At 41.3% G+C, this 576,716-nt stretch overlaps 5 protein-coding genes across 9 annotated transcripts; 3 read left to right on the plus strand and 2 right to left on the minus strand.

Annotated features, from left to right (window-relative positions):
* Positions 1–14,992: 14,992 nt before the first annotated feature.
* Positions 14,993–46,225, plus strand: LOC133077441 (signal peptidase complex subunit 2-like). Its single transcript, XM_061172249.1, is given in 4 exon segments — positions 14,993–15,069; positions 15,071–15,729; positions 44,608–44,770; positions 46,144–46,225. Coding segments are annotated over 4 exon segments (966 nt in total). The 5' UTR covers positions 14,993–15,007.
* Positions 46,226–58,991: 12,766 nt separating this feature from the next.
* XKR4 (XK related 4) lies at positions 58,992–412,007 on the plus strand. Its single transcript, XM_061172074.1, has 3 exons — positions 58,992–59,806; positions 277,569–277,768; positions 411,061–412,007. Exons 1-3 carry the CDS (start codon positions 58,992–58,994, stop codon positions 412,005–412,007), a joined length of 1,962 nt encoding a protein of 653 aa, XP_061028057.1.
* On the minus strand, positions 292,335–294,018 carry LOC133077418 (large ribosomal subunit protein uL4-like). Its single transcript, XM_061172241.1, is given in 3 exon segments — positions 292,335–292,493; positions 292,844–293,754; positions 293,757–294,018. Coding segments are annotated over 3 exon segments (1,332 nt in total).
* A 90,718-nt stretch (positions 412,008–502,725) lies between the features above and the next one.
* On the minus strand, positions 502,726–537,007 carry TMEM68 (transmembrane protein 68). 3 transcript variants are annotated; one of them, XM_061171610.1, is made up of 8 exons: positions 536,969–537,007; positions 529,746–529,790; positions 528,762–529,155; positions 520,448–520,615; positions 517,571–517,764; positions 512,461–512,521; positions 510,258–510,397; positions 502,726–504,124 (listed from the first exon to the last, which is right to left on the minus strand). In XM_061171610.1, exons 3-8 carry the CDS (start codon positions 529,084–529,086, stop codon positions 504,020–504,022), a joined length of 993 nt encoding a protein of 330 aa, XP_061027593.1. In that variant the 5' UTR covers positions 529,087–529,155; positions 529,746–529,790; positions 536,969–537,007; the 3' UTR covers positions 502,726–504,019. The 3 variants fall into 3 exon arrangements, with proteins under 3 accessions (XP_061027593.1, XP_061027592.1, XP_061027594.1); XM_061171609.1 differs by having other exon boundaries at positions 536,896–537,002; XM_061171611.1 differs by lacking the exons at positions 529,746–529,790; positions 536,969–537,007 and having other exon boundaries at positions 528,762–528,861; positions 528,953–529,092.
* Positions 537,008–537,144: 137 nt separating this feature from the next.
* On the plus strand, positions 537,145–573,498 carry TGS1 (trimethylguanosine synthase 1). Of its 3 annotated transcripts, none has more exons than XM_061171346.1 (13): positions 537,145–537,384; positions 541,886–541,950; positions 543,705–543,877; positions 544,227–545,043; positions 547,212–547,329; positions 548,113–548,199; positions 549,690–549,864; positions 551,609–551,915; positions 553,992–554,150; positions 555,768–555,911; positions 559,587–559,803; positions 560,709–560,787; positions 572,775–573,498. In XM_061171346.1, exons 1-13 carry the CDS (start codon positions 537,281–537,283, stop codon positions 572,895–572,897), a joined length of 2,568 nt encoding a protein of 855 aa, XP_061027329.1. In that variant the 5' UTR covers positions 537,145–537,280; the 3' UTR covers positions 572,898–573,498. The 3 variants fall into 3 exon arrangements, with proteins under 3 accessions (XP_061027329.1, XP_061027331.1, XP_061027330.1); XM_061171347.1 differs by lacking the exon at positions 537,145–537,384 and adding an exon at positions 537,537–537,555; XM_061171348.1 differs by lacking the exon at positions 555,768–555,911.
* Positions 573,499–576,716: the final 3,218 nt, after the last annotated feature.

Consider the following 576,716-nt stretch of genomic DNA (forward strand, 5'->3'; position numbering starts at 1 on the left):
GTGAACTATTATTTGGGCACTAGTGAAATCACTCCATACCAAAAAAAAAAAAAAAAAATGCATGGGGATTACTATCTGGTGAAAATGATAATATAATTTATTAAATACAGTGATGGTTTCATGAGTAACTAAATGTTATGGCTTTGGGCTAGTGACTTGAAGAAAATATTTAAAAGGTGTATTTGTCATTTATGCCTATGTTCCTCATAGTTTTCAGGTAGAAAATGCTCCATTATGACTAAAAGATGATGCATGTGCAAGAGTAACGGAAATGGGATTTTCATTTTTAAAGTTGCATTACCATTCTCAAAAAAAAGTTCTCTTTTCTTGTAAGACTTGATCTTGCTTCAAAGATGCTAGTAAGCAGTAACTATATTTTATCATTGAAATAAAGTGCTGTCAAAATATTAAATTAGTTACATAGCAAGCCAGCTACTGAGCACGCAAATATTAGGTCTGTTTCACCCCAAAGATTGGCAAGGTGCAAAGGAGAGTGGAAAACATCAACATTCAAATGGATTTGCCATGAACTGAAAGCTCATTTAGAAAATGATAGATTCTTTCCCCTTGTGAGCCAAACACCAGCTGTAGGGTCAATGGAAATTAAATTTCACATTCAGTTTTATATTCAAACACAGTAAGAATGAAAATCAAATTCAGGAGCCATAAATAGGCCAGGTAAATAAGGCAAAGAATACATTTCAGTGATGCTGTCCATCCCCAGGACTTTTGCCCCAAGAATGATTAGAAGAGGTCATTACACATCAAATATGTGCTTAGTATCTGCTTGTTGACTGAATGAAGGAAATAAGTCATCACAGTTGATCTGCACGTTTGAATAGGTTGAGAGAGAGAGCCTTCAAGATACTGATGAACCATATCATAGCATTTTAGCTAAGCTGTGTCTTCCAGGAGCATATAGCAAGGATAATATACTTTTAATGTATTTGGGATTTTTTTCTCAACCGACAGAGACATAAATTTGCTTCATCTCGTTAAAGAGCCTAAACATGTTAAAAAAAATCACTCTTTGATAACAAATTCTCTCCAAAGTAAGATTTATTTAGGAATAGGGATTGGACTCTACATTTGGTAACTGTGGTCATCTATGTAAGCTGATCAGCTTGTTTAAGTTGATAAAACTTCCCGTGGAAAGGGGGCAAGAGTGCCAACAGCACATTGTAACCTTTCCAGCCTTTGCTCCCTATAATAGTAGAGGGACCATTGAGCGTGTCTACCTACAGCACTTAGGGGCTAACTCAATCCAATTGCCGTTACTTGTTTCTTCTTTCACATGGACTGAATAATAAACTTACTGGGTGTTGAAGTTGGGCTGGGTGCCTTCATACACATATGTGACAGAATATACAACTGTTCATGTTACTCTCTTGCTTAAACCCTTTCATTGGACCGAAACTGAGAGGCAGGTTCCCTCTCGGGGCTCATGATGACATTCCAGGCCTGAGAGCCGACACTAAACTAGAGAGAAAGTGACCGAGCTAAGATAAATTTTGAAGGAAAAAAAGAATTTTTACCTGTAAATTAAAAATGGTGGTGTGATAGGATAGGACCATTGATAAAAATGGTGGTATTGGGGTGGGGGAGATTTATGGGCAAGGATTACAAGTTAGATTTTATGTTCACTTGAGTTGAAGGTGAAGGTAAAACAGACAAGTCGAAAACTAAGTAAGGCCTTAAAAATGTGAAGCTAGAATATATTGGACAGGCCAGGGCTGAGGTTATCACGTGAGAATGCTGGACAAGAAAATAAGTTCAGGTGCGAAAAAGGCAGCAAGAATAGATTTGGCAGAAGGATTCATAAGAAAATTCATAGGAAAATCAAAGAGGTACAGTTGACGTCATTAATGATGCAGTAAATCATAAATCACAGGAAAAAAATATGGAGTCAAAGAGGGTGATTTTTGAGACATCCTAAAAAGTTTATTTTCAGTCTTAACCAAGTTCAATGGCTTTATCCTCTTCTCTGATATGTCTTTCCTCTGGCTGGAGTTGGTATGACTTCACTCAACCATATCCCTGCATTAGAATGTGTGGATATTTTGAGAAACAGCTCGAGTGGGAATTAGCAATTTAAGTCTTTGGATTAAATATTATCCTATTTCTTTATTTATCTTTTCAAAAGTAAATGGGACTTCCCTGGTGGTCTAGTGGTTAAGACTCCACGCTTCCATTGCAGGGGACAGGGGTTCGATCCCTGGTCGGGGAACTGAGATCCTGCATGCCACTCAGCACGGCCGAAAAAAATTTTTTTTAATTAAATTAAATTTTTAAAAAAGTAAATCCTCTTAGATGGTGAAATCTACTAGGTGATTAACATTTTAGTGGAAATTAATTTTTCAGATTTTTTTTTTTGATGGTAGAAAGAAACATTGGTGCAGACGAGGGTGCTGAAATGGAGGCGACCCCACGGAGTCTGGAGTGGATGACAAACGTGGGCCCCGTGTGAGCACTGTGCCCGCCAGCTCCCACCCCGCCGAGGCGGCCGCTTTGATGGGAGGCTGTGTAGGGCACCTGCAAGGTGGCCTTTCAGCACCTCCTCGGGGCTCCTTTCACACCTGCCCTGGGGGTGGACACTGCTCCCAGCCCCGTTCCCTCCCTCTGACCTTTCAATTCCACGACTTTGGAGTTGGGTTGCCCAGGGCTTGCAGCCTAAGTAAACGCTCCCCTGCAGGCAGGGGAGCAGGGATGACGCTGAGATAGTCTTGGTCAAACCCCACTTGCCTGTCGGGACATTAGCCTCAGAGGGATCACCGTCCAGATTATCACACCGCACTTGACTATAGAGGCCCTTCCCTGTGCCAGCCTGGGGGTAAACGACTGGGCAGGCAGACCGCACTTCGGCAGCCAGCTGCCCTCTGGGCTCTGACTCCAAGCCCCAGCTCCCGTGGAAACCAAGTCTCGGGGGAGGACTCTTTCCAGACAAAGGGGTAACTTGGTGGGCATGCTGTTCAAAGGGGCTGGTTTTAAAATAAGTTAATCTGCTTTCCATGAACAAAAAAGTACCAGGGCCAAACTGGTCCTTTTATGACTTAATCCACTACCTTTTCTTCCTGACTGCTTCACATTTTGTGAGTTCTCTCAGAGTTCAAGTTGCCGCTCAGTATTCTGGAAAAGGGAAGGAACACGCCTTATATAGTATTCAGGAGTCTTTTGATAAATATGGCCATTGTAAAGGATTATCATCTTGGCTGCTCCTGCCTGAATTGTCCTGCGACACATGGAGAGTTGTTCCATGCTATGGATCAACACAGCGTCCTCTCTCTCTGGGTTATGACTTCGATGACAGGTCCTCCCCCCATCTCCCCCTTAATATGTATTTTCTCCCTTCATCCTAAAATGTTTTGAGCTATCGCAGGGTGTTTCTCCTGAGTTATTTCCATGTATGTCATACCTACTTGAGAGTTACTAAAACAGCCATTCTAAAACATAATTGTTTGTTTATCCCCCCAAACTCCAAAAAAGCTTATGATCTTAAAAAACAAAACAAAACAAAACCTTACTACAGCATCAGTATGATCACGCAACAAATAACCTCTTAAATATACATAAAAACTATAAATCACTCTTCTCCTTACATCTGAAAAATAATAGATTAAAAATGTATTCTTCTCCCTCAAAAACAACCTAATGACACAGGAACATTTATTTTTCTTTGCTCCTCAAATCTGTCTTTTAGTAGCTGAGAGCAGATGAAATCTTTTATCACTATATTTAGACGTCAACCAGGCAGGTTGGTGCCATGGCAACAGCTGCACAAAGAAATGTTAGCAGCAGAGACTCTGGCGGGCTGGGAGAGGTGCTTACTTAGTGCTGCTCGAGTGGATTAAAGATACGGCTTGGCCAAGGCCACGTGCCTGGCTTCTCTTGTGTCCCTGAAACAAGGGAGGCACATAAGTGCCACTGTCACCTGGTATCACTGAAGTCCAAGAAATGGCTGAAGGGTGGATGCAAACAAGCCTCTGTGCTTTAGTCCCCTCATCTGGATCCAGGCTCCTCGGATCCCCAGTAATGCTGCCTTGGCCTCAAAAAATCCTATTAGCCTCGAGTCCCAGGATTGCTCTAGATGATCTCTTTATAATAAGATGCGGATAAAATAAGTTCATTCCCCTGCATTTGTATTCCATGTGATTCCCGCATACTGATCTGAAAGAAGAAATCACCCAGTCAACAGTTCTTATTGGGAGCTTGCCTTTGGCCCGATACTGTTTCAGGTGCTAGAGATGGAGAAACGAAAAACACAAGCAGGGTACGCGTCTTTTCCAGCTTCAATTCACTGGGAGAGAGACGGATGATAATATACGACAGCAAATAACAATAGTAAATAGATAGTAGACATACATTTTAAAATGCCATATGCGCAAGTGATGTGAAAACTACCAGCAAGCCAGTTTTCGCATGACGGGGCTGGGATTGTGGGTGGAGGAAAGACTGCCACTTGAGTTGAGACTTGAGTAACGGGAAGACGGACCACTCAGGACGCAGAGGATGTCTTTCCAGACAGGACAGCAGGGCAAAAGCCATGTTCCAGGAGCAAATACAGATCCAATATTGTTGCAACAGGAGAGCAGCAAATGCCGGGCCTGTGCCAAACCAGCTCATCTAGGCCGTCCCCGGCGCCCTCTTCAGAAGCTCTCACGTCTTCGAGCACCCCTCAAACAGGCCCAGGAGCCCCCAGGAAGTGGTCTCCCCTGAGATCCAAAAGGAAGCGTGCGTGTCTACCAGCAAAGAAAACGGCCTGTTTACCATTTCCTTCTTTCTAGAGAGCTCTCAGCTCACTGCAGCTGGACTAAAGCCCAAAAAGGCACCTACACCCTCAGTGACCATCCAAGATGCAGCTCAAGTGACGCAGCCCCTGCTGGGTGACAAGAGGTGCTGCTAGATGGAGGACCCTCCTCTGGCTTTGTAGCCCCCTCCCATGACTGCTGCTGCTTCCTCCGGGCCTTTATCTTGTGCTCACAGGCACCCAGACGGCCCCAGGCCTCGGCGTTGGGTTGTCACAGTGACAGCTACACCAAAGCCAGGGTGACTATGGAAAAGCTCTTCCTTCATTCTTGGATGGCGCTCTGCTTCCCCAGGCCTTGGTCAGAGCACTTGGCCGGCACCTGGAAGACAGATACCCACCCTATGCTCATCCTTCACCCTCGAGGACCCTCAGCTTCAAGCACCTCAACTTTGTCCTCCTTCGAGGGGAGTTCTTTCTTTCCTTTCCAGGAGGCTTTCTAGCTTCTCATGTGATGGTACCGCTATCGGTCTTCCACAGGTGCAGACAGGCCCACATTTGGGAATGAACGCAGATTGGCTTCAAGGTGGTTCTTTATTTAGGAATATTTAAGTGTTGATCTGTCTTGGACAACTCTCTTCCCAGCACTGCTCAGAAATGCGCATTATATGGGTGAGCTATGTGGACTGAGCCACAGAGTTCCATAACGCTTCTCAGAAACGAATAGAAAGTCACTGGGTGTGAGGACTTTCTCTCCGTGTTTGATTACAGTGGGATTTACGATGATCTGAAGGCTCCACTTCATCACTCTCTCTAGCTTTATTAAGAGGAATTTTAAAAATCTTAGAAGATACGGTTTTGCTGGCAAAAGAAAGGGTCTCTTTTGACCCTTGATCTAATTTCTAGCTAATCTGGTCACAAACGTTTGAGGGGGAAAGAATACAGAAGGCATAGGAATACGGGAAATGGGACCAAAGACAAGCATTTCCTTAGACCAGCCATGCTGCCATATTCTCCATGTCTTAGTGAGGAATGTGAATTAAACACCAAAGAATTAATTCTCTTTAAAAAGAGGATGGAACATGTAGGCAGGGCACATATGGGGCTACAGTTTGGAAATATATTTTTCAGGTTAAAATATAATGTGTTTTGATTCATATAAACTTGCTGTTAAAAATGAGGAAATGGATCTTCTCTTTGAGATACTGACCCTTAAAATAGTGAGAAAACGTACTTTTTCTCACATTTAATAGCAACTGCAGAGAGTCAGGACATTTGGCAACCAGCTCGAGAAGTATTATGGGATACTTACTAAGGGGAAAACACTGTGCTAAGACTTTGCAGTGGTTGAGCCCAACCAAGGGCAGAGGACCATCACTTGTTCATCCACTCAAGGGACATTTATTGACCTTCACTGGGTAGATCACTTCTGAGAGCTGGTATCCAGTTTACCGCAGTGTTAATAACACTTTCCGCAGGGCTTCTTGTGAGAAATAAATGAGGTAAAGTTGCTTAAAAGTACTTGTTAACTTGTTAAATGGTAGGGGATTGGTAATAATTATTTTCCTGTCTTTTCCACCCTTTTCAAGATAAAATACTGACTTGGTGTTTATGACTCTTAAAAAACAAAACAAAAGTCCCAAACACTGGTTTAGTCTTACTTCCTATGACTTTCAAAACTGGACCTCTATTACACCAATGGTGTGTTAGTTTGCTGGGGCTGCCATTAAAAAGTACCACAAACTGGGTGGCTTAAACAACAAAAGTTTATTGTCTCACAGTTCAAGAGGTTAGATGTCCCAGATCAAGGTGTCAGCAGGGTCGGTTTCTCCTAAGAGGGAAGGACTGTTCCAGTCCTCTGTCCTTGGCTTGCGAATGGCTGTCTTCATGTTCACAGGGCATTCTCCCCGCATCTCTGTGTCCAAATTCCCCTTTTTATAAGGATACACCATGTTGACGGGGGCCCACCCTAATGAATTCATCTTAAGTAATTACATCTGCATCGACACTAATTCCAAATGAGGTCACATTCTAAGATGCTGGGGTTAGGACTTCAGCAGGTGAATTTGTCGGGGGTGGGAGGGGTGTAGAGGATAAGGAAGGGGACAATTCAACTTACAACCAGTGGTATTGTTTTACTTGCAGTGTTTGAACACAGGCTGCTCGTTTCAACTCTCTTGCTCTCTCTGTTCTCCTAAAATCTCTTCCTATTGAAATCGTTCTCATCCTTCAAGTCTGATCCAGTGCATACTATCTCCACATCACTTTTCCTGATTTCTCTAACAGGAGTTGACAATTTTTTTGAATCTTAAATGCACTTACTTTACTTTATTTTTAAAATAATTTTACATATTCTAGTGCTTATTTTCTATATCATTTAGCACATAGTACAATTCAATCAATAAATACTTTGAATGAACGAAGGTATTTGTGATGTTTTTTCTTCCTAAGTAGGCTGTAGACTCTCAGAATAAAGGAACATGTTTATACTTATTTTTATAACAAATGCTTTTAACACAGATCCTTATATGTAGGGTGGATGGACGAAGAAAATACTCAAGAGGGAAAGAGGAGGCTCATTTGAGAAAGAACCCCATTCAGACAGGACCCCAAAAGATGACTTTTCCTTAGTAGCTTTTCACAGTACAGGAGCTAGTTCTTAACTTTGAAAACTGATTCCAACAGCACATGGAGAGTGGTTTCATCTTTAAAATAAACACATGCATGAGGTCAATGGATAAAATCAGAGGATCGATTTATTAATTCACAGTGAGAAATGAACTGTCATAAAAGCTGAAGGGCAATGTCTCTTGCTTAGACCTATGTGGGAAGCCAGATATAATCAGAAGTTTGCTGGGTGAGCATGGAGTCAGATCAAGGGAAAATCAATAAGTGATTTAAATATTTAATGACATCAGACTAAGATAGTTTGATGCGTTTTTCTACATAGTCATGATTATCCTGCCAGTGGAATAATATTCTCGAGTCTGTTGGCTAAATGAACAGTCACTAGCAATGTTTGAATCTTGGGCTATTCTTTCTCTGTGTGAACTCGTTATCTTGTTTTATAATCTTCTGGGATCATACCTTCCTTTTAATATCCAAATAAAATTCTTTATGGCTCCCATATAGTGTGACTATACAAAATGCAGTCATTTCTCAAATATTGCTGAGGATTTCTTGTCCTAGTTTCCTAGTTGTTATTCATTAACTCTCACTCCAAACTACTGCTCCTAGGACCCCCTCCCCATCACTTCTTGGCGTCTTACTACTCTCTCTGTACGTTGTTCAATCTCTCACTGGTCTACTTAGTCCCAGCACCTGCATATAATCTTCTCTTTATGCCCCAGAGGAACACTTCACTGTACTGGTTAACTAATTTGCTACATTTTTTTCTGCTACTTTTTAAAATGGTCTCCATTTGGGTGTTTTAAATTAATATGAAGAGACCCCTTGGCTCAGGGGACAGCAGCATCTGGGCAACCACAGACAAGCCCCTTGGGATAGAAGCGTCCCACTGACCCAACTTACTTCGAAATTCTTTAAATGAAGTGTCAAATCATCACAGTAAAAATGTTTCAAATTGACAAAGTATCTTTGAGCTTCCTGCCTAATGCCTTCAGAAGTAGTCAATAGTCCTAGCTTTCCTTTTCATTAGCCATCAGGCTTATGTTCTTCATTTGGTTTCATGGATAATGACACACTTTAAAAATTTTTTTCAACGTGATTTTTTGCAAGGTGCTCTAAAGTTTAGAAGAAACCTCAGCTTTTTTTTTTCTCAAGAGAGTGGTCAATTTATTACAGAATGCTAGGGTTGTTACACACTTTATATTGTAGAGTGAAATCAGTAATAAATGGGCACAACAGTGACTTTGCTTCACTAGTTATTATAAATAGCCTTTTAAAATTTGGGAGGTCTTAGTTTTATTACTAAATCAACTTTTATAATTTTGTAGATGAAAAAATTTGACCTGTCAAGACTAGGCTAGACCGGAGCTCAGGCTAAGCTGCTCCAAACCTGCATCTCCATCCTCTTTCCAGAATGGTACACGTCATACCCAGACTCCCATTTCTCCCCCTTATGTTTTAACATAGATGATCTGTGGCTTTCAAATTGAGCTGGTTGACAGAGCTCAAAATTTCTGTGTTTGACATTTTGCTGTTGGGAGGCGCTGTGCTGTTATGACAGTCGTGTGACTTGAAGTCACACAGACAGAAAGCAGTGGGACCTGGTGGGATAATAATGAGTTGGGGCCAGGCAGAGCATCTCTTAGAGTCCTGACTTGGTAGCCATGGGACACTGGGCAAGTCTCTTAACCGCCCTGAGGCTTAACTTACTTACCTGTCCAATGAGAAATAACACAACTTACAGGGTTATGTAAGCAGTAAAAGTACAGCGTCTAGCATAGTAATAGATGCTTAATAATTAGAAGCCCTTAGTGTTGTTTTTCTATTTTATGTGTCACTTATCACATTTGTGAATTTGGGAAAATTACTTAACCTCTCTGAGTCTCTTTATGCTCAATGGCTAAATGGAGAAAAGAATATCAACCTCACAGGAATGTTATGAGGATTAAATGATAAAAATATGTACAGTGACATTCAATACATACCTGTTCATTTTTCTCTCCCTCTTTTCTCCTGTCAGTAATTTGTTCTGGTTCCTCTGAACCAGTGAACAGTTTAGATTGAACTTTTGATTGGAAGAACTTCATGCTAAGGGCGTTTGTGTCTTCACTTTAGGTGGCATGTCATCTGCCCTTACACTCCAGAAGTGAAAACACTAATGTATTGAGTTGTGGTTTTCTCGATTTTGAAAAAAGCTCCTCTTCCTTTCTGATGAGAGGTCCTGGCATTTAGAACCTTGCATCATAGCAACTCTCACTCTGGGCAGAGTTGGTCAAGGATGCCCCTCTTGGAAAGGCCTACAAGCTCTCAAGTTTATTTCACAGAGAGAGGGGGTTGGAGCTTATGACTCAGCTTCACGCAAAGTCAGCTCTTTTTTTTAGAAGGAAAATTTTGTTGTGCTTCTCCCAGGGTACAGATGAGGATTCCGTCCTTGCTAATCATGCTGGAACCTCGCGCAGGTGGATGTGTTCCGGGTGGAAGCAGTTGTCGGTTCTTTTGCAAACATTGGATGTAGAAAGCAGGCAGGGCTTTGGCATTTGAAAAAGGTGCTGTGAGGGAGACACCCACGAATGCAAGGGAACTGCTATCTGTGGCTCAGACCTGCTCAGGAGCAGGACAGACTACTCGCCAACCACACTAAAAACCACAGGTGGTTTGTTTTTCCTTTTATTAAAATAAAAGTACTCTTATAATAATTATCAATGTGTTAATAATTTTCTAAAACAGTTTTGGGAGAGGAGTGACATAGCCGAGCATCTTTGTTGCTTTTGCCGTCAGAGAGCATCGTAACTGTTTCCAGTTTACGGCCAACATAGACTCAGCATAACAGGCAGAGCTGGAATCAGCAGAGCTTGATTTTATTTCCAATTCTGGAGTTTACTTATTGGAAGAATGTGAAAAAAGGTAATAATACGTACACTCCAACCATAACAAGACTTAGATTCTCAGAGCTGTGGTCACTGAGAGGGAACGTGAGGTTCAGCCGGATGATGTGTGCACGTAAAACTCATCACAAGACCCAGGAGCGTTCACACAGCAGACCATGCTTGCATCTCATCTTGTTTAATTAGGAAATGCAACTGGAAGTTGAAGTCTAGGAATTTATTAGCTCCATTTCATACTGCTTTCAAAAGGTCCCAGGGTGATCTAGTTGCAAACAGCAAAATGCTTTACCTCCTACAGACCTTATGATTTATTTATAAGAAAACAAAAGAAAATATTTTGATACTCACTCTGTGTTATTTCCACAGGTGGTAAGGTGGTCTGCTAGTGTTCGTTAGTATGTGCATTATTGTCTGATTTTTAATTATCTAGCCTTAATTTTATTACTTTTTTGAAAGGAAGTGAATCATTGTCATCTGCTTAGAGCAAATTAAGTTATAGACAATGTGCTATTAAAAATCTTGAATAAGTTTCACAAGTAATTCTTAAGGAGGACAGATACTGAAAATTTGGTCTGAATTATTTTGTGACCTACCAGCACAAACAAGGGCTTTTACTGACTTTACCACCAAATCATAGACGAAAAAGTTGTCTTTTATTGTATACAACTGTATCTTGTTATGATTTAAGTAATTCGTTCGGTATTAGAAGTGTCTGATTAATTCAGATACATCCAAACCAGTGGGAGGAATAATTATGTAAAAGAAGCAGGAATAATCAAAAATGAAAAATTGTGAGTATCTCGTTCTAAAGCTTTTCAAAGTATTTGTTCTAGAACAAGCTAGTTGTGCAGAGCAGTGTCTAGGAGGGAAAAGTTAAGTAGAAAATCACACTGTAGACTTCTCAGTTTAATCCTAACCCAAATTATGCTCAACTGCCTAACCACAAATGCATACATACGCTCGTTATCATGTAGACACGGTTTTGCCAAAACATTCATTTGGATTTCAATCTCCTTTTCCATTAGAAATCCAGGAAAGCAGAAATGTAGATGCCTTGCCACTAAGACACCGATACTGGCAATCAAGTGAGACTTGTACCACTGTCACGGATATTGTGGCAGTCAGTTTCAATCTGGTCACATGTTAGCTGTTGTTATGTGAGAACTGTCCTTTGCAGGAAAGTCTCTTTACATTTTCCTTATGCTACTCAAAAATGGCGATATATTTAGACTATATTATCCAGTCAAAATACACATTTTTATTTATTAGAGCAATTTCTTTTGGGTCTTTATGTTACTGTCTGGTATCAGTTTGGCCCCCAAAAGAAACATAAATTTTCTAAAACAGCTCGTTTCTCCTACATGCCTGTCTTTCTGATTTAAAGTAGGAGCAATATAAACAATGGAAAGAACACTTTCCACTGGGGGTTCTGCTGCCTATAGAAATGCTTGATTGAAACAAAGTAAAATGTATTTCCTTCTCCTGAATTTTTTTTTTTTTTTTTTGGTTATCACAGTTTTCATAATGAAAACAATTTTCTCTTACATTTATTATATCCTGATATAATTTGGTCAGAAAGCACATGGAAAATATGCCTAAAGGTTCAAGAAGAATCAGTTCAAGAATGTGAAAAATTTTGGCTAAATACATCTGATTTGAGGGGATGTCTGCTTCCAGATAGATGGCGTAGAAATACATTTCTGTATTCCTGCCACTAAATACAACTAAAAACCCTGGACATAACATGTATAACAAATATAAGAAGACTCTGAAAGGTGAGAGAAGAAGTCAGGCTGTCTGGGACCATCAGGAGCCAAAGAACAATGCGGAGGTGGAGCCTCTGACTTTTCTTTTTGCCTCATGTGCCGAAGACAGAATGCAGGAGAAGCTAGCAGCCTGGAAATGCCCATGGGCTCAGACCAAAAAAAAAAAAAAGTCCCACTAAAAGTCCTGCTCTCTGGGCTTCCCTGGTGGCGCAGTGGTTGAGAATCTGCCTGCCAATGCAGGGGACACGGGTTCGAGCCCTGGTCTGGGAAGATCCCACATGCCGCGGAGTAACTAGGCCTGTGAGCCACAGCTACTGAGCCTGCGCGTCTGGAGCCTGTGCCCCGCAACAAGAGAGGCCGCGGTAGTGAGAGGCCCGCGCACCGCGATAAAGAGTGGCCCCCAGCTCGCCGCAACTAGAGAAAGCCCTTGCACAGAAACGAAGACCCAACACAGCCAAAAATAAATTAAAAAAAAAAAAAAAAAAAAGAATCCTGCTCTCTCTCTAGCCAAATGACCAGAAAAGGAGAAGTCTAGAAAGACAGAAAATCTTTTAGGCAATAACCACTCTCCTCTGGCCAAACCCCACAGAATGAAGTGCGGCTGCTTCTCCACCACTGCTGTGTCCCAGAGGAGACATTCTCTGGGCTGTAATAAGATGCCCAATCCCATGGACCAGGTGATATCTGACCGTGATGGAATCAAACTAGAAATCAAAAGCAAAAAGTAGGAGGAAAATCTTCAAACTTTTAGAATCCAAGCAACACACTTCTAATTCAGCCATGGGTCAACCAGGAAGTCTGAGGGAAAAACTAAAATTACATTTAAGTGAACAAAAATAAAAACACAGAATAGCAGCAAACTTTGTGGAACACAGGTAAAGCAGTTGCTGAGAGGGAACTTGATAGCATTAAATGCCTACATTAGAAATGAGGAAAAGTCCTAAATCAATCATCTAAGCTTTTACCTAAAGAATCTAGAAATAGAAAATCAAAATGAACCCAAGCAAGCAGAAGGAAAGAAATAATAAAAAGCACAAATCGAGGAAGTTGAAAATGGAAAAAAATATATAGAAAATCAATGAAACAAAAATCTGTTTATTTGAGAAGTCAATAAAATTATCAAATAAGAGTGATAAAGAACAAAAAGATAGAAGACACAAATTAATAATGCCAGGAGTGAAGCATAGAGTATCACTACAGACCCTACTTCAAAAAAATGTAATAAGAAAACACTGTACACAACCATAAATACACAAATTTGACAACTTAGATGAAATGGACCTATTCCTCCAAAGCATGAACTACTACAACTTACCCAATGTGAACTAGATAATTTGAATAGCTCTGCCGCTATTAAGGAAATTGTATTTGTAATTAAAAACCTTCCAAAAAAGATATCTCCAGACCAGACGTTTTCACTAGAGAAGTCTATGAAACATTTAAAGGAAAATTAGCTCCAATGCTACACAATATCTTCTAGAAAATAAAAGAGGAAACACTTGCGAATTCATTTTATGAAGCTAGTGTTATCCTGATACCAAAACCAAAGACAGTACAAAACAAAACAAAACAAAACAAAAAGCATTATAGACCAATAGCACTCATGAATATAGACCAAAAAATCCCTAATAAAACATTAGTAAATATAATTCAGCAATATATAGAAAGAATTTTATATCTTGGTCAAATGAGATTTATTCCAGGAATGCTAGGCTGATTCAATATTTAGAAGGCAATAAGGCAGTCCACCAATATTAACACAAAAATCATGTAATCCTAGCAATTGATGCAGGAAAATCATTTGACAAAATTCAACACTAATTCATGATTGAAATCTCAGAAAACTAGGAACAGATGGTAAGTTCTTCAGCTTGACAAAGAACAGCTACAAAAAACCTGCAACTAACATGATATTTAATGGCAAAAATTTGAATGCTTTCTTCCTAAGGTCAGGAAAAAGCAAGGATGACCGTTCTCATCACTGTTATCAAACGTAATATTAGAAGTTCTAATCACTTCATATGGCAAGAAAAAGAAATACAGATGTACAAATTGGAAAGGAAGTGGGTAAAACCCTCCTTATTCATGGATGGCATGATTTTATATGCAGAAAACCCCAAGGAATCTACAAAAAAAATTTAGAATAATTGAATTCAGCAAGGTCACAGGATACAAGATCAACAGATGAAAAACAATTGTATTCTATATGCTAGCAATGAACATGTGCAGGCTGAAATTAAAAATATAATACCATTTGCAATACCTCCCAAAACAGTAGGAACATACATATGTGTAAACCTAACAAAACATGTATAAGACTGACTTGCTGAAAACTACAAAACACTGATGAAAAAAAAGCAAAGAAGATATAAATAAATGGGGAGAAATATCTGTTCATACACTGGAAGACTCTACATAATAAAGAAATCAATTCTCCCTAAACTGATATACTGGTTTAGTGCAATTCCTATCAAATTCAGAGCCAGATTTTTTTGTAGATATAGAAAATATTATTCCAAAATAGTATATGGAAAGGCAAAGGAACTATAGTAGTTAAAACAATTTTGAAAAAGAAGGAGAAGGTGGGAAGAATCAATCTACCCAGTTTTAAGTCTTATTATGTAGTTACAGTAATCAAGACTGAATAGTTTTGGTGAAGGACAAACACATAGTCAGTGGAAGAGATTAGAGGATGAAGTAATAGCCCCACACAAAGACACCCAACTGATTTTTAGTAAGGGTGCAAAAGTGATGCAGTGAAGGAAGGAAAGCCTTTTCAACCAATGGCATTGTAGCAATTAGACACCCAGAAGCAAAAACTTCATGATCTAGAGTTGCGCTAAGAGTTCTCACATGTGAAAAACCTGATCCATAAAAGAAAAAAAAAAAGGTAAATCAAAGTTTAAAATTTTTGCTTTGCAGAAGACCCTGTTAAGACGATGAAAAGGGGACAAGTAGGAAGGGAGGGAGATGCAGAGGCAAGCTAGATGGCAGCGGCAGCTGCTCAGGGCGGGAGAAGCGGTGGTGGCAGTAGTAGGGCTGGCGGTGGCCAGCTGTGAGACAGGCGGTAGCCACAGCAGCTTGCTGGACAAGCGGAAGATTGACGATAAGCCTGTAAAAACTGACAAATGGGATGGATCAGCTGTGAAAAATTCTTTGGATGATTCTGCCAAAAATGTACTTCTCGAAAAGTACAGGTGTGTGGAGAATTTTGGTCTAATTGACCGTCGCCTCACCATCTGTACCATCTCCTGTTTCTTTGCCATAGTGGCTTTGATTTGGGATTATATGCACCCCTTTCCAGCGTCCAAACCTGTTTTGGCTTTGTGCGTTATATCCTATTTTGTGATGATGGGGACCCTGACCATTTATACCTCATACAAGGAGAAGAGCATCTTTCTCATGGCCCAAAGGAAAGATCCCACAGGGATGGATCCTGATGACATTTGGCAACTGTTGTCCAGTCTCAAAAGGTTCCATGACAAATACACTCTGAAGCTGACTTTCATCAGTGGAAGAACAAAGCAGCAACGGGAAGCCAAGTTCACCAAGTCCATTGCTAAGTTTTTTGACCACAGCGGGACACTGGTCATGGATGTGTATGAGCCTGAAATATCCAGGCTTCGTGACAGTCATGCCACTGTAAGAAAAATAAAAAAGCCGCTTCTAAGAGCAGCCATCTTTTGGCTGGATCATGCTGAATTAAGGGGTGAGGGAGAAAGAAACAGAGAACTTCATATGGATAAAGTAAGAAATGTAAAAAATGCCATTTTGTCTTGAAATTTTAGTCCATTCTGGATAAATACAATTTTCTAGCTCAGTTATGAGAAGTTGTAGCTCTGATATCTAGCTATAGCCTCTTTGGTCTGCTGATTGCATTGTTTTGATTTGCTTTTCTGGAAAAGCATTTTTGCTAAAAGCTGTACGGACTTTCTCCTCCATACCTAGTAGTACTTTATATAGTATAGCTTTGTGCCGTGCAGCATTTGAAGACTCAGTTTTTAAAACTGTTAACCTGTTGCTGACTTTATTGTGCTAATTCCCATTTCAACAGCTGTTTCCCTTAATTCAGGATACAACTTCTTGTGTATGACAGTTTTCCTTCACACACCATTTTTGTGGGTGTGTATATATCTGACTTGGGGAGAATTGGGGGAAAAAACCACAGCTTTTTAATTTGTTTAAAAGAGACTTTCTGCCTGCTACATTTTGTGCTCTTAACCAATTAAAGAAGCCAATGGCATTTTTAGTTTTATCTTGCCTATGCTTTCCACTAGTATATCCCTGTTGATTTGTTTGTGCCCTTTATTAACTGCCATTTTCTAAAATTTTTTTCAATAAAACAAAAGAAGATGTGAAAAAAAAGACAATGAAAAGATAAGCTACAGACTGAAAAGATACTTGCAAACCGTGTATCTGTTAAAGGACTAATATCTAGACTATAGAGAACTCTCAAACTCAACAGTAAAAAACAAACAAAAAATCCAAATAGAAAATGCAAATCACATGAAGAGACATTTTATTGAAGACAATATATATGGAGAGCAAGTAAGGACATAAAAGGTGTTCAACATCACTAGCCATTAAGACTACAATGAAATATCACTGCACAGTTGTTAGAATAATTAAAATTAAAAAACAGTGACAATACCAAATGCTGGTGAGGACACAGAGAAACTGGATCTCTCTTACATTGCTGGTGGGAATGTAAAATGGTCCAGTCGTGTTGGAAATCAGTTTGACAGTTTGCTAAAAAAAAAAAAAACTAGACATGCACTTCCCATATGACCCAGCAATTGCCCTTCTGGACATTTATTTATGAGAAATTAAAACTATGTCCACACAAAAACCCATATATTCTTGTTCATAGCAGCTTTATTTGAAATAGCTCCAAACTGGAAACAACAAAAATGTCCTAAACTAGGTGAAGAGTTAAACAAACCCGTTCCATGGAATACCAACCTGCAATACAAAAGAATACACACAAATAAAAAGAAATGGAACAACTTGGAGACATCTCAAGGACATTATGCCAAGTGAGTAAAATCCAGTATAAAAAAGCCACTGTGTCATTTCCTGTATGATTCCATTTGTATAACATTCTCACAATGACAAAACTATGGAGTTGGAGAACAAATTAATGCCGGGGCTTAGGGATGCTTGGGAGGAGGGAAATGAGCGTGACCACAAAGGGTGCCACACGGGAGAACTTTGTGGGTAGATTAGTTGCATGTCTTGATTGTGGTGGTGATGACATGAATCTACACATGCAGTAACGGGACAGGACCGTCCCCACACTTCACACCAATGTCAGCTTCCTAGTTTTGATATCATACTCTACGCAAGAGGTGACCAGTGGTGGGGGGCACTGAGTGAAGGTACACAGGTCCTCTCTGTGCTAGCTTTGCAATTTCTTACAAATCTATAAATATTTCAAAACAAAAAGTTTTTTAAAAATTCCTAATCTGGCTCTGATGTTCTAAGGAAGTCGCTGTATATTTGACACCCTGTGTCACAGAATCAAGGAGCCCTTTAAGTACATGTGATCTTTTTACTGAGAAGCCGGTCCCATCAGGTGGTAATTTAGATCACTGCCTTCTCGGCTCTGATACCCTTGACGTAGGAATGATCAATAAAGTCCTACTTGCACTGAAGAGTTTGGGAACCTCTGTTTCTTCATCATTTTAAAATGCAGAAGAAAGCAACAATGGATACTTTTAGTCTTCTATAAATAAAACACTTCCTCTTTCTTTTAATGGAGACAGATGGATTGAGTCCTTGCTGAATGGCCATTAAGGGAAGCTCTGTCTGGTATATCTCTAGATGCTCAGAAGATGATACATAATTCTGGAGCTAGTACCATCTAGTAGACATTTTTCTCAAAGCACTCCATTTTTTAATGTTTAAAAATTCCTGAAAAGCCATGCATTAATCCCAGATTTAATAGTAATTAAACTGAAATTCATTTAGTTTTTGTTTTAGGATTAGTATAACTAAAGGAAGCTTATTTTTTACACACTTCAAGCTTTTCTTATGATGCATAGCTAAATGGTATTTGGCAAGTCGCTCTGTTTCACGTCCTTCAATATCCTTTGGTGCTTTCTGGTGCCGGTGGAGGAGGCAGCCCAAATCATAAACCTGAAGAAGACCTGACACATCACCCGGCCCAGACGGCTTGAAACGATGGCCAACAAGTGTTCACTCTTGGAACATGACTCTTTTTTATTGGAGTTCGAATGTCTTTTGACTGAGCACAAGATATCCCGTCGGCCACAGCCCAAACCAGGCTCTCTGGTCACCTCCATTTTCCCAGGATACATCCCCTGCTGGGAATTTGCATGTGAGACTCTTCTTCCTTGTGTATCACTCACATAGGTGAAGAAACAGAGAAGAGAGGCCAGAGGATTTACTTTATCAAGGTCACAAAGCTAATTCACTGCATAGCTGGACCTTGCCTCAGTCTTTCCAATCCTCACGTACTCCACTGTCCTGTACACCCCGCAGGCATTTAAAAAAAAAACAGGTCCTGGGGAGAGAGCCAGAAACCCCAAAGGTACAGAAGAATTTCTCTGTGTGTCCAGCAACGCTCAAAGCGGCAGCCCAGCAGGGATCCAGGCCAAGTTCAAAGTGATCTCCTGTCGCATACCGTGGATCAGACTCTACTGCTAGAAACAGCCCGCATCTCTGTCCTCTCTCTCCCCGCCCCACTCCCAGTCCAAATTGATTTTGTGCTTCCTGTTTTTCTGTGCTTGACAAAGAAAGCAGAAGTAACATGCTGTCAGTGGAGAGTTGCCAAAAAAGCCAAGTGGCCTTTAAAAAAAATCACTTGCTTCAAATTTCCAACAGCAGTTCAAAGTCCCCTTTCAAGCAGACACTGCATTATGCTAATAATATGCTAAATCATTAAGGTCTTCCGATTTGTCTATTGATTAAGTAGAACGGCATGGCAGAGAGGTATTGGTGCTAGAAGCATCAACCCGCCCTCGGTGTGTTCTTCAGCAGGCAACTCTGGTCTACACGTTACACTAACTCTGAGGTACTGTATGTCATAAGCCATTTCATCATACACCGAGATGGTCTTTTGGGAACATTGGCATTCTAGAAAAATTGAGAAAATACAGGCCACATCAAAAATAATATTAATAATTATTTATCATCTATTGAGTGGTTTCCCTGAGCTAGAAACAGTGCTGGGAATTTTACCTGTATCATCGCTAAGATGTCAAAGCTATCCATAGGGATTATTGTCTCCTTCGTACATTTGGTGGAATTGAGACTCAGAAAGGTGAAGTCGCTCTGCTAAACTCCCTCGGTTGGTCATGGCCATTATCAGGATCTGGACCAGACCCCAGCTGAGGGGAAGTACGTGTCTACCTTAGGAATAACTCAGATTTCCCCGGATCAGCTCTCTCTCTTTGACCTCGGGGGTATGGAGACAAGGAGTTACCAGTCTGGGGTCTTCAACTTCTAGTAAAGCGAGTTGTCCTCCAGTTGGTGACCAGGTAAGGGAACATTGGAGGCGGAGTGGGAGTGGGTGCAGCACCACGGGGCCCCCCGTGAAGTGGTAACGAACATGTAATTCAGACACACACCCGGCACCACCCAGAGCCTTGTGCACACTTATTGGAGATGCGGGCACACCTACCTCTAGTGCAAGTCTCCTGGGAGCTGGCAGAGGGGAGGTGTGTGTGCGGGGGATGGAAAAAACTGGGATTGGCAGTGTGTACATGTCATTCCCAACTCCCTAACTACCCCTTCCTCCCACCCTTCCCCCCGGTAACCATAAGTTCCTTCTCTAAGTCTGTGAGTCTGTTTCTGCTTTGTAAATAAGTTGATTTGTATCCTTTTTTTTAGATTCCGCATATAAGTGGTATCATATGATATTTGTCTTTCTCTGTCTGACTTACTTCGCTCAGTATGATAATCTCTAGGTCCATCCATGTTGCTGCGAATGGCATTATTTCATTCTTTTTAATGGCCGAGTAATATTCCATTGTATATATGTACATCACACTGCTATATTTAAAATGGGTAACCAACAAGGACCTACTGTATAGCACAGGGAACTCTGCTCAGCATTATGTAACAATCTAAATGGGAAAATTAATTTGAAAAATGATACCTGTAAATGTATGACGGAATCACTTTGCTGTACACCTGAAACTAAAACAACATTGTTAGTCAACTATACTCCAACATAAAATAAAAAGTTAAAAAAAAAAACAAACTGGGATTAGGAGGCTTGCTTGGGCACCTAGTAAATAGAATTTCCAAAACCATAGATCATTTTTAAAAGGCTACATAAATTACAGAGTGGTTTTCAAGTTGAGATCCATGGCGATGTCTTAACAGACAGGAGGCTGAAGAAAGGGGTCAGGTTGGAGACTGGACTTGAAACAGACCCACGCTGGGTCCCCGACCTCTACAAGCAGAGCAGTGTTGGTGGCTCTTTGCAGATGGAGACAAAGTGCAAGCTTTGTCCTTTAAAGGGAGTGCTCCTTGGGGGACAAGCTCTGAAATAGGAATTGAATTGGCCTGAAATATTTGGAAACAAATCACAGATTAAGTAAAGACACATTCAGAATTTTCCCATTTATTTGTACTCTTGAACCACTCAGATCCCTTTCTGTCTTTCTCTGTCTCTGTCTCTCTCTCCTATTAATGTGATCCTACCACTCACCCAGGCTACGAACCTCCTTCTACATTTCGCCTTCTTCGCAGAGCACAGCACACTGGAACCATTACTCCATCTCCATTCACACATCTCCTGGATCAGCTTTCTGTCAGACAAAGGGACGATCTTTGTATTCCACCCAGTAATTAATAGCAACATTCTTTCAGCCATCAGGGACTACGAGTTTTCTCACTGCCTTTTCTAGAATATTATGCTCTGAGCTTCAAAGAGCCTCTCTCATTTTTATGGTATTTTTCATCTTTAATACCTCTTTCTCATCCAGGTCTTCACTTCTTATGCAAGGCTCGTTCTTTCTGCATGTAAGTCCGCTCTCTCTCCTGCTTCTACCCCAAACTGTTCTGTTACTATGCTCTGGGCTCTGTTCAAAGTCTTTCTAAAATATCAGTTTCCTCTTCTTTCCTTTTTTCTTTCCTCATAACACGATTTACCTAAAGCATTTAGAAATAAAATTTCAAGATTTTTCCCCAGAATTGACTCTCATGAGCTATTTTCCCTAGAGAAGAACAAGGTACCATCAAAATTAGATAGAAAAATCTAGCGTTGTTTTTCCTTCAGTTCAAGAAACCTTTGGTTGTGTGCCTGCTACTTGCTAAGTCACGTGCGGGGCACACAGAGCCGCATAACGCAATTAACCTCTCAGCGCCAGAGACTGTCCCGTCACACCTCTTCAGGCTCCCTCTCCACAACCTTCCTCCGGGCCTCCCTCCCCCTCAGCACAGAAACTTCCTCTCTCTCTTTAAAAGAAATACAAACCAACAAATACATCCTGAACCACACCCATCCCCAGAGACCGCTGATGCGCTCAGCTTCACACCTTTAAAAAATGATACATTGCCTTTCCTGTCTCCGCCCCTCCATCCCTTATTCAATGTCCTGATCTATTGCAACCTCGCCCATCTGTTGCGGGACCACCCATTCTGCTCGTACGTTTAAAAATACAGAACCTACCATTAAAAATCCACTCTAAGTTTTCACTCTGCACGCGCACCTGTTTATAAGGCTGTTTTCCTTACTAGACTGCGCCCCATGAGAACAAAGATTATGTTTTACTTATTAAGTTAAATTATGTTAAATTGCTATCTAAATTGCCATTAACTGTTTTTAACTTACAGAAACAGCAATTAGAGTTCAATCTATTAATACTATCTCTGTATCCTCAGCACCAAATATAGTATGTGGTGCAAAGTTTAGGTTCAATAAATACTCAATAACTGAATTAATACATAAAATGTCCATGCTTTATGGACTTATTGAACTGTTTTGCAAACTTTTAACTGACATTGATCTCTCAGAATTTATCTCCTCTTAAATGATTTGTTCTCTAAAGCTTCAAGAATCAAAACATGTTTTACTGAGAGAAAGAAGTTGTCTATATACTTACAGACTCTAATATATTATAAATATAATATACATATATTCATAGACATTTACTGAAAGTGTATATGAAGCAGCGTTATAGATCTCTGAAATAAAACATGTAATTTGTAACTGCTACTATATTACAATCATTAAAGTTGTAGTAAAAATTTGTAACTCATGCTACTTCTTTGTGAAAATTGTTTCAACTTTCATTTGGGTGTGTTACTTTAAAATAAAAAGATGATGCCATCTTTTAGAAGTAGATTCCTGAGATATAATTAGAGCAATAGCCTATTTTTGTTTTTGTTTTTGTTTTCCTATCACTTAACAATGTTTAAGTGTCAGGTGACACTGATTTCTAGCCATTTTCCTGACTTGGGGAATTGACTTCACCTTAAAAATTTCATCTTCAGAAGTAGTAGAGACACAGAAACTTTCTCTCTAATCAGAAACAGATCCTGAAAAAGACAGGAGGTAGTCTACTTTTCATTCTCTCTAGGAAAGCATTTCATTTTTCTTTTGTCTTTGAATTAATAACATTTTCCCAGTTCTTTTTCCAATGGCTTGATCACCTTCCTGGAAGCTTTTGTTGTTGTTATTCTTGTGATTTTTGTCCTGGAGGCTGTTGAACTGGGAACACTGCATCACATTACCCTGTATAGTAGCATATCAAATGTATCCTTTAAGTAAGCAGGAATTGTTGAAGGAAAAGTATCCAGCACAGATCTCTGGAGACATGGCAGGCTTTATGCAGGTGGGAAAACCATTGCCCAGGCAAGGAAGGAAGTCTCCTCATGGGATTCCACTCTTGCTTACCCCAGAAAGCTCCAAAAGTGTAATAGAATGAACCCTCACTGCTGTGCATCCCTGAGGCGGGAAGCACAGACCCAAGTGGATTTGTTTGCCCATCTGTGAAAGGGTGTGAGAAGCATAGTCTCCTAGCAAAAGGAGACTTCGGATAAGGGGGAAGGAAACTAAGCATTATTACACAGATACTGCGTCTTATACACCTGTACATATCCACTTGTATATAATGTTGGGTGAAATGAGGTAACCCAAGTTCGAAGTTCGGCTTTGGCAAGAAAAGCCCAAATGGCCAGACTAACGTTGAAAAATGCTTATAATCATGCAAATTTCACATTCACAAAAGGTACGATGATTCTGATTCATTTCAAAGGAAAGAAAGAACCCAGCTTCCTAAAAAGTAAAATGTTTATGGAAAACTATATGATGGAAAAATTAAAGAGTTTGAAGCCAGATGAGGTGGATTAGAGTTGAATGCAGTGACTTTGGGCAAATGGCCTGAGTCCTGGGCTGTGATTTCCTCAGATGGAAACAGAAAAAAGAATTCTTGCTTCTCAGGGTTATTGAGAGCATTGAAAGCATTGAACATGTGAAAGTGTTCTGTTAATGTAAAATGTGAAACAAATGCTAACTATCTTAACTTCTCCTTCCTGGGGAAGGTGTTAGCAGTCTTTGCATAGGTGCCTGCCTCTTAGCACCCTGAAAGCTGCCTGTTATCTTTGCCCCGGACCTTGAAAGAAGGGGAGGCAAAGCACAAAGAGTGGGGCTGGAGAGTCAGAAAGACCTTAGTTCAAATCACGGCTCCATCACTAACGAGCAGGTGCATCTTTGGGAAGTTACCTACTGGGGGGCTGCAAGACAGCGTGTGTAGGGTTTAGGTGACCTGGCTCTGTATTTTCAGTTTCATCTCTATTTCATCTCTATCACGTAGCAGTCTTGTGATCTTGGGGAAGTTGTCCAATCTCAATTGATACTTCTATCAAATGGGGATAGAGAAGAATATTTCTCATAGTATTGAGAGGAATGATAATAAAGGCTAATATTTATCAGTTCGTGTTTTGGGAATGTGAAATAGAATACGGACAGGCAGACCCTTGCGTTACGCTGAGATGGCCTGAGAACACTGCCCGCCTAAAGCCAGCACACAGAGGAGGAACTTGGACAAGCTACCTAAGTAAATGCTCCTTCCCTTGTGTTGCCTGTGAGTTAGTTATTAAAACACTACCCCTGAAGGAGACGCGTAGGAGAGAGCTCATTTATGCTTCTGAAGTGAATAAATACGTTTGATCCTTAAAGCTCACCAGACAATCTGGTGTGTAGGGAGCTTGGGAGGACTTTCAGCAAATACGCAAACTTCCCCATCTCCCCCATCTGTGACAAAAACAGTCACATGAAGGGTCAGACTTTTCCAGAAAGCTCACCAGGCTAATTCCCACACTACATGGGCTACCTACAAAATGGGCATAGAGAGGAATAAGGCTTTTAAAGATACTCACCTCTAGACGCCTAAACATGATTGTCTTCAATGACCCCTGTGACTGCCTTCATAGATCACATTACGTTGTCAGGACACTAGACAGAAGTTCCAGTGATTGTAAACCCTGCGGATCCTTCTCAGTCCCCAGGAAAAAGGCAGGAGATGAGGTCTTATTCTCAAACAATGGGATAGAAAGCCAATTACCATCATGGAGCTCAATTCTGCTATTTGGGACCCACAGGGATGGTTTTATGTCATTCATGAAGGAGAGATGGCATCATCCCCCAGACCAGGAAGGGTCCCCCAGTGACAGGCGGCAACATCCTGCTCTGTTCAGGAAGGAGGGTGAAGCCCGAGAAAGAACATGGTTTGTGGTAAAAAGAACTGGAACAGCAAGCCATCTCCTGCCTGGAGGTTCAGTTCTGCTTTTCCATGTCATCCAAGGCCAGGGGATGAAATTAAGCCATGTGTGCTGGACTTTAACACTGTCCATACATAGAATAATGTCAATATACGTTTAAATTTCCATCATCTGATCAATTTTTAGTCGTACTGGTTAATTCTTTGACTCCCTCTGAGGACTGTAGAGAAATGAATGTTACAAGACACATACAAAGCTTGTCCCCTCTCAGACTGTCCTTTTGCTCAGCCCTGCCTGCTGGATCCCCTTCTAAGGCCTGGGGTGATCTAGGGTCTCTGTCTCAGTAGCTGAAGTTTGCATCAGCTCCCACTGGAATCAGGCCAGTTCTCGCAGTGGATTTCGGCCACCACCTCATTTCTACAAGATGTTAAAAGTGCCGAAGCCCAGAGTCTAACGGACCTCTGCAGCAGCCGACACCCCATGTGCATCAAAGAACCTCGTATAGTAGTGTCTCCCCAGCTAAGGGGCTCTTCCCAGGAGCCCACCTGTGCCGCCTTCCAGAGCTGCTGCCCTTGTCAGCTGGACACAGAGACAGTGCCAGAGGAGGTGGACATAGAGACAGTGCCGGAGGAGGAAGGACAAGACAGAGAAAAGGGAAGAGAGAAAAGGAGAGATGCATTTTAGTCTCTGTCTATACCAGTTACCAAGATTCAATCATCAGTGAATTTTATGTTATTATTTTACTCTATTCTATTCTATTCCATTTTTTTCCTGGGAGAAGTTCTTTTGTAAATTTTACCCATCATATTCTTTAGTAAAATTTATGGTATTCTTTTTTTAATTAAAAATTTTTTTATTGAAGTATAGTTGTTTCACAATATTGTGTTAGTTTCAGGTGTACTGCAAAGTGATTTGGTTGTGTATATATTCTTTTTTTTATTCTTTTCCATTATAGGTGATTACAAGATACTGAATATAGTTCCCTGAGTTATTCGGTAAATCCCTGTTGTTTATCTATTTTATATATAGTAGTGTGTATCTATTAATCCCATACTCCTAATTCATCCCTCCCCCCGTCCCCTTTGGTGACCATAAGTTTGTTTTCTATGTCTGTGAGTCTGTTTCTGTTTTGTAAATTAGTTCATTTTCTGTGCATTTGGGAGACGTTTCCCCCAAATAGGTTAACTGCAGAAATATTGCCACGACTAGGCAGACTGCCTTCTGTGAGGAGAGAGTCTTCAGAAACACTGTTTTTCTGACTAACTTGAGAAACTTTAAATGCAGGCAGCGCTAGCCCTGGGGTCTCCCCCAAGACCTTTTAATCCTCTTTAGCATCTTAATAAATATTTAAAGAACACTTCTTTAACCTTTCTCTTTGGCTTCTGCACTCCTGATACCCTAATCCTGAACTGAGAGAGACCTCTGGTCCAGGACAATCTTTCTGCCTGGCTGCATTTGGAACAGAAAGTTCTCCAAGCTGTGCCCATGGATCTGCATTTCCTGGGAAAGGAGGGAGGAAGGATGGAAGAGAAGCAAACGTGCTTTTTCCTTCACCGTGTCCCACCCAAGACTTGCAGGCCTGCGTGGCCCCAGGGAGACCCTTCTCTAACCAGATGGGATGCACTGCTCCCATGGTCCACCAGCCTGCAGCCTGAGGTCCCTAAATAGGCTGCTTTGTCCCACCTGTGAACCAGCCTTCTCACCAAAGCGATTGTCTCCTGAATAAAGGTGCGTCAGTGGGTCGGGAAGTTGCCTGGGTCTCCTGAGGGACCCTGCCTCCTGGGAACACGTTGAGCCGAGGTTTGCAGAGCAAAGCCAGATTGTTCATTCTGAGGGAAAGGGGCTTGGGCAGGATCCCAAATCCTTGATGGGGTGGGCTGACAAAGCCACAGCCCAATAAACTCCTGGGAAAAATTAATGCAATAAGACACTAAAGGCGAAAGTGTATTTTATATTATTAAAATAGCTACAGCTTTAGCCTTGAGTTTCTATCTGGACTCATCCTCATGAACCTGCGTGGTATGAGCTAGGCCAGGGAGGGTAATTTCATAGCCTGCATCCCGACAAGACACCCACAAGACACTGAGAGTCCATCAGGACCCAGAGAAGGCCTCAGAATCCTTCTGTCTGGCACGTGAGAGGACACCTACTTACAATCTTGCGCGAGGTTAAGAACAGACCTAAGAAGCCTGTTCCTTGGGCTCTTTTTCCTCGTCTTTGCTCCTTCTTTTTCTAAGGTGGGCAGGGGTCACAATAAAGGACATCGCTCCTTTCCTAATGACAGGCGTGCTAAGCCCCTTTACAAACTTGGGAGAGAATTAATAATTTTCTTAAACAGGAATACAAAAGGTCTAAGAGCCACCAAACAATGTTTCAAGTAGAAACAAGACTTTTAAACATTTTATCTCCAACTGTGACCTCATAGGTCTTTATCCAGATTGGGGTGGAATTGAGGGGGAGAGGGCCAGCAATTAGAGCTTCCACTCACATTCGAATGTGTAACGAATAGTATGTATTTGTGTTGTCATCATTACCTTAAAAATGATGATTATCATCTTCTTTTTTATAGATTAGGAAACCTAGGCTGAGAGACACAAAATTGCCATGTTGAGGTCACAGGGCCAGTGAGAGTCAGAGCTGATCTGGAAGGTGCCCATGGCACCAGTGCCTTGCTTCGCCCCATTCCTAGATAATCCCCTGGATAAAATGACTGCGAGTCAGCAGTTTGTGGCTCCTGGTAGGGCTGGGCTTTATAGTACACCTAGGTGGTACGGCTTATGAGCTAATGGGAAACCCCACTTTTTCACCACCCCACTCAACCCCAATACCCAGGGGCCTGGGACTCTACAATAAAAGATTTATAGTTTTGGAGCAATCATTACTTTCACGGGGCATTTTTTTAAAATCAAAACACCCCTGAAAAGAACAAGCCTCTTCCATCACTCCTTCAGGAGATGGCTTTCCTCTGGCGCAACTGACCCCAGCTTTATAAAAACACGAGCCACTTGCTTGGAAAGGAAGGAGCGTGTCTCCTGAAAAGGCAGAAAGGAGGTATCGACTTTACAGCTGGGAGGAAAGAGCTACCCCTTCACCCCATGTGCTGAGAGACTGCGCTTGCCTTGTGTGAGGGTGAGCACAGGCCAAAGATGGTTCGTGGGTCCTACTGAGTCCAGAAGCCTAGATTTGAGCTCTTCTTCCCCATGGTGGGGAGTGGGCAGTCCTCCCAGAAAAAACGAGGGACCTTCAGAAGGCAGATTTCCAAGTTTACTGAGTGAGTTTAACTTGTTTTTCTGGTGCCTCACAGTTAAAGTGTTAACAAATCTTATTTTTATATTGATTATCTTGGCAGAAGGTTCATTATGAACACTGATAAGCTTGAAATTCAAGAAAAAAAAACAACTCAGTATCTTCCATTATTTATAGAAAGGAAGGACGGAAGGGAGTGAGAAACCAGAACTGACTCTGGTGCTGAAATCTTCTTTATTCCCAGGAGGCAAAAGGCCTGGATGCAGTATAACTGGCTATCCAGTTAAGGTGTATACAGGTGATGCTAAAGATACAGGTAACGATGCTGATGTCCACAAGACTATCTGGAAAAGAAAACTCATCTAAACCTCTGCTACTCCCCAGTCTGAGGACCATTCAGACCCTTTGAAAGAGGAAAGGTGTTTTGATAAGTCTGTCATATTAAATTAATAAGCGTTACTCAGACACATCATTCTCTTCATTTTCTGATACAAAGGAAATCTTTGTAATACTTGATATTTATGTCAGTTACATTTTTCCCGCTTGAAGACTCAGGGCATTGGCTGCTGAATTACCTACTGGCGTGTAGGTAAAGGAGCAGCCTGGGTAAAAAGTGTGAGGCTCTGATGCTGAGTTAGGGTACTGTGGTGGTTGGTGAGTGTTCACCCTGTTCCTCAGGGTTAGACTTTCCCATCTTTTAATACCTGTTCTAGTTGCACCGGAACTGATCTGTCCTTACTTCCTGTGCTCTTCTCTGACAGTCACTCGGGTCTGTGAGGGTTTTCTTTTCTCCCTCCTACCTTGTATTGCTAGTCAGTTCCAAAATCCTTCAAGATTTTCTCTTCTAACAAGAAATGCTTACTTTGACAACCGCATTTGCAGACTATATCTCCCAAAATAGATTTATGAAGAAGGAGGAAAGAGAGACAAAGGCTAGTGAAGGGCTCCTTACCCTCCTAAAGATATTTTGAAATGTCAAAACCCCAATGGACCAACTCCGGAAGGAAGGAAGGAACACAGGGAACATGAGGGGCTCCCATGGAGGCCGTGGGAGAGCACAGGTGATGGGACAGGGCCAGGGTCTTATACCCGAAGGAGAAACTTGAGCTTCCCATTCTGACAATAAAGACAACAGTCACCTGCCCTGCTTTCATCAGAATGTCTTATATTAGTTATCATCACGGGAACAGCCTTTGGACCCATGCTTTTTTTCTTGTCTGTATATTTATAATGCTCTAGAATAAAGATTTTAATTTGAAATTTATTGCCATCTTTTTCCTAACGGATTCTGAGAAATCATCTTACATTTTCAAAGTAAAAAGAGGGAGGAGCCTTAGCATCATGACAAAATCCCAAGCACTTATCTTACTTTATGCTTTTCTACTACTGGGCAACAATAACAAACAGTGAAATATCTGAATGTGTTGAACATCTTCTTAAACTGCAGTTCCAACCATGCCACTCTCCTGCCCCAAACCCTTCAAACCGAAATTCAAATCCCTTCATACAGGGCTCAGCCTTCCTTTTTGGCTTCTTCTTTCATATCTGAACTAGATGACTTTACCGTTTCTCAGGTTCACTCCTCCCCTCCCCCTCGCCGCCAAAAAAAATAAAATCTTCCTCTGTCAAAATTCTGCTAATAAGGAGGTTGGGATTAACATATACACAACTACTATATATAAAATAGATAACCAACAAGGACTTACTGTATAGCAGAGGGAACTATACTCAATATTTTGTAATAATCTATAAGGGAAGAGAATCTGAAGAATATATATATATATGTAAAACTGAATCACTGTACTGTACATCTGAAACTAACATGATATTGTAAATCAACTGTACTTCAATTATAAAAAAATCCTACTAATTCTTGAAGGTCCATCTCCAAATCACTTCTTGATTCCTTCTCCTCCTTGATGCAAACTCTCCCTCCTTCTAACCCCTCCTCACATTTATGTGTGTGTGTGTGTGTGTGTGTGTGTGTGTGTACTCCATCCATTCTGCCCTGTGTTATGAAGCGCATCACTTGGTGTCCTCTGCAGTCTCTAGTGTTGTAGTGTAGTGTCACACAGCTTCGGTGACACTACATGACTGTTTGCTGAGTCCTTTTGTCAAATTATAACTGGGTGGTGACCTCATCCCTCTTCAAAGTGAAGAATTATCCATTGATAACTTGGAAAGTACATTGCTCATATTTAAAGAAGAGACTCTTAACTCCAAGCGAATACGGAAAGCATCCTCCATCCATCTCTTTGGTGCAGTCACAAACCTGAACCAGCCAAGATCTCAATTTTTAATGTTCTGACTTCTCCATGTTTTAATAGCCCCGTCTCTTTCTATTTTAAAGGCTGAGACATTCCATATTAAAACAAAGAATCTGGGACAGCTAGAGAGAATTGAATTGGGGCATAATGGGAAAGGACTTGGTAAGTTCTCCTCAAGGAAAATTTAACTGAATTGGAGTCACCCCAGATATCTATCAGTGTCTTTTATAGTCAAAGAGACTGCCCCTGCCTGTGTTGCTAAATGTGTGCGGAGGACAGCTGAAAAGACCAGTGTGACCAGCTGTCCCTTCTGCAGTGCATTTGAATGAAGCCTGTTCTTTCTTACTTAGCAGCTGTAGATGCTGTTTGCCGAGCGTGTTGCTATTTTTGATTCTGCCTTCTTCATAAAGAGGAAAAAGAAGAGAAAGAGAAGTCGGGCCATCTCCGGTGGCTCCCATGCCCAGCTGCTCTCTGCCCACCTTCCCTAGCTTGAGATGGTTGAACAGCACATAGTCACACCTTCTGTTCCCCATTTCGGTTCACTTTATTGCACCCGTTATTTACTGAATCCACAGTCGCACATCAGCCTCACCTCTGGAACCGCAGAGAAGTTGCAAGGAACGTTTCAGTACAGCCAGTTCGCTGGCTGCACTCCAAGGTTTCATTTCTTTTTTTTTTTTTTTGTTTTGCTCCCGTCTAGAGGTTTATTGATGGGTATCGGCTCCCAGGTAGCACTGGTTAACACGCCCAGAACGATGCACTTGAACTTTGAGGTAAACCCAAGCCTCCCCCGCTGCATGGCTGTGACCCAGCAACACACTGCCACTCAGACCCGCAGCCTGACACTCCTTTCTCCCCAGCCCAGCCCCACCAGGGACACGGCGCCTTCTTGATCAGAGTGCTGGGATCTGCCCATTGGACATCTTGCCCCTGAGCAGAGTGGATGACTACTATGGGTCTTAATTGGTGAAGGGAACCTCTGGTTTCATGCAGATGGATACATAACATCCATTTCCCACGGGCCTACTCTCCCTCACTGTGTGACTGGCCACCTGAACACAATTTCTTGCATAATCCTCCAGGCTCTAGACTTTTATGCCTCTGGCCTACATTCACTGACATTAAAGACCGTAGCGCCTACCTGCCAGGGTCCTCCTGTGTTGCTAGAAGACTTTGTTCCTTTGTGTCCACTCTCTTTTAGCTAGACTGCTTTAATGTCCCCTGCTGTGACCTCCACATACGGCTTCAACATTTTCTCATCTTTCAGGGACGTCCTAGGAGCAAACAAGGACTTGCTAGTATTTCCCGCTAAACAACGTTCAGTGGAAACCATACTAAAATATACATGCAACTTATAAACCGCACATGGTCTAACCGGTGTAAACACACAAGATCCTCCAAAGTCAATCCTAGTTCCTCTCCTCCTCCTGGTGAGAGGCACTGTGGTGTTGGGGTCACAAGTGTGATGCTGGAGACTTGTGACCCAAGTTCATCATTGGGCTCTGTCCCTTGTGAGCTCATGTCCTTTGGAAGCCGGTCACTGTCTCTCTCCTTCAGTTAGACTATCTGTACAATGAGAGTTATAGTAGTATCTACATTATAGCGTTGCTATGTACAAATTACACAAATATATATAAATAAAGCTATGAAAAATTCTCGTTCATGTAAACAATGTTGTATATAGCTTATAACGGTCTACAAAATCTATGAAATCCAAGTTTCAGAGTATTTTAACTGGCCAGGATCTTGCCAACAATGGAGATTCCTTCGATCAGGTTTTGATGATCCATCTTCCCCTTCCTGGTTGTGGGCATGAGGATTTGAAATCTTATCTTTCTTCAGCAGCTTAAAGGTCATGGAAAAAATATGTAGATTATTTAGGCGTCCCCTTCTACCCATAAAAGATTAGAAGCTACTCTTAAAAGATTAGAAGCTGACTATCTTTGGGAACCAATTTCTATGTATACAATAGCCTTTCCTAGAATATTAGCATGCAGAAAGCCATGCATTTCCATCAAATTTCAGTGACCATTTATAAATGCACTTAAACATGCTTGAGTCTACTGTTTCCTTCATGTGTTTTGTCATAAGTCAAAGCAATGAATTACATGTCAGCATTTCTCCTTGGAATGGTAGTAGAAAAGTATATTTCTTATATTTTATGAACACAAATCAACTAGACTGTCAGGACCACTTAGGCCAAGAAAACAACCATTCATGTTTATTAAATAACAGAACTATGCTTAAATGTTAATGTAGAATGAGCTGATTCTGTACAAGTGAGAGGAATACACAACACTATTCTTTGGGATTGGTATTGGTACTTGTGTTAGTAGAAAATCGCAGTTTAGTGGGTCTTATAAAAGACTTACAACAGTCATAATTTTATCAATGAAGTAACTGCAGCTCCAAGAGGTTAAGACCACAAAGCTAGTTATCTTTTCACCAAGTCCATTGACCTTCCTCCTGCTCTGCCTTAATCAGCAAAGTAGCCCTTGAACAGAAAATACAGCTGCTTTGAAGGGTTCAGAATGGAAATCTGGAATTGTGCGCTTACCAAAATCTGTAATATACTAGGTGAGTAAATGTAGTCCGAAGCCCAGAGGTGATGAAGGTCTGTTCTTTAAGTCTGATCCACTCAGAAATCTCTCTTTTTCTTGGGAAAAATTTAAAATCTCCCATGACTGGCTGTCTTACCTGGCAAGGGCATCAGGATCTACATCACTAGGCTCTAGCAGCATTCTTTAACAGTGTTTCACAGTGGAAGAAGAAGCAAAATTAAAATGTAGAAATTGGTCTTGTTAATTTGAGCTGATTCACTAAGCTGCTGTTTGGGCTGTACTTTAAATGAGATCAAAACTCACCTTCAGAGTTTTGAGAATTGTCCTCATAATCCCTGCCATATCCACTAACTAACTTTCTTAGATGATCTGAAAGCTTTATATTTTAGCTTTCAGTGTGGGGTATGGTGATAATAATAAATACCTCTCAGGCAGTATTTCTCTACAAGCCTCAGGCTCACAGTAAGAATAAAAACACAGCGAATCTTTATCTCTAGCTGAATGTTTAGCATATTAAAATATTTTGTCACTTGAGTATTCTTCCCCTATAGCTTATAATTATTTTCTTTTTTAAGGTAGAAAATACAGAAATGTTCAGGAAGAAAAGACAGTCCCTTTTTGCAATAGGTCTGTACACACACTTGTGTTTTGTCTTGGAGTGGAACCATCTTATAATTTGTATATTCTTAATCTAGTGATATACCTCCATCTCTGTCTCTAGGCTTTCTACCTCTTTTCACTATGTTAAATTATCTGGATCAAGAACCTTTTGATTACAAAAGATAGAGTCTTGACTCAAATGAGCCCAACCGGCAAAAAGGAAATTTGTTGGGGTTCTTAGGAAGCTCAGAAGTGGATCTTGGCCTCAGCAAGGCTGAATCTAGAAACAAACAACACTGTCAGCATTTCTCTCTTTCTTGCTCTCTCTCCTCTTTCCCATAATTTCTTCTGATTCTCTCTTACTGAAGATGTGCTTACTCTGGGGCAGGTAGAAGGCAAGACAGAACCTCAGATTCACAACTTTCCAACGTCTCCACTTAGCGTTATTTGTATAAAGAGACTTCCTCTCCTCCCAGGCCAAATGACATTCCAGGGAGTGGACTCTGAGGTCAGGTCCCCAAGCACGGATGAATCACTGTCGCCAAAGGGATGGGTTACTGTCACAGGTCCAGCCCTGGTCACATGCCCGCCCTTCAGGTAGAGGTTGAGACTGGGACCCTGAATCAGAGCCCCGAGGAATGAGAAGGCGTTCTGGAAATGGAAGGGGTTATAATCAGAAGGAAGAGGGGAGAATCGGCTAGGCAGACCAAAAATGGCAGCTACCACAGTTTGGAGAACGTGGCTTCAGCTATTTCAGCAGGGATAGCCTGAAAGCAGCTCCCAGGACTCACACAGGCACGATTTGCTGCTGCTGCTGGCGAACCCCACTGAGGAAACACCACCACCGCTACTTCAGCACCAGGGATGCTCCTGAATCATCGTCCCTAATATGAGTCTCCCACCCTCCCCTCTGCCACCGGTGAGGGTGAGCTCTGCTTTCCTGCCAAAGGACAGAAATAGATCTCTGAGGTGCCGACGGGAGAGAATGGAATGGCTGTCCGGAAACAGGTGACATAGTTATTAGAGCACAGGCTTTGGTATCGGAGACGACACATGTTCAAATCTCAGCTTGACGTTGCAGTGACTTTGTGACCCTAACTTTTCTGAGCCTCAGTTTCTACCTCATAGGTTTTTTTTTTTTTTTTTAACATGTTTCAGTTAAGCTACCTCATTGGGTTCTTGTGAGGATTTATTGAAATAATATATGTAAAGCATATGGCATAACATGTGGCAACAAGTAAGTTCTTAATAAGCAATAGTTGCCATTATGAAGAATATTATTTTAGTATTTCGTCTCTCTGCTTCTCAAGCTGGGGATAAAGAGTAGCAATCTGGGATGGTAGAACCCTCTTGAATTAAGAGTCCGATGTTACCATGATATATACGTTGTTACATCTGTGCACAAAGCTCTCTCATACCATAGCTGTGTATTCTCTCATTTAGTCTTCAAAGCCGCCACTGAGTTGGATGTCACTAATATCCAGTTTTCAGGTGAGAAAGATGAAGCTCAGTGGGCCTGTGATTTTATCAGGTTACATAACTGGTAAGTCACAGAGACAGGATTCAACATAGGTTTTCTCACTCCAGATTCTGTTCTCTCTTAATTATACCACAATGTACAGACCTATTTTTCTGGGAGCCCAGCATGTGCCTGAAGATAGCCTTGTTAATCAGATGGCATAAAGGGGAATAACAGTGGCCTGAGAAGACCCTGACAATTCTCATTAGGTCACCAAGGTTTTGAACATTTTTACCAGGAATTGTCTCCAAAGGTGATAATAGAGGACAAGCTGAGGCCTGTTTGAGAGAAGAGAGGAGAGAAAAGCTAAGAAGGAAGAGAGCCGAGTGAAAGAAAGAAAAGATGAAGGTTGGGGTGAGGAATATTAAAGTCTGCCCTTTTAGAACTAGTAGGAAGCCAAAGGTATCTTTTAAACTTATTGCACTTTTTGATAAAAGAAAACAAAGACAGCAATGATTAGTTAAAGAGTCTAGGAAATGAGAAAAAGAAACAGTAATGCCCATTTTAAGAATAAATTGAGTTATTCTCTCTCTGAATCTTTAAAAATTTTTAACCTTTACAAAGTGATATCCTTAGGAATTGCTGTTTAAATGTAAACTTATTTTGCTTATTTATCTTATTATTATTTAGTTTATCCCCGTTCCATACAAAGTCCCCAAATTTTTACTTATATATCCTATTACTCAAACTATCACCCTATAAAATACTCTTTAACCAATCTTGACACAGGGATTTGATTTTAAATTATTACTCTAAACCCAAGTTTCAGCTTCCTTCAGTTTTCTCTGATATTCCCACCTTCTTTTAGGAAAGAGTCTTGAATATCTTTTGAAGAGAGCAGCAAACACATGTAGGTGAGACATGTCATACACACTTGAGTTTTGCAAAATGTCAGAAGATGCATCCATGAGATGAAATTACACATCTAGGGACTTCCCTGGTGGCGCAGTGGTTAAGAATCCGCCTGCCAATGCAGGGGACACAGGTTCGAGCCCTGGTCCGGGAAGATCCCACATGCCGCGGAGCAACTAAGCCCGTGCGCCACAACTACTGAGCCCATGTGCCACAACTACTGAAGCCCACGTGCCTAGAGATGGGGCTCCGCAACCAGAGAAGCCGCCACAATGAGAAGCCCGCGCACCGCAACGAAGAGTAGCTCCCACTTGCCCCAACTAGAGAAAGCCCGCGCGCAGCAACGAAGACCCAATGCAGCCAAAAAAAAATAAAGAAAATAAATAAATTTATTTTAAAAAAAGAAATTACACATCTATCATCTGGACTCTTTATTTTTATTTCTTTATTTTTTTTTATCTTTTGATTATGCCATTCTTTCCCCTACATACACAGGCAAAAGTCAGAGAATATAAATTATCAAAAAAAGAAATATTCTTAGACTTCAGTCATTCCTTCCATCAAACAATATTGTGCCAAGAAAAGGAATCAAGGCTGATATATACAATCTCCGGAGTAGGGCAATTCTACTCTAAAATGGCAGGAGAGGTATTGGGTTACACAATTTTAAAGCAAATAGAAACTTTAAAATAAACGTCTGGTTTTGTTATCAAGGTAATACTGACCTCAAAGAATAAGTTAGGAATCGTTCTCCTTATTTTTTGCAAGAATGTGAGATGTATTAGTGTTCATTCTTCTTTCAATGTTTGATGGAATTCACCTGTGAAGCCCTCAAGTCTGGGCTTCTTTCTTTTAATTTTTCGTTTTTGTTGATTACTGATTCAGTCTCTTTACTGTCCATTTCACGGCTTTCCCATCCACACAACAAAAAAAAGCTGAACGGACTGGAAATCAAGTACTTTCCTCAGATCCACCAGAGAACTGAGGTCGCAGGGCAAACCGCTGCTCCCAGAATTGGAGAGACAGGCAGATACAGAGAATCATGACTTAGGGAGCAGGAGCTCAGGGGCAGAAACCTAAGGGAGCCTAAGCTGTTGGGGTTTTATCAGCGCTTAACCAACCTGGGGGGTGGGAAATACCCAGCTGCAGTCCCATCCAGCCTTCCTGTCTCATCCAAAGAGAGAAAAACAAACACGACTGAGCAGTGCTTACGAAGACCACACCCCCGAGGTACGGGCTCACTAACAGACCGAGACCTAATCATAGACTATAGAAACTGAAAAACGCTAGAAGATATAGATGTTTCCATAAATGTTTCTTCTGTTTCAAGGATCTAAAATCTATTAAAACCTTCTCAAATAAAACAGGAATGTCCTCTTCTTTTGAAGGAGACAGATCTTCTAAGAACCCAGGGGAAAAAAATAAAAAACAAAAACAAAAAAACTCTGAAGCTACAGGAAGGCGTTACCAACAGACCCTACACGGCCTGTCACCTCTCTCTGCACTCTCTGACTCTGACCCTCCCATGTCCCCTACTCCCTTCATCCCTGCCTCGTTGGCCCTCTGGCCTCCTGGCCCCCTGGCCCCTGGCTGTGACGCCAGTGTGCTAGGAGCCCTCCTGCCTTGGAGCATCCCTGCAGGAATGCTCTACCCCAGATATTAGCATAAATGCTGCTTCTCCAACAGGCCTTAGCTCGGTGTCACCCGTCAGAGAGGTCCTCCTTGAAGACCTGATGTAAAATGACACATGTCCTGTTCCTTGTTTTTATCCTCCTTACCTTCTATTATCTTTCCTCCGAGCACTTATCAGCACCTCAGCTTGTATGTGCCTTTGTGTTCATTTGTTATCTCTTTTCCCCTTAGACTGGCCCACGGTGGGCTCTTAGTAAATATTTGGGGAATAATTGGATAAATAAATGGATGAGTGAAGAACAGATACCCAGTTGGCTTTAGGGACCACCTCTATCTCACCTCCTGCTTCCTGTTCTCTGCTTCTCTCTATGTGTTTGCTTCAATCCTCTATTTTTCCAACTAGATTCTGACACTCTGTTCCCGTATGACACAGGGGGACACATAACCTAATGACAGGTACCCATGCCTGCTCTGCTGACAGCTCCACTCAAATGTTTGTCTCCAGCCTCTACTCCCCTCTCTGGCTGTTAGTTCAGAGACACTATCTGTCCAGCAGGAATTTTCCTTGTTTATTTCGTCTTTCTAGGTCTTTGGGTAGAGGAGGGGGAGTTAGGTGTCACAGACACGACTACGTGCTCCTTCTAGGTTGGTAGACGTTCTCAGCGCAGGGTTGCCACAAACCTTCAATCTGTAAAAAACAAAGCACAAGAAAGTGAAGCGCAATGAAACAAGGAGGTGTTTCCCGTAGCACCTTCGGCGTGTTCAGACCTGACGTGTTCCTCCTCAGCTGTTCTCCTTGCTTCAACGTGCCCTTCAGATCCTCACTGATCGCCCCTCCTGACTGTCATCCGTGAGATTTATGAACCAGGAAGAGAGCCTATAGCTCACGGAGCATCTCATTTGCAGGAGACCTAAAGCAGGGATTTTCTCTTGTCCTGAAATATCCAAATAATCCATCCACAAGAAATGAAACAGTGAATCTCTCACCTGGGCTCTTTGCTTTGCTTTTATCTTCAGCTTTAGTTCTCAGTCAACTCATCCTGGGACAACTAGCTCAAAATCAGAAAAGAACCTGTGTTTCGATGAAATACAGGAGGGAAGGGAAGGGAACCAGGGTTTTCCAAACACCCTTCCACCAGATATGGCATCAGACACTTTATACGTATTTTCATTTAAAAACTACAAAGACCCTGTAGAGAGTATATTAATAGCTTTACTGTACAAATGAGGAAACTGAGGCTCAGGGAGATTCAATTATTTGTCTGAATTCTCTCACTGGTGAGTCAAGGAGCGAGATGAGGAACCAGGGGCTCATGTGTCAGCAGGCTGCTCCTCATAAATCCATATCACTGAAATCTGCAGGATTTTAGTCATTTAAAATAGCTGAAATCTCTTAACAAGCCTTAGAAAGGCTTTAAAATTCCTCCTAGGTTGGAATGGCATAACACTGCTTATTAAATCTCCCTCCCGAGGGGTGGAGCAAGATTGTTATAGAGCTCCGCCAGGACACCACTCAGACTCTAGTTATCATCAAGGTGTCCCCAGCACTCATGAGCACGTGTGGCTCCTTGAGGGGCCCTGAAGTTCTCCAGCTAATAGCCACTGTCCCTCTCTTTGGCAGGATGCTTCTTCGTGTGCGCCTGGCACTCTGCCGTCAAGCAGCACAAGCCCCGGCTCCTGGTCTCACTATATCTGAGCCACATTTTCAAAGGAAGGTATTTATTGTCCCTGGATTTTTAACAGCTGTTTCCATATCCCTCAGTCAGTACTTGCCGTTCACCTACATAATGACCCCAAGTGATATCTTAAAAGAGCCAGATATTTATTCCCGCAGCAGAATATTATACCAAACAAATAATACTTGTAAAAAAAATAAAGTTCTTCCCAAGAATCCCAAATCTTTCCCTTCTATTTTCTCATGGCACCTAAATAAAACTGGAAGCAAAAAGTCGGCTTGCAATAGGTACCTACTGCACACATGTGTTCTGGGAAAAGTCTTCGATGGCAATCAATTCTTTTTTCCAACATGCGGGATGGAAACTCGAAACAGCAATTTGGTACATGTTCAGGGTGTGAGCAGGTGGGCTGGGTTTCAGATGAAGTGGGGTTAGTTCTTACAATCAGTGAGCATATTTGCTAACTGCCTCTTGGACTTATGTTGGGCTTGTGTTACTAATGCAGACGTGTTTTCCTTCTTCCTGCATGCAGGCGGTTGGCGAAGGGCGATAACAATAGACTCCTTGTTACAAAGCTCTACCAGTGAATCTGCTTTTATTTTTTTTCCAGCATTTATTCTCCATGTACTTCTTTTTATTCAAATAAATGTTAATTTGATTTCCCAGATTTCTTCAGGTGAAATTACAAGGGTACCACAATTATTTATGAAGAATGTCAAAACAATACATTAATGACTTTGTAGAGTTTAAAACTCTTTAATGCATAATCCATTCACAGTGATACTAAGTACTTTGCTAGAACCATGTGTCGATAAAGAACCAATGACTTGAGTGGCGATCATGTAATCTCTGTGTATTTTCGATATGCTCCTGCTATCTCATGTGTCGCCCTTTGAACTAAGACCTATCCTTCCACCTGGGAGCTGATTGTTCACATGGCTTTTCACGAGATGACACGAGAGAGTAATGATCACATGTGGACACAATTTTTTTCTCCGAAGAATTTTTTACTAAGTTTATTGGAGAATTGCAGCAATGCGTTACATTAATAACAGTAATAGCTGGCATGGACATTTATTGGAAAGCCTTGCCTCCTTCCCTTTCCATAAATTCCCACTTGTGTGCTTTGAGTGAGATTGCCCTCGTGCCCCACTGAAAAGTGAGCTCTGACTTAGCTCAGACTCTGGGTCTCTGGGTCCCATCCCTCTGGGATTTGTTATTAATGAACACATGTTGCAATTTGGGCCAGTGAGACTGAGATGCTTACTGAGGGGCCTCTGGGGAAGAAGTTGCCTCTTTTTTCTTTCGGTGCTACCAGAAGGCAGATCGTTTCTTTCCCTGGATAGTGTATTATGGATTGGAGGTCTGAACTGCTACAGCCAGGCTGCCTCCGGGAGGGGAGTAAGTAGGCCTAGAGATGATGACCACACACAGAGGAAGCCACAGCTGAACGACCTGGAAACCCCTGGACTAAGCCTCTCCTGAAGCCAGATCTACTATCAGTATTTGCATGAATCAATATATTACCAGTTTTGCTCAAACCAGTTTGCATCATGCCTTCTATTTCCTGCAACCAAAGCACGCTAATGAATGCAACCTTCCAGATATCTAAGAAAGAGCCACACGACTATTCCTATTGGTGGTAGTCTTCCTAGGGCCCTCACTCTTTCTCTTTGGAACTTTCTATGTCAGAAAGCCCTTAACTCTTTATTCAAAATTTCAGAAGTAATTTAGCCAAGTGCTTTGTGGAGTTCATCTGCCTCTTGAAGGGGTCTGAGAATCAGTCAACAAGTATTTATTGAACACATGCTATGTGACCACTGCCCTCTCTTCTAAAAGAGCACCTCCATTTTTATCTGTCTTTATTATTTGATGTCCACAATATATTTATTTTGAAGAAACTATTACACAGTTAAATATAGGAACTACTGACATAGTCTGACTTCCTCGTCTTAAAGATTACAAAATTGAGCCTAAAGGAAGTTAGGTGATTTGTCCAAGGTCTCATGGTCAATTTCAGAGTTAGAAAAAGAATTCCTGGTTTCCTGATGCATGGTGCAGTGCTCTTTCATTACACTCCGTTGTCTCCTCATGTAGATGGTCACTACCTTTGGTAATAATTATGATTTTATTGTTTTTTCCAGGCTTTAATTATCCAAGTCAGTTTGGTCTGTAAAAATTGAATCAGAAAGCTAACAAGAAGTGACTTTCCTATGAAATTTCTAGCACTTCCTATTTTCAGACAGGCTAGAAATACCCTGTGAACAGCCTTTCTCATAAGATTTGGCATCTGCCTCTTGCTATGATCAGAAATAAAAAGTGTAGGGGTTGGAGAAAATTAACTAGAAAAATATACCTGAACTTTCAAATATCAGATGCAAGACTCTGTTACTGCCTAATCTCTCTTGATTTTTCCCCATAGACCAAATATTTGTCCTGACCTGTCCTGTTTTCACAGCAGTCATTTGCTTAATATAAAGTCTATACGTTGTGATAACACTAATTTCAAATTTGAGATGAAAACTTTTTGTTCTGAAAAATCAGATTCAGGAGTGATTATTGACTGACCATCTCCCATAGGCTGAAAGCTTTCTCTCAACAGAAAACCACAGGGTCTTCCTGGAAGTTGATCTTTGTTTCTCTGTGTCCTAATAAGTAATAATTCAAGTGATTTCTGAGAGGATCCAAGCAGACAAATAATGACATAATAATAGTTCTTCAGAAATAGAATTTCCTTTTGTACTGCTGCAGTAGGGCCGGGAATGGATTTTAACTCCAACCCCGAGAGTATAATCTGGTTACTTAGCATCAGTATTCATTATACTAAACCTCTTCGTTGTCACCAGCTATGTGCTCTGCTTAATTACTGTGCCTTTCATTAATTGTGGGCCATATTAATTCTCTTCCATATCATATTTGATTTTCATGTGTAAATAAGCCCTGCCTAATCTATTTGTTTTCTGTTACTAAAAAATAATACTTTCCATTAGTGGCTGTGTTGCTTCTTTTACACACCTGTCTATTTGATCAGTGTGCCCATCCATTATGGATCGACAACGTGGGAAATGTGTTTTCACCTTAAAACTCACTCAAATACAATCAGGTAGTGAGGGTAGCAACTTTACTCTCTAATTTTAGAGATTGTCCTTGGGGATTATAGTTCCAGCCTTTCAAAATGGAGAGTAACTTCCAAGTTGCTTATATGAATGAAGTGTTGGGGAAATCAACTGAGTAAATAACTAGAAAGGACGTATTTGAAAAGAGAACCGGAAGCACACACTGAAGAATGAGGTATTTTAACAAAGAAAAGGGATATTTCTCTTTTTGTTTTCTCAACTTTCTAACACTTCATATAGATATTTAATATGGGTAGGTAGGTAGGTAGATAGATAGTCACATACGTGTGTATATGTTTAACGACAAAACATTATTAGGAAATAAATCAGTCCAAAAAGTTCATCTAAGTCAGGAAACAAGTAGGACAATTTAAAATTCCTTAGGGTAAACAGATCTATAGAAGAATTAAAAAGTATTTTTATACCAACAAGTATTTATTGAGTTAATTCTAATAACTTTGACCTTGTCTCCTTTGGCCATCATTTCTCTATAAGAAAGTTATTGCCACTACGGTCTATAACATTTAGATGATGGGTAGGATGCCGTAAAACATGGAATTTTGTTCAGTTGAGTTTTCTCCAACAATACACACTTGAATACATCCACTTTGGATGTATTACAGTTGTTACTGATATAATAAAAAGTGAACACTACTCAAGGTTTCTGAATGGTAAAATTACGTCAATAATGGTTTGTATGGTGTGGGCACCAAGCTTGTTCTGTACAACAAGCTAAGTTGTGCATCTGAGTTTTTTGTTTTTAAATCCTTACAAGTTCATTTCACTCATTGGTTTCACCTGAATAATTTACTTATTTGAAAAGCATGACCATAGCTAAATCGTATTCTAAGAGCTGACATGCCCTTTCATTGGTGGCCAAGAGTGAGAAATTCTCTCTGGTATCCCCAGGGGACTCTGATGAACAGCAGCTGCGTGGTCCTTGATCCATTGTTTCTGAGTTAAGGTCATGGTCCTTTTTTCCACATTCCTCATCTCTTACAGGTCTTTATACCTATTTTTCAACACACTTGGAGCTGTAACTATCCCCCAGGATGATTCGGCAAGAACACTTTGGTACAACCAGGTAGCTCTAGGGCTTCAGCTAATTTTGATTATCAACAGGGTTATTTTCAGGGTTCAAGTGCAACACAAAATTGAGGAGTCTAGAGCTTATCTCTGTTTCTTTGATCCTAATACCACAGCAGTGACAAGTCTCGACTTCCTTCACCTCCACCCTGGCCAGATCCTCTTCCTCACCATAAAGTATCTCTTGTACCTATACTTGTCACCCAGGAAAAAGTTGTAGATGCCCCCTTTTCTTGATTCAGAGAAGTCAGTTGACTTCCCAAAGTTCTGAAAAGCAGGAAACCTCATCCTACCTTTTGAAGAACAAAGTCGGACTGACCTTCATGCCCTTGGACTCAATGACACCAGGGCTCAACAAGAACCAGACCGTCTGTGAATGAAGCACGTGGTGTGGTTTATAACGTGCCTATTCAGAAACATGCTTGAGTTGAATACATGATGTGACATTTGTTCAGTCATCATCTCCAAGGCTTTCAAGTTCTTGGGAGGCTGTAAAGGTTGGGCATTCTACACGGCCTCCATCGTGTATCCCTAGCAAGTTTACCTGAACCACATTTCTCATTGGAATCTGCTTTCTGAGAGTTATTTTAGGGGAGACCACAATTCTCTTTGTTCTTGTTCCTATATGAATCAGAGAATGAGATCTAACCTTTGTAAATTTAGAAAATAAAAACTGCATTTGAGTAGAGAAATTAGTTTGCTAGGCTTTTTATGCTATTTAATTTAATTATTCACATTAATCCTCTGTACATTTCTAATATATCTATGTAAGTCCTTGGCATTTTCCCATTGTCCAAGATAATATCTTTATATTTCGGTGGATGTTTTACTAACAAGTGTCTGCTTATTATCACCTTTTAAAAAGTGTCGTGATTCAATTTAATTCAACTGAATTCAAATTCTCCTGAGATTGTTTATTAAAAGATTATCACACCTTCATTCTTCCTGACAGGTGGTTTATTATATTTCCACAATTTATCTGTAACATACGCTAGAGCATTTTGGAAGCAGCAGAAACATTAAATACCTATTATAATCCTGGCTGAGTGTGGCGGGGTGGTTTTGTTTATTTGTTTGTTTGGTTTGATTTGGTTTTTGTTTGGAAAGTACAGTGTGAGAGAATAGAGAATTACTCCAGCATTGCCCATTTTAATTTTTATGTTTAGTCATATCCTTTTTATCAGAATCATTAAAAACAATTTAAATCTACATCTAATTTATGAAGAAGTTAAGTTGAAATGTAAGGCCACTGGGTTTTGCAATTACTTCCAGTTTTATTAGACAAACAATGGGGCGTTTCTGTTTCCACCGCCTTCCCACCTTCGCATTTTCTCAGGCATGCGTGACTCACCTCGGATTGCTGTAATGCTCTTCCGCAAGGAACTTGGAAACATAATTAGGAAAAAGGAGATGGGCAGCAGCTGGAACAGTACCCAGTCCTCTCTCAAACTTCAAAGGGAGCTCCCAGTGCAGAAGGATTCAGGAGGAGGAGAGGGGAGGTGAGCACAGGGTCTCTGGGCACTATGGGATCTGCTGTCTCTGCTCCCTGTGGACGATGGAAGCCCAGGGATCCAATCCAGAGGAGGATTAAGGGTAGCGGGGGTCAAGTGCTGTGGGATAGAATCTGCTCATAACAATACCAGAAACATTTATATTGCAACAATTCAGATTTCTGTGGATCCATTTTTCACCAGCCATCTTGGGTATATTCCATTTGGACTCATGGTTTTGAAAATTCTCCTGTCCCTAGGTACCCATGTGCCTCCTTGTGAAATATTATCACATATAGTTCAGTAAACATGCCTCTTTATTCTCAAATGCTTCTTACTCTGCATGGAATACATTCCCCACTCTGCTTGCCTGAGGAATTCCTACTAATTCTTTAGGGATCCTCATCAAACATCATTTTCTCTGCAAAACCATCCTGACTCCGGGGGGTTACTTATACACAACTTTGAATCCTTATTCTATTGTGTACGTGTTGCTAATATACTTTTCATACAATATTACTAGTATTTGTGTCGGTTTGCCACACTGGACTTTTTGAAGGTATGACATCTTCACATCTTCTCTACGAGGTGCTGGGTTTATTGTCTGTAAATATATATGTCAAAGTACTGTCCAAAATTGTTGATATTTTCTCTAATTTTTACAGCAGTTTCACAGCCATCACATGAATAATATATAATATCTCCAGTTTCTTTTCAGGTGAGGAAACTGAAGCTCAGAGAATGTTGTTCAGAGAAGCAGCATTCCCAAGGGTAAACACCATGAATTCCAGCCCAGCATGAAGTCACGGCCATTTGGACCCCAAAGTGGAGGCTCACTTAAGGCACCACTGTGCTCACTTCCTGCAGACCGATAGGCAGATCACCAATTGAGACACTTAGTGTTCTACCAAGGTTTCTTGAGTTAGTGAAATAATCGATTTTAAACGTTCACACCAAACTTGGTCCTTGTGATCTGCTCATGGTCAGTCAAGAAAGATGCCCGTCTCTAGAAATAGTAGACCCTAGAAGGCAGAGCTACTGCACCTAATCCCCTGGAGTGGGTGCCGCGTGAATAGGAAGCATGGGGTCCACAGAACATGGAGTGCACCTTCATTATGGTCACATAAACGAAGACCCACAGGGCTAGAGGGCATGTCCAAGTTAACCAGCTAACAAGTGACAGAGAGGGGACTAGTAAAGAGAGAGCTTCGATCTGGACCTTACGGCTTGGCTTTGTGATGTGGTGCTGACAGATGCTTTGGTTACTACTTATTCCCTCGGCTCTTTATCACTGGGCACCAGCTAGCCTTTCATTTTCCTGTATTTCCTTCTTTATGAAGTAGGACCAACTGTTGATAACCTGTATCCCCCTTTGTTGTAAGTCGCAAGAAGGCACAAGCCTTTGCTTTTACACGTTTGGGTTTTGTACGACTTTTTGATGCTGAGTATGGGATCAAGGGGTGAGACGTCTAAGGGAACTTCTCTGGGTTCCAAAGTGTGAAATAAACCCAGATCCACTGGCAACATCGCCGTGCTCTGGGCATGTGGTGATAAGAACTCAGGAGAATATGGGATGAAACGCCAAAGCAGACTTGGCAGTAAAAGCTACACTTGTGATTTCTCCTAACAGTGCCCTAGCTGCTGGTTCTGGGGTGTGGTGATGGGAGACCACTGCAGGGAGGGCAAAGAAAGAGGAAACCGAGGAAAGGATTTGGAAATACTGTGAGGGGAGAAGGTCTTTCTGGCATATAAGCTTTGGCCAAAATACTGACTTGAGTGAGGTTGAAGACTGTCAAAATCTTGTCCCTGTGATGCTGGCTAGAAGAATCACATCGCAATATTCTCCTATGGTTCCGTGACCCAAAACCAGTATCCGTTTCATTCTCTATTGACCAGGAGCCTCAAATGCCACAGAAAAGAGGATCCTGGCATATACGGCATGTAACACCCCGCTTTCCTGTTCCTGGTACAGACACTTCAGTCTCACCACACTGCCTCTTGATTAGAAAACTTAAGCTTCTGCATGTTCAGAACAATGCAGAGCAGTGACAGACCTCAAAAAGCAGAAAAAAGAATTTTAAGGAGATTATCTTGTTGAATTTGCATTCAGTTGATCTGTGTTTTTGTTTAATCATAAATGAGAGTTAGAGTCAACCTACTGGCTTATTTCAAAATCAGTATCCTTTTAAAAAACCATTGATGTCGCTTCTTCATCAAAATTACATTTTTGGAGTCATGTACCACAGTGTTCATTGCAGCACTATTTACAATAACCAGGACATGGAAGCAACGTAAGTGTCCATCGACAGATGAATGGATAAAGAAGATGTGGCACATACATACAATGGAATATTACTCAGCCATAAAAAGAAACAAAATTGAGTTATTTGTAGTGAGGTGGATGGACCTAGAGTCTGTCATACAGAGTGAAGTAAGTCAGAAAGAGAAAAACAAATACTGTATGCTAACACACATATATGGAATCTAAAAAAAAAAAAAAAAAAAAAAAAAATGGTCCTGAAGAACCTAGGGGAAGGGCAGGAATAAAGACGCAGATGTAGAGGAAGGACTTGAGGACACAGGGAGGGGGAAGGGTAAGCTGGGACGAAGTGAGAGAGTGGCATGGACATATATACACTACCAAATGTAAAACAGATAGCTGGTGGGAAGCAGCCGCGTAGCACAGGCAGATCAGCTCAGTGCTTTGTGACCACCTAGAGGGGTGGGATAGGGAAGGTGGCAGGGAGATGCAAGAGGGAGGAGATATGGGGATATATGCATATGTACAGCTGATTCACTTTGTTATAAAGCAGAAACTAACACACCATTATAAAGCAATTATACTCCTATAAAGATGTTAAAAAAAATTACACTTTTGTATTTCTATTAAAAATGCTCTTATTTATTTTAACAATAATGTTATTAATTTCCTATTTCTTTTGTATTTTAATAACTTCTCTATAAAAGAAATTATTGTTGGAGTTCAGAGATAATTTTACTTGGTATCCAGGACAATTAGAAGACAAAACTTCATTTTTTTTTTCTTTTTACCACATGGCATGTGGGATCTTAGTTCCCCAACCTGAGCCCCCTGCATTGGAAGTGCAGGAGTCTTAACCACTGGACTGCCAGGGAAGACAAAACTTTTTTGTCCTTTAGGAGACAAAACTTCAAAACAAAGTATTACTCCCACTGATCCAGGTGAACAGCATTGCAAATAACTTCACTGGATTTTCTGAAGGTGCAAAAAGAGAAAAACAGAAAGGCAGAGAGAGAGGGAGAAGGACAGGGAAAGGTACATTAAAAACATATGAACAAAGTCTATAAATGTATTAAAGAAGGACCATAATGCTTCTCTTTAGTTGATCATCAAATTCTATCATACATGTTACTTTTTTATACAAAATTACTTCCAATAAGAATGTGACTTCTGGGCTTCCCTGGTGGCGCAGTGGTTAAGAATTAGCCTGCCAATGCAGGGCACACGGGTTCGAGCCCTGGTCCGGGAAGATCCCACATGCCACGGAGCAACTAAGCCCGTGCACCACAACTACTGAGTCTGCGCTCTAGAGCCCGCGAGCCACAACTACTGAGCCCACGTGCCACAACTACTGAAGCCTGCGCGCCTAGAGCCCGTGCTCCGCAACAAGAGAAGCCACGACAATGAGAAGCCCGCGCACGGCAACAAAGAGTAGCCCCCGCTCGCCGCAACTAGAGAAAAGCCCGTGAGCAGCAACGAAGACCCAATGCAGCCAAAAATAAAGAAATTTTAAAAATAAATTAAAAAAAAAAGAATGTGACTTCTTACCATTTCTATAAAACATAAGTAGGAATTACTTCATATAAAAATTTATAAAAATTTTCCTAACATTAAAAGACCTGGAAAACAGATTGGAAAGGTTTATTACTAGATAAAATAAAGATACTATATTACTAATATGGTTGGCTCTGAAAGTGTATCTTTCATCTATAAATCTGTGTAACAGGGAAGTCAATTTATTTCCAATTTGTTTGTATGACCTACGATTTGGGTACAGTGATATCAGAATGCAACATACATATGCATACACACACCCACTCCCTCCTTTTATTAAAGTAATAGTTTTCTTTTGATCTTTACTGTATTTCTTCCTTCTTTTTCCAGCTTGGCTTTCCCTTTCCTTTGCAAACATGCCAAAACATGTCTGGTCAAAAGTACATCAGAGAAACAATGGTGTGGGGCAATAAATACAAGAGGTAAAAAGAGGATTCCAGTTTCTGACACATCACCAAAATGGTGGAATGGAAACAAATCCACAAGAGCTCAAATGGGCAGGTAGTCATATAATTACATCGTTATGACCTCCTCCTTGTGTATTTTTGGTAGATGTGTGTATTGCTTTTCTAGAGCTTCTGTAACAATTTACCACAAACTGGGTGGCTTAAAATAATAGAAAATTAACTCTCTTATAGTTCTGGAGGACAGAAGTCTGAAATCAAGGTGTTGGCAGGGCTCTGCCCCCTCAGAAGACTTAGGGGAGCTCCTTTTCTTGCCTCTTCCAGCTTCTGGTGGCTCCTGGTGATGGTTGGCTTGTGGCCACGTTACTCTAACCTCTGCTTTTGCCTTCGCATTACCTTTTCCTCTGCATCTCTGTGCCTCCTTTTCTGTCTCTTATAGGGATACTCTCATCGGATTGAGGGCCCATCCTACTCCAGGATGATTTAATCCCAATCTTAATTGCATCTACAAAGACCCTATTTCCAAATAAGGTCATATTCTGAGGTTCCAAGTGGATGTGAATTTTGAGGGGACACTATTCAAGCCACTACAATATGGGGGGAAAAAGTGTCTCTAAAGGCATGGCTTACAATGGATCCTGCCCACACAGGTGGCGTGGTGCCCACCACTGCTCCTTCGGCCCCAGCCTCCCAGCCTTCCCATCGGGCTTCCCCTCCTCAGGTGGGGTCAGTCACCTGGCAACCTGCACTTGGCTCTATTCCTCACCATTGTCTCCTGCCATGGTCCATCCTTTGTCTGCCCTCTGGGCACATGTGCACACCTGGAATAATGGACTCCTGACTGGTGCCATTCTCTCATCTTGCAAAGGAGCATCCATCCAGGAGCAGAGAGGTGAAGCCTTTGCCTGAGGTTACGTCGTGTCTGGCACATCCTCTGCACCCAAGCTCATCCTGGACTGGCTGTGCCATGGTGTACTGACTCCTTTTTGCCTCATTTTGTGCAATCTTTTTTTTTTTGGTGGGGAAGAGACACACCGTGCAGCTTGTGGGACCTCAGTTCCCCGACCAGGGATTGAACCCAGGCCACAGCAGTGAAAGCCTGGAATCCTAACCACTAGGCCACCAGGGAACTCCCCCATTTTGTGCAATCTTGCAAGTTCATCTCGTTATTAGGACATTTTTGTTCTTTCTATTTCTCCTCGCAATCCTCTTCCAAATTCCAACTGATCTCTCACAAAACGTCTGCCTCCCTTCTTCCTTATTTCCTCTCCCTTGTCTCACACGAATTGTCTTTATTACCCTCTACATCCCCAAAGCCCTAAAGTTAAAAATGCTAGTGATGTATGTGCATCAAAGAGAAGGAAGACTCTAAGTCTTGAGATAAATTTAGAATAAAGAACCCTTGCCATCAGCTTCTAATGTGCTTGAAAGTGGGAGGGCCTCCTTCAATATCTTTATAAAGCTCTCATTTGCTCTTCTAAGTTGTTAAATTTATTGGCCTAAAGTTGTTCATATCACCCCTTACTATCCGTGTGCATGTGTTCAGTCCTGGTTGGTTGATCACCTGTGTAGGTTCATGTAGCCACCACGTTGGTCAAGATACAGAACAGTTCCATCACCAGAGGCTCTTTATATAGCCATCACCTCCATCCTTAACCCCTGGCAACCACTCTTCTTTCCTCCATTTCTAAATTTCGTCATTTGAAGAATGTTATATAAAGGGAATCCCATAGCATGCATTCTCTTGGGACTGGCTTTTTTCACTCAGCATAGTTCTCTGGAGATTTACCCAAGTTGTTGCCCACATTACCAGTTTGTGTCTTTTAACTGCTGAGTGGTATTCCATGATGTGGATATGCCCTGATTTGTTTAGCCATTTACCCATTGAAAGATGTCTGGATTGTTTCCATTTTGGGGCTATTATGAATAAAGCTTCCAGGAAGATTCCTTTTTGTGTGAACATAAATTTTCACTTCTCTGGGATAAATGCCCAGGACTACAATTGCTAGGCCATATGGTAGTTACATGTCTTATTATCCTTTTAATGTCTAGACTTTGAAGTGATGTTCCCTCTTTCACACCTGATATTGGTACTTTTTTGTTTTCTCTTTTTATTGACCATTCTTGCCTTTAACTTTACCCATTTTCTTAACCTTTTCAAAGTACTGATTTTTTTTCAATAAACTTAATTTTAGAATAGTTTCAAATTTACAGAAAAGTTACAAAGATGGCACTGAGAGTTCCTATATGTACAGAGGTGAGACACTGTTTTCCTTCTTATTAACATCTTACATTAGTGTGTTTACATTTGTTGCAACTAAAAAACCATCATTGATTCATTACTATTAACCAAACTCTGGATTTTATTCTAATTACACTGGTGTATCCCTAATGTCTATTCCAGGATCTCATCCAGGATTCCACATCACATTTATTTATTTTTATGGGAAACATATTATTTTATTTTATTTTTTTATTTGAAGTATAGTTGATTTACAATGTTGTATTAGTTTCTGGTGTATAGCAAAGTGACTCAGTTATACACATATTCTCTTTCATATTGTCTTCCATTATGGTTTATCACCGGATATTGAATATAATTCCCTGTGCTGTGCAGCAGGACCTTGTTGTTTATCCGTTCTATATGTAATAGTTTTCTACATCACATTTAGTCATCATGTCTCCTCAGGCTCCTCCTGGCTGTGCAGTTTTTCACCTTCCTTGTTTTTGATGACCTTGATGGTTTAGGAGAGAACTGGTCAGGTATTTTGTAGAATGCCTCTCAATTGGGATTTGCCTGATGTTTTCCATATAGGAAACCTTGTAGGTTTTGGGGAAGAAGACCACAGAGAAGAAGTGTCCTCCTCTCATCTTATCAGGAGTCTCTGCTGTGGCCATGACTTATCTCAGCTGATGTGGACCTAGATCACCCGGCCAACAGGATGTTCCCAGACTTCTCCACTACAAAATTACTCCCCTTCTCTTCCTGGTCTCTATTATTTGACAGTAAGTCACTAAGTGCCGGTTATATTCAGGGAGAAGGGTGAGGGGAGAAGTTTAGCTCCTTCTTCTGAAGGGGCTCCTATACTTTCAAATTCTCCTATTTTCCTCTCAAGCACCAGTATCTAATACAAATAAAACTCTTTCTTATTCAATAGTATAGTATTTTGAAAATTTTGTCTAAGCGCTAGTATGGAAATGATGTATTTTCTGCTTTTTTATTGCAAATGTACATTTCAGCTATGTGAGGGTTAAATAGGTTTTTATTGGCTGGCTCAGGGACCTAATCACCATTTACCATTTTGTGCTTATGGGAAAATGCGTTTTAAGACCTAAATGACTACTAACATACTTCAGAAACAAAACACACTTCCCAGTCAGAGGCTATTATAAAATACAGAAAGAAACCCAGGGCCCCCTCTTTCTTTCTGCATCAAATCTAAGCTTGTGTTCCCAGCTTTGGAGACACTTCATTCCAGACCCTAAATTGCATCCCATTCTATTTCTTTTACTCAGCTCGGGTTGCCATGCCAATTTGGAAATTAAAATATTTAGGCAATTCAACCCTCTAAATTCCTCTCACCATTTTTGGTAATTGTATCCCTCAGCACTCATTTGCTCTTTCTCCAACGGCCTTCTAATATTTACATTCCTTAGCATTGCTCTAAATTTTGTTTAAAAGCCCATTTTTTGTTGATTCTTTTAGCATTTCAGAAGTCTCTATGGTTTTGCAGCTCTGGCCTTTTGAAAGCCACGGTTGTAATTCTAATGTCATCAGAAGAGGCATAGACTGTTTGTCTGGAAAACCTGTTCCAGAATATTTATCAAATGCCTGCTAATGTGTCAGACACAGCATTTGGCTCTGGGCACAGAGTGGACGTGGAGGGCTGGTGGACCATCACAAACCACCAAGGGTCTTGCACAAGGTCCCTTACTTCTCCACTCTGCTATCAGAATGGTCACTCTAAAATGGAAAACGAGTCGTGTTTCTCTTGTATTTTAAATGCTTCAAGAGTCTTTATAGTTTTGGAGAAAAAGCACACTACTCTATATAAACTAGATAACTAATAAGGACCTACTGTAGAGCACAGGGAACTCTACTCAATACTCTGTAATGACCTGTATGGGAAAAGCATCTAAAAAGGAGTGGATACAGTATATGTATAACTGATTCACTTTGCTGTACACAGAAACTAACACAACATTGTAAATCAACTCTACTCCAGTGAAAATTAATCCAAAAAATACACCACAACACTGCATTTCATGAGCAAAGTCTGATGGGACCATGGAGCGTGTGCCAGGGGCTTGGAGCCTCAGCTCACAAGGGGTCCCGCCTCCCTAGGATGCTTCTCAACTCCCCACCCAACACCTCCTCATCCTCCAGCCCTGCCTGGCCTCCCCTCCATGCCCTCACCCCTGTCCCATTATCACTGCTGTCCTCCATCCCCAGACACCCGGGCTTAGAAGTGGGGAGTGCAGGGCTCAGGGGTGTGCCCCATGGCATTTCAGGGTGAGGCGAGGCCATGCCCCCCCCTTGGGTAGCAGCACCAGGTGCATTCATCGGGGCCTCTCACCCCCCACCCCCCAGGATCCACAGAGTAAGAGGGCTGCGATCTCTTGGGAACTGCTTGTCTGCTCTGGGCGGGGGCAGAAGCCCGTGGGAAGGGAGACTGACTCCCCTGCCCGCAGCTGGGGTCCTGCAGCATCATTTTGCACTGGGCCCCCCAAGTACGTAGCCAATTCCGATGCGAGTAGATGAGCAGTGTAATCTGGCTTGCTGTTTAAAAGGAGCTTTCTGACCGCTGTGCTGACTGTAGAAGTGGAAGGGTGAAAACAGGAAGACCAGTAAGGAGGCAAAAACTCCAGGTGGCAGATAACTGGGAATCAAATCACAGTGGCATCAGAGAAGATGGTAAGAAATGATCAAATAAAAATAGGTTCTGAAGGTAGATCCAAAAGTATTCATTGGCAGATTAGATATGGAGTCTAAGAGAAAGACGTGGTCAAGGATGACTCCGTCATTTTGTCTTCAGAAACTAAAAGGACAGAGTTGTCATTAACTGAAAAGAGGAAAGAGGAACAGATTTGGGGCGAAGATCTGAAGTTCAGGTTCAGACTACTTAAATTTGAGATGTCTATTAGGCATCCAAGTACAGATGTTGAGAAAGCAGTTGGGTGTACTCTGCAAATTAAGGGGACATATCCAGGCTGGAGAAATAAATATGGGAGCCATCAGCATATGGGTGGCATTTTAAAACATAAGATTTCATGAAATTATCAAGAGAGCAAGGGTACATAGAGGAAGATTTGAGAACTGAGCCTATTTAAAGACAGAGGAAACGAGAGAGAATTAGCAAAGGCCCAGAATTAGCCAAGAAGCAGGCTTTGAGAGAGGGAAAAAAACAAGAGTGTGTGGTATAGTGAAAGCCAAGTGAAGGAAATATTTCAATGAGCAGGGAGTGATCAACTAGGTCAAATGCTGCTGAAGGGTTCCCATGAGATGAGGGCTGAGACGTTTAGTAAAGTGGAAAGAGATGTCCTCGGACTTGGTGAGAGCAGTTTTAGTGGAGTGCTTATTGGTTTAGTCAAGTGCGTTCAAGAGGACAGGTGAACGGGGATTGAAGAAAGCCAGGTTAGGCAACTCTAGAAGAAGTTTGTTGTAAAAGGTTTCAGAGAATTGCAGTGGTAGCTAGAAAGGAAATTGGAATCAAAAGGAAGTTTTTTTTGTTCAGTTTTAGTTTTTTTGGTTAGGTTGGTTTTTAAATTTGTACGGGATGAGGGTAATCCAGCAGAGAGGGGAAATTGATGGGCATGGAAATTGGCGTTGAATTGCGCTCTTGAGCAGTGAGGGGATGGGACCTGGTAAGCAAGTGGAGGGGTCCCCTTGTCGAAGAGGGGCACATGTGTACAGATGTTGGTCGGCGGGCAGGGGAGGTGCCGAGAGCTTCGTGTGTGGGCTCTGTTCGCTTGTGGTTGCTTCATTTTTCTCAGTGAGATGGGAAGCCGAGTCATCAGCTGAAAGCAAGGAAGCAGAAGGAGGTGTTAAAAGTTTGAGGAGGGAAAAGAAGAAAAGAAATAATAATGGAAAAGAGTAGGACAGCAAGAGGACTGGGAGGGCGTGGTGTGATCGCCGAGCAGGCCCAGGCTCCCCTTCAGGTTTGTGGTCACGCATCCAAGGGAGCCAGTCAGCATGGCTGCCCTTTCTCCAGACACAGCCAGTTGCACAGGCTCAGGCCTGAAGTCGGTGGAGAGAAGGGTTGAAGCGGCGTTGGTGCTTGGTCAAGTAAGAGGGACAGCAGAAATGAGGATGGGTTCCAGGGAGTGCGGATGGGGGTTGACCGCGGGATTTAAGCTGGGCGAGGAGAAAGGTCAGGGTGTGAAGGGGTTCAGCGACGTGAAAGCCTGGCAGAATCGAGTCCAAGGGAACTTGAGGGACTGAGCTGACCACTTATGAGAGATTAGTCAGAGAGCGGAATGCTTGAACTTGAGATTATGAAGCTGTTGAGTGACGACATGGTTTAAGTTACGACAATGGGAAAGGATCTCTTAGATAGGATGGAAGACAAGATCATTGAAGGAAAGGCGATCACAGTACTGATAGGCCGGGAATCTGTATTAAAAACCATCTGATTCTGAGGCAGGGGGTCCAACAACTGTGCTCTGAGGAAATCTTATTTTAGGGAGAGTTGACTAGCTAAACATAAAGTTTTAAAGTTAAACCAGAAAACATGAAGGGGTGGAAGAAACATGAACAGTATGAACAGAAAGTTGTGTATCGAGTGTGCAGGACGTGGTGTCAAACAGTTTACATGCATCATTTTATTTATTCCTGGCGAGAACACTGGATGCTAGAGATTGTTATCATCCCTATTTTCCAAATGATGAACATGAGGGCCATGGGGGTTGAATACTATGCCCAAGCACACCTCCGTCTGAGTCTAAACTCTGAGCTTTTAGCCAATATGTCCATCTGCCTTGACAGATGCAGTGTTATGATAGAGCAGGTGATCTTAAAATCTGCATCCCGAGATGTGAGTAATAGACTTAGGAGATTAGAGACTCTTAAGAACACTATTGTATACAAAGTGTAGTAATACGCATTATCTCATCCAATCCTTATATTAATCCTGTTTTTTAAGCAATTTGCCCAGATCATGGGACCAGTAAGTAGCAGAGCCTGGATGTGAATGCCTCTCCTCTGACCTCCTACTCATGTACTCTTCCCACTAACTTCCACCACTTTCAGGAGATGGTTCAGACAGAAACAAAAAAAAAGTCTACACGGTTTTGAATAAATATACTAATAAGGAGAGTATTACTAGTTATTTCTTTTTTAGAACCTAAAAGGATAAGTCTCATAATTCCTGTTTCCATGGGAACATTAGTACAGAATGTAGCGTTCTTTCTGTTGTGGAATGTTCTCGCTATAAATCCATGCATCCATTCAACTAATATCTATTGAGCGAATAGTCTGTGCAGGCACTGTGCTAGATGCAGAGGATACAATTGTGTAAGAAACATCCCTGCTCAAAGGGAAACTTCAGGCAGCTCCAGGCCTCCAGAACCCCAGATCCCCTGCAGCTTTTTCATGTCAATGTAAGGCATTGCACTTGACCTAGAATACACCCTATCTCTTAGGACCCAGTTACCTAAGAGATCATTCCTCTCCCCAGTGGTTTGGCACAAAGTAAGATCAGCTGTAGTGCCCTGGAGATGCAATCTTAGATTTGGACCTTGGGGAAAAAGAACCGTGGTGTTTTCCCAAAAAAGGATGGTCCTACTTCAAGACGGTCCAATATATATATGTATTTTTTGGAGTTGATTTACAGTGTTGTGTCGGTTTCAGGTGTACAGCGAAGTGAATCAGTTATACATATACACATATCCACTCTTTTTTAGATTCTTTTCCCATATAGGCCACTACAGAGTATTGAGTTAAGAGGGTCCAATTTTAAAGCTAGATTTAAAATACACCTTTTGCTTGGCAATCTAACTGGCTCCCGTGGCCCTGCACTGACCCTCATTCACCACTTGGCCATGCCTTGTGCTAGAAGTACAGGATCTGTACATACCAGGTAATGGTGATGGGCTCTGTGGCCCAACACCCTCCTGCCTGACTGGGCCCAGGGCACCGGTCTGTAAGAATAAAGGAAAGGGGTGGGCAAATTCCACTTTGATTAGGTTGGTGCTGAAACAGTGGGTGAGCTGTAGCACAAGACGTCCGGGGCGGCTATTTCTACATGCAGAGAAATGTGTGCACTTCCACTTCATAATGCTTCTAATTAAGAATGACACACATACTAGTTCGAACTGAGCCTGCTGTCTACAAGTAAGCGGGAGGGTGTTAGGGTTTGCCTCCAGATACAGAAGACCACACTGGGGCTCCTCGTGGCAGTGCAACACGTGTTGCCTCACTTCCCTCTGGGCTTAAAACATGTGAGTCACAGTACAATTTAAGAATTACACTCCTTGTCTCTTACATTTGCGAAAGTTAAGTGAGACAAATCAAAGTTTTCTTATAAAAAAAAAATAAAGAGAGGATCCAATATCCATGGGGTTTTCAAGAATCTTTTCAATCCGCAAAATGTTTCATATTCTCTTTATATCTGATTCGGGGAACCACTCCGATCACAGGTTTAATTTATTCGAGTCCTTTCTGCAGTTGCGGGACTCCACAGATCTGCAACTCCTATAGCTTTAAGAGCAGGTAGTTCTTGTCTGGAGCCGGGGAGGCGGCGTCAGCTCCCGGCTCCGCCACTCCCGGCCCGCGGGCCAGGGCACCGACGCCCGCCGCTGCCGGCCCCGCCCCGCCGCCCGCGGCGCCCAGAGCCGCCGCCGGGGGTGCTGCGCTCTCCGTCTGCGGGAGGACGCGGCCCGCACCGCCGCCGCTCCTCCGGGCTCGGCCGGTTCCCGGCCGCGGGGCGCGCGTCGGGGGACCGGCCCCGCGGCGCGGGCCTGGGCAGCGGAGAGCGGCCGAGCCGCCTCCTCACCTCCCCGAGCCCGGGCGCCCGGCCTACGCGAGAAGCCGGAGCCTTCGGGCCGCGCGCTTCTTCCCCCGAGGGCGCGGGCTCGGGGCTCCCTGCGGGTCCGCCCGTCCTCCGCCGCCCGGCTGCGCGCTCCGCGCCCTCGCGGGCCCTGCCGCCCTCTCCGTCCACAGCTCTCCCAGGCCGGGCACACCCACTGCCGCTGCCGGCCTTCGGGGCCCCGGCGTCCGAGTTAAACCCGGCCTCCCGACCCTCGCCGGCCGCAGCTGCGCACCCAGCCCCCGCCGCTGCCACACCCGCCGGTCCCCCAGTCTCCTTCGACCTCCGCGCTGGCCGGACGCGGGGACCCCTCCTCTCTGCGCCCGCGCGCCCCTCCCCCGGGGTCGGTCACATCCCCCCAACGGTCCCCGAAACCCTGTGAGCCGGGGCCCTGAACCGTCCGCCCCAGCCCCCTCGGCCGCGCATCCCGGTCCCGGCCCCTCCTCCGGGGCCCTCCTCCTCCCTCGCCCCTCCCGAGCCGGGGTGGGAGCGGCGGCAGCTGGAAGAGAAGGGATGAGGTCATCCTCTCCCTCGGAGTCAGCTGGTGGAGGAGAGGACGCGGGCGGAGGGAGCGCGCGCGCGGGGAGGAGAGGAATGTGCAGGTCCGAGGAGCGCCGCGGCGGCCGCTGCTCCTGCTGCTGCTGCTGGCGGCGGCGGCGGCTCGGGCGGCAGCCGCGGGGCCGGGACGGCGAGGAGCGCGGGCGGCGGGCAGGGGCGCGCGCCGGGCGCCGCGAGCAGCTCGGCTCCGCGCAGGCAGCCAGGCGGCGCTCCTGCCGGCTCCGGGCGCGCCGCTAGCCCGGCCCAGCGCCCAGCCCGGCGGGCGGCGGGCGGCGGGCGAGCCGGCGCAGGAGCAGAAGCAGGAGGAGGGGAGCCGCGCCGCCGGGGAGGGAAGCCGGGGCGAGGCGAGGCGGCGGCGGCGGCGGGAGGAGGAGACAGCGCGGAAAGGTGTCACATAAAGGAGGGCTCTTCTCCGCTTGGGAGGCATCATGGCCGCTAAGTCAGACGGGAGGCTGAAAATGAAGAAGAGCAGCGACGTGGCGTTCACGCCGCTGCAGAACTCGGACCACTCGGGCTCGGTGCAGGGACTGGCTCCGGGCGTGCCGTCGGGGTCGGGAGCCGAGGACGAGGAGGCGGCGGGCGGCGGCTGCTGCCCGGACGGCGGCGGCGGCGGCGGCTGCTCGTGCTGCCGCTGCCGCTGCCACTGCTACTGCTGCTGCGCCGGCAGCGGCGGCTCCGGGGGCTCGAGCGGCCCGGGCGGCGGCGGCGGCGGCGGGGCGGGCTCGGCGGCGCTGTGCCTGCGCCTGGGCACGGAGCAGCGGCGCTACTCGCTGTGGGACGGCCTCTGGATCCTGGTCGCCGTGGCCGTGTACTTCGCGGACGTGGGCACGGACATCTGGCTCGCCGTGGACTACTATTTGCGCGGCCAGCGCTGGTGGTTCGGGCTCACGCTCTTCTTCGTGGTGCTCGGCTCGCTCTCGGTGCAAGTGTTCAGCTTCCGCTGGTTTGCGCACGACTTCAGCACCGAGGACAGCGCCGCGGCCGCCGCCGCCGCCGCCGCCAGCTGCCCGCCGCCCGGAGCCGACTGTAAGACGGCGGTCGGCAGCGGGTCTGCAGCCGCGGAAGGCGAGGCTCGCCCTTCCACGCCGCAGAGGCAAGCGTCCAACGCCAGCAAGAGCAGCATCGCCGCTGACAGCAGCGGGGCCACGCGGGCCAGCGGCCAGCGCAGGTCTGCGTCCTGCTCCTTCTGCCTCTGGCTCCTGCAGTCACTCGTCCACGTCTTGCAGCTCGGGCAGATCTGGAGGTACCGTATCGGGGCCGGGGGAAGCGGGAGATTGGCTGTTGCTCGTGCATCCCCACTGCTTTGCTTTTGCACAAGAAAATCGTTGAGGGTTGCTGTGGTAGTAACCCTAGTCACCCTCCTTCCGGATTTTTTGTTCTGGTTTGGTTTGGTTTTAAATTTGTGATCACAACCTAGGGTGTGAGGAGCAAGGGAAAGGCAGCAAAGTGGCTTTGAGCTCTCAGCCCTCCTGTCTTCCCACTCCGTTCAACCAGCTTCTCTCTTTGTGTGCTACACCCCCCTTCCGCGCCCCCTCCCCATTTTTAGTGATCCTGCTTCTGTGAGTAGGAGAGGATTCCCATCACACCTTCTAAAAATCCTTTTTAATTATGTTGAATTTGAGGTGTGTGTTGCAGTTTGGATGGCTTCTTTTGTTCCCTGAGAAAAATTGCTAATTCTAGTTAGATGGAGTTATTGCTGTTCAGAAGTACCCACATTTTAATTCTCACCGCTAGAGAAGTACGGTGCTTCAAGTAAAGAGCTTAGTAGGGACACACTTGTCTTTTGGGGGGACTATATATATCTATTTTTATATCCATCTCCAAATACCAGTAAGTACACTTTATGGGACCCAGACTTACTCTAGTGGTGCCCTTTCTGATTATCCTGCAGTATCCCCTCAGCTGATTTCTGGGATAACTAAGAACCCTTGGAAAAGGGTGGTGCGTCTTATAAACTTTGACCACACTTGGCATCTTCATTGACTTGCTTTGCTGCTTGTCACCTGATCTACCAAGTCTTTACACAGATATCACTTCCACTTACAAACTGGAGTACAAACTGGAATATGGTTCCTTTGGGCAGAGGGAGTCATCACTAGAACCGTCACAGCCTGGATTTAGGAATATAATGAAGTGGTACGCTCAGGAATGCATTTCTCCGGGTTTTATATGTTTTTGATAGCTTTTTGACGTGATACTTTACAGCTACAAGAACTCTTTGTGTTGAAACATTTAAATGTAACATCCCAGAGTTTTGCTTTTTGGGTTTTTCTTTTTTTCTGGGGGGGGTGGTGTTTAAAATAACTTAATAAGTATAAGTAAAATGAGGAAATTTCCTCACAAGTGCACTGATATGGGACTGCACCCTGCTATGCCAGTGTCCTTTTCAATTTTATTTGTAGTTATTTTTGTGATTAAAAAAACAAAACGATTATGAGTCATTAACTCTGCTACAACTCAGAGAATTTGTGGAAAGGAACTAAAAACGTCCTTTTCTTTATGGTGAAGTGTAGTGTTTTCATTGAGAAGAGCAAGTGTGATTATTTTTCAGTCTTTTCTGGGACCATTGCTTTGTAAAGCAGGGTAAGCATTGCCACAGACAATGACTTTTCAAACTGAGAAACTTTTTTTCCAAGCAGATACTTTCTGGTAAAGTGCTATATGATATGCAGTCGGACAAACTGATGTTGGAAACTTCCATGCTTTGGACTTACAGGACTTTTTGAAACGTCAGTTTAATGTGATAGCTATATTTTCCATGGTTGACTATTGCAAAGACTTGCAGCTTGGTGCTTTTCGAGTGTGGTGAAGAACTCAAAGGCTTGATTTAATTGCTGAAATTATTTACGGGTTGAGATTCGTATGATTAGCAGTTTTAATCTGATAATGTGGTAAATGAAGCTTAACATTCCATTTGTTAATTTCTGCAAACTTCATGCAGGATTTGGAAATCACTCACTTTTACCTTTAAAATGTCTAGATTTATGTAAATAATGCAAACACTTCTCAGTTCTATTAACTGAAGAACTATGTTTCTTACCGATTTATACTTTATGAAAAATTGAATATCAAATTCTAGTTTACTAGACCTTCTAGACCAAACAGTTTCCCAATTGAAACATGATGTTTAATATCTCAGGACATAAAATGCAGAAAGTGAGAAATAATTAGTAAAAGAAAAGGGCCTAAATACATCTCAGCGAGACCATAGCCACTGGGTCATTTGGCCACACAGCAAAGCTATGGAGGGGTGGGGGGCAAGGATGGGTAAGGTTCAGTGCAGAAGGAAAACCACAGGCTGTCAGACAAATGCATTCACCAGCCCAACCCTTGGAGAAACTATGGTCACACGTGGCTCCTTTTTGTCAAGCATTTCTACAATATTTTCCTTAAAGGCTTCAAAGTTTATTCTGCTAACACATGGTCATTTGGGAGGAGATATTATTTTTTTTAGATATATACATATGCTTTTATATATTTGTTTACATATTCAGAATAATGTATTTAATAATGTATATCTGAATTATCTAATCTTACTGTTCTTGGGTTCTGGCTAAGATATTTGGAGGATGGTGGGTAACTTGGTGGAAGCATGATCTAAGACTCAGCCTCATTTTCTCCTTATAATGTTAAAAACAAAGCAAAAAACAAAACAAAACCCCAAAACCTTTAACCTAATGTAGGAAATTGAAATGGGGTCAGAGAGTTCATGGAATTTAACACTCAGATGCATTCCGAATTCTTTCAGTTTCTCTGAGTGTAGAAGATTTGACTGGAACTTGGGGGGATGGGTGCATCTTTGATAATAAGCTGGTGAAATGCAATTCATCTCAGATTATTATATTAGACCATTATCTTTGACCACTATGATTCCTTAATTAGGAGCATCCCTCTGCTTTTTCAAGCTTTTCTTTTCAATTCATTGTACACAAATGTTTCAGAAAGACCAAGGTATCAATGGTTCAAAGCTCAGAGTTCATTACTCATGTTTTAACATGCTACTTTCTAAGATCAATAAAATAGATTTTAGCTAGGTTGGTAACTGTTCATTGTATTTCCATGGAATTCAAGTTATTTTATTTAGGTAAGGGTCAGATTCTAAAAGCTCTCTGTAGATAAAATCCTTTGAAATACCATCAAAGTGTTTGCTTGCTCAGAAATAGCTGTTTGAAACATTTTGGACAAGATTTGCATGTATTCATACATTTATTACAAATGCAACGGCTGAAAGCAGTGGTACACATTCATTTTAATTAACTTTTACTAATGGAAAAATTAATGGCAGCTTTTAAAGTCGCAGGAGTTGATACTGGGAAAGAGCCGTTTGAAATAATGAAGTGAATTTTTGCTACCATGTGAAAAGAGCAATTATGACTTTAAAGGAACTGTGTCTGGGAATGCATGAGGAAGAACTTTTTTTTTCTTGTTCACATCGTATGATTCCAGAAGTTACTAAGAGTGCAGTTCAGCCGGTGGGAATCAGAAACGCGCAATCAGAACAGCTTTTAGTCTTCATAATACCCATGATCAATTATATCTAGACGTCTTCTTCCTTCAGAGTTTATGACTTACTCTTCAAATTTGACCTGAATTTCTCCTACACATGTACACGTGTAGGTACATACATATTTAGTTGTTTTCTAGCAAATAGGCACATGGTAAATGATAACTCCGTGGATAGTAGAATGGGGAGTATTTTTACCATTTTGGGTTTTGTTTCTGAATATCTTATCATGAGAGTCACCTGGTGGAAGAGCAGCTTTCTTTTGTTTTTCATGCTTGATCCCCCACGAGGTATTAACATGTGTCCCATGTTCAGGTACTTGGGAAAATGACGGGCTAAGCAGAATTAAGCAGATCTCTCCACAGCAGGACTTCTCAGAGCCTTTACGTACTAAGCTGTTGTGCAGTTGTCAGTAAGTTTTTAAAGGCACAGCTATTAAATCCTCTTGTAATAATGTGGCACACAAAGCACTTTGAGAAACATTGTTCTATGCCATTCTTAAACCTGCCCAAACAAGAATTATAATAAGAATTTTATGTGGCACTTTAAACATCTACAAATATTTCTATACTCCTCTCTCGTCTAAGCATTAGTACCTCTGTATATGAGAACGCTGGCAGAGAGATTACTCAAAGATTACTCAAGATTGCTTAAACTCAGAGAGATTAAGTAACTGGCACAAGATTACCCAACTATTATGTGATGTAGCTCAGAGTCAAAACCAGGCCTCTCTTACCCTAAAGTCTATTTTTTCTGGCTCAATTAGCTACCTCCAAATGCCGATTTGGATAATAAGGACAACAATGTATAAAAATGACAACTTACCTTCACTAAGGTTGGCAAAGTTCGAGAGAGAGCTGAGTTTAGACAAGTTAGAATGTTTCTCTAATACACACCAGTGGTTCAATGGCAGAACGGAGCCTGGAGTTCAGATCATCTGACCAGTGTTCCTCTTCCTACACCACTTGGACACGCTGAGGTTGTTGTAGTGGCATTAATGACTAAATGGCATAATGTAAGTGAATAAGCAGAAAGTGCTTTGCAAATGATAAAAAATTCTAGAGATAAGGAATGGGTAGGAAAATAGCATACTGGGTACAGCTTTGAGTGTTGAAAAAGTACCTTATTGATTCTGAGTTAGTTCTGAATTCTGACATAGGTCAAGCAAGATTGGTGCCCTTTCCTGAGTTTATTGAATGGTCATTTCCCGTATATCTGTGTTCCCTCTACTGCTTATTAATTTATCTATTCATCTGTATTGAGTACCTGCTCTACGCAAGGCACTATGCTAGTTACTAATTGTCCCAAGATGAATAAAGCACACATCTTCTTTCAAGGAATCTACTGTCTGATGAGGAAGATGGAACCGTAGACACACAATTTCAGTCCTGGGAAATAAGCACTCTGATAGAAACAGGAAACTCAAGCCACCTTAGTGGTTCAGGGAAGACTCTGGAGCAGGAGATGTTTGAGCAGAGGTTGTGATGGTGGGCAGGTCTGCTACTGGAATAAAGTGGAGGTTGGCAGTGAGGGCTTGGATATGACTGTGCAAAAGGGAAGAGAGGCAAGAAAGAATAAGGCAGGTTAAACGTGTGCTTTGAACAGAGAGCGTGATTGAGAGATAGTAGCTAGAGGTGAAGATGGAGAATTAGTTGGGCTGGACAATGAAAGGAATTTAGATTTTATTCTGGAGACGTTGAGAAACCATTGAAGGATTATAAGGGTGAGGATTGTTGACAAAAGTGTGAAAACCTTGTTTTATTCAAAGGAGTGGGAAAACGTTGAAAAGTTCAGAGGAAATGTCCTCAATCCCTCTCTAACTCGATCATGTCCCTTTCATTCATAAAAGTCCATTGATTTTAAACGGATTCAGTGTGGATGTAATTGGAGCATATAAATAGGCCCAACATGGTGGGAGAGTTGTAAACAGATTGGTTGAAATTCATTGTATTTATACCAAAGTAAATTCTTGGTGAAAGTTTATTTTGCGTTACTTTTTGAAGAGATTTTCCTTAGGATATGGTGGGCTTCACCTTATTGAAATCCTTAGAAAATTGTTCCTTGTATTTATGTAACACTTCAATTTTCATAGGGTTTCCATGTTTTCTTTCTTATGTGATCCTCAGACTCATCTTTGAGGTGACGCATTTTGCCTATGTGGAAATTGAGACAGAATTTTAAATGTTTTTCCCTTTAGGTCACGTAGTTCTGCACAGATTCTAGGCTAGAATTCAATACTGAGGTGGGAGGGAGAAAAAGGAACATGGGAAATTGTTGACGTAACTGAGGATGATTTGGTAGAAGAGAAACCTGAAAACTTGAGAGCTCTCTGGTACTGAAGGATTCTAATGTGGAAGAAACTTCCGCGTCAACACTCTGGGACAAAATGGATAGGATCTACAGGAAGAGATTTTGAATTAATGTAAGGAAAACATTTTTAAGTAGTCATAAGGGATCCCAAGATCAGCTAAGATTCCTTAGAAGTAACGAGTTCCTCATCACTGGAGTGTCTAAGCATAGTTTGGAAAACTGTAGGCAGAACTACGGTAGAAGATACTTTATTATAGAGAGGGTTGGACTAGATCGTCTTCCAGCTCTGAGATTTTATGACAGTTTCTATCATTACATGCTGCTCCAAACATAATGGACTAACCTTTGCTTTTTTTGCATGAAAGAAGTAGGATTTTGCTTGAATTACTGCAGCTGTGTCACTTTGAAATCTATTCATTGGTTATGGACCCAGTATCTTCCCTGGAGCATCACAAATCCACACCACAGCCTTGAGTGGTGAGCTTGGTATTTAAATCTCTGAGTTAGCTCACAGATATAAATCCACACACAATCAGACAGTCCTCTGTCCATTTACTTGGGTTTCTTTATGAGCTGGAATAATTTATGCATAAATCTGTGTGGTAAATATAACTACTTCAGTATCTTTGTAATAAATGCAAAAGTTGTAATTTTTCCATTCACTTGAACTATACACTTACAAGGGTAAAAAAAAAATGTTACACTTATTATACCCCATGAAATTGCAAGCTACTCTCAGAGCAGTTGAAAGTAGTATCTATGCAAATGGATGCTATCATTTTTGAATAGCGTCCACAATCCTTGGGTCAGTAACTGTGAAGGTCTTTGCTCAGTCACTTACAAAAAAGTTCCTTAATGTTTGAATATCCAAGTACATGACGTCTGTTAAATATGTTCTATATTTTTACAGTTTGAATGGAATAGTCTACCAATGAATTTAAATAACACCAGTCACTGAGTAACAGATAAATACTAGAATGATTCCCCTTTATATGGAATCCCGGGCCAATCTGATTAGCACATTTCCTTGACTTGTTTTAGAATTTGAATCGCACACATTCTAAGCTTATGGAAGTAAGACTAGGTGTTAGAATCAGATTTATTACTCTTACGTATTATCAAATAGAAGGTGCAGTGTGGTGCTAGTCATGCTTTTCAGGTATCATCTTGGAAAATAGTTGGAAGATGTTGATGGATTTCATGGGAAAAACATTCAGTAGTTCTCAACAGGAAGTATTCTCTTGAATGGCGTGCGTAATTCTGACTACCACACCATGTGACTTCCTTCCAGCTGTACGATGGTGTCTTTGGGAACTGTTGGCATGGCCGATCGGGAAGAAGGACCATGGGCAAATCCTCAGGAAGTTACTCTAGTAGTTGTGGATCTTCCATGTGTAGGCATACATGTTCAGTGAATATTTGCTGATCTGTGAATGAAGCCCAGGGGTTATTATTTCTTCTTTGCACGAGTGTAGCTGCACTTGCTGCCTTGTTGCTTCTTGAGTTTGCTAATGGTACAGTGAGTCAGAAAAGGTGCCATGTTATCTAGAAAGGATACAACAGATCACGCAGCTCTTTTGTAGGTTACTAGTGCTAGGAAAGTGGGGCTGAATTTCACAAAAGACTAGTTATCCTCTGAGAAAGATGCAGCTAGACTCTCACCTTCACTTACCTGTTCTTGCTGATAGAAAAGTCAGACTGGGGAAGCTTTGGGATAGATATTTTTCACTTAATTCTTACCTACTCTTGACCTTCTGAGAATACACCTGTATACAGAATGATTTTGGGGAGTTTTGGTGTTCCTACGTGTCTACTCAAAGAAAAGCTGTAGCTTCTGCTATTATGACGACCACGACCCTCATCACCATAATTGTTATCACCATAGAACGTTACTTCCATGTCTAGTGTATGTACAGAACTCATACAATTACTGATGGTGAGGGATAATCAAGATGGGTTAAAATGGAAACGGATCAGTCCAGAAATCCTCTAGAGGCAAGAGGTGGTCTGAAGGACAACGGTAGATCTTTTCTAACCCTGAGATGAAGGCAGAGGGTCACAGTGAGTGTATCAACGATGGATCTTATTTAGGGGGGCAGCTGCCTTTTGGGGAACTGGACTGAAGGGGGATCAGATGATTTGGCCACTTGGGGGCTCAGACCCCCGGCAGTCACCTGCTGCCCTGGGTTTACATGTGGCAGCACCTGCCGACGGCCCCCCAAGTTTAGGTCTTCTTTTGGTTTCCTCCTCCTGGATCTTAGTTTTCTACCTGTATGATGTGATTAGTCAAAAATAGTGTCCAGGGTTCTTTCCAGGCTTAAAATTCCGATCCTGCTCTTATTATGAATTCTTTTTTGCTTGTCCAGTCCCCAGAGTATATGCACCAGAAAGTCTGTTCTTCTAAGGCCATGACTACAGCATTGTGTAAGTCAGTCAAAGGGGATCTACAGGGGGTCTCCAGAGTTGACAATATTAGTGTCCGAAACCCAGGAATCGGTATGATATGTGGAGAGAGAATCTTAAGCTTATTTGTATCATGCAACTTATATTTTGTATCATTTCCAAATTTTAGTTATCATCAAATTAAACCGTTTTCGTTAAAACCCGTATCTAAGTATTTGAAGCTGATGTTCAAAGTGTTCCATATCACTAATTTTAAGAGATGTACCATATAGACTTGGGAAGCCAGAATTGCCTTCTGCATTTCATGGGGCGAGGTATGCCCAGCTGGAGTGCTAGGATGAACAAATAAGAACAATGCTTCACAGGCTTAAAAAGAACTATCCATTAGGTCAAGGAGAAGGCTGTTGTCAGAGCTAGATTTGCTTTTAAATTAAAAGCTTGTCCTGGGTTACACTGTCACTGACTTAATATGCTGGAAATTGAATTAAACGCTATACAAAGATACTGTATCCAGGCCTGCACTTGTTGAGGAACAGGGCTGTGTGACATTCTGCCAGAAGAAGAGATCAACCCCTTAACCTTTCCCAGTTGGGGATTGCCTGGATCTTTCGGATGTTAGAGATCTGTTGTGACACTGCACAATTTTCACCCTCACGACAACATTTCAGTTTTTTACATTAAAAAAAAATTTTTTTAAACATTTATTTAAAAATTGTCTGAAGTATGTCAAACTGTTTTCCCCCTTTTATGATTCATAAGTAGGCCTGTTTGAATCAGTTCTACTTCTTTTGCTTACTTTATGTACTTGCACTGTTTTCCTGTCAGGGGAATCCTTCTACACAAACAGCGCAGTGGGCAGTGTGTGGGGTGGGTGAGGATGAGTCAGTCAAAATCAGGCATATATAGAAAAAAGGAGGATCTACAGTGGATATGAGTCTAAAAAGACTTGAGCTGACTTTGATTTGACTTCCCATCAAGTACATTTTTTTAAAGTGTATAATATGATTTTTAAAAATTCATTCTTTAAAAAAAATTTTGTTGTAACAACACTTAACATGAGACCTACCCTCTTCATTAAAAAATTGTTTTTAATTAATTTTTATTGGAGTATAGTTGCTCCGCAATGCTGTGTTACTTTCTACTGTACAGCAAAGAAGTACATTATTTAAGAAGGAAAAAGTCACCTTTCTGAACCCCCAGCCTAGGAGATTTCATGCATGTAAATAGCAGTCTGATTCCTCTTTCTGCAGCCTAGATAACAATTATGAATAAAGATACCAGTTTTGGGCTCAATTCTCTACTTTCCAGGTCTTTTCTCAGGAGCAGAGAGTCAATACTCAACACATAGGTAGCCATTGTAGCAGTAACAGTTAGAAGACAGTCCCTCATCACTTCCTTCATTAGTTCATGGCATAATCACTGCATCAGTGTGACAGTAACAATGAAGAAATGATCCTTCAGGAAAGAGGGGAAAGGATTTGGAAAGCCTTCTTTCGTCTTGATAGAGTTTTCAGCTGATTAATTAATTTGCTGTTTTACCGAAGTAAAATTAATAACAATCATTTTTTTAAATGTAGGTCAATTCTAGAAAACTCTCCAAAGTGATTTTTAGTACTTGGGTCTGTTGTTATAAATTAGGAAGGATGTCCCATAGGGTTTCCTATCTCTAGGGGATGTACTACTATTAAGAGTGGCAGTCACAGATATCCTATGGGATTTTTCCTCAATCGGTTGGTGATGGTCGGGTTTGAAAAACTGAATTCTAGATGGGAACAGGTAATATAACACAGTCCCAATGAAAGCATCAATATTTGTTGTGTTCCTGCTTCTGAAAAGTAAACAATCATTACAGTTACTTAAGGATATACTAATATCTATCTGTATCATATGTGGAATCTAAAATATGATACAAATGAACTTATTTACAAAACAGAAACAGACTCACAGACATAGAAAACAAACTTATGGTTACCTGAGGGGAAAGGTTGGGGAGGGATAAATTAGGAGTTTGGGGTTAGCAGATACAAATTATTATATATAATGTAGATAAACAACAAGGTCCTACTGTGTAGCACAGGGAACTATATTCAATATCCTGTAATAAGCCATAATGGAAAAGAATATGAAAAAGAATATATGTCTGTATTCATATGTAGAACTGAATCACTTTGCTGTCCAGCAGAAACTAACACAACATTGTCAATCAACTATATGTCAATAAATAAATAAATGAATTAATTAATTAAGGTTGGAATCAAATGAGTAAGGGGGAGGAAACCTGAAGTTCTGATCAAGGAACTATGTCCAAATACCCTGGAAACTATCATTTCATCCCATTCTCTGATCTGCTAGTAGAAGAGGTGGGTATTGTGGATCGAGCATGAATTGATTAGTTGGAGGAAGAAAAAAAATAGCCATGAGAGAAATGAACGAAGATGGAGAATTTTATTCCATAATCAGAGGATGAATTTTTAATCCTTTGTCGTAGGAGTGGGAAAATTGTGCCGATCCCCATCCTATAACGCATCACAGCAAAGTTTAAAGCGAGGCTTCACCAGCCAGGCTAAGTTTCCGTTAGATGAGTTTGTTCTGGCAGCTCCAGCTGTGATGATGGTCACGTTTATGGGGTCAAGTTGAGACTGAGGGCACCAGTGGGGTCTGCAGTCTGAGGGACTTTGACCTGAGTCCTGGATTATCACACAGGTCAGAAGAGGGCAAGTCAGCTGGCAGAGGGTCAAGGCCAGGGCACGTCATCACAAAGGGGAACATATTAAGAACCCAGGAATCTAAGCAGGGACCAGAAACAAACTTGATCATAGTAAAGGGAGGTTAGAATCTGAGATCAAGGTCATCATGCAAGCAAACCATGACACCCGGACTTCAAAGTGTAAAACCGAAGGGAAATTTGTTTCATTTATGTTCTCGTTATATAACTTCTGTCTGGTCAGGTATCAAGAGTAGGGCCTAAAACTGGAGGTTGAGTTCTAATCCCACTGAGGGGAGGGCAGAGAGCTGGGATTGAAGGCAGGTTCTCACTCATCCACTGTTAACACCTGCAAATTCATCAGCAGCCCATTGGCCGAATCACTATGTGGTCACTGTAATCGGTTGCTGAGAATAAAATGACAGAAATAAGTGACCAGTGATAACCTTTTCGTCATGTTTTCCACAAACATCTGCTTAAAATCATAGTAAGGAAAACATGTTAAAAAGAATATGCTCTCAAAAAGTTTATGTGGAATCTAAAAAAAATGTTACAAATGAACTTATATATGAAACAGAAATAGACCTGCAGACAAAGAAAACAAACTTATAGTTACCAGAGGGGGAAGGGGGAGAGGGATAAATTAGGAGTTTGGGATTAACATATACACATCACTATATGTAAAGTAGATAACCAACAAGGACCTACTGTATAGCATTAGGAACTCTATGCAATATTCTGTAATAACCTATAAGGGAAGAGGATCTGAAAAAAATAGATATATATGTATGTATAACTGAATTTCTGTGCTCTAAACCTGAAACTAACACAACATTGCAAATCAACTATACTTCAATAAAAAATAAATACAAATAAATGGTAAAAAAAAAAAAAAAAAGGTTTACCATCTAGGAAAGGAGGCAAGTTGCTTTCATACCCCTGGAATCTGTCTGTGATGAGGCACTGAGTGAGCTGTTGCCTTACTCAAGGTAGGGTCAGCAACCAGCAGCCTTAGCATCTCTTGGAAGCATCTCAGAAATGTAGAATCTCAGGGTCACCCCTGATCTACTAAATCACAACTTGCATTTGAACAAAATCCCCAGGGGATTCGTAGGCATTTTTAACTTTGAGAAGCAGAATAGCATCCATTCTGCTACAGAGGAGGGAGGACCCCTTTCAGCTGAAATGGTCAGGGAAGGCTCATCTGAGCTGGACATTCATGTAAAATATACTTGATCCAGACACCGTAACTGGCTTTCTCACTAGTTATCGCACCCAGTACGATAGCTTGGAAACCGTACCAGTGATAGGCACACACGTACACACCCAGGAGCCTCCTTATAGACAGCGCTGTAAGCAAAAGTATGACAAACAAAGTGAAAGATTTTAGTAAAATCTTTATTAAAACTTCATTGTTTTATGGTTTTGTTGTTCACAACTGTTGACTGCCCTCTGCTCACAGTTTTATATTCTACTCAGACCTTATGCCATCTGGTCACTTGGGATGGAGGAGACAAGGGGTGGTGAGAAAGGGACCAGACCTTCTCAATGGAGGTGGACACTAGGAAAGCGTTGGGTTCAGAGTAACCAGACCGTGAGGTTAGAGAATGAAAAGAGGGGCATGGCAGCTCTTGCCAAGAAAGACATAATGATTGTCATCTTTGCTCAGAGGGGTGGAGCTAGGCTGGTTGTGGCATCCTTATTCATACTTTTCTGAAAAAGGAGCAGCCTTGAGGGTGAACAAAGACGTCCCATCACTGGGTGTCAGGGATAGTGGAGTGGGAGGTCAGGTTCTGGGCATCCCTCATCCTTAGCTTTTAGTCTGATGGACCAAGGAGCTTCTGCATCTACATGGGAAAGCGGAACCAAGGGAGGAGTAACGGAAACGAACTAGGAACCCAGGCCTGTCCAGGAGTTGGCAGGGTATTTTTTAAAAATGACGTGGAAAGACTTCTGATGACCAACCTGCTGTGTGCAATTCAGCTCCTTATGGTGACCCATGAGGCTCACAAGGCAGGCTATGCCGTGGGAAGAAATATGATAGTTCAGCCCGATTTCATGCTTTACTATTTGTCTTCCTAAGTGAGAACGATAGCATCAACAACATGACAAAATATGTCAGTGTCTGGGTTGTGGGATAAAGAGATAATGAGGATGGCGCCTTGTAAGATGTGTATTTGGGTAGATGTGCGATCAGTTTCCTTATTTCACATTAAACAAAACAGAAAAAGATGGCCTTCCCAGAAATGCTTCTTTTCAAAGTAATAGTTTTCTAATTTCCCCTTCGAACAACATCTGGTGTTGCTAGGCTGTCATTTCTGTTGCTAGGGTTCCCTCCCCCATCTATGTGCTAGGACGTGATTGTTTCGTTCAGTGTTCTTAAGTGTTTCCATGGAGAGTTCCTAAGTTAAATTTTCTCAGTCTGCTTTATCAGTAGGTGTGGTCACCCTGCCAGGCTCTAGACCTACATGTCTTTCCAATATGGTAGCTATTTCCATTGAAATGTAGTTATTCTCGATTGAGGTGTGCTGTCAGTGTCAAATGCCCAGGGGATTTTGAGGACTTAGTGTGAAAAAAAAGGGGATGGTAACTATCTTATTAATAACTTTCATAAGGGTTATATGTTGAACTGCTAACATTTTGGATATATTGGGTTAAATAAAATATACTGTTAAAATTAATTTCACCTGTTGCTTTTTTTTCTTTTTAAATGTGACTACAAGAAAATTAAAATTACAAACGTGGCTTGCATTGTATTTCTGTTGGACAGAGATGCTCTAGATGATGTGAGAGCTCAGTTCTTGAGGAGTGAGAAGAGGATAAATCCAAAGTGAAGTGTTTCGAAATATTAAGATAAGAATTTACTAGAAGTTAGCAAGGAAAGAACACTGAGTTGTTTCACTGCTGAGGCAGGTTGACTTAATGGGTTTTGCAAATAAGGTTACCTGCTGGTAAAAACTGGGTCTTTAGGAGATAAAACCCCTAATGTGGGTGCAGCCCATGGTCTTCCCTGCTTCCTGCCTTGCTTAAGGCCCAGCGACCCGCTGTGCTTCTTTGGTGGTTTAATAAATAATTCTTAATGATGACAATAAGAACTAAATCTTTGTAAGTGCCGTTGTAGCTTGCCAAGCACATTCGCTCCTATTAAACCATCCAATCTTCTCACCAGCGTCTCAAGGCAGGAATTATTATCATTCCCATGTGAAGATGAATCCACTAAGGTTCAGAGAAGGTAGAAGATTTGCCCAAGGGCACACAGCTCCTCAACAGCAAGTGCCTGCACTCACATTCTCGACTTCAGCTTCTGAATCTCATGCTTTTCCTACTGTATCTTACAAGATTAATCCAAGAGAATCACTTGGAGAAGCATTTCCTGACCTTTCCGGCTGGCAGCTGTGCTAAAAACTGCAGTGAGTTCAATTGTACTGTGACATCAGTGGGAATTAGTACCAATTTATAGGATTTTCCTCTGACTACCGGGAAAGGGAGAGACCCACCTGAGGACAGGAGGTCAGATTTGAGTCCTGACTTTGCTGGAAACTCCTCAACTACAAAACAGTGGGTGGGAGTTACATCAGATCATTTCTAAAGTCCCTTCCAGCTTTATAATTCTATGAAACCTGGTATCTAAAAGGAGCATATCAACTCTTTTCATGCACCTTATTAAATATCCACTTGGGGAACAATATGCATGTTTTATTAACCTGGGCTAGTTTTCTGATAAACTACTCCTGGAATTGGTATTTCACACCAGACTTCAAACACAGAGACTATGGATCCGTTTTAGACACAATGTGTCACTTTCATTTGGTGCCTACTGGTAAAATACATGTTGTTTCCATTGGGAAATGCATGACACTAAAGAATACTAAGTAGGCTCCAGTCCCATGTGAATAGTATGTAATTAACCTGTATTTTTATCCTCATCTTGCATGCAGTCATGCTTTGCATATGCCAGCGTTCTACCCCACATATGTTCATAAATTATGACTTCAACTACGACCATTCAAGGCAAGCCCCGCTGTCAGTCACATCTCTCTCTCTGAGACCAGCAGGATTTACATCTGTGTGACTGACATAACTTCAAATTCAACTCCTAAGACCTATCTCAGGGGACCAACTGTATATAGTCTAGCATATGCGAGTGCTAGAAAATTCCTTCTCAAATGCACACAATTCAAAATTTTCAGAATCAGACACAGCTAGTCTTTGAAAAAGCAATTCCAAATATTCATTTCTAAAAACCAAATAATTCCTCCCAAAAGATGCCCCCCAAAGTAGATATGACTTGCTTTGAAAAGGCTTGGCAACTGCAATTTGCTCATTATTATTATTATTATTTGGTGGCATTCCATGAAAAATATATAGGATCATTTTTCTTTTTAGTTCAGTGGCATCCTTGGAAAGTATAGTTTTTCCAGAGAGGCTGATTTCCAAGTATGTTTTTAATGTTCATGACATTAAATGTGTTCTGACTTACTGTTTTTTTTTTTTTAATCCCAAGTGATATGTTCTAAGAAACATGCGTATCTATACTATAGTTATTTTCCCCATGATTTTCTTGCATGTATACACCTGATCATGCAGTTATGTAGGTTCGGATATGCTGGAAGGAACAGACATGATTTAATTAAACTCAGATAGTCTGGAGTAAAAATGCCTTCATTCATTCATTCATTCAATAAATATTTCTCACGCATTCACTGTGGGCGGGCTCTAGGCACAGCAAGATGAATGGGATACACTCCCTGACTTAAAGGAGTTCTCTGTCTGGCAAGAGACTGTCTCATTTATAACTGTTCACACCTCAGAGGGTCATGCAGCCTCAGCAATGGCGGGAGTAGTGTTGTTGGGAGAATAGCAGAGGGATGGGATGGGGAACCTCTGTCTGGAAGAAGGGGTAACATTTGAGTGGGACCCAAGAGAGTTCCAAACAGAAAGCAAAGAAGGGACAAAGACATCTCATGCCCTGTTGGTAAAGAGCTGAAGAGGAGAGTAGGAAGGAAAGAATGTTAACAGATGAGTTGTGAGTTTGGGGCCAAACTAGCCAGGGCGTTGGGTGCTTTCCTAAGGAACCAGGACTTGATGCTGTTGGTAAATGGAGGCTCCAGGAACACGTATAGATACTTACTTTCAAACAGCTACCTTTCAGCAGTGGGAAAGATTGAATCGCAGTCTGGAAATATTGGAGAAGGAAGTCTCCTGCATTCTTCAGAGGCAGGGAAAAGAAAACGTGAGTGAGGGGTGGACTTGAAAATTACCCGGAACTTTAAGATGCAGTGGAATGAGTGAGGGAAATGAAAGCCCGGAAGAGCTTGGCGAGCCTCACTAAAGATTCTGATAGTACTTAATGAGCTATCGGGAAAGGCATAAACATAAACAGAGTTAAAGAAAGATGCTCTGTAATGTAGGCTGGGCAATTAAAAAAGATTTACCAGAGTAAAGCTAAATACAGTGTCGTGGATAAGTGGATAATTAATGGGCCCATGACAACTCAGTAATAACTATCCTGAACTTTTACAATAGTGCATTAACATATGTGCGTGTCAGAAGGAGGGTTTGCTTTCACAGTCAACACCAGTTAGCTGGGAGATTCCCCCACAGAAGTGAATTAGGGATTCCCGGTGATGAGGCGTGCCGACTAACCTCTGACCAGCGGTGAATAGCTGCTCCTCTTTCATGGGTTACTGGTTGAGCCTTAAAGGAGTTTAGCTGTAAATTCAGTTCTCCTTGTCCTGCATTCCCTGGGCTCTAGGTGCTATTTTAGCTTTCAGTGGGATTCCCCTTTCTTACTTTAGGAAATGAACTTCGTTCTCCTTGTGGGTAGGTGCACTCCACCTGGAACAGACCTTCGTGGGTGAGGGAACCTTCCCTGAATGGACCGGGCCATTCAAGCCATTAGGACGTGGAGGATGGCCCACCTGGGATACTTGGCTCAGTGAAGACTCCGCAGAGGAAGGTACCTTTGAGCCCCAACTGACCTCTTTTATTTCAATAAATCCTCATTTAACAACCTTTAAGATTTTCTTAATTTTTAGTTTGTAATTAATAAACTTTTCCCCAAGCAGTTTTAGGTTTACAGAAAAGATGGAATTGAAAATACAGAGTTTCCATATACTCTCCGCCCACCTCCAGGTTCCCCTATGACCAACAACTTCTGTTAGTGTGGTACCTTTATACAATTGATGGACCAAAACTGATACATTATGTTGACTGAAAAAAAAAAAACTCGCAACCTGAAAGTTGAGAGTTATGTTTCATTCGGTGGGAATTTTTAGGACTTCCAACCTGGGAGGTAGCATCTCAAGTAACCCTGAGAGAAGTGCTCTGAGGAGGTGAGGGGGGAGCCAGGTTATATAGGAGTTTTGCAACAAAGGGCAGGTAGTCTGAACGTAAAAAGAGTATTGTTAATTCAAGAAAACCAGATATCTCAAGTTAAGCAATTTAGCGCTTTTCTTTGTATGGGAAGATGCAAGAGTCTGGGCTCACTGAAATCATTCCTTTGATATGCACCTCAGCTCTCTGGGGCCAGCATCCTGTGTTTTCTCATCCTGAGTTTCCGCAGGGCTCACCTAGGGAGTGGCTGCAGTCTGATGGCTGCTAGATGGCAGGTATTCTTTCCTTCCGGAGTTTCCTCAGGGCTCACCAGCTGACCATAATGGCTGATGGCCGTGACATCCTTTGTTTACGGATACGGCAGGCAACATTTCATTTCTCATTATTATTAACTAAACTCCGCAGTTTAGAATTCACTTTTTGTGTTGTAAATTCTGTGAGCTGTGACAAATGTATACAGTACTGACTTGTGTCCACCACTGCAGTATAACACAGAACAGTTCACTGCCCTAAGAATCCTGTGTCCTACCTATTCATCCCTGCTCCCCCTTCCCCTGGCAACCACTGATCTTTTTACTCTCTCCATAGTTTTACCTTTCCCAAAATGTCATATAGTTGGAATCATATGGTATGTAGCCTCTTCAGATTGGCTTCTTTCACTTAGCGATATGCATTTAGAGTTTCTCCGCCGAATTTTGTGGCTTGATAGCTCATTCTTCTTAGTGCTGAATAATATTCCCTTGTCTGGACACACCACAGTTTATTCATCCATTCACCTACTGAAGGACACCTTGATTGCTTCCAAGTTTTGACAATTATGAATGAAGCTGCTGTAAACATTTGTGTTCCGGTTTTGTGTAGATGTAAGTTTTCAACTCATTTGGGTAAATACCAAGGAGCACAATTGCTTTGTCTTATGGGAAGAATAGGTTTAGTTTTATAAGAAGCTACCAAACTGTCTTCTAAAGTAGCTGTACCATTTTATATCCTCACACTTAACAACTTTTGAGTATCTACCATGTGCCAAATGCTCCTTGTTTGAGGGTACAAAATTAGTGAACCAGGGCACAAGATGTTATTCTAGAAAGAGTTAAGATACCATGAACTTGTTCAAGTTACTAGTTCTAAATTTAATATTTTGGAGGGATTTACTGATTAGGATCTATGCTTTATAGTATAAATCACATAGTTATTCTTAAATGAGAAATGGGTAAAATAATAAAAATTTAAATTACAGTGAAATATTAGTTGTTCCAGTGATGCATTTGAGTAGCTTTATGAAATTATTTTGCTGGACATCTAGACATTGAGTTGTGGTACCAACTCTGGTTTCACATGGGTGTAAGAAAAGTTATTGGAACAAAATCAGCCTTTTTTAAAATGTACCTTTGAGATTAGTTATATTCATGGATTTATAAAACTGCTTGGTAATTGTTCCTTTAAAAATGTAACCATGGGGTAAATAATTTTCAGTGAAAAAAATCACAGCGCGCGCACATACACACACACACACACACACACACACACACACACACACACTCCTCTAAAAATACTCTGGAGTTCTGCCAGAGACTTGAATAGCTGCCCTGGGTAGCGACAGCCTGATTCACTCATGCCAGCTCAGCTTGGGCTTTGCCTCCAATGGAGTTGAATGGACATCAATACACAGATGAATGGCAGAAAATTGGTTTCTCTGCCTTTTAAAAGGCCTCGTCAGAATCTTTATTTGAATTGTTACAGTATTAGCTAGGATTGAACTGAATTATTTTGTAATTCTTAAAAACAGACAATGAATTAAAAATTTTCTTCTCATCTGTTGGACTAAAGCAATAAAGAAGATGAACATGTTAATCCTTTTTAGCCTAAATCATATGATCAGATAATTTTCTTGTTTCCTTTGTTCTATATAGAAACAATTTGAGTAGCAGTGTCAGATGTCTTTGCTTTCTGCATAAGTATTCATTTCAATGCAAGTCCCCACGTTTGTCTCCATATTTCCAACTTTTTTGGTTTTAAAATTGCATACAAATATTTGTGAAACTGAAAATTTGACATGATGTGAAATGACAATTCTAGTAAAGCTACCTGGCTAAGAAGGCCAGTAAAACTTTACCAGTTTCATTAATCAGAACCAGTCGTTCCGTCTGGTTGAGGCCTCAGCTTTGAAACGGATTGAGATGTTTGCTTCTCCGTCATGAGAATCAACGTGCGTCTGTTGATTGTAATGGGACCATGCTTGAATGGCCAGTCTGTGGGCACTTGATTTTGGGGTGGGGGGGATTAGCAAAGAAATGCTAAAGAATCACTTTTTCAGGTGCTTGAAAGAAAGAACAAAGTTTTATCTGGTAGAGACATGAAAGTTCTGAAATCTACCGAATTAGGAATAAGGAGGAGATGCAGTAACAAAGAAAAAGAAATACAGTTCACATGCACTCTGCTCTACATGCTGTGACTTGCAGCAAAGTGCCGTCTTTCTTTTCTTCTCTGTAAGAAATAACTAATTAAACCCCCAGTCACCTGGGGCTTTTGCTGTGTTACCTGGGGGGCCTCCTAGGACTTGAGAGGAAGATGAACGGGGTGGGAGGATGGGAGAGGAGAGGAGAGGCAGGCTGTGGGTCAGGCGGTGTAAAAACGCCTTCGTGAACTCACTTGGACGTGGCATTCATGTGCTGGCTTGCACTTCTTCAATAATGTCTCTTGCTTACTTTGGAATATAGGTTTTGGATAAGATTGACACTTGATTTTATCAGCCTCACACTGGTTCGTTTCGTTTGTAAATTCTGTCCCTTTCTGGAATGTGTGCTTCATGAGAGCAGAAATTTTGATTTGTTCACAGCAGTGTCCCCAGCATCTAGTATGGTGTCTGGCACGTTGCTGTCATTTAATACATACTTGTTGATTAAATGAATGAAATACAAATTAGCAAGTCATCATTCCAACAAAATACTTGGGTGCATTCCTAATTTCTATATGTTCTATTTTACTTGTGAATTTAATCCATGGATTTAAGAAACATATGATGCGCAGGACATCCCCTCGTCGCGTGCCTGGTGACCTCCCTGTTGAGTTTTGTTGTTGGCATCAGGCGAGTGGATGGAAGGGCTAGACTTCTGCAGAGCTTAGACCCCAGAGCATTGGTACCAGGTCTTTAGAGCCCCCAGCCTGAAAAGACACCGCATAATCTAAGTGTGCTTGTCAGTTCCCTTAGAGAACATCCCAGGAGAAGCTACCCACCGAGATAACTGTGTGCCTTCCCTCCTGGACCCAAGATGAGCCTGGATTTTCACAAGTAGAAGCTTTGGCCCTGCTGGTTATGCTATCCCTTCCTAGAAGCAGCCTCGGAAGCCTGTCTTTGCATAATACTCTCCTGCAGTGTGTGTCCCACAGGGAAGGTCCCCCGGGGTTTCCTAGTGACAGCCATGATTTATTACTTCAGGTGGTCCCATTCTTATTTTGTCTTGTGGAGTAAGAGTGAGCAAGAGATACAATTTGCACCATATTCTTAGACCCTAATCCTACATCTTACACTTAACAGTTCTGACTGGACAAAAGCACGTGGCAACAGTACTCATAGCGTCCCATCATTTGTACCTGCTTGTGTGTCACCATAAAGTCTATTCGTTCACAGCAGTCCCTCCAAGTCTGCTTTTTTGACTTTGCCACCAGTTGTAAAACCAGATGAAGTCTCATGTTTTAATTGTGCCCCGTCGTCCTCCCCCCTCCCTCTCCCCAGTGCTACTATAATCTTAACTTGCATCTGGTTCACGAATGCTTCCACTGACTTAGCCCTGCCTGCCTTGAAAAGCGGGGTCCACCCTTCCCGTCCTGGTCACCATCCTCTCTCTAAATGGGTCCCTTTTCCTGTGCTCCTCAGTCACTCATCTGCTTGCTGTCACTGCCTGTCCCATCACTGTACCCTCTCCTCCGCTCTTCCTGGGAAGTGAACATAATCTTCATCTGCGTTCCTTCTCCCCAGCCTCTCGGTCCTACAGAGCTTGCTGTATTCCTTCCAAAGGCAGGGCACAAAGTGCTTTGATTGGTCCGTATGCCGGAGTTCCTTTCAGTTTGTTTGTGAACACCAGGGCTGCTCTAAGATTTGAAGCCCATGACTGTGAACAACAATAGTAGTAATGGTGGTAGTGATACGATATCTTGTATTAGTGTGGTTTAACTTTCATCTTTCACACAGCATTTTCACAAGCTTTTAAAGCTAGTTGTATTTTTATTATGATTTCTTCCATAGCATCAGAGTCAGTGCTGAGATTCAGAAGAGTTTTCAGCATCTGGATAACATGGAAATTTGACTGCCGTTTTATTGTTTTCTCCTCTGATTCATAGACACCATCCAAACCATTTTAAATATCCTTATTTTTAACTGGAAAGCCAGATCAAGGTTTCCAAGTATAATACAAGATCACCGTCATTTCCTTCAGTAATAATTAATCTATCCATATTTGAAATATCATACTCAGTAATTCATGAGAAGTATTTAATAAGGTCCTACCAAATGCTGGGACTAGTCACAACACCACCTAGCCTCTGCTAGCCTCTGGAGATATTTTCCACTCATAAATGATTGGTTTTAACATGAAGCCATTTTTCTGGAAAATGGTGTCGATAGGAGAAATAAGGACATGTGATGTCATCCTATAAGGAAATCCTTTAACAGGTGTTCTTCAGATGGCTACAGGTGGTGTGTCAGAGCTGTGAGAAACAGTATTTGTCTACCAGCATGAACTTGCTGGTTTTCACTCTTTACAAATAAGTTGGTTTGCCCATTAACATGGTAAAATCCTTTTACACACCTACACACACGTGCCACAAAATGTTGAAAGGCATATGAGAAACTGGATAAGTATCTTTGCAACACAAATTACATATTACAGACAAGGGCTCTTTCTCCTAACATAAAAGTTCTCATCAATCGATACGGAAAAAAAATGGCCAGTAACCGCTTTAAAAATGGGCAAAAACGTTTGTAGACAGTTTATAGAAAAAGAATGTTTTTAGCACACAAAAGATGAACAATTTTACTTCCAAAGGAAGAAATTCACTTCCTCTTTTCAAGCTGTTTACATCTGCCTAACATAGAGGATTTGCTTGGGTCTCTTGAAAGCAGGTGGGGGGCCTTATATATGGCCCGGGTTGTACGTGTGTGAAGCAGGCCCTGTCTGCTGTCTTCACCTGGAAAGCTGAGATTTTTTTATCCCTTTGTGTATGTGGCAGATATTTCAGATTGGCTCACCGAATACCCACTCTGGCTCCCTTCTAGTGAATCTTATGTGATGAAACTGGAAAGCTTAAAAAAGGTGGGGGGATGGGGAAGGAGCAAGGAAGGGGAAGTCTTCAATCCTTTTCATGCATCTGGAGAACCCGGTGCTGGCAACAAGCTGCATTTGTGATAACTTGGAATGATGGCACGAGCAAGTGAAGGTGATGGCTGTGTGCCGGGAAGTGTTTTGTTTTTCTGGGAAACTGTGATAGAGACTGTGGTGCCTGGATCCTGTGGTCCTAAGTGCTGCACAGCAGGTGGTGGCAACACAGAGATGCCGGAAGTGAGGTCTCAGATGTGGGCAGTCATCTTCCAGCTGCATTGCTTCTGGCCACGGGACATCCCGGCGTTTCCTTGATGACCCCAGAAATTCTTCAAGTCGTCTAATACCTTGTAATAAATCTTTCTCTTCTTAAACCGGCTGGAGTGGAGTCGACAGATACATTTCAAAAGTATAATTGTGTTTCGGGAACCAGAGGGTAGAGGTGGAGGCCGGAGCAGAGAACAGAGGCATAATAAATAAATAAACCAATCAAAGCCAAGAGGAGTTCCATGAAAAGGTTCCATGAGATTTTCAGTTCTTGCTATTTCACCGCTGAAAAATACTGTAAATTAAAGCTAAATTTGCTTTTGGGTCTCCCCATTGAAATCTCATAAAATGTTATTTTCTAGACATTTACTCTTTCATTTAGTCAGATATATCAATCAAGTGCTTCATCAAATTAACCACAATTACAGAATTCAGGCGTACTTTGATTTAGATGATACGCCTTTTCCTTAAAACGTAGAAACCCAAGTAACAACTTGTTATTTTCAAAAAATCTTAACAGGAATCCTTTAAAAAATATGAAGAGGATTCAAAGATGAACAGGACTTATTGGGTTGGCCAAAATGTTCGCTCGGGTTTTTCCGTAAGATGTTGTGGAAAAACCAGAATGAACTTTCTGGCCAACCCAATAGTTTCTCAGCCTCGAGGAGATTTGATCCAGTTGGATAAACAGGTTAGAAAACCAGTCATAAGAATGCAGTATAAATTCTCCATTGGTAGGTTGCATGCAGTGTGATGGGAACATGGAGAAACAGGAAACACTGGTTGACAGACTGAGGATTTCTCCACTTCTAAACCATTCTGTGATGAAGCCGCAAGCATACCCTGAAAAGAAGCGTTAAAACCTAAAGCGGAGTGGGTGTTCCCATGGAACATCCCTCCTTACTGTTCTACGTGTGGAAGCGTGAGAAGCCTCTGTGAGTGGTACCCGAAAACAGAGGCTGCGGAGCCAGCCTTGACTTTGCTTCAGCCAAGAACATTCATTCCCACTTCTCTGGATAAAGATCTAGTCAAGTCTGTCTTTGAGGCAAGCCTTAGCAGATGAGATTAACTGGCTTCATTTTAAGAAGACATCGTGCTCATTGTAAGGAAGTCAGAGCAATAGTGATTGAGTCTGTCCTGGATGACTGTATATACTTCCAGCTCACTTAAAACTTATCAGAGTGGAAAGAAAAGAAGAAAGCTCGTAATGTGGGCCTGGAGGTTTTCTCTTCCGACAAAATCACACCAAACATACAACAATCCCTGATATGTCAGCTCTTTATGTTTGACCTGTGCAACAAATAGATTCCTGATTTCTCTTTCGGGAGAAGTTTTATGGGGAAAAAAAATCTCTCCAGAAAAGGAATGGCACAGTGGATCAGAGTGCAAATAGCCCCATGCGTTTTTCATGCAGCAGCACTGTTATTCAGGATGTTGAAACACAGGTGCTTGGTCATGAGGGTGGATTAAGAACTGGGATTTGGGGGAAATGCAGTCCAAACCTCTGTTTATAGGATCATCTCACCTGTGGTGATAGGCACTGAACCCTTCATCAACCAACCCCAGGCAAACTGAAAGCTTCTACAAACATCCTTACATTCCAGCTGAACTCAGGAGATTTTTGAATCAAAATAGGGAAATACTACTTTATTTACAATAAAATATTGTACAGAAACAATAATACAGAAAAAATATTTTTCAGCAAAATCCTGAGAAGGGATGAATATCTGTTGAGTTTTGAAAATGGAGAGATAACCCAAAGACCTCAGTTTTAAGGGAAAAAATATATATTTGTCTTTCTAGGTACAAGGCTGGTTACCCATGTTATTTTCTGAGAGCCTATATTCTGAGTCAAGAAAATAATTTTCCAGGATAAAGGAGTGATAGCCTCAAGGGACTTCTCCCCTGTGGGCAAATTCCTCTACAAGAATTCTCTCAAACCCTCTGGCAAGTGTGGTGCCAGGAGGCATAACAGCATGTGCTAGGGCTGCACCTCCGCTTGAAGTGAGGCGGAGTTAAAGGAAAATGTCAGTTTACAAACTGGTCTCTTCACTGACTACAGCAGTTTGGCCTCGACTATGTGGTTCTTAACTTGTTACTTGACTGAAAGATGTTTATCAGATTGAGGACATGTTGGTGACCTGAGCAAGACCGGTTTTGCTGAAGCTCCGAGGGCAGAAGCCAGATTCCTGTGAGTGGAGGATGCGATCAGAGGCGGGCAAGTGGGGAGGTGAGTGTGGGTGACACTAGAAAAGCTTGACTGTGAGGCCGAGAAGAGGGGCTGGACGGGAATCTGGGCCCAGGAAGGGGGAAACTCCTAGCTTTGCTTTTCTTCTTTTCTGCTCTTCCCTTTTCTTCTGTGCCTTCTTGTGTTATATTCTAAATGGGAGGGTCTGGAACTTGTGTGAATATGGTTGGATGGATCCGAGAGAGGGTGAGAGAGGGACGTGACACCTGAGTCCAACCTTGATTTCTTTCACACGTAAGGTTTCTAAGAAGCAGGGGGGGTTGGCACCCAGAACACAGGAAACAATGGCCTTTCTCGGGCGGTGGAGGGAGTAGGGGACCTGTACAGTCAGGGGCCGCTGGCCATCCGGTAATTTCTATCCTTTCTGTGAATTAGGAGACACGGTCATCTACTGTGGGAGGGGTGGGTGTGCAGTTAGAGCAGGATTTACAAGTTTGAAGACATAGTGACTTAAAAGGATGGAAAAACAACTCGACTAGAGAAATCTGGTAAGATTGAGGGTTAGGGGGCCCAGTGGCGTTTGATGACCTTGATTTTGGAGCATTACCAATCTACCTGATTTGTGATTTTTCTCTGCAACATTTGGATTCTCAGAAACGTTCATTTAGACATTTGTCAGCATCCAATCAGCTTAAAAAAAAGAATTCGGATCCTATAGTTGGCACCAAATATATGACAACATACATTCCAGAGAGGAAATACTGACAATAATTTTAAAAGATGATAAACACAGAATATATCAGGTCATATATGCTATGAAGAAAAGTAAAGCGGGGGACAAAGAGAGCTGGGAGGAGAGTTTTGATTTACAGAAGGTGGTTTGGGAGAGTGTTTCCAGTAAGGTGACATTTGAGCAAAGACCTGAAGTGGGCGGAGTCGACCATGCACACACCTGAGACAGAAGCATCCCAGGTAGCAGTATCACACCTGGGAGGCTGCCAAAAGGAAAAGGGACCAGTGTGGCAGGAGCGCAGGGAGCAGGTGGCTGAGGGGACGAAGGGGAGGGAGCACGGGCCGTGCTCCCGGGTGTCTTGTGGGCCACAGAGGGGACCTCGGGTTTTACTTGGAGCGGTTTTAGGCGGCAAAAGGTCGACCGTGAAGTGGGGCTTTGCCGGGGGTGTTGAGCAAAGGAGAAGAGCACAGGTTGAGGGCCTTTGCCAGAGGTGCATCGCAGTTGGATGGGGCCGCACGGGCAAGGAGGGGGGGGGAATTGAAATGGCCCCGGGGCTGCCACACCTTGTGACCTTGAGGGATAACTGCTTTGATTAGAGGAAAGCCGCCTGGATAGACAGGAGGCTGTGTGAGTGACGTGGGCGCGGCGTAGAGGGGGTGACTCTGGTGCCGTACGTGCTGTACCGCGTGCTCGCTGGTGCCAGCGCCCTGCTGGCGGGGGGTCCGTGCTGAAGGCGACCCACCAGCACGGTGACACGGGGGCCCTGTGACCGGAGGACACAGGGAGGGACGTAGCCCCGCACAGAGGCTGGGTTACCTGGAGTGGTATGAGTGGGAGGGGACAGCCGGGCTGGGGGTCCCCCCCTTTCTCTCTAGTTGCCCCTTCGGAATGGGCCTCCACTGGCAGTGTATGTGCCTATTGCTTCTGGGCTCGCCCTGGACAATGTTTCTAGTCTCCAGTCCCGAGGCATGAATGACCAGATGACCAGGTCCCCATCATCTGTGAGAGTTTATGTAACTTGTGCTGGGTATGCGTGTGCCTGTGCGTGTGTGTGTGTGTGCAGAACACACAGGCTCCTTGGCAGAGGGCAGTTAAAGTTAGCCCCTGACAATCTGGACGTGGCCGGCTGACCTGTAGTTTACTTTCATTGCCACGGTCAGGACCCTGGACCTTGGTCCTCAAAGTTCAGTCCTCACCCGCTTGTTAGAAACGCAGACTCTCGGGCCTTAAATCGAATGGATTAGAATCAGAATTCACATTTTAGCAAGACCCCAGGTGATCTGTATGCATACTGAACTTCAGAAGTGCTGCTCTAGAGCTCCTCAAAAACAGAATAAAACAAAACAAACGAAACTGGAGGGCATTTATATTTTCTATTTAAGATCATTTTCCCAACATCCTTCTCGTTCCAAGCATAGTCTAACAACAGGCCTTCTCTAAGTTCTTTGAACAAAGTAGAAACATTTGTATAATCACTTTGCTAGAAAGTGGAGCACACATCACCTAATTACTTGTGTAATGGGAAATCATTCCCTTTTCATCTTATCTTTTCTTTCAAGATCCAGATCCTTTGGTCTTTCTAGATAAGAGTGTTCTCGCCTGGAAGCTTGGACCACTTCAGCTACCTTAGATGTCTCACTTCAGCTTCCCCCGAACGTAGTTGAGTTAAATAACTTATATGCATGATTAGGATGCTTTTCAAAAGGATGTTTGTAACAATTTTTCAACATCTTCCCGATATTAGTTGCAGGATGAGTGCTGTTAATGCTTGGCCTTATGCGTGGCTTCATGAAAGTCATTCCAGGGAGTAAATGATCCTGTTTCTGCCCTGGCAGAAACGGCAGAGCAGTTTCATCCAGGAGCTAAAGCACAGGACGTAGGGGTGTGGCTCTGCCGTGTCATCAGTTGGGCCGTATGAACGTCCAAGCGCCTGGACATCCTCACAGATGGGCAGAGCATGGTGGGAGGACTGATAACATGGCTTTAACAAGTGCCGGTCACTGTGCTTTGCATAAATGATCTTTCATTCTCATAACCTCCACGATATAAGCACTGCCATTTGCCCATTTTATAAAAGGTTGAGAGAGAAGTTAAAGGCTTGTCCAAGGTCACGTAATCAATAAGAAAAGCAAACTTTCAAATCCAGGCGTACGTGACTCTAGGGACACGTTACTAACCTCTGTGCTGGAACCACCTGTCAGAAATTGGGGGGGGTCAGGCCATTAACTTCTAGGAGGTTAGCAGTAATAGACAGCGTACCTGCCACGAGAGCAGCCCTTGAGTGGGAAAATTCAGATGTAAGGTGGGAGCGGCACATCCAGGATGTTATCAGAACAGAAGTATAGCAAGGGAATGGGGAAGAGATGGAGGCCCAGGTAAAAGGCAGGTGTCCCATTACCCAAACTGGGTTGCCCAGGGGTGTGACTTGAAACGGTGCCATTGAAGATTGGTGAGGATGGCTGGACACGTCTGATAATCGGTCACGCTTGGTCCTGCCTGGGCTTGGGGTCAAGCCTGTGGATGAGAAGTAGCTCAGTGACCAGGCTGGTCCTTGGAAGATGATAAGGTTTGGACACATTTGGGAGGTGGAGCTGAGATGAAAAAGAAATGCATGTTTGCCTGAGCAAAAAAAGAGCCCGTCTGCCTTCTTCCTTCTATTTCTCCAAACACATCGTCATAAACATGGGACTGGTCATGTACCACAGTGTTCATTGCAGCTCTATTTACAATAGCCAGGACATGGAAGCAACCTAAGTGTCCATCATCGGCCGAATGGATAAAGAAGATGTGGCACATATATACAATGGAATATTACTCAGCCACAAAAGGAAACGAAATTGAGTTATTTGTAGTGAGATGGATGGACCTAGAGTCTGTCATACAGAGTGAAGTAAGTCAGGAGGAGAAAAACAAATACTGTATGCTAACATGTATATATGGAATCTAAAAAAAAAAAAAGGTTCTGAGGAACCTAGGGGCAGGACAGTAATAAAGATGCAGACGTAGAGAATGGACTTGAGGACACGGGGAGGAGGAAGGGTAAGCTGGGACGAAGTGAGAGAGTGGCATGGACATATATACACTACCAAATGTAAAATAGATAGCTAGTGGGAAGCAGCCACATAGCACAGGGAGATCAGCTCGGTGCTTTGTGACCACCTAGAGGGGTGGGCTGGGGAGGGTGGGAGGGAGACGCAAGAGGGAGGGGATATGGGGATATATGTATGAATATAGCTGATTCACTTTGTTATAAAGCAGAAACTAACACACCATTGTAAAGCAATTATACTCCAATAAAGATGTTAAAAAATATTTTTTAAATTAAAAAAAAATGGGACTGGTTATTGGAAAACAGCCACAGATTTATGGAAAAGGAGCTAATGGGATAGACAAGAGATTAAAAAAAAAAACCTACGATGAAGGGTAAGTGCTGGGGTGAAAGTACAACTTACTAAACTGCTCTGGTTGGATGGAACTCCTGTGCCGAGACCTGGGGCGCGTGCTTCATCTTGAACAGAAGCAGGTGGATAAAAAGGCTTCCGTGCAGGACAAGTGGGAGTCTGTCCAGGACCCACACGCGCAGCTCCCGTCCAATTCACCAAATTCACTTCTACAGGAAACAAACACGTTATCTGTGTGATGCTATCTGGGTCTGTGACTAAGCAGAGTCACTGATTCCAGTAGCAGATGATCCTGAAGATGACTGAATAATAAGTTAACACCCCAGGGCATAGGGAAACTGAGAATGGACTTACTCGCCAAAATTATCAAAGCCTTGAATTAGGTATTTTGATACACAGTGGATGGTGTTTGCTCCCCCAGCAACTGTCATCAATTAAAAAGAGATGGATAGGGAGAATTATGTTGCACTTAATTTTGTCTGAATATTTAAGCACAAATAATGGAGATGAAGATTTATAAGAGATATTTTGACATTCTGGGAGAGGCAGCAAAGTTAAAATTGTTGGAGCCTTTTCAGTTATGGATTGCTTAGAGAGTGAGAAAGTCCACAATAGCTGCAGAGACCTGAGACTCAGAAATTCAACATTTTAGATGTTTTGGACAATTTTTCTGCCCAGATAGATTTTTTTTCCTCTAAAATCAGTTTATAAAATAGGTTTCTTCAATTACTAAATTTAAAAGGAAAGTAAAAGACTGTTTAAAACAACTGATTAGAGAAAAACTACTTTCCCCACAGTGTTAGAATATATTGATATCTACTGTACACTAAAATTTTCTCCCAAATGGGAGCTGCCCAGATCAGCTGAGCTGCCCAGATCAGTTCAACCAGATTCTAGCAGAGAAAGTGGGGGAACATTCGCTAGGTGGATGCTATTTGGAGTAGGACATTTCTTTGCCTTCTTTCAAAATTAGTTGGATTTATTCAAAAATATTTCTGGGATTATGGGATGCTATTTGTGTATATTTATATAGATGACAGTAGCCAGTATGCACTCTTGTGAAGGTAAAGAAGCAGAATTTAAAAAGAAAAGGTCAATACATTCACATGCAGATGCGGCTTTCATGTAAAACCTGTGAAAGGACCAAAAGGAAGACAGAAAAAGACAGTCAAAATAATGTTATCTACATTTGTTCATTCATTCATTCATTACGTGTTCAAACCTCCTAACATGGTAGCCTGCCCCATCTTCATGGTGGCAGAGGCAATGGGGTGTAATGGACAGTCACAGACCTGGGTTCTGCTTTCTTACTGCTCTGTAGCTACTAGCTGCCTGACTTAGAGGAAACTACAGTGTCTGAGCTGTACTTTCTTCATTTGTAAGTCAGGTAATAATATCTGTAACCTTGTCTTGGCAGGCTCTTGTACCAAATGAAGAAGGTTTGTGAAATCATCTCATACCTTTTGTTAAAAGAGCATATACATATGCACCACATTGAACACTGCAGGTGGTTTATCTTGTGTAATTCTCACAATCCAAGCCGTAATTAGCAGACAAAGAATATGAGGTAGTGTTTTAAGGAACCTCCATACTGTTCTCCATAGTGGCTCTATCAATTACATTCTCACCAACAGTGCAAGAGTGTTCCCTTTTCTCCAAACTCTCTCCAGCACTTATTGCTTGTAGATTTTTTGATAGTGGCCATTCTGACTGGTGTGAGGTGATACCTCATTGTAGTTTTGATTTGCATTTCTCTAATGATTAGTGATGTTGAGCATCCTTTCATGTGTTTGTTGGCAATCTGTATATCTTCTTTGGAGAAATGTCTATTTAGGTTTTCTGCCCATTTTTGGATTAGGTTGTTTTTTTGATATTGAGCTTCATGAGCTGCTTGTAAATTTTGGAGATTAATCCTTTGTCAGTTGCTTCGTTTGCAAATATTTTCTCCCATTCTGAGGGTTGCCTTTTCGTCTTGTTTATGGTTTCGTTTTAGGAAGCAACCTAAGTGTCCATCGACAGATGAATGGATAAAGAAGATGTGACACATATATACAATGGAATATTACTCAGCCATAAAAAGAAATGAAATTGAGTTATTTGTAGTGAGGTGGATGGACCTAGAATCTGTTGTACAGAGTGAAGTAAGTCAGAAAGAGAAAAACAAATACCGTGTGCTAACACATATATATGGAATCTAAAAAAAAAAGAAAATGGTTCTGATGAACCTAGGGGCAAGACAGGAATAAAGACACAGATGTAGAGAATGGACTTGAGGACACGGGGAGGGGGAAGGGTAAGCTGGGACGAAGTGAGAGAGTGGCATGGACTTATATACACTACCAAATGTAAAATAGATAGCTAGTGGGAAGCAGCCGCATAGCACAGGGAGATCAGCTTGGTGCTTTGTGACCACCTAGAGGGGTGGGATAGGGAGGGTGGGAGGGAGATGCATGAGGGAGGGGATATGGGGATATATGTGTATGTATAGCTGATTCACTTTGTTATACACAGAAACTAACACAACATTGTAAAGCAATTATACTCCAATAAAGATGTTTAAAAAAAAAAAAAAAGAATATGAGGTACACAGAACTTTGAAGACACAGAGCTAGTAGGTAGAGAAACTGGTATTTGGACCCTAGTGGCAGGTATCTAGAACAGTTTTGTTTTGTCTTTCTTTTTTTTTTTTTTTTTCTACAATGTGCATAGTAAGAAATACATTTTACATTGTGACTCAGTGCAGATAGCTATGATAAATGCAGATGTATATCTAATATACCTCTCTCTGTATACATGTGTGTATCTACATGTATCTATATATGTATGCATGTAAATTTGAAATAAAAATTTCATGAAACAGGTCACACTTTTTGTGATGCGTACACGCACATATATGCATGAAATAAAATATATTCATATATATATAGAATATATTCTTTTTTATGATGATAAAAATGTACTAATTGATTATGCAAATCAATTATGCACAATTTCAAAAACACTAATCTAAATCTCACGCTCTCTAACCCCTATGTTATAACGCCTCTGTATTTGATAAAAATTCTTGGTACATAGGTATGCAATACATATTTGTTCAATGTTTTGTGAATAATAAGTAGGAATAATGACATTTGCAAATCCTCCAAAAATCTTATCTGAACCAAGAGCTTCAGTCTTCATTTACCTGTAATGTTAACTGTTTTCCTTCAGTTGGGAACAAGCAGCACAATCTAATGACAGTATGGCTTTCTGCAGCCACCATATGTAAACGATCTGGAGAGGGGGAGCCAAGGGCAGATGGGTCGGCTGGAGAGTTAAGTTTTCAAAGAACAGGAGAGTAAAGCCACAGCTGATGTTTGCCATGGATCCCCATATACCCATAGCATCAGCTTTAGATTTCCTGGGGACTCTTCTGCAACCTTAGCGTCAAGGTAAGGGAAGTGGTCTGGTTGAGCCAGAGAAGGGATCCGGGCATACTCTCCTTGGGTACCTCCCTGATGCCAGACCTGCTAGGCGGGGCTCCTCATGCACTTCCTATCTGTTGGCTGCTCATTCCCTCCCGTCTTAGGAGGTGGGAAGCCTCCTCAAAGAAGAGGTTGGATATACATCTTTTATTTTTTTGCCTAGATTTTCTCTCAACATGTTCAAGAGTTTGCTTTACTGCAAATAAATCACAATACAATTACACACTTACTTTAGAATTGGGGCATATTATTGGATGTGCCTGGGGTGAGTAGGGAATTGGTTTGGGAGTGGAAGATGTTCCTTCCTTCCTTCCAAGAAAACAGTCTACAATTTCTAAATATTCACTTGCCCATCCCTGACAGATTGGAGATGAATGAATTACCCACTGAGTGTCTCCTCTGTTTAACTACTGGTCTAAGGCTTTCTGGTAAATATTTGCATTTAAAATAAAGACCATATCCTTTCATTTTCTTTCTCACATGAGCAAAGTGTTATGTGTATGAGAGTTTTGAATAAGTGGTAGTATGTGGGCCAGTATGTTTAATATAACATTCATGCTTCCAAGAATAGTCTAAAAGCCTGTACTGGGTATGTTATCAGAAAGGTGGCTATTTAATAATAATTGGAGTAATTCAAATCTATAGGCCTTGATAATTTTTGTTCCCTGATATTAAATGAATTGCAGTTTCTCCTTTTACTGTGGGTAAATCTGGTGTGTTCTAACAAACTGATTATGTTTCTTTAATTAGAGGCGAAGATTTTACAATGGTAGATGAAGAAATGAGAGAACCTGTTAAATCATTTTAGCTAAAGTTTAAACAATTTGAGCTCCTAAAATAGTTTTAAACAATACCCTTGGGCTTCTCCTATGTGTTACAGTTATAAGTGGCCTTAAACACAGAAGAAAAGATAAAGCTAGACATTTCTGAGAACAACAGTTTCTAGATTCTGGAGCTGAACTTACAGTGAGAGCATTTTGTTTAGTGATCTTTAAGACTAGACTCTCATGTTGACTCCTGGAAAGATATCCAGAACATCTGCTAGAGGAAAAAAGGTCGGATTGATATAAAGTCAAAAGAAGTTTGGGGTCATTGGGTGGTGAATGGGTAGGGAGAGAAAGAAGGAGAAAGGAGAAGAAGAAGATAAACGAGAATTTCTGAAATTCCTTCCAGACTTTTTTTTCTAACATCTTTATTGGAGTATAATTGCTTTACAGTGTGGTGTTAGTTTCTGCTGTATAACAAAGTGAATCAGCTATACGTATACATATATCCCCATATCCCCTCCCTCTTGCATCTCCCTCCCACCCTCACTATCCCACCCCTCTAGGTGGTCACAAAGCACCGAGCTGATCTCCCTGTGCATTGCGGCTGCTTCCCACTAGCTATCTGTTTTACATTTGGTAGTGTATATATGTCCATGCCACTCTCTCACTTCGTCCCAGCTTACCCTTCCCCTTCCCCGTGTCCTCAAGTCCATTCTCTATGTCTGCATCTTTATTCCTGTCCTGCCCCTAGGTTCCTCAGAACCTTTTTTTTTTTTTTTTTTTTAAGATTCCGTATATATGTGTTAGCATATGGTGGGAATGTAAATTGATACAGCCACCTTGGAAGACAGTATGGAGGTTCCTTAAAAAACTAAAAATAGAACTACCATACAACCCAGCAATCCCACTACTGGACATATACCCTGAGAAAACCATAATTCAAAAAGAGTCAAGTACCACAGTGTTCATTGCAGCTCTATTTACAATAGCCAGGACATGGAAACAACCTAAGTGTCCATCGACAGATGAATAGATAAAGAAGATGTGGCACATATATACAATGGAATATTACTCAGCCATAAAAAGAAATGAAATTGAGTTATTTGTAGTGAGGTGGATGGACCTAGAATCTGTTGTACAGAGTGAAGTAAGTCAGAAACAGACTTCTTAACCTCTGCCTAGAGATCTTAAAATTTACCTTTAAGTTGATGACTTCAATTGTCCATTGTTATCCAGTCAAGTTATATTTTGAGCACCTACTCTGATGAAGGGATTCAGTTAAGTTAAACAGAAATCTAAAAAATAGCAGGTTTTCTCAAGCCTTTTAAGGGATTATTATGTAATTGGAGAAATAACATATAAAAATACCTGAAAATTCTGAATAACTAATAATCCAAAGCTAAAAATGGTAAGAGGCACAGACACTTCACAGAAAATTATAGAAGAGTGAAGACAACCTTGGAATGAAAGAGTAAATTGGATAGAGTATTAATAATATCTAGTGTAGAGGGTACACATAGTAGTAGTATTTGTATTAAGAAGTAATGGCTGTGTTTGCATGTTTAATATATAATCTCTCAGAGCTAAGGAAGGTCTAATACTGGGGCAAGATCTTTAGGCGGAGGCTTTTGGTGGGCGAGTAGGCCACATAGATTTCTATCCCAGGAGGAGGGAAGCTGGCTCATTAACTCTTTAAAGCCCTGCATTACTTTGTGTCCTAAAATGGATACAAAGCATTATTAGTTCCAAAGCAAGTCTCTGTTTATGGTTCCTCAGTCCAAAGGGTGCCTTTTTTTTTTAATTAAAAAAAAAATTCTTTTCTTAGGGTTGTCTCACCAATTATTCCTTTATTGACATTTAAGTCATTTGGACAGTTTACTAGTTGTTACTAAGTTAGTTAAAAAGATAGGATGGGTGAGGAGGAAATTGAATCCAATGGACATAACCATTTGCAGGTATCAGAATTCATTCTGTTCTCGCCCTCCAATAATGGGGAACCAAGAGTGTGCTCTGGAGGACGATGAGGGAGAGAGGGGTCTGGGCAACGTGAAGAGATGAGCAAAGTTTTTAATATTAACTCAGGAAGATATTCAGTCTTCTAGGGAAAAAAACGGTGTAACAGATAAAAATGAAGTCTTCTTTCTCGGATGCTGTAGAAATATATTAAAGTTAGAATGACTGCTAAAGATAACCTAGATATTTCTAAAACATGGTGTCTAAGAATTGATGCTAATAAGCTCCACAAAACAAAGACCATATGCATCTAATGAAAGATACCTGTCAGTTCGTGTTTTCTCTTATGAATGAGGTTTACATTCAGCTCATCCGTTTGTTCAACAAATATTACTGAGCGTCTGCTAGGCAGGGCCCTATGCTGAGGGAAGTGATAGGAAAGTTTCTAGGTAGGAATGCAGAGTTGAAGGAGGTGATTCTTTGTTAGTTTTGCTTATTTTAAATTTTTTTTAAATAAGAGAGAATTGATGCTGGCAGTGGAGGAGTCATGCCAGAAGCTAAGACGAACATACAGGAAAGAGAGGAAATAACTCTCGAAGGAAGTTCTGGAAGAGAGTGGAGGGAATAAGATCAAGAACATGTATAATATTAAGGGTTCACAATTGATTAAGAGTGAGGCCACTCTTCTGCCCGAAATTTTTAAATTCTGCACTTAATCTGTAAACAGTAGAGAGTGAAAGTGTAAGTGGTGCCATGTGTATATTTTGTGTGTGTTGGGACAAGATTCTGGAAACTCAAATTCCAATCCCCACCTAGCTGTCTGAATTTAAACTGTTCCATCTTCTCTGAAAAGAGGGTAGTAATGTTAATCCCATCTTTGTCCCAGGAGGGTCCAATTCATTGATGAGAAAGGACTTGTAGGAGGGAAAAGTAAGAAGTGCTATTTAAGTATCAATACTTTTAAGCCCTAACTGAAATAGGGTTCTACTGAAACAGGTTACTCAGAGGAAAAGGTATTTGATACCAATGCCATACTGTCAAAATGAAGATCCCAATAATCTTTTAGTACAATTATCTTTGAGAAAGTACGGAACTAAAATATACAATTTCTCATTTGCAAAGTGAAAGTAATAACAGTTGCTATCTTAGAAGATTTGTGTGAGCATTTCATGAGCTGATATATTTAAAGTGTGCCTGGCATAGAAAGAGTACTCAGGAATGGTTAGTTATTATTTCTGTCATTCTCATCAATAAAAAATAATATTAAAACCTTTCTGCTTAATTGAATATGTACACCAATAAGCACAGTCCTTAATTTACCAAATTATGCCTAACTAAGGGTAATATATTTATAAATCATTGATTCCTTTCCACTTAAATTAGCTAATGATTTTTAAGCTAGCAAAAATTGGGAAAGTCTTACTGGAAAATTTCACATCCTATTCTGTTTAGTAAATTAGAAAAATATCACTTTTTAGACCATTTTACAAGGTGAACTCTGTCTTAACTGTGAAAATTTTAAGTTATTCTGGGTTCATTCCATCTTAACAGAATATCTTTTTTTCTGTAATTATCTCAAAGTTAAGTTTAATCTGCAGACTCTAATATATAATTTTTAGTTTCAAATCCTGGAGTCTCCTTCAACTCTTAGCGAGAGAAGTGTGAAAATTTAGGAATGTGGTTATTGTGGAAGTCTGTGAAAAATTTTGCATTTGGGGCCATTGTTTTGATCACAGACTGTTATTAAGACTTCATGTTATGATGCCACGTGGCACAGAGACACGTCTTCATTTTGCTCATTAAAGGCCCCACGTCTCAGCACATGAAGATCTCAGCTCAGTGAATGGCTCCATCTCAAGGGTCAGGGCAACGGTGCCCACGTTCCCCTCCTGGCACCTCGAGGCTGTCACTCTCCTCAGTGTCCTTTCATCAAGTGCTCTGAGGACCACTGATGCTGCGGCACTGCTGCAGGTTCCTGGAAAATACGATGCTCTGGGGATTTTCAACTTCTCCCTCTTTTTTTCCTTTCATACTGAAATGGACATAGGATTGTGTATGGGGGTGCGTGTGATGTACACACGGTGTACATCAGCCTGAGTGTTGCTGCCATGCTCCCTGGTCTGAAGGGTGCCTGTCCTGTGCCTGGCGCCCTCTTGTACAATGCTTGGGGGTGGGCGGGACCTCAGCTTACATGACAAAGGGTAGCCTGCCTATAGATGGACAGAATCATCTCCATCCAATGGAAAAGTAAAGCTAAAATGATAAAGCCATCTTTGGGAGCTTTCAAATGAATTGCAGATGTTCATTTGTGAATTTTCACTCTGTGCTGCAGTGAATATTTTGTTTTAATTCGGCAGTTTAGATCACCCTGCCCGGCCAGCAGCCCAGACGCTCACCCCTACTCCCCCGCCCCCGCCCCCCACCGACTCCATCTCCCTGCAGGGTTTTCCCTCCCCTCTCACTGTCCCTTGTCCTCCCCCTTGAACCACCTTCTCCCTATTGTCGCTGCTTTGGCGTCACGTGAGGTCCCTGCCCACCAGGCTGAGGGGGCCTGATTTCTCCTCCTCCCCCTCAATCTCCACTGGAGCCCCAAGTCCCATCTGCCTTAAGGAATGTTGGGTCACACAAAGCAGAAACCTAGTGAAACTGATGTAATCCAGGAGAGAGATGCCAGGGGAGGCTGGGGCATGCCCTGTTTGGGGACTTGGGCGGCCGGGGGGACGTTTCTCATTGTTCCCTCCATGGACTGACCTCTGGTCCGCTTCCTCCTCACCCATCAGCCATGGCCCTCAGAACAGCGTGCCATAGATTCCATTCCCTGAATCTCAGTTCTAGGCTCCCGGAAAAGAAAGTGTGTTTGACTACGTGTGGTTTCGAGGGGATCAGCTTTCAGGGAGGCAGGGAGGGGGGTCTCCCACCCATGGCACACTCGATGGGAGCTGACCCTCCCGGGCAGGTGGGCAGAGCCAGCAGGGCTGAGAGAAGAGACATGCCAGCCAGCCGCAGCACCCTCTTTTAGCCCAAGGCTGCTCGAAGAGGCTCCCCGGCCCCTCCTCTCCATCCCCAAGGATGGCAAACTGGAGCCCGAGCCTGGCGGTCCTGAGCGGCAGAGGCTGGTCTCCTGTTTCCTTCCTCCGCCCCCTCTGGCCTTGCCATCCCCCTGGTGACCTCTGGCTTCTGGGGACTGTTAGTCTTTCCACCCCACTTCCGTTCTTCCAGCCCAGGGAACCCAGGGGTTGCTCTCCTGAGCACTTTGTCTTGTCCTGTCCATTGCTGGTCTAATTAGAAAATTTCACCTCACTGAAACTGGCTCACAGCCCTTTCCTTTCTTTCTCCATTTTTCTCAAAAATAGAAGAAGCCATCATTCTCCTGGAGATGGGCAGGGTGTGCGCAAGGCTGTCTTCGGGCTGCTGACTGATTGCCTTTTTCCCACCTCTTTGTCCTTATTAAGAGTCTTTCTGCTTCACTTCAGCCCCTCCATCTCTGGGTCCCACTTAGCCTTCCTGAAGTAGTCAGCGGTCCAGCCCATCCTCCCGGCTCCTTCCGAAGGGCAGGGCTCAGGGCCATACACAGGGCAGGAACTAGTTCAACATGAAAAGATTTCTGTATTTTTTAATATTAACTAAAAATTTTTTACTCAAGTATATCTTAAAATATTTTATTTCAAGTGTATCATAGATGGATTTTTTTTTTTTTGCAACTTAGATTTGGAGAGTTGACCTCCAGAGATTTAAATACAGAGAAATAATAAAAAAATAGGACCTAGAAGTGTATTAATTCTTAGTATCCAATAAACTTTTTTTTTCTTATAAAGTTCCCAATTTTGGTAAGTCAGTCCACCAATCTTCTGAACTTTGAAGCTAGAAATTTTGGGTTTACATTTTCTGTTGTTTCTTAGGAAGCATTTCTTGCATGATTGTATGAAATATTAACATACATGCACAGATATGCACAATGAAATCCAGTCCAATGAATACTCATCACATGAGCCCGGCCATGCAACCAGCACCCCAGTGAAGAAGCAGACCCTGGAAGCCCCTTTCATGCCCCTCTGGCCAATAATTCTTCCAGGGTGACCACTGGCATGACTTCTAACACTTGGGATTACTTTTGACTGTCTTGTAACATCACATAAATGGAATCATACAATATATATTCATTTTTGTCTGACTTCTTTCACTCAACATCAAACTGAGGAGATTCATCCTTGTTGTATGTTGTTAGGGTTCATTTTTTCTCATTACTGTGTAGTATTCCATCTTAAAAATTTACCATGCCATTCAATTATTGCTGGATGTTTGGGAATTTACTTACAATTTGGGGTATGATAGAAAGTGCTACTATGATCATTCTTATGCAGTGCATACCTTTTGGTGAACATATGTGCACATTTTTCTGGGACCTTGACTAGGAGTGGAATTGCTGAGTCATAAATTCCTTAAATGTTCAGTTTTAGTAGGCACTGCCCAGTAGTCTCCAAAGTCGTTTTACCTCTTAATCGTGATTCAGAGTGTAAAAAAAAAAGTTAACATTTGATAAAAGTTTGATTTTTCTCAAAAGAGCTAATATCTTTGTAATGTCAAAACTGCATTTTGTTCACTTCTGGAAAAGTAGGAACCATTATTCAAAGAAGGAAAGGGCACAGAAGAGACTAGAATTTTTCAACCAAAAGAGACCTAGAGGTCGTCTAGGGCATTTCGAGATATGAAACATTCCCCCAGGTTGGGTGGGACCATAATCATGCTGTGAGGGAGAGGCAGGGCAGGATTTACGCTGAGTCCCTTATTTCTATGACCCGTGTTCTTTTCATTGTTATTCAATTCTACAGACAAGTTTGGCGTCCTTCTCTGGGCAGGTCAGTACAATAGGCAATGTGGGAATTTCTAGAAAAGAGAGAACAGAACATTGTGGCGTAGGAGCTTAACCCTTAATGGAAAAGAAATCCCTACAGTATTTTTGCCGGAATGATTTTTGACTCCTACCTGACCTTAAACTCTAATAGCTAATCTGTCATTTATACCACATTGATCCTTTTCCTTTCCCTTTTGATGACTTTTCCTCTGACTCAGGTCTTCCTCACACCAGGGCTGAATTATTGCAACAAGCTCTTGGCTGGTTTCCTCAACGGTATCTTCTGCCATCGCTAAAATATCCCAGCATATTACTGATAGGATTAGTCTTTACAACACAACAACACATTCATTTGCAACTCTTTTGGTCAATACTCTTCAACAGGAATTACACACTTGTATACCTGTGGGACCAGGTAATGCAAATGTGTGAAGAAGACCAAGTAATGAACTTTGCATATTAAGCATCTAGTAATACTCTTTAAGTCCATAGAGAATTGTGGTTTGTTCAATTTTCATTGAAATCCAGGGACCTCTTTCATTTCCCCGATTTGATAAAGACTGAGTCAAAACCAAAAATTCACTTCCCTTTTAACCTTACAATACAAAAACCAACGGCAACAGCACAAGCCCAACTAGAAACAGGGGTGGGACCCAGGAAATCCCCACGTAAAGAGAGCTGTCTGCACCATTCAGCTCTAGGCAATTGTTGACATGATGGAGTCTGGCGTAGTGTTTTTACATCTTCCAATTTTTCAAAAGGATTGGGAAAGCCAGATTTTTCTGTGAAATCTCCTTATGTTTAGATTTTAGCATCTAATTCACGTTTTGCGGGGAAAATCTTGTATGTCAAAAACAACAGGTTCTGTATGTGAGATGTGGTCCCCAAGCTGCCTGTTTGAGTTCAGCCCCGTGTCACATACATTAAATGCATGTACATCATCCAAACAACTATGACCCTCAGGAACTAGGCCACCCTCACTATTATCATGATTTTCTGTTCTCCCCAGTACATGTTTAGCTTCAGTTCGATCAGCCCCTCCCCTGTCTTCTTCACAGAACTGGTCCACTCGTACCTGCGGCCGTTTTTGAAATTAATCCCCTCATGCTCTCTACCCCCAGCCATCCCACTTCCTTCTTTCCTTTAAAGTTCACTGGCATCCCATTTTGTCCCTGAAGCCACTCTTAATACTTCAGGAGAGATACACTGATTCCTCATTTTTCCAACAGACTATATTTAAAGTCACTGGCACCAAAATTACCGTAAAATTTTTAGAATTTAATTTTCTAACAGGATTGTCCACTCTTATGTGTTAGATCCATTCGGTGGTGTCCCTCGCCACAGCAATATTTGGCACAATTTGGGGCCTGTAGAGAGTGTTCAGTAGCTGTTTCATTGGCTGGTGGATTATGTAAAGTGTGAGGTGGCATCTACAGCCCTTTAAAAGGATCATGATATTTTAGCAACTGGTCAGTTAGTTGCAGTACATACATATTGATACTTTGACTTAAAATGTTTTGTTTGCTATTGAAGAACCTGGAACACGTTTAGTCTGGATTTTGAAATAAACACTTTTAATTATGTGTGTGCTCATGAAGGTATATTTCCTTTGTGAAGTGCTTAAGAACAGGGCCATCTATTTATATCTTTCCATCACATAAGCCTTGTCCGCAGTAGATGTGGAATGAGTACATGTGGGCTGGTTGGTTCACTCCAATAATCTCATGGAGTCATTTGAATAGTTTCATTATTGGAAGCAGATCTATTTGTGAAACAAAGGATTGCTTATTTAGATTTGGGGAAAAAAGGTTTTAAGCTCAGTTGGTAATGTAGATATTATCTTGAGTTTATTTTTATCGGTTGGGTAAGCTGTGAAATAAAGCTGGTGCTTTGGAAATGTGAACAACAGGAGGACATTGTGACCTGAGTCACCACAAGCATGAAATGTGATCTAAGGCGACACTGTTTTTGTTCTGCCTCTTATGTTCTGCAAAGTGACTTGACCCCTAGTGTTCTAGGAGTCTGGGATATGCATGCCTCACCTACTCCGAACACAGGATTGACATTCCCCAGGAAATGCTGGACTTTCCCTGGGAGGCCTCCTAAACCACCGCCGTAACTTAGCAGACTACTGACAGGACAGCCTGGAGTCGGGGATGAGAATGAAGGAGACTTTCTGAAACAGTGTAAAGAGTGTGTAATAATTTCAAGGAGGTGCAAGTTAGTTTCTAGCATGACAAATAACGTTTGATTACAAAGTACCGTATTTTCTAGAGTAGCACTTTCCGTTGCAGAGCTCGCTCCAGTGACGGAAATGTTCTGGGTCTGTGCTGTCCCACCTGTGGCTGTTGAGCACTTGAGAGGTGGCTAAGGTGGCAATTGTGATGGAAGAACTGAATTTTTAATTTCGATTAACTTGTGTGAGTGGCCGCTAGTGGCTACCATATTGGACAGCCCAATTCTGGAGGAAAATAGATCCTTTTCATGTCTTTAAAAGAGGTTAAAATAGTTTTTCTCTTTGGTCCGGGTCAAGAGCTTCAGATATCTTCAGTGATGGTCTTTGCTTTTTAATTTCTCAAGGAGGAAGATTTTAGAGAGAGATAGGATGTGGGCGGTGTGAACGAGAGGCGGGACTGATGCTGATTAGGGGAAGAATGCCAACACTTGCGGTGTCCGTCTCATCCGGTGCCCTCTGGGTGAGGAGTCATCCCAGGCTGGACCTCCTTCCACAACAGCAGATGCTGCAATTTAGAGATAATCATCACATAGAAGGAGAAGCCCTGTTACATCCAATACAATGAAAATTGTATTGAAAATAACCCCGAGCACTTTATTAAAGTCAAGGGCAATATGATTTGATAGGTCCCAGCATTAAACATATTCACGCTTATCATTAAGGTAGGTTCTAAGCCAAACATCTATTTTTCATCATATGTGTTCCAGTAAATGTGACGAGCAGGTATATAAGAAAATCAATTCACATCTGCTTCATTTTATAACATACAGCTTCAATTAGTATCTATTTTCATTAGAAGAGACTAAAGCTTTATTTGAAATAAAATCTCTGATTGTAAAATAACCAAACAAAGCAGCCCATCCAATAGTAAAATACCATAAGTAAGAGACTGGAGAAGTTGGCTAGACCAGCTTCCAGAATGAGCTGAGAACATTGAAAGGGAGGCATTACTCTTCAGTTTTTAAAGACCTGTAGGGAAGAGATCTAATAACGTCTTTTGTCTTTTAATTACGAGGAACATCCTATTTTATGCTGAACCTCATGATTCAGATTTAATTTTCGTGCTTTACAGATTCTCTAGACTCTTAAATGACAAACTTAATTATTTCCAGTACATCAAGAGCAGAATGTGTGGCTTAGTCAAGTTTTGGATGCTGTGATGCAGGATGGAGGGGCTTTGCCTATTTCTGTGAAACTTCTGTTTGGAAGAAGCAGGAGGCTGGTGACTGCTTGTCCCTTTTTCATTCTTCTCAACCTGTGCACTTGGCTTGAACTGTAGTGTTTCTTAGAGCATTGACAGCCAGACTTTGGAAGAATCTCTGTGAACATGTGATGGCAGGTCGACAGATGACCAATGATGGGCAAGAAGTAAAACCATAAGTCCTTCAGGCTTTGGTACTTTGTGCCTGTCTTGTATATTTTATAACTCCCTGACGTAAATATGAAGTTGTGCCCAAAGGGGGAAATGTAACCAAATGAATGACATAAATCAGGAAAACTAAAGCCACTACATCTGCGAGCCAAGACTTTTGACCTTTGTGGAGTCATGGCGGTGTTTGACTCTGGAGGACAGGGCTGTAGGAGGGAAGGGACAGAGGCTGGGACTTCTGGTGGCCTTGGGCTCTCATTCCTCATTTCTCTAACCTACTGAAAAAGGGGGGTGGGGAGCGGTACATTACAGGCACACTGGTCCATGTAACAGCATTAATGCACAAACACTGAATGTTCAAGTGTTTCTGTAAGTACGAGAGCTCTGATGCATGAATTTTAAGAGGTTTGGATTTAAGAAGGAAACATTTCACAGAAGCATATCGCTTCTTTTTCTTAAGAATTACCGTAGCTTAGCTTAACCAGGAACTGATGATCTCTGTCTCCTTGGTGAGAAGTGTGTCTCATGTCCAGACCTGCAATGTGATGTGAAGCTTTCTCTTTTAAGTCATTGTTAAATCATCAGGTCAAATAATGTAAAATACATGACAGCATGAAATTCTTAAATTCTGTCTTCTCCCACCCTCCACCCTGCCCCAACAAACCATGCTGAATTGTATCCAATTTAATTATCTAGAGGATTATAATTTATAATTTGTCTTTGAAATAATTAAACATTTTTTTCTTTTTTCTTTATTTCCTTTCACAATAAAAACCCAAACCTAGACCCATGAAGTGGTCAATTAACATAAGGGGAAATTAAAATTATGTGCAGCTACATTAAAGTTGGTGATTTATTTCTCGGGGTTATACATTTCCTTCCCTCTGACCCAGAAAGAGTCCTTAGCAGAGAATGAGCTTTCCTTCTCAGTGATTTTCTTTCCTATTATTAACACTTAAATTCTTGAGAATGAAGGTAATGTCGAAGACACAAGTATACAAATAAAACAAATTCTCCCGTGGCTTAATTAGATGACACTCAAAAAACACCGGTCAGGAAACGCTTTAACTTTTTTTTGATTTCTAAGACAAAGTCCTGTTTAGTTTTTGCCTGGGAACAAGTTCATAATTAATTATTTGGATAATGGGCAGTGTCCCTTCTCTTGGATCTCAGGCAGGCCGTTTGCTGGCTGTGTCTATAGCATCCAAGTTTCTGTGACTTCATACCGTGCTTGACCCATCTGAATATTCTAATTGTTCACCAAATCATCTCACTGAATTGTCCTTTTCACTTACTTCAGTCAGCTAGTTCTCTTTTTCAACTGAACTCCTTTGTTTAAGTGCCAGTGAGGGGGGAAATTGTAATAGTGTCCTAAAGAGCTGCCCTAAGTGTTATGAAGTAGGAGAAAACGCAGGGACACAAGAGTCCAGGACAGGATCATAGAGACGCTGCATTTGAAAAGCTTAACACACACACAAGAAGGAGAAAAGAGAGAGGAAGAAAAGAAGTGGGTCTGGATGGGGTGGTGGGGAGCCTTTGGAAGGGAGAAAAAGTTTAAATTTAGACATTGCGTAATGTTCCTCAGGGTTTCTCGGCAACATGGGGATGGGTTTTGATAACTAACAGGATGATCATTCTCATCTCGGTCATCAACTGAAAAGAGCATTTCAGAAGCTGCCACAGGCTCTGCCCTTTGGAGTATTTATAGCTTAGGGCCATCGCGGCGCAGCAGCCAGCAGACTGGAATTAGGAAAGAACTAGCTGTTGTATTTGAGCCTAGCTTTTTGCAACCTACTGCAGAAGCTGTGCTGGCTTATGGGGGCAATTCACAGGCACCTCGCACAGGCATAGCAGCATGCTGTGCCGGGTCTAGGGAGGCTTGCCTTTCAAAACCCATGCTGCCTATTTATTGGCAGTAATTACATACAAGGGGAAATCATATTGATCTGCTATTTATCTTGGAAATGACCATCTTCCCACTGTGCACCATGGTGCACCAGGATGGCCCCGCACTGTGAACCTGGAGATTTAGACCTAGCACTGGCCATTCCACCTCTAGCTGTATATTCCCAGGCTATCAGCATAAAGCCTTTGTTTTTTCATCTGGAAAACGTGGACCCGATATGACCTCCATTATGCTGTACAGCTCTAAGATGATCTAAACACCCTTTCATGGGTTACTTGCTAATTGTCATTGGTTTTTATAACTGAGCCTTAAAATTAATCAGAGCAGTAGTTTCATCATCAAGCACTTTTCACAACTGTACTCAAACACTTTGGGTAGCTGTAACTGCAAGCCGCATTTTTCTGCCATTTCTTTCTCTCCTTGTTTTGGTTCAGTTTACATGCAAATCTGTGCTAATAAGTTAAACACAGCAGATTTATTGCAGAGTGATGCTGGTATGTTTTAGTATACTGTACGAGTTGCTGAAGAAGGAAGTGGGAGGGAGACAGTTGTTAATAGAGGGTTAGATTTAGCTATTCCAGACTACATAGATAAAATATAACTTTAGCATCCAACGATGATGGAATGCTCTTTGTGAAGGTATCAGTCATACTTAGCAAGTCATGCGCGATCCTTTATAACTCCCCCATTCCTCAACTCAACTCGCCCTACCCCTACCTGCGCCCCCATCTCACACCCCGCTCGACCGTCACTGTTCCATCAGCAGACCCCGCGTCTTCACTCCGCTGGGGCTCAGCCCTCTCTGCTCCACACGCTGTCTGTTCTCTCCTTCTTCCCTTTTCCTGCACGGCGAACTCCTCCTCCTCCTGAAAATCCCAGTTGCCAGACAATTAAATGTTTTTTCTTCTGGACTTGCACAGCTCACTGTAAGTACCTCTCATATAATGTTTATCACATGTCACAACTGCTTGTGTTTTTTTATACTCCAATAAACTGTGAGGTCCATGGGAAGAGGATGGTGTCTTTTTCAGAGAGATCGCCCCAATGTCTGGTGCACGGTAGGTGCCAAAGAGCATTGTCTGAAAGAATGAAGGAGCAGACGAATGAAGGGAGAATGAATGCATGTGTCTAAGTTTGTGTCAGTAAGTGAGATAGTTAATATTTCCCTCCCCATTCCATTTCAGCTCTCTAAGGAACAAGTACTTTGCCAAGGTATAATTGGTTGAAAATAATAGTGTTTGATTTAGTAATTACTAGACTTGCATTCAGTATTTAAAGGAACTTTAATGATAGTAAGGCAGTGCTTTTTGTCTGTGTGAGGCTGTCTTTTCTTTCCTTATCATCTCTCAAGCTCTGGTAATACACACCCAAGTACAAGTCCAATCAGATGGCCTATCAATAACCTGTTTCGCCCAGCAGCATATTCATATTTGATGACTGAGAATAGCACTATCTTATATCTAGAATTTATACCTGAATTTCTGGTTTGCAAAGTAAAATTCACAAGTATATTGAGAAGACAGTGTCTGACCTTAAAAGATTATGTGGTGCAATACCAGATCTGACAGTAAAAGCAGCTGAGACTGAGGGAAAAACGGCAGAATGTGAGGTGAATTTCTATCATCTGCTTCATCTGAAGCAAAAGACATGCTGCCAATCACACTGCAAACTCATGTCCCTCTTTGTCTTCTACATGACAGGACCATACAGTGATCAGTGAGTAAGCCACACAAGAATGCAGGCATTATGTTGTCTTTCCGAGCACAGATATCTAGCTGTGTGGCAAAAAATAAGTAACTATTGTTTTAGAGTGCACTTACAAACCATTTAGATACTGATTTTCATAAGCATAAAATTAATACATGTTTCTTATAAAAATTGAGAGAGGTATAAAAAAAGGAAAATTTAAATCACTCTCTGCCCCCCACTCACTATCAATATTTTTGTGTATTTGTGTTGAACTGCAAAGACAGTTTTGATCCATAGGTAGAATCATAGATAGAATTGGAATCAAGCTCTAAGTGTTTTTGTATACTATTTTTACCTAACATTTCATGATGAGCATTTTCTCATATCATTAAATGGTTCTCAAAAACATGATTTTAATGCCTTATTAATATGTGATGAGTGAATATATCATTCTTTAACCATTTCCCTCATGTTTTTATGATTTTTACTGTCAAAATAGAATGAAGAATCTTGTGAGTAATTCTTTGTGTGTGTGCATCTTTCTTTCTTTAAATTCCCAGAAGTATAATTGCTGGGTCAAAATGTGAAGATTTGTAAGCCTCCTGGTATGATGGTAACTTGTGCATCTTATATCCCACGTCTTCTTATAGCAGCAGAGTCTACTTATATGAAAATAATCCCCAGTCTTACAATAGAAAAAAGTAGTTTTGAATTAACCTTAGCTAGAAAACTTGTCTGGTAAAGGGAATGTTAACAGAATAAGGTGCTTTCAACGTGAGCTATATTTATGAAAGAGGACACTAGATGTCAGATTTACCAGAGGTTAATGAGATAGTAGCTTTGATAGTTCAAACTGTTTAAAGCTAGCTGATAGATATCGTGTAATTTTAGAGGACTCTCCAGAGAGTTTTAAGGCCCGATTTGAAATCCAGTAAGATGGTCATTATATACCATTTATCTTTCCTTTACAGAAAAATGGCAGGTTTTATACAGAACCTGTATTGAGGCAAAAATTAAGAAAATATCACATAGGCTGTGAAAATTCTCTTTGGTCTTCAAGTAATGGTAAATGAATGGTCAGCCATTTAGGTTTCTAAGTTCTTAATACTTATAAAATGTAGAGCACTTTTTAATTGATCCCTTCCAATTTTCATGTCAATTAAATTATACACTAAATCTGGCAATGGTAGTCATCCAAACAAAATGTGAAAAAAGTTATTAATGCTGAGGACTTGCAAAATTAGAAACATACAGATCGTTGATTACAAAATGAAAGGGAAAGTCAACTGATTTATTTTGCTGTGCATTCAGTCCGCAATCAGATCCAGATGAGATGTGATATTTATCAGAGAACTGCATAGATCACATGACGTTTCGGACTAGACGCTGAGGTCTAATTCTGGCTCATCTCTTAACTAGACTTGACCCCTGGTAAGTGAGCCTCAATTAATCACCTCTGAAGAGTGAGAATTGAATAATGTAGCTGGAGGGTCTAACTTGCAATGTGGTTCCTGTTCTTTATAAGTATGAACCCAAGGATCTGGGATGGGCAAGGGGAAGAACTGGAGGTGATCGCCTCTATTCCTGGGGATGCGTTTCGAGCAGTATTTTTCTGGTGCTCCCTTGGGAGAGTCTAGGCTGGTGCTGGGTTGAGTTTCGTGCACTTCCTTGATTTAGAATGATCATGACTTGAGGTCCACACTAGAGTTGACTTTAATTGCCTTAATTGCCATATACATTTTGCATCAAATTGGCCTTTCAAGGGTCTTCCAATTTTTAAATGGGGTATCTGTGTTTACTCAGCTTACACACAATTCTTGGTCCAAGTATAGTACAGAAAAACTTTTACTGGGACACACATTAAAAATTCGACATTTTCAGTGCTTTCACCTTCTAGTTTTTCCCCCAAGAGAAGATAAAAGGGACAAAGAGCCAGTTATTTCTTAAAGTTTTGGACTCCTAGTGGGAGAAAATATTCAAAGACTATTCTATGACCCGTGGACCTTCAAAGAGCATATACACCAACACTCGGCCTTCCAGGGAGAAGACCGGGAGGAAATTAGCACTGCTGTTGCTAGGAGAAGAACAGCCTTCATAGATATGTATCTACTTTAATGATAAAAATAAAACACATGAGATGTGGGTCAGTCGAATCACTTGTTTCTTCATACTTTACTGTACACGGTGAACCCTGAGAACATTCCACGAGTTCCAGTAAAAGACAACATGCTCAGATTAATAAAAATTTCCCCCTCTTTGAAAGACTTGTTTTGATGTCAAATCTTAACAAACTTTCAGTGCCCAGTTCTGTTACCCTTCTGATCATGGAAACAGAGATCAAATCCTTGGTGCAGGCAGATCAAATATTTCCTCTACACTGATGGGTACACTGCTGTCTTGAGTCTATTCAAATCCACTTGGAAAAAGGAAAGCCAGGCTTGTTGATCCATGAAGATATTAGACATACAGGTAACTCGAAGATACTGGGGAACTGACAAAGTATGTTGGCGTAGAGTATACCTTTGATGAGAGTATATTCCCAGGAAGGGTAAATACATTGATAAACTCACTGTCCTTCATCTTCCAACACAGCTTCTATTGACATTTCTACAGCTCCAGGCATAGATTAGAGAGTATATGGCCCATTGGTTGCATTTAGAGCTCATAATGACAGAAAAGAAGATGGAATTCCTCTCCCTATGTACACAGGGAAGATTGTAGCATTTCCGTCTGGCCTTCACTTTTGAATTTGCCAATCTATTTTCAGACTCTGTTTACTAATTCAGTAATTATGTTTCAAGAGATGTTTTGAATATCATTCTTAAAAGATTTTAATAATATATTTTAAATATGGCAATTCAAGTCATTGTTTTTGAGTCTACACGAATGAAATTTTGAGAAAGCTGTATGAAAAAGGTTTATATCATTCTTGTGTTGTGATGTTTTCTAGGTACAATATCTTTTGTTATGTATTGCCACTTTAAAACCTAGCAAAAGTTGATATTTCTAAATATTTGGGAGAATTTTTTCTACTTTAATTTTTTTTTTTTTTCGTTTTGGCCGTGCCGCGCGGCTTGCGGGATCTTAGTTCCCCGACCAGAAACTGAACCCGCGCCCTCGGCAGTGAAAGTGCGGAGTCCTAACCACTGGACTGCCAGGGAATTTCCAAACTTTTTCTATTTTATAAAGTTAAAGATTCCCGAGAAAACTGTCCTTAATGTCAGTGACATCAGATCTTAGATTCCACCAAGCCATGTACAGTGCTGGATAGGAAATGATTAATCAGCTTCCTTTGGTTTGCCTCAGACCTCGCAGCATCCTCTCCAGATTCATGGTACTGGGAAAAATCTTCTGAAAAGCTTCTACTGGAGATATACTGGGGCCAAAGGCCTATTCATCAGGACACTGAACTTTAACAGAGATAAGAAATTATTCCCATCATTAGGTTATTAGCAGCTGCAAATAACCTCAACTCACTTAAAATGCTTTAGTAGAAAGTAGTTATAATTAAAACAGCTTATTTATTGACGAAGAAAATAGGTTAATTAAATGGAGATTTGGGGGTACATATTGGCTGGAAAGGATCACTATTAAATTTATATTCACACAGTCAGAAAACGTTGCTGGTGCCCAGCGGGAGGACTAAGAAAAAGACGGTTGTTAAAACGCGGCCAAGGAAACACATGGGTGTCCTGGGCAGTTCAGGGAGCTCCCTCTTCTACCCCAGTGGACAGATGACTTTGCTTCCTCAACCTCTCTGTAGACCGGAAGTTGCTTCTCTAGAGAAGTCAAGCCAGAGAGCTTCAACTTGGTCAACAAGTCCAGGGAAAGGTAGGGTGGAGACGTAAGAGTGAAAAAAGATGGACCGTAAGGCAGCTTGTGATCCCGTGAGATCCTGGACCCCCTCTGTCTGCTCCCAGAGAACCCATAACTAACGGTAAACTCCTCTGCATTCTCAGAAGAGGGTGAACAACCCCAGAGAAAACAAAATCACATACTCTTGATGTGAACACAGAACGAAAATCACCAGGTATTAGAACATTCCCATTGTGAAAAACTGAGACCAAAATATTTTTTAAATGAAAAAGTGCTTTTTTTTTTTTTCTTCAGTTTTACTGAGATATAATTAACAAAGAGCACTGTATAAGTTTAATGGGTACAGCATAATGACTTGACACACATACTGCAAAATGATCACCACAGGAGGTTTGGCTAACACTCATCGCCTCATACAGTTATAAAAAAATGTTTTTTCCTTGTGAGAACTTTTACTATTTGCTGTCTCAGCAAGTATCAAATATACCACACTGCAATGTTAACTATAGTCATCATGTTTTATATTACATCCCCAATACTTACTTATTTTATAACTGTGAATGCATACCTTTTTAACCACCTTCATCCAATTCCCCCAATCCCATCCCCTGCCTCAGGTAACCACAAACCTGATCTCTTTTTCCATGAATTTGGTTTTATTTATTTATTTTTAGCTTCCACATATAAGTGAGATGATTTCTCTGTTTGACTTATTTCACTTAGCACAGTCCCCTCAAGATCCATCCATGTTGTCACAAATGTCAGGGTTTCCTTCTTTTTTATGGCTGAATAATATTTCATCATAGATATATACCACATCTTCTTTATCCATTCATCTATCCGTGAACACTTAGGTTGCTTCCATGTCTTAGCAATTGTAAATAATGCTGTTATGGGTGTAGCTATCTTTTCAAGTTAGTGTTTTTGTTTTCTTTGGATAAATACCCAGAAGTGGAATTGCTGGATCGTATGGTAGCTGTATCTTTAATTTTTTGAGGAACCTCATACCGTTTTCCATAGTGGTTATACCAACTTACGTTACCACCAACAGTGAACAAGGGTTCCTTTTTCTCCACATCTTCATGAGCATTTGTTTAAAAAAGTTCCTAGAGGCAGCATAACACAGGAGCAGAAGAAAAATTTCAAAATAACAATATTTTTCAAAACGATAAGATATTGCATACATTATAAGAGTATATTGTAATAAGAGGACCATCAGAAAACAAATAGAAATTTAAAATAAAGTAAACATGTAAAGAAAATGTAGAGAGTTTGGAAGGAGTCAGTTGTATAAAGGAAAGACATTAAGAGAAAAAAGATAAGAATCTTAGAAGATCGATCCAAAAAGTTGAATGTAACTAATAGAAGTTCCAAAAAACAGAACAGATAAAAACACAAGGGAAGATGTTATTCAAGAAATAACACATTAAATTTCAAGGAATATAAAGTCCTAACTTAAAAGAGACCTTCAGACACCCAGTCTGATTAAAAAAGAAAGCACACACACATACCCATGCTAACCACTGTAAAATATCAGAATAACAGGGAGAAAGTGTAAATCTTAAAGATGAGACCATCCACAGGGAATAACGATCAATGCTCATATCAATCCTGAATAATAGGAAGCTGTGGCGATAGGGGAATATGATTTTCCATATAAAATTACACATTCAGCCATTTGTCCATCCAGTGTAATAATAAAGACACTTTCAGACATGCAAGGACTCACACACACACACAAATTACCTCTCAAACAAGCCATCTTAAGAAGCTACTAGAAGATGTGATTCAGCCAAAGGAAGAATTACCCCAGAGGGAGTAAGACATGAGATACAATGCAAGAAACTGGGCTTTGGACGTAGGGGAGTGACCTTCAGGACCAGCCAGTTTTGACCGGAGCTGAGATATGTGAGAGGAACTCCATGGGGAGCACAAGCGGTAGACAGTTTGCTACTGTTTCTGTACATTTGGAAAACTATCTTGCTAGAGTTTTGGCAAATCTGTTGTAACGCCTGGGAAGAAATGAGTGATAGATATATAAAAAAACAAACGAAAAAAAAGGAGACAATTCTAAATTAAAATAAATGTATAAATATAAGTGAGTTAGGACTTGTCACCAAGTGTCTTGAATAGGAGACGTCGCTTACACTGTCACAGTATGAGATGGGAAAGGAAGGAAGAAGTGAGATGGGATGTAAGAGTTAAACCTTTCTCTTAATTAATTCTGTAATCATGTCTAAAATTTATAAGGTGACAATGAGAAGCAAAGAGATTGGAGATAAATGCTTGAAGAAATGCCTAAAAAGAGTTGAAAATACTTGTCTCTGGGGTGTGGGATTGGGCATCCTAGCTAAGAAAGAACGGAGCATGGGTTCCCAATGTAAATCTCTTAATACTATTTGATTTTTAAAAATGATATAGGTTTAAAGTTTAACAAAACTTTAAAAATCCTTAAAGAAATGAAGAGACAGGAAAAGAGACATGCGGCATAAGCGTTCAGGGGGTCCAAAATCTTGTTACATCCCCCCTAGGCTGGGATGTCTGTTACCCATCCATAGGAAGGCCCACGTTGTGGCACACGGGATTACACTAGCAGCGTCTCCACAAACTTTCAGGGTAAACCAGTCTCTAAGGAGATTGCTAGCCATGGAGATGAAATGAATATCCAGAATTCCAGTCTTCTAAATTGGTGCTCAGTGAGTATATATAATCATTTTTCATTGTGTTTTAAGGTGCGTGTGGTTCCTGCAGATAATTCTTTGTTCTGTCCTTGCAACTCAAAAACCTACTGCGTGGAGGACTGAAAAATTAAATCATCCCTCTACCATTTAGCTAAGTGACCTGTTGGCTTGTGCACTGCCCTTCAAAAGATTTAGGTTTTTTTTACTGGCCGTACCTGACCTTTCAGCATGTCAGAATATGGCGCAAGGTCCATTTCCTAAGTTCTTTCCCCACATTTGGTCTTTTCCCCAATTGTCTTTCCTAGCAAGCCTTCAGATACATGTCACTTAGGTCTGGATTCTGCCAGGGAATTTGCAGGAAAATAAAGACAAGTGGAATTAAGGCAACTTCATCCACCAAGGACAGCTCAATTCTTAACTCTGAGCTGTCTCATTCCATTTGATGCTGTACTGGCTCCTCTTTATTGATAATATCCAGATGTATGCTGACTTATCAGGATCCTGAGTTACCTTTCCTACTACGTGTACCCTGAGGAACCTTTCCCACTACAGCTTCTGGTTCCCTATCTGGTCGGAATTGGTGGTATTCCTACCACACTTATGTTGACATTCCATCATTGGTCACCTATCCCAACCCTACTCTGGATATTAGTGTCTGCTTCTATAACTTCTTCAGCAAATTTCCTTTGTTCAATCATCCTATGGAATTCTAGAACAAACCACTATCTACATTGTGTGACTTTGGGCAAGTCATGAACTTTACTGATTTCTTTATCTGTTGACTAAACATTGATCCACACCCTACATTATTTATAGAGATATTTATGGATGGGTTTAAAAATAGAAGTAGTAGGAAGCTTACAAGTAGAACTGATGCAGTCATTGTGAAATTGGAATAATATAGAAAATCAGTATGATCCAGGGAAAGAGAAATATAATTGGGAAATTCTTAAATTTTTTACCTTTATTCATCAGAGATTTCTATATTTCAGACAGCTCTGGTGTGGAATGTGGGTTTACCAGCTCATCATTGGTATCCTTTCTTTTTTTCCTCTTTCCTGTTAGCCACCAAGATGCCTAGAGCTGTTGAATTTGGTACCACTCCTGGTGCAATGCAAGTCTCTCAGCTAGAAGGCCAGTAGTCATCACCTAGAGCAGTCGCCATATGGATCAGTTGATCAAAGAAGTTGTGTTAGAGTTCCCATAGGCAGAGCTCGTGTATAAGAGCACAAAGTTGAATTTATGTCACTCAGGAATGTCTCCTGGGCATCACTGTTCTAATCATATACATTGAAACTGCCCCCTGAGGGGGACCTGGAGTCCCGGGCACCTGCCATGGGCTGGGCAGTGATGGGCCCTTCACAGCTGCCATCTGGAGGGACAGGAAAGGGCAGGTAACAATGTGCAAACTTCCGTCCACCTGCCTTCATGGGTTACATGTGGATGAAGAGTAGTTCCCACTTCTTAAGGCTGCAGTGAAGATCGGATGGGTTACTACCTGGACAGTGTTTAGGAGAACCTGCTTCCTCCCTACTGGTCACTGAGCAATTGCTCTGGGCAGGTCCACCTTCAGCTTTGTATTAACTTATTTAGTCATTGCTAAATCCTTTTCTCCATTTTACAGATGACAAAATGGAGCTTAGCAAAGTTAAATATCCAAGGTCTTAAAAACCAGTGTGCTCCTGTCAGCCCCTCCTTAAAATCCTGCTGTGCTTCTTCCATTTTTCAGATACATTATTCCATGATCTGGCCTCTGCTCTCCCATTAGGTCAGTCACTTCTGTTCTTCAGATCTTTTGATGTGACAGCGGCGCTGACAGTGTCACATGGTTTCAAGATGCTAGGAAGATAGTTTCACATGATCTCCTCCTTACCAGTGGCCTGTCCTCGCCTAAGTAATTCCTACTTGTCCTTTAGAGCTCATCCTGAGCGTCACCTCCTCTAGGAAGTCCTCCTTAATCTAACTCGCAGTGCGACTGTGAGCATCTCCTTTGAGGCACAGACAACCTTGGTTTTCATCCTCTCATGACATTCTTCGCAGTTTCCTGTGGTCATAGAGGTGCACGCCCAGGTCCCTGGATGAGACTGGAGGTCTATAAGAATATAAAGCATGCCTTCTTTCTATCCACAGCACTCTGCATGGGGGCAAGAAGTGCCTTTTGAAATGATTGAGTTCATGGTGTAGCCTGTGATCTTTGGCATCAGTATAGACCTAAATGTTAATATCATTTCAATAACTTAGTAGCTAAATGGACTTAAAATTGCAACTTCTTTTTTTTTTTTTTTTTGGCCACTGCCACAGCATGTGGTATCTTAGTTCCCTGACCAGGGCTCGAACCTGGGCCCCCGCAGTGGAAGCGCGGAGTCCTAACCATTGGACCACCAGGGAAGTCCCCAAATCGCAACTTGTTCATCTCTAAAATGGAGAGAGTATCTTATTTGTAGAAATGTTGTTAGAATTAAATAAGATAATTTAAATGCTTTACTCAAAGCTTGGTGCATAGGAATCGCTGAATAAATGATGTTATTCTTACGATCATTATTTTTAAAGCCAGGAGTCAAACCCAAATCAATGCCAGTGTTTGCAAGCCAGACACACACAAAACGCATTCATCGGTGGGGTCTCAAGAGTACAATTTAGGGCATTACTATGTGAAATTGAACTACTTGTGTACTTTTAATATTCTAACCATATTCAGTTAGAAATGTCCAAAATCTATACTAAAAGGTTTTTTTTTTTAATAAGAAAAGCGTATTGTATCTATTTATATGAATTGGTTATTCTGAGCTAAACTCTGCAGAATATCTGGACTTAATAGTATATATCTGTGAACATATAAGTGGACACAATTTTAAAAATATAATAACCCAAAGTGTTATGAAATACATATTATATAAATATGCAATGTATAATGCTTTCCATTTTCCATTAATGTCACGGGGTACAAAAGAGCTAGAATTCACACACATTTCTCGTCCTGGCCTTACCTGTCACAGGCAAGAGCAGTTAGGTTGTAATTTCATTGATAGGAGGATGCCCCCTCCTGAAAATAAATGCACCCCACCCCTAATAGAAACTGCTGGAACATTTAAAGCATAATTTTTTTAACTTAAGGCTCTGATCTCTGTTAACGTGCAGATAACCCTGGGAAGAGAAGACTTACTTGCTGTAGCTGTTTGCATCTAAGTGTGCATGACTCTCAGATTCTTCCGTTAAAATAGGTTGTGTTTAAGTCGGGGCTGCAGGAAGAGACCGTGGAGACCCTGTGGGGCTGAGAGAGAAAACACAGGAGCAAATGGCAAAGAAGGGGAAGTTCTGGTTTCATAGGCCACCTGCGTGGCTCCAAATAGGATTTCACGTCAACATGAAATTCCAAATATTCTTAATTTGTCCCTAAGGATGCTGTGACTTTTGATTCCATAGCTCAGGCAACCCTGGTAAGTAGTTGGCACTATTTAAATAATTGTGAGCACTATATAAATGCTCTTCAAAATAGAATGAGGAAGCCAGTCAGTGGGGAAGGGCCCAGCTCCTTAAGGCCTGCAGGCACGTTCTCGGGCGAGTGTGGGTTTGCACACACACACACACACACACACACACACATCCGCAGGACCCGCCCCTGTGATGGCTGGACGGTGAGAAAAAAGAAAGGAGAGGGGGCTCATTCTCTAACACATTTTTATTTCAAGTTTCAGAGAGAGAGGGCAAGAGATAAGACAGAGTCAAATCTGATCCATGTGTATGTACGGTTACCAAATTTTTAAAAATTTTGTGTTTTATTCCAAATCCTCCAACAAAAGTTGACATATATTCCCCAGTGCTCAGGCTGATAATTAGGGCCATTTTTCTTACCCAGAAGTGGGGTATTCTGCTTTCCACTCCCCCAGAGATGATTCCCTGACTCACCCCTGCCCCTCCAGTGTCCTTCAGGGCTGGTGCTCAGGTCAGGGTCACTCCTTTGAATTCACGTGGAGGCAAGGTGTTCATTTCTTGTCAAAGGCAAAATCTGTGGAATTATGGTGGCACAGAAGAGGCGGGGCGGCCCTGAGAAGTGGGATGGTCAGGTCCCATAGAAGGTGAGACAATGAGAATTCACCATGCTTATTTTTCCCCGTAGTTCCTTTTTGGATGAAGACACAAAGTTGCTTAACTGGTCTTTATTTGAAATTAGAGTTCTGATTTGTAAGAACCTCTCAATGTTAAGAGGTGTATTAATGAATCCATGTACAGAAAGACAAAGGAAGAATCGGGGCTAATCAAAATACCAGCTATTTTAAGATCTTTCCTTGACCATGTAATGACCTTCATCCATATTATGCGCCATTAGTACTCATGACAATTACATGTTTTTAATTTTCTCAGTGTTAAAAACATTAATCATCAGTACCAGCAAATAAGATATTTTTGCCTGAGTAGTTTATATAAAATTTTGGCAGTATGAAACTTGCAAATATCATGAAGTATGTTAAAAAAAAAAAAAAAAGGAAAGCCAAAAACTGAAAATAATCTACCAAACATTCACTAAACTCGAAATGTCGACAATTAATTTTGGTGTCATAGTCAATGTCAACAAAGAGGCACTTCAAAGTCAAAGTGACTAAATCTTCATCTCTTCCTCTGAAAGCTCATAAAATATGGTGGTTGAGAGTCAAAGAGATTTGTGGGAAAATAGGATATCAGTGCTTATATGTCTGAGGGAAAGTAACTACTTTTAAGTACAAACAAAATGAGTTGGGCTACTTTTTACCTTTGCTCTTTGTCTGTCTGTCCCACTCAGGGTCAAGTGTGATGTGTTCAGAAATGGCTTTGGACATTACTTTGAACAAAATTGATGGCAGGCAGGGAAAACCTGTACATGTAGCAAAGTGTGGAATCGGCTGTCTCTGTTAAGCAAATGAGTTGGGGACGGGAGGAAGGATAGTGCTAGTGACGCCCCCGTGGTGGCCCAGTTAATGTCATATTGTCAATAAATAATCAATCCACTGTCTCTGCTGTGTTTGGCCATAGAAGGTATCTTCTTTTATTTTGTCATGATGCGCGGTACTGTGGTAATACTTAGGTATCATTGGACCCCGAATCTATAGAGAAGTTCCAGAGCCATCGTCCTGCTGATGGAGCGTGAGGGGACTGGCTTGCTGGCATAGGAACAGGCATCTAGCCTGAGTCTTTGAAGATAAATATTTCATTTATTCATTTAAAAATATGTCTTAAGCACCTACCATGTGCCAAACATTATCCCAGCATTGTAGATACAGCTGCAAAAACAAACAAAAAATACACAAAATTCTCTGCTTTTATGGAGCTTGCATTCTAATGGATGGAAACAGAATTAAACATCTTAATAAGAAAAACACGTAACATGTATGAGGATGATACATGCTCTGCAGAAAAAATAAAGCAGGGAACGGCACAGGGCGTTCTCAGTGGAGCGGGGGCATGATTTCAACCTGCAGAGAAGGTGGTATTTAGTGAGCTGTGTGATGTCTGGGGGATATTCAGGCCGAGGGATCTGAGAGGGCCTTGCACAGCATGTTCAAGGGCAGCAAGAAGGTCAACATGTCTGAATCAGAGTGAGTGAGGGGATGCAGAGTGGGAATAAGGACGGACGCAAATCCTATCCCGCCTGGTGGACCAGTGCAAAGGTGGGCTTTTGCCTTGAGTGAGACGTGGAGCCTTTGCAGGGTTTTGTGCAGAGAGTCATGGTAGATTTACATTTTAAAAGGATCATTTAGGCTAAGAGTTGAGAATAGATTGTAAGAAAGCAAGAGTAGAAGTTTAAAACTTTGGCCATAATTTTAAGAGAGAGAGGATAGAATCTTTCACTGGGATAGAAGTGGCAAAAGTGGTGGGAAGTGATCTGATTCTGTATATATTTTGAAGATGGCGTCAACAGATTTTTTCATGGACTGGATGTGGGATATGAGAGAAAGAGAAGAATCCGGGATGACACCGTGTTTGGCCTGAGCAAAAGAAGCGCTGAATTGTCACTTGATATGATGGGAAAGACTCTGGGAAAAAAATGAGGCTTTTGTTGTTGTTGTTTTGTTTTTGTGGGTTTTTTGTTTTGGGGGGGTCGTTTGTTTGGGAAGGAATATTAGGAGAACTCCTTGAGAATGCTAAGACTGAGATGTTTATTAGGCTTTCTTCTTCCTCTATGGCAACCAGCTAGGCTATATTTCTTGGCCTCCTTGCGGTTATCTGGCTTTGTGTCTGAGTTCTAGCCTGAAAATGTGGGCACAAGTGATATGCATCCCCTCCAGGCATAGGCTGTGAAAATCTCACAGGCAGGAGGATCTAACGTCTTTCCATGTCCTTAGAGGACTTCTAACATAAGAAAGCAGAGCAATGGGATGGAAAGAGCCTTGGTCCCTGAATAACCTAAGACCGCCTGCCAATTAGGAATGCTTATTATAGACTTGGGGAGCAAGAAATAAACTTTTGTTGCATTAAGATTTGATAGTTTATCTGTTAGAGAAATTAGTGTTACACTAACCAGTACGGTACCCGGATTGGCATATACGTTGGGGAGTCACCAGCTTATAGACAGATTTTTAGAGTCATATAGTGGATGTGGTCCCCAAGGGAATGCGTGTGGGATGAAAAGAGAAGCCCAGGGATTGAGCTTTGAGGACTCCAGTATTTAGCGGTCCTGGAGATGAGGGATGAACCAGCACTGGAGCCCAAGAAGGGCTGACCAGGAAACTAGACGGACAACCACTTAAGCAGAATTTCAAGGAGGAGGGAGTGACCAACTATAAAATGAAACTGATGGGTCAAGTAAGGTAAGGAATTAGTCGTTTCATTATGGTAAGTATAGGTACTTTTGGAGAGAAGATAACTTTATAGTAGAATGTAACATAGACATGAAAATTTTTATATTAGCGCGTAACACAGACATGAAAATTGGAAAACTCTAGCCGTTTTAAAAACAATACCCATTGTTTAAGAAGAGAACTATCATATAGAAAATATGTTGTTCTAGTGAAATATTCATTTCTCATTTACTGCCTGAGCCTGTAACTTTTCTATTGGCCAAACATTCATTCTTCTTCATTTCTGACCTTGAGCAGAAAAGTTGTTTTCATCTGCATTGCTTTTTCTCTTTTGTTTGTGGTGGTGTTTTCATCAAGGATGGGCATCAAGGATGGGAAAGATGGGCATTGGGGGAAGAGTGACAAATGCCGAATCCTTCATCCTGTGTGGTTTCATTCTAAATTATACGAGAAGCTGAGAGGTTACTACTTTATAATAATGTTTAAACACATCCTTTTTTCCACTTCTGCACACTTTTCTCCTTTCCTGTGCTTTATTTTACAGAGGCAGGAAAATCACTCTGGAAATACTGGTCTGAGGTCATTATAGTATCTATTGGTTGTACTCATTTTATTCTGTAAAAGCATGGAAACAGCGGGCTCTGTGGCAACGTTACAGCCAACCGAGCACTTGGGGTGCAGGATTTCCCCCACAGTTAGTTTCTGGACTGAAATCTTCCTCTGACTTTCTGGATATTGGCAAGTGTGTGGTAATGGCAAAGGATGAGACTCAGCTCATAGCTTTCCTGTCAGACCTCAGAAGGTCAAAGTCTCTCAACCTTTTCTTCTTAAGCAGTAAACTCTGCTTCCTGGCAGTGTTATCTAATAATTTTCTGTCAATTCTTCTGTGGTATTTCTGGCACCAGATTATTACATGCCTTCTAGAAATTAACATTAACTGAAAAGAGCTAATATATATACTTCATCGATGATATTTCTTCAGTGAAGGGCGAAAAACGGTTCAAAATACTTACACATATATGCACTATACAATGAAAAAAACCAGCTCAGGAAATAGTGAAGATGGATTTCAGTCGTTTTATAAACTAAAACTACATTTCTGAATAATTAAAGAATATTTTTGAGGTGCTAATGCTGAATTTTATTTGTGAGGCGTTTGATAGAAAACGTATCCAGCATCTGTTACAGCATCTGATGGAAGGCAGTGTGGGAAGAAGGAAAGAAAATGGGGCTTGGGGCCAGGCAAGCCTGGGCTTGAATCCCATCTGATATTTAGCTGTAGACCTTCTGAAAGTCTCTCAAGAGCCAGGGTCTCCAGAGGTCCACCTACAAAATGGGACAAGATAGGTCTTACTTCATAGGTTTGCTGTGTCCTTTCACCTGGTTATCAGGGTTGCTGTGTCATTTTATGTAGTCATCACTTAGGTCTCCCCATTCTTTATTTCCAGCCCTGACTTGTACCACTACATAGTTTCCTGATGGGACTGAACTCTTCATCTGAACATTGCTTTGTTTTCCCTACCTCTGTTTGGAACACTACAATCCATTCACACTTCAGTTCAGACCCAGGAATTGCCCTCACTCTTCCCATCACCTGCCAATCAGGTAACACGCTCAGTTTATGTTGCCTTCTGAGCTACATTCCCTGTTCTCCATCTGTCCTCCTGGGAACTACTGCTGTTGCCCCCTGGCTGGCCTCTGGGTCTCCATTTCCAGCCCATCCACTTCATTCTTCCCTCTGTCCCTGCCGGGATCTTTATAACAGACACATGTCCAGTCGCTAAAACTCTTCAATAGCTCCTTTGTCTTACAGGATCAGGGTCTTAGGCAGAGACTCATTTTTTCTCTGCCTCAGTTTCCTCCTCTCTAAAATGGAGATAATAGTATGCAAACTTAGACGATTTAAACATTTTATTTTTAAATAGATAACATATTTCCATCGTTTAAAAGTCAAACCAGTGTAGTAAGTCTTAATCACACAGTGACCCCACTCAGACAGTTGCTCCTGTGCTCCAAATGGGCGACAGTTTGTAGATTTTTTTTCTGCATCCGTTCTGAGTTTCTTTATACAAATAGAATGCATATATATACGTATATATCCAATATCCGTTTTATTTTTCGTATCAGAAAAATGTCTGAAAAAATGACTTCTAGATTTCTTGCATAAACCCCTCATCCTAAGACATCAAGCCACCTTGCTTTTGTAGGTCAATTTCTATTTACAGTACAAGCAGTAGTATAAATGGATCTTACATCCACCTAAAAGAAGAGTAAAGCAGGTTTCTTTGTATCCTGCATTGAACTCCTTCCAAAGAACAAAAGGTGTTGCTTGCACTAGATCAGAAGGATGGAGACCAGCTATATATCCTTGAGTGTCCAGTGCCTCACTCTGCTCTGCATACAACATTTAGTAATGCATATTGAATGTCTAATTGAACATTGTGTTCAGAAAAAGAAATAAAGCAACCATCCTGTGACTTTAGGTTAATTCCTACTACCCTCCATCCATGACTGAATGGTTCCTCACCATAAGGTATTGGGACAGTACATGGTAAAGATTGGAAGACTTGGGGCTTTGACCTAACTCTGTTTATCAGCTGGATGGAGTAGTAACTGTCACAAATCTTTCCCAGTTGACAGGATAATCATATACCAGTTACAGATAATTCAGGGATCACTTATCATTCAAAAGGTTTGAGATGGGGCTGATTCAGCAGTGCCAGAAGCATCTCCCACAGAGGGACCTGAGACAGTGTGATGTCTCCACCAGTGACCCCACATCATGGCCTGTCTGTCTCAGGCTGTCCTCCAGGATCTACTAACAGCATTTAGTTCCTCCTCAGATGAGAAGACAGTCAGATGTGACCAAGGCAATATTTCTTTTAGTGGTGACTTGGAAGAAGTAATTTCATTAGGAGACTTTAGAATTGTATACATGCATACACATTAATGTTAAACAGTATAATTCAAACTAACAAGTAATAAAATGTTGTTGCACTTGGCTCAGAATACACCCAAATACATCATGAACATGAGCATGATCTAGCTGAGATCTGTCAGAAAACCCAGGCAATGGTGGTCTACTGTGAATAATTAGAGATTTAAAACCAAAATTTTACCTGATGGTTGAAGAGGTTTTTAAGACATTTTTATGAGAAGCTTAGGCTTGTAACTCAAAGCTATAATAGAAATTGGCTGTAACAGAAAGCAGTGTTATGTCTAATATTTTAGTCCTATGGAGTCAATTTAGGCAGATTATAAATAATATTAGAATAATATAAGCTGTAGCTTCCAAAGGCTTGGAAACATTGTTAAGAGATGCAGCTAGAAAAGAAAACTTGACCAAAGAAAGTTGACTAATTTTTTAAATGTCCAGTTTTGTTACTAAAAATTTCTGCTGAAATAATCAAGATTTATGCTTGGTCATTCAATGATTCAAGAAGTCTTTTGGTTACCAGGAGGGCAAGGGCGGGGAGGAGGGATAAATTGGGAGGCTGGGATTGACATATACACACTACTATATATAAAATAGATAACTAATAAGGACCTGCTGTATAGCACAGGGAATTCTACTCAATACTCTGTAATGACCTATATGGGAAAAGAATCTAAAAAAGAGTGGATATATGTATATGTGTAACTGATTCACTTTGCTGTACAGCAGAAATTAACACATTATAAATCAACTATACTCCAATAAAAATTTTAAAAAAAGAAGTCTTTTTAAAGCACTTTTCTATATGTTCAGAGTTATGTCCAAATGCTAGGTCCATGAAGAAAGCATCATATTTAGAACTTCAGCTTTCTTAATGGCTAAGGCTTTGTTGTGGAAATAGAGACATCAAAGAATATCAGCGATGTCAGAATAGAAACAGAGCATTGTGCTTGATTAAGCTTTATTTTAGGTTCTGCTTATAAAAAGTGATCTGCCTTTAAGTCACCCCCTTGTAGATAAGAAATCACATACCAGGGTGTACAAATATTCGAAATAAATAATAAATAAAATAAGCATATATCAATTATGATATTGGTCCATAAATTTTAGGGAAAGTGCACATTTAGATGTTTGGGGGTATGGGAACCCTTCCTATAAATTACTATAATTAGGGGAAATAGATTAAATCACTTAATAGTCACTTCACACTCTATAGAATGAAATCCTTAACATCCATAAAAACGTGAGATTTTTTTCTCTCTGTCCTCGACAGATGGGAAGTTGAGACTCCCTTTGTAAACTTGAGATAAGCACACATCCTCTTTCTAAGTTACTTAAGAAAGTAAATCACAGAGATGCAGGTGGCCTGTGACAGAACACAGATCTATATTGTCAGAATGAAAGAACACATAGTGCATGGCCGCTAGTGTCGATCTCTGGCGTATAAAACTTACATCGCATCAGTTTTCAAGGAGCTTAGAAGTATGGATTCTATAAATGTAGCATCCCGAGTTGGGGATTAACATCTCTGCATACACAGATTGGGTCCCTCGTGAGCGCACGGGCTCACGCTGGATCTGGCTCTGCCAGCTTTGCATCCTGTGTATGGTCCCTGGACCACTGCCTCTGGAAGAGACATACTTAAACACAGAGTCCACTCTGTACTTAGGACTGGGGGCTGGTGTGTGGGAATGGGCGTATGCCTATGTAGCAAAGCCTCCTAATTCATTCTCATTGTCTGCCAGGCCTGGAAATACCACCTGACGCCATTCTTTTGGAAAGAGATGGCAGGGCACTGGCATTCACAAGGCTTTTCTCTCTAGACCTTTGTAAATACCTAAATTTCCCACCATGGGTGAGCTTCTGACTTTGATCTGACCTTAATTCTGTTGAGACTCCTGTGTTTCCTGTTCATGGCACACCTTGGTATACTTTTGGCATTTATTGAAATTTTCCCCTACTGGATGGCCATTTTTTTTTTCACAAGTAAATAATGATGTGCAGATTTCATGGGAATCATGAGCCCGGTGGCTTGGTCAGTTATCTCACTCCCTGGCTCACTCACTTCTGCATGACAACATCCATCTCCGTGTCCACAAGGCAAATTTGTGCTCGGCCAAATTACAAAATAACAGAGGTAATTGCCTAATAATTTTCAAATAACCACAAGCAGAAACATTAAATCCATCAATGTCAGTGGCCTACCCTTTGTAACCATAAGACAACATACTTCTCCTTGACTGTCCCTTACGTTTTGAAAGGTGCCTAATGATGCAACAATCCCACTCCTAGGCATATATCTGGACAAAACTGTAATTCAAAAAGATACATGCATCCCTGTGTTCATAGCAGCACTATTCACAATAGCCAAGACATGGAAGGAACCTAAATGTCCATCGGCAGATGAATGGATAAAGAAGATGTGGTACATATACACAATGGAATATTACTCAGCCATAAAAAGGAATGAAATAATGCCATTTGCAGCAACATGGATGCAACTAGAGATTATATAATACTAAGTGAAGTAAGTCAGAAAGAGAAAGACAAATACCATATGATATCACTTACATGTGGAATCTAAAATATGACACGAATGAACCTAACTATGAAACAGAAACAGAATCACGGACATAGAGAACAGACTGGTGGTTGCCAAGGGGGAGGGGGAGGGATGGAGTGGGAGGTTGGGGTCAGCAGATGTAAGCTTTTATATAGAGAGAATGGATAAACAACAAGGTCCTACTGTAGAGCACAGAGAGCTATATTCAATATCCTATGATAAACCATAATGGAAAAGAATATTTTAAAAAAAGACTATATATATATATATATATATATATATATATATATATGTGTATAACTGGATCACTTTGCTGTACAGCAGAAATTAGTACAACATTGTAAATCAACTATACTTAAATAAAAAAAAAAAAAAGGAAAAGGATGCCTGATGACACAGTTAGGTAAGGCGCCCACCCAGGGGCCATCGCCAGCACAGTGGATGCAGCCAGACCCAGAGCATGGCAGAACAGATGGTTAGCGGGAAGAGGATCTTGTGCCCACCTTTGAATCTCTTTCCTACCAGATGCACTCCTCCTAAAGCTGACGCATGCCTGATCTCCCATTGGCTTTGAAAGGTGTTCCCTCTTACTTGAGTGAGCTCTGGGGTCACCGTGAGCAGGCCGGTGAGCCCTGGCAAGTCCCTCCTGCTGGGAAGAGATGTGTTCTCTTTGCCATTCCTTGTAGGTAGTATTCACTGACACCGACCCAAGAGACGTCATTGTTCTGAAGTTAGAAATGTCACACTGCTGCTTTCGCAGAGGATTTAGTGTTATAGCACAGCTGCTGTGGGCTTTGAATTGGTTCTGATCTGCTTTGCATTTCTCATTATTGTTCTTCATCCCTTGAAAGCAGATTTTTAGCAAATGTGATGTCCACAGCTTCCCTGCTCAGCTCCAGTACCTCCCCTCAGATCCCACTGCGCAGAGCCAGGTAGACAGCCAAGGACCAACACACCCTGCCAGGGGCACCCACTTCCCTATGGAGGTGCTCAAGAATCAAAACAAAACCCTTTGAGAGCAGTGATTTCTCAGGAAGAGAAACCACTGCCGGCAATTTCTGCGGTGTCCTGTGGTTTCCCCAAGGTTGCAGAGACCATGCCTGTGGACACGAACGCACAGAGGTAAGGGGCGTTCAGAGATAAGGGGCCCTTTAGGAAAACTGATGCAAAGCAGAGAGTGTTATCCCCACGTCTGTTTCACAACCTATGGGGCCTTCCCGTTCGACCCCCTCATTGTCTTGACTCAGTAACAGCTGAGAGATGTTAAGTGACCAGTCGAGTCAGTTTCAAGGGCAAGCTGTGCCAACTACTGTGTGATTTGGGACTCATCACATAAACCCAGTGCCTCGGTTTCCTCATCTGTAAAATGCAACCTAATTCACTGAGCTATTGTGAAGTTAAAACAGGTATTGAACATCAAGCATTTAGTGCCATGCCTGGCCTATTTTTAAAAGTATTCCCTGTAATAATAACTATGAACATCATTGCTAACACAGATCTCCTGACCCTAGCCGGCAGAGGGCTGCTTCTGTCAGATGCTCATATGTTCTCCCGGTAAAATATCCTACCAGGGTCTGTGTCGCGTGGGAGAAGGCAGCCCTGCTAACAACTGGAGAACCTGCGTTCTTGCCCCAGCTGGACGCTCACTAGTCAATGGGACCTTAGTAAATTAATCCCATTTTTTTGACCTTGGTTTCCTCATAGACAGCATAAAGACTGAATACACTACTATATGTAAAATAGATAGCCAACGATCTAGCACAGGGAACTCTACTCAGTACTCTGTAATAACCTAAATGGGAAAAGAATTGGAAAAAAAATAGATATATGTGCATGTATAATTGAATCACTTTGCTGTACACCTGAAACTAACACAACATTGTTAATCAAGTAGACTCCAATAAAAAAAAAAAAAAAAAAAGAGGCTAGGAAACAGAAAAAAAATCTTTAAAAACTCTGTCATGTCTAACAGTTCTGGTCTAGAAATGTGAAAACAGCCCCTCCTGTTGGTTCAGGCTCTTGGTTCTTATCATGGACCCAGGGGTCTCAGCCTCCCCACAGAAGGATCCAGCCCTATTCTTCTAAGTAGCAAAGAAGTCAGAATGTTCACTTTTTTGTTCACTTCTCGCGAGTGGCGTGTGGTGAGGAAAGTGGATTTATCCGAGCAGCAGGGAATGTTGAGGAATAGTGAGAACACATTCTTTGTTTTCCCTGACAAATTAGACGAGAGCAAGTGAGTTAAATGCAGCAGAGTAAGCTAGAAATCATGGAACCAGAGACTGGTATAGAGGAATGGAATATTAGAGTTTGTCAGTAGAAAAAATCTTGAAAATATTAGCTGTGAATTCGATTACCAAACAATATTTGGAATATCTACCCTGGAAATTTTAAAATAAAAGAGATCAGTGTTCCTGGGATGGCTTAATTACAACCTGTCAATGACGAAGCATGAGGGTACCCCACCTATTCTTTGACTCGCTTATCCTGCACTGAGTGCCTGCTGTATGCCAGTGACATGCAAGACTTCTTAAAAATCCCTTTCAGTCCTAAAATCCTCCAGTTTTAACAAGAGGGGTATTGTTTTGCCCCTCAAACAGGTCATCTCTTACATTTTCAGATTGTTATCCATCTGTGGATTTCTCTACCAATTAATTGCTTTTGTGCTGTGCTTCTGATCATTAGAAAGTAATCAGTAGCCTAAAAATGATTGCTTTTTAAAACTCTGGTTTATTGATCAACTTTTTGTAAAGATTGAGGGAGTAAGTTTCAGCTTTGCTTTCAGATCTGCAAACGTCAAAGGTAGGGTATTTATCCTCTCCGTTTTTCACTGGAAAATGTACAAGTCTATTTTCGTTGCCTAGGTAATAATACAGCTTTGCTTTGGCTTCCTGGACACACGGCAGTGGTACAGGATGGGCTGTAATAAACAGTAAAGTGTGGCTGGTGTAATGGATTTATTGGAGGAAGTCTCTCCGCTTTACCGTTTTTCATTTGTCTTTTGTGCTCTTTGCACTAATAACCATATTATAACAAAAATTACTTGTAACTTACTTAAAAATGATTATATTTTCTTTTCAAGGGAAACTGGAAATTTCTGAGATGCCTTTATAGAAGAGTTTCTTCCTCTTCTAGAGAAACTAGAATTATCCAGTATTAGCCTAGAAGGCATTGAGTATAGTCATTCTTTTTGTGCAGTGATGTTTGAACACAGTGTTGTTATAATTATATGCATGATGAGCTATATCTTGATGCCAACACGTGGATTATGAACCTTTCTATTTGAATTAAATACTAGTTCAAACGAACTAAATCATCTTACATGGGATAGTTGAAAAGATTCATGAGTCAGAATTTACTTTATGAAGGCCACTGATGGCAACACGTGTGTTAGCATTTGTTGACCGTTAATCCATCAGAGATTATGCATGTAGGCACGGCTGCTTGGAGCGGTGTGTGCATACACCTGTATGTGAGTGAGCATGAATTAGATGGATATGCAGCTGGTGTATTGAAGTCTTTGGTAAGGAAAATGAATATGCAGATTTCAGAGCTTTAATGGCGGCTACCTGCCTTCCTTCTTTAAGAGATCTCACTCCCTGCATCTCTCGTGCTGTGCTAGCTCAGAATTGTCAATGTAGCCAAAAGAATTTAGGAGTCATTTTTTAAGTATGACTGTGCATAACTGTACAAAAATATCATGTATTTTTGTGTAATTGTTTCTCCCTCTTCAGGCTTTCTTGTCTACAAAAGAGAGATTCGATTTGCTCTCAAATAGTGAGAAGCTACCTGACACGATCAGAACAAACTTACTGAAGAGTAATGTTGATGAATGATGTTGGCATTTGACGATATCAGTGCAAGTTGATTGATGAACCCATTGAATACAAACCTTAAAGTGAATTTGGACTTGGAGCCCTATTGGCAGGTCTTCTACGAATAGGTCCAAGTTCCTCCTATGTCTCAATGGAGTAAATTCGCAATTCCAAGGAAAGGGAGCACGTCTTATTTATCCTCCCTCTCTGGCTTCCAATGTTCTTCTTCTTCTAGTACTTAAGCTTGATTTTCAAATAAGCATCTATATTCTCCAGATTATTCTTTGTGGGGATTAAATGGTTGGGTTTAAAATTGTTGTTTCTTTCTCTCCACACATTTCATTCTGTTCATAGACAGCATCTCCTGGCACCTCACACACATCCTATACGAGGGTCACTCTGATGACTTTTCCACAAGCCTCTGTACTTCCTTCCCTGTCCCCTAGCTTTTCCTTCTCCCTCACTCCCTTTCCTTCCTTTCTGTCTTCCTTCCATTCATTCCATTCATTTGTGGGGAATTTTTATTGAAATGTTTTAAGCAAGATGAAGGCCCACTCCCTGATATGTAGTAGACACTGGATACGTATTTGTGGAACGAATGAGGAATGATTCCTCTCCATGTTAGAAGGGTCACCTGTGCAACAGGGTGAAGGCTGAGAGGCAGGAAGACCTATTAGGAGCCTGCTGCCTCCTTGCCAGCAGGAGATGATAAGGACCTGGACTTTGGGGAGAGAGGAGAGGAGAAAGATGGGAAGAAGCAGAATGGTAAGATGCAGAGGACTTGGGTATTGATTTGTGGGGGAGGGAGAGGTGTACATTAAAGCAAGGAGGGCAAAGAGGAGGGGAGAATTGCTGCCCTCAGTGGACAGTTTAAGGCCTGACCAGCTCAAAATCCTCCCTCTCCTCCATGAATCTATTTTGAACTCCTTCAGACAGAATTAATTGCTCCTGTCTCTTGATTTCCATCACATTATATTGAATTAAAATTATTTGTTTTTGTGGATTTTAAACATTGAAGATTTATGATCTCCTCAAGTCTGAGGCTGTACATGATTCAGTATTTATCTTCTACACATGGCATGATGGCCTGCGGGTCTCAAGTCCTCAGCAGATACCAGGGGACCGAATCCCTATTTAATGTTGAATGCACCTGTTATTTTCTGTACAGTTTTCTTACATCTGAAGACACTCCAATTCTGTGAATTTTTCAGGCTGCCATACAGCAGGGGTCAGAAATCCTTGAGTAACTTACAAATACATTTTTAAATTTTTGTTTAAAAAATAATTTTAGACATACAGAAGAGTTGCAAAGATAGTAAAGTGCATGCTGGTATATACCCTTCACCTAGAATCTCCTATACTGCTCATACCTTATATAACCATGGTAAAATTATCAACATTTAAAAATTGATATTAATATAGCATATATAACCAATTAATGTGATCAATCAAAAATTAATGTAAATGCTATTAAGTAAATTACAAACTTGATTCAGATTTTCCAAGTTTTTCCACCAGTGTCCTGTATTAGAATTGCACCAGAAATACCACAGATTGTTTTCATTTTTCCGTAGTCTCCTCCAATCTCTCAAAGTTCCTCCATCCAATCTTCACTGTTTTTTTTTTGTTTTGTTTTGTTTTTATGCTCTTGACACTTTTAAAGGGTGCTGGCCAGGTATTTTGTAGGATGTACCTCAATTTGGCTTTGTCCGATATATTTTCATGAATAACTCAAGGTTATGCATTTGGGGGAGGATCATCCCGAACGTGATGTGTCCCCTTCTTGTCACATCATATCAGTGGTACATGCTGTCAATATGTTTTATTACTGGTGATGTTAATCTTGATCATGTGGTTAAGGTGGTGTCTGTCTGGTTTCCCCCTCCATTGTAAATTACTATTTCTTCTTTACACCCTATATTCTTTGTAAACAAGTCACTAAGTCCAGCCTATTCTCAAGGAAAGGGAACTTAAGCCCTGCCTCCTGAAGGGAGGAAGGTCAAAGAATTTGTGGACATGTGTTAAAACCACCACAGGAAATAGTATTTCGGAGGAGACATGTTGAGCCTACGCAAATATCCTATTTTTCCTCAGAGTTTCGTCTACTGATTTCAGCACTCATTCGTGGATTTTTGCCTGCAACAACTATTGACATAGTGCTATAATGGTGATTCTGTTTCTCTAATTTTTTTCTGCATGTATTGACTGGAATTCTTCTGTAAGGAAGACTTGTTCCTTCTCCCCCCTAAGTTTATTTATACTATCACCTATTTATATCTGCATAGACTCATGGATATTTATTTTATGCTTTGTGTTCGAATCCAGAACTATTGTTATTTATTTGATTGGTAAAAATGTTCCAGCTTTGGGCATTGGGAGCTTTTATTGATTAACCTCTGTGTCCTTTACAAAAGACCCATGGTTTGTTTTTTTGGGGAGGTGAGGTGGGGTTATGCACCTTGCTACTTTTTGGCACAGAATGATGCCCCAGGTTCTTCTAGTATTTTCCCTGTCCCAGCCCTATACTCAGCAATTTCTCCAAGGAGCCCCAGTTCCTTTTATTGGAGAATGTTATTTTAGAATCCAAGTTCTGGGCACGGGATGTGTTGGTTGGTACTTGGGGGTCACTGCTTCTGGTCCCTTTCAGCAGACAGTTAGGAAATGTATGTATGTATAATAATGCATGGATTGCACATATCTATATTTCTGTATCCCTACCTATCTATCTATCTATCCTATTTAAATATACATGAGAGTCCATACTGATGGATTCATTCTAGCATTCCCCTTTGCTTATTTTGTAGCTTATCCAAAATTGAGACCCTGTCATTATGTACAATGTATTTCCTTATTTATTCAGCCCTCACGTACCTATAAAGTAGTTTTAGAGTTACTAACCCACATCCCGTGAGAAACAATTTTTTGTTTTGTTTGTGTTTTGTTTTGTGTGTGTGTCTGTGTTTTATTCCAATCGTTCATTGCTGGCATTTAGAAATTAGACTTACTTTTGTATATTGACCTTGTATCCTGTGACCTTGCTAAACTCACTTATTAGCTCTAGATCAGTGAAGCCATTTGGGCCTAGATTAGATTATTAACTATAATCCCATCTCTTTAATTGATGTAGGACTATTCATGTTGTCTATTCTTGAATGATTTTTGGTGGTTTGTATTTTCAGGAATTTACTGATTTCACATAAGCTGTCAAATTTATGAGGATAGAGTTGTTCATAGTATCCCAATGATCCTTTTAATGTCTATGGGGTCAATACTGATATTCCCTCTTTCATTCTCAATATTGATGATTTGTGTTTTCTTTCTTTTTCTTATCCAGTCTGGCTAGAGTTCTGTCAATTTTATTGATCTTTTCTAAGAACCAGCTTTTGGTTTCTCGGATTTTCTTATTATTTTTCTATTTTCAGTTTCATTGATTTCTGCTCTTACGTTTATTATTGTCTCTCTTCTGCTTGCTTTGTGCATAAATTTATCTTTCTCTGGTTTCTTCTAGTGGAAACTTAATGATTTGAGACCTTTCTTCTTTTTTTATTGTAAGCATTAATGCTACAAACTTACTTCTAATTGCTGCTTTAGCTGTGCCCCATAAATTTTTATATGATGCATTTTCATTCAATTCAAAATATTTTAAAAATTTCCATGACATTTCCTCTTTGATTCATGGGTTATTAATAAGTGTGCTGTTTAATTTCTAAATACTTGCAGATTTTCCATGTATCTTTTGGTTATTGATTTAGAATCTAATCCCTTTATGATCTGAGAACATACTTCGTGTGATTTCTAGTTTTCTAAATTTGTCAAGGTTTGTTTTATGCCTGGAATATGGTCTGTCATGGTGAATGCCCCATGGTCTCTTAAGAAGAATGTCTATGATGCAGTTGTTGAGTGGGATGTTCTATAAATGTCAATTGAGATGGCAGGTAGTGTTGTTCCAGTCGTCTATATCTCTACTTATTTTCTGCCTACGTGTTCTATCAATTACTGAGAGAGGAGAGTTATGAAGTCTCCAATTTCAGTGGTGGACTTGTCTATCTCCCTTTTCAATTCTATTGGTTTTCGCCTCGTGTAATTTGAAATCTCTGTAGGGTGTACATATTTAGGATGGTTACCCTTCCCCTCCCTCAGTCAGCTCCATCAAGGAAACTTTCTCAGGATTCTCACCAAACCTGCCTGAGTGCCTGGCAGGGTTCATGGAGAGGAATTCTACAAGGAGTGTGAATCCTCCTATTCTGCACCCCCAGGGACTTTGCCCCTCTTGATAACCTACATTTAGCCTTCATTAGTTTGTTAGAAACATTTTTAGCTGAATTTTCTTACCAGCTTATATGGTGTTCAGCAGCGTTTGGTCCAGGTAAGCAAATGCCTGAGTTCTCTTGTTCCCTGTAAATGTCTTTCTTTCCCCAGATTTCACGTTGATGGTTTGCTCTCCAACCTGATTTCTCATCGGCTTAAGAAGAGTTGTCAATTTGCTGTTTCTTCAGCATTTACCTTGTTGTAAGAGTGGAAGTGACACTCTCCACATTTCCAAGCTGGAACCAGATGCCTTGCAAATATTTTTGAGAATTGAAAATCTCTGCTTTTGTTGTTGCCACCACCTTGCTGATAGCAATTTGTGCTATTTTGCCCTTTGGCTCTTCTTGTTTATAGGAATCATGGTCTCCTGAATCTCTCTGCTGGCAGAATATTACTTCCATCTTTCTGGACACTTTCAAGCATTGACTTTTCACATTGGAAATTGTGTATATTTCTTCTGTTCTCTTTCATATTCAAGTGTATCTGTTCTGTGTGTCTGTACAATTACATCGTTTCTTTTTTTTTTTGGAAGAAAACTACTTTTGAATCTCTGAGCCACTCGATATCACTGTTGAGTATGTGTTAAATAAGGGTGGTGATGATCTCAGTGATATCAGTGGTAAACATCACTCACTTTTACAGTCTCCAAAGCAATATTTCTCCAGCATTAACCCTAGCTCTTCTGTCTTCTAACCAGGATGTGTGTTGTGTTAAGATAATAGAAATCTTCTCAGGAGTATTTCTATTTTTCCTTTTTTTAGGGATAAATCATTATTAGAAACAGCACAGTAATATAAAACTGAAGGATCACTTAACTCCAAAAAGCTATGAATACCAGTATCTTAATATTGAATGAATAATGAATGCCAATCATTAATTATAGTTCATCTAATCTTATATCATTTGAGATTCAATTTCAAATTGTAAAAAAAGACAAAAAAACAATTTTTGCATATAAGCTGATCTGAGACATTGTGTTGGTAAGCAGTGACATGAAGCAAATTTATTTTTTAAATAGCTTAGCTTGTGAAAAGGGGTCAGAGAAATATGGGGATCCTGTTTTTACTGCTTGAGGCAATCTCACTTGCAAAACCATTTCAAACCAAAGCCCATCTATCACTGTGTAAATGACTTAGAGTAATTTTTTCATTATTGATATGTTTGAGTTTAGAAATCCCACTTCTATCTAGTGACATTGAGGCAGTAATTCCTATTGAAAGGTCACCTTCTCCTGCTTTAATCTTCCTTTAACTTTTTTTACATCCAGTGTACATGCACTTCCTTTTATGAAGCTATTTTTCGTATCCTCTGAGTTTTCCGACGGACACAAACAGAAAATAACCACAGTTTGAATTACCTCTTCATAATTGTAAGATGATTTAGCAGCTAATAAAAGTCCTTGCTAAAACACCCATTAGGATAATATTTAGATTAATAGGAATGGAACTAGGTGAGGTTTTGATGAAAAACAATCATAGGTATTTAAGCATTATTTGGAATTTCAGAACTCTGGACTCTTAAGGGTTTGCCGTCACTTTCTGTGGTTAGGTGAAAAGTGCCTGGTTAAAATATGTACCTCTGCTTAGAGAATTACATGCATCATAGCTGTAGCTGAAATGACAGATTATTAACTTATTAATGGACAGTAGCAGTTTCCCAAAAGAGAGTGTAAGAGTGATTCCACCTAGGGAGGACAGCTAAATGCCTGCCATCTTTGCCCACCCAAGGCCTTCATGCAGCCAAGTCATGTTCAGTTTTTGTGAACGTGAACTTCTTAGGCTCAAAAAAGCAAATGAGATTGTTAATGGAAACAAAGCATGAAACTGATCATCAAAAATGGTTGGTAATTACTAAACTCCTTATTACATTTTTCTTTTGGAGAAATGCTCCATATTACATCAAAAGGGTCTCTCTGAGGTTCTAGACATTCAGTTTACCCCAAAGAGCCTGATAAAATCAAACTGCAAACTCAATACAGTCGACCCTTGAACAACACGGGTTTGAACTGAAAGGGTCCATTTATACACAGATTTCTTTCAGTAGTAGATACTACAGCACACTCTCTGCAGTTGGTTGAATCCCTGGCTGCAGGACTATGTATCCAGAGGAACTGTGGATACGTACGGAGGGCCGACTATAATTTATACCTGGATTTTCCACTGCTCAGAGGGTCAGCGCCCGCTAACCCCCGCATTGTTCAAGAGTCAACTGTAATTCAGTTGTCCCATCCTTGCTGGCCATGGACTATTTCGCCTCTCAGAATAATGCAAAAGATCAGTATAAGTACAAGCTCAACCCTCATAACAAAATTGCTAATTTGTGTTTACCTGGACCCCCATTTACGTTAACGAAGTGCTTAATTAAGTCAAAGTGATGACAATATCTAAGAATTTGAAAATAAGATTTGGCTTTAAAAATCCAAATAGGGGTGATCTATCTGAGATAATCAACTACGAATTGTTTTATACAGCGTATAGACTTTTTTCGCCCTCAAATGTGCTTCAGGATATATCCTACTTTTCTTGAAGGAAATTATGCTCCCTAGATTAAGATAATAAAAGTAATGAAATAATAGACCATTATATTTGTAATCAGTAATTATGTAGTCATAAGTAGCCAGGATCTAGGGGACAAGCAATTATATGAGCTATGATTACTAAAGAAGTAATTATGATGAAAGATAAACCCCCTTAGTTGTGCTTTTTTTTTTTTCCTTAAGAGTGACATTTCCGTAACACAGTCTCTAATCCATAGAGAATGTTTGGTTAGGTCTGAAGGAATGCGTGTCTGTCACACACAATCTAATACAGGAACCCTTGGCATTCATGAATTTGACATTCTCAGTTTCAACCCAGAGACTAGTGGTTTGAAGGATGGTGGTTTACCTGTAACTACTGTACAGCAAGGATTTGAATCATTGACTGCAGTGTTTTTGTGCAGGAATGTAGACAGCCTGGCATCACACCCCCGCATCCTGACACTCAGGGTCTCTTGTCTAGTGGGAGAAGGAAAGAAAGATAAAAATACCTGCTATTGATAGTGATGGAACTAAGGAAACATAGTGGCTATGGTCTGAATGTCTGTGTCCTCCCAGTAAGTTCATATGTTAAAATTCTAACCCCCAAAGGTGCTGGTATTAGTAGGTGGGGCCTTTGGGAGATGCTTAAGTAGTGAGGGTGGAGCCCTCATGAATGGAATTAGTGCCTTGTAAAAATGCCTCTAGAGATTGCTTTGGCTCTTCATGGTCTTTTGTGTTTCCATACAAATTGTAAAATTATTTGTTCTAATTCTGTGAAAAATGCCATTGGTAATTTGATAGGGATTGCATTGAATCTGTAGATTGCTTTGGGTAGTATAGTCATTTTCACAATATTAATTCTTCCAATCCAAGAACATGGTATATCTCTCCATCTTGTTTGTGTCACCTTTGATGTCTTTCATCAGTGTCTTACAGTTTTCTGAGTACAGGTCTTTTGCCTCCGTAGGTAGGTTTATTCCTAGATATTTTATTCTTTTTGTTGTGATGGTAAATGGGATTGCTTCCTTAATTTCTCTTCCTGATCTTTCATTGTTAGTGTATAGGAATGCAAGAGATTTCTGTGTATTTTGTATCCTGTAAATTTGATACCGAGTCCAAGCTAGCTTTGCTAGCTGCACGACAGGCCAATGAATCAGAGAGGAGGTGCTGAGGCAAGGAATACGACTTTATTCGGAATGCTGGTAGACTGAGAAGATGGCAGACTAGTGTCTCCGATAAACCATCTTGTCGGGGTCTGGATGCCAGTTTCTTTAATAGAATCAGAGAGGAAGAAGTGGTGAGGAAGTAAAGTAAAAAGGGCCATCAGTCTTGCAAAACATCTCCTGGAATGGCCAGCCTCAGGGAGGAGATGTGTTAATTTCTTCTTTTCTGCAGCCATTCAGAGGTGGGCAGGGTCACATTGTCTCCCTGTGAGCTGAACAAAGGCACTTTAGTTTAACATTCAGGCAGAGGGGCAGAGTTCCCAAAAGCAATGAAAAGCAAAGGTTAAAGTCAAAGAAACAGATGGAACATGGAGTCCGATTTAGCTCTTCCCTGTTACAACTTTACCAAATTCATTGATGAGCTCTAGTAGTTTTCTGGTGGCATCTTTAGGATTTTCTATGTATAGTATCATGTCATCTGCAAACAGTGACAGCTTTACTTCTTCTTTTCCAATTTGGATTCCTTTTATTTCTTTTTCTTCTCTGATTGCTGTGGCTAGGACTTCCAAAGCTATGTTGAATAAGAGTGGCGAGAGTGGACATCCTTGTCTTGTTCCTGAGGGAAAAGAATCTAAAAAAAGCTTGGACATATGTATATGTATGTATATAGCTGATTCACTTTGCTGTACACCTGAAACTAACACAACATGGTAAATCAACTCGACTCCAATAAAAATTATAAAAAAAAAAAAAAAAATAGAAGCCTCCTGAGAGCTCACTAGCCCCTCGGTCCGAGTGAGGACACAGGGAGAAGCCTGCTTGCAACCCACCCAACTGTGCTGGCATCCTGATCTTGGACTTTCAGCTTCAGAACTGCTCTTTATCAGCTACCCAGTCTGCGGGGTTTTTTGGTTATAGCAGCCAGAATGGACTAGGGCGGTAGTAAACAAATAGAAAAACTAAACAGTGGGGGGGAAATAAATACTGAAGTTGTTTGACTGAATTTAGGATTTCTCCAAGCTCTCAGAGCATGAGCCTGTAATATTAAGGGGATTTTGAGACCTTGTTATACATGTGAATGGGGCTGAGTAGTTTTTTTTCCCAGGAATCTAGGCCATCAAAATCTTGTTTTTACTGGTACAATGTAACATAAGAATTCTACTTTAGAGATAATAACATTTTAAAAAACATTCTATTTAGCAAAAACATTTACATTTCAGGTAGACCTCAAGGCTGTTGTTTTCTGTCTGTCTTTGTTTGGGGATGTTGTATGTTCCCCAGATTCTGGGTAATTCTGTGTGTTTATTCATTCCATCGTCGGCACAGAGAAATGGAGATAAGTAAGACCAGATCACCAACTGAGAAACTCCTGTGATGGATCTAAAATTGCAAAGGAGGCCCCGTGAAACATTTCCAGTAGCTTCATTTCCTATTAGCTGTAAACATTCCTTGCTTTTTAAATTCAAGTTAATTATAAAAGCCATCTCTTTCACAAACACAGATTGAATTTTCTCTGTCTGCTTGGAAATTTAAGAACTCTCTGCAGTGTGTGTGTCTGGTTTTTGCCTTTTCCAATGACGACAAAAATCACAACTCTTTCCTGGTGACTGTATAGTTTTCTTAAAAGTGTCGAAATAATCTGTTAAAGGAATGCTACTAATTTTGTTTCAGAAATGTGGATATTGAAGTAGACACTTGGGTCTGGATTCATAGGAACATGCAGGACTGTATGTATTTAAGTTACAACTAGAGTTAAATCTATGGATCTAACTCTTGCAACTAACCTCCTTTTTTAATTAAAAAAAGCAACCTTACAACTCTTTAAGACCTTTTACTCATTCACAATTTGTCCAAAATAATCCTCAGTGGTTAAGAGAAGCCAAATGGTAAGAATAAGACCCAAGTTGGAAGTGCACCCTTTGCCAAGACAGTCCATTAGCTCAACAGATGTGGCCTCATCAATCCTCTAAGTTTAAAGGAGGGGTCATTTTTTGAAGTTTTTAAAAATGGAGAAATAAAATTCCCAGTGTTGCCCAAGTGAGTTGGTATATAAAAGGAGGAGAAAGAAATGATCAGGAGTTTGGGGTCTAGGGTCAAGTTCCTAGGGCTTAAAACCTTGTTCCACCACATCCTAGATAGGTGACAAGTAAGGGACAATGCTTAATAACTGTGTGACATCAAGCATGTTACTTAACTTTGCGAAACCTCAGTTTTCCCATCTATAAAATGGAAATAATAATAACAGTATCTATTTATAGAGTGGTTAAGACGGCTAAATGAACTAATGTGAGTTAGAATCCTTTACACAGAATCTAGCTTCTAGCAAGTGTTCAATTAATATCAGTTATTATTGATTCGACTTGTGTATAGGGAGGACCAGCTCTATGCTAGGTGATAGGATACACAAATCTCTTCTGTGATCTTGATTGGGAACCAGAAATCTAAACACTCAGTGATAATTCCATGTACAAGTTTAGATACATGGGATCAAAGTCTTGAGCTACTCTCTCTCTGCTCTACCAGGCCCCCGACTCCTAAACTGATGAGTTAATTGTGCTTTCAATGGAATTGTGACCCCTTTTCACCTTAGTTTATTTCAGTTTTTTTTCCCCCCAAGAATGAGCATATCTAGATATATACCTAGAAAAAGAGGCTAGCATCATCTGGAAAAGATAGTGCTTTATTGGCGGACTCTGGAAAGGCTCACACCAAGGAGTACGTCCCAGAACTTCTGCTGCCAATGTCCTTGTCCTCATGGTGAACCACAGCCACCCCCCGCCTCTGCAGGAGACCCTCCAACACTAGCAGATCAATTCCATTTTCTCTATTCCTCCACTCATTATCAATTGAGAGAAGAAAGAAAGAATGAGAGAAAGAGGAAGAGAGAGAGGACAAAAAGGGGAGGACAGTCTGGGAATTAATTTAAGCTGAGAAGAAGCAAGAAGAACTACAATCCTGCAGCCTGTGGAACAAAAACCACATTCATAGAAAGATAAACAAGATGAAAAGGCAGAAGGCTATGTACCAGATGAAGGAACAAGATAAAACCCCAGAAAAACAACTAAATGGAGTGGAAATAGGCAACCTTCCAGAAAAAGAATTCAGAATAATGATAGTGAAGATGATCCAGGACCTCAGAAAAAGAATGGAGGCAAAGATCAAGAAAATGAAAGAAATGTTTAACAAAGACCTAGAAGAATTAAAGCAGAGATGAACAATACAATAATTGAAATGAAAAATACACTAGAAGGACTCAATAGCAGAATAACTGAGGCAGAAGAACGGATAAGTGACCTGGAGACAGATTGGTGGAACTCACTGCTGCAGAAGAGAATAAAGGAAAAAGAATGAAAAGAAATGAAGACAGCCTAAGAGACCTCTGAGACAATATTAAATGCAACAACATTCACATTATAGGGGTCCCAGAAGGAGAAGAGAGAGAGAAAGGACCTGAGAAAATATTTGAAAAGATTATAGTAGAAAACTTCCCTAACATGGGAAAGGAAATAGCCACGCAAGTCCAGGAAGCACAGAGAGTCCCATACAGGATAAACCCAAGGAGAAACTTGCCGAGACACATAGTAATCAAATTGGCAAAAATTAAAGACAACGAAAAATTATTGAAAGCAGCAAGGGAAAAATGACAAATAACATACAAGGGAACTCCCATAAGGTTAACAGCTGATTTCTCAGCAGAAACTCTACAAGCCAGAAGGGAGTGGCATGATCTACTTAAAGTGATGAAAGGGAAAAACCTACAACCAAGATTACTCTACCCAGCAAAGATCTCTTTCAGATTCGATGGAGAAATCAAAAGCTTTACAGACAAGCAAAAGCTAAGAGAATTCAGCGCCACCAAACCAGCTCTACAACAAATGCTAAAGGAACTTCTCTAAGTGGGAAACACAAGAGAAGAAAAGGACCTACAAAAACAAACCCGAAACGATTAAGAAAATGGTAATAGGAACATACATATCAATAATGACCTTAAATATGAATGGATTAAATGCTCCAACCAAAAGGAACAAGCTCGCTGAATGGATACAAAAACAAGACCCATATATATGCTGTCTACAAGAGACACACTTCAGACCTAGGGAAACATACAGACTGAAAGTGAGGGGTTGGAAAAAGATATTCCATGCAAATGGAAATCAAAAGAAAGCTGGAGTAGCAATACTCATATCAGATGAAATAGACTTTAAAATAAAGAATGTTACAAGAGACAAGGAAGGACACTACATAATGATCAAGGGATCAATCCAAGAAGAAGATATAACAATTATAAATATATATGCACCCAACATAGGAGCACCTCAATACATAAGGCAACTGCTAACAGCTATAAAAGAGGAAATCGACAGTAACACAATAATAGTGGGGGACTTTAACACCTCGCTTACACCAATGGACAGATCATCCAAACAGAAAATTAATAAGGAAACACAAGCTTTTTTAAACAATCACAAATGTGGCTCTTTTGAAACAAATATATTTTAAGTATTTTTTCTTGTTTTATGTTTTTTCTTTTTTTTAATGGGTGTGTTGGGTCTTCGTTTCTGTGCGAGGGCTTTCTCTAGTTGTGGCAAGTGGGGGCCACTCTTCATCGCGGTGCACGGGCCTTTCACTATCACGGCCTCTCTTGTTGCGGAGCACAGGCTCCAGACGCGCAGGCTCAGTAATTGTGGCTCACGGGCCCAGCTGCTCCGCGGCACGTGGGATCTTCCCAGACCAGGGCTCGAACCCGTGTCCCCTGCATTAGCAGGCAGATTCTCAACCACTGCGCCACCAGGGAAGCCCAGGAAACACAAGCTTTAAATGACACAGTAGACCACATAGATTTAATTGATATTTATAGGACATTCCATCCAAAAACAGCAGATTACACTTTCTTCTCAAGTGTTCATGGAATATTCTCCAGGATAGATCATATCTTGGGTCACAAATCAGCCCTCAATAAATTTAAGAAAATTGAAATCATATCAAGCATCTTTTCTGACCACAACACTATGAGATTAGAAATCAATTACAGGGAAAAAAACGTGAAAAACACAAACGCATGGAGGCTAAACAATACATTACTAAATAACCAAGCAGTCACTGAAGAAATCAAAGAGGAAATCAAAAAATACCTAGAGACAAATGACAATGAAAACACGATGATCCAAAACCTATGGGATGCAGCAAAAGCAATTCTAAGAGGAAAGTTTATAGCTATACAAGCCTACCTCAAGAAACAAGAAAAATCTCAAATAAACAATCTAACCTTACACCTAAAGGAACTAGAGAAAGAAGAACAAACAAAACCCAAAGTTAGCAGAAGGAAAGAAATCATAAAGATCAGAGCAGAAATAAATGAAATAGAAACAGAGAAAACAATAGCAAAGATTAACAAAACTAAAAGTTGGTTCCTTGAGAAGATAAACAAAATTGATAAACCATTAGCCAGACTCAACAAGAAAAAGAGGGAGAGGACTCAAATCAATAAAATGAGATATGAAAAAGGAGAAGTTACAACAGACACTGCAGAAATACAAAGCATCCTAAGAGACTACTACAAGCAACTCTATGCCAATAAAATGGACAACCTGAAAGAAATGGACAAATTCTTAGAAAGGTATAACCTCGCAAGACTGAATCAGGAAGAAATAGAAAATATGAACAGACCAATCACAAGTAATGAAATTGAAACTGTGATTAAAAATCTTCCAACAAACAACAGTCCAGGACCAGATGGCTTCACAGGTGAATTCTATCAAACATTTAGAGAAGAGCTAACACCCATCCTTCTCAAACTCTTCCAAAAAATTGCAGAGGAAGGAAAACTCCCAAACTAATTCTATGAGGCCACCATCACCCTGATACCAAAACCAGACAAAGATACTACGAAAAAAGAAAATTACAGACAAATATCACTGATGAATATAGATGCAAAAATCCTCAACAAAATATTAGCAAACAGAATCCAACAACACATTAAAAGGATCATACACCATGATCAAGTGGGATTTATCCCAGGGATGCAAGGATTCTTCAATATACGCAAATCAATCAATGTGATACACCATATTAACAAATTGAAGAATAAAAACCATATGATCATCTCAATAGATGCAGAAAAAGCTTTTGACAAAACTGAACACACATTTATGATAAAAACTCTCCAGAAAGTGGGCATAGAGGGAACCTACCTCAACATAATAAAGGCCATATATGACAAACCCACAGCAAACATCATTCTCAATGGTGAAAAACTGGAAACATTTCCTCTAAGATCAGGAACAAGACAAGGATATCCACTCTCACCACTATTATTCAACATAGTTTTGGAAGTCCTAGCCACGGAAATCAGAGAAGAAAAAGAAATAAAAGGAATACAAATTGGAAAAGAAGAAGTAAAACTGTCACTGTTTGCAGATGACATGATACTATACATAGAGAATCCTAAAAATGCCACCAGAAAACTACTAGAGCTAATCAATGAATTTGGTAAAGTTGCAGGATACAGAGTTAATGCACAGAAATCTCTTGCATTCCTATACACTAATGTTGAAAAATCTGAAAGAGAAATTAAGGAAACACTCCCATTTACCATTGCAACAAGAAGAATAAAATACCTAGGAATAAACCTACCTAGGGAGACAAAAGACCTGTAGGCAGAAAACTATAAGACACTGATGAAAGAAATTAAAAATGATACCAACAGATGGAGAGATATACCATGTTCTTGGATTGGAAGAGTCAATATTGTGAAAATGACTATACTACGCAAAGCAATCTACAGATTCAATGCAATCCCTATCAAATTACCAATGGCATTTTTTATGGAACTAGAACAAAAAAATCTTAAAATTTGTATGGAGACAGAAAAGACCCCGAATAGCCAAAGCAGTCTTGAGGGAAAAAAACGGAGCTGGAGGAATCAGACTCCTTGACTTCAGACTATACTACAAAGCTACAGTAATCAAGACAGTATGGTACTGGCACAAAAACAGAAACATAGATCAATGGAACAAGATAGAAAGCCCAGAGATAAACCCATGCACCTATGGTCAACTAATCTACGACAAAGGAGGCAAGGATATACAATGGAGAAAAGACAGTCTCTTCAATAAGTGGTGCTGGGAAAACTGGACAGCTACATGTAAAAGAATGAAATTAGAACACTCCCTAACACCATACACAAAAATAAACTCAAAATGGATTCGAGACCTAAATGTAAGACCGGACACTATAAAACTCTTAGAGGAAAACATAGGAAGAACACTCTTTGACATAAATCACTGCAAGATATTTTTTGATCCACCTCCTAGAGTAATAGAAATAAAAAGAAAAATAAACAAATGGGACCTAATGAAACTTAAACTCTTTTGCACAGCAAAGGAAACCATAAACAAGACGAAAAGACAAACCTCAAAATGGGAGAAAATGTTTGCAAATCAATCAACGGACAAAGGATTAATCTCCAAAATATATAAACAGCTCATGCAGCTCAATATTAAAGAAACAAACAACCCAATCCAAAAATGGGCAGAAGACCTAAATAGACATTTCTCCAAGGAAGACATACAGATGGCCAAGAAGCACATGAAAAGGTGCTCAATATCACTAATTATTAGAGCTATGCAAATCAAAACTACAATGAGGTATCACCTCACACCAGTTAGAATGGGCATCATCAGAAAATCTACAAGCAACAAATGCTGGAGAGGGTGTGGAGAAAAGGGAACCCTCTTGCACTGTTGATGAGAATGTAAATTGATACAGCCACTATGGAGAACAGTATGGAGGTTCCTTAAAAAACTAAAAATAGAATTACCATATGACCCAGCAATCCCACTACTGGGCATATAACCAGAGAAAACCTATAATTCAAAAAGACAGATGCACCCCAATGTTCATTGCAGCACTGTTTACAATAGCCAGGTCATGGAAGCAACCTAAATGCCCATCGACAGATGAATGGATAAAGAAGATGTGGTACACATGTACAATGGAATATTACTCAGCCATAAAAAGGAACGAAATTGGGTCATTTGTAGAGACGTGGATGGATCTAGAGACTGTCATACAGAGTGAAGTAAGTCAGAAAGAGAAAAACAAATCTCGTATATTAACGCATATATGTGGAACCTAGAAAAATGGTACAGATGAACCGGTTTGCAGGGCAGAAATTGAGACACAGATGTAGAGAACAAACATATGGACACCAAGGGTGGAAAGTGGTGGGGTGGTGGTGGTGGTGGGATGAATTGGGCGATTGGGACTGACATGTATACACTGATGTGTATAAAATGGATGACTAATAAGAACCTGCTGTATAAAAAAATAAATAAAATAAAATTCAAAAAAAAAGTGCTTTATCTGTCAGCTGACAATTTTTTAAAAATTTCCTTTCAAAGATGCAAATGTTCTGAAGCTTCTTAAGAAATGTCTGCCAAGACACAGCTAATGTATGTTTGTATTTGTTAACATTTATGTTTCCAGTTCATTATAAACTCTCTCTTCTGCCACCATTTTGATTGTGATATAATCTATGCCAAGTTTGTATCTGCTGGAATCTCTTACCAGGAGAAGAAGAGAGAATTAGAAACATGTGTCCACAGAGCCTGAAAATCCATATGGCAGGTACTTCTGTCATGGTTCAATTAATTAAAAGTAGATTTTTTATTCCTTGGTTTTACTACTCAGAAAGGTATTCATGAACCGAGACCAAAGTTCCAGCTCTGGAAAGAATCATCAACTCCCTTGTCCGGGGAGAGGAAGAGAGTGTATCACTAGACTTAATGAACTCCAAACCCACTTGAAACAGATTGGCTTTGATCTGTATCTATATTTGGACCTTGTGAAACAGCTTTTTATGATACCGTGTTTATGAAGGGAGCCTAGGAAGGTTTGCCCTCTGTGGCTGCTTGTGCATTTTCCTCTTCCCAAGGATAAGGGAGCAGGAGCCGGGAGGCTGGAATGGCTGAGCTCAAAGCAAGAATCTCTGTCAAGCATCTTTCTTACCAAGCAGAATTTTCTAGGCCCAATGATATAGGGGAAATAATTACTGGGTTTCAAAGACTTATAGTAAAGGAAGAGCAATTCCTTGCCTGTGGCCATAGCTTTGTGATGAAGAAAATAAGTATTTCTTTTCAAAAAATATGATGTAGAAAAAGCATCCCTTGTTTAATTCAACAATGTTTATCACAATGTTCCCCAAATTCTCCCTAAATTCACCCAGGGAACTCTCTACAAATCTAATTCCTGTTACTGAACCAGTGAATCAGAATGTCCAGGAGATGGGCCTCTGCATTTATATTTTTAAGAAGAACTCAGTGGATTCTTATGACCACTTAAGTTTAGGAGACACGGCTATGGAGGCTTAGGTAAAAATAAGAGAATTAGAAGTGTATGTGAAAAGGAATAATAATTTTTGAAAGATAACATATGGTATGCTAAAACTGGACAGGCCTTCAGATATTTCTAAAGTTGCTTATGTTCTGGATCAACAGCAGAAAGAATTGAATGCCGGAATCCAGAATGACTTTGCTTAATGGAAGGACACTTGTGTCGAGCAGCCTTGACAAATCTGAGAATTGTCACTTTTGAAATGAATTTGAAAAACAGGGCTTTTTCAGTCTTTGAAACAATACAACACAAGATTCGTCGTTTCCCTCTCTATACCAATACTTCGTCTTATACAGACTTTGTAATATCAACCTTTTTGTTTGTCAGCAAAGGGCTTCCACTGTTCACTGAAATTGGGAAGATAGGGCTTTGGGATAGAAAGCCGCTGTTAGGTAAATGTCTGGCCTTTCAAAAGCCCCGTGGAACTAAACGAGGAGGATTTCTCTAGTCTTCATTTGTAATCAGGTTTGCCTCAGTCAATGGCTCTGTGGGAAAATCCCCTTCCATCCTCCTTTAAAGCTGGGCGGAGAGGTGGGCTTTCAAGGAGTCTGTCTGCGTCCTGTTTCATGAGTTCCTAAGAGTCTTCCATACACTGAGCATTTGTGAAGACCCTTGACCCCCTCCTTCTGCCACCCCAGGCCCTGTTGGCTTTGCTACCTGCTGGGACGGCTCCTCCCCTCCCCCAAATCCTGTGACCATCCTGGAACGCAGCTTACAGACAGGATGGTACGGTGGCCAAATTTCTATAGTTGATGATGTTTGTTCAGGTTATACATTCTGATTCAGTCCCTTAGGTTTTATTTGAAACCAGATCTCTGCCATTAGACCTTTAGACCTTCAATTGCCCAGAACCGGCCTTTCACTGCAGACCATGACCTGCTCTCTATGGATCTGCCTCTTTGCAGGAGCACCCATTAAAAGGCTTAGTGTCCAAGTAAATCAAGACCAATAAGTCACTCAACCATTACGTAAACATACACTGTGACACTTAGGATTAGACCATGCTTCCATTGCCAGGTTTTTTTTAAAAATATGATTCTTGCAGAGCTCCTTAACTTCTTTGTTGAAATCCCTGTGCTATCCATTCCACGACGAATTATGGTCAGAAGTGATTTGCAACATAAACCCACCAAGTTAAGTTAGGAGGTGTTTTTTAAATCAAACTATTAAAAAATGGTGAATTTGATGCCTGTGTACCAAAATTTGGGCAATTTCGAATGATTTGTAGTTCTGTCAATTATTTAAAATAAATGTATATGCTTTGTTTAGCTAACATTTATATATATTTTTGTGCATTTAGGCACAAAAAGGAAAATCCAAAGATTTTCACACTGGATCAAAATTGATCTGAAATAGACAGCCATGTAAATAATTGGGGACTCTTGGGTTATTGAGGCAGACCATGGGGGGGGGGGGAGAATTCTAGATTTTTCTGTTACCAGCTATATAACAACATAATAGCTGGTATTGTGCAAGTATACTGTACAAAAGTGAACATGCAGCAAGTACGTCATTCATCTTAATGGAGCCTTTGTTCTGGTTAGACTCATGGGGGCTCCAGGATTGGGGGCGCATGGTAAGAGCAAGTGAGGATAACAAGCCTCCACGGAGGAAAAGCTGCTCCACAGCTGGGCTGGTGCCCCGGCGCGGGCGCGGCGCTGGAGACGGGCTGCGGGGTGGCGCTGGGAGGGTCAGGTCCCCGTTTCGTGGGTGAACATCACGGCGTGGCTGGTGGAGGGGGGCTCAGAGCAGCGGCAGGGCCCTCGGCCCACCGCGGAGGCCCTCCTAGACCCTCCTCGCTCCGTCCTTCCCCCCCTGTCCCCTCTGAATGCGAAGGGATGCAGTGACGTGGAAGCGACCTATCCAAGGAGACTGTGCAGAGGTCTCGGGATGAAAAGTCTGGACGGGCTGGGCTGGTTTAGAGCTGCTCTCCCACTTCCCCGTCAGCCGTCGCGCTGCTGCCTGAGACAGATACCTTGATTGATTTATGCTCCTCTCTCTCTCTCTTTAAACTTTTTATTTTATATCGGAGCATAGTTGATTAACAACGTAGTTGTTAGATTCAGGTGTACAGCAAAGTGATTCAGTTGTACATACACGAGTATCTGTTCTTTTCCGAATTCTTTTCCCATTTAGGTTGTTACATAACATTCCACGTGCGCTACAGTGGGTCCTTGTTGGTTACCCGTTGTAAGCATAGCTGTGTGTACATGCCGAGCCCAACGAACTTATTTACAAAACAGAAAGAGACTCTCTTTTTAACTCCATCCATTCTATGGTGATGAATCTCACGGATGCTTTTTTAACCTCTGTCTTCTCTGCCCTTTCTTGTCTTTTCTGTGGTTTCTTCGTGGCTGACTCCCATCCCCCCTCCCTGGGTCCCTCCTCCGAGCGCACATGCATTTCATCCCTTTCTGCACTCAGAACCGTTGGGACGGTCCCCACGCGCCTGTCCCTCTGTGTCCTGACCTCTGCTCCGCCTCTGGCCTGGTTCCCTCACTGGATCCCCCTGCAGGTGCCTCCACTGCATCCTGGGGTCCAGCACCCATGGTCCCCTTCCTGACCCCCCTCTTCCCAGGAGCACGCTGCTGGGGTCCCCTCCTGCAGTGGCCACTGGTCTGCAGAAACCGGGGTCCCTGGGCTGGAAAAGGCAGAGCCTAAGGAATCCCAGGGGAAGACTGGAGCGTCCGTGTGATTTTCTTAGCAGCCACGGGGCAGGAGGCCCCCTTAGGCCACCAGGGCTGCTGCTGCTGAGCATGTCCCCTGCGGGCGCTGGGAGCTCTGGGTGTGAGACAGCCGAGGGACACACGCTGAGCTTCTGGTCCGGAGAGAGGCCACCAACGGCTGAGAACGTGAGGCCTCCATCAGCTCCTTGCTGGCCTGTGTTCTCGTCCCCCCATCCCCTCCCCTGGCGTTTAGCCCAGGTCACAAGGCCCCCTGGTGAGGTACCCCTCTCGGCTGCCTCTGAGCCTGTGCCCTGGACACCTTGCAGCGCTCACCTGCCTTCAGGATCTGTAGAGTAACTAAATGCCAGGTCAGATTTCCTGATGTCTCAAAGAGAGAGCGTTTCCTTAATCCAGACTGAGTGGTCCAGTTGTCTTGCAGACTGACAGTTTCGTGCCCCCAGCAGCCACTGAAATGACTTTTGTCATTCAGCCCCGCAGATGCTGTGGGATATTTTTAGTCAGCTCCCCGGAACCCCTGATGACCGAGAGGTGCTGATCCACTCTCTCTGGAGGCTTCAGGGAAAACCTCCCTCCTTGAGGAGGGACTTGGGTGCTGTGTAGTCTCAGTGCCGACCCACTTAAAGAACCTCACAAGCGAGGCAGGCAGGCATCGCATTTCATAATGTAATGAAAGCGAAAAAAGTTTTTTTAACACTTTAGAGATCTACGGTTATATTAGTCTTTTAAAAATTTCATTTAAATACATAATATTTGTGTCAAGAAAGTCTAATAGCATGATAAATTAAATTTTCAAAATAAATATATATTATATTAGCCTAAAGTACAATAAGGGAAGTGAGATGGAGATTAGAAATTCATGGAGTACAAGGAATTAGAGAAAAAAATGTTTAGTTTATGTAAAAAATATGTAAAATATGTTTACATTTTTTTATTGAGATATAGTTGATACATTATATTAGTTTCAAGTGTACAAGAAAATGATTTGATATTTGTATATCAACTGAACACCACAGTTACAAATTTTGTTTTCCTTGTGATGAGAACTTTCAAGATTTATTCTCTTAGCGACTTTCAGATATACAAAAGAGTATTAACTAGTCCCAATACGATGCGGCGTTACGAGTCCCAGTACAAAGTGGCGTTACCAGTCCCAGTACGAAGCAGCGTTACCAGTCCCAATACGATGCAACATTACCGGTCCCAGTACGAAGCGGTGTTACCGGTCCCAATACAATACAGTATTACTAATCCCAATACTATACAATATTACTAATCCCAGCCACTATACTGTACATTACATCCCAGGACTTATTTGTTTTATAACTGGAAGTTTGTACCTTTTGAAGTTTTGTACCCTTCACCTACTTCACCAATCTGTTCTCTATATCTATGAGTTTGTGTGTTTTTGTTTTGTTTTTAGTTTTTGTTTTTAGATTCCACATATACGTGAGATGATATGATATTTGTCTTTCTCTGTCTGACTTATCTCACTTAGCATAATGTCCTCAAGTCCATCCATGTTGATGCAAATGGCAAGATTTCCTTCTTTTTATGGCTGATTAATATTTCACTGTATATGTATATACCATGTTTTCTTTATCCATCCATTTATTGATGGACACTTAAGTTGCTTCCATGTCTTGGCTACTGTAAATAATGCTGCAGTAAACATGGCGGTGCAGATATCTTTTCGAGTTAGTGTTTTCCTTTTCTTGAGATAAATACCCAGAAGTGGAATTGCTGGATCACATGGCAGTTCTATTTTTAATTTTTTGAGGAACCATCATACTGTTTTCTATAGTGGCTGCACCAATTAAAGCTACCACTAACAGCACAGAAATTTTCCTTTTTCTCCATATCCTCACCAACACTTGTTATTTCTTGTCTTTTTGATAATAGCCATTCTAACAGGTGTGAGATGATATCTCATTGTGGTTTTGATTTGCATTTCCCTGAGGATTAGTGATGCTGAGCATCTTTTCATGTACCTGTTGGCCATCTGTATGTCCTCCTTGGAAAAAATGTCTATTCAGATCTTTTGCCCATTTTTTAATCAGATTGTTTTTATGCTATTGAGTTGTATGAGTTCTTTACATATTTTGGATATTAACTCCTTACCAGATATATGATTTGCAAAATATTTTCTACCATGGTAGGTTTCCTTTTCATTTTGTTGATGGTTTCTTTTGCTGTGTGGAAGCTTTTTAGTTTGATGTAGTCCTCTTTGTTTTTTTTGCTCTTGCTGCCTTTGCTTTTGGTGTCAAGTCAAAAAATCATTGCCTAGATCAGTGTCAGTGAACTTACTGCCTAAATTTTCTTCTAGGAGTTTTATGGTGTTAGGTCTTATGTTCAAATTTTTAATATGTCTTGAGTTAACTTTTGTGTATGGCATAAGATAGGGGTCCAGTTTCATTCTCCTGCATGGTTCTGTCCAATTTTCCCAACACCATGTATTGAAAAGACAGTCCTTTCCCCATTGTGTATTTTTGGCTCTTTTGTCCTAAATTAATTAACCATATATGTGTGGGTTTTTTCTGGGCTGTCTATTCTGTTCCATTGATCTATGTGTCTGTTTTCATGCCAGTACCAATGTTTTGATTACCATTGCTTTGTAATATAGTTTGAAATCAGGCATCATGATGCTTCTAGCTTTGTCCTTCTTTCTCAAGATTGCTTTGGCCACTTGGAAGGGTTTTTTGTGTTTCCATATTTTTCACATTTTTTTTTTTTTTAATCTGTGTTCAGCTCTATTGGTTTTTTTTTTAAATTTATTTTTATTTATTTATTTATTTATTTATGGCTGTGTTGGGTCTTCGTTTCTGTGTGAGGGCTTTCTCTAGTTGCGGCAAGCGGGGGCCACGCTTCATCATGGTGCGCGGGCCTCTCACTCTCGCGGCCTCTCTTGTTGCGGAGCACAGGCTCCAGACGCGCAGGCTCAGCAATTGTGGCTCACGGGCCTAGTCGCTCCGCGGCATGTGGGATCTTCCCAGACCAGGGCTCGAACCCGTGTCCCCTGCATTGGCAGGCAGATTGTCAACCACTGCGCCACCAGGGAAGCCCTTTCACATATTTTTTAAATGGATAGTTTTGGCTATCAAATTGCTCAGATACTTAGATTCCATTGCAAATATTTTAAAGGATGATATAACAGTTAACATTTAAAATGGCATCAATTTTACTTCTTTTTACAAGTTTTAAAGCTTACAATGAAAAATTTCAGATTTTCACTTTTAAATGTCAGAGGAGGTATCTGGTCTTCAAAATTCTTTTGAGTATACAAAGAAATATTTGAAGACTACTGTTTAAGATACTGGGCATGGTCTCTAAATGAGGCTACCTATCAAAACCATTTTGAGGTCTTTTTATGTTTTACCAGTACTAAAGCTGGCCACACCCCCAAACCTGCGGGATCAGAATCTCTGGCCATGTGGCTTAGCAATCTATGGTTTCATAAATCTCTCCAGGTGTGTCAGCCAAGCAGTTAGCTTACCGTCTGCTGCTTTATGGCACCGAGGGACACAGCCCAAGCTTGTCCAGACCCTTTTGGAGAGTTTCTCTTTTCTATTTCTCGGAGCTGAGGGCAGTGTCCTGCTGCTGCCATCTGAGCTATCAGGGAAGCAGTGGGTGAGGTAGGGAGAGCAGCCACTAGTTCCAGAGAGAACTGTGCCCGATACATGGTGATCTCTTAAGAAGAGGCAGTTTCCCCCAACTCCTTTGTAGTAAGTATATTAACCTTCACATGAATGTGTGGTTGTGCTTTCACTGAGGATTTTAAATTTGTGTTTTCAAAGCTCATAATTGGGTGTCTTAAAAACATTGCATTATTTTCTTACAACCTTAAAAATCTCAACCAGATGATGGGTTTGCAAGAGCAAATGTCATATGCAGATAAAGACATAATTTACTTATGTAATTTACCTGTTGAAAAAAATTAGGAAACAATTGAATTTGTTGAATAAAAGAATCAGAAAAGAAAAAACAGTGCTAATATCTAGATTTCTGTTAAAAGAATAAGAATGGATTGGAAAGAGGGAGAATGTGTTAGAATATTTAAGGCGGCGTAAAGGGGAAAGAGAGAAGGGTGGCCCTCTCTTTCTTTCGTGCTTCCCAGGGGTGCACACAGTAGATGTGGTCGGACACTACACGAGGATTTGGCAGAGAACCTGTCCTGAGTAGGGTCAGCAGAAGACTTCCGGTCTGCCTTGCCTACAGCCATTCCCGGTACGATTGACGGATGCAAGATAAGTAACTAGTAACAACCCTGACTACAGAGAAGACGTGTGGAGGGAAAAACAGTCCATGTTCCTTTTCTGTAATCTGGTAGTTATGGATGTCAGTAGGGAGAACCCTAGACTTGGTAGCTGACCTTGCTTTTTAGTTGCCATGACAATGCTACTGATGTTTTGGGTGATAAAGTTTAAGGTTGCCACAACTCTTGATGATTTAGTTCACTCACTGTTTCAGTCGTTTTCATATATTTATAATCTGAATTTCTTTTGCTCTGTGATTCTTTAAAGGGGTGTATCCACATACCGTCATAGTAGGCAACGGGTTGCTAGTGTATTAATAGTATTTAGTGAGGAGTATCCCTACCCACAGCAACCGTTAATGAGCTTCTTGCAAAAATTGGATTTTTGTTACTTTACGGACAAAAAGCATTCACTTTGTGATAATTTTAATGTAATGAAATGAATAGAGACAGTAGGCTCCTTATGAGCTTTATATTCTAAACTTTAACATGGAATCTGTCCAACACAAAAACACGGGCTTCAGCCAGAGTTTTACAAATGAAGTTTTTATGACTAAGATCCCTGATGAAAAGTACAGTAAGGAATTTTCACTAAAGCTCTGCCTAATTTTATGGTGGTCCTAAGAATCCTGAGACTGTCAGAAAAAATAAATGCCCAACCTAAAAGCATCTACGCTGGCCAAATAAAGTGTTTTCCTGGAAATCAAAGGTCTTGCCTAATTGACAATATCAGGCCTTGGTTTTCCTGATGTGTTTTTCATGAAGTTTTGGTACATCTCTGTCATGGCTGCCGTTGATTCCGAGATAGCAGCTGAAAGATGAAGGTAAAAGTGATCTGCCTGTGGACCTATCAACTGGATTGGGTCTCCACGGACTGAGATATCTGTGCTATCCTGGTAGTGATTTTATCAAAGTAATGACTGATCATGACAGTGATGTCAACTCTAATCTACTCTGCCTGGGTAACTTGCAATTTGATGTCACATCTAAAACACAGCTCCTTGACCTTCAATAACCTTTGTTATGGAATACAGAAGAGATGATCAAAAATCAATAGAAACAGTAAAAGAACAGCTTAAAACTGACAATGAGGATTACATTATTGAGGGTTTAAATCAAGAATAGTTATGAATATAACTTTATAGATATACTTATATTTTATTTTGATTATATATAAATATATGATCTATAAATATACATATTTTAGAGGTACAGCCCATAAAAGTGCCTTCCTGTAAATGAAGAAGTGGACTCCACTTTTGAATACACTTGTCGTCAATTAGAAAATTATAGTAAAATACTGATTTTGTTAGAAAAATATGCTAATATCTGTCATAATAAATAAATAATCATTACAATGTAAATGACACTTCTACAACTGTACAAAATACAACTCATAAATGTAGGTGGTGGCCCCTTTGGAACATTAGGGCAAATATAACAAACACACCTCAACTCTTTCTGTTTTATGGCGAGAGTTATTACATATTCTGATGTCTACAAAAAACATAATTTGACCTTAAATTTAGCAAATTGATAGTCTAAACTTTGAACCAGCTATAAGCACCTCAGCTTCCTGCAATTGGAAAGGATATGTAAAGTAATTTTAAAAAGCAAAGTATTCAGTTCACGTACAAAGAAGCTATTAAAAACTTATCTCAGTGTAGGCAACAAGATTAAGGCAATAAATGCATTTGTAGTACTACTTCTTACATATGTAAGTACTACTTCTTATATACGTTGTAAAATGGTCCATTACAGAGCTAGAGGTAATAGCACAGTGACAGAAGGCCAAAGGCATTTCCCAAAACTACAGTGGAATGGATCAGACCTTGATTTAAAAAAAAATAATACTAAAGTAGAAGAAGAGAGGTTAAAATCAGCAATTCAGCTATTTCTAGATTGCAAAACTGCGAAATTCCCTTTGTATGGTCTCAGATTACACTTAGAGACAGGCGATGATGCATCTACAGTGCTTAGCACTATGTTTGCCTCATGGTAAGCACTAAATAATTAATTATCACCACCAATTCATCATTACTACATTTTATTTAAAACATCCATTAATAATAACTTACATCTCTTAGGTGCTTGCTGTACAATTTCCAAAATATTTATGTATATGGTTGCTTTATTTCATCTTCATCACAAACTTCTCTATGAATTATGTCCCCATTGTGCAGGGAACAAAGGCCCGGGCACATGAATGACCTGCACATAGTTTCAGAGTTAATAAGTTACAGGATCAGTGCATAAAGTCTTTGGACTCAATTCAGTGGCTTCTACAGTATGCCAGCTCTCCTGATCGTAGCTCTGTACCATTAACATGGGCGCAAATAGACAAACAAACCAAAACTCCTCTAATTTGATCAATGGAAGATTTAGTGTTGAGCTATGTATAAAATAGCTGCTTCATATTAACTGCTCGCATTTATCCCAGGCTTACTGCGTGGCAAGCATTGCACTGAGCATTTTACCTGCTCTGTCCTTTAACCCTCTCATCGTCCTTCTGAAGGAGGTGCTACCATTTTCTCTACTTTTTAGAAGAAGATTCTGAGGCTGAAGGAGATTAAGTTACTTGCCTGAGGTCATGTAGCTGACAAGTTTAGAACCTCAGAATCAAACATACTGACTGATTCCAGAACCCTCAACCCCTAACCGTTTCACTGCATCAGTTATACGATACCATGTGGCTAAGTCTGTACCCTATTTATCATTCCAATAAGAGATGGTAAGAAGAACGGTAGCCAGAAAAATGATTACAAATACAGTGAAATATTCAGAACTTTTGGTAGGTATTTTAGGCAATCCTAAAGTTTATATTTGATCTGTTTGCCAGGAAAGTTAAATGTAAAAATCATATCAGTAAAATGACTGTGGAAATAGAAGTGATCATGTTTTCTTCAAGCATTTTAGGAGTGAGTTAAAAATCATCTTATTTATCCAATAAGTCAGGTCATTCCATAATCAGATTTGCAATAATATGTTGACACAGTAGTGTGAATTAACATCATTTTTATTGGGGTTGGCCAAAAAGTAAGATGTTATGGAAAAATGCAAACGAACTTTTTGGCCAAGCCAAAAGAAAGCCTTGTTTATGGAAGTTATAACGGAGGGAAGCTGTCTGTAGCATGGCTGGGTCTACATCATTCTTTGGAGACATAATGTCTACACCAGAATCTATACACCTCCTTGACTTCTGGGGCATCTGCCAGCAGAAACAGTCGTGTTTTCAATGTTTTAATGATGGCTAAACAGGTTAAACAGAAGGTAACAAACTAAGACCAACTAAATATTTGTGAACTGTTGCTCTAAGCTGTATCAGTACTGAATCCTAGTTAACAGTAGACCAGCTGAATCTAACTAAAATACCTTTTTAGTTTATGTTAACTAATAATAATGAGGTAATACCTATTTGAGTAACATTTCCTTTCAGCCGAATATCGTAAGGTACTCTTCAGGGGTTTTGCTGTTGCTGTTTGCTTGTGTTTTTAAGGGTAGGTTTTGGCTCCAGCACAGATAATGAAACAAATGAGAATCTAAAAGTGAATCAAGGGACTAAGGTTGGCTTTGTATCTCCTAGTTGAAAATCAGGAGGAAGTCAAAATTAAGCAGTACTTTGTCTTTTAATGTCTATCTGCAGAGCCTACGACAGTGCAGGCAAAGAAAAGGCGCTCAGAAATATCTGTGGCTGCAGTCGAATTGAGAAGACAATGTATCTGAAACGTCACGTCACTGGGACATTTCTATGCCAACAATTGGGGTGTGACAGAGCTCATGCTGGTATAAGGCAAACTTACTTTAACCTAAACAGTATGGAGAATGCTGTGTTACAGTTATATATCCCTGTCCTCTCTGGACTCCAGGGTAATTTAAAATATGTCATTTTTCTCACAGCATTTCTGGGAAAATTGAGACGCAGAGAATTTGTTATAATTCACCAGGGAGGACACAGCTGCTGTGCAGTGGGCATCCAGCTTCACCTCTCACCCTGTCTGTAGGAGAGCTCGCGTGTGAGAGAGCCACGGGGGAGCTCTGTAATCAGGAGAGAGAAGGAATGAGACTATAGATCTGGTTCTGGAATTTTCCAGCCCTTTGTGAAAACAGGGATGACTGCATGACCAAATCGAAAGCCAACATTCCCATGGCTCTGGAGAGGCACTGAAACTGCCCACTGAATTTGTGTGGCCTCTTGTTGCCTGTACAGTCGAGTATTTATAGGAAGAGGCTGTTTCCAATCAATATCTTGCTGTCCAAATAGGGCCTCTCTTTATGTGGTTTGGGAAATGTGTTATTAAATCAGATGTCCTCTTAATATTGAAAAGGAGCATCATTCTTTGGAGACATAATTTCTTTATTTACAAAGTGGAGGCTTTGGTATTAATTTTGCTCCGTGTTACCTGTATTAAAGCATAGGAACTGCTCAAGAATTTTCTCATTTAGGCAAACAGTGTGGAGAGGAAGAAACGGCGCCAACAGCCATTCAAATTCTAATAAGGACGAAACCCTAACGAGGGAATTGGCTTCAAATTTGAAGGGTACTCAATAGCTTGGACTCGCCTCTTAAAAGCTAGTGAATGTGTAATCAGCCAGGGGCACAAGGGACTCGAAGTTCGATATGTCATTACGCCAATTGGCTCGAGGCCTTACGGGAAGTGAAATGATTTATAGGACCCCAGCGGGTGGCTACTGACACAGGTGGGGAGTTGCCTTAGGAGGTTTATAGGAAAGGGCTACACAATGTACTTTCTAGACTGAGCCATACCCTGAAAGGATGCCCTCGCCAAAGGGACCCTTCACAGACTTTGAGTTCATCTTCAGTGCCGTCCAAACGATTGCAGACCGACGATGAACATGTCACAGTTTACCGTTGATACGCTCCTTAGGCTTCTCGGGCTTGCTGCATTCGCTGCTCCGCATTTTCCTCACCAGGAAGGCTCCTTAGGCAGCACTTCCGAAGTTTTGTCATCATGGACTGCCTGGCAATGGCCAACATTTATGGCTAGAGGTCAGGGGCCTGGGCTGTCCAGTGGCTCCAAGGCCCCGTCTGTGTCCAAGTCCAAGCTTGTACTGCTCCCTGGGCCAATAATCAAGATAATGCGGTGCTGGGACAAGGAATAGCGACCTTATTCGCAAAGCCAGCAGACTGAAAAGATGGTGGGCCAGTGTCCCAAAGAACCGTCTTACCCAAGTTAGAATTCAGGCTTCTTTTATACTAAAAGGGGAGGCGGTGTGACTCTCTGTTGCAGACTTCTTGGTGCTGGCATTCTTTCTTCTTGCACCTGGCTAGGTAGGTCTGGTCACGATGTTCCTATAGCCCTCCAGCAGGACAAATGTTATCCTCTGTTCTGCAACTTTTTATTTCTCTGTGAATAGAAAAGTGTTATAATGTTAAAGGTCAGAGCCTTGAGAATGGGCTATACAGTATATTTCAGGCTACAGGCAACATTCTTCTAGAAAAGGTGCAGAGCCAGCATGACTAAGCACAGGCAACAGAGCACGAAGGTTAGAGCTAAAGGAATGGATTCAATATGGAATCAGGTTTGTTCTTCTCTGTTCCATGTCCAGGGATCTCAACACAACTGTAATCCCTTCAAGGTATGAGTGCCTCCATTTAGGAAAGATTTTATTCTGCTTCTAAGTGAAGGACAGACTAAAATGTATCATCTTTGAAGAAGATTTAAAGAAACAAATGAGACCATCTCTAAACTCAAATGTAAGCCCTCTTTTTTACAAGGTCAAATAGAGCAGCCATTAGAGATGGCGATTTCCAAAAATTCACTGCAAAGTGTGCAGAGTAGCTCTGCCCACTCACCCACCTCGACCTTTAGGGAGAGCCTTTGAATGCAACTACGGCTGGACGGGGTCCTGAAGGTGCAGGCATCTGAGATGACTGATGAGACCACTTCACTGTTCCAAGTGTAACAAAGTTCAAACAATGGCAGGCTTAGCAAATGTGGGGCAAGAGGCTTGGTGTAGAACAGCTACTAGGGCATTTGCTGATGGCAGATGTGTAGTGTACACATCACGGCGTGCACTGTTGACACTAGCCACGACATTGTCTGTATTGGTAAAGCAGACGTGAACGTCTGCCAGCTGATGTCCAGCCAATGTCCCTGCTTCCAAAAGCTGCGGCTTGGCTTTGGACTAATACCATGCTGTCCTCCCCTTCCCTTCCTGCCCTGCCACCCAAATGGCATCTTAGCGCATCTCCTGTCTGCATTCACTGGGCACTGATAGGTAAGAGTCGGCGGTAGTGCACCTCCTTACTTTCAGTGGAGCCATGAGCCATCTTCTCTGCCTCTTCCACTTCCTTGATGATGAAAATTCCTGGAGGGAGGTGGTTAGATTGTTCGTGAGGCGACTCCATCTCAGGCCCACTGAATGAATTTGGTAGGATAGGCTTGGTAAGCTGTATAGTCAATAAGCTTGCAGGTTACTCTCTGGGGGAAGTTTGAGGAAGATTGCAGCTGGAGCAGTGATTCTTAACTTTGGCTGGAGATGGAACACCTGGGGGACCAGAAAAGTCCCAGCATCCGGGCCACACCCAGACTAGTTAACTCACAGTCTTTGGATGGGACCCAGGCATTGGTGTCTTTCAAACTCCCCAGGTAACTTGAATGTGTAGCCAAAACTGAGAACCACTGGACTGGAGGGAATGACTCAGAGAGGGGTTTCCACGTCAGGAAAATCCACGTCCCAAAAGAGCTCATTTGGCGCTTGTGTACAGAGAACTTCACTAGGCATCAGCTCTGTGAAGATGTGTGGCCTTATTTTAAGGGACGGCAAGATCCCTGCCTTGGGCTTCCCTGGTGGCGCAGTGGTTAAGAATCCTCCTGCCAGTGCAGGGGACACAGGTTCGAGCCGTGGTCCGGGAAGATCCCACATGCTGCAGAGCAACTAAGCCCGTGCGCCACAACTTCTGAGCCTGCGCTCTAGAGCCCGCGAGCCACAACTACTGAGCCCACGAGCCACAACTACTGAAGCCTGCGCTCCTAGAGCCCGTGCTCTGCAACAAGAGAAGCCACCGCAATGAGAAGCCCACGCACCGCAACCAAGAGTAGCCCCCCGCTTGCCGCAACTAGAGAAAGCCTGTGCGCAGCAACAAAGACCCAAAGCGGCCAAAAATAAATAAAATAAATTAAAAAAAAAAAAAAAAGATCCCTGACTTTCTGGAGCCTTTGATTTGCTTCAGGAGATGTGTACATGAAATGATCTCACTTCTTGAGCAACAAATCACAACATGAAGTGGTATTAAAAGTGAATAATATCCATCTGAGGGCACAGAGAGTAGAGAAAGAATAGAATTTCGAGTGGGGTAAAGAGGGGACAGTTCCTGGAAAGTATATTTTGAGCTGGAATTTCCAGTGCACAGCTTCTCATTCCTGGGAATACTTTATAAAAATGTAGAAGTATACTTTCTATACTTAGTTTCTAATAGTAACAGAGATGACAAAAAGGAAGATAACAGGAATGTATCAGTGATACATTTTACTGTTTTCAAAGGTACATAAAAAACTTCTGAGACAAATTTCCACAGGGCCGCCCTGGGGATGGGCTGGAAGGCTGGTCGGGTGAACCCTGGGGGCCTCATTAGGCATTCACTGGCACCACGTGTGTTAGGTGTAACCCGCTTTCCTAATTGCCACCCTAACTAGCTGTGAAGACAGCTGTCTAGAAGTCTTTCTAGAAGTGTTCTGCCAGCACGGCTGGAAAAGTGAAGAACATTCATTTGATTCCATGCTTTCTTATATTCGCTAAAACAGAAACACCAAAAAAAAAAAAAAATTCTTATTTTGAGTAAGGGAGATGACTATAAGCTCAGCCTCTTCATATATATATGAAAATGTATATATATAATTTTAATTTTTTTTTAAGGAGCAAAAAGCTTTCCTGCCTAGTGGATCACATTTCAGAATTTTCATGTCATGCAACATACATGTTGCACTTTGAGATGTTTTATTTTGTTTTGTACCTAGGTTGTTGGACATGTACTTGTTGTTATACAATTAGATTCAAATTCAGAGGCAGGGAGTGTTCCATTTTCATGCTGAAAGGCTCAACAAAGATTCGTGGTTGGGAGATGGGGATCAACATATATACACTATTGATACTATGTATAAAATAGATAACTAATGAGAACCTACAGTGTAGCACAGGGAACTCTACTCAAGGCTCTGCGGTGACCTAAATGGGAAGGAAATCCAGAAAAGAGGGGACATACGTATACATATAGCTGATTCACTTTGTTGTACAGCAGAAACTAACACAACGTTGTAAAGCAACTATTACTCCAATAATAAAAAAAAAAGGTTTGTGGAATAAATGAACTAATGTACTTAGGATGTCAGCAAACTGGAAATAGCAAATGAAGAAAAAAAGAAGCGCAGGGGTATCTCCTTGGGGATACTAGGCAAAGAATGTGTCCTCCAGCTTCTTTTGAAAAATTGTTAGTGAAAAGTTTGACCAAGAGAAATCAACACTGTTTAATTTCCATTCTTTTGCAAAACAGTTTATTCAGTAATTTTAAGGAAGGGGTAAATCCACAATAAAGTTTCTATGTTTGATAAACCATCAGATGTGAGATTAAGTGATTGGTCTCTGGAGCATCTCATGATGAGGACTTTACGTGGCATGTCTTCTTATGACACATAAAAGTAGCATAGGAAGACTGTGAAATTCCTTCTGTCCACAGCACACAATAACGATTTGGAGGTTTTTCCATGTATATTTCCTGAGTGTCTGCCTTGAACCAGAGATGTGAGCAGGGACAAGCTGACCACTGTGATAAAGAAAATCCCAGCCTCTGAGAAAGAGACACTGCCAGGTAAACCGCAAAGATTGTCCCAAAAGAAGCTGGATCAATCACCCTAGTAGGCATTTGATTTTTGACGTGTTTGTGGCTTGGAAAAAGATCAATTTCTAATTTCTAATAAAAAATACAATTTTGGAGGCTATTTTTTTCACGGTCAGAAGTAAAGATTTAGATTGGAAGTGAGAAAGGAAATTCCACATAATTATCACAGAGAGAAGGTAAATGATACTAAAGAAACCAAGGCTTGGCATGAGACCATTTCTGAGTGTGGGAAGTAGAGCCGGTCTTGTTCCACAGAGTGACTGGCACGGGTTAGAATGCCCTGCAGCCCCACGAGAACAGTCTGCTTAAACAGGGAAACTTCAGCTCTCTGAATCCTGTGAACCTTGCGGCACTGAAACTTGGAATAGAGGCTTGGAGGAAAATTTTCACACTCCCGAAATTCCAAACCTGTACTGAAGTTGGCCATTCTTTCCTGCACGTGCACCAGGCAGGGACGAGGAGGCAAAGCTCTGGTTAATCGGTCAGAAACAACTTCACTAGAAGGACCTAAAACGTGTAAACATCATTCACAGAAGGCCTACATTTATTTATTCTGAAGCTCTAAATATTAACATTTTGTTATTTGTATATCTCTTTACAAGAAGAGGAGAATTTGATTGCCCCTCTGCAATCTGATTTGGCCTTGGAAATTAGTTAATTAGGTTCTTGCACAGATGGAGATTTGGTATATAACCCCTTTGACAGGTGCCTGCCAGGAATGTCCCAGGATAGGAAAGGAACACGGACACCGCCAACCCAAGGGGGCTCTTTACCATAGTATGTTGCTACTGTAATTTCAGTTTCTAAAATAACTTTTAAAATAACTACCAGTTAGGCAGTTTCATTAAATAATTCCCTATGAAAGAATTTGGACATCAGTTTTCTGCCTTCAAAAGAGTCCATTTTATCTCAGTAAAGCTGGGGGAAAAAAAGAGTTTGTGCTTCCTCATCCAGTGAGGTCAAATAACACCCTTTTTAGTGGTGTTTGAGGTCTGTCGTCCTGGATCAAATAATTAACCCGTTGGGTTCAGTTATAGACAAGGAAGGATAGTTCTTCACAGTATTCTTCATTGCCTTGTTGTTTTGGTCTTAAAATTCAAGGCTAATGTAGACCCTCTACATTTAATTCAGACAGAAGTAAATCTCATTTAAGCAACATTCTGTAAAGGGTGATGCATTCCTGGTTTTTCTGTCTTCTGAGTAACAGACTTTTGACCAAATTGTTTGGTGGGTGCTTATCCAGTTCTTGTATCAGCTATAGCAATAACTTAAGCAGGTCATGTATTGAAGAATATTGAAATGCCAAACTATAATTTGCTGAAAATGATTGCACCCAGTAGGATAAGAATAATTTATTATTTATATACATTAAGAATAAACATACATACATAACAATAAGGAATATCCAGCAGAGTTTGGGTAAAAAAATTATAGTTCTTTCTTGGTAGAAATTGATGAAAACTTTTTCGAGTTTTGTTGATTCTTTTCTACGTGTCTTACCCAATGCTTGTCCCCAGAGTCTGAGTTGAGATCTCTTATTTTCTTATACCAGAGTCTTTGTTACTAGTAAAAGATAATTCTTTATCTTTGCATCTTTTCGGTGGTCATCGTCAACTGATTCCTATTGAGAGTTGCCCTTTTCGTATTGTTCTGTGTGTGCTGGCTGCCTGCCTTGCATATCAACCTGAAGTGCCTGCCGTCTGCGTGGTTGGCCTTGCAGTTCTCACTAACCCAAGTCCTCTTCAAGTGTCTGTCAGCCCTATGTACCCTTTGATGTACTCTCTGTCTTTGGTGACTTTGTGTGTTCTGCATGATGTGGCAACGAAGGGGCATCTTAAACATACTTTTGTGGAGTCATTTCCTGATAGAGGTCCAAACTCATTAAAGTTCACCTATCTCTCCAACTCCTACCTTTCACTCAGTAGTGAAATCAGGCCACAAGAAGACTTCCTGTGCCACAGGGTCAAACACTTTCCCCAGCGACGGGGTCTGTTTTGCGCAGGTTACCATTACACATTTATTTGCTGAGTCAGTAAACAGAGTTGAATCAATAAAAGCGTATTACCAATACAAGATCAGCTCAGACAAAATAAAATAGAAAGTTAACTAAAATATAGTTCAGCACATTTTAAAAAGTTTTGGCCTGCTTATTGTGAATAAAAATGCTAGTTTGTGAGCACATTTAGGACAATATTGTTTCCAAGGGCATCCAAGGAAATGATGTCGTCTTAACTTCATAATTTTCACAATACTTAACAGAGTGCCTTGTGCTTAAAGGGACTTAGTAAATGCTTACTTAATGGAATATTTTATTTATGTTGCCTACATAATACTTAGCTCTATACCTTGATTATAGTGAATACTTGATAAATGTTGATGAAGAATAAATAAATGAATGAAAAGATTAACTTGGTCTGAATGCCTAGCTGTCACTGATCGTATTCACACAAGCAAACACATAGACATCGCCAAAATATTTTCAGGTATGATGGGTTTTCATTTTAAAGCACCATAGTATCCTTTAGGCAAGTCCCTCAATCTTACTGAGTTTGAGGTTTTGCTTCCCTGAACTGACCATGGAAATCTGTAGTATAATTCTCAGTTCAGGGAGTTGGCGGGGGGTAGGGGGAAGGGTTGTTTTAGAGCTGTGCACAAAAGAAAATAGACCAGAAATCATTCCTCCAGGCTATGTTTCTTTAGCAAAATAGGGCAGTAAATTGTGCTTCAACCGTCAGTTAATATTTCCTACATTGTGAATTCTAACATCTTTATCATATGCCTCTTAAACTGATTTGAGTTTAGAGTATACTATAAAAACAGTTCCTAAAGCCCAGGCCGAATTTATTTGCTTTTCTCTTACTCTTCATTCAACGGGTGAGGAGTAGCCCATCAACCATGGGATAGATCAGACAACTCCTACATTCAGAGGGGAACACCTTAGGACTTACTATTGAGGTCATAACTTATCCAGACACTTATAGACCATATAATTTAATCTGGTCCAATGAAGTTCTTCAGATGCAGATAGCATAATAAGGCTTTTTCTGGATTAAAGTTGTAAGATTTCTTTTTTAAAAAATTTATTTATTATTTACATATTTATGTATTTATTTATTTTTGGCTGTGTTGGGTCTTCATTGCTGTGTGTGGGCTTTCTCTAGTTGCGGCGAGCGGGGGCTACTCTTCGTTGCCGTACGTGGGCTTCTCAGTGCAGTGGCTTCTCTTGTTGTGGAGCATGGGCTGTAGGCGCGCGGGCTTCAGTAGTTGCAGCACGTGGGCTCAGTAGTTGTGGTGCGCGGGCTCAGTAGTTGTGGCTCACAGGCTCTGGAGTGCAGGCTCAGTAGTTGTGACGCACGGGCTCAGGTGCTCTGTGGCATGTGGGATCCTCCCAGACCAGGGATCACACCCGTGTCCCCTGCGTTGGCAGGTGGATTCTTAACCACTGCGCCACCAGGGAAGTCCGTAATATTTCTTTTAATCTTAATTTTTCCTTACAACATATCAAAAAAAGAACCCCCCGTAATTTATATTATGTTATTAAAACTAGAAAAGATCAGTATGAAAAAGGAAAATTATTGACCAATCTCATTTGTGGATATGGATGTAAAATTACTAAAATTACTAGCAAGCTGAATCCAACCATGATCCAGTTGGGTTAATTTTAAGAATGCAAGAGTAATTTACCATTAAAAATTTATAAATATAAATCACCATAATAACAACAAAAAGGTTAAAAGCTATGTAATTATCTTACTAGATAGAGAAAAAAATGATAACATGCAACACCTTGTAATTTTTTAAAAAAATGAACCCTTAGAAACTAGGACAAGAATATACTTCCTTAAACTGATAAAGCCTATCTACCAAAAACCTATAGCAATTGTTATTCTTTATAGTGAGACATTAGAAGTGTTTCCTTTAAAATCAACAGCAAGACAAAAGTGCTCAGAATTGCTTTTGAAGTATCGACTAATTCAATAAAAATAAATTCAAGAAAATAATTCAAGAAAGATAATTAGGAGGACTGAAAAGGAAGAAACCATACTGTTTTCTGGTAAATAGCACAATTGTCTACATTGGAAACTATTCTCCTCTTCCCCACCCCCTGCAATACCATTTACAGTAGAATCTAAAATAATAAAGAAAATATATATAACCAAAAAAGCAAGACCTTCATGAAGAAATTTTACAAGTTGTTGGAAATTTTTTAAGGGGAAACTAAGTAAGTGGAGATATATACCACGTTCATGATTTTTAATCGTCCTATCAATGAACGTGCATTATCAATTCTCCACAGATTGATCTCTATAGATTGATCAAGGAGAATCAAATCAAAATTCATAGAGTACTTTCACAGGAACTTGGCAAAGTGATTCTAAAATGCATATGGAAGGGTATAGGGGCAAGCATAGCCAAAACTCTCCTGAAGAAGTAATTAAAGAGGCACATGCTCTACCTGATATCAGGACTTACAATAAAGCTATAGTAATCAAAGAAGTATATGGTGTTGGTACAGGAACAGACAGATAGAATACGGAACAGAATTGAGAGCCCAGAACAAGAATTACATATTTGTGGTCTCTTGATTATAATACAGGTGGCATTGTAAATAACTGGAGAGTACTAACTATTCAATAAGTGATGCTGAGTCAATTATTGACTAATATGGAGAAGTTGAAATTGGATCCTACTTCCTACCATACAAAAATGAATACGTTCCACATGGATCATAGGCTTAAATATTCAAGGCAAAGATTTAAAAGGTCTATATAGGGGAACCTCCCTATGAACTCAGGGTAGAGAAAGATTTTGTTAAACAAGACAATAAAAAGCATTAGCCATAAAAGGTTGATGAGTTTTAAACAAAGCAATAAAAAGTGTCAGCCATAAAAGGTTGATGAGTTCAACAACATTAAAATTAGAAATTTCTGTTAATTAAATTTCCGTAAAGATAATGGAAGAACAAGCTTTGACCTGGAATAGATATTTTTCATACATATAAACAAGAAAGCATCAGAATTGCAAATAAATATCTTTGGCAAAAAAAAGTTCAAAAGAACTACGCACAGAAGACATGGTTAATCCTTTCACACAAAAGGTAAATTAATGGTTAATAAACATATAGAAATATGCTAAACTATATTAGCAACCTGAGAAATCCAAAGTAAAACTGCAAAGTAATACCATTTTATATCATCTAGATTGACAAAAATTAAGAAGTCTGGTGATACCAAGTATTGGAAGAGATTTGAAACCATAAGATCAGCTTGTATTCTGCCAGTGGGAGTATAAATGGTTATCACCATATTAGAAAATAATTTGGCATTATCTCATAAAATTGAACACATGAATACTCTCTGACCTAGCCATTCGTTTCCTGAGTCTATAGCCTTGCACTTTTGTGGTATATTCAAGTGAGGGGCTATTACTCAGAAATAAAAATGAATCACCTACCTCTATAAACAAACGAGTTGTAGATACAAGCCAGTTGCAGAAGTCTATATAAGTATGATACCGTTTTTTCAGAGTTGAAAAGTACATGGGGCAAAACCAGGTAGGATAGATCAGATGAGAGATAGGTAGATGACAGCTAGATAGATATGTAGCATAGTCTCAGAAGACTGTTTGCAAAGACAGTGAAATCACAAACACAAACCTTAGGATAGCACTTGCCTCCATCGATGGGGAAAGAAATGGGATCAGTGATAAACACACAGGAAGACTGTCCTGTTCAGTACTTGAATGACAAACAAATGAAAATAGCGCAGGGAACTCTACCTAATGCACTGTGGTAACCTAAATGGGAGGGAATTCCAAAAGGGAGGGGACATCTGTATGTGTATGGCGGAGTCATTTTGTTGTACAGTGGAGGTTAACACAACATTGTAAAGCAACGATACTCCAATAAAAATTAATTAAAAAAAACACAAATGAAAACCACAATAGGTGATTTTTTCCTACTCTTCCCCCTAGTTCTCTCCCTTCGTTTTCCACTAGATGTTTCTAAAGCTTTTAGATGAGGAACGGGGACTGTGGGCCAGCACTCAACAAATGTTTTCATTCTCTCCCCCCGAGAACCAGTGGGCTACATACTACATCATTTACTCTAGAGATTAGAAAACTAAAGCCAAGGAAGTATATTATCCACACGATGCCACGTAGCTCCAAAATGGTCAAGCTCAGTTTTGAATTCACACCTGTGTTGTGAAAGCCCATTTTTGTAACAGGTGGTTCAATTATGTCATGTCATATGTGGTTATTAGCCTTTAAAATCAAGGACACTTTGCCTATGAAGAGGAGGGCCTTTGATTTGCTTTTATCAAGAAACTAAACTCCTTATGAAACATGTTGAGGTGAGATGGCCCAAAATTTAAGTGGGTGTTATCCACATATCAGAGGACACTGAGATACTGTCTCATATACATTTGTTCTGCCTAGATGTTGAGTGATAAAAAGACAAAAATCACCACTAGAATTTAAAATGAAAGGGTAAGCACTCATATCAAAATCATTGCAGCGTGGACCTTTTAAGTTATAAGAAGTCGGAAGATTTTACATCTCTTTTGAAAACTGATTTTAAAAAGTTCCAATATTTGTGGGTCCATACATCTTGTTTTTCTTCATGATATAAACCTTCATACAGAACATTTCAGTTTTTTAGTCACAAGGCAGCTTTAATCACAAGTTATCATAGTCTTTGAAATAGGCCTACATTTGAACAAAAAAAAATAGAAAATGACCCCACAATGTTTGAGATGTTACCTTTCTGCAAAAAGGAGCGTCGCTCTTCTCTGCTGAGAATTCTTACCTGGCTTGCTGAGGAGCTTTTAGAGCTCCAGGGAATTTTCCCTGCATCTGAGACACAGACAAGAACAGGTGTTCCAAACACCTCCATGTTTGGAAAGAGATTTAACCCTCTTAAAGACAGTAAGATCTCAGTTGTGTCATTTACTTTTAGTTATTCTGGACTCTCCACAATTGATTGGGGCCATAAAATCCCTTTAAAATAGCACTTGCCAAAGTATGCTCTAAGGAACTCTGGTTTCATGAACATTTAATGCTCAGGATTGTGGGGAAAGAGAATGGGCTGGGAAAGTACTGGGTGAAACAAACATGAAACTTTCATTTCTCAAGTGCATTTGAGTCTGGGAGCTAGGATGTAGCAAATGCTGCACTTTCTAAACTTATTTAATCACCAGTTCTCCCTTTTTCCTGCAGAGAATCGTAAAGGTTTCTTATTCCGTGGTAAACATTTTGGAAAATGCTAGATTAGATTATCTAAATATTGCTTTATGGCATTTCTCATTCTACAGAAACATTGGTGTCAAGTAATGGCATTGACCGTGTATGATTTCAGAGGTACTGAAATGGGCTATAAACTCATTTTAAAAAAAATAAGAATTAGGTGTTTCTGATATTGATTAACTACCATTGATGATATTAAAATCAATACACATCCTGATTTTGGTATAAGTATCACACTAGTGAATTAAATAAAATAACTAAAAACCTTAGTACGTTATACATAATTAGAATAAAACACTGTAGAACTTGCAATACCCTCATCCTCAGTGTTGAGCCACCCTGGTCCACTCATCATCTATTCAAGTCAGTACGTCTGTCTCATTTACTATTTGGGCAACATAAAGTCATGCTGTGTGACTATGCACACTCCAGATTTCATGGGCTTCAATATCTTACTTCCTCATGTGGCTATTTTTGGGTTTGGTAAGGTATAATATTTCAATTCACAACTTACATTTTTTAAAAGATGATGACGACCTCTGCAAGTTAAATGGTTATTTCCAGATAAGCATACATACTGTATAGCACAATTGTAATATTTAGAAATTGCACTTTAGCTGGCATAGACCATATAATGAACTCCATGGTACTCTTTGCCTGTTAGCCTTGCTGCATTGCCTACAGCCTAAATGGGCAGTGTAATAGCATCATTGCTGTCATTGACCCACCGCCCCACGGTGCACGGCGACAAATGGTCATACGAATGATATCCATGCCTGGAAAGGGTCTATGGGACCATTCGCCTCCTATGGAGGCAGACGGCTGTGGCAGGGACCCCAGTGCTATAGCTCCCGGACTCCTGTTTGCATTCTGGTCATATTTCTCCAGATCCAAAGGCTGAGCTATGCAGGAGACCGTCACATCTTAGCAAAAGCTCACATGAACAAACGCGCATCGGTGGTCCCAGTGCAGTGACCGACTGTCTGAAGTAAATGGCATTGCACAGTGCGGTGCTGAGAACTGTCATCGTTTTCTAGAGAATATTAGAAACAAGCACCAACCAGAAAGTGAAACTAGACACTCCACATGGAATGTATTGTTGTGAGTCTCAAGTGTTTTAGTCTATTTGCTTTTTTAAAATAAGGAAGTTTGTTTTGTTGTGTAAGAGGTGAAGCAATACAGGAAGCATTTAGCGATCAGAGCTGGCAAGAGTGGAGATGGGCACAGTCTTCAGACCCACGTCTCCACGTGAACCAGACAACTCTGCCTTCAGCCATGGCTCCCCACCCCGCGTCCACTGGCGACCGTGGTCCACATGGACACCTGGGCCAAAACAACCAATGAAGCAGCCTTTTAAAAAGTCCTTCAAAATATAGCCAAGAACCACAACACACCCTGATAAGGGTAGGTCGATGTCATCTTTCTATACAAAGATTACCAAAGTATAATTGATTCAAGGATTCATGAAACAAGACGGAACTGTGGCTTAAGAAACTTCAACATTAAGGCAAGAATATACATCTTTTCTCAGATCTACAGAAATTGTGCATTAATTCACGGAAGAGAGAAAATGCACACTCAGTGACTGAGCGTATAAATTAAGCTAGAGGAGATATTTTCTTAGGTATGAAATTAAGAGAATGATAAAGGGGGGCTTTCACATGGTCTGTGACCTGTGAAATGATTGTGTACTCACAGAATGAGATGTTTTTATACTGAATGTCAAGAGGAATGGCAGCCGTGCTGGAGGTAGAGAGCGAGGCATGCATCCTACTGGGTGAAAGTACGTCTTCCCGACTCATTTTGCAAAGATCCCTCCTAGAGTGCCTCCTCTCCCTCAGCACTCCTGATGTCCAGTACACCGTCCAGTGTGACCTGTCCTACTTCCTCAGTAGCTCCCCCTCTGTCTTCCTCTCCACCCTCACCGTCCCCATCATTCTTGCCCGGACTGCCAAAGCCACCTTCTAACAGGTGAACCCTCCCACCTTCCTTTCAATGCGTCTTGGTAGAAGAATCCTACTGTTGACGGAGTGATCTTCCTGAAACGTGAATCTGATTATGTCAGCCTGTAACTCAGAATCCTTTACTGGCTACCCATCACCTTCAAGATGAAACTCAAGAACCTGAGCAAGACGTGTGGGGATCTTTACTGCCTTGCCTCTCCTATCTGGCTGCTTCATAAAATGCACCCATATGCCCGGCCCAATATTACTTATCAGTGCATACTCTTGGGCACCAGCTCATTCAAGAAGCCCTCCTGGGACACCCCAATGCCACCCACCCTTCTGCCAGGGTGCCCTGGGCATAGCTTTCTCATCACCTTTATCACATGCATCCTGACTATTTTCTCTCTATGTCCTTCCCCTAGACCGTGAGTAATTCTGCCATGTGATGGGCCTCAACTAGTTACTGATATTTACTGTTATCATTATTATACATTAGTGATGGAATGGTCCCACTGCACTAGGCACAGAGACTTGAGAATTTTCACTTATTCAACATATGCAATTTCCAGATACTGATTTCATTCACTAAATAATCACTAAGGAGCCAAGGCAGGCCCAGTGCTGAGGGTGTGGCCCCATTTGCTGGCTTCGCCTGGCAGTGACACTGTGTGGTCAGATGAGGAAGATGAGGGTCCTCACCTGGCCTGAGTCCAAACCCAGCTCTCTCCATTTTGATCAATGTCTCTTCCTTAAAATGTGGGAAGTACATTAGTTGCCTGAACCCATAAGCCTTGGAAGGGCTCTGGCTGAGCTGCTTGAGTCACGGTCACAGTGGGACAGTTTGGAGGCACTTCTGCACAAACAGCCTGGGGACCCTGAGGACAGAGGGGAGGGAGAGAGAGTGGAAGGGCTGGGTGACGGCTCGTGGATTCTGCCGGTGCTGTCCTGGGCCCCCTCTGTGCTGTTCCATGATCTGGAACAGGAAGCTCGGACTCATCTTTGTGTTCATGGCTTCATTGGTTCTTTGAACACCACATCCTGGCATTACAGTCACGTGGGAACTGAGATAGTCAGAGAGAGGAGACCCAGACAGTCAGAGAGAGGAGACCCAGACAGTCAGAGAGAGGAGACCCAGATACTCAGAGAGAGGAGACCCAGACAGTCAGAGAGAGGAGACCCAGACAGTCAGAGAGAAGAGACCCAGACAGTCAGAGAGAGGAGACCCAGACAGTCAGAGAGAGGAGACAGGAGGCATCCATATCTTTGAATATAGCAAATTTTACAACACAGTTTTAAGAATAATTTGCTATAAATATCAGATGTCAGGAAGAAGCAAAAGTAACTGCTCTTTATTTAAAGAGGATGAACCTACAGGAAACAGCAACTTTTAAGGACAAATTTTAATGTAAAGTCATCTGAGAATGTGTTTTATTTATTTGACTTATTACCAGTGCTCTCATTTCTCAGAAGCCTGGGGCATATGTGTGAGATATAAACAGAATAATTAAATCCAATAGTTAAAATTCTCAGAAAGGAAAAAAAAAAATCAATGCAATGTTACTGTTTACAATTTAATTGAAGAAATCACTTAAAACATGTAACAACTTAAAGAATTTAATAAGGCCTTCACCCTCCTCTCCAAGATGAGGAGATTAAATATAACTTAATGTAGGCCCCCTCCTGTTATTCCGTATATGGTAGAACCATATCTATTTTCCTCATAGCTGACCACAGTTGTAATTATTTTATTTGTTTTCATTTTGTGTGTTTCATTAAATTTTTGTTGAAATGTATGTATGCATCTATGTGTATATATGTATATAACATGTGTATGTGTGTGTGTATATAGGTAGACACACACACACACACACACACACTTCTGTTTCTGTTTCTAAACTGTGATTCTGGATCCACGGATTTATTAAAAGCAAAGGTTGTCTGTAAACACTGATCATGGGGCCTTCTTCCATTGACTGATGTTTAGTTAAAAAGGAATCCCTTCCCTTCAGTCAGGAATTTCTATATCTTGCCACTAAGGCACTTTTCTGTCTAAAGAACTAAGTAAAGCTTTTGCAAAGGTGCAGGACAGCAGCTGCTGCCCCCGACTGGAAGCGTGCTGTCAGATGTCTGTGGCCAGGTGCCCCGAGCTGAGCCTACCTACCTTGGATAAGGATCCTGATGGTCCTTGCTTAAATTTATTCTGCCTGTAACGCAGGCTGCGATGGAAACCTGCCCTACCGTTTAAGTGGGTTGACACTTGGTATCGCTGTCCACATTTTGTGGATTTCCACTCAGCACTCTGACCAGTGCTTCTGGGCATGACCAGAGGTCATGAGCAAAAAACCACAGTAAAGCAGAGAGGGAGCTGGGAGACTCTGGGCTGATGGCCTTGTGCCCCACCCTTCCTTAGGACCTGATCGTTTCCTTTGGTTGTTTCAGCCTTCTCCGTACCTAGACTGCAGCCTTTGGCTTGTCTGGAGCCAAGTTCAGGGTCTGGAATATATTAAATGCTCAGTAAATAGTGGGATGGATGGATGAAAGAAGAAAGAGGAAAGGAGAGAGGGAGGGAGGAAGGAAGGAAGGTCTTGAACACTGTTTCTTCCGTATTAAAACTCTCCTTTCTTCCTGATTTTCTCGGTCTCCATCACAATCCTCTGTGAAGGACACATTACTCTCTCCAGCCCTTGGTCCTCTGTGGGTCTCTTTTCTGTCCATTCTTGTGACTGCCACATTTTTGTGGGTTTCCCACAGGATTCCCTCAGCCTCCCTACAGAATCTTGGTGGTGTGTTGCCAAATTCCAATTGGACCATCTCCATCATGCATCTACCATATCCCCAAACCAAATAGAGCTATCACCAAATTAATCAGGTGTTTTTTTTCCTTCAAGGTTCTCCGGGTTTTCCCGGTCCCTGTGTAAAATCATTATCCTTTGGGTAGCTGGGCCGGAAATCTCATAGTCATCTTTGCCTCTTTGCCTCTCCTCTACCTGCTTCTGTCTGTCTCAGCCCCTGTGTCCCCCTCACTTCACCCCCAGCTCATTCCTCTCACTCTGTGATGATTGTGTTGCAATTTTCTAAACAGACTTCCTGACTCCATTTTCTTCCCACTAAAGTTGATACTATGCACTGAAGAACAATTAATTTTCCCAAATTACTTCTCTGTTCATGTTACTCTCTGATTTAAAAATCTCCAGTGACTCGTTCTAGCTTAAGGCAGCGGTTTCCCGGAATTTTAGACGTGATAGAGCAGTAAATAAAGCAATTAGAAAAAAAAATCAAAACTAGAAAAAAAATCAAAACTAGAAAAAAATTAGGGAGGGAAATCACGTATTTCTCCTAGTAAAGACGTTTTTGAAATTGCCGTCGGTGGTAGCCGTTATTACATTTTAACCCTAAGTGGTAGGCATGGCAATCTCAGAAGACAACCTTTCACATTGGAAGCAACGCTTTTGTGAAAACCTCCAACCACTGGCCGCTGTACCTCCTTATTCCCTGGACTGGTGACGCTGTCCCTGTGTCAGGCTTTGCCCTGTGGAGCCCCAAGGAGCCCTGGCCATCCCTTCAGCCCTCATCTCTCCGCCTGCCAGCAGCTGCCCACCCTGATCACGCCAGAGCACCGACAATTTTACTTAAGAGGCACAGGACATGTCACCTGACCTCTTTATAGGCCTCAGTTTTCTCCTCTTTAAAAAGAAGACTTTGCAGGCACTTCCCTGGTGCTGCAGCGGTTAAGACTCCGAGCTGCCAATGCAGGGGGCGCAGGTTCGATCCCTGGTCGGGGAACTAAGACCCTGCATGCCACATGGGGTGGCCAAAAGATTTTAAAAAAAAAAGAAGACTTTGCAACTTGGTGATGATGATAATGAGATGAAGTTTCTTCCAGTACTGAAGACTATATTGTTGATTGATTGATTGACCTAATCAAGCATGATAGCTCTATTCCTTGAAATCTGGTTTACCATTGCATAAACTCAAATTAAAATATCGAGGATTATAGGCAAGGATTTTCCCATCAGAAGATGAGGAATAAATCAAAGTATGAAACTGAAACTGTTCTTTATTCACCCTTGGGTCCCTTGACATCTGTAAATTGGGGAAGCAGAGAACATCATGAGTGAATGGGACAGGATGATGAAAATCGACATTTCACGCACATCCTTTTCCTCTGGGGGGAAAACAAAACCATCCCTGACATCCTCGGAGAGTATTTGCCCTCCCACCTCATTTAGCTGCAAAGGACCCACTGATTTAACTGACACCGTCGTTTTTAATCCCTTTGAGTTTGCCCTGTTTTCCTCCAGCCCCCGTACCCTTCCCACTCTTGACTGAGGTAGAGTTTAGATTGAGGTAGCCAAGAAAAGGGAGAGGGGGGGGCGACCCATCCATCATGCCAATTCATCTTTTTTGGCAAAGGAATGATGAGGCTTGGGATCCCTGATCTTGGCAGGTGGATGTGATCTTGCGAGTCTGCTTTGAGGACTTTAAGTGCTACCTAGAAAGAGCCGAGGGGAAGATGATTGCAGAGGGACGCGGCTGCAGGGTCCACATGTGAACCCCACCTGCAGAGCAGAAAGATCATCAACCCTATAAATTCCGCCCAGTTGATCTAGTTTGGAAGAGTTCCTGCCACCCTGTGTACGTGAGGAGCAGGGAGCTGAGAGCTTGAGATTCTTAACTCCAGTACATTCACCTGCAGAAGTCCAGCCCTGAGGGCCAATTATCATTTCAGATCCATCTAGCGTACCTGGGAGTTTCACAAATACTTGATATTGACATCCCCATCAAACTGATGGATGGGCTCATAACAGAAAGACGTTTTGTCCTTTCCAGTTTGATGTCTTCCTGACAAGGCACTGTTGGTTCACAATTGAATCCTTTCCCAAGCTCGTCATTCTGACCACTGAGCACATCTTGCCTCTCAGAAATCATTCCCTGTTAGGCTGTACACCCACGTCCCCTGGCTCTTGTGGCCAAAGGGGGAGACCTTTGGCTGGCTCTTAAATACGAAAGTAGACTCACTTTTGGCGTGGGCAGGGGGCTTGCTGGTCATTAGCGATGCTTGACCGAGTGCCAGGAAGAGGCCATTAGCCGGGTGCACCGCTGGGAAGAGTCCATTAACAGCCAGCTGCCAGCTGCGGCTTGGAATGTGGAGCACGCTGTATGTTCACAGCCTGGAAACCGTGCTTCTCTCCTGGAAAGCATGCAAAGATGAATTGTACTCCACCATCATTTTGGTACCTTGTCCCTAAGACATCAAAAAGAAGAAAAGTGAAAATTGAGGTCAGTCCCCCATGTGTTGGGTGTACACGAGGCTTGTTTGGAAACATCGGGTGAAAGACCAAATCTTTATCTTTATGCACCAATTTACCAAATTTTATCTTTATGCACATACAGAGAATCATGTATAAGCCTGCTTTTTTTCCCGTAATAGGATTTTGTTAAATGCAAAACCCCTACTTAAAAAATTGCTTATGAGCTAAATGAAAAAATTAGTAGTAATAATGATGTATCAAAATCTTAGGATGGTGGCTCTCCTTAGTCTTAAGAAAACAACTGTTTGGTCCTCCGTGTCTCCTGTCTCATTTGCAGGCATTTCCAACAAGGAGATAAGGGATTGTACTCGTCAGGGTTTCCAGAGAAAGAGAACCGGTAGGGTCTATATAGGAAGAGATTTATTATGAGGAATTGGCTCATGCAATTATGGAGGCTGAGAAGTCCCACAGTCTGGAGACTCAGGAAAGCCCCTGGTTTAGTTCCATTCTGAGTCCAGAGATCTTCCAAGTTCAAAGACCTCCCTTGAGTCCAGGGCAGCCAATGGTGTAAACCTCCACCCGAGAGCGGAAGAACCTCAAGGAGGCAATGAAAAGTGCAAATTTCTCCTTCCTCCCTCTTTTTGTTCTCTTCGGGCCTTCAATGAATTGGATGGTGCCCACTCTCACTGGGAAGGGAAAACCAGCTTTGCTGAGTCCACCGATTCACATGCTCAACTCATCCAAAACACCCTCCCAGGCACATCCAGAAATCATGTGTCGCCTGGGAACCCTTTGGCCCAGTCACATCAGCCATCACAGGGATCACCCCGTGTGCATCCTGGAGCTGTCCACAGCCTGGCCCACCTTCGCGGGCCGGGTTCTCTCCGCTTGTTGCATCTTCATCCTTCCCCCACTGCCTCACCCTCCCCGCACTCTGCCTTCCGGCTCTGTGGGATCCCTTGTCTCTCCCAGTCATCTCTGAGGCTGCATCCGTTTCAGGCTGTGTCCATCTATCTTTTCTGCCCGCCCCCCTCGCCCGCCACGCCGTGAGTAGGGCACGGCAGGAAGGAGGGACAGGGCATCTGTAGGAGAGGAAGTAGGTGTACGCAGGGCTGGCCAGACTGGTCTGGGGAAAGCTCTGTTCCGGGGTCACTTTTCACTCTGTGTCTTGATCCAGGCAACTGATTGTAAATTAAAGCCGCTGTGTTGGAAGGGGGAATTCATTATAGGGACACAGAGATGTTTCACAGACCTGGTCTCAGAAAGGGCAGGAAGTAGAGATGGCATTTCACTCCAGTGTTCAGCGGAGAATAAAATTCACCTACATTCCTTCAGGTCTACGGGTTTCCATCCTGCAACTGACTTTGTCTCACCCCACTCCCAGCCCCCAGAGAAGAGTCCGATCCAGCCCACCCTTTTTTCCCCAGGACAGACTTCTGTGGATGGTTCCTTTCGGGTCAGGAACAGCGCTGGGTCCGGTTGGCTGTTCTGTGAGAAGGGTGGGTCCTCAGGCCTGCAGTACACAGGCTCTGGAAGATTCTCTGAGAAGGCGTGGACATGCCGTGTTTGCAGGCACATCTGATCACATGGCTAAACGCTGTGACATTTGCCATAGCAAGATGGACCTGATTCCATAGAGCTTATAACTTGTGGGAGGAAATGCCCCCAAACTTCCTGAACTGGACATTTAAAGGAACCTGCAAATGAGGTCTGACACGTTTTCACGAGCTTTTCCCATGTTTGCTTTAGCTCCTTGTTTCCTTAACTCCATTGAAACACCCTCCCTTAATACTGGGCTAAAAAAATGCAACAAGCGTATATCTATTGCAAACACTCTGAATAAAGTGAAAAAAAAATGCAGGAGCAGAAGACAGTATTTCCAGGGTTGTGATTATTACATTTGTGGACTTAGAGATGAAAGACAAAAACTGGCTAAGAAAAACTGTCCTAAATGGGAAACCCGGAAAACTGTGCCAGAGCCAGCGGAGCTTGTGGGCAAGTACCAGAGTCAACGCCATTATCAATCCCCTGAAGTCCAAATTAATATTGCACAGAATTTAGGAAACTGTGGTCAAGAAAGATATTAGCAAGATGTAATTCCCATGGCCCAGGAATGGAGAGGCCTTCATTACCCACATAGGTGCAGCTTTCAATTTCACACTGGTGTAATTTTCACAGCCTGGAGATCCTCAGACCTAAAAATGCTGTCAGGCTTGGATCCAACCTATAGATTTGGATATTCTTCTTGAAGAAAAAAAAATGTTCTGACTGTAGTTAGAGCATACAAAATCAGATTTTTGGAAAAATACTTTGTTTTCCATCCTTGTCCATTTTATAGCTACCTCAGAAATACTTTTCATTGAAAACAAACATGAATTTTGAACGAAAATGGTTGATAAAAACAGAAGAGGCACAGATTTTTAGGTCACCCCAAATTAAATACCTCTGGAGGCTGAGTCTAAAGACTGTCTCTGAACTTAGCTGTCTTCAGTCTGAACCCGACATTTCTGAATGTCTTCTACTGAAATCACTCCACATTACACATATCACAAAACCTTATCACTTCCAAATTCAAACTCTTGTTAAAATTTGTATCACTCCAGTAGTTTTATATCAGTAGGAACACGGGCAATGTTGAGTGATTTTAAGGTAATCGAAGCATATTTATTTTAACAAGCATTGTAATCTGGCAGCCAGCGAAGCAAACGCAGGAACATTGCAGCAAATGGGAACACTGAATGGCTTATCACCAAGAATACAATAGTCAGAGGCATTAAAGACACAGAGAAAACCAGGTAAGAAGGCCCTAGGGACCCTCTCAGGGCATCCACAGGCCCCTTTAGCTATGGGGGCGTCTCAGCAGATTGACAGGAACACAGACTCTGGGTCAGGACTGCTCAGCTCTGTACCGACGCCCGTGTGTCCTTGGACAAGGGTTTCAGTGGCTATGTTGGTTTCTTGCGGCTGCCATAAAAAACTATACAAACTGGAGAGCTTTAAAAAAACAGAAATTTATTCTCTCACCGTTCAGGAAGCCAGAAGCCTGAAATCAAGGTGTCGCCAGGGTGGTTTGGCTCTGCTGGAGGCTCTGAAGGAGAATCCAATGTTCCTTGCCTCTCTCCCAGTTTGTGGTGGTGGCCACCAGTCTTGGGGCTCCTTGGCTTGTAGGTGCATTACTGTGCTCTTTGCCTCCGACTTCCCGTGGTCTCTTCTCTGTGTCTCTGTGTGTCATCTCCCTATAATGCTGCCTGTCACTGGATTTAGGGCCACCCTAACCCTGTATGCTCTCACCTCCATTCTTGCTCAATGACTTCCGCAAAGATTCTATTTCCAAATAAGGTTACATTCTGAGGTTCCTGGTGGACATGAATTTTTTTGGGGGGGGGGTGGTCACTGTTCAACCCACCGAAGGTGCCTCAACGTTACAAGGTGGGTGCTAAGAACACCTGCTTCCTAGGTTGTTATATCAGGTAATGGAGATGGGGGCTTAGAACCGCGCTCTGTCTGTGGCAAGCAGTGTATGTGTTTTAGCTGTTAATTACAGTAGTGAGTGAAAAGATCGCACATACTCAGTAACCCTAAGCTCATTTTTATTTGTCATAGATCCATTCGCAGGTACATTTATAAGAGCATCACCTTTCCCCTCAACACCCACTCTCTCCCTACCTCCCTTCTCCTTTACCTACAAGCTGTCCATGCCTATTAAAAAACAAACAAACAAAAAACAGCTATGAAGGCAAACCTTGGCAGGAAGCTGCCATAGCAATGGGAAGGGGAAAGAAAGTCAGACCAACCCCCAGCCTGCTCCTGGGTGACAGAGGACAAAGAATTCGTCAAAACCCACATGGCTGCTGGTTGCCAAGTTACAAATGGGTGAGCCTTGTTGGGCCTAGATAACCAACTCACTTTAATTAAATTGCCTCTGACTGAGCTGTGGGCTATGATTTTTTATACTGAGTTTGGCTCCGTGGTGAACCGGCTCAGGCCTTCTGGCATAAAATTGTGGTCATCTGCCTGGATTTCAAACTCCAGAGCTTGTCTGACCCCAGGGCCGCTTGGCCAGTGCAGTGATCGTACCTGGTGTGCCCTGAACATAAACTGGAGGCAGAGACTCCAGCCTACAGTCCCCGGGCTACCCCTGCAGGACACGGGAGTCAGGCGCGTGGAGTGGGTGGAGACATTGGCATACAACCACTCAGGTGCGGGCAGGGGCTGGTGCAAACTAAACAGGAAGCGGGGCCGTGCTGCTTTGCCGTCTTCCTGGCTCCTTCCCGTTGTATGGGAAATGTCGTGAAAGGAGGCCCCAGGGGGCTGCATCTGTTCACCACTCTTGAATTTCCAGTAGCCTCTGCCCTTGTGTTTCACAGTCCACAGGAATGAGGACGTCATACTAACCCTATGATGGTTTATTCCACCTGACTCCAGCGCAGTCCAGATGAGGCTGGAGATCCTTCCAAAGCAGATGTGGAGGGAATCACCGAGCCTGCTTGTCCAGAGGAAAGATAACCCAGGGGCTGCCACATGGACCTGACCTTGGGTCTTTATGCCCCTCCCTGTCAATGCATGTTGCACGACTAACAAATCGTGTCTCACACTGTGGAGGACCAGCACTGACTGGCTAAAATCCATGCAGTGCCCTGGATAGACCAGTGACTCCCACCTGCCCCCCATCCCTCCCTCCATCCCCCGTCCACTCTGGCCCAGCCCTTCTGCACCACAGCTGCTCCGGTACCCTGAGCACCAGGCTTCCCCTCTGGGTCTTTGCGTCTGTCCTTCCCCACTTCCCACCTGGACAATTTCTATTTATCTTTAAAGCAGAAGCGAGGCCATTTTTTCACAGAGGAGAGTAAGTGTTGCTGGGAAACCAAGCCATCCTTTAACTACCTGTCTGCCCCGCCCTCTCTCTCTTTCTAATGCTGTTCAGTCACTGTGTTCTCACTGCTTCTTTAATGGTGATGGTTTTCAGAGCCATGCTTGTGGCAACCTGTCACCTATTCGTGGTTGAAAAGTGTGTACTCAGGGTTGGGAATGACCTCTCTCCTTTTGTACCCTCTAGTTACACTTCTGCTTCAAGGTCTAGGTCAAATGTCACTCTGATTCAAAGCCTTCTTGAACTCTCTGAGACAGAGATTGTTTTGTTGGTTTTTTTTTTCTTCTCAAATCCACAGCACTTTATAGAAAACTTTGAACCCATTTTGCTCTTCTTTCTGAGCTGAGTTCTTGGATGTAGGAAACAGAGACCATATCTCAACCTTGGTCATTAGCAGAGAACCTAGCATATAGTAAATGATCAACAAAAGGGGCAAAGGGAATGAACATGTGTGATGCATATTATATTTGTTGATTCATTTTATCCAGTGAAAATCTTAGCCCAGAAACTCAAATGTGAAAGAAATAATCACTTTCTTTCTTTTCCATAACTCACTTGATGTATAGCACTGACCCCCTCGTGCTTCTGGCTGGTGGCAAATCAACCTGTTATATGCTGTGTCCCCTGCCCCTCCATCCCCTAGTTCAAGCTCTTAGGTAACACCAAAGCACTTGGGGGGCATGGTCGGGGAAGGGATGATGTCGGCCCCCGGCCCTGGGTAATGGTTTGAGAGAAGAATCTACTGAAACTTCCCTTTCCGTGGTCTGAAGTGACCTTGCAGGTCCGGCAGACTCCATTGCTCCTGGGTCCACTCTGGACACAAGTCTTCTTGCTGTGTTCTGGGTTGTCTGCCTCTTCTCTGTGGGGTCCTATTTCCTACCCCAAGGGCTATAAGAAAGCCAGACCCAAATGCCGTGATCTCGGCTGCTTGAACTCTCCTACCTCAAGCCTGGGAGAAATATTTTTTCCTCTTGGCTGAGGGTGGGGAGAAGGGCTCAAGAGCCTCACTCTCCTGCTGCTTTTTCTAGACACCTATTTTTCCACTAAAGAATCCCTTCCTGTTATTTTTGCTTCCTCCAAAAATCTTCCAAGTTTTAAGGAATTAAGGTTTTTTTTTTTTTAACTTTTCCACACATTTTTATTTATTTAAAAAAAAACTTTATTGAAGCATAGCTGATTTACAATGTTGTGCCTAAACCTGGCTTTTTATATAATGAACCTTTTTTTTTTGTTTGTTTGGCCTTGCCACACAGCTTATAGGATCTTAGTTCCCTGACCAGAGATCGAACGTGTGCCCCCTGCAGTGGAAGTACAGAGTCCTAACCACTGGACCACCAGGAAATTCCCTAAGTAACTCTTTAGGAATTAAGCTTTGAGAAAACAAAGGGAAAAAATAAATGCTTGGTCGCATATTTCCTCTGAAGCAATGATACTATGAACTAGTGTAAGTTGGGGGGTGAGGCAAAGATGAAAATGAGAATTAACCAGTAGGAAAGGAACCCCAAAATACAGTAGCTTAAATAAATGGAAGTTGCTCTCTCTCTCTCTCTCTCCCCCCGACTCCCCATAAAACAATTCGAAAGTACGTAGGCCACCCAGCCAGATGTACAGCTGAGCACCAAGAGGTCCACGGTACCATTTGCAGCCTGTGGCTCTCATCTCTGGTTCCAAGGCTGCTGGTTCAGCCACACCATCTCCCAGCCAGCAGGGAGCAGGGAGTAGAATCAGGGCAAGCCTGGCTCGGGGGATGACCTGGAGTCACACACACCACTTCTGCTCAGTCCCTTTGCCTTGAACTCAAATGGCCACACGGAGCTGTAAGACGGGGGTCAGGAGGCCGGGTCAGGGGCTGGCACCATGAGCCCAGCTGAAACCCCAGTGGCAGAGGTGGTTCTGTTATTAAAAGGAGAAGGAGAGAAGTCATACCCCTGCTCAGCCAGTGGCTGTCACTCACCAGGAAAACTAAAACAACAAATTAAAACCTCAAATATTGTCCAATTATATTAGCAACAAGGCTATTTCGATTCCATTTCGAATTTTAAGGATGAATAAATAAGATTCATAAATGAACCTTACCTATATGAACCCAGATAAATGAGTCATTTATCTGGGTTCATATAGGTAGCAAATAAGCAAATGGTGGAGTTGACTCAATCCTAAATGTGTCTGACTTTAAAGTCTGTACATTTCCCGTTTACTAGTTACTGATGCATTTGAGGGAACACATTTTGTTTTCAACATCTTTATTGGAGTATAATTGCTTTTATAGGGTTGTGTTAGTTTCTGCTTTATAACAAGGTGAATCAGCTATACGTATACATATATCCCTGTATCTCCTCCCTCTTGCGTCTCCCTCCCACCCTCCCTAGCCCACCCCTCTAGGTGGTCACAAAGCACCGAGCTGCTCTCCCTGTGCTATGTGGCTGCTTCCCACTAGCTATCTATGTTACATGTGGTAGTGTATATATGTCCATGCCACTCTCTCACTTCGTCCCAGCGAGGGAACACATTTTAAGATTAACTTTCAGTTTCCGTGGTCAACCAGCAGGTTTTATTTTTTTCATATTAACCCGTATGAAAATAATTGGGGCTCTGTTCTAATGTTCTATGTTCTTTACAATTATGTAATTTATTGTTACAGAGGCATTTGAAATATGCGTTAATAGAGTCTTAGGATATCGGAGCTGGAAGAGCTCTGTTAACATCACTGCTCCGTGTTAGGTACAGATGTCATGGATTTGTGTCACTTTGTACATGAAGTATCTTGTTGTTTAGTCTTGGGTGGCAGCTCAAATGGTGTTCAGATAGAAAAGGATGGCAACAGATCAATAGTAATAAGCGCCAGGCTCTACCATATGATGCTTTTTTATATGCAAAAGGCATACTGCCTGCAGCCCAGAGCAATTTAGAAATGCCTCCTGCTCATTGCAAACCAAGCAGCATCTTCACACTGCCTTCCAGCCCCCCGAGAATCAGAGCGAATCTCCGTGCACTTGGCTTCTGTGCCTCTCTGCTCCTCCTGGTCCCCACGTCGTTCACTGTGTTCTTCTTCCTTCCTTGGCTTCTACATCCTTTAACTCTTCTTATGCTAGGTGTTGTCTTTCAGAAACCCATCCATTTTCACATTTCTTCAGTCATTTGGAAAATTACCAAATGTATATATCTAGCCATGACCCCTTCTGCAGTAGTATAATAATTTCCTAATATCCTCTCTCCAACTGTTCTATCCAAGTTCCCATTCCATCTTGCTGCTTTCAAAAGTGGTCTCCTTCACACAGGTTGCATGGCAGTTGACACTTCAAAGCTGCTCCCAAGAGCAATAACTCTTGTAAACCATTTTCCCAAAGAGCTTCCTATTCGCACTTGACCTAATGCTCTCTCCCCGGATCTCAGCCCCCTCTGACACCACCAGGCTAATTTAAGTGCCCTGCTTCTATGAGCCCTCAGATCTTGCTTGCATTCTATTGTTGCAATTAGAACATCTCACTGAGTTTGCATATGTTTCTGTCTCCTCTCTAAACTGTAAGATCCTTAAGGTAGGGCCAAGCTCCCGTTCCACAGACACCTCACTACAGAAGAAATACAGATGGCAAAGAAGCATGTGAAAAGATGCTCCACAGCACATGTCGTTTGGGAAATGCAAATTAAAACAACAGTGAGATGCCACTACACACCTATTAGAATGGCCAAAACCCAGAGCACTGACAACATCAAATGCTGGTGAGGAACTCTCATTCATTGTTGGTGGGAATGCAAAATGGTACAGCCACTTTAGAAGGCAGTTTGGTGGTTATTTTACAAAACTAAACCATACAACCCAGGAATGGAGCTCCTTGGTATTTATCCCAAAGAGTTGGAAACTTAGGTCCACACAAGAACTTGCCCAGGGATGTTTATTGCAACTTTATTCATGATTTTCAAAACTTGGAAGCAATCGCGATGCCCTTCAGCAGAACAGATAAATACATACATCCAGAAAGTGGAATGTTATTCAGCCCTAAAAAGAAACGAGCTTTCAAGCCATGAACAGACACAGAGGAAACAAGTGCAAATCACTAAGTGAAAGATGCCAATCTGGAAAGGCTCCATACTATATGATTCCAACTGTATGACATTCCAGAAAAGGCAAAACTATGCAGACAGTAAAAGGCTCAGTGGTTGTCAGGGGCTGGGGTGAAAGGAGGCCTGAATAAGCAGAGCATGGAGGATTTTTAGGGCAGGGAAAATACTCTGTATGATATCTTACGATGGATACATGTCATCACACATTTGTCTCAACTCATACAATGTTACACCACCAAGGGTGAAGCCAGAGTACACTATGGACCTTGGGTGATTATAATGTGTCCATGTAGATTTATCACTTGCAACAATGCACCGCCTGGTGAAGGATGCTGATGATGGGGGAGACCATGCCTGTGTGGGGCCAGGGGGTATGTGAGAAATCTCTGTACCTTCCCCTCGATTTTGCTCTGAATCTAAAACTGCTCTAAAAAGCCAAAATCTTAACAAAATGAGAAGTAAAATGAAAGACATGGAACCCCAAGGCTGACATTCACGTACTAAGCAATCTACATGTTCTTAGATACATGAAAAAATATTGAAAGACAAGAGCTGAAGGGCTTTGTCACTTATGCTGGTGAATCTTGGGACAGTCTGACCAGCAACAAAGGAGGATGGCATGGCAGAGAGATAAGAAAAGCCCAAGAAGTTGGGAGCCTGTTTGGGGGGTTTGAAGGCTGTAAGGAGTGAGCCTGGGTGAGGAAAATGAAAAAAAAAAAATAAGGGTTAAAGAGGTAGAGAGAACTTGATTAAATGGAATGGAATATTAAAACCTTAGGTGCCCAGGGATTATTTGAGTCTTATCGTATTATAAAAAGGTGATAGGAGGAAAATAAACCCTCATTTTCCCTTCTGGGAAACTGCATCCAGGAGGCCGATTAGATTCTAGGACACACAGGCAAGGGAATAGCTTCCAGTCTCTGGAAGCCAATTGCTTAAAAAAATCTTTTTCCAAATAAACTGTCATTTCACAAGACAACACACTCATTTCAGTTTATGACCACAACTTTCCTGAAGACTCACACGGCTCAAAAACAAAACAATGACTGAATTACACATGGTGAGGAAAACAGTTGCATTTTGAGAGGATTTCCTTCTTTCCATTGCTATGCTCTGGTTTAGAGGAAAAGTAAGCCATTCTAAAAACCCTGCAGAGGACTACTGGCCCCTCTCTTGCAACAGATGATTATACCTTCTAACCAGACTTGCGTCTTTGGCCAGCAGGGACCAAGCATTCAGCCCATGTTAAGGATAAAGACTTCTTTCTCAGACTTCCCTGGTGGCGCAGTGGTTAAGAATCTGCCTGCCAATGCAGGGGACACGGGTTCGATCTCTGGTCAGGGAAGATCCCACATGCAATGGAGCAACTAAGCCCGCGAGCCACTACTACTGAAGCCCACGTGCCTAGAGCCCGTGCTCCGCAACAAGAGAAGCCGCCGCAGTGAGAAGTCTGCTCACCGCAAGGAAGAGTAGCCCCTGCTCGCCGCAACTAGAGAAAGCCCGCGCACAGTAACGAAGACCCAACGCAGCCAAAAAAAAAAGAAGACTTTTCTCACTTTCTGTACTTACATCTGCTTAAGGAAAAGGAATTTATTCAAAACCTACTGTGTATGACTTTGGTTTAACCTCAGACAATGAGTATATGGTGAATTGGCGCTTAGCATCATGTTTTGGTTATTGGAACCTCGAAACCATTCATTCATTTCCTCAATCATTCATTCTTCCAACAAGAATTTGTTGTCTATTCCTATTTATATTTTCCATGTTTGTACTTTGTATGGTCCTTGTATGTCCCTGTCCTCATGGGGTGTACCTACCAGCCCCTTCTCTTTCCCTGGGGTCTTTGAGCCAGGTCCTGAGATTTGCACTCAGTGGCAGTTTTCCCTGCCCTGCAGCAGCCTTGGTTGTCCTCTCGTTGCTTCTGTGCTCACTTCTTTCAAAGTTGCACAAGTACTTTAGCCGTGAGTGAATACAGTTTTTTCTTTTAAGCCCTTAACAGCCAGCCTTTCTCTGTCTTCACTGCAATACCTTCAGCCAGAGAACACATTTCCTTCTGGGACTGGCCTAGAGACTCCTGGGAGCTCCAGGGTCCCTGGATGTGTTCTGTTTCCTAGGCAGGGAATTTCTGACCTTCTCAGAGGTTGCCTTGGCTTCGTTCCCTCTTCTTTGCAAAATCTCAAAAACAGAACTTCAGAGTGCTCATCATTCAGCCTAGGTGCCCTTCATTATTTTTCATATTTGGCTTAAGGAACTTGATGCAATTACCTCCACTTCTGGCCTGCCTTGATATTTCAGAGTTCCGGAGCTGGATTTTAATCAAATGAGATCATGTTTAGAAGTGCTTAACACCTGCCATGTATTAGATAGTAAATGATAGCTATTATAGTTAAATATACTTACTATGATTAGTACATAGGTTAAGCCTTAAACATGATTCTAACTTCCTAGCTATGTGTAACAACAAGAATAGCAATGATGAAAATAATAATAATAAATTTTGGCTATTAATGCATCTACAAATCTGAAACTCCTAAACTTTTAGTTCTTATCTCTTTTAGAAAACATTACTATTGAAAAAAGAACTCGTTCATACCCTAAATGATTTATTAAATGCCAAAAGATAAATGCAACTTATGTTCATCCATTTATTCCCTTACTAAATACTAGTTTTGTTCTTACTTTCTTTCAACTTAATTCCATCTGAATCTCTTTTCAGTTCCCCATAGGGTTCCGTAGCTCTGCTCTTGTCTTGATTGGTACGCATTTCTTTGGAGACTCTGCTTGGAAGAGGAAGTCAGAATCAGCACCTCCTTGGTGTCCTTCTTCTATTCTGTATAAGGTTATGAGGGCAAGGGGTATGGCGGGTACCAGCCTACAGTAGACTTGTACCAGTTTCATCCCTGCCATGTCAGCATCAATTGTCTTCCTAAGTCTCAGAGGGAAACAGGTTGTACCACAGAACTTAGTGAATCACCTGTGAGAGAGGAAATGGGATGAGACATAAAACAAGACAGTGCAAGAGGGAAGACATAAAGACAAGATTCCTAGTCACTTGGACAGTTCAAAAAGGAATAGGATTTTAGAGTGAATGAAAGCATTTTAAAATATTCATTGATAATCAAGGAAATGAAAACAGAATACTTGGTAAGATACCATTATCACTTTCAAAATGGTAATAAGTAAAAAAAAAAAAAAACTCAAAGTGTTGGTGGGCTTGCAGGAGGAGGGGCCTGTGTGTACAGTGCAGTGAGGCTCCGGTCAGTTTCATGGTCCCAGAGGACAGTTGTCAGTGAACGGCATAGGAAGCATGCATACAGTTTTAGTTCCAGGGATTTATTCGTTGGATGTTATCAGAAATGTGTCCAGAGATTTCTATTTAAAAGCATTCGTTACATGAGAAAAATTACAGCGAGTGTCATAGCTTGGGCAGCTGTAGCAAGATACCATAGATGGGGGGCTTAAGCAACAGAAATTTATTTCTCACAGTTCTGGAGGCTGGGAGTCTAAGATCAGGTGCCAGCAGGTGGAGTTCACTGTGAGGGCTCTTCTCTTGGCTTGTAGGCAGCCTCCACCTTGCTGTGTGCTCACGTGACCTCTTTTTCATGCTTTCACAGAGAGAGAGATAGCAGGTTCTCTGGGGTCTCTTCTTGTAAGGACACTAATCCCAGCATGAGGGCCCCACCCTCATGACTTCATCTAACCTAATTACCTCCCAAAGACCCCACCTACAAATACCATCACATTTATTTAAAAAATAAATGTAAGACACTAAATAAAAAATATTGTGTGCTGCATTAGTCCACTCTGGCTGCTATAACAAAATACCACAGACTGGGGGGCCTTAACAGAAATGTATTTCTCATGCTTCTGGAGGCTGGAAGTCTAGGATCAAGATGCCAGTAATTCAATTCCTGGTGAGCACTTTCTTCTTGGCTTGCAGATGGCCACCTTCTTGCTGCACCTTCACATGGTCTTTCCTCTGTGTGCATGAGTGCACACACACGTGCGTGCACACACACACCCACACGCACACACAGCAAGAGCTCTGGTGTCTCTTCTTATAAGGACATGAATCCCATCAGATCCTATCAGAGGCCCTACCCTTATGACTTCATTTAATCTTAATTACTTCCTGGAGGCCCATCTTCAAATATGGCCACACTGGGAATTAGGGCTTCAACAAGTGAATTTTGGACACAAACATTCAGTCCAAAACATTTTACCCCAATCCCCCAAATGTATGACTTCGCATGCAAAAAACATTCACTCCATCCCAACAGCCCCAAAAGTCTTAACTTATTCCAGCGTCTACTAAAGCATAAAGTCCAAAGTCTCATGTAAATATCACTGAAATCAGGTATGTATGGGTGAGACTTTGAGGTATGGCTCATCCTGAGGCAAAATTCCTCTCCAGCTGTGAACCTGTGAAGCCAGACAGCTACGTGTTTCCAGAATACAATGCTGGAGCAGGCATAGGGTAGACAACCCCATTCCAAAAGGGAGAAGCAGGAAAGAAGTAAGGGGTGATGGGTCCCACACATGTCCAAAACTTAGCAAGACAAATTCCTTTAGCTCTTAAGACTCAAGAATAATCCTCTTTGGTTTAACACTCTGCCCTCAAGACCTACTGGGGTGGCAGCGTCAGCTCCACAGCTCTCTGTAAAGGCCCCATCTATGCAGCTCTCTCATCGCTGTAATCAGTGAACCCACACTGACACCTTATTATCACCCAAAGTCCGTAGCTTACATCAAGGTTCACTCTTGGTGTTGAATGTACACACTATAGGTTTTGACAAATATATAGCAACATGTATCCAACATGGTACTATCAATCATACAGAATAATTTTCACTGCCCTGTTCCATCAATCCCCCCCAACCCCTCCTCCCAAAAGCCTGGCAACCACCAATCTCTTTCCTGTCCCTATAGGTGAGCCTTTTCCAGAAGGTCATACTGCTAGAATCATACAGTATGTAGCCTTTTTAGATTGGCTTCTTTCAGCCAGTAATATACATTTAAGTTTCTTCTGTGTCTTTTCATCGGTTACTTCCAAGCTTTGGCAATTATGCATAGAGCTGCTATAAACATCTGTGTGCAGGTTTTTGCATGGATATAAGTTCTCAATTAATTTGGGTGAATACCAAGGAGCTTGACTGCTGGATCGTATGGTAAGAGTATGTTTAGCAAGAAACTACCAGACTGTCTTGCAAAGTGGCTGCATAATTTTGCATTTCCACCAGCAACGAATGAGAGTCCCCGTTGCTTGATCTGCACATTTTAATTGTGGTTCTGGGAGGCTCGCGGGTGCAGTAGGCAAAGCCCAGGCTCTGGAATCAGAAGACCTGAGTTCCAGTCACAGCCCTGCCAAGCGGACAACTCTAGGATGAAGGTGATCGTGGGATCTCCCTAACACACAGTGGTGAGGATTAACCGAGAGGGTGCACAGCGCCTGCCACGCACGTGAGAAGCGCTCAGTAAATAAGCATTGTAATAATTATTTTGTGTGCGCGTGCCTGGGTGCTCATAGGCAATGGCTATAAACCGAATACTAAATATTATGATTCTTATTTGTTGGATATTTTATATTTCCCCCAAATAAATCCTTTTTCTTTCCAAGTAAGCAAAAAACCTTTTATATAAAAATAACCCTGCAGTGTGGACCAGCAACTTAAAATAATGGCCCTTGTGTCTCCCCGCTGGTCAGTCCCGGCTCTTGCTTGTTCTCCCAGTCTTGAGAGAGTTTTTTTTTTAATTAATTTATTTATTTTTGGCTGTGTTGGGTCTTCGTTTCTGTGCGAGGGCTTTCTCTGGTTGCGGCGAGCGGGGGCCACTCTTCATCGCCGTGCGCGGGCCTCTCACCGTCACGGCCTCTCTTGTTGCGGAGCACAGGCTCCAGACGCGCAGGCTCAGTAGTTGTGGCTCATGGGCCCAGTTGCTCCGCGGCATGTGTGATCTTCCCAGACCAGGACTCGAACCCGTGTCCCCTGCATTAGCAGGCAGATTCTCAACCACTGCGCCACCAGGGAAGCCCTTGAGGGAGTTTTTCGCTGGCCCGTTTCTCCTGCTCTTGAGGTCGAGATGGCATCTCTACTTGGATACTGAGCCGGCACATCAGACTCAACAAACCCGCAACAGAACTACTGAATTTTCCACAGGCTGCCCAGGGTGTCCCCATTTCAGTGAGGGGCTGAAGATCCCCACCGGATCGGGCCACGAGTTTCACGTCCCCCTTGACCCCCGTCTCTCCCACACTCCACGCGCATCCATCATCAACTCCAGTTACCTCTGTCTCCGAAACGGCCCCCGACGCAGCCGCTTCCCACCGTCTGGACTCCACATCCCCCGGTCGGAGCCACCCTCATCTGTCGCCTGGACTCCCTGCGCTGAGACCGGTCTCCTTGTCCAGCTGCAGCCCCCGCGTTCCTAATCAAGGCTTCGCTTCGCTGCTCGAAACCATCCGGTGGGTGAAAAAAACGGAAAGCTCCTCCCAGCGCTTCCATCTGCAATGTGTGTGTCCCAAATGGAATTCGAGGTCTTTACCAAGCCTTGCAAGATCTTCAAGGGCCTGCCCCGCCCTCCGTGCAACCCAACGCAGGAGTTTTACGTTTGCTACTCCCTCCCCTAGAAAACTCTTACCCCAGTTATCCGCACGATTCCTCCTTGACTTTCTCCGCTGTCCTCTCAGCTCTCATCGTCCCGGGCCACCCTGGCTAAGATCGTGCGCACGAGGCTCCAACACACAGGTGTACACACACAGGCACATAGAACCTTCTACCCCTATTCCCTTTTCCCCCTCAGTAGCCTCTATCTTTCATATTTTTCTTCGGGGAGTGTGTCTACTTTGTTCACGCAAGCATCCCTGGGACCCACCAGTGTCTGGAAAACACCACGGAATTGAAGAAATGGATGAGGGCCTAAAAGATCACTCAACAAGGCGGGAGTGGAGGAGAATCTCCTGTTGCTTGATGCCTCAGTAGCTGTGGACTCAGTCCGAGGCAGGTCGTTAGGGCAGCGCACACAACAAAGAGGAGCAGGGGGAGAGTTTGTCACGAGAGAACACGGCTGTGGCTTCCCCAGCATGTCAGCAGCCAGAACGAAATTTGGGGAAAGGAATGAAAGAATATCCTGGTCCCATTTATTCGTGGCCAGTTGTACCTGCAGACAATCAGAGGGACTGATCTGCTCTTGACTCCATGGCTTATGGAACAGGTTTCCTTATCCTAATCCCTTGAAGGGGTTTCTTCTACCTGCCAAGTATATAATTAATATCAGGCGTGTAAATGTTCCTTTGTTCCTCAATCTGGGATGTATTATAAAGGATAAACAACAAGGTCCTACTGCAGAGCGCAGGGAACTATATTCAATATCCTGCGATAAACCGTAATGGAAAAGAAGATAAAAAAGAATGTATGTATGTGTATAAATGAGTCACTTTGCTGTATAGCAGAAATTAACACAACACTGAAAATCAACTGTACTTCAATTAAAATAAAGAAAAATAAAAATTTTTTAAAAAGTAAATTCCTCCCAAAACCATTGAGAGTAATGAGCATTCTGGGAGGTTTCTGGTCTCAAGAAGAAAGACCTCATTGAATTTTTTTTTGGCTGCGTTGGGTCTTCATTGCTGCGCGCGGGCTTTCTCTAGTTGCGGCAAGCGGGGGCTACTCTTCGTTGCGGTGCGCGGGCTTCTCATTGCGGTGGCTTCTCTTGTTGCGGAGCACGGGCTCTAGGCGCGCGGGCTTCAGTAGTTGTGGCTCACGGGCTTCAGTAGTTGTGGTTCTAGGGCTCTAGAGCGCAGGCTCAGTAGTTGTGGCGCACGGGCTTAGTTGCTCCGCGGCATGTGGGATCCTCCCGGACCAGGGCTCAAACCCGTGTCCCCTGCATTGGCAGGTGGATTCTTAACCACTAGCGCCACCAGGGAAGCCCCGACCTCATTGAATTTTGAGTCCAGATGGAGGAGGTTCGGATTCCATTTTCAGCTTCATCAATGACTCAGAGCTGTTCTTTGAATCAATCTCTCAGCCTTTCAGCCCCTAACCTTCCTCATTTGTAAAAGGAAAATAATGAAAGCTGTCACAATCCACCTCCCAGAGCGTTCTGGAGATTCCTCCTTATTCACTGTGCCCTGGGTTTCTGAGAGGAGAATCCCTAGGGGTGAGCTGAGTGCAGATCTGCAGAGGGAGAGATAAGACATCTTAGTGTCTGGAGAAGAGTCACATAAAATCCACTCCAGGAGGATGATGGAAAGGTGGGGTGGGGGACCATTCTTTGGGGGACCTGGGCTAAGGAAGATCATCCCAAATACTGCTTTTCTTCCTCTTCTCCATCCTCCCCAATAGACCATCTTCTCAACGGTTTAAGCCAAAGGGAAGAAATTGTGTTAATATGAACAGCAAGGGGAATTCTGAAAGTGAAATTGGAGGTTCACAGGGTGTGAGCCGGAAGATCAGGGGCTGTGAGCCAGAAACTGTCCTAGAACCATTTGGGAGAGTAATCCTTTTTCCTGCCACTTAAGCTACGTCTCAAACTCCCTGACCCCAACCTTGCCCTAGGACTCCTCCAAGGAAATTTTTTCATGATGGAGTTTTTATAACACCAATTTTGGAAGTACTTTTACAAGCATTAGCCCTTTTGATTTTCACGATTCTTTGCTTGGGGGAAAAGCCATTACTAGCATCGTTTTACTGATGAAGACGCCGAGTCTAGAGAAAGTAAATGGCTTTCCTGAGCCCATCTGGCCAACAAATTACACAGTTGGATGGAAACCTAGGCCCTCTAACTGTAAGTCTCGTATTCTCTTAACATAGAAATATTACCAAGCACTCAAGGAAATGATGCTGGAACTCCCGTGACCTGCAAGCGTTCATCCCCTTTGCATTTTCTGCTGGACTAAAGACCTGGTTTCTTCTCCTCAGTTCACAATGCTTTTCCCTTTCTCTTATGAGCTCAATGGGGCTACTCTGAGCAACCATAATGGAACAACTTCTTTTTAGTTACCCGACCAAAGATCCCATGGAACCTCTGGAAGCCTCTCCCTGGAACATTTATCACCCCTCCCATGAAGCCCCGTTTCCAATATTATCAATCTTCCCTTTTCATAGACATGCAATGTCAGACCTGTTTTCCAAATAGCTGATTCGTCCCCACCAGAGAGCACTCTTCCTCTGTTCCGTAATTTCATTTCCGACATTTAACATTCCCACGTACATGTGATTGCTTCCACTAGCATCATAGCTCAGAATTAGCTGACATGTCGGCCGAGTTTGAAAACCAAATTGCATTACACACAGGTTTTCCCTCCGTGTCCCTCATTCAGTGATGAATATTTTATTGTATATCAAAATAATACATAACAGTGCCCTGTGTTTATAGAGAGACTCTCTACTTCTCAAAGTGCTCAGATGGTCACTCTGCCTCATTTATCCTCAGTTTTTGTGCATGTTTCATAGGGGCATCTGCATGTAAATAATTTAAATGTTCTTATACAGTAGATATATGTAACAGCACATTTTCAAACTTAATATTCCTTCGCATAAGCTAAGCTGTCTATTTCTTTTTTTTCTCTGCCTTTCCTAGACTCCCCCCCACCCCGTCCCTATAAATTTGAAAACTACATAAAGTGCTACGATGGTCAAGGTAGGTGGGCTGGAGTCTGGGAGTAGGTGGCCTAGAGCGCTGTGATCTCTTTTTGACTCGTAGGCACTCCTTTGCCTGTTCCTCCTCATATAGGTCTCAGTGGAGACATAAAGAAAGGAAGATTCGATTTTTAGGGTGTGGTTAAGGCATTGAGACGTAACAGCAAAGTGAGGTCCTCTGTTAATTACGTCTGGGAAATCACTTCGCCCCGTTCCTGGAGCATATAGGCACACCCTCAACGTCGGTTAGATCCAAACACACTTTTGCTGGTGCCCCATGTGCCTGAAACTTGTCTTTGCTTCTCATTTAAGTCCCTCCCAGTATTCAAGGGCTTGCTCCACTTCTGTCCTCACCATGTCTCCTTCCCACGTTCCTCTGGCGGGATTCATATGTCTGTGTAGTCAATTCATTCAACAATCTCTGTTGATTGCAAAGTATGGTTCTTAAGTCATGGTCAAAGCAGGCAATGTTCCTGCTCTCATGGAGCTCGTATTCTGGTCAGGAATTGTTTGGTTATAACAAAAGGAAACCCACTCCGGCTATCAGAGAGGTGTGTCATGACCTTCAAGGACACGAATATAATCAGTGGGCGTGAAGAGCTAAATCTGAAATGAAGAAGTCTTTGGAGATAAAGCAATCACCCTTTCTCTCACCCTTCTTTTGCTTCTTTTGCTCAAGCGTCGTGGGTGTTTGTGTCTTTTCTGTTCTTGTTCACGGCAACATCACTCTTCCCTCTGTAGACGGGCTTTGTCTGCTGCTTTGTCTGAGTTACATGTGGTCAAATGGTGGCCTGACCCTAACCTTGTGTGACCTCCTAGTGGAATCTCTGAATTCCTGGCTTTCGTGATGGGCCCGGTCCACCCAGGGAGCTGACTCCATTACTGGGCCAACGGCATGATGCTGCTCACGTGGTTTTGTGGGTTGATCATTTCAAATTTGCCATTTGAGTTTTAAGCTTTGGGAACATCTATTGTAATAGGTTACGTTCTTTCCAACTTTCTGGAAACCCAGTCGCACTCAGCATCAAAAAATGTCCACAAAGACCTAATTAAGATGAAGTAGAAAAAGGCTGTTTACAACAAGCCAGTGATGTAGTCACATCACATTTAGTGTCCCATTTAGGCTTTTTATTCTGTAGAATTAATGCGTCAACTCTTGTGATTCTTTATATCCATATTGACTACATTTGTTTGTGTATAGAATTGAACATCATTAAATAGCATCACTTGACTGGAGGTATTCTAATGTATAAGAATATGAGTGAGAAACTAAAAACTTCAATACCCAGGAACTACTTATTGCTTTTTTTTTACCTTTTGGATCAGGGAAATTATCAGAAAAGTTAAGTATGTCTTTTTTTTTCTAGCATTAGCAAGTTGCATGAGCCTTTTCTCATCCACTAAAATCTTAATGGCATTTAAGTTAATACCTGTTTTCAAGGTCATTTTAAAATTTCATAATTCTGTCAGAGAAAGTGTCTTAAGTTTCTGATGGTTTGACTAGAAAGTTACTATGGATATTTAAGAAGTATGAACTTTAGGGACAGCTAAAAGATAGCTACACGTGAATCAGAGAACACATTTTTTTTTTTCAGAAAGGATGCAGCAGGTTGGTTTCCACACCTGAAAACAAAATTATCTTTCTTCCAACAAAAACATGACAGAATGACTCATATTTACTGTAAAAAAAAAATGCTGTAGATCCTGAGGAATGTGTACAAAAACAGGTCATCTGCCTCTCCTGTTTACTTGTTTTTTTTTTCGTATTCTGGCTTTGGATGCCCTAATTCTATATCTTTGGATGTCTAATTTATTGCTTCATAAGAAACTTTTCTAAGAGCATTGGATGAGTTCCCTAATTCCCATGAGAACCTAGAATCACCTTGTGTGAGCCCAACATCTTCGTTCATTTAGTCCATCCTACCTGCCCCAAATGGCTATGGATTCCCCTAAATTAAGAAGATTTTTAATAGATGTCATTTTGCCATTTTCACTTTCTAATATCTAATAAAATACGTCCTTTGACTTATGATCATCTTGTTTGAAATGGAAAAAAAATAGAATATCAACTGTAAATGTCAATTTTAGGATGTTCAATTAATATAGACATGAAGACAGGACTCAGTACTTACTGGTCAACCATTTGTACTTTATGAATACTTAAGTGAATGATCCTTTACCTTAAAATGGTGCAAACCCTGCAGTTAGGCACTTTGGCAGCAAATTGGTATCATGCCACTTTCAGTGGTCATCATCATTCATCCTTGTTTCTGGGAGAACAATGTAGTCATAGATTCCATAGTATTTATTACACATACTGTGGCAGCCCTAAGGATTCAACAGGGAACCAGATACACCCTCCCAAAGCTATGCAAATAAAATAGGAATAAGCATAGCTATAGCTATTAATAATGTCCTTTTCTGTTGCCTGCTCCCACCAATGACTGAACTTTCTGGTGTCATCCAGACCTCTGAAAATCACCCACAATCATTTAACGTCAAGATGAACGGAGTTAGAGACAGCTCTCAGCTGCTGAATCCTAAAGGGGTGTTAAATTTCAAATTGCACTTAAGTGGCAGCTGGTTCTTCTGCAAGGTTTACATGGAATATTGTCTTTGTTGCCACTGTCAACCTGTTGAATTTGTTTAGACCTAAATACCATTGAATGAGATAGCTAGTTGTGGAGCAAGGGAAGAAGAGGTCCTAGAGACCCACACAGCTTTGGGAGACAGTGAGTGGTGGTTCGTTGATGATCTGCAAGCTTGATGAGTAAAAACATCCACAAATTTAAAAAAATTCTAGATCTAAATCTCTAAACCATGAGAGCAGTCCATTATCCTCTATTTGATTTTAACACAGTAGCCCAGGAGCATCCAAATGAGCATGAAGTCATTGTTCCAATACTTTCACCCCTTATACCTCTTCTCAGATACAGTAATGACGGGAACATTTATTTTGTCTTTAGGGACTTCACAGATGTTTGTCTTGAACCGCTAGTAAGAAAATATTCCAGCATAGTTTATCAGTCTCTAAAACAAATATATTAGCTTTCTCATTCCCTATGCCTTGCTATAATATCTGGCCAATTTTTATATCATGTACTTGTTCTGTTTGTCATTATTGGTCATTTTTGTCACAGCATATTATACTAACTGGCAATCCCATGAGTGCCAGAGGCTTGTATGTCTATAGACATATCAGTTTCCTCCCGGATGGAAAATCCATATTTGTCCCACACTGGATTTGAATGGATAAAACTTTGTAGGAATGTCATTCCTCTTCCAGCAGATTTAAATTGTGTGCATATGCAGAAATTCTCCCCAACTAGATTCAGTACGTCCCAACAGTTTAAGCGAGAGAGCTGTTGAGAGCAGGGACAACTGCACACAGGATGAGAAAAGCAAATTAGTCCATGACGTCTTCTTTTCAGTTAGATTCATGGCATCAAGATGGAGAAGTCTGCTGAAATCTCCTATTCACAAAAAAACAGGTGTAGAATGGCATAAACTCTTTGCTTTGATTTTCCTGTTTTCCTCATACTGAAGGATTTCAACCATGCACCCCGACAGGCTGGGACCATTTTTGTTTCATCATTGTATTTTTTTTTTTTTTTTAAATAATTATTTATTTATTTATTTATTTTTGGCTGTGTTGGGTCTTTGTTTCTGTGCGAGGGCTTTCTCTAGTTGCGACGAGCGGGGGCCACTCTTCATCGCGGTGCGCGGGCCTCTCACTGTCGCGGCCTCTCTTGTTGCGGAGCACAGGCTCCAGACGCGCAGGCTCAGTAGTTGTGGCGCACGGGCTCAGTTGCTCCGTGGCATGTGGGATCCTCCCAGACCAGGGCTCGAACCCGTGTGCCCTGCACTGGCAGGCAGACTCTCAACCACTGCGCCACCAGGGAAGCCCTTCATCATTGTATTTTGACTGCTCATGCTTGGAACAGAGCAGAGACCAAATGAGATGTCAGAGGCTCTTCCTGGAGCTCACACCTGCAACCTTCCTTATCTTGTATAAATCTATGTAGGCAGGGGACCGAAAGGGTTACCCTGCTCTCTAGACTTCCTAAAACCAGAGCCAGTACAGTAAGATACAGGAAAACATGGCGGAATGGCAAAAACACAAGTCAAATGAATCTGCCTGATTTTAACTGCTTTGTTGAAGAGTTTTGTGTGCAGAAACAATTTGCAAAAATGGAGTATTTGGGTGACATGAAAATTTTATTTGCTATGCTATGCCTTTTCCTTTCTCTGTAAATATTCTATTCCTTCCTCAGCTCAATGGTAGTAAAAAGTTATCACTAAACGTTTATCCACCATGGAAGCCAAATGCAAAGCAGTGGCAACCTAGCACCGTGTTTTTTTCCTTGGGATGCTTCTTCACAAAGATGATGGATTTATACCATTTATCATGTAGATGGTAGGGAAACACAGTTTTGGGGGGCAAATTTCATGTACAGGTTTCACTGGGTTTATTTTTACAGCAATAGTTAAAGTATTGGTAGAATAATATTCAACCCCATAATTTTTTCAGACTGACCATGCTGCACAATGAAAGACCAGCACAGTTCTAGAACCTTTGTTCTCGGGCACTGCATAAACGGCATCCCGTTCCAAGAGTCTTATCTCAAGGATTTATGATGAGCTTTAATGCAGGCAGCAAGTCACTTTTTATTCAGAAAAGATCACAGCCAGGAGGGATGGGGTCATTGTCTTTGGGACACCTGGCGTTGTGTTTGGCAAGCATCTCTCAAAGGTCATCTCAGGTTCTCTTGCACCCATTGTCTTTCCTCTTCCACTTATGCTTAGTCTTTTTCTCTTCATCACGTGAAAGTACTTCCTGCAGGGAAGTTGTTAAATTGATACAGATTACATTTTTCAGTTGAGTCTTTCTTCCTTCTGCCTGTGTTGTGTCCAAAAAAAAATAAAGAAGAGTGATGAGATAGGCTCTTTCTGTTCTCACAGCCCTCCTCTTCGTCTCCAAATATGAAAAATCATCAACCTGTGCGGTCCCTATGAGGACGGACTTGAACAAATCTTAAACACACTGGAACTGTTTCTCCCAACCAAATAATCAGTGTATGTAATTCTGTCACAATTGGCACACGTGTCTCCATTACACAGGATAGTCATGGATGAGCTTTAAAGCAGTCCAAAGTACAGGGTAAAGTACGAACCTAAGTGCTTTTCTTTTTGCAAGAAAATCTATGAATGGCTCTTTTTCAATGCCTTGCTAAATAATCTCATGGAACAAGTGATCCTTTCTATTTATTTTTTAACATCTTTATAGGAGTATAATTGCTTTACAGTGGTGTGTTAGTTTCTGCTTTATAACAAAGTGAATCAGCTATACATAGACATATATCCCCATATCTCCCTCCCACCCTCCCTATCCCACCCCTCTAGGTGGTCACAAAGCACCGAGCTGATCTCCCTGTGCTGTTTAAATTGGAAGAAATGTTCACGCTTGGATAAAGGCAGTCAGACCAAAAGCACCCCTGGACCATCTTGTCGCTGGTGCTGGGGAGGCACTGGTCGTGGCTCCGGTTGTGCTGGAAGCTGGGGAAGGGGGTGCTGACTTGTTCCCGTGACTTTGAGAATCTCACGCTGTCTCAAATCAGTCCCCATGCCGCAACCCCTGCCCCAGGGAGTGGAGTCCAGGCTCCAGTGATTTCCTACACCTGTCAACTGCCTTACTTGCTGGTTACAAACGGCCTGACTACCAAGGGCTCCTCTTATGACTTCTTCCTACAGACTCCCAATATAGAAAGATTTTATCCATCAATAAATTGGACTTCCAAAGTGGTGATACACATTCTCCACTAGCCAGTGTCATACCTGACAGCTAAGTTGAGCTCCTGGCTGCCGTGAAAGAACCAGCACTTTCTGATTGTGGAATTTAAGCTAAATCAAGCACAACTAACAGGTTTTGAATTATTCTGCACAGCTTTCTTGAGTATAAATGCAATATTTCCATTAGGTAACTGCATACCTCCACTAGTTTTTAGAGGAAACTGATCTATGCATATGTTCTGGTTCTGGGTAGTGAAGGGTGTGTGTTTTGAATCTGACAGATGTGGTTTTAAATTTTACTAGCTGTGTAATCTTAGGCAAGTTATCTTCTCAGAGTCTATAGTAAGAACGGAAGAGAAAATAGGTGAAGTGCCTACAACAATGCCTGGTAAATAATGAATAGTCAATGGATGTAGGATTTTTCAAATTAGCTACCCATCACTTATATTAGTGACCAGGATGATTTGCTCCACATTTCCTAGCATATATCCTAACAACTTTTTATTTTCACCAAATGACCCAATTAATAAATAAACATTTTATTGTAAATGTCATGAAGGCAGAGACTGGATCTTTTGTCTTTGGAATGTCAACATTAACACTGTTGCTTAAGCATAGAGAAAGCACTCAGTACATGCTTAGTGATGAATGAATGATGAAATTTAATGCATGATGTCAAATAATACTGATAGTAATAATAGGGACTTCCCTGGTGGCACAGTGGTTAAGACTCCATGCTCCCAATGCAGGGGGCCCGGGTTCCATCCTTGGTCAGGGAACTGGATCCCACATGCATGCGGCAACTAAGTTCGCATGCCACAACTAAGGAGCTGGCGAGCCGCAACTAAGGGGCCCTCAAGCCACAACTAAGGAGCCTGCCTGCTGCAACTAAGACCCAGCGGGACCAAATAAATAAATATTTTTTAAAAATAGTAATAATAATAAACACCTGCATATGCAGACAAAGACTATACAAGTAGGAGATATTGAGATGAAGGAGTAGCTCTGTTCTTAACTTTGGGCAGTAATGAATTACATGAGCTAGGACAGACAAATTACTTGCAGTCAGAACCAGAGACATAAAAATGAGTTTCATCCCATGCCAGGTGAAGTTTTAGGTGCTGGAAATAAAAGTGCAGGAAGGGTGTGTTTCCTGCCCCTAACGAGCTTACAGGCAAATGTAAGAGAGACACAGTCAGACGGTTACAATAGGGAGAAAAGAGCAGTGACAGAGGTGAGCCTAGGATGCCATGGGCGTGTGGAGCAGGGGTGAGGAAGGGCTGTTTCCTGGCGGGGTTGTGCCTCAGTGGGGTGTAAAGCAGTAGGTCAGGGAAGTTGGAGGTGACCTGGAGGTAGGGCAGGGCAGGGTGAAGGCATCCCAGGAGAAGGATATTTAGCAAAATTAGGCGGAGACTTCGTAGAGGTAGAGCCTTATGTTGCAAGGGGGTAAAGGGTGAGGTTGAGAGTGAGGGAAGTCTTGGGCCCCATGGATCTTATTAAGGAACTTGAACTTGATTCTGCAGATACTTGCTGCCCTGAAACTTTTTAAGCCAAGGAATGGAGTGACCAGATTGCATTTTGAATGAATCCCCCCGGTAGCTCTGTGGAGAATGGATCTGAGGAAGACAGAACCGGGTTCTGGGTGACAGTGGAGGGACTGTGTTTGCAGTTAGTCTGAGACACTGGAAACCAGGGCCGTGCAGGTTGAGATGGAGAGTAGGTAGTAATTGGAGAAATATTTAGGAAATAATATCAGCAGATATCAGCAATATCATCAGAAATTTGGTGATTGGTGGGCTGTTGGAGTTGAGTTGAGGGAAGAGTTTACGACAATTTGAGACTTTCAGCTTGCATGGCTAGATGTAAGTTGATTTTATCCACCGAGAGAGAGAATGCCAGAGGAGGGATGGGTATTTAGAGGTAGAGATGATGGGGCAGATCTGAGATGCCTGTTGGATGCTAAAGATTTTGAGCTTGAACCTCAGAGAAGAGGTTTAGACTAGAGGCATGGGGTCATCTACCCCAAGAACGACAGGAATTTCAGTCTGAGTTGGGTCTGTGGCATAACTGTGGCCAGTGGACACACTTATATAACCCAAGTAGAAAACTGATCCAATGTGGGGAGGATAAAAGCCTGTATGTCATTACTTTAAACTTCCTAGGGTTTCCTGGGGAATTAGGGGAAGCAGTCAACCCACAAATTTTAAAATAAAGAACGGCATCAAAAGAGTTCATTCAGTAGACATGTATTCACAGTTTAATATATAAAAAATAAATATTTTTAAAGAGAAAGAGAAGGGATAAGCATAAAAAAAAGGAGGGAAGAGAGGAGAGGAGAAGGAGTACAGAGCAATTCAGAGGAAAAAAGAAAAGAGAGAGGGAGAGAATCTTATGGGAGGAGAAAAAACGTTCTGTTCATGAGAATTTGAAGATGATCCTGGCCACTTGCAGAATGGACTAAAAATCCGTAGCAGTCCCTCACTCTTCTTCAAGTGGGAAACTTAAACTGTTTTGCCAATATCTACAGAATCCATAATATACGCATACGCCAAATACCCATGTGTTTCCGTTTTGAACTTTTCAGGGTATGTTCAGGTTTGCGACACGTTATTAATATTGAATAGATACCGTGGCTATTCACTCTCAAGTGAAGGGAAGACCTTTCCAGGGCTAAGAAAGAAGAAAACTATTGATTTTTGCATTCTGGTGTTTTCTTTGAGCCTCTGTGACTTTTAAACTCTTTCTCAGGGCAGACCTGTTTTCCTCATACACAAACTCTGCTCTGTCCTCCCAGGAGGCACCCCCATTGGCCATCAGGCTTCTTCCTGCCACCAGTGGGCACCGGCAGAAGCTGTGGCAGGAGATGGGGGAAGCCAGTGGACCGCTTCAGGCCACAGGCTCTGAGCAGGAGTGGATAAGCCTGGTTCAAATCCCAGCACTGGGTCCCGAGCCGGTGACCTTGGGCAAGGCACCTAACAGCCGCGTCTCAGTTCTGTCAAATCCAAAGGAAGGATAATATCATCTTCCCCTCAGAGATATGAAATCAGGAAAACACGGGGAAAAGCCCTTAGCCCAAGGTCTGGTAATGAGTAAACACTCCATATTGTGCAATCATCATCATTATTATTAAAATGAGCTCTATTATTTATTTAATTAATACCAATCTTAATGGAATAGTTCCTTAATAATCTTTTGTTTTTTATTATCTTTTTTATGTTTTTCTGGCCGGCCACCACTTGGCTTGTGGGATCTTAGTTTCCCAACCAGGGATCGAACCCGGGCCCTAGGCAGTGAAAGCGCAGAGTCTTAACCACTGGACCACCCAGGAATTCCCTGTATTTTATTATCGTTTTAACACTTTTTTTTTTTTTAATTTTATTTATTTATTTATTTATTTATTTATGGCTGTGTTGGGTCTTCGTTTCTTTGCGAGGGCTTTCTCTCTAGTTGTGGCAAGTGGGGGCCACTCTTCATCGCGGTGCGTGGGCCTCTCACTATCGCGGCCTCTTTTGTTGCGGAGCACAGGCTCCAGACACGCAGGCTCAGTCATTGTGGCTCACGGGCCCAGTTGCTCCGCGGCATGTGGGATCCTCCCAGACCAGGGCTCGAACCCGTGTCCCCTGCATCGGCAGGCAGACTCTCAACCACTGCGCCACCAGGGAAGCCCTTATTATCGTTTTAATGGTCTAAATCTGCACTCCGCTGGAGAATGGGCTTTAGAGTACTTGTCGCTTCCTTGCTGCCCCCTATAAATCACACAGTCCACAGCTGAGGGACGGGGCGGCCACCAGGGAGTGGGGCAAGCCAAGGCAAGACAGATTGCTCTTAGGATCTGCCCAAATTTAAGGACACAGCCTGCTCTTGGCCAGATGGCCAATTGAATGTCTTCATCACAATGAGACTGAAATTTCAGGATACGGTGGAAAGACACAGTCACAGCACACGAGGAACCTCAGGTGTTACCTGTCCTGCTTGCAGTCCTCACTGGAGACCTTGACCCCCCGGGCTGTCCTGGTGCTGGTGTGGCCCTGGGTGGGCTGACTTCAGAGGCGCCACCTCCCTGCTGAGTGTAGCAGGCTGGACCAGGGGAGCAACCCCTTATCATTACTTTGCTGGGGCAAGATGCTCCATTCTAATAAAATTCAATTACTATCATCATTTTTACCCAGGAAGAAATCCCCTTAAACACTCTTTGCCTTTACTGGGGACAAAAAGAGATAAGTTTCTCCCTATTCTACTTAGGGAGAAATACACCTTTAAAAAGGCCCTTCACACAGGGGGCTCGTAGATGCTAATCTGTCCCCTCAGTGCCCTGTATCTTCTGGGAAAGGGATGGACTGTGGTGGATAGACCCTTGCCTAAAAGCGCTGATATCCTTTCCGTGGATTCCTGGCAGCAGAAGGGGATTTGCCTGAGGGACCCCAGGTTCCAGGCTCCGTGGGAGGGTCATACTGGGCTGTCCTGCAGCTGCAGTGCTGGCAGTGAGGGAAGGAGGTGGTGCCTTACGGGGGAAGTTCTCCACGCCCTTTCTTCCTTGGTCCTCACTCTGGAGCCCACCTCCTCCTTTCTCACCCACCGCTTCTCCTCTCCCACCTCTTCTCCACCTTCTGGTGCGGGAGCCCCTTGTGCCGACATTTCCCTCATCAGAATGTTTGCTTTTAGCTGAAGTTTGGGTGATGTATCTCTCCTGGCCCTTGTCCTTCGGGATTTGACAGGCAAGTTTTTGGGTCCACGCAGACCTTTCTAGTCTTTACCTCTATTATTTTTCTAGATCACAGAGAGAAGTGTCACAAACATTGAACAAACAGAGCATTGATTCACTCTCTGAGCCCACACATCACTCTATTGGCACAGACAGTACATACGCCAGTGGAGCGGGCGTATCTGACGTGAACGGCCGGGCTAGCTCCTTTCCTAGGGGCAGGTGCTCGCCGGCCTCCAGGAAGGGGTTGGTTCAGCCAGCATGGTGCAGTCTGCTCACAGGGACGCTGCCACACTGGAAAAACGCCTGAGATTCTTTAAGCTGCCGTATCCCACAACTCAAGGCACGAGGTGTGAGAAGATGAAGTCAGTGTGGGTCAAGCCCCTGCATCCTCAGAGGGACCCCCGGGCAGGGGATGCAGCCCAGTGATGAGCTCACCTGGGGCTTCAGGCCCATGATTCTGGGTTCAGGTCCTTGTTGAGAAAATTCTTTAACCTTCTAACGCTTGGTTTCCATGTTTGTAAGATGGTGATGATAATACCTGCTTTAATCATGAGCATGAAACTAGATAACGTAGGGAAGGAATTTAACATTGGGTCTGGCATTTAATAAACACTATATAAATGACAGCTACTAATATTATATTAATTGATTTATTCCTTATTCTTCTGTTGTGGATGAGGACGCCCAGGTGCAGAGAATGATTGACATCTGTCCAGGGTTACAAAGCTTTTAGAGCAGCTGGGGGTGGGGGCAGTTCTCAGGTGCACCTGACAGCAAGCCCCGCCCCTCCTGCCTTCCTGAGACCCTCAGACACCCCTGTGCTCTGAGGAAGCACAGCGGCCTTGGGTGCGTGAGGACCCTCCCTTGAGGTGCATGAGGCTGAAACACAATGAGACAGTTGAGGGGCCTGATTTATTTCTATCAAGACTCTTGCACTATAATGATGGAAATTATTAGCCCTATTGATCCGCCTATCTGGTCATTCTTATGGCACTTTTTAGTGTAGAATTTGAAGGTTTATACTAATTCATGGTTCTGAATTCTAACACACTGTATTACACTCAGAAATGAGAAATTCTTATTAAACTTAATTAACCTAATTCTCTTCCAACGTTTTTCAAACAGCATCTCCGTGAGGGGTGCCCTAGCCGTCCTGTCTACAATTCCCAGCAACACACATGCACACACACCTGCTTAACTGATAGAGGAAACTTCTGTTTTTCTTCCCTCTTTCTGTGTCCTACTTCACACTTATCAAGATCTGGGATTCTTTGTGTTTACTCATTTACCTTGCTTGCTTTCCGTCTCCCCCACTACAGTGTGAGCCGCCACGGTTGCTGCTCAGTGAATCCTTGCAGTATAGGTGGACAAATACATCCATATTGTCTCCCCTATGACTGCCCGCTCTTCAGCCCGCCTATTCCACAGAGCCTACATTCTCCAGCTACTCAGGCTACCTCCCCTCTTTTACAGTTTGCTCCTAAAATTCTTCGTGGTGTTTTATTTCTAGTCCGTCACCTGTTGTGACCTCAATTAAACTAGTAAGTAAGTAATATGGGTCTGTTTTGCCTTAGATGTATTAAATTTATTTTTCTGAAAGATATGAAAAGACTCTTTAGTATTTCTATCATTATGCCCAGGGAGGTGAGACTTCAGGGAAACCATATTCTATCAAAGGGAAAAAAGGAGAGGAAAGAAAAGATACAGTGGAAAGGATAGAAGACTAAGAGTCAGGAACTTGGGTTTTAATGCTGGCAGTTACTTCATGCGACTTCGGGAAAGCATTGAATTTCTCCAGAACTAAGTTTCCTTCCCTGAAGAATGAGTGGGTCCGTCCAGACGACCTCAAAGGTCTCCAAAGATCTATTATTCTAGGTCTAACCGTAGACTAGAGGTCTAACCGTAGACTATAGATCTAACCGTAGACTATAGATCTAACCGTAGACTATAGATCTAACCGTAGACTATAGATCTAACCGTAGACTATAGGTCTAACCATAGACTATAGGTCTAACCAGCTCTAACACTCCACATCTCAAACTAACTTAAAATATGTTTTCTAACGTCAGGGACATTTTACAGGTTTTGCTTCTTTCTACCATGCTGAGGAAATTGTTTTCCTTCCACAGGTATAAGTATTGCTCCAACAAGATTGGAGCAATAAGGGCTTCTATTTTGAATTCCTTTGCACCCAAGCCAACCCTTCATTTTCTGAGGAGTAATAGAAACAAAACTGTCAGGGTTTTCAAAACTGATGGAAGGTGGCCTTTAGCAACCTTTTAAATTTGTTCTCTAGGCTCATGCAAAACATGCAAAATAAAGCTAGAAGTTTTCTTTGAAAATAAAATTGGCTTGAAACAAATGGGGATTTGGAAACAGGCAGCCGGAGCAGATTTCCTTCTGTAAATATCACATTGACTCTCCATGGGGGGGCCGGGAAATGCCAGGAATTTAAAAATCGGCTTTGGTCGTTAATAGGCTAAAGGGTCACTCTTTTGGAATATGGGATGCTGCTGGTAATATTAAGTTCTCTCCACTGAAGAATAGAAGACTTGACTTAAAAAATATATACTCATACAGAGGATCTCCTGTTAGATTGTAATCAATCTTTATCGATGTCCTAGAAGAGAGAGAGTTTATTAGTTTTAATAAAATTAGAAATCATGGGAGCACTAAGTTGGGGAACTTTGATGAACAAGGTCAGAACAAACATTTCCCAGATTTCATCTGAAAACTGCCTTAGATAAGTTTTAAAATGAGTTTGACTTTGTGTAGTATTAATGGGGAACGTACATGTAAATATTTTCTGAACATTAATAAATAGGCAGGATGTTGATAAATAACTTAATTCATTAATGAAACATGTTAAGTAGAATGGCACTGACATTTATTAAACAACTTCTCAGAACAAGCCTTTCATATACATTGCCAAAATTAATACAGTCAACAAATGTGTGAGGGAGATATTATTTTCCCATGAAATGCTTGGGGAAACAGGCTCCGAGAGGTCTGATACTTGCCTGAGACTAAATATTGATAGTTAATGAGTTGTTATGGACTGAATGTATGTGTGTGTGTGTCCCCAAATTCATATGGTGAAGCCCTAACACCCAATGTGGTGGTGTTAGGAGGTGGTTGGGTTTAGGTGACGTCATGAGGGTGGAGCTGTTATAATGGGATTAGTTTCCTTGTAAGAAAGGAAGAGAGACCAGAGCTTTCTCTCTCCGAGAGCACACAATGACCATCTGAGCACACAATGAGAAGGCAGCTGTCTGCAAGCCAGGAGGAGAGTCCTACCAGGAGCCAAATCAGCTGGCACCTTGTTCTTGGATTTCTCAGCCCCCAGAACAGTGAGAAATAAATGTCTGTTGTTTAAGCTGCCCAGTGTGTGGTATTTGTTACAGCAGCCTGAGCTAAGACAGTGGTATTAGAATCCAGCTCTGTCCAATTTCAAAGTGCACACTTACAAGGATATGGGATCAAGGAAGCTGCCATGGGCAAGGGGGTACCGAATGGACCAGGCGGAGGCACAAAGTATTTGGGATCACTGTGGTCTAAGGAGCTAGAGCCTAATGAGATTAACTCCTTTCTCACCAGAGTAGAAACCCAGAAAGTGGGAGATGCCTTCCTAGGTTTCTCCTTTCCCGCACATGCCCCACAGAATCAGCCTCTAAGCCCTGCACCATCTCTTCACCTTACGTCAGTCTGTCCTCTGGCCACCCCTGCTCTTCCTGCTTTAGTTCGTCGGCACCTTCTCTCCCCATTGGTCTTCCTGCCTTCAATCTTACCCCTTCCGTTCATCCTAACCCTGAAATGATCTCTTTAAACTAAAAATTATTTATGTTGTTTTCCTGCTTTAATTCCTTCAGTGGTACAAGGTACAATGTAGGGAGTGTCATTGGGCTGCTGTAAGCAGAACACGTTGGGTGGGCAGTACTGTGGTTCTTATATTTGCAGGAAATATAGCCCATCACAGGGTGAGGCTGAGGGCTGTTCTCTGTGCCTTGTCTCCTTTGCCTGACCTGATACTGTTCTTCCTACTCCCTCCCCTGTTCTTCTTTGTAGGATCAGCCAGATCCAGTAAGCAGGTATGCTTTGCTAGGGATAAAGGCAGAAACAAATACAAAAATAGATCATTATGATTTTGAGGATGGAACTGTATGCAAATGTAAATAATGCATATTTAAAGTAATCACCATAATGCTATTTATATAACACCTTCTCACCCAAAGATGGCAAAGCAATTTACAGAGATTCTCTCAATAATCCTCACCATTCTCCATTAAATTGTGCTATAAATGCATTTCAAATCATGAGTGTCTCTCTCACCTTCCAAACCATCACTGGGTACTTTGTTGAGTTACTTAGCCTAGGCTGCTAGTTACTTAACAGAGATGCCACATTTGAGAATCCGTGTCTGTTCTCATACAGACTGAAATACAGGGCTCAGCTGTCATGGACATCTGAGTGAGAGCCATCATCAAGCTTAAATGTGCAAAGGTCCATTAAGGCCACTTCTCATTTTCTTGATTGAAATTAAGAAAATAAGTTCATTTGTACCCTTTTTTTAGATTCCACATATAAACGATACCATATGATATTTGTCTTTGTCTGACTTACTTCACTCAGTAATAGAGTTACAGATGTAGAAAACAAACTTACAGTTACCGGGGGGAAAGGGGGGTGAGGGATAAGTTGGGAGACTGGGATTGACATATACACACTACTATATATAAAATAGAGAACTAATAAGGACCTACTTACTGTATAGCACAGGGAACTCTACTCAATACTCTGTAATGACGTATATGGGAAAAGAATCTAAAAAAGAGTGGATACATGTATACGTGTAACTGATTCACTTTGCTGTACAGCAGAAATTAACACAACATTGTAAATCAACTCTACTCCAATAGAATTTTAAAAAAAGAAATTAAGAAAATAATAATTATCAGTGTGTTGAAGGCCAGAGCAGCCTCCATGCATGAACTGTTTTGTAAGACAGGCTACATTTCTCCATCCAGAACAGGCGCTATGGCCGAGGCACGGTCCTTCTAGACCTCACAGGGTCTGCCTCCGGACTTTCCTTGCTCGTCTCCGTCCTATGCCTCTGGTCTCCTGTTCCAAGGCGTGCTCTGCCTCGGGACCTTTGCACCTGCTGTTCTTGTGGCTGGAAGCTCTTTCTTTTTCACCGTTGTGTTCCCCAGTGCCTAGAACTGTGCCCAAAACATAGAGGCCCTCAATCAATATATGATGGATGAATAAATAAGTGGGTAGACAAACGGCCCTTGGCTTATATCTGCGGGGTAATTAGAACCATCAGTGTATTTATTTACAGCTGTGTTTAGCTGTGTTTAAGGTAAATTGTTAAAGTCAAGGTTTCAGACACAATTTCATAGCATATGAAACTTTGTTTAAATTTACATGAGATTTGTCATTTTGACTAGAAAACATGAAAAGGGAAGATCTTCATGGTCTACAAGCGTCGTCAAGGCAGAAACTCTTACAAAAGCAATTAACTGGTGTGTGAATTGCAGTGCATGGATGTGACCCTTATTCATCACTCCTCCTGTGTGTATGATTTTTTCTGTCTCTACAAAATATAGACAGAATATAAGTATACACACATATATACATATGTACACACATGCACGCATGTATACACATATACACACACACACATATATACGCATATATACATGTGCATACACACATACACACATGTACACATAAATACACACACATACATATACACACACATATATAACATACATAGTTTTTACTTGCCTCTAAAGACACAGTTTTAAGACCTGGTGATATATGTAAAGAATCCTAAACTCCTTCCAAAATAAAGTGTCTTCAGCTAGCTGCCAGCCAAATGGTTCTGTCTCCTGCATTGTTTCCCAGAATTCCGCCGACTGTCTGTATTGTCTTAACTTAGGACTTTGGAGCCTTTCTTTGGCTGCTCTGTTTGCATTCCCCGTGGACATCTGTTGTTCCTCCTACTCTTGGCCAGTGTCCACCCTTCTCCCACCAAGCACGGGGCACTGCAGCAGTCGAGCTGCAGCACGGGCAGAGGGGCTCCGTTCCAGAACTTCAGTCCTGGCGAGCCTGTCAATTCTGGGACCCACGTAGGGAAACTGTTCGGAACAGAGAGACCCAGCATCACACAGACCCCTGGCAGATGGTCATCTCTGCTGAATGTCTTCATTGGACTGGCCCATGAGATCTACAGTTGCTTCCTAACATGCATGAGGTGTGTGCCTGTTTCAGGGCTGAGCTCAGTGTTTAGAGGTAGCTGTTTAGAGGTAGAGTGAACTATTGCGGAGGTCCAGTTCTCTTACGCTGTCCAAGCGCACCACCCAGCAGCTGGTCCTGCAGCAGTGGGACCCCGAAGGCCAGCGCTGGGTCTGAGGATGGAATGGGTTACCCAAAGAAGGAAAGAGGGAACATAGTGAGAGAGGTGTAAAACCACGTTCAAGCTGAGAGTGAGAAATTCAAAATTACTAGTCTAGTGGTTGGTCGGATGGGGCAGCAGCCATGGGGGCAGTCACGAGACAAAGCCGACCGGGAGCTGGGTGTGTAGTCAGGAGTGAAGGTGGGAGAGAGGGACAGAGCAAGTGTCTCAAGTGGCCTGCCTTTCCTGAGCGCCTCGCTACCCACCAGTGCATCCCAGACTCTGGTCAGGCCTGACTTAAAGGTCCACAGTCAGGGCGGCCACAGATCTCCCACGAGCAGGATAACAGAGCAGAGAGAATGCCCGTGACATTTACTAACGGTAGCTCGCCAAGAAAGGAGGGGTGTGGGCCTTTCAGAAGAAGATAGAAATTCAATACACCCTTGAAAAAGTGGAAGACCAGCGTCAGCTTCAACCAGTATCAAGTACAGGGTGTGTATAGAGAGGGAAAAGCAATTTGCTCAAATGCAAGATCAGAAATGAAAGGTTTTGTGACTTTCTGGATGACACGCTACGTCTTACTGTTAAAGGATCAGGGAACTGAGATTCTCTGTCAGAGCAATCGCCAGAACAACCCAACCATCTACTACTCCCACCCCGCCTGCCTTCCCAGCCCCCTCCCTGCCCTGGGCCGATTTGATCCACTTAGAGAGACACGGCCTCTTTCTCTGAGTTGCTCAAGCTGGGTGGAAAGCACAGATAAAAAGTTAACCTCACATCTAAAGATCATCAGCTCCACGCACCTGTGGGATAAACTGTGCGTTGTGTGTGCAGTAGTGGCTGAGAAAGAGGAATGATGGGATTTGCACTAGCAGTGGTGTCTACGGACATTTGCTACCTCTTCTCCTATTAGCAGGGAAGGTGTCAAAGAGGAGGTGATATTTCAATAGCTGCTGAAACAGAGGAAGGTGAAGAACTTTGATGGGGGTGGGAGGCAAGTGCTTGCAGGTTTTAGTACAACCAGAGCCTGAGGACGGTTAGGGAGGAGAAGGGAGAGAGGGGCTGAAGGGCAGGAGGGCTAAGGCAGAGGCTCAGACAAGAATACAGTGTAACCGGGGTTGTTTCAACTAGAATAAAGACATGTGGGTTACTATGCAGCAGGCATCTGGAATCCATCTATTTACAAATAAAATAGATAAAATTCGAGCACACAAGGAGCTAATGCAGTAAGTAACGTTTCTGTGACGCTGTACAGGCTACATAGCACATCTGCATATTACATAGACTTTTCTTTTCCCAGCAATCCTGTAGAACAGGTGTGTATCATCATTCTCTCTTTACAGTTGAAGTGAGACCCAGAAAAACTTAAACAACTATCTGGGATGCAGAACCCTTCTTGGTTAGCGGAATGCATGCCAGCTGCTGAAACAAACGACTCCCAAAGTGAGGTGGCTTAGTAAACAGAACATATTTCTTGCTATTGATAAATAGATACATACATACATACCTATATAAAACTAGCTACAGCTTAACTAAGAGATTTCAGGCATTAAACTGTAACCGACATGTTAACAAGGGTTGTGGTAGTGTGGCAGACAGATGAATTTTACTTCTTTCATCTATTGTTTCCTGGTTTTCTAAGTTAGTTTCATTTTATAATGAAACTATAATAATTTAACAATTGACAAAAGACAACCCTTTTATCACTTTCTGAACTTGGGAGGCCGGACTCATTTAAGAGTCTGTGCTTCAGGTGGCATGATTTCTCCCACTACTCAGAGTATGTGTTGGGTGGCAGGAAATGTTTGTTGAAACATTGTATTGAGGCTGCTTTTGTAGGGCAAAGGAGCCCACAACTTCAGCTACACAACTTTTTATGTTGAAAGAACTCATACTTTTTGTAGCTTTTATTCCACATTTAATTTAAAATGACTGAGGCACCTAGCAGAGGACCTCACTCCAGACTTTCAAGGAAATTTTTAGTTTTTATGGAAAATGACACTTCAGTGGTTAAATTTCTCATGTCTTTGGTGCTTCTGGCCCTAATAGCACCAGTTGACAACACCACAACCACATGGAAACACATTTTTGGAAGGAAAACTTTAATTTTCTACAACATTTGCTATAGAGAGCGAAGAAAATTTAAGAACTACTTGTTTTCTATTTTTTTTCCTTAACAAAGTGGAATCCACTGTGTTGAAGATTTGATACTATGTGATTGTCTAACCAGTTTTTTGTAAATTAGAATAAAATCTGGTGTGATCATGATCATTGGAAGGGTTTGTTTGGAAAGTTACATTTTATTTGTGAATTGTTTTCTAAATCAGGGTAACTATAAACTTGACTGGTTTATTCCACTTTTCATTATGTTGCTTTGTTCTTAGCCATTGTGACCCATGGAGAATTACATCGGCTAACTTGATAAATTCAAAAAAAGAAAGAAAGAAAGAAAGAAAACATTTGCGGAATACTTTGTAGTTATGTATAAATTGAGACAACCTTATTTCTCTTTTGAATGATGTTGATTTAGAAAAAGAAATCTGAGCTGAGGAATAAAAGAAGAGGTAAATAAACATGTGGAAATGAGAAGAAAAAAAAAAAAGCAGTGCAGTTTGGCCCTGCCCTATCTTAGATGTTCGTCCCATCAACTAATGGATAATATATAATTATGAAAATTCATTGTTGGAACAGTGCACAAGCCTATTGATTTTGCCATCATGAGTACATTATCCTCTTACCTTCTCAAGATTAAAATGAATAGGCAGAGTAACAAGATTCTCCATAAATTAGAGTCATTCATTTTCATCTTGAGAAAGGAAAGTATGTCATACTTTCAGCACTTCAATTGAGATCTAGCAGAGGAGAACTTTACAAGATAATAATTTTTAAAGGAATGTATTTCTGTCTTCACAGTAAATAAGCATGCTCATAGCCATGGTAGCCTCCGGGTAAAATGTTGAAGACATTTAGCACATAAAGGAAGGACAGATGCAAATGACATCGATACTTTTAACGGTGCTATCATAAATATTTTAATACTCGGTATGTAAATTACTGTATTATGTACCCGGGTTTCCTCAGTCAACAGATATTTACTACATATGTACCAAAAGCAAGGCCCTGTCCCAAGTGGTAGAGGAAATAGAAAGAATTTTAGTATATGGTCCCTGCCTTCCAAAAAGATGATCTAATTAGGGAGGCAATATTCACACCTGTGACAATCAGTAATCATAACTACAATGACAATAGCGACACCAACAACTGCTGAGCATTTACAGTGTGCCAGGACTGTGCCAATTGTTTCCACCAGCATGAAGTCGTGAACCTCGCATTGACCTTGTGAGTGGCACGATTTCTACCTCCATTTTATAGACGAGGAAATAGAGGCTCAGACCGTTCATCCAGCTGTCCGAGAATAGGTAGTTCTCCATAAATGACTTTCCAGATACATGAAGAAGCATCCAAAGCCCCTATGTTTGTCTTAGTCACTTCGGATGAACTTTGCTAATGCGTGTGGCATAGGCGCCACCGAACAGAAGGTTCCTGAAAACTTTCCTTGCTACTTAGGGGGGTTGCGTAGCCCACACTTCGTTTTGTTTTCATGTGGTGATTTCGGGGCTCCGGTCCCTTCCTGAGTGGTGTTAGACTGGCAGGCATCAAAACAGTTAGGATTGTGTTGTTAGTAAGAGTAAGTTATCTCTGAATGAAGTCCAGGTGAACTTGCTCTGAACAAAGTAATGCATTTTTGAAAGAAACGTTGTGTATTCTGGCTGCTCTCGGGCTTTTGGTTCATTTGTTCGGTCTCCCTTCTGGTTCTGCACCTTGATGAGAGCAGTTAGGCTATAGAATAAATGAGATGCTATGGCATATGGTTGCGAGAAGAAAACATCATCAATACTTTACCTCCTGTAATCTGTTCATGATCACTAAACCCTTAGCACAGTGTATGGACTGTTTAATCTGAAATCATCAGTATGGCTCCAAAGCCCTCAGCTTTAGCCTCCAGGACAGAAAAGTACTTCTGGATGCATGTGATGTTCCCAGAAGACTGTGTATGTTAGTGGCCAGAGAAAGAACGAGGGTAGGAGGGATTAGAATGAGAGCCACCATCCAAGGTCATGTCCTGGTTAATGAGAGCCAGGCTGGGAGCCAGGGGTGGGGAAGCTGGGCTTTACAAGGGCAGGAGCTGATCCGAGCTCCCACTAACCTTGTAGGTTCTTACTACATCTTCACAGCTGCCTGAAGAATAGACCGAACTGGCAAAAGCCCAAAGGCATCCTGGAATCTGGGACTTGGATGCTCTGTCCATTGCGGGTTTTGCATTTTTCCTGCTGATAATTGTGCTCAGGGACCCCATGTAGTTGGTAACTGAGTGAACCTGGAGACCCTCATGATAGAAATGTCAGTAAGTAAGTTCTGAACAAATAAGGCATAAAGAGGGTCACTGTGCCGAGTCGTTGGTACAGTTGCGCTGCGTTCCTGGAGGTGTTATTTGAGAGTCGCATTGCCGTCATTATCTTTACCTTTTATTTCTAACAATTGGCCAAACATGAATTAATCAGTTTGACCATATTTCCATCACTGGTCTTCAAAATATCACAGTCATCTTTGACTTCTAACTCTTCTTTCTCACCCCGTCCTAGCGAGAAAGTCATCAGGTCCTGTATTCGTCACCTGTGAAGCCCCCGTTCCTTCTCCACTGCTTGCTTTCTAGTTCAAGAAAGCATAATATATCAAAGTTAATCATTAATTAATATAAAGCTAAGGGAATGAGGGCATTGGAAAGCCGAATGACAGTAGCAACTGTCGCTAAATAAAGTAAATGTTGAGCCTACAGCGAAATGAAATCATGGAAGGCAAGGCTAAGGACACATATCTTTGATGGCTTGTTTTTGTTTTAAGGACTCCCAAAGTAACAATAAAGAGAAAAGTCAGGGAAGGAAGAGATTGTAGAAATAAATGAAGACCAACCAAATGAGAAAAGCAAAGACTATTCTGAGCTTGAGTACAGGGGGTCTGCCATGTTACTGGCATTTTGGCAGAGACTCAAAAGCCCAGGGAGGAGTGGCAAAGCTTCACAGTGCAAAAAAGGGAAGGCTTCAGATGCGTGCACCCTGAGTGGAGACTGTTGGCCTGGGCAAGCTGTAAGCGGGCTGAATAGAAGCAGGGGATTCAGAATCGGTAGGGGAGCATATTTGGCTCTCTCTGGTTCATCGTAAGTTGGAAGCAGGGACAAACATTAGGGAAGCTGTCAGTTATTAATCACGTCCTCGCCCTTTTGGGCTGATTGTTACAGAAGTTATTGTCTAGCTTCCTGGATTGTCACTAGAGGTATTGGTCTGACTTCCTACAAGTCTGACTTACAGATGCTGGCATTCTGGGCTGTTTATCGTAGATAAGGGATTGGTTTCCTGGGCAGGTTGCTGCAGGTTATGGGTCAAAGTTCTATTTTTATATATGTCCTTTGGCCAGCGTCCATTTGTATATCTAGTTTCCCAAGACAGAGATGTAAACTAAGAGTTTGCTGTCTATGTGTAAGCGTAGTGGTGGCAGGGAACGGGGGAGAGAGTTGGCCACAGAGGTGTTTAGGTGGGGATAGACCTTAAGAGAAGCAGTTGTTAATAAGAGCAGGCAGTAAGAAATGATGTCATTCTCCATAAAACAAGCCTCACTAAGATGGCAGGGGCATCTTCATACAAGAATAGGTCCCGTGCTACCACTGTTAGAGCACGTACGGAGTGGAAGGCTTTGACCTTAAAAAAAAAGATTCAGAGTAATTTAGTAACCCAAATTAACAAGTAATTGGATAGAAAATAAAGTTTAGATTTGTGGGCATAATGCCTTAAAGATGCTGCCAGGTGAAGCCGCTGTGTAATGGGATAGCCCAATACAGACAGCAGTGGCAAAGGGGAAGCCATTCAGTGGGACTTATGCTCCCGACAACCCACAGGGTTAGATGGAAACCTGCTTCCTGGATGCTGCTTTGGAACATCCTTGACAGGTTCTTAGCGCTTCATGCCAGATTTCTGTTAATGGTCCATCTGCCAGCCTCAGCTCTGCCTGCGGGATCTCGCGGAATTTATCTTGGGTACCTGCCTCTCCCTTAGTTTCTGTCTCCGCTACCCCTGAGTGATGCTGAATCAGCAAACACAAGCGCCACGTTATACTTCAACACTCTCAACACCCTTAAAACCTGCTGCACGTGACACCTCTGTGTTTAGCTATCATCATGGAGAATAGTTATTTACTCTGTCCCTTAAAGAAGGATTCTAAGAATGATGTTTTAGACTAAATTTTAATTAGCTGTAGAATGACTTACTTTTCTCTATTAATTAATCACGCCTGGAGGTATCTAAACTACTGGACCTAGACTCCTCTGATATATAATACCCACTTTAGGCCAGTTAACTGTATTTCAACAAAAATGCCTAGAATGCCTCAGCCTGTCTGTAATGGGTGTGATGGGGTGATGTAATCACATTGAATGGGAGAAAACATTACAATATCTGTTAACTTAATTTTTTCCCACAAGCGTAATAGGAATAGAATATAATGAAGACAATCAAGTATGGGGAAAAGAGGGGTGTGTGTGTGCGTGTGTGTGTGTGTGTGTGTGTGTGTGTGTGTTGCCATGGCTTCACCGACTACATTATGCCTTTGTTAGTAGATTCGTCAGGAGCCAGCAGCAACTAGCGAAGCTCAAAGGAGATGGTAGAAGCAGTACTCTCTAATTCTGCATTCTTGCCCTTAAAGATGAGGAATCTAGGAATAAAGCTTGTTTGCCTAGAGTCCTTTCTTTCACTGTGTTCCTGCATAAGAATTTCAGCAAACTGAAATGAGGGCACTGAACAAGTTCAGGTACATGTAAACTAGATAAAGATAAGATAAAGATGCTGAATATGGGAGTCATCAATCCAGAAAAGCGAAAAACAAAATAATAACAGTGTCACCATTGCTTGTAGTGTGTCTAGTGCTGTATTAGTCTGCTCGGGCTGCCGTGACGAAATACTGCAGACTGGGGGGCTGAAACAACAGACGTCTGTTTTCTCAGAGTTCTGGAGGCTGGAAGTCCAAGATCAAGGTGTGGGCAGGGTTGGTGCCTTCAGAGTCCTCTCTCCTTGGCTTCAGACGGCCGCCTTCTCACTGTGTCCTCACACGATCTTCCCTCTGTGGGTGTCTCTGTCCTAATTTCCTCTACTTATAAGGGCACTAGTCATTTTGGAGTAGGGCCCACACTAAAAACCTCATTTTAACTTAATCACCTCTCAAAAGGCCCTGTCTTCAAATACAGTCACGTGCTGAGGTCCTGGGGTGTTGGGACTTCAACATATGAATTTAACGGGGGGGACACAATTCAGCCATAACAAGTGCCTCTTGCAGCAAAAAGCAGGAGCCTTTATTGTGTGTTTGGGGTAAAAAACAGACTGCTGTATTGAAACTTATCTGGAATTACATCTTGTTTCCTAGGGAAATATTAGAATACTGGAATTCTAAAATCTTATTTAAAATTTAATGTTTATGTATTTTGCAGAAAATCCTAGAAAATGAAACATCTATACAAAATATCTGAAAGACAGATATGCTTTAAAGAAAATCATTTCAATTTTGAAAGTAAAAGTATTCATTATTTCACATTTCTATTTTAATAGCTACTTAGAATAAAGTATCTACAAATAGCTTTTTAAAACATGGAACTTTATCATAAGGCTATCTTATATGCTATTGTAGAAGATAGTGTGAATAGATTTTATGGTAATAAAGCTTAAATATTTGAAAAAGGGACTACAATAATGAAATTTGATTTTTAATTACATAGGGAAAGAAAGTTTAAATCACATGGATATCTTTGACTCCTCCAAGATATTGTATAATAAAGACAGTCACTCAGGGCTAAACAACATGAATAGCATCATTGGTTTGGGTGTAATGAAGCTACAGAATGTCAGGAAAAGGTCTTAGGAGTGTTAGACTCAACAATCTTTCTTCATGGCTGGGTCATCCTAAGAAGAAATGCATCCCCACCCAGGAATGAAGAGTTGCAGCACGAATATTCTGCCATAAAATACAATAGGCTATTGCTTGCTCTCCTCATGAATTTCTCCCTCAGCAATTTGCTCGGCCAAGAAAATGTCACATGTCCACAAGTTGACGGAGTGATCCCAAGTTTGTTTACTTTATACTAGTTAGTCTAGACCACCTGGTGTGTAGGGTTGAACCTAAGTAAAATTGTAAGCCCTTCTTTTGTCTAATTCCTCTCAAAACAAGTCATCCTTGTTGGAGACCTTGGCCAGAGCCAGCCTACCTGGCTCAGCTTGGCTACCTGGTCCTCCTTTTCTAGATGCTCCTTCATCCTGTTAGAAGGTAAAAGGTTGCTCACATTAACATTTTGATGGCTCATTTACATACTAATTCTTCCGAACCTCCCCTCACAGCGCTGCTAAGAGTAGGATTTTTAAGTCCTCTGGCAGATTGGTAAAAACAATTTCCTCTTCTTCGAAGTCCAAAATCACTCCAAACGGTGCACCCTTGGTAACTGAACTACACTTCACACGGCTTTTAAAATGATAATATTTTCCTGGGGACCTTAGGCTGTATTTGACAGAATACCCTCAACGCTTGGTATCTTTGAAGACACTTGGTTTGGTGATGAATAGTGGGAAGCCGAAAGTTCTTTCACCTGGAGAAATCAAGCTTCTCAAGCAATAAACCTTACTCTCTCCAAGACAGTAGATTTGGGACCATTCTGTCCAGTGGTCTGACAGATACACAAGAAGGTCGCCTGCCTTCCTAATTCCCTTTGCTCGAGTAGTCATGGCACAGATAGCAAATAGGACGATAGTGACAACCAGTGAATAACTTCATGTGGAAATCCATCATCATCCTTATCGTCTACCTTTTTCAGAAGGTGGCCTGAACACGAGGAAACCATAGTGCAACTCCTCATGTTAATTTGTAGACAGAGATGCTAAGATAAAATCTAAAGTAATTTCTATTTCCTATTCATTCCTTAGAACCCCACAATTTCTGACAGTCCTGTGGTGAAATAGTCAACCATTTTTCTTAACTTATTTTCTTATTTTTCCAAATAAATGATTACAGATAAATTTGATTTATCCTACCTCAATAAATATTGGACACATTAATTGTTTTTGAAATGGCAAGATAGAAACAAATCATAGACGGTTATTCCATTTTGCAAGAATTTTTAAAGGCAATTTTATTTTTCTTGCAAGTTCCAGAGATACATCAACATCCAGTAACTGAACTGGAAAGGGAAAGAACAAAATTAATCCAACCAGACAATAGAAAAAAATAAATTTTCTTTTAAGCAAAGCTCTGTAAACTGCAGTATTACCATGGAACATTGGTTTGTGTAACTATTTATGGAGAATTTAAACCAAAGCACTAGATTTCATTGTCTGTCTCTGAATAGCTGAGGCTGACAGCACTTGGAGAGGGCAGTTAAAAGCCAGGTTGGATTATTGAGCAATGCTTGATAGAATGACCACCTCTCAGGACTGATGTCAGATCCTGCCTTGAGAACAGGGCTCCCATGGAGGTCAATGTGAGCTATGGACTTATGATTCTTCAGATGATGGTGGTTCAATTAAGTGCTTCTCTCCGATATCATCAAGTGTTTGCCTTACATCATTCATAAATCCATGATGCTAATGCACTAGAACAATAGATCCACTGATACACTATTTGATGACTGTTTTGTAAGTGTGTATACATTCTTACACACATATCTTCCCAGGCTATGGAACAAGAAGGCAGATGGAGGCCCACGTACCATGTCTAAATGTTTAAAAGTCATAACTCAATCTTACGAACTGTCCAGTGAACTATATTCTATTGTATTTATCCTCCTACCAGAAAATATACCTTCAAAGTATCAAAATCAAAACACTTGTAAATACTGCTTATATTACTCATAGCAAATATTGTTTATATTGCTTTTACATGTCATCAAAATATCAATGATGACTGAGCGTAATTATTAATGCGCAAGTCTAAGTATTAGGCTATGGACCAGCAGCATTTACTAAGCGATAAAATAAAGCATCTATAACTCACAAATTATTATATATTTATTCCAAAATATTTTTTGGCTATTTCAATAAAATCACTAAAATGTTGCTGTAATCAATACCTTCACAGAATTTTTATTCTAAAGGTAGCAATATCAAATTAGTCATTTTTCTGGAATTACTGTAGTTTTTAGGCTTTGTTTTTCATTTATTTCTTTTATAGAAACTTCATTCTAATAAAGAAGTACCAACTGGGATTATTAGTGAAATTTTTAAAGCAACACTTAGATTCAGACATCATGATTATGTTCAAATATTATAATGGGTCGTGTATGATCAATTGTCATTATTTTATAAAATATTACAAAATATTTTAATTTTATTATTTAAATTACCATCAAAACAGAAGGTCTTCACCACTTCTTTAAACAATAGCTGAGGGTTTTCCTGGTGGCGCAGTGGTTAGGGATCTGCCTGCCAATGCATGGGACACGAGTTTGAGCCCTGGTCCCGGAAGATCCCACATGCCGCGGAGCAACTAAGCCGGTGCGCCACAACTACTGAGCCTGCGCTCTAGAGCCGGCGAGCCACAACTACTGAGCCCACGTGCCACAACGACTGAAGCCCACGCACCTAGAGCCCATGCTCCACAACCAGAGAAGCCACCGCAATGAGAAGCCCGCGCACCGCAATGAAGAGTAGCCCCCACTCGCTGCAACTAGAGAAAGCCCGCGCGCAGCAATGAAGACCCAACGCAGCCAAAAATAAATTAATTAATTAATTTAAAATATATATATAAGCTACCTGATTAGAGGAATGCCCACTTTTGAAATAAAAATAAAGCCATTTTGTTAAGGTCTGTGTCAGGAGAGTGTAGAAAAGCATTCCGATATTCCTGACCCAATGGTGTATTTCGAGCCTAACGAAGAATTAACTGAAGTGTTTTTGTTTGTCAGAGTCACTGTTTCCATCTGGCACAAAAGAGAGTTACTCTGTGCGAACTGAGTCATCACACATGGAATTGAGAGTATTGTTAGGATTTAGTAAATGTGCAAATGGGCAAACCCCCTAGGTAAGCTTATGTTGACTCAGGGTGTCCTGTTTCTTGAACACAAACATTTGGTTGTAAACTCCCTGCCGTTGATCAGCTTGTAAATAACCACATTATTTTAAGAGTCGTAAGTTTTCTTCCTGCAGCCCTCTAGTCATTTATGCTATCTATGTCCCTTATTTCCCCATGACATTGAAAATGAGACCATATAAATAAGTACAGCTTAAGCCTACATTCTGCTTGATTATTTCTATTTTTTAAATGAGTGTATATATAAGTGTATATATAAATGAGTGTATATATATAAGTGTATATATAAGCATATATTACTTTGCCATGACCGTTCATAATCATTCTTAAAGGAGTTACAATCACTTTGAACTAGCAAGATATTTGGGAGTTTAAAAAAATATTTGATTTTAGGTGTGAAAATAAAAGTTATTCAGAGACCATTTAATGATAATATGAGGTATCAGTGGCTTTATTAAAGTTAATAAAAGTTTGGAAAGCAGGACTCAATAATGACCATTTTATATGTTAAGATATAATACATATAGGTTTGAAGATTAAAACTTCATCCACTTCCTGTTAAACATCAAAGCAAAATCTCCTATTTAACAGTTCTAAGATTTTATTCTACATTTGAGCTAAAGGTTTTTTAACGTGTAGTATAGGAAAAACTGCATGTTCTACCACCTTCTTCTTTGTATCCAGGAGAAAAGACCAGTCTTTCATGGTGGTTCAGATTTCAAATGACAATAGGTACCCATGGAAAAATAAAATCCTGATTTTGCCTCCTGGAAAATCATAGAGGTTTTAGTTCTTCTTTGGGTTTTAGTTTTTCTCTCTGTAGGAATTGGGCAATGACTTTCCTAAGAGAATTTAATATTAATTTTTCTTAATCTGGGGAAGAAATTGCTAGGTTTATGATGATATTGGTGTACCCTATATAATTATCCTCTGATCTCAGCTGAGTTGGGTGGTCATAATTAAGTAGTTCATCATATAGGCACACATATTTATTCAGTGAAGTTGGTTATCTTATTCTACAAAATTATGGGCTACTCGGCAACATAGTTTATCTTTTATCTTCTCATTTTACCATCTCATAAAAAAACATAATGTGAGTAGGAAGAGGGGAGAGGAGGGATTCTTGAAGTATAAAATGGGAAGTAGGAAATTCCTAAAGTTAAAGCTTGAATGGGAAAAAATTATTTCAGATGAAAAATTTAGAAACACATATGCCACTCATATTGAACTTTGAGCCTCACAGTCAATGTCATGATTTGTTAGTCCGTAAGAAAGAAGGAAAATGTAGATTTCATGAGGAAAACTTCTTGTTATGACTCCCTCTTGATTTGAGACAGATTGGGGGCTGATTGGAGGGGAGTTTTTTTGAGTCACTTCTCTCACTGTTTATATGCTGGGGCCCTGGAATGCTCTATCAAAAAATCCCCAAATAAACTCGTAAGATTCTTTTTTCCCAAGAAAAGACTGATTCAAAACTTTACATCCCAAACATTTAGCACAACTATCAGACTACATTACTGACAAGCAGATGTGAATCTGCTCTTTCTTGGCTAAACTTGCATTATCCACAAAGTAAGCTGGCAAAGTAACTGTGGAGCTCACTAAATACCTTCTGTGGCCATGTGCTTCTTTCCAAGCCTGGTCAGTGGAAGCTATGCCCCAGCATCAAGTCTGTGAAGTGACTGGGCACCCAAGTGAGTGTTCTAATGGGATGGAGTCGGAGGAATTCGTATCACAAACTAATTATAGTGGAAGAACTCTAGCCACAGTTCTTTCTTAGAGCAGGATATCATTTTGTTCCTTTCATGACAATAATTTATTGTACTATTATTACATACCTGGCACGGTGCTGAATGCTTTATTTTTAATGCCAACTGGATGATTTGGCGAAGTAGCTGTGCAATAGTGGATAGAAGACCCACTTTTTATTGAGGTAAAGTTAATTTACCATGTTTGTTAGTTTCAAGTGTACAGCAAAGTGATTCAGATATACATATATATGTTCTTTTTCAGATTCTTTTCCTTTATAGGTCATTACAAGATATTGAGTATAGTTCCCTGTGCTATACAGTAGGTCCTTGTTGTTTACCTATTTTATATATAGTAGTGTGTACCTGTTAATCCCGAACTCCTAATTTATCCTCACCCCACAACCTGCTATCCCCTTTGGTAACCAGAAGTTTGTTTTCCATGTCTGTGAGTCTGTTTCTCTTTTGTAAATAAGTTCATTTGTATCCTTTTTTTAGATTCCACATATAAGTGATATCATATGATGTGTGTCTTTCTCTGTCTGACTTACTTCACTTAGTATGATAATCTCTAAGTCCATCCATATTGCTGCACATGGCATTATTTCATTCTTTTTTATGGATGAGTAATTTTCCATTATATATATGTGTGTGTATATATATATATATATCACATCTTGTTTATCCATTCATCTGTCAATGAACATTTAGGTTGCTCCCAAGTCTTGGCTATTGGAAATTGTTCTGCTGTGAACATTGAGGTGCATGTACCTTTGCGAATTAGAGTTTTCTCCAGATATATGCCCAGGAGTGGGATTGCTGGATCGTATGGTAACTCTATTTTTAGTTTTTTAAGGAACCTCCATACTGTTTTCCATAGCGGCTGTACCATTTTACATTCCTACCGACAGTGTAAGAGGGTTCCCTTTTCTCCACATTCTCTACAGCACTTATTATTTGTAGACTTTTTAATGATGGCCATTCTGACTGGTGTGAGGTGATTGATACCTCGTTGTAGTTTTGATGTGCTTTTTCTAATAATTAGCAATATTGAGCATCTTCTCATTAGAAGACCCACTTTTAAATACTAGCTCTGCCACCAGCCGCTCTGAATGTGGGGCTTGCAGGAATCCTGCAGACATTATTGATTCTTCATCCATCGCATGTGTGAATCTATCTTCTGAGGAGGCTGCAGAGAGCCCGCCGGTACCTGGCTTGGGACTAATAGTCACATTGGTTTCCTGCATGAAGAAAGAATTGTCATAGATATCGTCAAAGTCCCCCAGTGCAACATAAAGAGGATTTCCCAGGGTCTCCTATCTCAAGATGACAATTGTGAAATGAGTAGTTCTGGTTCTGAAACTAAAAATGGCAGAGAGAGAGAAAGGAGTCACGCCACAATGAGATTATCTGGGAAGGTCAGAAGATGGGGAGGTGCAGCTGGGCTGTGAAGGGAGACGCCAGCCCAGAGAGAATGTAGTCTTCAGCGCTACCACTGGACACCAGGCAGCATTTCTTCTCCCATGTCCCTCTTGTGAATGCACAGAACAGCATCTTTCAAAGGCATTGTGCCAAAAGGCAGCCTCTCTGCTCTGGGAGCGCTGGGTAGGAGGCTGCGTGTTCTGGCTTCATGGGGATACGGGATGGTGAGGATAGAGTTCTGAGTGGTGAGCCCACAGGAAGGAAGGAGTGAGCATCCTTGGGGAAGGAGAGTCCCCAGCAGCAGAGCTGGCACAGGTCCCTGGGCACCAAGCCAGCAGCCAGTGTTGTGCAGGAAACAGATCTGCTCACCTCTATGGCAGGGTGCCTGCAGCCGAAAGCTGATAACGTCTGGGAGGTTGGGCTCCTTTCCTGCCTTTGTGGGATCACAGAGCCTTCAAGTTTATTCCTTCAGTGAATGTGCATGATAGGGAACGTCCTTAGATGTGATTAGTACCCGCCTCTTGTCAAATAGGAGAGCCCTTCTTCAAAAGACCAAGATTTAAAAATATTTAGAGTCAAATGTTAAAGGGTCTGTGTTCTAAGGAAAGATACGTGAAGTGACCTGACATAGATTTTGCTCAGGACCAAACTAAAGCCCTCCAGAAATTGTCCTTAAACTCTGTTTTAGTCAACAAAATTATTTAGTCTAGGGGGTTTTTAACTTCCAAAAATGCAGCGTAGTTTTGTGATACTTCTTCATTTATATTGTTTTTCATTTTCAGGGTTCCTTTTTTCTCTTTATGCTTTAAAGATTCTTTTAAAATAAATTCATTCTAGTTGGTCCCATACCTTTATGTGAAAACAGGCAAACAAAATCTAGTCGGTTAGAGGCTCTCTGTTTTTGTTTTTTGTAGATCATTGACATACAGAAGAGAAAGTTATATTCTGAGGTTTGAAATTTAATTGTCAAAACAAGGCATTTCAAATGTTTCTTGAAAAATACTTCCATAACTCAGGAAGCATTTTAAATTAAAAAAATACGAGAACAAATCACCAAACATTTTCAAATTTCAGTTTATAATTTTTAATCATTTCAATTTATATTTTCAAAAAGTCAAAATATACATAAGCGAATTAGAAGTGCCGGAAGCTGGAATACAATCACATACTGAGTGATCAGATACTACTGGTCACTGGAAATTTCAAAAGGACAATCTTGTGTAAGGCTGCTAAGTCCAAAGCCATATTTAGAAAATCAGTGGAAGTTTAAGCATATTTGCATATGAGAGACTTCAGGTCCACCTGCTAAGCTTGAAGTGCTGATGAGAACAGGCATTAAGGATGCCCAGGTACTAGTTCTCAATATCCAAGATGTTTCAACTTCTCCTAAGAGGGCTTAGGATTCCAGGCAGGGAACCCGGAGCAAAAGGAAATCTCTTACTTAACGAGAGAGAGGAAATCTTGGAAATGGATGTTGAAATGCGCTGTGTGCCCACCAGATCCTGCTCCCCTAACAAAGCCAGGTACGGTAACCTCACCAGAAAGCTTTCTTTGCAGACTAGCAGGCTGTTCACCCTACTGGGGGCGGGGGGGGGGAGCAGCCAGTGTGACCTCTTTTCCCACCCCTGTTCTCTCTAAGGGCCTTACACAGAATGCCATTCCTGGGGGCTTTGCTTGTGGGAATTGAAAGCTCTGCTGAACAGCAGTGTATCATTCCTAAAAAACTGTTAAGCTAACATTTTAAAAGAGGCTTTCTCTGAGCATTGCTAACCCAAGTTGGTTAGTAGGGAAAAGAGTAATTCTGACTTACTGTTAGAACCTGACCGAACTTCCTTTGCACAAGACGTATTCCCCCTTCCTTAAATCTAAGATTATGAGGAATTCTATCTGTTTCAGAGGCAGCATTGAGTATTCAGTCACACACAAAGACTGCAGCTCAGCATTCAGGGAAAGAACCCTGTGGCTTGCAAAGACTAAAGTGCCTACTGACTTCATTTTAGCCTTTGTTGTTTTGCAGTAGTTAAAAAATAATAGCGAAAGGTATTGCCAAGAAGATTAAGGGACGTAAAATTCATTTAATTCACTTAAAAATCTTGTGCTTAAAAGCTTCAAAATCGTGGCTTCTGCAGTGGCTCCTGAAGGTACTTTCAGGAAGGAAACTAGGTATTATAATTCACTTGTAAAAGCCATTTCAGTCTCATCTTCCTAGTGCACCAAATAATAATGAGTTTTATACTTGGAGAACATTTAAGTTCAGTACAGAGCAAATATTTTTTAAAACAAATGCCCATTGTTTCCTCCAACTGCTGTCCTTTCTGTTGCATTTTTTTAATATGATTTTTTATTTTGAGAAAATTGTAGACCAACATGCAGTTGTAAGAAATAATATGGAGAGATAGATCCTTGTACCCTTTGTCCAGTTTCCCCCAAGGGTAACATCTTGCAAAACTTGAGTACAATGTCGTAACCAGGATATTAACATTGATACAGTCAAGAACCTTCCTACCACTTCAAGGAGCCTCATGTGGCCCTTTTATAAACACACTCACTTCTTTCTGCTCACCCCTAATTTAAGCCCTGGCAACTACCGAACAGTCCTCTTTTCAAGAATGTTGTATAAGTGGAATTATACAGTATGTAACCTTTGGGGATTAGCTTTTTCTTCACTGAGCGTAGCTATGTGGAGATTCATCCAAGTTGTCCCATGCATCAGTAGTTTGTTCTTTCTCATTGCTGAATTGTATTCGGTGGCAAGGATGTTCCCCACTATTTGTTTACCATTCTCCTGTTGAAAGACACTTGGGTGGTTTCCAGGTTTTTACTATTATGAATAAAGTTGCTATAAACATTTGTATGCATTTGTATGGACATAAATTTTAATTTCCCTGGAATAAATCCCCAATAGCGTGATTGCTGGGTCATGTGGAAGTTGCCTGTTTAGTTTTATAAGAAACTGCCAAGTTATTTTCTGGAGCGACTGGGCCATTTTACATTCTCACCTGCACTGAATGACTGATCACGTTTCTTTGCATCCTTACCAGCATTTGGCAATGTAGCTATTCTTCATGTTAGCCATTCTGATACGTGTTTAGTGATATCTCATTGTGGTTTTAATTTGCATTTCCCCAATGGCTAATGATAATGAACACCTTTTCATGTGCTTATTTGCCATCTGTATATCCTCGTTTGGAAAAAGTCTCTTCACATTTTTGCCCAACTTCTAATTGGATTGTTTATTTTTGTATACATACTGTTGAGTATGGAAAACTTTTTATATATTCTAGATACTAGATTTTTGTTAGATATGTGGTATATAAATATTTCCTCTCAGACCGTAGCTTGTCTTTTCATCCTCTTAACAAGGTCTTTTTTGGAGTGAAAGTTTTTAATTGTGAAGTAATCTATTAATCTTTAGGGATAATGGTTTTGGTGTTAAATCATGCTTTGGCGTCAAATCTAAGAACCCTTTGCCTAGCCCTAGATCTTGAAAATTTCCCATGTTTCTCTAAATATTTCCTATGTTTATTCTAAAACTCTTATCATTTTATGTTTTATGTTTAAGACTGGAATCCATTTTGTGTTATTTTGTATACAAAGTGTATGGCTTAGATTGGGGTTTTTTGGTTTTTTTTTTTTGGTCTATATGTGTCCAGTTGTTCCAACACCTTTGCTGAAAAGGCTATCTTTCTTCCATGAATTGCTTTTGTACTTTTCTCAAAACTTAGTTGGGCATATTTGCATGGAGCTATTTCTAGGATCTGTATGCTGTTTCACTGATCTATGTGTTTACCCCTTGCCAATACTCCATAGTCTTGATTAGTATAGCTATATAATCAGTCCTGGAATTGGGTAGACTGATTGCTCTCACTTTCTTCTTCTTATCAAAAATGTTTTAGCTATTTTAGTTCCTTTAACTTTCTATATGAATTTTAGGATTATCTTGTCTAAGTCTACAAATAATCTTGCTGGGATTTTTTTTATAGACTTTTTGTTAAAACTATATGTTAATTTTGAAAGAACTGACATCTTTGCTATGCTGAGTCTCCCAATCCAAGGGCATTGTACATCTCTTGACTTATTTAGATCGTGGCTTTCAGCATACAATTCTGTACACTGTGTTAGATTTACACCTAAGTATTTCATTTTTTTTTGCGTGATTGTGAGAAGTAATGATGTGAGTTTCATCCAGCTGTGTATTGCTAGTACCTAGAATTACAGTTGAGTTTTGTATATTATCTTGTATCTTGCGACCTTGCTGAATCCAAATTATTAGTTCTAAGAGTGGGTTTTTTTTTTTTTTTGGTATATTCTTCACGATTTTCCATGTAGATGATCATCTCATCTGCAAATAGAAACAAATAGATTTTTTTGCAGATACTCAACAAATTGAAGAAGTTCTCTATTCCTATTTTTCTGAGGGATTTTTAAAAATCATGAGTGTATGTTGAATTTTGTCAAATGTTTTCTGTGCATCATTTGATATCATCATGGATTATACTGATTGATTTTCAAATCAGTTCCCTGAAGCACCACCTCAATGGTACATTTCAAACTAACTATTCCTGTGTTGGTCAAGTGCACATTTTCCTTCACGCCATCATCACTCCAATAGATCCACATCCCCCACTCCCCCGACACACACATGGATCTCTCCATCTTGTTCATGAGTGGTGGTCTTCCCTGGACCTACTATGTGCTAGTAGCAGGGACAAAGAATCAGCAACAATATATTAAGTGATTCTTGCGTCAAACTGTAAATAAGTCAGTTGAGCTGGAGCAATAAGCTGTGTGAAAGGGAGGCGGGAAATAAGGGATAAAAGCTGTATATGTGCAAAATAGGATCATTGATATAAGAATAGGCACTTGTTAATTTACAGGGTATGTTTGATTGTCACTCACTGGATTTCAAACTTCTTGGTTAGAACTTTGTCTTCTAAGCTAATTGCCAAAAAAAAAAAGATAATTAAAATGCTCAGTAGAGTATAAATACTAATTATCTGTCTATTCCTCGTAGCTTATAGATGGGGTAGATTTATGGATCATATGTATTCACTTTATGTTCCAGTGGTTTTAATTAATGTTTTATTCCATTTTTATTATTTCATACTCCACAAATCTATTAAGACTTTGATTGAATAGCATTAAATGAAGATTTTATTTCATAGGCTATCAGTTTGCCTGCTGTAACAGAGAAATTCAAAATAATAGTGACATAGATAAGATAGATGTTCATTTCTCTCTCATACAAAAGGAAGATAAATGGTCCAGGGGACTATGTCCTGTCACACGTCCTTTATCTCATGTTGAATATGAACGCTCCATCTTCCACTAACATACCAGGATTCCAGCCAGCACAAGGGGAAAGAGAGAAGGATGGGGACATATTCTTTCCATTTAAGGTAATGAACCAGATATTGTATGTATCACTTCCATTTTCATTCCACTGTTTAGAAGTTAGTCATAGAGCCACCCTCATAAGGAGACTGCAAAATGGAGCCTTTGGCTGAATGTCCATATGACCGGCTAAGAGGTGGCATTCTATTATTAAAGGTGTATATTGGATATTGGGCTGCAGCTAATGGTTTCTGTCATAATGACCTGTTAAAATTATAAGCAAGTCATTTCGTTGATGAAGACCTTTTGTTCCTTTATCCTTCTGCCTAATTTGCCACTACTATTTTTTTTCCTTGTGTTGGAAAGAAATGCAGATACCACACAGAAACTCATCATTGGAATCCAATTCCAATGAAAATTTATAGAGTTAATGAACAATAATGAACCAATCATGCACACATAAAAGGTCATAGTTGAGCTCCTGTTGAGATCAGAATGTGGAAGTAATAGTTTCAGATGTAAAGAAATTGCCTAAGATGAGGCAGGATCAGAGGAGACCTGAAGATGGGGAAAATCAAATAGGACTGCTGAGATAAAATCAGCAATTTTCACACTCACTACATCTCTTGTTTGGATCAAAACATTTATGTGTTTATGAACATATGTAGATGTTCAAAAGAAAAAAAACAGAATCATAGTATTTAAAAAAAGAGCAGTGGTTCATAAAGAATCATATTACAAAAGAAAGAGCAACAAATCGCAATGAGAAGTCTGGGTTCTTATTACTGTCTGAAGATATCTAGTTGTGTGGTCCTAAATAAGACGTTTCACCTCCAAGGTCTACATTTCTTCTTAAAATAAGGATGTCACGTTAGATTTATCAACCACAGAAAATACTCTTTGAAAATCAATTCTGTGCCACACATCATTCTAGACATGTGAATAAATGCTTCAAGGAACTAATGTTCTCTTGGGTTGGGCCTGGGGGTTTGGTGCAGACTAGTACACAGGCCACTGCAGTGCAGCCTGGAAAATGCAATAACCGACGGGAAGACCCGTCAGGTGCTTGGGGAACACGCTTAGAAGGGGCTCCAAATTCAGACTGGAACCATCCAATTTGTTGAGTGAGTAATACTGAATTATAATTTTATTATCTAAAACCAAGATCCAATACTAAATTAAAATTAACAAATTAGAAGGGGCAGAAAATGTCCAGTTGAGGCAAGGTTGGGTTAGAATGCTATTTCTGCATAAAGTGTTTGTTAAAAATCAACATGTGGGGGCTTCCCTGGTGGCGCAGTGGTTAAGAATCTGCCTGCCAATGCAGGGGACATGGGTTCAAGCCCTGGTCCAGGAAGATCCCACATGCCGCGGAGCAACTAAGTCCTTGCACCACAACTACTGAGCCTGCACTCTATAGCCCGCGAGCCACAACTACTGAGCCCGCATGCCACAACCACTGAAGCCTGTGTGCCTAGAGCCCGTGCTCCGCAGCAAGAGAAGCCACGACAATGAGAAGCCCGCGCACCGCAACGAAGAGTAGGCTTCGCTTACCACAACTAGAGAAAGCCCGCGCACAGCAACGAAGACCCAACACAGCCAAAAATAAAAAGAAATAAATTAATTAATTAAAAAAAAATCAACATGTGCTGGGTACTCAACAGAGGTTGAAACAGGCAGGCTCCCTCTCTTCAAAAAAATTATAACACACAACATTAGCTTAGAGGATCCAGAATTTAGGTGGATTTTTGAGATATGGCAGAAGTTGTCTGTCATATAATCAATCAAGATCTATTGTGATACAAAAGTTCATCCTTACAGGGCAAAGGCTGGTTGACGTTTTATTGGGAAAGGGATGGAAATAAGGAAAACATAAAAATGTTGTGACTATCTCTAAGAAAGGTATAATTAGACTCCTTAGGTATATAGACAACCAACAAACCTAAGATGCTTCTCAAGAGGGCTCTGTCTAAATGTGCTTTACTCCCAGACCCCATCAGCCAAGGCTATGGCGAAAATGGAACATATTTGCTCTCTTTTCTTTTTTCTGTTCATTATAAAGCACCTTACTTATTTTCAATTTTATTAACCAATTCACACATATTTACTGTATTAAATTAGACAAAAGAATAAGAATAAAGAAAATAAAACCATGTAAAATCCCATCAACAGTTCCACTGTCCAATGATAATATTATTTTGTGTACACTCAGAATTTTCCTAAACATTGTATATGATTAATTCACCTACAGTCTATTCTTCTGGCATTTACCCAGCAATTTTTCTTAAATAAAACATTTTATACTGTAAGAATTTCTATGACACCTTTTAATTTTAGCTCTTATAAACCAAAAATAATGACAAGAACAGAATCTCTCACATTTGCTTGACAACAGTTACAAAACTGGAAATCAAAAATTCTAGAACTTTCTTTTTAACTTTTTTTGGTAAAATAATTCAAAACTTACAGAAAAATTGCAAGAATAATACACAGATTTCCTATACCCTTTACCCTAAAATCACCAAGTTAATATATTACCACATTTGTTTTATCATTTTCTCCTCTCTTTCTCTCTCTCTCTCTCTCTGTCTGTGTGCACTTATACTAGAGAAGTGAAAACTTATGTTTGCACAGAACTCTGTACATGAATGTTCATGGGCGCTTTACTTGAAATAACCAAAAACTGGAATCAGTCCAGACACTCTTCAACAGATGATGGATAAACAAACTGTGGTATAAACATGTTGCAATGGGCAGAATAATGGCTTCTCAAAGATGTGCACATCCTAGACCCTAGAACCAGTGAATATGTTATGTTACATGACAAAGGTGAATTAAGGTTGCAGCTGGAAAAGGCAAGGAAATAGATTCTTCCTAGAACCTCCAGAAACTAACACAACCCTTCCAATACCTTAGTTTTTACCCAGTGACACCCATGCAGGACTTCTGACCTACAGAACAATGACATAATATATTTGTGTTGGTTTAAGCCACTAAGTCTGTGGTAATTTGTTACAGCAGTGATAGAAAACTAATACACGCACCATGAATGCTCAATAAAGAATGAACTTGATACACACGGCCACTTGGGTGAAGCTCCAGAAAATGATACAGAGTGAGAGACCCAGCCACAAAACCTTACAGACTGTTTGATTCCATTTAGATAACGTTTTTGATGTGACAACATTTTAGAAAAGGAGGACAGATTTAATGGTTACCAAGCTTGAGAATGGGGTGGGCGAGTGGAAGGAAAGTTGGTATTTTTATAAAAAAGCAACATGATGGGTATTTGTAGCAATGGAATTGTTCAGCATCTTGACTGTAGTGGTGTATACACGAACCTATACAGGTGATAAAATTGTATAGGACTTTTAATACACACACAAATAAGTACAAGTGAAACTGGGAAATATGAGTAAGATTGGTAGATGTCAATATTCTGGTCAAGATATTATACTGTAGTTTTGCAAAATGTTATCACTGGGGAAACAGGGTTAAGTGTATAAAGGATCTCTCGTATTATTTCTTGCAACTGCTTGTGAATCTACAATTCTCTCAGTAAAATTTTCAAGGAAAAATATTGTAGAAAATTGTTATCTTAGTATAGCCATGACTGTGAACTGTCTTAGTTAAAACTTAGAAGGTAGGGGAAAGGCTACCTAATGACCCTGTACACTAGATCCTCAGCATCACATGGCATTAATCATTTAGATGCTTTTTATTAATGGTGATTCACCTGGAAATTGTTATCAATATTACATGTGTATGTGTGTGCCTCTTTCAAAAGAGCCTATGATTTTTCTAAGGGTTCTGTTACTCCCCTAAAAAAATGATCAAGAATTATTGCCTCAGAAATTGGCAATCCTATAATTTAGAAACAAGGTCCTTAGAAACACACTAAATATGAACTTTAAGAATATATCTTTGGAGCTATTTAAAGTAATGGTATGCACAACTGCATCAATTTTTTTAAATGTGAGAAAGTGTAAATGATTTTTAGTAGAATGGGCTCTGGAGTCAGATTTCCAAGTTTCAAATCCCAGATGTGTCATAGACAAGATTGTGACCTATGGCAAGGTTATTATCCTTTTTAAGCCTCAGTTCTGTCATCTATGAAATGTGGAAACTAATACTTCCTATTTCATAGGTTACTGTGAGTTTCAAATGAAATAATGTACATAAATCATCTAGCAGAGTGCCTTACACATGGTAAGAACTCAATAAATATCACCCTTATTAGTGTTGTTACTATTGTGGTTAAAATGGAAAGAACTAAAGGTTCTGATTGTTCCTTTCAAAGGAACTTTTCAAAATAACAGAATAAAGTGAGAATAATTTAGTGGCAGGAGCACTGAGGTTGGTGGACTTGCTCTGCCTCTGGCTCATTGGATAAGTTTTGACAAGTCATGTGCTCTCTGATCCTCAGTCCATAACATAAGAGGACTAAAGCTTTGTGATTTGGAGTAATTCTCTGCACAAGTTATCAAGATGCCTTAATTCACTCAACAAGCATTTAAGGGGAGTCCCTTAGGCTCTTAGGTTGAGGTCCCCAGAAGGTCTCATGAACCCTGAGCAGGGATTCATGAGAATGAGTTTTTCTGGTGTATCCAGGAAAACCAGAGCAAATGGCGAAGTGGCGTGAAGAACAGAAAAAGCTCAAGCAAAGGCCCACGGAAGGTGGCTTAGGGTCAGTCTTTCAGAGAGCGCTAGAGACAATGTAAGTTACCCCAACATCATCCCCACCAGAGGCCAGGGAGCTGGGGTATTTGTACCCCTGTACCAGCTGGTCATTGTTCACGGCAGTTCACATTTACATTCCCAGGCACCACCTGCTCTGTGCAAGAGCCAGCAAAGCAAATTCTGACTGCCTGAGGGCAGCCCTTTGGCAAAAGGATGCAAGTGTTGGCTTTTAGAGGAGTGAAAGCACACCGTGAGCTGTGTGCCTGAAGTTGAAATGGGATCCAAAAGGTTCAGGACAAAGTATCGGCAATATCTGCAAGGTGGAGCTTTACTCTCCGTTAATGGCACTTATAAGGCAGTGGAGAAGTGACAAGTAGCTACACGGCTGGAAGTGGGTAGATACACGCAGGGTGCTGGAGAACACAGACCAGATGACCTTAATTCACCTTGGCTGGTAGGGAGGAGCCTGGGACCAGTCCCAGGAGCAAATGAAGGAAGCGAAGGAATTAGCCCAGGAAAATAGGGAGGTGTGAGAGGTGAACGTGGTCCAGCCAGCTGAAGAGAACGTGACGCACAAGGAATTAAAGGAAGCCCAGTATAATTGGATTGAAGGAGAAGGAGGTGGCTGAAGATGGGGCTGGAAGGTGAGGAGAAGCTGGATCATGAAGGGAATGACGTGAGTTGACTTGAAGGATCTATTCAAAAAATACACATTTTGAATAGAGGCAAGTATCAGCTGAGAAAAGGATGCAAATTTCTTAATTTACAAAGAGATGATAACCTGTAGACTGGATCCTATTTTCCCCTTAACATCCATGAACTATAGAAAAAGGAGTCACTGGGGACACACAAACATTTTGAAGGAATTGAAGCTGGGTAGGTTTAAATTTCTCTTTATATTCCTTGCATGCTTGAAGGTAAAAGAATATGTATAGAGAGCCTAAAACAACTAGAAATATATGTGTGATTTAGCTTAGAAAAAAAAAAACTAAACACAAGAAGCGCTTCTATGGTTGATTATGCTATAATGTTATGGATTTTCCTCATTTTGTGGTCCAGACTAGTCTACCATCTACTGAATTAAATTTGTAGATTCCCGTTTAGATTTGCTCTGAGACAGCCTGTTCTAGTACAATTTAATTTCATGGTCAAATGAGGATAATTATTCCAAAAAGCTTTTAGCCTTGAGCCTCTTGTGATTTTTAGCTGCAAAAGTAGCCTCTTCTAAACCTGTTCTGTGTTTTTTAGGTGTGCATACAATAAAGTGTTTGCTGGTGACCTCTAGACTAAAACAGGAGATCACCTTTGGATAGTTCTGTTGTTACAGATTACTAAACTATTTCCTCAAGTTAGTGAAAGGCAATAGCAATAATTCATACCTTGTCAACCTACAATAAAAACCTTTGTCTTTTTCAAAGTTCATTGCATGAGACTTTTAAGCAGTAAATTTGGTATTTGTTTCATTTATTTATATGATCAATTACAAGAGCATTCCAATTGCTTTGCATATTTAACAAGTTAATAGAAAGCCCCAAACTGTGATTATATCTGCCACCTCCGAGATCTCTATCTTAGGACCACAGTTTAGCACTTCTGGTGGTATTTGAACAGTAGGAAGTCTTTAAATACAAAACTGCAGGCACTTGAGCTTTGATCATTGGAATTTAACAATGATACGAATATTCCTTCTGTTGGGATATAGGTAGAGCAAACGGTCCGTCATAAATGTAATTAATGCCCATCAGGATCTTGTTTAGCAGTATTCTCTTTTCATGAATTTCACGAGTATCTTTTTTTTATAATGAAGGTAATTTTTTTTATTCTTCTGGAATTAATTCAGATCTTTCTGATAAAGTTCTAATCCCTAGACTCCAAAGGCCAGAAGCAGTCTAAGACCTGTCTGATCTTAGAGGTAGGATTAAGACCAGTAGAAAAAGCCGAGACCCAGGTTGTTGTAGTTGTTAGATGGGAATCTTTCAGTCCCACCTCTTAGGATAGGTTTGCATTTAGAGTCTTTAAACAAGACAGAGCACTTGATTAGTTTTTCTTAAAGAACCTCACATGACACACTTGTTTGGTTACATCATTTCCCTTCCTTTCTCTGGGTTTATAGCATTTTAATTGCTGTTTTAATCTTGTGCTTTATAGAAAGCATACATAATTCCTTTGGTGGATAGAACCCATGGAAGTAAAAAGTGTTATTATTATGCATTTCCCAGTTTGTTAGTGCTTTGATAGATTCTCTTTGAAATAAAATTGCTATATACATTGTGTGCTTTTTACAACATTCCTATCATGAGTAGGAGGAATATTTTAGGGTAGGATAAACAGTAGCTGGCAAAGAGCTGTAACATTGATTTGCACAAGCTTAGTGTCCGACCCATTCTGAGGACACAATTAGAAGAGTGGGTGAAATGAAGAGAGTGCTAATTTGCTAAAATTTACCTCGGGAAAAGATCAAAGTGGCATCAGGGCTTGGGAGGCAGTGCCCTTGACAGTGTCCTGAACACTCTGTCCCACCAGTAGAAGTAGGTACACAAGCTACAGAGCAGCTGCATGATGTTTGGGCAGAAAAGAGGCCCCAATGCTGAGAGAGCAGGTCTATGGAAGCCACTAGATGGGGGTGTCTACTTATTTAATCTGGTCTAATACCCCATAAGCCCACTGGCAAAAAAGAAGTAAAAGTTGATCTGAGGGTAAATTCCATCCTCCTCAAGGCCATTCCTCTACAGAAGGGGAAATGTGCTGAGAAATGGATAAAGAATATGTGGCACATATATACAATGGACTATTACTCAGCCATTAAAAAAAATGAAATAATGTCATTTGCAGTAACATGGATGGACCTAGAGATTGTCATACGAGTGAAGTAAGTCAGCCAGAGAAAAACGACTATCATATGATATTGCATATATGTAGAGTCTAAAAAAAGATACACATTGTAAGTCAACTATACTCCAATAAAAATTAATTTAAAAATTAAAATTAAAAATAGTACAAGTGAACTTATTTACAAAACAGAACTAGAGTCACAGATGTAGAAAAGAAACTTATGGTTATCGGGGGGAAAGCTGGGGGAGGGATAAATGGGGAGACTGGGATTGACATGTACACACTACTGTGTATAAAATAAAGAACTAATAAGGACCTACTGTAGAGCACAGGGAACTCTACTCAATACTCTGTAATGACCTGTATGGGAAAAGCATCTAAAAAGAGTGGATATTTGTATATGTATAACTGATTCGCTTTGCTGAGTGGCAGAAACTAACACAACATTGTAAATCCACTATACTCCAATAAAAATTCTTTTAAAAAAGAAAGAAAAAAAAAAAGAGTAACTCGGGGCTGCTGCGTCCAGCTGCTGTCTCCCACGCTTTGAGTAGGGAAGGGTTGCCATTTAGATCTTCTGAGCCTTGGGGCTCCTGATTGAGAATGGCTTTCCTCTGGGAAATGGATCAATACAGAATGACTAATTAGCATAGAAATAAGGAGTTTTGCTTAGTTTTTCTCCCGAGTTATGAGTAATTCTGGCCTAGTCATTTAAACCCTGGATGCTTGCAGTTTTCTATCTTTGCAGTGGCAGCCACCAATAATGACATTAACTTATACTTTATAAGTGAGCTCCAAATGTGGTCAGTCCTTCAATCAGTAAATCAGAGGAGGAAGTGGGGCAGCAGCAGTAGTGGCAGTGATTTCAGGATTCAGCCAACACCAACTGGAAATTCCACCCTTTGGTTAAAATTCTTCTAAGACCTTGGCCGATGGGCGAACTTGGCAAACCCAATTATGATAGCAATTAAGATTTTAAAATGTAGTCAACTCAGAAGCCAAACTTGTGCCGAAAGCTGGCAGACAGATAGCCTGAATTTAGGTCAGGGATGTTATTCCTTTTACCAGGGGTAATTCAATTACATCGCAGCCCCAGGCATGCAGGTGCTCTAACCCCAGGAAACCTGGTAGTTATAATAGGTCTTCTTGGGCTAAAGATATCCTGGGATGCCCTTCCTGCCCCAAGCCCACATCTCTGGGGCACTGACCTTGGAGAATAGCAGGTGGGCACCATCTGTTCTGACATTCACCACCTTGGCAAACTGCCATTCTGATGGCCAAATTTGCCTTTGCTGCATTTATTACAAAAAGATTCTTGGAGGATTGGTTAGTATTTCTGATAAGATCTTGAGGTGGAAATGTTTTTCTTTAAGGAGTAGAATTTTTTGACCATAAAAATTTTTTTTTAAGCTTTTGCAAAGCAAAGGAAACTACAAACAAGATGAAAAGAAACTCTCAGAATGGGAGAAAATATTTGCAAACGAATCAACGGACAAAGGATTAATCTCCAAAATATATAAACAGCTCATGCAGCTCAATATAAAAACAAACAAACAACCCAATCAAAAAATGGGCCTAAATAGACAGTTCTCCAAAGAAGACATACAGATGGCCAAGAAGCACATGGAAAGCTGCTCAACATCACTAATTATCAGAGAAATGCAAATCAAAACTACAATGAGGTATCACCTCACACCAGTTAGAATGGGCATCATCAGAAAATCTACAAACAACAAATGCTGGAGGGGGTGTGGAGAAAAGGGAACCCTCTTGCACTGTTGGTGGGAATGTAAATTGATACAGCCACTGTGGAGAAGAGTATGGAGGTTCCTTAAAAATCTAAAAATAGAACTACCATATGATCCAGCAATCCCACTCCTGGGCATATACCCAGAGAAAACCGTAATTCAGAAAGACACATGCACCCCAATGTTCATTGCAGCACTATTTACAATAGCCAGGTCATGGAAGCAACCTAAATGCCCATCGACAGCCGAATGGAAAAAGAAGATGTGGTACATATATACAATGGAATATTACTCAGCCATAAAAAGGAACGAAATTGGGTCATTTGTAGAGACGTGGTTGGAGCTAGAGACTGTCATACAGAGTGAAGTAAGTCAGAAAGAGAAAAACAAATATCGTATATTAACACATATATGTGGAACCTAGAAAAATGGTACAGATGAACCAGTTTGCAGGGCAGAAATAGAGACACAGATGTAGAGAACAGATGTATGGACACCAAGGGGGGAAAATGGTGGTGGGGGGGTGATGAATTGGGAGATTGGGATTGACATGTATACACTAATATGTATAAAATGGATAACTAATAAGAACCTGCTGTATAAAAAAATAAAATTCAAAATTCAAAACTTCAAAAAAAATTTTCTTTTTAGTATAAGTATTCTGCCTTTAAAGTACTGCTACTCATTGACACATATACACTACCAAATGTAAAATAGATAGCTAGTGGGAAACAGCCGCATAGCACAGGGAGATCAGCTCGGTGCTTTGTGACCACCTAGAGGGGTGGGATAGGGAGGGTGGGAGGGAGACGCAAGAGGGAGGAGATACGGGGATGTATGTATACGTATAGCTGATTTACTTTGTTATACAGCAGAAACTAACACAACATTGTAAAAAAATTATACTCCAAGAAAGATGTTAAAAAAAAATAAAGTACTGCTACTACTACTATTAATTATTATTATTTGGATACTGTGAGCATGGTAAAAATTCATATGTAGTCAAATCTGTCCACGTCAATATGTTAGAGAAAGGTATTTTTATATGACAGCAAGTATGCAGCCAGGATGGTATTTATGAAGTGATATTAAGGCATAGTTAAACGTGAAATAATTTCAAGCTTCCATTTTGAAAAAATTTTTAAAATTAATTTGCCCTCGTGTTGCTCATGATAATAGAAGAAAGTACTATACAGAAGAAACTAACACAACATTGTAAAACAACTATACCCCAATTTTTAAAAAAAAGAAAGTAAATAACAAAATGTATAATTTGCAAAGTTTGCCTTTTTGTTCATCCTATGTTCCTACTCTTTCCCCCGAAAACGGCAACAAGAAGAAAAGATTTGACAGCTGGAGAAAGAGAGGGAAAGAGAGAGAGAGGGAGAGAAACAGTGGTTAACAACCTGCTGAAATCTGGTAACTGATCCCCCCCCACCACCAGCCCCTGGGGAAAGTCATCTCATATTCTGAACCTCAGCTTCCCTCCGTAAAATGTGAGGATAAACTAAACTAGATCAAGGAGGGAAGGTGGGTTCTTCTGCAGTGCAGCCCCACCCACACGGACAAGGAATACTGACCACAAAGACAGGAGAGGCGAGAGAAAGCAAACAGGCTGAGCCTTTGCCGTTCCTGAGCTAGGCAATTTTACGGCATCGTTTTCATTACTAAGAACCTTTAAGACTAAAAATGCATTTCCTGGGACTTCCCTGGTGGCGCACTGGACAAGACTCCATGCTCCCAATGCAGGGGGCCTGGGTTCAATCCCTGGTCAGGGAACTAGATCCCACATGCATGCCACAACTAAGAGTTTGCATGCTGCAGCTAAGGAGCCCTGGAGCCGCAACTAAGGAGCCCTGGAGCTGCAGCTAAGACCGAGTGCAACCAAATAAATAAATATATTTTTTTAGATAAAACAAAAAAATAATAAAAATGCATTTCCTGAGTGTTCTAGTGAAAAAACAATTCCAGGTTAGAGCAATGTGTCCACTTGATACCTGAGTGGAATGGGACAGAGATACCTATTTTAAGTGACAGGTACTAATTTTATTAGCAATTAGCTTTAGCACTTATTCACGGACCAGCCGTCGTGTACCAGCTCTATGCTGGGCTCCAAGGACACAGAGAAGAGTAAACCAGGTGCTACAGGTCGGGAGTTTACCGTCCAAGGGCGCCAATGGAATTTTTGGAAATGCAGTAAATGGTTGGGTTTCCTGTCCGGCCTTGGTCGGTGTAGGAGAGGAACATTTTCTGGGCAATGTTTCCAAATAAATAAACAGAGCTTTGCAAGGACAACTCACCTGCTCTCTGAGGGAGATGCCTGGGCAGTCAGCTGCCGGTGACCACAGCCTTGGGTTATGCAGTTCTCAGGAGGCCCCGGAGCCCATTCAAATGGGAGGAACTGTTGATTCTGCAAAACTACCTCACTATGTTTTTTCAGTCCAGAAAATCCCAAGATGTGCTTAACCAATATTCTGTGAAAAGGAGAAAGTGGCTATCCATGATTTTAGTAATATAAAGAAACACTGGAGTTTTTAGCGCCCTTTCCATATTTTCAGTGCCCTTCACTGAGTAAAAACCTCAGCACAGGAACACGACAGCATCTCTCTGAAAATCCTAAAAATTGGGTGGACCCTCGTGGGTTAGCGTGATTTGAACTGAAGGGGAGAAGACTCATCGATGCTCCTCGTGAAGTCCCTGCCATCCTGGGATCTTAGACCTTGGCTCACGGCTGCATGAAACAAGAACAACCAGCTAGAAAGGAAAGAAGTCACTCAAACTGGTTATTTGAATTAATGGAGGCTTTAAAACATAAGGATCTGCTTGATTTCAGATGAACCATTTTATGCGGACTCTTTCCAAAAAAACAATATCTCAGGCTAAAATTTTGCAATTTCTAAAGCGCATTCTCATGCATTTTCTTTTCTTTTTGTGACTCTGTTGAGGGAAGTTCCTCACCCAAACACCGAAGCTTTCTTGTCCTGGCCCTTGTGACCAGCAGCACCAAATCCCAGGCTGTAAAGAAGGGGACAGTCACACGCAAGCTCTAGCCTCATGGGGTTCATCCCACGGCCCTTGGCCCACAATTCCTGATATGTGCCTACGATACAACACGTGCCTTTGATTCAAGCTTAAAGTCGTGACTTGCCTAGATAAACTCTTCTTTCAAAGTTGATTATGGCACAAATCTATTTAAAACCGAAACTCTGCTAAGGAGATTTATCGTTTATAGATGTCATTGAAAGAAAATCACGTTGATTTTGGTTTGGAAAGATGGTTTACGAAGCTCAGCTGCCCTGTGTTGCAGCTAACCCGCTTGAATCTCCCATTCCCCCCTCTTTTCTTCTATCCCTTGCCCTGGTCCTGCTCTACCTGGCCCCTGCAGTGCACCTGCACTCACCTGCGTTTACCTGTCTCCGCGCCCAGGTCCTCTTTCTTTGTTCTTTCCTTTGGTCCTGCTCCCCTCCACCCATGCTCTACCCCAGCCCCCAGGCGTGTTTGATGTGACTCAGAGGCACAGTGGTTTGGACTGAATTAAAAGGATAGAAACATAAAGGAATTATGCTCTTGTATCTAAGGATTTCTCCGGTGCAAATTCAATATTAAGTGCAGATTGCGGCGAAAATGGTTCTTCAGGGAATACCAGAAGGATATCAGATCTTAAAGGGACTGCTAATTGAAAGGAATTGCTGGCTGAGAAGCTTTTAATAAACGTTTACTGTCTATGGCTTAAAAATAAGGCTGCCGGAGGGGAGGGGAGAGCATGGAGACGACTCTATAGCCTTCGTTAAAAATAGCCTGAGATTGATTACATTTGCTTGTAATAGTTAAGGACTTATCTTTCTTTCCTGACAGGAGAGAGGTCCTTGGTCAATTAAACTCATAACCGGTGTCTCGGATGAAATGATTACCTCAGGAAGACCTGAGTCAGTGGCGGGTGGTGCCCTGGGCATAACTCATCGGAATTCTCCAAAATTTTGTTTGTTTAAAGCAGTGGTTTATTACGTTAAAAAGTTTTCAACTTTAAGCATCTCTTGCATTCTATCCTTGGTCACATCACTTTACACTTTCTCTCTCCTTTTTACGTCCTTTCTTGTCTGGGCCATTGTCCCATAAGACAAATTATTCTTGAGATTCCACTCATGGAGTCTGAACTACCTAGAAGCTGGACAGTGGACATGTGCTTTGCCAGAAGCTCTGTGTTTTGCCAACAAACCTTGATGTAATTCCCCAAAGAGAGAGGGATCCAAATGCACGGATGTGTAAATGTCTGAATGACACGGTGGGCAGAGAATCTGCATGAAGAGATCTGAATTCCGGTTCTGGTGCCTCTGGCTCTCACTTACTGCATTGGTCCTGTTTCCTCACGTACAAAGTAAGGAGGTTGCCTGTATGAAACGTCTAAGGTCGTCCTTCAAAAACATCTGTGGCCTTGCTGTGCCGGATTCGTATACCCTAAAATAGTGATTGTTCCTATACTGGGGCGGACTGAAAGGCGCAACACGTGAAGAGGATAAACACAACTCAGTTTACTGTGTTTTAACAATTTTTATTTTTTCTCCCACTGTTCCTCTCCCCCATCCACAGCATCCCCAGCCCCTCTCGCCACTCCCACTACCCTCTAAAATAATTACTGAATTACTTGGCATACTATCATAGACCACAAGTGGCCAAAACAATTACTTACATCTAAAGTAGCATGGAATTAGTCTCTAATTTTGCATCTAAATGTCTCTGAAAGATTGATCATGAATAAATACATTTTAAAACCCAACCCCCTCCCCCCGGTTAGTCATCATTTTTCTAACGTCAGGTTTACTGGGTCTCTTTGGGTCTGGGATATTAGTCTAAGTTTTTTGAGCAAGGCTTTGGTAAAATGAAATACCCACCCCCCATCATTTCATGTTTGTTAGAAAACAATTCATACCACGTCTGAGAAAGCAGGATTTATGTTATGTAGCATTTCCACATTGACTATTAATTTTGGCTCTGATATCTTTATGGATGGGAGCTGGTACCGTGGAGTTCTCAGCTCAGAGTTTGTTGAGAGTCAGCCCCAGGCTTCCAGCAGCCAGTGGTCATGGCAGACCTTGATCTGGTCCACGCTGGGCCCAGGCAGTGACAGAAGGCTTAGTATCTGGAGGTCCCTGCACTGCTGTGGATGATGGAGACCACAGTAGACAACCTGGGCAGCAGGTGGTCAGGAGAAGCATGATGTCAGGAAAACATGGTAGAAATCACCCAGCAGTACAGAGTCGATGGGTGGCAAAGAGGTCTGTGGGAGGTGACCCAGGGGCTCAGCTTCAGAACAGGACCCTAAGCCCAAGGGTGATAGCTACGATCTAGATGGAGTCAGAATCCAGGAAAAAAAAAAAAAAGATAGGAAGCCATTTCCTGAAAATGTAGTACCAGGTTGTAATTTATTCACAGGGGCCAAGTAATAGTCCCGTCTGCTAGAACCAATGTTCAGGGTTGAACAAAAACCAGGGCAAAGTTGGCTTGATGCTAAATGGCCTCAGTTGGCTTGGGTTGACATCTCTGCTGACACAGTCATTTTAAGTTTGGAGCCGGGACGAGGCAGGATGATCTATTTTGCAAACACCTTCCTGCAAAATTACCCTGACTAGCCTGTATCATTGGCCCATGTCCTCCATCTATTTGAATCATGACAAAAAGGTACAAAAAGAACAGATAATCGGGAGAGTGATGAAGCCAAAAGTTACGTTATAAGTATTTTGATTATTGATAAATGGTTGTTCTCGATTAAAGTAAAAATCCAATGAAATGTGTCTATTCACGGGCTTCCCTGGTGGCACAGTGGTTAAGAATCCGTCTGCCAATGCAGGGAACACAGGCTCAAGCCCTGGTCCGGGAAGATCCTACATGCCCCGGAGCAACTAAGCCTGTGCGCCACAACTACTGAGCCTGCGCTCTAGGGCCCACGAGCCACAACTACTGAGCCCGCGAGCCACAACTACTGAGCCTGCGTGCCATGACTACTGAAGCCTGCGCACCTAGAGCCCGTGCTCCGCAACAAGAGAAGCCACCGCAATGAGAAGCCCGCGCACCGCAATGAAGAGTAGCCACCACTCGCTGCAACTAGAGAAAGGGGAAAGCCCACGCACAGCAATGAAGACCCAATGCAGCCAAAAATAAATAAATAAAAGAAGTTTTTAAAAATGTTTCTATTCACATCCACAGTGTTGAATTGAGCACCTGCTAGCCACTGGGAAGAGTGCAGGAGGCTCTGATGGCATAAACCAAACAGTGTTGACCTCAGTGCCTCTGTTCTCTAACCTCAGACAGACACCAAGGGGTCTCTCTCCATGGCCTGGCCCCAGACCAGGGAGTAGACCAAGTGCAAGTCTGACTTTTTGTGAAATGAGCTATCTCAGAAATGTGGGCTTATGTTCGCCATTGGGAAAAATGTATTGAGAACCTATGATGTGTCGAGCATGGCGCTGGACTTTTGGGATGCAAAGATGAGCACAGGATGGTCACTGGTTTGAAATGGTCCGAGAGGGAGGACACACACATAGAATGTTTCCCTGGGAGTGAACATGTCTGCTCCCACCAGACACCTAAGCTCCACACCGACATCCCATACAAAACAGTGCTTCCCCCTTTGCAAGAAGAGTCGTTATAGCTTTTTTTATCATCAGATGTGACAAATTAACAAGCAGGGCAACATAGATCCACAATAAGAAAGAGCATCTAGGGATAATAAATTTGGTTTCACGATTTAAAATTGTAGGATAAGAATGTTTTAGTACAGTACGTATTGTCAAAGCAGAAGAGCAGAGTCTCCCAAGAAATTCTAAATTATCTGACTTTGTTCATTTTTTCTCTTTGTGGCAGCTTGCTTCCTCTGCATCTGATTTTCTGTGTGGGAAACTGTTAAGGCCATTGTGACATTCTATGTTTCTGAGTGAGAGAGAAAAGAGAAAAACACTGGAAAAAGTTCATAATCAAGTCAGATCAAAGGCATTCTTACATTACCTTTTTTTTTTCTGTGATTTTTTTCTAAGAAAAATTCAAAAGAAAAGTAAAACCTAGACTCATAAGCTTTGACTTGGTTCTCAGAAGTACGTTTTGCAGTCAAAGGTGAATTTTAAATAGTTGTACTACAGAAAAGGAAAAGCATTGTTCCTTAACCATTAACATATCATGAAATAAAAGTTTCTAAATTCTTTTCCCGTATCAAATATATCACTCTTTTTGTGCCTGCACTATTGGATACCAAAAGGTTAGTACACTGAAGTCATTTGCTATGCTCCTAAAGGCCATTCTGTTGTAAGAATAAAAATGTGAAAATAATCATTCTCCAATTTACATTAATTCATGGGCAAGAAAACGTAATATGTACTGCTGGTCTACAAAGATGAATAAGTCATCATCCCTTCTCTTAAGGAGCTTACAATCTACTGGAGGAAATAACATAAGCATACTTAACCATGACCCTCAAGACAATCATGGAAAGTGCTACAAAATACACGTAATATAATACAACGATGCATTAAGGACCTACATTAGGCTAAAGCTATTTTCATCTCCTAATCTTTAAAATCCTAGAAAGTAAGTTATTATTTTTATCTTAGAGATAAAAGTTACTTGGAAAGATGCAATAGTCTCCCCACGTTTTCCTAGTTAGGCAGTGGTAGACATGACATTCATGTCAATATGATTGTACGACCAATAATTGATACCTCTCAGCAAAGTTGTGTGATCAAGAAGAAGGTAGCATTAGTTGAAGAAGTAAAATAAAGGTGAGCCTTGACAGCACTTATTATGTTTTCCCCCCGATTTCTTGCTGGAAATTGAAACTGACTTCTCCCTCTGCCTGCTCTCATTTCTGCACCTGATCTTGTGCCATCTCTTGCATAGCAAGAGGGATTTAGAACCCAGCAGCCAGTGCACTGCCATGAGTTATGTCAAGCTAAGCAGGCTGGAAAGAGTTATTATATATTGATCTGAAAAACAGTCTTTAACAATGCAAAACAGCAGAACTAACGGTCTGTTCAAACAATGAATATTTTTAGCGAGGAAAAAAGCAAAACCACTTACTTGACTTTTATATAACCTCAGTACTTCACCTTTGGACTCAGAAGTTGCCCTGATAATTTGCAGGAGTGAATGTGCTTACCTAGCCCTTAGCTAACTATCCAGGATGACGGAAGAGATTTGAGTTCAGTGTCAATTAGGCCACTCGCCGTAGTATCAAAGAACAGCCAACTGGTCCTGAAACAACGTGCAGCTCTGATCGGTAGATGTTGGTTGTTTTGGAAAAGGGTGGAGGAAGGAGGGATGCTCTGCTTTTTGTACAAGTGCTGTGAAAACACAGTGGTTGGGCTTCTTTTCACAAAAGTAGAAATGTTTTATTTGGATTTTAAATTCAGGTACATTAATTATGTTACATCAGATCTACCTAAAATCCTAATGTTATTTTGGGGGAGCATATCCTTCTCTTCCATCTCCACTGAATCTTGACTGATTTCATCACACCTTATTCTGGTCACTTACCTACATAATAGAAACCCCATCATTGATCAAGACTCAACTCAACAGTAACCCTTGGCGGGGGGGTGGGGGGGAATGAAGTGGGGGATTGGGATTGACATATATACGCTAATATGTATAAAATGGATAACTAATAAGAACCTGCTGTATAAAAAATAAATAAAATAAAATTCAAAAACAAAAAACAGTAACCCTTCTCTAAAGCCAGACGTGATCCCCTCACCTCGACGAGATGCAGCCTTCCTTGTGCCTTCCAGATCAGTCTCCTATCAGAGTTGTTGATTTATTTGTGTCTCCCTCTAAATTTAAGGTAGCCACAAACTCCTTGAATTAAAGGACTATCAATCAGTCTTCTCCTTTCTTCACTTTGACATAATACTTTCACCAGGATCCTAAACTCCCAGTACACTCTCTCTTTCTGTCACATGCATTTGACAAAGTCCCCATCCTGGGTGTACCCAGGTCTTCGGCTGAGCCAGAGCAGCTGAGCTCCACTGCATGCTTCCACAGTGGTTCCGACAATAATACAGATTGGTGCTGTGAGAAGTTCATGACCACCCGCCCCATGTTGTCACCAATATTCTGTGTTAACCCTACTTTGTTCCTTTGATTGACTTCTGTATCCAAAAGGACTATTTCAGACTTTCTCTACATTCTTCAAACCTGAGACATCACCTCTTTACCTTCTTCAAACATCCTTCTTTACAGAGAAAAAAGGAGTCCTTCCATTAAAGCTCCATCTTCACGCCCCCCCCCCGCCCCCCCCGCTTGCTTCCTTTTCCCCCCCTCTCCCTATAGAAAAGAGGAGCTAACCTTCCCTCTACCTGGGACCAGTTCTGCCACCTGGCTTTGTTTTGATCATTGCCTCGTCTTGCTTTCTCATAAAACCTAAACCACGAACTACCCCCTTCTCTATTTTGTTGATTCAAGTTCTCTCGTTTAATGAGATTCTTTCTTGTTAGTTTTAAACTCAACAAACTCATTAAAATAAATAAAACAAAACCTTCCTTCAACAACCTGTCTAATCTCCAGCTACTCAGCATAACTTCTTGAAAGTATTGTCTGTACTCTATTGGTACCATTTCCTAACCTTGACTTTCTACTCAACCCACCACACCCATTAATTACGTCATTGAAACTGTCCTCCTGAGGTTACCAGTGAGTTCCAATGGGAGCTTTTTGGTCCTCCTTTTCTTGGCTTTTCAGCTCCCTTGGAGACTCTTGACAGTGACCTTGGCTTCTGTGACATCATATTCTGATTTTTTCCCCTCTTGATAGTCTCCATCTTCCTTGCAGACTCATCCTTCCTTACCTAGCTGTTAGATTTTTTACTTTGCTTCTTATTAAGTGTTGAAAAGATAAAAAGAATATTGATAAAATAGATGAATGGTATGACTGTGAGCATTCATATACACATCATCTTTGACAAATGTGCAAATGTTTCTCTCCAGGATATGATTTTGCTTGAAATTGGCAGGATTGGTAGGCTGTGAACATTTCTAAATTTGCCTGATATTATCAAATTGTTTTCCAAAGGATTTTTAAAAAACAAGTCATACTCTGACCATTACAGAGTAAGAGCTCCTTTTACTCTATGAGATTACCAAACATGATATGGTTAGACTTTTAAAGTTTTGCCAATCAGATGAATGTAGAATCATATCTCATTTAGGTCTTAATTTGCATTTCCCTGCTCCAGTATATGCTATCTTTTAAAATTATATTTACAATTTGTGCACTGATTTTGTCCAGTTCAAACTTGCTAATCCTCTAATCATTTATCTTAGATTCCTTTCTAGTATAACACAGGAACAATTATTATCTGTCAAAAGTGGCAGCTTTATTCTGCATTGCCAATATTTATATCTTATATTTCTTTTTCTTGCCTCTTTCCTGCTAGGACCTCCAGTGTAATGTTGAAAAGAAGCGTGAGAACAGTCATTCTTGTATAATTTTCTTTATCTTAATATTTCAATGTTTCACCATTCACTTTGTTTTCTCTAAGGGTTTTGTACATACCATATATTAGGTTAAGAACTTTCTCTTATGGCCCTAGTTTGTTAAAATATTTTAAGTTAAATCATAAATGGATGTTTCATTAAAACAAGTGGTTTTTGTGCATTTTTGAGATAATAGTATGATCTTGATCCTTTAATTTATTAATGTGGTCAGTGTTTACTGATATTATTATTATTGTTATTATTTACTTATAGTAAAATTTGCTTCTTTGGTGTACAGATCTATGAGTTTTGATAAATGCATTCAATCCTGTACCCACCATTGGAATCAAGACATAGAACAGTTCCGTCATTCCAACGGTTAACTAATTCTACTTCTTTGTAGTCAACCCAACCCCAGCTCTTGCCTTTGGCAATCACTGATCTGTTTTCTGTCTCAATAATCTTACGTTTTCTAGACTGTCATATAAATAGAATCGTTTACTATGTAGCTTTTTTTTTTTAACATCTTTATTGGAGTATAATTGCTTTAAAATGGTGTGTTAGTTTCTGCTTTATAACAAAGTGAATCAGCTATACATATACATATATCCCCGTATCTCCTCCCTCTTGCGTCTCCCTCCCTCCCACCCTCCCTATCCCACCCCTCTCGGTGGTCACAAAGCACCGAGCTGATCTCCCTGTGCTATGCGGCTGCTTCCCACTAGCTATCAGTTTTACATTGGTAGTGTATATATGTCCATGCCACTCTCTCACTTCCTCCCAGCTTACCCTTCCCCCTCCCTGTGTCCTCAAGTCCATTCTCTAGTAGGTCTGTGTCTTTATTCCCATCTTGCCCCTAGGTTCTTCATGACCTTTTTTTTTTTTTTTTTTTAGATTCCATATATAAGTGTTAGCATACGGTATTTGTTTTTCTCTTTCTGACTTACTTCACTCTGTATGACAGACTCTAGGTCCATCCACCTCACCACAAATAACTCAATTTCGTTTCTTTTTATGGCTGAGTAATATTCCATTGTATATATGTGCCACATCTTCTTTATCCATTCATCTGTCGATGGACACTTAGGTTGCTTCCACGTCCTGGCTATTGTAAATAGAGCTGCAATGAACATTGTGGTCCATGACTCTTTTTGAATTAGGGTTTTCTCAGGGTGTATGCACAGTAGTGGGATTGCTGGGTTTCACTTGAGATTTGAGATCCATTCATTTGAGAGTCAGCCCTGTTGCTGTGTTTATTGGCACCTTGTTCCTTTCTACCACTGAATAGTTTTCCATTGTGGGGATGTGTCATTTGTCTATCCATTCACCAGTTGAAGGGCATTTGGGTTGCTTCAACACTTGACCTGCAGGGCCACAGCACTTGCTAACTTATGTCCTATCTATTGTAGAATCCTTTCTCTCAGTGAAAGGCAACGCCATTCCTCCAGCTATGCCGACGCCCAGGAGTCATTCTGGATACCTCCCTCTCTCTCCTCCTCTGTAACCACACCGTCACTTAAACACGACAATGTTTAAATACCTCTCAAATCTGTTTTCTTCTGTCATTATCTAGCTTATCAGACTATTCCATCTCCTCCTTCTAATGCTACAAAAGCACTTTCTTATCTCCTCTCTTCTGTATTCACCCCTGAATTTGCTCTGCCAAGTCTGTTTTTCATGTTTGCAGCAATTCCCCTTTCTCCACTCATCAGGATATAAAAGAATCGAGGAAGAACAAACGCTTCTCAAACTGAGACAGAAAACAAGCGTCTGTAACGTGAGCTTTCAGTTATACATTAACAAGCGTCTGTAACGTGAGCTTTCAGTTATACATTAGCACAAAAAGGCTACTTCTTTAAGAGCTCAGGTGCTATTGTCCTTAGCATCTCCCTTGCTATTTACAAATCCAGTTTCCCTGAGGTCCCCACCTACTGTTCCTATCTACCCATCTTTATTGCCCATGACTCTGTAGCTCTAATAAACTTGTACCCGTTATTAGACAAGCATGCCATTTTCCTCTGAACATGAAGTTTTTCTCAGTGTTCTACCAACCTCTAATGATTTTACCTTCATCTTTACTTAGTCACTTTTTACTATGGCTTAACTCAATGTAAAAGAAAACTATCATTTATTGAGGTCTTTGTATGTGTTAAACCTTGTGTTAGAAAGCAATGCCTCAGTGAAGTGGATATGTTTATGCCTGATTTACATAGGAGGTGATTGCGATTAGAGACTGGGAAATAACTTTTCTAAGATCATATAACTAAGGAGAATTATCATCAGGATTCAAACTGAACAGGGTCTAGTGCAAAAACCTGTTATTTGACCACCGCCTTTCACAGCCTCATGAAACCTTCCCTTACCATGTCAAACTTTAAAAGCCTTTAATTTGGCCCCTGTATAAATATTTCACCTCCTTTCTCAGCACATGGTCCTGTAGAGTCATTGACTAATATAACTTATTTCTCCAATAAGAATGACAGATTCTTGAGAGTTAGTTTACTGAGTCTTCTATTTCTTCTGTGTATCTCTCAAAATATGTACCACTTCTTTTGTATACCAGAAACTTTACATTCCATGTAATAGATGCTAAATAAATGCACATTAAGGTTTGAAAAAAAAACCTAAATAAAACCCTAGTCAAGGGAAAAATATGAAGCATAATTTTAGCTATGTTCTGGCTAGCAACCTCAAAGAGTATTCCATTTGGAAGATGTGAATATTGCTATGCTATAATCAGAAAACAAAAACAGAGAAGAACGTGTTTTAAGAACATGTTTCCTACAGATTTGTGTATATATTTATTTTGATTTTAATGGATTAGGTTCAATTCTATATACTGGACTGACCTTTGAGTCTGCATCCAGGGCTTCTGACCTCACATATTCTTTCCATTAATCCCTCTGTTTTGAGTATCCAGACAGTGAGGTAGAAAGATGTGATTCTGATCCCAAATCTTCCTGATTTAGTGTGTAGGCATGAGTAAAAATTTACTTTGCGAGGCCTTCAGTTCGTTTTAAGAAGAGAATAATTCCCCTTTGAATATAAATAAAATGGGTAAACACCTAAAGAGTTTTTGAAGACTTTGTAAAAAAAAAAAAAAAAGCTTTATGTAACTTTAAATATTATTTTTTCATTCCTAATTAATTTCAGAAGGATTCAAGAAGAGGTGACAAAATACAAAAGCACTAGTTACTAAAATATTGTTCACTTTCCTCATCATTATTATACAAAATTGCCTGTCTTCCTGACCTACAGTCTTATCGCTGTCAGGAACAATTTTTCAGAAACTTTATGTGTAAGAGGCACTCTACATATAGATCCTATGGGGAAATTTTTACAAAAGAATAAGGCATGATAATTCCTCTCTAAGAAATTCATATATGGTTGGGGAGATAAGACTTGTTCACAAGGGGAAAAAACTATTATACAAGGTGTAATTATGATAAATTTCAAATCAGTAGCATAAATGTGCCAGGGTCTAGAGCAGAGGTAAGGATGAAGTGTGGATTGAGTCAAATTGTGTAGCCTGTGATTTTGATGGCCAAACGGGATATTTTGGACTTGATCCTTTAGTCAACAGAAACCACAGAATACATCTGAGCTGCAGAATGACCTGATATGGATGATATTTAGGAAGATGAATATAGAGGATAGAAAACTGGCAGAAGGCAGACCTGTTAGGGATATAATTGTCCAGACGGGAAACTGTGTACACCTGGATAGGGATATTGGTGATACTAGTGACCACTATTTGTTTAATACTTACTATTCCAGGCCCTGTCATGGGTGCTTAGCATATATCACTTCCAATTCTCACAGTAACCAAGCGAGATCCATATTATTGTTTCATCTTGCAGATGAAGAAAGAGTTTCACAGTGATTAGGTGATTTGTTCAATGAGATTATAAATCAAGTCATCAGGTCTGTCTGGATCCTAAGATGTACTACACAACATTACCCTCATTTGTGAAAGTTAGGTGGATTTGGGTAATGGATGTAGCTGCAAAATTACATTTGAGCTGCTAAGCCTGATTGATTTGAATTTTCAAGGACAAGGAGGCCTAAAGAGGCCAGAAAATGAACATGGCCAGGGTCACAAGCAGGACTGTTGCCCAAGATGATTTCAGGAACAGTGAGGACATGCATCTCATTCTTCTGCTTAAAATCATTTTACAAAAGGCAAGACCTAGGATTCCAGTAGCCCCAGGAGAAGAAACACAAGTTACGTTCACTCCAAGGCATATATGAAACATGTCAGATCATTTCTGGCTGAAAGATTTTGACTACCTTGGGCAGAAACCAAAGCACGGGGTCAGCAGGCACCTAAATGAGGGTGGCAGGGCAATCACAAGAACCCTGACCTACTTCACAGTTTGGCTAGTTTGGCCTTTATGTCAGGGCCCTTTTATTGAAGTCGCTAGATTTTTCCCCATTTAGAAAAATTAAATATTTTCAATATATGCTCGAAATCCATTTCTTACTTAGAAGGCCTCATTATATTGTCACCAAATCAAAAGAATTGAAGGGAAATCAGTGCCCTTAAAGTATACAAACTGCTCAAGTACTATGTTTAAGGCAGTCTCCCCTTTGATTTCTAACAAACAGTATTATTAATTCATTGCTGGAGATGGCACAGAAGTAAAACCAGAGTTAAAATAAGCCTCCCTACTGCATGATCATTACAGTCTTTATAGGTTTAAATTGCTTCTAGGTTGTACTTTGCCAAAGCCATTCCTGAATGAGACCTTGCACTCAAATAGTATTTGTGTTCTTTAATGAATCGAAGTGTAGCACAGTATCTTTTTAATGATTGCCACAAACGTTAACATTCTTTACTCATAAAGAACCATATATGACATAGAACTCAGCAAAATATCAGAGTAAAAACAAATTTTCCCTATAATAACTTTGACTTTTGTGACATTTTGCATGGGGAAAAATAAGTCTGCCCGACCTTTCAGCCAGAGCAAATAAGATGCCAATTGCCAAATTCACACAGTTAACTCTAGCAGCAGAAAATGAGATACAGTTTTGCGATCAAAATGCTAGTATAGTGTGGTGATGGCGTCAACCAAACTTGGAAAAATTCACATCCCAATTTCTATGGATGGAATTTTTCATGTCTAGGCTTCAAAAGAAAGGTTCATGATGTTACTGGAAAAGTACATGGTGAGTAAAGAGGGGACAGTCCCTCTTTGTTGAGGTAGGGACACAATATCAATGTCCCAGAGAATGTCACAAATTACAAAATAATACTTGAATAGTGTCTCAGATGTTCTAAGTTGCCTTGGGATGCATCTCCTTACTCCTCACATCTAGGCCTTTGGAAAGTACCATCAGCTTGGCCTCTAGAAGCACAGCAGCCTCCACCCATGCTCCCTGCAATCCAGTTCCACAGGGAGCGTTTAAGTGGGTTCGCCCTGCACAGCAAGCAAGAAGCAGCCACGTACTGAGGCTGCCTGGGCCTGCCCCGCCTGGCCCGGCTCCCTCCCTGGCCTCATCTCCTGTCGCTCACAGTGATCCCACTATGTGGCCCTCTTTCTGCTCCTTGAAGAGCAGAAAGTGCTAACCTCAGGGCCTTTGCACTTACCCTTCTCTTCCTGCAGCTCCCTCCCCTGAACCTTCTCGGGGCTAGCACTGTCATGTCATTCAGATCTCAGCTGCAATGTCCCCTCCTAAGAGAACCCTTCCCTAACTACTCAATTAAATTTACCCACCACACACGCACTCTCTCTGTTTTCTTTGCTTCATAGAAATAATTCTCTGAAATGACCTTGTTTGTGTATTTGTTCATGGTCTCTTCTCCACAACCTGTAGACTCCCCAAGACGGGGGACCCTGACCCTCTTGTTCACAGCTCTGTCTCCAGTGCCCAGATCACTGCCAGGAATGAGGTGGACCCTCAGTGAATATGTGTGGGATCTTCACAATTATCCTGATTTAATAATATGGCATTTCCCCTTCAACCAGGAAAGTTGGCTTCCTAAACCTTCTTATGCCTCTGCCTCTGTCTCTGCTTCTACCTCAGGAATCTACAGTTCACAGTTGATGTATTTTAAATTGTGGAGAAAAATAGAATAGGGAAAGAGCTGAAGGAAAGAGGGGTCCACAATCCCGAATTAGCCCGTAGGGTCTACATAAATATTCCACATAGACCAAGTTTAAGTAACAAAAGTAGTACACTAAATAAAAGAGAACCTAATTGCACTTGACATAACTTAGTAATTAGAGATTCTAAAGACTTCATTTCTGTTTTCTAGTCTGTGCTTCCTAGACTTTTTACAGACTCTCTTTCCCTTGCTCTTTCTCTGAGATGCATTAACGTTTCCCAATGTTCCCTATAAAAGGTGACTCTAAAATGATAAGGCTTTCATCAATCCACTCAAAAAAATAAATCATCTTATTTTATCATTAAGACTATTGCTTTGTATTTCCATATCCGGCCCATTTTCAACTATCCAAAGCACACTCACATGAGGCAACATGAAGTAATAACAGATTTTAGCCATAGAGTACAGAAGTTTGGTTTAAATGGGAGCCCTACCACTTCCTGGTTTTCATTTAACCTCACCAAGTCTCAGGCTCAATCTGGAAAATGGGAAAAACAACTAATTCACAGAGTTAATTTCGGGATGGAGGGGAAGAATATATGTAAAAGGGCTTTATGAATTGGGTATGGTTATAAATGGTATAGAATCATCATCATCGTCATTATCATCATCACCATCATCATTATCTTTGACCCAGATCAGACATTATTGGTGGTTTTTTAATCGGCATATAATATTTCTCTTTTCCCAGTACCCGTCACAAAAATAAATGAGGCTGTATAGCAGCAGTTAAGACATTGCTGAAGTCTAGCTGTGACGCTTAGTAGTTATGTGGCTTCTCTCCAGTTACCCAGTCTCACTAAGATCCAGTTTCCCCACCTGAAAAATGAGGAAAATTATTGTCTTTACCTCAGAGGCAGGAAAAAAGGATAAAATAAGAAAATGCCCATCGGGTTCAGTAGGGTATCTGGCACATGGTAAGCACTCAATTATCATTTACGTTAGTACCAAATTCTCTCAGGGTAGAAACTTGGGAAAGACGTGCTGTTCTATAAAAATATATATTAGAGTCCACAGTACCTCCAAAGCTATTTAAATCCTCTTGATTTTATGCATTTGAAGCGTTGCTTCTTCTACCCAAAGTGACTGAGTTCAACAGTAATGAAGTCACGCTCCCTCGAAGCTTTCTACCGAGATCCTAAACTTCCTGAACTCTTCACCTCGACATCCCTGGGATGGGCATACCCAGGCATCTTCTGAACTTAGACAGCTGCTGTTAGTACCTGATGATGCTTTCATCAATGTGTAAAACCACGAAGCAAATCCAAAGGTAATAAAGACACACATTATATTAGAAAACCCAATAAGTAGAAACCTAAATTCACTAAACAAATTACTTGTGGGGTATACACATTTCCAAAGAATCATTTGCTTTACAAAATGACTAATTATAGGGTTCTTTGCAGTAAAGAGTTCCTTGCAATACTGTGCAGCAATTAAGGGAACATCTTTATGAATTAGATGTACACGTAGCAATACCTATGGGTCTTAAAAACATGGCACTGGATGAAAAAGAAAGTAAAATATTTTTAATACAATGCCATTTAATAAACAAATGCATGCAAACAGAACAAATACAAGAACGAATGCCAGTTTCTTAGAATGTTACACATACATTCACCATGTGACCCAGCAATCCCACTTATAGTTATTTATTCTAGAGAAAGGAAACATACATTCACACAAAATCATGCATTTGAATATTTACAGCAGTTATATTTATTTATTTATTTTTTTCACACACACTGTATTTTATTTTTACAAGAGATAAATAGACTGACACCAAGCATTGTACATGGATGACCACAACAAAAGCAACAATGATTGCAATTACCAAACATGAAACACAGCAGTTATATTTATAATCACCAAAACATGGAGACAACCCAAATGTCCTTCAAAGGGTAAATGGATAAACAAACTGTGTGAGGTGAACGTGATAACCCCTACACTATGGAAGCCGGCCCAAACTGTGGTACTTCTATACAACAGAATACTACTCAGCGATAAAGAGAAGCGGTTGATTGATACAGGCAACAACTTAGATGAATCTCAAGTTGAGTGAAGAAAACCTAATCTCAAAATATTAAACACTGTATGATTCTGTTTATATAACATTCTTGAAATGTCAAAATTACAGTGATGGAGAACAGATCAGTAGTTGCCAGGGTTAGGTTTAGGGTTGAGTATAACTGTAAATGGGTAGCACAGGGAGTTTATTTAGGATAACCTTAGTCTGATTGTCATGACAAGTGTAATGAATCTACACATGTGATAAAATTTTATAGAGCTGTACACCAAAGAAAGAAAAATAGTGTGCCTATAAAAACTGATGAAAGCCAAAATAAGGTGTGTAGCTTGGTTAATAGTATTGCTCCAATGTCAATGTCAATATTCTGATTGATAATTGTAATATGATTATGTAAGATGTTATCCTTGGGGGATTCTTGGGGAAGGTCACTTGGGAACTCTCTACTATTTTTTCAACTTCTATGTGAGTCTAAATTTATTTCTAAGTGAAAAGTTTTTTTTTAAGAACAAATGCCAATTAAAAGAATGCATATTAAACACATTTTCATGGTTGCCTATGTGAAGAAAGAAATGGGGACCAGAGGGGGAGAGAGAAAGATATTCCAGAATCTATTTAAATACTTGATTTATAATTTTAAGGGGCGACATTGCAGTTCTCTATTACTAGATTATACACACCGTGAGGTCAAGAACTGTTTATTAGTCATTTCTGGATCTCTCAGTGACTAGCATAGTGATGTGTGTATATTAGGTTCAGAATGAACATTCATTCTACTGTTAAACAAATGAACTAGTGAACATATCTATTTCATAGCTGAACTCCATAAAGCAAACAATCCTAAATTTGCAAGTCTGTTTTAAATCTGTTTTAGTGGAAATGTTGATATTTTGTGAATGCATACTTTAACCATTACGCTTTATATTTAGGTCTAAAACATTTTTGTATGATGCAGTTTCGTCATGCCTAGCTCTTCCCCCAAAGTGGATGCAACTGCCATCAGTAAATTCAGGAATTCAGTGGAAATAGCAGATGGGAGACCAGTGTGATCTGAGAAGGGCCTTCGTGTCTCTTCCCATCAAGATTTTCCTTTCAACAGAAAAGAAATTATAGTTCCTAGAAATGTCCACATGGAGGTTTCTGGAATCCAACTGGAACTCTTGAATTAAGATGCCCCATTAATCAAATCACATTTTTTGTTTCACTAGTTTTTGTATTTTCCTCATGCTCCTCTTTCACCTTAAGTGGGCCTGCATGTAATTTAATATTCCTTCATGATATTTTCTGAATCAAGGCCATGTTTCTCAACTAGTAATTGCAGTCCTTAAATGTGTAATGAAGGTTGAGAAACGATCTTACTCCTTGTTGCCGGTTTATGCTGGGGAAGAGTGAAGACATTTAGGAAGAGCATATCATGTTAAATGATGACATGGAGAAAAGACAGAAGTTAGTGAAAGGGAGAGAGGGAGGAAGGAGGGGGATGGGAGAGAGAATTTGTACGTGGAGGTAGGGAGGTGATGGTAAAATAATGGGTTTTTCAGTAACTAGGTAGACATGAAGGGGGGTGCTCTGAAAAGTTCACATGATCTGAAAACATCATTGAACTACCTTGGAGGGAATTTTTCTAAAAGAAGACCCTTTGCTAGCTTTTCTCATCTCTGAATGCTGTTGTCATTCTGAGACTAGGACAAGTAGTTTTCTTATTCTTGACAGGAAAGGCAGGGTATTTTCCTCCCTGTCATATAAGAAAGTCAACCATGTGACTGTTGATTTCCCTGCTGCCATACTCAATAGGAAGTGTCTTCCTTTTGCTATGAACAGCATGTCTTCCGTTTTGTCTCTTGCCTGAGCTGGATGGAAACGAAAACTGATTACAGAAATAGGCTGGCTTGGCATGCCCTGTATGACAAACTTAATTGAGCAATAAGTTAAAAATGTAAGAATTTTGTTAGGCTTCATGAAAATAGAAAATCGTGTGGATTTGAGAGAGATCTCCTCTTAAAAATAAAAAAAGGATCTGTTTTTAAAAATGCTAATTGCTCTCCCAAATTTTGTTTTTAAATTCACATCTTTAATCTGGGCAACTTTCACTTACCTAGTTCCTCCTCCCGCACAATCCTTGAGGAAAAAAATAAAGCTCTAGATTCACTTCTGGCAAACATCTTAGCCTGGATCCACCAGAAAGCAGAGCCTGAGACAAGAGCCAGTGTGCATGTGGTTTATTTCGAGAGGTGGTTTCAGGGAGTAGGAGACAAGAAAGGAGGGACCACCAGCCCAGGATGCACTGTGGAGCTGGTCTCCACTGTGGGAAATGGGCTAGACACCCCCGGGTGAGGGGAGAGGGAGTTCTGATGCAGTGACTCCTCTGATCCTCCCTGGTCAAGGGTGGCCCCAAGAATGAGAAGTCCTGGGGCAAAGATTAGGAGGAAAGACCGCAGCTCCAGCAAGGTTCCACTCATTACCCCTGTATGAGGTCAATAAACTCAGCGACAGCTTAAGTAAAGTTAGACAGAGGCTGGGAGGCATGTCACATGGCAGCCATGGGGGTCAAGACAATCGCTTCTCGACACTTTCAAGCATTTTCATGCTTATTTGTGACAAAGTTAAATAATAAATAAATTGAACTCTCTCAGGCAGCTGTTGACAAGCAGATGGCTCCGTGTCAGGACCCAGAATAGGAATCTCAGCCTTGCCCTAGAGAATCTCACCCTTTAAAGCCTGCTCTGAACTACAGGTGTATCAGGTTCAACTCCATATTGAGGGAACGAGTTAGTTCTGATCCAAATAACATTTTAAAAAATTTTTATCGAGGTATAGTTGATTTACAATATTATATTAGTTTCAGGTGTACAGCTTAGTGATTTAGTATTTTTGCAGATTATACTCCATTAAAAGTTACTACCAAGACTTTCGTAAGACTTATAATGGCTATGAGTCCCTGTGCTATATGATGTAGCCTTGTTGCTTATCTACTTTATGTATAGTAGTTTGTATCTGTTAATCTCATACTCCTAATTTGTCCCTGCCCCCTTCCCTCTTCCCTTTGGTAACCACTAGTTTTCTATATCTGTGGGTCTGTTTCTGTTTTACATATACATTCATTTGCATTATTTTTTAGATTCCACATATAAGTGATATCATACAGTACTTGTCTTTCTTTGTCTTACTTCACTAAGCATAATATTCTCTAGGTCCATCCACATTGTTGCAAATGGCAGAATTTTGTTCTTGTTTATGGCTGCGTAATATTCCCCAGATAACATTTTGATATAAGATGAGCAAGTGGTGATTTAGGCGTAGGTAGCTGACACATTTTCCTGGACTGGAAACCTGAGGCTGCTTTATAACTTAAGATGCTGAAGTGGGTCTGGCTCTGTGTAGATAGCATGGATTTGGGGGACCAACAGAAATGGCATCTATGATCAGCTCAACTGCTTACTAGCTGTGCAACCTTCCTAAATGACCTCTGATGGTGAGGATTCCTCACGGGTCAAAGGGAGTAGATAGCACCACCTTCATTAAGGGTCTGAGAAGAAAAAGAAAATGTATATAAAGCATTTTACCCAGTGCCTCTGTGTTTTAGGTGGAAAGTTATTGTTAATTCCCTTTGTCTGATTATGTGCATTCATTCTCGAAAGCTGAAAACCAAAAGTAAACCTTGAAACTGCTCAGACACTGTCTTACCTCCCTCAGACGGGGTCCATGTACACCCCTCAGCTGCCATTCAAAACCACATTGGGAGTTCAAGTCAGGGTGGCATGGCACCTCCTTTTTTTAATGTCAGCAAGTTTAATTTAATTCTGGGCTATGGTAAAACAACAGAAGGGTGTAGGCAGTCTTTTGTTCTTTATGCAGTGTGCTAAAAATTACACGATAGACAGTAAATTAAGAAAAGCTGCCCTATAAGTTTCAATTAAAACTTACATTGGTTTTAATATTTAATATATCATCCTGAATCACATTTCCATAAACCACAATAGAAGTTCAGGCAAAGGCTGTAAGAACATGTTGGATTTTTACTACTATTATTTTTCCTCAACTAAAACCGTCCCCTAAATAAAGCGTGAAATCAGTCGAATTTTCCTCTATGACGTAAAACACAAAATCAAGTCTCATTGACCACTGATGTGGTTGAATTGAGTCCAAAGCACAATGCATGACTTTAGTTCATAAATTACTAGAAGAGCTCAAATTCTATCCTGAAAGAATGGGTGTACGTTCCCATTCTCTCTTGACTTATATTGTGATTTTAAAGAAAATTGGCTGGCAGGCACTAGTTGATAATAAAATATGATATGATGACACAAGAGAAAGGTCTGTGTGACAGAATACTCAAAGATGAGAATAACAACAAAAAAGGTTTTAAATACTTTATATGCTATTACATACACAACTGTCAATTGCCAGCCCACAGAGATGCATTTTCAGCTGAGCCTGTGTGATGTATGGTGTGTGTGTGGTGATGAGGTTGGTTCTTGACATACCCCGTGTGTGTGTATATATTTTATATATATATACGTATATATATACACACATATATGTTTGAACCTCATAATTCAGCTTTAAGTTTAGATTAATGAATTTACATTTAGACCGATGAGTTGGAAAGGAACAAAGAGAGAGAAAATACGTATCGCAGAGTAATCACCTTCAGGGACTTGTAATCTAGTGAGAGTCAAAAATAAATAGCACATGAAGCAACTCGACCAAATACCTATTGCATTGGCTATCACTCATCCGATGGCAGATGTCACTTACTGATACCAAGGAGCTCAAAGGCCAGCTCAGAATGCTTCCCAACTCAGTTATCTCCAATTGATCAGAGTTTGCATGCAAAACAAAACTATTTTTCACTCAAGAATTAGGGATCATGGGGTGTCCAGACTTTTGGTGCTGAGTGAGTTCAATAGAATCTCAGAGCGTAAGAATCACTGTGGTAGGAAGAGAGGTTAGGAAAAGCTTGAGCTAAGCCTGGAGGAGTGGCACTTGGACTTGGCTGGACACTTGGTGCAGGAGGACAAATGTGAACAGACACCAAAGGAAGAAGGACAAAGGGCAGGCAGGGAGGGGGGAGCAGTCTGCACGGGTCACGTGTGCCTTTCCATGTGAGAAGATAACCTGTAACGTCGGACTTGATAAGAGAAAGTGTGGAGAGCCCAGCAGAGGAAGTTGGGAGCCATCTGGGGGCCGCTGGCACTGATGCGATGTGAGTGGTATTTTGGAGGATTTACGTCCAGAGGAAGAGAGTGCACCATTGAGGGTGCTGCTATGAGCCTGTGATGTGACCAAGAGGAGGATTTGAGTGTAAGTAGCTTATTTGAAGGCAATTCTAGGAAGCACTGGTAGGGATGGGGACGTGGGACCGGGAAGGGAAGACAGTCAGAAGGGTGGGTGTCAGTGAGTAGGTCGCACTGTGGGCCTCGGGGACTCAAGCCCCCCAGGGACTCACTTCAGAATTACAGCACCTGAGGCAGCTGGGGTATTTTTCCAACCGTACCTCTGGTCATTGGCAGAGGACTGACCCAGGGCATTCCCTCCTCAGCCCTTCCAAGCTGCCTGCATAGGGGTCAAGAGATAACCCTCATCTCGTACCAGAGCATGGGTGACAAGGGGCCATGGACAGGGATTCAACTCGCCATGAAGCTTCCCCAGATTCTCTGTGTTTCCCAGCCATTTCTGGCTACTCTATAAAGATGGACTTTCTAAACATATCTGTGTCATTTTGGTCAGCATATCCACTGAGAAAAGGCAACCAAAATTGCATCTAGGATTAGACATCACGGAAACCTTATCACATTAATTCCAAGCCCCTACCGTTCAACTTTCTCCTAGGAGTTTGAAATAACCCCGGTGCCCCCTTAGGTAGGCTCTGGGAAGGGACAGACCCCCTGAGCACTCACCCTCCCCGAGAGAAGCTGGATGCCCTGTCCCGAGGTTGCCTGATGTACTCAGGTGTGGTGCCTTTTAAGTAAAGCCTTCTCAGTGGGCATCAAACCCAAGCCCAGTGAGGAGGTGCAGCATGCTTAGTAAGGCTGGCACAATCTCAGTGTAAGCAAGGGTGAGCCCATCTTGTGGCTTTAAATTCTAAAATGACTCCCAAGTCATCGTTAAGTGGGCCTGAATTTGAGACTCTGATCCCATGGCCTACCCAAGATCTCCCCTTGGATATTGAAAAACATTTCAAAATTACCACGTGTGAAGTCCATCATCATCCAATAATCTGCTCATTGCAGTAAATGGCAGCTCCATCTCCCTGGTAGCTCAGGGCAAACAGCTTGGAATCAAGATTGCTTCCTCTTTCTCTCACACCCACATCTGATCTGGCAGCAAGTTCCATTGGCCTTAACTGCCAAATACACACCCAGAATCTGCCTCATTCTCCACCGCTACTATCCAGATCCAAACAATATCACTTGCAAGGTTATTGCAATAACCGTGCTGATTCTACTCTGCTTCCCTTCATTCTATGCTCAGCACAGCTGTCAGAGGAACCTCGTGGCCAGATTGTGTCCCTCACCTGCTCAAACCTGCAAATCGCTTCCTTTCTCACTGATACAGTCCGCACAGAGCCCACCAGGCCCTCTGACCAGACCAGACCCTCCCATTTTCCCTTTTACTCCTCCCCCTCCCCCGCTCACACCCATCTACCTGGTGCTCCTGGGATGAACTCAGCACATGCCCACCTCAGCCCCTTGGACCTCCTGTCCTTTCTGCCTGGAATGTTCTTCCTCAGGTTTTAAGTGGAGATGGCTTATTTCCTCTCCTTCCTTTGAATTTTGACCCAGATTTCATCTCTCCAGGGAATTTCCCTGGCTATATAACTTAATTGACAAGCACCCTGACATTCCTCATTCCCTTTCCTGGCTTATATTTTCCTTGGCACTTAGCATGAGCTTTTATATTTTACCTTCTACTTGTTTATCTTGCTTATTGTCTGTCATCCCCCACTGTGATGTAAGTCTGTACATGTTTTATTCCCTGCTCTATTCCCAGAGCCCAGAGGAGTGCTGTCTCCAAATAAATGCTCAATAAATACTTGAGTGAATGAATGAGTAAAAGAGTTCATTGTTTTAGATGAAGGGGACTTTCCTTTTGGAAACACTGAACTTTTTGTATGTGGGTACAATTCCTAGGGCACCATCTCCATAGTTATTAGCTTGGTACATGGTCATGGACGTTTTGACTGGGGTCTTCCCAAAAGGGACGCTACATGTTGTTAGACTACTTAGGTGGAGGACCAGCCCCCTGCCATGTTTAGCACTTTGTTTTTTTCACATCCCATTCACTAAATTTTTGCAGCCAATTGTGGTAGGACAATTTTCTCTGGGTTATTAAACACAGTTGAGAACACAGATTGCTGAGCAAATAGGATAAGGAAATAATTGTGTCTATGATGATGGGGAAAGGTCTTCTCCCCATCCTAACTCATCTCCATGAGCCACTCTGGACTGTATTCCATGTAAGCCCTCGCCAGGAGGGAACATTCCAAGCTTAGAACAAGTGCTAGCTGTCAGCACGAGAAGCTCCTCTGCTTTCCTCCTCCTGAGCTGATAGCACAAACTACAAAACTCTGGCCCGAGGAGCCTTTCAGCTCTCTGCTCTTAGAAATTCGGTGCTCAGGGTCAAACCAGCCAGTGTAAGCTTGGAGCAAGCGAACATTTAGTGTTCTCCTCTCAGCATCTGGCCACACGAGACACAGTTGATGCCTCCACGGACAGTGAGGCTGCTGGGCAAAAGGCTGGGCATCTGCCACCCACGACGAAGCTCTGCTACGCACCAGAATGAGGTATTTTAGACCCAGTGAGTGCAGACCTACAGTCCTTCTGTTCCCCATCTTTTCACAGCACTATGTTTTATGTGGTCTAATTCTGCCAAGATTCTGGAGAGACGCAACTTGAATCTCTTCTTCCCCTAGAATGGATGAATAAATAAATAGACAATAAAATTCTAATAAGACGACAATATGAACAGTAATAAAGTGTCTGAAGGAGAATGCAAAATCGTTGTGTTTGGACCTGAACAACTCTAAGAGTCCGGTGGTGCTGGTGAAATCGATCCCTGTAATGTACATCTGCTCATGGACCTTTCAGGCAGGACCCCAGCCCACCCTGGGCTGTAACGTGGTACCCTGACCTGCCTCTCCTTCTCTCTTCCCTCCCAACTTGGTCGCCCAATGGATGTGATGGGTCAGATGCCCCAGGCCTGTGGATTTTTCAGCCAACTTTTAAAAGTATAAATGGCCATAAGTCTGCTCAAGTGAAGGATTAAAAAGCGGCAAGGCAATCTCTTGTCTTTTAAAAAGAATAAAACATTATACACATGCACACAACGGAACTTTCCTCATTTGTCATAAAATCAGTCAATTCAACAGGGCTGAGGATAGAAGTTCTGATTCTGTCACAGTCACTATTTCCTGAGTAATAAGACCAAATAGTCTATTAATCTGTTTTTTTAAACATAGTTAATAATTTCTACTAGTATTCTTTTAATCTTTTGAAGTCTTAAGTTATACCATGTCGGTATTATGTCAAATAGCAGTCACTGCTATATTAGCTCCAAGCCGCCCGTCTCCATTTTAACACATTGTTTACTATTAAAATATTAGTACATTGATTTTACTATGAAATATTAGTATATTGGGACTCTAAGGAAAAGAATAATTGGGGGAGAAATGCTCCTTTTATTCTCTCTGAAGGCTGGGTACCATTCGCCATGAGGTGTTCAGAGTGAATGAAGAATCTTCCTTTCAAGTTCAATAACTTTCTCATCTGTTTTAGCTGAACTTACTAAGTAGCCCCAGGGTCCCTGGTCACACTGCCCATTACAAGGAAAATTATTTGGTGGAGAAAAAAATTCTATTATTTCCTACTCTAGGTTTGAGGAATACATGAGAACTTGTTTATGTAATAAGTATCATTATGAAAGGCATGCATGAAAATTAAACAAAACAAAAATAACCATATCCCATAGGTAAATTTTATTTTCAGAGAAGACTAAAAATAAAATCAATAAAAGGATCTTTTTATCAAACACAAGATGCCAACCAAGTATATGTAAGCTTTCACATTGTGTAAGCTCATACTGTATAAGAATGCTCTATGCCATGATAGAAGCTCTTAATATCTTGATAGCACTAGAGTACTATTCTCCTCTGAGAACCCAAATTAATTCTAATTATCTGAGCAAGAGAGAGAGGTGAGGGAAATACAGCTCACAGGTCAGATACATGCAGAGAAAGCCAAAGCCTCTTTAGTCTAAGAGGCAGTGTTGCTTTGGGGAGAAAAATAAAAGTATCGTGAGTGAGGAAAAGGTGTTGAGGTTCTTGTCCCATTGGAGGATTTCTGGGAGACCCCGAGGATATTCTCCATCTCTCTTTCCTTATCGCAAATATCCATGAAAAGCACAGGAGAGGCACGACACGCGCACGCGCACTGGAGCGCTTAGGGGCTCTGGGTGAGAGGTGATCCCCAGGACGCTGTGAGGGGATGGCTCTGCAGCGCGGGTGACAGCTCACCCCGGTCCCCTCGGGTCAGGGTGGCTCAGGCTGACCTCTCAGGGCTGTGACCCCTCATGCTTGGGTCAACCATAAGGTCAAGCAATGCATTCGTTCCCTCCTAACGCACATTTTTCCCCCCTTGGAATGATTGATGGGAAATAGAATCTAATTTTAAAAGAATAGCCACTAGGAAATTTTCCACCGTAGAAATATAGGGCAGAATATTGTCATTTTTACTGTTACTGGCATAATGGAGACAACAGAAACTTGATGTTCCGGTGTCAAAATAAGGTTTTGTGGTCACGGCTGTTGTTTAAAATATTCAATACAGAATATTTAAGATGACAAACCATACAATTTCGTTCCTTGTCAGTGCCTACTGTTGAGTGAGAGAGAGAGATAGATGATCGATAGACAGACATATGTGTGTGTATTATGAGCTACATATAGTGAATGTATATACATATATAATAGTTAAAGCTTTGCTTGTAGCCAGGCCACAGAAGAAAATACCAGTTGCTGGAATCAGTGTTTATTTATGTTGTTTCTTTAAAGGTCTACTGCTCAGATTTTACTCTGCATTTTTCAGATAGTAAAAATAACAGCTGTTAACCTGTTTAATGTGCTATAAGATAGAGAAAGAAAATGCAACCTTAGAATATATATGCATAACATCCTCATAGCTGTTAATGATTTCTGATTCAGCTCTATCAGTAGTTAACATTTGATCAAATATTATTTAAGGACTGAGGTATTCCTCATAAATAGGGACTATCTGAAACTTGTTATATACATCTCATTTCCCCACAAGTAATGTAAAGATTATCTCAATCACATTAAATTGTAGATGAAATACATACTAGATATATAATGCTTGACATGCTGAATGTTTGGAATTTTCCTCCCAAGCTTATCACTTTTGCCGTATTATGTTTAGGTCTGAAGTTGGTAATGTGAGGGGCTGTGAATTTAGTCCAGGTTGATCTTTGCACCTGGAAAATATTGATGAAAAGGAGCTGAGAATTGAAATGCAATTTACATCTTCAGAAAATCAGTGGACTAGATTTTGTGTAGGTATGTGGAGGGTGTGGGTTACCTGTGGGTGTCTGTGTGTGAGGTATGGTAGGGAGTTATGTAGATGTGTTTGTGTGTCTACATCTTCAGTGATGCTGAGGAAATTACAAAATTAAGATATTCTTAGGAATGAGATTATGTTGATAAGGTTGGTGCAGAATTCCTGGTGTCATTTTGTGATGTAAGGAAAACCCTATCTTCCATGAGCATGCTCTACAAGACGATAAATAAGAATGACCCTATCAGAAAATGAATGAGTCATACAGTAAAGATGGCAAACATCTTCTGAATGCGTTCACCTCAGAGGAGGAGTTGGGCACACTGACATTTCAGAGTGGGGTTTATCGGGAACATCTCCTGTCAGCAGGAATGAGGGCTGTGTATTTAAGCCACTACCCTCTCGTACTTACTGCATACTTCATCCTCGATGACGAAGACTTGAAACTTTTTTCCTTCTGAAATGAAGGAAATTCATTGGTAATTATGCTAAAATTTTAACCATAAATATGGCTTTTTCTAAATCCTCCCTATATGAATGTCTTTTCATTGACATCAACTTCCTTGGTCCCCTATGCCTGTTGGGTGTTATTTGTCTTTTTATTAATACAGCAAAGCAGAATCCTAAGAAAAAGAACCTTAGTGACCCCTCCAAGCCCCACCTGGACCCCACGCTGGATCCCTTTGACACTCAGGAGGTGTAGAAACTACCTTGTTTCCCAGCAGAGTGGTGACCTTCTGCATCTGACCTCGGGAAGAACAGGCAAAGGCCAAATCCAACGTGATGGAAACACTCCCCAGAATAAAATGCCTAAAGGAAACAAGAAGAACTGAAGACATAAAACCACCTGAATTTTTAGGGTCAAAGAGATGGCCTTATAGATGAGCCCAGAACACCAATAACCTTGGTGTGCAGTGACATCCCTGCACATCATGAACCCAGCACGTGCACGAGACACGTCTTCTTGTTTAGCACTCACACAGCCGTGAAGGAGGTACGGTTCTCTCCACCTTCAGATAAAGAAACTTGGATCAGAAGCTAAGTGGCCATAAGAATCAGAGGGGAGAAAATACTTCCCAGTTAAATCATAATAACACAGATGCCAAGGAGACAAGACTGCTTGGCCTTTGTCTTCAAGTATGCAAAGGGTCGTTTTCCAGGGAAAGGCCATCAGCCATCCTCCCCTCCCCCGGAGTAGACACGTGTTATAATGCGATGTGAAGGATCTGGATTAGACTAGGAGGGCAGCTCACAACCATGAACTTCTCGACTCTGTCTACCCAGTAGATGGCTGCCAAGAACCATTCAAAAGCTAACTTGTGGGCTTCCCTGGTGGTGCAGTGGTTAAGAATCTGCCTGCCAATGCAAGGGACACGGGTTCGAGCCCTGGTCCGGGAAGATCCCACATGCAGCAGAGCAACTAAGCCCGTGTGCCACAACTACTGAGCCTGTGTGCCACAACTACTGAAGCCCGCGTGCCTAGAGCTCGTGCTCTGCAACAAGAGAAGCCACCGCAGTGAGAAGCCCGCGCACCGCAATGAAGAGTAGCCCCCGCTCGCCGCAACTAGAGAAAGCCTGCACGCAGCAACGAAGACCCAACACAGCCCAAAATAAATAAATAAATAAATAAATTTATTTTTTTAAAAAAGCTAACTTGTGGAGTCACATATCAAGGCGTCCCCTCGGCATCTCTGACCAGCACTGTAAGTTCCCAGACTCCCCTGGTGGGTTGGATGGAGCACGGTGGAAGCATCTTGTCAGATTCACTGAGTGAAGGTGCAAAAGCAGCCATGATGAGGGCCCTTCATGGAAGGCAGACAGCACAGGCTCACGTTGCCATCACAGCGGTCTATGACCAAGGGTGCAATTCAGCGCCTCCCAAGTTTCTTCGGTCCTGATTTTGATTCAGGGACATCTTACACAGCTGTCCCTCGTTGGGGGCCTCTTTGTCTCCTGGGGTTCAGTTGCAGACCTGAGGCCTCACGTCTACCACATCATTAGTTCTCACCAAAGGGATTGCAACTTCTTACAGAATATTTCTGTTTTAAAACCTCTTCCCTTTTTGAAACTCACCTAAGGGTGCTTAACACAAGAAGTAACTCCAGGGCTCCTGTCCTGGTAGCTATTAAAAACACAAACAAACCAAAACACCTGCACAGAAGAGTTAACTTGACAGTTTTGCTCCTGTTTCTGGAACACAATGACTTTTCACTGGAACACAAGTCCTTCTTCATGTCATTCTAAATTTCTATGGAAAAGAACTCATGAGCTTATTCTTTTATATTTATTTCTCAATTCCCTATGCAGTTTACTAGATTAAAAGACACAATAGTCTAGCTTCTTTGAATAATCCCTCATCTGTCCCCATGTGTTAGAACTGAATGACAAATATGACCGGTCTTCCTTTGCTTTCTGCATTGATGTTCTGTCTCTAGAACAGCTGGTATTACCAGTTAGTAGAGGGGTGTTTGGGGCTGTTTGTCAACGTGGACAAAATTCCCTGCCCTGAGAAGTAAATTATTATGAAACCAGATCTCCCTGGAGTCAAACCTCTGGGGAAGCACGACGTGGAATTGCATGATACAGGTCAAACGTGGAACAAGAGCTGAAGCCCTGAAGACCTCTCTCAGGGACTCGCTCTACAACTGGAGGGCTGGTGTCCGCACAGCCCACACAGGAGATAGCCGTGGCAGAGGGGAAAGAACGTGACACTGAAGTACAAATGTGTGTTTTCATCCCCCATTCACGTGGGGCAACTTTTTCTTACCACGTGGTGTGAGGAACCGGTGGGAACAGTTGTGACTCATGGTCCGCATTTCTACGCACACTCATTGGGCCTCTTCCCTTCCAACCTTCCCTTCCGGCAGCTGATAAAGAAGATGGTGAAAAAAAAATAATAATGTGACAAAATGTGGTAAACCATTTACATATTGACAAGATGGAAGAGAACCAATTGTGATCGCAAAGCCTCTTTATTGTCATCGGGTTTTTTTTGTTTTTTTTAAAAATTTACTTATTTATTTATTTATTTTTGGCTGTGTTGGGTCTTCGTTTCTGTGCGAGGGCTTTCTCTAGTTGCGGCAAGTGGGGGCCACTCTTCATTGCGGTGCGCGGGCCTCTCACTATCGCGGCCTCTCTTGTTGCGGAGCACAGGCTCCAGACGCGCAGGCTCAGTAGTTGTAGCTCACAGGCCTAGTCGGTCCATGGCATGTGGGATCCTCCCAGACCAGGGCTCGAACCCGTGTCCCCTGCATTAGCAGGCAGATTCTCAACCACTGCGCCACCAGGGAAGCCCCCTATTGTCATCGTTTTTCAGAGCACAAACTTGAGAAAAGCCCAAGCTGACTGAGCTGTGGGCGTAAGACTCCTGATGTCCATCACTGCTGATTTAGACAAAGTAGAAAACTCTCCTGATATTGTGTAATACTCCTAATAGAGCTAATGTCCGTTAAATAGCATAAACCATTGTGTGCTTCCAGCTGGAAGCAAAAACTGATATGATGTAGGCTCTTGGTCCGTCTCATGAAAATAACTAATTATAGAGAAATAGAATTTGAGACTTTCCCCCCAATTCAATTTAACACACTTTGGTGAATCCCAGCGTGAACAGAAAATAGTGCTCAATGGTGAGCTTCAGTGATGAGTGAGACCCTCCAGCCTTGGAGGTCTGGAACAGAAGCCAACACAGAAACAGATAAACCCACCCAGTGAGGTAGCTCCCGTGTTGGCGGCATGCACAAGTCGGGTGCAGGGAAGGATTCTCGGTTGGGGTCATCAAGGAAGGTCTTCTGAGGTGAGATACATTAGCAGAGTTTTAAACCACAACTGTAAGTTTCCCTAGTGGAGAAAAGAGATAAGGTCATTCTAAGAAAACGTAATGTGAATGTGCAAAATGCATTTCAGGCCAAGAGTGCTACATATGCAAATACACTTCTTATCAGAATGCAGGGCATTTTCCCCATCTTTGTGTCTTTACATATGTAGTTCCCTTGGGCTTTTTTGGAAATTTTTGCATGTTCTGAATTTTTAAAATTCTGAAATCTTTTGTACATTCATGTTACCCATATATATAATGCTTGTATAAGTATATATTATATATATAATGCGTGTGTTTTGGGGTAACCTTGGAATTTTTAAGTAGTCAGATAAAATTATTGTAAGGACTTTGACTTTCTGGTCAACTTTCTTTAAGCAAGAAGGCAACCTTTGTATTCAGTGATGTATAGGTGTTAAACCAGCCCCTGCGGCTCTGGTAACCCCTACCTTCCCCCCTGCCACTGTTGTGTGCCGTAATACTGTGATGGGAAAACAAAATCACCTTTTATTTCTGTTCCAGAATCAAATTTTCAAATATTATTCATGGAAGGAATGAATGAAATGGGACACAAAGGAAAATATACAAACCAATTTCACATAAATCAGTAAAAACTGTGGCAAAGTAGCTTAGGAATGTTGACCTACAGTCAACTTGATCAAGACACTTATAGCAGAGGAAAGCTTTAGATTCACAGGGAGGGAAAATATAACATAAATCCATATTATTTTTTTAATTTTTAATTTTTATTTATTTTTAAAATTTTTATTTTATACTGGAGTATAGTTGATTAACAATGTTGTGTTAGTTTCAGGTGTACAGCAAAGTGATTCAGTTATATGTATACATGTATCTATTCTTTTTCAAATTCTTTTCCCATTTAGGTTGTTACAGAGCACTGAGCAGAGTTCCCTGTGCTGTACAGCAGGCCCTTGCTGGTTATCTATTTTAAATATAGCCGTGTGTACATGTCAATCCCAAGCTCCCAATCTATCCTTCCCCCCACATTCCCCCCAGTAACATAAGTTCATCCTCTGTGTCTGTGAGTCTGTTTCTGTTTTGTAAATAAGTTCATTTGTGTCATTTTTTAAGATTCCGCATAGAAGTGATACTGTTACGCCACTCAAAAGTCAATTCTCGAGAGACAAGTGTTGGTAGGAAAGGAAAGGTTGCTTTATTTCGAAGGCCAGCAACCAGGGGGAAGGGCGGACTCCTGTCCAAAGGCCGACTCCCCCACTGACAATCAAGGAGCAAGAGCTTTTATAGGCGGAGGGAGGGGGCTACATGCAGAAACAGCACAGGCAGCTCTGACAGGCATCTTGAAATTGGTCATCGGCGGTCTGACCAGCGTCATCTCGATTGTTTTAGGTACAGGTAATCTTCAGTTCCAGGGTCGGTTTGTTTCCATTTCTTTGAGGCCAATTCTTGGAATTGTGGCAGCTTATGTCATGGCTACAGCCTGGTGATCATGTAGTTACCTTCTTCCACCTGGAGGGGGTTTCAGTATCTACAAGACAGCTCACAGGATACGGCTCAGAATGTTATCTATAGCCCTTAAGGAGGAACTACAGGTCCTTGACTTTGCTTCAGGACTAAACTATTATTATTTGGTCTCCTTGGACTGTTTTCCTTGGTTTCTGCATTTTCTCACTTCTCTGATTAAACTTATTCTTTGGCTAATTTTCTTCCACAGACAAAAGGCAGGCGGAGGACATGGGGGGGCGGGGCAGGGGGGAAGAACAGTAGGGTCCTGCTCCGTTTCAGTATCATGTGGTATTTGTCTTTCTCTGTCTGACTTACTTTGCTTAGTATGATAATCTCCAGCTCCATCCATGTTGCTGCAGGTGGCATTATTTCGTTCTTTTTAATAACTGAGCAATATTCCATTGTATATATACATATTACATTTAGAAGTAATTAAAGTTCCAAGTGCTGTGAAGGAGAAATTGAAGCATGTTCAGAGAGTGACCAGGGTGTCAGGGGACTTGGGGGGTCATGGGACACCTGGCTGGGGACACTAGGACTTATGTAAGGGAGGGGAGGAAAGTGGAAATCTCTGGGGACTCTTAGGTGTCTTCCAGTATTAGAAAGGTTGTGTAGAAAAGGTGAATTGGATTTGTTCAATGTGACCCTCAGGGGATAAACCAGAAGCAAAGATGTTGCAGGAGCACCAGTTTCAGAAACTCCCTCCCTAACAGCGCTGGCCTGTTACCCAAGGACCCGATCTTGAGGACTTCATCACTATTCATAAGGAATGAGCACATCATGACCCAAAGAACAAGAAAGCCAGAGCACTAATTAGATCAAGGACTGTGTCACTTTACTATCTTTGTAGTATCTATACCCTCTTGTCTTTTCTCTCCATAGGATAATTTGACTTCTTTTTCTTGGTATTAAAGAACAAATACAAGTTTGTCAGAATCAAATGTGATGACCATTCAGAGACAGCATCTTTCACACCCAACGGGAAATGGCACTGGCTCTCAGGATTGCCAAGCTTGTTTTCATTCTCATGCTTTTCCAAACACTTTTGGAAAATTAATATGCAATACTTAAGATTACCACATTGGTGATTATTATCAGGAAATTTTCTTCAAGCAGTGGGGTAATTTTATTATGGATTCAATACACTGTTTTTTTCTTCTTTTGTATAGCTTTGAAATTTTCAATAGTAAAAGTTTTTTAAAAAGGCATCAGGAGGGTTTACAAACACATATGTCCTGGAACTTGACTTGCATCATGCCCTTGGGGACATCCATCTGCTGAGGACCACTGAGCACATGGTGGAACTGACCAGGAAGGGTGTCTGTAGATTATCAAAGTAGCAAACCCCTTCTACACCTGTGTCTCACCTCCCTCTTCATATTACAATGCAATGGAATGCCTTTAATGAAGATGAAAATTGCAGTGACTCCTCAAAGTGAACCTTTAAGAATAAGGGCCAACTTGGGGCCTTAAGTGATAAGCCACTAAGGTAGTTGTTTCCTGGATGTGCTTGCAGACATATGGTGGTTGCAGAAGAGAAAAAACAGCCCTGGTGCTTGAAGGATTAGTTATCACTCCGGTCTTTCTTTTTCTCTGTGTTTCCTTTCTAGGTATTTCCACACGATATACCTAGGCATTCGAAGTCGACAGAGCGGAGAGAATGAGCGGTGGAGGTTTTACTGGAAGATGGTCTACGAGTACGCGGACGTGAGCATGCTGCACCTGCTCGCCACCTTCCTGGAGAGCGCGCCCCAGCTGGTGCTGCAGCTCTGCATCGTCGTACAGACTCACAGCCTGCAGGCCCTCCAAGGTAAGGGCTTGCGATTCACTTTCTGCATTTGGGGAAAGGTGGTCGGCTCCTTTTCTCACAACCCGACGACCGTTCCAATACCCTTTGACGCAGGTCACGGTGCTCCGTGTTATTGTCGGCCGCTTGACACCTGTATTTGTGAATGATGCCTATTTTCTTCTTCGCCATCACTTATCATGGGTAATTTACTGAAAGACTTTTTTGCCCTCAAGCTGCCCTCCCAGTAGGAAAAAATATCCTTATGATTTTACACTTGCTCAATATGAGAACAGAATCCACTGAAGCTTTCTGGCTTGTACGATAATTTCCAAAAATTTGAAAAAAGACCTATAGCCCTCTCTAATGTTGTATGTATATTAAATGTTACATATATTATATACATTTTATATATAAATTTATATATATAATACATATTTGAATATTAGGGTAATCGCCACCATTTCTTTTTGATATTAGGACACAAAAGGAGAGAGATTAAAGGAAATGATAAAGATTACCTTAATATTTTTAAAAAGAAGGTCATATGGGAAAATGTTGTCAGTAGTTAATAATGTATTGTTTATGTAGTACTAGGTTTTATAAAATGAATATTACAGTCAGGTTAATATTTTTGGGTTTTGCCGTCTTGTTTGATCATCTCATCAGTAAGACGATTCCATTGATAACAGATCCGCCCTGGCGTTTCCTTAGGGCCTGCTGCTGAAATCTTTTCTAGAAGCAGATTAGACAGACCAGTGGGTAGACCGGTGACTACATGGGTGGGGGAGGATGGATAGGTAACATTTTCTGCATAGTTTCCTGGTAATTTGTCAATCCTGTAACTAAACCGATGTTGTTAAACAGGTAACATTCTGTAATGTGCTCGTTTTGTTTCAGTCTCAGCAGAGCCTTGCTGTGACTTGCTGTATGTACTGGGCCATCCTCTAATCTGATCTGGTTGGTCTGGGGAATCTCTACAAGGTCCTTATCACTTTTTATAGCAAGGAGCACATAAGGCTGGGCTGGGTACTTTACTAATTGGAGGGAGGGGGAGGCGTATTACAGGAAAAGAGAGATAGACTGTGTGCTGGTAGCCAGTGGCCCACTGATTTATGAATTCCTGGCCCAGCCCTGGTTGCACACGAGAATAGCTTCAGTCCAAGAAGTTTGAGAAAGGAGTCAAAAGAGGTCTATGGGGTGGGAGTCTCCCATGCTAGTAAGCAAAATGGAAGAACGAGAAAATGGGTGTTAGCACAGAAGCAGAGGAGAAAGGCTTGGGGGAGGCGAGCTTTATCCACCTCCCCCATGTGAATTATCCGTGGACGAGCCTCTTCAGACGTGAGACACCACACACTACAGAGGGAGGCTCCGGCTTTGCTTATCTCACTTCCTCGCTGTGAGACCTGGTACAAGTCACTTAACCTCTCTGGGTCCCAGTTTCTCAAACTAAACTAGATGATCTCCAAACTCCTTGACAGTGCTATTCTACTGCTGCGTCTGTGAATGCTCAGAAAACTTACGGGGCCAGGCATATGCATCAGGAGGTGGTCTGTACGTGAGGATACAAATTCAAAGTCAACATCAAATTGAATCTCTGTCCAATTCTCATCTCCAGAAGAACTTGGCACCCCCCTTGGTATAGTTACACACCTGAGAACTCTCTGGAAGAGAAAACCCCAGGCACAAGTGAGGAGTGTGGCAAGCCACCTTCCTGTGTGGCCCGAGATCCTGAGGGTCTCTGCTAGTTTCCTAAAAGATCTGCAACATCACAGAGAAGTTTTTATCCTAAAGATGATGGAGATGGAGAAGGAAAGGAGACGGAGGGTGTGAGAAAATGAGATCACCTTTTCCGTTTGAGAGCTTTATGTAAAGTTTTATAGAAAAAAGAAAACATAGAGAAAAGACAATTCTTTGTCTTTATCAGATTATTCATCCTAAACGTAGGAATCAAAATATGTGTTTCTTGGAGTTGTGGCTCTTCCCTGATGCCTGGTGTCCCCAGCTTAGTGGCTAAGCTCACTGTTGCATCAGGTTTGCTACAGACTTTGGGAGCGGGACCTCGTCCTTGGCCAAGGCAAGCCTTGCTGTCAAAATCAGAGAGCCATGGGGAAAATATGTCCTGTGTCACTCCCAAGGTGGTCAAAAGACAATTGGATCCAAATATCACTAGGATCAATGCAAGTCACTGAGCACAGGATGAGGAGTAGGGCCACTGAGCTGATCTTATGGTTGCCAGTTTTTAAGCAGGGAGATGATGGGCAGAAAGTTGTGTTAAAAGACCAAAGAGAGGAACTACCTGACAGCAAACAACCACCACAAAACCCCCAGCAAACGAAGACCAGCTCAGGCAATGCCATCTCAATCCTCTTGCGTTTTTAGGAGAAACTCATCTGCAGAGAGAGCTTCTAAATTCAACCCTCTGCTGACAGATGACCCCACTTACAAATGAACCAGCTTATAAATTAAACTGATGTGAATTATAAGAACTGAGCCTTTCCTCTCTAGGAAAAGAAAAATGAATGTGATAGAACCTAGTCTGACATATATTTTCACATATCTTTATGGTAAAAGATTCTTAAGATTTATATGTAAAAGCACAGCTTTCTGCAATGAATGCACATAATCAATGGCACGAAAGCGGTGAGGTATTTGCAAATAGCTCTGAATTTAAATCTTCAAAATATTTTTATTTATCAGGTAAGAGTGGTCCTAAGTCTGCAAGTTATTTCCATAAATGACTATGTCTAAAATTATGATTTTTAGGACAGAAAGAAAAATGCTTTTTTAATCCAATTTCAACCATCTACTGCTCTCTGATGGACACTCTTTTAAAACCAATTAAAAAATCAAACAAGAAGAAGTACAACATTTAAAACTGATGCTGAAAAATTGTATTCCCCTCGTGGAAGTTGGTGTAGCCCTAAAACCCTGTCGGCTGTGAAAACCCTTTCTCAGGGCTCCTTACTTATTGAATAATTAAGTCAGAGAGGCCTCGCTGTACTGGAGGCCGACAGGCTCAGTGGAGAGCTAAGTAAAGCATAATTGTTTCTCAGTTTGTCCTGTCCCAGGAAGGAGAATTCAGCTCCTGTTCTGAGACCAGGAATCAGGGCCGAGCAGAAACTTGAACATGAATATCCAGTTCTTTCCACTCCACACTGCCACCTTTGACAGAATTGCTGCTCTTCATTGGATCTGGCGTTTCCCTAGGAACATCTGTCTCTGGAGAGCAAGAAGTACTCAGGGAGCCTCAACTGTACCCGCACAACTAAGACAGCACGTGGAACGTAATACAGTACGGCAGCCTGTGCTTAGAGCTTCCAGTTTACACTGCATTACGTTCCCAGTGCAATCCCATTTCCCCACCTGCAGAGAGAGAGCGAGAGAGCAAGGCAGGCAGGAAGGACAGGAGGAGGGGCAGAGAGATGTAGAAGGACTGTGTGTGGTAAGCAGAGATGGGCAAAGCGCTCCTGTTATTCTCTGTGTAGAGGATGCAGCCCTCCATGTTAGAGATGTAAGACGCGGTCCAAGGCCTGTCAGTCCTATTTTCAAGCAACATCTCAAACCCATCCAGGACATTTGATTCTATCTCTTATAGATGGTGCAAGCAAAGGTAGAAGGTTAACTACCTTCTACAGACTGAAGTTACCCCTCCTTATAAAAGGGCTGGCTGGGCTGGAGGGTCTCTGAAGTCACTTTTAGCTTTGTGATGCTCTGAGCACTCGGCTTTGGCTGTGTAGACCGGCTGGCAGAGAGGATACTGATCCGTGCGGGTACAGGTGTCCACAGGCCCTGTCTAGCCGGCAGCGTTGCTCAGAGCCGCACCATGGGGTGGAAGCCCGTGCTCCTCGGAGCGGCCCGGGATGCCGTGCGGGGTCACCGCGCACACACCGTGAAAGCTTCTCAGCCAGAACGTGTGAACCACGGCCCAGGCTGCATGCAGCACAGTCACCTGGCTCTGACGGCCAGGTGTGCACGCCCGAGCCGCAGAGCCTTCGTGTACGAACTGCGCTTCCTCGAAGGAACCGTCTAGGTAAACAGAAGAAATCAGGCCCTCACCAGATGCAAGTGGGTGCCTACCTAGCAGCGCAGTTGTTTCCGCTTTTTCCAGACGGCTTTAGTTCTTCATTTCCAATTTCCACCTTTACTTGCCATTGTTGGAAAATCTCATTTACTCTCCCTGTGTATTTAAGCTGTGATGCACAGAGTGAGTTAGGAACAAATGCTTTCCCACAGGCCGTGTGCCCAGGAAAGCTTTGCTGAGCAGGAAAAGACACCTACACCTACCTCGATTCCGATTTCTTCTATCCAAAACCCCCATGGTTGCCCGTTTTGCCGACAGTTTATCCTGAATACTTCATGAACGGAAGAAAGCAAAGGGGGCTGGAAGAAGTTTCTAATTAGTCTTTTCCTGTCTTGCATCCCACGAGACTACAGAGAAGTCAGAAGTTAAGGGGCTCTCCTTAAACAAACACCGTCCCCAGCCAACCACGGTAGGAGACACCTTGAGTGTGACAACTGCCTCCTTTGTCACATCTTGATGAGGACTTTTAAGACCTAAATCACTGGATTTCCAGTTGCTCCATTTTATGGTAAAGCAGGTGGAGCCACGCCCGGCTACCTTCCCGAGGCTGAGGTTAGAGAAGGAACCCATCGACCCCCAGGCCCAAGTCCTCTGTGCCGAGTTCCTGTCTCTGCATCCGGCTCCACCCGTGGATTTCTGCAGGGGAGGGAGAATGCCCGGGAGAGTGTCAGCCTGTGAGTGGGACTGTGTCCTGTCCCTTTTGATCTGTCTGTTTTTCCTTTGCTATTTTCATTACGTTCATTAACACATTTATCGAATGTCTATTGTGTGCATGATGGTGTGTGAAGGGCTGTAAAATTTGTCCTAAAAACAATTCACTTTTTATTAAAAGTTTGTAATGTGGCATTATAAACAACGTGGCAAAACATATTTAGAAAGGCCTAACTCATCTGGGTGTATTCCAGAAAAGCTGTTCCGTCTTCTAGATGGGATGAGAGAAAAGGAGAGCAGGTCTAGGCCCCCGTCCCGCACAGAGGGACCACACAGCCCCTGCTTGAGCCCGTTCTTCACTAGAGGGCAGTTCACGCTGCATCACGGACACTACGTGGAAGGCACGGTCATGGGCGTCTGGCCCGTCACCACCTGACGCGTGGGTCTGTGATCCATACCACCCCCGCTCACCAATGCACCCTGAGGCTCCACCATCCCACCGGGAAGGCTGCTCGTTATCCCAAAACGGATGCGGCAGAAGCTCTCCAGCGCTGGGCAGGCAGTTCTCCGTTCCCTCTGCAGAATGTTCTTCCTGATGCCCTTAGTGCGTTGAACGTCTACGCCAACCGGGCGACCGTGGGTCCACAGGCCCAGCCGTCTCCTCAAGTTGAGCTGAACACTTAGCAAGGGTCAGTCTGGTTTTCTGAAGCTGCTTATCTCAAGGTTCTGGTTCTGGTAGTCATTTCACTTAATTAGCATTTAAACTGATGAAATACGAGTGTGAAAAGAGAGTTGTTTCTATGAAATCGATACTGATAGCTTTGGAAAACGTAGATCAGAGGGCAGTGCGTTTCCAATCACGTAGCGTTGGGACCCCTCTCCTGCCCCCTGGTGTCTGGTCCGAGGATGCTGTGGGTCGCAGGGCTGCACCTGCCCCTTGGCTCTTCCTTGCACAGCCCTTGCCAAGAGCTTATGCACATACTTTAATGTCCTCCCACCACTCTGGGACTTTTGCTGTTTCATCTCCGATCATCAGCTGCTGTGTCTTGCTTTTTGTGTGTCCATTAGAATATCATCCCCAACCAGGAACTCAAAACAGGTTAGGTATCTCAGAAAGAAGGGATTTAAATCAGGGAATCTACTCCACAGGAAGATAAGCGGGCAAAAAGAGGATGCTTATACAAGTCCGGGATTCTTCATTAAAGGAAGCAGCTCCCAGCCCGGGGGCCAGAAGAATCAGGAACGTGTGCCCAGGTCTCTGGGGAGGGGCCCAACCTGGCGAGTGCTGGGTGACCAGAGGGACCAGTCTAGCCGCTGCAGAGGCTGCCAGGCAGGGATGGAGCGACGCTCACAGAAATCATCTTACTGCTGAGGGCCCCGTCCCAGCTGCTGCTCCCCCCGCTGTGGTGAGGCTGCGTCCGGCGGGCCCCAAAGAGCCGAGGGCTGGTGGCTGGAGAAGTCCAAGGCTAACTGGATGCTGGTCTGAGCCGGAAGCCAGAAAAATGTCTCCTTTCCTCGCCTCCCGCTTTCCAAGCTCCGCCCACTGCCACCTCCAGGCAGAACCTAGCGGGAAGCTGGAGTCAAGGAGCTGGGGACCCCGCCTGCCAGGCAACTGGCACACGCGCCCCACTCTGCTGGGCTCCTTTTGCCTGCTTCCACATAAGAGATTTGATCATCAAGCTAGTTAAAGCTGTTTCTGAGTGAAAGCCTGAAAGACTATCGTATGAGACGAATGCATGCATTTTAGACCATGGAGACTGTGTCATATTAAATACATCAAAGCAGCCGAGTTTGGCAACTGATACATCTCTCTGAAACGTCTGACCACAGATCTCAAGTGGTCACTCAGCACTGTCAAGCATCCGACATTGTTTCTCCTTGAAATTCACTCTCCTGCTACAAAACTGTTTCCTTCCTTCTTCTGTGTCCTCACACTTCCAACCACCTGCCTCCATCACTTCAAACCACTGCTTTCACTTCTATGTCAGTGAGAAGACAGAAGCAGTGAAATAAGAACGGCTTTATTTTCCCACCGCTAAACCCCACCTCCTTCTGCACCCATCACCTGGCTTCCCTCCATTTACCATGGGTAAGCTGTGCCTGCTCCCACCTCTTGACCCCTCTTCTTCTGCGCTGGATCCCGTGTCCTCTCACCTACATAAGCATCCTGTTCATGAAATTATCCTCTCTCTCTCCTGCATTATCAATTTCTCCTTTTTACTGGATCATTGCCATCACACATAAACAAGCACACCGTGATAACTCTAATCTTTATTTTTTTAAAAATTGTCCCATATCACCTGCTACCATATTACCACAATTAATTATATTTTAGTGCTTATCGAGTTCTTTCATGTTTCGTATATATTACATTAAAATAGAATTAAAATATGGATACTATTTTGTAACCTCCTCTCTTCTGGCAATACATCATGAACATATGTCCATGACGATGTATGTAATTCTGCATCGTTTCTAGCTACTGCGTAATTTACTAGCACATGGATTATCTTTTTCTTTTCCACTAACTCCCTGTTTTCGAAATGATAAGCGATCATCTATAGTCACCATAATCAATAACCCTATGATAATCCTATTATAAACACATTAAGAAAATCTTTGCAGCCTTAGTTAAATACCTAAAGTGAAATGGGTGGATTTGAGGGCAAGCTTGCGGGCTTGAAGGCTTTTGATACGTAATGTCAAACTGGCAATTTTAAAGTACATTTCTTGAGAGTTCTGCAGTGTCTCAACTTTCTGATCCAAATGCACAGGAAGTCAGTGAGGGCAATAAATGTGACAAGGGCTGGGAATGGGACAAATCTTTTGAGATTTGGGAAAGAGCTCTTAATGGTGCCCATTGCAATAGGAAGGGCGTAATTCCAAGAAGTGTCCTAGTTTCTTCCCTTGTTACTTCATTGTACCCACCATATAAACTTTATTAAATCTATTCTATTAAGCAGCAGCTCATTATTGATGAAACAAAATTTTCAGAACAGCTTCATCAAAGACTTTTAATTTGAACCAAAATTGTTAGGAAAGTAGACATAGGTTCCTCAAAACACATAACAAAAATCTGAGCCAAGAAAACTTTTAAAGAGCTAAACCACACAAAAATTATAAAACAGCAGCCTTTACACTGGACAGTTGTGATTTCTTTTGGCTTTATGGATATGTTAAATGTATTCAATAGTATTTAGTGTGAAGGCCCACTGGATATTAAAAAAAGACAGCACGTCTTCCCTCCCAGGTGCTGACAAATTCCGTAGAGGCTGATGCAGGTGATGATGTCACAGCAAAGTCTGGCACGCGTTACTTCCCAGCTGCATGGACCCTCCACTCTGGGCCCATTATAAGCAGTTGGTGGATATTTGTTGAATAAAAGGAAGAATGAATGTCTGCTGGGTGACAAAGCCCTAGGCTAGGTGTACTTGATACAAAACCAAATGGCATAGCCCCTGCTCTCAAAGAATTCAACCTAATGGAAAAGAAAGACCAAATAATTGTTATTATTCAGTGTGCTCTATACTGTTGATGACCATGTTAAGGCCCTTTGGTGACATAAAATGATCTCTTATAGAAAATGATACAGATCACAATAGCCAAAACATGGAAACAACCTAAATGTCCATTAACAGATGAATGGATAAAGAAGATGTGGTATACAATGGAATACTACTCAGCCATAAAAAAGAATGAAATAATGCCAGTTGCAGCAACATGGACGCAACTAGAGATTATCATACTAAGTGAAGTAAGTCAGAAAGAGAAAGACAAATAACCGTATGATGTCACTTATATGTGGAATCTCAAATATGGCACAAATGAGCCTATCTACAAAACAGAAACAGACTCGTAGACCTAGAGAACAGACTAGGGTTGCCAAGGGGGAGCGGGGAGGGAGAAGGTTGGCCTGTGACTTTGGGGTTGGTAGATGCAAAGGATTACATTTAGAGTGGATAAACACCAAGGTCCTACTGTAGAGCACAGGGAACTATATCCAATCTCCTGTGATAAACCATAATGGAAAAGAATATAAAAAAAGAATGTATGTATGTGTATAACTGAGTCACTTTGCTGTACAGCAGAGACTGACACAACATTGTAAATCAACTAGACTTCAGTAAAAAAAAGGAAGGAAGGAAGAAGGAAGGAAGGAAGGAAGGAAGGAAGAAGGAAGGAAGGAAGGAAGAAGGAAGGAAGGAAGGAAGGAAGGAAGGAAGAAGGAAGGAAGGAAGGAAGGAAGAAGGAAGGAAGGAAGGAAGGAGGAAGGAAGGAAGGAGGAAGGAAGGAAGGAAGGAAGGAGGAAGGAAGGAAGGAAGGAAGAAGGAAGGAAGGAGGAAGGAAGGAGGAAGGAAGGAGGAAGGAAGGAAGGAGGAAGGAAGGAAGGAGGAGGGAGGGAGGGAGGGAGGAAGGAAGGAAGGAAGGAAGGAGGAAGGAAGGAAGGAAGGAAGGAGGAAGGAAGGAAGGAAGGAAGAAGGAAGGAAGGAGGAAGGAAGGAAGGAAGGAAGGAGGAAGGAAGGAAGGAAGGAAGGAGGAAGGAGGGAGGAAGGAAGGAAGGAAGGAAGGAAGAAGGAAGGAAGGAAGGAAGGAAGGAGGAAGGAAGGAAGGAAGGAAGGAAGAAAGAAAGAAAGAAAAGAAAGAAAAGAGAGAGAGAGGGAGGGAGGGAGGGAGGGAGGGAGGGAGGGAGGAAGGAAGGAAGGAAGGAAGAAAATGATACACAGAAAGTAGAAATGCGGTGCCGTTTGTGACATCAGGGAATGTTGGAAGAATCAGGGAAGTTTTCAAAAAAAGAGCGGCCTTTGAGCTGGGTCACAAGTGAAGCCTAACATTTTGTCACGTTCACTAAAGAAAAGACAGCAACATGAACGAACACAGAAGAGGGAGGCCGGTGGTTTTGTCTACACCTGTCTGTCCAGCGATGCTGCTGGTGGATAGCAGTCTCAAAGCAATGGGATTGTTGGTGTTACTTGTGGCACAGGATTAGATTCGTTCCTCATATTTGAAAAATATTTCTAGTAGCAGGGTAAATCCTGCATATATACTTAAAAAATACACGTATTTTTCTGTACGTCTTACTTTTCAGCCTGTTTCTGCATCGTTCAGTATTTGGGGGTTATCAATAAATCAATCAATAAAATAGTAAACTGCCAGTCTGCTTACTCAATACATATATGGAGTGGAATTTTAAAGACTCATCATCATCAACATCTTTGTAAGGAGAGGCTCACACACCCGACAGGGCATGTTGGCCACACTGCTCCCCTCTATTGAAAAGTATTGGCAGAATAAACGATGGGTGTCATGAGGGTAATGATATTATTGATCCCTTTATTTCACATTCAATAGCCTCTGAGTCATGGTACCACTCCAAGTTATACTTAGAAGAACAGAGAGGAGCTTCATTTGCTGATCGTTGATTCAAGTGCTTGAAATCAACTCTGTATGGTAGCAGCCCCCAGCACAGCTGTGAATAGTTTTGAATTTGAATCATTTTGAACATAATATGAAATAAGGGCCTGACTATTTTTAGGTCCTACTTAATTATCTCCAATAATCAAGCACAAATCTTGGTATTTTTCCACTCAGTATTCCTTCTCTCTCCCTCTCCTTCTCGGTGAGGTGTGAGTGAGCATGGGTGCGTGCTTGTTCAGGCACTGGGTGATAGACTGGGTGGGGTGAGGGTAGCGGGTGAACAGATGCGAATAATTGCACACGCCTGGCTTGGGAGAGCAGGAACCTGGCAGAAAGTTGCGGAGAGGTTGGTGCAACAGAGAAGCAAACAGGCATAAGGGCTGTCTGCAGTGAATGATGTCCCCAAACACTCACCGTTCCTTCGCCTTTCTTGTGACTTCCTTGTTTGCCAACCTCCAACCTCCCCAAATAGTTCAGTAATTTTTCAGTGCTTCGTACCTTCAAGGCGTCAACTTAAAAAAAAAAAAGTACAACGTAGGAGCTGTGAGTTTAAGTTTTATTCAGGGTGATAAATAAATTTAGATAATTTAGCTCCGAGGAAACTCTTCCAAAGCGGTAGGAAAGGAACCAGGATGGATATGATTTTTGGCTGGGAATGCATGTAGTCCAGCATACATCCTGGTAAAATGGTACTGCTGGTCAAGAAGAACAGCTATCTCAAGTTAATGATTTCAGTGCTTTTCTATGTATAGAAGATGCAAGAATCTGGGTTCATTAACATTCTTCCTGAGATACACATCTAACTATCTAGGGGACTGTTTTTGCAAAGCACAGAGCGTCTCATCCTGACTTCACCCTGAATCTCTCCCAGGATGCACTGTCCCTCAGCTCTGCGGTGACTAACGACGGAATCCCTGTAGAGCTGGGTGGTGAGCAACGCTCTTTGGGCATTTTTGTTTGTTTACAAAGGAAACAGCAGCCCACTCACCTGACCTTTACCCCAAACTCAGAGCAGGTATTTACTTTGAATATCGACGTACTGTAATCGTTATTTCTAAAAACTAAAAATAACTACCGTGAATAGTAACCCAAATCCTTGCTGAGCAGAGTCAAAGTGAGGTCAACTTAATAAAAAATTCAAAAGTGGCTTACTATGGTATTTTCCTAAATAATTTTTTTTTTCTAGGAAGCCACAGACACAGTTACATGATCAGGATTTTTTGACCCGATTCTGATTGGGTGTGTGAATGAGGGAAGCACCCACAACCAATGAAATAGTTTTCACTATGAAACCTCTTGTCTACGACAAACTTGTGCCATCACAGAGCGTACAGTCGAGTCTAGAAATATTTTACATTCATTGGGCAGCTTGGAGTTAGACTGAGTTTTGAAGCAGTCCTTAGACATGGAGGCTAATATTTTCTTGATGACTCAGCAGGAATAAAAAACTGGGATCATTTCCTGTTGACTGATTTAAGAAAGGCCTTTTTTTCACCGTACTGCTCACTCATGCATGGGAGCCTATATGTATGCAATCGGGAGGGATGAGATCCCATCACACTGAGCCAGATGCAAGCAGGAGCAAAAAGGAGCGACTGATTCAATTGGTCTGTAAGCGTTCCTTAGTATAAAACCACATGGAGATTCACTCCCCGAAACTCACAATGAGCTTCTGATTGCGGAAGGACAGGCCTGCTGAGAGCTGCCTGTGGAAGGTTTTGTCAGCACTTTCATTGTGATTCTAAATTTCCACAGCTTTCCACTCAGCTGTAGAAAAAGTCCGAGAGTCCGTGAGGCTAAGGAGACTCCAAACCTCCAAAACTTTTAAAACATCCATAATATTATCACTTCACACACCTGGACCATTTTAGAGGGCGTGAAGTTCTCCAGTGTAGCGTTGAAATGTAGGCCTTTCCAGTGTGTAGGCTTCTGCGAAGGCAGGTACTACCAGATTTTTGTTAGCTAAAACATTGAGTTAAAATTCAAATTAAAAAAAATCTAAAACACATCTGCTAGGATGTAAAAAGGCAATAGATATTTTTAACATAGACTTTTGGAATAAATGGCGGAGTAAATAAACGTATAGATTTTTAAATTCACAGATTTTTAAAACTCAATGCAGATAAGTGAAGAAGCTATTAAAAAAAAGCATTTGAAAAAAATTTCATTTTTGAAATGTTTTGTGAGCCCAGAAGAAGACATTTTTTCCAAATTTAAAGATGCTAGGGAATTTTGTGGAAAAGAGGGTACTGGATCTTAAAGAATGAGTGAAATGATTTTGAACATAGAAATGTTTGGGAGGCAGGTCTGCTGGGCCCTGAGGAGGAAGTCAGAGCATGAGGTGCATGTGCTGTAACACTACCAACTCCCAGAAGTAAGAGGGGAATGATTTGAACTTGATCTTGAAGCTCGAGGGTCCTGAACATCTTTGTCCATATAAGGTCCAGCAACACATCTCTCAATAATGGAATACAATGTCTTAATTAAGACCTGAAAAAAAATCATCATTATTTATTACATTATTTACTGAACAAACATTTGTTGAGTCCCTATCCATGGCAGGCACTGATTTGAATGCTAGAAGAATGATGACCAAGACCAGTCAGTGAAGCAGAGGAAGTAAGAGAGAAGTGGGATAATCAGAAGAGCACGGTGATATGGTAGCTGAGGCGGTTATTTCAAAAGAGATGCTCGTGAGGGACCAGTCAAGACGAGAACTGAATAGTCTATTAGACTCGGCAATGATTACTTTGCTGTCATCAGGACCAAGCTTAGGAAAGAAGTAAAGATTGCAAATTAGAGGAGGAGAAATCGTGGCAGCAAGGTAGAACTTCTAGACTATAAAAGGAAGAAGAAAATCAGTGAAGTGGCTAAGAGGACAATTTTCAGGAAAGAGACATAAACGTAAGACATAAACCACGTGGTGAAGGGTAGGCTTGAGAAGCAGAACAAAAGCAAAATCTTTATCTAATCCAGTTCCTGCTCTCCTACCCTAGTAGCTAACAAAGGTTAGTGTGAGTTAACAAAGGTGACACTACCAGTAGCAGGTAGAGCTGGGACCAGAGCCCAGGGTTCAGGGCTCCTCTCATGGATAAAGGACCCCAACGTGGAGACATTCCATCATGAATGATCTTTTACGTTTTCACTCACCTTGTAGCCTTCAGTGTGTTCCTTAACCACGCTGAGAATTTGCTTCTCTGATTGAAAAAGAATTTCCTGATCTAAGTCGCCACGTTGTGTTAGAATCACATAAACAATGAAAAGGACCTTAACCTCCTGTCTGGCACTTGGGGGTGTCAAGTGGTCCACGTGGGCCATCTTCTTCCTTCCTTCCTTCCTGTCTCACATGGAGAAGGGGAAGGGCACCCATAGCGTGTTTCTAAATTTGCTATGAAATGAGGTTTCAAAATTCACATTTTATGTCTCTTTTAAATGGATGTAAACCCATTTGAATTCATTTTCCCTAACCTCGGAGTTAAATCCGAGCTGCTCTCCCCCCGAGCGCTCTGTGTGGCCTTGGTCACTTCTGCCCTGCACGGCCAGTGCCCACCACCCGTGTTGTGATCTTGACTCTTAACCTCAGAGGTGTCCCAGTAGGGTTTTGAAACCTCAGGGATCTTCCAGCAAATGCCACTTAGGCTTTGATCTGTCCACTGACCTATATTTTTAGCGTGAAGTACTTTCAGCCTTGAAGTTTTTTGAAAGAATATACATTTATGAGGAAAACAAATGTGCATTTTCTTTACATTTTCTAAGCACATCATCTCCACGCCATTAGACGTGGAAACTAATCTTTTTTCCACAAGCTTATTAGCATTCATATTGTAAGTGTTGAGATATTTTCTACAGTCTAAGAAAGTATAAGATTCCTATAATTGGTGGTCATATTTTCTTCATTTTTTAATAGACTTTATTTTTTAAAGCAGTTTTAGGTTCACAGCAAAATTGAGGGGAAGGCACGGAGGTTTCCCATATAGTCCCTGCCTCCACAGAGGCATGGCTTTCCCCAGTATCAACATCTCCACCAGATGGTACGTTTGTTACCAGGGATGAACCTATATTGACGCATCATTATCACTCAAAATCCATAGTTTACGTGGGGTTCGCTCTTGATGATGTACACTCTGTGGGTTTGGACAAATGTATAATGACATGTATCCATCGTTATAATATCCTACAGAGTATTTTCACTGCCCTAAAGTTCCTACGTGCTCCTCTTGTTCATCCCAGCCTCCCCCCAACCCCTGGCAGCCACTGATCTTTTTACTGTCTCCATAGCTTTTCCCTTTGCAGGATGTCATATAGTTGGAATCATACAGTCTGTAGGCTTCTCAGATAGGCTTCTTTCACGTAAGTCATATGCATTTTTTAAAATCAGGTCTTTATTCAAAATCAGCTGTCCAAAATGATTTGACCTCTACGTAATAAGCAAATTTAAGGTTATGCAGCAGCCTTCTTTTCCTCCGTGGTGGGTTTCTTTTCTGCGGGCTTCTTTTCAGCTGCTGGTTTCTTGGTCACTGCAGCCTTTTTTCCCACCAAAGGCTTCTTCTGCTTCTTAATGCCAACAGCCTTCTTTCCTTTCTTTCCCACCACAGGCTTCTTTTTTTTTTTTTTCTTTTTTTTTTCTTTTATTTATTTATTTTTGGCTGTGTTGGGTCTTCGTTTCTGTGCGAGGGCTTTCTCTAGTTGCGGCAAGCGGGGGCCACTCTTCATCGCGGTGCGCGGGCCTCTCACTATCGCGGCCTCTCTTGTTGCGGAGCGCAGGCTCCAGACGCGCAGGCTCAGTAGTTGTGGCTCACGGGCTCCAGACACGCAGGCTCAGTAGTTGTGGCTCACGGGCCCAGTTGCTCCGCGGCATGTGGGATCTTCCCGGACCAGGGCTCGAACGCGTGTCCCCTGCATTGGCAGGCAGATTCTCAACCACTGCGCCACCAGGGAAGCCCCCCCACCGCAGGCGTCTTGCCTGGAACCCGCTTCTCATCTGATTTGGCTTCTAGCGCTGCTGCTGCCCTGTCCATCCGGATTTTGTGGTTCTTGGCCTGGCGAAGAATGGTGTTCCGGCGCATGGTCTTTGCATGTGGGTTTAGCTTCAGCGTGATTCTCAGGCTTTTCGGTGGACTCCTCTTTGGGACTCTGTGATGAATCCTCTTGCGTGGTGCTCGGAGAGCTCTTTGGATCTCTGGGCTTTTCAAGATTCTGCTAAGGTCTGTACTGAGCATCATGTGCACAGGGAGGTTGTAGCTACTCTTGAGGGGAGCAGCTTTACGCCAAGTGCCATACAGCTCCTCTAACTTGCGGAAAGCACTTTCAGTCCAAATGCAGGAACGTAGCACATGCCCACCAGGAGCAAGTTCCAAAAGGTTCGGTTTGCTCACATTAGGCAGAGTAATTCCAGGGATGTTTCTGAAGGCCTTGATGACGCGCCCATTACAGATGATGCAGGGTCCCCTGCGCTGGATACGGTGATGGTTTCTCATTTTGTCTTTGCCAGCTCTCATTTGCTGAGAGGCGTAGACCTTTTGGATATCATTCCAGGCTTTAAGTTTCTTCAGAAGCAAAACAGCCTGCTTGGTCTTCTTGTAGCCTTCATCATTATCTTCAACCACCAAAGGAAGTTCAGGAACTTCCTCAACACGATGACCTATAGACACGACCAGCGCTGGTAACACCGAGGCAGCCAGTGCAGAGCAGATGGCATATCCCTTGGGTGTTGTATTCACTCTGCGGTGCCAGCATCGCCAGGTCTTGGTTGGCGCAAACATGCGGCCCCCAGGACACATATTTCCAAAAGCATCCTGGCCAGAGTGGTGAGTCCTGCCACCTTGAACCCTGGGAATTCGAGCCACAGCTGTGCCGGTACCCAAGACTCAGCACTGGTTTGGTGACCTGCTAATTCACTGACAGCATAGGGCTGTCTGTTGTTTTTGCACAAGTTGGTGTGAACAAAGTTCACAATATCTGGTCGAATGGGAGCCTTGAACACAGCAGGCAAAGTGACATTTTTGCCAGATGACTCCCCCATTTCGGCGTACACTGATATCAGCGGACGAGCGCACGCCAGGGCGGGGAGAGGAGAAGGCCGCGCTCCTCTCAACCCGGCAGTTCCCCCAGGATGATAAGTCATATGCATTTAAGGTCCCTCCACGTCTCTTCATGGCTTGTGAGCTCATCTGTTTTTGTGCTGAATAATATTCCACTGTCTGGATGGACCACAGTTTATTTATCCATTCAACTACTGAAGGACATCTTGGTTGCTTCCAAGTTTTGGCAATTACGAATAAAGCTGCTGTAAACATTTGTGTGCAGGTTTTTGTGTGGACATAAATCTTTCAATTCCTTTAGGAAAATATCAAGGATTATATGATAAAAGTATGTTTAGTTTTGTAAGAAACCACCAAACTGTCTTCCAAGGTGGCTGTACCATCTTGCATTCCCACCAGCAATGAATGACAATTCCTCAGCAGCATTTGATGTTATCAGTGTTTTGGATTTTGGCCATTCTAGTAGGTGTATAGTGGTATCTCACTGCTGTTTTAGTTTGCATTTTCTTGATGACATATGATCTGGAGCATCTTTTTATATGCTTTTTTGCCATCTGTATTTCTTCTTTGGTGAGGTGTCTGTTAAGGTCTTCCACCCATTTTTTGAGTTGGGTTGTTGTATTTTTTTTATTGTTGAGTCTTAAGGGTTCTTTGTATATTTTGAATAATAATCCTTTATCAGATGTCTTTTGCAAATACTTTCTCTCAGTCTGTGGCTTGTCATTTTGTTTTCCTGATGGTGTTTTTCACAGAGCAGAAGTTTTTCATTTTAATGAAATTCAGCTTATCCATTATTTATTCTATGGATCTTGCCTTTGGTGTTGCATCTAAAAAGTCATCACTATACTCAAGGTCAACTAAATTCTCTCCTATGTTATCTGCTAAGGGTTTTATAGTGTTGCATTTTGCATTTAGTATGATCCATTTTAGGTTAATTTTTATGAAGTTTATATGGTTTGTGTCTAGATTCCATTTTTCTTGCACGTGGATGTCTAGTTGTTCCAGGACTACTTGTTGGAAAGACTATCTTTTCTCTGCTGGCTTTGCTCCTTTGTCAGACATCAATTGACTACATTTATGTGGGTCTATTCTAGACCCTCCATTCTGTTCTATTAATCTGTTTGTCAATTTTTCACCAGTATCACACTTCTTGATTACTGGAGCTTTATAGAAAATCTTCAAGTTGGGTAGGGTCAGTCCTCCAACTTTGTTCTTCTCCTTCAGTATTATATTGGTTGTACTGGGTCCTTTGCCTCTCCACAGGAACTTTAGAATTCGTTTATCAATATCCATAAAATTACTTGCTGGGATTTTGATTGGGATTGAATTGAATCTATAGATCAAGTGGGGAAGAGCTGACATCTTGCCAATATTGGGTCTTCTTTTTTTTTTTCCATGAACATGGCATATCTTTCCATTTATTTAGTTCTTTGATTTCTTTCATCAGAGTTTTATAGCTTTCTTCATATAGATGTTGTACATATTTTGTTAGATGTATACCTTACTATTGCATTTTGGGGGGTGCTAATGCAAATGGTATTTAAGGTAAAGGGCATGACAGACTGCTTCTCAAGTTATAACACAATATTTGAAAGTCATAATGCCTAATGACAACGACACTTGTCCCCAACCTCTACCACCACCCAGAGGATGAGAGAGAGATGCAGGCTGCCTCCTCAAGGAACAGAATAGAGCGAGAGTTCAGATTCAACAGTCTTTGTTGTGATCTTGGCTCCACCACCTAATAACTTTGAGCTGCGGCTCATTTCTCTACATGTCCGCATCTATTTCTTCATCAGAGGAGTGGGGAAAGCAAGCCCTACCTCACAGGAAAGGCACCTGGAAGAATTTGCTAAGACATTGTGAAGGACAAATGCCCTGAATCAGACCCAGTATATGGCAGGTACTCAAGAAGCATCCTCTTACATCACATGGGGAATAGTTAACGCTGATGTTTTGGTACAGACAATGAGAAAACAGATCATTTACAACTAAGGTATCAACCTTACCACCAAGACTGTACTACCAATTCAGGGAATTAGGAATACTACATCACTGCTTCTTCCTGGAAGGAAGGAAGGAAGGAAGGAAGGAAGGAAGGAAGGAAGGTAGAAAAAGTCAATAAACTGAAATATCAAAAGTCAAAGAAAAACACCAGAACTCCATAAGTTCATTGCGCCTCCATGCCCCAGTGGTGCCTCAATTCTCCACTTACTTGATGCTTGTCAGGATGTCTAATGCTTTGCCTGCACCTAGTGGATACAGGGGGGAAAAATGTGAAACAGTAGTCTGATATTATCAGACCCCGGAAAGGTACTTCTGGAAACACTAATTGGATTTTCTTCAGCCTTTTTTAATTTAGTGCACTCTAGGAGAAGATCACACCTCTCCTAACACTTATAAAGAGAATTTGTGAGCGAGATTGTGCACAAGTAATACCTATTGGATGCTCCAGGCAACGTGTTGCCATGGTACCAATCAGATTTCATCTTCATCGGGGAATAGAAATTAAAACTGACAATGTTTGAGTGTAACTGTTTTTGTTGGTCCCCGTAAGCAATGTGAGGGCTTGAAAAGGGAGGAGGTCTAGTTTTGTTGTTGTTTTCTGGTTTCGAAACAATACTACATTAAAATGAGTACAGTCCAATGAGTTCAGAGAAACAAAGAATCCCCCAAAGGAGCTCATTATTCTTATAAATTTACATTATCAAAGGATGCGGAAAGGCCAAAAAGCAAGTTCTTAATGGTCAGAAGCGGTAGTGTCATCTCCCAGCCAGAGAGAGTGAGTTGGTGACTAATGGGGTTCAAATGCAGGATTGATCTGGAAGCCTAATTGGCTATTTTTATGGCTTTAAAATTATGATCTTGTATTAGAGCTGTAAAACATCCATTGTGCTTTGGGGATCATCTGTGCATTTGGCTCTCATAATAAAAGAAATATTGCAAATTGAGAGAGGTAGCCTGCTATGGAGAAAAACAAGAGAATGATTAACTTGAAATTCAGGAAAGTGGTTGCCCATGGGGATGAGGTGGAGAGAGGAAGGGTGTCAGAGACATCGGTTACATTCACTTTCTTAAGTTGAAGGGTATTTTATTCTTCTTCTTGGAGCTCCACATAGACATTGCATACATTCACAGTAAAAATGTACTTAAGGAGGTAGAGAGAGAGAATATAGAAGGTGGCGAGTAAGTGAACTGGGGCTGTGGACTCAATTCTTGACTCTTCCGCTAAGTAGCTAAAGGATTAGCGTGTCACCTCGGCTGAGCCTCAGTTTTCTCAGCTTTAAATTAAGGCATGCTCAACGGTCGGTATATTCCCCTTGGCTTGTAAACGATACAGCTCTGTGTTTATCACATGGAATACAATCTCGCTGAATTAGTCATGTTGGGGAAATACTATTTTTCATCATGCAAAAACAACAAATCCAGCAGTGACCATCCAATCATCCGCCCCCATTTGACTAGCAGAGTCAATTATTCTCTTATTCCGAGTTGCTATTCCTTGAGTGGAGTTTTGGAGATTCTTTATGCGGCGAGATACTATGAAGTCGGTGATGGCGCTGACAGTGTGGGAAAGTCAGTGGTCCTGGCTGGCACTGCATTCCATATTCCTCCTCGGTCTGTCAACTCGTCTTGTCATTCAGAGCTTCTCTGAATGTAAAACAGCAACATCATAAACTCAAGAAGCATTTAATTATTTCATGTTCATGCTGTCAGGTGCTTTGTATTTCCCCCCTCAAATTACAAAAAGAGTAACTATGCTTTTCAGGACTGGGCTAATCCTACCAGCTGGGTTTCAAGGAAATGCTCCTTTTTGGTTTGCAGAATCCAAAAGCCAGAAACATCCTCTTTCCTTATTCTTTCCACCAGTGTTTATGGCTGCCTAGGCTGGGCCAAGTCCTCTGCTGGCTGCTGGCTTCTACTTAATTTCTCAGAGAACACATAGGAGGTCTGATTATTATGAATGTGTTCTGGGGCATTGTAGCAAATTTCCCAGGCACTGGTATTTGCTTACACGCATTTAGATTCCAATGTCAAAGGAGGATAGGTAGATTTGGGCTGCTATCTTCCACTTCTGGTTTTGTTTGAGGCTCCAGTGTCAAATGAAGAATGAGGATGCACTTCTGTTGGCTCCGCCCAGCTCACATCCCGGGCTGGTTTCCCAAGCAGAATCCTGGGCTCTGAAAACTGGGGTAAAACTCTTAACCTCTCGGAGGCTCTATTTATTTCCATTGAGATGGGGAACTACCTCAAGTGTTATAATGAACGCTGTGAACACTTATTTTGGCATGACGCACATAAGACCCTGAGCTCGAGGCCTGGCACTTAATGTTAACTCAAAAAACATTTCGTCACCTGATCCGCAAATCACCCCAGCCTAAGCTGCCATATCTGAGGCAGCTGGACAACAGCCCCAAGTGTCCACCCTGTGATCCCTGCAGGGGACATCACAGGCACCTGCTCTCGGCTCTCCCAGCACTGAGTTGGGACGGTTTTGGAAAGAGACGCTGCAGGAGACAGTGTTGTGTTCGGTGTTGTCTCAGGTCTGGGAACTCTTTGACAAGGCCTGGGGGTGGGTGACAAAGAAACAAACCAACACGACACTACTTCCCTCTGAGTGCCCAGCCAATCAGGGCCGGGGGAGTTCTCCAGCCCATTCAGACTCTGACAAACCCAGAGGACTCCTGGGACATCACAGAGTTTTCTCTCAGCCCGTAGTTGTGTTTCAACCATATTTTTGTTCCTTACCTGAGATGAGATCCTGGAAGAGGGGGAGGGTGGCCTCAGAGTCACAGAGGCCTGTGCTCACAGCAGGATCTGCTCCATAAGGTCGTGGTGACAATTCAGTGGGATAATGTATATAAAGCGCCTGTGAGTTTGGTTCTGGTGCGTGTTAAGGTCTCAGACTTGTAATGATAATGTTGCTGACAATGAAACCATTGTAATGAAAAAAACAAAACAAAACATTTTGTGTGCTTCCTCTTATAGTTATAACTAAAGAAATTAAATCCACAGTCATGTTTCCAAGGGAAAGCTTCTGTCCTCAGAAGAACTGCCTGCTGCCATCCTGCTCCGTTGGTTCTGATGAAAGTCTGGCTGAGGGAATCTGATAACATCCAATTCTCTCAAAGATGTCCAGGCTTCCTGAGGAATAATCACATTGAAGCACACACTTAAGGGAGGCAATGCAGGACACCAGATGTGTTGTGGCATCTCAGGAAGCAAAAGCAAAAGACCGATGCCATCGAGAGGCTTCTTTGGAGGTGATTTGGCCACTTTCCTTATCCCAGCTCCCTTCAATAAGAGTCCAGAGTAAGGATAAATAAGAAATGTGTGCACAATGTCTATGATAACATGTAGAAGAGTACAAGCCATTCCTATCATAATCAAAATTATCGAGAAAAGACGTGTTCATTCTAAATGTTGAAAGAAAAAAGGAAATTAAACCTGAATCCTGTGACAGTCTCCTGCTTCTGGCAACATCCAGATAATAGCAAAAACACACAATTTAGGTGAACTTTCAGCTGCTGTATTTTTGTCATTTCCTTCATTCCCAGTTATTTTTAAGGTTTTCAGTTTGTTCAGAGAACCATCAAATGATTTCTTGTGGGGCACGACATGCAAAAGGAGAGACTGGGCTTTATCCGTTAAATCACCAAAAGGAGAACCCAAGCCCGTAAGCACCACCCAGGTGCTCCCAGGACATGCCTCTGTTGCTTCAGCAGAAGTGTCTTTGGTGTCTCTGGCGCCTGCTCTGTGCTCGACACCTACCGTTTATCAACATAGTGACCCTCCACAGAATAGAGGTGATTTATGCATTCAATGAAACAATCCAACTTGATCATCTCTAAACCTAAGGTTCAGAATACGTTAAAACATGTTTATTTCAGTTTAGAAAATGTTTTACTAATATTCCGTTCATCTTTTTTGGTGGGCCTAATATTGCGTTAACAATTATCCTTTAAAACCATTTCACGTGTAAAAAGAAATTAAATAGTGATGTGTTGAACACCCAACACAAAAGATTTGGCCATATATAGTTCATATAGTTAACAAAGCCAGATATTAAAAAATCCAGATTTATTAGTCACATTGAAAAAATGGTGATTATTTTCATTTCAAGAAGAAAATATTACAATGATTCTGAATATGATGTATTTCAGATCTCAGCTTACATAGTCTGTCACGTGATTGTTGGTTCCAAATTGTTTTCCTTTGCCTCTTCCTCTTAACCAAGAACTATTTTATTTTCGTTGCCAAGGCAAAGGAAAATAATTGAGAATCAGCAATAAGGTGTCAATCTGTAAATATGACTTCTCTGAGGATGCTCAGTAGGTGCTCAAATTAAGGAAAAGTTCCAGTGATTTTGGAACTTTTACGCAGCGTTATTTCATCAAAGCACTTCCACTCCCATCACACCTCTTCCTCCCCCCACAAGTAGTATCTCTAGTCTTATTCCTGTTTTCCAAATGGGGAGCTGAGGTCCAGAAGGTCAAACATTAGGACTAAGGGGAGATGTCAAATCAGGGTCAGAAAGAGACTTGTGTCTTGTCTTCCACTTATGCTGTGTTTCCTCCAAAAAAAAATTAAATATTATGCAAATTCTAAATATTACTATTAAAGAAAAGTTATTCTTTAAATCTTTATAACATTATAATTGGAGATGCCTTTGTAAACTTCTCTCCTCCTAAATGGCCAAGAAAGGCAATAATTATTTTTCTGATGCTGAGGTTTGATATTTTAGTAGAAGAACTCAAAGTGTGGCTTGTATTTAACTCTATTCCAACAAGAATATGCAGTCATGAATGGACGTGATCACTGACCTGGAACGATATTACTCTGAACATGACACGATTACACAAAGTGGCAGCATTTATTTTTAGAGAACCGCTTTTTAAGAGCTGTTGTGAATATATGCCAAAGAATAAAATGCTAGCTACTAGGTTTTGAGAAGCAGAATAAGAGATGATACTGAGTTACTGAGGGGTGATATATTTTGGCTGATATGGCTGAGGCGGTTCGTTTTAGAGTTTATGGCAATAAAGGTGATCAGGTGATTCTTAATGTTGCCAAGAGTACTGCAGTGTAGCCATTAAGGAAGGAGAAAGGGAGGGTGTTGGGAAGGTCAGAACTTTGATTCCCAAAGATTTCAATTAGGTGTTGCTTCCACTGACACTTGCAAAAGCCAAAAGGTGGAAAATTAGTTTGTAAAAATCGCTTTGTTACCGAAGGTTGGGTGGGTGCCCAACTAATACCAACCTTTATCAGCTGGTATTCTGGAGGGAAATCCCATTCATTGATACTTGCTATTTTTTTAGCATCTCTTCTTTTATCACTCAGGACTTTAGGTACCTGGTCTCATTAATTCCCAAAATATTGCAGAGGGTGGGCCGGATGGTGGGGAGAGTGAAGATGTAGATGCCACAGACCAGGGCAAATGTTCAGGGGGTAAATGAATGCCAAATGCTCAAACCTAAACAGACTGAAAGCAATCCTTCCCCCCCAGCCTCCTGTCTGCCTAATCACACCTCTGACCGAACTTCTTCCATATCTCAAGTCTCTGGCATATTTTTTGATCCTCAGTACATCCAGCAATAGCTACAGGAACTGCTTAAGTGCCTAAGGAGGAGAGTAGACCACTTAATCAAGTGTAAGGGAAACCATGAGACCTCTTAGTTTAGGCATTTGATCGAGCAAGAATTTTTGGTTGCATTGTTTTATTTTTTGGTGTGACTGAAACTTATTTTTGGCAAGTTAGTACCATGATTTGGAATTTGCTAAGATTATAAGTATTAAATAGTTAACGCTTCTGAAATGATTCCCATTTTCCTAATAATTAGAATAATGTTCTCACTGTTTATGTATGAATTTCATTTAACCCCCACCGCCCCGCAGTGGTCTTTGAAGTTCTAATGTTATCCCCATTTTACATAAGAGTGTGATGAGAAGGGAGCCCAAGGAGGACGGCTGTCCCTGTGTGCACCATTGGCCATCGCTAACCTAGGACCGGGCTGGCAGGCTCGCCTCAAGCCGAGGCTGTGCTGTAGTGGAACCCAGCCGTGTGGCTGACAGGGTCTTGGTGCTCCGGCCGGGTGTCAGGCCTGTGCCTCTGAGATGGGAGAGCCGAGTTCAGGACATTGGTCCACCAGAGACCTCCTGGCTCCATGTAATATCAAATGGCGAGAACGCTCCCAGAGATCTCCATCTCAATGCTAAGACCCAGCTCCACTCAATGACCAGCAAGCTACAGTGCTGGATGCCCCATGCCAAACAACTAGCAAGACAGGAACACAACCCCACCCATTAGCAGAGAGGCTGCCTAAAATCATAATAAGGTCACAGACACCCCAAAACACACCACTGGACGTGGTCCTGCCCACCAGAAAGACAAGATCCAGCCTCATCCACCAGAACACAGGCACCAGTCCCCTCCACCAGGAAGCCTACACAAGCCACTGAACCAACCTTAGCCACTTGGGGCAGACACCAAAAACAATGGGAACTACAAACCTGCAGCCTGTGAAAAGGAGACCCCAAACACAGTAAGTTAAGCAAAATGAGAAGACAGAGAAACACACAGCAGATGAAGGAGCAAGGTAAAAACCCACCAACCAAACAAATGAAGAGGAAATAGGCAGTCTACCTAAAAAAGAATTCACAGTAATGATAGTAAAGATGATCCAAAATCTTGGAAATAGAATGGAGAAAATACACGAAACATTTAACAAGGACCTAGAAGAACTAAAGAGCAAACAAACAATGCAGAACAACAGAATAAATGAAATTAAAAATTCTCTAGAAGGAATCAATAGCAGAATAACTGAGGCAGAAGAACGGATAAGTGACCTGGAGATAAAATAGTGGAAATAACTACTGCAGAGCAGAATAAAGAAAAAAGAATTGAGGACAGTCTTAGAGACCTCTGGGACAACATTAAATGCACCAACATTCGAATTATAGGTGTCCCAGAAGAAGAAGAGAAAAAGAAGAGGACTGAGAAAATATTTGAAGAGATTATAGTTGAAAACTTCCCTAATATGGGAAAGGAAATAGTCAATCAAGTCCAGGAAGCACAGAGAGTCCATACAGGGTAAATCCAAGGAGAAACATGCCAAGACACATATTAATCAAACTATCAAAAAATTAAATACAAAGAAAAAATATTAAAAGCAGCAAGGGAAAAACAACAAATAACATACAAGAGAATCCCCATAAGGTTAACAGCTGATCTTTCAGCAGAAACTCTGCAAGCCAGAAGGGAGTGGCAGGACACATATAAAGTGACGAAAGGGAAAAACCTACAACCAAGAATCCTCTACCCAGCAAGAATCTCATTCAGATTCGACAAAGAAATTAATACCTTTACAGACAAGCAAAAGCTAAGAGAATTCAGTACCACCAAAGCAGCTTTACAACAAATGCTAAAGGAACTTCTCTAGGCAGGAAACACAAGAGAAGGAAAAGACCTACAATAACAAACCCAAAACAATTAATAAAATGGTAATAGGGAGATACATATCGATAATTACCTTAAATGTAAATGGATTAAATGCTCCAAGCAAAAGACGTAGACTGGCTGAATGGATACAAAAACAAGACCCGTATATATGCTGTCTACAAGAGACCCACTTCAGACCTAGGGACACATACAGACTGAAAGTGAGGGGATGGAAAAAGATATTCCATGCAAATGGAAATCAAAAGAAAGTTGGAGTAGCAATTCTCATATCAGACAAAATAGACTTTAAAATAAAGACTATTATAAGAGACAAAGAAGGACACTACATAATGATCAAGGGATCAATCCAAGAAGATATAACAATTGTAAATATTTATGCACCCAACATAGGAGCACCTCAATACACAAGGCAAATACTAGCAGCCATAAAAGGGGAAATTGACAGTAACACAATCATAGTAGTGGGCTTTAACACTCCACTTTCACCAATGGACAGATCATCCAAAATGAAAATAAATAAGGAAACACACGCTTTAAATGATACATTAAACAAAATGGACTTAATTGATATTTATAGGACATTCCATCCCAAAACAACAGAATACACTTTCTTCTCAAGTGCTCCTGGAACATTCTCCAGGATAAATCATATCTTGGGTCACAAATCAAGCCTTGGTAAATTTAAGAAAATTGAAATCGTATCAAGTATCTTTTCCGACCACAACGCTATGAGACTAGATATCAATTACAGGAAAAAATCTGTAAAAAATACAAACGCATGGAGGCTACACAATACACTACTTAATAACGAAGAGATCACTGAAGAAATCAAAGAGGAAATCAGAAACTACCTAGAAACAAATGACAATGAAAACACGATGACCCAAAACCTATGGGATGCAGCAAAAGCAGTTCTAAGAGGGAATTTTATAGCAATACAATCCTACTTCAAGAAACATCTCAAATAGACAACCTAACCTTACACCTAAAGCAACTAGAAGAAGAAGAACAAAAAAACTCCAAAGTTAGCAGAAGGAAAGAAATCATAAAGATCAGATCAGAAATAAATGAAAAAGAAATGAAGGAAACAATAGCAAAGATCAATAAAACTAAAAGCTGGTTCTTTGAGAAGATAAACAAAATTGATAAACCATTAGCCAGACTCATCAAGAAAAAAAGGGAGAAGACTCAAATCAATAGAATTAGAAATGAAAAGGGAGAAGTAACAACTGACACTGCAGAAATACAAAGGATCATGAGAGATTACTACAAGCCACTATATGCCAATAAAATGGACAACCTGGAAGAAATGGACAAATTCTTAGAAAAGCACAACATTCCGAGACTGAACCAGGAAGAAATAGAAAATATAAACAGACCAATCACAAGCACCGAAATTGAGACTGTGATTAAAAATCTTCCAACAAACGAAAGCCCAGGACCAGATGGCTTCACAGGCAAATTCTATCAAACATTTAGAGAAGAGCTAACACCTATCCTTCTCAAACTCTTCCAAAATATAGCAGATGGAGGACCACTCCCAAACTTATTCTACGAGGCCACCATCACCCTGATACCAACCAGACAAAGTGGTCACAAAGAAAGAAAACTACAGGCCAATATCACTGATGAATATAGATGCAAAAATCCTCAACAAAATACTAGCAAACAGAATCCAACAGCACATTAAAAGGATCATACACCATGATCAAGCAGACTTTATCCCAGGAATGCAAGGATTCTTCAATATATGCAAATCAATCAATGTGATAAACCATATTAACAAATCGAAGGAGAAAAACCATATGATCATCTCAATAGATGCAGAAAAAGCTTTCAACAAAATTCAACACCCATTTATGATAAAAACCCTCCAGAAAGTAGGCATAGAGGGAACCTACATCAACATAATAAAGGCCATATATGACAAACCCACAGCCAACATCATTCTCAATGGTGAAAAACTAAAACCATTTCCTCTAAGATCAGGAACAAGACAAGGTTGCCCTTTCTCACCACTATTATTCAACATAGTTTTGGAAGTTTTAGCCACAGCAATCAGTGAAGAAAAAGAAATAAAAGGAATTCAAATAGTAAAAGAAGAAGTAAAGCTGTCACTGTTTGCAGATGCCATGATACTATACATAGAGAATCTACCAGAAAACTACTAGAGCTAATCAATGAATTTAGTAAAGTAGCAAGATACAAAATTAATGCACAGAAATCTCTTGCATTCCTATACACTAATGATGAAAAATCTGAAAGAGAACTTAAGGAAACACTCCCATTTACCATTGCAACAAAAAGAATAAAATACCTAGGAATAAACCTACCTAAGGGGACAAAAGACCTGTATGCAGAAAACTATAAGACTGATGAAAGAAATTAAAGATGATACAAACAGATGGAGAGATATACCATGTTCTTGGATTGGAAGAATCAACATTGTGAAAATGACTATACTACCCAAAGCAATCTACAGATTCAGTGCAATCCCTATCAAACTACCACTGACATTTTTCACAGAAATAGAACAAAAAATTTCACAATTTGTATGGAAACACAAAAGACTCCGAATAGCCAAAGCAGTCTTGAGAAAGAAAAACGGAGCTGGAGGAATCAGGCTCCCTGACTTCAGACTCTACTACAAAGCTACAGTAATCAAGACGGTATGGTACTGGCACAAAAATAGAAATTTGGATCAATAGAATAGGATAGAAAGCCCAGAGATAAACCCATGCACATACGGTCACATTATCTTTGATAAAGGAGGCAAGAATATACATTGGAGAAAAGACAGCCTCTTCAATAAGTGGTGCTGGGAAAACTGGACAGCTACATGTAAAAGAATAAAATTAGAACACTCCCTAACACCATACACAAAAGTAAATTCAAAATGGATTAAAGACCTAAATGTAAGGCCAGACACGATAAAACTCTTAGAGGAAAACATAGGCAGAAGGCAGAACACTCTATGATATAAATCACAGCAAGATCCTTTTTGACCCACCTCCTAGAGAATGGAAAAAAAAAACAAAAATAAACAAATGGGACCTAATGAAACTTAAAAGCTTTTGCGCAACAAAGGAAACCATAAACAAGACGAAAAGACAACCCTCAGAATGGGAGAAAATATTTGCAAATGAAGCAACTGACAAAGGATTAATCTCCAAAACATACAAGCAACTCATGCAGCTCAATATCAAAAAACAAACAACCCAATCCAAAAATGGGCAGAAGACCTCAATAGACATTTCTCCAAAGAAGATATACAGATTGCCAACAAACACATGAAAGGATGCTCAACATCACTAATCATTAGAGAAATGCAAATCAAAACTACAATGAGTATCACCTCACACCAGTTAGAATGGCCATCATCAAAAAATCTACAAACAATAAATGCTGGAGAGGGTGTGGAGAAAAGGGAACCCTCTTGCACTGTTGGTGGGAATGTAAACTGATATAGCCACTATGGAGAACAGTATGGAGGTTCCTTAAAAAACTAAAAATAGAACTACCATATGACCCAGCAATCCCACTACTGGGCATATAACCTGAGAAAACCATAATTTAAAAAGAGTCATGTACCACAATGTTCATTGCAGCTCTATTTACAATAGCCAGGGCATGGAAGCAACCTAAGTGTCCATCAACAGATGAATGGATAAAGAAGATGTGGGACATATATACAATGGAATATTACTCAGCCATAAAAGAAACGAATTGAGTTATTTGTAGTGAGGTGGATGGACCTAGAGTCTGTCATACAGAGTGAAGTAAGTCAGAAAGAGAAAAACAAATACCATATGCTAACACACGTATACGGAATCTAAAAAAAAAAAAAGGTTCTGAAGAATCTAGGGGCAGGACAGGAATAAAGATGCAGACGTAGAGAATGGACTTGAGGACACGGGGAGGGGGAAGGGTAAGCTGGGACGAAGTGAGAGAGTGGCATGGACATATATACACTACCAAATGTAAAATAGATAGCTAGTGGGAAGCAGCCGCATAGCACAGGGAGATCAGCTCGGTGCTCTGTGACCACCTAGAGGGTGGGATAGGGAGAATGGGAGGGAGACGCAAGAGGGAGGGGATATGAGGATATATGTATACATATAGCTGATTCACTTTGTTATAAAGCAGAAACTAACACACCATTGTAAAGCAATTATACTCCAATAAAGATGTTAAAAACAAAAAAGTGTAATGAGAAGATTCGGCAGGTACTTTATTATCCCAATGTCACTTAAAAGGAAACAGAGCTGCAGAAAAATAACTTGCCTAAGGTCATGGGAAGAAAAAAGGACAGAACCATGATTCAAATGTAAGCAACCTGACTGCAGAAATGGCACATGTACCCACTCCTCTATACTACAAGCCGTATTCACCGTTAATTGTCTCCCATTCTGTCATATTTTAATGTACATTTAGTGAAGGGAGGAGTCGAATTAGAATCCTGAGCCTATTCCGCACGTCTCCCTTGTGAATCGTCACTGGTGTTTCCGCATCATTTGAGGACACGCTGCAGAAAGTGCAACATCGCAGGGGAGAACCTTTCAAGAGGCGAAATGGCATATGTCAGAGCACAGGGCAGGAGGGCGTGTTTCGGGAACAGCAACTTGCTCTCCGTGCCTGGAGGTGACCAGTGGGGTTGTTGATGGGAAGTTGTAGGCTAAGCTTGGAAGAGCCACTTGGAGTCAGATCTTCAGACAGAAAAACCATTCAGGGAAAATACTTTTCCACTTCTCTGGGGGACAAGGAAGTGTACCTTGGGAAAACTGGGTAAGATATCAAGTGTGTTATTTTATATTACTTCATTGGCTGTGTTTAACTTGTCAGGTCATGGTTAGAGCAAGAACGGCTGCAGGGTCGGAGCAAAAAAGTCCTAGAAATAGTAGCCTTGTAACTTACCATTTAGCTACTGAAATATTTTTACCAAGGGAGAAAATAATAACCAAAGATAGGATGAGAAATGGCAATTCCAGGTGAGGACTCTGGGCTTTTTACTTTGTTTTTAACTAAATCATTGGACAGAATGACTAAAGGAGTTAAATTTATTCTGACTGGAGGAGAAGAATCCTTGAAAATAAGGAGGTGGCAAAACACCTTGGAGACATTTACCTACAAATTAGTAAACAGAGAATTAGGCATAATGACAGTAAATACAGGCTGTGAAGAAACTCAGTCGAAGCCAATAGCAGAGAGTGATTGCAAGGTGCCTCTGAAAGCATCCCTCAGCCCACACGAGGTGTGTTTATAAGGTAGTAAGCCTGATTCTTTAGCAAATATACCCAACTTACAAATTTCAAATAATTGTTATCACCTCCTAAACAGATTCCATGGGTAAGCTTAGTGAATTATCCTCATGGCTGGAAATACACCAGGGACTACTCTTTGAGAATCGCCATCATGGCTGGTGGCCATTCTTTTGAATGTCCTTAATACGACAAATAGTATATTTTTTTTCTTTGAGAGTAAGTGTGAGTTTTGGAGAATGTAAACAAAATTTACAGAATTAAGTGTAGTAAAGAAGGGTGCTCTAAATTTGCAATACGCTGTAGGGGCAACCAGGAAGTGATTATTATAAAGACAGAGATAGGTGTTATTGACTAAAAGCCCTTTTACTGGAAGCCCTTCCTGATGTCTGGCCAAGTCTTCCTGCATTTCCCGTCACACCATACTTGAGAAGAGGTTGTTCAAATGTTACCTCTTTGCTGTGAAGTCGTCTCTGACCCTCAGTAGAACTTGGAACACACATCCACTGGCAGGTACCTTACTTTTCCCTTCTTCACTAAGCTGTATGCTTCCTGTAGTCAAGAATCGTGTTTTATCTTTGTACCTATAGCTTCTACAGAGTACCTAGTACGTAATAAGTACTCAATAAATATTTGTTGAGTAAGTGAATGAAACAAGCCAATTCCAGAGAATGTCAAGCAAAGTAACATCACAGAAGAGAGGAGATAGAACAGCCTTCTAAGAAAATTGCTTTGAAAAATCAATCATTCTAGCCTAGATGTGTACATTTTGGTATATCTGTTTAAAAATAGTTCCTCTTTAGTCTCGCCTTTTAGAAAATATATAACCTCACTCATGTGTATGTTATGCTTAACCCTTTAGACAAGAGGAGAGACATTTTACATTTTATTGTACCAACCGAAAGAATCCAAAAAAAGCTGGTCGTGAATGTGATAGAAACAAAAACGTATTCTGTGCCTTCAAATTCTGTGTGCTGCCTGTTTTTCTCTATTAATTGTTTAGCTATTTCATATGTACAATATTTTTAAATTCTTATAAATCCATTTTATTTAATGCATATATAAAGAGACTCTGAAAACAGAACAGCTACTGTCTGAAATAGAATATACCCATGCTTAATGAAATATCAAGACATCGAAACACTCATCATTTTCTAGGACTACGATACAGCAAATGATCACCCACATGAAGCATCCATTCATACCAAATGTAGTAACATTCAAATGCACAGGGACCCTTCCTGGATCAGGGTGTGTATTACATCTCCACTTGTTGGGAGTCCACTGGGCCTCCTCTCACCTGTCCCAGTAAGCCTGCTCCAGGCATGACCTTCACATGATGCATGGAGCCCAGCAGTCCAGCTGGGAGCGGGAGGTGCTGAGTGATGCCAACAGCCTGCCCTCCTAGGGTGAAACTGAGGGTCTAGACAGAGAGAGATACAGGGAGCGGGAACCCCACCCTCATGGCCACACCCACCCAGAGTAGAGCTTCCGTCACCCTGGGCTGGGGGAGGGGAGGAGTAAGGTGAGCAGGTCCTGGCTCAGTGGAACCGTGTCTGGCTGTTCTTACAGAGATTTAGCAGATGTTCTTGAATAGATGTTTCTCCATTTGATATTGTCCTTTAGGACAATTTTCAGAGATTTTGGGTCTTTTTTTAAAAAATAATTTTCAGCAGTTAAAGGGTTGTTTCACGGGAGAGAGGGTCTACCTAGCTCTTAACTCTTCCATTTAGGGAGTCAACCTTGCCTTAAATTCTTTTAAATTCTTACAAGCATGGCAATCTGAATATTTACCTTCTTTTCATGATAGGATCAGAAGGGTGTCATTTAATATTAATCAATATGTCGCTTTATAAATTTTCATACACGTGTTCAGGCATCTCAGTGAGATAATTTCCTTTAAGGTCAAATGTATATATCTTATTCTTATGGGCACATTCTCAATTCTGGAATAAAAAAGAGCAATCTTTTGCTCTTAAATTTTGCATATTGTCATGCTTCCCCAGCCATGTCTACCTCATAGGACAATGGAGAATAATAGGTCCTGTTAATCCCATATCAAGCTCTAGCAACCTCAGATTGCACCCAGGAATTTAATAGCAATAATTGATTTCCACTGATGATCTCACCACTAAGATCTCTGTTGTGAGCTGAATTGTGACACCCCCAAATTCACGTTGACATCCAAACCCATAGTCCCTCAGGATGTGCCCTTATTTAAAAATAAGAGTGTTCCAGATGTAATTAGTCAAGATGACATCATTAGGGTGAGACCTAACCCAGTATTACTGGTCTACTTCTAAAAAGGGGAAATTTGGACACAGATACACAGACACTCAGACACACACACACGCACGCATGCACACACACACACACGGACACCACCATGTGAGGATGGGAATTATGCTGCCACGAGCCAGGGAACCATCAGAAGCTGGGAGACCTGGGACAGATCCTTCCCTCGGACCTTCAGGGGGAGCACACCTCTGCCAACACTTTAGTCTCCAACCTGTAGCCTCTAGAACTGTGAGACAATAGATATCTGTTTTTTAAGCCACTCAGTTTGTGGTGCTTTCTTACAGAGGCCCTAGCAAACTAATACAGTCTTCCTACTGATGGAAAACGATTTCTTGCTTGCTAGTATGTTACTCCAATCACCTGCAACTTACTCAGAATTTATGTAATGTTCAGAAGACCTGAGATTTTTATAAAATCGACCCTTTAAAAGAAAGAGCCATAGGGGGGATGGATAATTTGAGAAATTGGGATTGACATATACACACTACACTACATAAAAAAGATAATCAATAAGGACCTACTGTATAGAACAGGGAACTCTACTCAATACTCTGTAATGACCTATATGGGAATAGAATCTAAAAAAGAGTGGGTATATGTATATGTATAACAGATTCACTTTTCTGTACACTGGAAACTAACACAACATTGTAAATCAACTATACTCCAATAAAAATTAATTTTTTTTAATTATTATTTTATTATATTATTTATTTATTTATTTATTTTTTGGGCTGTGTTGGGTCTTCGTTTCTGTGCGAGGGCTTCCTCTAGTTGCGGCAAGCGGGGGCCACTCTTCATTGCGGTGCGTGGGCCTCTCACTATCGTGGCCTCTCTTGTTGCGGAGCACAGGCTCCAGACGCGCAGGCTCAGTAGTTGTGGCTCACGGGCCCAGTTGCTCCGCGGCATGTGGGATCTTCCCAGACCAGGGCTCGAACCCGTGTCCCCTGCATTAGCAGGCAGATTCTCAACCACTGCGCCACCAGGGAAGCCCTAAAAATTAATTTTAAAATAAATAAATAAAATAAAATTTGACATGCAAAAAAATAAATAGGGCAAAATAAAATAAAGAGCCATGTAAGATGAAGACGACCTAGTGGCTAATGAATACTGTCAGTCTCCTGGAATCTGACAAAATGTATTGGACGAAGTGCCTTTAACATGAAATTTCCGAGGGAAAATGGAATAAATCAACTGGCAAGTAGTAAAGAAAGAACATGAATACGCTATTCAAGTGAGAAACTTAAAATCAGTGCTAGATTTTATCTCCTGCAGCGTCTACTCCAGGGTTTCACAATCATTTTCTCATTTAACACATATGTATTGAGTGCCTCTCGTTTGCCAGGCTCTTCTCGTCCCAGTGCTTATTATTTAACATCTGTTGAAACAAAATGAAGCCGTAAGCCTGTCTTCAAGTCCCTGGCAGCCCACTCTCGTCTTGCAGAGTTCCTGCTCCTTCTATGGAAACAGAGCCACGTGCTCAGGTTGCTAGAACCTGCTAGAACCTGCTAGAACCCATACCTGTAATATTTCTCTTTCTCTCCGTCCGCCCAAGGCTCACTGGCAAAGTCCCTGCCGGGGGCTGGTTCCTGTGCTCTGGCTGTTATGTGCAAGCTGTACCGGGGCCTCTTCAGTAACCCCTGAACCCAGGGGAAAATGCTAAGGGAAAGAGCTAAATTTTGACAAATGGAAACTGGCCTGTGGTTGTCTCAATTTCCAGTAAGGTTGCCCATAGGTAGGTCAAGAGATAAATTTGACAACTCATTTGTGAGCATTTGGAGGCTTCCGGCTGAGGTACACTTAAAAACAAAAAGAAAAAAAAAAAAAAAAGAAAAATCTTTCTTCCTCTAGTTAACTTCTTGCCTTTGTGCTTCTAGCGATGCTTTTGTGAATCACACTAAAACACTGAGGAAGTTAGGTTAATGGTATCATGTGTCCATTTCAATGTAAAGTTTATGATTAGCTGTATAAGCCTTAATAATAAATATAATTTTTACATCAAAAAGAAATTAGTCTTCGTCCTGTATCATTGGCTGTCACGTTAGAGAATTCTGAGAAGGTTTTTTCACAAAGTAAGCACTGCATTTTTGTTCCATCAACGTACATTATAGTTTGCATCAAATGATTATTTTCCTCAACGTATAGGAGATCCTGATGTTGTAAAACAGTCTTTGGAACTTTCTCCTTCTGTCTGAATAAGTTTAGACTGTGGGGATGGAGAGGAGATTCCTGTTTCACTAAAGGTCAGGGCTCTGCACACAAGTTATTATTTGAATCACTTTCCCACGTATTGATTTTCAAAACATCGTTTTGCTTTCTCCTGCTGGTCTTCTCCATACACCAGCTTCTGGCCCTAAGCCACCTGGAGCTGGCTGCTTCCCCAGGGCCACAGTGGTGACCTTGACAATGAGTTGGCTCCTTGTGTATTGCCAGGTGCACTGAGAGATTTAATTATCTGAGGAAGCCCCCCAACAGATTATAGAAAAAACTTGGAAGTCCTTCTCATGTTTTTCCTTTCCTGCTACCAAATTTTTAAATCTAAAAATACAGGTTAAATCTAAAAATTGGCAGGTTACATGATGAGTTTGATTAAGTGCTTTACTCTGAAACACCCCAAAAGTTTGACAACATTCTCTGTGGGCATATGAATCATGCAAAAATGACTTGCCTCCCTTACAATAAGAGCAACTACAGTGAGATATTCTTTCTTATAATATTGACAAGAATCCAAATGTCTGACAATCTTCTCTGTTGGGGACACTGTGGAGAAACAGGAGCCCCCATGCATTGATGATGGGGTGTACAGTGATTGAACAATATCTAACAAAGTTTATCCTTGCACCGTCCTTGACCCAGCAAACCCACTTCTTAGACTCTACCCTGAGATACGCCTCCAAAATATGAAACAATGTTTAACAGGTTTATTCATTACAGTATTACTAAAAATAATAAAAATTGGAATCAGCCCAAATGTCCATTAATAAAGGACTGGTTGAAAAAATTATGATATAGCTACACAATGGGTTCCTGTTCAAAAAGAATTTCAGTTCATAAATCTGGAAAGAATGACAGAAAGAGAAAAATCATCATTTTGAAACTCCAAAGGAAATAATGGCTTCAGCAAGGATCATTCATGGATGAAGCCATGTGAGAAAAGGTCGATGGAAAAAGTCATAACGTAGAGATCAGACTGTCTTAGCATCAGAGAAAGTGGACAGCCAGACCTAGTGTATCTTCCTAAATGAAGCAACATGAAGGACTCACCACCACTTCCTCTCCAGAAAAGAAGGAAAATGTAATCGAGTTAACACCACAAGGAATCAAACAGAAAATTCTAAATTATGGGAATTCTAAAGCATAACTGGTCTTCTGAAGTAAGGATGGAATGACAAATGAATGGAATACACTTCTGGAAGAAGAAAGAAAAGGAAGGAAGGAAGGGAGGGAGGGAAACAGATGAAGCAAACGTGGCAAAATATTAATAATTGTTGAAGCCATGTGGTGATATACGGAGGTTTATCATACTAGTCCTTCCACTATTGTTTTGTTTGAAACTTTTCTTAATGAAAAATAAGAAAATGTTGAGTCTTATGATACATAGAAACCCTGGATCAGCTTGGCTCGCTCTGTTGTCTGCAATATCCAACCCAGCTGCAGATGACAGTTTACCTGACAGTGACGTCCACTTGACTCCTAGTTTCAGGTGAACATCCAAAGCATAGAAGTTGGGTTGATAATAATAAACAAATATTCCTTTTAAAGAGATTGAACTATCTTGAAGCACTAGCCATAAAACATAGCTTAACTGGTAACATAGGACAAATGCAAGAAATAGACATAAGAAAAGGACAAAAACAACATCTCAGTTTGATAGCCAAGATACAAGACGAGACTGCTTTTCTGAAGCCTGAAAGAATCCCATTGTCAGCGCCCTTCTAAGCAAAAGAAAACCAACACAGATTTTACATTCACTGATAATTTTAATTAGTTTCCCCTTCATTCACTCTCCCTTCTGACTGCATAAATGTGGATGGAAGAATGAAGACATGGTCCATGCCTGCAAGATGCTTACTGCCTGTAAGGTATTTAGACATCGGCATAACTTAAGTATAGGAGGTCCTTACTATTTGAAGAAAATTGATACTAGAAAAGATCAAGTTAAAATAGCTCTCATAAATAAAGGTTAAAACTTCACTGAAAAAAATTGAGATCTAAAAAATTGAATCTTTATCTTAAAAAAATGAAACTAAACATAATGAAAATAGATTTGTTTTATTGTATTTAATAAGACATAGTTTATACTACACCATGCACAGATTCATAAAACAAAGAACTACACATGTTGATGGAGGGTGTGGGCATAATCTTACAAACAAGTTGTATAATCATATAATATAATACCCTCACTCCCTGTTTGACTTTCACAACAGGATCATAAAGAGAATTATTTAAAAATGCGCACACAGTTCACCAGCTTTCTCATAAGCATCTCTTAATCAGGTCTCTTCAAATCATTCTCTTTAGAAGCACCTATCGTGTCAGTAATTATCATTTTTTATTTTCTCTTCTTCAACTATCTAGTCTTGGCCAATACCCATTTATCTTGCTTGTGATTTAGGGTTCCCCATCATCAGTTTCATCAACTTCACGAAATTCCATATATTTTCACCTTCACTTTATAATCGCTTTGCATTTTGCCATCCAAAACCCAGCAAGACTGACCAAGAGAGACCACCAGAATAGTTGCAAATGTTAATCAGGAAGGCATGAATGAGGGAGCAAATTGTGTAAGAGGTCAATTTATTAGTAATATTTTCCTTCTCTGTGAAGTGGTAGACTTACAGCAAGTACTCAGCTAATGATCCCTTCTGTATATATCAATGTTGCCATGGGCAGCGCCTCCTTCTCCGGAGGTATCACATCACCTGAGGAGCTTTATGAAGTGATCTGGGTTAGGAATCATTTGAGAAAGTTCCTCAAATAACTATGACAAGTCCCCCTTTCCATGGAGAACCACTGAGGAAGACTGTGGTACACTGAGCATATAAGGCTGGATTTCCACGGAGACGGGAGCAAGTAAGCTAAACCTGGAAACACGAATTTGGTAGTTTGCAAGCGGAGGATGGAGGGAGAGACAGTCCAGGCCGAGGCCAGGCGTGCCCATGAAGTAGGAAAGTGCAGGTGCTGAGAAATGGAAAGCAGTGTGATGCCCTGAGGGGCCGGGATTGGTGCTGGGGTTAATCACACGAGAGGCAGGAGGGCAGGACTGGCTGCCCACAGGACGTCTAAAGACAGGACTCGCTTAGCCGGTAATGGGCACCCAGGGAAGGTGGCTGAGGGGACAGTGGCCTCAGCACAACGGGCAGGATAAATGGGCTGGAAGCAAGAAGTGAGGACGGGAGGGTTTTTACGTAGCTGGGTCCACGCTGCCCACCTGAGGTCTAGGGGGAAAGCGTGTAGCATCCAGGAGGGATGGTTTAAGCAGCGGTCCCCAACCCCCGGGCCCTGGACCAGTACCTACTGGGCCTTGGCCTGTTCGGAACTGGGCCGCACAGCAGGAGGTGAGCAGCACGCGAGCCGGAGAAGCTTCATCTGCTTCTCCCCATCGCTCCCCATCGCTCACATTACCACCTGGACCATCCCCCCACCCCTGTCCGTGGAAAAATTATCTTCCACAAAACCGGTCCCTGGTACCAAAAAGGTTGGGGACCGCTGGTTTAGGGGGAGTGGAGAAGACTGCCCTTCACAAAGCACTGTCCCACAGACCCTGAAACAGTGCTGATGATTTTTATATCACTCAGTTCTTGTGGGACTAGGGTCTCTTTTGAAATGCAAGTTGCTATTTGGCTGGGGAACATTCTCCACAGCAAATCTGTACCTTGTTTTTCTGGTTTTTTGTTAGGATGGAGGGCATGGGGAAGATCTACTGCAAGGGATAAAATCCATGTCGTGGAAAACTCAGGGCAATTGGGGGCCAGTCTGAGGGCATCCGCGGCAGAAGGAAGGAGAATAAAATCACCAGAGCCCCTGAGGGTGGGAGAGAATGAGTACAGAACCAGAGAAGGGCCTAAGGAAAGGTTGCACCTACTTCACTGCTTCAGGAAAGGCTGGCATCTCCCCTGCATCCCTTCATCCTCACTCTTGGATGCTAGCTTCAGGATGAGAGAGCAACAGAACCGAAAAATATTTTGTTGTGATGTCTTCTAAGAAGAATATATCCTGTATGCACATATGTGTGTTCACATCCCATTCCAGCCTTGGCCTTTCTGAATAAATTAGTGAGGTTTAACCGTACTCCAAGAACTAAAACTACGCTTTAAAGAACTTACGTGTATTCACTTTGAATTTCCCAACTGTCATAGTTGGCTGAGTTGTATTCATGTCATTTACAATAAAGCATCGAATCTGCAGAGAAACCTCTCTGAATATATTTTCCAGCACCCGATAATAATTCTTGTTACCCTTTCATTTTCAAGGAGTAGTTTGTATATTGCCACCCATAAAACAGTATAAGAGAAAGGAAATACAGGTTCATCTTCAAATTGTCTTGTTGTTTAAGGACGGACATGTCCCCACCATTTCTCTATGATTGGCTCACCTAATTCCATGTCTGCAAATATCAAGTGAGAAAAGGCAATATTCTCGGTAACTCAGAACACCATTAACTTTTTGACTCAATTATTCTCTTTATTTCAATTGAAACACATTTTAGAGGTGAATGGTGTGACATTCGCTTCCATTTTTCAGACACTGCACATCTATAAAGAATGCCAGTCTTATTTACACTTTGTCCTGCCCTGGTTATTCTAGCCTCTACTGTGTCAGCTCAATGGAGAGGTTTTCAGGAAACAAGGCAAGGAAAGCAGAGCCCTTGGAAGAGCTGTATTCATCAGGCTGCCAACCCCTCTCTTGGAGCCGTACACTGAAGCTCAAGCAAGCATGTGTCTGCAGAGGGTAGCGTGGGTTTGGAGACTTGTGACCTGAAAGGCAGAGGTGGCTGATTGGCACGGCCAGGAAGAACCACGACCCGTGTGTACAGTCAGTGGGGTGTGACTTTGACGTCCTCAGAGCAGTGCTTCCAATGAAGCTCAGCTTTCCTTTTATCTCTTAGGAAGCTCCTCCTGCGGTCCTACCCACCACACACACGCACGCGCACGATCACACACACACACACGATGCTCCCCCACCCAGGTATGTGTTTTAAGTCCAGTATCACAATCAGCTAAGCCCCTGATTGGTCAGTGCTCTCCAGGACTCACTGCACATCTTAAAAAACCCCAGTGGCTTAGGCAGCCCTAGATGTTCTGACACAGTTGGCTGATGCAACATAGCTGATTCTCTGCAGGGCTAGTGGGCACTCAGCAGGATCCCTGCTGCTCCTCGTTCCGGGCACCACGTGAAGGGCAAGCACCCCGAGAGTGTGAGCTCCCCTGACAGACTGAGGGGCTCCAATCTCACCACTTAGGGCGGGATTTTCTCTTTGGGGAGCCCCCATGTATGCACTGCAGTGTTATTTGAAATCAGGCCAACCCAAACTATCACCCAACTTTAGTGAAAAACCTATGCAGTTTTTTCCAAGTAAGATGATAAGAGATAGAAAAGTAGATTTTTAGGGAGAAAAGACTTTTGATATCCCACCAGGCGTATGTGCACTATGAAAGAATGGAAGAGAGAGAATTTTCCCTCCATCCTCGAAACCTTCCTCTCTCTCTTCAAAACGGGCCAGCCCAAGCAGAAAGGCTTCCCAGGAGTGATGCGTACACAGACTCAGCCAGCCACCCCACAGAAAGGGAGGGACGATGATTCCACTGGTCACTGCTCCCCTCCCCCAGCCCCACCTGGCCAAATTCGGGAGCAAACGAGAGCTGATCCGTGACTGGACAGTCTTGTTCAGATATTGTTTGGATTTGGCCCAGTGCTGTCATTCTGCAGATCTCATTTGTATCTTTGCAAATTTCCATATCAGTCCAAAACAGCGTGCTATGTGAAAATACATCTGAATAGAGTTCTTCTTTATTGATTGGATTAAAAAATTAAGGTGAGGCGGCCTCGTCGAGGAAAGGACACCAGTGGAAGTAGTGTTCATCTTTGAACACTTCATCTTTGCTTGTGAATGAATAGGCTCTGTGGCCTTAGTGAATCCCTTCCCCTCCCTGGGCCTTCATCTTTAAAATGAAGACACCGAAAAAACACAATCTAGCATCAGATTCGTAACCATCGGGAGGATACAAGAAAGAATTAGAAAGGAATGAAAAGACAAGGCTGTAAGGAAACGGGACTTGATGGCACCCTGAAGACATTTATTTAAAAAAATTTAAAGCCCAATAAAACATGTCGGCAAATTCATCGTGAGAGCAGCCAGGGGACCTTTTCACAACCTTTAAGGTTCTTGTTGCCTTCGGATATTAAGATCTGAAAAAAATAGCGTTTTGCTGAAACATTTATTTTATTTGGAAAAAATTAAGTATTTGAGGCTTTATAGAAACAGCAGCAGTTTTCTACAAAAGTTCACATGCCTGTTGAATTCCATAATGTCTCAAATTTAAGATTTTATTATGCATCATGGCAACATTGGGTACACAAGAACACCGTTCATCCCTCTGTCTACCACCAACAAAGATCTCCGAGAATTAGGAAGGTATTGAGTTGTTGTCTTGATTTACCTGAAGGAAGGAGGTTTCTTCAGAGTGGGATTGGAGTCTGTCTTCTGCCCCTGACTTCGTAGCAGGGAGTTTGGATTCCCCACACGTGTGTCCTGATGGGACTATATTGGCATCACCACTTCAAACTCTCCAGGTCCGGCGTTTTCTACACCCATTACTGTCCACATGTACAGAAGATGGATGTCTGATACAGAAGGAAGCAGAAAGAACCAGAGGAAAAAGATACAATTCAGCCTAAAGTCCAAGTGGCATTTATAGCCACTTTTTCTGGAACAAGCCAGTAGCTAAACAATAGGTTTGTGAGTTAACTTCTTCCCAGTGACAGCTCATAAGTTACCTGTTCACTGTGTGAGCATAATGGTCCCTGTAATCTTGATTTTTACCTGATTTTATTAAACCTCTTCTCCTATTTCTGTCTATCATTTAAAATGCTTGTTTCTGTTCCCATCCCTACCCATAAAATGTGTAGGAATGCCCGAGAGACTTTGAGATCTTCGACTAAGGGCACAGACAGGAATCCCAATATGTAATCCCGGTTGTCCTTGAGAAGGAAACCATTCGCATAGTTCTCGACATGACCTGGGTGGTCCTGTCAGTCAGATGTCCAGGGAGGGTGGAGCTTGGCTTGTTGACAGCCTTGGACCAGACAGAAGAGCCCACTGAACATACCATACCTTCTTCCTGGGCAGAAAAGCTGGGTGAGCAGAGTGAACCCAAGAACAGAAGAGAGAGGGCAAGCCCTATGCAGCCGCAGTGAGGCTGGAAGGACAGAGCAGAGATGGGAGCAGCCCCACGCCCAGGGTGCTGGAGGGGAGGGATCTTCAAGGGGCTTTGGGGCCCCCAGTCCACTCCTAAGCTGTTGGGTTTCTCCCACTGTCCCCAATGTGCCAAGTACAAGTTCCTCTCTCATAAAAGCTCACACTCTAAGACAGATGAGACTTCGCCTGTACCTTTTTCCTGGAAGTCTTGAACTTGAGTGCCACGTGGAGTCACCCAGAGAAACACACTGAAGGAAAATGGAGAGAAAATCACTTCAGAGAAGACAACAATGCAGAAGTCAGCTTCCCAAATTACAAATCTTTTACAAGTTTCAAATCCTGAGGAAACCAACACAAGGAGCAAAGAACCTTCCTAGACCTAAAATTCTCTAGCCTGTGAGAGGCTGTCTCCAGTTTCCCTCCTGCTCCCTGGATTCAACCAATGCCATCTTACTTGCGTCCTATAGTAGTGATCTGCCTAAATGTTGTCTCTCTAAGAAATGCCCCCCAAAAAATTCTAACTCAGACCTAGATTCTCCACACCTGCCCAATTCCAGTTTCCAGTGTCCTGTTCATAGCTGAGCTACAACTCACTGCACCCCCAAAACCATTCATTCCTTCCTCGTCCTGGTTTATTAGCTATATACTCCTCTGGAATCTTCCATGAAAACACTCAAATAAGACCTCACCCCTAGACTCAGGCAAGTGTGCTCTTAAAACTGCCTCTAAATCAAGGTCACAATATGAAAATATGTAACATCATTATGCAATGATTCTTAAATTGGGGCCGTGTAAGAACTACCTTGGGGCCTTATAAATACAGCTCCCCTTCCCTCTCCTCACCTGGATCCATCTGGGGCAGGCTGTCTGAGCTGGATCCAAGAATGCGGGTGATTACTAGATCACACTTGGAGAAATGTCGCCTTAATGATACAGGGTCCACAGGACACACACAGTCCCTGTGGGATCCCCTTCTCTTTGACGTCATGAGATAAGGTGACAGGAGAAAACCCGGCTGGGTGGTCAGGAGGGGCTCAGAGCAGGGTTGAGGCAGAAGGACAGCAGTAGGACAGCGGGAACTCCACGGCCGAATCAGGCTCTCCCGTGCATCCAAGTCCGGAGAGGTTCGCACCGCAGCACTGATTCGTAAGACCTAGAGTCTGCATCCTCGCTGATCCAAGCTTTTCCGAATCCCATGGATGAGGACACACTGACATAGTGCTTTCGGAATCTGGAGGAGTCGTGCTGTGCGTTTCCCATCCCCGTTGTTTCCGCAAGCTCGCCTGCCTCTGTGCTGAGCCGGTGGGTAAGGCTCACTGTGAGGCTTTCTCTCCCACGTGAGGGGCTGAGCGCCCTGTGGCATCACCCAGAGAAAGACCTGGAGGCCAGAGCCTTAAAGGCAGGCAGTGGAGGAGCGCAGGTGGGCCGCGCACCGACTCACCCTCCCTCCGCAGCTCCCACCCGGCAGGTCCAGGCTGCCCGCCCTGCTTAGGACGGGGCCCTTCATTACGAGCCGCCCAGGGAAAGCATCGAGCAGCCGAGGGTCAGCGGCGGATGGAGATGAGCAGGGTCGGTGCTGTGCCGCGGACACCCCGCTCGGTGTCGAGTAGATACCAGTCAGGGGCTTTGCGCCCCACTTGCGCCACCTGGGACCCGGGAGAACGGCCCACCTGAGCCGGCCGTCCTGAGGATGGCTTCGCTCGTGAGCGAAACGGTCCAGCTCCTACCATCAGGAGCGCAGAGCAGAGAGCCCGAGGCATTTTAATTACCGTGAATCTTCAGGAGAGGGCAGGTGAGGGGAGAGGAGAACGAGCCCGCAGGAGGGAACAGCATCCTTCAAGCTCACGGAAAGCAGCCTACTCCTTGCGCCGGGCTGAGGACCAAGGGGCCGATGCAGTCAGTCTCCCGACAGACAGCCCCCGGCGAAGGGACCTGAGGGCTGGCCATGGGCACCGCTGCTTCATATGCTTTTCGTTATCAGGACCCTTTACACCCTCAAAGGTTATTGAGGACCCCAAAAGACCTTTGTTTGTGTTGGTGACATATATTAATATTTACCATCTTGGATATTAAAACTGAGAACATTTGAAAATATGCACTTAGAAATTCATTTTAAATTAACAATAATAAAATCAAAATTACATGTTAAAAATAGCCCATCTTGGGCTTCCCTGGTGGTGCAGTGGTTGAGAATCTGCCTGCCAATGCAAGGGACACGGGTTCGAGCCCTGGTCTGGGAAGATCCCACGTGCTGCGGAGCAACTGGGCCCATGAGCCACAACTACTGAGCCTGCGCGTCTGGAGCCTGTGCTCCGCAACAAGAGAGGCCGCGATAGTGAGATGCCCACGCTCTGCGATGAAGAGTGGCCCCCGCTTGCCACAACTAGAGAAAGCCCTCCCACAGAAACGAAGACCCAACATAGCCAAAAATAAATATAAATAAATAAAAATTTTTTTAAAAAGCCCATCTTATGAAAAATTACTGTTCAAAACAAAAAACATGTAATGAAATGTTGTTTTATGTTTTTGCACATCTCTTTAATGTCTGGTGAAGACAAGATTCTTGTGTCTTCTTCTGCATTCAATCTGTTGCAACATCATCATGTAGCCTTTAGAGAATTCCACTGGATAACTGACGAGTGAAAAACGTCTTAGTATTATTTTGAAAACAGTTTTTACCTCGAAGACCCCCTAGAAGAGTGTCTGGGACCCCAAGGGTCTCCAGACCACACTCTGAGACCCGCCGCACTGGGGCACACACCCCTGCATGGCAGGGGAGGCTGGGTCTGCCCTGTGCAGGTCCCTTGGCTGTGTTTGCTCTGGAATCTCCTCACCAGCGCAGGGCAACCACAGACCAGGAAACACTGTGCAAGTAAGTCTTAGAAACATCGCTTTAAGGGTCTCAGGGTTGAGGCTTCCCGTGAGGATGAGGGTTTCTCATTTACTAACGCGGACCCTGAAGAGTAACCTCGTCACTCTTACAGTGCCTGCAAGGCTGTGCTTCTTAGGAAGGGGGTTTGCCACACCCTGGGAGGCCATGAACTGCCCCTCCCCTTCCAGAGGGACCCAGCCACAAACCTCATACTCTGCGTATCCATTTCTGCAGCTCCTGTTCAGAACGTCAGAGACATTTACTACAAAGTGCTGCTTCTAACTTCCACTTCCAATGAAAATGTGGACCTTTGTATGTCATGGGGCAGACAGTGGGCACTGCCTGCTTTTCTCCTTCGGTGGGATGAAGCAGAATCAGGGTAGCATTCCAGATCATGACTATCAAACTGAAGCTTCAAGCAAGGGAATCAGACAGGATCCAAGGTCAGGTTGACAAGCTGGAGCGAGATGAACGGAGATGAGGACCTGGTAGGGTAACGCAGCGGAACCACCCACTAGAGCCAGGCTGCCGAGCCATGGTCAGGAACACAGACCCCTGCCAGCTCAGCTCAAGGTCAGGAGCATCATAAATCAGAAGCAGGAAGGGCACGGGCAGGCCGGGGCTTGGCTCCCATCCTAAACGCTGTGTTGGCAGCAAGAGCCTTCTCAGATATTGAGGTTCTGCTTTGCTGGTTGCCCCACCTGATGCCATATGGTGTATCTACAGAATATAGCTAACACCATTTCTATAATAGGATATTATGTACTTTGTGTTCAACTTTATCAGTAAATACATTTTGTTGATTTTTTAAAATAATGTTTCATGTCAACTTTGAGCATTTAAAGATTTCTATGGACATCTTTTCTGAACTACATTTTCCATTAACTTTGCAAATTTCGCCTTTAGGGTCCAAAATGATCTCTTACCTATTACTTGGGCTTTTCAATAGTTTTCCCAATTTTTTAACATTTTCTCACTTTCTAGCTAGGCTACTTGTGTGGGAACAGTTGATAATTTAAGTAAGATAAGTCCATTAGAAGTAACTTATTCACACCATGAACAACTGCCAGTGAAGGACAAATAAATAGACTTACTTTAGAAAAATGTCATCCTCTTACAGACAAGCCTTAGCCTTTTGGCAGTCAGCTGTCACTTTATGGCCAGCAGTTAAGTAACTAAAGGGTTGTATTTCTATTTGTCTCGTTACCATGTATTAATCGGTCAAGTCTGTACGGAGTGTCCATTATAAGCAAAACCACGGGAAGCCAGTTGCTTTTCGAGACAGTGTAACATCATCGATCTTCTGAGGGCTCAAAGCAGACGCTGTCAGCCTTTCCCCACCAACTTTCTTCTCTCTCTTTTTCTTCCCCTTCCTCTCACCCTCCTTCATTCAATAAACATGTAGTAAGAACCCACATTTAGTTAGGAACTCTGGTTTTTCCCCGGTGAAGAGCTTTAAGGTGATCGCTGCCGAGACCTGACAAGCATCACAGCTCAGAAGTTCACAGAACGCCCTGAGCACAGCTGGCTGCCCCCTCCCAGCTTGACGACCAATCAGCCTTTATTGCTCACTCTTCCAGGGCCCATTCATGCCCTCAGCCAGCCGGCTACGGCCTTGGAGAAAGAGGAAAGCAGAGAGCAGTCCCAGGAGTAGTTTCTGGAAGAGAAGGTGTGTATATATATAAACACAGATGTGTATGTCTGTGTTTATATATGTATATATATATTTGATTACCTTAAAACCTGTTTTATAGTATCCTTATATTATTTCAAAATATTGACTCTGTTTCTATAGGTATCTGTTAACATTAGGAAGGCTAAACAATGTATGTGCGTGTGTGTAGAAATGGGTGATAGGTAGATAGATAGACGATAGATACATAAGTAGACATAGATAGGTATTAGATAGGTATTTAGAGCATAATACCTTCCTTCCATGATTAGGGACCAGAAAATGTAACCTGAAGGCATCTTTAGCTACCAAGATGAGCAGCAAACCTGTTGTCTTGTGTCTTGTGTTTGGAGGCTGGGGTGGAGTCATTTCCCAAGAGCTCCCAGTCTGAAGAAAGATCAAGGAAACAGCCACTTCCATGCTAACTACAAAACTGCCCTCGCGTCCACTTATCTTCCTCGTCCTATCGTTGTTGCTTTAATTTTTGTGATCAATACATGACAAGAGCCACACTGCACAAGCCTGCACGGCCCTTGCTCAGCACACTCGTGTCTCACAGCCTTAGTATATACAGCTCTTGATTCCTGCCTGTCCTGCTGGCTGCCTTGCAGACGAGAAGAAGACAGTCGATATCCAGGGGCAGAGAGAACAGTAACTTGTGAGGCGTTCACCTGCGCATCACGGCAGAGGCATAACGTTGTCTGGACCCACTTCTCTCAAGGGTGGATTAATGCCTACTAGCCTTCCTGCCTCACAAAAAGACAGTGCAGGTTACATCTTTGAAGCTGTGTTGTGCTGCGGCTTTATGCGATTTGACATCTTCGCAAAATCTGTCTCTCCGCAACGAGAAAAATGTCTGTTACAATTTGTGCAAGAATTTGATGCCTTAGTGCACCAGGTGATTTAGACGTTTCTTTTAAAGCGCTTCTCCGCTTCGTGAGAGTGAAGACCTGTTTGCCTGAAACATCACTGATGTGCTAGTTCTCCTAACACTCTTTGGACCAGAGGAGAAAACCTCGCCTCTTTTGAAGTCAAGCCATCAGAATTGTAATGGGCAGATTAGACATGTGTAGCAAAGAATTAGGCATGACAGCCTGGATGGGCAGGTGGAGAGTGGGCAGGAGAAAGGACGAGGAACTCTAATAACAGCCGACAGTAAAGCCGCTGCCCACATTTCGGGATTTGCTCCCTAAAAGAAGCTTAAATGACCGTCATGATGCCAACTGTCATCAGGAAAGCATAGCTAGCTGGCTTTATTGTTTGCTTTGTGAAACTTCAAAAATCCCATCACCTTTTTTATGGTGAGGAGAGCTGAGAGATGCCAGCATGTTATCATCTCTGTACTTCCAAGATGCTATCGGTTCTAAAGCAACAAGATGAGATAGAGAAACATTACAACTCAGGATTTGAATGGCACTTGACTCTGAGAAAGACCCAGAGGCCCTGATGAACCAGTGAGGAGTCCACAGGATGGTACGTACACTCCTGATGCCCTTCAATTCCCCTCATCTTTTAATTTTGGAATATGGTCACCTCCAGGGTGTTTGGACAAGGAGGTTCGTTCAGAAGCCCACTCTGAGTCCAAGAAGGGTAAGACTTACCCCAAATGGGGTAGTTTTATAATCATAATTTCACTGCTGCCTCTTACAAGGTGTGTTCTGAGGGCCTCTGTGAAAGGGGGACAACGCCCAGTGGAAACTGGCCTCCGTGACTTGGTGCCGGGGTCCTTCTTTCTAAGTCCTTCCATTTGTATGCAGGACGGAGCAGCATCTGGACCCCACGTCAAGGCCATGTGATGCTGAACCATCCTGAAAACACACGTGGATTTTACAGTTTTCACTAATTTGCGGTCGATCTGTTGGCCTTTGACTCAGCAATGAGATGTCTCCTCCTCCTCAGCCTCTGGGTGTAGGACATCTGGTTGGAGACCTGGCCTTTGGATAAGAGTGACTTGACAGTAATAAGACTTGTAAAATATATGTAACCAATACTGTAATGAAGACAATCAAGTGCTTCTCTGATGGAATCTTTTCTTCCAGCCTCTGGATTTAGTATCAGAAATAATGATAAAAACAAGAGTCGCCTATGAGCATCGCCTGTACAGACACAGGTCTCAGGGTGCACGTGCATCATTCAGCCTTCCCAGCACCTCTCTGGGTGAGGTAGATGCTGTTCCCATCTCAGCGCACAGGTGAGACTGAGCCTCGGAAAAGTTAAGTACCTTGCCCATGATCATAGAGCTTTTATATATACATATATAATATATATTAAATATATATATATATTTAATATATACATACATAATATAGAGACCCAGGTCTGTCTGACCCCTGAACTAAGGTCTCAGCTGCCAAGGAACTTTTGTCAGCATGTGTGCCAGCAAGCATTTGATCCCAGCCCTATCTTTTATGAGCATCGTGATTTGGGACAAATTATTTCATGCTTCTGAGGCTAATTTGCCCAAGCTGTAAAGTGGGGACAATAGTACCTGCCGATGGTTGAGAAGATACAGTGGGGAACATAGTGTCTAATATGATATCTGGTACATATGCATCACTCAGTGTCTATTGAGGGAATAAATGGGAGAATGAATGAAAGAATGAGACTCTGATTATTAATTCCTTTTACTCTTTCAGAGAGTCAGTAAATGTCAAAGGCGGGGAGGAAGACAGGGAAGCATTATTGACCGAAATATTCCATAAGTTCTTTGTTGGAAATGTACCAATAGTTCATAGTAGTTCTTAGTAAAAAAAGATTCACATATTTTTACGCTCGTTGCCCAGGTCCAAAAGCCTGAGCCAGGCAACCAGAAGGATGACAAAGCACAGTTACCCTTCTCTTGGCTTCCCTGGCCTGGCAACACTCTCATTACTCCCAGGGGCTCCCATGAGGTCCTGCGGTGTCTGCAGCAGCCTAACTGGAGAGTCTCCAGACCATAGGGAGCCTGGGAGGCAGGGACGGGGCACTCTGTGACACCCTCCCCACATGGACCATGGTCAGAAAGGACCACGGAGGGTCAACCTCACATGGCGAGTATTCAGGTCCTTGTTAAGGGTGGAGGAGTCTCCAGGGAAAAGGAGAAACTGCCAGGAGCCTAGCTGTGCTCCTGATACTCATTCCCTTAAATGATCACCCTGTGGGGGGAGGGAAAGGAACTCCAGGCACCTGATTACGGGGTTGTAGCGGTCATTAAAGTGACTTTCAATATCCCACCTGAGAATTGCTGACCTAGAAGAGCTTCAATGTCACCTATAGGTCCCATTATCATCAGCTCTCAGCCTGAGTGTCCTGGAGCCTGCCTGGTGCTCATGCACCTGCTGGGAGAAGCAGCATCCGTAGAAGAAGCAGAGGGTCTCTGGGTCAAATGCACCTGAGCTCAAAACCCAGCTCCACCACTTACTCCCTGTGTCACCAGGGAAGTCTCTCAGTTTCTCTGAAACTTAGTTTCCCTTCCTGCAAAATGAGTTTTAAAATGCTCTCTTCCAGGGCTTTTGCCGGGAATAGGTAAGAAGGCCAGGTGCCAGTGGATACTCGAGAAACTCCTAAGAAGTGTCTAAGGACACCAAAGCACTGCACAGGCTCATTCTTCTTGTTAACTGTTTCAGCTAAGAGGTCTCATTCGATTATGTTCCATGTGGGTTTTTTGCACAGGGAGAAAGCAGGTGATAGGCAGACAAGAGATGAATATTAAAAAAACAAAACAAAACCAAGAGCCTTCAGTTGGGACAAAACATATTTTTGATGCTGCCTAACCTATGGTGTTTAATTTTAGGAAAACCTTTAACTTTGATTTGCTCAGCTATGGATTGGGGATAGAGGCATGCTACGGTAGTTTAGACCAAATAAAACACTCCTATGCTTCGACCATATACATAATATAAATACTGAAAATATGGAAATCTGTGACCCTAGGATCGCTTAAAAAAAACCTGTAGGAGAAAAAGAAGTATCTTCCATTCAGTTCCAACAGCCAGAAAGAGCGTCGGGTGAGGGAATTCTGATTGCTGAGAAGCGGAGGAAACACAGCTGTCCAAGAACTAAAACTTAAATACTTTTGCTGCAGTAGCTTTTCTGCCTTTAATCCCTTTAACTGACTGCTCCCAGCTACCCTGAAACACATCTTCATCTGTTTGAAATAAATCGTGTTGAACGGTCTGAGTGGAGCTGGGGGATGATGGAGAATCGCTTCATGTCTGTTTGCCGTGGGAAGTCGATTCCCCTCTATCGTTTGCCTTGGGGGAGAAAAGAAGAAATAAGTAAGGCCTTTTGAAATGGAGATGGAAAAAGTTCTCTCTCTTCCCTGAAGGCCTCTCCTCCGGTCTCTGGATTCACCCTCCTTCTCGCTGCATCTCTCCGATGTTTCCCCTCCCGAGGCCTCTGCTGATCACAGGGGAAGGAGCTCGCGATCCTGTGCCTCCTCCTCCGCCACCTGCCCGGACCCGCCACCCGCGGTGGGGCTTTTGCCGATCACGTCTGCACCCGTGACCGCAGCCCGGACCTCTTCCTGGGCTCCGAGCGCACACTCTGGGCTCCCCTGGGTATTTCCGCAGAGGTGACCCTCAGGGCTGTCACACGTGCACGGACGGGGCCTGCCCCGGGGGTTAGACGCCCCAGCTCTGCAGCACTTCCCACGACCTCTGTTCCTCTGGGTCACCCTGTCTTGGCTCCTCCAGCCTCTGGCACCCAGGCTGCTAAGCAGGGCTCTTCCCCGCGTGCTGAGCCGTCCCCGGGCCTGCGGCTCCATGTCTCTACTTCTCCTGTCCATCGCCCCTCGTCCCTGCTCTGCTTGGACGCCTCCCACCTCTCACCTGGACCCTGACAGGCTGCCCTGCTTCCGTCTCTCCAGCCTGAATCCTCCTACTGACGTCAAAGGTACCTCCTTAAACACAGGGTGGCTCACGGCATCCATCTCTAAGATTCGAAGTTAGTGCCTATTGTCTACAGAGTAAAACCCACACGGTTGGTTTGGACCCACTCATGACGGTTCCAGACTGCATTCCAGGCTGTTCTGCCATCCTAGCCCTCCTCGGGGCACACGCTCCCGGCTCGCCGAGCCCTGCGTTCCCGGGGCACAGCCCCTCTGGGTCTTCACATCTGGTGCATCCTCTGCTCAGGCCTCAGCCCGCAGCATCTGAGCTAAAAACAACTTCTTCTCCCGTGTGCTCCCACACAGCATTGCTTCCACCGCTATCCAACAATTATTTAATTTTGTCTCTTTCTAAAGTTGGTTGTTTGCATCCTTCATGAGACTGGAAGTTGCTGGAGTGCCGTCCACAAGGAGGCCGCACGTTTCTCGAGTGCTGGGTGGTGGTTCAGGGGTCAGGCCCCGGAGAAGGACCACTGGGACCTGAAACCTGAGCCCAGCACTAGTGAGCTGTGGATTTGGGGCAGGTGACCCGCTCACCCTCACTTCACTTTCCTCATGTGCAGGTGAGGCTCATCCCTGACCCTCTGTCAGCAGATTCCCGCGAGGACTGAATAGCGTCATATATGCAAAGTGCTCAGCATGGAGCCTGGTACATAACACATGCTCCATAAGTGCGATCTTTGATTTCATCATGATTATTATTATTCGGTTTTGTACCTGGAGCAGTGGAAAAGCACTCAGTGAGTTTTTTAAATTAAGTTCTTCCAAGAAAACGTTCTTAAATCCAGGGTCTACCATGTTGCTATGGAGATTCTAAATAAAATAAACAAACAAAAATTACATTCTACTCAAAAGTGATTTTTTTTAAGCCACAAGTCCCAGCCCCCAGCAAGATGAAGAAAGGCATCTACTCCTCAATTGAGAAACAGAATTTTTTAGAACCCTCAAACTCCAGTCTTATTAATAGAGCAGAGATAAGACATGACTCGGGGTCACATGCAGACCATCTAGGAACAGGGTGAGGTCAGAATGTTTCTGCAAGTTCTTGGTCATTTGACCACTCGCCTGTCTATAACACTGACACCCAAAACACAAAATGGAAAAGCAGGCTAGAAACCGGAGACCAAGACCTTCAGTGCTGTGGGACTGAGGCCAGCCAGGAGAAGTGGGTCAGCATCCCTCCCTGTCCCTGACAATCAGTGTCTGTCTTCCAGCCGAGTGAAATGGAATTTGATAAAGGATATAGCCACCCGGTGCAGTGAAGTGGCCCAGGTGCAGTAATGATCCATCACAGTGGGCGCCAGGTCCCCAGGCCCAGATCTGCCTGGCGACTCTCAGGCTACACTCAGCCATGAAGGACGGCGGCAAGACATCCTGTCAGCTCACGAACATGGAAGCGGCTTCCCTGGCAAGGCTGCTTCCCTGGAAGGTGCTCGTCTTAGGAGCATATGGTCTCCCCAGATCAGGCAGGGAGATTATTCAGGGAAACATCGTATCACAATTTCAACCCCTAAAACAATTTCATAGGGCTCCAGACAGTGGGGAACTCTCAGACCTGTGGCTGGCAACCGGAAAGGGGCAGCTGGGTAGATGCTAACTCACGTGGACTTATGCATAGATCCCTTTACCAGTCACTGAGGGAAAGTAGAAAAGAAACAGAGTAAGTGCTGGTGGTCTGTGGGCTGTGTCCTGGACCAGCTCTCTCTCAAGCTCTGGCATCCACTGATCAACCGTGAAAATGAGAACCCACCTCTCTATAAATCTGAGGAAGGAGGAAGCAATTACACGACTAAGTTGTCATTCTGTAAACTGTGACCCCAGTCCGTAGTTCTCAGCTAAGTAAAGGGGAAAGTAACAACCTCTCTTATTTAAAAAAAAAAGCAAAATCCAGGAAGTTATAATGGCAGAGCCAAGAACAACTATCCAGGACCCCAGTCCTTGGTCCAATATTCATTTCTTTATAACTTTTGTACCAGGTGCCGTTGGCTCACCCAATGCACACTGTCCCTTTCCTTCAGTCACAAGAGGCCGTATGACACTGATGAAATTGAGACATTTTAAGCCCTCAAAAAACTCATTTAGTCCTCAGATAAGTAAAGATAATTTGAAACAATCGAGACAAAGAGTCATCGGGTCCCTTCTTGCTAGTCAGCCTGGTTGGAATCGGAGACTCTTAGCTCAGGAAGAGCCAACCATGTCGAGTTCAGGACGTGAGAAGACTCGGGAATATGCCCTCACACCCCGTCCCCGCCATGCACACGCAGTGCCTGAAGAACCTGACTGGAGTTGCAGAAACCAAATGATTTCCTGCCATTTCTGTTGAAGAACGGAGGGAGGAGAATGATTTGTCCTTTAAGGTGCCCTAGGAGGCAAAGAAGAAATTTCTGAAACTGTCCAAAGTGGCTTTGATGAGAAAATAATTAAAGCCACCAGCAGAACTCCCCTCAGGTTTGGGTCAGATAACAAAATCATTGACAGTGATGGTCGACCAGAAGGAAGGGAATCAGAAGACAATTAAACCAGTTCACCCTGGATAATTTTATAGACATTTCCAGCTCCTTTAGTTAGTAGTATTTAGTCCAAAATCATATATGTATATATAATCATATATATACGCATATATATGACAATGTTCTACTGGCTTTTTTCTTGATATGAGAAGAAATGAAGATAAAGAGGTCAACTGCTATACTGACCCTATGACATACGTGTCTTCACTTTCCTCTCACCATCTTCACTTAAAGTTTCTTCCCCTTATTACTTCCTTTTGTGATGGCAACCAAAGAGCACCCTTCAAATGTCCTTTAATATAAACAATTTTTAAAAACTCTGTTTCTCGAAATTGAGTTATTTGTAGTGAGGTGGATGGACCTAGAGTCTGTCATACAGAGTGAAGTAAGTCAGAAAGAGAAAAACAAATACCGTATGCTAACACATATATATGGAATCTAAAAAAAAATGGTTCTGATGAAGCTAGGAGCAGGACAGGAATAAAGATGCAGGCATAGAGAATGGACTTGAGGACACGGGGAGGGGGAAGGGTAAGCTGGGACGAAGTGAGAGAGTGGCATGGACATATATACACTACCAAATGTAAAATAGATAGCTAGTGGGAAGCAGCTGCATAGCACAGGGAGATCAGCTCAGTGCTTTGTGACCACCTAGATGGGTGGGTTAGGGAGGGTGCGAGGGAGACGCAAGAGGGAGGGGATATGGGGATATACGTATGCTTATAGCTGATTCACTTTGTTATACAGCAGAAACTAACACAACATTGTAAAGCAATTATACTCTAATAAAGAGGTTAAAAAAAAAAGAAAGATTAAGAAAAAAACAATCCTACCAGATTAGGACACATAGTTTTTCGAGGCAGAAGTTCCGTGTGTCCCCCTTTGCCTGGCAAAGTAATAAAGTTATCCTTTTCTACTTCACCCCCCCCCCAAAAAAAAGTAAGCAAAAGAAAAAAACAAAAACAAAAACTCTGTTTCTGTTCAAATCCTTCAAAACTCAGTCTGATTTCTATCAATTTGCGTAATAACCAAAACAGCGTGTTTTGTTACACAAGTGACATCTGTGGGTCCCAGGCCCACGGTTTCCGCTTCTCACATCGGTCTCAGTGACCCTCTTCTCCTTCCTCTCCCAGTCATGTTTTTATATGCAAAGATAACGGCAACAAACTAATACAGGACAAGAATATAAGAATAAATTTTTAGGTGACAATACTGCTTTGCTGCTTATTAGTAACAGTTGTATGCATTGCTGATGAACACAAGCTCATTCCCTATGTACTTTCAAATGATTACTCATTTTTACATAAACTGTGGCTTTTTGACAGTAGAAATAGAGATTATGCTTTGATTTATGATTGTATGTTACAATTTCCCTACATCATAAAGAAATAATGAAGCCACGTCAGTTACTCAAGCCTTAATTGTGTTTTCTACAATAGAAAGAGAAATCTCAGCAGAGATTATGCTTGAAAGTCAGTTATTAATATATTAAGATTGTGAAGAATCAAGGTAATGATTAGCAGGTCAAATGGAAGCCTTCTCTTACATCCAGTTACCCAGCTGCATCATGGTCCTTAAAGGCAAGATTTATTCACATATTTACTAATCAGGTGTTCATTCAGCATTTGCTGAATGTGTGAGGCTCATTTCTGGGATCTAGAGGAATTCAAAAGTCAATAGCCATGAGTTTCTATCCTCCAGAAATTTACAAACAGGAGAAATGACACATACCTGTGATAAAGGTTAAAAAGGGGCGAATGTCACAAGTGAATGTGTTAGTATTTTACCACAAAGGACAAGGGACAGAAAATACAATTGGAGTTTAGTAGAGGGAAAGCTTCTGCATCTTTAATATAGTATATTAATTACTTACTGCTGTTCCATAAATTATCCCAAAACTTAGAGGCTTAAAACAACGAATATTTGTTATGTCATAGTTACTGTTGTACAGGAATCTGGGTGTGGCTGAGCTGAGTTCCTCTGTCTCAAGGTCTCTCCTGAGCTTGCAGTCAGGCTGTCACCTGTGGCCACGGTTTCATCTGAAGTTTCAGCTGGGGTGGGGTGAGGAGGGGTATCTACTTCCAAGCTCCCTAGTGTGACTGTTGGCAGACCCCTCGCCCTGTGGGCCCCTCCGCAGTGCTGCCACGTGATATGACAGCTGGCTTCCTCGTGGCAGGTGGTCTAAGAAACAGCACCCGAGATGGAAGCCACAGTTTTTTAACAACCTAATCTCGATGTGCTGTATTCTATTCACGAAGTCTAGCCCACATACAAGGGTAGGGCACTACTCAAGCACACGAAGGTGGGGACCACGGGGACCATCTCAGAGGCTGCCCACCACAAATACACTACTTTCCTATTTCACTGTTGCTGTGTCTGGGGTTACCCATCCAATTTTCCAAACCCATCTTGAGTCAAAAGTCTAAGAAGAATGATGGGAAGAGGACAAACATCCTATGTGTCTTACTGCCTTGCCTTTATATTATTAAGGAATCATAATATTTGTGTCTTCCAGCCATCTCGAGGTAGGTGTGGGAAAGTAATGTGGTGGTTAAGTGTCTCCAGGACAGGAGACTAGGTGTGCAGGAGAGCTTTACCCGTCTCTTCGCCTTGTTTCTTGTTCGGAATGTTTAGTCCTGTCCAAACAGGCAGAGCGCATCTTGCATAGCTAACAATAGTCTGCAGTCACGCAGAAAAAGAACTAAAACCTTAAAGACAGCTGAACAAAGAAATGCCAGACGACCATGTGTACTGCCTTTTCAAAGTCATGATTTCATCTCAGATTACTCAGATCAGGGATAAGGGAAGTTTTACCCTTTCTGATCGCCCTGTTACGTTTGTGTGAGATGTGGAGGGACTGGGAGGGCCAAGCCTCCTGCACATGGGGGGGAAGTTGGGTCAGAAAAACCATGGTTGTAAAAAGTCATGAATATGTCAGAAGCTAAATGCTTGACAGTTGGGTTACCTTCATGTGATGTGAGAAAAGAAATAGATTCTTAGTCCTTAAACCTTGGATTCAGCAAGCATTATACTATATTGAGTTCCTATGATGGGTCGGGTGCTGAATCCAGCGATGAAGAAGAAGAAAAAAATCATGAATATACATCAACATTTTATTGCTACAGGAAACCGGTATCCTCTTTTGTGTTTGAAAACCATTAGACTCCCTCGAAGGGTACTACTACAGAAGAATTCCTGGTCCACTACATTTTTATTTTCTAATTTTCAACCAATTAAAACCTCATTAGAAAATCACTATAAGGACAGAGTGATTATGAGGTGGAAACATATAGATTATGGAGTCAGAGAGACCTAGGTTTGACCATGGCCTTGCAAGTTAAAAGCTATAACCTTGACCATAAGGCTTAAATGCACAACGTTATGAGAATTAAATAACATAACTCTTGAAAATCCCGTAGAGCACTACTCAGAATAGAGTAGCTGTACAGTAAATGGCAGCCAGCATTGTTACAATAATAATCACACACAAAGAGAGTTATAACCTGGTGGCTTAGAGTGATGTGGAAATAAAGCTAATGTAATAGAAACAACATGAGATCGTCTGAGGAACAAGCACAGCTCAAGCAACATGAGGTCATTGTGATTCCACACCCGCCATCATTTTAAAATTTGTAATTAAAGGCCTGGCCTGGAACCCTGCAGGTTAAAGGAATGTGCGGAGCTAGGAGAGCTCTCTGGAAGAATGCACTGCAAGTGACTAAAGGGCCGGAGAACCGGGCCAATGAGAAAAGCCCAGAAGAAATAAAGCTATAGAGTATGGAAAAGAACAACTTAGGCTGTGGAAAGGATGGCCGTTACTCGTTTTCTTTAGATTATATTATACAAGAACCTTCTGAATTAACAGAAGAATCCCTTTCAAAGGTACTTTAGTTGTGGGTTTGAATCACACGTCCACCTCTTACTCGCCTACTTCCTTAACCTGTTTGAACCATAGCTTCACAGCCTCCATTGCTGGAATCAATGGCACGGTACTCTAGGATCCAACTGGAAATTAGCTGGCTGAGAGCAATTTTGTTGATAGAAAGTTGTCGACATTAATATGATGGCAGGGATCTGGGACAGACTTTGCGGAGCAGCCGCGGGACCTGGTTTACTCCCTCTGGTTCGCGGTCAAGGCTGGAGGACCGTGAACAGGGGGTGACTGGAGGGGCCGACATCAGGGACAGCACCCAGGTCAGAGGAGCCCGCCTTGCTCCCATCAGCTGCTCTTAGCCATACTGTACCTGGCCACAGGCTGGCCATCCCATTGTTTTTAGCCACAAATGTTATTTCACTTGACAGAGCAGTGATTCTCAGCCTGGTCTGCACGTTAGAGTCACCTGGGGAGGTTTTCAGCTTTCAAATATTCTGATACCCAGAATACCTGGGTATCTGATACCCAGGCCACACCCCCAGACCAACTACATCAGACTCTCTGGGGGCAGGATCCGGGCACCAGGGCGTTAAACTCCTCCGGTGATTCAATGGGCACCCGAGGTTGAGAGCCACACTGTGGAGGGTGCTGCTGAGACTTGAATGAAAGGGCCCACAAAGGTCCCAGCATGAGGGGAGCACTCAGTAAACTCCGGTTCCCTTTTTCCCCAAATACAGCTTGCAGGAGTTGTGTGAGTTTTTCCCTCGTGGGCATTTTGAGAATGGACTAGGTGATGCCAAGGTGCCGTCCGTCCTGTACACAGAGCAAGGGTTTTAGAGAAATATTTCTCTTGTATTTTTTTCATAGGCTGTCCAACTAGTCAAACATTTCATAAATTGGTTAATTCAGTTCACAGATCAGTCCATTCAAAAGGATACAGTCAAATGTGATGTTGTCTGGAACATTGCAGACAAAAACAATTGCTTATAGCTGCCTAGATGTTTCTGTTTTGAAATTGTGGATAGAACGCAGATCCAAGTGTAGAGGCCTGAGGAGAAAAGCCAGTTACAAGTCGGTCTTCACACTGTCAGACTTCTAGCACTCAAAAGGCCAAGGAAGCAACAGCTAGAGGGTGTTGTGACTTTGCTTGCCGTTACATGAATCACAAAGGGAAACAGACATCTGAATTCAGTTTGAAAGTACTGCTTTTCGTCTTTAATTTCTTCTTTTTAGTTTCTGTTCAGGGGCATTACAGTTATCTATTAAGCACATGAAAAATATTCATTCACTCTCTTTTAGGAGCAAAGTATATAAGTAAATATAGCGCAGTGCCGGATCTCGTGGGATCTTGTCGGAGGATAATCATTACGGGTCTCTGTAAAGCAGATACTGCGTGGAACAGGGTGGTACCAGCTACACCAAGAAGAAGGACAGAGTTTCTATGTGGGGGGCCCCTAGAAGGGGTCCTAAGGTGGGTCCCCGGAAAACAGACGGAGATTTGGGTACAGAAAGCTTACTGGGCTGTGCTCTCAGTAGCGACCCTGTGAGGCGCGGGAGCAGGATGGGCCGAGGCAGGAGCAGAGCGGTGCGTCCTGAGCCCGAGCCGGGAGCCTCCCTGTGGTCCCTGGTTACGGCCTGTGGACGAGGCCTGCATCCCCGCCATCACACTGGACCTCAGCTGCGCTCACTGGAGGCGTGACCTCGGCGAGGCAGCGCCCATTAGAGGGCCAGGCCCAGGGAGGAATTCAGCCAAGAGCCATCAGTAGCGAGTGCATTTCAGACCTGACATGAGCTCCTGCTACTTCCCCCCAAACCTGTTCATTTTCATACTTCCCCATCTCAGTTAGTGGCAAATTCTTTCTTGCAGCTGTTCGAGCTAAAAGCCTTACTGCTATCGTTGACTCCACTGTAGTTTTCACACTCACATCTCTCCCATCCGTAAACCCTGTTGGTTTAACTTAAAAACGGATCCCGAGTTCAACTGCATCTCACGGCCTCCATAGCCATCATTCTGATTCTATATTGTCCTGATTCTTAAAGCAGCCTGAGAAACTGGTCAACCTCCTCACGCTTCTTCTGCCCTCGGCCCCTCTGTTTGCAACACAGCAGCCAAACCGATCCTGTTAAATGGAGACCCAGATCAGCTCACTCCTAGGTTCACAATACTTCAAGGTCTGCCCAGGTCCTCGCTGACCCACACCGAGTCATAGCTCCAGCCTCAGTGCGGGTTATCCTCAGCCCTGGCCCCCTACTCTTGCCATTCCCACCTTGGCAGTGTCCTAACTTGTTCTCTACCTGGCTGGCCCTCCCACACTCTGTAGGCAGCTCCTGCACCTTCTCAGCATGGCCTTTGCAGCCATCCTTCCCTTTGACGCTTCACCTCCCCAGTCTTTGCCCTACTTTTTTCTCATTACCATTTATTTCCATCAAACATCACCCATTTCTCCTTTTTAGAGGTGCTTCTTGACTGTCCTTCCCAATAGAATATAAGCTCCGTTAGGATGGGCAGGATTTTTGTGTGTTGTGTTTCTGGGGTGTCTCCAAGCACCTGGAGCAGTGCCTGGCATGTGGCCCAAGCTCAATCCAAGCACAAAAACCCAGGAGGAGACACTGATTTGCAACACGTGGAACACCTCACTGGTGCTCCCATGATTGGACGCATCTTTTAAAACTGACTGTTCTAGACTCCATGATTCAATATGTATCACTAGTTCTGACAATTTTCCTTGTGTGTTTTGTTATTGCTACTATTGTATTCAAATATGCTTGAGGCATGATGTAACTGAGCCAGCTCTCTGAGGCGTCTAAAGGGAATGATACATTCTCAAGCAGATAATCAATAAAATGATCTCCTGAGACCTAGTTAGGATCCTACTACTTGACAAATTAATAACAGATTGGTCTGTTCTTCAGTGATTCCAGACTCTTCGTCTCTTCAATAACCATTCTTTCCATCACACAAAGCATCAAGAGACTGTTTTGTTTTGGTTTGGGCTGATTGTTTTTTATTACTCAGGATATTGAAGAGAATTAGGTGGTAGAATGCAGAGGTTTGGAAACTTTTCTCTCTATTTTTCATCGACTTCTTCTTCCAGTACCTTCCTCCTAAATCCATGACAATAACAATGCAAAGTTCTTTGGAGGTTAGAGTGAAATTCTTGCTATTTGATTTCTGAAATAAGAATCACTCCAATAATTTTAATAAAAAGCCTTGGTATTTTCAGTCAAGAACTCATACAAATGGTGAAAGCTCTTTTTTGCTTTGTTTTGGTGTGGTTTGGTTTTTGTTTTGTATTTGCTCTTGCTGTTACTTTTGAGATTAAATCTTTCTTTCTAAGAATGCAAAAAAAAAACAATAAGCTAAGTTGACCTCTCTCAATTTTAAAAGCATGTGCATAAAAGGAAGCTGTGCTATCTTTCTCATCTAGAACAAGGAAAGTCCAGAAGAGTGTTTATAAGTATCTTCTTGCTGTTGTTCAGATAGGATGCTAAGCTACATTTTTCTTTCACATTTGATTAGCTTTATAGATTGTGACAGTTACTACTCATTCCTTGTGGTTTAATTATTAAATCTGATGAATAAGGTTGAAAAATATAAAGTATTTGTAAGTATACTTCAGAATTATCTGGCAAGCTCTATGCCATCTTGGCTTTATAAAACGCTTTCCCCAAAAAACTAGCAGGTAAGCCGATTAGACTTTTAATTCAAAATTTTTAACAGAATTGAATTCAAAGCCCTACTTTACTCCTATCTTCTACCAATAGCACTTCATCCTAGTGACGTGCTTTGAAGTTTATGAAGTTTTTGAAGTTTATGAAGTTTATGAAATTTCCCACATTTTATCCTGTCTGGTTCTCACAGTAGCTTTGTTTAGAGGTGAGGTCGCCAAACCTCTGGTAGCTTCAGCAATTTGCTCGAGGTCACAAAGCAATTAAAGGTAGAGCTAGGTGGAAGATGAAAATTTATCTTCAAAACATAAGTCCAGGGATCTTCCTCTCTTACCATACAGCTTACTTGCTGGTGGCAAGTCCATTAAAAAAAAAGAAACTATGGATCCAACCCCTGGGCCTCCAGGATGGCCTGCAAACACGAGGGCTTCTCATCACTTCCCGCTGAAGCCTAAGGGGACAACAGCATCAAAGAAGGAAGAACAGTGCTGCTAAAGGGGGCGCCCTCCCAATGCACACGTACCCTCCCCCTCTCTCCTGGGGTCCGGTCAGCAGGCAGCAGGTCTGTACCAATAGCACCTGTCAGAAATTTGGTAAAGGCAGTTATCCAAAAAATGACAAGAGTAGACATTAAACAACTGTGCTACTCATCTGGGTTGAGGCTGGCACCTGACCACCTACACCGGCTCAAGTGCAATTCTTCTTCTCAAGTTGCTATAGGAGCCATGTTCAAGCTTAAGGGACATCTGTGCACAGTGAGAAAATACTGATTTTAGTAATAGTGTTTACACTGCACTGGGTCTTCAGAAGGAAGAAAGAGACACCAGGGAAGCTGCTGCAGGTGGTAAATGACAGAACAGAAGGAATTTGGTTCCCATCCCACCTCTGGTCCTCACTGACTCAGAGAGAGCTCCAGGGAGCCTCTCCACCTTTCTGTGCCTGCACCAAGAAAGATGCTGTGTTGATACATGTATTAATGTCCCATGAGCCTTAGGGCATAAAATAAAATAATAAACATGGAATCATTCATAAACGCTAAGTGCTCTACTTACAAGATTAAAAAAATACAATGATTCCATGAACTGAGACCACTCCAAATACAAGTACATAAGATCAAGTCTTTTCAACTCAAAGAGAATTAGCAGTGACTGATGTACTAACTAATAGAATTGCTAAACTTCGATAAACATTAATCACCTACAATGTGAAGAATATTGTGCTAAAAGAAATAAAAGATGCAGAGTTGAGAAATACATAGCCCTTACCCCAAGTGCATCAAAGTATGTACGCACATTACACTAACAAGGCATAATTTTACAAACGCAATACAAGCTATGTATGCATAGTACTGTATATGTGGGCGTAGTGCTGGGGATTTAAAGGAAGGAAAAAACACAATAGTGGGAGTGAGGAGGTTGGGCGAGGACTTCACAATTGTTGGAATGTTTGAGCTGGTCCACAAAGTGGATCTTTCAACGTGTACAGGCTGGGGACCTGCATCCGAAACTGAAGGATGTTACGAAAAACAATTAACGAGGCAGGAAAGCAGAACAACAAGTAGTCTATGTTGATTCCCAAGGAGCAGAGTAGTGCAAAGGCAGCAGAGAAGGGAGGCTGGAACCATAAGAAAGGCTTTGAGCACCAGGCTGAATGATTTAGGATGACCATCTCAGGCTGTGGGGATTCCATGAGAAACTGCATGCACGGGAGTGATCAAATAAGAGCTTCTCTAAGGAAATTTAATTTTGCAGCAAAGCATAAAAGGAATTGAAGTGGGGAAAAAATTGGAAGTAAGGAAATCAGTGAAGACGAGATTGCACTAGTTCAGTAAGAGATAAGATGTAAATGAGAGAGGTGGCAATGAGAAAGGGCGGGGTAAATGGGAGATGGGTTATCTATCCCTGTGACATTGATGCACGTACAAATGTCTTTGAGATCTACGAAATATGTTCATTTCAAAAAGGCAGTAAGTCCAAGATGATACTCCAATTCAGTGTGTACTTTAATAATATGATCTATTAAGTCAACAACATACACCTTGAAAATTATCCTAAAAACAAATCTTGACACGTAATTAAGAAATTGAGTCAAAAGCTGCTTTATTTGACTTTGCAGCGTAATAAACACTTGTTCCTGCTCATCTTGGATCTGCCATCCTCTGCCCTCGTCTGGCTGACTCTGTCACTCAATTTTATTTTTATTTTTTTTAACATCTTTATTGGAGTATAATTGCTTTACAATGTTGTGTTAGTTTCTGCTGTATAACAAAGTGAATCAGCTATATGTATACAAGAGGGAGGGGATATGGGGATATATGTCACTCAATTTTAAATGTCAGTTTTCACATCACTTCCTTTAAGAAGCCATGGCTTATCCCTCAAGTTAAGCTGAGCGCTCCTTCCTGTGCTGTATTGGAGCCGGAACTTAAGCTATTTCTTGCTTAAAAGCCCGACTTCTTCATTAGACTATAAACTCCATGAAGGTCGAGGATTTGTCCATTTCGTTCTCATATCCGGCACCGGGCTGGCTCAGCACCTGACACACAGAAAATGCTAAATAATGTCCACCACAGTAATAAATGCTTTACATAGCAAGATAGCCTCTTTAATGTGCATAATTCTTGTCAGACTCAATCAAACTCACAGGTTCTGTCTCATGAGGTCAGCTAGACCCCATCGCCACAGAGGGTCAGGAACAGATTTTCTGTGAATCGGTTCTCCTGAAAGACAAGAGATGTCCGTTAGTGGCGATAGGGGCAAACCTTTCTTCCAGCAGCTACTTTGTCACTCCACTCACACTTGCATGCGTGAAAGTCACATTTACATCCCATAAACATCATAAAATCACTGTTTTAGACCCATGGGCAGGGTGCCAAGTTGGACATCATAATCTTTATTACAGCCAACTTTTGCATAGTTCATAGGAGCCAGAACATGGGCTGACCCGTAGACACCTTCTCACTTTATTCTCACAATAATTCTGCACGTTGGCATTATCATCATGCACATTTTACAGGCAAGAAGACAGAAGCACGGAGAATTCAAGAACCTTTCCAGGGTCTGTTTCTAATCGTTGCAGAGCTAAATCCAGGGCATCTGATAAGCTAAGTAGGAACCCATCTGATACCAGCAGCCGAGTGCATCACAGACGCTGAGGTTTGTTTCAACCGCATGTCAATACCACAAAGAGAACAAATAACCACAGAGGAGAAAAAACGTCCTTGTATGTCACTTGCCTTTCAGGATTTTTGACTCTCTCATTTACCGCTAAATCCCTTGAACCTGGCACAGATCAGGCACGAAGTAAGTGAGTACTTACCAGCGGAATGCGGTCTCGGTGGAGGGGACGTCACCACTTCCTGACCCTCAACATCATCTTCTGTCACTCCAGCCCAAGTCGCCGACAGAGAGCACGACGTGGCAGACCACAGACAGCGTTATCTTCCCCCTGGCCCCTGCATAGAGGTTTAAAGTTTAATTAGCTTCCAAGATTTAAAATGTGGAATATTTTACATCAATCTCTGGATGTCTTCATTCTCAGTTCTCCTCGCCTCTGGTCTCCACGTGTTGGTGGGGTCAGCCTCACCAGAAATCCGGGGTGTCCACGATTTTCTCCTCTCATCACGTTCACTGGGACCGGGTAACCGTCTCCTAAGTATTCCTCACGCCCGTTTCTCCCTTCCATCCACTCTGCCACGTCCTAGTTTCAGCTTCACGGTGCTCAACTGATCCGCTGTAACAGGAGCATCAGCTCTCCTGTCCAAGGCTTCTCCAATGCCACCCTGCCCAGAAACATCAGTGATTAAGCTAAAAATGAAATGTAGTCGGGTAACGCCAGCTGCTTTACACTCATACGTGACTTTCCTTTTCCTCTCCATCCAGCATAGAGGACCTCAGCGCTCAGCACCCTCCATCCCCTTCCCATCTCCAGACTGAATCTCCACCCCACACCAAACAAACGGCTTTGAGCTCCCTGGGTAAATAATAGACGAAGGGGCTGGAGTGTTTGCTGGGGGGATGGAAACATAAATAGGTAAAGACATTTGTAAGTAAGAGGGTTTTTTTTTAAATTGAGGTACATTTGATTTACAATGATTCAGGTATACAGCAAAGTGATTCAGTTATACATATATATATTCTTTTTCAGATTCTTTTTCATTATAGGTTATTATTACAGAATATTGAGTAGCGTTCCCAAGCTATACTGTAGGTCCTTGTTGTTTATCTGTTTTATGTATAGTAGTGTGTATCTGTTAATCCCCAATTCCCAACTTATCCCTCCCCCCATTTCCCATTTGGTAATCATAAGTTTGTCTTCTGTGTCTGTGAGTCTATTTCTGTTTTGTAAATAAGTTCATTTGTATCATTTTTTTAGGTTCTGCATATAAATGATATCATATGATATTTGTCTTTCTCTGACTTACTTCACTTAGTATGATGATCTCTAGGTCCATCCATGTTTCTGCAAATGGCATTATTTCATACTTTTTTATGGCTGAGTAAAGAGGTTTGTTTTTGAATATAACAATGGAAGTCTATTATTCATTCAAAAACAACTTGACTTTTCAAAGTTTAATATGGACAAATTGCAGAGTTTATTTTGCTTCTGTATAAATAACTTGATTGTTTTCTTCTCTCTGTCTTTGCCTGGCTAATTTCTTCCCAATATTTAGTACTCTGCCCAGGTAACTTCTCCCAGAAGCCTGTCCTAAAACTTGTAGCATCCCTCACCCCCATCTCTCCCTCTCTCCCTCTCTCTCTCTCTCTTTCTCGCTCACACACACATACACACAAACATACACACACACACACACACACACACACAGGCTGGGTTTGGTGCCCTTTATGTGTATTCCCCTAAGAATCTGTCCATACATTTACCATGAAACGTAATAAGCCATATTTTAATTATCTTTCTACATTTATATCTCCCTTACTAAACGTGTACGTGTTTAAAGGCAAAGACTGTGTATTATTCTTTTTGATCCCCAGAACCACGCACAGAGTAGTTCAAAACTACTAAATGAATAAATGAATGAGCAAAAAAATAATGATGCCAGAAAACTTAAACATGCATCAGATGCTAAAAGTGTCTATTTACAAAGTGGGCATAGAGGGAACTTTCCTCAACATAACAAAGGCCATATATGACAAACCCACAGCCAACATCGTCCTCAATGGTGAAAAAAATGAAACCATTTCCACTCAGATCAGGAACAAGACAAGGTTGCCCACTCTCACAACTATTATTCAACATAGTTTTGGAAGTTTTAGCCACAACAATCAGAGAAGAAAAAGAAATAAAAGGAATCCAAATCGGAAAAGAAGAAGTAAAGCTGTCACTGTTTGCAGATGCCGTGATACTATACATAGAGAATCCTAAAGATGCTACCAGAAAACTACTAGAACTAATCAATGTATTTGGTAAAGTAGCAGGATACAAAATTAATGCACAGAAGTCTCTTGCATTCCTATACACTAATGATGAAAAATCTGAAAGTGAATTTAAGGAAACACTCCCATTTACCATTGCAACAAAAAGAATAAAATACCTAGGAATAAACCTACCTAAGGGGACAAAAGACCTGTATGCAGAAAATTATAAGACACTGATGAAAAAAATTAAAGATGATACAAGTAGATGGAGAGATATACCATGTTCTTGGATTGGAAGAATCAACATTGTGAAAATGACTATACTACCCAAAGCAATCTACAGATTCAATGCAATCCCTATCAAACTACCACTGGCATTTTTCACAGAACTAGAACAAAAAAATTCACAATTTGTATGGAGACACAAAAGACCCCGAATAGCCAAAGCAATCTTGAGAAAGAAAAACAGAGCTGGAGGAATCAGGCTCCCTGACTTCAGACTCTACTACAAAGCTACAGTAATCAAGAGAGTATGGTACTGGCACAAAAACAGAAATATAGATCAATGGAACAGGATAGAAAGCCCAGAGATAAATCCACGCACATATGTCACCTTATCTTTGATAAAGGAGGCAAGAATATACAGTGGAGAAAAGACAGCCTCTTCAATAAGTGGTGCTGGGAAAACTGGACAGCTACATGTAAAAGAATGAAATTAGAACACTCCCTAACACCATACACAAAAATAAACTCAAAATGGATTAAAGACCTAAATGTAAGGCCAGACACTATCAAACTCTTGGAAGAAAACATAGGCAGAACACTCTATGACATAAATCACAGCAAGATCCTTTTGGACCCACCTCTTAGAGAACTGGAAATAAAAACAAAAATAAACAAATGGGACCTAATGAAACTTAAAAGCTTTTGCACAACAAAGGAAACCATAAACACGACGAAAAGACAACCCTCAGAATGGGAGAAAACTTTTGCAAATGAAGCAACTGACAAAGGATTAATCTCCAAAATTTACAAGCAGCTCATGCAGCTCAATATCAGAAAAACAAACAACCCAATCCAAAAATGGGCAGAAGACCTAAATAGACATTTCTCCAAAGAAGATATACAGATTGCCAACAAACACATGAAAGGATGCTCAACATCACTAATCATTAGAGAAATGCAAATCAAAACTACAATGAGGTATCACCTCACACCGGTCATAATGGCCATCATCAAAAAATCTACAAACAATAAATGCTGGAGAGGGTGTGGAGAAAAGGAAACCCTCTTGCACTGTTGGTGGGAATGTAAATTGATACAGCCACTATGGAGAATAGTATGGAGGTTCCTTAATAAACTAAAAATAGAACTACCATATGACCCAGCAATCCCACTACTGGGCATATACCCTGAGAAAACCATAATTTAAAAAGAGTCATGTACCACAATGTTCATTGCAGCTCTATTTACAATAGCCAGGACATGGAAGCAACCTAAGTGTCCATCGACAGATGAATGGATAAAGAAGATGTGGGACATATATACAATGGAATATTACTCAGCCATAAAAGAAACGAATTGAGTTATTTGTAGTGAGGTGGATGGACCTAGAGTCGGTCATACAGAGTGAAGTAAGTCAGAAGAGAAAAACAAATACCATATGCTAACACACATATATGGAATCTGAAAAAAACAAATGGTTCTGAAGAACCTAGGGGCAGGACAGGAATAAAGACGCAGATGTAGAGAATGGACTTGAGGACACAGGGAGGGGGAAAGGGAAGCTGGGACGAAGTGAGAGAGTGGCATGGACATATATACACTACCAAATGTAAAATAGATAGCTAGTGGGAAGCAGCCGCATAGCACAGGGAGATCAGCTCGGTGCTTTGTGACCACCTAGAGGGGTGGGCTAGGGAGAGTGGGAGGGAGACGCAAGAGGGAGGGGATATGAGGATATATGTATACATATAGCTGATTCACTTTGTTATAAAGCAGAAACTAACACACCATTGTAAAGCAATTATACTCCAATAAAGATGTTAAAAAAAATAAATTTAAAAAAATAGAAGAGTCTGTTTATGATAAATCAAGCAGGAAGCAACTCAAACTACCAGTCTGAAATCCAATGATGTATGTATAACCAACCTCCACCATGAAACCCACCCAAACTGTGGTACAAAGTTAAGCATTTGCATACATTTTCTTTTTGTCCAAATGTCTGTACCTGTAGACAAAGGAATAGTGTCATTTATCAGAGAGATAAATTGATTTTTTAATATTGACTGACTTTCTGCAAATTCATAGATAATGTAATAATATTTGTGGAATAATAATTTCCTACCACTGCCTACAGTCACCATTCACAGCAAATTATTTACCAGAATTTCCAGGTAGTAAAAGCAAATTAGGTCAGTGCTCCATATAAAATATGGCAATTGTTAGTAACAGTCTTTTAGTTTATTACTGTAAACTATATTTTGCATTCACATAAATATACATTTGGATAATAACAGCATTGATTTTCCAGCAGTTATCTTAAAACAGTTATAAGCAATGCTTCACAGTTTATAGACTAGACATCCAATAACTGGAGGAGAGGTGCTCAAAGTAAAAGTAAATTAGATGATTATTACACAAATGGTTAAAAAATAAAAGAATGGGTAACCGCATAGTATCTATGGTTGGCTATGAGCAAGCATATCAAAGTTGATATATTTTTATGGTATAATTAGAATCAATTCTTAACTGTAAGTTGAAATTTTGCTTACAGAAAAGTATATAACACAATGGGGAAAATTCCATTTCTCTATAAAATTAGCATGAATGAAAGGTCTATTTGTTCTACGCATTCTATGTGACAAGCTCTGTGGAATTGTCCATATTTAACTTTAGAAGGACTAGTTACCCCCAACTAAGTAATAGGCTCTCTTGAACAATTGTTCCTGCACAAACGTCTTACTTCCAAAAGTCTCTACCTACCATCCCAGGGGTGTCATTTGTTTATTCCTCCAACACATGTTTATTCAGCCCTTAGTATGTGTTCCAAGTCTAAGTCCATGATGGTGAAAAAGAGGCAATGTGTAATTTATCTTCTGATAAGTTGGACTTCATAAAAATGAAAAACTTTTGCTCTCTGGAAGAACCTGTTACGAGAATGAAAAGACGAGCTACAGACTGGGAGAAGATATTTGCAAACCATGTATCTGACAAAGGACTAGTACCTAGAAAATATAAAGATGTCTCAAAACTCAACAATGAAAACCAAACAAAACAACTAAGACATGGGCAAAAGACATGAAGAGCATTTTACCAAAGAGTTGTATGAACGGCAAATAAGCACATGAAAGATTTTCAACACCATTAGCCATTAGAGAAACATAAATTAAAACCACAATGAGATATCACTGCAGGCTCATCAGAATGGCTGAAATAAACAATAGTGACTCCACTAAATGCTGGTAAGGATAATGAGAAACTGGATCCCACATACATTGCTGGTGGGAATTACAATGGTACAGTCACCCTGGAAAATAGTTTGACAATTTTTAAAGAACTAATTATGTGAATCTCAGATGACCCAGCAATTGCCCTCCTGTACATTCATCCTAGAGAAAGGAAAACTCATGTTCACATAAAAATCTATAAACAAAAGGTCATAACAGCTTTATTCAGAACACTCAATAACTGGAAACAAACCAGACTTCCTCCAACCAGTGAATGGCTAAACAAACATTGTGTTTCCATTTCAACATTCTTGAAATATCAAGATGGTACAAGTGAAGAACAGATGAATGGCGGCCCAGGGTTAAAGTAGAGCAGAGGGAAGTGGGCGTAGCTCTAAAGGGGAAATACAAGAGGACCCAGCGTTGATGAAACTGCTCTGCATCTTGATGGTGTCAATATCTCGGTTGTGATTTTGTGCTGAAGTTGATGTTACCCTTGGGGGAAACTAAGTCAAGGGTACACAGATCTCTGTGTATTGTCTCTTACAACTGCATGTGAACCTACAATTATCTCAAGATGAAAAGTTTAATTTTAAAATATGCATAAAAGTGTTTGATTAAGGAGTAAGTCAAATGTAGTGGAAAAGTGACTGGACCTTGATCAAGTGGAGAAGCAATTAGGGTTGCTCACACGGAAGTTCCGTCTTCTCCCTGAGATAAAGCAAAATTTATTAGAAGAGGAAAAGGACATCTAAGGGCCTCTGTTTGCTTTAACCAGAGAGAGAAGCTTTTTAATGATTTTAATTGACAGAATTTCTTTAATCCCCAAAACATCATTAGGCTGTGTAACACTATGTATAGATTGAATGTGAATTCATTTCAGGTTAAAAGGAATTCAGAATCAAAGTTCAAAATACTCTTAAATTCCAGTATTTAATAATATCAGGAACTATAACTAAAGATCAATTACCTTGGCCAGCTGAGATTTCAGGAATGTAGGTTCTTATTTAGCTTGAGAATGCCTCTGGTTGCTCCTATTATTTTGAGCATGAAGTACGCATGCTTGCATCTATGCCGTTGAAAGTGAATTCTTTGTTGGCGTTTATCAAAAGCATCTGATCTATACGTGGTGTATGCAAATCCTCAACCCTATGAACAGTTTCGAGTATTAGCACCACATACAGCTAATCTGAAGTTGTACATTTCAGTTCCTGGCATCAACACTTTTTGTACTAAATTTTCTTCATTATCATATACTTCCTTCTGTATTTTTTCTTGACTGTATTTTTGGAAAAGGTAACAAACTACTCAAGGGAAACTCACTCTTATCAGATAAGATGCATTTCTTGGGGTGGCTCAACTGAATTTTCTGGAATCTGATTCATTCTTCATAGGCAGGATGGTTAATCCAATCATGCCCACGTAATATTATGGATTGCTGCATTTAGGTCTTTCTACGATTTAGAGGGGTGGGATAGGGAGGGTGGGAGGGAGACTCAAGAGGGAGGGGATATGGGGGTATATGTATACATATAGCTGATTCACTTTGTTATAAAGCAGAAACTAACACACCACTGTAAAGCAATTATACTCCAATAAAGATGTTAAAAAAATAAATTAAAAAAAAATGCCATCTCTTACGGTTGTAATTCTGAGTTTCATCCAAGAAGAGGCTCACTGCAATCTAAACACAGACTTGTGTGTGGTGGCTGCCTGGGGCAAAGGGAGGGTTGTCTTTGCAAAGTGTAGTGTTTACGAGCATAAGCTCTGGAGCCCGCCTGCATGGCTGAACTGCTGACTCCAGCATCTATTTGCTGTGTGACTTAGGGTAACTATTCTAACCTCTCTGCACCTCAGTTTCTTCATCTGTAAAATGAAGACGATCATAATATCTACCTCCTAGGGGTTTGGTGAAGATTAAATATTTGTAAACCTCTTAAAACAGCACTGGCGCAAAGTAAGCAATATGTAAGTGCATTTTTTGTTTGTCCTTGAGCTGTTACAAACGACCTATTCCTTGTATTATCCTGGCACCCAGTCTGGCTTTGTCTCCAGTTAGAAAAAGGCAGAAATGGTGGTGCTGGTGCGAGGCGGAGTGGGGAAGCTGCATTGGAATTGGCAGTAATTTTTGAGTAAACTAAGTGATAGGTCGTTGAGCATATATACATTCACATATTTTATAAATATGAAAGCATTTGCGAGGGGAAGTCTGAAGTTCTCAGAAAATTCTGCTTATCAGAGAAATTATGTTACTTACATCCTTATTATTCCTCTTTCTTCTGGAAAGCCTTCTTATCTAACTGCCTCCCTTGATCTTATTTTTATCAACTTTTCCATGAAAAGGCCATCTTGGCCCTCTAAAATCTAAGCTCCTTCCCTCCTTGACTTTCTCTCCCTCTTAACATCAGAGGAAGGCAAAGCATAGGAAGATCAGGGAACACGTTTCAGTCTGGGTCTTCCTGTGGTTCACCCATGGCCCCTCTTGGCCAGCATCCACTTCTCTCCTTCCTGGTCACCATTCAATCATTGGTCACCCCTCAATCATTGGTCACCCCCTGCCCCCTGCATCCAGTCTTCAAGGAGACAACCTGGCTCTTAAAGAAACATTGCTTTTCAGTTTACTTAAAATATTTTGAAATTCAAATTTAAAATACAGATGTATTTTGTAAGTATAAATGGCACTTTTCTTGCAGAAGCAGTTTTTTTTTTCCCAACCCAAGAATTAATTTTTTTCTATTCAAAATATTGAGAAAAAAACTATATCACAGAGGAAAAGAGCAAAATAACTGTATGTGCAATTGGCTTATAATTTCTTAAATATTAGTTCACAAACAAACTTTGCCTTGGAATTATAACATACCATAGAGGGAATTCTCTTTTCATTAATGGCATTGATAATAGTGAATCTATACAGAATTCACTCAGTGATGGCATTTCACAGTTATTTGCTTATAGAATCCAGGAGTTGCTTTTACTGTAACTGTGACTGAACAATGGTTAATATAGGAACAGACAATAATAGCAAATCATTAGCTCAAGGTTTACTTACTTTTTGGACTCTTACTTTCAAGACTACTGATTTGAGTGAAGTTCTCCCTTCTTATGGGTCTATTGATGGTCATTCATAAATGAAGAAAAGTTTGAGCTTCTATGAGTTGGTATTTCAACCCAGAGAAGAAGGCATTGTCTTCTCTACAAAGGCAAAAACCTTCCTTAAATGAATAAAATCCTATAAATGTTTGTTAAATGAAGAATGGAATGGAGAGGTAGAGAGCAAGGGTCCAGTTCTTTTTTTTTAAGTATAGTTGATTTACAATGTGTTAATTTCAGGTGTACAGCAAAGTGATTGAGTTATATGTATTTATGTATATATATACACATATATATGTATATATATATATTCTTTTTCAGATTCTTTTCCATTATAGGTTATTATAAGATATTGAATAGAGTTTCCTGTGTTATATAGTAGGACCTTGTTGATTATCTATTTTATATATAGTAGTGTGTATCTGTTAATCCCAAGCTCCTAATTTATCCCTCCCCTGCTTCCCCCTTTGGTAACCACAGGTTTGTTTTCTATGTTTATGAGTCTGTTTCTGTTTTGCAAGTAAGTTCATTTGTATCATTTTTTTAGATTCCATATAGAAGTGATATCATATGATATTTATCTTCCTCTGTCTGACTTATTCCACTTAGTATGATATTCTCTAGGTCCATCCATGTTGCTGCAAATGGCATTATTTCATTCTTTTTTATGGCTGAGTAATATTCCATTGTATATATGTACCACATATTTATCCATTCATCTGTTGATGGACATTGTCCGGCTCTTTAAATAACTAACTACCACCAAAGAAAAATCTAACTCAAGATAATGTGCTTCTCTTTTTCTTTAAAATAGTTTACTTACTTAAATTATATATATATATTTATAATGTAGAATATGGTCAACTTATATACACATTAGATAAATTTAGCAATGAAGCACAGTATAAAACTATAGTATATTTTCTCTATTCTCTAAAACTTGTAACATAATTGAATCAGCTCTGAAGGGAATCTTCCTAGTTTAGCTTTTTGTAGACTTCAATAGTCCTGCCAATGGAAAAGAATGAAATGCAGCTTTGAAAATATCTCATGAAAGAACTTAATGTGAGTTTGAAAACCTTCATTTTAGATGTTTTTGCTTGATACTAAGTTTTTGTCCGTAACTATATATGGGCAAAAGGTATTCAAGACTGTTTAGGTGTTAGTTAACTGGATAAAATCCAAACAGAGTGAACAACCCAGATTGAAAATGAGATTCCACTATGGGATTGGTGATGTGAAAACAAAAGCTACACCTCATTAACATGCACAGAATAAAGAGTCCTAAGATTTTACTTTAATCATTACTATTCATCATACAAAGTTAGCAAACAGTCTCCTGTGGATGTGTTGGACTTACATGTGTAAATCTGTTCATGGTAATGGAATTTCCACCCACTCAGTATGGTGAAGATAAATCCCACTGTGCTTCTACTTCACCGCTTTTTTATTTGTTCAGTGAAAAGACAGTTTAATTCAGAAATGCTTTGCACAGTTGCACTATGCCTGCTTATTTAAGCCCCAGGGCTGTTCTTGCCTGGCTTTGAAGACTATATGGAGGTCCACGTGGCCGGTTCTCCCTTCCCTGACATGCAAAGTGGGCTTCACCCTGCAGCCCATCATACACCTCCTTATCCCACAAAAATCAATGCGTTTGCTACACACACAGCTAAGCATGCATACAGGCACTTCTAAGTCTAAGGAATATCCATGCTTTGAAAACGGGGCCACCCACATGCCCACAATGGTACCAGACATCTTAGCTGCTCAGACAACCCCCATCAGTGAACCAGAGGATGTACCAATCGCAGCATCAGTGCCACTTGCTCCGGGTTTTCAGAAGATGCATGCATTTTATCTGGGATAAAACTTTCAGTCCATTTATAGGGTTAATATATTGGTTTGATGACGTGTTGACTATGATTAGTTTGCGGACTGACTCATCATTACCTGTTGTGCCCCAGACAGAAGGGTGGTCTCCTTCCTTAGAATGGAGTACAGTGGAGGAAAGGAGACAACTTTGAAGGTTAGGCCATTTCCGGGAGGGACCCTGTGAGTCCCTCCAGGGTGGGGCATTGAGCAGCATGAAAGCTTCATATTTGACTGCAGCAGGAGGAAGGAACTTCCAGACAAATTTTGCCCATTTCATAGTCGTGCCTGTGACTAGACCTAACAGGCATCCTAACTTTTTAATCCGCTTAAAATACATACTTAGAGATAAGTTAGCTGCCCCTGAAACCTTCCAGCTGATCCTCAAAGGGCTGTAGTGTTGTGTTTGAGGACAGAAGGACAAACGCTCTGCAAATTTTTTGCACATCGAGCTGCTTTTCTTTGTTCAGCGGAAGGACAGTTTAATTCCGACAAGCTACCCTGTTACAAATCACTTTTCTGTACAGTACGTTTTTCTCCAATGCTTCGTATTTATCAAGTATAACCATTTTCCTTACATACGCAAATGTATTATCTCTATGTTTATCTTTAATGTACAAGCCATTTTACGGGTTGAGTTCTAAAACGAACCGCAGAATATGTTCAATCACAAACATTTTTCTTATTAAGACAAATTAGCAGGTTCTTACCGACCACAGAATGCTGAGGTGCTTTACTTTGCAATGCTTCTATTTTTAATGACGCAATTTAGCCAGCCAAAATTTAACCCCTGAGAGTCCTTCATTGCCACAGTCAGTCAGAAATGAGTGTCACTGATTTTACTGGTCTACTAAGAAGAGTTGCAGATGTGCTTTTAAGTAAAGAGGGATTTAAAAATAAATGTATTTGACAAGTTGCTGATCAGAAGCCTATATTTACCACGACCAAATTAGAATGGTGTTGCATAGAAGCTGAAGTGTATCCTGGAAAATCCCTGAGATGTGTTCCGATTTGATCTCAGAAGTCTTTGTTCATGACTTTGGAAAGTTATTTGGGCTTCTCTTGGCCACACTTTTTCTTATAACTCGAAGAGGACTTTTCTTCTCATGGTCTTTGGACCTCTAACTTCTCACATGGCCAAGTCATTGTCAAGTACATGTCGTCAGAAATGGCCGGTCCTTAACATAGCGCATTCCTACTATGACTGCACACGGCGTAAAGGAAACTTTTTTTTTTTCTAAACGCCAACTAGGTAACTCTGCATAACCATAAAATACAATTCTTTTCCAAACAAGATTAAGTAATAAACTATAGCACTTTTAGAGTTGCACAGGTATAATGGGTCAAATACTGCGGTTTCAGATTTCAGCAGCTGTTCCAAACCTCTGTACTGGGGAACATTGTTAAAACTCCAGCAGGAAGCAGGAGGCCTGGTGAGACTCAGCATCAGAGGACATCCGTGTTTCTGGTCCCCACTGACACTCCTCCTGAGCCTTCTGAACCGCAGGCAAGTGAGCAGCTCTTCCTGCAAATCGTCATTCATAATCACAGGACGCGAACCCGGCCAAACTGAGTCTCCACTTTCAGGCGAAATCCTCCATCTCTTGTGGGTCTTCATCCTGCAGGAGGAATAGAAAAGTATGGATAGTGCAGACTTAATGAAACAAGTAAAAATAACACACAGTTTTGGGGGGTTTTTAAAATAAATTTATTTATTTTATTTATTTATTTTTGGCTGCGTTGGGTCTTCGTTGCTGTGCACGGGCTTTCTCTAGTTGCAGCGAGCGGGGGCTACTCTTCGTTGCGGTGCATGGGCTTCTCATTGCGGTGGCTTCTCTTGTTATGGAGCACGGGCTCTAGGCGTGCGGGGGGCTTCAGTAGTTTTGGCTCACGGGCTCAGTAGTTGTGGCTTGCGGGCTCAGTAGTTGTGGCGCACGGGCCTAGTTGTTCCACGGCATGTGGGATCTTCCAGGACCAGGGCTCGAACCCGTGTCCCCTGCCTTGGCAGGCAGATTCTTAACCACTGCGCCACCAGGGAAACCCCACACAGTTTGTTATGCTGTCATGTTCAGTTGCAAAGCTATTTATAAAAACAATTAAGTCAAATAAAGGTCCTCTGCTCTGAACCACAGAAACAGAAAGACAGAAATGGCTCAGACCCATGCTTCTGTGACCACAGGCACAGGGTTCATGGGTGACCACCCTGCACATCACTTTTCTTCTCTGAGCTCCACTTCCCCTCTACAGAGTAAAGCCGTTGGACCTGACTGTCTTCATGGACCTTTCAAGCTCCAAGAGCTGATCGATCCAGACATCATGGAAGGTCCCACTGCCGGTCCGCCTGAGAGCAGGGTCTGTGCCCGCCCAAAGGGCTCGCAGAACACAGAGTGTCTCATGACTTTCACTGCTGTTTCTGCCATATCTAGTTTTCTAAACAAAGAAAAAATAATCCGTATTACAGAAGTGATGGAATCTGCTGTTTCGCTCAGAGTTAACCCAGAGATTGAAGATTAAATATGTGTTCTTCATAGTAAAAAAAAATTCTGTCAAGTAAGTTGTGCCTAAAGATACTGATAGCAGGATCTGATACACAATTTGAATCAAGAGATGGTTTTAGCAAGCGGCTTATTCGATTTGCTATATTAAGGAGGGAGATTTCTAGCTCAAATCAGATTTAGAAGTTTACATGTGATTTTTGAATCAGGATTAAATAGCAATACAGATGACGGTCTAAGGATTCTGATCTAATCTCAAGGGTTTATAACACTAGTCCAAAGCTTCTTTTATTGTAATTAGGTTCCCAGCTACCTACATGGTCAATCTTAGAGCCTTGCTATAAAGAAATCCCATGGTCCCCCTAAATTATATGTATCTGAGTATATGAATGATGTAAGGAGGAGGGATAAACACTTGCTAAGTGCCTACTATGTGACACTAACAGTGCTAGTTGCTATACATACATTGCTTTATTTATTGAAATGCAAAAGATGTGAGCTTTGAAATCAACTGCTTGGCCAAATCTGTCTACATTATTCACTATCAATAAAAGATAGGCATGATAGTTAATCTGTATATGCGTCAACTTTCTCTTCTATAAAATGGAGATTTTAAATAATACTTGCTTCTTGGGATAGTTGGGAAGGTTAAATGATATAATGCTACACAGTGATTAAAGCAAGATCCAGAGAAGATACTCAGGTAAGGTTAGCAAATAATATATCTATGTTTATTAAAATTCATGACTGAGCAAGAATTGTGTTGCAGTTTACAGATAGGCCCAACTGGCAATTAAGATATGAGAACAATAGGAGTGAGAAATTTTAAAAAGGAAACGTTAAGTGAGTTACAAAGAGCAAAGAAGCATAAATGTGAAGAATCACAGGACCTCCTTTCAAGAAATTAGGACAGGGCAGAAACAAGATGAATGGATCAAAACTGGAAAAGTTTTGGGTATATTCACAAGAAACCATGTGGTAACTAGAGCAGCTGGAGAGTAGAGAGAGGTTGGATCCAGCACGACTCAGTGAGTGGACACTAGGGGCACATTACCTGATGAAGAAAGTTAACTTAGGTCTCAACGCAATTCAAAGGGGAACACCTAAAGCAATGCACCAAAATAGCCTTGCATGTTCAGTGAGCAGTGACTCAGGATGGGCTCCTTCCTGGCCTGAAGGTGACTAAAATATGGAAATAGGAAGCAAAACACAAAGAGAGGATAAAAAAGAGAGAGGCTTATAAAAGAAGATGCTAAGAAATAAGTTCACCCTAATCAATTTAAAGACGGAATCAGTGGTCTTCTATGCCAGGCAATATGGCCTATTATCTTGATAAAGAAAACCCTCTGGAACAAAAATTCATAAAATGTTGGCTATGATATATTTTAAAATATTAAGCATGGCTGAGTTGGCAAGAATATAAGGACAAGAGAAGTTACAAACAACAGGAAAGCATAACCCAGAACAGTGAGTTTGAAACCGGTTTTTATTGACACCCCAAGCAGTGACGAGGGCCAATCAGAGACTCCCCAAGTAAAGCCAGAACTTCAAAGTGTGGGGAAACCAGAGCAGAGAAGAGGTGGGAGTGGAGAGAATGATCCTGCACAGGGGAACTTGAATGGCTCAGTCTAGACTCTGAGCAGAGGGGCAACTATGGTTAAAACATCCTGCACATGTGCCTTAAATTCACATTACCTGTGGGGCCCAAAACTCCTAACAATTTAATTGAAAGCGCCATGGATTGGTTTTCCCCCAAGCACTTGTCAGAAGGAAGCACAAATGCACTTTGAATCCACGCCTCAAATATTGCCCACATATAAAATCCCACGGAGCAAGAGCTCCCTCCCAGCCCAAATTCTCTAAACACGCCAGGAAACAAGCCACGAAGAGGGAGAGTTAGAAGACCTCAGACACAGATCTGCGAAGTCAGCAGACATTAGAATGATGAGTCAAAATATAAAATACTTTAATATTTTTGAAAAACTTAAAACATGGTGCAAAAATAAGAGGCAATCAGGTGGAGCTAGACCAAATAAAATGTCTAGAAGTGAAACATTAAGAAATCAAAATTATAATCTCAATCGATGGATTAAATAGCAGGTGAGATACAGCCAGAGAAATAATTGGTGAGTTGGAAGAGAATTCTGAAGAAATGCGACACGAGAAAACGAAGACATAGAAAAAATGTTTTAAATGTTAAACTATGTAGAAGATGGAACATAAACGTGTTACCATATATTTAATTGTAGTTCCAAAGGAATCTACTAAAGGATAAGCACTATTTGGGTTTAGGGATAGGCAGTATTTGAAGACACAATGGCTGAGAATTTTCCAGAACTGATTGAATACACGTATCTTCATATTCAAGAAGCCTAACAATAAATCTTAAACAGAAGAAATAAAAGCAAATCCCTAACTAGACACAAAAACACAGTGAAGCTCCAGGACACCAAAGAAACAAAGATAAGTAGAGGGATCTAAGGAGCCTTGAGGGGTAGGAGGAAGGAGAACAAAGACAGATTATTTACAAAGAAATTAGTTTTAGATTAAGAGCTGGGCTTTCAAGAACAGAAATGGAAGCCAGACAATGTTAGAAAAATATGTTCAAAGTGTGGAGAGAAAAAAACTATCAACCTAGAAGTATATATCAAGTGAAAGTATGGTTTAACAAAAGGGCTAAAGACATTTTTGCAGACAAGGAAACTGAGAAATTTTAATATCAACAGACCCTCCCTAAAAGAACTTATAAAATAGGTAGAACAAGAAAGATTCCGTAAAGAAGATATAAGATACAGAAAGGAATGGTGAGAGGGGGTGAGAAAAGGAGATCACTGGGTAGGTAAATCTAAGCAAACAGTGATGGTATTAAACAATAAAAAATAATGTCTAATTTAGGGGACTTTAGATGTTGAGATAGAATTGAAATCCTGGGAAAATAATAGCATATATATCTGGACAGCATGATCAGAATTAAAACTTATGGTCTGGGGATTATTTGAGAGGGCAAAGATTCTTATTTAGACTTTAGGTTAAACATGCATGTTAAGGTTTTGAAGGCAACCTCTAAAAGAATACAAATAGAGTGTATAACTTACAAACTAGTAGCAAAAAATGGAATGAGGGAGGAAATATTAATCAATCAAAATGATGGTAAGAAAAGCAGAAAATAAGAGAGAGCAAAATGTAAGGGCAAATATAGAGCATAAATTATATGGTAGAGATAAATCTAAATATATTGAAAATAGCAATGGTTGTAAATGGGCTATAATCACCAGTTAAAACACAAGAATTGCCAGGCTCTTTCTACAAAACAAAAAACAAAAACACACCACTTTAAAAGGACTCAAAGGTTTAAAGAGTAAAAATATGACAATATATACCCTGTGTAATTATTTAATAATCAGGAAAAAATAGAAGCTTTAAAGTAAAACACATAGCCACAGAAGGTAATCACAGTTAAAAATAAATAAATCACCAGGAAAATAGAATAAGTCTAAACTTACAACAGCTAATAATATACCAACAAAATATATAAAAAGCAAATCGTTTCAGAAATATAAGGAGAAATTGACAAATCCAGCATCAAAGCAGACTTTAAAGAATACATTTAAATAAGAGATTAAGTAAATCATAGAGTAAGCTCTCAGTAAACAATAAACTAGACAAAAATGAGTCAGTACATAGAATACTTGAAAAATAGTTTTAAGCTTGATCTGATAATGTACATACATAGAACATTGCACCCAACTCAAGAATACACATTCCTTTAGTGTACGCAGGGATCTGTTATGAAAAGTCACCAAATTCTAGGCCATAAATCAGGTCTTAATATATTTCCAAGAGTTGGTTTTACACAGAGAACATTTCACAGACTACAACATTACATAAATCAGTAGAAAAAATATAATTTAAAAAGTGTTTCTTCAAAGATACAATTTTTAAAAAACAAAGTCAAAAACCAAAACAACAGAGTCAAAGCATAAAGCAAGTTGAAAAATAATTGGAATACAACAGTAATAAAACATTGTAAATTCTTACTTGTGGCACTGCCTATTAAAGTTTAATATACACAGCCCAAGGACTCATCAATTCCACTACTATGCGTATACGCTAGAGAAATTCTTGCACACATATCAGGTGACAAGCACAAGATTATTCATAGCAGCATTATCTGTAATTATTACAAAGCAACCTAAATGTCCTTTGACTGTAAAGAGGAAAAATAAAAATTGTGATCTAATTGTATCATAGAAACCTATACTGCCATGAAAATAAATAAACTACAGCTATATTAACATGGATAAATTTTTAAAATATAAAATTGAATGAAGTGGGAAAACCAAATCACAGAAGGGCGCTGTACCCGGATTATTTTATATTCCTTTCATTTCATATAAAGTGACTATAAGAATATACCTGCCCCCATTAATTGAGACCCTCACTCAACTAAGGAAGACCTGCTAAATATTTCTTCCCTAAAAGAAAAGGGCATAGAAATCATGGCTTCAACTTTCTGGCCCGAAATTACATCTTCTAGGGTGCGTTTTTTGGGCCATGAACAGAAAGAAAGTTCATACTTTCAGAGCATACACTGGTTGGGGAGGAAGATTCGATTGGGATGCCTTTGCACTCAGCCTGCTGATTAGGCATGAGCGCCCCAGGTCACATCAGAAGACGTGGTCTGTCCCTCCCCACCACACACCAAAAGCTTTGACAAATGAGAAAAACCATTAGGAGGGTTAACTGTTCCCACAGTAATAGTAGCAGCAACACTATGCCAGGTATTCTTATTCGTGTGCACAGATGCTCAATACCAGGCCTTGCTAAATAGGCTGCCATTCTGTGTCTATGGTGCTAGCTGCAGAAGCTCAAATTCTCTAAGACAAAAGGCCCCAAGTGCATGCCTGTGAAAATCTTCCAAAGAAAAGTCTCCTTGTGCTATCTGGGGCTCTGAACCACTTCTGTGTGAAGGATTGGCTGATCCAGTGAGCCAGCAGCAAATTACTGTCCTCAACCTGCAGCCTCTGTGTTTCTGGACTTTGTCCTCCTGCCTCTCCCCACACCAATGCCTGGCTTGGCCCCCATCCCAAATCTACAGCTCTACCCTCAGGATTGCATAGGATAGGTGTGCTGCGGGTCCAACTCACCCATCATATGGGGATACCTGGCTCAGTGCAAACTGCTCTCGGGACTCATGTCTGCATGCTACAGTGGGTTGGTAGGGCCCAAGCTTGGCAGGCTCAGTAGTTCCTCCAGGATTTTGGCACTGGGAGATTATCCAAGAGCTGGGCTGAAGCAAATGCGCTTTAACTCATAAATTTCAGCAAGGGATCCTTCTGAAAGTACTTCTGTTGCAATGAGCTTGCCCAATAAAGTTGTAGGACAGTGGCTTCATGTATCCACCATCAAATACCTATTCAGTGACAACCAAGCCCTTGATCAGACAGTACCTTCTGGAAGAGAGTCTTCCAATCATCCAAGGAAATGGTCCCATGCTTGGATCAATTGACACCTACAAAGTGAGGGACAGTGGGTCTCCAGGGAGCAGACCCCTACAGAAAAGGATAATATACTTCCCATTTATATGTTATTGTCAAAAAGCTCAATCCCACTTTTGTGAAAAATCGGATAGGAAAAAATCTAATTTCCATTAACCTCAGAGAAGAAATTGAGTCTTCTATCTTATCCAATGTTTTGAAATAATGGTATAGCCTATCTGGTTGAAAAAAAAAAAAACATAAAGCAAGGGTTGAAGTGGGGAATAAGGCCCCTAACAATAAAAATGCAGAGAAGGAGAGCTATATTTATCTGGACAGGATCTGTATGACCTGCCAGTTAGGAGACAGCCAAAGCTAAATCTAGGAATGTGCTAGTAGTTAAAAGGCCAGAGAGCACAGGAGAAGCTTAGAAACCATTTTATGTGGCAAGAGTGAAAAGAGGGTATAACTTAACTCAGATACACAGTGAAAGCCAAATCTGTGTGTCATTCCAAGGTTGAAATTGTGGAAAACAGATGGTGTATTCTTACCCCCAATGCTCTTGATATGCGCTGAGAGGGAAAGGAGTGAAAATAGCAAATGTAGACCAGTTTTCCACGAAGATTGGCCAAGAAAGAAAAGAAAGATCAAGGGTAACAGCAGGGTTGGAAGCAAAGACTCCACTCGACAAGCCCTGTGACACTATCTTCTACTCCTATGTTAGTATCACTGTCTACCATTGTCATTATCCTTTCATTGAGAGTTTCTTGACCACCAAGAAATGGCATCTGTCCTCTACTGTCTAAAAGACAACCTCATAGGCCTCCCTTCACAGAAAGGAAACTGCTCATCACCAGCAGTCACGTTGCAGCATTCAATACAATTCAGGCAAGATATTTTTCTTTCTTAAGACCTTTTTCTAACTGGTAGCATTTTAAGGAACAGCCAATAATCTCCTTACATTTCCGTCTGTGTTTTCTCTCTAGCAGAAGAATTGGGAATCTGAGACTGGGGGATTTGAGACTTCCTTAACTTTGTTTGGATGCTTAGTTTATTAAACTACTCATTTTGAAGGAAGGTTATGTTAACCCCTCACAGTAAATGGCGCCTGTCTTTCAAATCCTCTTGGTGGGATATCAGGGCATCAGGAAGTGAACCATACTGAGCTGCCACCCTTGCTCCTGAGACTGAGTCAGCCACGGGGACAAAGCTCCCTGGTGGGCAAGCTGCCTGTCAATTTTGCTAAAAAGAACAGTAAAAGTAGGAACAGCCAAGCTTGTACAATTTTGCAGTTCCTCTCTTTTTTCAGTGTATTTTTAGGTTGGCAGAAATCAGTTTCCTTTTCTATGCTTTATATATTCTTATTCACTAGCCTGGCATTACCAGATGATGTATTAAACTTTATTAAATGGGCACCACTCTGGGAAAGGGTGACTCAATGAGTGCTCTTGTTCACAGACACCTGGACTCCTAGCCAGAGAGCAAAGTGCAGTGCATACAATGAACAATCAACGAAACGTAAACCATCTCATGCAAAATAAAACTTAGTCTTGAAGATCTAAACGTTTCCTTTACAAGGAAGGAAACTGATTGAATGGATCTTTGCAATCAACATGAATCCAGGCAAACCCATGCTACTGGAATTTGATTAATTAAACCAAAAGCTACTCATCCAAGTAACATCTAACTCATAAGTGAGACGCTTTTCATCGGTGGAGAGATTGTGGTTTGGGGAACAGGCTCCAGGTGGGGTTTACTAACTAGCACATTTTATTTATTTCTCTCTTATTGGGAATCTGCTCTTTAATAAGATGATTACAATTCTTGGTTTTCTGGTTTCTTGCCCACCATTTATCTCTACCGAAGATCTTCCATATGAACTACACAGCAATCGTCAGCTGCAGTGCAGTGTGGTCAGCCTAGTCTGCTAGAGCTTTGCTTCCTAGAATAGGGATGAGCTAGAGCCCAAACATGGTTGTTATATATTCCTCACGACATTACAAGGAACCATGGTGAACCAGCCAGGGCAGCCCTGTACACAGATCAAGAAATCAGAGAGTGACAATGGAAGGACATGCCACCACTTGCGACTCTGAGAAACGGCCTTACAGACCTGAAACAGTGCTTTACATTAGGCTCTTCCAACAGCCCTAAAATCTAATTTTATGATTTGTTTATTACATAAACAATAGATGACTTGAACTTCCAGCCATGGTGAGGTTAAGAGCTCAGCAAATCCACTCAGGAAAAAAAAAGTATAAAATTGGAAAAAACATTTTAGGATTCTGGAAACTGACTAAAGGCAGATAGCAAATTGAGATGCACTCATACTTGAAAATTTTCTGAGCTCCAGGCAAGGGCAGTGGGCATCTGTGACCTTCTTCATGCGGACTGTCCGCATCCTTCCTCCCAGTTCAGAAAGTGAGAACACTGGTGTTACCAGCCTGAGGTTGGAAATGGAGACCATCAGCTTTGGAGCTGGGGGGGGCTGACTGAACTGTGGGGTAGGTGGAGAGTGGTAGTGGGTCAAAATCCCATAGCTCTGTCCATTAATATTGGATTTTTAGGTTGTTTCCTGTCTCTCACCAATAAATGGTGCTACAACAAAAATCCTTTTACATATAATTTTGTTTGCGTGTCTGATTATAACCTCAGGATGACTTCCCAAGGTCAGACTTAGTTACTCAAAATATGTATTACTCTTCTATTGCTTTGGAATAAATTGCCATGAACTTTGCAGCTTCAAATAAAATACATGTATTACCTCACCATTTCTGTGGGTCAGGGGTCTGGGCAAAGTTTAACTGGATTCTCTGCTTGGGGGGGGTCTCACCAGGCTGCATTCAAGGTGTCAGCCAAGACTACAATCCCATCTGGGGCACAGAGTCATTTCCAAGACCAATGCTGCTGGAAAAATCCAGTTCCTTGTGGTTGTAGGACTGTCTCTCAGCAACTAGAGGCCAGCCGCCATTCTCTGCCATGTGGCCAACTCTATAGCATGATAATTTGCTTCTTCAGGGCCAACAGGAGAGCATCTGCTGCTGCGTCTTGCCACTTACCTCTGGACCCTTTTTAAAGGGCTCGCCTGGTTAGGTCAGGCCCATCGAGCATAATCTCCCTTCAGTTAAACTGACTGGCAACCTTCATTACATCTGCAAAATCTCCTCACCTTTGTCATAGACCATAACCTGATGACAGGAGTGCTCGCCCATCACACTCACAGCCCCACCCTCACTCCAGGGGTGTACAGATACGTACACCAGGAAGCCAGAATTGGGAGCTCTTGGAAATCCAACTGTCACAAAGAGTTTTCACATTTGTTAAGATTATGATTCAAATTGCCAAATTTTCTGCAGAATGTTTATTCCCACTCCACCCCCACTTCACAGTGTTCTTGTTTCCCCAGCTCTGTATATTATCATTATTCTTAATCTTTGCCAAAGATTACCGGCTTGGACCATTGGACAGGTGTGGCAATAAGAGAACAAATCTTGCATTTCTTGATTAATATTAAGATTATTATGGTCTTTGGTAATTTTTAATTCTCCTTTGCAAAATATCTATTAATATTTATTTGATTGTTTTTCCCTAGGGCTAATTTTCTGTTACTTGTTGCTTTGTAATCCTATTCTGAATGTCAAGAATATTAACTATTAATGGCCCACATAGCAAGTATTTTCTCTTGATGTATTTTCTTTTCAACTGGGATCCAGTGCCTTGCACCATGCTAAAAAAAAAAAGTTTAACTTTCAGAATCAGACCTACTAATTTTTATGGTTTCTTTATGTGTTATTTTATGGCCTGACATGTTTTCCTGAGCTTTTAATTTCTAAAAAGAGAAATAAAGGAATCTGTTGGGGTTTCCAGTTTCCATCTCAGGTGACTGACAGGGACTGTTGACTGAACTAATACTGTGCAAAGATGAAGTTTCTAATAACTCAGTGCCCATCAGACTTCTAATTGTACATAAACCGATTCGGAACCTAAGGTGTCCCGCCAGAGCAAAGAATGCATCTTTCCTTCAAATGGCTTGGCCAAGGGGAGTAGACCACATTGTTCAGTTAACAGTTCAGGACACAGCGTGTCAGCTTTATTTATTTTTTTCTTTTCTTGTCTTTGGACTATCAAATTACAGCTCTGAGTATTTGAAAGCAAACAGAAGGATGAGATCCGCTTTTTTCTGAAAAAAAAAAGTCTTGGTCTTGAGTTTTAGTCTTTAGTCTTGGTCTCAGTCTTGAGTTTTATCCCCATCTCTAAGCGCTAGTGCCATATTATAGTCACTAGTTCCATTTTAATCTGGGACCTAAAACTAGTCTTATTTAAAAAAAAAAACAAACAGGAAAAAACAACACTTTGGATAACCACGAAAGTATACCTTTCAGGCAAGAGCACTTCTCCTTGTTGAATCAAAAAGATAACGATGAAATATTTCCTTGGCAGAAGCAAAATCACTTTATGATTTATCTGTTTAAAAGTAGCCTCAAATCCCTCCTCCATTTATAGAGAGTAAATCATAATATGAGGATCTAAGTAAGTTCCTTAAGCCTTCCTTGTAGTCTGGGCATTAAATTTCCTTGTCTAGAAAATGAGAAAGTTAATCTAGTTGATCTCTGAGGTCCTACTCAAATCTAACACTCGGATTCTACTTGATGTTCAACTCAAGATTTTCTGCTTACATCCTTTTTTGGCCCTTTCAAAGTCCCAGTCATAAGTCTTGCCTTCAGGTGACCCCTCTTTTAATTTCCAGATTCCTACTAGGCATTCTTGTAAAACACCTCATTATTATTTGAAAGTCAATGGATCCAAAAGAGTACTCTTGCCAAACTTCTTGGTTTCCATATTCCTGGGATTGATACCACTCTCCTTCTTAGTATGCAGACATGAAATACAAGCTCTTTTTTCATCATCTTTCTCTTCCCCCTCATTTAATCAGTATCCAAGGCCAGAATATTTGTCTGCTGCAATATTTGTCTTCTTGACCTTCTTTCAATTCTTACCAACATATTAGTTCAGGCTCCTAGTATGTCATTTCAGGACCCAATGTTGAAGAATGTTTCTCTTCTTTATTTTTCACGATACGAGTTATCCAAAACACTGCAGTCAGGTTGACGTTCCTACAGCTCTTTATTGTCATCAGAAAATGATGAATGTGGAACTTAATACACATACACAGGAATGAAGGAAAAAGGAGACATCTTCTTGAAAGAGGCTCATAGTACCAGTGATAGGAAGGATGACACATGCAGAGAGATTAATTCCACCAACATCTATTCCCAAAGCAACAGACCAAACAGAAGCCTTCCTTTTTGCACGTCCAGATCATGGCCCGTGTGTGCACACCACAAAACTGTGTCTATGATATGCATACTATATTCCCGGTTATATTTTGAACATGCTTCCAAGATGGAGCAAAATCTGATGTTCAGAACAATTCTGGATATCCAGTGATTTGAGCCATAGAAACAACCAACCCAGGTTAATCATAGAATCACTTCTGTCAGCTGTGTAACAAGTGGTGGGCACTGTTATTCAGACAGTTAGCTCAGTTATCACAGGCAGAATCTAACTAAATGCATCAAGGAGCCTTATTTCATATGGTCAAGCTGTCCAAAGTTTTCAACTTCTTATATTCCATATGGTCAAATTATCCCACATTTTCCATTTCTTCTGTGCATTAGCAATAGCTGTGACAATAACATTTCTAGATGTAAGGGAACCATGAGAGCTACACTATAAAAGCAATTTTATTTTACATGATAATATGGCTATGCTGATTATTGCAGAGAGTTTTTAACTTATTTTTCTGCTGTCTTTATCAGAAACTTCATATATTCAGTAATTTTCTTAACAAACAACTCAAACACCCACAGATTTATAAAGGAATAATGCTGTAATGATTGTCATATATGCATACTTAATGGATGTATTGTTTCCTTTTCCAGTTTTACTGTGAAATAATTAACATCACTTTACTTTTTTAAGTTTGTGTCACATGTTCAGCCATCTTTTCTCCTTAGGGGTTGACAAAAGAAGATTGTTGTGAAACTAACCTGGGAGCATTTAAATGTTGGATAATTAATGAAGCAATGATGTCATCATTATATACTATCAATTGGCATTTAATAAATTAGAAAAAGCCCTCTTGAAAAAAAAAAAAAAAAAAGAACAAACTACATTGCCTGGCAATGCAGCCCTTCTACAATATGCCTAGCCTGGCTTTCCAGTCTTTCCCCTCTTCTCATGCTCAGTGCCTTAGCCACCCAGGATACTTGCTATTTCCTGAATACTTCCTGAATATTTTGCTATGTCCTTGCCTTTTTCGTCAGGTTTTGAATTCTTACTTTCAGTGTTTAAAATTTCTGTAAATGTTTGAGGTATCTACTTGAGCTAAAACAAGAAAACAATAATAAGTAATCATTTAAAATCTTTCTCCTCATTCCAAAAAAGCTCAGTATTTCTTTTTTCTTGGGGCCAAAAAATATATCACATATCAGTGAAATACAGCAGAATTTTAAAATAAACTGTCTGTGCAGGGACTTCCCTGGCAGTCCAGTGGTTAAGACTCCATGCTTCCACTTCAGGGGGTGCAGGTTCAATCCCTGGTCAGGGAACTAAGATCCCACATGCTGCACGGTGCAGCCAAAAAAAATTTTTTTTAATTTTTTTAAAATCTAAAAACAACTTTTTTAAATGTCTGTGCAGAAGACACTGAGGGTTGAGTGTGTGAGAGTTGGATGGACTCTTGAGATTCCTCTACTCCAGTCTCCCACTGGAAAAGATCAGAGAAGTGAGGCATCTCACGAAGGTCACACAGCTGCTCAGGACCAAATCCTGGACCAAAGATTTGAATGGTTTTTTTATAGTTCAAGAAACTATCAAAACTTACCTTTTCATAGGACCTGGCCCATCATCCTCTCAACAATTAAGTATTTAATGCTGCAATGGGTGGTGTGCTGGGTCCTCAGAATATAGAAATGAAATGCTTTCCAGAAACACAGTTGAGGAGGAGGATATATATGTGGACAGATACATGTACTAAAGCTGACAGGTGCTGTGATAGAAGTTGTACATTGTTCACACAAGAAGGAGGTGGTAGTCAGCTCTACCTAATGTGACAGGGCAAAGCAGAAGGATTTCATAGATAAGATAACCCCTTAGGCTTAGTAAAAAAAGTTGTATACATCAGGGTAGGCCAGCAAGGAACCAACACAACCAAAGGCATAAAAGAATGAATTAGATGAAAGTATCTGGGGAAAATACAAACAACTTAGAGAGTCTGGAAGTTAAGGTACAAGATAAGGCATATCAAAATTAAATTGGAAAGCGAGGCAAGCTCTAAATTATAAAGGGACTTGTAATACCTTACAAAGGAGTTTGGAATAATTATGATTGTTACTACCATTTTTTACTAATAATTATCAATTTCTCATTATAATTGATGGGTTCTGTTTATTGATCACTTGCTATGATCACTATGATAAGGGATTTACATTAACAGACAAGGAAACTGAGAATCAAAGACTAACTTTCTTGCCTAAAGCAATATAGCTCTTAAGTATTGGAGCCAATATTTGAATAAGGTCCTCCTGGTTTCAAAGCTGAACACAGATGGATGACACTATAATCCATCTTTAATCTGTGGATAGTATGGACCACCAGAGCATTTGAAACAAAGAAGACACATGAATGGATTCTTGTCTTGGAATAGTCTGCCAACAATGTAGAGTTGCACTGTCCAATCCAGTAATCACTACATATATTGAAAATTAAATAATAATTTAATACTTAAAAGCTCAGGTCCTCAGTTAGTGCCCAGTAGCCACATGTAACTAATGGCTAGTGTACTGGATGGAACAGGATAAACATTCCTGTCGTCACAGAAAGTCTCTCTGGACAGCACTGATACGGAGGATGCACTGGAGCTTTGTGAGATGGGGAAAGGAAGAGCAGGGGACCACTAGCCAGCACAGGTGAGAAGGGATCAGAGAAAAGATGAAGGCACTAATTAGTAGAGACTTGAGCCAATGACTCTCAAAGCGTGATTTGCACAGTCCCACCCCCTCAACCAGCAGCATGGATCTCTGGGAACTTGTTAGAAATGCAAATTCTCAGCACACCCTGGGCGCACTGGATCAGAAACTCTGAGAATGACGCCCAGCCTTCTATGCTGTGACAAGTCCTGCAGGGAACTCTGATGCTCACTGAAGGGTGAAGACCGTTGATTGAGAGGAAGGGACAGATCTGAAAAGTATGTACAGAAATACAAGCAACTCGGTGGCCAAGCGTGGGGTATACAGAGGAAGAACGAATTTAGGCTAACTCAGGTGGGGGGGTGAGGATAGAAGGAGAAGCATATTCAAGGGGAAAAGATAAGGAGTTTGAGTTTGAGTTCCTGAGGGATGCTCAATTATTGTGATCCAGTTGGGAGTATCAGTCTAGAAATCAGGAAAGAGTTCTGGAATGGAGATACAGATTTAGAGTCATCAGAATTTTGGTGATACATTAGCCAGGAATGGATGGGTGAATAGCTCTACAAAAACATATTTCTATATGTGTCTGTAAATTCTGAGGGGGTATCTAGATTTGGGTGCAATTCTCCACAGGCTGGTTCCTTTTTTCTCCTATTCAAGGAAGCATCTCAAAATACAAATTTGGTCTGTTAGATGTGAGTATATTCTATTTTTAAAAAATAAATAGGGACTTCCCTGGCGGTCCAGTGGTTAAGACCTTGCCTTCCAATGCAGAGGGTGAGGGTTCGATCCCTGGTCGGGGAGCTAAGATCCCACATATCTGGTGGCCAAAAAACCAAACATAAAACAGAAGCAATTTGTAACAAATTCAATAAAGACTTTTAAAATGGTGCACATCAAAAAAAAAACTTAATAAATAAATAACCTTCATTGTTATTCTGAGTCATAGTATGTATAACGTGGCGAAGAGGATACACACAATCCTAACGTGTGTACGGTGAAAAGGGACAGGTGTCAGGGCTCAGTCCCTTTCTCTCTGATTCTGGAGTGTGGGCTACAACAGGGGAACCGGCAAGAGGGGAGAAGAGATGGTCAGAGAAGTAACAGGATGGCGTCCCCACAGTCGACAGAGAGCATTTGCAAGAGGAAGCGATGAGCGCTGCCGCATCCCAGAGGCCGGAAAGATGAATCCGTGGACTTTGCTCTTAGGTGGGCATCACGGAACCTTTCAAAGTCATTTCTGTAGAGCAACTGGGGACAATTTGGCAAATCAACTAAGAAGAATGAAAAGGTTAAAACAAAAATAGGTGAGGAAATGGAGCAGCAAGGGTATATTTATATTTTGCGCTGTTCTTTGGTTACAAAAGGGTCCCCTTACATTCGCAGTATCTTAGAGAGATTTCAGTGAAAGCAGTTCTAATTTTTATACTTTCCCCAGGGCCCTGGAAAGGATGGCATGAAAAGGCTAGCATACTCTAAGACCATTCCACCTGCCGATAGGGATCCACTGATCCCAGGCAACAACTGAGCTCACCTTAATCCTCCCTTCGCCTGGGATGGCTTCCCTTCTGGGATTCTTCTTATCCTTCTCATCTTGTCCTGCCCCACATAACCTAATGACATGTCTGAATCCTTAGAGCAAATATAGCTCAGGCTTTAAAGCTTGGACCTTCTCTACAAAAATACCATGTGTATAGTTCCTTACAGTTGAGTTGGCCTAAATTAATCCCCACAGCCCTCCTATGAAGTAGGTAGGAAAGTATCATGGTGCTTATTTTGCAGATGAAAATTGAAGTCCTATGATTTGTCCAATATCTCCCTGTTCTTCATCACAACGCAACAATCCTATTTTATTTGTTTTATTAGTGTATTCATTCCACATTTTCCATGAAGGACTCCAGGTCGGAGTCTGAAAAATAATAAGAGTAGAATGTCAAGACTAGGTGATGAAAGAACATAGATATTCAGTTGTTAAATCTCTACATAATTGGCACAGCTCAGGTTTAAATTTAGCTCTGAGTTTTTGGCAACCAAACAAAAAGCCGGACACTGTCAATTGCACAGTTCCTATTTTCATAAAGGAATAAGAGTGTCAGTTTCTCAGAGGAGCCAAAGTACCTCCTTGCCTAAGTTCTAAATGAACTTCAGAACCCCATCTTCACATAGAGGGCATTTCTGTAAACAAAGGTAGTGGAACATTTCATACGGCGGCTGCTCATGACATCCTTCAGCAAAACTTCGTTTAAAACATTAAGTTAAAAACCGACTTTTCAACACAAGCAAACATACTAATTTATTGATCACTGACAGGCAGTTACCATAAGGTATAAAACCTTACATCTTGGACAGGATCTCGGTTTTCATAATTGCAACTAAATGCTACCCACTAATTAGCATGTATTAGCGGAATATGCTCTCCCCTCATTAGAGCCAAAAATCAGGTAGCCTTGCTAAGGTCCACACACTTGTATACACACTATACACACACACAAACACACACACACACACAACCGTCTTAAGAGAAAAAGTATAATTTTTTTTAGAAGAGGAAACTAAAGCATCCTTGGGGTTTTAAGAAATGCTAATTGGCTTCAGTGAAATGTCATCTATTATTCTGAGATGTTCCTGGAATAACTATACATTAAGGTGACTGGAATATAGGCCAAATTTTTTTGCCATTTAAGTTAAAATTAGAGCAGATGCTGAGTAACCGTCTCCCCTGACTCGCAGGCACTGATGATCACTAACATTTTTAATTAATCTCAAGTCTCCCCTGGATGCTAATAAGGCTCTACCAGAATGGCCCCTTCCCTCTCACAAGGTGCCGACTGAGCCGTGCATTTAGTGCTGTCTCTGTGTCTCGTTAGGTGATCTATACATGGACATCCAGTCACTGCATTACCTCAGAGCTCCCAGGGCACACTTGTTCTTCAAAAACTGAGTATGTGTATGAGGAAACTAGTCTGTTAAAATGCACTTCATGATACCTGGGGCCTCAGAGCTCTGAGCAAGGCACTGGTCCAGAATATTAAAGAAACAAGCCATTCTCTCTGTCTTCAAAGAGTATAAAATCTGGTCAGGGAAACAAAATACACACACACAAGTTACACAAGTCAAAACAATAACCTAAGAACCTGTAACACATGCAAAATAATATAATAAGTAATCAATCACACACAACAGTACACAGATACACAGTAGGTAAGGACCATGAGTATTGACAAGAGGAAGAGTAAAATACTGTCCTCTGTTCCCAGCAGCTGTGGGACCCAGACACAGAGAGCAACATTCATAGAATTATAGTCATGCTATGTCTAATGCCCCCAGAGATGTGGGCAGGTGAGCTTAATTGTGCTATGCACGGAGAAATCCCATACTTGAGAATACAGGTTGTCGTGTTTCAGACCAGTGATTCATAAATGTTAATGAGCTCTGATTTTACTTAGAGTGGTTTTTTTTGAAAAGGAGACTTCAAGATCACTTTTGTATATTCTGATTCTGTGGCTAGAGCCTGGGAAAGTGCATTTTCACAAGTCTCCCAAGGATAGAGTGAGTTCAAGGACCCCAGTGTGAGGACCACTGCCAAGGGCTTTCACTCAAGACCGGTCCACCTGTGACTTAAAAGGGAAGTCAGTAAAGGGTCTTCCCAACCACCATTAATAAGAGGTACAGAGAAAGGGACTGGAATTCTGGAGTGATCCCTCCAAAGATCAAAATTCCACTCAAAGCAAGAAACAGGTAGCATTTTAACTGGTGAAATTTCATGTTAGAAATTATAAACACATATACAAACCTAACATACAGAAGTATTATTCTATGATTCATTTAGTAACCAGTAGATTTTACTGGATGATTATATGTTGGTTTTGTAAAAAAAAAAAAAAAAAAATCATTCAATTCAATTCTTTGAATTTAGAAAGGAGTACAATGTAAATTCAAAGGGTTACAATAAAATGGAATTGTTTGCATTAAATTTGCTACCTAATAATTTTTACTGAATGTATTTTGGTTTCCAGAAAAGAATTTTTTATTCGTCTCTATTTAATAGGCCTCAATTAGATGTATTTGTTCTCTCAGATTAAATACTGTAATAATATTCTGTGAAACCTCATGCCAGGCTGTTATTAATTATGTTTTTAAAAAAAAAAAAAACCTTTGCAGATATGAGATCTTCTTTCCACAGGCATTTTGCAAATGAATCATTATTAGCCCTGTTGAAAAGAAACTCAGAAAATATGAAGAATTTACTCACTTTCTCAAAGCAAATGAACATGAGTGAGAATTGACTATGAAGTCATTTACTGAGATGGCAGCAGACATTCATCACACGCTCTCGAGGCACAGCTGGGGACGAATTGGACACCTGGTTAGGAATCCAAACTGTGGACACTCACCTGAACACTCTTTTTAGGCTGTATCTTTTCCCCCAGAATTACCCCTCCTTATTAAATTTCCATAATTTCAAGTACAATTTTGTTCAAATACAATTTTATTCTAAGAAATAGAATAGCCTTAGAATGACTTTGCAACCATTATTTGGGAAACTAAAAAAAAAACAAACAAAAAAAACCTGATTGTCAAAGAATTCTAAATATAAGCAAACATGCGAAGCCAGCAAGACGCAAGGTAATATTCAGAGAGTGGTACGGAACGTTAACTCAGTCCAGAAATGGGGTTTTTGTTGCAAGCAGTAACAGGAAAGGGTGCTGTAAAATAGATGGAGCCAAATTGTGGAGGACTTGAAAAATGAATAAACAACAAGATCCTGGACTTCCCTGGAGATCTAGTGGTTAAGACTGCGCACCTCCACTGTAGGGGGCATGGGTTCGATCCCTGGTCGGGGAACTAAGATCCCGCATGCTGTGCGGCACGGCCAAAAACAAACAAACAAACAAACAACAAGGTCCTACTGTGTAGCACAGGGAGCTATATTCAATATCCTATGATAGGGGCTTCCCTGGTGGCGCAGTGATTGAGAGTCTGCCTGCCAATGCAGGGGACACGGGTTCGAGCCCTGGTCTGGGAAGATCCCACATGCCGCAGAGCAACTGGGCCCGTGAGCCACAACTACTGAGACTGCGCGTCTGGAGCCTGTGCTCCGCAACGAGAGAGGCCGCGATAGTGAGAGGCCCGCGCACCGCGATGAAGAGTGGCCCCCACTCGCCGCAACTAGAGAAAGCCCTCGCACAGAAACGAAGACCCAACACAGCCATAAATAAATAAATAAATAAATAAATTTATTTTTAAAAAAAAGAATACATAAAATATTTAAGAAAATTGACCATGTGGACGGCTGTAAATAATGTTCACAAATTTCAATGAAAAAAAAATCCTATGATAAACCATAATAGAAAAGAATGTGAAAAAGAATGCATATATATATATATATATATATATATATATAACAGAGTCAGTTTGCTGTACAGCAGTAATTAACACAACATTGTAATTCAACTATACGTCAATAAAAAATAAATAAGTAAATTTTAAAAAGCCCAGCTGATCCCTTCACTCCTGCATTGTCAGTGGAGGCCAGGTGGAAACTCCTGGAAACTAAACAACACACTTCAAAATGGGTCAAAGATGAAGTCTCAAGGGAAAGTCTTAAAATACATTAGCTGAACTTCTGAACAAGGAGCAGACTTTCAGAGTGAGTTAGAAATCCCCAGTGGGAGGAGAGCCCCAAGATCAAGCAGAGCTTTGATACACTTCTTGGGAAGAGAGGCAGCCTGGGTGCCCCGGGAGCAGAGCACGTGGAGGAGCAGGAAGATGAGACAGGTGGTTGGCATCTGAAAGGGAGGGCATCTCGAGAGTGTGATCAGTGCGCTCTGGGGAACGGACAGCTCGAGAGTGTGATCAGTGCACTCTGGGGAACGGACAGCGTGGCAAAACTCTAGCAAGCAGCGTAAGTGCTGATCATTGCAGGTTGGGGGTGGAAGATCAAATACAGGGAGAAACGAGACGCACTGGAATTGATACACAAATCAAAGCTGCAAAGAGAAGGCGAAGAGCACATACGTTGAGGAGACAGCAACATCGAATGAAAAAAGTTTTAATTAAAAAAATTTTTGAAACACGCAACTAGGAGAGACCTGGCAAGTTTATTGGCAGAAGAAAAGGCATCTGGAAAGAAAGATATTGAAGATGGTTGTGGGAGAGAGGATGCAATTAAAAATGTGGAAAAAAACAAACAAAACCCAACATTTGTGAAAAGGAATAAATTAACCTTACAAGTAAGGGTGTATCTTCCCAAGAAGGAGAAAGAAAAGATAGGAAGGAGGTTAGATCTTTTGCGGTCGCAAGGATGGAAAACAAAGATCTCCTTGGACCATTTTCCTCACCGTCTGGGAACTGGGGCTTGGGGAGAGGAGAGCTCAGGAACATGGGTCTTTAAAGTGGGATCCCAGGAACCCTGGGAGCATGAGACATGGATGCTTGAAGGAAACTGATTCTGGATCCTCCAATTCCTCGTGACTTGCTAGAGAAAGTCCTTGTGGGGCTATTCTCTCCTTACTCCCCTTACAGCCTTCCATCCTTCCCTTCCTCAAAGGTAGGCAAACCTCTCATTCATCCCATACATTGCCCGGGTGTGAAAACTCAAGGGCACACACACAAAAAAAAGAACAAATTCAACAGTTCCCTTCATTAAGTAACTGGATACCCATTCCTATCCGTCTAATTTAGAGATGCCTTGCCAATAAAATGTTTGATTAATAAATATTTCTTAAACTCTGCCATACATTGAAGATGTTTTGTGCAGCTCTGTGCTTATGATAATTTTCATGATAACCCTGTCCAGAAAAAAAAAATGCGTTAACAAAGAGTCTTTTAGTCATAGTAAACAAAAATTAATAAATAAATAAGATACCTATGTATTTTGTTGTATAGAGGTCTGATAGGGTGATGAATAAATGACATTAAGCATCAAAAGTACATTAGGACAAAATTTGGGGGAAGCAGAATGGAATATGAGTTCAAGAAATAAAAGGAATTATGTGAAATCTTTATCTGTTAAAAAGGCTTTGTAGGTGTGTTTTTAATGGTAGCACACTCATTTTAAATGTATAATGCCAGGTGTCAGATTACCATGGTATTTTTCTCACACTGGATTCATTTAAGGGAGCCAGGCAACGCTTTTATTTTAAAATGTCAACATTTCAATAAGCCAGGAAGTACATATTTTTTAACTAGTTAAACTTTTGGTGAAAACTTCTGTATGTCCATTTCAAAATGTGTGAAGGTATACACAGTCTTTCAAAATTATTTTGAAAATTACTTTAGGAGGTACACCAGAAACAAAAAGATATGAAGGACGGGATTGATGAGCAGAAATGCACACCCAGTTGAAGTTAACATGAATGCGTAGGAGAGCAGGTGGGCAAAGTTCCAGCATCTTCTCTGGCAATAATCTGTAGCCCAGAAGCAAAAATTAAGAATGAATGATATGGGGGGCTTCCCGGGTGGTACAGTGGTTGAGAATCTGCCTGCCAATGCAGGGGACATGGGTTCGAGCCCTGGTCTGGGAAGATCCCACATGCCGCAGAGCAACTGGGCCCGTGAGCCACAACTACCGAGCCTGCGCGTCTGGAGCCTGTGCTCTGCAGCGAGAGAGGCCGCGATAGTGAGAGGCCCGCGCACCACGATGAAGAGTGGCCCCCGCTTGCCACAACTAGACAAAGCTCTCACACAGAAACGAAGACCCAACACAGCCAAAAATAAATTATATAAATAAATAATTTTTTTAAAAAAAAGAATGAATGATATGAAATGTTAGAAAATTGGGTACAATAAGATGCTAGGAAAGCCTTGTGTAATGAAGACACGTTAAAATGGCTGACCAGAGTATCCAAATTGGACAGGGAAGTAAATGAGACGGCAAGCGGGTTACTGAATAGTGAAAGTTGGTTGGATCCTGAAGGCTGAATTAGGATGTAGAAAGGGAAAGAGAGAGGGGCATGCCAACTGCCAGCTTTTGAAAGCAGAGAGGTATAGTGTAACAATAAGTTGTTACTTTGTGGCTATAATGAGATGAAGATTTCACAACAAGAAGTCAAGGAATCATGAGGCTAAAGGCAGGAACAAAAGGCCCGCACAGGTATTGAAATACATTGAAAGGGCTAGAGGTGCTGTTGGGGAACAAGGTAAGGCAGATGCCTTACTAGAGGCTGGGACTGGGAGGCTGTCATAGCACCAAAGTCAGGGAAGGATGGATAAAGTTCCGGAAGGATGCTGTGATTAAACAGTATGGACTTTAAGAAAGTCCAAAGAAAGAGTTGCATGTTCCAGCAGTGACATGGGGACTTGTAGAGAAGATGCGAACTCTCACACTCCAGTTTGCAGAAATGGAACTTTATTTTCCACATCTTAACTTGCCCAGGAGCACTGATTTACATGAAGGACAAGGGAAAAGAGAAATAAGAAATCTTTGCCCTGGTCTTTCATGGCAACTCAGTTCCTCCTATTTTGTGGCTTGGTCAATTGGGGATAAATATTAGGTCAAACTCAGGCTTCTCCCAGGAGGTGGTCTCAGTTTCTACGGTCAATACCTAGAGTTGTCCAGGTATCAGGAAGAGGCTTCTGTTCAGGTGTTTAATTACAGAGTCTCATCTCCACTTCACCTCTAAGCATTAGCTATTAATTGATCCAAGCCTGGAGCCTGAGTGGCTCTCCCTACAGACAGCTTCTGAGGCTCAGACAAGCCCCCATCCAGAGGCTGAAGAACTGGCCAGGCGCACTCCATGTGGCTCTCATGGGACACCATCTCTTCCCCTATTTCTAGGCAGAAAGCCAAGCACTATCCCCTTTCGGGTGTCCTGGGGGTCTTCTGCTGCCTTGTCACATGCTGCCATCTTCCCTCTTTGTGGTTGAAAATCCATAGGCTCCTCTGAGCCAAAGGCCCTTGAGAATCCACATTAAACCATTTCTCTCTCACATACCATCTTGCAGCTGAAAATCAGATTTCCCATTCCCTATTCAGGAATCCACAGCCCAGAATCTCTTGGTGTAAAGCCAAGCTCTCCCCTGAGAACAGTGCACATAGAAAGCTTTGCTGCCTGATGGCAGACTGAAAATTGGCCCTGGAATGCCAAGGGAACAGCACTTTTCCTGTCTGTGCATGCTGCCATGCTACTTTTGAAGAGGAGGTCGCTGAAGGAAGCATGAGGAGGCCTCCAGAGGAGAAGTGCACTTCCTTGGGAGTCCAGATCCAGGCATATGAGTGCTGGGGAGGCAAGCAGGGGAAAGACAGGGCCCTGATGAACTTGCCAAGCCCTTTCTCCTGAGTGTAGTGTATTGTGACCAACTGGGCACCCAAGGGGGCCTCCTCACAGGCGTCCAAAGGGGACTCAAATCTAACAATCACAGAACTGAACTCATCTTTCTCTCAAAACTGTGTCTTCAACGCCAAAGGCATGACCTATGAAAGAAATAATTGGTAAGTTGGACTTCATTAAAATTCAAAACTTCTGCTCTGTGAAAAACAACGTCAAGAGAATGAGAAGACAAGCCACAGACTAGGAGAAAATATTTGGAAAAGACACATATCGATAAAGGACTGCTCTCCAAAATATGCAGAGAAATCTTAAAACTCAAAAATAGGACAACAAACAACCTGACTAAAAATAGGCAGAAGACTTTAAAAGACACTTCACCAAAGAAAATATACAGATGGCAAATAAGCATATGAAAAGATGCTCCGCATCCTATATCATCAGGGAGATGCAAATTAAACTAATGGTGAGATACCAGTACACCCCTATTAGAATGGCCAAAATCCTAGACACTGACAGCACCAAATGCTGGTGAGGATGTGGAGCAACGGGAACTCTCATTCATTGCTGGTGGGAACGCAACATGGTCCAGCACTTTGGAAGACAGTTTGCCAGTTTCTCACAAATATCGTACTACACCAGCCAGAAATCGCACTCCTTGATATTTACCCAAATGAGTTGAAAACCTTATGTCTGCACAGAAACCTGCACACAAATGTTCACAACAGCCTTATTCATAATTGCCAAAACTTGGAAACAACCAAGATGCCCTTCAGTAGGTGAATGGATCAATAAATGGTTGGTACATCCAGGCAATGGAATATTATTCAGTGCTAAAAAGAAATGAGCTATCAAGTCATGAAAAGACACGGAGGAACCTTAAATGCATATCACTCAGAGAAAGGAGCCAATCTGGAAAGGCTCCATACTATGTGATTCCAACTATATGGCATTCTGGAAAAGGCAGAACTATGCAGACAATAAAAAGATCAGTAGTTGGGGGAGAGAGATAAAGAGTTAGAGCACAAAGAATTTTTTAGGAAAGTGAAGCTATTCTGTATGATACTTCAGGGGTGGATACGTGTCATTATACATTTGTCCAAACCCATAGAATATATGCCACCAAAAGTGAACCCTAGTAAACCATAGACTTTGAATGATAACGAGGTGTCAGTTCATCAACTGCGACAAATGTGCTGCTGTGGTGAGGGCTGTGGATAGTGGGGGGAGGATGGGCATGTGTGGGGGTAGTGTACACGGGAAATCTCTGTACTTTCCTCTCTATTGTGCTTTGAACCTAACGCTGATCTTTAAAAGTTTGTTTATTAATTTAAAAAAGAAAAACTGTCTTCCTCCATTATCCCCTATGTAGGTAAATGCCCCGCTGTCCACTCAGTTTCCCAAGCCAAATATACAGGCAATGTACCTGACTCCTCTCTCTCTCTTCTTTCTAACAACAAATTAATCACCAAGAGCACCAGTTCATTTTCAGCATCTCTGGAATCAGTCACCTTCTCTCCACCCTTCTGCCTTTACTCTAGGTTGTACTTCTTCTCTTGCCTGGATTACTGAACCATCTTCTTAAATGTTCTTGTTCCACTTTATCACTCTTCAGAGTAAGTCTTTCCAAAACCTGAACATAGTCATGTCACAGCACTGCTTGAAGCCCTCCACTGGCTCCCCGTTACTCTCAGGGTAAAGCCCGAGCAGCAGGGCTTACTACACCCTCCAAGGGCTGAGCCGAAGGAAGAAGTGGGGTGGGTGCCTTTTTACCTTGGAGTGGTCAAGCTGAGAAAACAGGTCGGAGCTTGTAAGAAGCTGCAGGGAGGGGAAAGGGAAATGGCCTATTTTCCAATTGTGTGCAAACCCATCTAGCTGCGGAGATCTGTGCCTGAACGGAGAGAAGAGAACTTTCAGGGGACCATCCAACCGCCTGTCACACCCCTTTTCTCCAAAACCAAGAGACCTCAGCTCTCAATAAGCACAACCCTGCCCTCTCAGGGTGCTGGGCTCTTTCCTTTCAATTTCCATCCTTCTTCTACAACAATCCTGCCTCGGGGAGGTGGAGCAAAAGTTATTAACCGGAGTTAACAACTCAGGAATGTGATCCTGTCACATCGTTTATAACATGTAAGTAAATAACATTTTTTTGTTGGCCGTGCCACGTGGCATGCAGGATCTCAGTTCTCCGACCAGGGATCGAACTCGTGTCCTCTGCAGAGGAAACACAGAGTCCTAACCACTGGACTGCCAGGGAATTCCCAGTAAATAACATTTAAAAGGCCACATAAAACAACGAGGTAGCACTACATACCTATTAGAATGGCCAGAATCCAGAAGACTGACAACGCCAAAAGCTGATGAGGATGTGGGGCAACAGGAACTCTCATTCATTGCTGGCGGGAATGCAAAAAGGTACAGCCACCTTGGAGGATGGTCTGCCAGTTTATTACAAAGCTAAACACAGTCTTATCAAATGTGCCAGCAATCACGCTCCTAGGTATTTTACCCAAATAGAGTGAAAATTTATATCTGCACAGAAACCTGTACACGAATGTTTCTAGCAGCTTTATTCATAATTGCCAAAACTTGGAGGTAACCAATTTGTCCTTCGCTAGGTGAATGGATAAATCATATTCGATTGTCTGGTACATCCAGACAATCGAATATTATTCAGCGCTAAAAATAAATGAGCCATCAAGCCATGAAAAGACATGCAGGAAGCTTAAATGCATATTACTGAGTGAAAGAAGCCAATTTGAAAAGGCTATATACTGTGTGATTCCAACTACATGACATCTGGAAAAGGCAAAACTATGAAGACAGTAAAAAGATCAGTGGCTGCCAGGGGTTGGTGGGGAGGGAGGGGTGAGTGGGCAGAGTAAAGGGGATTTTAGAGCAGTGAAACTATTCCATTTTATGCTGCAGTGGTGGATACGTGTCCTTATACTTTATCACAACTCATACAACGTACAAAACCAAGAGTGAACCGTAATGTAAACTGTGGACTTCAGTTAATAACAATGTATCAATATTGGCTCATCCGTGGTAACGAATGCCCGTACTTCTACAAGATGTTAATAACACGGGTAACTTGGGGACGGGAGGCTGTTGGTGATGGGAACTCGCTGTACGTTCCACTCCGTTTTTCTATAAACCTAAAACTGCTCTAAAAAATAAAATCTGTTAATTTTTTTTAAAAGATATAACTTAATCATAACAGTACCACCCTCTCAAAAACTTACTGATTTTTCCACAAAAGAGGGTTTCAAATACTTATTAGTTAAGAACAACATTTATAATAAAGGCATAGAGATATCTTTGCAAATATAATGGCATGGAGAGTCAGTTATGTTTAAAAATAAAATGGAGTAAAAAGATGAAGTCTCGGCTCTTCATACTGTGTTAATTTAGGTAAGTGAGTCAACCTCACTAAACCTCCGTCTAACGCTTTTTTAAAAAGAAAAGAAAAAAATAAGATAATGATTATGCATCAAATATTTTAAACTAGATCTGTGCATTTAATATATTCAATTTCTTTTTTAAGTATTTCATGGATCCAACATATTCAGAATGTTTTAAATAATTCCTAGAAATACATCATTTATAAATACAATAATCTACAGTATTTTCAACTGCATAAACTTCAGTTTTCAACATAAAAATCAAGTCAAAATGAATTACACATTAAACTGGTTACATATGCATCTTTAACTTATTGGCACCTGACTTCAAATTACTTTATACCATTCTATGTGCAAAAGTCTTACAATAGTGTACTTTCATCTGCCCTTCCCAGTCTGTGTGCTATTACCATACTACATTTACCTCCACGTGTGTTATAAAGTCCACAGTATATTGCAATCGGATAAGTCAGTTATCTTTAAATAAATTTAAAATGAGAAGTATTTTTTATTTACTCAACTATCGACCATTTCTGGCAATCTTCATTACCTTGTGTAGACCCAAATTTGCATCTGTTATTATTTCTCTACAACCTAAACTTCCTTTAACATTTCTTATAATGCCAGTCTACTGATGACAAATTCTTTCAGCTTGTGTTTGTTTGAAATGTCTTTATTTTGCCTTCCTTTTGGAAGGATATTTGCTCTGGATATAGAATTGTAGTTTGTCGGGTCCTTTTTTCTTTCAGCACTTTAGAAACGCTATTCCATTGTCTCCTGACTTGTGTTGTTTCCAATGTCAGCCATCATTCCTATCTCTGTTATATAACATGTCTTTTAGCTCTGACAGCTTTTAGTGATCTGGCCATGAAGTGCTTTGGGGAATGTGTATGGTGTGTATGTGTGTGTGTTTATCCTGCCTGTAGTTTGTTGAGATCTCAGTTTACAGTTTAATCAAATTTGGAAATTTTCAGTCATTGTACCTTCCAATATTTTTTTTCTGCTCCCTCCCTCCTTCTGACACTCTAATTACATGTATGACAGATAGGTTTCTATTATTTCATGATTGTTTCATGGGTGACTCGGCGGGGGGCAGTTTTCAACCTTTTTTCTCTCTGTGCTTCAGTTTAGATTGTTTCTATTGCTAAATATTCAAGTTCACTAATTTTTATCTTCTGAGATCTAATATTCTGTTAATCCTAACCAGTATATTTTTAAATTTCTGACATTGTATTTTTCATCTCTAAAGTTTCATTTGGGTCTTTTTTATGTCTTCCATTTTTTCCTTCATCATGTTCATGCTTTTTTCTGTATTCTCAAGCAAATTTATACTAGCAATTTTAAAGTTTTTGTCTGTTAATTCCATCATCTTTGTCATCTCAGCTTCCGCTTCTATTGGCTGTCTTTTCTCCTGGTTTTGGGCCACATTCTTCTGCATCTTTGCATGGCCAGTGATTTTTGACTGGATGCTGGGTATTGTGAATCTGAATTTTGTTGTTTTCTTTAGAAGAAAGTTGAATTTTGACCCGGCAGGCAATTAATTTACTTAGAGATGAGCTTGATGCTTTCAGGGCTTCTTTTTAAGCAGGAAGTCAAGTCTGGAGTACCAAATATTATAGGGCTAGTTTAGCCCTATTTTTTTTTAAAAAAATATTTATTTATTTTTGGCTGTGTTGGGTCTTCGTTTCTATGCGAGGGCTTTCTCTAGTTGCGGCAAGCGGGGGCCACTCTTCATCGCGGTGCATGGGCCTCTCACTACCGTGGCCTCTCTTATTGTGGAGCACAGGCTCCAGACACGCAGGCTCAGTAGTTGTGGCTCACAGGCCTAGTTGCTCCGCAGCATGTGGGATCTTCCCAGACCAGGGCTCGAACCTATGTCCCCTGCATTAGCAGGCAGATTCTCAACCACTGCGCCACCAGGGAAGCCCAGCCCTATTTTTTAAAGTATGCTCTTTCTGGGTTCTTTTCTGAATGCTCCATCAGCTCTTTTATGTTGGGCTGGTCAGAATTTACTGTCTCCTAGCCCCGTGAAAGCTCTGGGAATTGTTCAGCTTGCAGCTCCCCAATAGATAATTTTTTGCCTGGCTTATGCACGTATGGCTTGGTATTCAGCAAAAAATTCAACAGGATGCCTATGCAGATTTCTAGAGTTCTTTCTCTGCATCCTCCCTTCCCTCTAGTATTTTCCCCACAAATTCCAGCCATCTAAGCTTTCCTGAATACTAATGTCTATCTTTCAAAGCAGTGCTCTAGTTGAGTTCCCCTTCCTGCACCATAGTTTAGAAAATGTCTCCAGGCAAAAAGCCATGGCAGTTGTTGGTCTCACCTGATTTGTTTCCTTTCTACCTAGGATGCAAGCTTGTGCTGTCTTTTGTCCAGCATCTGAAACAGTCATCTGATGTATTTTGTCCAGGTTTCTAGTTGCTAATGGCAAGAGGGAAAAATCTAGTACTGGGTAGTCTGTCAAACTTTTTTAAACTTACTTAAGTTGTAAGATTGTCTTTTCTTAAAAATTACAAGTACATTAAACACTAAGTATGTACATAGTCTTTGTTAGCCCCAAAATGCTACTGCCATAATTTTACTTCTCTTAACCCCTGCTATACTAAATCCCGTTAGAAAGATTCTCACCCATTAAGGAAGACAGTTGCCATTCCAGTTAAGTGAACAGATCTTAACCACGACACAACACTGTGTTCATCTGGGCAGTGCTGATGAGACTCATGTCCTATTTATAATTGCTACGTCAATGATGCCATAACCCACAAGAAGTGTCACTTAGCCCACAACCGTGGACTAAGGATAAACACATTACCTAATTCCTCAGTCTATTTATAGAAGTCCACAACTACCCAGGTTGATCAATTAATCAGATTCTGCATATATATATATATATATGACCTTTAAACTCTATGGAATTCTGCATTTTTTCAGTCTCAAGACTTATAGATGGTATATTGATATTCGATTGTATTTTAGATATTTCACACGGCTCCATCAAACTTGCAGCTGTAACATCTGAAGTCACTCTGTTGACATAGGGGCCCTATGAATCTGTAAGCACTGGACCAGCACAGCCTTACAGAGCTGTGGTACAGACATAGTAGTAGCAGGGCAATGGTGAATATGCCAACAACAGCTCTTTGAGATTACCAAAAAGATACTATCTAGCCACACTTAGACTGTGAAAAGTGGGCTCAGGAAGATAATATAGGTCAAATGGATAGGATATTGGTTCATTTGGGAAAACACGAACCTGTCTAGGTATCTTGCACGTAAAGGTATTTAAGTTAGGGAATTAAAGGACAAAATCTGGGGGCTGAAGGAGCAAAAAATGGAAAAGTTGGTGGTTTCCAGAGATCAGAAATGGCAGAAAGCCTTAGAATCCTGGAGGAAGGTAGCACTCATCTGAACCCCCAGTGTTCTTCCCTGATCCAACAGGTGTGCTCCAGAAGGCCTGGGTTTTTGCTAGCTCTTGCCTCTGTAGGGGTCCATGCTCATCTTCCAGTGGTACTAGAACTGCTGGCACCTACTGCAGTAGTCTGCAGTCATCTGACACTGCCAGAAACAGGGTAGTTTCTGTTTTCTTTTCACAGTTAATTAGTTATATGCACCTACTGTTTTCTCCCATGGACCCCAACTAAGCAGGGAGTCTGGAAAACGAAGTTTGCAGGTTTCCAGCCACAGTGGTTTAGCGGAGAGTATAAAAGGCCAAGTAGGGGCCATTTCAACAGACGATACTTGGCAGAGTTTATTGGGCTAGCTACTCCACCTACTAAGATTCAGTCTTCCCATTCATTACAATAGTGATGATGATATACCTACCTCATAGGGTTATTGCAAGAATTAAAGGAGCTATAGTTTATAAAGCTCTTAAAAAATTGTCTAGTATATAGGAAACTCACAATAAATCATTATGTGTTTGGTCATTATTAGTTAATAAATAATTGAATGAAAATGAAAACAATAGAATGAAAATCTGGGCTGACCATACGGAAACAGACTGTAAGGGTGACTCTGCCCTTTACCCCATAGCTTTACCCATTCACACAGTTCTCATTTTCCCATTCAGGGAGGGATAAAACGAAGATCGTATTGATTTCCTGCTCACTGTGACATTAATTGCTTGTGGTCCCCAAACACTGTATAAGTTAATAACCTTTGTATCCGTCCATTCACAGTAAAGGAAGTTCTTTCCCAGTGCATATGTTCACATGCCTCAAAAGCACTAGATAGATAGATAGATAGATAGATAGATAGATAGATAGATAGATAGTGGGGGGAACGGAGAGGGATAAACTGGGAATTTGGGGTTGGTAGATGCAAACTATTACATTTAAAATGGATAAACACTAAGGTCCTACCGTATAGCACAGGGAACTATATTCAGTCTCCTGGGATAAACCATAATGGAAAAGAACACTAAACAAGAATGTATATATGTGTAAAACTGAGTCCCTTTGCTGTACAGCAGAGATTGGTACAACATTGTAAATCAACTGTATGTCAATAAAAAAATTAATTCAGTTTCTCAATGAAGGCTCTCCTGCTGACCCTCTGAGAGCTTGACTGGCACTGAGGGGCTTTGATTATATGTCTGTAAGGAACCCAGGACAGCAGTAGACATTTGATATATGTTAATTAATAGTAATGAGGGCAGGGAGTACTTGCTGTACCCAGTGGATGGAGCTGTTCAAGTTAAGGAGAACCCGTCTAAGAAATAATGCTTAATGGATAGAGATTAAGACTCTGGAAACCTTTCCACGTCCAACAGAATCACTCACTATCTCTTATCCAGCATCCCAGCCAGTTCCTGGACCAGGAACTGATAACATGTACATCTCTTTAAACAGAGCCCCCCCCCAAAAAAAAATCCTGTTGTCGTTTTTAAAAAGTATCAGCCTTTGAGCTAGCCAGAGACCTGGGTTCAAATTCTGACCCTGTCCCTTAGAAAAGGGATCTTAAAACAGCTTGCTAAGCTTCAGATGACTTACCTAAAAATTCAGGGCATTGATAATAATGTTTCAAGGTTGCAGAGCACTCACGTAAGTAAGGCATATTTTTATTATAAAACCAACCCGAAATTACAGGCAACTCTGGATCAGTTATCCTCTTTAAAAACTAAAACTGAAAGCTAGACTCCAAAAGGCAATCAATTTGGCTTTTGAATGTGATTTTGAATTTGAGTATCTATGTGTCATACATACGACAAATCCACCTCAGACAAAACACTAAATATATAATTCTGGATGTAGTGGGAAATTAATTCTCCTAGCGTAATATTTCTCAAATGTTTGAAGTATTTTCATAAAGTATGATCCCATCATAATAAAGTAGCATTTGATACATCAGGATTTATTCAGTTGATCTGAGTAGTTGAAAGGGAAAAAAGTCCAATTTTCATGCCAGTCTACCCAATCTGTTTTTCCTTCAGTAGTGATCTTCACCTGAAAAATGAAGCCTGTACGAGCTTGCGCAAGAATTCCCCAACCCCACACCTAAAAGTTAAGTAAACACTTTCCCATAGGAATCAGGATAAGGAGTTTGACTTATCAATGCAGTTTTGTGTATGAAAGTGTCTCCCTTCTTTTCAGTGATCAGTAAAAAATATTTTTGAGCTCGAATATCACAGTTCTGAGCAGTATCTCCCAGATGCCCATTTATCAAATTGTCATTTCCTTATTATTTTTAGAACTGTATCTGAACAGTGAAAGTCACATAAAAGATTGACTATAAACTTGTATGTGCCAATCAAAATATAATTATAAGAGTGGCTCTGATATTAACTTTACAAAACTGATTGCAGATTGTTTACTTGTTCGTTTTTATTATTTCAATATGTTTTTTAATAGACCATAGTAACAGATATGGAGCGTATCTATTCTGCTGAGTGTTTTTAAATGTCCTTTGGAGAGAAAATAGCTAATATTTCTTGAATATTAATTATATGTCACTGTTCTAAACTTTTGCTTTATTGACTTTTCTACCCTCAAAACAATCCAGTGAAGTAGGTCCCGTCATTATCTTTACTGTCATCCCAAGAAGATCCCATCTCAGAAAATATGAACTCCGGTCTTCTAGTTTTTCAGCCCCAAACTTTCAGCACCGATTCTTCTCGCTCATTCCCACCCCACATCCAAACCATGAGCAAGTTGCAAATTAGGAATTCTACATTTCCGTGGCTTTCTTTTTTTTTTTCATTCCCGGCCTCCTGGCTTATTCCGGCGGCTCCCTCCTAAGCGGCAGCCCTGCCTTCATCCCTGTCCCCTGCAGGGACCACACATCTTTTTCAGACACAAGCCCAAGCCCGATAGATAGTGTCACCCTCTGCTCAGGACCCTCCCACAGCTTCGGGGCGCACGCAGAGAGAGCCCCCAAGTCACGCTCTGGCCACGAGCCCCTCGCCCCCTCCTCTCCTCCGGCCACACCCCCTCCCGGGCCGCCCAGCCCATCGAGCAGGGGCCCAGGCCCGCTCCGCAGGGCCCCGGCTCGGGGTTTCACGCTCTGCGCGCTGATATTTTTCACGATTTGATCTCGGGATGGGTGGCGGGTAAGCGAAGGCCGGTGACGCCGCCGCCCGCTGGACCAGCCTCCGGGGATGCGCTCTCGCCGCCCCCGGCCCCCTGGGACGCGCCCGGCCGCCCCGTCCCCATTGGACCAACCGGGCCCCCTCGCCCCGGGAAGGAAGGCCGCGCTCCCCCGTCGCCCCCATCGCGGCGGGACCTGGGCAGCGCGAGGGGAGCCCTGGGTGGCCACGCGCCCCCGAAACCTCCAGGCTCTGGCCCCGGCGCGCCTGCAGCGCCACGCGCTCCGGGCCGGGGAGGCCGCAGTCTCGGGCTCTCGGATCTGTGGCAGGTGCGATGACCGCCCACGGAAAGGGCAGGTGGCGCTCCGCCCGGCCAGCATCCCCCGTTTTCACTTTGCGCTGGGCCGCACTGCCCAGCCCGCCTCCTTGCTGTTCCTCTAACGTGCAGGCAGCCCCATCTCAGCACTTTGCAACGAGCGCTTCTTCCCTCTGCACAGTTGCCCCCCCCAGACCCCGCCGGGCATGTCCCTGAGGTCTCCAGGAGCTCTGCCAAATGGCATCCTGGGGAGCTTCCTACCCACCCTGGAGAACTAGCCTCCCCACCCATCCTTCTCCGTCCCCCTTCCCCGGTGTAATTTTCTTCAGAACGCGTTCACCCTCATGATTAGGTGTTTATGGCATCCTCTCTCCATAAAATCTAAGCTCTAGGAGAGCAGGGCGTGTTAGGGTTTGCTCACTGCTGCATCCCTAGAATTGGAAACTTGCAAGTGGGTGTTCACGAAAATTTACTGCATAACTGAGTGCCCATTTTCTGGATGAGAAAATTGAGATCAAAGATGGGAAGTGACTTGCCTAATGTCACAGCACCAGGATTCCATCCAGGCAGCGTGCCTAGGAGACCCTGCTTGGAACCACTGGACTATTCTAGTGCCTTCCTAGGTGGCAAAACTTAGTGTGAGAAAGAAGAATTCACTGGCCATAAATAAAGCCTCCGCAAATTTATCTGCTATTTGAATCAAACACAGATAAAATGCCGTCTTATTTTATTTGGTCATCTTCTGTTTAGATGAGGAAACTTTAACTAATATCTTCAGACACCAGAGGGGTGTTGACTGACTTCTAGATAGTCATCTTATGGAAACTATAGGCACAAAGGTTAAACACCACATGTGAAAAATATCAAACCACTGTCTACACTAAGATAATATATGAAAAAGCACTGCAAAATACTATTACTTGAGATCAAGGAGACATTATCATTATTTTAAATGCCTGGTGTATAGAGGTTCATTAAAGAAATGGGGTTATTAACATGGTCCTTAAATTAAGGCAACTTTCTCTCAGTATTATCCTTCCTGCTATTTGAAAAACATTTCCTGCCTACCATGTGACACACATCGGTTAGTCCTTGGGACTCTGGGAGCAGAGTTTTTCAGCTCCAGAGGGCTTCGTCTTTGAAAAAATAATAACTGGTAAAATATCTTTTCTGGTATTATCTTTGCAAATTTACAGGCTAAGCACCTGAAAAGTGTTCCTGAAGGGCAGTCAGTTAACAAGCAGAGAGAGCTCACTCTCCACATCTGCAGTGGCCTATTGTGGGAAGGTCCCGGGGACCAATCAGGCCAGAAGCGGAAACTTGCAAAGATGATGGGGAGCATTTAAAGTGACTGATGGCAGCAGCTTGGCAGGGAGAGCCATCCTGCACTAATAACACTAATTTGGTCTCTAATTATGTATTTACACAGTGGTCGGCTAAACGTCCTGCTGTTGCTCCGTCTCTAGCCCACGGTTCTTCTTTCTGAGTTTGTTTTCTTTTGTCTGGGCTACAGCTGGAATTCGGGATGGAGCCCAGAGACTCTCCTCCAGTTTTGAGTTTATCAGTCCCTGGGTGTGCTTTCCTCATCTCTGTAGGAAACAGAGCATGCAGATCTCTTGAAAGTAAGAGGGAAGAAAAATAATAGCCAGAGTCAAAGATATGATAGCATTCATTTTCTTCTTTCATTTCTTCCATTCTACTTCTCTAGAATTTGAGAGTAGAGGTGAGAAGAAACGCTGTTCCTGCCCAAAATGTAACCCCCAGAAGGCTCTGTGGCCCAGGGAGGAGGGGTAGGTTTCGGAGCAAGTTGGTCAGAGGTCCTGGGAAAAGCATCTGCTCCTGAAAATTGGGCCAAAAAACTTAAAGAAATGAGAACATTGCGGCAAGAAGGAAAAAATGAATAATAAGTTCTTAATCCTTGAGTTCTATTTTTCTTTCCAGCTTTAATTTTTCTCCAGATTTCTGCAAGCCTAAAGTCTTATCTTCAGCAGTACTGAAAGCCATATTCTATTCCTAAGGGTCCAGATGACCTATTTTTTCCCTCCCTGTCATCAAAGCTAGGTGAATGTCATTTTGATGCTTATTTTGCCACGTTGACAAAATTCACGCATTATTCTCTAAGCATTTATTAAGCAGCATGTTAGACCTATAGATGAAAGACAAAGACGGCCAGTCCTTGTCATCCAGGACCTTACAGTTTAGCTAACCACAGGACGCCCTTATGCAAACCACTGAAACCACTCTTCCTGTCCTCTCCCACCACTAACGTGTGAAAATTGCGTGGCACGGGCATCATTCCCTTGCACAGGAAGATTCTTCACTCGTGGAAGCAAAAAGAAGAAGGAAACCAACATTTGCTGGACCCTCTGGTGCCCACAGGCCCATACTAGGTGCTTGTGTATTTACAGTCTCATCTAACCCTCCCAAAGTCCTATGAAATTACTGTTATTAACCCTATTTTACAAATAAGAAAACTGAAGCTCCACATGCCATAGGGCTCATGAGGGCAGAGGTAGCATTCAATTCTAAGTCTAAACAGAGGTCCCAAATCCAACCTCTTGCCATCCTACCACACGTTCCCACAGGTAACTAAGAACAGCTATTCACCCCACAGGCAGGTGCTAGCAAAAGGATAGAAATAGGAGAGATCAAGGTGGAATTATGTGGGTTTCAAACACAAATAACTTTGGGTTCCCGGCAGGTAACTAATTAAGTGAAACAGACAAGGTATAATACTCAGGATATTCTGTGCAATGTCTGCTTTAATGGTTAAGTTTAGCTAGGAACAGCACCTGATTGTTTTTATTGTGATAAAATGCACAAAGCATAAAATGTACCATCTTAACCATTTTTAAGTGTATGGTTCAGTGGTATTAAGTCTATTCACGTTGCTGTGCAACCATCACCACTGTCCATCCCCAGAACTTTCTCATCTTCCCAAATGGAAACTCTGTACACATTAAACAATAACTCCCCATCCCTCCTCCCCTTTTCAGGTGGTTCATTGTTAGTGTATAGAAAGGCGACTGATTTTAACATGTTGATTTTGTATCCTCCAACTTTCTTCAATTAACGTATTAGTTCTAACAGTGTTTTTTTTGTGTGTGGGATCTTTAGGGTTTTCCACATATAACATGTCACCTGTGAACAGAGATAGTTTTACTTTTTTCTATCCAGTTTGGTTGCCTTTTCTTTCTTTTTCTTGCCTAATCACTCTGGTTGGAACTTCCAATCCTATGTTGAATAGAAGTGGCAAAAGTAGGCATCCTTATTTTATTCCTGATCTTGGAGGAAAAGTTTTCTGTCTTTCACCATTGAGTATGATGTTACCTGTGGGCTTTTCATATGTGGCCTTCGTTATGTTGAGGTAGTTTCCTTCTATTCCTAGTTTGTTGAGTGTTTCTTTTAATCATGAAAGAGTGTTGAATTTTGTCACATGCTTTTCTGAATCATTTGAGATGATTATGTGGGGTTTTTTTCCTTCACTCTATTAATGTAGTGTATTACATTGATTGATTTTCATATATTAAACCATCCTTGCATTCCAGAAATAAATGCCACTTGGTTGTGTTATATAATCCTTTTAATATGCTGCTGAATTCAGTTTGCTAGCATTTTGTTGAGGATATTTTGCATCAATATTTATCAGGGATATTGGTGTGTAATTTTCTTGGTGTATCTTTGACTTTAGTATCAGGGTGATCTTGACCTGACCTCATAGAATGAAGGGAAGTATTTCCTCCTCTTCAATTTTTTGGAAGCCTTTGAGAAGGGTTGCTGGTTTTGTTTTGTTTTGTTTTAATATTTGGTATATTTCACCAATGAAGCCACCAGCTCTGGGGAGGCGGGGGAGTGGGGAGAGTTGTTGGGGGGTTACTGATTACCGATTAAATCCCCTTATAGTTTTATAGGTCTATTCAGGTATTCTATTTCTTCATGATTCAATCTTAGTAGGCTGTGTGTTTCTAGGAATTGGTCTATTTCATCTAGGTTATTCAATTTGTTGGCATACAGTTGTTCATAGTAGTCTGTTATAATCTTTTTTAGCTCGATAAAATCAGTAATAATGTTCCCACTTTCATTTCTAATATTAATGATTTGTTTCTCTCTTTTTTTCAGTCAGTCTAGCTAAAGGTTGGTCAACTTATTTTTACCTTTTCAAAGAACCAGCTTTTGGTTTCATTGATTTTTTTTTTCCTATTGTTTTTCTATTCTCTATTTTATTTATCTCTGTGCTAATCTTTATTATTTTCTTCTGCTACCTTTGGGTTTAGTTTGTTCTTCTTTTTCTAATTCCTTAAGGTGTAAAGGTAGATTGTTGTTTTGAGATCTTTCTCCTTTTTCAGTGTAAGCATTTACAGGTATAAATTTTCTCTTTGCACTGCTTCATTGCATTCCATGATTTTTGATATGTTTTGTTTTTCTTTTCATTTGCCTCAAGATATTTTCTTATTTCCCTCATGATTTCTTCTGTGGCACATTGTACTGTTTAATTTTCACATATTCATGAATTTTCTAGTTTCCCTTCTACTAGTGATTTCTACTTTCATTCCCTTGTAAACAGAAAAGATATTTTGTATAATTTTAATCTTTTTTAATTTACTAGGACTTGTTTTGTGGCCTAACATGTAGTCTACCCTGGAGAATGTTTCACACATCCTAGAGAAAAATGTGTATTCTACTGTCATTGGGTGGAGTATTCCGTTTATGTCAGAACATGTCTGTTTATATGTTTACGTTTGTTAGGTCCAGTTGGTACCTTGATTGTTCAAGTCCTCTAGTTCCTTATTGGTCTTCTTTCAGGTTGTTCAGCACCTGATTTTTCTTCAAAAACAAATCTTAGCAAAGCTAAAGAAGACACTTGAAATAATCTGTTCTGATTCAGACCATGTCCACCACACATTAAATAATCTTCTTATATCAAAATATATATTTAAACTTTTTAAGCAGCTGTTTCCAGGGCTGTCACATTTGGTCATATGGGGTGTGCACTATCCAATATGGATTTGTACAACTGGTGTTTGCTTTCAACAGACCAGTAGCCCCTTTTCATAGCCCTGGGACAACGTAAGGGCAAAATTCAATTGTCCTCCCAAAGCATAGCCTGTATCCTGATAAAAGTTTTCGTGCTCCCCCTGCCATGAATGCATAAGATGCAGATGCAACTCTGCCGAACCACAGGGCATCCCAGAGGGGCTTAGGAAAGTGGGTAATGCAGAGGAAGGACTGCTGAGTCAGTCTGGGGTCTCTGCTGCCTAGAGATCAAATAGATATGGGCCTGAAGGGCTCACAGTGGAAATCGCACACCAGTTGCAAGTGTCCCCACTCAGGACCTCAGTCGGAAGGAACAGCTGAGTGTCAGGCGTGCACGATAGGTCCATCCTGCAAGGCCTCATTCCATCACTACCCTCAGCAGCAGCTGCAGTGTTTTCTGATCTGCCTTCTCTCAGTGTCCTATCGAGCACCTTGCTGAAGGCTTAGAAAGGCCAACTCCCTATCTTCCACCTGGCAGAGAACACCGATTTTGTTTAAAAATCTCATCTTTTTTGCAAAGTAGAGACCATATTACGCGCACCCCGCTTCATTATCTGTCCGTGATTTACATCCCTTTTGCCTACTAATCTCTGATAAAAGCTGGTTTCATGCCATGCTTGATTCATATCTTAAGGCCATTCTGCCCTTTCTCCTTTCCTGAGGGGGAAAGTCCATGCAGAACAGACCTACTGCGTATATAAGCTGTCTTAGATTTTTGGCAAAGTTTGTAATGGAAACCATAGGCTGTGAACCCAGCACTTAGCCCATGAAAAGTACAGTGACTTTACTGGTTCACCACTTTTAGAATATTTTACCATGACAAGTACTACTTGCTTTTATCCAACAGTGAGAATTATTTAACTATTAATTAATATTTACACATTATATATTTGTATATTAATATTATAATTAATTAATATTTAATTATTTAACTCATTTTTTTACTTTTTTTACTTTGGCTTCTTGGAAGCTCAGACATAAATTTAAGTGTTCAATTAGAATAATAATATTAGCCTAGGGTTGTGGTGTCACTCTTATTTTTTTCTTATTCTCTATTAATCATTTACTTAGCTATGTTTATTTTGTAATTATCTGCTTCAAGTCTTTTTTTTACAAGTTTATCACTCCGAAGAAACTGAAATAAATTTGTTTCAGAGCGGTCATGTAATTGTCATGACTATTGGACCACTTATATATCACTATCTCCAAATTGTACTGTTCCTTGTATTGTACTAATTGAAACATTCTAAGACACATATAATCCCAGAGTTTCTGCTTTTGATTGTATTAGTATCCTTAATACAATCAAAATCACCCTTATATGTATTTTAGAAACCTTAAAATAATTTCTTCTGGTCAATTTTAGAAGATTTCGAGAGAACCTTGAATCTGGAATTGCTCATTTCCATTTAAAGGTCTCTGCCTTGGGAAATGACTGTTCTTTTACTGCTTGCTAGCATACAAAATCCTAACTGAAAAACCTTTACACATGGTGATGGCATGCATTTAATTTACTTCTGTTCTATTAGGGACATGTCTTGGTCAAGGAAGGAATCCACATTGGAATCTTGATGATTTGTGTTTCATATAGTCTGTGCCTTAGGTGGAGCTCAGCCCCAGGACACTAATAAACAGTCCCAGATTCAGGGCATTTGTATCTCTTTCTTACAGGCAAGAACGGCATCCATACAATACCCCAATTTAGAGCAAATCCAAATTCAGTTCAGTTCAATTCAGTGCTATTTATCAAGTCATTATCAAGTGTGCTAGGCATTTTCCAAGTCTCTGGGAGTACAAAAATCAATAAGACTCAGTCCCCACCTTCGTGGAGCTCACAAAAAGAGAAGGCTCATAAACAGCTCGAAAATTGCAATCAAGGTGTACGTGAGGAGGTAAGGGAGCACAGAAATGGAGTTTCTAGCCAGTGGGGAGAGGGCAGGATAGGCTTTCCGAAGGGGGTGGCTCAGGCATCACAGAGCAGTCAGAGGGGGAAACGTGATGGAAGTCCAGGCCCGGACAGGGGTCAAAAATCCAAAAGATTCAAGAGAGGTAGACTAGGATCTCCCTGGGGTTCTCAGCCTTAGCCCAGTGGCAGAACCAAGGTAGGCTAGGAAGGCGCCCATAAATGTCTGTGGAATTGAACGAGTGAAGTACAAAGGAATCTCAAAAGAAGCACAATAGTGTGAAAAGTGATCATGAAGGGGTCATTACTACTTATTTGTCTGGGCCTCTAAAGGTGTTCCAAATTCAGGCTACAGACCGAACTGGGGATTCGTGTATTTACCTGATTCTGAGGTGCTTCTTTATATAAAGCAATTCTCCATTTTGTCAATGAAAGGAGGAGATCTAAAATCGTTTTGAAGCCAATTTAAATACATAAACTTTGGGGGATGGAGATGAAATAGCTGAATGTCTATTCATACTATTTAACTCAATTTAATCACCCATGCATGTCAAATGTTATATAGGCTGAGAAATTGTACCTTTTTGTTTCGTCACCATTTCTTAGTCATCCAGCACAGTTTCCGGAGCCCTGCCCCTCCTCCCTTCTGTTTAAGACAGATTCTGAGCAGGTTTGCAAGCCTCTCACTAGAGACCTGTCCCCTGATGCTGGTTCTCGTTTGCTATTAGTGATCTTCATAACCACTTACTGTGTTGCTTTAAAAAGCTGATTTGTAAGAGCTGTAGGACCTGAAAAGTATCTTTTTCTTCCTCCCTTCTAAGTTCTTGGCTGGGGCCCTTATAACAATAGATGGATTAACAAGAGAAAAGCTTACAAATTTATCTAATAAATGTTTTACGTGACACATGAACCTTCATAAGGAAGTGAAGACATGAAGAAGCAGATAAATCTGAGTGTTTTGATACTGGGTTTGATGAAGATGGGGAAGTCATGGGAAAATGTGAAAGGACAAATGGGGTATAAGCCACGTGTATGCAGTAAACTGGGGGACACTTAGCAAGGCCTGTTCATTCAGCTTCCTCTCTGAGTCCCTCCATCTTTGGACATAAGGGTGCTCCTTTCCTCTTGGGATGGAGAGGGCACCTCTCACGTGAGGCTCTCATGACCAGCTGCAGGAAAAGGTCAGAAAATCCTTTCTGTACCTACTGTTTCTCAAATTCTTTCAGTTTGAAATATTCAGTATGCCAAGGTGTCATATTTTGGGGTAGCTTGTCTTCAACCCCGTCAAAGCCAAAACTTAATTGTGAACTCATACTTCCAGGAATAATTTCTAATTTGAGTTAAATATTTTACCTCCTTTCCCCCCGCTTTTCCTTTCTTTTTATCCTTTCTTTATCTTTTTAGTGATTTTGTTGTTAAATCTCCATAATCATCCCAAACTAGCAGTGACATAGGTCATTTCAAGTAAATGTGGCTTCCCAAACAGAGTTTTTTGGTTCAAAATATTGAGGGCACCTAAAAATATGACAGATCAGCTAAAAGTTGACCCTCGTTTTCGTAAAAGTAGTTGTTGTGAGGAACCTTGCTATAATCATGTAAGGTACACATGGAACTAGTTTACCCGAGCTGGTGAAAGGCTCACTTATTTCTAAAATAAGGTTATACTAAAAAGGGTTGGTTGAATTGGTCTCTGCACCCCTGGACAGAGGACCTGGAAGCCGGGTATCCTTCACAAGTTTTAAGATCTCCCAAAGTGCTGGACATTTTCTCATCTGAGACCAGAATAATCCTTGACAGGTCTGATAGTCTACCTTTTGGGCAAGAAGGTATCGCTCACACCCAGAGAAGTATTACAAGAAATTTCACAATGTTCCTCAGTATATTCAGAGTGTGAGGTTCTCTCCTTTGGATTTTATTTTTTGAGCATTGGAGACAACCCGTAATATTTGTAAAACTCTTACAGTTTACAAAGTGCATTCACAGCCACTCTCCCCAATTCCTAGCCTCAGTCCTCAGATTAAGAGTCTAGTCTGTCCGTGTGATTAAGCCACAGCACAGCACCCAGGGGCAGACAGGCTCCCCCCTCGGTGTCTTACGTGGTGGAGGGGGGCAGTACTGGTGGTTCCCCTGCGGCGGTAGATGCTGAAGGGAGGAAGGGGTCTGCCAGGTGGGCTGGACACAGGGGCCCAAGTGTAACCAAAAGTGGCGTCCAGATGCTCACCGCTCAAAAGCCAATGAAGAGGCAAGGTTGTTGGAAAGTAAGTTTGCTTTATTTTGGATGCGGGCAAATGAGAGGGACCCCTGTCCAGAGGCCAACTCCCCCAGCCCCATGCCGACAATCAGTGGGCAAAAGCTTTTATAGATGGAGGGAAGCACGCAGAAACAGCACAGGCAGCTCTGACAGGCATCTTGAAATTGGTCATTGGTGGTCTGACCAGCGTCATCTCGATTGTTTTAGGTACAGTTAATCTTCAGTTCCAGGGTTGGTTTGTTCCCATTCCCTTGAGGCCAATTCTTGGAATTGTGGCAGCTTATGTCATGGCTACTACAGCCTGGTCATCATGTAGTTACCTTCTTCCACCTGGTGAGGGTTTCAGTATCTGTAAGACAGCTCCCAGGATATGGCTCAGAATATTATCTATAGCCTTTGAGGAGGAACTAAAAGTCCTTGACTTTGCTCAATGACTAAACTATTATTATTTGGTCTCCTTGGACTGTCTTCCTTTGTTTCTGCATTTTCTCACTTCTCTGATTAAACTTATTCTTTGGCTAACGTTTTTCCACAGACAAAAGGCAGGCAGAGGACACGGGGGGTAAGGACCATAGGGTCCTGCGCCGTTTCACAAGCAGGACAGAGGAAGGGGCTGGCGGGGGGGGGGAAGCAGGAGAGAACCGGAGGGTCTTCAAAGGGCAGGTCCTGGAAGGGCTTGATACCTGGTACGCGCAGGGCAGCCGGAAGCCCCTGAAGGGTTTTCATCTGTGGAGAGATCTAATCAGATGCCCTTTGTGGGCAGTTCCCTCTAACCACAAATGAGCACCGATTATGGGTGGGCGATGGAGATGGGAAGGACCAGGTGGGAGGCTGTGCCCGATGGGGTCCTGACGCAGGGGGGCCAGCAGGTGGGAAAGGAGGGGCGTCAACTTGCTCCAGTCCCGGCAGGCCCGAGGCAAAGCCCCCCCTCCGCCGCCTCCTGACTCCGGAGCCGGGCGACATGAGCTCTGGCAGCTCCAGCGCGGGGTCAGGAGCAGAGGTGCCTCCCCTCCCCCAGGCACTCTCCGCGCAGTCACTAGATGCTCACAGAGCACGGAGGGTCCCACGGCCGGCCAGCAGGGAGGACCGGGACCGCGGAGACGCCGAGCGATGCGGAGGCGGCGGCGAGGCCCCGCTCCCTGGCTCTGCGCCCCCTGCGCCGCCGCCCACCCCCTTCCTGGCGGTCGCCTTTCTCTGAGCCAGCCCCGCCGTGAGAGCAGATAATGCTGCAAATCCCAGGCCTCGGGGTAGCGAGTCATTTCTTGTAAATCACCCAGAAAGGCCTGGCCGGGCTGGAAGGCACAATTTACTGCTGCATTATTAAATGGTCCCAGCGCAAGCCGGCCTTTGCCTTGCAGAGTGAAACGCAGGCAACCCAAAGGACAGGGCGCCGGGAAATCAGAGCAGAAGAGGGGGGTTCCAGCCCTCACCCCCCAGAAGGCCTCTTTCCTTGAAGCCCGCAGGAACCCCACAATTCGACGCTGGGGATCCTTCGAGAACGCTACATCATGGTGTAAAAAAGGCTTTTATTTTAAAGGACATCCGTTTCTGCCAGAAATTGAGGAATGAAGCCAGCGGAAAGAAGCAATGGAAAGCAGGAATATATATTTTTTATATATTTTATATAAACCAAGAGTCCGTTGTCCTTCCCGAGGGCCTCAAGGCGGTCTGGGGGCAGCTGCTCCCCCCAAGCCCTGGTCCCGGTCCCTCTCGCACAGCCCCGCCCAGCATCTTTCCCTCCATCGCCCCCTCTGCGTTCTCGGGAGGGCCCCAGGCCGCGCCCTGCCCTCCTGCAGGGAGCCTCCCTTCTTGTACACAACTAAGGGAAATCCTGTGACCAACACTGTCCCCGTCACCTGGGTTTCTCAAGATGGGGCCACGGAAACCTGTTCCTGCCTCAGACTTTCCTGCACCCCTGCCACCGTATCTCCACCTCCCCTCCTTCCTTCAACTGAGTGGCTTCTATTTTACCTGCTTTTAATCCCAATAAAATGAAGTACATATTCCACCTATGTAGATAACGCCAACGATTTTTTCCTCCCATTTCCAAGTGACTTTTAGAAACTGGATCCTGTCAAAAGAATTGCTTTCGTATCTGTAAAGAGAAAAAGTCTTTACCCTATAAATTGTACCTCCTATTCTATTCTTTCTCTGTCCTGTTATTCTCTTGAAGCCAACCTCCTTCAGTAAGAATCCAGACATAAAAGAGCTCCTGGGGAGGGGGCAGAAGGGTGCAAAATTAAGAGGAAAGCTAGGCTTTGGAGCGGCTAATCCTATTTCTGTAGAAAGTTTTCTGCTCACAAATACGGTAAGCAGCGCTAGTTCATCGACCCTCACTCAAACCTGTGAAGAACAGGTGTAATCGGGTGACTTGCGCAGAGGCTCAGGGTCAGTAGGTAGAGTTTCCCCCCATTTTCATGGATGTGTTGCCAAGCCTCCCACCTCTGCCGGGGGTGTCTCCCAGCCACTCAGGACTCACACGCGCCTCACCGCCAGGCCCCTGAAGGTGCCGTTGGCTCCCAGGCAAGGCCCCCGTCCTCCCGTCTGGCGTGTCACGTCCACGGTCTCCTGGCTTCCCTGGCCAGCTCTCCGCTGCTCAAACGCCCTCACTCCAGCCTCGACCACACCTTCAGCTTCGGCTTCTGGCTGGGCTGTCTCCCCTCGGGATACAGTCTATTTCTCTCCTGTGTACTCTGCTCACCACATTGGAGTATATCTCTTTCCCATGCCGACGTGCTGTCCCTCTAGGGACCTGCGTTTGTGTCCTCAGCGACCGGCACTTAATAGGTGCCAGTGTTTGTCAGAGGAAAGCGTGGAGGGAGGGACAGAGAGGAGGGAAGCAGGGGAGGACCTGGGTCTGGGCCTTCAGGATGCAAACCTGTTATCCTTTTATCATTGGACGAAGGCACCAAACACACGTGTCCACACACAGGCCAGCTGGTGTGTCCTCCCAGGTCTCCGCTTTGGACCCTCTTCCATCAGGGGCATTCTTTTCACCTTCTTCTCTTCCATGTAGGCAGATTCTCAACTCTCCTACCAGAAAAGACCTTCTTGGCTCTCGTGTCCAGAGACACAAATATTTATGCCACCTCATGTCACCGTGAGCATCACATGCCAGCGCCCCGCCCTCCCAGAACACATCTTTGGCTCTGTTCCAACCTCGCCACCCACCCTACACCGGCCACCTGCCGCCCCTGAGTGCCTCACTCTTGTTAATTTTATTTACCCTGGGTTAGTGTCACCATTTTGCATCCTCTGGGCCCCCTTCCAAGTTCTCTAAGCATGAATAACTCTGAATGTGGGTGAGTAGACAGCAGCCTTCATTAGAATTAACACTTGATTTTAAACCCCGGGGACCCAGACTCTGTCACTCTCCCAGGGATGCCCTGATTCACAGATCCTTCTAAATAGGCCAGTAACTATCTATACTGGTGACACTAGCAGGTGATTGGTGGCATGTGGGCCATCACATTTACATGCATGGCAGACTGCAGCAGCACCTTGGGACATAAGGGAAGAGAAACAGCCAAAGACTCTGTCTCAGACGCTTCCACTGGTATGGTTGGGGCCTCACCAGGAGCAGGAGCTGGTCTGTCCACAGGTGGGGAACCGCCTGAACCAGGGGGCCGTCTTGCCCTTTCACTTTGCAGATGCCTACCAGCTTTCCTGGAAATGATCGAGCTTACTGAAGTGTGGCATTCATGCTCCTTATTAGATAACTTTACAATCGACTGTTCATACCCAGACGTCATCCTATGTACAGGATACCCTGCAAGAGCACTTTTCTGTAGCTTCATTTCTTTGGTTGGGTGAATGGTGACAGGGCCTCCGGGCTTTAATCCAGACAGTGGTCACACTATAACCACCTCAAAAAGTGTTCCCACAGTTACCAGGTTTCATCATTGGTCCAAAATGTTTCAATGAGTTTAGGGAGTTTAAAGTCAGAAAAATGTAGGTATAAATCCTAACTCTGCTATTTGTTAAAAATGTGTCCACAGGTCAGCTGAGGGTTCGGGAAACTAAGGCCCATGGACCAAATTCAGCCCATCACCTACTTTTTCTTCCGTTTAAGTATCGTCTATGGCTGCTTTCTCCCTACAAGGGCAAAGTTGAACTCTTCTGACAGAGAGCCATACGGCCTACAAAACCCCAAATATTTCTTATGTTTACAGAAAAAGTTTGCCGCCCTTTGATAAGAATATTTCGTCTCTCTGAGCCTCAGTTTCCCCATCTGTAAAATGGGCAAAATACTTACATTCAAGAAGTGATGCTGTGAGGAATAAAGGGGCTAAACAATGTGGAAAGTCAACCACAGAGCAGTTTGATACATATCGGGGTTTTTTTTTAATTATTATTTTAATTTTGCTCTTGTCCATCCTTGTCCCTCTTTGCCAGGTGAGAGAAGGTTACAGCTGCTGTCTGCCTGTCTCTGTCCCTGTTTTTGCCTTTTTGTTTCTCTTCATTTTGCCCCACTACACCCCCTACCATCCAACAGAGGAAAACTTCAAGAAAAAAATAGAGGGCTTCCCTGGCGGCACAGTGGTTAAGAATCCACCTGCCAGTGCAGGGGACACGGGTTCGAGCCCTGGTCTGGGAAGATCCCACATGCTGCGGAGCAGCTAAGCCCGTGCGCCACAACTACTTAGCCCGTGCGGCACAACTACTGAGCCTGTGTTCTAGAGCCCACAAGCCACAACTACTGAGCCCGAGTGCCACAACTACTGAGCCCACGAGCCACAACTACTGAAGCCCGCGTGCCTAGAGCCCATGCTCCGCAACAAGAGAAGCCACCAAAATGAGAAGCCTGCGCACCACAACGAAGAGTAGCCCCCGCTCGCTGCAATTAGAGAAAGCCCGGGTGCAGAAATGAAGACCCAAAGCAGCCAAAAATAAAATAAATAAATTAAAAAAAAATTTTTAATCTATAAGAAAAAAATAGAGTGATAGTAAAAAAAAAAATGGTATGGAAAATAAACTTACTCTAAAGAAAAATTTAATTCTACTGGGCATCTCAGGTTACTTATTTTATGTCTTTTGAGTAGTCATTTCTATCATCTTTTTATTTTCAGTGTAAACTTAACCTTGCAATTTGTAATACTGTACAAAGAATGGTGACTTCTCACCTTCTCCTAAATACAGAATTTTTTCCTAGAGAAAAACTATTAGATGTTTTCAAATTCCTACACACAGAATGTTTGCCTTCTTGGGATTTTTTTTTTAATCTAAAAATAATTTAAAAATTAAGATGAGCTGCAGCTAAGATTTTTTTTTCCCAATCAGAAGGAAATTACTTTCCACATTTCTTAAGGAGGAGAGACACTTTGCTTCTCCCAACAACTTTCTTCAACTGCTTTCCTATTAAAATACTTTTTAAAATTTCAATTCAGTGTTTCCCTTATCAACTCCTTAGCAGCCTTAAATTTGCCTTGCAAAGAAGCTGAAATCCTCAGGATGGATTACGAAGAGAGTGCGTATCCCTACCAAAATTAAACATATTAAAGCATTTAAATATTTTTAATCACAACTATTACAAGGTTTAAAACAGAGATAAAATGGTTTCAACGCAAGATGATTTCGAACATCTTAGACCCAGTGAACTTTGTATTACTCTCCTTCCCTTCACCTCACTCCACAAAGATCACAGCATGGGGGGGGCTTTACATTTTTTCAATTATTATATTCTTTCAACTAGGTGAATTCGATAAAAGTCCAGCCAAGTGGATCTCCTGCTTTTATCTCTGTAACTAAGAGACAAGCTCTAAACATGCTGAAGAAATGGAAAACCTTTCTGGTTTCATGACCTGCTACTCTTGAATTGGGCAACATTTTTCCTCAGATAAAAATTCAGGAAAGGAAATTCCCTGGTGGTCCAGTGGTTAGAACTCCATGCTTTTACTGCCGAGGGCCAGGGTTCGATCCCTGGTCAGGAAACTGAGATCCCACAAGCTGTGTGATGTGGTCAAAAAAAAAAAAAAAAAAAAAAAGATTCAGGAAAATTAGGAGGGCTGTTTAGTCCAGAAAATGTGAAGATAAGAAAAGCCTGATTTTCCTCCTAGGTGCTTGTGCTTCTGATTCATTTTGTGCAAAGAAACCCAAATGGGATTCCTTGGTCTGGGAATAAGTGTGGTCACGGTGAGCCTGAAGGAGCAGGTGTGATGGAAGCCTTCGGGGTCAGACCCCTGAGGGTGGCACTATTCTGGGGTCACCCCCATCCCACCAGCCCACGAGTTCTACACCTCACACACTTGTCCTCCACACCTCATCCCGCCTGCTGTGGCTGCCAATCCCAGCCAGTGTGTGGTCATGGTGCAGAGCTTGGAATCCCTGAATTCAGATGTCTATCCTCCTGGCTAATCACATCAGCTTGGGCAAGTTATTTAGCCTCTCTCTGGGTCTCTGTTTTCCTGAATGCAAAACAGTGCTTGCCTCAAACTGTCATCATGAAATTTAAATTGGACAAAGGCTGTAGGTACCTAGCTCATCCCTGGGCACAAAGCGAGGACCCCACAAACACTCCCTCCTTCTTTGTCTATGATTATGTGCCTCCCACTCACTAGGGGAACTGTAACTTTTTTTTTTTTTTTTTTTTAGAGTGTATATCTTTCTTTTGGGTAAGAGAAACTCAGAACTCAAAGTCAGAAGCTGTAGGTTTTATCTTCTGTGACCTGAGTGAAGAAGGGAAAAAAAGGAAACCATAACTTGTTTTGACTGCAAGAAATCAACATTATGTGGTCATCTAAAATTCAATATTTTGTCTGTTCAGGGACTGTACTTTAGGGGGAAAAAGTTATCGTGTTTGTGATGAAAGACTACATACGTTATGAATGGTCATGTGATAATCTCGCCTCCATAACGAGGAGGGTTAAGTTGTAAATCATCCGTTCCCAAACCATTGGTGAGAAAATACTTAAAATTTCCTCCAAAAAATGTTGAAATTGACAGACAGGATGGAGAAATGGGGTGGAAAGAAGGGAAATAAAGAAGTTTGCGATCAAGATGGTGGGCAGATTGAGAGGCAATGTGAGAGCAGCTACTGGATGACAAATGGGCTATCTTCGGAAATTGGTACCCAAGCAGAGTGGCAGATGCTGGCACACTGAGATGCGTGTGCAGAGTGCAAGGTGTGGTGCGCGCTTATAGCAGGGGAGCTGGACTTAGATTAGGAACTGGGACAGGCTTCCCTAAGCAGAGGAATGGTGCTTAAACTGGAAACTGAAGGATGAGGAGGGATTAACCGGAGAGATGTGGATTTTCAAGGTAGAGCACAGCATTTCCTGTGTCGGGGGAAAGGGAGAGCTGGCAGGGTGGCTGGGGGACCAGCTGAGCTAGAGGGAGTCGGGCTGAGAGCTACCAGTTCAGGCTTCCCAGGAAGAGCCGAGAAAACATCAGCTACCGGCGAGTCAGCTTCCAGCACAGCTCTTCTGTCCCGCAGTAAAGGGAGAGGAGCATCAAGAAGATTCAGGAAGGAGCGAGCCAACGCTCCGTCGAGAGGCGCCCCCTGCCGGCCAAACCTCACGCTTCCCTCGTGATGGATTTCAGAACTCAGACCTAGGAGTTAATTCTGCATGAAGGGTATACCTGTTCTATTATTCTCTCTGCTATTATGTATGTTTGAAATTTTACACAATAATAATTTCTTTAAAAAAAAAAAGAACCCTTCTCATCAGCTGCAGTTTGGTTGTGAACACGGGCCAGTGGCCAGGTGTTTCCCTGAGACTAACCCTTGGCTGGCCTGTAGCAGGGGAAGGGCAGCAGTTCTGCCCTCCCTAGGGAGAAGGAAAGAGACAGGCTTATTCTGTTTGTTGAAGAATCAAAGAATTAGAGTACTTGGTTCAATTCCCTGAATCTCCTACATCCAGGGAATTAGGCTATAAATCCTATAAAGCATTCTCTAGGTTTTTTCCAGGAACTCTTGTTTACACTCAGGCCACGAACGACACAACGGGAGGACAGGTTTCATTTCACAGTGTTTTGGCATTTGCAGCTCAGACTGAAATTGCAAAGAAGCAGAATAGGAGAGCAATGAAGAATGGTGCAAATTTTTTGAATGTCTCATTCTATCTGTGGTTCTGACTCTATCTTTAGAATCCTTCCTTTCTTCCTTCTTTCTTTCCTTCCTTCCTCCCTCCTTCCCTCCCTCCCTCTCTCTCTCTTTCTTTCTTTCTTTCTTTTTTCTTTCTCTCTCTCTCTTTCTTTCTTTCTTCCTTTCTTTCTTTCTTCCTTCCAAGTCATAATATATGCCAGGCACCATGCAAGGCACAAAATGACAGAAAAGTAAATAAGCAGGTACTTTTCCTTACCTAAAGGTCTACTCCAGTAAGAAACACAATGATTAAACAAGCACAAAATAAAACATAATTATAAGCTGGGATAAGTGATCTGAAGGAAGAGAATGGGGGCGGCAGTGTGCTTGATATAAAATATACTCCTAAGCCGCGTAGCACAGGGAGATCAGCTCGGTGCTTTGTGACCACCTAGAGGGGTGGGATAGGGAGGGTGGGAGGGAGGGAGATGCAAGAGGGAAGAGATATGGGAACATATGTATATGTATAATGATTCACTTTGTTATAAAGCAGAAAGTAACACACCATTGTAAAGCAATTATACTTCAATAAAGATGTTTTAAAAAAAAATACTCCTAGAGAGACCTAATTTCATTCAGGGGACAGAATTAGTTCCCTTCTAGTTTAGAGGTTTCAACATAAAACGATCTCTTGAATTGTAATATTTCAAGGGTCTTATATCCCATCCTAATCCCTTTATCCATTATTTCCAAGAGGAGATAATGTTTAAATGCAGATGATAGAACTTTTGCCCACAGCTCTTCCATAATTTCCACTGGAGACAAGTTAGGGAGAGGAGGGAGGGAAGATAAATCATTTAACATCTGAGAGTAAGACTCAGTTTCTTTTCTTTAAAATGAGATTGTTGCACTAGGGAAGCTCTGAGGTCTTATCACCTTTTTTAACATTTTAATAAATAGTGTGATCCCATGGAGTCCTCTGGAGCTGGTTTTTACCTTAGAATGAAGTTTTCATGAGTTATATGCTATTCATTGTTTTGAAAGAAAATACTATGAGACCCACTGTACACCTCCCAGGACTACAGAAGGAATCTTTATATTTTAGTATTTTAATGATGTGATGGGAATAATATTGTTCAGTGTCACTTATGTAGTATTCCAGCTTAGAATGCATAACCATGAGGAAACAAACAGACAAACCCAAAATGAGGAAGAGGAACACTTTTTCTTTCCTTTTTCTTTTTCTTTCTCTCTCTCTCTTTCTTTCTTTCTTTCTTTTTTAGGTACTGTACTCTTCAAAAAATGTCAAATAATAAAAGGCAAAGAAAGTCTGTGCAAACATTCCAGATTGAAGAAAACTAAATGGATAAGACAACCAAATGCAATACCTGGTTCTAGACTCAATCTTATACCAGAGGGAAAATCCTGTAATGGACATTGTTTGCCAATTGATGAAAGTGGAACATTGATGGTGGATTAAAAAGAAAAATTGTACCAATGTTAAATGGCCTGACGTTGATAAATGTACTGTGGTTATCTAAGAGAATATCCCTCTTCATAGGAAAGAGACACTGGTGTATTTTAGGGTAAAGAATCATTGTGCTAGCCCTTTCCAGCTGCTATAACAAAATACCACGGGCTGAGTGGCTTATAAACAGCAGAAACATCTTGTTCACCGTTCTGGAATCTGGAAGCCGGAAGTCAGGGTTCCAGCACGGTCTGGTGAGAGCCCTCTTCTCTTCTGGGTGGAAGACTCTTCGTGATATTCTTACATGGCAGAAGGGTTAGGGTTCTCTCCAGGGATCCTGCTCATGAGGGCCGCCCAAAGGCCCCACCTACTAATACCGTCACCTTTAGGGGGTAGGATTTCAACCTGTAAATTTGGAACACAGGAGCTGTGATGTGCGCAATATACGTTCCAATGTTTGAGAGAGAGAGAGAGAAGGCAGTGATAAAGCAAATGAGGCCAAATGACAATCTGGGCAAAGATATATGTGTCCAATTACTATTTTTATTCTTGCAATTTTTCTGTAAGTTTACAATTCTTTTCAAATAAAAAGTTAAAATATATGTTGTTGGCTAAAGGAGCACTTAGAGTTCCATGTTTCAGCACAGCGCCTCAGAAGTTCTAGAGAATTCTACCCCTATAATAACACAGTGCCTTGTGGAGGACATCTACGTTGGCATTTGAAACAACTGAGCTGATATCATTTGCATAAAAAGCAAAAGAATTAAAGCGTTTCATGGCGGGTGTGAATTTGTAATGAGGAGTAATTCTAAAATGGCCCCCTATTTTCTGTTCAGGCATATATTTGTCTTATACAAATTAATTGCTAAACAGATGAAAAAGAAAGACACCATCAAATGAACAAGGGAAATTCTAGTTCTTGTGAAAGCAGATAATTCATGAAGGGAATGGTTATGATGGGCACGAACTTTGCCTTTGGTAATGGCTTTTTAAATTGTAAGATACATAGAAAGCAAAGCTGATAGAAAGTCTTCATTTTTCTACTGCCAGAATATTGTCATAACAATTTTATGGTGTGTCAAATGCAGGCTGAATTCCTTTTTTTAGGGCATAATGATAAAAGGGGTGATGATTACAGGGGAATTTGGACGAAGCTAATTTTCCAATTCTCTTAAAATCTGACAACGGATAATTTTAGGATGCTGTATACGTAAAGCTTGTTGTTGTTGTTTACTATTTTCACTGCTTTGAATAACAGCCTTTAATAACTGGTACCCTGATCTGACTACCCGATGGAGTCGCTCGCTCCTTCCTTGGCTGGAGCCTGACCAACAATGCAGCCATCCTCCTGAAGGTGGCGCTGTGCTCCGCGCGGTCCTGAAGGATGCGGGCGGGTGGAAACCCGGAGGCCGTGCAGGTGGAGAAGCAGCCCAGGTGCACAGCTCAAATGCATAAGGAGAACACAGTCTATGCAAGAAGCGACCCGCACCGTCGCAAATGGTGCCAATCAGGAGCGAGCTCCTGAGGGCTTGTGTGTCCCACACACGGGTGTTGACATTAAAATGGCACTACGCTTTGTTCTTATACACGAAACTGATAATAAGTATGTCCTTCGCGTAATTATTCCATCACCTTTTATCTCCCATCCTCTCACCTTGTTTCTTCTTTCTGTAACTTTTCCTCCTTCCCTCTCTTCTCACTCTTGGAGGTGCTTTAGAATAAATAGATGTTGGTGCTTCCACTGCCTGGAAGTTATATTATCGCAAACTCCTTTGTGCACTGGTGGCTAACTGACCTAGGAATATCGCCTACACTGCCTGAGAGTTGCAGTAATGAAAGGGTTTTTTGCTGGCCGGAAAAAACCCTGAAGGCCCAGTGTAAGACATGGATGTTCTGCTGGCTTGATTGGGAGCAGACATGAGACGTGTTGTTGGAAAATATTTTCTTTATCAATAATTGTTTTTTGGAGTTCACCTTTCTCAAGGAGAATGTGTAAGAAATGGTTATCGAGGTTGAATGTTTTTTCTATCAGTTAGTGCGGCTCTTTCCCACAAGAGTCATTTTTTGAAATTCATTTTTCAAGGACCATAGACAACAGCTTTTCTCTATTAAAGTATAAAAAGAAAAGTGCAAATTCCATCCTAAGTTGTTGGCCACCCCCATTCCATAGCGGGAGAACTATGGTTAGGAATAGATCTGGTGAGGAAAAGCTAGCTGGACTTAAAAACACGCAAAACCTTTGTTAGTGTTGGTAAGCCTTGTTACAGCTTAGTAAGTAAACCAGCTGCGGTGCAGACTGACCTGACATGTCAGTGACAAAGTGGAACTCCCCAGAGAGCTCTCTCCTGAAGGAGGTGGTGTGTTTTCAGGTGAGCCCCGTCCACATCACGACCACAGAGGTGACGTTTCAGACACAGTAGGGGGAGTGAGAGTGGAGGGGAGCAATAAGAATGATTTGTTTAAATTTGGAAACATACTTTTGGGGGGATACTAACCAAATGGGGTCACTGCATAATAAGAAAAGTGGTTGATATGTGATTTCTGCACAATATTTAATTCGTGAAAGAATAAGAGGTGCGTGACGGTGAGCAGACATTTCTTCTTCTGAGTGGAAAGAAGCTGTAGGAAGAGTCTCGGATCATATTAGGACAGACTGCACACCAGGTATCACAAGAAACATGGCCAAGGAGATTCCACGGGCTCCTTTTCTTATTTTCAAGAGGCAGTTAACTTTCTTTGGTGAATGAACCACATTTATTCTTGTTTAGAAGCAGAAAGGTGAACCAACTAGCCCCTCAAGTTTCCTGTCATTATCTGTCCCTTTCAATCACAGAATCTCAAAGCTGACAGGGAGCCCTGGAGATCATCCGCTTTCTGAATGAGGATGCCAATTTAAATGACTGTCCAAAGTCATGCAGGTCGTAAGTGGCAAAGATGAAACAGCAAGCAAGTTCTGTCAACCTCCCATCCACAGTTATATTGCCGCCAAACAAAAGGACCTCCCTCGTCTCTACACCGAATACACAGAAAGCTAACACCCCTCCCCATCTTCAGCCCCAGGCTCCATGCTGGTCCCCAGTAGCACTCCCATTAGCCTCATGTCTTGTCCATATAGTTGGGGCCCCTTAGAGGACAGATCCTAGGACCCCCATCTGAGTGTTTAGTCCAGCTAAAACTCAAAGAAATGAAGAGCTCTGCTGTGGTAGAAGCTAGCCTGCCCCATGCCCCCAGCCCCATGTGACTTCTTTCCAGGGACAACACTGCATCTCCCTTTTGACAGCCTGTCTTCCTGTTTGCCTTTGTAGGTTTCACAGCAGCCGCCTCCCTCGTGTCCTTGGCTTGGGCCTTGGCCTCCTACCAGAAGGCCCTCCGGGACTCTCGTGATGACAAGAAGCCCATCAGCTACATGGCCGTGGTCATCCAGTTCTGCTGGCACTTCTTCACCATTGCGGCCAGGGTCATCACCTTCGCCCTCTTCGCCTCGGTTTTCCAGCTCTACTTTGGGATCTTCATCGTCCTTCACTGGTGCATCATGACCTTCTGGATCGTCCACTGTGAGACAGAATTCTGTATCACCAAATGGGAAGAGATCGTGTTCGACATGGTGGTGGGGATCATCTACATCTTCAGCTGGTTCAACGTCAAGGAGGGCAGGACACGCTGCAGGCTCTTCATTTACTATTTTGTGATCCTTTTGGAAAACACGGCCTTGAGTGCCCTCTGGTACCTCTACAAGGCTCCCCAGATCGCGGACGCATTTGCCATCCCAGCGCTGTGTGTGGTATTCAGCAGCTTTTTAACTGGCGTTGTTTTTATGCTGATGTATTATGCCTTCTTTCACCCCAACGGACCCAGACTCGGGCGCTCCCCAAGTTGTGCTTGCGGGGACCCCGCCGCTGCCTTCACGCCGTCTCCAGAAGCGGCCACGAGCGCCCTGCGGTCCCTCTCCAACACCCGCAGCGTCGCCGGCGACCGCGACCAGAAATTCGCAGAGCGGGACGGGTGCGTGCCTGTGTTTCAGGTGAGGCCCACGGCCCCGTCCACCCCGTCCTCTCGCCCACCACGGATTGAAGAATCTGTCATTAAAATTGACCTATTCAGGAATAGGTACCCAGCGTGGGAGAGACACGTTTTGGACCGAAGCCTCCGAAAGGCCATCTTAGCCTTTGAAGGTTCCCCGTCTCCTCCGAGGCTGCAGTACAAAGATGATGCTCTCATTCAGGAGCGGCTGGAGTATGAAACCACTCTGTAAAACAAAAGGACTCGGAGGAGCCCCAAGCTCCAGACCAAGGGGTGACAGCCGGGCTGTGGCAATAATGAAACTCTGCCCTGGAGCAGGGCAACGAGCTGTGATGTTCCCAGTCTGACCGTCATCGGGATGCGTGTCTGGCCCTCCATCAGCTGACAGCCTGCTGCTGGCCTCCTTTCAAAAAGCCGCCCAGAGACCCTCCTGCTCCATCTGAAGGGACCAGGCCAGCTCAGTAGGACCCCTTGTTGCCACCAACCCCTCCTGCCCCACCTTTCAGCACATCCACCTGAGGGTACTATTATTATGGGAAACGTTGCCTCCGATCAGTAGGGTGTTTTGATGGAGTTAACTGATCTTTGCATAAAAATATACTGAGTCATACACACACGTGTACACACACACTAACACACACACACACCCCAATCTTGTCAAAATAGCTTAGGTGATTTCTTTTGATGCAAAGCTGTGATTCCCACGGGAATATAAAAGCAAAGAGAGAGCAAGCATATCCCTCAAGACTCCAGGAAAAAAAAAAATAGTAAAGCTTAGAAAGAATTCATAAACCATTCTCACGTGAAAACCAATCCCATGCGTGAAAAGCCTATCCAATGGACAGAAAACCCAAGTGTGTTTACGCATGTATTAGAATTGATGGAATGGTTCGTTTTCAACACGTCAGGATTTTTTTTCATCTTAAATTTTCAGTTGAGAACATCTTTCATGACAGATACCCCCCCCCCCCCACGCAGCCCATGGCTGGCTTTTGACGAGACCAAGGAGCTAGATACCTTGGTGATGAAAGTTCAACGATAATCAGGATGCAGTATTCAATTGCAAAAATGTGATAAAACCACGAAGAGGAAGCGGGAGAAAAAGGCAAAATGAGCATCTGATTTCCTGGCCTGTGCAGCTCCCGTGGGAAGGTCAGGGCAGAGCGGAGGGAGAGCCGCGCTGTGCTCAAGTCCAGGAGTGGAGGCTCTGCGCGAGCACGGAGAGGCCGGATTCCAGAACACGCCACGCCACACCCTCCTAGTGCCAAACACCGTCCAACACGGGACTGGCGGGGACGCCCTGGACGGCTGAGCGTGAGTGGCGCGAGCCCCACGAAGGCGCAAGAGAGCACGAACGTAAAGCTCTCCGCTGTGTACAGACTCCCCCTCCCCCATCCAAGGTCAAAGCGATGTGTCTTTTAGAGGCTTTGGGACACATTTTAGTAAGTATGAGCAGACAGATGCAGTGAATATGCTATGAGAAAACCCTTCCGAACCGATCGAGGGCTTATCACTAGATCCAGCTAAGATTCGTATTTGAGTCCTTTGTAAAGTCGCACTCTTACAACAAGCTTCTGGGTTTTAAATACCTCCGTCCAGCAAGTAAACGTTCCCCACTTTCTGTTCCCAGCGTCCCCCGGTCATGGTGCTTTTTGTTGCATTAAAAGTGCCGGTCAAACTTTGATAGTATTTTTTTATAGTTGGTGCAGAGTGGAATAACTCATGGATTATTTCAATATTTTTGTAATAAAAAAAATATAGGGTATACATATAAGCATCATCACTTTTTTTATAGACCTGGAATCGTTTAAAATACTTTAAGCATCATAGTTACTTGGGATGTCAGAAACTGGTCCACAGATCCCATCAACCTGCCTCGGCAGGTTAAGAACATGCGTCTCTTGCAAGATCACCCTACTTTGCCATGTTGGTGCCCCCAGGAACCTGGCCAAGGGTGCTATCAGAATATCAGGGGACAAGAGAATCAGCTTAACTAGAAAGGGCTTGTCAAGACTGGCCAATGTTTCCCAGGAAATCAAAGATGTAAGTGATTACTTTCTTCCATCTGTTATGACAAACCTGACCACAGTGGAAGATGTCTTAAACTTCCTTCCCTGGTTTTATATTAACCCAACCGATATACTAAATATTAGTCAAGTCACTTAAAAAAAATCAGTGTAACATGTTCAGTTTTTTGGACTGTCCAATTAACTTTAAATAGTCAAGGTCTAGAGCCACCACCTGTAATGGGTGTATCATACAGAGACTGCTGTCCCTATGACGACACCCACAGGAAGTGACAGAGGGCTCGACCTAGGACTTCTTTTGGTACAAAGCCCCAAAGCAATGTTTTAAAAAATGGATGATTTTTATCAGTAGACATATTTTCCTAGTACTCCATGATTTGACCCTTCAAGCAAGAGTCCACTAAAAGATAACAGTCTTTTGTTTGGATGTGAAAACATTATCTAGTCACCAGTAAAGGCCCAGGAAGACGCTCTTCTTGTAGGCAATTAGTGAAAACATCCCACCCCCAACTGTAGAAGGAAAAAAATGATTATAATGGCAGATTCTTCACTTTGGTGCCGAACCACGAGTCACTAGCTTTGTTAATTAATGATCTTTGGAAATTGAATTGCTCAGTTGAACTCTACCTTTGATTCCACGAGTAAGTAACAGATTATAATAATGTCAGTCAACAAACACAACAGATCCCATCACTCTTCAGTCATGTAAGTCCTAAATTATTTCTCAACTTGATCCTTCATTTAACAGGTCAAGAGTCAAAATAAGTGCTGTGTGGCTAAAAAAATGCTGTACTATGCTTTGTCTTGGAGGTGAGAATGCAGTCAGGAGGGTGCAAGAAGTTTGAATTTTTCAGTGATTTCCCAAATACTGTAAATACTCTGTTATCCAGCATACTTGAAGATTTTGATGTTTTAGTGAAAAATTCTTGTGAAGGCAATGACATCTCCACCATGTTATAAATTACAAACTTTCTCAAGATTACAAACAAGAACAACAACAACAAAATTTTTACTTCCAAGGAGAATCATGACTTAATCTTGCTTCCATGATTCATAAAGTGCTGCATTGCCATCAGACTGTGTGGTGATGAGAACGTGTATTAGTTTCTAGATCCACCGATAACAGAGAGTTTGATGTATTAGGATTTAAAGAGACATTGTCAACGTACAAAGGAACAAAGTTTGATTTTCATATTTATAGTTTAGTTCTTCCTAAGATTTTATTTTCAATTTACCATTACGTCATCCACGGAGAGTAACTCAAGAATCCAAAAGGAACCAGCCGTGGTTAGCATACGAATTGGAAACGCTGGATTCTTTTATCTGTGGGCTCCAACTAACTTCCTAGGCTGGGTCTACTTGGGTTCCCTGTAGGGGTGAAGGGTCTGTTCTTAGTGCTTGATTTTTGCATAGGACCATGAAATTTTCTAAAAGAAAGTATTATAAATTTTTTTCACTTTTAAATTAGCATTTCTCAACAAAACCTTATTTGAAATGAAGGACCGTATGTATCTTAACCACACTGAGACTCAAGTATTTGTGTGGAAGAAAAATAAATTTTTTCTCCATGTAAGTCAAAGTTTGGTCCCCCAAAATGACTATGTCCTTTAAATCTTCTCCCATTTCCACTGTCCTACTTAACTATGTACTATCTAGTTCAGTAACCTTGACTTTGCAGACACTTTGTTACTATTCCTTTATGATATTGCTGTGAACACGACAAATGAAATAAATTCTCCTACTGACATGGCAAGAATATGCAATTCAAGTATTAGCAAAAGAGAAAATACAAAGATAATCTGAAGATAAAAGTATATTGAAGTAGTTATACTTAATTTCTAAATGCCCAATTCCTTTGGCTCTATGAATAAATGAAGTAAGTAAACCAATTAAAAGTGAATAGGAATAATTGAAAGCTCAATGACTTTTTAAAAAAATATTGTATATACGTGTGTATGGTATGGATAACAGATACATATTACATATAATACACGCGCGCGCACACACACAACTAAAGTAACAGATGAAAAGAGTAAAGTATATACTGCCCCTTTCATGCATATAAATTGGTATGTTATTGACACATGAACTTTTAGATTAAAAGCTTTTTCCCCCGCTCCTTTTTGGCATCAGCCCAAGCGTAGAGCCCATGTCTATAAGACATCAGCACGCTTGTGAACTTTGGTTGGAAATACCTAGATATAATTTAGCACTTTTAGCTTGTATGAATTTTCCCCCCCTCAAGGCTCTCATCTTTTAAGCAGTTGACTAGAATAGTTTTGAGTCATTTCAAAGTTTCTTTCTCTGAACAGATTGAATGGAGCAAAGAAAACCTCTGGTGTCCTTAGCAGGATTATGTAAGGTTACATATTTGCCTTTAAGTGTACCAAATGCCATTGAGTGAAAGCAAGCTCTGGCACGATGTTTGGACAAGAATCCCAAAATTTTTTTTCTAATGAACCATTTTTGAGACTAAATATACGTTCCCCTGCATTCTCATGAGGCTTTGCCGTTAGCCATCACTGTTTCTCATCAGTACTGGATGAGTTGCCTGCATTTTTATGTTTCTAAGGAGAATTCCTTAAAGCCTTTTAAAAAATAGCTCAGGCTGTCTTTCAGAAAAATAGCTCAGAGGATGGTTGATGTGCGTGGTGGAAACACAGCAGGACTGAGGTGGTCGTCTCTCTAATTTCAGTGATGGATGCAAACCAACTCATGTTCATTTATCTTCAGCGACCCAATGTCACTTTTGAAAACAATCAAAATGATGGCTTCTGCCAGTCTGTGACTCATAACACCCTTTCTCCCCATCTGAAGCAGGAGCCTTTCAAAATGGCTAAGGATGGGCCCTTTCCCTCAATCACCCCCACCCCACCTCCGTTCCCAAGTTTCTGGCCCCGACCTGTATCAGGCTGTGAAGCGATCTTGACAGTTGGGTACCACCTCCTCTCCTCACCCGGGGAAGGCTGCACTGTCTACTGCAGAGTGCTCCCTACGGACATACATCTTGTCCAGTGGCTGTCCTAAAAATGGGCCCATGGGAAGACACAATAAGTGTTTGTGATCAACAGCCTCCAAAGTAAAACTCTGCGGCATGTGGGTGGAATTGTATAAAAACACAATGAGCCATTTAATTTTGCTAACTGTAGCAATTAGGCGAGCTCGCACAACAGCAGAAAGCCAAATGGAAGAAGTGGCAAACAGCCGTTTACCCACAGAAATGAGGGGTTCAGGAGCTCTCCCTTGAGTGTTTGAGGCATCATGTTGTTTTGCCATCCATCTGAAGCTCTTTCTCTAGATTCCGTAAGAAAAAAAATCAGATGCTTTGTAATATTGCATGCAGTGATCTAGCACAGAAATGTAAAACTTTAACCTTTTGTGGGCCTATGTTCTGCTAAATAAGGGGTCAGTTAATGTCTAATTGCTTTGCTAAAATCATTGCCATAATATACTGACATAAGTCAGAAACACTGACTGAATCAGATTTTTGCTTTGGTTATTCCCCCTGTCCCCCGAAGACTTTATGCCATTCATTTCCCCATATTGATGGTAGCTGACTGTGCCCGAGACTATCGTGTGCCTGGGCTGTGCTAACCAGCTTTATCTATGTGATCTCATCCCCTCCCCAAGGCCATCTGTGAATTAAGTACCATTTACAGATGACAAAATTTAAGCTCAGAGACACTAAACTATCCAAGGGTCGCTCCCACAGCTAGGAAACACTGGAGCTGAGAGTTGCACACAGCTTGTCATGACTTCTCATGACTACAAATCTTTCTCGAAAACCAAGCAATAGTTTCCCACCAAAATCTCTTCCTGACTGGGCAAGGTCTCTGGAGAAACAAATACATGGTCTGATGATCAAATTTTTCAAAGAAAATTTCATTTAAAAATCAAAGATGTCCTTCAAAATGAAAAGTTAAAAATAAAAAAGTCAGTGATGAGAAACAGAAGTCTCTATCGTCTGTCACTGAATTTTACTGCAGCTCCCTAATTCAAAGTAGGCAGATAAATGCTTGTCTTCCATTCCAGACAATTGTCCCTCCCACTCCCATGGCCCTACTTTGCACTAAAGTAAGTGATAAATATAAATTAACCGATGGTTCTTTTCTTGTATTCTCTACATGTATGCTACTGTCATCCAGTTAGGCAGAGTGAAAAATAGCCAAACCCCACTACTTACCTTGACCCTCTGACTGGGGGAAAAAAAAAAAAAGAGAGTGAGAGAAAGGAAGGAAGAAGGAAAGATGGATCTAACAAATCTTTGAGTGACATTCTTTTCATATTATAAGATAATTCTATTCCATTGCAATAATTTTCCCTAAATTTTATTTAATGTCTTGCAAGTCACAAAATTTAATACTTATGAGGATTATTATACCACTAGTGGAACCATCATATAAATCTGGGAATCTCATCTTAGATGGAAAGATTACATACAAAAAATATAGCAAACATTTACCAAATATATGTTGAGTTGGATTATAAAATAATGTGCGTGTCCTCTCCCTCCTCAGCTTAGATGTAACGCATCTGGGGTCTACAGGCTGACAGAGTTGTGACCCAACCAAAGATGTTGTTGTGTAGGCAGCCGTGTGTGTGTTGCTTGAATTCGTGCTAAAAAGGTAGCCAACAATAAACCAAAAATTTTCTCAACCCTGGTGTTTATTTAAACAAATAGATACAGGGATCAGTCTGAATTTAACATATTAAAAATACAAGCCATCTTCTATCTTCTGACTTTAATGTGATTTAAGCAAATCTTTATGAAGTTAGAAGAAGTTAGGAGTCACTAATTTTTATAGGAAATAGCATCTAAACGAGATCTCAGTGTTACTTGAGAACACTTCTTTTAGAGATGAGCACACTGGGATCCAAAGAGACCAGGCATGTTTTATCATCAGGATTCCTTCAGTCATTCATCTATCGCACGTGATCTACATGACTGGCATTGCCAGGCAATACACAGTCACACGCAAAAGGAATTCCACATTCCAGCAGCCCACACTTTGGTTATCGGTAGCAGAAGAAGAGTCTGCTGACTTCAGCTCTAATGCTTTCTACTCTACTACACTACTTCTCTGTTTAATGTCTATATTTAATTCTATACTAGAGCAATAAAGAAACATAAGCTTTTCCAAGGTTGTGTTATGTAAGCCTTGCAATACACAATTAGCACACATAATGGCAAACATAAGGTAATGATATATAAAGATAAATCAACAATGGATGACAGCGTATAAAAAGAAAAGTAGTTTTGTAATTTGTTTTTATGCCTCTCCAACACTAGATACTTTTAAATCAAGGCCACAAAGCAACAAAAAAATCGATACACTCTTTGGCACAAAGTATTTGACTCAAAACAATCATCTCTGCATTAACTTTGGAAATATTCCTGAGAATTTCTTTTAAGAAGAGACATGAAATTAGGATGCCTCTGAGATGTCTGAAAATTTTTCTAATAGACACTTCTCTGATCTTCAGGAAGCATCCTTTATGAGCACATATGATACTTTTTTGTCCCAGTCACCATTCTGGTTTTTAATGGAGTGGTTCTGTCTGGCCACAGAGGAATGGAAGAGGGACTATCAGGTAGACAGAATCAGGACATGTTGTGAGGTAGCCAGAAACCCCACTCTGGACAGTGCAAATGGGACATGCGGGTTTATAAAAGATCCCCCTTCCCCATGATCAGTAGAGAATTATCGCAAAAATATCTCTCTGTGGACAAAAGTTAGATGTCCTAGTAGATTTCCCCAGAACATAGCCTCCAGCATATGCATTATTTAGGAATAACAAATTTCCAGACATAAACCTCAGTTATTGCAACCTGAGAGCTTGTTCTGAAGCCCTGCTCCCCATGCCCGGAAGAGATGCATCACCTTTCAGGAGTCAGGACAGCCAGCCCCATCCCATGAGGACATATGCTTGCATGGTACCCAATCCAATTCCCTCCTGCAGTATGGCCCGGAGTGATTGGCTTCCCACAGATGTAAAGAGCATCTTATTTAAAGACGTCTATTAACTTGCATAACTAATTTTCTCTGAGTGAAATAATTCTGGTCAGGGAATCCTATAAACCCACAGGTCCTCTATGGAGTAAAAGGAGAGAGAAAAGGAAGCATATTAATTTTCATGAGCACAGAATACAACACCAAGAATTCCTTGGTGAATCCCATGAAGCATCAGTGAAACAGCTGACCTGATAGTAGTGCTAGGTCAGAGCCCTGATTTCTCAGTTCCTGCCACCATTAGTGGTTCATTATGATGACTGCCACTGTTTCAGCTGTGGTACCAGACAAGAAGAGTACAGTTACTGCTAATGATGTTTGCAGAGGAAGATCGTATTTAACAAAACAGATCAACATCAAAACTAATTAATCAACTTGATAAGCAAATATTACCAGCACAATACCAGCACAAAATTCTCTCGTGCTATTATTGAAGCCTGCCACCTACTCTGTTATTAGAATTTCAGAAAATGTAAGGTTTCATGTTTTTATTTTACTTCCATCTACCAAATTAAGCTGGTGGCCATCTCCCCTCTCTCTTGCTTGATTTGCATTCAAATGGAACTAATCAAATTCTTACTTCATTTAAGTGCTACAAATACTAACAAATGGAGATGTGTTTAAGCTAATTTAATCAACAGTCAACAGTCTTAATTATTTCAAATTAATTCAGCTATCAAAACACGTTCTAAAACATTCTTAAGTCTTTTGAAAATACATTTTGGGTTTCTATCATTGTAAGAAATTCCTGTTTTGATTACAAGCCAGTAGAATGCATCTTAATCAACACTGGCATTTTAATCCATTGTGGTTCTGGCAGATGAGCACTTGAGTTTGGGTGTTGGGTACCTCTATGATAACTTAACAATTAACCTTCCACCTGTGGCTTTCTATTTACGTTGCTGAGAGTTCTTATTCTATCCAAATCGTGAGCGATAGCACATCATCCTGTAACCAAAGGAGATCTGTCAGCTGGTCAAAGAATTGTCATTTCTTACCTTCCTTTCAAAGAGCTAAAATATTCAAACCCCCTTATTAACCTTTCTAAGATATTGTACCTAGAAAAAGAAATGAATCTCTGAAGTGTGTCTTGAAAGCCTGGGGTGAAACGTTTTCCTCGGTCTGAATCAGAGTTTTGGAGCTCTCCGGAAAGAAAGCGATCTGTCCTGCCTTGAGGAAGGGGAAGGGGCCTGAGAAGATCCAGCCACACCAGAAACTCGAGCCTCAGCTTCCACAAAGCTGCGTACTGCTCATGCTATTGATTCCCTTCTTTTTTTACAGAAACATCTCGGAATTTGTCAAGCTTTACTGAAGGTGATTTGCATTAATTAATTCAACAGACCCTTTAATCTTGCAAATTCTTGACTTGTGAGATTGTAGCCAAGCTATTGCAAGGGGAAATGAATCAGTTAGTGGAAAGGAGCACTCTTTCAGGGTGGTGATGTGCCCAGGCCTGGAGAGAAAGACCTCCGTGAAGTAGCGCACTCAGGAATTCCTGCTTCCTGCTTTGTCGTTCATGCTATGAATAGCCACCTGCTTCATTTGTTTCTGCCAGTAAGCACGGCTTTGAAAAAAGAGAAAAAAGTCAATGGATTCCTGGGGGCTTTCATAGCTCAGGGTACTGGGTTACGGAGGCTCGCCTTAAATGGATACAAATCTACCTGTGTTTGGAAATGAGAAAAAACTCATTGTCATCTGTTTAATGACTGATCCGTCTGAGCACAGGTGCTGCTGTTCATTTCTTGAGAGTACCATTGTCAGCGTTGTAATGACCAATTTATAAAAGTTGAATCTATAATTCAATTTCAGAGGTAAAATCTGCATGGATGTAGCTATTGAGTAATTTGATTCCTGCCTTCCTAGGTGGTGACATTGCCAGTTTCAAACTGAGAGACATTTGTATGTGGACTTGGCTCTCCTGTTGCTTCTGAGATCCTGCAAAACCCTGGTTAGGAGCTCTGAGATCACCGAGCGGACATTCTCAGCTCCTGAGTGTTCACTTAAAAGTAAACAGGTGATCTCATACTTAAAAATCATGGTTCTTTTCCACTTACTTCTCTGTTTTTAAGGAAAGGTTTGAGCTGCAAGGTAAGAATAAATGTACTTCAGTTCATAGTTTCAGAGTCTGCAAGAGAGTCAGGCATCCCTTTGATGTTATAAAGTTTTCTGTCTAACCTTTCAGTATAACAGTTTTAGGAGTTAACACTAGAAGAACTGAGTGAAAGTCTTCAGATGTATCTGGTAAACAACCTAACAGAAAAAGAAGAAGAAGCAGGGATCCTTTTTGTGTGTGTTCCAGTGGTGTTTCACCTTCATAAAGGACCATCTTGGTGACAGTCTCCAAGATGTACCATGAGGTACCAAGTGAGAGTCCCAGTTATAGGCGCCAGGATTGTCCTGCATGCCCTGCTTTGGCAAAGTCATTTTCCAGAACTAGCTCGAGGCACAAGCACTGAAATGTAATGGTAAACAGTGGCCTACCACCATGTAACTTATTTTCAATTGCAAGGCAATGAAAACTAACAAGTTGAAGACATTGTGAATTTCCTGATCTCCAAAGCCCAAAAAAAGGCACAAAGATCCTGTGTTGTCCAATAAGTTGATTGGCTGTGGGGACATAGGAGCAATAAACCATCCTGTAAAACAAGGCTCCTAAGTAAGAGTGACTGTGAGAGGTGTTGGAACTGAAGCTTTCTATAGCTGTAGAGGTGCAGGTATGGGGATTGAAGAGCAAACCTGTCAGTGACTCATCAGGAATATTTGCCGTTTTGTAGAGCAGAGGTTCGAGGTGGCCCCTGCCACTCCACGGCTATGACAATAGATGTGTCCACTTATGAAAGGACAAGGCATGGCTGAAGTGGAAGGACAGAGATGACATCAGTGGCTCTGTGTCTGAGACTAACTCTGTCCCTAAGGGGACTCTCCCCCTTGACAGTTTTCCTTGGTCATTGGCCGGTTCGCTGCTAGCTGGCTCTGCATGCCAAGGGCTTCTGATGGATTACAAAATGAGATATTTTAAGGTATAGTAAGTACTCTTGCTTGTAAAACATGACCGTTGAATCATCCCTCATTTTAACAGCAGTGAGATTCAGGGTGACCATGGCCTTACTCATCATCCCATTGTAAGTATACATCATGACATCCCAAGAACCTCTGTGTTCAAATCCACTAAACCAGGTTTACAAATTTATTAGTTGAATCATTACAACATATTTTGGATCTTGATTCTGCCATCACCTAGTCTGTGTCTCTATCCCCAAATAGCAAAAAGAATTCTGGTGAGAATGCTTTTCAGAATAATGGAAGTGAAAAAAGGTGAACCATGAAGCAATTTTTCAATGGAGACAAAACCACCAGACCACTCACAGCCCAAAAGCCCTGATTTTTCCTCCAGACTAAGTTTCTTTTCATTTGGGGGATTTCAACATCTGAATTTTCCAAATGACTGCTGACCCATCTTCACTAAACAGAAGTAGACACTATGGCATTATTAAAAAATAAAGACTGTCCACACAAATGCAAATATCCCCACAAAAAGTAAAGAAGTAGGTCACTCAAGGAGGGAATTTGGTCTTTGCGATGTCAAACATCTGGATAGTTGGGGAAATCCAGATGTTTGAATCCTCGTTTTCCATCTGGTTGTCTGGTGTTGTCTAGATAGACAGAAAATGCTCAGGTGTTGTAGGTAATGGAATTTAACCTTCTTGTGCGTTAATCTATTGCTGGTGATATTCTGCTGCTAAAAATCTCTTTGTTGTGCAAAGGGAAATAAATAATGCAGAGCCAATGCTATTTGATTTTTATTTACTTTCGGCAAACGTGTGGAGGGGAGAGGTTTGGGAGGCTGTCCTGGGTGTATTGGGAGTTGGTTTTGTCACAGACCTCCTGCAGAGCAACAGTTCTGGAGGCCTGCCTCTCAGCTCCTGCCTGGCAAGGAACCATGTTATTCAGCCGTTTTCCATCTTTTATAATTTTATAATTGCTCCTCTGCTTTTCACATATGCTTAATCCTTCACAAAGTCTACTTGACAGAATCATCCAAGGGAAATACAAATTTGTGAATGTTTTATTCTTCAAATAGGAAGTTTTGATTTTAAGGATTTCTTAGACCTTTTAAGCATAAAAATATAAACTATAGTCGGCTCCTGTATCCAAGGGTTCCATATCCAAGGATACAGAGGGAGGACCGCTATAAGAGACTTGAGCATCCTCGGATTTTGGTATCCAAGGCAGTCCTGGAACCAATCCCCTGTGGATGCCCAGGGTTGACCTTACTTACTACAGTTATTTCATGGTGAATTTCATGGTGTCAACAGAAGCAAAAGCTGTCTTTCCCAAGTTAAACAAAACACATAATTTTTTTGGTTTGCTTTATTGATGTCATTCCAATTGCCAAGCACTAACTGCTTATCACTTTGGAATATTCGTGTTTTCTTTGTAGTCACGGAAACAAAAAGAAAAAGATGACATCAAAGGGAAATTCACCTTCCAGAAGGGAAGTTTGAGATAGTCTTAGGACTTTCATACTGGTAATTACTGGAGGGCGTTTCTTCCTTGTTTCATCTGATTTGGCTCTGGATTGGTGAGCGCGTGTATTTCCTCAATTGTGTGTGTACTTCCTCATTGTTCTGAAGCTGGTCCAAATTCAGACCCATTCCTTTTAAAGTGCGCTTATGCTGCAGAATGAAATCCAAGGCACTGTTCAGTCTGCACACAGAGCCCGGAGGGTGTTCAGCTATGCAAAGACCGTGAGAGCATTTCCAGAGAAAACCGAAATATTTAGTAGGTTCTTACGTAATGTTTGTGCTGAATTCTGCCCGGGGTGCCAAGTTACAACACCTGCATGGGGTAGGCGGTCCCTTCCTTGTCGGGTCCCCCCTCCCATCAGATGCAGAAGTTTCCCCAAATCAAGTGTGTCCTCCACCTGGTGCCGCAAGGGCCTCCAGCCCCCGGGGTCGTTGCTCTGTGCTTTGTAAACGCTCCTTGGAGGGTGGTCTTGGAGAGCTGTGACCCCCAGGTGCATGTGTGCACACCAATCTAGCTCGGATTTGCCTTTCTTCTTCCCTGAGATGTGTACTTCACTAAGTCCTTTTCCATCTCTTTTTCCCTTCATGTAATTGACAGGATGTTCAAGTCCAAGGTTTAGGTGAATTGGCAACAAAGAGGCAACAATCGGTCAGTAAGCCACAAAAACACGGAGCATTTTTTCAGTTATCTTTTCTTATGTGATAATTAAACGGAATTTATGGTTTAGTAGAAAACCAAAAATCCCTGTGTTGAATATCATGATTGTTTTAAATATACTTACGTATATTCTATGAAACAGATTCCTTTTACACTATGGCATAGATTCCTTCTTGGAAACAAAGACACAGAGGGGTTGGTCCAGTGATGGGGACACAGGGTCGGGGAATCTGAGTGCCCGGCATCCTCATCCTTGGCCGTATTTTTCTCACATGTGAAAGAGAGATGATATTTATCTACCTACCTCATAGCCGTGTTGGGAAGATTAGTTAGAGTTCAAAAAGTGCTTTGACACCCCGTAACTAGTATTAGCACAAAGGAGAACCGCATGGCCGGGAGGGATTAGGCTTCGGAGGCAGGTGGAGGCGGGTTAGAAACAGAACAGCAATAACTCACCAAGCAAAGACTCTGACTATTCTTGATCACTTAATAAAAGCAAAACTTTTTCTTCAAAAGTCTATGTAGAACTTCTTTTTAATTATGAGCTTTTTAATGAGAAAATTAACTCTTTTCATACAAACATTGAGAATGGGAATTTTCCTCTTAACCAAACTGAAGTTTACTAAATGTTTATCAGATGTATCCAGAAAACTTGGCTCCTTCTGACGCCTAAAAAGTTGGCACCCCTGATCCCAAGCTACGCTTTCCAGAATGCTTGCATGACACCTGATTCAGTACTAATGATTAGCAAGTGGTGCTCTGAAACCCACTACCAGGAGGGAAAATTTTAATAGATATTATTGAGATTAGATTTTGTGTTGTTTACGATGAGATTCTTTCTCATCCCTTAGAGGACACATGTCTCCCTTTACAACCCAATAAAAGAATCTAAAGCCCTATTTCTTCCCCAACTCTTGAGTTGATTTATTTTCAGATTATAAATATATTTTAAATATTTCAGAGAAGTGTTGGTTTGCACAAGGGCTTCAGCTGTACATGGATACACGTCTATTGTTACACGTACACAGATGTGAGTACTTTCCAGAACAGAGGAGATGGTGGGGAAACCACCGCAGAGAACGTCCTGTGCAACTTCCTGCCAAAGTAACATGTTTTCTCTTAAATATTTAGTCCTGAGAAGAGCTAGTGCTAAGTAATATGATTTGTCATTTTTGAGTCAGGGAGGCAATATTGCAAAATATTATTTATGGGAATATACCCATGAAACAGTACAATGCAGAAAATGTTTTAATGATGTGACTTCATGAGGGAAAGTTGTTGTACATAAATATTATCATTGTGCCCTTATTTAATAACCATATTCCTTTGCAAAAAAAAAATACATGCTCTTAAAAATATGAAATAGGGTTTCAGAAGGTTCACCAGATAAGTGGGTTTAAAATCATGTTGTGCCTGGAGCTGACATAACATACGTATTCAACAGAATCTCTTCTGGATTCTAAAATCTTGTTGCCAGTGGTACATCCAAGGCTTAAAATTTCAGACTGGTTAAACATTTCTAATGCATGGTATTAAGCTTTCTGAAGCATGAATTTAACCTAGGCTATTATCTGACCCATTTAAAAAAATTATGTTGCCACATCAGACTTAAGTATCATTTTGGTGGTGGTGTTGTTCTTTCGGTTTTGGTTTTGTGGGGTTTTTAGACTCAAAATATGATTATAGGAATTGAGTCAAAATAATTTGGATTTCTCTGGCTTTTTTTTTTTTTCCAGTTCCTAGCATCAAAACCTTTTCAACCCAAAGTGCGGTGGATTATCCTTGTTGCTATGAAGGGAAATATCCATGTCTTTCCTGTGTTTTTGCACCAGTAAACTGAGGTTGACTGGCCTTGGTGCAAGGACCTGGAAATAAGATGGGGTGAGGCAGCTTTCCAGGTGGATGGGCTGGGAGGAGAGGAGGTAAGTGGGCAGAACAAGTCATTGGGAGATTTCACCACAAGGGTACAAAATAGAATCCAAAGGGGTTAGAGCTGACCGTTCTTCAAAATGGTAGAATCTAAATTCTAGATTTAAAAAAAAATGGAGACAAGATGTTATTAGATATAAGCTATATATCTAATCACTGGGGAAAAGGGGATTTGAATGCCCCACACATTTCACTCTTTTTAAGACTTCCCAGCCCCACATGAAACTCTCCAGCGTCCTCCCTGAAAATAAGAGACTCTTTCAGAAAAACTAGTTTCTGGCAAAGATAAATCTGATTATACTGCTGTGGACCAGTCATTATGTCCTCATCATGTATATGATGCTTTTTAAATGTAGCTGTCAACTTTCATGGCTACTTCCGGTTAACATTCTATCCCGTAAACAAAGAGAAGAAAACACATGGAAAATTCTGTTTTGCTCAAAAGGAATGTCTCCCAACTTGTTTATATCCATTCTTATCCTTGGCATGTTATTATCACAAAACTCCTTTCATATCTAGATGGTACCAGATATAGGTAAAAAAGGAAGTTTTCGGTCAGTTGCTTATTGAATGTCCCACCTGAAGCCTCTCTTTAGGCTGGAAGAGGGGATGTTGCGTGAGAATTTTGCCTCTGCCAGATCACTCCTGCATTTCTTCTTAGTTAACAGAGAGCTCAGTGACCTGGAGAGAGATAAGATGATGGATATGCAAATAGGCTTTCCCATTCTCAGAACAAGGAGGGCAGCCAATAAGCCAGACATTTCCTCCCCGTTTGAAGCCAAATAATACTTTGAATTCAGGGCTAAAGACAAAAACATCATAAAAGTATAAGAGTGAAATCATCCTTCCTATTGATTTTTCTCTGTTCCTACTAAATACTTTTTACAGTTTAGATCAAAATTTCTAGTAACGATAACTAATACCCTGATATGTTATAGCTTCGCAGAAATAGGGAAAGCATGAATTATAAAATTACTGGGGATATAGACTTCATCTGTACTGACATCCTACCAAGCAAATTGGAAACATATACTACTACCACTAATATTTTGGTTTCATTAATAATATCCAGTAGGAAAGTAGAAGCATTTAGGTCAGCGTTAAACCATTGCACAATGGAAACCTGCTTCCAAACAGCAAGGATTTTTGCTACTGACATTTGTTCTTCATCCTCCAGTTATTTTAAGTAAATAAGTTTCACATCTAACTACCTCAGCTACTGTTTTATTTTGAAACATGAAATTATGCACTTTGTAACCAATAAGTTTTTTCATTTAAAATTCCAAAAGGATACTTGGTGCAAAGCAATTTTCAAAAAATTCGTATATGACATAAGCAACCCAGCCTCAAGAGGTGGTACTTCATTTTGTTTGTTTCTAAGTTCGAGTGCGGGTGAAATCATCGTTTCCATTCAACACCAAGAGAAGCTGCTCTATATTTGCTTAATTTGCCTTAAACATTCTGTGCTCCTTTCCCAGCTCAATTTTTCTGTTGTTTTTGTTTTAAATCTATCTCTGAAAAGAAAATGTACCAGGTGGGAGGTGAACAGCCAACTGATGAGAATGGTCCATCATTTCTCGGTGCCCTGTTGTCAACTCTCTGCATGACCTTCCAAGTGTGGGAAATGGCCATTCCTGTGCTTCCCTCTCCCTTGACCAATGCAGAAGTAAGGTCTGAGAGACCCCGTGAGTGTGTTTAGGGAATGGAGTCGACATTCCCCGTCCCCGCCCCCAGTACAAGCTCATTGCCTGGACCTGAATGATAACCTTGGCAGTTCTTGTGCTTTTACTTTGTAAACACTGTACAAATGTATTTGGAATTTTATTTGAAATGAAGAATTAAACTAGTTATTAAATTTTTTTCCTTCCTGTAAATATATATATTCAAATTCCATGTATCCAAACATTCCTTTAGCGTTCGGATCGTAAGAGTGTCTTTACTGGCTGGAGGCCACTGTCTGTGGACACGGTCTCCACCTGCTGTAGTTGAAAGCACAGTGTGTGGAGTATTTGATGTACTGCAGTACCATCGTTATTTTGGTCTGTTAAGTAAGTTGCAATTTGTGATGAAATGAAGTGGAAGTAGTGCTTCATAATGAACAGATTTCCTTGGTTACATGATTTTTCTTGTAAAACTTTAAAAAAAAGAAGAAAACTTGAAATTTTATATATTTGGATTTTGTAGATTTTTTTTTTTATTTTATTGCAACACAAGGTACCAAAATCATTAAATAAAGTACACTGTGGTCATTTTAACAGAAGTCTGAGTTCCTGATTCTTTCTAAGTCTAAGAAGAGAGCAGGACACTGTGGGTCTAAGATGAGAAAGTAGGAGAAGGCCATGTTCACGGGCATAGTCTCCTGACAATGTGATTTATACCTGAAAATAAATAGCTGAGTTTTGTCAAATCTGAAATAAATTTAAAATCAAATTATATCAGTTTCTAGGATATGTTTCACTTATTCATTTTATTCCTGAAAAGTGCTAAAGAATGTTTCTCTAGAACCACTATAAAAGCAAAAAGATGTTTCAGGCCACAAAGAGGCTTAAAAATGTAAATAATTTGTTTAAACATTAATAAAAGGAAAAGTTGTCAATGAACAAAAGTACTTTTTAAAAAGATGACATTTCTAAGTGCCTGATTTTTTTACAAAATTAAGGTTTATGCTATACATAATTGTATTTCTTAAAATATTCTAATTTTTTAAAGAAATGTTCTATTTTCTGTACAGTTTGGTGAGCGTTCTACTGGTTTATAGAAGCCTTTCTTAAAATGTTTAAAAGGGGCTGTAGCATAAGCTCTGACTATGTGTGTAGAAACTGCTATACATAACAAATAAGAACAAATTTCAAAACTTTTAGAAGGAACAAAAACATGAAAAAAGATTGTCAAGAATTCACTTGTTTCTTTTTTTTTTATTAGAGTATAGTTGCTTTATAATGTTGAGTTAGTTTCTGCTGTACAGCAAAGTGAGTCAGTTATACATATACATATATCCACTCTTTTTTAGATTTCCTTCCCATTTAGGTCACCAGAGAGCACTGAGTTCCCTGTGCCATACAGTAGGTTCTCATTAGTTATCTATTTTATATATAGTAGTGTGTATATGTCGATCCCAATCTCCCAGTTTATCCCTCCCCCCCTTCCCCCCTTGGTAGCCATAAGTTTGTTCTCTACATCTGTGACTCTATTTCTGCTTTGCAAATAAGTTCATCTGTACCATTTTTCTCGACTTCACTAATTATTAGAGAAATGCGAATCAAAACTACAATGAGGTATCGCTTGTTTCTTTTTTAGAGTAATTTATCAGAGTTTTCTTTATTGCTGACTATAGTCGTAACACATGCTAAATGTAAATACTTGAAGCCCATCATTTTGAAGTACCTGTTTCCAGTCCTTTTGTAAGCATTTGTATTTTTTACATTGTGATTTTAACGACTATTTTTGAAAATCACAACCATTTGACATGCATGGTATTGGGGTTATAAATATGAATAAAACATATTTTCTTCTTAAAGAATACAGTCTAGTGGGGAAATGAGTCCAGAAACACTAATTATATTATTTGTTAGTAAAAGCAAAAGTAGAGACCTGCCCTGGCTCTTATGGGAGTATCTAATTCAGCCTGCAGGAGTGCAGGTGGGGAGTCACACCATGGAAGGAGCCTGGATCCCTGAATGAGTGGATGGAGCAGAGTCCCCACCCCACCCTGGCTGAACCAAAATGGACACGAGCAAAACATGAACTTCTGCTGGGTTGGGTGACTGACATTTGGGGTTGTTTGCTACTTTCTGCTTTTAAGGAGCATTCCATGGACTAGCGATGTACAATTAGTTCAACCATGGGATGATTAATTCAACTCTCTCTACCTGTGGTCCAAAATCAAGGAGACAAAGAAATGGCCATTTGTCTGTTTTTTTCATATTCTCTGCAATGAATGAGTGTTGCTATTATAATCTGAAAACCAATGAAATTTATATTTAAGGGGAGATTTTTTAAAAGGAAAAACACACCATACTCCTGAGTTAGAAAACTTAATTTGGTAAGGAATGCAATTTGTCTCTAATTAATCTAGAAACACAATACAACTCCAAACAAAGCCCCAAAGATATTTTATAAAACTTGACTAAATGATTATAAAGTTTATGGAGGAATAAAAACACTAGAATAACCAAATAGTTTGTTTTTAAACGTGTATTGATGGAAGTTTGCCCTCCCAACATATTATAAGTTACAATAACCATAAGAGTTTACTACCAGCACAAGAATACATTTAAAAGTTCAGAAACAGAATCTGTACATATAATATAAATGAATTTAATATGTGATCATTTAAAATCAGTAGAAAAAGGATGGCCTCTTCAATAGATGGTCTTATGATAACCAGCTCACCACTAGGGACACCTCCTACACAAAAATCAGATTGTATAGATGAAAGATATAATTGTAGAAAAACACAACTATGAAACTAGTATATTAATATCACCTGAGGTGGGAAATATTTTCTAAGTTTTATTCCAAATGAGAGAGAGAGAGATTATAATCAATAAGAAAGTAGGCTACAGTGATATAGATAAATAGATGATAGATAGATTTCCATTTCTTCCCTTAAAGGAGAAATACAAATGTCCAAAAATCAACTGAAAAAAATCTTGAACCTACTAGATTGGACAAACATCCTACAATGTATACACAATGATGTTCATAAGAGGAAAAATTGGAAATAACTGAAAAACAAGCAATAAGAAATCAAATAAACTATGGTACATTCTTATAGTGAGACACCCTGTAACAACTAAAAATAATAAATACTCTAAAAGTATCTTTATTGTATTAAATAACAATATTGGGAAAGTTGGAGGAGGGATAAATGAGGAGTTTGGGATTAACAGACACACACTACTACATATAAAATAGATAACCAACAAGGACCTACTGTAGAGCACAGGGAACTACTCAATATTTTGTAATAACCTATAAGGGAAAAGAATCTGAAAAAGTATATATATATATATATATATATATATAAAACCGAATCACTTTGCTGTACACCTGAAACTAACACAACATTGTAAATCAACTATACTTCAATTTTAAGTTTAAAAAAGTTTTTTTAAAACAATATTAATTGTTAAAACTTCATTTTGAAAGTAAAGAACAAAGAAACAAAAGTCTTGGCAAACGATAAACGAAAGTGCAGGAGTGCAATAGAACACGAAGCAAAGGCTGGTCTAACGAGCAAAGGACATTGCAGGGAAGAGAACTGGCCATAGGCGAACATGCAGCTACCTGACGACAGTCTTGTCTGACACACCAGTTGATCAGTGAGTATGAAATTGGCAGCTATGCTAGGTGTGAATTGAATTTATTTGACAGATTTTTGAAAAAGATGTAACCATGGAGGGCAGTGATTGAAAGTTCCTCTGAAGAATTTGTACCTGGAGCTGGTTTATAAAAAATGATTGGGTTTGGAGAGACTTTAGGAAAAGGTTGTGTTTTTCAGTCAAAGTCCATACGAAAAAAGAGAGGCAACGAGAAATGGCCACCTTGAACACGCGTGCAGGAACCCAGGACGGCTGAAGGGGTCTTGCAAAGAAACCACTTGTGGTTACTCAATAGGCCAAAAGTATCACAGCACCTACTCCATGACACAGCATCTCAGTGGAGTTTAAGAGAAACAAAAGCCAACAGTTGTCTGAACAATTTAATTGAGCCAGTGCTGTCTTTAAACTCCTCCTACTCATTTCCAGGCAATTCCCTTATCTTTTCTCCATGTATGACCAAGCCTGGTCCACACTGATCCTTCACATAACTGAGGCTCTTGCTGCCTTTCTATCTCACAGACAAAATAATAAACTTAAACTCTGACACTCCTGAAAATCAAAATCTACTGTATTTACAACCATCCTAACCACTGTCTGAAAGAGACATTCCTCCATGTTTTCCCAGGGCTTAAGTCCCACCTGTGTTTTTTAGTTCCATGACTTTTAACTTCACTTATAGGCTACCCCTCTATTCTCCCATGTCTTTCCTATCTTTTCTGAGATCGATTTCATTCTGTCTACCATGGTGCTGTAATCACCCACGCCAAAACGCCAAACCTAGATGTTTGCCCCTCCTTCCCGCTCTCTCCCTGACTCTTCATCCCGTCTCCTCCTTGACCTTATGTTCTGTTCTTGAGTGAAGAATTTACAAATTTAACATGATTCATTCGAATGTGGAAAAGGTGTCAATTCCTTCAGAGTAAGGACCACGTCATATTTTGGCTTTGATTGAATGAACAAACGAATATTACTATAGATACATTCATTAAATTATTGGCCCCTAAATTTTCTCATCTAAAGGATGGTGGTTATGATAAAGGTAGAGATACCACATAGAAAGCCCAGTGGACAGCAATAAATAATAGATGTTACTGCTACTGAATTAACTCTGGGAAATATAAATAAGTAGCCATTCCCAAGTTCAGTGGTCTTTTTGCTCTTCCTACTACTTGACTTTTCCCAGCTGCATTTGACACTGCTGGGCGTTTCCTTCTTAAGACTCACAGGTGTGGCTCCCGCCAAGTCTTCTCCACCTTTCTGTGTGGTCCCTTCCTCTCTCTTACGTCTCTTCCTCCTCTTCCCACACTTCACTGTGGTGATTCTTGGGTATCACCGCCTCCTTTCTTGTTCTAATCCAATCCACATAGAAACCAGAATAGTCTTTCTAAAATGCAAATTGGATCAAGCTGTTGCCATTACACTTCAGTAGTTCATCGGTGCCCTTAAAATAACCTTCAAACGCCTATGGCTTAGAAGGCCCTGCATAGTCTACATGTGGGTAACTCTGTCTGGTTCATCCCTTGTGACTCTCTTTCCTGGTTGTGTTCTAGCCTCATAGAAGTTCTTTCACTTTCCCAAACCACTCTCTGCCTGGAGCTCTTCCTGCCCCTTTAACCTTTCCTGCTCCCCAACACCTTTAAGCTCAGCTTCTCTGCACACTCGGTCCAGGGCTGCTAAAGCTCTCAGTGCATTTTGTCCTGCCTCCAGAACATTTGGCCTCAGAATTGGATATTTTTTTGTTACCTCCCCCAAAGTGTTTAAGCACAACAATGTCAGGTACCATATTTGTCTTAGTGACCGCAGCATGCCCAGCGCCTCACAGAGGGCCAGACACATAGGACACAGAGAAATGTCAACACCCAGTTGCTGATTCACATTTTTATTCTAATCCTGTTTTGGGGATGCTAAAGAGATCATTAGAGCACAGACAGACTGACGAGCATTCAGGTTTCAGCGAATAAGGAATAGAGTCTGGTTTTCACACGCACTGGACTCTTTGAGGCTGAGAGTAGCCTCAAACTTGCTCGTCATGGATGAATATTTGCATCTTTGTCAGCTCAGCCTGCTATAACAGAATCCCACAGACTGGGTGGCTTGAACAACAGACCTTTATTCCTCAACAGTTCTGGAAGCCGTAAGTCCAAGGTGCCAGCAGTTTGGGTTCCTGGTGAGAAGCCACTTCCTACACCTCCATGGCTACCCTCTCCCTGGGTGCCCACCTGGCCTTTCCTCAGTCAGAGAGAGAAAGAAATCAGGCTCTCCGGTCTCTTCTTACAAGGTTTCTAATCCCATCTTGAGGACCCCATACTCATGAGCTATCCCATCTCCAAATACCATCACACTAGGGATTAAGCCTTCACTGTATGAATTTTGAGAGAGACATAATTCAGTCCATAGCAGTCTGTAACAGCCTTCCATCCCCAAATCTGAAAATTGATTCTCTTTTAAATGAACATATTAAATACATAACATTTTTACAGATTCCTTTAGATGAATACTTCCTTGGGAGCACTGCAGTGATGGGCAGTTGCTGAAAACCTAAAGTCTTTGCTAATTTCTGAGATAATGAATTCAGTTGTTAACCTTGTCTTTAACAAGAAAAGAAATTTAGGGCAATTAGGAAGTAATGAAGTCTTTGCCAAAAGCAGCAATTGATTTTTTTTTTTTTTAAGCAGGTAAAAGAACTCCCTGGAGATGTCGTAACAGGCACCGGTTCTGTGTTTTGGAGTTGTTGATCCACATAAATGTTTTTTCCCTACACCTTTCCATTCCCAGAACCTACGTGTTTCGGTATCTAGTCAATGTAACGCAGCCACACGTGGCAAAGAGCAGTTCTTTTACTCTATGTATAAGATGACGCTCATGATTATTTTCAACAGAAACAGATATTCAAGGATATTTTGGAAAATATATTCAACTTGGACTTAGAGAAGATGAATGCTCATTCTTGCCATTCTCCATGCAAAGCAAAGTCGGAGGAAGTGTCAGTTAGGTGGCGGAGCAGGAGCAGGGGCTGGAAACCTAGCGAGATGCTGAGGTTTGCTGCGGCCACTGTGTGTGTGATGATTTCTAATGACAAAATACGCAGAGGGGAGTTTCACAGCATTTCGTGGGAGGAGTCCCAAGATATTAGTACAACGTCTCTGTGAGGACACCTGATCTCTAGCAGAATAAAGCACCTGCTGGCTTCCTCCCAGCCTTACCAAACTTCCTCATCTTGAGCGTGGCCAAACCAGGCCTGTTAATGCCGAAACTCGACTGAGAATTCTGTGCTTCTCAGTAACTTTTATGCCTGAGTTTCTCCAGGCACCATACCACTTGGTGGGGTGAGGGTGGTCCAAACAAGCTGAAGGTGGGGACGGGGCTGGGTGATAGGGAGAAGACAAGAAAGACACGAACTCCTCAATGTCTGGTTCAACCTTGTCTCTTTCCCTTCTTCCTTCGTCTTCAAGCCCCCGCTGCCAGCTCTCTTTTGTTGATATGTGTTATCGGCTGAGTCGGGTCCCCTCAAATTCATATGTTGAAGCTCTAACCCCTAGTCCCTCCAAATGTGGCTGTATTTGGAGACAGAGCCTTTAAAGAGGTGATTAAGTTAAAATGAGGTCGTTAGGACGGACATGAATCCAGTATAAGAAGAGGAAATTTGCACACAAAGAGACACCAGGGATGCATGCACACAGAGGAAGGACCATGTGAAGACACAGCGAGAAGGTGGCCATCCGCTGGCCAAGGAGAGCAGCCTCAGAAGAAACCACACCTGCCAACACCTTGATCTTGGACTTCTAGCCTCCAGAACTGTGAGACAATAAATTCATGTGTTTAAGCCACATAGTGGTGCTTTGTTATAGGAGCAAACTAACACAATATGTTTAATATAATCCTACCATCATACGTAATGCTTTGTTCTATTTTTTTCTATTAAACAGCTTTCAAGCAGTTTGTTTTCAACTAGTTCTCATGGACCCACTTCATTACAAGCAGAGATAACAGCATATGCAAAGGCACTGAGGCATAAGGGCCAGCAGGTTCAGGAAACTGCAGGCAGCTCTGTGATACAGTGAGGCAGGGAAACCCCAAAGCCTTTCAATGTGCAAGAGTCTCTAGAAGACCTGAGAGAGAGAAGGGGGGCGGTGGGAGGGGGGGAAGGAAGGAAGGAAGGAAGGAAGGAAGGAAGGAGGGAAGGAAGGAAGGAAAAAGAAAAGAGACAAGGCACTCCGGCTGTGTTTGTCCCCCCTGCTGTGGACTTACTAGACAGTTTTAAGTAGTTTTAATAAGGTTTCCAGGTTACAGATCTTTCTCCCCCAGGTAAGCTTCAGCCCCCAGACTTGCTCTCGGCACCTGCTACATGTCTGCTGATAAACACAGGTAAGAATAGGAGGGAGGATGAATGATAAATTTGCACATCGGAGAGTCCCGCGAACATAATTGCAGGGCAACTCTAAATGTAAGCAGGTTTACGTTTGCTCTCTTTTGAAGAGAGGGCTTGATGGTGAAGTTCCTTCGGGCTGGGTCGCAGAGGACGTTTGCATCTTGTTAGGTCACAGCAGGGTGGGGTCCCTCCCTGCCTTAACTTTCAAAAACAACCAATTGTATGAATTAATTCAGAAGTAAAAGAGCCCTAGGAAAGAGTCTTACTAACTAAACGTAGGAAAATCAAATTAGGGTAGAATGAAATCGTCTCACAGCGACCTCCTGCAGTAACTAGGTTAGCTGGACCCCTTCCCCAAACCTCTCCCGCTCGCTAACCGAGGTGAACCCAGGACTCGCGGCCTCGCTCTGCGCAGACGGGGCCAAGGATGCTCAGGGCACCCAAGCGGGGCCACCAGGCTGCGTCCAACATTATCCAAACTGGCACCTTCTCCTTTGGCCCCGGAGGTTAAGCTGCGAATCAGAAGCCCCTGGCAGCTGTGCTCATGGAAGAAATTCAAAGTTCTTAGAGAGAAGTGACGGAGAGCATTCCGTCAACGTTGAGTCTCCACACGCAGTAAATTCCAAAAATACCTCATTTAACCCTTCCGGGTTAAGTGAGCCCAGGACGAGTCATTAACTGCACTAAAATAAAACGCGTTTTCCTGTCTTCCGCGGTCTCCTTCTAGATCCGTCTCGGTGTTTTTATTTTGCTCTTTCTTGCAGCGCTCCCGGGGGCGCGGGGATGCCGGCGGCCGGCCCTGACCATCCAGGCTCCCGGACCATCCGCGGCTCCCCCGGGGGGAACCTGAGCGGGCATCTCCCATCCCACCGTGGACTGGGGTGTCCGCCCCCCCCCCCAAGGCATTGCATCTTCCGCGCCAGGACGCGCGGGGCGCCCGAAGGAGAGGTGGGCGGCGGTTTCGCCAGCCCGGGCGCATGGCCCTCGCCTGCCCCGCCCCAAGGCCACGTGCGCCCAACCGGCTTCCTGCCGGTTCCCCACGCGACCCGCCCGCGGCCAAGGGCATCACAGGTGGCTAAGCCGGGAAGGGAGGGGATGCCAGGTAGAATACTGGATGCCCAGGGAAACTTGAATTTCAGATCATTTTGCAGTATATCTCAGGCAATATTGGGGACATACTTATATTTTTAAATGATTTACTGTTTCTCTGAAGTTCAAGTATAACTGAACATCTTGTTTTCTGATTTTGTTTCTTTGTTTTTGCTAAATCTGGCCTAGGCACCAGGGGCTGGGGATGTGGACGGTACAGAACACATCATGAGCAGCCAGGGGGCCCGTGAGCCGAGGCTGCAAGCCCTGACGCGTACTCCGTTGTTCCATCAGGTTTCATGTACAAAACACAAATTCAAAGGTAAACTTATTAAGGAAGTCAAAATGGCGACGGCAGAGCTTTAACACCCGCCTGCGCAGGGCCTTTCTGAGTGTGGGACCCTGTGCTCCCTGGGTCACAGGTGCAGGAAGTCTCCCCAATGAGCCCATAACTATTTCTACCTAATCTAGTCTGAGTTGATCTCTGCTACTTGCTCACAAGAGGATTCTAATTAATACACCAAGATTCATATTTGTAAACCAAAAGGCCAAAATAATGCATTTACTATGGCAATGAAACGCAAAATATACGTTTCATGATAAATTTTTATTCTCTGCTCCTAGGGAAAATATTTCTTCCTAAGTCACCCTGAAACTGTACTGTACATGAGAAATACTGAAAAAGTCTGACTCTTCCTTATTTCTTTCCAGTCTCCATGCAGAATATCATCCTCCTGTCTTGACAGTAATAAATGTCATCATTAATTAGACCAAGTTTATTAAATTATATTCATATTACTTCCATGAGAATTTTTTCATGTGATTTAAAAGGCTTTCTTCCTAGTCTCATCAGTAACAAATAATGTCTGAAGGTGGTTTTCCCATTTTCATTTCACTCTCAAGTCCTGAGGGTATACCCTATTTGTAGCTGACGTTACTTTTGCACAAACTATAGATTCTACTAAAATTTCATCTTTAGGTACTTGCGATTGGAAAGAACTTCCTCCCCCATAGTTCATCCCTTCAGGGATAACTGCTTGAATCAAAAAAAGGAAAATATTGGGCTGAAGTTAGTTATCAACACAAACTTACAATATTAAGTGGCAGATTCTGAAGTGAGCCAAGGGAGATTTTTCCCAGTACCCCATCCAAGGGAATAGCCTTACTGACTATTTAATAATTGTCCTTCATGGCTTATTTCCATTTTTAAGATGGATTTCCAGACTGTTGAAGTCAATATGTCCCCTTCAAATTTATAAAGGATTTCAATATTGCTGACCCTGAGTCTTACTGGTCCCGTGGTAATAATGAGAAAATAGGGCCATTGGGACATGTAGAAGGAGGGGGGAGCTCTCCACTTCCTTGATTTAATTCCCTGGGGCTTGAGGATTGCTACTGAAATAATAGGAAACTAATGCCATGAGTTCACAGAATTAATAAACCATCTCCAACAAATTTGATAGCTCTATTTTTAAGAGTAACAATATTTGTGAATAACAGGAAAACAACAGATGTTCTCATTTGGAAGTTCTTTAGTGTATCAAATATAATAACTTTTTAAAATTTACTTGTAAAATTATGACATTAATTAATGATTCCATCAATCATAGAAAGATACTGAAATGATCATGACTATACCACCAAAACAACTGGATGACTCATTAATTTGAAGAAAAAAATATGGTGGTTTTTGATATGCTATTTCTGGATCGTTGTACAGGTTTTTACCAGAGAAGTTCACACCACCCACATCATCATCATCCTTCTCAAATGGTCATTGGTTTGTATTATCCCCCTGTTCCCCTTCCCGCCTGGCTGGACAGCTTCATCAACTAACATTTTCCCTGTTTTTCAGATGTGCTCCACGTATCAGGAAGGGTTAACACAGAGCTGGGCAAATCCAGCTTTCCTTTAAAGGAGAGAAATCCTGTGTCTTAATCAGCTCTGGCTGCTATAACAAAATATCATAGACTGCGTGGCTTACTCAACAGACATTTATTTCTCAGTTTTGGAGGCTGGGAAGTCCAAGATCCATGCGGACTGATTCGATTCCTCGCGAGAGCCCTCTTCTGGTTTGCAGAAACCACTTCTCATTGCGTCCTCCAAGCGGGGCTTGGGGGGTGGGCAGGCAGAGAAAGCTAGTCTCTTCCTCTCCTTACAAGGACACGCATCCCACCATGGGGCCCCACCCTCATGACCTCATCTAACCTAAATCACTTCCCGAAGGCTCCACTTCCCAATACCATCACACTGGGGGTTAAAAGTTTCAACATATAAATTTGTAAGGGACCTGAATGTTCCACCCATAGCAATCTGCAAACTGGAATATGACAGTAAGTAAAATGTGCGGGCATAAATCACAATGCTGGTGAAAGAATTAATTTTTAAAGAAAAATAATTTTTAATTGACCAATCTATATGGAATTCATTAAGAATATGTTATATTAAAAAATACTAAGTACCGTACCGAATGGGGAAATTGTCTAATAGGAAACCAATGATACGGATGCATAAAAAACAAAGATATCAGCTCCAGGCACATCATTAAGTTCTTCCTTCCAAAAATTTTCTAAAATATTTTCGATTAGATATTCTCCTTTCATTTTGAGTTTCAGTTATTTCATAGCATAATCTCATATATAGTTTAGTGATTGTTTAATTAGGAACCACTCCAATTTTAAAAAAAAATCAGTGATGAGAAAAACATGTACTATCAAAAGTAGTTCATGGAAATGTAAGTCTAAATGTGAAGAAGAAACTAACTCTATAATAGGTAGAGTTCTTAAAGCTACATGAGCAGCAATATAGTGGAATAAATGCAGGATACAGGGCTTCCCTGACTATAGAGCTCTTGGGGAACCTGACAAAGCACTTATAGAAATGATTTCTCCAAAATGACTCTGAATTTCAACCAATCATACTAATGCATGTCTACTGTGCCATTTGGGTCTTGAACATCCCATGCATTATCCAACCATCAGCTTCAAAAGGTGATTGAGCATAAAATCTTCCCAGCTTATTCTTCAATAAAGACTCAAATAAAATCTAAAAATTATCATTTTGTTATTGTCCATACCAAAATAACAGTCTTTTCTTTCACATGAGTGGTTCTTGGGTCTCCTTCCAATTTTATCTTACTTTCCAACCATTTATAAGAAAGGCACAGAGTACTTACGTAGGGGAGTTTAATCATCCCTAGTCAGCAAATATAAGCTTTTAAGACACGTTATCCTCATTTTGTGTTTAGTATTTTTGCACTTTTAATTTATTAATTTGTTAACAGAGATCTCTGCTCTTGGCTTGGGGACTTGACTAAGATTCTAAAAATAAGCTATTTTTTAAATTCTTTTTTTTCCCCTAAGATTAAAACTGTTTTATCCAGTGTTGCCAACATGCTTCGTGCTCAGTCTCCACACTTTAATACCATGGTATGTCTTATCAAGGCCTGAGTCTGTTTTCCTAAGAATCCTTAATACCAGTCAATGGGTGACAAGCTGAGGGGAAAGGGAAGGCAGGTGGGGGGAGGGAGGAAGGTAGTCCTATTTATGTTATTTCGCTTAATTTTCATTAAAACCCTAAAGGGAAGCTATTGTTAAAAACTTAGTGTAAATGGTGAACCCCAGACCCACAGAGGTTCAGCAACCTGGCCAACACCAGGCAGATAAGAAACAGCAGAACCCAAGTTCACATCCAGGGTTGTCTGACTCTAAATACATTCAGTCTACTCCACTTTGCTTCTTCCCATGCACCCACCATTGGTCAAAAATATTGAAGAGTTGGTTGCATCAACCAATCCATAAGACACTGACTTGGGGGAGATGGGAGCACATAATACTTGACAAAAAGGGAAATCTCTCTTTTCAGTTGGGGGCCTACTGGGGAACCAAGTGAACATCCCAAAACTACTTGACAAGGGGATGCTCTGGAATTGGAAAGGTGCTATGGCACCTGACCTGCCCCAGGACTCACGCTCCTATAATCTGATCTGGGCCCCTCAATTGATGCTGAAGATCTGTTGTCCCAAACTTCTTCCCAAGTGCTCTGTGCTAGGGGCAGCCACCCCAGGGTTTGCTCTTGCAAGAAACACTTGCTTACGGGGCAGCCTAGTTGGACATGTTTGTGTCCCATAATAGTCTACCCGGTCACATCCTACTGGGGCAGGGGACCTCCTCATGTAATGTTCCAGGCCTTGAACAAAACCCATGTGGTTTCTACCCCCAGCACTCACAGTCTGATAGAACACAGAGACAATAAGCACCAAATGCTATAAAAACACACGACGGAGAAACTTAACCTGCAGTGACCTCGTGTTAAGTGGATGAGCTAAGTCAGCCTTTGCTGAGTGATTGCAGCATGACCCCCAAGGAACCCACCTCTCAGTGTCCACGGCTGTGTGCAGTCCCCCTACTCATTTGACTCTGGGCTCCACCACGTGACTACTTTGGCCAACAGGACACTAGCGTGATGAAGCTGAGATGTTCGTGAACGTTAGAACTTGTGTTCTTGGGATTTTTCTCCCAGGTTCTTAGAACCCTGAGGAAGAAAGACAAGCTCAACCATGGCTAGTTGTGAATTTCCCACCAACTCTGGCAAGTGGGGGTCTGGCCAATTTACGTGACTTAGAAAAAGTAAAAAAAGTATTCATTTCCGTTCATCCCAGCCTTGTGGAACCAATTCATACTTGCCACACTTAACAATCAACTTCCACTTACAATAAATGTCTAATTCCATGAACTAACTTGATTAAATCTGGAATGTGTTCTTTGTGTTCTAAAATAGTCTAAATAAAACACAGTCCCAGGGGCTTCCCTGGTGGCGCAGTGGTTGAGAATCCGCCTGCCAGTGCAGGGGACACGGGTTCGAGCCCTGGTCTGGGAAGATCCCACATGCCGCGGAGCAACTGGGCCCGTGAGCCACAACTGCTGAGCCTGCGCGTCTGGAGCCTGTGCTCCGCAACAAGAGAGGCCGCGATAGTGAGAGGCCCGCGCACCGCGATGAAGAGTGGCCCCCGCTCGCCGCAACTAGAGAAAGCCCTCGCACAGAAACGAAGACCCAACTCAGCCATAAATTAATTAATTTAAAAAAAAACACAAAAACACAGTCCCTTCTGAAAATGTCAGACTGCCCCGTCTGATCCTGGGATGATGTCGACAATTCTACCAAGAGGTTTATAATTACTTCAGGAGTAAAGCTTCTAATTAGCACCAAACGGTTTCCAACAGCGGCTGGGACATTCACATCAAAGATACAGGAAGCCAAACGGAAGAAAGGGATACAGACAAGGATACAGACAAAGGCTCTCTTCACACTCACCACGTACCATGTCCAGTGCTCCTCTAGTCTCTAAAGAAAAACAAAACTTCTGTATTCCATTTTCCTAGGTTTTGCCCTGTGAGCTTCCTTCAGGGAAAAGTGACAGGGAATGCTGTACATGTAGCGGCACACCTCGGCGAAATTGTGGGTTCGGTTCCAGACCGCCACAAGAAAGCAAGTATCAAAATAAATCGAGTCACATGAATTTCTTGGTCTCCCAATGCATATAAAAGTTATGTTTACATTATACTGTGCTCTGTTAAGTGTGCAATGGCATTATGTCTAAAAAACAACATACACACCTTAATTAAAAAATACTTTATTGCCAAAAGAATGCGAACCATCACCTGAGCCTTCAGTGAGTCCTAAGCTTTGTGCTGGGGGAGGGTCTTGCCTCGATGCTGATGGCTGCTCGCTGATCAGGGTGGTGTGTGCTGAAGTTGGGGTGGTCATGGCAATTTCTTAAAATAAGACAATAATGAACTTTGCCCCACCAGTTGACTCCCCTTTTCAGAAAAGACTTCTCTGCAGCTTGCAACGCAGTTTGAGAGGGTACTTTCAAAATGAGAGTCAGTCCTCTCAAACCCTGCTGCCGCTTTATCGACTAAGTTTATGTCATATTCTAAACCCTTTGCTGTCATTTCAGTGATCTTCGCAGCATCTTCACCAGGAGTAGATTCCATCTCAAGAAACCACTTTCTTTGTTCATCCATAAGATGATCCTCACGTGTTCAAGATTTCTCACGAGATTACAGCAATTCTGTGGCATCTTCAGGCTCCACTTCTAATTCTAGTTCTCCTGCTGTTTCCACCACATCTACAGGTACTTCCTCCACTGAAGTCTTGAACCCCTCAAAGTCATCCTTGAGGGTTGCAATCAACTTCTTCCAAACTCTTGTGAGTGTTGTTATTTTGACCTCTTTCCATGAATCATGAATGTCATAATGGAATCTAGAATGGTGAATCTTTTCCAGAATGTTTTCAGTTGACTTTGCCCAGATCTAGCAGAGGAATCACTCTCTATGGCAGTTATAGCCTTGTGAAATGTGTTTCTTAAATCATAAGACCTGAAAGTTGAAATTACTCCCCGATCCAGGGGCTGCAAAATGGATGTTGTATTAACAGACAAGAAAACAACATTAATCTCATTGTTCATCTCCATCAGAGCTCTTGAGGGACCAGGTGCATTGTCAATAAGCAGTAATATTTTGAAAGGAATCTTTTTTTCTGAGCAGTAGTTCTCAACGGTGGGATTAAAATATTCAGTAAACCATGTTATAAAGAGATGTGCTGTTGTCCAGGCTTTGTTGTTCCATTTGTAGAGCATCGGCAGAGTAGACTTAGCATAATTCTTAAGAGTCCTAGGATTTTCAAAATGCTAGATGAGCACTGGCTTCAACATAAAGTCACCAGCTGCATGAGCCCCTAATGAGAGAGTCAGCCGGTCCTTTGAAGCTTTGAAACCAGGCATTGACTTCTCCTCTCTAACTATGAAAGTCCTAGATGGCATCTTCTTCCAATAGAAGGCTGTTTCTTCTACATTAAAAATCTGTTGTTTAGTGTAGCCACCTTCATTTATTCTCTTAGCTGGATCTTCTGGATAACTTGCTGCAGCTTCTACATCAGCACTTGCTGCTTCACTTTGCACTTTGTTGTTATGGAGACGGTTTCTTCCCTTAAACCTCATGAACCAACCTCTGCTGGCTTCAGACTTTCCTTCTGCAGCTTCCTTACCTCTCTCAACCTTCACAGAATTGAAAAGAGTTAGGGCCTTGCTCTGGATTAGGCTTCGGCTTAAGGGAATGTTGTGACTGGTTTGATCTCCTATCCAGACCACTCAGACTTTCTCCATATCAGCAATAAGGCTGTTTTGTTTTCTTATCATCGGTGTGTTCACTGGAGCAGCACTTTTAATTTCCCTTCAGGAACTTTTCCTTTACATTCACAACTTGGCTAACTGTTTGGGGAAAGAAGCCTAGCTTTTGGCCTATCTCGGCTTTCAACCTGCCTTCCTCACTAAGCTTAATTATTTCCAGCTTTTGATTTAAAGTGAGAGACAAGGGACTCTTCCTCTCCCTTGGCCTAATTTCAATATTGTCGTGTCTCAGGGAATAGGGAGGCCCAAGGGCAGGGATGGAGATGGGGGAATGGTTGGCTGGTGGAGCAGTCAGAACACACACAACATTTATCAATTAAGTTTGCCATCTTCTATGGGAGTGTTGGCGCCCAAAACAATCACAATAGTATCATCAAAGATCACTGATCACAGATCACCATAACAAATATAGTAATAATGCAAAGGTTTGAAATAATGTGACAATTATGACTTCTGAGAATTCAGGAAAACACATATTTATTTAGGATTTCCTCTCTACAAATCATTCCTAGGTAAGTGCAACGGGGGCTATGGAGATAAATGGGAGCCCTGCAGGGGCTCAGGGTCCTGGGGAAAGACTAGCACGGACCCAAGCAAACTGAAAGCGGGGCTCGCTGTGACCTGCGGGACAATTCAGATATTAACAAAGGCTTACAGAAGGACTGGGAAGGAAGAAATTAATGTCTCAGGGATCTGGAATGTTCTGTTGGAAAAGAAATGTTCCAACAAGGCCTTAGGGGTAAAAAATATCTTTAAAAGAAGAGTAGGATTTTGACAGATGGAAAAGAATTGGCTTTGGGGGGTTCAGTAATGTTTTAAACTGTAAAAAAAAAAAAAAGCAATTCATTTTTAATGGCATTGACATTAATGTATCACCGATGGTTCTTATTTACAGACAAGGATAATAACTTCCCTTTCCAAAAATTCTGCTTTTGCTTAATTGCCAATAACGTGCTTGGTTATAGGCTTTGGTTTATTTAAAATAATGGTTTCCTTTCTTTCTTTTCCCTTGGAATTTTTTGTTCAAATAAAATTCTATTCGGATGCTGAAAACTCCCCAGCTCCTTCCTCACTCCCCACCGCACAGTTTGAAAACCACAGATATAAATTAAAAGTTACTTCCCAGCCAGAAGCTCACACACCAACACTAACGTTGCCTTAGATGGATCCAGAAACATTCCCAGAGCTCATGTCTCACATGTTTCTAAACACAGATGTGTCATGGAAGGTACCCCGGGTGGTATCACTTCTCTCAGCAAAAAGGAGCTTTTCCTTGAACGTGCACCTTGCACGCTGAGGAGGAGGCCTTACTTTGCTCCTGGGATGCAACCCTGAGATGATTAGGGGCATTGGCCTCTCTCCGTCCGAGCTGATCTGCTGGGTTTGTCTGCAGTCTGAGGCAGTGTTTCCCTTCGGGAACGTCCTTTCAGAACAAGCACCCACTTAGTTCTGACCATGGAATGAGTGAAAGTTCCAGTGAATATGGAAAAGAAATGCAGCCAATGGCATAAGGAAGTAGGGACGCAGCATCTCTCTCAGAGCGCGTTAATAGAATGAGAAGCAATTTCAAGGTTAAGCCTGGTCCTCGCCTGCAGAGATACTCACCATGGGGAAAAAAAATCACCTGGCTGTCTCCTTAGGCCTTTGTGCAAGTGGGCAGAAGCCTGAGGAAATGCAAACTCCCATTTTCAGCTGCCCAAAATGTGGGCCATCCTCCAAAACAGGGGAGCTGCACATGTCCGTTCATTCCTCCTCTTTCTCCTCGAAAATCACTTCGCATTGACTGAGATTTTACTGTGCGCGATGTCCCTTTGGTGAATCCTTTGCTGACATTCATTTCTACCAGGTCTTCCCCCAGTGTGATGAGCACAGAGGGCCCCTTCAACCTCCTTATTCCACACTCAGTTCTGCCTCCAAACAAGAAGCAGTTCTCCCGTCCTCTTTCTTTTCTTCAGCCTCATTGCCTTTTGCCACTTCCAAACTTTCTCCATCAAATGACTCTTTTTTGCATCTCGGATCTTTCCCCCACTCCACTCTCTCCTTTAAAAAGTTACCTTTAGGGACTTTCCTGGCGGCCCAGTGGTTAAGACTTCGCCTTCCAAGGCAGGGAGTGGGCGTTCAATCCCTGATTGGGGAGCTAAGATCCCACATGCCTCTCGGCCAAAAAAAGGAAACATAAAAAAAAGAAGCAACATTGTGACAAATTCAATAAAGACTTAAAAAAAAAAAAAGTTCCCTTTAGACTTTTGCCCCCCTGCCCAATAGCTGGCATCCATTCACTCTCCATCCCTCTTGACTCGAACGTAATTTTAAAAAGTTGGCTTTTCCACTTTTTTCCACCAACGTATTCCTGAGCCTTTGCAGTCAGATTTCTGCCATGTGACTCCCCTGAAAAGTCTCTCTCCAATGTCACCAGGACCTCCTCACCCTCAAACCTGATTGTCTCTGTTGGAGCTCTTCGTCCTTGAGCTCTGCATGAGTCCACACTGCTGGTCCCTCCCTCTTCTCCCTTAGAGCCAGAGAAGCTGTACTGTCCTGACTCTCATCTTTTATCTCCAGGAGCCTGGTCTCCATGTCCAGCTTCTCACTGTCTTCCTAGACTCTGAATGTGGGTCATTCCCAGATCTCTGTCCTTGGACAATCTTCTTAAAAACTAAACCGGCCAAATCATGACTTGACTATGTCCATCACAGAGATGGCTCCCATATCAGGATTTTCCATTACGAGGAAGAGACAACTGAGCTGAAACTGACTTAAGCATAAGGGGGATTTCTCAGCTATGTAACTGAGCACCCTTCAGGGACAGCTTGATCCAGGCCTCTAAAAAAATGTCTCCAGGACCTGGTTTCTCCTCCATACCTCTGAACTTCATCTTCTTATTTTTTGCTCCATTCTAGGATGCTCTCCCTTTGCAGTTGCAAACAGATGTCAGCATCTCACAGCTCATGGTCCCAGGACAAATCCAAGGAATAGTATCTCAACCTACCCAAATGAAATGCCTCCTTGGTTCTGATTAGATTATGCGCTACGAATCAGCCCCACCGGAGCTTGGGGGTGAGGGGAAGGAATTAGAGGACTGGCTTCCCTGTTCAACATTCCGAGATTGAGCCAAGATCTAGAAGACAAAGATCTTATCTCCTTGACTCATACCTAACTGGAAAGGAAGTACATTCTGCAGAAGACTAACCACTGTGTCCTGTCACATACAAAGCACATTAGTAACTAATTTTCTACTTTGGGCATAACTTTGGTTCGAAATATCTGAGCATCCCTTGGTAAGATGACCTTGGTAAGGCCTCCAAACTTACAACCAGAAAGGACAGATGCTTAACCAAGAGGCAGTGATGCCGTGGAACCAGGCTGGAAACACCCTGACGGCATCATTTTGGGGGGTGCTGCCCCACTGATGCACGATGGAAGTTTAAGACCTGTCACAGCCCAGCTCTGGTCAGCCTTATTTTCCACTCCTCAGGCACAAATTCTCCTCCCACGACTCCCAACCCTGACCAGGGTCTGCCCTCTGATGTGCCCGTGACGTTGCTTAATGTGTTCACTCCCAGGGGACCTTTGCTTTTCCCCCAGTGTCTGTGCTCTGCCAGATTGAACACTTCAGACTTATCCTTAAGGACAAACTCCACCTATGTAGATACTTCCTCTCACGCAGAATCACTGCTTTTCCTTTGAATTCAGATACTTTGTTGACGAGGATCAGGGGCATAACTGCACATGACTCCATCTCACCAGGGAGCCTATGAACCCTCACCCATATTTGAACAGAACTGGACAACCAGACAAGGCTTATCCGTTCTCACCAAGCATCTCACTGCACAGGCTTCAGGGGAAATTCCAAGGGCTTGTTCTGGTCTCTGCAACCCTACAATCCGGATTTGCAGCCCAACCACAAGGCCATCGCGTCAACCCAGATTGCTAGTACGCTGCAGTGTTTTACGTCAGGAGCCCATTTTTGTAAACTTATCCTGTTCTACGCAGAGACCCAATCTACCTGTGATTACTGCATCTCTGAAGACACCATTTTCATAACGTAATAATTGTCTCTTCCTTTTCTGTAGACGTTTCTACACAGGCAGGTATTTGTTTGCTCTTCAAATCCTTTTCAGAACGAAGTGTTCTGGCATTTCTCACTAATCAGCTGCAATTGTTTATGTGTTCGCTCACTGTATTTACAAGTTTGCAGCTGCAGTAAAACCTGCATGCTTTGGGATTTTTCAGATTGCTTCCCATACTTAATTATGGTGCAGGATATAAAAGCTGCACCTGGTTTTAGAATTGTAAATATCGTAGTGAATGTGGTTTTAGGAACAAGGGGAAAATATATTGGGGTTTAATGGAAGTACCTAGATGATATCATTACCTTCGATAAAACTGTCCCTTAGTAAAGGGATCATAATTTCTCTAAGGTTAAAGACACTATAAGGTTCTCCATGCCAGGGGACATTTTTCTGTACCATCTTCTCCGGTATCATCTTCCCATAAAGACAAGGGTGGACAGAGGCTGACAGGGAGGCAGGAGACCTAGATTTTAATCCTGGCCCCAGCATACAGCATCTGCTGCGTGATTTAGACAGACGACACTCGTCTGGGTCTAAAATTCCTCATAAACAAATCAGAAATTTGACTCTCTGATCCTTAAGGTTATGTGATAGTGTCTGTTAGAAAGTATCTAGATTCCTTCAAAAAGTGGAAGCCAGCCATTGAAAGCAAGAGAAAGAGAGATGACAACTAATTTTTCTAGACTTTCGTCATTAACACTGAGACAGATGTTGCATTGACTCATGCTCTGCTTTATTTTAGAAATGTTGTTATTAACGAGGCCATTAACATCTCTTCTACTGTCACTGGGCTTTCCCATAACATAGGCTCACATTTTACTTTGTAATATTACAGTTGGTTGTTAAAGTTGGGACGTGAATGCATTTTCTTATTTATTCACTGAGAGGTTTGAAATTGATGACTGAAAAAGACCTTACTTTAATTTTAATATTACAAAAACTTTCTGTGTAAATTTGTGTACATGCTTTCATCTTGTTTCAGTCACGAGAGTTAAGCAGAGGTTAAATTTTGGGCCTCCCTTTTGCTGAGGAAAAGGCCTGAGTTCTTCCTTCCACAGTTTCACTAAGGCTGACAGTGACCATGACAATTTTATAATAGCCGAGCCTGGGCAACTCATCTTTCCTGTGGAAGATCTATGGAAGTGAGGACAGCTATTTTTGTCCTAAATGTGTTAAAGTTACAATTAAGAAGGGAGTTGACAGGCTGACTGCTGCATTAGACCATAGGATCACCAGTAATGATGATGAACCTGCAGCCTCCGAGACAGAAAATCATCCCTTACTAGACACTCAACTCTTTGGTTGTGTTATTGAATTTCCTTGGGAAATTTTCTCCAGATTATAGGACTATTACAGGACCATATCCATTTCTTAAGATAATAAGCTATAGCAACCTTCTATAAAATGAAGGTGTAATCAGGTATTCTTAGTGAAAATTCTGGGATTAAAATTACTTATTCATACACCTTTCCTCTCAGATTTAATTAGCTATGGATGAGCTAAGAGAAGGTGTTCAAAAGAAAAATTCATATCCGCTTTGACTATTTCCTATATATTTCATGCATGTCTCTGGTGACATGACAGTGTTTATACAACCTTGGGGGACATGGGCCCTGACCTTCCTACATACAGTGAGGAAGAACTAAATGGACCAGAAAAAGTCATGGCAAATGAACAAAAACTGTCCCTTGTTAAAATAAAAATATATATATATATATATATTTAGCACAAATTATTCAAGGGAAGATTCTTAACATTACAATAGTGTTATCATGAAACACTTCTAAGCAGGCCTCTGAGCACCAACCAACATTCTCAGCAGATTTTCTGGGGCCGCATTGTGTTCAAATCCTGGCTCTACCATTTATTTGCTGAGCAACCTTGAGCAAGTTACTTAACATCTCTGTGTCACCCTTTCATCATCAGTTAATGGGGATATTAATAATCCTGACCTCACAAGGTGTTTTGGGCTAAACTGTGTCCCCCCAAAATTCATATGTTGAAGCCGTAACCTCCAGTACCTCAGACTGTGACTCTATTTGGAGTAGAACCTTTAAAGAGATGATTAAGTTAAAATGAGCCATTAATGTGGGGCCCGAATCCAATCTGACTGGTGTCCTTATAAGAAGAAGAAATTTGGGGCTTCCCTGGTGGCGCAGTGGTTAAGAATCCACCTGCCAGTGCAGGGGACACAGGTTCGAGCCCTGGTCCGGGAAGATCCCACATGCCGCGGAGCAACTAAGCCCGTGCGCCACAACTACTGAGCCTGCGCTCTAGAGCCCACAAGCCACAACTACTGAAGCCTGCACGTCTAGAACCCGTGCTCCACAACAAGAGAAGCCACCACAGTGAGAAGCCCGCGCACCGCAACGAAGAGTAGCCCCCGCTCGCCGCAACTAGAGAAAGCCCGCTCGCAGCAATGACCCAACACAGCCAAAAATAAATAAACAAATAAATAAATAAATATTTTTAAAAAAGAAGAAGAAGAAATTTGGACACCTAAGGGACACCAGGGATGAGCAAACAGAGGAAAGGCCAATATGAGGACACAGGGAGAAGGCGGCCATCTGCAGGCCAAGGAGAGAGGCCTCAGGAGAAACGAACCCTGCCCACACCATGATGGTGGACCTGTAGCCTCTAGGACTGTGAGAAAATAAATCTCTGTTGTTAAAGTCATCCAGTCTGCAGTATTTTGTTGTGACATCCCCAGCTAACTAATATACAAGGTTGTCATGAGGCTTAAAAAGGGTTCATGGGTTTCACTAGTATTATTTCCTTTGTAGGATTTGTTAATTTTACTTCCCACTTAAATGTTCTAAATCTGTCATAAACATAGGGTAACACTCTACTAATGAAATTATTCTCCTCTGCCAATGCTCCTGTACCCTTCTGCAAGCCACTTACCAGTCTGGGTTTCAGTTTCCGCATCCATAAAACGGGGAGACTAAACTTGAAATTTCTAAGAAAATCATGTTCATCTAAAATCAGTGATTTAAAGTCTACAAACGATAAATGCTGGAGAGAGTGTGGAGAAAAGGGAACCCTCCTACACTGTTGGTGGGAATGTAAATTGATACAGTCACTATGGAGAACAGGATGGAGGTTCCCTAAGAAACTAAAAATAAAGCTACCATATGATCCAGAAATCCCACTCCTGGGCATGTATCTGGAGAAAAACATGGTTCGAAAGGATACGTGCACCCCAACGTTTGTTGCAGTGCTATTTACAGTAGCCAGGACATGGAAGCGACCTAAACATCCATTGACAGAGGAATGGATAAAGAAGATGTGGTACATATATACAATGGAATATCACTCAGCTATTAAAAAGAATGAAAGAATGCCATTTGCAGCAACATAGATGGACCTGGAGATTATCATCCTAAATGAAGTAAGTCAGACAGAGAAAGACAAATATCATATGATACCACTTATATGTGGAACCTAAAAAAATGATACAAATGAACTTATTTACAAAACAGAAACAGACTCACAGACTTAGAGAACGAACTTCTGGTTACCAGGGGGGAAGGATGGGGGGGAGGGATAGATTGGGAGTTTGAGATGGACACATACACACGGCTATATTTAAAATAGATAACCAACAAGGACCTACTGTACAGCACAGGGAACTCTGCCCAATGCTCTGTAATAACCTATATGGGAAAAGAATTTGAAAAAGAATAGATACAGGTACATGTATAACTGAATCACTTTGCTGTACACCTGAAACTAACACCACATTTTTAATCAACTACACTTCAATATAAAAGAAAAATTAAAAAATAGAATAAAATAAAATACAGTGATCTAAAAATGGATTTGGGTGTGATGAAAGAAGCTACTCTGAGGAGTATGGTTTGGCTCCAGCAAGAAGCCGTTAGGCCCAGGCTGGAACTAGGAGGAGGAGGAATGATTGTCCTCAAGGCTCACCAGCTGCGGGAGAGGCCTCCAGAACACTCCAGAGGCTCCCGTCCGCCCTGGGTCTATGGGATGCAGAGAGAAGAGGATGCACAACGTTCTGGGCAGAAGGAAGGACAAAAACAAAGTACAGAATCTGGGGTTGAGCAGAGTGGATGACATTTCATTAGAAAAACCCTGAATGATGTCAAATACTGAAAAGGAATCCCAGCCAAAAAAAGAAAAAAGACTTGGAAATTAATTTAGAAGCCGTAACTAACATTTTAGGAAAAGAAGGACATAAAGAGACCAGGGAATGTGGAGAACAGATGGCAAAAATAGAGCATTTTATAAATAGTCACATGCATCTCACAGACTGTTAATATCCAATATCCTTAACTCTGGCCGAGTATCTAGACTTCTGCCTGGAATAAGGTGTATTATTGGAAAATGGGGCATTAAAAAAACGGCTCAAATGAGGGAAAGCTGGATGCATTCGGTCTACATTTTAGCACATTTTCAACTGCCTTTCACTTAAATAGAAAATGATTAACACAGATATATATCACCCAAGTAATCAGCATGACATGACATGTAGAGAGCAACCATTTTTATCCAACTTTAACCCTGGAAGATAAACCTGGGTTCTGAACTGCACACTGAGTCATTCTTTGTCAATGTTAATTTGGAAAGTACCTGTCTCCTCTGAGCTGTCTGAAGATATCATTCAAATTTTTTTCTGTAAAGTGAGCATGCATTTGAGAGGCCTTGCTCCCCAAGCAAACATTTGCAAACTTCAGCTACATCACTGCAGGGAAACATATCAAGTTATCTCTAGACCTGGCAGACATTGGCTGGGGAAACGATTACTCCAGAGGTATTTCACTCCCCTCCCTCCCGGCCCAAATTGCCGCTAAACAGAAATGAAGCCAAGCTCCAGCTCTCTCCAGCTGGCTTAGGGTATTTTATCAATAGGAAAAATGAAAAGCAGAGGTAAAGATGTGTACAATTCATGCAAAATGTATGAGTTACCCTTACTAATGTGGGTAAAGAGAAACATTCCAGAGTCCCATTTTTATGCTTCAACTCTTGCTAACTTACTAAGTAGGCTTTAAATGAAGAAACAATCTCACAGAATTTTCAGAACTGGTATGTTTTCTTTTAATATGTACCTTCTTGTGGAAAGTTTAAAGGGGAGGGACTAGAAAGAACTGAAGTCTCCCACACTTTTATTTCAAAAACAAAAACCCTCTGCTTATGGTTCTAGAAGGGGTGAGACATTGTAGAAAGAAGATTCAATGGAGCGATGGGACCCTGGGCCACTCTAGTCCTGATTTTGCCACCAACTAATTGTATGATCTTAGCCAAGTCACTTAAATTCAAAAAAAAAAAAAGTTTCCTCATCTATCAAGTTATTCTCTAAGATCCCTTCCAAACCTAATATTCTTGAATCTCTGGCAACTGTGTATTGCCCAACTCCGTATCTTTCCTTCCGACTTTCCCCTTCCTTGGTTAACTGCCCTGAGGTCTGCATCAGACAGTGAAAAGCACAACATCTTTTCTACCTATAATCAGGTTACAGTCTAAAGGCAGCTCACGAGTCCTTGTTTCCAGAAGCCCAAAGTGAAGTCATCAATGAGTCTAATGTGTACACATCAATGTCACCTGTGTAAAGTTTTAAGAAGGAACTGCAGAATAAACATACAAACACAATGTGAAAAATTCCTCTCAAAACAAGAACAATTGGGCAATCTAGACTCCCAAAGAGTTCACTATGTTACAAAGCTACAATAACTAACAGAACAGTACTGGTGTACGGATAAATGGGGTGACTGGAACAGAAGAGAGAGTCCAGAAATAAATCCACACACAGATGAACGTTTAGTTAGCGACAAGGATGGCTTTGCCTATTTGTGGGGATAAGATGGACCTTTCCGTCAACAAGCAGCTACCGGGGAAGAAAATTAGTTGGATCACTAACTCCCATTTTACACCGAAATAAACTACAGAGGTCTGAAAGACTTCGACTTTTTTTTTTTAATGACACCTTTATACGAGGATTAGAGGAAATCTTGGGAGACTGTTTTATTACCCCGAAGTGGGAAAAATCTTTGTAATAAAGATTCAACTTCCAAAAGCCACTTAAAAAGGGAAGAGGGGATTTGACTACATTAAACTCTTCTCAAACGTCTACATTGAAACATAAGATGTAAAGCTAAACAAAAAAAAAGATATTTTTAAGCCTACTACTGCCAAGTAAGACAAAACAACCTCCTCTGTGGCAGAGTAGAAGCTCATGCAATTTAGCTCAAGGCAGATCCAGGGCTCTGCCGCTTCTGAGCAAGGGTCGGAGCCTCAGTTTCCCCATCTATAAAATGGGGATGACAGTAGTACCTTCTTCAGAGGTGGTGGTCGAGATCGCGTGCAATAACACGTGACAACGTTCCCGAGCGGGTGGCGTAATTCGGAGTTCGGTACCCACAGGTTGTCTTCCCAGCATCAGGACGGCACAAGCAGAGGTGCTTTGAGAGCGGGGAGGGTGGGGAATCACGTCTAGCCAGGAAATCAAGAAAGGCTCCTGAGCGCCAAGCGCGAGATGGACACTTAAAGGAGGAAACCACAGCGCAGGCAGGCGCGGGCCCACGAGAGGGTGTCGCGTCTCCACACAGGCGCCCGGGGCACAGTGCGAGCCCAGCAGGTTAGCTGTCAAGACGGCCCCCCAGATTTACAAGCAAAACCTACAAAAATAAGTGTTTTGTGGTTTATCTAGGAATAATACAGAAAATATTGCTGTTATTTTTGGTGAAGAAAATCAATTTTGTATAGTTTATTTCAACCTAAATAAAATGTGAATTTTGTTAAAAAAAAAAAAAGACAGCCCCACGGGTCCAGCCGCTTGGAGGGCCACCGGCAGGTCTCCACTTGTAAATGGGAATTCTTTTCCCCTGAAGTCTATATTTGGTTTTTAAATTGTGCAGATTTGTAGGTTCATCACAGTGAGATCGGTGCCAACCAGATGCCAGCTCTGCAATTAGTCGGTTTTCTATAATCCTGGGATATGAGAGCTGGGGTAATAACGAATAATCACTACCATTTATTTAGCACCTCTTCTCTGCCAGGCACTCCACCCGGCATTTCTTACCCACAGGCAACCCAGCATTGATGAAGCCCCCTGTGGCCCGCTGGTGTCACAGGTGCTGGGGACAATTGTCCCTGACACCATCCCTGACCTTGGAGCGCTCAGCAGGGCACGTGGACCAGGAGACAGGCAACGATAACATATTATTTTGTATGTTGACGTGTATTATGACTTGTATGAAGTAGGACAGAATCGGCGTCTTTGGAAGGAAGCGGGCAGCCACGAGGGCCGGAGGCTCGTGGGTGGAAGGGAAGCTGTGCTCCTGGCCTCGGCGCAGCCATGGGCGCACCGGCAGCACTTTGGAGCTGGACCGTCTCGGAGGCTGCAGGCCACCACTGGCCACCACCCCTCAGCATTGTCCCCGTTCCCAGTTTCTTCCCGCTCACCGCGCTGTGCCGGGACGCCTGGTCTGGCCTCGCCCTGGAGAGACCCTGCCCGGGGCCGTGGGCCTCACCCTCCGCTCAGTACGTGGGCTGCGCAGCCGGCCTCAGCCCACGGTCCCGGCCCTGCGTCCAGTCTCTTCACTCTTCAGGCCTCTGTTTCCTCACTTGCAAACGGGCCCAACAAGGACCTCACACACTGTGTATTCAGTATACAGTCACTGGTCTTATTAGAGCATTTAATCTTTAACAGGTTTGTTTTTCCAAAGAAGAGAAAGCAGCGAGGTTTTATTATGCATTTCAAAAAGTAAATAACTTCTTAAGGCTGGTATTATTTCTCTACCAGATGAAGCAGAGGAACGTTCACTCCATATTAACTGGAACTTTCCACTTTTCAGGAAGCACCCACCCCTTAGCCTTCACGCTGCAGCCTGCAGCAGGGACCAGGGCTCTCACCCCAGTTCTGTTCTAGCTGACAGATCTTAACTGACTTATTAACTTCTCTGGGTCTCAGTTTACACCATCTTCTAAGTGGGGGATGTGAACTAAAAAATGGCCTCTCCTGTCAGTGTAAGCATCTTTCTCTAAAGACTTGAGGGGGAAGATAGGCGAGGCCATCCAGCCCAGCATACAATGGGGGCCTCAGAAATGCTGGCCGAATAAGCAAACAATCTCAACAGCTAGGTTTAAAACAATGAGACACAGAGGCGGAATGTTTAGCCAAGATCAAGCACTTCTCCTGTAGCAAGGCCAGGACTAAAATTCATGATCCAGTATTTAGTTTCATGTCTCACGAATTCTTTGCTCTCAAAGCAACAGTCAGAAGAAAATGGAAACAGGACAATGCATTTTCTGTAGCGTCAGTTGCTTAGTCATCTCTGAGCACTATCTAGTTCTGTTTCCATAGCTCCTGGAGAACGTTGAGGTTGTGATCTGAAGTCCATCTTCATTTTCTCTGTCCTTTTTCTAAAACAAATGCAAAGTAACCATTTCATTGCTCTAGCACGGCTTTATCATCTGAAATAAGCCCTTGAAAACCACTTTGGTGAAGACGGGCTGCCTTGTATCTGTATTGTGTTCAGTGATTTGAAAACTCCTGTGGAGACAGTTTTTGCAATATTCATGTTTTACTTCTCTGAGGTCTAACTCATTCTCTTTCCACTCCTAGTGAATTTCCTCGCTGTCTCAGGTCTCCTTCTGCACGGTTCTTTTGCGTTTTGTAAGCATCCCGTGTGTGTCCTAAGCTGTTCTTCATGTCGCTTCTCGACCAGATGGGCTTCCATGGTTCCTTCACACCACGGTTATAAACACTCATAGCTTTGTTTCTGTAGTTGCGGTCTCTCTAACTCCTTTTTATGTTTAGGCAGATGTGGTTTCACTCTGTCACCCTGAAATGATGAATGGACTAGGATGAGATGATATTTCCCTAAGAAGACAACTTATTTTTTTCCTGGATTAGTTTGGAAATCCATGAACCATGTCCATGAAGCAATAAGAAGGAAATTGAATTAAACCAGTTCCACTATTAGGGCAATTTTTTCCCCTTCGTCCTGTTTATTCTCATCTCCAAAAAGCTAAAAATGAGCTATTTACCTGTTAACAAAACTAAATTATTTTCCTGGTTATACTATATTCTTTTTCATTTAATCATTTTGTTTTGAATCTCAGGATCCCTCTTGAAATAAACAGGTAGTGAGGTCCAAGCTTGTACCTACTTGTCGCTACAACTGCATAACACAGTGGACGAGTGGCTCCACGCCCCACCTGCCACCTGGGCCCTCCCCCAAGACTGGATGCTATGAGTATGCTGTAGCCAGTTTTTATGGAGTTCTGCTGGAGGCCAGCAACTTCTCTGGGAGACCATCTTGAGGGGAGTGGATGTGTTGAGTGATCCCTGGTTTTTTGAGATAAGGAAAAAACAAAAGGACTAGCAAGTTTTGTTTGGGGCAAAGGCATGTAAATTGTTTGGCATATATTGAGACTGAGAGGCTGTGAGGTCACCAGGCTTGTACATAAGATATGAAGCTCAGGACAGAGAGATGCGTATATCAGATGTAGACATAGACATACCAATCAACTCTTTTACAGAGGATAATGGAAACAAGAGGAGAGATGCTCAGAGAGAGAAGAGGCCTGTGAAAGCACTCTGAGGACTACCGACATTTCTTTAAGGAATGAATATTCCAATGGAAGTCAAAAAGGAACAGTATGACGGTAGAGGTAAAATCACAAGAATGTGTTATCACAGAAAAAACGAAGAAAGTAAATCAAGACAGAGAACATTATTAAGAAGAAAAAATGCAGCAGAGAAGTAAAGCAAGATAAGGACTGAAAAGTATCCACTGGATTTTTATTGAGATAGAATTCATATACCTTAAAATTAAAGTATACAGTTCAGTGATTTTTACTGTATTCGGCGGGTTGTGCAACCGTCAACACAGTCTAATTCTAGAACATTTTCATCACCATACCAGTTAGCAGCCAGTTCTCATTCCCTGGCAACCACTTTCTGTCTCAATGGATTTGCTTATTCTAAAGGTTTTGCATAAATGGAATCATACAATGTGTGGCCTTATTTGTCTGGCTTCCTTTATTTCTCATATTTTCAGAATTCATCCATCTAGTAGTGTATATCAATACTTTGTTCCTTTTTGTGGCTGAATCGTTGTATACCAACTGATTTTCACAGCAGGTTTGTTCCTTTGCTCTCAAAAGGGTTTGAAAACCCTTCAGTGGGGTAGAAAAAAGAGAAGTAAAGAAGTTTCTCCTCTTCCTTGGATTCTATCTCAGCCACCTGCCATGGGAAGCTCTGCCCTCCACTGCCTTGTAAGGTGAGGCCGACCAAGCAGTGTTTATATCACCCCTCACATCACAAGTGAGCAGAGATGGAAGGCTATAAGGGAATTCAGGGACTTCTGAGGGCAGATATAATATGTACCCTTATATTGTTTACATTTTTTTAATATATTGTTTAGACCTTATCCTGTTGATAGAGTTTTAGGTTGCTTCCCATTCAGGGTTATGATGAATAAAACTGCTATTAAAATTCAGATACAAGTTTCTTCATGGACATATGTTTTCACTTCCCTTGATAAATACCTAGCAGTAGGATTGTTGGGTCATAAATAAGAGCACATTTAATTTTGTAAGAAATTGGCACAAGGTTTCCCAAAGTTGCTGCATGACTGTATCCTCCCACAGCAAGGTAGGGAAGTTCTAGTGGCTCCACATCTTTATCAACACTTGGTGTTGTCATATTTTTCATTTTAGTGAAGTGGTATCTTGTTTTGGTTTTAATTTGCATTTCTCTGATAACTAGTGATGTTGATCATCTTTTTGTAAGCTTATTGGACATTCGTGGTCCTCTTCTTCTCCTTTTTTTTCTTTTTTTTTTTTGTATCTGTTCAAGTCTTTTACCCATTTTTAAAAAGAATTGTTTATCTTCTTACTACTGAGTTCTGGATACGAGACATTTGTCAGATATATGTATTGTGAATATTTTCTCCCAGTCAGTGGCTTGCCTCTTCATTGTCTTCATGGTGGCCTTGAAGAGCAGAAAGTTTTTGTTTCAATAGACTCCAATTTGAACTTTTTCTTTATTGCTAGTGTTTTGTGTCTAAGAAATATTTGTCTACCCCAAGGTCATGAAGATTTTCTCCTACTTTTTCTGCTTTTGAGCTTCTATATTTAGGGTAATGATACATGTCAAATTAATTTTTTCATTTTTTTTATTGAAGTATAGTTGATTTACAATGTTGTATTAGTTTCTGTTGTACAGCAAAGTGATTCAGATATATATATATTATTATTATTCATATTCTTTTCCATTATGGTTTACTACAGGATATTGAATATAGTTCCCTGTGCTATACAGCAGGACCTTGTTGTTTATCCATTCTGTATATAATAGTTTGCATCTGCTAACCCCAAACTCCCATTCCATCTCTCCCCCAGCCCCTTCCCCCTTGGCAGCAAATTAATTTTTATATATAGTATGAGGTATAGGTTGCAGTGCATTTTTTTATCTAGTTAAACCAGCTCAAATTGTTGAGGAGATTATCTTTTTCCCCCATTGAATCACTTGAGCACCATTGTTGAAAATCAGCATGAATCTGTTTCTGTACACTATTCTACACATGTATCCAACACTTCACTGTCTTGAAGTCTTGAAACCAGGTAGTTTAGGTCTTTCAGCTTTTTTCTCCTTTTTCAAAACTATTTTGCATTTCCATGTAGATTTTAGAATCAAATTGTGGATTTCTACCCACCCCACCCCTCCAAAGAAAGACTGCTGGAATTTTTTTTAATTGGAATTGTGTAGAATCCATGAATTGATTTAGGGAGATTGGATATCTTATCAATATTGAGTTTTCCAAAATATGAACATGGCATATCTCTCCACTTATGGCAGCCTGTTTAAATTACTCGCAGCAGTGTTTTATAATTTTCAGTGTAGAGGTCTTGCACATGTTATGTACATTTATTTTGAAAATGTTCAATTTTATTATAAACGATGAAAATGTTTGTAGTTTCTAAAACATTGGCAAAAACTTTTAAAGTGTTTTAAGTATAGATAACTTAGTAAGCAAAATCTTTTTAAGAATAAACAATGCCCAAAATGTTAAAATGTCGAAAATGTGTTAAGTAAAGATAAGGAGTTACAAAGTAGAGCGTGTGTGTGCTAAACATAGGTAAAAGGGGTGGAATGAGCAAAAAAAATACCTAATATTCATGCAGCACCTGGATACTAAATATTCATGACACACCAAGTACCCTGGAGGTACTAAATATTCAGGATATATTAAACATTTAAGAGACGTATACAGAACTAAATATACAAGAAGCTCAAAATATTCAGGTTACAGTACATATTCATGGGCACTCAATATTCAAGAGGCCTTAATTCACCATCCTTGGTGACATTCATTCTGGCCTCAAGAGAAACAAAACCCAAGCCTGTTCAACAAGCAAGTAGCAAGCAACAGCTATGGCCAGGTTTTATTGCACCTACATCACTCCAGTAGAGCAAGGGTGTGCCACTGGCCCAGGACATCTTCTGTCTGTGAGGCCCCCTGCTCAAACCTCAATTCTTGTCCTTGTAATCACATTGTCAGTGGGGAAGGCAGATGAGGCAGAGGGAGAGACAGGACAGGTGAACCTAGCAGAGCCCAGGGTTCAGATAAGGTAGCACTTCCATCTGCCTGCACTCTCGCCAAAATGTGCTGAATACCCCATGTCTCTTTTCTTGCTTTTTTTGCCTTGTGCTTGTTAATTGATTGAGTAAACCATGTGATTTGTGTTTTTTCTTCTTTTTTTAAGGCAGTTCTTTTAGAGCAGTTTTAAGTTCTCAGCAAAACTGAGGCGGAGGTACAGATTTCCCATATACCTGCTCCCTCCACACATGCATAGCTTCCTGCCTCCCCCCAGCCCCCCGTCAACACCCCCATCAGATGGTACATTTGTTACAATCGATGAACAGTTGACTGACACATAATTGTCACCAAGCGTCCATAGTTTACATGAGGGTTCACTCTTGGTGTTGTAGATTCCATGGGTTTGGACAAATGTATAATGATATGTATTCATCATTATGGTACCATACAGAGTATTTTCACCACCCTAAAAGTCTTTCGTGTACCACCAATTCATCCCTCCCCCTGCACCCACCCCTGGCAACCACTGATCTTTTTTCTGTCTCTGTGGTTTTGCCTTTGCCAGAAGTGGGACTCATACAGAATATGGCCTTTTCAGATTGGCTTCTTTCACTTAGCCTTTTATTTAATCTACTTGTCTTTACGGTTAAAGTCCCTCTCTTATGGACATCATATAATTGGGTCTTTGTCATAGGTTGCATTCTCCAAAAGCAGATGCTGAACTGGAGTTTGCTGTGCAGAGTATTTACTGGAGTCAGCAACTGTGGAAGCAGGGGCGGGGAGTAAGCAGGATGGGGCCGAAGAAGAAGTCAAGCTGCACTGAAGTCTTTGCAGAGAGACTCAGCTGACCCGAGAGGGAGCTCTGGTGCATGCGGGGCTTGTCAGAGTTGTCCCACCTTGGGCTGAAATGGTCAGGTCTTTGTGTTCTTGCCTCAGTCAGTAATTGGATGTGGACCACACTGGGAAGGGCATGGGCAACAAGTCCTTCCTTGAACAGGGTCTGGTAGAGCAGCTTTATGTCCACCGTAGTCTTGACTTCCAACCAGTCTGTCTTTAAGTGGAATGTTCGGTTCATTTACATTCAATGTAATTATTAATAGGGTTGGGTTTTCATCTACCATCTCTTTGTTTTCTATTTTTTCATATTTTTTATGCCTGTTTCTCTCCTCCTGCTTCCATCTGGGGTAATCAAATAATTTTAATATTCTTTAATACTTAATATTTCTTGTATTGGCTTTTTAGCTGTGTTTCTTATTATTACTTTTTTAGGAGGTGCATCTTTAACTTATTACAGACCACTGGCAGTCCTCCCCTCTGGCCACAATGGAGTAACCTGGACTGGATTTATCATTTCGCCTGAAGCATTTAAAGACCAAGCATAGTATGTGTAATAGCTTTTCAGGCGTTGACACCAGCACCTGAAAAGACTTGCCTCCTATGTTGCATCCAGTTTTAGACATTTTAGTGGGAGGGAAAGTCTCTTGATTGTTAAATTTTGTCATTAATAATAACTTATATTGACAGAGTGCTTTCACATTGTTTTTCATTGCTCAATATTTATTGATTGTGTTGAGTAATTTGACTTGCGTCATTTGATCTCAGTCTCATATAAGGAGAAGGGTTTCTTCAAGCTTATTAGGAGAGTGAACAGCCTGTACACCCGGGGAGCACCTGGTATATTCCAGGTGTTTTACTTGGAATATCTCCATCCAATTCCTCCTAACAATCCTGTGAGGGCTATATTGTTATCCACATCCATTGAATGAGGAAATGGGACTCAGAGAAGGTAGACATCTGGACCAGCATGACTCCATCACTGAGAAGTGAAGCTTGGTGGTCAGACTCCAAGCTGAAGGCTGTTACTCCCCCAGTAACAGCCTTCCTCTGCAGCCTTCTCCTCCCAACAGCAGGTTCCAAGGTTTAGGAGGGTTAATAACCCGACCAAAGCACCCTGGCAGCAGGTGTTTGATCCAGGTCCTTTTGTCTTCAGATGTAGATGATATACAAAGGAATGATCATCAAATGAAACCCATTCGCATTACATACTCTCTAGTCAAAAGAATTATTTTGTTATGCTTAAATTCATAAAACCATGTTCACATCTGGGACTTGACTGAGATTTCAGAAATTCTTTGCAGCTATTGCCACTGATACATTATTAAGGCAAAATGTGTTCCAGGAGTGTTTTGTTAAGCCACATTGTTAATATTGTAGATGGATTAAATGATGCATCTGATGTCATTTCATTTTTTTGCCTTGATTATTTGTGATCATCCTGACGGTTTAGTAACAGAGAGTCTAGTCTAGACAGCAGCTGCAAAACACACACACACACACACACACACACACACACGGCCTGATTGAGGAAGTAGTCAATGCTCATCAGCATTCATCACCCAGTTAGCACTGTGACATATCCTAGGAAGGCAGGAATTATATATCCTGCTTTCTCCATATCCATTTTTCCAGAGACTTCTTACTAAACACTGAAGAGATATTACAACTGAAGAGATATTACAGTTGTGTGGAAGGTCATGGTCTGTCTGCTCACAGCATCAGGCTAGAAAATTCCCTGATGGGAGTAAAAGAAAAATAAACGAAGATGAGAGGTTTATGAATTGTCTCTCTTCTGGAACGTGAGTACAACTGTCACCTGGTGACGAATTTGACTTCTCTGCTGCTGGGATGCTCCAAACAAAGAATGATTACTGGGTGTCACTTGGCACTAAGTTTAAAGCAGACAGTAAACCTTGATTAACCAGAGACATAAACCCATCCGAATTTTTTATAGCTTATGACTTTGGAAAGAAAAGTGTGGGTCATAAGGAAACCAGATTATTTTCAGATGTATTCAAAAATTTACTGTGCCAGTCATGCCCTGGGGTCAGTGAAGACTTGGCTATATTTCCTATGCATTTTCCAGAAGAAACCATGGCAGGGGTCTGAATGTTATGATAGCCTTAGGGCTACATACAATAGCTTCAACCTTCAAAGAAAGATTCCATTTTGTTCAGAAGATTGCACTTACTAAGACAGAGGCTGAAACACATTTTGGCAGACGTTACAACCACAAAAATAGGGTGCAGGCTAACCCATTAAGTAATGAGATGATTTCATCAAAACGTCTCAGTTCCTCCACCTCCTGCCCACTATTTTCCAATGCAGAGGAAAATAAAATGTCTACCTGGATGAAAGATTAACAGTCCTAAGTGGGTGATGGTCCTTATCTCTTGAAGACGGGGCTTCTGCTGAGGAAGGCACCCCTGTCCTCCTCCAAGTTAACGCAGTGCATTGGGCTCTGCTACTGGTTTGCAGCCAGTACTGCTGATATTGCTTCGGTAGAGCTGCATGGATTATACCTCATGCATTTACTCCTTCATTTACAGCAAACAACTTTTGAGCAAGCATTCTGGAGATAGCTAAATGAGCAAAATGCAGACAAGCTCACAGACCAAATAGGGATCTAGGTTTACAGCCAGATACACCCTAATTCACTGGGATGGACAAGTACAAAGATCCATGGGTGCAGAGACTGTGTAGACCAATGGCGCCCTCGGGGCTGGGAAGAGGTGTGATCAGGCAAAATTTAAGAGAGTCATCTGGGCTGGGTCTTGAACAATGGCGGGAATTCTTTAGGCTTCTGGGAGAGCACCACCAGCCCTTACGGCGGCCCCTCCCACCGGGCCAAGCTGTCCCATCTTTGTGTTCTTCTGTGTCTTAATCCCAGGAAGATGGCAACAGGTCGTCCAAAGGCATTGTCATCCTTGATGCTCATTTTACCTCTTCTCGGTGGAAATACCCTCTTGGAGCAGGAAGAACCACGGATGTGATGACTGCAGATGACGTCACTGAAAGATGCTGAGGGTGCCCCCAGCCCCAGGAATGCCCGCCGGCCACAGGTGAGAGCACAGCCGTTAGTGCCGGGTCTGCCTGGTTCGGACCCTTGTACCTAAAAAGAATCCGAGAGGCTAGCAACCTTTCAGAGACCAAACAGGCAAAAGAGCAACTCCCCATCTTTGTACAGAACTTGCGGTTAAGTAGACCTCACAGAATGTTAGAACAGGACCCGCCTTACAGGTCTGTAAGTTTCCCAGGGTTTACTGATAAAACACAGAGCCACCCCCCACAAGACTATCTTCTATAAAACTCTGCATTTTTAGTTTTCGTGGATTTAAATATTAGTTTCTGTAATTTATTAAGACCCCTGGCTTCTGGGTAGTAGGTACGGCTGGCTTTTGGGGGTCACCTAGACCCTTTGGGCCCATGCAGAGGGTTTACCTGATGGAATCTTTGGTCAACTGACATGTATGAAACAAAGTACGGGGGAACCAATGGGAGGCAGGGAAGGGTGCGGGGGTGGGACAGGGATTCGGTGACTCTGTCCTCAGGGCTCAGCACTTACTCTTCCCCCGCCCTGGGATGCTCTTCCCCCAGGTCCCTTCAAGGCTGGCTCCTTCTCATCCTTGGCTTCATCTTAAATACTACTCCTCACAAGAGCCTTCCCTGACCACCAGCACTCTCCTTATATCCAGAAATTATTCTCTTCCCATCACCCTGTTTCAACCATATTATCCTTTTATTCTGATCTTGACGTTTCTCGGTTCTGTTACTTTTGGTCTGTGTCTCCCATTAGACTGTGAACTCCTCGGGGCAGGCAGATGGTGTCTTCACTCCTGGACACACAGCGTCTGGCCCACAGTCGGGACCCAGTGGATCCTTGAATCATGGCATCAGTTCAAGGAAACAGGCAGGGGGCCCGGGGAGGAGGAGCTTCAGGCCCCCACCAGGCCCACGGAGCTCGCCTTGCAGGTAAGGACGTTCCCCATAAATGAATTTCTACCCCAAAGCTAACTCAGTCACTCACGACTCCTCGCTCTGAATAAAGATTCCGTAGCTATTCACCAAGAGGAGTAGAGTGAGGGTCTGTTCTAACGGTCGGACTTTGCGAAGAGGCGGTGAAGCTGTCTTATCTCCCATTCCACACCCGCAGGCGGCTGCTGCTCTGGAGGCTGAGTTGTATTTTTGCAGAACATTGGAAGATAACTTGAATTTTCTCAGTACCATATAAATATGAAATTGCTCTATACCAAATCCAAGGGATGGGAGGATTATTATAATTTAAGAACCACGATAAAGTAAAATGAACATGGCCTTCAAGGGCTGTGACAGAAGTTATTTTAGAGAGAACACCCCCGGGACTAACGAAGGTTAGATGTTAATTCTGGGAGAAGCACAATTTTTGAAACCCCGAAGCCAGTACTTATCTATTAACGCACACGTTGCCAAAGGGAATGACATGCGAGTTGAAGGGGTTTTCCTTTAAGAAAATGCAAGTCTCATTTTACTCTCGAAAATAAGAGCTTCCACAAAGTTTCTTTTTATCACTCGCCTCTTTGGTGTAAGCACTCACCTCCTATTTAGATAAATGAGAGTAATATACATCTGTCCAAAGGATGTATGTTATCTCTGGGCATCACCATTCCAGACAACCCGCTTTTAAATGGCCGTTTTTGAATGTTCACTTATGGATGAAATTTGGCATGTGCAGGAGACGGGGGAGCACTGTAATATATTCGGCTGATTCTTCAGCTTGGCAGTGATGAAGTGAACTGAAACGAATTCAGGGTTCTACTTTACATTTTTGGCAAATGAGCAAATATGCAGATTCGTCCCAAACAGATGTGTCTGCCAGTTACCCCCGGAGCAGTTCCAGAAGCTGAGGTTCGCTGAGCTGGTGCTCCAATTAGCGAGAACATCATAACAAGTATATAATTATTCTGGAACCTGTTGAGCTTTCATCTGCTATCGATTTCATTTCATTTAAGCCCAATTCAGGCTGAACTTGCAGTGAACTCTATGGATTAAAATGGAGATCTTAGATTGTCACAACTTTTGTGTTTGCCACGTGCTTTTGAGGTAGTGGTCAGGCAATTGTCTTTGAAATTGTCACACTGTATTCCAATGGTCTCTCTGATTGATTATAAAGCTTTATTGGCGATGCAATCATGATTATTTACAGTCTTCTCCAGTAATGCCGTAGTAAATTGCTTCCAATGAAAAAGGTGAATCCTGAAAGAGAAGTGATGGTAGCTTGCACTATCCTCAGTCCATCCAGGCAGCTAGCCAGTCATTTACAGTGCATTAGGCACCAGGCTGGAGGTACAGAGGTGGTAAGATGTGGTTTCTGTGATTGTGGAACTCAGATTGGGAGAGGAAGTTGAGTAATCCAAACAAACTCACAGCCCAGTGACCCACTGTAGGCATTGGAGTGGAAGGATGGACTGGTTGTTATGAGATCACTGAAGATTTAGCAACCGATTTTGCCTGGAGAAGTCCAGGAAGGCTTCCCAGAGGAAGGGGTATTTCAGCGGAGTCTTGAAAGGTGAAAAAAAGTTTTCCAGGGAAAAGAAGAATGGAGAGAAAGGGCGAACTCCAAGTTAAAGAGACACATGGACTCATGAAAGGGAGGCATATGTTTTAGAAATAATGAGAATTCAATGTAGCAAGGATCAGAAATTAAGGGAAAAAAGGACTAGAGCAAAGATTCCCAAACTTATTGTTTTATTGCAACCTTCATTTCTCAGTAATTTTTTTTTGGCACACCTGAAACCAAAAGAAATTTTTAAACATTTAATTTATTAAGTAGTTGGGTTCAAATAACACTTAAGATGCAACAAAGGAAAAGCATACTTTTATTTCATTCTTTAATAATCGTAGTTACATATTTGAGGGATGTGTACATCAGTTATCAGGCCACTCCATAACTTCTCAAATCTTGGAATCAGATTGAACACAGCCACCCCGCTCCCTGTTTCACAATGATTTTCATGCAGTGCTTTCCTTTTCTCAGAGCTACTGCCGAAATCCCAGCTCCACAGAGATATTACTCCAACAGAATGTGTCACTGTCTAATGTTGAAACTGTAACCTATCTTTAACTAGTAGTACCTAGTTTTGAGTACCCTAAATGTGAAAATTTCAGAAATTCCTGCAGCGCCCCGCCAATTTTCTTGTGGTACCCAAAGGCACCTCAGCACCCAGTTTGGGAACCACTAGGCTGGTGAATAGGTTGAAGTCAAACCATGAAAGACCTTATATAACAGGAAACCTTTCTGAAGTACAAATGTGACACAACCATGAAAATGAAGATGTAATCAACCAACACCTTTGAACTAAATTTCTAAAGGAGATTTGAAAATAGGTAGATGAGACAGGCAAATAACATTTTCTCTTCACATCCCTGGTGCATAATGAAGTAAATAGAGATTCTTTAATTTCTCTCAATTTGAAACAGAGCAGGGCCCTCTGGTCCTTCCCCTCCGCCCCGCCATGTCCTCAGTCTGCCTTTGTCTGTGGAAAAACCTTATATGCACACAGTGGAATATTATTCAGCCATTAAAAGGAGTGAAGGATTGGGACTTCCCTGGCGGCTCAGTGGTTAAGAATCCTCCTGCCAGTGCAGGGGACACGGGTTCAAGCCCTGGTCCGGGAAGATCCCACATGCCGCAGAGCAACTAAGCCCATGTGCCACAACTACTGAGCCTGTGAGCCACAACTACTGAGCCTGCGAGCCACAACTACTGAAGCCTGCATGCCCTAGAGCCCGTGCTCCGCAACAAGAGAAGCCACTGCAATGAGAAACCCGCGCACTGCAATGAAGAGTAGCCCCCGCTCGCCACAACTAGAGAAAGCTCGGACCCAGCACAGCCAAAAAATAAAAAATAAAATAAAATAAAAATAAAAGGAATGAAGGATTGAGACATGGAAGAACCTTGAGAACACTGTGCTGACTGAAAGAAGCCAAGAACAAAAGCTCACATGTTGTGTGATTCTACTTTTTTAAAATGCCCGTAAGAGACACATCACACAAGTCCATAGAGACAGAAATGGTTGCCAGGGGCCAAAGGGAGGGAGGAGTGGGGAGTGAGGACCAATGGGCATGGGGTTTCTTTCTGAGGTGATGAAAATATTCCAGGATCAGATACAGTAGTGGTGATGGTTGCACAACTGTGAGAATATACTAAAAACCCCTGAACTGTATACTTTTAAAAGAGTGAATTTTATGGTATGTGGATTATCTCTCAAGGGGAAAAAAATCAGAGAAGGTATCACTTGCAGAGGTCCATCCCTATTCCAGCCCCTCACAATCAGGATTCCCTCCTGTCTCCACGGGGCCACGTGGGTGTGATGTTAACTATCCCTCTTGGACAGGACAGCGGCTGCCCCCAAGTTTCCTGGGGCTCGTCTCCTGGGGGCCATCAGGAGGGGCATTTTCTGAATCAGCAAACTGTGACCCCACTACGGTGCCCTCCCGCTCCTGCCGTGTCCCCCTGCGCCTTCCCGCATCTCCTCCTGGGTGTCACCACGCTCAGCTCACCTGAGCTCCACGAGGTGAAGGAGTAGCCATACAGCCGAGGAGAATCTCCTCTGCTATTTAGCCGGCAGAGTCCTGACTTTGACATTGCTCTGCAGTTATGTGCGATGTCACCCTTGGAGGAACTGGGTGAAGGCGCAGGAGACCCGGCAGGGGCAAACCTGATCGGGCTTGTTTCAAGAGGCAATTCCAGGAAATGCCAAAAGAAGGAGCTTGGTATCCAGCAGAGTTTTAACAAGTCACGCTAAACCACGAGGATGGCGAAAATCCTCCAGCAATGTGCCTCCACTCCCACCTGCAGTCACTATTTACTGTCCAATAACCCGAGAATGAGGACTCTTCCTCTTCCTTCCACTTACTTGTAATATTTCAGGAAAGTTCCTTGATATGTTTAGGTCTTTACTGCACCATGTGGGAAGAAGAGATAACACGGTTTTTATTGGGTAGTCTTTGTAAAGCATTTTGTTTTTCAGCGCAGAGTAAGTATATTGAAGAAAGAAAAACTGAGTAATAACTACAAGGTCAGGGCACCTGGAACCCCCGGCCGGTGGCGGTGACTCGTGCAGAAGTAGCATCACGAACCATCTTCATCAGCCAGCTTCCTCTCGCGCATGCGCAGAAGCGCCCACGCTCTGGATCCCGGGAGGACCCTTCCACGTGGTTTGCGTACCTTTGCACTGAGTCCTGTGCAAGAGGATCTCCTGAGTTACTGGGGAAAAAAAACACTACAACTTCATTTATTTCTTTTTATGCTTCTGTTTATCTTATTTTTTGTTAATGTTTGTTTTACCCTTCAACTTGGGTTTCCATTCCATTTCTGCCATAGAATTTTATTCAAATTTAATATATTTTTATGTTTGAAAGCCTTTTTATTGATTACCCTCAATGAATGAAAGTTACAGTTTGGAGTTGGTTGTTTATTTCCTATGAATCTAAAGTTCGAAATGTTTTAAAACGTGTGGATTGAATTATCAGTCAAACGAGCAGTATGACGCCACTGAGGAGATACAGTTTATGGTCAAATATATTATATGAAAAGTAAAAGAAAAATTGGAAATGTTCATCCGAACAGATTTTGCACAGTTCTTTTTTTCTGATGCATGCCTTTATCCTTAGGTGATGACAACGTGTTGCTAAAATGACACAGGGCACAGCATTAATTCTATCCTGACTTTTCTTTTTTATTGATGAAAATGATGAAAATTCCTTACTCACCTAAATAAGTAGATGGGAATGAAGACATTTGGGAATACAATGTCACTCAACTGCTGAATTCTCCCCGAGTTCTAGTTCCCCAAATTAGCATAGTTATGTATCCTCAAAATGTATTTTTAAATGATCTGTCAGCTGACAATCAAGTTCTCCTTCAATTTTGTTGGAAGCCAAGAATTGGAAACCACTGACTTAAAAAGGAATAGCTACCCACTTGCTAGAGTTTATCCGTTTCTTAGACCCACATCAATATTTCAAAGGATCCGTTTGCATGAAGGTGTTAACACTCCAGAGCAATATGCTGTAAGGGAATTCGCTGGCGGTCCAGTGGTTAGGACTCTGTGCTTTCCTGCTGAGGGCCCAGGTTCAATCCCTGGTCGGGGAACTAAGATCCCACAAGCTGCATGGCTTGGCAAAAAAAAAAAGGCTCAGAGCAATATGCTGTAGTAAGATTTGGGATGGGCACGAGGTACCCCTTCCTTCTGTTAAGCAGGAAAGGGGTCAGTGTGAAAGGGGTGGTGGGAAAGAAGAAGCAGAAAAACACCTGGACCACAAGGGACCTTCTCAGGCACATCAATTGTCCTGCATGTTGACGGTCTTAAAGTGGATTACCTTAAAGCTCTCCATGCTTGAATAACATGGATGCCTTTTGTACTCCCTTATCTCCAATGCCCATTTCCGGGTTGTGCAGCCACTGGATGGGGAGAAGGGAGAGGTGCTGAGCCACGAGCCTGGCACCTGATGGAAAAAGTGGCCACCAAGCAATGTCCTGAGCAAGGCAACCGAGGACATGTAGGGGCTGGAGCGCCCAATGACCAATGCTAAATGGTTTGGGATTCTGCCTGTAAATAGTCTGTCTCCCCACACCTTCCTAAAATCTGCCACACACAAGTGCATCACAAGAGAGGGCTTGTGGAAATCAGCCAAAGCAACAGACTTCCACTTTGGGTCAGCACAGCACAGAGAGAAGTGAGAAGTAATAGTCCAAAAGGAGAGACGGTAGAAGTTCCAGAACCCACGAAGCAGGACCTTTGGGCCAGAATAGAGCATGGGAACAAAAGTCTCCAGGAATCCAAGGAGAACTCAGGGAAGACATTGGGTTTCATCCAGGATGTGAGACAAGAGTTTGTATTAATCTTGTTTGAGCTCGGAAAACAGGACCACCTCAGCTGAAAGCTGAGTCAGGCTGAGCAAATTAACACCTGGAGCAAAGTGGAGAGAAGCCAGCCAAAGTCCCGTATCCTCTGGGTTCTCACCGATACCTGAACCAAGGATTTGACTATAAGATGTGCTCAACTTCCTGCTCTGCCACTTACCCTCTGGTGACCTGGGGATGTCATCACCCTCTCTGTGGCTCTCTGTCTTTATCTGTAATAGTTATACCTTGCTCATTCATTCCTTGTGAAGATTAAGTGACGTTGCGTCTATAGCATATAGCTCGCAATCGCTGTTTTTATTACTATCATTACTGACCATTGGTTCTATTCCTGTATCCTCTGCTAAAATAGCTTATGTCCAAATTTTCTTTACAGACCTTCCAGAATTCACCACTCATTCAGCAAATTTTTATTAAGTATCTTTTATGTGCAGAGCACAATTGAAAACAAAAATTTAATTCATTCCATTTTGTTTATTATTGAATTTATATCTTCATTCCTAAAGGATTTAAAGAATCAAAAACATATATTGGACAATTAAAAGATTTTTCCCCAAAGATTAAAAAATTTTGGTAAAGGAAGAATTGGTGTCACATAATGAGATTCAAAACAAGAAAAGTTAACAGTTATATGTGTCATAATGGCCTGCAATTAGTTATTAAAAGTGGGCCACACATTTAATGCTGAATTGCCTAGTTACCAAAGCAAAGCCAAAAACATAAGCAGTTAGGGAATTCCCTGGTGGTCCAGTGGTTAGGACTCTGTGCTTTCACTGCAAGGACCCAGGTTCAATTCCTGGTCGGGGAACCAATATCCCACAAGCTGCATGGCTTGGCCAAAAAAATGAGCAGTTACAACACTCACATTGCCCGTGAGATGGACTGAATGTTATTTACATGAAAGGCTACAGCTGTCAGTAGCAGCAAGACCTAAGGAAAATTTCCCCGGGTGACACTGAGAGACCTCCTATGCATTGAGGACACAGAAGACACGTCCGCGACATCCTGAAGAACATTCCTACAAAAGCCACAGCAATATTGCATTTCTATTTAATGATTAAAATAAAAAAGAAACTGAGACTTCTGAGACCCAATGGCGTATAAGATGTGGGTGAATGCTGACCAAAGAGGGGAATTACAAGTTCCGGTGGCTCCCTCTCCAGGCAGGGGCCCGTCCACACAGATGGCGGAGACCAGAGAGGGGCTGCTGTACAGCTGTGACTTCTCAGAAAATTGGATTCTTTCTCTACACGACTGCTTCTTCCAAGGTCTCTGAGGGCCTAACACCACAGCACCATGTCGTAAAAAGATTCCGTGGTCTGGCTTGGTCCGGGTAGATTAGAGCGTGGAGAGGATGGGTCCACCCAGAGCGTAGCCCTGCTCAGTTCATTGCAGGGGTCTTTGTCGCAGGCCAGAGGTTCGGATTTCAGAAGAGCAGGGGGGTCCGGCCTCAGTGATTCTGTGCTGCTGGCCCATGGACCAGACTTTGTGAAACACAAATCTACGTAGGATGGATGAACTATACATCCTTCAGAGACTCCCTCTTTCTGCCCGAAACGAAGCTACAAAGAGAAGTAGGTTGTGATCAAGGGTATATTTGCTAACAAGAGCCCAGGGCACACATTCTTGCTGCAAGATTTTAAAAGAGCTATATCTTTTTAATAGACTTGAATCATCTTATAAAAATTAAGAACGTAATCAGACTTATGTCAGACTAGAAGACGGGCGAGGAGGAATATTCCCCGGTTATGGCCAACATTTCTTCAAAACAGAATTCTGTGTCTGCTTCCAGCCTGGGTGCCAAAATTCCACACTGGAGGACATTATTAATGTCATTTTGGTCTGGAAAAAATATAAGGCACTTATAAACTTCTCACCTTTGCCATTTAAAAAAAAAAAAAAAACCTTCATTGAGGCACCCGTGAAATAATTAATTTTAAACAGTGTCTTGGAAAACCTCCAGGGCAAAATTAGTTGGAAATTGTACTCCTGAGCATCTGAGTTGATCCAACTACACAGAATTGTTGACAATTAAATTTTGAGGGCATTTCCCATAAATGTTGATCTAAAAGATTTTAGAGTAGTTGGTTTTAAACCATTCTTTCTCACTACTTGTAGAGCAAAACCACTCCTGAGGCTACATCTACTTGTGACTATAAACCCATATCTTCAGCAAATAGGACCAGAGGGGTACAATCCTAATGCATCTGAAAGCAGCTCAAATCATGAATGTACATTTTTTTATAAAGGGTGTAAAAGGAAAGCAAAATATATCCCTCTTTTAAACTGTTTATACTCATCTAACTTCTCAGTAGACTGTCTTGGCTGCTGATTTTGAATCTCACAATAGTATTAATTACAAGTTATGTGTACGCGTCAGTGACCAAGATACATGGTCGGTTCACGTGACTTATTCTGACTCGTTCCTGCCCAAAATCAAACGCAGCAGAGATTGTGCATCATCTAGTCCCTCACCTATTTCTCCACAACAGCAATCAACAGTGAAATAAGTTCTCAAAGGCCACTGACTAGCCTGAGAAAAGAAACTAGCAATTGTCAGGAACCGCTGCTATCATTAGATGGAATGTTCCAAGTGGGTCAGTAATTTAGGGGAGTAAAGACTTTTCCTGCTTAAACACGGGACAGACCAGTGCATTCTTAAGTGGCATCACATGAAAGAGAAGGGCCAGAAAGTTGGGGTCCTGGATCCTCTCCACTGCTCCAGCCACAATAGCTCTTATTGTTCCTGTTTTCTTTGGCTAGTCTTCCACAGAAGATTTGTCTAGGGAAAGAAGTTGTAAACGTTTTAAAGAAAACATAGAAGAATTCTCCTGAGTCCAATCAGAGAGGAAATTCCAACAGAGTTATTATGAATAAACAAAACAACCAGCAATTATAATAGACCTTGAGGAATTCAGGTGGCAGGAAGTATTCATCAGGTTTTTAATTAACTTTGGTGTCTAATTAACTATACAAATGAGGAAGCCTTATCAGACCAAATAAAGGAGGCGTAGGCAAAGTTCAGGGCACTTTGTGCTGTGGGTTATAGAACTAGGCCAAGGAAGTCTCGCTAAGTGTCAATAAAAGTCACTCACAAAATTTATAAACAGTTATCTTTGTCCATCATTTTGCCATCAATCCGTTTCAGATGCCCAAACATAGAGCATCTCACATGGAAATGATTATACATGGTTTGGGAGAAGTGACAGATTTAAAAAGAATCCGTGATTGGCCTCTTCCAAATTCTATTTATTAGGACAACTCAAAACCTGGTCAGTTTGGGGCTTTGATGTGTTTGTATATTTTCCAGTTAACAGAGTCCTTGTCAATCCAAAAGTGTGGAGGGGGGAGATTTACAATTTCCCCCACTATTAAATTGATAAAGCCAATTTAATTTGTCCACAATTTGTTTAAAAGAAAGAAGGGAAACTTATCAGAGTAGCAGAGGCTTTGATTCAAGATCTTCAAACAGGAAGAACTCAGCAATAAAATTGGAAAGCCTTATTCCACCTCCCTCTCCTCAAGCCCTAATCTCACTGCTCACATTTACAGAACAGAGAGCTAGCTGATGGGACACAATTGACCACTGAGGCCAAGCCATAAGTCCCAGAGCTGGGAATAAGTAGGAAGAGGCTGACCATTCCATCTTCGACACTAGCTTCAGGGTAGAAATAAGATTTACCCTGTGCAATCATACAGATTCACACTCCTTTTTCCAAAGAAATACTGAAAAAAAGTAATCTAGTCACTTGAAATAGTTTTATGTTTTTATAATAAAAGGAATCATGATATACTAATAAAACTCTACAAGGTGTATACTATCTTACCTATGAGAAAACTTAGGCCCCAAAAAGGATTAAAAATTGGCTTTGAATTTTAGAGTGAGGAAGTATCTTTGTAACGAGTCTGTCTACTTAATTCAGAAATTTCATCTACAACATCACCAACTCATGATTATTTATTCTGTTTGAATACTTTCTGTGATTCAGGAAAATTCACTCCACTTTTGAACAACGCTCATTATTAGAAAGAGCTTCCTCATATAAAGGTAAAATCCACTTCTCCATGAATTTCTCAGTGGGTCTTAGTTCTGTGCCTTGTGTCTGCACAGAATAAATTCAGCTCTTTTGCTACAGAACCCTGACCATTTTGCAGGGGTTGGTTTCGGTTGAGGGTTTCTACCCCATTCTAATTCTGGTCATCCTTTTACAGATATACTCCAATGCATAAGGAGCTCTCTCAAAAAGTAATGATGCCGATGGACATGTAAGTGTACGGTGATACAAAAGTGTACAGCGTGGAACTATCACATCCTTTGACTTGGACACTAACACTGATTGTCCTGAACCCTATATTTATGTTGTACCATGTTACATCCTACAATCTCTTTTTTATATGAACCATATTAGAGTTACCAACATGCAATTTATTTCTAATAGAGTTCATTACATTTATTCGATTCAACTTTCTCTTGTTTGTATTAGTGTAAATATAAAGTGTCAAGATATCTTTAAAACATACTATTACCATCTAGCACGTAAGTGTGTCCTAATTACACCATGCCTGTGGCCGTCACTTCGCCATCAATCTGAGATTTTCCTGCTTGTCAAAAATGCTGATTTCTAAGTAAGACACACTGTAGATCTTCTGAGGCTCAGAACCTACAGGGAAGCAGGGAGGGAAGAGTGCAGAACCCAGCCATGGGCAATAAAGGATGGAGTTCAAACTGTCTCCTTTTCCATCTCTTCTGAGTAACTTCCCTAAAATCTGGAAAAGTAGAAAACGATAGCCGGAATAACCACCGTGATCATCCTCAGTTTAGACCCCACCCCTTATGTTACTGGGCATCGTCAGAGAGAAACGTAGGGCTGGACCACATGCTCATTGAAAGAGCATGACGTCCGGGGCAGCCTCTGGTATTTCTTGTCTGACTCCATCACCTCCCACCTAAAATCCTGGAGGCATTGAGACTCCAGTGAATATGCTGTCCATATTTATTTTTCTTCCTAAACTGATAAACCTAGAGATCTGGGGTGAGGGATGCTCACTGGAAAGTCCTCACAAGTTTTCCCTTCCCTCCCTGCTACTTCAAGTCCACGAGACCGAACTGACAGCAGGATGATTCAAATTGTAAAAGTTATTGAAATGCTCTCCCACAATTTTGAGGAGGGGTGGGGCAGAGAAGATAAAAGGTGTAAATGTATTTTTTTTCTCTTTCTTTTTAAATTGAAGTATAGTTGATTCACAAGATTGTGTACGTTTCAGGTGTACAGCAAAGTGATTCAGTTTTATATGCATATATAAAATATAAATGTATATTTATATACATATATATTCATATTATTTTCCATTAGAGGTTATTACAAGATATTGAAGTAAATGCATTTTTACTAAGTCAACTTCCTTGGTTTTTCAGAGCCAAGGTAGGTGTCACACCAGGAAACAATGCTGCATCTTTGCACGGCAGCTAAGCATACAGCTTTGCACTCACACAGGTTGGATTCGGATTCCACCCTATCCGCTAGTTGTGCAACCTCGGGGCAAGTTACTCGTCTCTTGGCGTCTCCATTCCCATATCTGAGGAGCTGGAACAACTGTTATACCCACCTCAGAGGGCAATGTGAGGGCTCCATGAATTCAGGTGTCTTAAAGCACTTAGCAAAGAGTCCGGCACACAAAGTGTCCCCGCACCTTGGAAAGGGTGAAGAAGACCTCCACGGCCTGCCCTAGGGGCGCCGAGGGCACAGAGCGCTCTCTGTTCAGCTGCATGAGGGCCTGGAAGCCACAAGGAAATGGCCCTCTGCCACCTCTCTTTCATGCTCTGATCCCCAAAAACTTCTTGTGAGAATAATGGCGACCTTGAGATCTGCAGTAAAAGAAATTCGAGAGGTTCGTGAGCTCTGTCAGCTCTGCTCCACAACACACATGATCAACACTGCAGCCCGATGTTTAGTGTAGCAGATGCTCAAAATGTCACTAGTCAGGGGGCATAACTTCATGCTGGTCTATTAACCATTCTTTTGTTTTCTGTATTCTGATGCTTTGGGGCCTTGCCTACCTGGACAGATGACCCCTCCCAGGGTAGCCAGTTCCTAGAGTTAACAAACCACTTGCCTGCTGGTGTACTTGAGAAAGAGAATTTGCAGGTCTTTATCCAGCACCGTCTACCATAGACATAGGATCTGTGGACAGAAATCTCCCTGTCACACGAGAGCTCTGCTCTCAAGCCAGAAAAGAGGCTTGAATGCTGCCAGGGATTATAACCTTCAAAAAGATGTTTCAGTTCTCTGACTTTCAGCTCCTTCAGCTGCAAAATAGGAATGATAATATCTTCTCTGCAAGATTGTTGTGAAAATTAACAAAACGGAATATAAAACACTTGGCAATAGCAGGTGTTTTATCGTTATTTTTATCCTAATTGTTGTTCATCTCTCTTTGCCCCATTTCCGTATCAGGAAACAACACATGGATTATTAATTTAGCACCGATAGATACAGTGGTTAGAGTACCCTGCACATCAGACATGGGTACTCTGGTCTGTCTTGCAAATTAGCATATTGGCCTGCACACCAGACTTGTGAGTTTGGTTAGTTAAGTCAGTCTCATCTGTTCTGAAACACTAGTAAAACTGAGCTTACATATACGTAAAATTGAGGATCGGGCCCTGGAACACCATCCTATGGTACTGCCTTCTGGGGACGCATTTCCTAAGTGGCTGGCCACTAGGCCACCCATCACACTGCCCTATCCTAGTCCTCCAGTTGCGGTCAAGGGTTTGCGCTAAAGCCATGTGTTCTCATCCCCCCTCTGAATACTCAGAATATTTGGTGAGACCAGGTGAAGGAAATTAGTATAATTGCTTTTATTTTAAAATACTTTTAAGGGTAGCATATCATTTAATTTTAATGTCAACTTTGTGGATGTAGAGAGGAAAGTGAATCAGTCTTTCTCTTATAAAAAGAAAAAACAACTTTGAGAAGTTAAAAGTCTTCCCCAAATTGTGTAATTGTGATCAGGTTGGATCAGAATCTGTGTAGATCATTCCCCCCATAACCTCTTGCAAAATACTATAGAATTATATTCATACAAGATTTAGCCAACTTTTTTAGTACTCCCTTTTTAGAGGAAACCCTTCCCTTGCTATCATTTCTGATAATGCAATAAAACGATTTTACGTCACTGAGACTTCATATTGTAAAAAGGAGTGAGAACAACATATATAGTGGTAAATTGGAAAAATTTGGCTTAACCGTTGACCTTAAAAAGATGCTCTGGCAATGGCCAGGTAGTTCCTGTTGGACCAATCTTTCCACAAATAATAACTATAAACTCTGGATAAAATATAAAAACAACTAGCTGAAGATACTAGAGAACAGACAAGAGCAGGAAGATATCAGAAGGAGATTAGCACAAGGAAGAAGGGAAGGCACAGGGTGAATTTTCTATTTTTATGGTTTTTAACCTGAGGGTTTGTCCCAGTCTGTACCATGTGCCTCCACTTGAGATTTTAAAAAGTTTTTTTAAAGTCTTATTTGCTTGAAGAATAAGAGAACTGAGATTGGATAGAATTAGCAGCTGAGAAATGAGGAGGAAAATCTCAGAAACAAGAGAGCCAGAGAACTAAATTCTGTGTATCAACATGGCCCAGACCCTTGCCAACCTCTAAATCACACTTGCACAGCCCGACTCCAGGTAGAATGAAACAGGGAAGACAGAGCCTGTGGTTTGAGTTCAACAAGTTACCCATCTGCCCAAACAAAACACTAATGCTCTTTGTAGTAACATAGCAGAATCAAGATCTATATGGTATATCACTCACAACATTCATGACACATTCCAAAATTATATGACATACAAAGAAACAGGAAAATGTGACCCATACTTAAAAGAAAAGACAATCAGTAGATACTAACTCTGAGATGATCCAGAGATTGGAATGGTTTTAAAGCAGCTATTAAGACTATGCTCTAGGATACAAAAGAAAATATGCTCATAATTAATGCAAAGAGAAAAAAAATCTCAGCAGAAAAATAGAAACCATAAAAAAGAACCAAATCAAAATTCTATGACTGAAAGTTTAATATTTGAAATTAAAAATTCATTGGATGAGCTTAAGAGCAGACTGGGAATGTCAGACTTTTTAAAAAAGATAAAAATAGAAATTTTCCAGTATGAAAAACAGAGGGAAAAAAATGTATATTTTAAAAAGTGAACAGAATCTCAGGGACCTATGAGATCCCCAGGTGAAAGCAGGTCATCAATACTAGTTGTCAATCAGTTAGCCAACTGTCCCAAAGATTAAATTATCCCTCATTCACTTATATACAAAAACTCTGAATAACTTTATTAAATATAACGCATACAACCCACAAATTTCCAATAAGACTAAGAAATTGGGTCATAATGGCAAAATGAGCTTGATTATGCAGAAGACCATGTGAAAGTTAAAGAATATATCACTTCCTGGAAATACGTGAAGCTTCAAGAACTAAAAGCCTCCTAAAAGACATGGACTTAAAATTCCCCTTGATGTAAAAGAAAAATTGAATTATAAAAACAGACTTGGCCTTTTTATAGAGTCTCACATTTAAAAATCTTGGACACCACAGTGGATTCTGGGTCCTGACCAAGAATCAGTTGCTTGACAACCAAATCCTGCAGCCTCAGCTAGTCTGAGGAGGTAGTCTTTTCCTCTTAGGGCTCTTAAATCTCTCTACAACTCTAGGAAGGCAACTCCAGAAAAATATGCGAAATCAATCAATCAATCCATGACATAACCACATTTGCAACTGGTATTAGCAAGTGTCATCACTTTGGTAATTATCACTATACTTCTGTGCATTTTTTTTTTCTGCTTCTTAAGGTATTTGAAGCATTGGATGGGTGAAATCCATGATTTTATTGAATGTTTAGAAGAGTATGATTAAATGTTTGCAATCAATGCTTAAGCATTTGGATAATTTAATTTGTTAAATGTGTAAGTTTTGATTTATTCATCTTAAGCAGCATGTAAATACTTAGAAGAATATCAATCATTTATGTTTAATGTTTGAAGGATGCTTAAATAAATCATAATATTAATAAAATGCACATTAAATAAAATATAAATAGGTGTTAGTGTTATTTACTGTTTGAAGTGCTTTTGTTCATTGAGAAGAATCCAGCCAACAATTTTTTATAAAGTTCTATAGCAAATGTGAATAAAACCTAGAAGGAAATAGATATTTTATGCATATTTCCATAATATTGTATTGCATACTACTCAAATTCCAACTTAAGAGATTTCTAGCTTTAGTATCATAAGTTCCAGTTTCAACAGATCAGATTCAATCCCGTTCTGACAAAAGAATAATACGCTGTTATCTCAACAGCAAGAAGAACAGCTTAAGGAAGAAGGTCATTTCTGCATTCCTGGCTGAGATTCATGCCCCACAAGAAACACATGTGACGCTCGATCGTTTTACTTTTGAGTGCCGGTGTCTAAGCATCCCTGTCAGGCCGGCAAGGGGCTCCCACACAAGGGAATAGGGAGCGGCTGCTTCAAGGGGCACAGGGTCTCCTTTTGGGGTGATGAAATGTTCTCGGAACTAGATAGAGGTGATGGCTGCCCAACACTGTGAATGTACTAAAGGCCGTTTAATTGGACGCTTTAAAATAGCTAATAGTTACATTTGTGTTATGAGAATATTCAACTAAGACAAAAGAACAGTAGAATGGGGGAAAAAGGAATAAGTCACTGTTGGATGAGAAAGAGAGTTTTTGAGAAAAAAAAAATTTCAAGCAGGCAAGGTGAGGACAAAAAGAAAAGTGCTATGGTTACAGGGGTAAACTGAAGGGTCAGACCTGCTTCATGCTGTCTCACACTGAGCTGAGGGGATGTAAGAGTGATATGTAACTTCTTCAAGATCCTCCCAAATTCTTCTCAATTTAATTTTGGAGACTTGGACACCACTGTGGTGTCCAAGACTTTTAAATGTGAGCCTCTATAAAAAGGCCAAATCTGTTTTTATAATTCAATTTTTCTTTTACATCAAGGGGATTTTAAGTCCATGTCTTTTAGGAGGTTTTAGTTCTTAAAGCTTCACGTATTTCCAAGAAATGATATATTCTTTAACTTTCACATGGTCTTCTGCATTATCAAGCTCATTTTGCCATTATGACCCAATTTCTTAGTATTATTGGAAACTTATGGGTTGTATGCATTATATTTTAAAAAGTTATTCAGAAAATCAAAGCAGCCAGTAACTTAACGTGTATCGACCTCAAGGGTAGACTGTTAAAAAAATGTAGTCAGCAGGACGTCACCTTAGCCTTTATCAGAGTCAGGTCACTGGTTACTTCCTCAACATGGGACCGAACCCTAGTGGCATCCAAGGCTAAAGTGAAATTTTCTAGCTCAGAATTTGATCAGTGCTTCCCCTATAGAGTAATCAAAGTGATTAAACAAGAAGTATAATTTTTACCTAACAGATTGGCAAAATTTTAAGATTACTAAGAGCTGGTATTGGTCACGTGTGGAGGAACATATTCTCACGCCAAGATCCCAGGAGTGTAAATAAGATCAGCTTCCCTAGGGGGTAATTTGGCAATATGTAGTCAGATTTTTAATATGCATACCCTTTACCCAGCCATCTTACCTCTGTGAATTTATCCTAAGGAAAGAGCTAGAAAGACATACAAAGTTATATGCACAAATACGTTCATCATGGTGTTATTCGTAATAGTGAAACAATGAAAAGCATGTTTTCTCAATTCTCAATAGGGAACTTGTTAAATAAAATTATGGTATAGCCACTCAATGGCTGTTGCCATGGCAGATTTAAAAATAATCTTGAGGATCAATATTCTTTATGAAGGAAAATACGATATGTTATGCTTAATAAGAAAGATTACAGAACATTGTAATATAATCACATTTTTTATATGCATAGAAAAAATATGGAAAGGCACACATCAAAATGTTAATAAGATTTCTCTCTGGGTGGTGGTAATTGTCGTTTTTACTTTACACCTTTTTGTATTTTCTGGATTTATTTCTATTAATGTGCTATCTTCATTATAAGAAAAAATAAAGTTATGTTTATTTTGAACAGCAGTCTGGTAAAGGAAAAATAAAAGTGAAAAAATTTTAGAAAAAAACAAGCAAAATCTCCAGGGCAAAGATACCGATTGGCTCAGCTAACGTTGGAGTCCAAGCTTAATCAATGGGCTTAGGCCGCTGGGTTCCCACCTGTGAATCAGGACTCTTCTTGATTCATCCTGAGCCAGCCAGCCACCCGGTTCTTGTATAATTATGCAATTTCAGTGAGTTTATCAACACCCTGAAGGCAATTCTTAGGCCTCTAGGTTTAGACCAGGAGTTCTAATCGTGGCTACACACTGGAAACACTTAGATTAACAGGGTGGGTCTGTTGGGTGATGCACAACATCTCAGACCTTGGAATCAAACTGGACACTGCTGCCCTCATTTCCTGTTCACAGGAAAACCACTGGGTTTTGTGTGGTATTTGCTTTCTATTTCAACCACTCTGGAAAACACCTTTGCAAAGGTATAATGCCATGGAAGGTAAGTAGTGTGATCTAATGTTGAAATTGTGAACCATTTTAAGCTAGTGATTCATGCGGTGTCTGAAAGATGTCCAGTGTCTCTGTGCTTGCCTTGAGCGTGGTACCCGTGCGTCTGCTGTAGCATCTCAGCACGTGGAGCAGTTGGGGGCGGGTGTCTTAGCTGATGCAACTTCTTTAACTTCACCTCCACCCTCAGCCGACTCTTCCCATGACCACACTTGTCTTTGTCATAGCCTGGAATATCTTTACCTTTTACCCTCACGTTCCACTCTTGCATACCCTGATCTGCTTTTATCCATCACACACTCTCTCTCCTAATTCCTACTTTTACTTCATGAAGCTCTCAGAGTTCTTCACTTTTCTATCTTCTACCCATCTATCAACCTCTTTCTGCTTAAGCATTTCCCTATTTAGCCAATCGTTCCACTTCTCTGCTTAAGACCCCACCCTGCCGAACATGAAAAGCTCCATGTAACACACACTACTATATATAAGATAGATAACCAAAAAGGACCTGCCGTATAGCACAGGGAACTCTACTCAATATGCTGTGTTAACCTATATGAGAAAAGGAATCTGAAAAAGAATGAATATATGTATATGTATAACTGAATCACTTGGCTGTACACCTGAAACTAACACAACCTTGTAAATCAACTATACTCCAATAAAATTAAAAAAAAAAAACTCCATGTAAATTGGGATCTGTGGTCTCCAACATCATCAAGATTCTAAACCTGAAGACCCTTTATATAATCTTAGTGGCTATCCCAAAATGCTTCCAAACTTTCCCCTCATTTTTGGAAAGTCCCACTACGTTGCCTTCTGTCTTGTAATTAGCAGCTCCATGAACTTTACCAAGAAAATAAGAATCATAATCCTCGTGCTAGAACTCACCCAGCTTCCTACCACACTCCCACAAATATCTCCCCGTCGACCCAGGCTTCTCCTCTCATGGTCAGGAGCTTCCCTTCCTCCTGTCAAGGCGAATCCCCCCACCTCTGCCCAGGTCCTCCTCCGTTTGTCCCTGCAGATACACTCTCCCCTGTTCCCCAGCTGCACTCCGCTACTGGGGGGCGGCGGGGGGAACCACTCCCCTGCCCTCTGGCTTCTGCTGGAGTTTTGGCCAACAGGCCTGTGCAGAAGGCTGGGGAGGGGGAGGAGGGGAAGGTCGGCTGATACAGCCCCCTGGGCCCCTCCAGGCTGAGCCTTGAGTTGACAGTGGCTGTCTGTGTCTGTCAAGCCACAGCTGCTCCTGGGGGGCCCTGGCTTAGAGCTGGGACAGGTGGTCTCTAGCCACAGGTGGTCTCTAGCCCAGGAGTGCTCTCCTGGTCTCCCTTACCCCTCCCCCTACCATGGTAACTAGGCCCTTCGTTCGTCTCACTTCCATCACCACTTTTGACTGTGTCATCTGTTTCCTGTTGGGTCCCTGGTGGGATACAGATGCACCTTTTATACGTCTTTATGGCAACTCTTTCTAGAAAATGCCATTCTCTGGCTAGTGATAATGCTGATAACAAACTAAATAATAATATAGCAACAACTACGGCTTTATTGAGCAGTTGTGACGTTCTAGACGCCATGGCAACAGTGCGGCACGTGTGATCTTATTCAGTCCTCACATTGAAACTGCTGCCGTCTGTTCCCGATCCCCTTTCACGGCGGAGAGAGCTGAGGTTTACAGGGGATAAGCAACCTTCCCACGGTCACACGGGGAAGGAGCAGGTTGGAGCTGAGCCCAGGGCCATGAGGGACTCACCTGCACGCATCCCTCACCATCAGTCCAGACGGGCTGGACTTGACCTCCCCCAAGCTGGAAGAGACCAGGAGAAGGTCCCATGTGGCTTGTGGTGTTGCGCTGATGATTTCTATGATTTTCAGCTTTTAAATTTGCTTCTTGAATCGCTTGGTTTAAGAGGAATGCAAGCCAGCCGGCTCTGGAGTTGCACCTTGCTACAGCAGAGCTGGAGGGCAGTGGGGACGAAACCTCTGTGGCTGTGAGCAGGGGTGAGCGGAAGGATGGAACCCATGAAATAAGTGTGCACACAACCCTCTCGCTCCTCATTCCATCCGGAGAAGGACATTTGCACGCCACTGAGGACTTACTTTTATTTTAAGCCCTGCTCTGCCCCAGCATGCAAAAAACTCACGGCACTTTCTGTGAGGTGTTTCCCTAATGAAGGGACTGAGTTCATCTCAGTTGGCAGCAGCGTCCACTTTGATTCCAAGGTCCGAGATGTTGTGCATCACACAACAGACCCAGAAACTCCACGAGTAAGTAATTGTGTTATTTAAGAATAAATTAAAATCGTTTTTTTTCTTTCAAATTTATGTGTAGTACTTTTTTCAATGGCTAGATTGTTCAGGTTTGAATACATATGAAGTTGTTTAGATCTAACCATTTAGTGAATGGAATTGTTAGGTATTGCTCTTGGCCTGGGTGCACCATACAAAATTTGTTGGGACGCTAAGGATGCTGTGACCTGAGAAAGTTTGGGAACCTCAATGCTAATATGTTTTCAGCTACATCTAAAAGATAATCCTGTTCTTTTCCAAACTCCATGTGCAAAAGAATAAAGTTGGACCTGCATCTTACACCATATGCAAAAATGGATGAACTCAAGATGGATTAAAGACCTAAAGGTAAGAACTAAAACTAAACCTTTAGAAGAAAACATAGGGGAAAACTTCATTTGGACATTGGATTTGCCAATGATTTCTTGGATATGACACCAAAAGTACAGGCAACAAAAGAAAAAAAGTAAATTGAACTTTTCCAAAATTAAAACTTTTGTCCATTAAAGGCCACTATCAAAAGAGCGAAAAGGCAGCCCACAGAAAGGAGAAAATATTTGCAAATCATACATCTGATAAAGGATTAATATCTAGAATGTATAAAGAACTCCTAAAACTCAACAACAAAAAAATCCAATTCAAAAATGAGCAAAGGGACCTGAGGCAAGATGGCGGAAGAGTAAGACGCGGAGATCACCTTCCTCCCCACAGATACATGAGAAATACATCTACACGTGGAACTGCTCCTACAGAACACCCACTGAACGCTGGCAGAAGACGTCAGACCTCCCAAAAGGCAAGAAAATCCCCACGTACTTGGGTAGGGCAAAAGAAAAAAGAAATAACAGAGACAAAAGAATAGGGACGGGCCCTGCACCAGTGGGAGGGAGCTGTGAAGGAGGAAAGGTTTCCACACACTAGGAGCCCCTTCGTGGGCAGAGACTGCGGGTGGCGGAGGAGGGAAGCTTCGGAGCCACGGAGGAGAGCGCAGCCACAGGGGTGCGGAGGGCAAAGCGGAGATTCCCGCACAGAGGAGCGGTGCCGACCAGCACTCACCAGCCCGAGAGGCTTGTCTGCTCACCCGCCGGGGCGGGCGGGGGCTGGGAGCTGAGGCTCGGGCTTCGGTCGGATCCCAGGGAGAGGACTGGGGTTGGCTGCGTGAACACAGCCTGAAGGGTCTAGCGCACCACAGCTAGCCGGGAGGGAGCCCGAGAAAAAGTCTGCAGCTGCCGAAGAGGCAAGAGACTTTTTCTCGCCTCTTTCTTCCGCGGCGCACAAGGAGAGGGGATTCAGAGCGCCGCTTAAACGAACTCCAGAGACGGGCGCGAGCCGCGGCTATCAGCGCGGACCCCAGAGACGGGCATGAGACGCTAAGGCTGCTGCTGCCGCCACCAAGAAGCCTGTGTGCGAGCGCAGGTCACTCTCCACACCGCCCCTCCCGGGAGTCTGTGCAGCCCGCCACGGCCAGGCTCCCGTGATCCGGGGACAACTTCCCCGGGAGAGCGCACGGCGCGCCTCGGGCTGCTGCAACGTCACGACGCCTCTGCCGCGCAGGCTCGCCCCGCCTCCTCCGTACCGCTCCCTCCCCCCGGCCTGACTGAGCCGGAGCCCCCGAATCAGCTGCTCCTTTAACCCCGTTCTGTCTGGGCGGGGAACAGACGCCCTCAGGCGACCTACATGCAGAGGCGGGTCCAAATCCAAAGCTGAACCCCGGGAGCTGTACGAACAAAGAAGAGAAAGGGAAATCTCTCCCAGAAGCCTCAGAAGCAGCGGATTAAAGCTCCACAAACAACTTGATGTGCCTGCATCTGTTGAATACCTGAATAGACAACGAATCATCCCAAATTTAGGAGATGGACTTTGGGAGCAGGATATATTAACTTTTCCCCTTTTCCTTTTTTTTGTGAGTGTAGAAGTGTATGCTTCTGGGTGAGATTTTGTCTGTATAGCTTTGCTCTCACCGTTAGTCCTAGGGTTAGGTCTGTCCGTTTTTTTTTTTTTTTTTTTTTTTTGGCTTAAAAATTTTTTTTTTTCTTTTTCCCTGATAAATGTTTTCTTAATAATTTTTTCCTTATTTTCTATTTTTAAAAAAAATTTTTAATAAGTTTTTTCATATTTTTTATTTTAAAAAATTAAAAAATTTTTTTTCTTAATAAATTTTTTCTAAATAATTTTTTTCTTATTTTTAGTATAAAAAATTAATAAATCTATTTTTAAAAATTAAAAAAATTTTTTTTTCTTAATAAATTTACTCTTAATAATTTTTTTTCTTATTTTTTATTATAATTGCTTTATTTTATTTTATTTTATCCTCTTTTTTTCTTTCTTTCCATTTTTTCTCCCTTTTATTCTGAGCCGTGTGGATGAAAGGCTCTTGGTGCTCCAGCCAGGCATCAGGGCTGTGCCTCTGAGGTGGGAGAGCCAACTTCAGGACACTGGTCCACAAGAGACCTCCCAGCTCCACGTAATACCAAACGGCGAAAATCTCTCACAGATCTCCATCTCAACATCAAGACCCAGCTTCACTCAACGACCAGCAAGCTACAGTGCTGGACACCCTATGCCAAACAACTAGCAAGAGAGGAACACAGCCCCATCCATTAACAGAGAGGCTGCCTAAAATCATAATAAGGCCACAGACACCCCAAAACACACCACCAGACGTGGACGAACCCACCAGAAAGACAACATCCAGCCTCATCCACCAGAACACAGGCACTAGTTCCCTCCACCAGGAAACCTACACAACCCACTGAACCAACCTTAGCCACTGGGGACAGATACCAAAAACAACGGGAACTACGAACCTGCAGCCTGTGAAAAGGAGACCCCAAACACAGTAAGATAAGCAAAATGAGAAGACAGAAAAACACACAGCAGATGAAGGAGCAGGGTCAAAACACACCAGACCTAACAAATGAAGAGGAAATAGGTAGTCTACCTGAAAAAGAATTCAGAATAATGATAGTAAGGATGATCCAAAGTCTTGGAAATAGAATAGACAAAATGCAAGAAACATTTAACAAGGACGTAGAAGAACTAAAGAGGAACCAAGAAACGATGACAAGCACAATAAATGAAATTAAAAATACTCTAGATGGGATCAATAGCAGAATAACTGAGGCAGAAGAACGGATAAGTGACCTGGAAGATAAAATGGTGGAAATAACTACTGCAGAGCAGAATAAAGAAAAAAGAATGAAAAGAACTGAGGACAGTCTCAGAGACCTCTGGGACAACATTAAACGCACCAACATTCGAATTATAGGGGTCCCAGAAGAAGAAGAGAAAAAGAAAGGGACTGAGAAAATATTTGAAGAGATTATAGTTGAAAACTTCCCTAATATGGGAAAGGAAATAGTTAATCAAGTCCTGGAAGCACAGAGAGTCCCATACAGGATAAATCCAAGGAGAAACACACCAAGACACATATTAATCAAACTATCAAAAATTAAATATAAAGAAAACATATTAAAAGCAGCAAGGGAAAAACAACAGATAACACACAAGGGCATCCCCATAAGGTTAACAGCTGATCTTTCAGCAGAAACGCTGCAAGCCAGAAGGGAGTGGCAGGATATACTTAAAGTGATGAAGGAGAAAAACCTACAACCAAGATTACTCTACCCAGCAAGGATCTCATTCAGATTTGATGGAGAAATTAAAACCTTTACAGACAAGCAAAAGCTGAGAGAGTTCAGCACCACCAAACCAGCTTTACAACAAATGCTAAAGGAACTTCTCTAGGCAAGAAACACAAGAGAAGGAAAACACCTACAATAACAAACCCAAAACATTTAAGAAAATGGGAATAGGAACATACATATCGATAATTACCTTAAATGTAAATGGATTAAATGCTCCCACCAAAAGACACAGACTGGCTGAATGGATACAAAAACAAGACCCATATATATGCTGTCTACAAGAGACCCACTTCAGACCTAGAGACACATACAGACTGAAAGTGAGGGGATGGAAAAAGATATTCCATGCAAATGGAAATCAAAAGAAAGCTGGAGTAGCAATTCTCATATCAGACAAAATAGACTTTAAAATAAAGACAATTACAAGAGACAAAGATGGACACTATATAATGATCAAGGGATCGATCCAAGAGGAAGGTATAACAATTGTAAATATTTATGCACCCAACATAGGAGCACCTCAATACATAAGGCAAATACTAACAGCCATAAAAGGGGAAATCGACAGTAACACAATCATAGTAGGGGACTTTAACACCCTACTTTCACCAATGGACAGATCATCCAAAATGAAAATAAATAAGGAAACACAAGCTTTAAATGATACATTAAACAAGATGGACTTAATTGATATTTATAGGACATTCCACCCAAAAACAACAGAATACACATTTTTCTCAAGTGCTCATGGAACATTCTCCAGGATAGATCATATCTTGGGTCACAAATCAAGCCTTGGTAAATTTAAAAAAATTGAAATCGTATCAAGTATCTTTTCCGACCACAACGCTATGAGACTAGATATCAATTACAGGAAAAGATCTGTAAAAAATACAAACACATGGAGGCTACACAATACACTACTTAATAACGAAGTGATCACTGAAGAAATCAAAGGGGAAATCAAAAAATACCTAGAAACAAATGACAATGGAGACACGACGATCCAAAACCTATGGGATGCAGCAAAAGCAGTTCTAAGAGGGAAGTTTATAGCAATACAAGCCTACATCAAGAAACAGGAAACATCTCGAATAAACAACCTAACCTTGCACCTAAAGCAATTAGAGAAAGAAGAACAAAAAAACCCCAAAGCTAGCAGAAGGAAAGAAATCATAAAGATCAGATCAGAAATAAATGAAAAAGAAATGAAGGAAACAATAGCAAAAATCAATGAAACTAAAAGCTGGTTCTTTGAGAAGCTAAACAAAATTGATAAACCATTAGCCAGACTCATCAAGAGAAAAAAGGAGAAGACTCAAATTAATAGAATTAGAAATGAAAAAGGAGAAGTAACCACTGACACTGCAGAAATACAAACGATCATAAGAGATTACTACAAGCAACTCTATGCTAATAAAATGGACAACCTGGAAGAAATGGACAGATTCTTAGAAATGCACAACCTGCCGAGACTGAACCAGGAAGAAATAGAAAATATGAACAGACCAATCACAAGCACTGAAATTGAAACTGTGATTAAAAATCTTCCAACACACAAAAGCCCAGGACCAGATGGCTTCACAGGCGAATTCTATCAAACATTTAGAGAAGAGCTAACACCTATCCTTCTCAAACTCTTCCAAAATATTGCAGAGGGAGGAACACTCCCCAACTCATTCTACGAGGCCACCATCACCCTGATACCAAAACCAGGCAAAGATGTCACAAAGAAAGAAAACTACAGGCCAATATCACTGATGAACATAGATGCAAAAATCCTCAACAAAATACTAGCAAACAGAATCCAACAGCACATTAAAAGGATCATACACCATGATCAAGCGGGGTTTATTCCAGGAATGCAAGGATTCTTCAATATACGCAAATCAATCAACGTGATACATCATATTAACAAATTGAAGGAGAAAAACCATATGATCATCTCAATAGATGCAGAGAAAGCTTTCGACAAAATTCAACACCCATTTATGATAAAAGTCCTGCAGAAAGTAGGCATAGAGGGAACTTTCCTCAACATAATAAAGGCCGTATATGACAAACCCACAGCCAACATTGTCCTCAATGGTGAAAAACTGAAACCATTTCCACTAAGATCAGGAACAAGACAAGGTTGCCCACTCTCACCACTATTATTCAACATAGTTTTGGAAGTGTTAGCCACAGCAATCAGAGACGAAAAAGAAATAAAAGGAATCCAAATCGGAAAAGAAGAAGTAAAGCTGTCACTGTTTGCAGATGACATGATACTATACATAGAGAATCCAAAAGATGCTACCAGAAAACTACTAGAGCTAATCAATGAATTTGGTAAAGTAGCAGGATACAAAATTAATGCACAGAAATCTCTTGCATTCCTGTATACTAATGATGAAAAATCTGAAAGTGAAATTAAGAAAACACTCCCGTTTACCATTGCAACAAAAAGAATAAAATACCTAGGAATAAACCTACCTAAGGAGACAAAAGACCTGTATGCAGAAAATTATAGGACACTGATGAAAGAAATTAAAGATGATACAAATAGATGGAGAGATATACCATGTTCTTGGATTGGAAGAATAAACATTGTGAAAATGACTCTGCTACCCAAAGCAATCTACAGATTCAATGCAATCCCTATCAAACTACCACTGGCATTTTTCACAGAACTAGAACAAAAAATTTCACAATTTGTATGGAAACACAAAAGACCCCGAATAGCCAAAGCAATCTTGAGAACAAAAAATGGAGCTGGAGGAATCAGGCTCCCTGACTTCAGACTATATTACAAAGCTACAGTAATCAAGACAGTTTGGTACTGGCACAAAAACAGAAATATAGATCAATGGAACAGGATAGAAAGCCCAGAGATAAGCCCACGCACATATGGTCACCTTATCTTTGATAAAGGAGGCAAGCATATACAGTGGAGAAAAGACAGCCTCTTCAATAAGTGGTGCTGGGAAAATTGGACAGGTACATGTAAAAGTATGAAATTAGAACACTCCCTAACACCATACACAAAAATAAACTCAAAATGGATTAAAGACCTAAGTGTAAGGCCAGACACTATCAAACTCTTAGAGGAAAACATAGGCAGAACACTGTATGACATAAGTCACAGCAAGATCCTTTTTGACCCAGGTCCTAGAGAAATGGAAATAAAAACACAAATAAACAAATGGGACCTAATGAAACTTAAAAGCTTTTGCACAGCAAAGGAAACCATAAACAAGACCAAAAGACAACCCTCAGAATGGGAGAAAATATTTGCAAATGAAGCAACGGACAAAGGATTAATCTCCAAGATTTACAAGCAGCTCATGCAGCTCAATAACAAAAAACAAACAACCCAATCCAAAAATGGGCAGAAGACCTAAATAGACATTTCTCCAAAGAAGAGATACAGATTGCCAACAGACACATGAAAGAATGCTCAACATCATTAATCATTAGAGAAATGCAAATCAAAACTACAATGAGGTATCATCTCACACCAGTCAGAATGGCCATCATCAAAAAATCTAGAAACAATAAATGCTGGAGAGGGTGTGGAGAAAAGGGAACACTCTTGCACTGTTGGTGGGAATGTAAATTGATACAGCCACTATGGAGAACAGTATGGAGGTTCCTTAAAAAACTAAAAATAGAACTACCATATGACCCAGCAATCCCACTACTGGGCATATACCCTGAGAAAACCATAATTCAGAAAGAGTCATGTACCAAAATATTCATTGCAGCTCTGTTTACAATAGCCAGGACATGGAAGCAACCTAGGTGTCCATCATCGGATGAATGGATAAAGAAGATGTGGCACATATATACAATGGAATATTACTCAGCCATAAAAAGAAATGAAATGGAGGTGTTTGTAATGAGGTGGATGGAGTTAGAGTCTGTCATACAGAGTGAAGTAAGTCAGAAAGAGAAAAACAAATACAGTATGCTAACACATATATATGGAATCTAAGGGAAAAAAAAAAAAAAAAAAAAAAAAGAGGTCATGAAGAACCTAGTGGCAAGATGGGAATAAAGACACAGACCTACTAGAGAATGGACTTGAGGATATGGGGAGGGGGAGGGGTGAGATGTGACAGGGTGAGAGAGTGTCATGGACATATATACACTACCAAATGTAAAATAGATAACTAGTGGGAAGCAGCCGCATAGCACAGGGAGATCAGCTCGGTGCTTTGTGACCACCTAGAGGGGTGGGATAGGGAGGGTGGGAGGGAGGGAGATGCAAGAGGGAAGAGATATGGCAACATATGTATATGTGTAACTGATTCACTTTGTTGTAAAGCAGAAGCTAGCACACCATTGTAAAGCAATTATACTTCAATAAAGATGTTTAAAAAAAAAAAAAAAAAATGAGCAAAGGACTTGGCAGATGTCTCTCCAAAGAAGACAGGCAGAAGGCCAATAAGCACATGAAAAGATGCTCAGCATCACTAACCATTCAGGAAATGAAAATCAAAACCACAACGGGACACCACTTCACACCCATTAAATGGCTACTATCAAAAAACCAGAAATAATTATTGGCAAGGATTTGGAAAAATTGGAACCCTTGGGCACAGCTAGAGAGAATGTAAGATGGTGCAACCACTCTGGGAAACAGTATAGCAGCTCCTCAAAAAGTTGAGCCCGAAGTGGGTCACATACCAGCCCCTGAACAAATTTCTGGCAAAGGGGAGGGGCTTCCCTAGGCTGATCAGCAACCTTTAGGTGCCTTCTGGGGAAGGTGGTCACCCAAAACAAAGTGTGGCTCTTTAGCAAGGAAGAAACAGGAATGCTGCTTCAGGATGGACAGTGGACCTCCAGCGTCAAAGCCAGTGCAATGTAGAATGCTGGATGATCCATTCAAACAGATGTTGCAGGGGACCCAGGGTCACAGTGGGGTAGCGTGGGGAGATTGCTGATTACATCAGGAGGTTAGTAGGTGGCAGCAGCAGAGACACATGAATGATGCTGAAGCAGAAGATTATGAAAAGACGCTTTTGTTTTTGTTTATGTTTGGTTAAAATGGCCAAATAGTGGCCTCCAAGTGGTAACAGGCATGACAATGCAAAGTGCATAAAGAATTTGGGACCCACCTTTTTCATAAAAACTAACATCGCCCATGTTAGTAAGAAAGAAAGGTGAGAGAATGAACACATGCTCAAATGTGACCCGAGTGGAGGAGGGAAAGGAAAGTTCTTTCAGGAGAAAATGGATGGAATGTGTCTTTTATGTAGTATTATCTTTTTTAAAAAAAATCTCTCTGGGCTTCACAACCTCCCTTTCCAGCCTGCTATAGTACCTCATCACCTTGAGGCTCAAGAAATTAATCAGTACCACACTTGCCTAAATTTAAGGCCAATTATTCTTTTTCAGTCTTTAACGCACACAAAATACACTATTCTTTTCCAAAGGTTATCCCACACAGATTTCACAAAATCCATTTAATTGTATCCTGGAACACTTAAAAGAAACCTCTTTGTAGCATTTCATGATGGTAGTACCAATCGATGAAAATGAACGATTCCTAGATTCGATTTGCAGGAAACTCAATGCAATACATTTTACAGAGAGGATTTGTTTGTTGTCTACATTCTAGGGTTAGTGTAGTCCTGAACGTTGATCTTTAGGGGAATCAAGTTCTTTTGATTAATCAATAGAGCAAACTATTTTTGAACCGATTCTAATTTTCTAGCTAGTAGAACTTGTTGCCTGGGATTTAAATACAATGGTGAGTTTTTACAAATCGATTAAATTGCTTTTTTATATGAAGTCAGTCACATGATTTCTTTCATCCCAAGAAAATATTTTAGTCTTCTCATACACTTTGTTCATTTATTCAGTAACTGTTTATAATATGGTAAGTATTCTTCAAGGAACCAAGGGCACAACTGTCAGTGCTATGATTCTTAATTTGCTGATTCTTAATATTAACAATATATGACCTGCATCCAGCGTCTATGCCAGCACCGTCCCAAGTTAAGTTACATCTGGTTTTTGCTTGAAGAGGTGATGTGAGTTGCCCAAGCTCTTCCTACTAAGATGTGGAAGAAGCGACATTCAAACCCAGTTTGGCTGTCTCTGGAGCCCAGGCTCTTAATCACAGTGCTACCATGCTTCTGGCAGATAATGTTTATTGCATCTCAAGTGTGACAAATGAAAAAGAAAGGAAATCTAAGGCACTCAAGCCTGCAGGGGGACAGAGAAGACCATCAGGGATGGGATTTGTTAGCTGATCAAGAATTAGCCAAAGAAAGCTGGAGGAGTTGAGGGGATTGTGCAGCTAGGCAGAGGAAAAGTAGGGGCGAGGTGCAGAGAAACTAAAAACTAACAAACCTGTATGACTAAAAGCAAGTGACTGGAGGAGGAAGAAAGGGCGAGTAGTAAGATGCAGGCTTGCTTGTAACCCTTGTTAGTAACACAGGACTTTATCTAAATGCAGCCCAGAAACACAGAATTGTCATCTCAATTAACTTAATGCTTAGTCCCCTGGGGAGATGGATGTCCTGAGTGAAGAATTGGACGTAACAAAGTATTTTCAATCTAGTATTCACCTCCTCTCATATTACAAATTCCCTTGAAAAATGGTGTTTTATATTTTTATCATCTACTATCTCAGCTAACACTGACAGAAAATAAATATTATAGTTTATGATTCTGTTGGTGTCTTCACAACAGTCCCAGTCAATCTGAAATAGAAAATCATAACTGCACGAAATGTCATTGCTTTCACAGGACACACCTCAGTAAGAGCACCTATCACAGTGCCTGTTCTTATTTAAATTCATTTGATTAAATATTTAAATTACAAAAGCAATACATCTTCTGTCAAAAGCAAAAAAAAAAAAATTAAAATATGTACTTGAAGAAAGGTAATGCAGCACACACAATGTTCACAACTTACTTTGAATCCTTCCGTCTCTAGGCTAATATAAATAAGTATATAATTTAAAAAATAAACAAACAAAAAAAACTGGACTTGATTTTCCCCCTTATTGGGTAGAACCCAGGTCAGAGTTGCACCAGATCATGTGCCTTGGTTTATCACTCTTTGCCAAGAAAAATCTCTCATTTCTGGGGATTCCCTTCCTCAAAGTTTCCAAATTGTGGGCCCCCCTCCCTAAGTCTGAGTATTTGCCAGGAGAAGTGGACCAAGGCTGTGAGTCCACAGTCACCCAACATCGTTCTCACTCATGGTTTCTTCAAGGTGGCCATGGCCTCCTGTATCCCAGTGTCCTCTCTTCCTTTTCAGGAACCTCAGTTTGTAGCTGGGCACGCACCACCAGCCTCCTGCAGTTAGACGTAGTCGTGTAAGTGTTGGCCATTGAGGTGCAAGCTAAACTAATGTGTGAAAAAGCCCAGGAAATGTCTTCTATGGGGGAGACAGAGCAGGACCCTGTGGGGCTCCTGGGCACAAAAGCCTTTCTGTGTCCCCCGCTTCCTGATTACAGGAAATAGGCTTCATTCAGCCTCCACGACCTTCCCTGAGTTCCAATGGGCAGGTTCAAACAGTTGCTAATCAGGGAAGGGAGGGGATGCGGAGACAAGGGAGGAGCAGTCAGGAAACAATAGTTCAGCCTGGGGGCAGGGTCCCGGCCCCCCCCTCGAGGGATACGCATCACAGTATCTTTGAGCTGTTCTGAAGATCCTGAAACCTCCACTGGGTGGGAGAAGTTAGCTGTGTGCTGCCCGCAAGCACGGAGACCCAGACCAGCTGGAGCCAGAAGGTTGGTGATGCCGACTCCCACTTACCTCACCACCAACCAATGATTGCTTGTTTACTCATTGTATAAGTTTTACCATGCCCTACACCCTGTGCTTTATATATGATGCTACTAGATGCTATAAAGTGCTAATAAAGTCTTTATAGAATGATTTCCATTAATGTGCTCAGCAAATCTGTGAGACAGGAGCTTTTATTACTCTTGCTTTTCATAGAGGTGAACTGTGGCTTGAGGGGTAATTCTGCCCAAGATCACATAGCTGTGAGGAGGTAGAGCCAGGAAACTATCTGAGAACCTTGAAATCCAAAGCTCTTACACACAACCCCACGTCACCATGCCACTACCCTCCAATGTTCGTGAGAAAGGCAACTAGCATGTAACAAATTGTATGTTATATCATTCGATCCCCGCCTCAATCAGTACCACAATAGCACAAGCAACGAAAGAAAAAATAGATGTTAGATCTCATTAAAATTGAAAACTTTTGTGCCTCAAAGGACACTATCAAGAGAGTAAAAAGACAACCTACAGAATGGGAGCAATATCTGCAAATCATATATCTGATAAGGGGTTAATATTCAGAAAATATAAAGAGATCAGACTTGTGGTTGCCAAGGGGGAGGGGGAGAGGGAGAGGGATGGACTGGGAATTTGGGGTTGGTAGATGCAAACTATTGCATTTAGAACAGATAAACAACAAGGTCCTGCTCTATAGCACAGGAAACTATATCCAGTCTCCTGGGATAAACCACAATGGAAAAAGAACATTAAAAAAAAGAATGTAGGGACTTGCCTGGTGGCGCAGTGGTTAGGACTCCACGCTCCCAATGCAGGGGGCCCGGGTTCGATCCCTGGTCAGGGAACTAGATCCCACGTGCATGCCGCAGCTAAGGGTTTGCATGCCACAAGCAACTAAGGAGCCCACCTGCCGCAACTGAGACCCGGCGCGACCAAATAAATAAAATAAATTTTAAAAAAAAGAATGTCTGTATGTGTAAAACTGAGTGCCTTTGCTGTACAGCAGAGATTGGCACAGCATTGTAAATCAACTCTACTTCAGTAAAAAAAAAAAAAAAAACTCAACAACAACAACAAAAACCTAATTCAAAAATTAGGGCAAAGAATTTGAATAGACATTTCTCCAGTGAAGATATACAAATGTCCAACCAGCGCATGAAGAGATGTTCAACATCACTAGTCATTAGGGAAATGCAAATCAAAACCACAATGAAACACCATTTCACACCCAGTGGGATAGCTGTTCTCAAAAAAAAATAAAAATAACAAGTGTTGGTGAGGATATGGAGAAATTGGAACCCTGGTGCCCTGCTCCTGGGGCTGTACAATGGTACGGTCTGGTGGAAATCAGTTTGGTGATTCTTCAAAAAGTTAAACATAGAATGACCATATGATCCAGCAATTCCACTCCTAGGTGTATAACCAAAAGAAATGAAAGCAGGGACTCAAACAGATACTTGTACACCAATGTTCATAGCAACATTATTCACAACAGCCAAGGAACAGAAACATTTAGAATATAGAGACAAAATGTAATACATACCTACAACCGAGTATTTTTCAGCTGTAAAAAGGAATGAAATTCTGACACATTCTACAATGTGAATGAACCTTGAAAACATTATTGTGGTATAATAAATAAACAGATATATTTGGTCTTTGTTCCCAGCTCCTGGCACTGAGCCCCTATAGCTCTCAGAAGGTCCTGTTAGGAATACCTTTTGTATGTTAACGAGACGACTCCTGGTCGGGGGCCGGGGGTGGCTAAATAGCTTCAGGGTGGGAGCTGGTTACCAGAAAAACTAACCGTGTGATTAGAGGGTTAGAACTTCAGCCCCGTCCTCAACGTCCAGGCAGCAGAGACGGGTTAGAGATGTAGTTCAACCACCACTGGTGATCACTGTGAGGTTTGGGGAGGCTTCTGGGTTGGTGAACACTTGGACATGCTGGGCAGGTAGTGCACCCAGAGGGGGCGTGGAAGCTCTGCGCCCCGCCCCCTGTAGCTTGCCCTCTTCCATTTGCCTGTTCCTGGGTTGAATCTTTGATAATAAAATTTTTAGTACAGCATTTTCCTGAGGTCTGAGTTGTTCTATGGAATTATGCCACCTGAGGGGATGTCATGGGAACCTCCAAATTTGTCGTAGGCCAGGCGGAAGTGGGAGTGGCCTGGGGGCCCCATTTGCAGCTGGCATCTGAAGTAGGGGCAGTCTTGTGGGACTGAGCCCTTACCCTATAGGGTCTGTGTTGACTCCAGTAGTTAGTGTCAGACTTGAATGGAATTGGAGGACACCCAGCTGATGTCAGAGAACTGGCGTTGGAACTATGTCATTTGGTGTCAGGAAAGAGCTCAGATATTTATGTTAAGTGAAATAAGCCAGACACAAAAAGACAGATATTGTGATTCCATTTATATAACGTACTTAGAGTGGGCAAATTCATAGAAACGGAAAGTAGAATAGAGTTTACCGGGAAATGAGGGAGAGGTGAATGGACAGTTATTGTTTAATGGGTACAGAGTTTCTGTTTGGGATGGTGAAGAAGTTCTGGAAATGGATAGTGGTGATGGTTCCACCATATTGTGAATGTACTTAATGCCAGTGAATTGTACACTTAGAAAGGGTTAAAATTGTAAATCTTGGTATGTATATCTGCCCAATAAAAAAGTAACAAAAATATATTTTAAAAATAGCAATCATATACATAAATACAAAAACACACGCAACTTACCCCTGTAAATGTCTATTATTTCAATGGTTCATAAAATGTCATAAACTTCAGAGGGTCTCATATTTAAATCACTTAAGAGTATATGCATTATCCTTTAAACAAAATATGAACCTCAGATGATAGGTAAGTGTTTGGTGTGTGTGTGGGGGGTGGAAATTGGGAAGTTTCTTCTTACAGTAGGATGCCAACTCATAAACGTAGAATAATAGAATAATAATAATAGGGTTTCACACGTTGAAACCCTCAGAGTAAGAATTTATCCCGGCAATACTCAGTTCAAAGATGCTAAAACTAGTGGGTGAAAGTTTGATGAGGAACAGATATTTACATATTCTCTCCATAAACTTATTCATTACGAAGGAAATAATAACTTTACAGGGAAGAAACCTGGTGGGCGCCACTTTAACCAAGTGATCAAGTTACTACGATTACTAATGACACAAACCAACATTCTATGCCTCCTGATATGACCCACTGGAAAGAGCACAGCATCATTTATGTAGCATTTCTGGAATAATGCATGACCTGAATCAAATCATGACGGAATGTCAGGGAAAAACAGATTGAAGAGGTGGCTACAGAACAGATAGTCTGTCTTCTCCAAAAATGTCAGTATCATTAAAGACAAAGTAGGGCTGGGGAATCATTCCAGATTAAAGGTGACTAAAGACATAGGAAAACTAAATGCAGTGTGTGGTCCTGCTATGAACCGTGCATCAGGAGGAGAAACTGATGCAAAGGATATTATTGAGACAACTGGTGAAATTTGAATCCGGTCATTAGATCAGATAATACTATTATCTCAATGATAAATTTCCTGATTTTGATCATTGCTCTGTGGTGCCGTAAATGGACGGCCACATAGGAAGGGGCATGGTATCTGCATTTACTATCAGACGATTCAGGAGAAAACTTTATAGATATATATGTGGGGAGGGAGGAAAGAGAGGACAGAGAGAAAGAGAGAGAGAGAGAGAGAGAGAGGGAGGGAGAGAGAGCGTGTGAAGATAATAAAACAAACGTGCCATAACAGTTGGGGAATCTGGGTGAAAGTATATGAAGTACTGTGCACAATAATTGCAACTTTTTGGTAGATTTGAAATTGTTTCAAAATGAAAGTTTTTTTGAAAGGGTATGAAAGATTTCCCATAAAAGTGGGCCAAGTTCATGCTTCTGGAGGGAGTCCCTGGCTTTCATCAGGTTCTGACTTGAGGACACATGTTTCAAAAAGGGTGAAAAACACCCCCTCCTTGAAAACCACAATTTGAAAAGATATGCACTTCCCAGTGTTCACTGCAGCACCATTTACAATAAGAAATGGAAGCGACCTAAGTGTCCATCAGCAGATGAATGGATAAAGAAGATGTGGTACATATACACAATGGAATATTACTCAGCCATAAAAAAAAGGATGAAATAATGCCATTTGCGCAACATGGATGGACCTAGAGGTTATCATACTAAGTGAAGTAAGTCAAACAGAGAAAGACAAATATCATATAATACCACTTATATGTGGAATCTAAAAGACTGATACAAATGAATTTATGTACAAAACAGAAACAGACTCACAGACATAGAAAACAAATGTATGGTTACCAAAGGGGAAAGGTTGGGGGGAGGGATAAATTAGGAGGTTGGGATTAAAATATACACACTACAATATGTAAAATAGACAATCAACAAGGACCTACTGTAGAGCACAGGGAACTCTACTCAGTACTCTGTAATGACCTGTATGGGAAAAGCATCTAAAAAAGAGTGGCTATATGTATACGTATAACTGATTCACTTTGCTGTACACCTGAAACTAACACAACATTGTAAACCAACTATACTCCAATATAAAACAAAAAAATTTTTAAGTGTAAGACAAAATGGTAAACTAAAACCAAAACAAAACAAAAACAAAAAAACCCCCGACACTTCCTCCTTTCTATTATTATTTGTCTCTATATTTAGTCACATTCCCTCATTCTTCTAAATGGCATTTAAATTCAAATAGCAAAGATAGAGATCTTGCATCAAACAAGACAGAAAGCCTTCCTGTTAATCTGAGTATCAAAGAAGAAAAAAAGGTTTTAAGTAAAGCAGTAAAACTTAAATACTGTGAAAAATAATGGCTTTTGCTACATTAGCAATGAATGTCGTTCTTTCTACAGTTTTAAAAACCCAATAGTTGCCAAAAAATATTATTCTCGTTCATATTATGATCATTTATTTCTTCATTCCGGAAATATTTATCAATTTTAAACAAACACTGCTCACTGCTAGAGAGGGAAAAAAAGCTGCAAAATATCATTAGTTGACTCTTTTCTTTGAAATTGGAATTGAAATATATTTATTACATTGGAAAGTCAGGTTTATTCATTGGGGCTGAGATTGATGAATATGATTGTAGGTGAGAAATACATAAATAGTAAAACAGAAAAATCAGTTTAAAATAAGAAAATGTCACATATGTAATCTACAAGAATATGAACTTCAGTTCAGCTTTCCTTTATTTTTATGCTGCTTAATTTTATATACATTACACGTATCATACATACATACTTGTTATACAAAAATTTATACAAAAATCCAAGTAATTTAATATCTTAACAAGGGAGAGGGACATACTGCATTTGACTTCTGGTACTATTGTGTTTAAATACTTTTAAATTCAGATTTCAAGGAGACAACAAATCGAAAGCCATTAATTTTTCAGAAAGACTTATGTTCACATAAATTCATTATTCAAGTATATTTTTATTGAAACAATAAACCATCTGACTGGTTGCAAAGTCAAGCTGAATAAGCCATGATGTTGAGCAAAAGCAGAGCTTTCTCTCTGTGCTTTCATCAGCCTAGGATCAGCTTCTAACATATGAGATGCAGGGCACAACTGTGATTTCTAACCTGACACTATTAAATGCCATATCATAGGGCTGACAATGCACAGCACACCCTGTACGGCTTGTCTACAGAGTCTCATTAAAAATATAATACTAGAAAGAATAATAACAATGATTAGAAATTTTACTTTCCCTAATTTCTTTTTACTCAATTTGAAAAACAGCACATCTTTTTCATTGTCCTTGGCAACTTGACATCATACCTGAAGGAATAATTTAAACATCCTATGGACAAAATATATATATAAACTTCTAAAAGATCTTGGTATTGTTTAATTAATTCAGTTATAATTTCAGTTCTGCAGTTATCGATCAGCAAATATAAAGAATTTAAAACAATATTCCTCACCAAAATATTAGCATGTTTTAAAAAATTGAATTGTTGAGGCATAAAAACATTATGTGATTTGCCCAAGGTCATGAAAGGAATGAGGGGCAGAGGAAAGAGCATTTTTTTTCCTAACTGAAGTGTCTGTACTAAACCTTAGGTTATGCCACCTTGCAAAACTAGCTCAGTGCAAGAGATACAGAAACTAGATGCATTATTTAGGAATGTTTGTTTAACCTCCATTGCTGTTATTAATAAACTTAACTTTAGGAATCTATGTTTATGATACATTATTAGGAAATTATAAAAAGAACCATGATCATTTTCTGAATAATTAGGCATGTAATGAGTTATTGTTTAAATCTGACACAATGGATTGCAGAAACAAAATTGACAATACAATGTTAAACAAGTTCAGTGAAAGATGCTTATTAACATGATTTTTTAAAAACTACTAATTATAGAACCCACGAAATTTTGAAGACAGTCCTACAGACACAAACATATTAATATAAATGTATTAAAGAGTCTTCTAGTTGATCTTTTGTTTGTTATGAAAACGTTCTAGCAAAGCACTCATAACGTTTCCGGGTATTCTTTGGTGCTTATCAATCAAAGCTTGAACAGCATCCTTCGTCTATCAAGAAAACAAAAGAAAAGCCCTTATTCTTTTAGTTCTCAATGTAGATATTTCGTTAGTAAGGATTTTAATATACTATTACTTATAAGAAGTCTTCCCTAACTTAGCACCCATCGCTCCTCAAAATAAATGATTTCCTTCTCAGCACGCCCATAGCATATTTCTTTTTTTTTTTTAATGTAATACTGTTTATTTAACTTCAAAAACCTTTCAGCATTCTAAACATACAAAAAAATAACAGAACGTTGCAAATTGTGTTTAGTACAGCAGGTTCTTGAACTTTCATTGATGCAGTGGCTCTTCCCTGTGCATAGCATATTTCTTATACTTACTCTATTACACTTGAATTACAGATACTGTCTGCATGGCAACTTTCTACACCAGGTTGTAAGCTCCTTAAAATACATCTTAGCATTTCTCCAGCATTGAGCACAGCAATGCCTTGCACATAATAAACACTAAAAAGAACTGAAGGGAAAAAAATCAGAAGAAAAATGTAGTAGGAGATTTTCTGGTAGGCAAATGGAAGTTTTCACTCCTTTTCACCCGTTAATAAACTTTTATGTATTTGTCTTTCATCACCATACACACCAATCACATTAGGCAATGCGATAGGAAAAAGTGAGGAAAACTACAAACGAGCAGATATGCTTTAGTCCTTTACCCCAATTTCTAGATAGTTTAATAGGAATTTAAATTAAGTCATAGCAATGGAAAAGTCAATTAGTATATATCAAGAAATCTTCTAAAACTATTTGTTCCCATTAAATTCATGACAAATTTCAACAATTTTTACTTGTTTTTAATTTATTTTATTGAAGTATAGTTGATTTACAATAACAATTTTTACTTTAAATCAGTTTGTGGCTCTCGAAAAAAAATTTTATGCACGCACATAGTGCAGGCAGGCATGCCCGTACTTTCAGATGCTAACCTTTTATTAAGCCTTCTTTGTACAAATCTTGGACCTTCATTTATTTTTAAATATAATTAAGAAACCCTAGCCCAAAGACGTATTTTAAAAATATGCCTCTCGGGCTTCCCTGGTGGCGCAGTGGTTGAGAATCTGCCTGCTAATGCAGGGGACACGGGTTCGAGCCCTGGTCTGGGAAGGTCCCACATGCCGCGGAGCGACTAAGCCCGTGAGCCACAACTACTGAGCCCGCGCGTCTGGAGCCTGTGCTCCGCAGCAAGAGAGGCCGCGATAGTGAGAGGCCCGTGCACCGCGATGAAGAGTGGCCCCCGCTTGCCACAACTAGAGAAAGCCCTCGCACAGAAACGAAGACCCAACATAGCAATCAATCAATCAATCAATCAATCAATAAATCTTTAAAAAAAAATATGCCTCTCTAATGCACAAGTTTTCACATCTGTGAGATGAGAAGGATTTCATACACTTATGATAAGGATTACATGAAACTGAAGCCACGTCTTCAGGCACTTAGCACAGCGACTGACACACAGGTTGTGTTCTGTGCCGTATATTTTTAAAATTTTATTCATTCACTCAGAAAATACTAGATGCTTTGGAAGCTATAACGTTAGTGAAACAAGTCTCTAATCTCAAGGAGCTCATAATAAGCATAATCAGGGACAAAGTAGTTAAAATGTAAGCTCATTTGTGAGCTGTATCATCTGAGATGTGAAAAGAGCACATCTGAAGTTCATCGGTGGCCGGTGACCAGGGAAGTTTGCGTGAACGGGGTACTGTTTGGTCTGGGTCTCCCCAGGCCTGTAAGATGTCAGTAACAGTGAAGAAAGGAGCAGGAGGGAAAAGACCACAAGAAAACAGTTAAGCGATGGCGAGCCGGCATTTCGGGTATGTGTTCATTTGCTGGGCAGTATAAGGCTTTAAAGGTAGGTTTCAATTAAATCATGAAGGGAGTTAAATACCAAGTGAAAAAGTGGAGACTTTGTTTAGTATGAACTGATGAATCAAGGAAGAACTTTTGGGTGGAGAAATATGAGGTCTGTGCATTAAGAAAATACAGCTCTCTCAAAGATCACTAATGACCCCCTTTTGTCACTAAATCCCACGGACATTCTTTTCATCTGACGTGACCTCTTAGTCACCATTGATCCTGCTTCTGGAACTCACAATCCTGGAGGAAAAGCTAGGTTTTCAGGACGCTCCCTTTCAACCGCCTTTTGCAGATTTACACTCCCCAAATCAAGCACTGACTTATTCCTCCAAGGCTCACTAAGCTTTCCACAGCGTTAATTACCATCCATTTGCTGACGACTCCCAGATTTGTATCTCCAGCGGTCCAGCCTCGGATAGGAATGTTCAATATGACTTCCCTTGAATGTTTTAGAGGCACCTCAAACTCAACATGCTTAATTTAGACTGAACTAACAATCTTTCACCCCACCCCATCCTTTGTCCTTTCCTGAGTTCACGCCCTATTTCAGCAAATGGCCATGAATCCAGCCCAGTAACCAAAACCTGGGAATCATCCTTAACAAATCCTGCCTCTCAGTCATTGAGAATAAGAATCCATTGGTGGCATCTGTTAGCTCACCTCCCAGTACCACTCAAATCTACCCACTTCTCCCCATCTTCCTTCCACCTTAATAGGACATGTATATTACATATACCTGTACATATAAATAAATCCATACTTAACGTATATGTGGATGTGTGTATGCAGAATGCAGAGAGCGAGGCAAAGAGACAGATGGAAACAGAACAGATTTCTTTAAGACTGAGAGAACTTAAGGAAGTATCCCAAGTGCCCTCTTCAGCGTGAGTACAGTGTATTTTAATTTAGATTTAGACAGTGTCTACAAAATGAATCTTCTCCACAATCAAATGCCTGAACAGTCTAGCTCCCATTTCTTAAATGAGGTTTCATTTCTACATTAATTTAGATGCTAGTAATTTCGAATTTGCGATAATCCAGGGATCATCCTGCTACAGTTTATGGTTATATTGTAAACAATGAAGATTGGAAATTCATGCAATGTATCCACAAAAGGAAAATTTCAAGTATTCTTTATTTCAAGTTTACTTTAGTTCAACAATGACAACTTACCATCAAAAATATGGATATGGCAACTATACATTTAAGGAAATTCCCTCAAGAAATTTTACTAAACTATGCTTTAGTAGACAACTTCTGTTACTTTAAATACTGATAATAAAGTACATAAAGTAACTGGAGACAATAACTGAGGTATTTCAATGATTCAGGAAGGCCCCTTCTTTTTACTAGTTTGAATTGGTAAATATATAAATATATATTTTAACATCTAAAATATCTAACTCTACCAGTGCCATGAATATATTTCTCACTCATATGAAAAACCCTCATATGAAAAATCAAGTCCCGGGAATTTAATGATCAGTTATATATTTTCCTTAACTGAGAAAAATAAGGGAACAGGATTCATTTAATTTTAGACCTGGACGAAACCTCTGAGATATCTATTTTAATTTCCCCATTCTACAGTTGAGGACACTGAGACTCAGGGAGGAACATACCATTTATCCAACATGACTCTGCTGCCTGGTGGGAGAGCTAGGATTAGGACTCAGATCCCTAAACTTCCAGGCCAGTTTCTTTTCCCCTCTCTCTCCCTTACCTTGTATCTTAACCATAAAAACGGACGGTATTTGTAAAAAAGTATTCCTAACTCGCTCTGACCCAATTAAATCCTAATAGTTAGGCGGGAAAAACCTTTTTAAAGAACAAAACAGAATTCAGCTCTATGCTGAAGGAGAACGCATTTGTCAGGGCGCAGCAGAGATGTGGTATAGGAACAATAAAGCGTGTGGCCAGAAGCAACACGACAGGGTGAGGTCTGAGCCCTGGTGTCACCTGAAGTCACCACAGCGAGGCGTCACCTGAGGATGGGAGAAGTGCTGTGCGCAGAGCCTGCCCGGACCCGGGAAACCAGTGTGGGAGGGGTTTCCTTTCAGGAAAAGGATTGCTACGCGCTCTGAGTTAACTCACTTAACCAGTTAATAGAATAACTAAGAGGAGGCACGTTTTCTAAGAATGAAGTTCACAGACAAGGAACGTAACGTATCATTAATGCTGCCTTTGTCAAGCTTCCTACGTACCAGCTGCTCGACCTGGACAGTCTTATCTGACGTGACATTCTAGCTGCCTCAGCTGGGCATCCTTTCCTAAGTGCCAGACCTTGCTGAGCCCTGGGTATCACAGTTGCTTGTCTGCTCTGCCTCTTCTGGGCCATCCCTGTGGAAAGGATCCAGTCCTGCCCCGTTAACGCCCAGTGTGGCTGTGTGCCTGCCTTGGCCAGGGTCACTGGGGGTGAATGGCTACTTCCAATGGCTTCTCCTAACGGAACTGTTCTTAGTAAACAAAATCCCTAGTTCGATATTTACGGGCCGAAAAATAGAGCTCCCACTTACTTTTCCAGTTTCATCTCAACCAAATGCTCGCTACCCACTCTGCTAGTGATTCCCCCAGTTTATTCCAGAGCTGTTATTAGCTGCTATTCCAGGAAGAACCAGGAGCTGGTTTTGGTCAGATGAGACTGGGCAATGCTCTTTGAAACAAAGTTAAATAAACCTCTTTATTGCGGGGCTTCTTAGAACCTTTAAGATGTTCACATGCTTTGCAAAATTCCTGAAGGCGAATTCATTAGGCACCCTTCCCAACTTCACTGTCCTAGTCGCATCAGGCTGCTCTACACTGTTGGTGTGTGCAGTCAACTTTCCTACCACCGTTTCTTTGTTGGAACTCTTCCCTCCTGCCCCAAGTCCGCATGTCCAAGTCCCGTCCGTCTTTCAAGACCTACCACAAATGCCCTCAATTCTAGGAAGCGTTTCCTATTTTTTCCCTCACAAAGCAGTCTCTTTCCCTTTTGAGCTTCTCCTGGTCTCACTCAAACTCAGCCTCCCTACTGCTTCTAGTGATCTTTCTAAAAGCAAACCTATTACATCAGTCATCTGCTTTCAGTAGCTACCCCTGGCTTTGAAGAAACAAAATCAAGGATGCGCCTTCGTGGTCCAGACACTCCTATGTTTCCAGCCTCATTGTCTATACTCTCTATCCCTTTAGCTAGCCCAGACCACCCTCAACTCCCTGAAGACTTTACGCCAGTTCGTGCTGCCATCCTTTCATACGCTGTTTCCTCTACCTCTCTACTCTTCATCCAGCGAATCCCTTTTTGCTCTTCAAAACTGAATTCAAGCATCACTTCCTTCAAGGAGGCGTCCCTGGTTTAATTTAGATGCCTTTCCTTTGTGTTTCCATAATACCCTAAAACAGCGGTTCTCAACCAGGGGAGATTTTGTCTCCCAAGGGATAATGGCAACGTCTAGAGATGTTTTTTTATTGTCACGGTGAGTGAGGGATAGCGACGAGATGCTACCAGCATCTAGTGAGTAAACACCCTACGGTGCATAGGACAACCGCACAACAAAATACCAGTAGTGCCCAGGTTGAGAAATCGTGCCGCAAGCACACCATTGTGCTAACACATCACCTTAAAAGCATCGATTCAGTTATTTACCTGCCACACTGGGCCATAAGTTCCTAGAATAACAGCAGTAGCCAGCAGTCATGGAACACTTACTAGATGGCAGACACTGCTCTCCGTGATGGATGTCATCAATCGCATGTGACCCTCAGGGGTAACTCTGTGAGTGGGCTCTGCTCTCTCTCCTGCTCCCCTGCCCGAGCAAACAAACAGTGGCACTAGAACAATCCGACTTCGCAACCCACACTCTTAAACACGATTCCATTTTCCTCCCAAGGTATTTCTACCGGACAAAAGCAATTTCTTTTCATGGAGGTCAAAGCTTTCTTCTTCTGAATATCACTTAACGAAACCTTTTAATTAACGGTGCCAAGAACTTTAACCTCAACACAATTGGCATTTTAGAAAGAACGGCTCTTTGTTGGGGGCGGGGCGGATGTCCTGTGCACTACAGAATGTTTACCAGCATCCCCGGCCTCTACCCACTGGACGCCAACAGCACGACCACCTCCCGAGTCTCGTCCGTGGTGACAATAAAAATGTCTCCAGACGTTGCCAGATGTCCCCTGGGGGAAGAATCACCACTGATCCAGAACATGCTTGTAGAATTAATTAATTTTTAAAATAAAACCTGAAAGTACAAATATGTCCTAAAACTAAGAAAGAAAGAATAATTTACCTTTTCAGCTAGTTCTTCTGCTGTGATCTTTGGATCGTATGGAATGGGGTCACCTAAATAGGTGCGTAACTTCACTGGAAAACCTCCGTACATTGGCGCAAACGGATAGCGGAACTTCTCATACAGCCACCTAAATAACCCTGTTTTAAAGAAAGCAAAATCATTTTAATTGGTTAAATATTCTGAGCATATAACTGTAAACTTTCAAATTAATTATGTAAGACTTAGAGGATGGAGGCAAACAGGATCACCTCCTGGCAATTAATATAATATTTTTTTAAAAGATGAGCTTTTCATTGATCGTAGCGAATGTACCACACTAATGCAAGATGTGAATAACAGAAGAAACTGGGGAGCGGTGAGGTTTGTGGGTACTCTCTATGCCTTCTACTCAATTTTTCTGTAAACCTAAAAATGCCCCAAAAAATAAGGTCTATTAATTAGGGGGGAAAGATGAGTTTTTAAAAATATAAGAATTTAAAAAGGCAAACTAATTACTATTATTGCAAAACACAGCGTAAAGATTGCAACAAAAAGCTAGAAGCTAAAAAGTCTAGAGACTCACAAATACGTGACTTACACAAACAAAAGAAAAAATGAAAGCATAAAATAAATTCAAGTAAACATGAGACTAAAATGCACCAATAAACTAAGTAAAGACTAAAAACATTACTGTAAACTAGGAAAAAGAATTATTAATGCTAATGACGAACCATGAAGTTTAGCAAGATTAAAAGTGGTAGTAATGTAACATAAACTGATGGAGTAAGTTTTAAAAAAATATCCAAAAAATGACAAGCAACATGGAATACATAATTAAGAATTGTACTGAAAGTTTAAAACACTTCATATACGGAAACACAGAGTATACCATAAGACCCAAAGTAATACTCAAAAAAATATACCACTACACACCAACTTTTGAGATATTCAACTTTTAAAGTAAAAAAAGCAGTCAAAAAGAATTTTAAAACCACTTTACAATTAAAGAAATAAAATTAGGAATAATTTCTGGTATGCAACTTAAATTCTAAAGAAATGATCTGAGAGAAAATTAGAAGGATTTATTACACAACAAAAGTTAAACATCACATCAATCTGCCTTTCCATTTCAAATTTGAAGAAAAAGAACTAAAAAAAACATAATGGAATATCAACAATATACCAACACAGACATAAAAGGAACAACAGAAGTTTATTAAGGTTTTCAGGATGGGATTTGTATGTGGATAGGAACACTAACAATATAGCACTAGGGATATAAAACATAATCAATCAAATATAATATATAAACCATAGGGTACAAAGCAAACTATAAAATTTTTAAAAAAAAGAGACTTTGCAAAGAGAAAGCACATCGAATTGTTATCACTCTTATAGCTAGGTTCAAAGCTTATTTTGTTATCTATAAATTAAAGGTAGGCAAAAAGAACTTTTCAATGTAAATCTATCATGGTTCAAAAAAAAAACAAGAAGTAACCTAAATAAATTAAAGCAAATGATATCTCCTTAGGTTGTTAATCTTAATTCAATATTTTCTTGTCTAAGAACCTACTGTATAGCACAGGGAACTCTACTCAACACTCTGTAATGACCTATATGGGAAAAGAATCTAAAAAAGAGTGGCTATGTGTATATGTATAACTGATTCACCTTGCTGTACACCTGAAACTAACACAACATTGTAAAATCAACTATACTCCAATAGAAATTAATTTTTAAAAATTTAAAAAAGAGATTTATACAAACATATATATATACTTTTTTCAAGATAAATAGACTTTCAAATTCTGTCCCCCCCTCCCCAATTTTTTTTATTGCCATCCATTTTTAAAGCTGTCACTTCTTCAGGAATGAGTTAGGAAGATAGTCTTTATTTACAAATAAGTACATTTGTTTTAAACCTCAACAACATGGTTTAACACAGTAAATTAGAAAATTCACTCTGTAATTTTAAAAAGCTCATGATAAATAAACTTCAGTATATATGTGAGACTCTTAACAAAAATCTAACATCTAGAACCACCGTTACTTAGAACCAGTTATCATTTAGATTTTAAAGAGAAAAACATCTAAATAGTATATGCATTTTCTAAAGTAATAATTCAAAGTTTCCCTGTAGTGTTCAAAAGCCCAAATACTTAAAATATTACATTCTAAATATTACATTACAATTAGAAAAATCATATGAATCAGAACTTACTTGTTCCGCCGAGGGATCTAAATCCTTCTCGAATATTTTGTGTAAACATAGGAATAATGGGCTAAAGAGAGAATTTGAATTAAAAAGTAAATACATTAATCCATTTGATGTCTCTAATGCAAACTTTTGAGGGCCTGTTTAAGTTACAAAACCAAGGCATTTTAAAAATAAAGGTATACTGTTATCACCAGTGTGATTTATCAGACTAAAATTAACATGATCATTTGTAAAAAAATATAAATTGGAAACACTACCTTCTAGTGGTAATATATAATATTTCATTTACCAACTTTCCTATCATTCCATATGAACTCTTGAAACTCAAAATTAAGATTAAAGTGATCATTAAGTAAAATGAACATGATAATTAAATTGGTTTCAGTGGGCTACTGAAGAAAAAGTTTCAAGACAGAAATTCTCTCTATGGAGAAACTTACATATATTCAAATGACAAGTTTTAGCAAGATGCTGTCATGGAATTAGTGAAACACCATTTTTTTGTGAGCTTATTAAATCTAATAATGTTCAACATCAATGAAAAGTAAGTATAATACTCCGCACCAAAAAAAAAAAAAAAAAGGAAAAACATATACATAAAAGAACTCTTTCTATCATTATTTTGGAGGATATCTGCTCAAAAGTTCATGGTTTTTATTTTTCCATGAATATTAGTGATTAAATATGATTTTTAAAAAGTGGAGACCTTATCTAAATGTCATGAAACAATGGATTAAGTAGCAAAGGATCATGTAAGGAAGTTATGCCACGGTGAAACTGAAGTAGATAAAAAATTGAATAAAACACTTTAAAAGGTACACAAAATATACTGAATTAAATGACGTTTTAGAATAGACAAAATTGGAAGGGGGGGGCGAGGATCACTTCACTTACAGTCTACTATCAGCATTTGTTAATACAGAATTACCTGCCTGAGTGAGCAGGGTTTGAAACATTTAAATAAGCTGACATTTAAAAAGCCATTCCTTTTCAGCTTTGGAAAGCAGTAAAATCTGGTGGACTAAAGGAAAGAGACTACAGGCACAGCTTTCTTCATAAAACTTACTCCCTCTCAATCACCTAACTGATCATTTATTTATTCTCTCTCTCCCCTCACTAGAAGGAAGACCCCCCATAGCAGACTTGGTTTCGTTCACTGCTGGAAACACCTAGAACAGTGCCTGGAATAAAGCAGGTACTAAAAGACAGTGTGACAGGTGAACTAAAGAAGGAATGAATCAACAGGACAGAGAGAAAATGCTTCTAAGGAATTAGCTTGTATTCTCTGAATACAAAGGGTAGGAAACAGGCAGCAGCAATTTTAAAACCAGAAAAGCCGGGTAAAGAAAAAGCAGTCCGATGAATAATTTAAAATCTGATGGAGTTAATTCACAAAGCTAACACCTAAGACAAAGTAGACTGACTCTTTTGTAAAAAAAATTCAGATTATGATTTTTCTAAAACCACCACTAGTTTTGTAGAATAAAGTGATGGTTGGAATCCTAATGTTTTAAATACTTCTATAATGTCTTTAGAGTTGAGAACTTAAGACGCCCAAGAAGGAACAGAAAGCTTTCAGCTTATATATACACCACTTTGCCTTCTCTGACCAATGCTGCTAGATTTTCGTCTACTGACTGGCATGAACCCCGAAGTTAGTATTGAAGGATGCACTTTATAAAGACTCTTCAGGTATATGTATCATCCTTTAAATGGCTAACTCTCCAGAAGCTGGGCATTTCTAGAAGATACTAAACAGGAGAAGGCTCACCCTATAAACTCAGTATTCCAGGCTATACCCTGGTTTCTAAATTTACATTCCAGTTTGCAGCCTTACAGCTGCAAGCATTACCTTATTACAATTTCATACTGTAGTTCGTTCCTTTGTTTGTGTACACTTTGTATAACAAGGTAGTTGCATAAGTAACCTAGAATCAAATTGCTTACATGTATACATGTATCTCTGTACATGTATGTACACGTGTGTGAAGAGGTAGAGAATGTGTATTTTGTTAAAACTATTCTTGGGGAATAGAGTGTGGCCTTGGAGTCTTAACTTTGCCACAAAAATTTAAGTGGGAACCATTGGACAGGTCACTAAACCTGTTTCTTCATGTATGAAATGACAATAATAATAATTATCCCATCTCAAGGTTTTTATAGATTGAGATAATACATATAAACAATTTTATTGAAACGAATGCTATTTTCTTTTATATCTGTTATTTGTTTTCCAATTAGACTAAATGGGCTCATTTTTCTCCCAAATTATTTAGCTATGAAATTACCTAAAAATTCTTAACAAAGTCAGAATTCTCAGGAATTCACAAAATAAGAGTGAATTAGATTATATCAAAAAGCCTGTAACTTTCAGACGAGGCTTAAATATTTTCTGCCAATATTTTGTGAATTTCCGTTGATGACCTAGATTGTTTTCACTTGAATTTCCATTCCTTTGTTTCAATTTAAATGTGGTTAGTCTTGTAACAACAGTCGTAACTTTTTATTCAAAGTTTATGATAATTCTGTGAGACCTAAGAAGGGCTTTTTCAAATAAGCTGCTGGTGCCATTTACAACTGTATCCACATGTGACTGAAAGGCTTCCCTCGCGGATCTGCAAGGCCCTCTAATCTTGGGGTCGGCGGACGCATTGTGAAGTGTACCAGCGGCCTGCGGTCCTGAACTGTAAGCTCTGCTTCTGACTTGCTGTGTGACAGGGTCCCTCCATCCTTTCATCTCTGTGTGCCTGAGTTTCCTCATCTGTAACATTGGAATAATTACATATGTCACCTACTTACTGTACAGGGGTACCAACATAAAGCCTTTAAAAGTGCTAAGAAAGGTTAGGGTGGTACAAGATTTATCAGTGATACAGTGCTATTTTGTAAATCAGCAATGTTAAAGATTTTTGTTTATTAACTTGTAAAAGGCTGTTTATTAAATTTTCTCAAGTTTTGTATAAAAAACCTTAAATTATCTAGGTTATCGGGGTTTTTTTTGGCTGTGTTGGGTCTTCGTTGCTGCGCACGGGCTTTCTCTAGTTGCAGCGAGCGGGGGCTACTCTTCGTTGCGGTGCGTGGGCTTCTCATTGCGTGGCTTCTCTTGTTGTGGAGCATGGGCTCTAGGCACATGGGCTTCAGTAGTTGTGGTACGTGGGCCCAGCAGTTATGGCTCACGGGCTCTAGAACGCAGGCTCAGCAGTTGTGGCGCACGTGCTTAGTTGTTCCGCGGCATGTGGGATCTTCCCGGACCAGGGCTAGAACCCGTGTCCCCTGCATTGGCAGGTGGATTCTTAACCACTGTGCTACCAGGGAAGCCCTATCTAGGTTATCTTAATTAATTATCTAGAAACTCAGGGATTGATAAAAGGGCTTCTTTCTCTATATAACTTTTTTCTTTCAGGACTTCTTCCAGGCAATGGTCCTTAAAACTGTAACTTAAGGATGAGAAATTAGAATTCCATGATCAATCTGTGTGATTCCAAATCTAGTTTTGTCACTTTTATCTTAAACCTTGGAAGAAATAATTCTCTCAAAATACAAACCTGAAAATTGAACCATCTTTAAGTTTTTAGCTGTTATCATTGCTTTAATGTACATTTACGCTGATTATCCTTAATTTCTGAACAACTGTGCATATATCATCTTATATTCTACATTATTCATAAAGTCTAAGGTTTTGTTTTCTACCTTAGTACATAAGACTTTTTGGAAAATAAAATGGGCTATAAATTAATGTTCTGTATCATTAATACTATTAACATAGACGAATTCAAAAGACTCCTTTCTTGTAGTGATTAAAAAATCAATGCAACAAATACAGAGAGCCTACTAAGTGCTAGTCATTGTACTAGGAACTCAGAATATAAAAAATGGCTTTGCCTTAAGGGAGTTTATAATCTACTATAGGACAGTAGTGTTTAAATTTTTATGTTGTCCATTATTAAACACTTGGACAAGTACATTAACTTATACCAAGATCACATTGTTAAAGCACTATAGCAATAACTTACTTTAGGAATTACATATACAAATATGTACAGTAGAGAATAGAGCTCAATGTATTTTATTTTATTGTAACTCTGCAATTAAAAAATAAAGGGAAAATGTCCATTCTTCTTCAAATGTTGCTTTTGGGTTAGAAGGAGTCATCCATAATCCTTTCCTTTTTAATCAAAAGTCTGTATCTGCAAGATGAACAGGCAAGCTAAGGGTGCAGACTGGTGTCTATATGACAGCAGTGGAAACACATACACAAAAAACAGAAATGTGAAAGTATTAGCAGCTGTCTCTAACTAATTGGCCTGGAAAAAGAAAACCACCTTGTCAAGTGTTATGATTTCTTTTTCTGATAGACAATCTAAAATGAAAACAAACAGAAAACAAAGAAGAAACATTCCATAAGTAATAAATGTTTCATAGGATAAAGTACAATACAGAGACCAAAACGCTTGGATATACTTTCCAAAGCAAAAGAAAAGAACAAGATGGCATTCAGATTTTCCAGTTTACTAAGTAGAATAATTACAGTGAATCCCAGAGGAACACTTAATTTTATTGACAAATTCGTTCTTTTAAAAAGATCTAAATTACACCAATATCTCTTTCTCATCTTTATTCATACTATTAGAGAGCTGATCACATTTCCTGATGAAAAATGGTAGAAACCATATATTATTTGAGCTCTATTGTTATATAAATTGGTCACAGATACAAGAATTATAATGAAACCAACCAATAGCCATCACTGAAACATGCCAACTCATTTGAACCAAAGGATTAAAATACACAGGGTTGGATTGATTATACTTATGAAAAAAAGTATAACTGAAGGAATACAAAAAATTTCATAAATCTGATTAAAAGAAGCTGGATTTTGAAGCATCAAATAAAGCTTTGCTAGATATTTGCAAATTTCCAGATTGAATTTTTTTTATAAAGATGGCTTCCATTCACAAGGAATATTTCTCTATTGTTATCTTAGAGTTACAGACACTAATTTTTAAAGTAGTGCAATGACAGTATCTAAATTCTGATATACTCTTAAGCTATTTAAGCATTTATTTTAAAGTAGACGTAGCTTTCCTTGAATAATCAGTTTTATACAACTCACCACTTTTGCATCAATTGCAACCTGAGCGAAGCCTTTACGATTACCCCACACGATGTTGTAGGTCTCGTCGCTAATCAGGGCTTCTCGAACGCCACCTGGTGAGATAGCTAACAAGTGACCACTCCGCAGAATTTCAACACATTTTTCTCTTGGTCCATGTATAGCACAAAATACATCAAGTAATAAACTAAACCCTGTAAGAAACATTAGTATGAAGATATATCTTAAGTACTTCTTGTCCAATTCTTCAAGAGCAAAAATCTTCACAACCTACCTAATGTACTATCTATACTTAAATCAGTAAATTCTTTTTTTTACTTTTTTTTAAACCACCAACAACTCTTAAGGTTAACATAAGATTAATATTGCTGGTAAATTAATAGCTATGTCTTGTTGATTACTTCCTCAGTGATCACCTACTACTCTGGCTACATATTCAAATTCTTAATTAAAACTCATGGGACTTCCCTGGTGGTCCAGTGGTTAAGACTCCATGCTTCCACTGCAGGGGGCACAGGTTCGATCCCTTGTCGGGAAAAGATCCCACATGCCATGCTGTGTGGCGGCCAAAAAAAAAAAAAAACACCTGGGAAAATAGGGATTCTTATCCCCATTTTACAGATGAGGAAATTTGACTCAGAGAGGTAAGAAGCTTGCTCCAAGTCACACACCTAGCAAAGGGCAGGGCAGAGATTCTGGTCCAGGTATATCTAGTCCAAAGCTCCTTCCACTGCATCGCATGGCCAAACACTGTCTACAGTATTTATTAGAGCAATCAGAAAGGACATCCCATCAGCAATCACACATCTAATCTTCCATTAACCCTATAAGAAAGAGAATCACTCAAGAGAATGTGAGTCTGACTGGTCTAGCCCTACCAAAATTGGCAAGCCACAGTTAAATCTATTGAAATTAAAAGTTACATACTGCTAATTCCACAATAAAAATTTTTTTAAATCAACAATAATAGCAATAATAGCAATATCATTAAGAGTTTTTAATAAAGCGAGTGGTTGGCTCAGGAACAATTAATTCCAGTCTCAATATTACACAGTTTTTCAAATTACAACCATTTATGGATGAAAGAAATAATCCTATCAGTAATTAAATATTTTAACCAAATCCTAAACTGGAAATTTAGAGGACTGATATTTGTATACATTATCCCTTGAGACTGGGAAATATGGGGATGGATAGTGACAACTGTGCAGAATAACCAAACTTCTCGTAGGTTTAAGGATCTGAAGCAAGATAATATTATTGAGAAGAAATAATTCTCATCCTATACTATGTTAAAAGTTCACTGATTTCACTAGATGTATTCTCATGATAAATGAATAAACAGGGGAGGTTTAATAAATTACAAGATCATAAAGATCATAAAGGGGGAAATTTTTAAGTCAAATGCTAAATAAAAATATTCACGTTTATTATTTATAAAAAGAAAAAAATGGAAGCAACCTAATGTTCCATAAGAGAAAGCTAGTTAAGTAAATATTTTAGTCATATATTTAAAATGTTATTTATAAAACATGGGAAAATGTTAATGCTACATTAAATTTAAAAAAAAAGAACAAAACAGTTTGCATCACGTGAAGATGTGCAAATTAAAAATGAAGCAAAATAGGGCTTCCCTGATGGCGCAGTGGTTGAGAATCTGCCTGCCAATGAAGGGGACACGGGTTCGAGCCCTGGTCTGGGAAGATCCCACATGCCACGGAGCAACTAGGCCCGTGAGCCACAACTACTGAGCCTGCGCATCTGGAGCCTGTGCTCCGCAACAAGAGAGGCTGCGATAGTGAGAGGCCCGCATACCGCGATGAAGAGTGGCTCCCGCAACTAGAGAAAGCCCTTGCACAGAAACGAAGACCCAACACAGCCAAAAATAAATAAATTTTTTTAAAAAATGAAGCAAAATAAATCAAAATGATAACTGGATATATGTTAGGGGGCTAAGACCATATAATGATGTTTTTCTTTCCTCTAGTTTCCAAGCTTATTATAAAGTGATCATATTACTGTCTAAAGAAATACCTTTTATAGCCAATTTAGTTTATACACAAAGTACAAATGGCTTTCTAGTGACACAAGGATGCTGGAAACATTAACCATGTCTATGAAAGGCACTAAGAGAACTGTTATTTCATTCACTGTCTGGTGTTTATCTGGTTGATGGTTGGCTTTTGCTTTTACAATTCCAGAGAACATACTATAAACTTTCTTGGCTTGTTTCTGGTGACTTCGTGACAGAAGAAAATAAGATTTAATCTTAATGAGTTTACTTTAGAATTATTTTTTTTTAAACTCTTATCATGTTTGAAACCATTCAGTTTATTAATCTTTTTTAAAAGGTACGAAGCCTTTGTGAACATGAATATTAAAAAAAATGTAGTCCTCAATCTGAAGAGTTATAATTCTACCAAGCAAATCAAGTATGATAAGAGACATAATAGGCTCTTTAGGTTAGGATTTCTGAGGCAATATTATATGATTATATAAAGACAAAATATATCCTGGCTAATTTTTTTTAACTTTGATTTGCTATCAAACTGACAGTAATCAAACACTAATTACTATAAAATTAAACTCCCAAATCAATATCTCATGGAAAAATTCACCATATGAAAAATCCACTACCTTCTATACCAAAATATAAATTGTTTGGCAAAAGTTACAATTTCTTTTAGGATTTAACTTCAAAAAATAATGACTACCTGTTAATAGAGAAAGAAATTAGATAACATTTTTGGCCATAATGTTTTTATATTTAGATATATTACCTAAAACAGGTACTAATCTCAAAGACATACAGACTGTCACATAATTTGATCATGTCAATTAAACATTTTTATATCACCAGCTACAGTGAAAGTTTACCTGGAATTTTAAAAACAAAGTGATCAGCTACTACTCGGCAAGTTCTGCCTTTATGGATAAAAATTTTAGCCATGAAGTAGTAAAAATCGATGGGAATAGCTCCATGATAAAAAATGATCAGTGCTGGTCCTTCTTCTGGTATTTTTTCCATTCCATGAACTTCATAACCTGTTAGAAAGACAAAATACAGATACTTAAAATGTATTTAATATTAGTTTATTTATACTAAAGGACGGTTACTAACTCAGACACTCAGTCTTTCTTTCAGGAGCGCAAGCCCCCGTTTCCATCCACTTTCCCCTTCCCTCCCTCCCTGAATATATCGGTCCTACAGCGGTTGGGTGGGCCGGCGCACAGTAGGTGCCTGGGTGGAGCGTGGCCTGCGGTGGGTGCTGGAGCCCAGGCAGGGCGAGGAGGGCATCCGTACAGGGTGGCCCGGGGTGGCGAGTCAAAGCCCAAACGGTCACGAGAGCACCCACACAGGAGAAGAGCCTAGAAAGGGTGCTGGGGCCTGGGTGGGCAAAGGAGGGGAGCCACGTGGCACGAGGATGGGGGTCAGAGCCCAAGTGGAGCAGGGTGGTATCCCTGAGTGGCAGGGGATAGTGGCAGCGATGGGAGATTGATTACACCCAGGGGGGCTGATCAAATCAGTTTACATATGAAGGATAATGTCAGACTGGTTTCTCACTGTTGGAGAAGGTTAACAGTCGCAAATTCAGAAAAGGAGAAAACTACAATCAACTCTGCAGCCATAAGAGAACCTCACTCCCACCCTAAGAAGCAGAAAAAGCAGCCCGTTAGAAAGCTGAGGTCGCTCTCTCACCCGGGTGGGAGGGAGGGCAGGTGCCACAAAAGTGGGAGAGAAGAAAACAACCAAAATGTTAACAAACACTTCAAGACCGAATGTGGGCGAGCGCTAGGTGTAGGATCCCCGGGAACCCAGAGACAAACAAGAGTCTGCACCCACTCCCCTGCCTCACGCAGGCCTCAGCGCGTGTGCACAAGAAAACCAGGGGCAGGGCAGGCCAGAGACCCACGAGAGACCCTGCTAAAGATTCAGAGAACAAAATCCCCCTCGCTTCCCGGAAGCTTCTCTTGTAAAAGCAAAACCTGGCCCAGGGAGAAGCGCAGGAAAGCCTTCCGCCGCTTCTAAGAACCAGTACTTGCCAAAGGTATGTGACACGGGCAGGGACAGAGTTCCACTGCCCCCCTCCTCTACTACTGAAGGAATAAACTACTTGGTAATATTTCAAATGGGCTCAAGAGAATGTTTTTAAAAACTAAATTTAATGATATTTCAAGATTCTGTATGTGTCTATTCTTTTAACATTTCTTCCCAATTACCGAATTCTAATTCAAATAATTCAATTTACTTAGAACAGTCACTGAAGTTGTCTGACGTTATCCAAAGGATCGATTGTCCCATCAGATAAATTTTCTAAGAAATAAAGAATACTTCTTTCAGGGATTCTATACAGAATATTCCTGAGGTTCTCTCTTGTTTTCCAGAATACCTTTTTTTAAAAAAAAGAATTGAGAAATAATTGTTACTTAATACCAAATCACCTGGTTGAAAGTAGAAAAATTCAATGAATCAATTCATTATTGACAAAAACTAGAGTTTACCATCGTGCCACTAAATATTAAGCCCCAATATTCAACTATGTCACTCATAAAGCGTGGATGTGGTCATACCGCCCCTCGCTATAAAAGCACCAGCAGATAATCACTCTGGTCAATGTCAAGGCCTTTTAGGTCCCAATTACCGATCAAGTGATGTCAGATTCTTTCGGTGTCACGTGGACTCAGGGCGCCTCCCTCCTCTGTGCTGCTCACGTGACCGCCTCTAAAAGAGCACTTCCTGTCCCATGTTTCCCTGTCGAGCAAAAGCAGAAATCCTGGGGCACGTTCCCTGCTCCTCCCTCAGGCTCTGTATTCCCCTGGTCACCAGCTTCTGTACCTTTTACCTCCAAAAACTCTTAAACCTATCAATCACTCCCTCTTCCCAATGTTGGTTTTGAAGTGCGGCCCCGTCCTCTCCTGCCTACAGAACCCCAGTCCTGGGGGTCTGATGGGCAACACCAGCTCAGAGAACGCAATCAGGGACGCAGCTATCGCCACCGTCCGTCCGTCCATCCGCTGTCCAGGGACGCGGAGCCTCCGTATGCACACTTTATGCACATTTCGAGTGGTCTGGGCCCCTTCAGTGAAAACAGCCCTACTCTGTGACGATTGTGGTTCTCTTATTTGATGCCAAGAGATGCGCATTTATTTACCTCCCCTGCTCTGTCCCCTGAGCCTAAGCACTCTCCAGATTCTTTGGCTTCCCGCGTAGCTTCGCCCACAGGGAGAGGATCTGAAGGTCACGGGGAGCTCAGGTAGCCTCATCTCCATAGCAATTATTTATTATGTAAATGAGTTACTGCCTACTGGCTTTAGACATCAGCATCATGAATCCAGACAAGGATAATCTTCTCCTAAGAGATAGATCCTTTCTAAATTTGTCACCAAAAATCCATTTTTAAGGCTATACACCTACACACTATGGTAAAATAACAATACCATCCTTTTGAGTCTTCCTCAGGAAAGCACACAGAGGCAAACTACCTACAAAATAAAGTCAAACTCCTGAGCATAGCATTCAAGAGCCTTTAAAGCCTAATTTCAGTCTACTTTTCCAGGTTCATCCTTCCGCATACGTCTCACCCATGAATGATTCATCTTCTGGTCCTGAATACACCCTGCATTTTATTCAGTACTGGGGTGTGTGCATGTTTTAACACAGGTAGTTTCCTATTAGGACTATAGTAATGAATCTCAGTTTTTCCATTCAGCAACATATCTTGGACATCTACTTGATATACACATGTAGTGATTTTTTTTAATGATTTTTTTAATGGCTATAAAGTATTCCATAACAAATTCCTATCACAGTACATTTAGCCATTTTCCTATTTAGGGACAACTGGATTGTTTCCAATTTTTCAAATATTGGTTGCAGTGAACCTTCATTTACATGCATCCTTGTGCACTGAATGTGTGAATTTATCACTAGACTGGATTCTAAGACGGGCAACTGTTGATCATATGGTACGCCCATTTTAAATTATAACAGAAACTACCAAATCATCCTCCTGACTGGCCACACTACAGTACTTTCTCACATGCACTGAGTGAGAGTTCCCATCTCCACGTTCTCATCCTTTAATGTCAACAAACTTTAATTATTTGCCAATCTTTTGAGTAAAAATGCTATCTCAGTGCAGTTTTAATTTGCACTTTCCTAATTACTAGTGGGCTTATGAATCTGTTATAATTATTGGCATTTATATTTAGACCATTTTTAGACCACATGCTTAGACCACTTTTAAGTTGGATTTCTTTTCTTACTAATTTATTATTTTCTAAGCTATGTTGTAAATGACTTGTGGTGATCTGCCCCATCTTTTGATGTGTCTTTTAGTTCTGTCTTTTTTGAACAGTTTTTGTTTTTTTGCATCTTCTTTAAGACCTTCCGTACTTGGAGATCATCAAATATTTTCCTATATCTTTTCCTGCTGATCTGGAATACCACTTTTATCATTTACTATATTCACGCTTCTGACTTTTTAATCTGTTTGATCTGTTTGTGATGATCCTTTCCCTGTACCAATGCCGTAATTTTAATCATTATAAATGTTAATGGTTTTGATATGATAGGGGAAAACTTCCTCTTTTGTTTTTTCAAATTTGTCTTGGTTATTCTTGTTTGCCCTTTTATATGAATTTTAGACATTGATAAAGTGTTAGAAGTCTACTGAATTGGTAAAGGAACTGGGAGTGTGGGCTGTAGAGCAACATCTCTACTACGCTGAGACTCTCCATCCACTTCACCTTTTTTGAATTCCATTTGTAAAGTATACAGTTTCTCCATAAAGTTTTTACATGTTTTTTTGTTAGATTTAGTCTCAAATAGCATTTTTCCTTTCCATTTTAAAAATGATTATTGGTGGTATATGAGTAGTTACTAATTTTTTGTTTATCATATGCCTATTTCCCTTGCTAACTAATCTTATTAGTACTGATAAGTGGATTCACTTGGTTCTTTCAGGCATCTCTTCTTTTCTCATCTCTATACTTATTTCTAGGAGCTCCAGGACAATGTTAAATAGTAGTGGTGAGAGCCTCCTTGTCCTGGTGCCTGCTTATGGGACTCACTTTAATACTTCTCCACTTCTCCAATGTGGATCATCTTTGTTGAAGATTTCTGGTACATTCCCTTTATTGAAGTAGTACCTTTCAGTCTTCACTTCCTAAGATTTTTTTTTTATCATAACTATTGAATTTTATAAAACTACATTCTATGAGAATGACCTGCAAATCTCCTTTTTGTGTTCTCCTTAGTTTCGATAGCAAAGTTCTGCTAGCTTTGCAAAATAAACTGTGTTGCTCCACATTTTTTCCTACCCTCTCAAACACAGATGGGCGTTATCTGTTCCTTAAAAGTTTAGTATAACTTGTGGGCTCTCAGCCCTTTGTGAAGGGAGGAGGGTACAGACTTTGACCACTGTTCCAATTTATTTCACGTTTACTGGTCTGTTTCTCTCTCCTTCTTGAACCAATTTTGATCATTTCTCTTTTCCTGCAAAACTGTCTATTTAATTTTTAAACAAAATGGTGTGAAATAGTTACTCAATTTCTTTCCCACTCATTCTTCAAAGCCTTGTTCAAAAGTTACTTTCTCCATGAATAGTGCTTTCACTTTTGTCCCATAGAAACAAGAATGAACATTTATTGAGCATTCACCTGCCAGGCACTGTATTGGATACATAATAACTATCTCATTTGGTCCTCACAGAATCCCTGCACTGATGAGGAAACCCAAGTAAGAAAAGCCCATGTAACTTACTTGAGGTCACACAGTGGTACGGCCAGGACGTAAGCCCACATGCATCTGACTCCACGACCTGTGCCCTTCCCCACACCACACCTCCTACTAGAGGTGCACCCGTGCTAACCTGCACCTGTGATTTTCAAATGCTGATTGCCATCACTCATTGAGTTATGCAATCACTTTAGTCAGTTATAGTCAGCATTTTTCTTTTTAAATAAGAGAGAGTAGAATAGAAAATAGAGCAGATCGCATGAAGAGAGTATATACACTTTTGATGAAATAGTATATACCTGTAATGTATATACTGGGTGGCAAAATGCATTTCTTGCTAGCAATAAGAATCAAAACTTTGATAGCCTAAAAATATACCTTGAAAATACGAGGAACCTTGAACATAGTAGGTGTGTGAAGTTGAACTTAACAGTGACCAAGAGGCAAGTGATGTATTTTAGTGCTTTCCAAATTATTGGAGAAAGATGCTCTGTACTGATGATAGCTAACATTTGTTGAACTTTTATTATGTAATAAAAATTATTCTAAGTACTTTACATCAAGGCCCAGTGAATCCTTACAACAACCCATTTTACAGAAGAGGGAAATGAAGTCCAGAAAAGTTAAGTATCTTGTTTGAAGAGAAGGGTTATTTACATAGTCTTAAAGGAGTTCTCCCAAGACATTTATCAATTACAAAGTAAAAAATAGCAACTTTGTGGTGGAGAAACCTGACAGACACCTCCTTAACCACATGATCAAAGTCACCATCACCAATAATAAAACATGTCAACATCATGAACCTCGGATACAATGTGCTGAGAAGGACCCACCATCAGAGGGATTCTTATCAAAAATGTACAACTTCAATCAATTTATGGAAAACATCAGATCTAAATTAAGAGACAGTCTACAAAATCACTGAGCAGTACTCTTCAGAAGTCTGAAGGTCATAAAAGACTAAAACACCATCAGAGATTGGAGGAGATGTGACAACTAAATGCAGGATGGGACCCTGGTAAAAGGACACTGGCAGGGAAAGTGGTAAGATGTGAATAAGATCTGTAGTTTGGTTGATAGTATTATACCACTGTTAATCTGATAACTATACAAATGGTTATGTAAGATGTTAACATTAGGGGAAGCTGAGTGAAAAATAGGAACTCTGCACTATTTTTGCAACTTTTCTGTAATTCTAAATTTTTTTTAAATGAAGTTTAAAAAATCATAATTGTTGCAAAAGGAAGGGAGGAGGAGGAAGAGGGAGAAGGGAGGGGAGAAGAAATCAGGTAACCTGTCCAAGGTCCCCCAGCGGTGACTGGCAGAGCCTGGTTTGAACTCAGGAGTCGGACCCCTCTTACCCAACTGAAGGACAGCGAGAATGTTCTCTTGAAACCCCAATTTAATTTTCCCATAAAAAACTCTACTATATATGGTTTAATTTATAGGACCCTTTTAGTGAATAAAATATGTCCATTTCTTTAAAAAATAATAGTAAAATGTGAAGTAAAAAAGTCAAATTTTTTATAGTTTAAAGGCTGTAAGCAACTTGAGGGTAGGGGCTTCATTGACAGACTACCTAGAAATGCAGGTATTTAAGAAATACCAAATTCATGTTTCTTGATGTAGTAGAATCAGATTTTTTTGAAAAATGATAGAGCACTTACATAATATACGGTAGAGGGTAAAATTTAACTTCAAAACAGTAAACACTGGATAGATTCTTATACAAAGATACTTATAGTAAACCAGTTATGAACAAACAACAGTTCAATAGGTAACTAAATTAGTTACAGGATTTACAGAGTCCACAGAGTCATTATAAGTCATGTAAGCAGGCTTAGCGACATGAAAATATTAGTCTGCCACACAAATAAAAAACAATGAACACACAGAATTCAACTGCATGGTAAATTTTAGGTGACTATTATTTTCTTCTTTATTTTTACTCACCACATTTTCTAAAATGAACATTTTTATTAGTTAAAAAATTCCTCTGAAGATTCTTGACAAAGCATAAATTAAAACTGGTTTGACATCAATACAAAATCCAAATATGCACACAAACGCCTTTTGTGTATGCCACTCAAGAAGAGAGCGAAGAAAATCATTTTAAAAAGCATCACTTATCTTAATAAAATATGTTAAGTTATTATAAATAAAACATTAAAACATGGTAAGAACTATATATTTTACTTCCTCTGAGCCATAGGTGCATATTTTTAAATACCTCAGAAAAATAAATAATAAATACCTCAAAATTATATATGCTCCTGCAAAATAAGTTTAACACTTGAATTTATCCACATTAAATCATGTCTCCTGAAACAGAAAAAAATTCAAATTCCTTAGAATATATATTACCCTGAAGTATAGGGGGTTATAAGTGGGAGGGGGACATAGTTTCCCGAGTACTGTAAACGAGGCCACTGAATTTGTCTCACTGCTTTAAAGACAATGAACAAGAGCAGTCCACACAGACACGGTCTCTGGTCACGGAATGCTGAAACAGCATCCCACCTCGGGTGAACAACCACGAGCAGGTGTGAGAGCTGTACGGACTGGCAGGGGCATGCGTACTAATGGGTAAATACTAAGAATTCAACACATCGACGGCATGTGGTTCCTGGTTGCAAAGCTGCCGACGACCACTACTCTGACCCGGAGCCCAACCAGGGACAAGCCTGCAGCACAGCACAGATCAGAGGAGCACAGGCCTGGAACCAGGAATCAGAGGCTGCATCCTGGCCCTTCTCCCTGGTGTCCTGGCGTGCCTCAGGCACGTAACAACCTCGCTGTTCTTCAGTTTCCTTATGGGAAAACTGTAAAATGGACATAACACATGGACTCTCTCTACAGCGTTGTAAGAACTGATGCATGTTAAGCATTTGACTCTATGGCACAGTCAAGCGCTCAAAAAAGATTTGCAGGCATATGTAGGATTAAAATGACAACATGTCAGCTGAATAAGTCACACAGCAAATGGAAAATGGGTAAATTTTGGTACATATATTATATCTAATTTAATATTATTACTATTTAATATTTCATATTTCATTTTTTAAAAATCTCTACACTGGGAAAGTCAAACTTATTTTGAACAAAATGGAAGTAAATGCAAAATAAAGCATTTTCAAAACAGCTTTCTATACTGTTTTAATTCATCTCTTACTCTCTTAGATTCTTAGCTATTAATTTTTTATTTGAGCTTATAGTAATAGTCTACATTATTACGTGGTTCTTTGTTTAATGGAAACTAGTGTGCTCAGAAAAAATCATTTTAAGAAAGACATATATATGCACAATGCATGCGAACAGGTAACAGGAAATAGTAACTATCCCTTCCATTATATTTTTCAGTATTTCCTCAATCAACAAAATGGAAGGATAACACGGTTTCAGCGCCACCCACACGAACAGGAGCCCAGAACTCAAAGTAATCTCGCTTACCGTGCCAGACGGCCGCGTGTCCATCCCACAGCGTTGCCACCGTCTTCCTGGCACCGTCCCATAAATTATGAGAGTAAGCTTCTTTTAATACATTCTTCCTCTTATAAATGTGTAAGAAAATAATAGTAAGGTAGAGAAGGAAGATAGTAAAGTAAGGAAGTATTAAAAGTATGAGTGGTGTAAAAACCCACAAGAGATAGTTTGCAAAATTCCAGTAGTCCTCCAATTGCTCCACACCAAACCATTCTTCAAGTACGTGGATCAGACAAGTCATGTAGGGCATGGGATCCTGTCCCGTACCACAGGTTTGGTTTTTGTCTATCATTTTTCTTTAGGTGAAAATGACAAATTCAGTCTCTTTCTTCGACGTCATGGCAGGTCTTTAATTTAGCCACTAAAAGGGAAAAATAATCCAAAGTTATTCTCTTCACAGCTGAAATGTTAAATGTTTTAGCCTACATGAATACTGTGTAGTCCTTTCTTAATACCAAAAATGAGTAATTGTTAACAGTTAACTTTGTTGCAGATTTAAATGTGAAAATGGGTTTCATTTGTGAAGCATGTTGGGTTTAGCTTCTGAAATAACTCACAAGCTACAATTACAAGAGGAAAATAAAGCTGATGAATGAAATTTCAGATTGATCTTAATAATGTGACTTATATCTTAAGTGGATCATACTGAACGTTTGTACCTTAAACTAAGTTATGTGGAGATAACTATTCTTCATAGAAGAAAACATCAATATATGATTCAATAAAAGTAACCCAATTCTTAGGAAATGATGACATACATTTTTAGATATTACCTTTTACAAGCAAGTTTATAGAAAAGCTCTCTGTTCCTCTGACATTATACAATAATACAAATTTGTCAGTGTCATTTTTATCTTATAGTCACTAAAATTTCTCTTGTATCTTAAATGATTGAAAAAATACAGCATACAATTATTCTATGTCATTCTCTAAACCATTCACTTAACTTACCAGAAATTAGATAAATATCTTGTCCCAAGCTTCAATGTCTGTATTCTGAAAAACACAGTATATAAAAGGAAGAAAAATATGATTTAAAAAAAGATAATCATTAATACCCAGAGATAGAATTTCCATAAAATAAATGGCAAGACACATTCACCAATGTGTGACAATTATGCTTACAGCCCTATACTAGTGTATCACAATTAAAAATTATACTCACACTACCAATGCTTTTAGCGAGGACACCTCTATACACTGTTTTAGTTCCACACTATAAAGCCCCACCTAAGACATTTTTTAAATTCACAGCTATAGAAACTTTGCTTCTTCAGAGAAAAAGTATGAAGTTAAGATGTGTAACAGACTGTCTCTTTTTAGTAATTGCCAGATAATAAGCTGATGGTCAAACATGATATTCGATGATGCAATTATATTAGCTCTCATGATCATGTTCTCCTACATAAGATTTCCTTCTTCCATTCCTATTTTCTCTGCTTCTGATTCTACCCTTAGAGATATTTTATCATTATTCCATACCATATACACTTAATGAAAATCATCTCAAGTCCTTTGAGGATGAGGCAGGAAATGAAAAAATGAAAGAAAGGGATGCAGGGAGAGGGAGAGACAGATATACAAGAGCAATTACATGTTGTCTTGAAGCCAAGATTATCTTGCTAATAACTGCCATATTAGCAGGGCACAGAATTGACTTGTTCTTCCAGGGTTAGAGGATTTAGTCCAGTTTCCTTGTAACCAATAGCATTTATCTGTGAGAAATCTGGGCCCGTTATGGTAACAGAAGGTGGACACAGCAGCACACATTAAGCCCACAACCTGTGTTTTATTTACATCACATTTTAATCAATCCATCTAAAGAGGCAAATGGCTAAAATTTACCAGTGTTTGATCATTTAGAGTGCAACATGGCAAAACTTACTACTTTTTAAAATGAGAGCTTTCCTCACTAGGATGGCTATATTCCAAAAAAAAAAAAAAAAAGGAAAATAACAAGTGTTGTTGATAATATGGAGAAATTAGAACCTTCATACATTGCTGGTGGGAATATAAAATGGTGCAGTCACCATGGAAATCAGTTTGGCAGTCCTCAAAAAGCTAAACATAGAGTTACCATTTGACCCAGTAATTCTAGCCCTAGGTATACACCCAAGAGAACGGAAAACATATATTCACACAAATATCTGCATGCAAGTGTTGACAGCGGCATTATTCATAATAGCCAAAAAATGGACAACCCAAATGCCCATCCACTGATGGATAAAAATATGCTATACCCAGAAAACAGAATATTATTCAGGCACAAAAAGAAATGAAGTACTAGTTCATACTACAATATGCGTGAACCCTGAAAACATTATACTAAGTAAAAAAAAGTCAGATACTGAAGGCCAAACCTTGTATGATTCCATTTACATGAAATACCCAGCACAGGCTAATCCACACAGACAGAAAGGTTAGTGGCTGCCAGAGGGTGGGGGAGGGGACAATGAGAAGTGACTCCCAGTAGAAACGGAGGTGTCTTTTGGGGATAATGAAAATGTTCTGGAACTGGATGGTAGTGATGGTTGTACGACCTTGTGTATATACTAGAAACCACTGAGTTGCACATTTTTAAATGGTGCATATTATGATGAATTACATCTCAACAGAAGGAGCTTTCAAATATTAATACATTAAAATTTACGATTGGGGGCTTCCCTGGTGGCGCAGTGGTTGAGAATCTGCCTGCTAATGCAGGGGACACGGGTTCGAGCCCTGGTCTGGGAAGATCCCACATGCTGCGGAGCAACTAGGCCTGTGCGCCACAACTACTGAGCCTGCGTGTCTGGAGCCTGTGCTCCCAACAAGAGAGGCCACGATAGTGAGAGGCCCGCGCACCGTGTTGAAGAGTGGTCCCCGCCTGCCACAACTAGAGAAAGCCCTCGCACAGAAACGAAGACCCAACACAGCAAAAATAAATAAATTAATTAAAAAAAAAAAAAGAGTCAAAGAAAATGATGCCAGATCATTTGTCAAAAAAAAAAAAAAAATTTATGATAGCTTCTCAAATATGTTAAAAGAAGCTTTTCCCAGGCCTGAAAACCAATCATTTTGGTGATCTGACCCTTACTGCTTAATACAATTGTCCCAATAATCTAGTCTCACGACCTCCCTGGCAGTCCAGTGGTTAAGACTTTGCCTTCCAAAGCAGGGAGTGCAGGTTCGATCCCTGGTCAGGGAGCTAAGATTCCACATGCCTTGCAGCCAAAAAACCAAAACATAAAACAGAAGCAATATTGTTACAAGTTCAATAAAGACTTTAAAAATGGTCCACATCAAAAAAACTTAAAAAAAAAATCTAGTTTCATTTCCAATTTTTAATAGGATTATAAAATCTTGTGATTTTAAAACCTTCTTTAGTACCTCACCCCACCCAAATTGGTAAAAGAACTATACCTCTTGTGCATAGTTACGTTCTGATTTATTACACACACTTAACACACACAGTGGAGGGGAGAGGGACAGTGCAAAGGCAGACACCCAGGGACAGAGGCTATGCGGACCCCTCGCAAGATCCAGCCGTCTGCTAACAGCGTCCAAGTGCTGCACGCAAGGACCTGCTCCAAAAATGATCAACCCTGAATTTGATTTAAAACCTTGCAGAACAGAAAACTCAAAAGGTGCCCTTTCCACCATCAAAACCGTTCATCGAAATGCTAAAAAGATCTTCCTTACACTTACTTCATTGGAATTTTCCCCGTGGACCTAGCTCTGTACCATTGAACCTCTTCCACTAGACAACCTCTTAAGTTTTAGGACAGCCATCACAAAGCTACAGAATCCTCTTTTCTAGTCAGAATCCTTATTAATCCTTTCATCCACTCCTCGGACCTGGTTCCGTAACCTTTCACCACTCAGGTCGCACCCTGTGACTGACTCTGCTTATCCAATAGTGAGCGGAGCAGGTAGAGTAACCCACCTGGGCCTGGGTTTGCTAAGATCTATAAAACTGGGATAACAGTAGAACTTAGATATACTACATTAGATGATGGATGTGCCATGGAGACAACATCCCGCAGGCAAGGGGGTAAGGAGGAGAGGGCTGCTATGTTGTACAGCGTGGTCTGGGAAGCCTTCTCTAAAAGGATGTTTGAGCAAAGACCTGAGGACGTGAGGAAGCAAACCATGTGGGCATTTGGAAGAGAATTCCAGGTGAAAGAACGGTGAATACAAAGGATGTGCACTTGGGGTGGTCAGCAAAGCAGTCAGGTTGAGGAAGAGGGACGGGGTGGGGGGGAGCGGTCAGAAATGGGGAGCACTGCAGAACTTTGTGGGCCAGCTTTCACCTAAGTGAGATGGAAAAGGCACCAGAAGGGTGGGTTCTAAATGACTGCTGTGTGGAGAATACATTGCACAGGGAGCAAACAGGAAGTTATTGCAGTCACTGAGATGAGTGATGAAAGTGGCTGGGACAGGTGTGCCTGAGTGAGGGCTGTAAGACATGATCAGCTTCTGGATGTATCTTGAGGATAAAGCCAACAGGATATGCTGGTGAATGCGTGTAGAACGTGAGTGAGAGAAGTCCGATATGGCCTCACGGTGTTCAGGCAACATGGGTTTGTATCCTGGGAGGCTCTGCCACTTACTGTGTGACCCAGACAAGTTACGTAACATCAGTTTCTCCATCTATAAAATGAGAATAACAACAGTACCTACCTAATGAGACTGTCGTGAAAAAAGCTCAGAAGAGTGCCTTCCACCATAAAGGCACTAAACAAGTGTTACTATCATCATCATCATCATCATCGTCAGCTTGCTTGTGAGAGGATGGAGTTGCCAGAAGAACAGGTTTAGACACCGCAGGAATTCCTGGCCATCAGGAATTCAGGTCTGAACACGTTAAGATTCTACTGGACATCCAAGTGGAGATGTTCAGTAGGCAGCTGGACACAAGCAGAGTTTAGCAGGAAGGTCAGGGCTAAAGGAAATATACCTGGGATTCGGTGACATATAGACCAGTATTGAAAACCGTAAGACTAAAGAAGATCCCTTTAGGGAGTGAATATAAAATAAAAGTTTCCAAGACTGAGCCTTGGGGCATTCAACACTTTAGAAGCTGGGAAGCCAATGAGGAACCAGCATTCTCGTTCCAGGCGTGGCATCTTGGATGACAAAGTAAGAAAATGTTTCAGGAAAGAAGGAGTCCTCAGCTGTTTCATATGACTGACGCTGGGAGGTCTAGTAAGATAAAGATCATTGATCCTTGGATTTTACAACACAGAGGCACTGACAAGCCCTGCTAAGAATGGTTTTGATAGAGTGGGGATAAAAGTCAGGTGGAGAAAGTTCAAGAAAGAATGGGAGGGAATGAATTGGAAATAGCAAATACGGACAACTCTTCAGAGGATTACTGTTGCAAAAAGGAACAGAAAAAGAGGTGGGTATCCAGAAGGGAATGTGGATCAAGTTTGTTGTCTTATGATGAACAAAAATACAGCAGTTTTTAATACCAATGATGATGTATCAATGGGAGAACGAGAAATGGACGATGCAAGAGAGATTATTGTTGAGGCCTAGGCCAGAGGGGATAGAATACAGTGTATAAGAAAGAGGATGCCCCCAAAAAGACTTACATCACTCGGTTTTTAATTCATTTACTCAATAAATATTTATCAAACAAGTATGTAGTTTGTGCTCGGCACTATTCTAAACACAGGGGATATGTCACTAAATAGATGGTTATATGAGAAAACATATGTAAAAGCACTTAGAATAATATGCCTAGCACATACTAGGCACCTAACCAATGCTGGCTAACTAAATACAGATGGATGTAAACTCTGTTCATTCAAATTTTTGACAAAAATGTGGACCAAGACAGTGTCCTAAAGTTTGTCACTAGAGAACTATCAGAGGAATTTAAATAACAAGGTTTTGAATTGATACTTACTTATGATAAAATGGGAAAATGGCCTTAGAACTCAATGAATACAACCTCTTAATTTTGTGGAAAAGTTAAAAATAGAAAGCCAAGTTGACTTACCCAGTTCCTAAATTAATTCAGTGAAAAACCAAGAGCCAAAATTAAAACCCAGTTCTCCTACTTCCTACTCTGATTTTCATTATACTTCAAGTCTCTCTCTCTCTCTCTCTAACAGAAAGGCTGAAAATATTAAGATTGCAATTTCTATCTTCCCTCTACTTCTGCCTGGCTCTTCTTCCCCTCCAATTTACCATAGGCTGTACGTGACTCCCTACCACTTTATTTTAATCCAACAAAAACTGTAATTGTTAAAAGATGTTTTGGGGGAGATATAATATTTTAGTTACCAAAATTCTAGGTTATTTCCTAACCCCTCCCCCCAAGAAATCTCCAATGAAACAGTCCTATGCATCACATATTTTCCCATCTGGAATTCACGTAACTTGTAAGAAAAAGTTGACAAGCTGAAATATCAGCATGTTGACATTGACGGCAAGGAACATTTACAATAATTAACTTTATAGACGTTTAAAATCAGAATATTTCAAAAACTAATAAAACAGGATTTTTTTGTTTTGTTTTCTACAAAAACTTAAGGAAATAAATCTATTCCTTTTTTTTTTTTTTTTTTTTAACCATTACTGGTACTTTTAGCACCATGGATGGTAGCAGATTCATTTCTTACTTTTAGTATGTGAGCCACATTGAGGATGTGCTGAAAATGCCAATTACAAGAAATACTCACTGAAACCCAAATTAATTTTCCCTTTTCCTTTTTGCAGATTTAATAATGGTTCAACAGGGCTTTTGTACTCAGTTTTAGTGAGTACACTCTACTTCAAACCATCAATAAAACTGAAGTTTAATATTTCAGTTATGATATCTGGCAAACTCAACCATTTTATCTCTAAAGCAATATCTTTTGGATTTCAAGCTTCGAACTCTAGGTTCTGAGATGAATTACCTTTCAAGGTGGTTTTTTTTGTTGTTTTTTTTCAATCCTAGAATGTCCTTCGACTCCTAGCTAAAATCTTCCACTCTGTTTCATAATTATTGTTCCACCCTTATTTTCTTAACTATCCTCATCCCCCAAATGTTAACACGACCGTACTGATGTAACTGTGCAGCAGTCTTATCTTTTTGAGTCACTAACATGAGTAAGGCAGCCGTAAGGATGCGGGAATAAACATTTCATTTGAACATTAACCTTCTACTTCCACTCACCAGTAAATGCGGCCAACATATTAGGGGCCATTCTAAACGTCTGGATTTTATCTTAGCTCTTACATATTCTAAAGGAATACCAAACCAACTTCGGCATCCATCGCACAAGCCAAGTCCTAAGTGCTCCGACAACCTTCAAGTCTGAACGTGCTTCAGGAGGAAACTGCCTGGGCGATCTCAACCAATGCCACGCACCAAACACTGATGGCTTTTTTCAAATCCAGCAGCGCTGCTCCAGTTTTCGACATCCTGGTTTGTGCACATGTATCTTTCGTACATAATCAGCAGCTGGAGGGCTGAGCCCTGTTTCACAGGCTGCAGACTCCGGAGACCGGAACAGTGCCAGGCGCCTCCAGAGTACAGACCCACCCGGACTATTAACAGCACAGGTGAGAGGTCTGATACCCACTTCGGTCCTGCCAGCAGTCCGAGGAAGCAGGTCCTACGAATCATCCCTATTTACAGATGCTCACAGCGAGGCCCAGGAGGGTTCCGTGGCCCGCCCGGGTCACACAGGTGGTATAAAGGGGCATCGACCAGGACTCCCCCCGGGCCTGACGTGTGTGGACGCGACCCCCTCCCCACGACCACCTTCAGCTTCACACAGTGGGCTCCATTCGCCTCCCTACCAGAGCGGCCCCGGGAAGCCCAGGCACCTGCAGGGACGGGGGGAGGCACCTCGCCCCGACCCAAGTGGAGGCCACGCCCGCCGAACTGCAGCGTTTGGGGCGCGAGGGGAGATGCGGGCCGAGGTGAATGGGCTCGTTGTGACCCAGGCAGGGCCTTCCCTCCCGGCCACTCTGGGGCCCCAGCCGAAGCCCGAGTCCGGCGGGAGGCCGGGGACTCCGCGCGGCCCCGGCGAGACGAGAAGCGCGGCCGCGGCGCCCCGGCCCCGGAGGCTGGCAGGGCGCCGAGGAGCGCGGAGAGGCCCAGGCGGGGACGACGCACCTCGGGCGGCAAGCAGAGGGGGCTCGGCTCGCCCTCACCCTGCAGCAGCGGCGGGAGCTCCTCAGTGGCTCACCCGGGGAAGCGGAGGCACTCGAACGGCCGTTCTCCCCGAGAGACCCGGAAGGAAAAAGCCAAGCGCCGGCTGCAGCCCGAGCAGCGTTGAGTGTGACACCGCCCGTCGCCCCGTCCCTTCCTGTGTCCCCACCCCCGGAACCACTTCCGTCTGCGGCTTCTCCCGTGCTCCGGGCTGGAGCGCTCCTGGGCCCGTTCCTCCCCGGCAGCCGGGCACGCCTCCAGTCCTGCCCTCGGTCCCCAGCAGCCGAACAGCGGCCGGGAGGCCTTCCCGCGCCGTTTGCCGCGTGGCCGCCTCCTCTGAGGCGCTACGATGTACTGCGAGAAGTGGAGCTTCGTGGCGGAGATGTGTCTCTTCCTTGAAGACCTGCGGGAGGGCTCCTGCATCCTCTGCCTCTGCTCCAGGGCGTTTGTGGAGTAAGTCGCACGCGGGCCTCTCGGTTTCCCGACCTGTAGGGGTTGGGGTGGCGATGGATCCCCGGGACCGGGGCCAGAGTGTCCGACCGTCGGGTACAGTGGTGCCTGAGAGAAAGGAAGAACCGTCCTCGGGCTTTACGGCGTGCTCGCCCACGGCCCTGAAGTGATGGAGTAAGTCTGCTCTGCGGGCTGTTAGGAGAGAATGTGGTGGCCCGTGTTTGTCATTTTACACTCGTCAACTGAGGGGACGGTCACAAGCTGCGGGGAAGTGAAATGAAAGCGATCTGGGATGTGATAGCACAGGGTGGAGGTTTGAAGATGAGTAACGTTTCTGGTTAACATCTTTTTTTTAAACCTTAAGGTTTATTAAAGCGCAAATGCACGTAAATAGAACTTTTCATTACCCGGGAGAAAAGATTTAACTATAATCACATCAGTTTTTGAGCCGTGCTTATTTTTGGAAAATACTTGTTTCGGCCACAAATTGCCCTGAGTGGCAGACAGTTAGTGGGTAGGAAAGCACTGACTCAAGAATTGGATTTCAGGGATTTATATATACATATATATATATATATATATATATATATATATATATATATATATATATTAGGTGTGTGAGTTCCGCCACTTAATCCTTTTTTTTTTTTTAATCTCTGAAACAGGTATATCTACCCTAATCCTCTCACTGGCTTATTGTTAGATCCAACTTGTGGAAGTGAATTTTATGTGGTACTTTTAATATAGTTTATTTAGAATTATAGAATTAAGACAGAATTTAAGTTGGAAGGAATTCTTACTATTCGCCATGGGTTTTTGTGGGTAATCGGCAAATTAATCCAGAAAAAAAAATTAAGCGCTGTATTAAATTTAATGAAAAAATATTGTCGTCTGGGGACTTCCCTGGCCGTCCAGGAGTTAGGACTCTGCGCTTCCACTGCAGGGGGTTCGATCCCCGGTCAGGGAAGTAAGATCTCGCAAGACACAAGGCTCGGCCAAAAAAAAAAAGCAACATACTGTCGTCTCTGTATTCATGCAGGCGTGTGTTCATTCAGCGAATTCTCTCTGTGCTCCGTGGTGGTAGGTACTGGTTAGCACTGGGGTATCAGGCACAGCCTCCCTACATCCTTAGAGTTTACTTTCTAACAAAGGTGATCAATATTAAGACAGCAGGTACGTAATTATATGGTTAATTATAGTTGTAAGTACAAGATGGGAGAGAAGTGCCAGGTGCTCTTAGAGCAAAAACCCAACCTTCTGCCATGGATCACAGAGATTTCTTAGAGAAAGTAGCGTTTGAAAAGTGGTCCAAAAGGTGAGTGGAAATAAACCGGGATATGTTTGAGTGGGCGGAAACATTCCCAGCAAGGCAGAACTCTGTAAAAAGCCTCGAGGGAGCAAAAGAAAGCCTGTGAAAGGGAAACAAAATGACTGGGAAAGAAAAATAGAAGACAGGGTTGGTGAGATACGCAGTGTCTAGACATGCAGGACTTTGTAGAAGACAGGTTCAGATTTGCATCTCTGAAGATGCCTCTAGTAGCAGCGATGTGCGGACGAGAACGAAGCTTGTATACATACCAGCCAAGGCACATCCTTAGTTCTTAGCCTGCAGCCCATTTGAGTCTTGGTGCCGTCTTCATGAAGTCTCCTTCCCAAAGAAGAAAAGAAGGGGAGGGAATATAAGTTATAAAAAGTTGAGAAAAAGACCTTACCTGTAGAAAACAATATGCAACTGGATTTCAATTAAAGCCACTTTATTTAAAACACAATTGGGAGTTCCCTGACAGTCCAGTGGTTAGGACTCAGCACTTTCACTGCCGGTGCTGGGTTCAATCCCTGGTCGGGGAACTAAGATCGCGCAGCCAAAAACAACAACAAAAATAATTCAATTACCATATAAATCACCAATTACGTTGCATTTAGTCTTTTTGAGCTAAAATGTGCATTCTTTTCATTACAGATAATTTCATACCTTTCTTAAAACTTGGAATCTCTACTTCACTTTTTTAAACTACCTTCTAAGTTCAAAATAGGTAAAGAGAAAAGAATGGCTTGGTCTTTTCCTTGAGAACAGTTGATGCTCATATTATAACCCTTTAGAACAAAAAGATCTTGGAGATACAGTCTTAGAATTGTCGCCAATAGTCATTGAAGAGTCCTTGGGAGTGGGAGACACGCTGGAAGCTCAGAGGCTCGTGAGTATAACCCTGATTTTCTAGGTAGGGAAAAAGTCTGTTTTCAAACTCTAAGAACAGTACATTTGATTGTTGGCCAACTTCAAATAGATTATTAAACTGAAAGGTCAGTCCCATGTAGCAGAAAACAGAAAGTGAGCTTTAGCATAGGTGCCAAATAACTGCTCAGTAATTAAGAGATTATTTTCACACCTCCCCTCAAAGGCAGGAAATAGAACATAATATTGTAACTAATTTTTATTTTCTGAGGACATTACGTTAACATACCGTCTTATGAGTTCAGTAATTGGAGTAATAATTCTGTCTCATCTATACACTTAATTTTCTATACACTATCTATATGAAGTGGACATATAATTACAGTGTTATAGGGCTGTTAAAAATAACCATTACAGGACTTCCCTGGTGGCTCAGTGGTTAAGAATCCGCCTGCTAATGCAGGGGACACGGCTTCGAGCCCTGGTCCGGGAAGATCCCACATGCCGCGGAGCAACGAAGCCCGTGCGCCACAGCTATTGAGCCTGCGCTCTAGAGCCCGCGAGCCACAACTACTGAGCCCACGTGCCACAACTACTGGAGCCCGTGCTCCGCAACAAGAGAAGCCACTGCAATGAGAAGCCCACGCACCGCAACGAAGAGTAGCCCGGTTCCTGTCTGAGCCAGCTACCCCTGAGGTTCCCAAAGAGCGGTTCAGTGTGTCCATCACTCCTACCTTTGTTAGTTAGTGTTCTCCGTGGAGCACTTTCCCTTCTCTCCCCGTTGTTTGTTCACTCCCTTATTTCTATTAACATGGACTCTGGACTGTTAATTTATTAATGGATATATTGTTACTATCATCATTTATTTTGGTGTTCCTTTCGTCTCAGATGGCTGGCGGGAGCCCCTTGAACTGGCTCCTGTATCCTTTTGATGGGTCCTTGGCATTCTTTGAGCTCTTCCTAACCTTCCGGCACAATGATATAATTTTACAGTCTACGCTCCAACATGGAAGTGCCGTTTCTCCCAGGTGCCCCGGTTCCTTTTAGTGGAGAGCAGTGTTTAGAAACTAGGACTTGGGTGCTTGCTGTGCTCATTGCTGCGGAGTGTTCAGTGCTTCTGCACCCTGGGCAGACACAGTTAGGCGGGCTACAAGCGCATTTTACGTACATACACAAATGTGTGTGTTGGAGAATCTTGGCTGTCGTTATCCTCAGTGCATTTACTTATTTGCTCGGTGTAATCAATCTTGCAACCATATCGGCCCTCTTCTCCATCTGACACCTTCATGCCCCATACCCTTGGGTACTGGCAGGGACACCGTCGATGCCCTTCTGTGGCTGCCCCCGCCCCCAGGCCCCAAGTTGCTGGGGGTCCATGGGCATGCTGCCAGAGCACATCTGCACTTCATCCCCTCCCCCGTTCACCGTCCTGCTAAGTCGCCACCTACGTTACGTTTTATAAAGTGTCAAAAGATAAATAAATGGGGGATAGGAAATATATCAAGTACACAAGAATTTTGTTTTGTTGAATTTGTTGTTGCTCCCATTAGAAAAGTGGTATTAGCTATTACTTGCAGATGGCCTTGTTATGGCAGTTATGATGGAGTTTATTACAGCTTAATTTACCGGTAGGAAGATAATAGCAAAATTACCCCCTTCCCTTTATTTTAAGTGTTCTGTTAGGTTTATTTTGCTTATGAAATTCCTATCTTAGTAAAGAAAAAATTTAGAAGTAGATATGTAAAGAAAAGTTCAACTATTCACTTTTTAAAACTCATTGAGACTGAATTGTTTTATTTCGATGTATGTTTCAGTTTAATAAAATAAGAACTTAATTTTATGTTAGTCCCCAAAACAACCTTAGCTCAGACCATGAATATCTTATCTACTAGGCAGTGGATAATTTGGCCTATTTGCAAATGGACTAGGGTCTGCGTGTGGGTTTATAAAGGTGTAAGATAAATCTTTTCACGTTTATGCTCACTTTCTACAGCAAATTTAGAGAATATTTCGCTGTTTGTATATCACAAGGAGGATCAGATTCTTTCCCCAATATCCAGAACTGCCACTTAATTTTAATAAATTAGTAGTTATCATTATAGCGTGCTTTGCATGTGATATATACCAAATGCTTTACATGTGCAGTCAATCCTTATTAGAACCCTATGAGGTATGTATTATTACCTCTATATTACAGATAAGAAAAATGTATTAGCAGATAGCTTTTCTGTTTTTTAAACTTTTTATTAATCTATGCTGCCTTAAGCGTGTTTTTTCACTAAATTTATAGTTTAATTTTTTTCAATATTGACTGTTTAATTTGCTTCACAGAGATCGGAAATTGTGCAGTTTGGGATTAAAAGGCTACTACGTTAAAGATGATGGCAACAGTGCAGGTAATACAGTATGAAGCTACATAGCCCTTTTTTTGCTAAGACTAACCATGGTAGTGTACAGAGGAGAGGCGGAAGCAAAGCAAGGAAATTACTTGCCTGGCCGTAGTTTGCGCAGCTGCCTTACTTGGGAAAGCTTTCTGGGCTGCTCGTGTGTGGCAGTTAAGCTCCGTTTCCTCCGGTTGGAGTGCCCTGGCCCTGGCTTAGGTTTTGGCTTGTTCGGGGAGGCTACCAAGGCATCAGAGCCACCCTACACTAACGGCCTCCTTGTTTAAATACTTCAACAGTTTTATACATAAACCATTCAGGATAAACTCCAAGTGAACAGCCACAGTCTTTTGGCTGAAGTGAAGAGGCCACAGACCGGATTAACTTTCCCAAATAGCAAATAGAATTTGTTCTGCGCTTTGAGCCTCACCTAGTTACCTGAAAACCATCTTGGTCTCTGTCAGACTTCCCTCTCCGGGCCCCATTTGTCCTTTCCACACAGATCTTTTATGTTTCTCCGGACACGGGGAAAACTGCGGCCCAAGTTGCAGGCTAAAATCAGCACAAGTAGCGTGTCACGTTACCCTCGAAAACCCCCACCTCTCACAATGATGGAGCAAATCGCTGCATCTTCAGTTACACGCTGGATGAAACGTTTGGTTGCATTTCAGTGTTACATTGTACAAATAAGATTTCTCTAGACCCTAGGGTCCCACCTCACATGAGAAAACGTGCACGCCATGAGAGGAGCACGGAGGTGAGCCGATTCACATTCCCTGTTTCGCTGTCTGCTGAGCTTTCACAAGTTCATTCAGTGGAATGGCAAGTGGAATCGCCTTCATTATTTAGATAGGTGTCTCTTTCCCCTCTTTCTTTTAATAGAATTTGTGCACTTAAGATCTCTTTTTCTCAGTCTCAGTCTTTGCAGTGGGAAGATTCCCTGTTCTGTTGCCTAAGATCATGTAGCTGGAGTGCAGCGCAGCCCTAGTTGAGTATGCTAATATATAAAGTGTTTTGTCTCGCATTTTAAAATAGAGCATTTGGATGGCATTTGGGCAATTAGTGGTATGATCTACGTTTAGATAACCACATTAGGATAAAGTAAAACTTGTTTTGTTATGATAAAGCAGGTTTTCTCTAAGACCTAGAATCAGAGAGCTTGAAAGGATCTTCCAGTTCAGCGGATTTCAGACTTTTAACAGCAGAACGTTTTCATGAAATGAACTTCCCCACAGAGTCCCAGGGTGTAAATCCAGTCGTGACTGAAGTTCCCGTGGAGGGCCTGAAGACCTACCTCTCATCTCCCTTATTAACAGCTCCTAAAATAACTCCACGAGTCGTCATTTTAAATCCACTGATGGAGTGCAGCAGTGCTGCAGATGGGAATGTGGAAGTGTAGACATTTTCCCCGGGGCCGCCCTGCTGCGTTCCCTCGTGCGTCCTCAGCACTGTGCCCAGTGCCCAGCGAGAGGAGGTGCCCCGCGGAGGGAGCTGAGTGAGCAGCCGGTGGACAGCGGCCGGCAGAGCTGGACTAGGGCTTGTCTCTTGCTTCTTAGTTGGCTGTTTTTTCACAAGTCCATATTCCCATCAGTTCCTTTTTTTTTCCTTTTATTTTTCTTCCCCTTGAAAACTCACATCGGCACACCTTTACTTCGGGCAAGTCATGTAATAACTTTGGGTCTCAGGTTCCTTTTCTTTAAGATGAGGATTATGAAACCTGCGTCTAAATTTTCTCTAAAACTAAGCTAACGTAACAGTGCTGTGTGTAGGAGAGCAAGCTGCAGAAGAGGAAGAAGGCGGTCGTTCCCAGGGCACTGCAGAGTCACGTGACAGCAAAGACGTAGGCCCAGATGAAAGTGAACTTGATTCTGAGGCTGAACTCATGAGAAGCATGGGACTGCCACTTCAGTTTGGTAGGGCGTCTGCACATAAGAATTTTGAGGTAAGTATTAGTTTACTTTGCTTGCTTCTGTTTCTTAGTTTTCTTCATAAAATATCACGTGGAATCTTTTTATCCCAAATCTAATACATTCATGAATTAGGGCACTTCACCTCTTTTTAAATGTACGTACATATTTATAAGTTAACGAAAACTGCAAGTTGTGATATGTCCCATGTGTGATTGTTCCTCCTCTTGGAAACGTAGATAGTAAGATTCACTTGTTGGTGTAACTGAAACCCAGGTTGGGGGGTTGAGGGTATTTTGTTTAATTTAGTGTCAAAATAGATTTAGATTCTACTTCTTACAGTTTCTGAAGTATAATTTATATTCAAGTTATTGACCTTTGTAGGTATCTATGAATACCAGAAACAAAGTTAAAATAAAAAAGAAAAAGAAAAAACATCAAAAGAAGTACTTAGATGAAATTAAGAGAGAATCTTGGAGACAAGAATGTGAGGAAGACGACATTTTGGCTTCAGATGATCCATCTTCATCTGAGAATGAGAACACCAGAAGGTATAAACTTCGAACCAAAAAAGACATTGAAGGTGAGAATCTTCCTGCTGAAAATACATTATCTCCAAAGCTGGAAATTACGGAGCTCTGGGAGAAGTACTGGAAGGAACACGGGGGGGAACTGCTGTGGCAAAGCTGGCAAGAAAAGCATGCAGGTCAGACGCCGTGCCCAGAACCCTGGAACGTCCCTCATATAAAGCAGGAATGGGAGCAGCATTATAGCCAGCTGTATTGGTATTATTTGGAACAGTTTCAGTATTGGGAAGCTCAGGGTTGGACTTTTGATGCTTCACAAAGCTGTGATACAGATTCTTGTGGGTCTAAAACAGAAGTTGACAACAAGAAAGACGAAAATCGCACGAAAGCAGATGAACTTTCTTCTCCATCTTCATCGATGGGTAGCGAAAGCTCTAGTTCAAGTGATAAAGATCATAATGAAGTTCTTGATGGACTTAGTAATATAAGTCTGAATTCAGAGGAAGTAGAACAGAGCCGGTTAGATCCCTCTGTGAGTTGTGATGGGCAGCAGTGTTTAAGTGAAGTTAACAGCGGAAGAGAATGCCCTGCTTCAGGCCAAAGTGAACCACGTAATGGAGGAACCAAGGAAAGCAGCTTGTCTGGGAACAGAAGCACGAGCCAACCAGCTCAGGGTAAGACTGGCCAAGATTTATCCTACTGAGTAATGGGTAACAAAATTAGTCTATTTAGCAAAATGACTAACACTAATCCTTTACGGTAGAGTTAAATAATGCCAGCTACATTTTATGGTGTAATAGTGAAATGATCTAATCCATCTTACTTTTACGTCACAAGTTATTATCCTTTTATGTAAATAAAAAGAATATTTGCATAGGGTTCTCAAAAGTATCACTCGTTCCTCTTGCACCTTGGTGGCCAGTGAATTACAACTTGGAAATCCATTAAGAAATCTAGTTTTAGAGTGAGCTTGGAATGTCCAAGTTTCTCTGGAGCAACTAAGTTTATAGCAGACGTGCTAAAGAGTAGCTGTGAGCATACGTTTGCCGTTAGGCAAATCTGAATGGGGGTTGTGTCTGGGATTCGCTCGGGACAAGTGAAGTCTTGCTCTATAGAGAGTCTCAACAGGGCATAAGATTATTTTGTAACTGAACGGATTGATTTCAGGATTCTCATAAAATATCCAGGGTAAGGAACTTGGTTGACTCCTGCCTGAATGGTTAAGAAATAATTGTTGAGCAGACTGGTGCCAGTGTCGGGACTAAAGAAAGCCGGTGAGAGGTGAGCTAGGAGAGGCTAGAGTAGGCAGATGAGAAGACTTTTGTGAGGAGAAGGGGACCGTCAACTGGTGCAGCAGAAAAGGGGGAGAGGAGGACATTTTGATAACCTGGACTTCTCCTGCAGCCCACTGACTTGTTGTCTTGGCATCCTTGATGTTTGGTGCTGGAAAAGTCTGGTTTATAGCAACTTTCTTCTCAGCCTCATTCATATATATAAAGCAAAAGGTTTTGGCTTTTTACTTAACAAGTGGGTTTGCTTTGCTCCTCTCAGATCACTGATCTTACTTCATCCTACAGTTTCCTTTAGAGAGTTACTAATGAGCTTCTCTGTCCTCTTACAATGGAGCTCACTTCAGTATGGTGTTCTCATTCCTTTCTATTTTGCTGTCATTTTCATCCTTTTTTAATGTGAGTATTTTATATTAGTGTTTTGGTAAGTCCTGTTCTTACTTTGACCAGAAACCTTGGAGTATGTAGATTGGTCAATAACTGCTTCACATTCCTCCTTTTGATTACCCTCCCTTATCTTCCTACCTTTTTCCTTTGTTAAACATAGTGAACTTCACAGTCTGTGCCTTCGTGTTGCCTGTTTTCTAAGGTGTGTGTATAGACTGTTCCTGTTGCGTGTTCCCTTAGTTAGGTATATAATTAGACATTTCTGCAGTTGGCTCCAGTGTGACCACCATCAGGATCCATTTGAGAATTCTAGGCTTTGATTTGTTTTGGATCCTCCTTGAGACCAAAACGTAAGGCGTACACTGCATCTCTCCATACGTATGTGTTCTACTGTTTGCGGCTGGGGTCTCCTGAAATAGCCTGTCCTCGCACAGTAGAGCTCCCGCTGTCTCCAGGGTAGGCCCCTCTCCACTTCCGGTCCCACCCGGCCACCTGGCTCCAGTCCGAAGGAATGCAGGACACAGACACGTGCCTCAGCAGAGCCACCGCAGGTTATAGACACTCTTTTTAAATGGTGGTGTTTGTCTTTCTCTTACTTCCATTATTACTTTAAGAGCTATATTAGAGGCAGTTAGATGTATTTGCTTCTTAATAAAGAGAAGTTATTTTTAATCAAATGTGACCATGCCATTTTTAGAGTCATTTAGATTAGAATCCCATCAAAATGTGATAGCTAACAGCTATCACAGAGGTAACTTTGTGGATTAATTTGTATAGATTTAGACAGCTGTGAGGAAAAAGTAGTTTTATAGTTCACTTTGTTTTTTTTTTTTTGGTCGCACCTCAGTGCTTGCGGGATCTTAATTCCCCGACCAGGGATCGAACCCAGACCACAGCAGTGAAGGCATGAAAGCGCCGAGTCTTAACCACTAGACCACCAGGGAATTCCCTGTAGTCCACTCTTTAAGTAGTTAGGTCATGGAAGCTTTTAGACTTGAATAGACCGAGCTGCACACTCCGCGTGTAGATGCGTGGAATAGATAGATGTGGTCTAGCGTACAGTTCATTGCAGGAGAGGCCCCGGAATACTTTGATTGCCTTTGCAAATGACAGAAGAGTTGTCGAACCAAGGGCGGAAATCAACTGCAGTATCTCTACCTCTTTAGATTCACAAGAGTCATCAGAAGCAAACACAATCAAAGACAGACCACGCCTCATCGGCACTGATGGAGATGAGAGTGGCGAAGATCCACCTGAACAGAAGCCAAGCAAACTCAAGAGGAGGCAAGTGGCACACTACCTGTCTCTGCAGAACGTGTCAGCAAGCTTTAGAGGCTCAGTAACTTAGTACATAAAAGCGTGCCTCTGCCGTGTTCCTTCCAGATGGGATACGTTGCCTGTTAACTCCTCTCTGGTTCCTACTAGTTCCTAGAGGCAGAGACTCTGCGTGTACTTACATTCTCGGGCCCTTGTACGTTCTTGTGGGTCCTCCATAAATGTTCAGTGAGCTTAACTTAATTTGCAAGAGTTACTTCTCATCGTTTGCATGTGTTGCTGCCGCCCAGGTAGTAGGGATCACTAGAAGGTATCCCCAAAAGATGGGGATTACTGAGTTACTTATATCACAACCTTCTTAACAATATTTTTTCTTTTGTAATTTTCTTGGTTGGGTTGATACTTCTCAGATGTTTCCTTGTTTGTTTTTAAGGAAAACCTCTAGAGAGATCACCTAGGAGATTAGTTAAGGCTGCAGGTTAACTGGTGTTTTCCCAAAAGAAAATGGGGAAATTTATATTTGTTCAGGAATAGAGAGAACTGCGTGACATGGTTTAAGATTTGAGCGCTCATTACTGTGTCCCAAACACTGCTAGGTAATTTATCTCGTTTGGAAGATCCTGGTTAAAGTACTCTTCTTCCTGTCTTCCTGGCTTTGTGAACTGCGGTTGATTCTTGTGGTGGGAAAGTTTGCATGGGTTGACTGTATGTACCTTTTAATATTTGCCTGAACTGGTGGGCTCTGGAGATAACTGGCTTATTTATCACTGTTTGCTTTGTTTATTTGTTTAGCCATGAACTGGACATCGATGAAAACCCGGATTCAGACTTTGATGTCGACGGTTCCCTTCTAGGATTCAAGCATGGCTCAGGACAAAAGTAATTTTCCATAAATGCCGTTGTCTTCCAGACATCTTAACCACTTCAGCTATCCTAAAGCTCTCTGGTATCCAGATAGCGAATAATGGTTATGTATTTCATAACATTTGAGGTGTTACAATTAAAGCACTAACCTCTCTTGCTAGTAAGAATTGTAGAGCTATCACCGTACATTTGATATATTCACATGTATTAACTCAGTTGCACTTCATAGCAATCCAATGTTTTTATTCTACAAAATTGTAATCATTTCTGTGTACTTCGGCCATATAGTCATTTAAGGCTAGAGTTCATAAAAGTTAATAATATAAAGGGTTTTCCTGATAACTGCCACATTTAAATTCCTGGCAGAATTTATTTCTACCCACATGTAATTTTATTGAGAAATTACTTAGGTAGCTCTTGCTGGTATATACTCATAGAGATTTATTCTGTTACCTGGGATTTAACTATTCTTCTATTTTAGAGCACCCAATTTCACTTAAAAGAGAAAGATAATACACACTTTTTTTTTTTTAAACATCTTTATTGAAGTATAATTGCTTTACAATGGTGTGTTAGTTTCTGCTTTATAACAAAGTGAATCAGTTATACATATGTTCCCATATCTCTTCCCTCTTGCATCTCCCTCCCTCCCACCCTCTCTATCCCACCCCTCTAGGTGGTCACAAAGCACCGAGCTGATCTCCCTGTGCTATGCGGCTGCTTCCCACTAGCTATCTGTTTTACATTTGGTAGTGTATATATGTCCATGGCACTCTCTCACCCTGTCACATCTCACCCTTCCCCCTCCCCATATCCTCAAGTCCATTCTCTAGTAGGTCTGAATACGCACTTTTTATAAAGAAGTTTATAATATAGGTAGAAGATAACAACTGACATTTAAAACCAAACTGTTCGTAGTTGGTTTAGAAGTGCTCAGTTATATGTTACACTGGGGTCCCTAATAGTCTGTGAGAGAGGCAACTAGTGAGGGTTAACAGAGTCAGCGAAGGCTTCATAGCAGACACATGTCTACTATTTTAGTAACGGGGGTTTGCTTCTTAGGTTAGTTCATATTGATTTAAGAATCTAGTGGCCACTTTTAAGACAATTTCAACATATCCAGGTACGTGTTAAAAGAGCTTTGGCATCATCTCACTGTGAGAAAAAATTATATTTCCCCAACATGCATTGGGGTTATAGTTTCCTGCTGTTTTTTTATTACATTTTACAGTGTAATTTCTCCTTCCTGTTATCTGTAAGATATGTTGATATTCCCACCTTTGGTGTTTCACATTTACTTGAGAATTAACATACAAGCTAGACCTTAAAAAGTCCTCTGCATTTTTCACTCTATTTCATAATTTCCATAATTTAAAAAAGTGAAATTAAAATAGTGGCTGCTACTGGGAAAATAGTGAAAATTGTTAGTTCTCTTCTCTCTTCATATAAGGAAGCAGATTCAGAGACCCTGAGGTTTGAGTCCACTTCTTTTGCTTTGGTCACAGATACGGTGGAATTTCAAATTTCAGTCACCGGCGGGTCAGGTATCTACACAAGGATGTGAGGTACAAGTCAAAGTACTTGGACATGAGAAGACAAATCAATATGAAAAACAAACACATCTTCTTCACTGAAGAGCCAGGAAAAACTCTTTTCAAGAAAAGCAAAACTTTGAGTAAGGTATGCATAAATTTTGCTTTATATTTACAAATCGAGTCTCATTTTTGTGACCTTTGACTCCTTAAAGTTTCTGTTTGCAAACAGGAACCCTGTTTCTACCAGATATAAGGGTACCTAAAATGCTTTTCTGTTTGCTTCCTAAAGGCTTATACTGTGTGAACTAAATTTGAAAAGAGGGTAATTGGGGCTGATACGAGAGGGGGATGCTTTGAAAGCTACACAGGAGCAGCCTGTGGAGCAATCAATAGGTAAAATCACCTTGTGTGTGGTAACGGCTTGTCTGTTTCAGGCTAAGTAGGATCCTGGAAGTCCAATTTCTGATGCAGCATTTATTGAAAGGCTTAATCTTGAGGTCATCTAGAGGTGATCGATCAGACTTTGCACTAACAAGTTCATCCAAATGGCATGAGCCTCAAGGCTAATTTAGTGATTCACATTGTTATCTGGAGTATTTATATCTCCTCTCTTAGACTTCGTTGTACCTGCCTTCTATGTACCTGGAAAACAAAAGTAATTAGAATTGCTTTCGTTCGGTTTGATGAGTGATCCTTCTCCAATATAGGGAAAAAGCGCCATGCAATGAGCAGAATTTTGTTATCTGTCACCTCTCCAGCAGCTCTATAGAGCAATGGAACAAAATCTCAGGTCCCATGATGACTTTGTTTTACCCTTAGGGTACATTATCCTTCCTTAACGTCACCATTTTTCCAAAACATGCTACAAATTTATAGCTGGTTTTATTTTTATTATATTTCAGACTGGTTGGTTACTGGTCTTATTTTAATATTTTAGTGGCCCTGGTTATATCTGGAACAAATTTCCCAGTATCAGTTCAATCAGTCCGACGGGCCTTTTTATAACATGTTGGATGTGATAGTTCCCATACATTCATCTGTAGCTGAAGAGCAGAAACATAACTGCCACGTATTGCCGAGGAAGAAAGTTAATATGACTGTTGTGCTCTCAGGCGTCCGATTGATACATAGGCACAGTCCCCTCACAGGAAGATTCTGGGTCGTGGCCCATGTCCGTCTTCTGTCACTCTTGTTCTCACTTCCTGACTCTTAGGAAGGTCATGAAGATCTATTGTGAAGAATATTCTTGTTACAGAAGATTGCAAGGAAGTATGTATCATCTGACCTTGAGCCTTGTTAACATTTCAGAGAAGAAACTTAGTTCTTAGGAATCATTTTACTGGCTCTACTGCTTCATTAGAAGGCAGCTCGCATTCTTTCCAAGATAGCACTGCTTTTACAGATTGGCACTAAATCTTTGTAGAGTTCATCTTTGATGCTGAGTACGATTCAACATAGATTGTATAGCTGGGGCCATTACAGAAAATTCTATATAATTTGAAAAGCTAAAAGCAGTGGCTCAACAACAGGTAAGTACATTTGTAATGGTAATATATATTACGGTTATATTGTTAGAAGACTTAATGGAAAGGTACTGGCACAGTAGAGCTTTATCCTCTTAGTGTTAATTGCTAACAGGAAGGTCATAGTCTTGTGTTTAAGCTGATGTTTTTTTTTCTTTTAAAGAGCTCTTTAATAAGGTCGTGGTACATCCAGATAACAAAGTGTAATTAGGTTGGAATTACTTATTCACATTAACCTGTATGATACAGTGTACTTACCAGAGCTAATACTGTGACACAGCTTGTCAAGTCACAAATGGTAAAGCAGGTGGAAATATTCTGTGTAATTGCGAATTAATTCATGCTTGTAACATCTTAAAATTTCAGGTAGAAAAATTCCTAAAATGGGTTAATGAACCAATGGATGACGAAGCATCGCAGGAGTCAGTTTTTCATAACAACGTGCAAGATACTTGCACAAGCAGTGGTTCAGAGGAACAAGAAGTGTCTGTTGAAAAAGGGGATGACCCACCGGAGACGAGTGAGCCGGAACCTGGAAAGCGTCGTGCCATGTCTCCAGCTGGGGAAGTGGAAACAGAGAAAACTGACAGGGACAGCACAGAAGCAGCAGTGCCAGACGAGGGGGACTGCCCCGCCCAGGCTGCACCAGACCGTCTTCAGGTAGAAGCCGAAGGTGAGGCTAAATGTGCTCCCGCTTGCTAACGGACTTCAATTCCTTGTTTTAGGTATGTTTTTCCCTCGTTATCACTTACGAATCATCTATACCTAAGGATTCACTGCTGTTTATTCGTAAGTTGAAAGAAGGCATATTTAGTGTAAATGTGCTGTTGGCCGTGATTTCGCACCCAGAGCATCCTTGGCTGAACAAGCATGATAAAATGAAAGACTAAAGAGTAGGGGAAGCTGTTTGAGCGCCTCCATCTGTGCCATTAAGACTGGTCTCTGCCACCGCCACTCTGTTCCGTGGGCGAAAGGTGGCAGTCCCTTTGATTCCTGTTGACATCTAGCATTGCCCTGATTTTCTTTTGGATAATTATTTTGTTCTTGTTGTTTTTTTGTGGTGATGGTGGTTGGTAGTGATGTTTGTTTTTTAGATGGTACATTGACATAAAAAAGTATTTACAGTAGTTGGCTATGATGAATGAAGAATAGTGTAGCATTTTCACTTTATGCGCTTTTGTACTATTTGAATTTATTTTATAATAGTTATACTCAGTGGAACATTATGGCTTTTATAAGGCAGAAATTTTCATTTGACATAGTATTCATTTTTACTGATGAATTATTTCAGACTTGCCCTAATGAAACAATTATATTTGTGATGCTTTCTTATTTAGTATTGAGCGAAGTACCTTATTTGACTCTTGATTTTTTTTTTCCATGTGTGTGTATGTGTGTGTAAACCTGTGATCTTTGTATTATATACTTCTTTGCCTTTCTAAACAGCATACTTAAGGTAGTTTAATATTTTTATTGCCATTGTACAACTGATGTTCATGTGGCACGTGCAGATTTCTGAAATGAGAATGCCTTATTCTCCTTCAATCTGTAAAGTAGCCCATTGAGATAGGTGAAATTATCCCTGTTCTATAAATAAGTAAAGCTTAGAGAAAATAAGAAATTTGCCCGAGATCACCCAGCCAGTAAGTGGCAAAGCTAGAACTTGGTACCAAGTTGTGTGATTCCTAAATCCCATTTTTCCACCCTACCCTAGCTCCCTAGCCACCACTTGTCACGATGCTGGTGTTCTCACCTGGGGTGATACCACCATCTCAGGTATTTGGAAGATGGGTTAGATCGATCTGGGGGATTCCGGCATTTCATACTTTAGATTACTTAATGTTAAGTCCTGTACAGGACGGTCTTGCACAATAAGGAGTTTTTGACTCAAAATCTTAGTGTCTCCTCTCTTGAGAAACTCACTGCACTTTGCTATTGATGGTACCTTTTGCTATTTGCAGTGATCAGATGACCGTATTAGGACACAGTCCTTTGTTTGAGAACCATTTCAATGTTTACTTTAATGTTTATTATTTGTCAGCATCAATTCTTGTCATCATACTTAGGTATGACAGCACTCTTGTCTTTCTAAGATGCTGCATCTAATCTGCTCAGAAGTGAAACCAAATAACCAAACAAATAAAAATCATTTATCTAAGAAAAAGTCAATGTGAATGAATGAGATCCTTTTTTATTGAATGGAGCTAGTGACCCCTGTTTCAATTTCTTAGAGGCTGTAGGACTTGTAGGTCATGGCTAGGTTCAGAGGATTGATGTGGCTGAGAGTTAGAACTTAATCAGTCCTTGGGAGCTTTTGTTTTAAAGAAGGGAAGGGAAATGTTTGAATTTCCATAATTCACCCACTAAAGCAACTTTATCTAAGAAACACTTACGTAATAACTTTTATACCTATAATAGTACCTCTCCACATCTCCTAACAATCCTGTGAAGTAAATAGCTAAAATACTACCCATTCATTCATTCTTTTTGAGGAATTAAAAATTGGAACTTAGAGAGCCTGGGTTACTTTTCCAAGCTCAAGGAGCCACGAAGTGGCAAAATGGAGGCTATAACCTGAAGCCAGTGCTGTTTCCAGATGCCCTCCACCCTCCGGCGTGTGGCTGCATACATGTGCTGGCGCGCAGTCCCAAACTGTAGTTATTTGCTGTGGCCACACTTTAGATAAATTCACCTGTGATTTCCTCTTTCTATAGTGAGCATCTGTATTATTTGTATTCTTTTATTGTAGCTGAAAATAAAAAGAAGAAGAAGAAGAAGAAGAAAAGCAAGAACAGAAAGGGAATTGGTCTGCCTCCTGAGATCACTGCTGTGCCTGAGCTGGCAAAGTACTGGGCCCAGAGATACAGGCTCTTCTCCCGCTTTGACGATGGGATTAAATTAGACAGAGGTAAGGTATATATGTAATTGTTAACTTCATTTTGAAATAATTTCAAACTTATAGAAAAGTTGCAAGAATCGTAAGAAATGTTCATGTCCCCTTTATTCATATTGAGCTATTTTTAGCATTTTGCCACATTTGCTTTGTCATTCTCTGTGTGCATGTATGTAGGTATGTTTTCTGATCCAGTTGCCCCTACCCCTTAGTACTTTGGTGTGTATTTTCTAAGAACAGTGATATTTTTATGTGACAATGATAAAGTTACAGATTTCACATTGTTACAATATCATAATCAACAAATCAGTACTCTAGTTTCATCAATTATACTAATCATGTCCTTTATAGCATTCTTTTTCTTCCAGTATAGGGTCATGTGTTACATTTATTTTCATGTTCCTTTAGTTTCCCTTAATCTGGGATAGTTCCTGAGCTTCTTTGTCTTTCATGACTTTGACATTTTCCAGAGAACAGCTGCCAGTTATTTTCTACAATGTCTCTCAATTTGGGTACATACATGTTTCTTAAACTTCAGACTCAGGTTTAATCTATATTTTTTGCATCTTAGGATAGATAGCAAAAGCAATTGATAGATTATTAAACAGAACGTCTGATGTGCAGATAGATGTAAGTTAATGAATTCACACTGGAAAGTTTGAATTCTTTCTCAAGTTTTCCTACCGTGACCTTGAAGAGCTAACTTAAACTCAGTTGCGCAGACTGAGGCTTGCTTTCATGCTGGGGCTATACCTAAACATTGGTCTTTATTAACTGTCCAAATCAGGAGGTATTGATCTGTGTGGAGTTTCAGGGCTTCTCTGAGCCTCTTAAAATTATTTGTAGAATGTTGTGTATCAGGGAGAGTACATAAGAGTGTGTTGGGGAAATAAGACTGGAGAAAAGCTTTCAATTCTATAAAAGGAGTTTATGTTTTTATTCTTCCAGCAATGAGGAGCCATTTAAAGTTTTGATGAAGAAAGGGAACAGGAAAATTGGTGCATCATATTGTTCAGAGAAATATCTTTCTGAAAAACGTAAATTCCTTCTATTGGGAAAGAAGGAGGGCAGTGTCCTTTTTTTCTGTGGAGTGGACATGGGACCTCCTTTCTGAAAATGATGAAGGTTCTGCTGAGCCTACAGCTCTGCAGTCTTGCTGTCACTTCCTTGCTTTTCTGACCCTTTAGACACGTGCAGATTTTGCTAAGTGTCCCGTACAGATGCGGTTCATTGCTTCCCCTTCAGGAATTAAATAATTGGGAACCTCGGTGAAGTTTGGGGAGTTGGTCAATTAAAATAGCTAACTTTCCATTTTCCATGATGGGTAGTCAGTTGTTAATACTTCAAACAGAAAAATCAGAATTGCATTCAGTTGTTGGAGGGATATTGCAAAAGAATCAGGCAAGAATTGAGGGGGTTGTTTCTGTGGAAGTTGGGTCTGGGAATGATACTGCCCCTTTTATAACAAGATCTGTGGACCTTTCCTTTCAAACTAGATAATATATAATTTTTTGAAAAGAGAAACTAAGTATTTTCTTTTAAGCATTTAGTGTATAGTAATGTTGGCTGTGTTTGTGTTTGGCTTGGCTTCTTGCCATCGAATGTCATAACAGACACCCTCTCCCCTCGCAGAGGGCTGGTTTTCAGTTACACCCGAGAAGATCGCTGAGCACATCGCCGGCAGGGTCAGCCAGTGCTCCCGGTGTGACACCGTAGTCGACGCGTTTTGTGGAGTTGGAGGAAATACCATTCAGTTTGCCTTAACAGGAAAGAGAGGTAATTGCTCATCAGTAGTTTATTCATTAATTAATTTCGGTTTATTCAGTAAAGGCTTCATTTTGCTTCGGCCTATCTCTACTGAGATTTAATCATTGATAATTTAATGCCAAACATTTAACAATAAGAGTTAATGTATATTAAGCATACACTTTGTATACTGGTTTAAGTGCTTAATATGTATTTATTTAGTCAACGATCTTGTGATATGTATCTTTTACTACTATCTGTGTTTCACAAATTAACCAAGAAATAGAAGATGAAGTAACTTGCCCAAGATCACACAGACGCAGCTTGGCGGAGCCAAGATTATAGCATTATATAAAACTTAAAATATGAACATGGGAGACTATTCTTTGGAAGAAGAGAAGAGTAGGCAGGGAGTCCCAGCTCTGTCCCTCACCATCTGTATGACCTTGGACATCCTTTAGCCTTCATTGAAAGGAGACATTAAATTGAGAGAACCTCTGTGATACCTCTCAGCTCTGACATCCTAAGACACAAAGAACCTTTTAAATATTGGACTGTCCTCATGGTTGTTTGACTTCAGAATCACAAGAAAGAAAACCTCTGTTACTATTGATATATCAGTATATATCCGCTAAGAACTGTGTCAAGTAGGCAGTACATGTGCTGTTTCCCAGGGGAAAGAAGGCTTTGTGAAATTGGACAGTCTGCCCAAATTGACTTAGCGGAGTCGGGAATCCAGGGCTTTTACTTGGCTTTCTCTGTATCTGATATCCCTTTTCTTTCTCAGTTCTTTTTAAAATGTAGTATAATGTGATATTTTAGAGATAGCAACTGTTAAGTCATACTCTGAAGATGCTTTTTTTCACCAATGTCTTTATATATAAAGCTTCCATTTCAGTAAATTTCAGTTGTCTTATTGATTTATATAAAGTTCTTTATGTTAACTAGGAAAACATATGATTCTGGAAAGCATAATATAGGAGCTAGGAAATGACGAAGGGCAACCCAACATTGATTTTAAGACAAGTGCTGATGAACTGTGGCCCTTATTCAGTCACTCCGATGCTTCAGAGCACGACATTTGCTATCTTTGTGTGGTCTCCTAAGAGTCTGGATGAAAGCTGTTTTCATATTTACTGGAATAGTAGTTACTTTCTTGTTTTTCCTGAATTTACTACTTTCTCTTAAAGTTCTTCTCTGCCTTTGCCAGATAAGCCATTCCTATGAGCTCAAATCCGTGTTTATTGCATGGAAATGATTTTTTTCCTCAAAAGTTGTAAAATCTGTCTTCATTTGGCATTGTACTGTAACATGAATTAAAATATCTGCCCTCTGATAAAACAGCAGATAGATCTGGAAATTTTTTCAGAATATTACGGAAACAGTCCATAGTGTAGTTTTGTATTTCTACGAATACAGGTCTGTTGCCAAGGCTCTCTGTAGCTTAGTGCACGTTTGGTAAAGGAAAATGTCTAATGTGGGTCCCAAGCTAAAGAAGACTGCTTCTGCCCGACTCCATCATAGCCCCATCACTCACACCTACAGATCTCCAGCCCCTGGGAAGAAAAGGAGGCACACCCAGACTCCACCCCTGCCGGGTGCGGTCACGGTCTGGCTTGCAGCCTGTGAGCCAGAAGCTCAGGAGTCCTCAGTGTGTTCATAGCGTGGTGCCCCGGGACCTTCTCCCCGAAGCAGTAGGAGCTCACGGGTGCCGTAACAGTCGTGGTGGGTGCTGCCCTAGTGTGGGCGAGCTGACTCCACTGGGGCAGAGAGTTCAAAGTATAGTTGTGTGTGTGTGTGCGTGTGTGTGTGTGTGTACACACATATGCATGTAATCAGTTACTCTTTATACACACACGCGCGCACACACACACACACACACACACTTGACCCTTGAACAATGCAGGGCTTAGGGGCACTGACGCTGCCCGCCCCCATGTCAGAGATCCGAGCGTAACATACAGTCGGCTCTCTGTACCTGACGTTCTGCATCCGCAGATTCAACCCCCCGCAGATCACGTGGTCCTGTCCTACACGTCTAGTAAGAGAAATCCACCTATAAGTGGACCGGTGCAGTTGCAACCCGTGTTGTTCAAGGGTCAGCTATACACACGCACGCGTGTGTGCATACACGTGAGAAAATGGCGTGTGTAGTCGGCACGATCCCTTTGTGTCAGACCGATTTCCACCCACATAGCTGCTGTCTATGCAGGTACTCAACTGAATGGTTAGAGAATTCCCAGAGTTTGCATTTTGCTGTTAAAGTTTTTTTTCCCCCTTTATATGAATTCCAGTGGCTCTGTATCAGGTCTGCCCATTAGGACTTTCTGTAATGATGGAAATGTATCTGCACTGTCCAGCATGGTAGCCACTAGCCACGTGTGGCTATCGAGCATTTGAAATATGGCAGTGTGACTGAGGATCTAAATTCTTAATAGTATTTAATTGGAATCGATTTAAAGGTAATATCCACATGTGGCTAGTGGCTGCCATTATTGGACAGCACAGTTCTACGTAGTATCCACCAGCATTTGTCAGCACTTCCTTCACGTGCTAGATTGAGTTGCTTGCACCCTCTTAGGCCTGACAACAAAGACGGCCTCCGAGGGGAGTGCAGATGAAAACATGACAACTAACTGAATACATTTGGTGTTGAAAGTCATTTTTTTCCGTTGAATTTTTGCTATTGTCGGTATATCTTTGCATCTGTCTCTGTACTATAAATGTAACAGATTAAGCAGCTAAAAAGGACCTTTTTCTCTTTTATAAACATGAATGTTATTTTTTTTAGAACAGAAAAAATAGTGTTGCAGATGCATGATTTTGCAACATGACTGGTGCTTATATCCATTGTTCAAGTGATTTATTTAGTGCATTATTTCTCAAAAGCATTAACAAATTTTGAAACCAGTATTTTCTGGAATGCAGTTGTTTCCTTGACAACCATGGTGTATGTATCAGGATTCCACTTAGCCCTTGCAGATATAAAATATTGCCACTAACATCCTGGTGCACGTACAGGTGCACTTGAGTAATTTACTGCAAGACACAAGTGAGCCAGAATTAACTTAGGTTTGTGTTGCTAATTACGAAATTGCAGTAAATTAAATGAAAGCCCGTGTGGTGAAAACATAACATCTGTTCCCTCTACCTAAAATGTCTCATTAAACGTCACCAGCAGATGTTTTTACATCTCTTCTTCATAAGTTGGCTATATCGGTTTGTCAAAAAAGGTTTTATTTTGCCTTTCGGTAGAAGTTGTCAAATTTGGCTTCCTTTGGAAGTTGCCTCATTTTGAGGAAATTGGTCTTATCTGAAATCTTTTATAGGCTTTCCATGCAGCCATCACCTTCCCAAGTGTTTGCCGCTCGGCTGTCCACCGCACAGAGCACAGTGCTGACCACAGACCGGGTTCAGTGGGTGCTGGGTGGCCACCGTCACTACTTGCCTCGGCCCAGCGGGCTGACTGAGGCAGCTCTGAAGGCCACACCCTTCAGTCACTTTTTCTTGGTACCACACAAGTGAATCTTTCTAGTTTAGATTAAAATGTTTAATTCTCTCTCTCATATATATGGCCTAATCGCCCTTTAAAAAGTCTTTAAAAAGGGTCTTGCAGAGAAAATAAACCGACTGCTCAGAAGATGAACTAGTCTATATAACTAATAATCAGCATCATTTAACTCATCTTTCTTGTTCCCATTTTAGTGATCGCCATTGATATTGATCCTGTTAAGATCGATCTTGCTCGCAATAATGCAGAAATTTATGGGGTAGCAGACAAGATTGAGTTCATCTGTGGAGATTTCCTGCAGCTGGCTTCTCGTTTAAAGGCTGATGTCGTGTTTCTCAGCCCGCCTTGGGGAGGACCAGACTACGCCACCGCTGAGATCTTCGACATCAGCACCATGATGGCTCCTGATGGATATCCTTTCGAAGTCCTTAGAGTTTCCTCAAGCAGTGGTTGTGGAGAGAAAGGGTGTGTGTGTGTGTGTGTGTGTGTGTGTGTGTGTAAGAAATTAGTGAAGAGGAGAGCTATTAGCTAGTAGCACTTGATAGATTCCAGTTTGTTTTGCATAAAAATTAACTGGTGAGTGATCTCCAAAAGTTACGTTGTATTTATGTAACTGTGAGGTTATATTTCCATTGGTTGCTCTCCAATTTTACCATTACAAAACAAGAACTAAAAGGCATTAATTGTGTGGAATTATTGTCTGGAGATGGGGGTTTCCTCAAGACCTGTCCCTAGAGTCTGGGTGACTATCCCCTAACTTTTCTTCAGCTCACACTGACTTGAATCCTCTGTGTCTCCAAAGTTTCCCTGTTACTCTTCCAGGATGCTGAAGCAAACCCTTATTTCATAAAGAATACCATTTGTTATTTGTCCCTTTCTCTATCTCTACTCCCCAGAGGAGTCATGTATGACTCTAACAGGAATTGTGTTTTAAGTTGCTAATTAAAATTTAGAAAAATACAGTGGACAGAGTTACTTGTCTTTACTCTTTACTAGAAAGAGACGGTATTGTGCTTTCCTATTCTATTGTCATATTTCCTATTTCCTGTTGTTACAAAACCTAGGAAAATGGCCGAAAGAAAGAATGTGTGTCTCCGGCTCTTGGTTTCCTACCACTAGGATAATTGAATAAATAGATTTAACTTCTAATCCCTGACCCGTCAGGGACAGTATGCTACTTAATTCTCTTTTAGGTCCCATTAGAGGGTATTGTTACATATTGGAGTACGTTTGGGTTACGATGTAGTAAGTGAAGAATATATCTCTGATCAGAAATTAACTACTGTTTTTGTTACTTTTCCTTAACTACTGTCCACCTTTGAAATTTTCAGACTTTCCCAGAAGATCACTAATAATATCATTTACTTTCTTCCAAGAAATGCTAATATTGACCAGGTAAGCCATTACTGAAGAACTTCTATGAGCCTCTTGTGTGACTGTTACAGAGATTGGACGGAAAAAGATACAGGGTCTTTCTTTACTTGAGAACATGTTTATGAGAAGTCCCTGGCTTTTTGACTATTATTAGAAAACTGGAAGTGCTTAGCAGTTAAATCCGTGCCTGTTTCATCCTGTTCGTCTCCACGGCTCCTGGCCCGCATAAACATAAACAGAGCGCTCTGGGCTTGTCCTTCCGCGTCCTGAAAGAGTGAATGTGTGGTGTCTCACATGTGCGCACCTCGCCGAGCCGAGATCCCGTTCCTGCGGCCGCCCTTGAGAATAGGTTTTGGGTATCCCTGAAAATGGCAGCCTAGATAGAAATCCACAGGCAAATAAAACCTCCATGTGTCCAGGAACAGTTTTAACCATAGGACACTTGACTAACATTCAGATGTCCTTGTTCCGTTCTTATCATAAACATTTATTTTAAACATGTTGGGTTTTTTGCCTAGAATAATAACTGCCTCACAAATATGTGATGATGTCTTTATTTCATGCTTTTGTTGGTGGTTTTTATAAGCGCTTATTACATGTCTGCTTTGTGCGAAGCATTCTATTGAAAATCTTTTGTCTTTCATATTTAAATTTTATTCCAGTGTTGCTGGGTGCCGGTTTTCCCTTTCTTTCCCATTTGGTACTTGAGAGCCAACTCTGTCACTGAGCTTTGTTCATCATGCTTTATTCTGGAGACATTATCTCCATTATTTGTTCAACTATTTTCTCACCATCTTTTTTCCTTTTTCGGGACATCTGTTATGTGGATGTTAGTCTCCCATAACTGTATTTTCTGGTGTTTTGTCCCCTTTTTCCTTCTGGGAGATTACCTCAGTCTGGTCTTCATTCCTCACGTATATAAATTCTCTCTATCCTATCTATTGTGTTTTTTATATTCTTTACACCTAATGTTTCTGCATTGTGTTTTGTTTTCTTCTTTTGCACTCAAATATTTTTATTATTATAAGAAGTTTAAATCATGAATCTTTTTTATCCTTTCTGCATTTGATATAATTTCTAGGCCTGTTTGTTTTTCTTCCATGAAATACTCGTGGTCCTCAGATGTCTTGTTTTACTGGCTATTGGCTAGTCTCGAGTGATGCAGAAGGAGAAAGGCCAGGCCAGAATCCAGTGAGCGTCAGACCTCGCTGCCCTTTAGAATCATTGGGCATTTGTAAGAACTGACTCTCCGAGCCCCATCCCAGAAATTGATCTAACCAGTTTCTTAAGCTTCCTGGGTCATTCTGATGTGCAGCCTGGGTTGCAAACCACTAGCTGAGGCTGTGTGGGCCCCAGTGGCCACCTGCAGGGGTGGCGGTGGGTGAGCTCTGGGGTTGCTAACCCGCCAGCTCAGAACTGCAGTTCCTTTTCACCAAACACCATCGCAGGACAGCGGCCCCCTTTGGGGAGGGGCTGGGCAAAAGCAGGATTGAAGGCTGTACTCCTTCACCACAGAGTGTCCGGCATCAGCCCGAGGATGTCTGGAGAGCAGGGGGGGAGAGGGCAGCTGCCAGGGCTGGGTCCCCACCTGCTTCTCTCAGCTTCTCACATCAGAGCTTCTCTTCAGCCGCCCTCACTTTCCAGCTGTAGCTCTGCAGGCGCGGCACAGACGCTGTTTAGCCGAGGCCACGGCAATGGGCGGGGAAGAGCGAGAGCAGAATTTCACGTTTCTTGTGTTCCTTCCTCCTGTTTTCAATTCCCACAGCCACTGCCTCCTGCCCCCGGCCAGAGGCACTGCCCTCCATCCTGCACAAGTACTCTCTCCCTCTCTCTCTCTCGAGCCACCCCAGGTCTCTCCATAGGTTTCTTTTGTTTGGTGGTTTCCCTCTGTTGTGTCTCCAGACCTGTCTTACCAGGGTCAGCAGGCACGCTAGTTCAGCGTCTTCTCAGGATTACAGGATAGTGGTAGTGCAGCCTTCTCCTAAGAAAGGCAGAGATTAAAAGCCCTGGCTTTCTGCTGGATGACTTCAGGAAAGGCCCTGGATGATACGGCAGATAAACCAGCCTTTAAAGCTAAAGCAGATTTGACTGGAGGAGTTGAGGAGAAGGTGGCCAGAACATCAGTGACACGGATGTAGGAGGACGTGGATAATGTTCCGGTAATGGGCTGAAAACAGAGATGCTGAGAGTCAGGCCCGAGTTTCGTCTCAGCCCTGCCACTTGTTAGTGGTGGTTTTGAAGAACAAATGAAATAAGGGATAAAGCATTTTTCACAGTGCGTCTAGCCCATAAACCTCAAAAAGTCGTGTGTCTGTTACTTAGAAGATCCTGCCATAAAGTTATCGTGGAAAGAATGTAAGCATTACTAAGATTTTGAAGAGGACCAATAGGTAAAGATGTCTTGTTTTCTCTAGAGGAGAGAATAAACAGCTTTGATATTTGTAAAATGGGGACTTCCCTGGTGGTCCAGTGGTTAAGACTCCGTGCTTCCAATGCAGGGGGCGCGGGTTCGATCCCTGGTCGGGGAACTAAGATCCCACAAGCTGTGTGGCATGGCCCCCCCCCCCAAAAAAAATGTGGGTTTTTTTTTGTAAAATGACAAGATTTAATTTATAAACACACATCCCAGATTATACATGTTTTTTCTCTTCCTCCTCTCAGAAACCAGTAATACTTACTTGTATTGGACATATCTTATTTTAATGTGTTACACTTTCCCGTCTTTGGTTCACCTGCTTAGTCTTTGGAACACTGGGTCTCTCTCAGATCTGGCTGCAAATTAAATTACCTGAGTGGCTTTTTTTTTTTAATTGTGGTAAAATGTACATGACAAAATTTACCATAAATCATTTTTAAGCATACAATCCATGGTGTTAAATACATTCATGTTGTTGTACAGGCATCTCCACCGTCCATCTCAGGACCTTTTCATCTTCTGAAACTGCAACTCTGCACCCATTATGCACTAACTGCCCATCCCTCCACTACCTGCCCCTGACACCCACCATTCTACTTTGTGTCTATAAATTTGACTACTCGTGTATACCTCATACTTACATAGCTCATGTATGTGGAATCATACAATATTTGTCCTTTTGTGTCTGGCTTACTTCACTTAGTATAATGTCCTTAAGGTTCATCCATGTTATAACACGTGTCAGAATTTCCTTTATTTTTAAGGCTAAGTAGCATTCTGTCGTATGCGTACACTGCATTTTGTTTATCCATTCATCCGTCCACGGACGTTTAGGGTCCACGGGTCCACATTTTGACGGTTGTGGATAAGGCTGCTGTGAACATGGGTGTACAAATATCTAGTCACGTCCCTGCTTTCATTTCACTTGGTTATATATTCAGAAGTGGAATTGCTGGATCACATGGTAATTCTAGTTTTGGGTTTTTGAGGAGTCACCTTACTGTTCTCCACAGCAGCTGAACGATTTTACATTCCCACCAGCAGTCCCCAAGAGTTCTGATTTCTCCACAATCTCAGTAACATTTGTTATTTTCTGTTTGTTGTTGTTGTTCGGTAATAGCCATCCTAATGGGTATGAAATGATATCTCATTGTGCTTTTCACTTGCATTTTCCTGACGACAAGTGATGTTGACCATCTTTTCATGTGTGTATCTTCTGAGTATTAATCCGTTATCGGATATATGCTTTGCCAGTATTTTCTCTCATCCCATGGGTTGCCTCTTTACTTTTTTTTTGGCCACGCCGAGCAGCTTGTGGCATCTTAGTTCCCCGACCAGGGATCGAACCCCGACCCTTGGCAGTGAAAGTGCAGAGTCCTAACCACTGGACCGCCAAGGAACTCCCTCTTTACTCTCTGCTGCACAAAAGTTTTTAATTTTGATGAAGTTCAGCTTATCTGATGTTTTTGTGTGTTGCCTGTGCTTTTGATGTCATATCCAAGAAATTATTGCCAAATGCAATGTCTTGAAGATTTTCCCCTGTGTTTTCTTCTAAGAGTTTTACAGTCACAGCTGAGTAGCTTTTTTAAACTACTGAGACTCAGGTCTACTGAGAAAGATTGTCTCTAATTTATTTTCTAGGATGAGACCCAAGCATAATTTTTTAAAACCCCCCATGTGATTGTCATGTGCTGCCAGAGTTGAGATTCTCTGGGTTAAAAGAAAAGGAAATAGAATTAACAAGCCCCTACTCTGTGAGTTAGAAGGGGCTGCTCTTAGATCTTGCTGCCTGTTGTCTACCGATGAGCCATTGTGTCTAAACATTAGGTATCTCCAATACTTTGTGCTGTTACAAGACAGAAGAAAAAGCACTATCCCCTTGCTTTATGCATTTTTATATCAAATTGAATATTAAACCTAATATCTGCTACTCATGTGACTCAGATCTGCATTCTAGATTCCCAGATAAGACTGAGCCTGTTCCATAATTCTCTTTTTCTCGTATGTAAATATTATGCATCAAGAAAAGAAGAAAATTTTTGAAAAGAAAAAAGATATTATGCATCATAACTAGTCTCATGAGCGGCTAGATGATCCTTATATTAAACATTAGATGGGCATATTTGGGTACTTGAATGACAATAGGAAATTCACTCTTTTTTACAACAGTTCAAGTGAGTACATTTTTTCTAGTTAAATTAACACTTGCCCAAGGAGAAAGTTAACTTTTTTTCCTTCGTTTTGGTTTACTTCACACACCTGCCAGAATTCCGGTTTGTAGTTCATTCACATTTTCTACCTCTAGAGGGAGTAATGACACTAGAGAATAATAAAAGTCAAAAAGGAAACTTAAGATTTCAAGCACATTATATTGGTATTGAATTTAGATCAAATTACAGTGGGAAATCACCTTTTCTTTTTATGATAAAATGAAGACAACCTATCCACATGTAGGATTTTTTTAATGAGAGAAGAGACGGTGCTACAAGATTTAGAAAGAGCAGAGTAGCAGAGAAGTCAGCTTTTTTTGTTACGGAGCATTTAGAAGATCACAACACCCTGAACTTACAAATGGGTTGGGTTCTAAGTTCATGAGTCCTGCTGTTTGAAACCAGCCTACGTTTTTCTCATAGAAATGCCTATAGAGAACAGTTAAGTTCCCATCCAGGGAGATCTGTACTCTGGATAACATTTATATTTAGGGTAGTTAAGCTGACTGTGGACTCAATACAAATATAAGTTTTCTTATAATCTTTCCATATAAGTAATAAGTCTCATTGTTTTCTGGATCTAGTAAAATATTTTTCCAGGTCGCGTTTTTTCCTCAGTCTCTTATTCCCTTCCTCTGTTTGGGGTTTATTCCAGGACATGTGTCCCTTGTTATCCAGACTCTCACTGTCAAACTCAGGCTCTTTGGAGGCAAGGTACATCTCACTCACTGAAATCACTATAGATGGAGTGCGGGATTATTGTATATTATCTACTTGACGCCTGTATCTTGCTGTGTTTTCCTTCATTTCTTTCCTTTGACAGCCATAGATTTGCAGCCAGTACTAGCTTTGGGTTTACCATGCTTTCCAAACATGAGAATCTTCTCTTTTAAGTAGTAAATGTATACAATATGGATAGAGGTTTGAGCAGAGTAGAATGCTTAGTCTCCCCAAAGAAGCCACACGGCAACGATTGTCGGACACCGTGTTTGTATGAAACCCCTGCGGGTGGAATGTCTAACAGGAGGTGTCCTGTCTCCCAGACAGACCTGGGAACAGAGAGAGGAGCGGCTCCTGGTCAGTTTGATATAGTGCCTCCTTATCCTTGTTTTTTTGTTTTTTGTTTGTTTTTTTCATCCTTATCTTTGTTTGATTTCATAACTCTTAAAATGTGATTACTCAGAAAAGTGGGAGCCTTTGTACTTTTCAAGTCAAATTAATTTAAGTTACTTTTCCTTATAACTTGTTCATAGCAGTACAGAGAGCAGGGCAACACTGAGCATCCTCCCTAAGGGTTGTGCTGAGAAAATTAACCAGGCGCCTTCCTGGCACTTGTCTCGTAGGTACGCTCCACCCTTCCATGACTTCCCCGGACAGACATCATGATAACAGTTGGGCCATACCGCACCTATTTTATTGCCTGATAGAGCAGGAAAGTATTTACAAATTAACCCAACACTGTAGGTAAAACTTATCCTGCGATTATTTAAGTTGTATCTTTAAGTATAGAAATTGACATTAGATTTAATCAGGAGACATTTCTAGTCGGCAGAATTCTTGAGGCTCCCATCAGAGCCAATACATAGTGTCTAGGAAGTGTCACAGTCATCGCACTTCTAATGGTTTATTTTGTGAGATAGGGAGGGAGGACTTATTTATAGGGAACATTTCTAAAACTTACCATATAAACGAATACAATTATGTGCATTTGAATAGTTAAAACTATAGATATGGAAACTATTAGGTAATTTTGTTATTTGGGGAAACACTTTAAATATAACAAAATTCAGTTCATTGGCATTTTTAGTGTTTGATTTTTGGCTGAATACAATAAATGTTTACCACTAATTTCTTTGCAAATATTAGTTCTAAGCTATTATAGCAATCTGCTTATTCAATAAAAGGAAAATTGGGGCCTTACTAGTTTCTAAATATTAAGCTTGATAAGAAATTGTGTCAAATTGCTCTAAGTGAAATTTCCATAGTAGAAATCTGGTCTGATGGCAGCACTTTCATGTAGCCAAAACTATATCCATGTGGTAAATGTGATAAAATCACCCCAACAATTGGAGGTCCCTTAAACTCCAGGTGTGGACACCAGAAGCAGGAGAGAACAGAAAGAGGGCTGAGAGCTGGACTGCACTTCTGGTACATGTACGAGTAGTAACTCTGAAACTGCTTTCCCTGAAAATGCCCAGCCTTTAAAACTCAGGGCACTCATCCTACAGAATTACATTCATCCTGCAAAGGACTGTCCCCTGCATTTATATACAACATAGGAGCCTTGTCATAGTGGCATACGTACTTAGAGTTTGCAGGGTGCCCTGCACGTTCCACTGGATCCTCATGACAGCTCTGCAGTGAGCAAGTCAGGTCATCGGGCCGCTCGCACTGATGCGTGAACGAGGGATGTGTAGGCATTTGCTGGTCTTTCTTTCTCGCGGTGGCAGTTAGTGCCTTCCTGTCTCCCGCTGGCAAGGTCCTCATTACCAGTCACAGAGTTGGCCACCATGAGAGCGGGAGCCGTGGACAGAAGTTGAGGTGACAAGAGAAGCGAAGGGAATTAGAATTTTTGCTGAATCGGTTGTTTCATTGCTGACTGGTGAGAAGGACAACAGGGGGCTAAAACTTCACCGCAAAATGACCGGCACTTGCTGCTGAGCTTTATCTGCCACGGGGATTCTCTTCTCTCTTCCAGTCACTGGCACCCAGGCTTCTAGACCAGCTCTGTTCTTAGTGAAATTCACTGCTTAACCATATGTGGCAATTCAGGATACAACTGGTCAGCTTCTAACGTTTACCAGCCAGCCTTTCCCTTGGAAAGTTTGCCGCTGGACAGTTAGAGCAGTATTATTCATTCTTGTACGGCATGTACATTCTGTTTCTTGGGGGGGCCTGTGAAGCTGGCCTCCTAAGGCTAACTGAGAAAGTTCAAACGCTTCTGAACCTAAGCTTATATTTCTTTCCCTCCTCTGAATAGGTTTTTCAATAAAGGACGCCACACACAGAGCTGTATACAAGTCCTGTGCCGTTAACCAGGGGCTTCCTTGTTCTCTAGTCTGTTGTGCTTTAGGGAACTTGTTGAATTTAAGAACAGTCTTCCTGTTTCCAGTACCTGTTCTGGTAACAGGTGAGGGACGAAGCTTAGTGAACTCTGGTTATTATAGCCTTCTCCTGAGAGATGCATGTAGGTGAGCTTTTGATGCCCAGGAGAATTTTTTTGACATGTCACCAGTGTGCTCCTGTTGACAGTGATGGCTTTTTAAAATCTTATTTGTCTTAATCAACAAATAAATATTTGAAGGAAGAGAGAAACAGAGAGGAAATAATGTCTGTGAGAGCCTGAGGTAGCATTCGAGTTATATGAAAAACAGCAAAAAATAAGATTTATCCACTTAAGCATAGAAATCTCACTTCTATTTACCATGTTCAGAGATGTGGAACTAATTTCAATAAATATGCATAAGTTTGAATATTGCCTGGTTTTCCATTGATAAAAAATATTTTCTTTTATTTCCCAGCGAACTGTTCATCAGAAATATTTTTGTCCAACCTTCATTTTTGTGAAGTTATTAGTTGGATGTAACAAAAGAAACTTAAGGACAAAAGGGAATTGTGGGTGAGACACTTGTCTGTTGGACTTTAGGTTTCTTTTTTTTTAATTAATTTTTATTGGAGTATAGTTGATTTACAATGTTGTGTTAGTTTCAGGTGTACAGCAAAGTGAATCATATACATGTATCCACTCTTTTTTAGATTCTTTTCCCATACAGGTCATTACAGAGTACTGAGTAGAGTCCCCTGTACTATACAGTAGTCATTAGGTTTCTAATCAGAGCCAATATTTCAGATGCTTTTTGCTTATGTCACTGTAATTGACAGAGATCTATAGGCCCCATAAAAAGTACTCTTCATATTCACTTGGTGTAATTTGCTTCTAAGTAAGATTTTGCATGTTGCAGAAATAATCACTTCTCCAGTGTAGTAATAGGACGTTTTTTTCAGTGTTCTAATTGTTCTGTATCCTTCTTATAATAAAGTATTTATTATATATTTTTCCATGAGGATCCAGTTTAGAAATTATTTTCTCTCATTCAGTTACCATATATTTTTACTTTATATCAGTTTGCTTTTTTTTAAAAGTGCAATTTTGAATCTTTATTTAACTCTTAAATCTTCTACACTGTACCTTTTATTTCACTAAAGTTATCACCTGCATTGTGATCTTTACCCATTTCTCTTTTCCCCGTTCCCAAAGAACAGCCTTATTGCCTGACCTGAAATCTAGTTGATGAGAGTTCATTCCTTAGTTCTAGTTCCAGCCCAAACAAATTGTGATTTCTTTTGGTAAATCTAGTATATTTAAGTACAATACCAAAAATGTAGCATGTCATCCAGAGCTGCTGATCTCCCTCCCTCCCCTTCCCCTCTCTCCTTCCTCTTCCTCTTCCTCTTCCTCTCCCTCTCCCTCTCCCTCTCCCTCTCCCTCTCCTTTCCCCTTTCCTCTCTCTCTCTCTCTCTCAATGTATTAAACTTTAAGAAAGGGGAAGGAACCAGATGACATTTTGTCAGTTAAACCTGCTAGTGAAAAATAAAGAGAGCTGGAAATTGATGGCATTAAGTTTGCTTGAAACAAAATATTATTTAATGTCTTGAACTACATAATTTTTCGTCTTTCAACTCTAGAATTCTAACCTTGAAAATATATGTACTTGTGAAAATATTAGAAAAACACAAAAAGGCTAAAGTTAGAAATTATTTTTAATTAGAACACTTAACGTAACATATTAAGTTTGTTTTTTTTTTAAATTTCTTTCTAAACACTAGATAGGCTTTTTTTTTTTTAATTAATTAATTTATTTATATTTATTTTTGCCTGTGTTGGGTCTTCGTTTCTGTGTGAGGGCTTTCTCTAGTTGCGGCAAGAGGGGGCCACTCTTCATCACGGTGCGCGGGCCTCTCACTATTGTGGCCTCTCTTGTTGAGGAGCACAGGCTCCAGACGCGCAGGCTCAGTAGTTGTGGCTCACAGGCCTAGTTGCTCCGCGGCACGTGGGATCTTCCCAGACCAGGGCTCGAACCCGTGTCCCCTGCATTGGCAGGCAGATTCTCAACCACTGTGCCACCAGGGAAGCCCTAGATAGGCGTTTTCAATACTTGTTTTAATTGTGCATCATCTGAGTCTCCCGGCTAGAATGTAAGATCCATGAAGGCAACATTCTTTGTTTTTTTTTGTTGTTTTTGTTTTGTTTTGTTTTGCTACACTCCACTGCCTAGAACCAAAACTTTTAAGCTATTTATTCAGTAGTTGTTGAATAAGATATTTTATTTTATATAATAATTTATAAATAACTATTTTATAATAGACCTCAAAAACTCCCACGTAAGACGTCTTCATTCCTTTTTCTATCCAAAGCACCCAAGTCCAGGCAACCCTACCTTCTCAGAGATTTGTTTTTCTGTAATTCTATTTATGGCTTACACGGTGCTCTTTTTAGAGAGATAGGTAGTATTCCTGTTTTTTAGATTTCGGAAGCCAAACCCTGTCTTAATGGCTTTCTATATTGGTGAGCAAATTATTGGTAGAACTGGTATTTAAATCTGCCTCTGATTGCTTTTCTCTGCTCTCCCTGTCCTAGCAGATTTTTTGCTGCTGTTTCAGCTCTGCTTTGCTTCTCTTCACCCGACCTCTTCTCTCCTCCTTTCCTTCCTCTTCCTCTCTCCTTCCCTAACCCCACCCCCAGAGAAAACTTCTGCTTGCCAGTCTCACTTTCTTTAAATAAATCACTATTTAAAGGAATGGGAGAAATACTGCACTTAAGTTATATCTTAACTCATAGAAAAATTACTGTGAAACAATTATATTTTAAATATACTAGTCAAAATGCCTTTTATTGGTTAAAGGCAAATTCTTCATTTTGCCCTTCCTTGTGAAAAATCAGACTGACATAAAGATATCAAAATAGAAAATAAAACACTTCTTCCTAAGAATTGCTGCTCTAGTTCTACTTGAATAATTATATGCCTCATTAGTAAACAGTGGGATGTATGCGTGCATCTCATCCTTGTAACAGATACTGTGTTTCACTTCTGCTGTCATCTGTTCCTATTGGTAAAAACACAGCTGTCTCTTTTGCATCTCTTTGTGGGTGGGGGGAGGTTGAAATTGACATTGTTACTGCCTTAGTGGGACAGCCTCTTTTTTTTTTTTCTTTTAGTGTGTACTGTAGAATGAGCTTTGCTTCTTCCCTATTTCTGTATCTGTGACGTTTTTCTAAGAGGAAGTTGAAATGCTTTAAAATACGTACTCATTGGTGAGGTACGATAAATCTTACCTTCCACTTGATGCTGGTGGAGCATGTGTAATACCACTGAGATTAGATCTCTCACCTCCAAACCAAACTAGACCGACAACACCTCTCTTTGCAAAATACGCAGCTACAGTTTTGCCCGTTACAGTGACATAATTACAGAGGTGGTGTCTCTGTCGTTGGTGCTGGTCCCTGATACCTGGGGAGCCCTCTCTCCAGCACCCCGTGTCTTCAGTTCTCTGAGTCCCCGGGCTTCCATGCGTTCCCTTCCCCTTCATCCTCGCTGCTGCCCTGGCAGACTGGTCTCTGGTGATGTAATCATGGGCAAGGAGGGAGTATATTTGCTAGTAACAGACCTGAGAGGTTGGATGAAGAAATGTTGGACCAGAACAGAACTTTTCTGTCTAAGAACTTAGGGCAAAGCATTGCCAATTTGAAGCATCCTTTTGAGGTTAACTCTGTGGAGGTGGAGAGGGACGGTGCTTTTAGCTTCCAGATAACGGCGTTAGTCACCATATACGGTAGACCTCAAAAAGAGTGCTGTATTTAACCACAATAAAAACGGGGGAGTGGGAGACTTAAAACTACACACACACAAAAGAGCAACAGGTGGAGGAGGTGATTCAAGCTGGGAGAACAGCACCAGAACCCACCTAGAGAAGTAGAAGGTGTAGGTGGTAGAGGCTGGAGCTCCCGTGAAAGTCGGGCGGGGTCTGTCTTGCTCTCTGATGTATTCCATCTTAATAAATAAACCTGATATTTGGGAACGATATGTTGATTTTCTGTTCCTCTAAGTTCCGTAACTTCTGGCATTGGAGAGATTAGGTCTTATACAATAACATAGCACTGTGGTCATACCCATAATGTCAGAAGTGTCTGAAACAAGAATTTCTGCCACCAAATAGTGCATTAATACCCACCTGGAAAGTAACAGTGAACGTCTGAGATGCCTCCTTATTTGAAAGACTTAAATAAAAAGCCAGAGCTGTATTATTTGATAAAGCATCTGAATGAAAGATTTCTTTTGAAACCATGCTTATGTATGTGTGACTTTCTTCTGTTCCCTTTTTAGGTGGCGTCCTTGGCTGGGCCTGGAGGGCAAGTGGAAATAGAACAAAACTTTCTTAATAATAGATTGAAGACAATCACTGCTTATTTTGGGGAACTGATCCGCAGATCAGCCTCTGAATCATAAGTGAGGTGGTATAGAGACCAAAGGATCATAGCGGTCAGAACACTGTTCACGTGGAATTTATTCTCTGTTCACTGATACTCTGTACCCATAGTCAAATGGGTATTTGTACCCTAGTACACTTTTTCCCCACATTGATGCAGTACCATCCGGAATTTGCTTTTAAACATCCATTTATCGTATAAAGTTAGTGTTTTTTGAGTTTCTATTGAAAAAAATGTGGACTATATTTTGTAATATAGAAGTTTATATTCTTTTTCTATTAAAATGGCAGTGAAAAGAAGAAGAATATGTGTTGCGTAACTATTCATCCAAAAGGTGGGTTCAGTCATTTTTAAAGTAGGTCAAAATTCAGGGACAGGGGGCTCTTTCGCCACAGGGGATCTGGGATCTTTATCTTGTAATAATATGGGCATATTAAACATGGTTTTGGCTGGGATAGAGCTGGGGGATTGAAATAAAATGGAAAATTTCCAGTAAATATTAGAAAAAAAAAAAATTAAAAACAACTTTGTTGGAGAATGGAGCAGTGCTAACTTTAGTCTCTTGAAACTTTACAAAGTTTTCCTGATTGCCCTGCAATACCGTAGCAGTTGAACTGATCATTAAGGATTAAATTAATTTCTTATTATTGAATTTGCAACATCAAAATCTGTCGATGTTCTAGGTTTTTATACTTTTTCATCAGGTAGGATTAGTGTCTAAACCGTAAACTTGTCACCACTTTTTAAATAATGGCAGTGTTGGTCATAAACAGCTCTATACGTGGCCCTTAGCACTAGAATATGCTTACTTAGCCACTTGGGGTGGGAGATGGAAGGGTAAAAGCAGATTTCCAAAATCATCAATTATTTTTTAGTTTTTGTCACTTAAACTTTCATGCATATACTTTTTTCCACAATACATTTTCTTGTATATTGTTAACATTAAAACTAATTTGTCTTCCTGAACATATGTGACCGTGTATAAGTAGAACAGGAAGCCTAACCAAGGTTAAAATATTCCTGCCCTCTAATGGCACAGATATAGCTGACTTACGAAATGACTCATTTACAGATTAGTAGTGCTCAAAAGAACTTTATCTACTAAGCAACCCCCGCATCCAAATAAAATCTTCCCGAGAAGCCAAATCATGTTCTAGTCCAACTCGGTTTTATTTTCTTGTTAAATTATAAAACTTTTTAAAGACACTTTTATAAAAGTGAATATGTATTCCAACAATTTAAATACAAAGTGAACACAGCACCCTCACCTTACCATCCGCCCCTGCCTGGAGCACTTCCTCTCCATCCCCGTCTCCCACACTTCCTCTCCTTTTCCCAAAGGCAGCCGCTATTGACACTTCGGTGTATATCCTTTAAGACACTTCTCTGCAGTATAAGCTTGTGCATACACAGTGGGATTGGGTGGGATTGGATTATATTATTTTGGCATTTGAGTTTTGTTTTTAATTTAATGTCTTAGAAATTTTTCCACATCAATACGTATACATCTTCTAACTATCACATAATATAAATCTATGAGAATTTCTTTAACCGTTACCCAACTCTGAACACTTACATTGTTCCCAGTTTTTGCAATTGCAGATAGCACTATGGTGTATATTTTTAAGTAGAGTAGATTCCTAGAAGTGGAATTTTTAAGTCAAAGTTCATGCTTATTTTTTTCTTTAATGTATCATGTCAGGTTGCCCTCCAAAAATGTATATTCTCACTAGCTATGCATGAAAGGGGCCGGTTTTCCCCACAGCCTCAAAAACATAGCATATTTTTTCACTTCTTACTGTTACCAATCTGAACAAACAGTAAAGTTACTTTAATTTGCATGTCCTTATTACTAGTAAGGTGTGAGCAATTTTCAATATATTACCCAAATTGCATGTGTTAGGCATCTAATGTTGTCACCAAATGAATAGGTAACTGCTACATCATTTTCTATCAAGGGAACTAACATTTCTCCATTAATTTGTTTTATGTCTTTCAATAAAACTTCATCATTTTAATTGTATAAATCTTGCATTTTTTTGCCAAGTTTGTTGCTTGATATTTCACACTTTTTGTTTGATTTTGAATGGGATCTTTTTTGTTGTTACATTTTCTAACAGGTGTATTGTATGTATGTAACAGTGCTTTTAATTTCTTCCTTACATCCAATCACCTTACAGAACTCTTTTTAATAGTTCTAGTAGCTTTTCAGTTATTTCACTTTGATTTTCTAAATAGGCAGTCATGACATCTGCGTGAGTCGTTCTCTTTGCCAATGTGTATACCTCTTAATTCTTATTCTCTTCCTACTGCATTGGTTAGGATGCCAGGAATGTTATGATAATGGCATTTTTTTCCTTGCTTTTTATCTTACAATGAAAGATTAGAAGCATTTCTTTTGAATGTTATTGCAGCTTGCATTAAAATTAAAGATACTGCTTTTCTTTCCTAGAGTTTTTTGTTCATATTTAATCTAATAAAGTACCAAATTACTTTTGAAATTTCCAGTTATTCAACCATATCTGCATTTTATCTTTAAATCCTGCTCTATCATAATGTATTATTTTAGTTCACTCCTGAATTTCACTTGAAGAGTTTACTTTGTTTTGTCTTGTTTATGTTTGTTTTTTGTGCACCTTGCTTGGTTTTGGTGTCAGAGTTAGACTATTCTGGCAGAATGCTCTGGAAAGTGTTTTGTTTTTTTGTGTGTGCTAAATAACAATCTTTTCATTCGGGTTTTTAAAAAATGTCTTGATAAGTTGTTTTTTTTTTAAATTTATAATTCCCTGGAAAACATCCATTTACTTAGATGTTGGTTTATGGTTTATTGATATAAAGTTAGTACATTTTCTCATATTTGCTTTTATTCCTTTTTTTTTTTTCAATGTTTATTTATTTATTTGGTTGCATCGGGTCTCAGTTGTGGCAGGCAGGCTCCTTAGTTGCATTGCTTTCGTTCTTTAACTTTTCATTTTTTAGTAATTTCTGTCATAAAAAGGTTGGAAAACTAGCCCCCAAAATTTTCATACACTGTTTACTCTTCTTCCCAAATGTGAATATCTTATCTCAGACTCTTCGTAAGTGGACCCAGACAATTCTGGAGGAAATAGCAGAGGAATCTAAGGCAACATGAAACGCTCCCCTAGCCCTAGGGGTTAGGTCACATCCTAACCAGCCAGAGGCAAGACTTAAGCCCGGCCAGTGCTTCCCAACCTGCAGACAGTTGTCTGCTACCATGATGATGCTGCCACATCTGTGTCAGTACGTGCCGTTAGTTCTTTATTAACTCAGCTAACTTTTTAAAACAAAATTTATTTGAAAAAGAATTTCAAATACTGCCATAAATGAAAGATCACTATGCCTTTATGTATTAATATTTTCACAGTTCATCCATTTTCTTTCTAAATGCTGCGCACCTGAGGAACAGTGGGATGGATCGCGAGTGTAAAGACGATGAAGGGCCATGGTGTCCCTCAGGGAGCTGGCACGTGTGCCTTGGCCTGCTTGCTGCGCCATGAAGGCCGCCCCCTGAACAGCAGGGGGACACACAGGAGCTTTCCAGGTTAACCAGTTGGGACAAGACATTCCAAGAAAGGAAACAGCATCTAGAAGGCACGAAGGCCAAAGAATGACGAGTATGTTTAGGCTTCGGCGAACGTCAGGCCCCTGGAGAAGCTGCTGGAGAGTGAGCCCGCGTCCCGTGCCGAGCGAGGGCGCGCCGGCTGCTCCCCGAAAGCAGTGCGGGCCTCGCTTCTTAACACGCTGGGTACCAGCGACCGCAGCTTCCGAGCAGTGACACGTGTAAACGGCCTCTCCAGAAACTGCGGCAACTGGAATG

This window comes from Eubalaena glacialis, chromosome 17 (assembly GCF_028564815.1).
Source record: "Eubalaena glacialis isolate mEubGla1 chromosome 17, mEubGla1.1.hap2.+ XY, whole genome shotgun sequence".
In the NCBI taxonomy this organism is placed as follows: domain Eukaryota; kingdom Metazoa; phylum Chordata; class Mammalia; order Artiodactyla; family Balaenidae; genus Eubalaena; species Eubalaena glacialis.

Bases quoted from the DNA above. Each gene is read 5' to 3' on its own strand.
- XKR4 (XM_061172074.1), top strand. From the start codon at position 58,992: ATGGCCGCTAAGTCAGACGGGAGGCTGAAAATGAAGAAGAGCAGCGAC. The intron at 59,807-277,568 runs GTACCGTATCGG...TTTCCTTTCTAG, and splicing joins CAGCTCGGGCAGATCTGGAG to GTATTTCCACACGATATACC. The intron at 277,769-411,060 runs GTAAGGGCTTGC...TTGCCTTTGTAG, and splicing joins CAGCCTGCAGGCCCTCCAAG to GTTTCACAGCAGCCGCCTCC.
- TGS1 (XM_061171346.1), top strand. From the start codon at position 537,281: ATGTACTGCGAGAAGTGGAGCTTCGTGGCGGAGATGTGTCTCTTCCTT. The intron at 551,916-553,991 runs GTGAGGCTAAAT...CTTTTATTGTAG, and splicing joins TCTTCAGGTAGAAGCCGAAG to CTGAAAATAAAAAGAAGAAG. The intron at 560,788-572,774 runs GTAAGCCATTAC...TTCCCTTTTTAG, and splicing joins GAAATGCTAATATTGACCAG to GTGGCGTCCTTGGCTGGGCC.
- TMEM68 (XM_061171610.1), bottom strand. From the start codon at position 529,086: ATGATAGACAAAAACCAAACCTGTGGTACGGGACAGGATCCCATGCCC. The intron at 520,616-528,761 runs GTAAGCGAGATT...TCTTTCTAACAG, and splicing joins ACACGCGGCCGTCTGGCACG to GTTATGAAGTTCATGGAATG. The intron at 517,765-520,447 runs GTAAACTTTCAC...TGTTTCTTACAG, and splicing joins CTTTGTTTTTAAAATTCCAG to GGTTTAGTTTATTACTTGAT.